At 41.3% G+C, this 425,000-nt stretch overlaps 4 protein-coding genes across 9 annotated transcripts; 1 reads left to right on the top strand and 3 right to left on the bottom strand.

Annotated features, from left to right (window-relative positions):
* Nucleotides 1-103,241: 103,241 nt before the first annotated feature.
* On the bottom strand, nt 103,242-208,497 carry kiaa1549lb (KIAA1549-like b). The gene is made up of 22 exons (XM_060922816.1): nt 208,349-208,497; nt 183,502-183,855; nt 176,626-177,090; nt 176,360-176,475; nt 170,437-170,656; nt 167,966-168,099; nt 166,612-166,780; nt 156,120-156,179; nt 152,962-153,113; nt 151,390-151,561; nt 148,396-148,559; nt 148,178-148,213; nt 139,533-139,711; nt 135,240-135,370; nt 128,996-129,120; nt 127,644-127,876; nt 121,124-121,256; nt 111,045-111,422; nt 108,517-108,614; nt 108,242-108,387; nt 105,836-105,987; nt 103,242-103,544 (listed from the first exon to the last, which is right to left on the bottom strand). The coding sequence occupies exons 1-22, from the start codon at nt 208,398-208,400 to the stop codon at nt 103,293-103,295; spliced, it is 3,921 nt and encodes a 1,306-aa protein (XP_060778799.1). The 5' UTR covers nt 208,401-208,497; the 3' UTR covers nt 103,242-103,292.
* Nucleotides 208,498-210,393: 1,896 nt separating this feature from the next.
* On the bottom strand, nt 210,394-293,813 carry hipk3b (homeodomain interacting protein kinase 3b). Of its 3 annotated transcripts, none has more exons than XM_060923189.1 (16): nt 293,461-293,813; nt 274,537-275,773; nt 250,546-250,669; nt 240,534-240,653; nt 240,305-240,391; nt 239,651-239,835; nt 236,992-237,148; nt 235,684-235,801; nt 235,259-235,380; nt 228,420-228,526; nt 228,158-228,328; nt 227,733-228,077; nt 226,615-226,761; nt 226,198-226,436; nt 220,539-220,672; nt 210,394-215,455 (listed from the first exon to the last, which is right to left on the bottom strand). In XM_060923189.1, the coding sequence occupies exons 2-16, from the start codon at nt 275,769-275,771 to the stop codon at nt 214,985-214,987; spliced, it is 3,762 nt and encodes a 1,253-aa protein (XP_060779172.1). In that variant the 5' UTR covers nt 275,772-275,773; nt 293,461-293,813; the 3' UTR covers nt 210,394-214,984. The 3 variants fall into 3 exon arrangements, with proteins under 3 accessions (XP_060779172.1, XP_060779174.1, XP_060779173.1); XM_060923191.1 differs by having other exon boundaries at nt 226,615-226,692; XM_060923190.1 differs by having other exon boundaries at nt 293,660-293,813.
* On the top strand, nt 264,732-306,600 carry iqcg (IQ motif containing G). Of its 3 annotated transcripts, none has more exons than XM_060923197.1 (9): nt 264,732-264,789; nt 300,995-301,134; nt 301,485-301,613; nt 301,734-301,815; nt 304,392-304,553; nt 304,640-304,717; nt 305,682-305,813; nt 305,899-306,000; nt 306,323-306,600. In XM_060923197.1, the coding sequence occupies exons 1-9, from the start codon at nt 264,748-264,750 to the stop codon at nt 306,422-306,424; spliced, it is 969 nt and encodes a 322-aa protein (XP_060779180.1). In that variant the 5' UTR covers nt 264,732-264,747; the 3' UTR covers nt 306,425-306,600. The 3 variants fall into 3 exon arrangements, with proteins under 3 accessions (XP_060779180.1, XP_060779179.1, XP_060779178.1); XM_060923196.1 differs by lacking the exon at nt 264,732-264,789 and adding an exon at nt 298,972-299,455 and having other exon boundaries at nt 304,643-304,717; XM_060923195.1 differs by lacking the exon at nt 264,732-264,789 and adding an exon at nt 298,972-299,455.
* lrch3 (leucine-rich repeats and calponin homology (CH) domain containing 3) lies at nt 306,462-374,053 on the bottom strand. Of its 2 annotated transcripts, none has more exons than XM_060923193.1 (20): nt 373,732-374,053; nt 353,705-353,849; nt 353,450-353,576; nt 352,875-352,980; nt 349,037-349,173; nt 344,684-344,793; nt 342,797-342,890; nt 341,712-341,832; nt 341,471-341,616; nt 341,039-341,115; nt 339,478-339,526; nt 339,241-339,366; nt 338,196-338,243; nt 338,052-338,105; nt 324,317-324,350; nt 324,111-324,224; nt 323,093-323,199; nt 317,418-317,555; nt 317,251-317,323; nt 306,462-309,551 (listed from the first exon to the last, which is right to left on the bottom strand). In XM_060923193.1, exons 1-20 carry the CDS (start codon nt 373,976-373,978, stop codon nt 309,409-309,411), a joined length of 2,196 nt encoding a protein of 731 aa, XP_060779176.1. In that variant the 5' UTR covers nt 373,979-374,053; the 3' UTR covers nt 306,462-309,408. The 2 variants fall into 2 exon arrangements, with proteins under 2 accessions (XP_060779176.1, XP_060779177.1); XM_060923194.1 differs by having other exon boundaries at nt 338,196-338,240.
* Nucleotides 374,054-425,000: the final 50,947 nt, after the last annotated feature.

Below are 425,000 nucleotides of genomic sequence, written 5' to 3'. Positions count from 1 at the left end.
TAAACACCAGTCAGCATCTCACTTACAGTAACAGGACTGAGTGTATATTGACATTTTAATAGTACACAAAAATGTAGCCTTCATAAAATAAATCAGGAAACTTACAATGTAAAATAGCCCTGTAAAACCGTCTCAGAAAGATTGAACATATTGACAGTCATGCTCTTGAGACTGATTTGAGTTCTTTTGTATAAAAGTACATTACTTTGAACTAGGTGTAGTTAATAAACTCTCAACAGTACACCAACTATATAGTATGTATAGCAACATTACCTTAGGATTTGCTTTCAGATCATCCAACTGGAGGAATATCTTTTGAAACACTTCACAAGTATTTTTCAGTTCTTTTGGGTAGCTGAGGTTGAGTGCGTACCATATATCAGCCCCATTAGCAAGGCACAGGCTCTGGGAATATCCACATCCGTTAGGACCTCTGTTCCCTCCAGGACGATCTTTGCACGGGCTGCAGGTACTGTATGCCACCTCGTGTTGTGACAATCTTTATCAGTTTGCACATAATATCCCCATCACCATCCTTGTAGGTCAGAATCAATATAAATGTTTTAAGGACTTGTAGTGGGAAAATTCCACATAGACACACAGTTCTTTTATGTAAACATGCCACCGCTATTTTTTGTTTAATTGTAGAACACATTACACAGCCACAGCGCCCTGGCACTGAGCATATACTCAATGGGCTCTACCACAGAAAAATGCTCCTTGAAATACTCTCTTCTTTTGTAGGAGGTGGAAAGAGGACCATTACTCCTTAGGGCAGATGTAATTGGGTTGCACTCACACCATCTCTGAGATGACCACATCATCAACCTCACAATTATGTTTCTTTAAGGATGCCTGTAAAATGTCTTTTAAAATAAGAAAAAGGAAAGAAAGAAAGAAACTTTATTCATCACACACTTGTGAAATTTCCTCTCTGCATTTAACCCATCTGAAGCAGTGAACACACACACCCAGAGCAGTGGGCAGCCATGCTAACAGCGCCCGGGGAGCAGTTGGGAGTTCGGTGCCGCGCTCAAGGGCACCTCAGCCCAAGGCCGTCCCATATTAACCTAACCTGTATGTCTTTGGACTGTGGGGGAAACCGGAGCACCCGGAAGAAACCCACGCAGACACGGGGAGAACATGCAAACTCCACACAGAAAGGCCCTCGCCGGCCACTGGGCTCAAACCCAGAACCTTCTTGCTGTAAGGCGACCGTGCTAACCACTACACCACCGTGCCATCAAATAGGACCCGAAGCTGATGAAGAAATAAAGTGTAGTTCTTCAACTAACTCATCAATACACCATTGTGGTACATGGAATATGCTTTCCAATTTAAGCAGCAGGTGGGCTACATGGTTTTCTATTAAATTAGGCAATTCTCTCATTTCATTATCTTCAGCATCTTCATTCACTGCACCTCAGTATCACCCTCATCCACAGGATTGTCCCCTGCATTTCGGGGATTGACATACCGTACCTCTTCAAAAGCTCAGGCTTGAAGTCATCAGTGGTGTGAGGAGTGTGTTTCTGGCTCCGATGAGAAGCAAATGTTCCATAAATGTTTGTTTTGAAAGGACAATTTTCAAAAACACAACACACAGTTTCCTGTTTCTTTAAACGATGGCCAATATGCTCACAGTATTCTCTTTCTGTGGAAATCGTGTTTAAGGGGCAACATGGACATTTAAATGACAGTACAGTGGGCAATGTCACCGTCTCACGGGTGGAGTGACTTCTTGGCAGGTGGGTTCGCAGGCTGCCCCATGCTTTAAATGAGCAACAGCACTCCCAATAAAGACCAGGGAGAGATTCTCCACCATGACCGTGTCTAAGTCGATAATGCTTTAACAGATCTGTCGTTCTTGGTGTTTCATCTCATCTCATCTCATTATCTCTAGCCGCTTTATCCTGTCCTACAGGGTCGCAGGCAAGCTGGATCCTATCCCAGCTGACTACGGGTGAAAGGCGGGGTACACCCTGGACAAGTCGCCAGGTCATCACAGGGCTGACACATAGACACAGACAACCATTCACACTCACATTCACACCTACGCTCAATTTAGAGTCACCAGTTAACCTAACCTGCATGTCTTTGGACTGTGGAGGAAACCGGAGCACCCGGAGGAAACCCACACGGACACGGGGAGAACATGCAAACTCCGCACAGAAAGGCCCTCGCCGGCCACGGGGCTCGAACCTGGACCTTCTTGCTGTGAGGTGACAGCGCTAACCACTACACCACCGTGCTGCCCCCCTTGGTGTTTCAAATTTGCAAATTTTACAGGCCTGCTTCGTTTTAAAAGCTAACAGTTCTGTTTAAATTTCTTGAATTTAGATCACTCAGAAGGCTGTGGTGCTACAACTTGTGCAACTTAAGTACAGTAAATTTTATTTAATGGTTTTTGACTATTAAGATGAAAAACAAGAGAAAATGCACACAAACCACTGCAAAGAACTGGGCAGTGGGCAATTGCACACTCGTGCTGTTATAACAACTAGCTTAATAATGGTATGACCACTCCTGTGGTGTCCCAACAATATTCGCTTCGTCGCCGCAGTGTTTAGACTCTGCACTTACTCCTGCAATGGCTGACTAACAAACCAAATGTGCGCTCAGTCACTTACAACGGCCTAGCCATGAAGCTATTGCTGCTCAAAACTTCAACACTGCTAGAAATTTTAAATTAATTTCAAAGAAACAAAGTTAAAAGTATGGAAAACCAGTGCCAATTAAAACCTGCCACCATAAAACAAAACTTAACAAACACTAATGTTAGACCGAATTACTACCATTACTGCTAGCTTACACATTACCACTGCTGACCGAGAAAAAGCATCTAGTGTTGTGTAAAACGATTTCTTGTACTGTCGTACTGTCTGCTGATGCAGTTATTAGCTGTTGTGAATAAAACGAGTCAAAATTGTACTCACCAAGCCGTAAAGTTTGCAAACGCGTTTCTCCAACTCTTTGCTCTGCTCAGTCGTGTCTTCCAACCTTATGCTTCCAACAGGCGCTCGCATTAGGGTGCATCAGTTGCCCCCAAAAATGAAAAGTTCCTCTGATCATGATGCATTTTTGTTTTTATGTTCCTTTTGGTAAGAAAACACACTGGGTGAAATATTTTGACAAAATTCAAAAGTTTAATGGTGGCACCAGGAGCTCAAAGTTATGGAAAAAGCTGCTATTTTATGACTTTTATGACAAAATTTCGATCACTTTTCATGAAACATTATGGCACCTTATAGAGTATACCAAATATCTTAGATACACATTTTTAGTACATATTCTAAATATATTATCAAGCACAGTTTGAGTTTTAGCTGTTCATTGAATCATTGTTCAGCTACTTTTAAACAATACAAATGTATTATGAATCACATTAATGCTTCTCAATCCCTTGCAAAGGTTCTTAACATGATCTCTGGCTCACAAGAAATCAATAAATGGAGTCCAACATTGTGATTCAAACCTTACGCGAAAACATAAAATAAGCGTTTTTTGGCAAAAAATGAACCTCATGGTGCCACCATTAGACTTTTGAATATGGTCAAAAAATTTTACAGGATGTCTTTATTGGTGAAAAGGAACATCAAAACAAAAATGCATCAGATTTTATGAAAGTGAGGGCAACTGATGCACCAGGGGCGTATCACCCGCGGGGGATGCGTACGTTTCATCCCCCCCACTTTTGTTGAAACACAATTTCATCCCCCGCACTTTTGTCAGATTAAAATGACATCATTATGAAAATTATACAGCTACTATAAAATGTGTAACAAGGAAGTAAACTATTGCCATAACGTTAGACAAAAAACAGCCACGCAACGGACTCAAAACAGTTTTTCTCACCCGACCAATCAGCAGTTGCGTGAATATAATAGCCAGTTTGCGTAGCGTGCCAAAAGCGCTCAATAATACAGTATCTGTCTGCAGAGCTGCAGAGCCAACACCAGTTTTACCGCTCCTCATTCACCGTTCCAGGTTTGACGTCGCATGCGGTGCTTACTGTGCCCGGCTCTGCAGACAGACCCTTCTCAAAGCACTTGCAATGCCGTCGTTCAAACAGTTGTCCCAGGCGCCATGCCCTAAAAGATTGAGTTAATAGTAGTTACTAGTTGTAAAGTCAGTTGAGGCAAGTTTTTTTTATTACGAGTGTGTGTGTTTGTACCAAGTCTACTTTTCATGCATTATAACTGCTTATCACTTTTTAGAAGAGTTTTTCAATTGAGATTTAAAGGCATTTCAAACCGAATGAATGTTCAATAATTGTTGTACAGTAATGTTATTTGGCCATTAAGTGTTTGTTGTATGTGTAGTCTATTGCATCATTTTCAAATTTGATGCATTAAACCTGATGTAATGCATGATGCAAACAAGTTTTGTACACGAGTTTGAATAATTAAAGACATTAAAAGCAGGAACTGCCCCGTCTTATTTGAATGCTATACTAAAGAGGTCCTTCCAGGATGCTGCGCTTCTCCAACATGAACTGATTAGCCATGCCTCCTGCTCACACAAAGCAATCCCAGTCCAAACTGTTATGCATGATGGTGTATGATCTACAACCCCGATTCCAAAAAAGTTGGGACAAAGTACAAATTGTAAATAAAAATGGAATGCAATGATGTGGAAGTTTCAAAATTCCATATTTTATTCAGAATAGAACATAGATGACATATCAAATGTTTAAACTGAGAAAATGTATCATTTAAAGAGAAAAAATAGGTGATTTTAAATTTCATGACAACAACACATCTCAAAAAAGTTGGGACAAGGCCATGTTTCCCACTGTGAGACATCCCCTTTTCTCTTTACAACAGTCTGTAAACGTCTGGGGACTGAGGAGACAAGTTGCTCAAGTTTAGGGATAGGAATGTTAACCCATTCTTGTCTAATGTAGGATTCTAGCTGCTCAACTGTCTTGGGTCTTTTTTGTCGTATCTTCCGTTTTATGATGCGCCAAGTGTTTTCTATGGGTGAAAGATCTGGACTGCAGGCTGTCCAGTTCAGTACCCGGACCCTTCTTCTACGCAGCCATGATGCTGTAATTGATGCAGTATGTGGTTTGGCATTGTCATGTTGGAAAATGCAAGGTCTTCCCTGAAAGAGACGTCATCTGGATGGGAGCATATGTTGCTCTAGAACCTGGATATACCTTTCAGCATTGATGGTGTCTTTCCAGATGTGTAAGCTGCCCATGCCACACGCACTAATGCAACCCCATACCATCAGAGATGCAGGCTTCTGAACTGAGCGCTGATATCAACTTCGGTCGTCCTTCTCCTCTTTAGTCCGAATGACACGGCATCCCTGATTTCCATAAAGAACTTCAAATTTTGATTCATCTGACCGCAGAACAGTTTTCCACTTTGCCACAGTCCATTTTAAATGAGCCTTGGCCCAGAGAAGACGTCTGCGCTTCTGGATCATGTTTAGATACGGCTTCTTCTTTGAACTATAGAGTTTTAGCTGGCAACGGCGGATGGCACGGTGAATTGTGTTCACAGATAATGTTCTCTGGAAATATTCCTGAGCCCATTTTGTGATTTCCAATACAGAAGCATGCCTGTATGTGATGCAGTGCCGTCTAAAGGCCCGAAGATCACGGGCACCCAGTATGGTTTTCCGGCCGTGACCCTTACGCACAGAGATTCTTCCAGATTCTCTGAATCTTTTGATGATATTATGCACTGTAGATGATGATATGTTCAAACTCTTTGCAATTTTACACTGTCGAACTCCTTTCTGATATTGCTCCACTATTTGTCGGCGCAGAATTAGGGGGATTGGTGATCCTCTTCCCATCTTTACTTCTGAGAGCCGCTGCCACTCCAAGATGCTCTTTTTATACCCAGTCATGTTAATGACCTATTGCCAATTGACCTAATGAGTTGCAATTTGGTCCTCCAGCTGTTCTTTTTTGTACCTTTAACTTTTCCAGCCTCTTATTGCCCCTGTCCCAACTTTTTTGAGATGTGTTGCTGTCATGAAATTTCAAATGAGCCAATATCTCATCTCATCTCATTATCTCTAGCCGCTTTATCCTTCTACAGGGTCGCAGGCAAGCTGGAGCCTATCCCAGCTGACTACGGGCGAAAGGCGGGGTACACCCTGGACAAGTCGCCAGGTCATCACAGGGCTGACACATAGACACAGACAACCATTCACACTCACATTCACACCTACGGTCAATTTAGAGTCACCAATTAACCTAACCTGCATGTCTTTGGACTGTGGGGGAAACCGGAGCACCCGGAGGAAACCCACGCGGACACGGGGAGAACATGCAAACTCCACACAGAAAGGCCCTCGCCGGCCCCGGGGCTCGAACCCAGGACCTTCTTGCTGTGAGGCGACAGCGCTAACCACTACACCACCGTGCCGCCCATGAGCCAATATTTGGCATGAAATTTCAAAATGTCTCACTTTCGACATTTGATATGTTGTCTATGTTCTATTGTGAATACAATATCAGTTTTTGAGATTTGTAAATTATTGCATTCCGTTTTTATTTACAATTTGTACTTTGTCCCAACTTTTTTGGAATCGGGGTTGTATACACTGTGTATGACTTCTTGGGCTATGTGAAGTTTTTGGTTTTGTTTATATCAGTGTATACCAGTGTAGGTAGCAATACTGACATCTCTGTTATAGAACAGTATCCTGTTACCTAGAATTATCACTCAATACTTTTTGCCTTTACTTACTGAATAATTACATAGCCCTGGCAGTAACAACACCAAAACCCAACATGATAGATCTCTGCATGAAATGCAGAACTTGGCTGGAGTCAACTGGATTTATAGACTTTCTGCTGTCCTCCCTTTCATTTGCATCCATGGACCATGGGTATGAAAAAGTTCCATATCGGTCATTGACAGTACATCACAGTGTACACGCCGGGCGTGTATATAGCCATAAACCGATTTCTAATGATATGGCTTCCCCATTCCAGAACACCCCCACTTTTGGAAAGCTTGATACGCCCCTGTGATGCACCCTAGCTCGCATGCTCTGTTCACGCTAAACATATCCGAGCAGGTCGGCCTTGTACTCAGCTTTTAACAAACACGGACACAGATTTTTAAGTTGTGCTAACTGAATACACCTCTATGTTGAGTTAAGGCAGAAATATCTGTTGAAAATTCATGTATTATTGAGTTAAGCCTATTTTATTTATTTTCATTTAGACCAACTTATTAAATTATCAACTCATTATAATGCATACACATAAACTTATTTTTTAATGCAGAAAAAGCTCTTGATTTTGAGCTATACTTACTAACCCCATGAATAATTTCTTAGACAGTACACACCGAAGTCAAGTCAAGTTTTTAGCGCTTTTAACTATAAACATTGTCGCAAAAACAGCTTTACAGAATTTAAACGACTTAAAATATGAGCTAATTTTATCCCTACTCTATCCCCAATGAGCACAGCTGTGGTGATGGCGGCAAGGAAAATCTCCCTCAGACGACATGAAGAAGAAACCTCGAGAGGAACCAGACTCAAAAGGGAACCCATCCTCACCTGGGCAACAACAGACAACATGACTATAACATTAACAGTCCTAACATAAAGTCAGCTTCGTTGATGCTATAAACCCCCCACCGACGGAAACCCGAGCGCAAAACCGTTCACGACAACCGTAGTCCCAAAGTCAGCAAGTCAACTGCAGTCCCCAGCCACAAAAGCGCAATCGTAAGAGTCCAGAGCGTCCACCAGGCGCGACCCCCAACTGTCCACATGGGGCCGCCCTCCACAGGAGCGATGTGATGAGACTCCAACCAGACACAGGGCACCAGGATGGCTCAGGCAGGTCCGAGGAGCAGAAGGGGTTCAACATCTCGATCCCAGGACCAACATGTAACTCAAAGTCATCACATTACTAATACATACAGATCAAACTTCTGCAGAGTAATATCGCTACTGATTTCTTCACCCGTTTCCACTCTCCGGATCCTCAGCTGAACCAGTCATGAAGTCTGTATCACTTCATATTGGACCACGTGTCAGAATTAACAGCAGAACTGAGCCTTTCTGATGGTACTCGGTGTTTCTCTGGGTGATAAAGTGTTGCTGAGAAATCTGGTTTTGAAATCATAGAAAATAAAACAATGACTTTTATTTCCATGAGTCATGAAGAACATATTATTGTAAATTTCTAAGTCGTAGAGTTTCCCATTATCGTGGTTCTGGTTCTGATGTTTCCAGATTCCAGATAATCTCCTCTACACAGTGATGAAAAGATATCTCTAGTGCCATGTTTTATCACGAGATACATGTCAAAACATGACAAATTCATAAAATGTGATCTATTTTTCCTTGATATAAAGGTGAATATAAAAATGTGAAAGTATTATCATATCACATGATAGATGATCTGGATAGACGAGACTGTTCTGGGAAAAAAACAACAACAACAAGCTACAGCATGTAGGGCGAGTCCTTATAATGACCAGTTGAGTAGTAAAAGTAAAGGTGGTGAAATTACCCTGAAAATCGTCGGGGGTTCATGGGGTTAATATAAACCTGTGATTTGTAGCTGCGCCGTTGTCAGAGCTGCTGTTCTAGAAAATTAGATTCGATTAGAAAAATCAGGATCCAGAGTTCAACAGCGTTGTGAGATAACACTTAATATGTGACCTCCTGTACGGAAAATTTCACAATGTCATGATTTTATTTTATTACACAAAAGATCTTTGCAGATTTTCTCATCACTAAACCATGAGCTTTAATGCAAGTGTGTGGGAGATTAAATGGCAGAATCTGACCTCAGTGCAGGCTAATGTGGTCGAAGCTTGAGTGAAATGTACTTAAAATTGACTTTTTTTTTAAATTCCTTCCACACATCAAAACATTCATGCTGTGTCTCTAGTCCACAATTACACTGGCCCTTGACTGACACACAGCACGTTGAACAGCATGATCACACAGCGGGAAAACTGTGTGAAATACGAGAGACCTTTACGATAAATCAATGTTTTTGAACTTGGACCAGAGGAAACCTCAGGTTTCTTGGAGCCCCGTTCCCTCCACACCTGAACAGCTATCGAATGTCTTGAATCCTGGAGTCAGGTGAGAAAATAAAAATGTTCATGAGGACTGGGTTGGGAAACATCTCATCTCATCTCATTATCTCTAGCCGCTTTATCCTTCTACAGGGTCGCAGGCAAGCTGGAGCCTATCCCAGCTGACTACGGGTGAAAGGCGGGGTACACCCTGGACAAGTCGCCAGGTCATCACAGGGCCGACACAGACACAGACAACCATTCACACTCACATTCACACCTACGCTCAATTTAGAGTCACCAGTTAACCTAACCTGCATGTCTTTGGACTGTGGGGGAAACCGGAGCACCCGGAGGAAACCCACGCGGACACGGGGAGAACATACAAACTCCACACAGAAAGGCCCTCGCCGGCCACGGGGCTCGAACCCAGGACCTTCTTGCTGTGAGGCGACAGCGCTAACCACTACACCACCGTGCCGCTGGGTTGGGAAACATAAATAAATAAATAAATAAATAAATACACTTGGATGGACAGACAGGCAGACAGACATGTATAGCATTCAGAATCACCTGTGTCATAGTGTATATGGGTCATTCTCGAATTCGGGGTACATTTCGCATCTCTGAGATAAACCTTTTGTTATTGTCCACTAAATAATCTTGACTGAATCAGTTTTGAACACTAGTGCAAATTGTGACAAACTTTCACCAGTAGCGATGCTTGATGTACATTTTAGACCCAATTTATCCATAAAATATCAACTAAACGACTCCCACCCCTCCCCCCACATTATCGTCTGTCTTTGACTCCTGATTCATCCATTCACCTCCAATAAACAGGAAGTGATTCAGTCTAACACTCCATTTTTCGGAGCTTATTCTATTCACTGTTATAAAATCAATTGCATAGAAAGTCAATTTTCTGTATTATGTGAAATTCATCTCATCTCATTATCTCTAGCCGCTTTATCCTGTTCTACAGGGTCGCAGGCAAGCTGGAGCCTATCCCAGCTGACTACGGGCGAAAGGCGGGGTACACCCTGGACAAGTCGCCAGGTCATCACAGGGCTGACACATAGACACAGATAACCATTCACACTCACATTCACACCTACGCTCAATTTAGAGTCACCAGTTAACCTAACCTGCATGTCTTTGGACTGTGGGGGAAACCGGAGCACCCGGAGGAAACCCACGCGGACACGGGGAGAACATGCAAACTCCACACAGAAAGGCCCTCGCCGGCCACGGGGCTCGAACCCGGACCTTCTTGCTGTGAGGCGACAGCGCTAACCACTACACCACTGTGCCGCCTATGTGAAATTTCAGTCATAAAAATATATATTTCTTTTTTTCCGTCCCAATGTTCTTGTCAACTCTGTTAACTCTGTTATAAAATCCACAAGGACTTTTAATAATACGCATGACATCTGCACCGAGTGACGTCACTTCCTCTGGCGGGAAACTTCAGAAAGGGAGTGAGGTACATACATTCTGTTTCTTCTCTCATTAATTTGAACAAGACTTTGAGGATTTTACACGAACAGGAGACTAATTATTCGTCAACTCTGTTGTTGTGATATTGGAGTGAATCTCTCTATCATTTTTTCTAAAACAGTAATCTGATTAAACTCCATAAAAATTCCGTTTTTATACATGCCATGCGGTAGCTAGTTTGAGGTTAGCATGTGGAGTTAAGACACAAAATGGTGGGAAATGTCAACTCTGTTATCGCCAATTCTGTTAATGGATTGCCCAGTTTAACAATATACGTTGTTTGTTTGTTTGTTTGTTTGTTTGTTTGTTTGTTTGTTTTAATTTTGAATAAATACTTAACGTCTTACAGGTTTAAGGTTTGAAAATATTTGTAATGTTAAATTTGAAGTGTGTTCTATGACAATAAAATGTTTAATGGGAAAAAAAATCATTCCAATTTTTTTGGTTTTCTTTCAACACTTGAAATGGACCCACAATTATAAAATGGGCCGTATACTACAGTATACTGATAATAATTCCAAGATTTCTCTTTCAAATACCATCAGGTTTTCCCATGATATCAACAGAAAAAAGGGTACTGGCTCAAAAATGACACTTTTACAACCACACTCACAATTAACTCCTAATTGTGACTGATTAAAGAGACATAATTTGAATAGTCGATTCTGATTGGTCAATTACAGCTTTCAGCAGTCTGTTGTTTCTTTTTAGTATAAATACTAAAAAGGTGATTATAGGAAATCCTGAGTGCTGATTGGTTGAGAGATTCGGACTATTTCTCGATAGTCACCTTGAGTGATTCGGCAAAATAGCGGCCATTCGCTTCGTCACCGTAAGTGAGGAAGAATTACAGATGATGAAAGAAAATGTTGTTCCTAAAATATAAGCACTAAAGATGCTACGAAGTTTGGTCGAAAACTATTCAAAGGTAAAGTGGAATTGTGATGTATTTTATCCATTTCTAAACAAAGTATTTTATGTGACTCCGAGGCAGATAAGTGACACAAGTCTGCGCCGCAAAATTATTACATTTACGTACCACTTTTGAATTATTTTTTTAAAATAATCACCTGTGTATTTATACGAAAACGATTATCCGCCTCAGGCTCTGAGACAAAGTCGATAACTGTTAAGTTTAACAGACTGTTGCTATGGACCACATCCTGAGCAGAAGCAATAAAAACAATTTATAAAATCAATATTTTGTGTCAAATGATTAATTTATTTCGTAAGTAGTCATGTAATGAGTGGGAAAATGTACTGCAAGTTGGTGATTATTGTAAAATAAGCCCCTTCTGGTCTGGGTGATTCAAGGTGCCGTTTCACGTCAGGGTCCTGCATCATTCTGTCGGGGTTTAGAATGACCGGCTCACTGTACCTTTGACCATCTCTTCCATAAATCTGCCTCAAATTGTTTGATTGTTATAAAAGAAACCCTGATATGAATAAAGTCGACGCCCTGATTGACCTACCGAAAGAAATGTACGGAAACATGAAATTAAATTGAATATCTTTAACCAAGGACGGCACGGTGGTGTAGTGGTTAGCGCTGTCGCCTCACAGCAAGAAGGTCCGGGTTCGAGCCCCGTGGCCGGCAAGGGCCTTTCTGTGTGGAGTTTGCATGTTCTCCCCGTGTCCGCGTGGGTTTCCTCCGGGTGCTCCGGTTTCCCCCACAGTCCAAAGACATGCAGGTTAGGTTAACTGGTGACTCTAAATTGAGCGTAGGTGTGAATGTGAGTGTGAATGGTTGTCTGTGTCTATGTGTCAGCCCTGTGATGACCTGGCGACTTGTCCAGGGTGTACCCCGCCTTTCACCCGTAGTCAGCTGGGATAGGCTCCAGCTCACCTGCGACCCTGTAGAACAGGATAAAGCGGCTACAGATAATGAGATGAGATGAGATCTTTAACCAAATAACATTCAGAACGTCTCCTTGAGTGATTTTCTTATGAGATACTTAAACTTTCAGGCCCCTCAATTCCATGCATTACTCCGGCATGGTACAGGTGACTCAGTGTGAGAGTCGTGAAAAGGTATGAAAAGAAAAGACATGAAATCGGAAGGCATGTGTGAACTCTGCATGCGGTTACACGACTACAGCTACTTCTAATACAGCAGGAAAAAGCACTGGGTGAAAGTTTTGGAGAACTGAATTTCAACTCAGAAAATCTAAAAACAGACAAAAAAATAAAAAAGAAAAAACAATATACTTACATAATCAAATAATACAGGACTTTATTATTTCCAGATCCAAGCCCACAGCAGGGCATTGCTATACGGGCTCGGAGTGATTTCTTTCTTCCCTTTTCATCCATGACATTTTCACTTTGTGCGTCATGCCCCAGTGCGCAGTGCTCCTCGCCAAAGACAAACTCCAGACTGGCACTAAATAATAATGGCATGAAATCAATTTCAAGAACAAATAAAAGTCCATGACAAGTCTAGGTATGGAGGACACTTTCCAGAAATAATGAGAGAGAGAGAGAGAGAGAGAGAGAGAGAGAGAGAGAGAGAGACCTCATGAAAGACCTCAAAAGTTCTCAAAATAACACCAATTTTATTTTTAGCTGGCTGAATGTTTAGCTAATATTGCTAGTATTAAAACATTAAGACAAGATTTAGCTAATTCCATAATCAACTGTACATCCATCCTTTTTTTTCGCTTATAAATCTGCATGTTGTGTGAGAGCTGCAGCCAATCCCAGCTGACTTCAGGTGAGAGGTGAGGTCCATCCTGGACAAGTCGGCAAGTTTACTGCAGAACTTACACAGAAACGAACAGCTACTCACACTCACGGGTAATTTAGAGCAGCCAGTTGACTTTATTCACGTCTTTGGACTGTAGGAGGAAACCAGAGAAGCAGGAGGAAACCCAGGAGAACACACCACTGGCATTAAAACTCAATTAGTCAACACACCCATGTTCACACTTATTCGTGTAAGTCATTTATACATACATTAAAAAAAAACAGGTCATTAAAATAATACTAGCAGAAATTTATAAATATGAAAAATATAGGAACAAAAAGAAGCTCCAGGAAAATTAATTTTAAAAAATAAATAAAAGAAAGAACCCGCAGGCTCCTGATGAAGCCGAACCTTTTCCGAGTTTGGGTGGAGAGAGTTCTTCTGTAAGGAGGGATGCTGTGACCCAGAGTCACTGCAGCTGAAACAGTCGTGCTGAGAGCTTCACTCACTCACACAGCAGCAGGAGGCGACGTCAAACCCGTTAATGACTGTCGCAGGGGTTCAGTCAAATCACCAAAACCCTTCAGACTGAAAACTCCTCAAACAACCTGGACGCTCCGCAAACTCCGTCATCATTACACTGACTGTTTCTGTTTGGAAAAAAAATGGATTGATAAATAAACCTGAAAATAATTTAGCCTTTGTCTTTCTTTCTTTTTGTTAGATGACCTATAAATTATTTTCTTTCTTTCTCTCTCTCTCATTATCTCTAGCGGCTTTATCCTGTTCTACAGGGTCGCAGGCGAGCTGGAGCCTATCCCAGCTGACTACGGGTGAAAGGCGGGGTACACCCTGGACAAGTCGCCAGGTCATCACAGGGCTGACACATAGACACAGACAACCATTCACACTCACATTCACACCTACGCTCAATTTAGAGTCACCAGTTAACCTAACCTGCATGTCTTTGGACTGTGGGGGAAACCGGAGCACCCGGAGGAAACCCACGCGGACACGGGGAGAACATGCAAACTCCGCACAGAAAGGCCCTCGCCGGCCACAGGGCTCGAACCCGGACCTTCTTGCTGTGAGGCGACAGCGCTAACCACTACACCACCGTGCCGCCCTTCTTTCTTTCTTTCTTTCTTTCTTTCTTTATTTATTTATTTATTCTTGTTAGATGACCTATAAACTTTATTTAATTCATTCACTCTTTCTTTCTTTCTTTCTTTTTGTTAGATGACCTATAAATTATTTTATTTATTTATTTATTTATTTATTTATTTTTGATAGATGACCTATAAACATCTTTCTTTCTTTCTTTCTTTCTTTCTTTCTTTCTTTCTTTCTTTCTTTCTTTCTTTAATTTTGATATATGACCTATAAATTATTTTCTTTCTTTCTTTCTTTCTTTAAATTTTGATATATGACCTATAAATTATTTTCTTTCTTTCTTTCTTTCTTTCTTTCTTTCTTTCTTTCTTTCTTTCTTTCTTTAATTTTGATATATGACCTATAAATTATTTTCTTTCTTTCTTTCTTTCTTTTTGTTAGATGACCTATAAATTATTTATTTATTTATTTATTTATTTATTTTTGATAGATGACCTATAAACATCTTTCTTTCTTTCTTTAATTTTGATATGACCTATAAATTATTTTCTTTCTTTCTTTCTTTTTATTAGATGACCTATACATTTTCTTTCTTTCTTTCTTTCTTTCTTTCTTTCTTTCTTTCTTTCTTTCTTTCTTTCTTTCTTTTTATTAGATGACCTATATATTTTCTTTCTTTCTTTCTTTCTTTCTTTCTTTCTTTCTTAGATGACCTATAAACTTTATTTAATTCTTTCTTTCTTTCTTTCTTTCTTTCTTTTTGTTAGATGACCTATAAATTATTTTCTTTCTTTCTTTCTTTCTTTCTTTCTTTCTTTCTTTCTTTCTTTTTGTTAGATGACCTATAAATTATTTTCTTTCTTTCTTTCTTTCTTTCTTTCTTTATTTATTTATTTGTTTGTTTGTTTGTTTGTTTGTTTGTTTGTTTTTGTTAGATGACCAATAAACATTTTTCTTTCTTTCTTTCTATTTATTGAATGATCTATAAACTCTTTCTTTCTTTTTGTTTGATGACCTATAAATTTTCTCTCTTTTTTCTTTCTTTCTTTCTTTCTTTCTTTCTTTCTTTTTGTTAGATGACGTATAAACTTTTTCTTCATAACTTTTTTAGCTACCTTGCAAGGTTAATGAAGCCTTATTGCTGTCCACACATTAGTTTCTATAACATTTATAATATTAGCAGAATTCCTCATGTGTGAAATGTGCAGATTGGAGCTCCATGCTTAAGAGAATATGGAAATGCATCAACCTGATTTTTGGTGGCTTTTGCAACCGTATGATGTCTGTATGACGTATGTACTTGTACCACCATAGGGAACCTGATCATAAGTGCAAGGCAACATATCTCATAAACACGACCACCAGGCAACAAAATTTGTATTTTTATTTCCATAAGATAGATGGGTTTTTAGGGCGGCACGGTGGTGTAGTGGTTAGTGGTTCTGGGTTTGAGCCCCGTGGCCGGCGAGGGCCTTTCTGTGTGGACTTTGCATGTTCTCCCCGTGTCCGCGTGGGTTTCCTCCGGGTGCTCCGGTTTCCCCCACAGTCCAAAGACATGCAGGTTAGGTTAACTGGTGACTCTAAATTGAGCGTAGGTGTGAATGTGAGTGTGAATGGTTGTCTGTGTCTATGTGTTAGCCCTGTGATGACCTGGCGACTTGTCCAGGGTGTACCCCGCCTTTCACCCGTAGTCAGCTGGGATAGGCTCCAGCTTGCTTGCGACCCTGTAGAACAGGATAAAGCGGCTAGAGATAATGAGATGAGATGAGATGAGATGAGATGAGATGAGATGTTTTTGGCTACTCATGAGGCGGAAACACACCAAAAAACAACTCGTGAAGCTCAGAGAACATTCACCAGGTGACCAGGGCCAAGTATGATCTCACTCCACACCACCAGAGGTCCCCAGCTCCTGAGTACTAACACACTTCCTCGTTACTGAGCTCACCTGATTCCCATCACTTCCTCATTCAGAGACAATATAAGTTCTTTGCAAACTGGAGGTACTGAAGCAATGCCTATGGTTTGTGCTGTTTATGAGCATTCCAACCTGGGGGGGACAAAAAACAAGGGCTACTTTTGAGTTCTGAAGATAGTGACACAAAAAAGGGAAATATTTAAAAAGCTCAGAGAGAAATGATAGTAGACACAGATCAAAAATCTCTGCCTTAAGTCCAAGTCTGGCAGTATAGAGTCTGACAGTGCTCATGTATGCAGTGAGCACTTTGTCAAAGGGGGGGTAAAGTCACTTTACTCCCTCCATAGCTAGCTAAAACTGGCAAAAATAAAATCCAGACCAGGGTGGTGATATCACAGGAAATGTAGTTGGTTACATCTGTGATGTTCTGACCCTTTGGTATTTGTTCTTTAGCTAGTGTTTTGCAGTTTTAATTAGCTAGCTAGTTCTCGACCAGGAGTTTTTTGTTTGTTTGTTTGGTTTTTTTTAGCGATGCTAGCTAGCACTCACTATACACTAACACTTACTAAACAAAGTGATACGGATACAAATACTTTATTATCCACAATGTGGAAATTTGTCTTCAGTTTCACCACAAACATTTAAACAATTAAACATTAAAATCACAATACACAAATCAAGCACTACATTTTGTAAAAAGAAAAGAAAACTAAGTTATTATAAAAATACATTAGCACTCGAAAGAGTGTTTAAAAGAATGAAATACCTGAAAAGTAATAAATATCATATATAATAATAAATAAATCAGACCAATAAAAAGGACTGGGCTGAATTAAGTAAGAATCCCTGTATTATTTATCGCCCTTATTCCTTTTGGGACGAAGGAGTTTTTAAAGATGTTCTTATTAGCGTTGGGCACTCTAAAACGCCTCCCAGAGGGTAAAAGCTCGAATTCACAGTAGAGCGGGTGGGAAAGATCATTTATGAGTTTCCTGGTTTTGTTTAAAGTCTGTTCATCATACATTATACTTAAGTGCTTTTGTGGCTTTCCTATTATCTTTGTGGCCATATTCACTATTCTCTGTAGCTTATTTTTTCTCTGCATGTTCAAGTTACCATACCACATGATCATATTAAATGATAGAATGCTTTCAACAAGGTTTTTATACACTGTTTGTAGGATGTCCTTGTTCACACCAAAGTTTTTGAGTCTGCGGAGTAGGTAAAGACGTTGTGAGCACTTTTTAAAAATAAAATCTGTGTTTTCTTTAAAAATAAGTTTACTGTCTATAAAAGTGCCAAGATATTTAAAATCATTCACAACTTCCACTGTCTGTCCCTTGATGATTATTGGAGATAACAGGTCCTTATCATTTTGAATGACAAGTTCTTTAGTCTTACTTACATTCATTTCTAAAAAGCTATTTTGGCACCATTCTTGAAGAGATGATATATGGCGGGCGTAGGCATATTCTCTTTCCATATCACCCTGCTGCAGTAGACCAACCAGAGCCATATCATCAGCATATTTAAATAACCTAAAATGTTCTTCTTGAATTTTAAATTCATTCGTGTATATATAGAGAACAGTAAGGGAGATAAAATGGTGCCCTGCGGTGCCCCAGTATTCAAAACAGTGAGGTCTGACTCAGTATTCCCCAAAATAACCCGTTGAGGGCGGTCAGAGAGAAAATCCCTAACCCAATGAATTATTCCACCATTAACCCCTAAATCAACAAGTCTTTGCAACAGTACATGAATTTGCATAGAATTAAAAGCAGATGTACTGTAAAATCTATGAACAAGATTCTAGTGTAATGAGAGGGAACTTGTAAGTGTTTGGCTAAGATATTAAACAGTGTTATAGTTGCATCATCTGTGCCCTTTTGACATTTATATGCAAACTGGAGTTGGTCTAAAGTGTTGGATACACTGGCAATAGAGATCTTGCATGTGACGTCACAGCCGATCCAGATTGTAACAGACGCCATCTTGTCGGTCAAACGCCATATTTCCACCTTCTACTTCTACCTTTTTTTCTGGAAAACCCTACTATATACAATTCTACTACAACGGCTGCGGCTACAAGCTCTCCCTACCTGTGCACGTTTTTTATGTTTTTTGTGTGTATTTTTGCGTGTTGTTCATCTGTACCGGACTTCAATATCCACTACAACCGTATGGACTTACTGGACATTGGTTTCCAGCAGAAAATGACGGTTTGTAGTGATTTCCATCGCATGCACAACATTCCGGACGAGATAGCAAGACCAGCGGGGTCTCCGTGGATTGTTATCAGGTCTGGCAGGCGAAGGAGGCGGCGTCGGGAGAGGAAGCAAAAGCGAGGCTGCAGAGCCGGCCTGTTGACTAAGCTCAGAAAACAGCCACTCAAATCTCCACTGCCAAGCCTCTACCTCTCCAACGCCAGATCCATGGTAAACAAGACGGACGATTTGGAATTACAGCTGGAATTACCTTATTCTATTCTATAATCGGCTGGTCAGTGCTATACTCAATACTTAAGTGACTTACCCGTCCAATGAGGATTCTTATTTTCTTGTTTACAAGATGCCACATCTGAGGGCGGCTGACAAATCCTGAATTTCTGTAAAGATAACTGTCCAGAGATTTATAAGCACGCAGTGCTTCACCACTGAACAGCGAGGGAAAGTTAATGAGGTAATTATACACGTCTGGGTATTCCGCCTCTGGCAGTTCAATATCCACTGACACGGTCGTGAAAACTACGTCCGGTAAACGATAAGGGTCACTAATCTGTAGGTCGTTTATTTTAGACATATATCTAATTATCTGTTTATTAGAAAAATGAGCCGTGTAGTCCGTCGGTTGAAATTGATCCATTTTGTACACGAGTGCAGCAGTATTCAGCTGTGTTTTTTACCGACAAGATGGCAGCTCTTTACATTCCGGTCACGTGACTGCAAGATCTCTATTATATGCTTACTCACCACTCTCTCCATACATTTACATAGAATGGAAGTGAGTGCAATGGGTCTAAAGTCATTCAATTCAGTTGCACCAGGTTTTTTTAGGAACTGGCACAATATTTGACCGCTTCCATGTATTGGGAACTGTGTATGTCTGTAGCAATATTTGAAATAAGTTTGTCAGCACACCCTTTAGCTGGTAAGAGCAGAACTTAAGGACTTTACCACTCAAACCATCAGGACCAGGGGCCTTATTAGGCTTAATACGGGTCAGGCTTAAAAGGATTTCATGTTCAGTCAGATTGATTGAGCTGTATTCCGGAACAGTTTTACACACCTACTCCCGTTCAGTGCTGAAGTCTGTCTTATCAAATCTACTATAGAAAACATACTACTGTTATCTCTTTTGTTTAATCTATAAAAGAAGTCCTTCCTACACCAGGACCTGGTCTTCCCAGGCAATCTCCCATCCCAGTACTAGCCAGGCCCTTAAGGTGCAGCTGATCTTTTGTCTATAGCCCTTGGCCTCTCACCTATACAGTTAGGGTTATGGTGGGGGGCTAGTCCTCTGGTGACCTCAATAGTTTGACTCCCCACTTGTATCTGGATTGCAGCATGCCTTGCCAGATGGCAGTAGATATCATTTTTATGAGGGTCTCTGGTATGGCATGACCATGAGTTCTACTCACAATCTCCTGACTGAGAGGCAGACACGCTAACCACTAAGCCAGCTCATGGTGTTTGTTCTATAGTCTTTCAGTATTGATTATCTGTTTATCACTTTGCTGCATATTTTATTCAGGCTGTCTGAGTTGAAATAGTAGAATAAGGGCCCGTTTACACGAGGACGCTGTCGGGTAAAAACGACTAAATATTTTATCGGAAGTGCCTTTTGTCTACACGGGGATGGCATTTCCGAGGCTGAAAAAAGGAAAAAATTGAAAACGCCTTCCAGAGTGGATAAGTTAAAAACAGCCCCCGTTGCATATCCGTCTAAACTACCCAATACGCGAAACTCTGCTCGGTTCTGCTCATGTCGGGTACGCGTTTACGTCATACATATGTCATATACTGTACATGCCAGCCCGGGAAGTAAGAAAGTAAGTAAAAAAGTAAGAGCATGTCTGATTACATCGATCCAATGGACCTTCAAGCTGCTCTGGCAGCTTTAATAAACGTCCAGGAGTCCTTCGAACATCTATACCGAATCTGCACATATACCGTTAATGAACAGAGGCGGGTATAGTATGCTCTTACTTTTCTACTTACTTTCTTACTTACCATAGCCAGAGTAGTCAAAGTTTTCGCGGCGCAGATGTGCAGATCAGACAAGACGGAAGACGTTGCACATGCATGCAGACATAGCGGAGGTCTTTCACAGCACCACCTAGCCGCCTGGCATGCACATCCGATTGAATTCCACACATTAATGCGTCACCGTATAGACGCAGATTTCCTCCTTGAAAACGGTCGTGTAGACGCGGAAAAAAGTGAGAACGAAAACGGACTTTTGCGTTTTTGTTTCAGACCGTCCCCGTGTAAAGTGGGCCTAAGATTAATTCTCAAGCACTTGCTTATTTCCTCATGCAGGCGAAAACGAGATGGCAGCTGTTCAATGCTACTTTGGTTCAAGCTACATGCAAAATAGTTGTTAGACTCTTGCACACCTTCATTTTCTGATGATACATCCATGTTCAACCAAAACCTTTTATGTATTGGCTTTCCTACATTTGCAATTCAGACAGTATTAATCAGTACAAATGCACTATATGGTCAGATGGTTTGTAGGTTCCTGACCATCACACACTGGTGCTTTTTGAACGTTGTTAGAAATTTAGTCTCCCTTTTATTGGTCTAATGACTTCATCATGCATCAAGTCATTTCAGTCATTCTTTCCTTCCTTTCTTTTCCAGCTGGAGTGAGGTGAAATCCAGGCCCTTATTTGAGCTCCTGCCCTTCAAAGCCGACTTTATCTCCCTATGAAAACCAATCATGTTGCATAATGCTATCAAGGTAGTGAAGGGGAGAAAAATGTCCCCAGATGGTACAAAAGGCAGAAAAGAGCTTTTTGACAGGATGACAGAAATGCACAGCAGCGCCAGTTACGATGTTCATGATGAGTGAGTGTTGTGTGTTTTTAAAAAAATAAATAAATAAAAAGTAACCTCCTCCGCAACCAGTGGAAATCTGTAAACTGATTTATTGTTTAAGCGAGTTAACAAGGGGTTTTTTTGTTGTTTTTTTTTTTAATTCTCTTTTCCTTCTTGGTCTTGTGTGATGGCTCATGCAGTGAGGTATCTAAGGCAGTGTGTAAGCAGATGGTGGTGCTGGAAGAGCTTTGGCGGGTGTGAAGCTCCTACAACTGCAAATCAGAAAAAGCTGGGACAGTATGTTGAAGTTGAAATCAAAATGAAAAGTGACTTGTAAATAATCTTTGACCTGTATTGCACTCAATTATACAATAGCACATTATTTGATGGTTTACCTCATGAATTTTGTTTCATTTCTGAAAAACACAAAGAAAAATTGGGACAGTCAAGCATGTACCACTTTATATTTCCATTCCTTCTCCCAGTACCTAAAAGATGTTTATGGACTGAGGACACCAAGTGAAGTGTTTCAGGTGTTATTTTCCCCCATTCTTCCTGGAAACAGGTCTTAAGCTGCGCAACAGTATGAGGTCGTCACTGTCATATTTTTCATTTCTAAATTCTCCACACATTCTCTATTGGGGACAGGGGAGACATGCCCTCTTCTTCCACAGCCACGCCTTTGTAATGTGTGCAGAATGTGGTTTTGCGTTGTCTTGTTCAAGTGTCTTTGGAAAAGACATCGTCTTGAAGGCAGATGATGTTGCTCCAAAATCTGTGGACTTTTCTGCATTAATGCTCCATCACAGAAGTGTAAGTTACCTTTGCCAAGGGCACTGACACAACCCCATACCATCCCTTAGCAAAAAGTAGTATACTTAAAGTTCATTTTATTAAGTATGCTTCAGTATAAGTATAGCAAGTATACTACAGACCATGTACTTTTAGTGTACTAGAAAGTATACAAATTAAATACTTTTTCGGACTAAATTGGAACATTTCAAGTTTATAAAAGTATACTTTAAAGTTCATTTTAAGTTTGCAAAAGTACACTTTAAAGTATACAACAAGTACACTCCTCTATATACTATCAATGTACTTGGTATATCCCTCTTCCATGCTTAAAGTATACCACAAGTACACTTATCGATATACTTCTTTTTTGGGGCTTTTTTCACCTTTAATGGATAGGACAATGTAGAGACAGGAAATGAGTAGGAGAGGGATCAGGAAATTACCTTGGGTTGGAATCGAACCCAGGTCCCCAGATTTATGGTATGGCACTTTAGTTGACTGAGCCACAACACCCCTTAGTTACATACTTCAAGTCCCTATTTTTAGTTTATTATTGTATACTTTAAGTATACTGTTATAAACATTGGTTATTTCACTAGTTTACTTGTTATACTTTAAGTTTGCTTGGCATATTACTTGTAGCTTACTATTTATATACTGGAAATATACTCCTTAATGTATTCTTAAAGTTTACTCATACTGTATGTACACAAGAGTGTGATGCATTTACAAAATCACAAGACAGAATGTTGAAAACAAGTTTGATATATTTTCAAACATTTCAAAAATAAAGACCTATGAAATCAAGTCCTTCCTTACTGGAGAAATTGATCAATAAAGTCAAGTCAAAAGTTTTTCTGTTTTTGTGTATGATTTTAAGGTACATAAAGATAATGCAATTGAGCACACATACTATATACTGTAAAGTTTTAAACTCCAGCATTATATTATATTAATATATAAATTAAATGTTAAGCATGAGTCAATGACTTGACCTTATTATGCACTTGGAGCAAGATATACTAAGTATTAGTACTTTGTGGCAGAAAAACATGAAAAGTATACTAAAGTATACGTTTTAGTATTAAAGTATAAGTCTTAGTATTAATGTACTTAGTCTTAGACTTTTATTTATACTTTTCAGTATAAGCCAAGTATACTTCACTATACTATTCTTAAGTATATAAAATATAGTTTATAAAAAGTCAACTTCAAGTATACTTCTGCAGTTTTAGTAAAAAATAAGTATACTCATAGTACACTTGAATAAACTTCTTTTTGCTAAGGGATGACACACCCTGGCTTTTGGACTTATTCCTGGTAACAGTCTGGATGGTCCTTTTCATCTTTGGTCCAGAGCACACAGCGTCCATTTCTTCCAAAAAAAAAAAAGTCCTGGAATATTGATTCATCTGACCACAAAACACATTTCTACTGCATGATGGTCAATCCCAGATGCCTCCGAGCCCAGAGAAGTTGACGGCGCTACTTCTGGACACCATTTAACATCAGGCGTCCTTTTTGCACAGTAAAGTTTTAACTGGTGTCTTTGGATGTAGCTCCATATTGTAGCTTGACAAAGATTTGCCAAAGTAACCCCAAGCCCATGTGGTTCTATCAGCTGTAGATGAATGACGGTTCTTGATGCAGTGAGAGATTGGTGATCAGGGGTTCAGATTAGGCTTGAGCCCTTTGCACACTGATTTTCTCCAGATTCCTTGAACCATTTCATGACATAATGCACCATAGATTGTGAAATATAGCCAAATATCTTCCTAGCTGTCTTTGAGGAGCATTGTGCTTAAACATTTCAATAATTTTTTCATGTGTTTGTTGACAATCTGGAGATCCTTGGCTCATCTTTGCTCCTCAAAGATTAGGCCTTTCCTGGATACTGAATTTCTACCAAATCAGGATTACAGGCACCTGTTGATATGACTGGTTTCAAATCACATCATTATTTAATTGTTTTTACCTCATTAGTCCTAAATTTGCCCATCCCAACTTTTTCTGGAATGTGTTGCAGGCCTGAAATGCAGGAACGGATATATATATATATATATAAACAAAATGAAGTTGACCAACAAAACGTTAAATATCTTGGGTTGATTCCATCTCCAATGAAATACAAGTCAAAGTAAATTTAGAAATCACTGCTTTTTTATTTTTTAATTTGCATTTTCCATACCATATCAACTTTTTTCTGATTTGGGGTTGTACATCAGATATATAAACTCTGGTGACCTGTTCAAAGAAATCAAGATTTGCTTACATCCTAACCGAACATATCAGTTCTGAGAAGGAACAGATTGTTTCAAGAAAATGGGGAGGAGGTGAAGTTTATGATCCTGGGGAGTCATATATTTTGGGAGATAGTATCGACTGTTCAGACAGTGCTTCCCTGTTTGGAGAACTGGTCCAGACAGGAAAGGGCAAGACATCGATAACTGAAATGGATGAGGGTGTGTGAAGTGAAGATGATGGTGAGTAAGATGGATGTTAAAATATGATAACATTGATAATCCATATATTCCAATAAGATTTTGATTTCCTTGTTCTTTGTTAAATGAATAAAACTGATAATGAATCATTCAGGTACGTAACCATATATAATATTGTCCAATCTCCTGTTTCAGAAGCAGTTGTAGGACTCGGAGGTAAGAGTGGCTACCCGGGCTCATGAATGATTGATTGCTGATTTTGAATAAAAATATTTACTTGAGGGCGGCACGGTGGTGTAGTGGTTAGCGCTGTCGCCTCACAGCAAGAAGGTCCTGGGTTCGAGGGCCGGCGAGGGCCTTTCTGTGTGGAGTTTGCATGTTCTCCCCGTGTCCGCGTGGGTTTCCTCCGGGTGCTCCGGTTTCCCCCACAGTCCAAAGACATGCAGGTTAGGTTAACTGGTGACTCTAAATTGACCATAGGTGTGAGTGTGAATGGTTGTCTGTGTCTATGTGTCAGCCCTGTGATGACCTGGCGACTTGTCCAGGGTGTACCCCGCCTTTCGCCCATAGTCAGCTGGGATAGGATCCAGCTTGCCTGCGACCCTGTAGAACAGGATACAGTGGCTACAGATAATGAGATGAGATATTTACTTGAAATATTTACACATCCAGGTGTTGGTAGTGATTGATTTCTCATTTTGCAGGTGAATTTGCACCACAACTGGCTGATATCACCTTGATATCACAGAAACGTGGACTAGAACCCATCATCGTGAAGCTTACCCAGCTTTTCAACACTGTTTTAACTCATGGTAAAATTCCGATCAGCTGGAAAAATGCTTCAGTCGTCCTCATTCTTAAAAAAGTTGATGCAGCAGCCGTTAAAAACTACAGACCAATTAGTTGTCTATCAAGTTTTCTCCCACATCCTTCTGCAGAGAATGAATAAGACCTTGAACTTGCACCAGCCATGAGAGCAAGCTGGCTTTAGTCCAGGCTGCTCTACCATTGAACACATTCACACTGTCAGCCAACTACAAGAAAAGGCAAGTGACTATCAGATACCAGTCTGCTTTGCATTCGTTGTTTACAAAAAGGCTTTTGATTCCATCGAGTTTGCTCCTTTATTCACAGCATTGCAGAACCAAAGTGCTGACTGTGCCGTCATCACTCCCTTACATGGTCTGTACAACAGTCCAACAGTCACATTTTGAAACTACACAAAGACCGTGAAAAAAAAATCAAACTACAAAGAGAAGTAAGAGAAGCGGACAACACATCGCCTAAATTATTTACAGCATGTCTCCAAGATGCTATAAATCAACAACATCTGCTGGGAAAAGAAAGGAATTGAAAGAATATTGATGGTGAGCACCTCTCCCACCTGATCTTTGCTGACAATATTCTTCTGATAGCTCACTCAACGGCTGAACAACAAAATATGCTCACAGATATTTGCAACACTAACCAGCAAGAAAATCAAACTCAACATACACACTGGAAAGACCAAAGTGATGATAAATGATGCCAATGGGGTTGCCATTACCATTAATAACCCAATTATAGAAGAAGTAGACAGATATGTATACCTTGGAAAGACTGATAAAAATGGAGAACTTTTATCTGAAATCAAGAGACGAATCACACGAGGTTGGGCAGCTTTTGGCACAGTGAATAATGTCATGAAAAATCAAAAAGTGAGTATGAGGATAAAGTTTTGAATAAGTACACCCTACCTGTGATGACCGATGGTAATGAAACTTGAGCCCTAACAAATGCTCAAATGGAGATGCAGGCAGTAGCACAAAGAAATATAGAACACATTATGTTCGGGATAACGCTAAGACACAAGAAAACCAACATATGGATAAGACACAAAACAGGTGGACATTATTGATGTCATGGAAAAATCACTGGGCAGGACATGTAGCCAGACAACAGGTGGACTGCTAAAATGACTGAATGGACACCAAGGAGATGGACGAGACCAAAATCAAGATGGAAGGACAATCTTCCGGGACCACTGCGGACTAGGTTGGCCTGGGATCAGGATGGCTGGAGGCAGGCTGGGGAGAGGTTCCTCCTTTGGGGAGAGAAAGAAACCTGAGATGGATGGATTGATTGATTTTATCCGTATAAAGTCCGCTGTCTGTGGAAAGATATTGAGGTCATTATTAAATACAGTACATAACTAGAAACGTGTTCAAGGAATATGAGGCCCCTCACGACAACATTTTTGTAGGCAGTCATGCAGCCATTATGAATGGTCAGTTAGCTAGATTTTTTTTCTGGAAGTTTAATCACATTTTCAGTCAAAAAGCTTTATTATGGCATTCAGAGAAAAAAAAAATCAGTCTGCTGACCTGTCCTAGTTCTTTGCCATTTTCACTGTAGAAAGCATGGAAGCAACAGAGGAGGCCAATCTATACTGTCGATTTATTGGACAACATGTGCCATTAGCCTTATAATTACACAGTGTCAACGAGATCCAGAGCATTACATTACAATGCAGAGCTTGTCCAATGTAAGAGGACTATCAAGTGTTTCATATTTCAAGTTTTTTTCAAGGCATGTTTGGCATTTCAGCAGAAATAATCCCCAACATGCTAAACAAGAACACAATTGGAATACATTCTCAGAGAAATCCAGCCCGTTCAGCCACTGCCATGGCGGTTGGATAGATGCCTGGTTCGTTAAATAAAAGCCACTTTTCTCGTATGAAATGTTGACAGATTGTATCCAGGTCAAGAAAAGGGCATCCTCAATATATTTCCGCCTGTTAAAGGGCTGATGACACGAACATGACTCTATGCAATTTCTTAAATAAATTATACAACATGGCAAACATGTTAGGTTTCTGTTATAATTACGTGAAAAGAAGCTGTTACGCGAATATCCAACTTTTAATTGCACAGCGGAAGAAAACTGGGTCCGTGGCTCGCGGCCATGTTGTGACGTCAGCGGAAGAACATGCTGCGGTTCACTGGCTGTTCTACTCAATGGAAATGGCGCATGAAAACGCCGGTGAACTCTCTCGCTCTTCCTCTTCTGGGAGTCTAGAATTGTGTTGTGAGTGGGATAGATCGGAAGAATCAAGTGATGACGAACACGGGTGCATCCAACCGTACAGGTTTGAACCTGTTACTGTGCAATCTGAGAGCGACTCCGACCCCGAGATGGACAGCGGACAGCCCAGCATTGAACACCACAAGGTTGGATAACAAGGATTGGTAGGTCAACCCGTATTTGTTCAAAATGTTACGGAATCAATATTTTAATATTGTATATTGTTGTCTTGGGGGTGGCACGGTGGTGTAGTGGTTAGCGCTGTCGCCTCACAGCAAGAAGGTCCTGGGTTCGAGCCCCGGGGCTGGTGAGGGCCTTTCTGTGTGGAGTTTGCATGTTCTCCCCGTGTCCGCGTGGGTTTCCTCCGGGTGCTCCGGTTTCCCCCACAGTCCAAAGACATGCAGGTTAGGTTAACTGGTGACTCTAAATTGACCGTAGGTGTGAATGTGAATGGTTGTCTGTGTCTATGTGTCAGCCCTGTGATGAGCTGGCGACTTGTCCAGGGTGTACCCCGTCTTTCGCCTGTAGTCAGCTGGGATAGGCTCCAGCTTGCCTGCGACCCTGTAGAAGGATAAAGCGTCTAGAGATAATGAGATGAGATTGTTGTCTTCCATGTGTAAACACTGTTTATATCATGTAAACCGTATGCTACACTGAATACATAGTTCCTAATGGAGCATGCAAACGGCTAACATAATAAGCTTACGACTATGCCTGATCCGTGATACATTTAGGATAATATTGGCAGGCACGTCTTCTAGTTTATGGCTTCTTAGTTTTATCCTTGAATGAAGCAAAATATTTGATAACCTACATCAGCGTAAGCAAATGACAATCTGTAGCCTACTTGTCTGGCTAAGTTAGCTTTCCCTCAGTGTTTGCTTTGAGAAACAAGCTTTCACAAGCAAATACATGACTGATATCACGCAGACTTTATGATTACATTTATGATTATCATGAATGTGTACTCTCTGATGTGTAATCTATGAGCGTTCTGGAGCGAGTCACTTCCAAGATGGCCACGGAGACCGCATGGTTACTATTTTTAGCATCATGTCGGAGCACTCTATAGCTCTACGTACCTTTATCTTATGTCGTTTCTCAACACATGTTCTGACAGTTGGGCTGTCTTTGGAGGAGTTGCCTTGTCCCAGGCGACTGCTGGATCCGGCATAGCTACTAGTAGACCCCCTCCGGAATACTGTAGGCACTGCTGATGGTAGCAGCACACATTTGTGCTGAACTGAACGCCCAAGAGATTCCTTTAAGCTGGGAAGGGTGTCAAAACAATCCAAATCGAAGTGTTCAGAGCACAGGACGGATGCTGGTGAGGGCTCCCACTTGTCACGAGTGCGCCTGACTTGCTTCACCCACTTCGCATGCAGCTCGGGATCTCTGGGAAACTTGAATAAACTTACCCCATCCTTGTGGGTTTTGGAGCAAAAGCCGGCAACACAACACGAAAGCATAATAACTAATATATAATTATAATAATGTATAATAATAATAATGATAAACTGAACACCTCTCGCATCAACAACAAACTGGTAAGTTAGGAGGAAGATTCTTTCGCTGACGTCATATAGCCCCTCCTCCTTTTTCGTATCCTGGGTGCTGCAGCCCCGTCAAATTTGCCCAAATAGCTGCGTTTTTTATCATAACTTGTAAAATAGGCGCCTTCGTGAATTAATATATGGATCATCGGGAATTACTTTTTATGTTATAAAACATCGCCAAAGATGTCAAAAACGTGTCATTAGCACTTTAATGCTCGCTCTACACCTTAGTATTTCCTGGAGTTTGGTGACCAGCATTTTTGAAAGTGAAATTAATATATAAAATATAGCCCCCATGGGGGCCTCTAAATATGACATTATTAATTAACTAGCTTCTTTATCAGAGACACTGCTTATCTCAAGGACGTTGTTGTCCTCTGATGTGTCAAGAACACTATGGAACACAATTTTTCTTTCCAGGTAGAAAATGTTCTTTTCTAATTACTTGCACCTCAGAAGTATAAAAAAATGGCTCTTATACCCCTCAGACTTTGCTCTTGTGACCAAGACATGTATTTTGAAATTTGCCTGTTTTTTATTGAGAAAATGAATGAATTTGGATTTTTTCCTTCACGTAGTAAAAAAAAAATCAAAATTAACATGATTAATATTAGTTATACAAAAATGACCACAAAAGACTTAGAAGTGTGTAGTCAAGTTTATCTGTATCACACTTTTAACAACATGCATTGTTGCAAAGCAGCTTTACAGAAAATTAAAGACTTTAAACATGAGCTAATTTTATCCCTAATTTATTCCCAATGAGCAAGAGTGGTGAGGAAAAACTCAGGAACGACATTCAAAAGGGAACCCATCCTCATCTGGGTGATAACCGACAGCGTGATTTATAAAGAACTCGCTTCTATAACTGTGTCCTATACATAGTTTACACATGACGTCACAGAGTTGGGGATTCCCTAGTGGCGGCCATCTTGTGGGTCAAGCTTACCGTACGGGTCACTGAGCACACATTGTAACGCGCGAGTACAAAGTCCTCAAAAGAACCCAAGCAGGCTATTTAAAGCTAGCAATGGTGCACACCTGTTATATTCACGGCTGTCGTAATAGGTCAGATGATGGCGTCAAGCGGAGCTTTTATGGAATTCCCACTGTATGGGAGCACGAAGGCGAGCAAACAAAGAAACTCGGCATACAAAGGAGAAATCTATGGCTTGCGAGAATCAACCGCAAGGATTATCAGCCTTCCAAACACAGCAAAGTCTGCTCCGATCATTTTATAAGTAGTAAGTTGTTTAAATAAACAATCAATTGTGTTTAAGTTTGTTTTTGGAAACCAAAACATCGTGTAAACAATCTCTGGAGAATGCCTAACTGGAACCGCTGAGTGTACGTTTACATTGTAATGTACACTTAATATCGCTTGTTTGTCAAGTTTTCTATTTCTATTTGCAATGTTTACGTACCTTGGCTGTAATTAGGACACGACTGTCACTTGTTTTTATATGGTGGACTTCACGGACCCAGCCACAGACAAAATAATTGTATGACTCCAGCGACTTGTATGCTTTGAGGTTGTCAAGTGTGTAGGCACTTTTACTATTCACGAAATAGTTCACAATATCAGGGTACGATATGGATGGCAGCCCTGCATAGTCACTTGAAAATGCATCTTTGTCCACTTCGTAGGGGTCAATTCCCCCAATCAAGGCCAGTTTGGCTGCATACCGTTGTTGAGATGTCGTCTAATGTATCTATATACTTCTGTTTGCTTGATTTTGCCAACATTGATCTTTATTTTAGAAAACTGACTACGGTATATAACTTCATAAATTCGTCCGAGATAACGTAGCCGGTAATGGCGATGGTCCGTTTTGTTTGCCCCACAAGATGGCAGCTGGAGGGCTTTCCCTAGAATGCCGTGACGTCAGTGAAAACTATGTATAGAGTCACGAAGTCTAACTGTGAAACCAGGAAATTAATTCTAGTTTTAACAGGAAGTCTGTTCTGTTGTGTTAAACTGTTCATTGATGGAAACGAGTGCAAAACTGTTAATGACAACTGCAGTCCTCAGCTATAAATGCATTACTGTAAGTATCCGGAGTGTCTAAGTGCGACTTTCAACTGTCTGTATGAGGCCATCCTCTCCATGAGCAATGTGATGAGACTCGAGCCAGAAGTAGGGCATCAGGATGGATCAGGCAGGTCTGAGGAGCAGAAAAGGTTCAGCATCTTATAGGTGTATCAGGATTGACATGTAACTCAGAGAAGGACAGACAGAGGGAAGAGATGGGGGGGAGAAAGAGGGAGAAAACAGGTTGTTAGGTATGTCCAATGTCACCTAAAGACTAAGAACAGGAAACATTTTGCACTAACAGGGACTCCAGCAAAACTAACTGACAGCATAACTAAACGGGAAAGCCAGAAGGTAACACAGGCATGAGAGAGCCCCGGGACACAAAGCAGCAGCCACTACAGTCAACAAACTCAAGCGAGAGTGGGGGGTTACAGCCCCCCATATCCAGTATACATCCCAGTTTACCAAAACACTCTGCCTGAGGATCCTCCAGATCTACTCCTTTACCTAATAAAAACTAATAACAAAAGGCTTGTCTAAAAAGGTGTTTTCACACTGAGACTGTGTCTGAGTCCTGAACACTACATGGAAGGCTGTTCCATAACTGTTGGGCTTTGTAAGAAAAGAATCCGCCCCCTGATGTCACCTTCACTATATGAGGTACCAGCAGATAGCCTGCACCTTTTGTAGCTTTTTTATTTTTTTAACAAAGCAGCCCTCCAAATGTTCTCTCCTGGCATGTTCTCACTATATTGTCCTTAGTTGCTGCATTTAACATCCCATGTTCTCATTCTCATCTCATTATCTCAAGCCGCTTTATCCTGTTCTACAGGGTCACAGGCGAGCTGGAGCCTATCGCAGCTGACTACAGGCGAAAGGCGGGGTACACCCTGGACAAGTCGCCAGGTCATCACAGGGCTGACACATAGACACAGACAACCATTCACACTCACATTCACACCTACGCTCAATTTAGAGTCACCAGTTAACCTAACCTGCATGTCTTTGGACTGTGGGGGAAACCGGAGCACCCGGAGGAAACCCACGCGGACACGGGGAGAACATGCAAACTCCACACAGAAAGGCCCTCGCCGGCCCCGGGGCTCGAACCCAGGACCCTCTTGCTGTGAGGCGACAGCGCTAACCACTACACCACCGTGCCGCCACATCCCATGTTATCCAGGTGAAAGAATGTGTTTTTGGTCCCATGTTTGTTTGGGGGGTTTTTTTCAGTGTATGAAGCTTGTCGAGAATATGGTCTTTGAGAGACATCCTGCAGTCCATTGTACCAGACTTTCAACCAGCCCCATAGTTGTTTATTTTGTAAAAAAGAAAAAAAAAACTGTTCAATGTGTCAGGTTTTCAGTGTACCAGACTTTTTTTTTTTTTTTCAGGACTTCAAGGAGTAGAATTTCATAGAAATGCATCAATGACCAACTGCCTTCAATTGTATTTTATTTTCTTCTTTAGTTTCCTGCTTTTTATCATTTTCCTCGTGATTCCCTCCATGCCACTTCCCTGAAAATAATCCAAATCCTGCTGTTTTTACCCTTTCTTCAGAGCCAGTGTGTGTGTGTGTGCCCTCGTCTGTAGCCTGACGTTAACGATTTGCTGCTTTGTCCTTGCTTTGTTGCTTGTTGCTGACTTTAAGGACAAAAGTTCAAGAAGCAAATAGAAAATCAAAATGAGAAGGAAATTAAATTAGAGCTATTTAATCAACTCTGAAATGTGCGTTAAGAGTCGCAGCAGAGTCATTAAGGTAATTATGAAAAGATTTAGAGCCTCAATTTACATTGAGCTAAAAGTAAATTTAGCTCAATGTAAATTGACCCACAACGATATTTTTTGAGAACGGGTTCCAGAGTGGAAAAATCTGGCAACGGCGCCGTTGCGAAGTCGTCTGGATGAGTAGAACGGATTTGTTTATGATGACGTCACAACCACATGACTAGAACAAACAGCACTCTCGCTGTTTTGTATGAACCACTGCATTGCATTCACTTTTGTATACAGCTTTTCTTTTAAATAAACAAGTAACTGAACCATTTCTTGAATTTCTTTTTTTTATTGGATAAGACTGCTTTTCAAAATGTTCACACACACAATATAAAAAGTTATATAAAAATGCTTTTCAAAATGTTCACACACAATAAGAAAATTAAGTTATATAAAACTATGCACCCTAATAAAACTAATTTGTACACACAGAAGGCACGATTTCCTCGCGTAGTCACAGCCATCTTCTTGTTGTTGTGTGTTTGTTTGTTCCTGTGAGTGCTTCACTCCGGGTAGAAGGGGTTTATGCGCATGCGTCCTACTTCTTCTATTGTTCTGGTGTCTCCGATGGGACCGTCTTACAGCACCCCTAGAGGTGTGGCATATGTATTGCATCGTTTTCAGCAAGCGTTGCATTGCCATGTACCTGATATTTTACTAATCCGTTGCCCATGTGGACGCGATATTTTTTTAATAAAATCTCATTGCCGTTGTCGTGTGGATGTAGCCTAAATGTGGCGCTATATTTTCCATTTTCTGTTTTAACAGCATGCACAGCTTCCCAGGCTCCATCAAGACTTAATGGGTTTTGATGTCCGCCTGAACACCCAGCCGAAGCGTCTGCAGGAGCCATTACAGGCCATCAGAGTGGATGTCTGGAAATGGAAATCCCCAGGTGGACGAAGGAACTCGAGTGTTACTCAGTGGGTTTTGTCTTCTCTTCTGCAGGGCAGAGTGGCATCCGTAATGCACTAAAGAAATCACATGTTCTATCAGGAGATGTCAAACATCAGACTCTAAAGTCTGGCAGGTCAGGAATGGGATGTACAGTCAGCAACATGGTCTCATGCTTTCTTAGAAGTCATTAATCAGTAATTTGCTCAGTTATGGATCAGGTTCAGGGATTGGATTTAGGGCTGTGCAATGACATCTGCTTTGACCTTCCAGTATGGTGGTGCTATATTTTCATTACTTTTGCGATAGGTTATTGGTTGCGTCTCATGCTGATATCATGGCGGATGTTGCTAGCATGAGGAAAAGTCTCAAACAAAAGTAGTAATGGTCAGAGCAAAACCACTTTCATTTCTCCTTTACTATTTTCCAGCAATGTTCAACATCTTGTTAATGAGAAATCCAGTGTAGACATAGTAAAAACATAGCTGCAAACACTACTTTTTTTTATTATTACTTATTTTATTAGTATACCAACACAAAGGCTGTGCAACAAAGACAGTAGTGCATAGACAGTGAATACAAGATGTGTAATGAACCAAGGGAAGAGGTAGATTTTTAAAGTGCAAATTAAATCCTACGTGATTTATACAGTATCAGTGATTTTATAGTATATATACACACTATACCTGCAGATGTCAGGATGCAGGCACTTACAGATGTAATTGCAAGTGAGAGCAGGGAGCAAAGAGTAATGAAGCCAAATCATAAAACTAGAGTCGTAGTCAGGAGGCAGGCGAAGGTCGGTCAATCGGCAAACAGGACAACATAGGAAAGACAAGAAGTGTCAACAAGGAAAGATAGCAAGAATCAAACCACAAAGCAGGCAGCAATATAAAGGCTCAGTATGCACTGGAGAACACAACAATACTACACACTGAGTGTTTGTGAGAGAGGTTTAAGTAGCATGGTTGCTAATTGAGAATGATCTGCAGCTGAGTTCAATACTCAGGGGGCGCTGTGGCTCATGGGCATTGTAGTCTTGAGTGGCCATGTTAGTAGTTTGCTTAGTGTTGTCTCGTCTCATCTCATCTCATTATCTGTAGCCGCTTTATCCTGTTCTACAGGGTCGCAAGCAAGCTGGAGCCTATCCCAGCTGACTACGGGCGAAAGGCGGGGTACACCCTGGACAAGTCGCCAGGTCATCACAGGGCTGACACATAGACACAGACAACCATTCACACTCACATTCACACCTACGCTCAATTTAGAGTCACCAGTTAACCTAACCTGCATGTCTGTGGACTGTGGGGGAAACCGGAGCACCCGGAGGAAACCCACGCGGACACGGGGAGAACATGCAAACTCCACACAGAAAGGCCCTCGCCGGCCACGGGGCTCGAACCCGGACCTTCTTGCTGTGAGGTAACAGCGCTAACTACTACACCACCGTGCCGCCTGCTTAGCGTTGTTGGTCTCAATACTCCTACTGACAGCAGAATAATACTAAAGACACCAAAACTCTGGAACACACACAGAACTTTGGGACATACAAAAAGTGTTTGAAGAATCTAAAATATTATTTTTTTAAAAGTAGCCACCGTTTATCCTCCTCTCCCCCAGGCTACAGGAATGACAGACCGTATAAGAAATAAGGGGATATAAAAATTGGAACAGCAGAGATGATAGAAATACTGTAAGAGTAATGACAAAAAAGGCAAAAAGCAGGAAAGATAAACCAAAAACGGATTTAAAAAACCCTTATAATACTTACACAATGATAATAATGCAAAAGGACAGCAAGAGAGAGAGCAAAACCCCATCATCCCCCCGCCACTGGCAAAGCAGGCAGGCGTCTGATGCAGACACAGCAACCACCGATGGGCACACATCGCAGCACCCCAGCACAGGGCAGCGAACGTGAGCGCAGAGCCGGCACCAGTGTGCAGCTCTGTCCTCGCCCTGCACTGTGATTACCTCAGGCCATCTCTCCAGCAGCTCAATGTCAGTGAGTACCATCAGCTGCCAGGTGGTCCACAGTATGTGGGGTATGGTTGGTGCTCCAGGCATTAGCATCCTCTTCCAGGAGCACTTTTTTTTCTTTCCCCTGTCGACAGGTAGCCATGCTGAGTCATTAGGTAGGAAGAGGTGTGGACCTGAGCTGTGCATTATTAGATATTAGCACCATGGTTCCGCAGCAGGTGTACAGTGCTTGTGTGGCCTATTGAGATCGTAACAAGTAAAGGTAAGATTAACAAGCAAGGTGTAAGCAAAGGTCTGGACTGAACCTGCTGCACATTGGTGCCCAGCTTCACCAGCCCACGCACCGCAGTCTGAGACTTTGACGTTTGAAGCTTTGGAAGCCGGTTTGTTTGATGTGAAGGTGAGAGACTTGGACAGATGGAAAGACTAAAGTGCTATTGCATTGTCCTTTCTATGTAAAGATGACTCAAGGACTAAATCCCACCACACCACTATCAGCAGGTAGTCAAATGGCATTATGGGTAATGTAGGAATCCAATAACCAACATGGAAATGGACTTAAAGGTGCATAAGGTAAGATTTCTCATCTCATTATCTGTAGCCGCTTTATCCTTCTACAGGGTCGCAGGCAAGCTGGAGCCTATCCCAGCTGACTACGGGCGAAAGGCGGGGTACACCCTGGACAAGTCACCAGGTCATCACAGGGCTGACACATAGACACAGACAACCATTCACACTCACATTCACACCTACGGTCAATTTAGAGTCACCAGTTAACCTAACCTGCATGTCTTTGGACTGTGGGGGAAACCGGAGCACCCGGAGGAAACCCATGCGGACACAGGGAGAACATGCAAACTCCGCACAGAAAGGCCCTTGCCGGCCATGGGGCTCGAACCCGGACCTTCTTGCTGTGAGGCGACAGCGCTAACCACTACACCACTGTGCCGCCCAAGGTAAGATTTGTTAAAAAAAATAATAATAATTTGTAAATAAATCAAAATAAATTATCTAATGGTTAAGTGGAATTGGATAAGATTTGAATTTTTTTTTTAACTTCTTGAGCCCACCCCATTTCCACCCATGCACGCCAAGCTCCGCCCACCAAAAAATTATGGCAGTTGAAGTAAGCAACAATTGTTAAGACATCGCTTTCATGTTCAGCTTTTTGAAAGCCATAAACATGCAACAACAACGATGGACAAGGATGTGAAGGGGTGTTGGGGGCGTGTCCATAAGATGACTGACGAGGTCAATCCAAATACAATTTTTTTATTTATTTATTTTATTTTTTTTAGACCAGAAGGCAGTTTTTCCAAACAGAGCTTCCAATACACCCCCCTCTTTGTGTTAACATTTCCATATACAACCCCGATTCCAAAAAAGTTGGGACAAAGTACAAATTGTAAATAAAAACGGAATGCAATAATTTGCAAATCTCAAAAACTGATATTGTATTGACAATAGAACATAGACAACATATCAAATGTCGAAAGTGAGACATTTTGAAATTTCATCCCAAATATTGGCTCATTTGAAATTTCATGACAGCAACACATCTCAAAAAAGTTGGGACAGGGGCAATAAGAGGCTGGAAAAGTTAAAGGTACAAAAAAGGAACAGCTGGAGGACCAAATTGCAGCTCATTAGGTCAATTGGCAATAGGTCATTAACATGACTGGGTATAAAAAGAGCATCTTGGAGTGGCAGCGGCTCTCAGAAGTAAAGATGGGAAGAGGCCAATCCCCCTAATTCTGCACCGACAAATAGTGGAGCAATATCAGAAAGGAGTTCGACGGTGTAAAATTGCAAAGAGTTTGAACATATCATCATCTACAGTGCATAATATCATCAAAGGATTCAGAGAATCTGGAAGAATCTCTGTGTGTAAGGGTCAAGGCCGGAAAACCATACTGGGTGCCCGTGATCTTCGGGCCCTTAGATGGCACTGCATCACATACAGGCATGCTTCTGTATTGGAAATCACAAAATGGGCTCAGGAATATTTCCAGAGAACATTATCTGTGAACACAATTCACCGTGCCATCCGCCGTTGCCAGCTAAAACTCTATAGCTCAAAGAAGAAGCCGTATCTAAACATGATCCAGAAGTGCAGACGTCTTCTCTGGGCCAAGGCTCATTTAAAATGGACTGTGGCAAAGTGGAAAACTGTTCTGTGGTCAGACGAATCAAAATTTGAAGTTCTTTATGGAAATCAGGGACGCCGTGTCATTCGGACTAAAGAGGAGAAGGACGACCCAAGTTGTTATCAGCGCTCAGTTCAGAAGCCTGCATCTCTGATGGTATGGGGTTGCATTAGTGCGTGTGGCATGGGCAGCTTACGCATCTGGAAAGACACCATCAATGCTGAAAGGTATATCCAGGTTCTAGAGCAACATATGCTCCCATCCAGACGACGTCTCTTTCAGGGAAGACCTTGCATTTTCCAACATGACAATGCCAAACCACATACTGCATCAATTACAGCATCATGGCTACGTAGAAGAAGGGTCCGGGTACTGAACTAGCCAGCCTGCAGTCCAGATCTTTCACCCATAGAGAACATTTGGCGTATCATAAAACGGAAGATATGACAAAAAAGACCTAAGACAGTTGAGCAACTAGAATCCTACATTAGACAAGAATGGGTTAACATTCCTATCCCTAAACTTGAGCAACTTGTCTCCTCAGTCCCCAGACGTTTACAGACTGTTGTAAAGAGAAAAGGGGATGTCTCACAGTGGGAAACGTGGCCTTGTCCCAACTTTTTTGAGATGTGTTGTTGTCATGAAATTTAAAATCACCTAATTTTTCTCTTTAAATGATACATTTTCTCAGTTTAAACGTTTGATATGTCATCTATGTTCTATTCTGAATAAAATATGGAATTTTGAAACTTCCACATCATTGCATTCCGTTTTTAATTACAATTTGTACTTTGTCCCAACTTTTTTGGAATCGGGGTTGTATTTTTCCGCATTATTTCTAATAGTAAGAAATATTGCTGATTGCACCTTTAATATCTCATGGTGGATATTTACCTTAATAAAGGTGTAAAAAAAGAAAAACTGTTCACATTGCAGTATTTAGCATATCCTTCAGTGCATTCGTGGGTGAAATATGTCCTGTAAAATCTTACTTTACAAGTAAATTACGAGGTCAGGTTTGGGGAAGTTGATGAGAAACTTTATTTGCAGCAACATTTCACACTCTTTATTGGGCTTTGAGGAGAGCTTGTCCATCTCCACTTAAAGAGCTTTGTCATTGGACTCCGTGATTATCGGAGCACATACTGAGGAAGAGGAAATGTAATTATACCCCAGCTGACAATTTCCAGAGCTCTGTAAAAGGGGCATACATTTAGCAGTTTTATGTAATTATTCACTGCAAAAGGGATATGGATATTTTATATCCTGAAAATTCAGTGTACCTAAGGCTACAAGCATAATTTCTTTTAAATTGCTCCTAGCAAAGGTTTGTGGAGGTCAGAGATTAAACGTGATAATTATCTCTGCCTGCTGAGATACACAGCGTGTAATAATAGTAATGCACATCCCGAGTCCTGCTGCCAGGCCCAAAATAAATTTTATTTATAGTAAATAAGACCATAGATAATGAAAGTGGTGGTTTCCAAATCATCTCATCTCATTATCTGTAGCCGCTTTATCCTGCTCTAGAGGGTTGCAGGCAAGCTGGAGCCTATCCCAGCTGACTACGGGCGAAAGGCGGGGTACACCCTGGACAAGTCGCCAGGTCATCACAGGGCTGACACATAGACACAGACAACCATTCACACTCACATTCACACCTACGCTCAATTTAGAGTCACCAGTTAACCTAACCTGCATGTCTTTGGACTGTGGGGGAAACCGGAGCACCCGGAGGAAACCCACGCGGACACGGGGAGAACATGCAAACTCCACACAGAAAGGCCCTCGCCGGCCACGGGGCTCGAACCCGGACCTTCTTGCTGTGAGGCGACAGCGCTAACCACTACGCCTCCGTGCCACCCGTTTCCAAATCATGTTGGTCTAAAATTGTGCTTGCATTACCACCTGTCGGGGAGGGGGGAAAAAAGCCTCAATGAAATCCGATCAATCCTATATGAGGCGCCACCTGGTGAACAACTCTTGTTGGAATATGTCTTTAGAGTCTTCTGGGTGAGTTTCAGTGAAAACGTCCCAGCAGTTTGTGAAGAGTAGCATTTAATGTGACGAGTCGCCCAAAAATTTCAGACGTCCATAAAATCATAAATATGACCGGTGGCATCACCATCTCGACAACTTTTATGCACACCTACCTGGGGAACATCTCATCTCATTATCTCTAGCCGCTTTATCCTTCTACAGGGTCGCAGGCAAGCTGGAGCCTATCCCAGCTGACTACAGGCGAAAGGCGGGGTTCACCCTGGACAAGTCGCCAGGTCATCACAGGGCTGACACATAGACACAGACAACCATTCACACTCACATTCACACCTACGCTCAATTTAGAGTCACCAGTTAACCTAACCTGCATGTCTTTGGACTGTGGGGGAAACCGGAGCACCCGGAGGAAACCCACGCGGACACGGGGAGAACATGCAAACTCCACACAGAAAGGCCCTCGCCGGCCACGGGGCTCGAACCCAGACCTTCTTGTTGTGAGGCGACAGCGCTAACCACTACACCACCGTGCCGCCCCCCTGGGGAACATTTGTATGTTAATTTTATCAAAATTTGATCAGTCCTTTAGGAGGAGTAGCAATTTTTGTAAATCATGGACGGACGAGGCGTGATCGTATCAGCTCATTCGGCCTGGCCTGTGACCGGATGAGCTAAAAAACAGTATTTTATTGGAGACAGGATTTCTGACATCCTGGTTTTTCCCTCTGGCAGGGACGTGTAAGGTGGACGCTGCACATAAACGGATTAAAAATGCATTTAATTGTCTCATCTCATCTCATTATCTCTAGCCGCTTTATCCTTCTACAGGGTCGCAGGCAAGCTGGAGCCTATCCCAGCTGACTACGGGCGAAAGGCGGGGTACACCCTGGACAAGTCGCCAGGTCATCACAGGGCTGACACATAGACACAGACAACCATTCACACTCACATTCACACCTACGGTCAATTTAGAGTCACCAGTTAACCTAACCTGCATGTCTTTGGACTGTGGGGGAAACCGGAGCACCCGGAGGAAACCCACGCGGACACGGGGAGAACATGCAAACTCCGCACAGAAAGGCCCTCGCCGGCCCCGGGGCTCGAACCCAGGACCTTCTTGCTGTGAGGCGACAGCGCTAACCACTACACCACCGTGCCGCCCGCATTTAATTGTGATATGGGGTTTTCTGTTTGGAGATGTTTAGTTCACATTTATGGAAGGAGTCTCCAGTGTCAGAAGTAAAGTTTTAACTTTTGGGTAACACAACAATCTGTGTTTTTGTCTTATTACCTTCAAGAGAGTGACCGAAAGAGATGATGATGAAGGAATGAGCGTTTATAGCTGCTATAATGCAAGTAAGAACAGAAACTAACTTGTTTCATGGATGTTCCACAACATTAAATGTATCTAAATGCAGATAAAATATCACCATGATTTCATTCCACTATGATTTCATGATTATTTTCCTGTTACAGCACAACGCAGAGTGTTTCATTCCTTACACAAAGCTCCCTCTCTAGTGCTCGAAGATGTATTTATAATCCACCACTCATAATGCTTTTCATGGATCTACTTCAGAATAAATATGTGACATTCACTCAGTCTCTTCTTCTTACTTAACTCTGTTCAAACTCACAGCTGCCAGTTTGTCTGGGGCTGATAATAATAATGTTTTCTCTACAATTATCCCACATCACAATGCTGCATAGCAGTATATTCTGTACAGCTGCTCCGAGTCATTAGATGACAGAAATTTGTCATTATTCACAAATACAAAGAGTCTTGATCCTGCAGATTCCTTTTTAAAGACGAATGTACAATGGCCTTTAAATGCAATCAGAGCATCATGATTTACTTCAGTAAAATGGCTCCTTGGAATAAAACACAGTAGCAGAACCAACACACATGGAATCAGAGGTGTTAGAATTTCATTAAAACCCAAGTCCAAGCCTTTTAAAGCTTTCAAAGCGTCTACCTTCGTAACGCCAGCAGGAAGCCAAACGATGCATGTGAGGATTTTCAGAGGAGCACACTGAGAGACAGGAAATACAGATTATTTTGCATGAATGGAAGGAGTCTCCAGTGTCAGTGCCGTCACGTGAGATTCAAGATAGTGTGTAAGCAGCATGCTGGGTTTACTTTGGTGAATCCAAGAAGATATTAATTGCCAAGAGGAACTTCTGGATGACTTTTGCGGTTTCTCAGTGACATGATGCATTACATTACAGGTATTGAGCAGACGCTGTAATCCAGAGGAACATACAACATCCTGAGAGCAGCCTGGGGAGTAGTTGGTGGTTAAGTGCCTTGCTCAAGGGCACTTCAGCCATTCCTGCTGGTCCAGGGAATTGAATCGGTGACCTTTTGGTCCCAAAGCTGCTTCTCGAACTATTAGACCATGCCGTCCCCATGATCAGCTGCATTTATTTGTTTTTTCATCGTATTAAAGGGGACCTGCCATGAAAAGTGCACTTTTTCAGTGCTTGTACTGATAACTTATTGAGAATTAGTACATTTTGTTGGAGCACAGGTTTTTTTACCACTGCATGTTTTTGCTTTTAGCCTTTGGTGGCCCAATTCCAAATGGCTAGGATTGTACAAGTGCACTATATAGGGCGTATTTAAGTTATTCCATGCAATTGAGTCATACATGAGCTCATTGCAACTTGGTGCATAACATCGAGTTGTCTAAGCCATTCACGATGAGATTGAGTGGAATAACTGTTTTATTCTACCCTCACTTAAACTGGATTTTGAGAAATGGAGCATTTTTATCTTTTGCAAATTCAACAAATAACTTTTTTATACAAGATGTCTGACGAAATCATTTCCACTTAGAATGTAAACAAATGGTGAAATGACAGGAGCAATTTGTGACAAATGCTATAATAATTCTTGAATAATAATTTAAAAAAGATACGTTCTTACCAGGGGTAGCACGGTGGCGTAGTGGTTAGCGCTGTCGGCTCACAGCAAGAAGGTCTGGGTTCGAACCCCGTGGCCGGTGAGGGCCTTTCTGTGCGGAGTTTGCATGTTCTCCACGTGGGTTTCCTCCGGGTGCTCCGGTTTCCCCCAAAGACATGCAGGTTAGGTTAACTGGTGACTCTAAGGCCAAGTTTACATTAGACCGTATCTGTCTCGTTTTCTTCGCGGATGCACTGTCCGTTTACATTAAAACGCCTGGAAACGCCGGGAAACGGGAATCCGCCAGGGTCCACGTATTCAATCCAGATCATGTCTGGTCCGGTGCTGTGTAAACATTGAGAATACGCGGATACGCTGTGCTGAGCTCTAGCTGGCGTCGTCATTGGACAACGTCACTGTGACATCCACCTTCCTGATTCGCTGGCGTTGGTCATGTGACGCGACTGCTGAAAAACGGCGTGGACTTCCGCCTTGTATCACCTTTCATTAAAGAGTATGAAAATACTGCAAATACTGATGCAAATACTGCCCATTGTGTAGTTATGATTGTCTTTAGGCTTGCCATCCTTCCACTTGCAAGTGGTAAGTGATGCGCATGCCCGACATGCACTGAGATCACACACACAGCGGCTCAGTCCCGAATCACTGCTCATGTGCTTCACTCGCGCGCTCTGTGAGCTGCGCAGGGCCGGAGTGCGCACCCTCCAGAGGGCACTCGCTGTTCAGGGCGGAGTGATTTGGAGCGCAGGATGCCTGCAGAGCCGAGCGTATCCGTGTATTGGCGTTGCTATGTGCACGCGAATCGTGTATTGGCGTTGCTGTGTGCACGCTAATCATTTTAAAAATGTTAATCTGATGATCCGCTGATACGGTCTAATGTAAACCCCACCTATATTGACCGTAGGTGTGCATGTGAGTGTGAATGGTTGTCTGTGTCTATGTGTCAGCCCTGTGATGACCTGGCGACTTGTCCAGGGTGTACCCCACCTTTCGCCCGTAGTCAGCTGGGATAGGCTCCAGCTTGCCTGCAACCCTGTAGAACAGGATAAAGCGGCTACAGATAATGAGATGAGAAGAGACGTTCTTACCATCAAATACTTTTTATTCCTTTTTTTGTATTTTTTTAGGGTTTTGTTTTCGAGTAGAGTTTTTATTTCGTGCTCGGTTGGTTCAGCAACACGCTCCGCCATTTTGTTTTTCTCTACTCACGGTATAGAGATCTTGCAGTCACGTGACCGGAAAGTACACAGACGCCATCTTGTCGGTAAAAAACACAGCTGAATACTGCTGCACTCGTGTACAGAATGGATCAATTTCAACCGACGGACTACACGGCTCATTTTTCTAATGAACAGATAACTAGATATATGTCTAAAATAAACGATCTACAGATTAGTGACCCTTATGGCTTACCGGACGGAGTTTTCACGACCATGTCAGTGGATATTGAACTGCCAGCGGAATACCCAGACGTGTATAATTACCTCATTAACTTTCCCTCGCTGTTCAGTGGTGAAGCACTGCGTGCTTATAAATCTCTGGACAGTTATCTTTACAGAAATTCAGGATTTGTCAGCGACTCAGATGTGGCATCTTGTAAACAAGAAAATAATCCTCATTGGATGGGTAAGTCACTTAAGTATTACTAGTACTGCACTGACCAGCCGATTATAGAATAGAATAAGGTAATTCCAAATCGTCCGTGTTGTTTACCATGGATCTGGCGTTGGAGAGATGGAGGCTTAGCAGTGGAGGTCTGAGTGGCTGTTTTCTGAGCTTAGTCAACAGGCCGGCTCTGCAGCCTCACTTTTGCTTCTGCTCCCGGCGCCGCCTCCTTCACTTTGCTTCCGATAACAATCCACGGAGACCCCGCTGGTCTCGCTATCTCGTCCGGAATGGGTTTTTTTGTTTGTTTTTTTCTCGTCCGGAATGTTGTGCATGCGATGGAAATCACTACAAACCGTCATTTTCTGCTGGAAACCAATGTCCAGTCAGTCCATACGGTTGTAGTGGTTATTGAAGTCCGGTACAGACGAACAACACGCAAAAATACACACAAAAAACATAAAAAACGTGCACAGGTAGGGAGAGCTTGTAGCCGCAGCCATTGTAGTAGAATTGTATATAGTAGGGTTTTCCAGAAGAAAAGGTAGAAGCAGAAGTAGAAGGCGGAAATATGGCATTTGACCGACAAGATGGCGTCTGTCACAATCTGGATCGGCTGTGACATCACATGCAAGTGCTCCATATGAGCTGATATCCTAGTAGTAGAGTACTAGCCAAACAGAGCGTGCGATTGCTCATATCCAGTGAATGTGGAGAGAATAAAAACCATCATCTCATAACCTTTGTGCACTTGTCTAGGGAGCATGGTGCAATTTGGAACTCAGTGAATCAAACTGGCGGACGTTAGCCAATCAGAATGAATAGATTTACATATTTAAAGGCACACTCCCAAACTCAGTCTGTTTTATCCTAAGTGGTTTTTATACCAAGTTAAAACAGCATGAGAAAACAAAAGAACATTTTTGTGTTTTGTTGCGGTGTTTGGGTTTGTTGGGGTTTTTTTTTTAATTAAAAAATAAAACTCTCAAACTTTTACAAAAGCATCTCAGGGAATAATATAAAATAATTGAAAAGTGTATATCCTGAGACCTTTAACTGTAAGAAAGAGAAAAGAGATGCTGATGAGGGAATGGCTGTTTATAGCTGCTATAACATTGCATTAGAACAGGAACTAACCTTGTGCTTGCTTAATTTTCCTAGAACAGCATAACACTGGGTGTTTTACACAATAAAACCTCATGTCTAGAACATTATCACTCAAAGTCTAAAATTTTTAACCAATTTAAAATTCTGAGTTTAGATACCGTCAAAAGTGTACACAGGACATCTATCATCACTCACTCATGCTCATGAGTCCTGTCCAAGCCCACTGCTGAAAGATGAACTGGATTCGCGACGAGACTCCAAATGTTCCACTGAACCCGAGGAAACAATGTTAAATTTTAATGCATGAAGCAATAACCGTGAGATGAGAGAAACCTCACAAGGACTTCCAACACCCTACACCATGTCTCAATTCCTCTCCTGTCCATCCTTGGAGTTTTTAGAGTCTCTCTCTCTCTCTCTCTGCCCATGTCAGTCCTGTCTGTACACTGCACTATTTTTATTCATTCATAATCTCAAGAGGAGAAGCTCCAATAGTCCCCTGGAGATGTTTGTGTTCATATGCAGATAAAACAAGGAGGGACGTTGAAGTGCAGGAGGCGATACATGCTGAGAGCAAGCTGACAGGAGATATCCGATATCACACAAGTTCTTTACTCAAGTAAAAGTGCAATTAATAATCCAAGTGAAAAGTTGCACCTTGTGAAAGTTGAAGTACAGTTTTGAATTTTTCACTCAAGCTAAAGCAGCAAAGAATAAATTCTTTAATGTGCATGAATTATGAAAGAAAATATAAAGAAAGATTCACAAATGAAACTCGACTGCATTTCCGTAGAGAAAATGCAGTGTGCTTGCTCAGCTGTAGCAGAACAGCTATCATGCGAACATGCTAAGGCTAACATGTAAACAGTTAGCATTCGAATAGTGTTTTCACGCGTCCTCATCAAACCAGAAGTCGGCCATATTGGAGGCATTGGACACATCAACAGCAAAGCAATCTTCATGAATTTTTCCATAAACAAACCAAAAAATTGTTAATTACTGCAGAGTTTTGGGTTGCCGCAATTGCACAGATCGTGAGAAACATCTGCACTTTTACCGATTATCTAAAATAATCAAATCAGGGGAGGAAACTAGAAAATTGTCAGAGGAGCATCATCGTCTCTGGCTTGCCAAACTAAACCAGGATCTGACCTACAAAAATCTGGACAACGTAAGAGTTTGTTCAGTTCACTTTGAATCAGGTATGAGGTTTTTTTTTTGTTGTTGTTGTTGTTGTTGTTTTAAGTTTTGATTAGTGCCTTAAAATTTTGCAGAAATCAATGTCTCCAATATGGCCACCCATCCGGGACGTTTTGGTGACATCAGTGAAAACACCTCCTATAGAGATCTTGCATGTGACGTCACAGCCGATCCAGATTGTGACAGACGCCATCTTGTCGGTCAAACGCCATATTTCCGCCTTCTACTTCTGCTTCTACTTCTACCTTTTCTTCTGGAAAACCCTACTATATACAATTCTACTACAACGGCTGCGGCTACAAGCTCTCCCTACCTGTGCACGTTTTTTGTGTGTATTTTTGCGTGTTGTTCGTCTGTACTGGACTTCAATATCCACTACAACCGTATGGACTTACTGGACATTGGTTTCCAGCAGAAAATGACGGTTTGTAGCGATTTCCATTGTATGCACAACATTCCGGACGAGATAGCGAGACCAGCGGGGTCTCCGTGGATTGTTATCGGGTCTGGCAGGCGAAGGAGGCAGCGTCGGGAAAGGAAGCAAAAGCGAGGCTGCAGAGCCGGCCTGTTGACTAAGCTCAGAAAACAGCCACTCAAACCTCCACTGCCAAGCCTCTATCTCTCCAAAGCCAGATCCATGGTAAACAAGACGGACGATTTGGAATTACAGCTGGAATTACCTTATTCTATTCTATTCTATTCTATAATCGGCTGGTCAATGCTATACTAGATACTACTGATATATCTAGTATCAGTACTAGTAATACTTAAGTGACTTACCCGTCCAATGAGGATTGTTATTTTCTTGTTTACAAGATGCCACATCTGAGGGCGGCTGACAAACCCTGAATTTCTGTAAAGATAACTGTCCAGAGATTTATAAGCACGCAGTGCTTCACCACTGAACAGCGAGGGAAAGTTTATGAGGTAATTATACACGTCTGGGTATTCCACCTCTGGCAGTTCAATATCCACTGACACAGTCGTGAAAACTCCGTCCGGTAATCGATAAGGGTCACTAATCTGTAGGTCGTTTATTTTAGACATGTATCTAGTTATCTGTTCATTAGAAAAATGAGCCGTGTAGTCCGTCGGTTGAAATTTATCTATTTTGTACATGAGTGCAGCAGTATTCAGCAGTGTTTTTTACCGACAAGATGGCGGCTGTGTACTCTCCGGTCACGTGACTGCAAGATCTCTATATGTTAATGGATAACATGCTAACTGTTAGCATGCAAACATTTTCAGGCTAATATGCTAACTGCTAGCATGCTAATCTGCTAATCTGTATTTCCTGCATCTAAGCATGCTCAGTGTGCTCCTCTGAAAATCCTCACACGCATCGTTTGGCTTCCTGCTGGCGTTACGAAGGTAGACACTTTGAAAGCTTTAAAAGGCTTGGACTTGGGTTTTAATGAAATTCTAACACCTCTGATTCCATGTGTGTTGGTTCTGCTACTGTGTTTTATTCCAAGGAGCCATTTTACTGAAGTAAATCATGATGCTCTGATGATCTGACTGCATTTAAAGGCCATTGTACCATACATTGTGCCTTTGTCTTTAAAAAGGTCTTTAAATTGCAATAAATCTGCAGGATCAAGACTCTATATTTGTGAATAATGACAAATTTCTGTCATCTAACTAATGACTCGGAGCAGCTGTACAGAATATACTGTTATGTAGCATTGTGATGTGGGATAATTGTAGAGAAGACACTATTATTATCAGCCCCAGACAAACTGGCAGATGTGAGCGTGATGAATGAACAGATTGACGTAAGAGTGAATGCCACATTTATTCTGAAGTAGATCCATGAAAAGCATTATGAGTGGTGGATTATAAATACATCTTCGAGCACTAGAGAGGGAGCTTTATGTAAGGAATGAAACACTCTGCGTTATGCTGTAACAGGGAAATAATCAACATCGTAAAATCATGGTGGGATGAACCTGAAGTTCATTGTTAGTTCATCCGGCCGACAGGTGATGAGTTTATACCATCATGGGTTGTCCGTCCATCGTCGTCTGCATTTCACGAAAATCGCTTATTCTCTCTGTTTTTCACTGAGTTTTATTCTTTTTGGCAGGAAGGTAGGTCTGCCTGGGGTGCATATAGCTTCTACGCAAATTTACATAATCGCAATTAATAATGAAGCTATGGCCTAATTAAGCCCTAATGAGCAGTTTCCACACAAATCGCTTCTTCTCCCTCAATTCTTCACCAATTTTGATTCTTTGCAGCATGAAGGTAGGGGTACTGAGGGTGCATATAACCTCTACCCAGATTTGCTTGATTACAATTATTAATGAAGTTATGGACTAATTAAGCCTTAATGTCTTGCACTTCAACAAAAATCACTTCTTCTCGGTCAATTCCTCGCCGTTTTGGATTCTTTCTGGTACAACCCTGATTCTAAAAAAGTTGGGACAAAGTACAAATTGTAAATAAAAACGGAATGCAATGATGTGGAAGTTTCAAAATTCCATATTTTATTCAGAATAGAACATAGATGACATATCAAATGTTTAAACTGAGAAAATGTATCATTTAAAGAGAAAAATTAGGTGATTTTAAATTTCATGACAACAACACATCTCAAAAAAGTTGGGACAAGGCCATGTTTCCCACTGTGAGACATCCCCTTTTCTCTTTACAACAGTCTGTAAACGTCTGGGGACTGAGGAGACAAGTTGCTCAAGTTTAGGGATAGGAATGTTAACCCATTCTTGTCTAATGTAGGATTCTAGCTGCTCAACTGTCTTAGGACTTTTTTGGCGTATCTTCCGTTTTATGATGCGCCAAATGTTTCCTATGGGTAAAAGATCTGGACTGCAGGCTGGCCAGTTCAGTACCCGGACCCTTCTTCTACGCAGCCATGATGCTGTAATTGATGCAGTATGTGGTTTGGCATTGTCATGTTGGAAAATGCAAGGTCTTCCCTGAAAGAGACGTCGTCTGGATGGGAGCATATGTTGCTCTAGAACCTGGATATACCTTTCAGCATTGATGGTGTATTTCCAGATGTGTAAGCTGCCCATGCCACACGCACTAATGCAACCCCATACCATCAGAGATGCAGGCTTCTGAACTGAGCGCTGATAACAACTTGGGTCGTCCTTCTCCTCTTTAGTCCGAATGACACGGCGTCCCTGATTTCCATAAAGAACTTCAAATTTTGATTCGTCTGACCACAGAACAGTTTTCCACTTTGCCACAGTCCATTTTAAATGAGCCTTGGCCCAGAGAAGACGTCTGCGCTTCTGGATCATGTTTAGATACGGCTTCTTCTTTGAACTATAGAGTTTTAGCTGGCAACGGCGGACGGCACGGTGAATTGTGTTCACAGATAATGTTCTCTGGAAATATTCCTGAGCCCATTTTGTGATTTCCAATACAGAAGCATGCCTGTATGTGATGCAGTGCCGTCTAAGGGCCCGAAGATCACGGGCACCCAGTATGGTTTTCCGGCCTTGACCCTTACGCACAGAGATTCTTCCAGATTCTCTGAATCTTTTGATGATATTATGCACTGTAGATGATGATATGTTCAAACTCTTTGCAATTTTACACTGTCGAACTCCTTTCTGATATTGCTCCACTATTTGTCGGCGCAGAATTAGGGGGATTGGTGATCCTCTTCCCATCTTTACTTCTGAGAGCCGCTGCCACTCCAAGATGCTCTTTTTATACCCAGTCATGTTAATGACCTATTGCCAATTGACCTAATGAGCTGCAATTTGGTCCTCCAGCTGTTCCTTTTTTGTACCTTTAACTTTTCCAGCCTCTTATTGCCCCTGTCCCAACTTTTTTGAGATGTGTTGCTGTCATGAAATTTCAAATGAGCCAATATTTGGCATGAAATTTCAAAATGTCTCACTTTCGACATCTGATATGTTGTCTATGTTCTATTGTGAATACAATATCAGTTTTTGAGATTTGTAAATTATTGCATTCCATTTTTATTTACAATTTGTACTTTGTCCCAACTTTTTGGGAATCGGGGTTGTAAATAGGTTGGTATTCCGAGTGTGGATATCGCTTCTATATACACCTTGTATATAGTGTATACTGTATAGCTTGCAACATTTTTTTGTGCAAGGTGGCTGACTTTAGATCGTTCCTTCTGGACTAGACAGGGCCGGAGTGAGCTAAGCCATCATTGACGGTCTCGTGTGTGATGGGTTTTTTGTTTCTTATAACAGCATGTTCTGAAGTATTTTTATTTAATTTATAACATCTTGGCAATGACTACATTTTTTTTATTTGTTATATAACTATATCATACTTTTTTTTTATCTTTAACATTTTAGAACATCCATGAAAGTCCGTGAAAGAGAGTTTCTGCTCTCCTTAAAGTTAAAGCAGCTAGAAACAGTCTTTCTCTCACCAGCATTTCTTTTTTTCTCTCTCTCTTTCTTGAAGTTAATAAGACAAAAAGAAGCACAGCTTGTCACAAAGTCTAAACTCCATCTATCCTGAAGATGTCGGAAGTATGACAATATGACAATACTTTCAGAAGATTTGGCCTACAGCAAGACTGAGACTATGGCATTCAATGTCAATGAATCCACCAAGGACAAGAAGTCCTTAATAACTGTGAATGACTATGATCTCAAGAATGTCAGGAGTTTCTGCTACCATGGATATGAAATTACCAATCCCGAAAATCTCCTCTGCGTTCTTACACCTTAGAGTCTCTCTTGTGCCTGAAGGGGAATGAGCTGAAACACATTTCTGATTGTGAAATTCATCTGAGAACACACATGAAGATTTTAAATGCATGTGTTTGCTCTCAGCTGTTCTATAGCACCCAGGAATGGGATCTTTCCACTAAAGGGCAAAAATTTGAATGGTTTCCTGAGGAAAATGGTGTCGGGAAGGTTTGCTTGAAAAAATGTCCCCCAATGCAAAGATATGAAGAAAGGAATAAATCCAGCAACTCAAGTCGAAGGCCAGTGAAAACTGGGATTGCAGGCTATCAAACCAACAGCTGTATGAAATCACTAACTCGCAGCCCATTCAAGATTTCTGCCATTTACAGTTCCGTAAATACTTTGCTTATGTTTGCCAAATGGAAAATGATGCACTAGAGAAACAAACACTGTTTGATAAAGACACATCAAACAAGATATGGAGAAAAGTGGTAGTAGATCAAGGAGATGTGGAAGACAACGATGGACAAAAAGAACCTCAAGTGTCTATTGGAACATTGTCTTCCAATGGCACGCCCCAAGGCCAACCCAGGCCATGTGGAAGGAAATGATGATGATGATGATGATGGAAAACTTAGTTAGAGCTTTACCTTTGACTGTTACTAAGCACTGACACTGGAGACTCCTTCCATAAATGTTACATAAACACATTTCTCTTTATGGAAATCTTCACCATATCAATTTCCTGATTTGACTGTTACTATAGAAACAGCCCTGTGATGACCTGGCGACTTGTCCAGGGTGTACCCTGCCTTTCGCCCGTAGTCAGCTGGGATAGGCTCCAGCTTGCCTGCGACCCTATTGAACAGGATAAAGCGGCTAGAGATAATGAGATGAGATGAGACTATAGAAACAGCAATCTATTAGAACAAGTGGATTTAATATAAACCTGTGATTTGAGGCTACGTGATTGTCAGAGCTGCTGATAGAAAATTAATCAACACCTTCTGACCGATCACAATCCAGAATTCAACACCACACAATGCAGATGCAAATCAAGAGCTTCAGTTAACGTCCACAATGTTCAAACATCAGAACGGGAAAAATTATGATCTCACAGTGAAGTGTGACTTTCTTTCTTTCACTGTGGTATGGGTGTTGGTTTGAGCCAGATGGACTGGTTTGAGTATTTCAGAACCTGCTGATCTCCTCCTGGGGTTTTCACACACAACAGTCTCTGAAGTTTACACAGAATGGTGCCAAAAACATCGAGTGAGTTGAGTGAGTGACAGTTCTGTGGGTGGAAACAAGCCCCTTGTTGATAAGAGAGGGTCAGAGGAAAATGGACAGGTAGTAACTCTCATATAATCACCCTTTACAACCGTGGTGAGCAGAAAAGCATCTCAGCATGCAACAGAAAACAAAAGAACACACTGGGTTCCACTCCTGCAGCCAAAAACAGGGATCTTAGACTCCGGAACAAGTTCCTATTAAAGTGGCCAGTGAGTGTACATGCCTATAATTTCTAGGGTTCGAGTTGATTGTATATTGTATACAGGATGTAAAGGCAGCTAGAATAAATGATGACAGAAATTTACTAGAGTCGTCTTAAAAGGTTCTTTCATAATCTATCATGACAAATTGAGCTCATGTTCCAGATAAGGAGATCAGCGTGGTGGCTCTGTACCTGAGGATTTCAGCTGCTTAGTTCCACGCGAGTTGACAGAAGTGGTGGAGGTGAGGGAAGGAACATATGGAGGGTTTGGAGCTGCATCAGCCCATCAGAAAAGCTTTTGCTCAAAGTTATATTTAGTTGTCTGAGCTGTCGTGTCACTTTTTATAAAATGCCACTCAGATGAAACCTACACAGCTGAAAACTTATGAGTAAGAGCTCTACCTGGCAACTCTATTTGGAAATTCTATCTTACTATCCAGAGTAATTTGGGGCAGTGATGGCCTAATGGTTAGAGAAGCAGCTTTGGGACCAAAAGGTTGCTGGTTTGATTCCCTAGACCAGCAGGAATGGCTGAAGTGCCCTTGAGCAAGGCATCTAACCCCCAGGCTGTTCTGGGTACATTGTGCATCACTCTGGATAAGAGCATCTGCTAAATGCCCATAATGTAATTTAATGAAGTAAATTTGTTATCATTGGTAAATTGCTGTGGTGTAAAAGGAATAAAACAAACAGGGATGTGCCTCCGGGGATGTACTTCATGACACCGCCCTGTCGTTGATCATTTTCCAATAACAGCATGACACAGACTGTTTATTTCTTACTTATTATTGTCTATATGGATAATTATTGTTCTTGTTCTATCCACATTCACTTGATATGAGCATTTGCATGTTCTGATTGGCTACTCTACTACTAGGATATCAGCTCATATACCGTGAGGAGAGGAAAAACAAAATGATGGAGAGTGTTGCTGAACCAACCCAGGACGAAATAAAACTCTACTCAAATAAAGCCGCAAAAAATACAAAAAAAGTAACAAAATATGGAATAAAAGTATTTGATGGTAAGAATGTACTTTTTCCAAGAATTATCGCATTTTTCACAAATTGCTCCTGTCATTTTGCTGGTTTGTTTACATTCTAAGCAGAAATTATTCTCTTGGTGTTTTGTATAAAGTTTTTATTAAACTTGCAAAAAATAATGTGCTGTTTCTAAAAAGTCCAGTGAATGTGGATACACTGCAAAAAATAAAAATCTTAGGAAGTTTTTTGTCTATTTTCAAGTCAAAACATCTAGCCACCCTTATTATAAGACATAATTGCCCAACAAGCAAAACCTCATTTAGCTAGAAAGGCTAGTTTTTAAACAGTCCATCTAGAAAATCTTGTATAGACAAAATGTCTTGAAAAAGTCTTATTTGGAGCACCTTTGAAAATAAAACAAGTAAGTACATTTTGGACATTTGTCAAATGCGGTTCATTTTGTTTCAAGAAAAAAAAACAAAGTATGCTTGTTTTGGGAATAAATGAACTTTACTGAAATCTTTGAATCTTTCATTACAGTTCAACTCCACCTTACAGATCCTAAGTGTACTGCTGCCTCTTTTCCACCAAATCAGTTCCAGGGCTGGTTCGGGGCCGGTGCTGGTGCTGGTTCACAACTCGTTCAACTTGCAAGCCAGCTGAGAACCAGTTTGCTTTTCCATCGCTCGTGGTGCTAAGGGAAGCCATGTCATTACGTCGCTGTATACGTCAGTTACGTCGCTACGTTTGCATAAACCTTGGCGCGAATATCGAAGCAGAAGCAGCAGCAGCAACAATAATAATAATGGCTGACTTCGCATTTGTACAGCTGCGGCTTCTCGTCGCTTAAAAATGGCGATCTTTCACGGTTTTGTTATTGTTGTTGGTCTTAACAACTCCGCCCCCCCCCGCTGACGTAAACGGTTCTTTCCTCTGGCCCAGCAGAGAGTTGGTGCTAGCCTGGAACCGGTTTTTCTGGCCCCAGAGCCAGTTCTTTGTCAGTGGAAACAGAAAACCCAGTTCCAAACTAAGCACTGGCCCCGAACCAGCCCTGGAACTGCTTTGGTGGAAAAGGGGCATGCGACTGTTTTCTCATTCAGAGTGAGGTCCTTCTAGATGCTGTACATACTCCAGACAAGTGCCTTCAAAAAGGCTAGGAGTGAGTGGAGGGCGTTTTAGTGAGGTCTTTTTGGAATGCTGTGAGTTAAGTTCAGTGGTTTTTTTTGTTTGGTTGGTTGGTTGGTTGGTTGTTGGTTGGTTGGTTGGTTGGTTGGTTGTTGTTTTTTTTTTTTTGTGCCTGATCTTGTAAACCCCTCGTACACATGAATAGTCAGTGCCCCCAAAATGCACTGTTGCTTTGGCGTTGTGTAAGCATTGTAAGTCAAAATGCGTAGACTTTTTTTTTTTAATGCCTGAGGTCCTGGGGAAGTGGAATCTTAAGAGATGTTTTAACGTTTGAATGTTGAAATGGGGAAAAAAATAAACTTGTTGCAATGCTACACGTGTCGTCAACTTGATTCAAGATAGTCTCTGGTCTCATATCTAGAGTATTTTACTAATTACAGGTCACAAAAGGAGAATCTTTTAAGCGAGCAATGCTTAGTTGTAGAATTTAACAATCCTAATATTAGTATATTTATCTTAAATTCAGTTTTTACTGCTAAGACTTTGTCATGAATTTAAGTGAAATACCCTTAAAATGAAATAAATAAAAATGACTTGAATGGCTAAATGTAAGAAGTACGATCTTGTTATAAGAATTATTTTGATTATTTTGAGTTAATCAGATCTCGCATAATAAGTTCCCCAATCTTATTTTGGAATTATTTCATCTAAAAACAGGTTAGATTTTTCATCTTACTTTAAAAAATCTTACCAAGTCAAATTTGACTAGTTCCATTGGCAGATTTTTTTCACCTGATTCAAGCAAATATGCTTTGTTTTAATCTTTTATTTCTTATTTTTGAAAGGCCATTTTTTGCAGTGTAGAATAAAACAGTTATTCCGCTCAATCTCCTCGTACATGGCTTATAGGCAACTTGGTGCTACACGTCTCATCAGCTATCAGATCATGTACTACTCGATTTTGTGGAATAATTATCGATATAGCCTTCAGAGGAAATGTTCCCGTTCTGTGAAAGATGGTTCATAAAAACAAAACACAGTCCCAAAGTTCTCACTTTACTTCGTGTCTTTACAGAAAGTCTGTTTTGTTTTTTTTGTTTTCCGTATAGAATGATCCCTTTAAGAGAGAACTGCTAGCAAGCGGTGACGTCATTCCCACCTTGCCCTCATGCCCTCAACTGGGCACTGTGGGTTTTATAAGATGAACTCCCATGACCGTGATGGACAGATCTAAAACTCAGAGCCTCAGGCAGCAATCCTGTGAACATAATGGTCTCAAAGATCGTAGCAGAGATTTTATATAATAGTAAAGGAGTGAGAAAAGGACAAGCATGTTCATTGCTCATTTGGTCTCTGTGAATGTTCTGCCCTCAGGGTGATGAGGGTGGAAACAGCAGAAAAAAAAAAATTAGTCTACTTGGCAGACGTGTCCATGAGATGAGAATCTTAACCAAGGGCTATTTTTGTAAATGATTAAAAAAAGAAATACACAGAATTATCCCATTGTTGACCCATTACATCCAGAAACAGCTACTTTATTTTTTTTTTCCTTTTAAAGTTGATTATTTTGAAGCGATAAACAGTCGTTCCTTCACCAGCGTCTCTTTCTGGCTCTTCAACTGAATAAGACAGAAAAAATTAAGCAGCTTGACTTGCTAATTAAAAAAAAAAACCTAAAGTGTAAACTCCTCCATCTTGAAAACGTCTGAAAATTTACCGTGTCCGAAATCACGTCCTACTCACTAGATAGTGGACTATATACCGGTAGTGAGGTCGTCATTTTGTAGTGCTGTCCAAATGTATAGTGAGCATACCGTAATGACACCCTATGTAGTGCACTCAAAGTATCCCACAATGCATCACGAAAAGTAGTGTACAACCGATGGTCACTAACCAGGCAATATATCCCATCATGCATTGCGGTCGCACTGAAAGAAATCAAATCAAAAGCTTCAAATTTGATTTAATAAAAGGCAGCGGCAAAGAAGAAAGAAAGTATTCAGCCTTGATTTAAAAGAACTGAAAGATGCAGCAGACACAAAGTAGTTTGTATTGATTAATGTGGGAAATACACTCAGTATAATATGGATTTATCACAAAACTAAATGCGTGTATTTATTTTAAAAACCCACCGGCCAGCTGATCTGGCACATTTTAATTGTGTGACAGTAATGATGGAAATAACAGCGCGACGGAGTAGTGTCCGAAAGCATTTTTTCATTTTATCAATGAGTTCACTGTATAGTCCTCTATATAGTAATTCCCTATATAGTGAGTAGGGAGTAGTGAACGAGTGAGTGACTTCAGATGCAGGGTTAGTTACTACCACTAACACTGGAGCCTCCTCCCATAAAGGTTCAATAAACACATTTCTCCGTTTGGTCACCATATCAACGATTTCACACATTTAATCAATTAAATGTGGAGATGAAAGGAGAGCTATCATAGCAAGAAAGACTGATTAATTTGGATCTGTTACCTCTGACCGCAAAATCAAGGACTTAGTTTTTCTTTATAAGGTTTTATATGGACATGTTGGCACTGATAGTCTCATCTCATCTCATTATCTGTAGCCGCTTTATCCTTCTACAGGGTCGCAGGCAAGCTGGATCCTATCCCAGCTGACTACGGGCGAAAGGCGGGGTTCACCCTGGACAAGTCGCCAGGTCATCACAGGGCTGACACATAGACACAGACAACCATTCACACTCACATTCACACCTACGCTCAATTTAGAGTCACCAGTTAACCTAACCTGCATGTCTTTGGACTGTGGGGGAAACCGGAGCACCCGGAGGAAACCCACGCGGACAACATGCAAACTCCGCACAGAAAGGCCCTCGCCGGCCACGGGGCTCGAACCCGGACCTTCTTGCTGTGAGGCGACAGCGCTGACCACTACACCACCGTACCGTCCCGGCACTGATAGTAGTTTCTTAAAATATCTAAGTCATGGTCACATACGATGATCTCAGCCCAGTGAAACGAAGTACTTGGTACTTACCTTTTTGTAAAACTGCTACTTTTCAGTCCTTTTTTTTTTTTAATCATGGTGCTAAACTCTGGAACCTCATATGCAAATTGGCTCCACCTAGTAATTTCCTTAGTTTTAAAGTCTTTCAAGGTTTTTGTTATGAATGTGTACAAGGATTAATTAATGTTTTTGATACTGACAGCATGGGCGGCACGGTGGTGTAGTGGTTAGCGCTGTCGCCTCACAGCAAGAAGGTCTGGGCCTTTCTGTGCGGAGTTTGCATGTTCTCCCCGTGTCCGCGTGGGTTTCCTCCGGGTGCTCCGGTTTCCCCCACAGTCCAAAGACATGCAGGTTAGGTTAACTGGTGACTCTAAATTGAGCGTAGGTGTGAATGTGAGTGTGAATGGTTGTCTGTGTCTATGTGTCAGCCCTGTGATGACCTGGCGACTTGTCCAGGGTGTACCCCGCCTTTCGCCCGTAGTCAGCTGGGATAGGCTCCAGCTCGCCTGCGACCCTGTAGAACAGGATAAAGCAGCTAGAGATGATGAGATGAGATACTGACAGCCCTTTGCTCGTGATTGCGGTTGTTCTGTTGTAATTGTAGTTGCCATTGGCAACAATACATTTTACTTTTGTTTTTCTTTTGCCGAAGTCCTTCGAGATTTTTAAGGTTTTAGTGGGGGGGCTGTGCCTCGCATGGTACTCTAGGTCTCGTTCGCACCGACCCTTTTGGATTTTTTCCATTTTTGTTTTTTGTTCATGGTTTTGTTTCATTTGCATGTCTTGTAAATCTGGAGTTTTGTTGTTTTGAAGGCCAATAAAGCAGTTAGAAAAAAATGAAACGCTTTTTGACCAATCAGAATCCAGAACTCAATAGCACTGAGGCGTTTGCTGTTTTTGCACATTCAGAAATGTCTTTTTAGTCATTACCTGATTGCTAATCACAAGAAATTTCACAGAGTACATTCGATGAGTACGCAAGCGAAGATGAAGGACACGACTTGTACGTATTCCGCCATTATCTTATCTGTCCTTTGACCTGGATGTTCACGGATGATGTATACTCACGTATACTGTGAAATGTAAAAATGTGTTCCTGCAATGGCAGAAATATTAAACTGTTCCTGATAGTTACATTTGTGCATCGCCAGAGACGCCACTCGGACACTCGGCGTGCCGTTGTCTTTCTGTTTTCCCCGGGGGAATTCTTCTTCTTCTGTTATTCAAAGACTCCAGCTGACTTACAGTATGGGATGGTGTAGTAACCCTCTGGATCGTGACATATTACTTTACAGGCATTTAGCAGATGTTCGTATCAAGAAAAAGTTCCTGTTCCGGCACAAATGAAGCACTAGCAGGAAGTATATTGCAGCTTAATGTAACAGATTAGAACTGGTTTCCAGAGCCTTGTTTAGTCTCAGCTGCTTAGCTCTAGTTAATGAAACCTCTTGTGTGAGTGGTAGAAGTTTGTAATTAAAATCACCTTCAGCACAAACTTTCCTTGTTCATCAGAGTTGCTTCTGATGGGTTGAAATGTGAGGGGTATTGAACTGAATTGAAAGCACCTTATCTGCATTTAAAAATCTTAATTAAAACTCCAGGGAATAGGATTTTTTTTTTTTTTTTTTTTTGGGGGGGGGGGGAGTGGATAGGCGTGTGTGTGTGTGTGTGTGTGTGTGTGTGTGTGTGTGTGTGTGTGTTTGTGAAGTCCAGTTTGAGGAAGTACACCGGTGAAATGTGGGAAGATTTGATGTCCGTCACGACGGCTAAGGGGTCAGTGATGATTTATGATTTCTTTTGAAACACAGTGAAGCTGATGTGCTGAGATCTCAGATGGACATCAGTAAGCTGGGGATGTGTTTTTTTTCCCAGCTGTGATTAAGGGGCATTGCGAAGGACAAAACCTGCAGGGAGTCCGGAGGCAACAGAAGGGAACAAGGAGCCACTAAGATTGTTATCTACCATTGGACAGATGCTAATTTTCTGCAGAGTGAGCAAGTGCACAAGGGGAGGTAATTTCCACAGACACCTCCATCCTCTTAACGAAGACCGTGTATTTATATGATGAGGTGACCTGCTGTTTCAGAGGCCCCAGAAAAAAAATCGAACAAACTGTTCCACCATCTGTATGAGCACGTTGCACTTCATGAGAGGAAAGAAGCTCATCAGTTCATTCGCATTCGTTTATTAGGACCAGCATCGGACCAAAACATGAAGTACTGCTGAATAACGGATTGCGATTGGGCAGAATAAGTTTCTATAACAGCAGCAGCAGTGGTTCAGTTGCAAACCACAGGTTTGTATGAAGAATTTTGACATTTTGTAAAAGTTTTCCAACATCTTCAGGACAGACACGTTTACGTTTCTTTGTGTAACTTGGAAAAAATGGCAAGCTGTGATTATTAGGGCTCAAGCACCGGACGTGCAAGGCCCTATTGTTCTTCTAAGGATTATTTATTTATTTATTTATTTATTTATTTATTTTCTTCAAGACTTGGCCATTTTAGGACTCCCTAAAGTGAATGACGCATGAAATGGAATGACGAATGACAGGTAGTAAATTTGAACAATAAATGGTCCCTTGTCATTCAGATTCTTACAAATGGAATAACGATTGAAATCTTTAGTTTTAGACCTCCCCAGGATAAGATAAGTGGGTGCTTGGTGGGATATCAGCTTTTACAAATGGAATGACAGGGTTTCTATATGTATTGACTTACTTTGAGCTAATGTTGTCAGTGATATCACCTTTTACAAATGGAATGATAAGGTTTCTAGGTGGAATGACATTCTTTGAGGCAATGTTATCAGTGATATCAAATTAACAAATGGAATGACATTGTTTCTAGGGTTAGGGTTAGGTTATAGGTGATATCACTGATAACATTGCCTCAAAGTATGTCATTCCACCTAAAAACACTGTCATTCCATTTGTAAAAGGGGATATCACTGATAACATTAGCTTAAAGTATGTCATTCCACTTAGAAACAATGTCATTCCATTTCATGAGCTGAAAGCATGTCATTCCACCTACATTTCAATCGTTATTCCATTTATAAGAATCTGAATGACAAGGGACCATTTATTGTTCAAATCACTAGCTGTCATTCGTCATTCCATTTCATGCGTCATTCACTTTAGGGAGTCCCGTCATTTTTGAGGTGATTCCAATGGCTGAAATTCATGAAATTTGGTGCACTGCTACTTCAGGGATAGAGCCTTGGCCCCAGGTGTGTCCGGGGGACTCCATAGCACCCCTATATGTCATTGAGACTTTTACTCAGTATATAGTTTCACCTATCCATGTCAAATTTGGTAGGTGTGTGGGGAGCTCCAAGATGAACAAAATTGTAACGTACATTGTACAAGCCCGATTCCAAAAAAGTTGGGACAAAGTACAAATTGTAAATTAAAACGGAATGCAATAATTTACAAATCTCAAAAACTGATATTGTATTCACAATAGAACATAGACAACTGTAGAACTTCGGGTGGGTGGGTGGGTGGAGCACAGAAGTACGGCAGGCCAGAACTGAGTTTCCAAAACTCTTTATTTTTGCACTTTTCAGTGACTTATAATCTCCCAGCCACACAGACGCGCGCACACACACACAAGTCGTCTGGTTGGGGAGAGAGCTCCCTTCCTCTGCTCTCTCTCTCTTTTTATAGGGCGCGGTCACTGGGAAGACACACAAACACAGGTTAACTGACATCAGATGCAGTGATTCTGCCACTTACCTTCCCTGACTCCGCCCTCCATTCCCAGACAGACGCTTGACCACGCCCCCACTGCCACAACAACATATCAAATGTCGAAAGTGAGACATTTTGAAATTTCATGCCAAATATTGGCTCATTTGAAATTTCATGACAGCAACACATCTCAAAAAAGTTGGGACAGGGGCAATAAGAGGCTGGAAAAGTTAAAGGTACAAAAAAGGAACAGCTGGAGGACCAAATTGCAACTCATTAGGTCAATTGGCAATAGGTCATTAACATGACTGGGTATAAAAAGAGCATCTTGGAGTGGCAGCGGCTCTCAGAAGTAAAGATGGGAAGAGGATCACCAATCCCCCTAATTCTGCGCTGACAAATAGTGGAGCAATATCAGAAAGGAGTTCAACAGTGTAAAATTGCAAAGAGTTTGAACATATCATCATCTACAGTGCATAATATCATCAAAAGATTCAGAGAATCTGGAAGAATCTCTGTGCGTAAGGGTCAAGGCCGGAAAACCATACTGGGTGCCCGTGATCTTCGGGCCCTTAGACGGCACTGCATCACATACAGGCATGCTTCTGTATTGGAAATCACAAAATGGGCTCAGGAATATTTCCAGAGAACATTATCTGTGAACACAATTCACTGTGACATCCGCCATTGCCAGCTAAAACTCTATAGTTCAAAGAAGAAGCCGTATCTAACCATGATCCAGAAGCGCAGACGTCTTCTCTGGGCCAAGGCTCATTTAAAATGGACTGTGACAAAGTGGAAAACTGTTCTGTGGTCAGACGAATCAAAATTTGAAGTTCTTTATGGGAATCAGGGACGCCGTGTCATTCGGACTAAAGAGGAGAAGGACGACCCAAGTTGTTATCAGCGCTCAGTTCAGAAGCCTGCATCTCTGATGGTATGGGGTTGCATTAGTGCATGTGGCATGGGCAGCTTACACATCTGGAAAGACACCATCAATGCTGAAAGGTATATCCAGGTTCTAGAGCAACATATGCTCCCATCCAGACGACGTCTCTTTCAGGGAAGACCTTGCATTTTCCAACATGATAATGCCAAACCACATACTGCATCAATTACAGCATCATGGCTGCGTAGAAGAAGGGTCCGGGTACTGAACTGGCCAGCCTGCAGTCCAGATTGCAGTCACTTGGATATAGTATCAGATATCTCAATTTTACCGAATTTAAATGAATTTGACTTTGACTTCAACATCCCTTGCCATGTGAACTCAAAATATTATTCTCTACATGAGTTTCTACATGAGTTTCATTCCTCGCATGATTTATCTAATTTATCAGAGAAAGCTATTTCACTCCTTCATTGTAATATTAGAAGTATTTCAAAAAACTTTGTTACGGTACATGCTGAGTGAATTAAACCATCCATTTAAAATAATTGGTCTTACTGAAACATGGCATTCAAATCTTAAAGAAAATATGACCAATAACAGTTTGTCAGGTTTTAATTACATATCTCAACCAACTAAGTTTTCGGTAGGGGGTGTTGGTCTTTTTCTGGCAAATTCCTTACGTTTTCATGTGAGAGATGATTTGAATTCAGCCTTTGATGAAGAGGAATCATTATGGGTGGAAATTTACGGTACAATATGGGTAGCAAGTCGCTGGTATGCGGGGTCATTTATCGGCACCCCAATAGCTCACTGCAACCATTCTTAAATAGGCTTTATAAAACTCTTGACAAAATTCATAAAGAGTCCAAGTTGTGTGTATTTATGGGCAATATTAATCTTGATCTCTTGAAATCAGATGCCCATTATGCCACAGGTGAATTTCTTAATCAGTTATCTACATATGCTTTTCAGCCATATATTTTGCAGCCTACTAGAATTACCAGTCATTCAGCTACCTTGACTGATCATCTCATTCTCATTATCTCTAGCCGCTTTATCCTTCTACAGGGTTGCAGGCGAGCTGGATCCTATCCCAGCTGACTACGGGCGAAAGGCGGGGTACACCCTGGACAAGTCGCCAGGTCATCACAGGGCTGACACATAGACACAGACAACCATTCACACTCACATTCACACCTACGCTCAATTTAGAGTCACCAGTTAACCTAACCTGCATGTCTTTGGACTGTGGGGGAAACCGGAGCACCCGGAGGAAACCCACGCGGACACGGGGAGAACATGCAAACTCCACACACAAAGGCCCTCGCCGGCCCCGGGGCTCGAACCCAGGACCTTCTTGCTGTGAGGTGACAGCGCTAACCACTACACCACCGTGCCGCCTTGACTGATCATATTTATTTTAATTCATTAGAATGTACTACATACAGTGGTAATATTGTGTTCCCTTTAACTGACCATCTACCAAATTTTCTTTCAATTGACTCAATCAGCATCAAGTCTTGTGATAAGCAACAATATATGAGAGACTTCTCCAAGTTAGATAATAATGCTCTGATCTCTGACTTTCAAGATGTTGATTGGGGAAGCTTATTCGGTGGCACAAATGATATCAATGAGGTTTTTTTCTATTTTCTTTTCAAAATCCAGTGAGATTATTAATACCCATGCCCCCTTGAAAAAGTTGTCTAGAAAGGAAATTAAATTTAAATCTAAACCTTGGTTATCATTAGCAATTAGAAACTCAGTAGGTTATAAGAATAAATTGTATAGAAAATTCATGAAAACTAGAAATCCATGTCTTTTTGTTAAATACAAAGTCTACAGAAATAAGCTAAATCATTTAATTAATGTAAGTAAAAACAATTTTATAAGAATTATTCTACTTATAATAAATCAAACATAAAAAATATTTGGAAAGGCATAAAAGAGCTAGTCACCCTTAATTCAAAAAATTATGTTACACCTTCAAAGATTATCATGTCATCTGACAAAACTTTTTTAGATAAAATTGACATAGTTAATGAATTTAATAATTATTTTGCTAACCTAGGGAAAAATGTAAGTCATGCAATTCCAAAGGTGAATGCCTCATTTTCTGACTTCCTTTCTGCTTCACTTCACCACAGTTTTCTTTTGACTTATGTAGAAATTGGAGAAATTCAGGATATTATTTCTGGGCTTAAGTCTGGGAAGGCTTATGGCCCCTATAGCTTATCAGCCCCATTACTTAAGACTTTAAATACTGTGATTTTGAAACCTCTGCAAATATTATACAATCTTTCTTTTTCATCAGGTATTGTCCCAGATTATTTTAAAATTGCTAGAGTAATACCTGTATATAAATCTGGGCCACATTTTTCTGTCTGTAACTTTAGACCTATTTCTTTATTATCCATTTTCAATCAAATATTAGAACAACTACGGTAATGTACAATAGACTTGTCAAATACTTGGATAAGTTTGATATTTTCTATACTGGCCAATTTGGTTTTCGAGCTGGCCACTCAACAGAGCATGCTCTCTTATTAATTACAGATAAAATACAAAGAGCAATTGAGAGAGGCCTTTACTCTTGTGGTATCTTTCTTGACCTCAGTAAGGCATTTGACCCTGTCGATCATAAAATTCTGCTTGCCAAATTACATTCATATGGCATTCGTGGTATTGTATATAATTGGTTTGTTTCATATTTGTCTAACAGACAGCAATTTGTTTCATTTGGCCATCTTTCATTGGCATATCAATCAGTGTCATGTGGGGTCCCACAAGGCTCTGTTTTAGGCCCTCTTCTTTTTCTCTTATATATATATATAAATGATTTTAGTAATTGCTCCAAGCTGTTTGACATACCGTACATTTGTTTGCAGATGATGCCAATTTACTTCTTATGGATTCCTCCTTAGACTCTCTAGAAGTCAAAATAAATTCAGAACTTGAGAGAGTCAATCTCTGGCTGTGTGCAAACAAATTATCCCTTAATATAGACAAAACTAATTTTGTGATTTTTCATCCATTTCAAAAGAAATTGTTAAGCCCTTTTATAATTACATTGAATCAGAAGCCAATTAAACAAAAATCTAGTATTAAATATCTTGGAGTAATAATAGATTCTCATCTTACTTGGAAAGAGCATATTAATCAGTTGTCAAAGAAAATATCTAGGGGTGTTGGAATCTTGTCTAAACTTCGCTATTATGTTCCTCAGAACATTCTTGTGCAGCTTTATTATTCTCTTATTTACCCATTTTTAATGTATGGTATTTTAGTATGGGGAAACACCTACCCAACGGCTTTAAAGCCCTTAGTAATATTACAAAAGAAAGCTGTAAGAATTATAACTTTTTCTTCATTTACTGAACACAATTCTCATATTTTTAAAAGGCTGAACATTCTCAAATTTTGTGATATAGTCTTATATTGTAATTCTATATTTATGTATAAATTCAACACAAATGTTTTGCCTTCTTTTTTTGATAATTTTTTCTTAAGTGTCAGAACCAGGCACAAATACAATACCAGGCTGGCCTCAAGGTCAAGTTATTCTCTGCCTCCAGCTCGTACTAATTTGGGTAAATTTAATATTCGATTTAAAGGAGCAGTAATCTGGAATAGTATTAATGAATCATTTAAATCTTTCAATCTCAGTAAATTCAAGTCTTCTATGAAAGCCAATTTTTTAAATTCATATTAGTCTCTTCCGAATTTGTTTGTTTAATTTTTTTTTTAGGTTTTTGTTTTTGTATCTTCATTTTCATTTCTCATTTTTTTTTCCCTTTTTTGTCAATGTTTGATTGCATTTGTGCCTCATCTGACTTTTTCAATTAAACATAAAAAGATTTGCTGCCTAGCTCGATTAGCTTTTCAGTTATTTCTAGGCAGCATCATACTATTTGTCTGTTTTATGTTTTTGTTATTTGTAAATTTTAGTGTTTAGTATGAAATAAAGATATCAGATCTTTCACCCATAGAAAACATTTGGTGCATCATAAAACGGAAGATACGACAAAAAAGACCTAAGACGGTTGAGCAACTAGAATCCTACATTAGACAAGAATGGGTTAACATTCCTATCCCTAAACTTGAGCAACTTGTCTCCTCAGTCCCCAGACGTTTACAGACTGTTGTAAAGAGAAAAGGGGATGTCTCACAGTGGGAAACATGGCCTTGTCCCAACTTTTTTGAGATGTGTTGTTGTCATGAAATTTAAAATCACCTAATTTTTCTCTTTAAATGATACATTTTCTCAGTTTAAACATTTGATATGTCATCTATGTTCTATTCTGAATAAAATATGGAATTTTGAAACTTCCACATCATTGCATTCCGATTTTATTTACAATTTGTACTTTGTCCCAACTTTTTTGGAATCGGGGTTGTATTAGCCATACTCAACAGGAAGTGAGTTATTTTTGGTTTTGTGCATTTTGACGTGTTACATTTTGACGTTCTCCTCCAAGGCAGTTTGTTGGATTCATGCCAGATTTGGTATTCGTGATGTCAGGATGTTGCTGATTTTCAAGGGTGAAGGGATTTGTGATATCATGAAAAGGCAAAACAATAAATTTATAGGTTAAGCCACGCAAAAAGGAAATGTGTGCCTAAAAACTCATCACTGGTGGTACACACTTTTTGTCTTATTAACTTCAAGAGAGCAAATAAAGATACGCTGGAGCAGGAATGACTGTTTATAGCTGCTATAACGTAAGTGAGAATATGAATTAATTAGTTTCATGGACATTCCATGATGTTAATTATAAAAATATGATGTCATTTGTAGTCATTGGAAAATCGCTGTTGTAAAAGAGGAATAAAACACTTTTTGTTGTGATGTTATCGGAAAATAATCAACTACAGGTTGTTACTAGTGACTCCACTTCACTTCATCACACCACTGTATCATTTGTTGTTTTCTTCTAACAGCATGACACAAACAGGACTTTATTCCTTATATATTGTAAATAATGACATATTTCTCAGGTTCATGTCTGCCTTCTTATCTGATACAAAGGTTTTAACAAACCAGACCGCGGTGAAAAGTCATCGAATACAGCGTGAATATGAATGAGTTCTCTCGCTTGGTCTAATCATCAAATCCTCATTCCACACAGCAGGCCTCCCTCAGTTACCACTGAACAGATTTCCAAGCAGAATTTCCCCATCAGAAAGGACACAATTATCATTTTCATCAGAATTATTTTGCTGTAAAAAAAAAAACAACTATTTGAGCCTGGTGTGTGTATGAGCTCTAATGAGCACACAGCAAAATCCCCAGTGCGGAATTAACTGTGAATTACAGTCATTGGTTTTATGCATTATTTTTGTATGTATAATCATTCAACTGAAAAAAAAAAAGTTTTTAAAAAGCTATTTAAAAAAAGGCACCACAGTAGCTTATAACACTTCAACAAAACATATTTGTAATATTTTTTTCATTTTGTCGGAAAATTGTTTTATAGATTTTATCAAATCATAACAGAGAACATAGAAAAATATTTTTAATATATTTTAATGATATTTTATGAGACAACTATTATTATTATTATTATTATTATTATTATTATTATTATTATTATACTGAGTCCAGGTCTCAGACTGAAATATTTCAAAATTCAAAACCTGAAAATATGTTTTGAAATATATTTTGTGGATATTTATCTCATCTCATCTCATTATCTCTAGCCGCTTTATCCTTCTACAAGGTCGCAGGCAAGCTGGAGCCTATCCCAGCTGACTACGGGCGAAAGGCGGGGTACACCCTGGACAAGTCGCCAGGTCATCACAGGGCTGACACATAGACACAGACAACCATTCACATTCACATTCACACCTACGGTCAATTTAGAGTCACCAGTTAACCTAACCTGCATGTCTTTGGACTGTGGGGGAAACCGGAGCACCCGGAGGAAACCCACGCGGACACGGGGAGAACATGCAAACTCCACACAGAAAGGCCCTCGCCGGCCATGGGGCTTGAACCCGGACCTTCTTGCTGTGAGGCGACAGCGCTAACCACTACACCACCGTGCCGCCCATTATTATTATTATTATTATTATTATTATTATTTATACTGACACCACCAGCTCTAGAAACATGTCTGGTATCCTATTTGAAAACCCTAATAAAACAGAGCCATTAAATGTCCAGACGATGGTTTGGACCTTGTGCCCTAAATTTCAGATCCCATGACTGCCTTCAGTCCCTCAAGGATGAAACTAGAAATAAATCTCCAGGTTTAACAGTTTATTATCGGTCATTTTTCTTCTTTTCCTGCCTCATTCTGTCATCTTACCTGAACAGTGAGGACATTCAGAGTGTATTAGAGTATAAATCTTACCTTATTTTATATTCATTTTATATTAATGGTGCATGGTATTGGAATTTACTTCAATTCAGTTGGAAGTTAAAGTCTTAGATTATTATTTTAAAACTAAAGTCTGGGAATCTCCTGAAATATGTTCCATGCTTACTTCTCAGCTAAATTAGATTTATTATCTTTAGAGACTGGGATGTATTGAAAATGTGATTCTGTTCTTTTCCTGATTATTCTGACTTTAAAATAACAGTGGCGTGTTGATTTCGACTGGACTTGACAAGCAAACGTCTGCAGTCGGCTAAACAGAACCGAATTTCTCATTTGTCTGTCTTTCTGTGTCAGATTAAACAAGCAGTCAGACTGGAACTGTATGAAATCTTTATATGGTTACACTTTCACTGCGAACATGTTGACACTTCTTCCTCTAAATCATATGATTTATATTTTCCAGGATGAAACAACTTGGTAAAATTCAACCAATTTCAATGTCATTTTATTTCATTTCACCCTCTACCCCATCACCACCAAGCAACCAACAGCCAAGAAAAAAATCTGAATATCCAAGCTTGTAGTACTCCAGTCCGACTCGTGCCCTAATTTTAAGGACTCGTGACTTGACTTGGACTTGAGCACTGATGACTCGGACTTGGACTCGGACTCGTGCATTAACTGCATTTGGACTTGTAAATTGGAGACAAGGACTCAGATTTTTTCTTTATTTTTTGTAACATGCCATAATAATTTGGCAGAAGATATTTATATTTTTTTAGACTAATTTTGTGCAAGAGAATGCACATTCACCTGTTCCATGGGCGATTGCTCTAAGACAACGAGAGGAGGCTCAGCCTCCTCTAAAAATGACGAACATCGTGTAGGATGAATTGCGCTAGGCTTATGTTATAGCCGACCTTATAACATTGCTATTTCAGATCCAGAATCATAGAAATATATGTGCTCAACCCAACTACAGTGCGAAATCATTCTGTTATAACTTTCCCCAGTTCGCCTAATGTGTGCGTGAGTTTTTCCTCCTCGTGACAGCGCGATGCAGCCCAGCCTCAGTGGACTTCAATGGCATTTGGGAGCTATGCGCTTTCAATATCAAAATGCAAGACGGTTATTGGACAAATACTACGAAAACGCCCGCCCACGGACTCCCAGCCTCACAGTGGGAGGGACATGGCAGTTTCTGCGAGGAGACTGGTGATTGGTGAAAGCGGCCGGATATTTTCTTTGATTGACAGCTCGTTTCAAATATAGACAGGCAGCGGTGAATTTCAGTTCAGTCCCATGCGGATTCGCAAGTGCTGTGGTGTATTGTAAGAGATCAGCTTACATTTCAATTTCATTCATTACATACGGTTTCTACCAGCTTTTTTAGTTTGTATATATTTTCATTGTAAATAAAGTGTAAATATAGTGTTGTCAAGTTTGCTATCTTAGTTCCAGAAATTTCGTTTATTTGAGTGACTGAACTTGAGCTTGAGGGGGCTAGTCAACTAGCAAGAAAGCTGCGCACGGATGCCAAGCATTGCTGATTTAATTTTGGCGAAGCCATTTGCCAGTCTTCCTTTCGAGGAAAAAATTAAAATTAAAGAGCAGGGTAGACCAACGCCTCAAATTGACTTGGTGAAAAAGGTAGGGAATAATACTTGTTCCTTTCAGCTCTCCTGGTACGAGAAAGTGAATTGGCTAACAGCAAGTGACCCACATCAACAACAGTAAATAGGCTACTTTAGTAATATGTCATGGATGGACCAAAAATATAGAATCTATTTAAAATGTTTATGCTGAGTATATTATATTGGAATATTTATTTCTCTGGATATGAATTAAACACAGCTACAATTTGGAAAACATTTTTAAACAAAAACACAGCTGAGAACATTTCACACTACAGACCTGGATTAAAAGTGAAGCGTTATCAAAATTGTCAATAAAACATTTCTCAGTCAAAATAAGTAAAATATAGGGAAAGTGTCATTGAATGAAGTGTGTGGCACCCAGCTCTATGTTTGGCTCCCCAAGGTCAGTGCTTGTGCCTATTCCAGAACACTCTGCTGTTACTGCTGAGGTTCCTGACAAAGAGCTGCTTTCAATAATGATCAATTTTTAAACAACATGCCACAATTTTAAAATATAAAATGTTAAAATATACCCCCCCCCCCAACACCACCATCATGTATATTGGACAGTAGGCTAATGGGCGAAAAGAACCTGTTATTTCACAGTTTGTGACCCTGCCAACAATCAGCCAGATCAGAGGCAAGAGTATGGGCAAAATTGATGTGTTTTTTCTTTTTTCTTTTAAAATCTGGAAATATCGTAACCGACCAGCCTCTCCTGTTTGAAAGACTACCAGCCACCACTGACCTGTTCATACGTCATGTTCAGGAACAAACTAACGTTAACGGCGCTAAAATGCCTGGAGAGACGCCCCTAGGATTGTCCGCTTTGCTTATACAGACTTCTTGTGCAGTGGGGAAAAAAATGCACTGCGATGTGTTCCATATGTAGAAGAACTACCGAGGAGACGATGGGGACAACCTCGAACTTCATCATTTGGCAAGACTCCACCCAGAGAAGGAAGTGACATGCTGTGTTCATTGCTCTGTTGATAGCGGGGCTTGCTGAGCGATGAACTAACTAGTGTTAACCCTCTCTCATGTTATTTGTCCTGCTGATAGTGGGCGGGGCTTGTGTTGGACTCAATTTGGATCAATAATGGACTCGACTCAAAATTTTTTTTTAATGTCTTGGACTTGACTCGGACTTGAGGTTTAGTGACTCGACTACAACACTGGTAATGTCTGTAGTAATGTCTTTAAACATCACCTGAGCAGATTCCAGAGTTCAACTGATTTAATTTTGATTAATTTTCTACAACAGCTCCAACCAAAGTAGATATAGTGATTTTTTTTTCTGTAAGGTGTTTACGGAATGTAACGTTTCTGGAAGGAGTCTCCAGTGTCAGTGCTTTGCAACAGTCAGAGCTAAAGCTGTAAAGCGATGGTCACGCTACAGCTCGCGATGCTTTGTGATGGGTCCTCGATGAAAACGAGGCGTTTTGGTGGCAATGCATGATGATGTACAAATGAGCTAAACGTTGTGGTCACACAGCAGGCGAACACTTAACAGTCATGCCTTCACACAGCTTGAGCAGCCACGCCCGCTCACAGGACCCAGTCTTTATGGGAAACACCTGATGCTGATTTGAGCGCAATCAGCATGCGCATATAAGGGCACTGTTTTCAGATGCTTTGCGAAGTATTATCATTATCACTGTCATATTTGTTTCTAGCCATGTTTATCACTCTGGTTAAATCCTCTGCTTTCTGTTTTGGTTTTGTTTGTGTTTTGTTACTCTGACCTTGCCTCTGTTTTTTGTTTTTTTTGTAAAATCATGCCTGCTAATAAACACTCGTCGTGCACTTACATCCATCTACCACCATATACCTGACAGAATACTTTGCAAACTCTCTATGAAAACAGCGTCCTTATATGCGCATGCTGATTGCGCTCAAATCTGCATCAGGTGTTTCCCATAATGACTGGGTCCCAAGAGCATGCACAACCCACTCTGAAAGATCCCTAAATGTGTAGATGCACTTTTTAAGTCTCGGCGAAGGTAAGGCGATGCCGAGCTGCCATGTTGATGAGGCTCCCGCAAGTATCAGGGACATGGATTCGAGACAAATACATGTCAAGAGGCTTGGTGAAGATTCCCTGAGCTTCGGAAAGTATTCCCAAACCCATCTGCAAGTATTTGCTGCTTAGTTTGCCAATGAAAACATCACCAAATTTCAGTGAAATTTTTCACAAGGTTTTTGGCCACTCATGAGGCGGAGAAACACACACAAAAAAAAAAAAACTTGTGGAGCTCTGAGAACGTCCGCCGTGCATCACACAGTTGATGTTGATGCTACCAATTTTTCATCGCCAAGTATTTGCAAATTAAACCCATCACAAGCTGTAGTGTGACCAGGGAATAACCTTAATATTTCTAATGCAATGTAATCTTCACAACAGAGGAGTTGATGCTTTTTTGGTTTCTTGGTGATGTGACAAGCTGCGTGTTTTGTCATTTTGGATTTTTAACTTCAAGGTCAGGGCAGCACGGTGGTGTAGTGGTTACCGCTGTCGCCTCACAGCAAGAAGGTCCGAGTTCGAGCCCCGTGGCCGGCGAGGGCCTTTCTGTGCGGAGTTTGCATGTTCTCCCCGTGTCCGCGTGGGTTTCCTCCGGGTGCTCCGGTTTCCCCCACAGTCCAAAGACATGCAGGTTAGGTTAACTGGTGACTCTAAATTGAGCGTAGGTGTGAATGTGAATGGTTGTCTGTGTCTATGTGTCAGCCCTGTGATGACCTGGCGACTTGTCCAGGGTGTACCCCGCCTTTCGCCCGTAGTCAGCTGGGATAGGCTCCAGCTTGCCTGCGACCCTGTAGAACAGGATAAAGCAGCTAGAGATAATGAGATGAGATGAACTTCAAGGTCGAGGGGGGAAAAGAGGCTAGTTGGAAAGAACAATGGATAAAACGTGGCAGTATGGTGTGTTCTGTAATAAATAAATAAATGTAACCACTGTGGTGTAAGAGGAATAAAACACTAATCAGCATTGTGAAGGTTACAGTAATTCATCACACCCAATTCATCACACCACACTGCTGATTAATTTCCCATAACAGCATCACATTTGGTCTTTTACTCCTTATCAGATATACATTTTATCCTTTTTAGACAGTGATATAAAATTCAGAATCAGGTGATCTCCTGGATTCATGGAGATGAATATTGCATGTACTGCTTATGGGCTTCTCCTTCCCCTCTCTCTCTCTCTCTCTCATATATCCTGCATGATGTCCTGCCTCACTGCCTCAAAATTGGCTTCATCTCAAGCTCATTATATCTGCCAATGGCCACAAATCAGAAACATATGCTGAGTGAAGTGAGAGTGCCACAGCAGGACATTTACTCTCAATTAGCTCAAGAGCGTGGCTCGTCCTCATCCTTCTGATCTTCTGGATCTGACATTCAATCCAATAATTTCTCTTCCTTCTCGGTCACTTGTTCTGTCTTTCTCCCACTCTTTACAACATGTTCTGGGATACTGATAGCAGCATGATGACTGAATCTTAATCTGCAAGCAGGACCTTGTCTTAGGCGGTGCCAAGTGGATGAAACCTAAGGCATCAGATACGTGCCACGCCTTCTTAAAAAACTCCTCCATCAGGATAAACGACCAAGCAGGTTCCTAATAAAGTGGCCGGTGAGTGTATAATTGTAGTATAATGTGTTATAAGCACTACTACAATGCAATATTTTGATATATATATTTATTTTTATTTTTTTTTAAATGCTCTGAAGTTATTCTGAATCGAAAGTGTTTATACAGATGCTATTATCTGGATCACTGGTGATAAGACACACTGAAGAACTGCAGCAGAAGTCAATAAAAACAGCAGGAAGTGAAGTTCTTCCTTTTAAAATATATGTTCTGGGGGGGTTTAGGCTTTGTGAAGGATTCAGTTTAATTTTTATTCATGCATACACAATGCTGAAAAGGGAACGGTCACCTATTCCATATTCAAGCCATGAGTTTCAAATAATAATACAATATTTAGTTAGAATCAGTTTAATGCATGAACAACACATACGTGAAATAAGAATAGTTTGGCTTTTTTTTTTTTCCCGCCCAGACATTACACTTCCTGCTGAGACAGCATACCTGCCTCATTAATGTAAAGAGAAAGCGAGAGAACGTCTGTTTATCGCTGCTATAACATCAGTGAGCTTCACGGATGTTTCACAATATCACACATAAATCATAATCATTGGAAAACTGCTGTGGTATAAGAGAAATAAATTGACAATACAGTCTGTTTTTATTCCTTACACATGCTTTGAATTGCTTTTGTTGTAAAATACACCCACATTTCACTTCACAAGTCCAACAAAATGCTTTCTCGAATTAGAAACCAATATCCACGTAATCCAGGTGAATAAAAGCTCATTATCTTGCAATATATTTATATCCAGCTTTACATCTGTTACAAAGTGCTGACACTGGAGACTCCTTCCAAAATTGTTCAACAAAAAAAAAAAAATTCTCCTGTGTAGCGTGTTGTACGAGTTTCTGTTTAAAGGATATGGGACATGAAACATAAATGCACACTATATCAGTTTCTTTCCATTAAAAATATGAATTAATTGCATCAACAAATACAAAATCATCTATTAAATTCAGCAAAATCGTTATATTCGTGATGATTATATGGCATTTCTGCTCGACTTCCGATATGCATTTTTTGCAACCGGAAGAGCCGCTGTCACGTGATCATACGTCACAAAAACTTTCAGGCACAGCACAAGCGGGTAGATGAATGGAGAAGTGGATGACAAGAAAATTGTTTTTATAGTCTTTAAAGTACATTGGACATCATACATTGGACATCATGGTGTATTGTGCTGCTTATGGTTGCAATAATTCCAATGGGAAATGCCCTGGAGTAAGTTTTTTTGCATTCCCCAAGGACCCGAAGCTGAGGAAAGTGTAGGCTCACCTGCGCATGCGCAGTAGGCTTCGCGCATGCGCAGTAGGCTTGGTAGGACAAATCCAAGAGGTAGGATAACTTTACAGAACACCTGTTGAAAAAACTTTGCACCTACTGTTTCCCACAAACTGTGTTTGGACCATTTCACTGAGGATTCTTTCAACATTAATACTCAGGTACTGAGCGATATTAATTCATGAAACAGGAAGTATAAGGATGAGAAAAAAAAACAGTTTAAATCGGGAAGCTGCGCACATTTGCGCCAGGCTGCACAAATGTGCGCAGCTTCCCGATTTAAACTGTTTTTTTCTCATCCTTATACTTCATGTTTCATGAATTAATATCGCTATTTTTTTTTTTAATCGGATCTGCGCGATTCAGCCGTGAAAAAGGCGGCATCCGCCGAAAGGCACGCTGTTTGCATCCTTGCACGGAGGCCAGGGGACAGGCCAGGAATATTTTTGTTGATATGAGTGATCCGGTGCGATTTCGCGACCCCTCTGTTGAAGACCTCTGCGCTAAGCGTCTGAAAGCCGAGGTAAGGATTAGTATTATAATTTTGGGTGTATCAATTATTGATTATCCTAATTCTGACTCGTTTTGCCATTTTGAATGTTTTCATCTCGGACTCTGGAAGCATTGTATCTCAATCAATCTCGAAAAATATCAGCAAAAAAAAAACTAGCTTGCAACAGACTTTAGCTAGATCCATGATGAACTTTCAATGTATGATACAAAAATAATACTTCTTTCAACAGATCATTAGCCTTTGAGCAGAATTGTTTTTAACTTACCAGGAAGTGTTATCGAGCCGACCGCTTTCAGTTTCATGGGGACTGAATGAACTCTCACTCTCAGAATCATCTGACCCGTCAGAGTAAAGACAAGATCCATGTTCATGTGAATTTCCAGCTATCGGTTCGAATTGATAGGGTCTAACTTCACGTCTCTGTGAAACATCAGGAATGTCACTGTCGATGGTGTCCATTTCGGTAACCTGTTTACATTAGATTCCCAAGTGCTGGCTCCTTGGAAAGTTTTTGTTGCGTCACGGGTCACGTGACCACCTAGCTCATTAACGAATCCTTGTTTTACGCTGCTGTATAAAAAAACTTGAATAATGTGATGACTTTCACATTTTTGACGCCCTGCAGTGATTTAGATGGCATTTCTTATGTCCTTTATACATAATTATGCCCAGGTAAAAATCCATGTCCCATATCCTTTAATGAGCCGTTACTATAGAAATGATAATGTTTTAGAAAAAAGAGCATACTGTCAGAGCTGCTGTTGTAGAAACTGAATGAACACCTTCTGACCAATCACAATCCAGAATTCAGCAGAATAATAGACTTGTAGTTTATGTTCAAAAACATGGTAAAAAATTAGAGCTCTGTATTAGATTTTAGGAAGACTACTGAGTTAGCAATGACCCACAGGATTTCCCAACCTCGAACTCCAACATCGGAGTGATAGAAAGTCTCACGGTGATGAACCCTAACATCACAGCTGAGATCCACATGGCAGAGGTTCGGTGTGTCACCGACTAGCGGCGTCTCGCTCTTGATACGAGATTGAAGCTAAAAGCTTGGCAGACTTTTTTGATCTGTCTGAACTCAATCAAAACTTGAATCTAGATTAGATTAGATAAAACTTTATTGATCCCTTTGGGGAGGGATAAAACCTCCTGCTGATACAAGAGACAGTGTGTGGGATCAGTGACCTTTCACAAGAACAACTCAGACCACAAGTGTGTGGTTCAGCCTGGGAAATGCTGACAAATGGTAAGAGTTTGGACTTCTATTGAATAAAAAAATAAAATTCATTACAGTAGGTGACAAAAATAAACTTATCGCTCATCTCCAAAGCTCAAAGAAGGAATCTTCACTCTCACGATTTTTTTTACAGTGAATAGCATTCTAAAACACTGCAAGAAATAACATCATAGAAAGTGATATCTTGAACATAATCAATATTATTCTATCCACAGTCACTGGATATGAGCAATCGTGCACTCTGATTGGCTACTCTACTACTAGGATATCAGCTCATATACCATGAGTAGAGAAAAACAAAATGGCGGCGTGTGTTGCTGAACCAACTGAGGATGAAATAAAAACTCTACTCAAAAACAAAATACAAAAAAAGGAACAAAATATGGAATAAAAGTATTTGATGGTAAGAATTTTTTTTCAAAAATTATTATTGCATTTTTCACAAACCGCTCCTGTCATTTCGCCGGTTTGTTTACATTCGAAGCGGAAATGATTTTGTCGGATGTTTTGTATGAAGTTTTTATTGTTCAAATTTGCAAAAAATAAAAATGTTCTGTTTCTCAAAATCCAGTGAACGTGGATAGAATAAAACAGTTATTCCACTCAATCTCGGTGCTACGCACTTCATCAGCTATCAGCTCATGTACGATTCAATTTCGTGGAATAACTGTTAAATATACTAGTATTTCCGGTCATAAATTACAACAAACCTAATATATGATTATTTATGATGATGTTTTAGGGTCATTGTAAGTTATATAATAAAATATTAGAGATCTGTATAATATAGATATTAATATTCCTCATCTAATACATTATCATTTCTATAGTAGGAATGTGGAACTGAGGGAGGGGGGAATTCCGAGATTCAAGTATTAAATTTATGAGGAAAAAACTCGGATATTCTCTGAGACAACGATCACATACTTCCTGGCTGCAGTGCATTCTGGGAAATGGGGTTGAAAATCTCTTTGCGCTTTATTCTTTTATGTTGTGCAATCAAGGAGGAAAGGCTGTGTTTCCTAAATCTGGTGTCTGTGGTGTGATTACGTCGATCCAACCTCGCAAAGCGAAGCTCTCTGGTTCCTTGAGAAAAAAACAAAAGACAATTTTTCTGCGTTTTTTTTTTTTTCTCGTACATTTGTGATTTTATAATCTCGGAGAATATCCAAGTTTTTTCTCGTAAATTTATTACTTTAATCTTAGAAATTCTGAGCTTTTTTTTCTCTGAATATTTACACCCATCATCAATATGCCAGTGTAGATTATTAAATCTATTTCTTGATTTTTTTTTATGAATTTCAAAAAATCGTAAAACCGTCTCAATCTGACATTTTTTTTCTAATTATACACTACCGTTCAAAAGTTTGGGGTCACCCAGACAATTTTGTGTTTTCCATGAAAAGTCACACTTTTATTTACCACCATAAGTTGTAAAATGAATAGAAAATATAGTCGAGACATTTTTCTGGCCATTTTGAGCATTTAATCGACCCCACAAATGTGATGCTCCAGAAACTCAATCTGCTCAAAGGAAGGTCAGTTTTATAGCTTCTCTAAAGAGCTCAACTGTTTTCAGCTGTGCTAACATGATTGTACAAGGGTTTTCTAATCATCCATTAGCCTTCTGAGGCAATGAGCAAACACATTGTACCATTAGAACACTGGAGTGAGAGTTGCTGGAAATGGGCCTCTATACACCTATGGAGATATTGCACCAAAAACCAGACATTTGCAGCTAGAATAGTCATTTACCACATTAGCAATGTATAGAGTGGATTTCTGATTAGTTTAAAGTGATCTTCATTGAAAAGAACAGTGCTTTTCTTTCAAAAATAAGGACATTTCAAAGTGACCCCAAACTTTTGAACGGTAGTGTAAGCATTTACTTCTAATCAGAAAAAAAATGTCAGATTGAGACGGTTTTACAATTTTTGAAATTCATAAAAAAATAATCAAGAAACAGGTTTAATAATGCCAAGGAAGAGCACGTCGGATGCAATTTTTGCTTTAAGAATGTTAATGGAGACGCACAGGGAAGGCCAGAGAAAGCTACATTGTGTGTTTGTAGACCTGGAGGAGGCATACGATAGAGTGCTGAGAGATGAGTTATGGTATTGTATGAGAAAGAGTGGAGTGAATGAGAAGTATATCAGAGTGGTGCAAGACATGTATGAGAAGAGTGAAACAGCAGTGAGGTGTGCAGTTGGAACGACTGAATGGTTGAAGGTGAAGGTGGGACTCCATCAAGGATCTGCTTTGAGTCCTTTCTTGTTTGCCACAGTGATGGATAGCTTGATGAACGAAGTGAGGCAAGAGTCACCATGGACCATGATGTTTGCGGATGATATTGTGATATGTAGTGAAAGTAGAAAGGAGGTTGAGTTGGGTTTGGAGAGATGGAGGGATGCATTGGAAAGAAGAGGAATGAAGGTGAGCAGGAGCAAAACAGAATACATGTGCATCAATGAGAATGAGAGTGTAGTGAAGATGCAAGGAGTAGACGTAAAGAAAGTTGGTGAATTCAAGTACCTGGGGTCAACTGTGCAGGAAAATGTGGGCTGCGATAGTGAGGTGAGAAAGAGAGTGCAGGCAGGGTGGAGCAGTTGGAGAAGGATTTCGGGAGTCATTTGTGATAGGAAAGTCCCAGCAGAAGTGAAAGGTAAGATGTATAAGACGTAGTGAGACCAGCTGTGATGTATGGATTGGAGACCGAAGAGACAGGAGGCAAAGTTGGAGGTGGCGGAGTTGAGGATGTTAAGGTTTGCGATGGGAGGTTGGACAGGATAAGGAACGAGCACATCAGAGGGACAGCACATGTGGAGAGCTTGGGAATTAAGCTAAGAGGGATGAGACTGAGATGGTCTGGGCACATCCTGAGAAGAGATGCAGAGCATGTTGGAAGGAGAATGTTGAGGATGGAGCTGCCAGGCAAATGAAAACCAGGAAGGCCAAAGAGGAGATACATGGATGTGGTGAGAGAGGACATGAAAGTGGCAGATGTGGTAGAGAAGGATGCGGAAGACAGGGAGCAATGGAGACGAAAGATCCGCTGTGGCGACCCCTAATCGGGAGCAGCCAGAAGAAGAAGAAGAAGATAAGCATTTACTTCTAGAAACGAGCAAAATTTGCTGCAAATAGAATAAGAAAACATAAAGATGAAAATGAGAGAGTCTAAAAACAGGCCGAATAATATGTTTAAATTTTAATAATCTCAATCAGAAATGTTAGATGAATTTGCTCATACTGAAGATATTTTCACTAAGATATATTTTTTTTGCAGTTTACTCGAGAAACCCTCTCTGATACGGTACTTTCTCACTGGTATAAAACAGAGACGTGTCTTTTGGTCCTTGTCACGGTTCAAACGCTCGAATAGTTCTTTAACTTTCGATGGTTATTCTCGACTTTATAAAGATTAAATCCGTGATGGAAGCTTCTCCCTGACAAAAACACTAAGTTTATTTATTCGTTTATTTATTTGGGCTTTTAAAGTTTAAACCCAGCTCCAGAGTCGTTCCAGGTTTGATCCTGAGCTCGGCTTTATGTCTGTAAGGAATTTTGCGTTTTCTCTGGTTTCTTCATTTCTCCTTTGAATCATCAGTAAGTGCATTATCCTGCTCAGGGTCACTGTGGAGTCTGGAGCTCAAGCCCACATGAATAATGCTACTCTTAAAAATTAATCCGCAAAACCAATCAGGCACGATATAAAACCACTCTCACCAAAAAAATCACTCAAGGGTGCCAAGTAATTGAGCTGAAACTGAACTAAATGGGAGAGAAGTTATAGTGAACATGCTTCAGGAGGAAGAACAGCAGCTCTGTGACATGTGGGATGGGAAAAAGGGAGTGAGAGGAGGGAAAACCACTTGAGCACAGACATTTAAGACACTACGGCTGAGAAATGGCTTAATCAATCCACTCAAGGACAAAGATGGATGGAGATTAAAGTGAAATGGGCGTCGTGGGTGTGAGGCAAAGCGGTGAGTCCTGCTGATGGTTTCACTTCCTAACAGAGAAACTTACAGTGACCTGTTTAACAGCGCTGCTACGATAAATCATAAGTATCCCGCGAAACAAAAATACAAGTGTGAATTCCATGAATATCAAATCTCACTTTTACACCACAGCGCTGTTGAACTGTGGTCAGAAGGTGTTGATTAATTCTCCAGAACAGCAGCTCTGACAGTAGTGCAACTGCACATCACCGGTCAATGTATATTTAAAGCCTTTCAGAGTCTAAGTATAGGTCATAAAAAGAAATTTCCCGACACCTGGTTATTTTTGTTTAGTGGACTGAAAGCTACTGAATTCGAATCACAGACTTCCAATTCTATTATTTTTTTAAATAGAACAATTAATGAATTTATCTCCACATGGCCCTAAATTCACCACTATTTTTTCCTGCTTCACCATGACCCAATACGAGATACTACATCATGCATCACATCACGTAGTGGGCTTTCCCCGTTCATGCAAGGCATTGTGGGATACAAATTTGAAACCGGAGAAAAAACCTGAGTGGACATGAGTGTGCGAATGGAACTTGAAAGACCGACTACAGTAACGGAAAGAAAGCGAGAAGAAAAGACGTTATGTTATATATGAAGGAAAGGAAACGCAGGACCAAACTAATAAATATTGGCGCTCAGCGAGCACCTCGGTGTGATCAGCTGTTCGTTTAGCGACAGAATGATGTCAAAGGTAAACTTGCGCATGCGTGCACACACACACGGACTTCTTCTGTGCAAAAAGTGAGCAATTTCATGCACATTATTTGCTTTAATCCCCTCAAATTAAATAACTTCCCAGCCACAGAATGGCCTGATATTTTAAGATATTACAGAAATAAACATATATCACAATCACCACATTTCAGACGGAACTAAATTTCATAGATTTTATGAAATCAAAAGGCCGTCTCGCTTTAATGCACTCGTTCTATTAGGTCATTGTTTCTATAGTAACAGATCATTCACAGGGACGTGTATGCCAGCTAATCCACATACATTATATGGTATTTAGCACCTTTCTAGACAAGAAAGTTCTAGTGCCAAATGAACAAGTGACAGAATAACACCAGGTGTAATATGATCTTGAGGTACCAATACTCAAACAGCCAAGGAAACAAACCAGCCACATAAAGTACAACTAAATAGAGAACTCAAACGGCTAACCCCAGGCGAGACCGTACACAGCCTGGGTTGGTCAAGACCGAAATGCAGTTACACAATGGGCAGAGAGGAAAGGGAGAGGTGCAGCCTGAAGAGATGGGGCTTCAGTCTGCGCTTGAAGGTGGTCAGGGAGTCGACAGTTCCGACCTCAATGGGAAGGTCATTCTACCAACGGGGAACCAGGACAGACAGCAGTGTTGAGTGGGTTGGGCAGAAGCAGAGGAGGGGCCAAGTGGCCAGTAGTAGCAGAGCATAGGGATCTGGCTGGTGTGTCGGGGTGGATCAGACTCTGGAGGTATGCTGGCTCGAACCCCTTGAGAGCCTGGTAAGCTAGCACCAATGTCTTAAATTTGATGCGAGCTGTGATAGGTAGCCAGTGCAGGTCGGCAAGCAGAGGAGGGACATGGGAAGAGCGAGGGAAGTTGTAGACCAGGCGAGCTGCAGCGTTCTGGATGAGCTGCAGGGGTCTGATAGCAGAAGCTGGAAGACCAGCAAGGAGAGAGTTGCAGTCGTCCAAGTGAGAGAGGATCAGCGCACATACTGTAAACATGGTTAAAAGAATGTGCAACCATTCAAACGGTGAAAATCATCTCTCGATGTTTTTACAAAAACACACACCTCACATCAATCCAAAATAGCATATTATTTTATATAATTTTCTTTATTAAATAAAGAAAAAATGATACGTTTTTAATTTGTCTCAAATCATTTCAAAAGCATTCCACAAAAAGAAGAAAAAAGTCCTCATAAAAATGTTATCCCGTTATCAGAAATACAGCAAAGTAAAAAATTGAAATAAATCTTAACGACATGTGAGTAGAAAATCATGCCCTGAGAACATAAATCAATGATTATATTTAAATAATACAGTATATTAACTCAATTTAAAAATATTTTGTGTGTTACATCCAACATGTATTTTCTCTTTCATCCAAATCTTCAAGTTTGTGTCCTTCGGTGAGTTTTCAGACAAGGAGCAGAGGAATCATGCAGAAAAAGGAGAAAAAAGATGAAGGACACAAACAAGAAGAAAGAGCTCTTCACCTTTGGAGCCGACCCGTTCCCTGGAATGTTGAATGATTCTCTCTAACCCTGTTCTCTCCTTCACGCCGTCCCACTGTGGAGTATTTACTCAGTTTGATGAGGAACCCGAATGTGAGTAGACCAAACCTCAGAGCTGCTCAAAGATGAGCAATTACCTTCTGGGTTAAAGAGGAAACGCACCCAGCCATGAGAGATACGACAGATTGAAGAGACTCGTTAACTATTAACCAAAGTGTGGCTTGATTCCTTCTGTGCTACACAAATAAAACAACCGACAAATCCGTTTTTGCTTTACGTATGATAAAGATGACGAGTCAGTGACCATTTTGAGTTACTGATTGACTGACTGGTAAACATCGTGGAGCAGTTGAGGAACGCCTGTACCGGTACATGTCATTTGTTTTGCGCATGCTTAATTACGCTGTAATGTTTCAGCGATGTCGTTCAATTCAAAGCTTTATTTATTTTTGATATGTAGCTACAATGAGTCAAAGACTCATAACAAATACATTCGAACTAATAAAATATCTGAATTAAAAATATAAAAAACAAACACTGAACTACTATAATAAGTAAATATCAAATATATATCATATCAAGAAAGGGTTTTTTTTCGATAAGACATATTAGTGCAGCAATTTGTGTAACTTTGTGCAGCAAGCACACTATTGTTCTTAAGTTTACTTTATTTATTTAAACCGTATTAGCACACAGCAGCACTTTAACATGCTAGTCGTTAGCATGCTAGCTGTTAGCACATTAGCTTGAGCATATTAATATGCTAACTGTTAGCATTTGCGCTGTTAGTATGTTAGAATTAGCATGTTAAGTCGTCAAGTTTATTTGTATAGCGCTTTTAACAATAGACATTGTCGCAAAGCAGCTTTACAGAATTTTTATGACTTTAAACCTGAGCTAATTTTATCCCTAATCTATCCCCAGTGATGAAGCCTGTGGCAGCGGTAGCAAGGAAAAACTCCCTCAGACGACATGAGGAAGAAATCTCGAAAGGAACCAGACTCAAAAGGGAACCCATCCTCATTTGGGTGATAACAGACAACGTGATTAGAACATTTTTAACAGTTTTAACATGAAGTCAGTTTCGTTGATGTTATAAACTCTTCACTGATGGAAACTTGAGTGCAAAACTGTTCATGACAACTGCAGTCCTAAAGTTAGCAAGTCAACTGTAGTCCTCAGCCATAAAAGCATTACTGTAAGAGTCCAGAGCGTCCTCCATGTGTGACTTTCAACTGTCCACATGGGGCCGTCCTCTACAGGAGCGATGCGATGAGACTCCGACCAGACACAGGGCACCAGGATGGATCAGGCAGGTCCGAGGAGCAGAAGAGGTCAACATCTTGATCTCAGGATCGACATGTTAGCATGCTAGCTGTTAGCATGTTAACTCATGAACACCATAAGAGTGGGTGTTACATACATGTCAACCTATATGGAATGTCCGTATTTTATACGGATTTGATTCAATAAACGTAGTATATGGGTGTACAAATAAAGTTATACGGATTCTTTAAAAAAAACTTCAATATTTATTTAGAGCTATAATCAATTCCCACGATGATAAAAGAGCGCATAACATTTACAAACGTACTGTACACCACAAACAGCCAGTAAAGAGTCTTATGAAATCGCACGTTGTGGTAGTGAGACTTCGTTCCACTTTTGATCATGCGCACACCGCATTGCGAGAACCCCGCCAACCGCAAAGTAACATTTTGTTTGAAACACGTATTTCCACCTGAGCGACTTTCACTAGCGACTGAAAAGATACTGAATGGGCACTCCGGCAAGATCAACACAGACACTTGCTGTGACATGCAGCCTCGTGAGCACAGGCGACTGCTGTAAGACAACGAGGGAGGCTCAGCCTCCTCTAAAAATGACGAACATCGTGTAGGATGAATTGCGCTAGGCTTATGTTATAGCCGACCTTATAACATTGCTATTTCAGATCCAGAATCATAGAAATATATGTGCTCAACCCAACTACAGTGCGAAATCATTCCGTTATAACTTTCCCCAGTTCGCCTAATGTGTGCGTGAGTTTTTCCCCCTCATGACAGCGCGATGCAGCCCAGCCTCAGTGGACTTCAATGGCATTTGGGAGCTCTGCGCTTTTCAATCTCAAAATGCAAGACGATTATTGGACAAATACTGCGAAAATGCCCGCCCACGGACTCCCAGCCTCACAGTGGGAGGGACATGGCAAAGCTTTCCGTGAGGAGACTGGTGACTGGTGAAAGCGGCCGGATATTTTCTTTGATTGACAGCTCGTTTCAAATATAGACAGGCAGCGGTGAATTTCAGTTCAGTCCCATGCGGATTCGCAAGTGCTGTGGTGTATTGTAAGAGATCAGCTTACATTTCGATTTCATTCATTACATATGGTTTCTGCCAGCTTTTTTAGTTTGTATATATTTTCATTGTAAATAAAGTGTAAATATAGTGTTGTCAAGTTTGCTATCTTAGTTCCAGAAATGTCGTTTATTTGAGTGACTGAACTTGAACTTGAGGGGGCTAGTCAGCTAGCAAGAAAGCTGCGCACGGATGCCAAGCATTGCTGATTTAATTTTGGCGAAGCCATTTGCCAGTCTTCCTTTCGAGGAAAAAATTAAAGTTAAAGAGCAGGGTAGACCAACGCCTCAAATTGACTTGGTGAAAAAGGTAGGGAATAATACTCGTTCCTTTCAGCTCTCCTGGTACGAGAAAGTGAATTGGCTAACAGCAAGTGACCCACATCAACAACAGTAAATAGGCTACTTTAGTAATATGTCATGGATGGACCAAAAATATAGAATCTATTTAAAATGTTTATGCTGAGTATATTATATTGGAATATATATTTCTCTGGATATGAATTAAACAGGGCGGCATGGTGGTGTAGTGGTTAGCGCTGTCGCCTCACAGCAAGAAGGTCCTGGGTTCGAGCCCCGGGGCCGGCGAGGGCCTTTCTGTGCGGAGTTTGCATGTTCTCCCCGTGTCCGCGTGGGTTTCCTCCGGGTGCTCCGGTTTCCCCCACAGTCCAAAGACATGCAGGTTAGGTTAACTGGTGACTCTAAATTGAGCGTAGGTGTGAATGTGAGTGTGAATGGTTGTCTGTGTCTATGTGTCAGCCCTGTGATGACCTGGCGACTTGTCCAGGGTGTACCCCGCCTTTCGCCCGTAGTCAGCTGGGATAGGCTCCAGCTTGCCTGCGACCCTGTAGAAGGATAAAGCGGCTAGAGATAATGAGATGAGATGAGATGAATTAAACACAGCTACAATTTGGAAAACATTTCTAAACAAAAACACAGCCGAGAACATTTCACACTACAGACCTGGATTAAAAGTGAAGGGTTATCAAAATTGTCAATAAAACATTTCTCAGTCAAAATAAGTAAAATATAGGGAAAGTGTCATTGAATGAAATGTGTGGCCCCCAGCTCTATGTTTGGCTCCCCAAGGTCAGTGCTTGTGCCTGTTCCAGAACACTCTGCTGTTACTGCTGAGGTACCTGACAAAGAGCTGCTTTCAATAATGATCAATTTTTAAACAACATGCCGCAATTTTAAAATATAAAATGTTAAAATATACCCCCCCCCCCCCCCCCAACACCACCATCATGTATATTGGACAGTAGGCTAATGGGCCAAAAGAACCTGTTATTTCACAGTTTGTGACCCTGCCAACAATCAGCCAGATCAGAGGCAAGAGTATGGGCAAAATTGATGTCTTTTTTTCTTTTAAAATCTGGAAATATCATAACCGACCAGCCTCCCCTGTTTGAAAGACTACCAGCCGCCACTGCTAGTGAGGTATTGGTGCAGAGCGCTAAAAAAGCTGTCATGGAGTACAATTCAGAACATTAGAGTGACACTTTGTGTTTTTGTCAAACATTGGAGCTTTGTATTCATTCTGAAGGTTTATTGTTATTAATATTGAATAAAAAGTAACTGGGATATATCATTGTTAATTATCATTCAAATTTTAGGTAAATTATTTTAATTTGCATCTTATAAGGATTTTATAAGGGAAATACGGATTTTGGAGGTTGGTTATACAGGTTTGATTGACCAAAGGTTGACATGTATGGTGTTAACCTGGACTCTTCTCATCAACATGGTAAACACAACCCTGTCTGAAGGCACCATTAATGTTAAACCTTTATTCATATAAAACCTGATGCGTTCATACCAGTGTTAATAAATCTGATTGAGGATCAGCCAGTCAGATTTTAGACCAAAAACTAGTTTTTCATTGTCAGTAGGAATGTTAAGATATTTTATGGCAATGTTACTGATCTAGTGAATATAACTCAAATTATTCAATAACAGATTTGTCATCACTGTTTATGCTACTTTGTAAAGGCGTATCATCACATGGACATTTTATTTCCTATTTCCTCATCCTTCCATGGCACTGGTTTACGTCAAGCTTCACGTTACAGATTCTGTTCTAAATCCATTACAAGTAGCACTTTTTAACTCGCATCATGAAATTCAGACATTAAACAGTTTCTGAACTGAATGAATTTTAGTAAATTAATAAAACATTAGCATTAAATTCCTGACATTCTGACTGATTTGAAGTCCAGAGCTTTGGCATGAGAGGATTGTTTTCTGTACGGTGAATTACAGCGCCATCTGCAGCTACTACATCTCTACTGCAGCTCCTGTAATAACACTGCAGGATTTATAGAGGTACAAATGTGTTCTAAGTGTAAGCTGCACCAGTAAGGATTAAACTGGACATAGTTTGGAGACAATCAATGATTTATTGATCAAAGGGTTTTTTTTGTTTTGTTTTATTATTATAATCCAAGTTGTACTGAACCAGTTGATGGTTAAAGATAGAAATATTGGTTTAATATATTTATACACCATACTGTCAGATAGAGGTGAAAAATATTAAAGTAACGGAGCAGCAAAATTAAAGGGAATCGAAGTTTACTGACTAAAACCAGAATAGACGATGGCTGTTTATATCCTCTATACAAGCATTAAAGTTGATGCAACTCAGGCAAAGGAGAATCTTTAAATCATTGGAGTTGTTCAGGTCAGTTTTATTTAATTACCCATGATTCAAGAATAAAAGGATTTATAAATAGAATCTTTTTTTTTTAACCTTTTTGAATCACCAAACAAAAACTATCAGTGAGAAGCTCACGATTTCAGAAATTAAGATTAAATTGGTATGTACTCTACAGTAGTGTTTATATTTTCCACAAGAAGTGTGTCTCATCTCATCTCATTATCTGTAGCCGCTTCATCCTTCTACAGGGTCGCAGGCGAGCTGGAGCCTATCCCAGCTGACTACGGGCGAAAGGCGGGGTACACCCTGGACAAGTCGCCAGGTCATCACAGGGCTGACACATAGACACAGACAACCATTCACACTCACATTCACACCTACGCTCAATTTAGAGTCACCAGTTAACCTAACCTGCATGTCTTTGGACTGTGGGGGAAACCGGAGCACCCGGAGGAAACCCACGCGGACACGGGGAGAACATGCAAACTCCGCACAGAAAGGCCCTCGCCGGCCACGGGGCTCGAACCCGGACCTTCTTGCTGTGAGGCGACAGCGCTAACCACTACACCACCGTGCCACCCACAAGAAGTGTGTAACATGTTTAATTTATCACTTACCACTGATTTTTTTTTTTTTTGTGCTTTGCACAATTTTACCACTTAATACTGCACAATTGCTGGTGATTTTTTTTCTTCTTTGTGTTTTCCTGAACCCTTAGAGACCTTTATAAGAAATTAAAATGATACAAATTTATTTATCTATCTACCTTCTTTGCAATACTACCACTTTTGCACAGTTTTCTTATTTTTATTCATCACAATTCTTGTTTTTAGCACTATTAAACCTAGACTGCCTTTCAGATTTTTCAAGTGTAGGTCATAAAAAGAATTTTCCCAACACCCAATTATTTTTGTTTAGTGACCAAAAGCTACTGAATTCGAATCACAGACTTCCAATTTTATTATTATTATTACTTTTTTTTTTAAAATAGAACAATTCATGAATTTAGGGCCACATGGCCCTAAATTCTCCGCTATTTTTTCCTGCTTCACCATGACCCCAATTCAAGATACTATGTCATGCATCACATCACGTGGTGGGCTTTCCCCGTTCACACAAGGCATTGTGGGATACAGATTTGAAACAAGAGAGAAAAATGGAGGACGTGAGTGTGCGAATGAAACGTGAAAGAGCGACTACAGTAACGGAAAGAAAGCGAGAAGAAAAGACGTTATGTTATATACGAAGGAAAGGAAACGCAGGACCAAACTAATAAATATCGGCGCTCAGCGAGCACCTCGGTGTGATCAGCTGTTCGTTTAGCGACAGAATGATGGAACTGTCAGTGCACGCTCAAAGGGAAACCTGCGCATGCGCACACGGACTTCCTCTGTCTGCTTGACTGCACGAAGCGAGCGATTTCATGCACATTATTTGCTTTAATCGCCTCAAATTAAATAACTTCCCAGCCACAGAATGGCCTGATATTTTGTGAGATATTACAGAAATAAACAGATATCACAATCACCACATTTCAGACGGAACTAAATTTCACCGATTTTATGAAATCAAAAGGCCGTCTCGCTTTAATGTACAAAGCACATATTTATAATTGTTTATTATTACATGTTTATCTGCATATTGAATAATCGGCTTGTTCTTGTTTTTTTTTATGCTGTACACTGTGTCTTTCTTTTTGCACATCTGATAACTTGCTGCTGTAACATAATTTCCCAGCTTGCGATCAATAAAGTAAATCTATCTATCTATCTATCTATCTATCTATCTATCTATCTATCTATCTATCTATCTATCTATCTAAATTAAAAGGAACAGATTTTTTTTTTCAAAATTCCAAACATTTTCCCAAAAACATATTCACTAAATTGCAACATTCTTCTTATACAACAATGATTTGCAGACAATTGCAATCATTATTAACTAAACAACAAAATATCACACTTTTTATCCATTTACAGTTCCATTTAAATGTCATGGTACATCGGTGAAATCATGATATGATAACGATACGTATTAGAATGAGTTTATTAAAATAAACCTGTGATTTGTAACCACATTACTCTCAGAGCTTTTAGTGATGCAAAATAAATCCTTCTAAACCCAACTCCTTCCTTGTAAAGCAAATGTATTGTGGTTTATGATCAAAGTTCTATACTTCAGGCTATTAATTAGTGAAGGTACAACAATCTGACAAGGGGAACAAGGCAGGAAGTAGCGGAGATGGAATGTAACCCGAGACGAGAGAAGAGACCTTCCCTGACAGCTGCCTTCATTAATTTGGAGCACTGGCAAGGTGAGATTTATACCTGTAATCAGTGTGTGGGGATGTTGAGGGGATGATACGGTGGCTGCTCGGGGGAGATAAGTGCTGCGAGTGCTTGCTGGTAATTGTCAGAATGGTGATAGTGTGTCGAGATGCCATTAAAAACACCGGCGTACCCTATGGGCCTTTTACTTCAAATCAAATAGTGTGTGTGTGTGTTGTGTTATCTTCCCTGTATCAGTGTGAATTATGAGGTGCAGCACCATGTCATTGTCTCCCAGCACCTTCTCACCTTCTCTTAGCAACTAAACAATCAATCAGTTTATGGTCCTGAATCTAGGATGGAAACAATGCCACTGTGGGCAGGATTTGATTTTTTTTTTTTTTAATAGATTACAAACAGAAGTGATAAGATGCATTGTTGGTGTGATGTACATCATTTTGGACCTCAAGAAATGAACCAATATATACATTACAGTATGTATTATACATATATAAACCTGTAACACTGTAGAATTCTGAATTGTGATTGGTCAGAACTGAAAGAAAAGTTGTTGATTAGTTTTCTGTCACAACAGCTTTGACAGTAGTGCAGCTGCACATCCATCATTGTGTTCCAGATGTTATTTCATAGTTTCAATGTCTTCAGTGTTGTAGAAAATAGTCACAATACAGAAAAACCTATGAATGAGTAGAGTAGGGGTACACAAACCATAAGATCAAGAAAAAGTTAGAGTGTGTAGAAGAGCAGAAAGAGATGAGGAGGAAAAAACGGAAAGGGATGTTGGAATGTAGGCCTTTGGAGTATAAATAGCGCCATCATATTGAAAGTCATTATCGCTGAATCAGAGCAGAAAAATAATCTGTACATGGACCATAATGGAGCTTTAAAATACACCGAGGTATATTTGTAATGATGAGATGGGTTCGAGAAAATGTAGGTAATGTGACGAAATCTTAGTCAAGTATTAAAGTGTTTTGAACTGGTTCAATTAGGGAGGGCCTGAAAGTTTTTAGTTTTTTTTAAATATACACTACCGTTCAAAAGTTTGGGGTCACCCAGACAATTTTGTATTTTCCATGAAAAGTCACACTTTTATTTACCACCATAAGTTGTAAAATGAATAGGAAATATAGTCAAGACATTTTTCTGGCCATTTTGAGCATCTAATCGACCCCACAAATGTGATGCTCCAGAAACTCAATCTGCTCAAAGGAAGGTCAGTTTTATAGCTTCTCTAAAGAGCTCAACTGTTTTCAGCTGTGCTAACATGATTGTACAAGGCAAGGCAAGTGTATTTATATAGCACATTTCACACACAGTGGCAGTTCAATGTGCTTTACAGAAGTAAAAGCAAAACAGTAAACAATAGAATAAAATTACATAGAATAAATGGGAAGAAATATAATAAGAATTAAACAATAGTAGAAATAAAATAATAAAATGAAGTAGAAGTTCAAATAGGGGGAGAAAAAAAAAACCCAGCAGAATAAAATAGAATAAAAGTCAAGTAAAATTTGAAACATGCAGAGACTGTAAAAGTACAGATTATAAAACATGTAAAGAAGACAATATTAATTATTTAACAGAAAGCATCTGAAAACAGCTTGGTCTTTAACCTAGATTTGAAGCTGCCAACAGCAGGAGCATTTTTAATGTCCTGTGGCAGTTGGTTCCATAGCTGCACTGCATAGTAGCTAAAAGCTGCTTCACCACACTTTGTTTTAACAACTGGTTTTAATAGTAAATTTTTCTGTTTTGATCTGGTAGATCTGATTGGGTTAGGCCGCTGCAATATATCAGAGAGGTAATTGGGCCCTGTACCATTTAGAGATTTGTACACCAGCAGCAATGCTTTAAAGTCAATTCTGTAGCTTACTGGAAGCCAGTGAAGGGACCTTAGAATTGGAGTAATGTGCTCTGTTCTTTTTGTTCGTGTGAGAACCCTCGCCGCTGCATTTTGAACCAGCTGAAGTCGTTTGATGGTCTTTTTTGGCAGGCCTGTGAAAAGGCCATTGCAGTAATCAACCCTACTAGAGATGAAGGCATGTATCAGTTTTTCCAGATCATTTTTTGAAATAAGTCCTCTTAGTTTGGAAATGTTTTTTAGGTGATAAAATGCCGTTTTAGTGATTGCTTTCATGTGACTGTCAAAGTTTAGCTCGCTGTCAATGAAAACACCAAGATTTTTAACCATTTCTTTAGTTTTAATCCCTATTGTGTCAAGAATAGTGGTAATCCTGAGTCTTTCATCTTTTTTTCCAAATAGAATTACTTCTGTTTTATCTGAGTTCAGCTGAAGAAAATTTTGTGACATCCAGTTGTTGATTTGATCGATACACTGGTAGAGACATTCAAGGGTTTTCTAATCATCCATTAGCCTTCTGAGGCAATGAGCAAACACATTGTACCATTAGAACACTGGAGTGAGAGTTGCTGGAAATGGGCCTCTATACACCTATGGAGATATTGCACCAAAAACCAGACATTTGCAGCTAGAATAGTCATTTACCACATTAGCAATGTATAGAGTGGATTTCTGATTAGTTTAAAGTCATCTTCATTGAAAAGAACAGTGCTTTTCTTTCAAAAATAAGGACATTTCAAAGTGACCCCAAACTTTTGAATGGTAGTGTATTTTCTATTAATGATCAGATGCCTGAAACTGAATTGTGAATTAAATGTCAATAAAAGGGCGGCACGGTGGTGTAGTGGTTAGCGCTGTCGCCTCACAGCAAGAAGGTCCGGGTTCGAGCCCTGTGGCCGGCGAGGGCCTTTCTGTGCGGAGTTTGCATGTTCTCCCCGTGTCCGCGTGGGTTTCCTCCGGGTGCTCCGGTTTCCCCCACAGTCCAAAGACATGCAGGTTAGGTTAACTGGTGACTCTAAATTGAGCGTAGGTGTGAATGTGAGTGTGAATGGTTGTCTGTGTCTATGTGTCAGCCCTGTGATGACCTGGCGACTTGTCCAGGGTGTACCCCGCCTTTTGCCCGTAGTCAGCTGGGATAGGCTCCAGCTCGCCTGCGACCCTGTAGAACAGGATAAAGCGGCTACAGATAATGAGATGAGATGAGAATTTTCTGAGCAATTTAGAAACAGTTCACAAAGTGTCATTTTCCTGTTTCCAAAACCTGCACTTCGGCTGAGAGGGACGGATGAAAGGAAAGTCAGGCAAGAAAATGACACCTACTGAGTGAGAAATACTCAATATTAACCCGTCCTGTCTTTGTGTATGTTCCACAATAAGGACACGGCCTTGTTCAAACCATGAAAAATCACAGCTATTACAAGAAAAAATAAGCAAACGCAATTTTCACATTTCACTACAATCATCACTCGAGCAGACACCCAACAGAACCGTGTGATAAACATTGTGTCAGACGTGACATACGGCACACGCAACCACAACACCGCCATCTGTTCTCCACCTCAACATAGGACAGACTCCATTACAGGAAACGCGCCAATGGAGAGTCAATCCACCTACAGCAGCCCAATAGACTTCACTCCAGAAGAATAACGACCTCCTTCAGTGTCTGTCAATAATCGTTTACCGTTATCTTTAACTCACATCTCAGCACCTCCACATCAGACTTCACATTCAGAGAAGAAGAGGTTCTGCTTCAGTCCTGCTTTCATGCCGAGTTCAGAAATTCATCCGAGAATAAAGTCCCGAGAGGACAGGAAGTTAAACATACTGTACACTTATTTTCCTATAACAGCATGTACCGAAACGTTTTACTTCTCTTTTATTACACACCTCATTTGAATACTCAATTCTGATTGGCTAATTACAGCATTCAGCATTCTATGGTCTGTTATTTCTTTATACAAAACCATTGCTATTGACCATATTAGCAAAAGCAATAATTAACAACTAGATACGGACTGTGACTACTGTAAAGTCACAGTAATTTGCAATAGCTGACCTTTGTCAGTTGAAGGTCAAGGAAAAGTTGCACCCTAATGCTCATCTCATCTCATTATCTGTAGCCGCTTTATCCTGTTCTACAGGGTCGCAGGCGAGCTGGAGCCTATCCCAGCTGACTACGGGCGAAAGGCGGGGTTCACCCTGGACAAGTCGCCAGGTCATCACAGGGCTGACACATAGACAGACAACCATTCACACTCACATTCACACCTACGCTCAATTTAGAGTCACCAGTTAACCTAACCTGCATGTCTTTGGACTGTGGGGGAAACCGGAGCACCCGGAGGAAACCCACGCGGACACGGGGAGAACATGCAAACTCCGCACAGAAAGGCCCTCGCCGGCCACGGGGCTCGAACCCGGACCTTCTTGCTGTGAGGCAACAGCGCTAACCACTACACCACCGTGCCGCCCACCCTAATGCTCTGGACAACAAAAAAAAAAAGATTGAAAAAATTGACAGTTGTAAGTGATTGAAAAAAAGCCTGTTTTTCATGGATTTGTTTTTTCTCTGCCACTTATTTTAATCACTGTACATACGATGTACAATCATTAACATACTAAACACAGACTCACTATTGTGTCATTAAAAGCTGGGGGTGGAACATGGTGGGAGTTTCAAGCGGGCGTGTGTAAGTTCAAACTTGGCGGAAGTGTAATTTAGGTAATGGGAAGCCTGTATTGAGCACCAAATCAGAAGTCTGTGTTCAACCAAAGAAAAGTCCTTTTACAATGATTTTAATAGGAGCCGCCATTTTGTTCAGGGACGGTTCTAGGGAGGCTCTTTGTACTCGGACTGTGTTTAAAAGAACTGCCGTCTCTGGAGAATTTTCAGTGCATTCCAGAAACACTCAAGTGCTTGCAGTGCTTCTACAGTACGTCATAAAGGCTCTTCAAGAAAACTTCTTTTGTGTAAGTGCATTTTTGGCTACTTTAGATTCAGACTTGGGGCGGCACAGTGGTGTAGTGGTTAGCGCTGTCACCTCACAGCAAGAAGGTCCGGGTTCGAGCCCCGTGGCCGGCGAGGGCCTTTCTGTGTGGAGTTTGCATGTTCTCCCCGTGTCCGCGTGGGTTTCCTCCGGGTGCTCCGGTTTCCCCCACAGTCCAAAGACATGCAGGTTAGGTTAACTGGTGACTCTAAATTGAGCGTAGGTGTGAATGTGAGTGTGAATGGTTGTCTGTGTCTATGTGTCAGCCCTGTGATGACCTGGCGACTTGTCCAGGGTGAACCCCGCCTTTCGCCCGTAGTCAGCTGGGATAGGCTCCAGCTTGCCTGCGACCCTGTAGAACAGGATAAAGCGGCTACAGATAATGAGATGAAGATAAGACAGCAATATTCTCTTGACCAGCTCAAAGTTTCAGAAGTTCGTTGGAATTCTGTGTATTCTTACCGTACTGTTAGTTAGTAGTTGGATTTTTTTAATAACTTATAACTGTAAAATTAGATTGTTGGAACCCAATAGTGGCTCGACTAAAAATAGCTTTACACTATATGCTATTAGAGAGGTGATGGTGCATTTGGGGGGAGATGGAGAGGTCTAGACTGACCAGGTGGTTAATTCTCACACATCGCACCTTTAACAAAGAAAAACCTGTATAATCGTTGATATGATGAAGTGTTGAGCTTCCTAAACCGGTTCTAAATGGAACCTTCTCTGCTCAGGAAAACCTTCTGTTTTAGAGAAGAACATCTAAGGGTTCCTTCAGTGGGCAGAGTTTTAGATTTAAGCTGTACACATCTGTATGAATTTTTGACCGGTAAAATAATTACATTTTTCAATATTCACATTACACAATAACAAGCACAGAGGTTTTGCAAAATTTGGACATCTACAAGAGAAACTCTGTAGTGACAGTTTTCTGAATTTATTTGTAGATTGTATGAAGAATGCTCAAAATATTCCCGATTGATTTGTCTCAAAATTAAATAAAGCAAGGCAGGGTGTTTTTATCTCATCTCATTATCTGTAGCCGCTTTATCCTGTTCTACAGGGTCGCAGGCGAGCTGGAGCCTATCCCAGCTGACTACGGGTGAAAGGCGGGGTACACCCTGGACAAGTCGCCAGGTCATCACAGGGCTGACACATAGACACAGACAACCATTCACACTCACATTCACACCTACGCTCAATTTAGAGTCACCAGTTAACCTAACCTGCATGTCTTTGGACTGTGGGGGAAACCGGAGCACCCGGAGGAAACCCACGCGGACACGGGGAGAACATGCAAACTCCACACAGAAAGGCCCTCGCCGGCCACGGGGCTCGAACCCGGACCTTCTTGCTGTGAGGCGACAGCGCTAACCACTACACCACCGTGCCGCCTGGGTGTTTTTATATAATAAATAATTAACAAACCACTTCTAAAATGTAATATCTTTATTTGAGCTCTGATTGACACACTTCTTTAGTTTTAAAACATTAGAAACATTTTTAACAACTAGCCTGTAATAATTTATTTAATTCATTTCTTGCTACGCATGCACAGTTGTGAGTGAAGGAGTTGGGTTTTTACGTCACGTGCATATTGAAATTCCGTTTTTTAAATAAGAACAAACAATCTGACACTGAACAGAAACCTGGCTGAATTCTTTACGTTCCTGAGTAACAAGAAAATTGAAGATGAACCCGAAACAGCTGCAGGCTTTTCCACCTGTTCACAAACCGCCGAGACATGGTGGTGGTTCTGGGATCAGAAGTGCGGCACTGCGACAGCTTTCGAACCGAAGCTGTATCTGAGTGTGCACCGACAGACGACGTGTACAAGCTTTACATCAGCTTTAAAAAATTCAGAGCTGGAACAGCTGATTGGACCCGAGGGCACGAGACAGCAGAAGAAAGTGGTACAAAAACTGAAAATGTAAGTTTTTATTTATTTTTCTTAAAATAATATTGAAATAATCAACTCATATTTAAACCTCTAGGTGGCTATAAAGGATCACCTACTTAAAAAACAATCCTCCTAAAAATATTATTTGATGTATTTAAAAAGATTCATTTTCATTTTTATTTAGTTGGTAATCTGATATTTACTGCATTATAGATTTTATTATGTCCATATTAATGTTGTAATAATGCACTCTGGGTAGAAGCTTTAAAGCCACAAGGGCGTCCACTAAAATAGTTTGGTTCTGGCACTGAAACAAGGAGCTTTATTTACACATAAACATGCAGCTCTTATAAGGATTAAAGGATATATATAAAAAAAAGAAATTCTTGCCTGGTTGCATTTCAGATTCTGCTTAATGGGCCTCATTTATCATTCTTGTAGTAAAGTTGTGTGCAAATGTTTGTGGAAGCCAAATCTAATTAAAGTTTTCCACCCAAGTTTCAGAAATGCTGATTTTCCCTCGTACTCGTGTGTGTGTGTGTGTGTGTGTGTGTGTGTGTGTGTGTGTGTGTGTGTGTGTGTGTGTAAAATGTGCTCCTGATGCGGCTCATTTGCATGCTGCGATGCCCACAAAACTCAGACAGTTGGGAGCGTGAAATGAACAAACAGGAAAAATATTTAAAATCAATAAAATATTTAATAGTATCAGTAATAATAATAATAATAATAATAATAATAATAAGTGTTAAATCATCAGCTGAGGCATTTGGTTTTATTCTCTCCACATTCACTGGATATGAGCAATTGCGCACTCTGATTGGCTACTCTACTACTAGGATATCAGCTCATATACAGTGAGTAGAGAAAAACAAAATGGCGGAGCGTGTTGCTGAACCAACCGAGGACGAAATAAAAACTCTACTTGAAAACAAAACCCTAAAAAATACAAAAAAAAGCAATAAAATATGGAATAAAAGTATTTGATGGTAAGAACATATCACATTTTTCACAAATAGTTTTTATTTATCAAATTTGCAAAAAATAAAAATGTTCAGTTTCTCAAAATCCAGTGAATGTGGATAGAATAAAACAGTTATTCCACTCAATCTCATCGTACATGGATTATAGACAACTCAGTGCTACGCGCTTTGTCAGCTATCAGCTCACGTACGACTCGATTTTGTAGAATAACTGTTAAATAGTTTGACTCCGCGCAGACGGACCAGCCTGTCCTCCATTTATAGGGCACCATTTCTTTTGTAATTTATGGGTTTGTGTCAGCTCACTTTATTCTTTCATTAATGATAGATAGATAGATAGATAGATAGATAGATAGATAGATAGATAGATAGATAGATAGATAGATAGATAGATAGATAGATAGATAGATAGAGTGCTCTTATGTGTAAATTTACACTTGCAAAAGTTAATTTGGTGAATTTGAATTATAAATTTCACAAATACCAAATTTCTTCTGCAAAATTATTTATAAAAATCAGCAGTTCCCATTCAGACCCATTATACATACTAAATGGCTAAAGTATATAAATTAAATTATATATATATTTTTAAGTTTATTAAAAATGTAACCATTGAATCGTGTTGTGAATAATCCTGAATTGCCACAGATTTGTTGAACATGTACTGAATATTTCTCAGAAGTGAAATTCATGCTAATAAACAGGAAGCGATCGTTGATGTATGTCCCAGTATTACAGGCGTTTAGCAGACTCTCTTATCCAGAATGACATCCAACAACTTCAAAACTTTTTACCTCATCTGCTTGTTTCTGAAGTGGGAGGAAACCCATGTAGACACAGGGAGAACATGCAAACTCTACACAGAAAGACCCAGGTCGGCTGTGAGGTTCGAATCCAGAACCTTCTTGCTGTGAGGCGACAGTGATGACCACTACACCACCGTGCTGTAATGGAATGGAATATTTGCAGGATTTTTCTGGAGAAATGCGCAGTGAAAAAGAGACAGGATCATATCAGAAGATGAAGTGAGTTGAAAGAAATGCGAATGAAATTGTTATTATGGCATAAAATTTGTATTTACTTTCAGATTAGACAAGATAGATAGATAGATAGATAGATAGATAGATAGATAGATAGATAGATAGATAGATAGATAGATAGACTTTAAATATCTTAAAGCATGAAAATCTTTGTCGCATTGGAGTTAAATGGAAAAAAAATCTTAACATTCTTTTCGCGGTCCGGTTTCCACCAAATCCTGTGCTCTGATTGGCTGGCGAGTGGGTCCATATCCTACGATACGGACCCCGGTTATGGACCTCTGGCGACTCACTCATTCACAACAACAAACATAGTAGCATGTTTTGTCAACATTTATCTTTTTTATAAGATTTATTTATAAGATTATCAAAAATCTTATAAATTTTCGCCAGCATTTCTCAGGAGAATAGCATTAATTTTACAGCATGGATAGCGATAACGACAGTCTTCACAGTGAAAGCGAGTTTTACTACCCTGAGGAAGAAGAAATAAAAGAAAACATTTCAGGAGAAAGCTAAAAACCTGTAACTGTTGCTAACGCTGAGCAAAAACATGGCTGAATCCTGAATGACTCAATTTTGTATAAATAGGGGACTACTACGGAAGAGCGATAGTTCCACTAAGAAATACATATATTTTTTTACATTTCTGAGAAAAAAACTCAGAATTTTCGAGATTAAAGTCAGAAATTTCGAGAAAAAAGTCAAAAATTTCGAGAAACAATCTCAAAACTTTTGAGAAAAAAGTCTCAATTTTCGAGAAAAAAAGTCTAAATTTTTGAGAAAAAAGTCAAAATTTTCACGGAAAAAAAGTCGAAAATTTTGAGAAAAAAGTTGAAATTTTCAAGAAAAAAGTCAATTTTCATCAAAAGTTTTGAGAAAATAAACTCGAAATTTTTGAGAAAAAAGTCACAAATTTAGGCTACCAGGAAGTACCAGGTCATTCAGAGCTGACGGAGACTTAGTCTGCTACTACTGTGTTTAGTGCTGCTGAAATGGACGACTTAATCAAATGTTATTTTGGGATTGGGTTTAATAACAAAGAGATCCTTGCAGTCTTGGCACAGAATCACAATATTGTGATTTCTATCCGGACTTTGAAGAGGCGGTGTCGTGAACTTGGTCTTTTCAGGAGGCGAAATCAGTCGGACATTGACAATGTGATAGCCTTCACATCACCAACCGACTTCCTGTACCCTGGTTGTCACAACTCTGAATTCCATGGCTCTGGTCTCAGCCATTCATGTCTACTGGCCACGAGTGAGTGTCACTTCCGTATGGAAGCCCGCCTTCTACAGATTTCTGACTTTTTTTTTTCTCGAAAATTTCTACTTTTTTCTCGAAACTTTTGACTTTTTTCCTCGAAAATTTTGACTTTAATCTCAAAAATTCTGATTTTTTTCTCAGAAGTTTCCAAATAAAATATAAAACCCTGGCCCTATTGCTCTGCTGTAGGACTACATAGGCGGCAAAATGTATTTTTTTTTCCTGCCATGGAAGTGCACTTGTATACCGAGGAGGAAGCCATTTGCATTACAGCCGTGAATGAGGATTCAAAATGGCGGCTCGGCTCGGTTTTCCCTTTCGGGCGCTCTCATTTTCTGTTAGAATTTGGTAAAGAAAAAAAAAATATATTATTTACCAGTTTAAGGCCGGTCCGTATGGTGAAATACCGTGACCTCGGCCTTAAGTACTGACCTCGGCCCAGAGGGCCTCACTCAGTACTTTCAAGACCTCGGGCACGGTATTTCACCATACGGACCTCCCAGCTGGTAAATAACTAACATATTTTGACCATTTATTCAATTGTTATAATAAAGGAACGTGTGTGTAATCTAACTTGCATGAAAAGTTTTGTTTTGGTCCCCTGCCGAAAGTAAAGGTATGCTAATTTTTGCACTCAGTGATCTAACAGACATCTTTTACCATTTTATTAATTGTAATAAAGAGGGAATGTGTGTAGAGTCCAACTTGCATTAAAATATTTTTTGTTGTGGGGTATGCCAACTTTTGCACTCAGATAGATAGATAGATAGATAGATAGATAGATAGATAGATAGATAGATAGATAGATAGATAGATAGATAGATAGATAGATATACTGTAGATAGATAAATTCATTCACAAAGACATTCATCATATTTTAAAACAAATCCTTCATCCACAATTTTTATTTCTTCTTCCCGTGTAAATTGCACAAATCCTCTTTCATTGCGTTTATTTGAATGTTATTTAAATACTTAAAACAAAACGCAAAGAAAAACGTCTCTCTTTCAGTCAGATACAATATTTAAAGATACAAGGGCTTCCAGTAACATGTTTTGGTTCTAGCACTGAAGCTCTTCATGAATGTTAATTTAAAAAAATTAATAACAACAACAACGTATGAATAAATGCACAGTAATGGATTAATGCACCAAATAAAAGAAAAAAATGAAGAAAAAATAAAATTAAAAGATTACGACCTTCTGAGAGTAGATTATTGTTTTGTGGGTTGATAAGGAAAAAATAATAATTATTACCGCACACTCATTTGTGATTGATTTCCTGTTTCCAAATACAGAAACTGCAACAAAAGATAAAGTATAAAAAATAAAACTGTAAAAAGGAACAGCAGCTTGGACCATTACAGCGATGTATCCTGTCAGAGTGCGTCAGATTGCACGGTAAAGGTGTGCTGGCGGTTGAGAAATAATCTAAAGAAAGTAAAATAATCATGTGGCACGTTGTGCATTTCAAACATTATGTGCATAAAATAGTTAACACAATTAGGTTAGAAAATATTGTAAAACAAAGAGTTGCATAACTCTCTCAGTAGGAAGATGACGAATTAATATATACATTCATTCATCTCAGAACTGTTGAATTCTGGATGCTGATTGGTCAGAAAGTGTTGATTAATTTTCTATAACAGCAGATCTGACAGTAGTGCAGGTTTATCGTTTCCATAGTAACAGCTCGTTCACAGGGAGTCATTTATTTAACGTTTATGGAAGGAGTCTCCAGTGTCAGTGCTGAACGTAAAGCTGTTTACACGTCGTGGTTTTTCAGTAACATGACAAGCTACGTGTTGTTTTTTGTCTTATTAACTTCAAGAGAGAAAAAGAGAAGATGGTGAGGGAACGACTGTTTTATAGCCGCTATAGTATAAGTGAGAACAGGAACAAACTTGTTTCTGAGACTTTCCAGAGCGGAAATTGTAAAATTTTAGGAAACTAATCAACTTTAGGATGGTAAGAGGAACACCATGTCATCACACCATGCCAGTATTTTATTTCCTACACGGATCAGACCCGTGTACACAGTCATGGAGTTATGAAGTGATGGATTGGCCGAGTTATGCAAAAAAAAAAAACTTTAATGTTAAGAGGAAAAAGATTTTTTTCATAACCATCATCATCATCATCATCATCATCATCATTCCTGTTTGTCTGGAATTAAAGTTAGATATGAAAGTAGCGATGGTGTTGATATTGTCCTTCATCCAAAAGCTTAACTTGATGCTAAAATATAATGCAGGTGTAAGAAAGGAGACGAAGCTGTATAAACAGAAAGGCTTTTCATAAAACACATACGTACACCTTTAAGATCCTTTAAGGAATGGAAGTTTCCAGTAAAATTCACGAGCCTGACTGGAACCAAAAGTCAGCAAGAAGAAAGCTCAAGAGCTCAAGAGTGCAGTTTGTCCTCCAGTTCTGCAGGGGGAGCTCTAGACCTGGAACTCGAACATGTCTGCTTGCTTTTTGGCCAGCTTGGCGACCTCATCGCGGATGGCCTGGACCAGAGCCGAGGTGGAGAGCGTGATGGGGGTGATCACGTCCACAGTCTCGGTGGACAGAGAGAACGGCTGCTCGGGTTCCGCCTGAGGAGGAGACGCTGTCTGGCTGGGGTTAAACTGGAAAAAATTTCCTCGGGGGTAACGTGGGTTTGGAAAAGCTTCTGCGTAACCTGGCAATGGAGCCTGAAACAGAAAATCACTGCTTTAGCCACATTTTGCAAAGAAATGTGAAGAAGAAAAAAAATCACATAAAACCTACACATTTATATTTTCCTTGGTAACAAGACAAGCTGCGTGTGTTTGTGTTTTTAAGAGTGAGATAAACAGGAGGCTGGTGAAGGAACGACCCTGATGTTTAAAGGGGTGACTCGTCCTTCCCACAATCCAGTTTGGTGTTTTTGTTTTGAAGTCACATAACCGTGACTCTGCGATCTTTCTGTCCTGTAAAACTTCTGCCCTGCAAATTCACCGTTAGTGATCCCTTCGAAATCCATCTCAAACTTTTTTTTCCCATCTACATGTCAGATGTGAAGTTTTGAGTAGAATATTCATGATATTTTACACTAATTCTGATCCATTACAATGGAATAACTCTACGAAAACAGAAAACGGGTGAAAGAATTTAAAATATAACAACTCCTTTGACAACATGGCTTCAATTTCATGCTAGAATTTATGATTGTTTATAAAACGGTGGAATATCAATAGGTGAGAAAATGCCAACTTGTTACGGAGCACAAAGGATTCTGGGAGGGAAAGGTGAGCCGGCCCTTTAACAACTATAATGTCAGAAATAACATTTATTATTCGATCCACATTCACTGGATATGAGCAATCGCATGCTCTGATTGGCTACTCTACTACTAGGCTATCAGCTCAGAGAAAAACAAAATGGTGGAGCGTGTTGCTGAACCAAACAAGGATGAAATAAAAACTCTACTCGAAAACAAAACCACAAAAATTATCAAGTATTTAATAGAAACAGGAATGGCTAAAAGAATATAGTCTCCTATATAAATGCTAATATCTCCTGTTCCACACTCCAGCCCAGTTGGTGGCGGTAATGCACCTTTAAGTTGGTTTGCCAACTGCCAAAAAAAAAACCTTAAAGAAGAATAAGAAACCCCCCCCCCCCCCCCCCCCCAAAAAAAAAGCAACAAAATATGGAATGAAAATATTTGATGGTAAGAACATTTTTTTTTACACTTTCAAGAATTATCATCATCACATTTTTCACAAATTGCTCCTTTACTTTCTCAGCAGAAATGATTTTGTCGGACATTTTGTATAAAGTTTTTATTGATCAAATTTGCAAAAACTAAAAATGCTCTGTTTCTCAAAATCCAGTGAATGTGGATAGAATAAAACAGTTATTCTCATCGTACATGGATTATAGACAACTCGGTGCTACGCGCCTCATCGGCTATCAGCTCATGTACGACTCGATTTCGTGGAATAACTGTTAAATATCATTTATATTAAATGTAACTACAAATGTACAAAAGCTATGAAGTATCACTGTTTAATTTTTTTTAAATGACTGTTGTTTAAGTATTATCACTGTAGTATACAAGGAATAAAACACTTCAGTAAGTGCTGGATAAATCCGCTTCATCACACGCTGATTATTTTCCTCCGGCAGCATGCTTCAGAGTGATGTGTTCATTATTCTGGACATGTTCACTAACTTTTAGCTCAGTGCATTTCTCTTTAAGAGATGGGTGATAGGACCATCACAATACGAGCATTTAATTAACTGATTGATTGATAAACACTGAAATTAAAACATATAACAGTATCACAGAAAAGTGTATCGTGACATGATTGATCACAGTCTCAGTATTATATCGTTATATCACCCAGCCCTGTTCTGCTGTCATGTGACATATGAGGCTAATTCATCTCATCTCATCTCATTATCTGTAGCCGCTTTATCCTGTTCTACAGGGTCGCAGGCGAGCTGGATCCTATCCCAGCTGACTACGGGCGAAAGGCGGGGTACACCCTGGACAAGTCGCCAGGTCATCACAGGGCTGACACATAGACACAGACAACCATTCACACTCACATTCACACCTACGCTCAATTTAGAGTCACCAGTTAACCTAACCTGCATGTCTTTGGACTGTGGGGGAAACTGGAGCACCCGGAGGAAACCCACGCGGACACGGGGAGAACATGCAAACTCCGCACAGAAAGGCCCTCGCCGGCCACGGGGCTCGAACCCGGACCTTCTTGCTGTGAGGCGACAGCGCTAACCACTACACCACCGTGCCGATGAGGCTAATTGTTTATAATAATAATAATAATAATATACTCATGCTATAATAGTTTATTCTCAGATAAACTTGGACGCTGGGTGTCGTGAAGGATTTGGGTAACACTGTGAACACCGTGGTGAGGATTACAGCTCGGTTATGACTCAGGACTCGTCCATATGACACTGTAGGAGTGTGAGAGAAATAGACTCGTACAGAATCAGTCCAGGGCGTGGACACGTCCTCCGGCTCTGGGGGATACGACATCCACGAGGGGCTGTGATAGGACGATGGAGGAGTGGAGATGAAGTATCCGGGGTAGCCTGGCCTGCTGGCTGGAATGGCGTACACAGCAGTCATCGGGTTTCCTGGGAGACATTTTAATACTGTTAATAACCGATCAATCACCTCTCACAGGTCTTTGTGACGCTCTGCTCTAGAACGTTCCTCCCTGTTGTGCTGTTTATTTCTCTTTGGTTCTAATTTTCTTTCCCTGCGTTGCTGTTAATGTTTTGTTTGTGATGTTGATGTGGACGTGCACAGTTTCCTTTTCTCTCTTATAGAATTGTAGGTGTTTATTTCGAGTTCATTTCTGTTTGTTTGATTGTGTTTTGTTTTTGTGAATGTATTTCTTTTCTTTTGTTTATTCAGCTTTTTTAAATTTGCTTTTACTTGTATTTCATTTGTGCTGTAATTAATTTCTCTCTTTTTTAAATTATTTTTCTCTGTGTATTCATTCATTCCTGTTTTGCCTCATCTACATGCAGGATTTTCTTTCTATTTTCTGTCCTTTTTAATGTTATTTTTCCTTTCTCTCTATTTTTAGTTTGTTTATTTTTGGGTTTTTTTTCTAATTTGTTTCCACTTCTTCTCTTCGGAGTGGTTTTAATCGTCCATCAGAAAGTATATATTGTAATTTCCTCTCTCTCTCTCTCTCTCTCTCTCTCTCTCTCATATTCACTCTGTCTCTTTCTGTCACACTCTCTTTCTCCCTCTCTCGCACTCATTCACTGTGTGTGTGCATGTCTCTCTCTCATTCACTCTGTCTCTCTGTCTGTCTCACTTTCACTGTCTCTCTCTCTCATTCACTCTGTCACTCTCTCTCTATCTCTCTCTCTGTCTCTCTCTCTGTCTGTCACACTCTCTCTCATTCACTCTGTCACTCTCTCTCTATCTCTCTCTCTCTGTCTGTCACACTCTGTCTCTCTCTCTCAATCACTCTGTCTCTCTCTCTCCCTCCCTCTCATTCACTCTGTGTGTCTGTCACTCTCTGTCTCTCTCTCTCTCTCTCATTCACTCTGTCTCTCTCTCCCTCCCTCCCTCCCTCTCATTCATTCTGTGTGTGTCTCTGTCACTCACTCTCTCTCATTCACTCTGTGTGTCTCCGTCACTCACTCTCTCTCTTTCACTGTGTCTCTCTGTCACTCTCTCTCTCATTCACTCTGTCTCTCTCTCCCTCCCTCTCATTCACTGTGTGTGCATCTCTCTCTCTCTCTCTCTCTCTCTCTCTCTCATTCACTCTGTGTGTCTCCGTCACTCAATCTCTCTCTCTCTCTTTCACTGTGTGTCTCTCTCATTCACTCTCTCTCCCTCCCTCTCATTCACTCTGTGTGTGCGTCTCTCTCTCTCTCCTTGTGTCTCTCTCTCTCTCTCTCTCATTCACTCTGTGTGTCTCCGTCACTCACTCACTCTGTCTCTCTCTCACCCTCCCTCTCATTCACTGTGTGCGTCTCTCTCTCTCTCTCGCTCTCATTCACTCTGTGTGTCTCCGTCACTCACTCTCTCTCTCTCTTTCACTGTGTGTCTCTCTCATTCACTCTCTCTCCCTCTCATTCACTCTGTGTGCATCTCTCTCTCTGTGTCTCTCTCTCTCTCATTCACTCTGTGTGTCTCCGTCACTCACTCACTCTCTTTCACTGTGTCTCTCTCATTCACTCTCTCTCTCTCTCCCTCCCTCCCTCTCATTCACTCTGTGTGTGTGTGTCTCTCTCTCTCTCATTCACTCTGTATGTCTCCGTCACTCACTCTCTCTCTTTCACTGTGTCTCTCTGTCACTCTCTCTCTCATTCACTCTGTCTCTCTCTCCCTCCCTCTCATTCACTGTGTGCGTCTCTCTTTCTCTCTCTCCCTGTGTCTCTCTCTCTCTCATTCACTCTGTGTTTCTCTCTGTCACTCTGTGTCCAGCTCTTTCTCTATCTCTCTCTTCCTTATGCATTTGTTTATTTCTCTTTTTTCCTCTTACTTTACTTCCACTGCCTTGAACTTTAATACAGAACTTGTATTAATGTTATAATATTCCATGTACATTACGATATACTTCATAGTAAAATATTTTGTCTTCTTAACTGTTACTAGAAGCGATTCCAGATTAAATCATGTTACAGTTTTATCTTCGTAATCTTTAAGTGGATGTCAGCGACATCTGTGTGTTTCAGTGGTTTATCATTCAGTTCCCTTTTTTGTTTAAAAAAAAGTGATATAAATAAAAGCACATACAGAGAGAACAGTGCAGATTCATGGAGTAAAAAAAAAAGATACAAAAATATTGGCATTCAGGCAACTCATGTGTGTACATCTCACACACACACACACACACACACACACACACACACACACACACACCTGAGTGGTTGAGTGCGGGCTCGGTGGTGACGGGTGGGAGTGGCCCTCTGCTGATTGCCATGTACATGTTCCCATCCTGCTGACTCGGCACGTCTGGCACTGATGATTCAGAGCCGTGAGCTTTTGGGCCGAGATCCGAGGAAGACCTGAGGACATTTAAAACATGTTTCGACTTGTATTCACCACTAGATGGCAGAGTAAGAACAGAAATCTTTGCGCGTCGGCACATGGACAGTGACGATCTGTGAGATGAGGGTTGGACTTGATGCTCGCACCTCTGCAGTGAGCTCCTGGGCGCTGGGCCTGTTCTGGGAGGGACAGGAGGAGGAGGAGAGTCCGTGACCATCTCCGGCAACTGAGTGAACCTGAAGGTCTGAACAGTGCAATGAGCATCATCAGCACTACTGGAGACAGACGTACAGATAACTAACAAACGCCTTGCTGAAATCAGTCCAGTGCTGATACAAGAACGTGTGGTGGGTGGGTGGGTGGGTGGGTGGGGGGCCTGAACACAGCAGGTTTAGACCTCATCATGTCCTGGGTCTGGTTTAGATTCTCTTTGGATATTAATCTGTTAGATATCAGGTGCATTTAAACTCTGAGTCAAATGCGTACAGCATAATGTACTGGGAGGGGCCTCACTGATGACGTAATAGGAGGGGTTTCACTGATGATGCAATGCAACAGGCGAGGTTTCACTGATGACGCAATGCAATAGCAGGGGCTTCACTGACGAGGTAATGTAATAAGATGCAGTAGGAGTGGTCTCTGAGATCTGAGATGATGTAATAGGAGTGGTCTCTGAGATGACAATGCATTAGGAGCAGTTTCTGAGATGATGTAATAGGAGTGGTTTTGTGACGAAGTAATGGAATAGGAGGGGTTTCACTGATTTAATGTTATAGATAGTTTTCACATGACGTCACAGAGTCGGGGATTCCCTAGTGGCGGCCATCTTGTGGGTCAAGCTTACCGTACGGGTCACTGAGCACACATTGTAACGTGCGAGTACAAAGTCTTCAAAAGAACCCAAGCAGGCTATTTAAAGCTAGCAATGGTGCACACCTGCTGTATTCACGGCTGTCGTAATAGGTCAGATGATGACGTCAAGTGGAGCTTTTATGGAATTCCCACTGTACGGGAGCACGAAGGTGAGCAAACAAAGAAACTCAGCATACAAAGGAGAAATCTATGGCTTGCAAGAATCAACCGCAAGGATTATCAGCCTTCCAAACACAGCAAAGTCTGCTCCGATCATTTTATAAGTGGTAAGTTGTTTAAATAAACAATCAATTGTGTTTAAGTTTGTTTTTGGAAACCAAAACATCATGTAAACAATCTCTGGAGAATGCCTAACTGGAACCGCTGAGTGTACGTTTACATTGTAATGTACACTTAATATCGCTCGTTTGTCACGTTTCTATTTGACACTTGTCACTTCACTCACGCAAGGGTCATTTTTAAAAACATTTTAGGTCTATTCAGGGATGCAAACAGCGTGCCTTTTGGTGGATGCCGCCTTTTTCACGGCTGAATCGCGCAGATCCGATTTTTTTTTAGGGGGGGCGTTGGAGTGTCTGATTATAATTTCAAAGTAAATTCTGTATTAAAATTACTAAATAAGCAAATCCGTTACAGTCCATGAAACATAGGAAGTATAAGGATGAGAAAAAAAAACCAGTGAATCGGAAAGCTGCGCACATTTGCGCAGCTTCGCGCAAATGTGCGCAGCTTTCCGATGCAAAGTAATATTGCACAGTATTCATAATAGTCTTAAATCAACTCGATATTATACACACATATATTTATATGCAGTGTTGAGAGCTCTAAAATTCCAATGTTTACATACCTTGGCTGTAATTAGGACACAACTGTCACTTGTTTTTATATGGTGGACTTCACGGACCCAGCCACAGACAAAATAATTGTATGACTCCAGCGACTTGTATGCTTTGAGGTCATCAAGTGTGTAGGCACTTTTACTATTCACGAAATAGCTCACAATATCAGGGTACGATATGGATGGCAGCCCTGCATAGTCACTTGAAAATGCATCTTTGTCCACTTCGTAGGGGTCAATTCCCCCAATCAAGGCCAGTTTGGCTGCATACTGTTGTCATGAGATGTTGTCCAATGTATCTATATACTTCTGTTTGCTTGATTTTGCCGACATTGATCTTTATTTTAGAAAACTGACTATATAACTTTATAAATCCGTCCGAGATAACGTAGCCGGTAATGGCGATGGTCCTTTGTTTGCCCCACAATATAGCGGCTGGAGGGCGTTCCCCGGAATGCCATGACATCAGTGAAAATTATCTATAGGAGGGGTTTCAAAGAGGAGGGGTTTTCTGATGATGCATTAAGAGGGGGTTTTGTGATGATGTAATGCATTAGGAGGAGTTTCTGAGATGATGTAATACAATAGGATGAGTTTCACTGATGATGTAATGCAATCGGAGATGTTTTGTGATGATGTAATGTATTAAGAGGGGGTTTGTGATGATGTCATGCAATAGGAGGGGTTCTTGCTGATGTAATTCATTAGGGGAGGTGTTTAGGATAAGCTCTATGAAGAAGTGTTATGGTAATCATGTATTGAGAGGTTTTGTTTGACAATTTGTATTCAGGGGGTTGGGCAATGACAATGTATTGGGAGGTGTTTCGGTTATGATGTAATGGTCAGGCTTTTGATTATACCGTATTGAGAAGAGTTTTGGTTATGATAAATTGGACAGATTTTTGTTTATGCTGTAAGGCCTGAAGGTCCTTGGATATCTGTGGAAGTATAAAAGAATCTTACCGGTTTGTTCAAGCTGCACTGATAGAGGTCATGGCCATAGGCTGGAACCCACTGCACTCCACTTTGGGCATGGCTCATGGTGTCCGGTGCACTAGTTGGCCCCTCAGAATAGGGAATAGAAGGCCCAGGGCTGTAAGGACTAATCACCTGGTGCTGCTGGTGGTAATGGTGCCTCCTGCTGGATGAGGTATGACCTGCAGAAGCCAGGCTGAAGGCTTCCTCTAACAGCAGATGCATCTGCTGACGCACTTCATCTATAGAGGGCTGTGAGCTCAGTGTGGACGTCTCCGAGTGACCTTTGACCTGCCGTCCATAGCTAAAGTGATGGCGAGCAGCCAAGCCATCCACATCAGTCTCCTCGATGATTTCAGGCTCCGTCTAAGAAATGAGCAAACCGAACATCTCAAGAACAGATTCTGTTGCTTCTGTTTCAGCCAGAAAGCATTACATGACACACCAACACCCCTCTAAAATATCTCTAGAATTTCAGATAAATTGGACATTTACTGTATATTCTCCGAGAACAGTAATTAAAGCTGGCGACTGACTCCGTTAATGTGGTTTGGAGACAAACAGCAACCAAACATGACTGGATTAACAATGTCTGCATTTCAGAATAAATCCATAACCCATGTGTTTTTATTAGCACTGGTGATGTTGCAAACAGGTCCAAAAAAATCCAGTTTAAGATGTGTGTTAATAGCAAATAACTGATGTGTTTAATCTTTGAAAGGTTTTGCCATGTTAGCACATCTATCCCAGACGCCTCTGCTGTGACTGACATTCATTATTAAACACTTTTCACTAATAATAATCTCTCTGTGTTTAAATAATGTGTCATAATGAATGCGCACTGAGTTGGGGTTTGAAATCTTTGCTTTTTTTTTCCTGCTGTTGCTTAAACAGCATTGAGAGAGCCGTGTTTGTTTATCACTCGCCTCGGCTCCGCCTCCTCTGATTAATAGCTGGGGCTGAGCTCGTAAACGCTGAGTTAGTGCGGTAATGAAAAACGAAGCCCATCTGCAGTCTACTGCAGGTGTGTGTGTGGAGGCTCTCTCTGCATTTATCTGCCTCAGTCCACCATCTTTCTCCTTCCTTTCTCATGTCACAGGAAATCAGGAGCACCGCATGCTGGGACTCATAAATCAGGTTGTGCTTGACTCGAGGTTCTGCAGGAATCTCAGATGGATTCTCTCACTCTGAGCAGGAGATCAGGAGAACCAGCTGTAACGGTTTTACTGCATATTGCACCAATGACAAAAATATTATGTGGTGATAAGAGTCCTGTTGCCAAAAAAACAAACAAACAAAAAGAACAGCCTATTATATTAAGAGCTAATACTGAAATAATACCAGATTTGCTCAGATTTTAGACTAAAACCATTTCACACTGGACACCTCGAGACCTCAATTACAAGTAGATGTTTGGGGAGAGGGTTCCCTTCTTGTCAGCATTCAGTTATCAGGTGTGAGTTGGTGAATTTTGTTTTGAATGAATGAATGAACCCTTTATTGTCACTGTTACCAGTGAAATTGACCATCAACCTGTCCTTACAGAGGGGGAACAGGACAGGAAGACAGGGATAAAAGAAAAAGAAACACAGTAGTAACATGAGGAAAGATGAGGGGAAAAAAAAGAACACCCCCTCACTATGCTCCTATCAGGAGTACAGTGTGGGAACATTTAAAAACCTCTGCACAAGCACACAATAACACAAGTACACTTTAAAACATGGGACTTGAGGGGGGGAAGGGGGAAGGAGGGGGCAATCAGGGGTGGGGAGGGAGGGGTAAGGGGGTAGGAGGGGAGGGGAGGGGAGGGGAGGGGGAGGAGGTAGAGGTAACCCAGCGCAAGCAAGCAGCTGTCCGCTCCTGCAGCCATGCAAGCGGCGCTGGTCATGCACCCGCTTGTCACACTGGGGGTGAAAAACGGCGACCGCGGAAAATTGGGGAAGGAATGCGAAGAATGCGAGAGTGTCTCCCAGCAGTGACCTTCTGGGGGAAATGTTGCCCCAGCAACGGCCTTGATCGAGGCCGGTGCTGTTCAGGGAGCTGAATGTCGATAAGATAGAGATTGTTTGGTCTTTCGAACAGATGCAGTCTTTACACGTCCACACAACTCGTCCATATCTGTCCATTTCGTCCATATCTGTCCATTTCTGTCTATTTCTGTTCAATTCAATTCCATTTGGTCTCCGAAATACTTATTCCTTGCAAAGCCGAAAGCGTCTCCAAGATGACAACCATGTTGTGGTTCAAGTTCTATTACCACAGTCTGAGTGTCAACAGCTTTGCCCACCGCTTCAATCATATCGGGCAGCTTTGTGGGGCTTTGAACAGCTGTCACCGTTGTCTGATTTCCTCGATATACCAGGGCAATGCCTAATCCAATCAGCAAAAGTCTGGTAATCATGGTTCCGAATAGGTAGATATCTCCAATGTCCTCCACAGACATTCCGGCAGGACAGGTGGGTTCCCCCGAACCCAGAAACTGTGTCAATTTCGTTAGGAGACCAGTTTATCAAATCCATGCTTTTTTAGTTTAGAAATTCAATGCGGAGTCTCTCAAAAAAAAAAAAGTATAGGCAGACGAGACGAAACAAAGAGCACAAGCAGGAAAAAAAGGAGAGGGGAGCAGAGAAATGCGACCACCTTCTGTGAGAGCACGGAGAAGAAAATATCAGAGATATTAAGTTAATTTCAGAAATATTAAGTGTTTAATAATTAATGAAAACATCCTAATTTCAGAGGAAGCAAATCCCCCACTAAACCCTCAGCCAAGCCAATCTCAATCCTACATCATTTACTAATTACTGAAATGTCTTTGCCAAACTGTCCTGGAGAGGGCACTAACAAGACCAACTGAATGTAAAGCAGCCAACAAACAAACAAACAAAAGAAAAAGAAGGTCACTTTGTTCTGTTTGCTCTTGAGTTCACTTCATTACGCTCTGTTTTGTCCGTCACGATCTGACAGCTGTAATTTACAATGACATATCAGGGCCGTTGGAGGTTAAAAATAAAAATGGAGCTGGGGGAGGGGAAACTATTCCAAGAAAAAAAAACCTCCGAATTTGAAAGATTAAAGTTGTAAATTTCCAAGAATAAAACTCAAAACGATATTGGGTGGTTGTTGTTTTTTTGTCAAGGAACCACATCACTTCACTTTGCACCACAACTGAGCTCAGAGTTTTAGGAAATGCTGTCTTTCCTCTTCGATCATGCAATATCATCCATACAGGACACTTTCTGAATGGAATAAAAGCATGTGTTCTATTCCCTTCTATCTGGTTCCACTCATTTGGTTTGATAGCATGCAATATTGTTAGCATATCGCTTATCCTACGTGTATTACGTCACTCTACCCAATGGAGAATGAGCATTGAATATGGTCTGCGATACTGCATGGCTGTCAAAACAACATGACATCACACACTGGGGATGTAAAACTTCTGCGCTAGTGAGCGACTGTGACTAACAATTTGTAAACAAACATGGCCACCAGGTTTGCTTTGTTAAATACGGAAGATTTTGAGAGAATTTTGAAAGAGAAAGACACCCGAAAGGAATGTGTATGTATAATAATAATAATAATATTGGCTGGGCTTTTTCGTGGTCTCTCAGATATATTCCATTCAGCTACTCGTCTTCGACTCGTTCAGTAACATGCTAGCTGAATGGAATGTATCTGATACACCATGAAAAAAAGCCAGCCAATATTAATTAAATAAAGCCCTAAGAGATTTTCAACTACATTTCCCAGAATGCACTGCAGCCAGGAAGCATGAGATTATCTCAGAGGTTTTTCTTCAAAATTTATGACTTTAATTTCAGAGAAAATCTCACTTTTTTTTTCCTTATAAATTATATACCCCTTCCCTCAGCTGTGTAATTTTTTTGTAAACCAACAATGACCCTAATACTTGGCTGTAGTAATTACGAAACCGTTCATCTAAAAATAGCCATTGTGTATTTGTGTTTCCTCATGTTGGTTTTAAAATAAGTACCATAGCATACACACACTGTTATGCAGCTCCAGGTTGACCTGTTTGTAGAAGATTTAGGTTTGTTTAGGGGACAGATGATGAAAAACTTTCATTGCTTGTGCACATACATTTGGGTATCTGGAGTTCCTACCAACCCACAACCCTTAGCAAAAAGTAGTATACTTAAAGTTAATTTTATTAAGTATCATCATCATCATCTTTTCCCGCTTAGCACCAGCACGGCCTTGGGGCTCAGCTGCTTGGGGGTGGCAAATTGTCCAACAGCTGAATGAAGCCATTTCTATTTAGCATTAGCTTTAATATCTGGTGTCAGTCCATGCTAAGAATGCTCTCTGCTTTATTCCATGATCTTCTCTTGTCAAATAGGACTCTCTTGAGAAGAGAGTCATTTGACATTCTGCAGATATGAGCAGTATATTTGAGGTGTTTCCAACAGAAGTTCTGAATGGGTTGGGTGTTAGTTATTTCCTTAAGTTTGGTATTTGTGATTTTGTAGGACCAGTCGAGTTCGCCCTGGACAAGAGAAGCTGGGTCCACATCTTTCTTACGTTTACTCCTTGGTGGGGCATTCTTACGCGCATAACTTCCAGCTACCATCTTCCTCAAGAATCCGTTCCATATTGTCTCCAGCTTGTTCATTTCAGTTGTTGTTAGTTCCCACGCTTGCACGCTATAGAGAAGTCTTGAGCGGACACAAGCTACAATGATCTTTATTCGTGTAGTAAGAAAGATTTCACGATCAGTAAGGACAGTCTTCAACTGGTTCCACTTCTCATATGCTGACGCAATTCTTTGGTGGAGGAACGCTGACGTGTTGCCACTGTTGGTCACCAGGTGTCCCAAGTAACGAAATTGTGTCACGTTCTTCAATGGAACACCATTGACTGTTACTAGACTCTCCTTTTCCTTTACGTCCTCTTCTACATTAAATGCCATGGTTTCTGTCTTCTTGTAGGACATCTGTAGTCCATACCGTTGAAATGTTTTGGCATAGATCTCAATAATTCGTTGGAGCTCATTGATGTCTTCCGAAAAAAGCACAACATCATCAGCGTACAAGAGTTCCGTGATTCTTAAAACACCATGACTTTTACCACTACGTAGATCTCGAGGGGATACTTCGTTAGGTATTGCAAACTCTACGCGTGCTCCAGACTCAGGAAACTGGCTAAGGATTTCATGTTTAGCACATCTCATTACGAAGTCCATGTAGATGTTAAAGAGACATGGGCTTTCAAGAGCTCCTTGTCTACAACCCACAAATGTATCGAAATACCTTGCAGTATGCTTCAGTACAAGTATAGCAAGTATACTACAGACCATGTACTTTTAGTGTACTAGAAAGTATACAAATTTAATACTTTTTCGGACTAAATTGGAACATTTCAAGTTTATAAAAGTATACTTTAAAGTTCATTTTAAGTTTGCAAAAGTACACTTTAAAGTATACAACAAGTACACTCATCTATATACTATCAATGTACTTGGTATATCCCTCTCGTATGCTTAAAGTATACCACAAGTACACTTATCGGTATACTGCCATTGTACTAGTTATATACTTCTTTTTTGGGGGGCTTTTTTCACCTTTATTGGATAGGACAGTGTAGAGACAGGAAACAAGCTGGAGAGGGATCAGGAAATGACCTCAGGTCGGAATCAAACCCAGGTCCCTGGATTTATGGTATGGCACCTTAGTCAACTGAGCCACAGTGCTCCTTAGTTATATACTTCGAGTCCCTATTTTTAGTTTATTATTGTATACTTTAAGTATACTGTTATAAACGTTGGTTATTTCACTAGTTTACTTGTTATACTTTAAGTTTGCTTGGCATATTACTTGTAGCTTACTTTATATACTGGAAATATACTCCTTAAAGTATTCTTAAAGTTTACTCATACTGTATGTACACAAGAGTGTGATGCATTTACAAAATCACAAGACAGAATGGGTGGCACGGTGGTGTAGTGGTTAGCGCTGTCGCCTCACAGCAAGAAGGTCCGGGTTCGAGCCCCGTGGCCGGCGAGGGCCTTTCTGTGCGGAGTTTGCATGTTCTCCCCGTGTCCGCATGGGTTTCCTCCGGGTGCTCCGGTTTCCCCCACAGTCCAAAGACATGCAGGTTAGGTTAACTGGTGACTCTAAATTGAGCGTAGGTGTGAATGTGAGTGTGAATGGTTGTCTGTGTCTATGTGTCAGCCCTGTGATGACCTGGCAACTTGTCCAGGGTGTACCCCGCCTTTCGCCCGTAGTCAGCTGGGATAGGATCCAGCTTGCCTGCGACCCTGTAGAACAGGATAAAGCGGCTACAGATAATGAGATGAGAGACAAGACAGAATGTTGAAAACAAGTTTGATATATTTTCAAACATTTCAAAAACAAAGACCTATGAAATCAAGTCCTTCCTTACTGGAGAAATTGATCAATAAAACCAAGTCAAAAGTTTTTCTGTTTTTGTGTATGATTTTAAGGTACATAAAGATAATGCAATTGAGCACACATACTATATACTGTAAAGTTTTAAACTCCAGCATTATATTATATTAATATATAAATTAAATGTTAAGCATGAGTCAATGACTTGACCTTATTATGCACTTGGAGCAAGATATACCAAGTATTAGTACTTTGTGGCAGAAAAACATAAAAAGTATACTAAAGTTTTAGTATTAAAGTATAAGTGTAAGTCTTAGTATTAATGTACTTAGTCTTAGACTTTTGTTTATACTTTTCAGTATAAGCCAAGTATACTTCACTATACTATTCTTAAGTATACAGTGGTGCTTGAAAGTTTGTGAACCCTTTAGAATTTTTTATATTTCTGCATAAATATGACCTAAAACATCATCAGATTTTCACACAAGTCCTAAAAGTAGATAAAGAGAACCCAGTTAAACAAATGAGACAAAAATATTATACTTGGCCATTTATTTATTGAGGAAAATGATCCAATATTACATATCTGTGAGTGGCAAAAGTATGTGAACCTCTAGGATTAGCAGTTAATTTGAAGGTGAAATTAGAGTCAGGTGTTTTCAATCAATGGGATGACAATCAGGTGTGAGTGGGCACCCTGTTTTATTTAAAGAACAGGGATCTATCAAAGTCTGATCTTCACAACACATATTTGTGGAAGTGTATCATGGCACGAACAAAGGAGATTTCTGAGGACCTCAGAAAAAACGTTGTTGATGCTCATCAGGCTGGAAAAGGTTACAAAACCATCTCTAAAGAGTTTGGACTCCACCAATCCACAGTCAGACAGATTGTGTACAAATGGAGGAAATTCAAGACCATTGTTCCCCTCCCCAGGAGTGGTCGACCAACAAAGATCACTCCAAGAGCAAGGTGTGTAATATTCGGCGAGGTCACAAAGAACCCCAGGGTAACTTTTAAGCAACTGAAGGCCTCTCTCACATTGGCTAATGTTAATGTTCATGAGTCCACCATCAGGAGAACAGTGAACAACAGTGGTGTGCATGGCAGGGTTGTAAGGAGAAAGCCACTGCCCTCCAAAAAGAACATTGCTGCTCGTCTGCAGTTTGCTAAAGATCACGTGGACAAGCCAGAAGGCTATTGGAAATCTGTTTTGTGGACGGATGAGACTAAAATAGAACTTTTTGGTTTAAATGATAAGCGTTATGTTTGGAGAAAGGAAAACACTGTATTCCAGCATAAGAACCTTATCCCATCTGTGAAACATGGTGGTGGTAGTATCATGGTTTGGGCCTGTTTTGCTGCATCTGGGCCAGGATGGCTTGCCATCATTGATGGAACAATGAATTCTGAATTATACCAGCAAATTCTAAAGGAAAATGTCAGGACATCTGTCCATGAACTGAATCTCAAGAGAAGGTGAGTCATACAGCAAGACAACGACCCTAAGCACACAAGTCGTTCTGCCAAAGAATGGTTAAAGAAGAATAAAGTTAATGTTTTGGAATGGCCAAGTCAAAGTCCTGACCTTAATCCAATCGAAATGTTGTGGAAGGACCTGAAGTGAGCAGTTCATTTGAGGAAACCCACCAACATCCCAGAGTTGAAGCTGTTCTGTACGGAGGAACGGGCTAAAATTCCTCCAAGCCGGTGTGCAGGACTGATCAACAGTTACCGCAAACGTTTAGTTGCAGTTATTGCTGCACAAGGGGGTCACACCAGATACTGAAAGCAAAGGTTCACATACTTTTGCCACTCGCAGATATGTAATATTGAATAATTTTCCTCAATAAATAAATCACCAAGTTTAATATTTTTGTCTCATTTGTTTAACTGGGTTCTCTTTATCTACTTTTAGGCCTTGTGTGAAAATCTGATGATGTTTTTGGTCATATTTATGCAGAAATATAGAAAATTCTAAAGGGTTCACAAACATTCAAGCACCACTGTATTATAGTTTATAAAAAGTCAACTTCAAGTATACTTCCTCAGTTTTAGTAAAAAGTATACTCATAGTACACTTGAATAAACTTCTTTTTGCTAAGGGAGCCTCTAAAATAATACAATCCAGTCAGGTTCTTTTGTCCTGCGTATTCCACAAAACATGTGCTTCGACACGCTGTTCAGATTCAGCTCCTCTTTCTAAGCCACTTTCTAAGGAGCATCAAAATTCATCGACTGATAGAATCCAAGGTATGACGTTGACCAATGAAATCATCACTGCCTCCTTGGGTGCGTTGGTTTTATTTACGAACGGGTTACTGTTTGATGAAGCCCATTAACCAATAACCCACTTGTAAAGTACCTAAAGCAAACACTCTTACGGAAGCAGTGACGATTTCATTCATCAGTGTCATACCTTGTGTTCTATTGGTTGGTGAATTCTGATTGGTCGTGTCGCAAAAATTTGCACGAGAGCGCAGAAATCTGTGAGCAGATGATTCACGAACGCACAAAAGCAGCGTGTGAGGAGATGGACTCAAAGTGAAATGCAGGATATTTGAGAAAGGAACAGTATATCTGAGTGCAGGTAAATGGTTTTGAGCAGGAGGAGAGCAAATTTGCATGTGAGAAGGATATTTGTGTGTGTGTGTGTGTGTGTGTGTGTGTGTGAGAGAGAGAGGACAGGTTTTGAGGGAAAACACTCAGTGCGTTTACATGCGCATCCAAATCGAGCTACTGTCGGTAATCGAGCTAAGGGTCCCAGCAGGGGTGCCAGAGAAATCCAATCCTACATGCACACAAGAAAATCGAGCTATTGTGTGAGGTACATTGTGCACCCGAGCCACAGGTGGCGCTACACGCCCCATCGTGTTGGTACACTTCCGGTTGTCGTCATGAAGAAGAGCTATTCAAGAGTATAAAGAAAGTTATCAGTTCCGTGTTCACAAGAAGAACGACGACGAGGACAGCAACATCGAAAGATGTTGTTCCTCCTGACCTCTTCTGCTGCTCGCTACTACTACTGTTGTCATGCCGACCGAGGCTGTTGTGTTTCCCGCTTGTGGTCTCGTCACTCGTCACTTCCGGAAGGGGCAGTGCTGAAGTAAGTAGCTCGACTACGTAGCTCGATAGGGTTTACATGCACTAAGTAGCTCGGCTACAATCGCATAATCTAGGTCGCGTAGCTCGATTACGAGAAATCCAGTTCGGTTCGATTTCAGCCGAGCTAAGGTGTTTCCATGGCATTTAGAACTTCGATTTCAGTCGAGCTACAGCAGAAATTCGATTTTCTCTATGTGCATGTAAACGCACTGACTGAAAAATCTGACCATGAAATGAATAATTGAAGGACTACGCTCTTGATTAAACACAGGAGAAAAAACTCCGTACTTCTGATGTGGATTGATTGAGGTCTTGACGTGGGATTTGTATGTGATGTGTTCGGTGTGGATTCAGGGTTCAGCTCTACTCCTATTGCATTATATTTTGAGTTCATTTTTATCTAATGATTAACTCTTTTTATAACTGGTCACACTTTTCCATTTTTCCCCCATCTTCTCTTATGTATATATCATCTCAGAAGAGGTGTAGAATGATGATGATCTCACTGACACACCAGTACAGCAGCTCGACTTACAAGAAGTGAAACTATCTGACAATTGTAGTTGTAGTACAGATTAGCATTACTTTACTCACGTCGTAGCCGCTGTTGCGAATGCCTTTCCGCGGCCGTTCTCTCATCACCAGCAGATCCATCTCAGTTCCTCCAGGACTCGGGCTGTTTAAAGATTGTCTGCTCCGATATGCTGGATATTTTACCTCCGAGTGTCTGGAATTAATACGAACATGACAATCATATTATTCTCACTCCATACGTTAATGGATGCAGTTTGAATTTGTTAATAAATTACGATACAACAGCGTTGTTGAATTCTGGATTGTGATTGGTCGCACAGGTGTTGATTTAATTTCTTGAACAGCTACTATATCATTTCTATAGTAACTTGACAGACGCTCCATATAAACATATTTTAAAAAAAATCACTGATGCAGTGAAGCTTTCTGTAAGTTGATTCGACATTTATGGAAGGAATCTCTGGCATCAGCGCTTTGTAGCAGTCAGATCCGACATCAAATGTAAGTATAAATGCGTAAAAAGAAAAAGTGCAGCTTGTAATGTGTTAATAAATAAATCCAGGAAGTCAAGGACGTAGGAGCTCATCTGGCCTGCCATCAAAACAACCATGACGACCAAAACAAACAGAACTGAAATGTGACGATGTGAGAGAGGACCAACCTCCACGACTAACTGTTTACAACAGGAACATCGACAAAAGGACTAAATTTTGTTCCCCGAGGGAAGATCGACCCAAAACATGGATCAGAACTGAATTCGCATGATAAATGAGAGAACAAATACAATTCCAGTCAGAAGGAAATGGTTTTAAGTGACCTAATGACTAATTTGTTCGCAAAAAAATATGACAATACAATGACCGAGTGTCGAGTTCTTTCAAATAAAACAATCAGAACTGAAATCCACTGAGAACTGAGGGAGGGACGAGACACGGTTTAACTGAAAATAAACAAAGTTGTAAACAAATTGTTTGCAACAAGAAAATCAACAAATGAATGGCCAAGTTTTGTTCCCCAAAGGAAGATCGACCCAAAACATCAATTAGAACTGAAATCGGGTGAGAACTGCGAGAGGAGATACAACTCTAGTGAGGAGTCCCAAAACTCATTAACGTGACCTCGTTAGCAGTTTGTTAGCAAAAACTGGCAATACAATGACTGGGTGTTAATGACTGGGTGTTGTGCAGAAGGTCAAGTTCTTTGAAATAAAACAATCAGAACTGAATTCCATCGAGAACTGAGGGAGGAGATGTGATTTAACTGAAAATAAAGTTGTAAACAAATTGTTTACAACAGCAAAATCAATGAACAAATGACCAAGTTCTGTTCCTTGAGGGAAGATTGACCCAAAACATCGATCAGAACTGGAATTGGATGAGAAATCAGAGAGGAGATACAATTCTAGTGAGAGGTCTGGAAAATTTGTTAATTTGGCCTAATTGCTAACTGGTTAGCAAAAAAAAAAAAGGGCAAAACAATGACCATGTTTTGTGCAGAGTGATGAGATCTTTCAAACAAAACATCCAGAATGGAAATCCGTGGAGAATGGACGGAGGAGATACAATTTAAGGCGGCACGGTGGTGTAGTGGTTAGCGCTGTCGCCTCACAGCAAGAAGGTCCGGGTTCGAGCCCCGTGGCCGGCGAGGGCCTTTCTGTGCAGAGTTTGCATGTTCTCCCCGTGTCTGCGTGGGTTTCCTCCGGGTGCTCCGGTTTCCCCCACAGTCCAAAGACATGCAGGTTAGGTTAACTGGTGACTCTAAATTGACCGTAGGTGTGAATGTGAATGGTTGTCTGTGTCTATGTGTCAGCCCTGTGATGACCTGGCGACTTGTCCAGGGTGTACCCCGCCTTTCGCCCGTAGTCAGCTGGGATAGGCTCCAGCTCGCCTGCGACCCTGTAGGACAGGATAAAGCGGCTAGAGATAATGAGATGAGATACAATTTAACTGATTTGTGGACGACGGATGGATGAAAGATGCCACGCCATGGCAACCGGCCTTATAGCCAGATGAGCTAATAATTGACTTTGGAATGGGAACAGTAGCCGAGCTTCATCACTCCACCCGACTGTTGATTATTTTCCTTAATATTATATAGCCAAGTGCACTAATTAAATCTTTCTGTAAAAAGTCTGGCGCTAGAAACACTACAATTAACTGCTTGATTTCCTTTCAGGACTTTCAGATAGTCAGTAAAAGTGAAACTTAACAAATTAATCCAGATTGAGTGCTTTGGAGCTTTTCCTGTTCTGACCAGCTTGCAGTTCACTTCATTTCTCTTCTATATACAAAACCGATTGACTGCATCATCAGCATATGTGTATGTGCACGAAGCCTAGATCTGTCCATCACACCATTACACATTGCACACAAGCATGAAATTAGCCAAAAGAGGCTAAAAAAAAAAAAAAACTGTCACATCGACAGTTGGATCTGATATCCTTCAGTGACTGCAACCAGAGCCATTAGCTGACCGAAATGTCCTTGCCTTGGTTTAAAAAAAGGAAGAAGAACATGCAAAGAAAAGCAGACTGCCAGCCTTGTGCCTGGGTTTAATGGTTGGATTACACCAGGCCTTGGGATAAACTCTCGGGCTTGGTGTGTAATCATCAGTAATTGGCTGGAGAGAGAGAGAGAGAGAGAGAGAGAGAGCTTCTTTCGGGGCACTTGTGGTTTGTAGCTTGATAAGAGGATTTGCCGAAATTGGCGACACGATTTCAAACCCCTCAGCCATCCAAAGCTGCTGCTTACAGTCACATTTTTAATTTGCAAATTCATGGCTGTTCATTTGCATGATGGAAACGTCTGGATCATAACGAACAAGATAAAAGTTGTTACTGATACCTGTAGCATCTGAGGAACATCTGAATCTGAATCTTATGATTATTTTGTTTATAATTTCTGCCTCAGTTGCAGCCTCAATTCACAGCTGAGATGATTTGGCTCATCTCAGTTTGGCCAAATTTACAGACTTTCAGGACATCCAGAGTTGATGCAGCCCAAACAATAAAAAGAAGTATGTGACGGGTGCAGACGCCATTTTTCATCACAAAAGTGACACAGATATGGGGAGCATTAGAAACTCCATAGACACAGTAACCCAACCTCAGGATCGACCCAGTGATCCTGAAACCGTTAGGCAGTCCCTAGCGACCCACTGTACTACCCTGGATGTAGAGTCAGTACGTTGGCCCAAATACTCAAGTCTGCAACCACAATGGATTCTGGGTTTGTTGGATACTTTATGAATCCCTGAGGGGAAATTAGGCTCTGCTTTAGCCCATCTGAAGCAGTGAACATGCACTCACAAGTGAGCACTGCCCAGAGTAGTAGGGGGTTAAGGTGTCTTGCTCAAGGGCTCTTCAGCCATGGATGTAGAGGGAGGGGAAAGCACTGTTCATTCACTCCTCCCACTCATACATTTTACCTGCTGGTCCAGAGAATTGAACTGACAACCTTTTGATTCCAAAGCTGCTTCTCTAATCTTTAGACCTTCAGGTCATATTTAAATTTTTTATATTTGCCTTCATATCAACAAATTCCTTTCGATCCATGGCTCGTCTGAGCAATTCTATACATCACTTTTGTGCATTCAGGTTTGCCAGGTGGTTGTCTTTTGGTACCTACACTCAAGCTGGGAAGAACAGCACTTCCTGGATGTATGGCATGTCCCTGTGCAGAAATACCTGCAAGCATGGAGCTGGCCTCGTATACAAGGCTGCCATGGGAAGTGTGTTTTTCATGATGCTCTCAATGCAAGCACTCACACCAGAAACGTGAGCTACAGTAATTACACCACTCCAGATCCTGTGAAAGAGAAGTCCTTCCCAAAAGAAGAAACAGGAAGTAATGTGACAAATTGAACTAATCACATTGTTGGCATGAAGCCCCAAAGTACCATTTGCAAGAAGACCAAAGATCGGTTCTCCAGGATAGAAAACAACATTCACACCTCTCTAATCATACTTACCAGGCTCTTAAGGGGTTAGAGCCAGTATACCTCCAGAGTCTGATCCGCCCCGACATGCCAGCCAGATCCCTATGCTCCGCTACTGCTGGTCGCTTGGCCCCTCCTCCTCTCTGCTCCTGCCCAGCCCACTCAACACTGCTGTCTGTCCTGGTTCCCCGTTGGTGGAATGACCTTCCCATTGAGGTCAGAACTGCCGACTCCCTGACCACCTTCAAGCGCAGACTGAAGCCCCATCTCTTCAGGCTGCACCTTTCCCTTTCTTCCCTGCCCACTGTGTAACTGCATTTCGATACTGACCAACCCAGACTGTGTACAGTCTCACCTGGGGTTAGCCGTTTGAGTTCTCCATTTAGTTGTACTTTATATAGTTGGTTTGTTTCATTGGTTGTTTGAGTATTGGTACTTCAACAGCATATTACACTAAGTTTTATTCTGTCACTTGTTCAGTTGGCATGAGAACTTTCTTGTCTAGAAGTTCAGCGGTTCATATACCTGACTTGTGCACTTGTACACGTATGTCGCTCTGGATAAGAGCACGTGCTAAATGCCATGTAATGTAATGTACCGGATAATTTTTAAAAAATGCAAGTCTAAAAACCACCTTAGATCCCGAATGACCAAACAAGAAGCGACAGTGATGAGATGACATGAGGAAGAGAAGAATCTGACTCAAAATGGAACCCAACCTCTTCTGGGTGTCACCAAATAGTGGGATTATAAAACATTACAGTGGCATGCAAAAGTTTGGGCACCCTTGCTGAAAATGTCTGTTACTGTGAATAGTTAAGTGAGCAGAAGATGAACTGATCACCAAAAGGCATAAGGGTAAAGATGACACATTTCTTTAATATTTTCCTCAAGATTACATTTTTATTTCCATCATTTACAGGTGTAAAATACCAAAAAATGAAAAGGACCTGAAGCAAAAGTTTGGGCACCTGACATGGTCAGTACTTAGTAACCCCCCCTTTGGCAAGTATCACAGCATATAAACACTTTTTGTAGCCAGTTAATAATCTTTCAGTTCTTACCTGAGGGATTTTCCCGCATTCGTCCTTGCAAAAGGCTTCCAGTTCTACAAGTTTCTTGGGCTGTCTTGCATGCACTGCTCTTTTGAGATCTATCCACAGATTTTCAATGATGTTTAGGTCAGGGGACTGTGAGGGCCAGGGCAAAACCTTCAGCTTGGGCCTCTTGAGGTATTCCATTGTAGATTTTGAGGTGTGTTTTGGATCATCGTCTTATTGTAGGACCCGTCCTCTTTTTAACTTCAGCTTTTTTTTTACAGATGGTGTGATGTTTGCTTCCAGAATTTGCTGGTATTTATTCAAATCCATGCTTCCCTCGACCAATGAAATGTGCCCTGTGCCACTGGCTGCAACACAACACAACCCCAAAGCATGATCCATCCACACCCATGCTTCAGAGTCGGAGAGGTGTTCTTTTCCTGGAATTTGGCCCCCTTTTTTCTCCAAACATACCTTTGCACATTGTGGCCAAAAAGTTCTAGTTTGATTTCATCAGTCCACAGGACTTGTTTCCAGAATGCATCAGGCTTGCTTAGATGTTCATTTGCAAACTTCAGACGCTGAATTTTGTGGCTAGGACACAGGAAAGGATTTCTTCTGACGACTCTCTCATGAAGGTCATATTTGTTCAGGTGTTGCTGCATAGTAGAACAGCGCACCACCACTCCAGGGTCTGCTAAATCTTTCTGAAGGTCTTTTGCAGTCAAACAGGGGTTTTTATTTGCCTTTCTATCAATCCAACGAGCAGTTCTTTCAGAAAGTTTTCTTCATCTTCCAGACCTCACCTTGATCTCCACTGTTTCTGTTAACTGCCATTTCTTAATAACATTACGATCTGAGGAAACAGCTACCTGAAAACACTTTGCTACGTTCTTGTAGCCTTCTCCTGCTTTGTGAGCATCAATTATTTTATTATTCAGAATGCGAGGGAGTTGCTTAGAGGAGCCAGAGAATTTATACAGCTTTGAAATCTGCATCATCTGACCTTTCCTAATGAAGAATTTGAACAAGCCGCAGCCCAATAAGCTAATTAAGGTCTGGAACCTTGGTAAAAGTTACCTGAGAACTCAAATGTATTGGGGTGCCCAAACTTGCGCATGGTGTTCCTTTTCTTTTTTCACTCTCCAATTGTACAAAACAAAAATAATACGCAAATCCTGCATAAAACGCTGAAAAGAAATGTCTCGTCTTTACCTTCATGCCTTTTGGTGATCAGTTCATCTTCTGCTCACTTAACTATTCACAGTAACAGACATTTTCAGTAAGGGTGCCCAAACTTTTGAATGCCACTGTATATTATACAGATGTGGAAGAGTAAAGAAAAACAGAATCAAGTGTGTTTACAGGATGTTCATGATGAGCAGATTGTGAATACGAGTCCTGAGATGAGCACAGGACCATGGTTATGATTACAGCAGAAGGTACAAATTTACAGTATCCAGGTACAGCTTCTGAAGCAGTGTTGAAACATGGGCATACATTTAAAATGTATATACACACCAATAAGATAACATGCTTCGATAATCCCAGTACCATTAAATCCTAAAATACATAACAGAATGACGCCATGATCAGACACTAACCTCCTGCGAGATTTGATGTACGTGGAGCTCCGGTCATCGTCATACTCTGGCGTTCTGCTGGACGGTCGGGTAGCTGGGATGTGTTCGGCTTTGTCGCTTCCACGTCTCGGCGTCTTGGAGCTAGAGTTGCCCTCGGCTGACGGGAAGTCGTAGTAACCTTTCCTCTTGGCTTTCAGCCTCAGCTTGTTCCTGTAGTGCTCGATGTCTGACTTCTGCTTCAGAGCCAAATTCACCTGAGGAGAGACAGAAGGAAGTGGTTTATCTGAAAGCACAAAATAAAAGAAATAAGAAAGAGGAGCACTCAAGCCTTGATTTCCCATCGGTCAACTAATTATATACAGTACACTCGAGGGAAATGTTTCATGGACTTTTTTTTTTATGCTAATTTAAGTGAACGAGGCCAGAATAGCATGCATTTGGTGTGTTGTTTCATTTCACTGCATGGGATCTGGTGCATAAAACCATCATTACATGTATGATTGATTTAAAAACATGAATTTACACATTATGACCAATCAGAATCGAGAATTAAATTAATCACTGTGGTGGAGTTTGGTTTAAAAGACAGGGAGCAAAGCAGGTAGTTCATCTCACTTCCTTGGTGATAATGCATTCAAATCAGGAAACTGATACTTGTCCAAGAAGGTTTGTGATGGTTAGTACGAGTTCAGTTTGGTCTGGAAAGCCCTGCAGGTAAACCTGACCTGGTTTCATTCTGGTCCTGCTGGATTTTCATTAGAGCTAAAATGCTAAGGATGCTTGAGCTTTGAAAATCACTTAAGAATTGTCTGGACTCTGAACACCGTAGTAATCAAAATGATGTAATGAAAGAACATAAAAATAACGTGGATTAGTGACACTGCATGAAAATTATATTGGAAAATTAACTTTGATGCTGAGAAACAAGAAACATGAGCATGAAGTGATTCTGAACACAAATCAGAGATACAGGATGTACGTAGTGTTACTAATTAAGAACATGACACAGGTGACTGATAAATGTTTTGGTGATATGTTGTCGCTGGTGAAGATCAATAGCATCATGACTTCTGCTGAGGACCAGGAGGTTTTAGCTTAAAAAAAAAAACAGTTGCATCTGCTATAGATGGATCTTTCAAGAAGATAATGATCCAAATAAACAGAAATGGCTGAAGGGTGGACACTTTTTGCGATTTAAACCAATGGTCAACCCTGTGATCCTACAGGAGCTTAAAATGGAGGAAGGACTAAGATCTTGTTAGATTTTACAGGAAGTGAATCTGTGCCGTTCTTCTCTCCAGAGGACGGACAGCGGCACCAAAAATGAATTGCAGGGGCACCAATAATTTTGAAAACAGCGTTTTGCAGCATACCTCGCCGTTCAGGATGGCTGAATCTTGACTGCGGTCTGAAGACGCTGGTTGCGAGTACGTCGGCGGTGCTGCTATCGGTTTAACAGAGATGAGCTGCAGAGATCCTGACGAGGTGTCGTACGGATCTGCCAAACACACACAGCATGAACGAACTCGCACCTTCATTTCAGTGGCTACGTCAGTAGAGTACTGTATCAGTACCATTTTACCATTCTATATTATATAGAAACGAGTGTTTTGCTGGGAAATACGCCACTCGTATTTTTCGTCCGAGCTCCATCCAGGACATGGAGAACCAAAACCAGGACATAAATCTCTATCTGTTATATTCATGAGGAAATCAATGAATTGCTTTGATAAATTTGGCGACTTTTTGTTTGTGGATGTGTCGATATAACAAAATCACATGTTGGATTGAAGATATGAAGTTTATCTTCTCGTGAAATATATCACAGATCTGAGTGACAATTAAATAATATCTGCTGGATTTTTTTCGTGGTCTATCAGATATATTCCATTCAGCGAGCATGATACTGAACAAGTCGAAGATGAGTAGCTGAATGGAATATATCTGATAGACCATGAAAAAAGCCAGCCAATATTATTATATTATTATTATTATCCATACACATTCATTTTGGGTGTTCAACGCGTCTTTCTCTTTCAAAATTCTCTCAAAATCTTCCGTATTTAATGACGCAAACAGTCAAATTGTCACAGTCGCTCGCTAGCAATGAAGTTTTACGTCTCCGACGTGTGACATCATGTTGTCTTGACAACCATGTAATATCATAAACCATATTCAACGCTCATTCTCCATTGGCTAGAGTGATGTCATACACGTACGGTAGGATGAGTGATACGCTAACAATATCGCATGCTACCAAACCAAATAAGTGAAACCCACTAGAAGGGAATAGAACACATGTTTTTATTCCATCGAAAAAGTGTCCTGGATGTATAATAATCACTGATATTTCACTCCGATGATGTCACTCCCAGTGTTTTCCTGCTGACTGGATGCGCTTTGTCAAAATGGCGAACCGGTTCAAAATTAACTTGCGTATTTTTTTGTGGCTGTGTCCATATAATATAAAGAACACTACACCACCGTGTATACAAAGATATGAAGTTTATCTTCTTGTGTTGAAAAATATTTTCACTCATTTGCCTCACTCACTCGTGATCTATACGTTCAGCACTTGAAGATAAACTTCATATCTTTGCGTGACAGTGTAATATCCTCTGTATATGGTACTCATTGATACCGATATGAAAACAAGTAACCTATTTAGTATTAATCAATTCAGGACACCATCGAACATTTTATTTAGCTGTGTTTATGCTGGTTGTTTTTACAACCCCGATTCCAAAAAAGTTGGGACGAAGTACAAATTGTAAATAAAAACGGAATGCAATAATTTACAAATCTCAAAAACTGATATTGTATTCACAATAGAACATAGACAACATATCAAATGTCGAAAGTGAGACATTTTGAAATTTCATGCCAAATATTGGCTCATTTGAAATTTCATGACAGCAACACATCTCAAAAAAGTTGGGACAGGAGCAATAAGAGGCTGGAAAAGTTAAAGGTACAAAAAAGGAACAGCTGGAGGACCAAATTGCAACTCATTAGGTCAATTGGCAATAGGTCATTAACATGACTGGGTATAAAAAGAGCATCTTGGAGTGGCAGCGGCTCTCAGAAGTAAAGATGGGAAGAGGATCACCAATCCCCCTAATTCTGCGCCGACAAATAGTGGAGCAATATCAGAAAGGAGTTCGACAGTGTAAAATTGCAAAGAGTTTGAACATATCATCATCTACAGTGCATAATATCATCAAAAGATTCAGAGAATCTGGAAGAATCTCTGTGCGTAAGGGTCAAGGCCGGAAAACCATACTGGGTGCCCGTGATCTTCGGGCCCTTAGACGGCACTGCATCACATACAGGCATGCTTCTGTATTGGAAATCACAAAATGGGCTCCGGAATATTTCCAGAGAACATTATCTGTGAACACAATTCACCGTGCCATCCGCCGTTGCCAGCTAAAACTCTACCGTTCAAAGAAGAGGCCGTATCTAAACATGATCCAGAAGCGCAGACGTCTTCTCTGGGCCAAGGCTCATTTAAAATGGACTGTGGCAAAGTGGAAAACTGTTCTGTGGTCAGACGAATCAAAATTTGAAGTTCTTTATGGAAATCAGGGACGCCGTGTCATTCGGACTAAAGAGGAGAAGGACGACCCGAGTTGTTATCAGCGCTCAGTTCAGAAGCCTGCATCTCTGATGGTATGGGGTTGCATTAGTGCGTGTGGCATGGGCAGCTTACACATCTGGAAAGACACCATCAATGCTGAAAGGTATATCCAGGTTCTAGAGCAACAAATGCTCCCATCCAGACGACGTCTCTTTCAGGGAAGACCTTGCATTTTCCAACATGACAATGCCAAACCACATACTGCATCAATTACAGCATCATGGCTGCGTAGAAGAAGGGTCCGGGTACTGAACTGGCCAGCCTGCAGTCCAGATCTTTCACCCACAGAAAACATTTGGTGCATCATAAAACGGAAGATACGACAAAAAAGATCTAAGACAGTTGAGCAACTAGAATCCTACATTAGACAAGAACGGGTTAACATTCCTCTCCCTAAACTTGAGCAACTTGTCTCCTCAGTCCCCAGACGTTTACAGACTGTTGTAAAGAGAAAAGGGGATGTCTCACAGTGGGAAACATGGCCTTGTCCCAACTTTTTTGAGATGTGTTGTTGTCATGAAATTTAAAATCACCTAATTTTTCTCTTTAAATGATACATTTTCTCAGTTTAAACATTTGATATGTCATCTATGTTCTATTTTGAATAAAATATGGAATTTTGAAACTTCCACATCATTGCATTCCATTTTTATTTACAATTTGTACTTTGTCCCAACTTTTTTGGAATCGGGGTTGTACGTTCTGCCGGTAATGAGCTCCTCATACTGACTTTTATACTCTATTTTCAGATGTTATGTTGTTTAATAGATATTGCGCTTAAAATCCATATAACAATTCAGGCTTTTTTTGTGGCTGAATCTGACATGGTGTTTTATTGTTCGTGTAGGGCACTAGGTAGGGCACTCAGTAGGGCACACAATGACCCGAACACTACAAAAGAAGAAAGGAATTGATTTAGGTCTCTAATTAATAAAAAAATCAAGCAACAGGAAAACTTTACAATGGCTAAATTAGTAGAAATGAATCAGAAACATTAAACTGTTGATAATGCTGTGATTTCTTAAATAGGAAAGAAAAAGGAGGCGAGAAAAAAGGAACAGAGCTGTTCAAGCCAGAGACGTAATCAGGATGATTCTGTAGATGTGCGTGAACATTGTTGCATTAAAGAACAAGCTATCTGGATGCATTTCATTGTGTGAAAAGTATTGGCACCCTTGCCATAAGCTCTAGACAAAAACAAACAATCGGACATTTTACGGTATATCTGGACTTCACAAAAGCTTTTGACTGTGTTGGACCATACTATCCTGGTCAAAAAGCTGAAATGGTACGGTATCGATGGGTGTCTGCTAGAGTGGTTTCGAGATTATCTTGGGGGAAGAACACAAAGAGTGGTAATTGACGGCGCGGTCTCTAAGCCTCTGCCCGTGACCTCCGGTGTGCCTCAGGGCAGCCTGGTCGGTCCTGTGCTTTTCACTATTTTTATCAACAATCTTCCCAGGTCATGGATAAAGAAACTGGAGTCGCTCTATATGCAGATAACACAAAACTTTTTCGCACTATCCTGACATCCGAAGACAGTGAGCAATTACAGCACGATCTAGGCAATGCCGAGGGACGACTACCACCTGGGCAGCATGTGCCTTCAACAAGTTGACGATGAAAAAGACCTGGGCGTGGTTATTTCAAGCAATTTAAAATGGGATTTGCACGTCTGCTCAACAGTCAACAAGGCTAACCGGATGCTTGGCTTTCTAAAAAGATCCTGTCCCTTGCTGACGGAAATTCAAGTGAGGAGGACTTTTTATTTGTCGCACGTCAAGTCACAGCTCTGTTACGCGTCTGAAGTATGGTCCCCTGCTAGTGTCAACCTTAGAAGCCTGTTAGAGAGTCCAACGACGTGCAACGCGCTGGATACTACAACAGCATATTGGGGATGCTACTTACACAGACAGACTCAGAAGCCTGCACTTGCTTCCTCTGATTTATGATAGGGAGATTAGAGACTTAGTCTTTGTATATAAATGCATTAATGGCCAAACAGATTTGAACATAAACCTCTACGTGTCTTTTGTAACTCATGACCGGTCTAGGGCCCAAAATCCGAAATTAATTTTAAAACCTGCACACTGCAGAACTTCAACTTATCAGGCCTCATTCTTCAATAGGATTGTTAAACCATGGAACTATGTATGTAAATATTTTTCCCCAGATAAATTCCGGAGCCTCCCTGTTTTCAAATCATCCCTGTTAGAGCTGTACTTTGAATTACTGACCTCCACCTATAATACGGACTTTTCATGTACTTGGTCTGTGTTGGTTGCCACAGATCAATTTAGTCTAATTTTAATTGTATGATTTTTCTCTTTTATACCTTCAGGGAAACGCCTTGCATGGGTCGCCTGTTCGCGTTCTCCCCTTTGGGCTGACTTACTTTATTATGTTTATTTTTATGTTTATTTCTTTTTTATGTTTATTTTGTAACAGTCCAATAAAGTTGGTAAAATAAAAATAAAAAAAAAATAAAAATAAAATAAAATAAAAACTTGGGTCCCACCCCCACCAAACAGACTTTCTGTGCTTCATGCTCATTACTGCCCCCTATGTCTAAGATTGGTACTGCACTATTACCAATGTGAGGCTTCTTGTCTTGCCCTCATCCAATATTTAATACTGAAGCAATAACTTTTTCTTAACAATCACTTCCTGTATCTTTTTCTTAGAAATAATTAAACTGTCATTATTGCTTTTGAGATTTAAAACTAAATCTTTCTTTGTACCTGTAAGGTCAAACACAGTCTGAGTCGGGAAAGGAAGATGAGGCAGCATATGGCTGTGACGACGTGCTGTACACACTCCCTGTACAACTAACACAGCGTGAGGGAGAACTCTACATGACATAATTATGTGTGAGGGAAGCTTCAGGTTTTCTCTGAGAAGGTGTGTGTGTGTGTGTGTGTGTGTGTGTGTGTGTGTGTGTGTGTGTGTGTGTGTGTGTGTGTGTGCGCACTTATTATTCAGATCTCATATATAGGGCCCTGTTTTCATCCTAGTTAGCGTTTGGTTGGATGAAATAAGCCAAATTTCTCTCATTTTGTCAGAAATTAAGGTGTGGAGGGGTGGAGCTAAGGGGTGGATCATAATCCGATTTACTGTTATTATTATTATTATTATCATTATTATTATTACTACGTGAAGTCTTAAGTCATGTCGCATTTCTTTCAACACAACTTTGCGGATGATTTATACAATGTCAGTGTTGTCATTACACACCAAATATCATTAATCACTATTTATTATTATTATTATTATTATTATTATTTATTAATCACCTTTTTTTTATAAATGGAAAAAAATGCATGCATCCCACAGAACATTTATTTACACTTCCAGTTTAACCAACATTTCAGTTTCCCGTCATCTTCATGAGAAGCTTTTTTTGTTTGTTTACATCTTTGGATTTCTGTTTTAGCTTCATAATCATATCTTTATCCTCAGACCTACTTTTGAGGTCGATTGTGGATTTCCAGGTTCCGCAGCTATCTACATTTGTAAAGTTAGAAAGACAGAAAGTAGTATCTGTGCTGGAAATACAGTGTATTTAATTCCTATAATCCGATCACAATGAATGAAGGCTCTCCAGCATGATGCCCTTCAACCAGCAGCTCTTACTGTAATTTATTAAGGAGAAGTAAAATATATATTTAATGCAGCGGTGTACTGATAGGATACTGAGTGCTGATGTGCAGGATAAGGAGTTTTACACTTTGGAGTTAAAACTCGGGTTTGACAGAAATGACTCACGCGCTGTATCAGGGTGAAGCACTGAAATGTGTTATATAATGTTTTTATTTTCTCTGTGGGTTTGGCCTTTATGGACCTGACAGAGTCGAACTATTAAAAGAAACCATTTGAAAATTAAAAGACACGAAGCAGAAGTGGTTGGAAACGCAGCAGGCTGAAGTGTGTGTGTGTGTGTGTGTGTGTGTGTGTGTTTTGCTCTTTCTGTCTCTCACCAGTCTTTATCTTATTTTCGTCCTTTGTGAGATTTTGCTGTGTCGTGATTTTTTTCACCGTTGAGCCTCGGACTGAAACGGGCCTCGCAGATTCCACGCTGACCGCAGAACCGTCCTCACTCGGCAACCTGCTGCGGGAACCATGGCAACAAGACAGAGAAGGTTCATGTGTGGGGATGCTTCAGTCACTCTCTTCTCTCTGTCTCTCTCTCTATCTCTTTATCCCTCTCTGTCTCTGTTTATCTCTGTATTCCTCTCTGTCTGTCTCTCTCTGTCCATTATTCTCTCTCTCTGTTTCTCTATCTCTGTCTGTCTGTCTCTTTTTCTTTCTCTCACTGTGTCTCTTTCTTAGTCTGTGTCTGTCTCTCTGTTATTCTGTCTGCCTCTCTCTTTATTATTCTCTCTCTCTCATTCTGTCTGTCTGTTTCTTTCTTTTTCTTTCGCTGTCTCTGTCTGTCTTATTCTGTCTCCATGTCTCTCTCTCTGTCTCTTTCTTAGTCTGTCTGTCTCTCTCTCGATTATTCTCTTTTATTCTGACTCCATGTCTCTCTTTTTCTTTCTCTCTATTATTCTCTCTTTCTCTCTCTCTCTCTCTCTCTCTCTCTCATTTTTCTAAATAATGCACTGATATAAACACTAAATGAACATACACACACACACACACACACACACACACACACACACATCAGTGTCAGAGCTCTTCTCTGAAGTCGTCAGTAGGTCAGTGTTCGGGTTAAAGGGGGAAAATTAAAACAGACATAAAAGCAATAATTAATGAAACATTCTACATTTAAATTAAATCAAATTCTGGCCCTTTTTTTCTGACCCAGGAAATGGGCGTGTCCTACTTCTGACACTGAACATAAATTAAGGGGGAAAATATTGAAAAATGTATTATTTTCCAAAAGCAGCACACCCTGTTGTTTATTATTGCTTTAATCACATGGTGATTACAATTATTCATTGATTAAAGGAGAATGTGTGGTAGTGTTTATGCATTTATGGTTACACGCCATGTTATGGAAAGTCCATGAAAAAAGCTAGGTGACTGATTGATTGATTGATTGATTGATTGATTGATTGATTGATTGATTGATTGATTGATTGATTGATTAATAATGCTCAGATCCGTTTATTAAAACCTGATCATGTGTAAAATGTTGAAGCGTTAATGCCGAAGTACACTGTAAAAAAAGAATAGTTGAGAATTGAGATCTTGCAGTCACGTGACCGGAAAGTACACAACCGCCATCTTGTCGGTCAAAAACACCGCTGAATACTGCTGCACTCGTGTACAGAATGGATAAATTTCAACCGACGGACTACACGGCTCATTTTTCTAATGAACAGATAACTAGATACATGTCTAAAATAAACGATCTACAGATTTGTGACCCTTATGGCTTACCGGACGGAGTTTTCACGACCGGATTTTGAACTGCCAGCAGAATACCCGGACGTGTATAATTACCTCATTAACTTTCCCTCGCTGTTCAGTGGTGAAGCACTGCGTGCTTATAAATCTCTGGACAGTTATCTTTACAGAAATTTAGGATTTGTCAGCGACTCAGATGTGGCATCTTGTAAACAAGAATCCTCATTGGACGGGTAAGTCACTTAAGTATTGAGTATAGCACTGACCAGCCGATTATAGAATAGAATAAGGTAATTCCAGCTCGTCCGTGTTGTTTACATGGATCTGGCGTTGGAGAGGTAGAGGCTTGGCAGTGGAGATTTGAGTAGCTGTTTTTTGAGCTTAGTCAACAGGCCGGCGCTGCCTCCTTCGCTTTGCTTCCGATAACAATCCACGGAGACCCCACTGGTCTCGCTATCTCGTCCGGAATGTTTTTTTTTTTCTCGTCCGGAATGTTGTGCATGCGATGGAAATCGCTACAAACCGTCATTTTCTGCTGGAAACCGATGTCCAGTAAGTCCATACGGTTGTAGTGGATATTGAAGTCCGGTACAGACGAACAGCACGCAAAAATACACACAAAAAACATAAAAAACGTGCACAGATAGGGAGAGCTTGTAGCCGCAGCCATTGTAGTAGAATTGTATATAGTAGGGTTTTCCAGAAGAAAAGGTAGAAGTAAAAGCAGAAGTAGAACCAGAAGTAGAAGTAGAAGGCGGAATATGGCGTTTGACCGACAAGATGGTGTCTGTCACAATCTGGATCGGCTGTGACGTCACATGCAAGTGCTCCATACTTGAAATTTCAAGGCAACTGTCTGCATTAAGAATTTTATGTTTTGCCAACGATGTGCCCATGATAATCCAAACTATGATAACACTGTTATCTTTATTAAGAATTCTTAATTAAGTCAATTTTCAATTCCTCATTCTGCCAACATAGATTTCTCTTTTTGCTGAACAGTGGCATTCACAGTAGTATAAATAGGCAATTGAGGTTATCACAATTTATCATTAAACTATACATGCCTTTTTTCATTGTTCTACACAATTACAAACCTTCAATAATGTACAATAAACTTCACACTTTTTTAAAAACTTTATTTCAATAAGCACTTTTGAACAAAATCAAGTATTTGTATAATTACAGCGCATGCCCCCTGAGTTCAATCTATTTTCCGTCTTTTTAAGCATGAATAGGCTACATGGGGTTTCATTTCTTTAATCAAAACATGGCCCTTCAGTACTTGAACTTGGTTTCACAGGCCAAGCTAAAGTGCAATAATAAGTGCACTTGTAATTGGGGCATCTTGTCATTCTAATCTAGCTGCTCTGAAACACAAGCTACATCCATGTCAAAACATTCATGTTTAAGGGGGGGACATGGCCCTTCTAACTGTTACGATGCAGATTGACTTAGAACATGACCCTGCACAGCCTAAATACACACTGGCTGCTTCAGAACATGGGCCTGCACAACTTCAACCGGAGAGAGAACCACATTGCCCAGCCCTTGCATTTGGGAGAGGAAACCCCGTGTCTTGGTCATTAAGAGCATGCGCTGAATAAACACCTGTGGCAATTATGTATTTTCAATTCAGATTATTCACTATTGTATATTTACACATCATTGAGGTGCAGCCTATCAGTTTGATGTGGATTTTTCTGTTCGTTAATAATTATTCATATTTTCTTGTCCATTCAATTGTGAATATGGAATTACTTGAACAAAGCGTAATTCTATTTTTTACAGTGTAATCCTGCTCTTATCACTGTTTTGTGGAAATCTGTAGAGTTACAGCTAATTTAGAATCTTAAACTTCTGTCTCTCGCTCACAAGATTTAAATGTCTTGCATTTGATCCGTTTAAAGTTACATTTGAGGTTCTGAGACGTCCATAAAACAAGTTACAGCTGATATAAACTACAGCTGCAGCTTCGAATCACGGGTTTATATTAATGCACTCCTTATCGTTTCAGTAGTAAGTAGTGTATTAGGAGTTTACGCCTTGTGGGTTTTTTCCAGTAAAATAACAAGCTATATTTTAGTCTTAAAAGACAAAACTATGGCCTGCCGTGGGAACGACGTTACAGCTGCTGTAACATAAGTGAGGACAGGAACTAACGTGTCTCATGACTGAGTGTTTTTGTTCCTTCTTCAGAAATATACTGTTGGTAAAGTTACAAGGTGGATCAGAAAGTTCTGAGACTGTTCCTGTTGTGAACGAACAGAGTGCAGCATGGTGGTGTGTGTGTGTGTGTGTGTGTGTGTGTGTGCGTGTGTGTGCGTGTGTGTGTGTGTGTGTGTGCACCAGGAGCAAAAGGTGACTCTCGTGAGTCAGGACGCTGTATGACATCACACTGGCACCATCAGGAACTGTGTTGCACACATTTTTGAGACAACGTGCACATTTGCGATTTGGATTGTTTGATCTGTTTTAAATGACACGTTGCTGATGTCGGTGATTTCCTTGATGGTGAGCTGATGATCCTGGTGCACAAGCCACTGAGCTTCTTGGACTGACCGCTCATCACCCTCTAGTGACGTTCTGCCCCTCTTGAAGTCCAAACACCGCTCAAAACACCTCCCTCGCTCTTCACTTCATTACCATGAACCTGCTGAAGCATTTCCAGTCTCCGTTACCAAGTTCCTGAGTTTAACCCAGAATTTGATGTTTGCTCTCTGCCCTGGATAAATGTGCACGTGTCACAAAAAACATCTGTAACACAAGTCCTGATGTTGATAGCATGGCGTCACACGGCATACTGACTCACAAGACGCACTTCTCACTCTTGCTGCACACGCACGACTGTTCCACGCTCCATTCATTAGCAACAGGATCAGAGTCAGAACCTCGTAAACAAAATTATACATCCAAACCTTTTCCGGATTTCACCACTGAGGGTCTTTTTGGAGTTGGTGCCGTCCGTGTGGATGACCTTGTCCATGGAGAGAGAGGCGTCCCGGATTGGCAGTGGAGCCTGAGGAAGAGGAGCGCTGTCCTCGTCGGCACCCAGCTGACCCAAATGCTGCTTCGCGTAGTCAAAACCCTGAACAGGCTACACCAAAAAAAAAACCCACACATTTTAGGAACGGGTCTAAAATTTACGCACTTTAATGTTTCCCACTGACTTTCTCATCCAGCAGTGACATTAAAACGGCTCCTTATTAATTAGTGACATGTTTATAACCGTATACAGTTATTATTTAAGGTGTGAACATTTCTGGAGCTAAATAATATTTTAGTGAATTTCATTCTGAAATATTTGGCTATATTTATGTATGATTACATCTCTCACACACACACACACACACACACACACACACACACACACACACACACACACACATTTTGTCAACTCAAAGATATTTTGTATTTTACAAAAACTCAGAACCTTTAAATATTCGTTGATTGTCCTTAAAGGTTCTATATAGGTTTCTAAAACACACTCTCTCTCCCCATGTCCCTCTGTCTGTCTGTCTGTCTGTCTCGCTCTCTCCCTCATCTCTCTCTCCCCGTCTCCCTCTGTCTGTCTGCATCTGTCTGTCTCTCTCTCTCTCCCCATCTCTCTCTCTGTCTCTCTCCCCGATCTCCCTCTGTCTGTCTGTCTGTCTGTCTCTTTCACTCTCTCTGTCCATATCTCTGTCTCTCTCTCACACACTCTGTCCATCTCCCTCTGTCTGTCTCTCTTGCTCTCTCCATCTCCCTGTCTGTCTGTGTCTCTCTCTCTCTGTCCATCTCCCTCTCTCTGTCCATCTCTGCATGTCTATTGATCTGTCTCTCTCACTCTGTCCATCTCTCTCTCTTTCTGTCCATCTCCCTCTGTCTCTCACTCTGTCCCAGTCTCTCTCTCTCTCTCTGTCCATCTCCCTCCCTCTGGCTGGCTGGCTCTGTCTCTCTCTGTCTGTCTCTCTCTGTCCATCTGCCTATGTCTGTCGATCTGTCTCTCTCACTCTGTCCATCTCTCTCTCTTTCTATCCATCTCCCTCTGTCTCTCACTCTGTCCCAGTCTCTCTCTCTCTGTCCATCTCCCTCCCTGTCTGTCTGTCTGTCTCTCTCTCTGTCCATCTCCCTCCCTGTCTGTCTGTCTCTCTCTCTGTCCATCTCCCTCTTTGTCTCACTCTGTCCCAGTCCCCCACCGACACACACACACACACACACGATTCATGAGTGTCAGATGCTGCTGTTGACATGCTGCTGCTCAGCTGGAGCTAAATGAAGAAAATCAATACAGTATCACATCCTCACAGTCCCCCACCACCACCACCACCGAACCAACTGAGCTTTCCGTTTTATACAGACAGGAATAAATCCCATCCCACATGACCTGCAGACTGTAATACAACACTAACCCCAGTCCAGGCCAACTCTCTTTCTCTCACTCTTTCGCTCGCTCGCTCACTCACTCACTCACTCACTCGCTCTCCAGGCTTGCTGTTTAGATGAGATTTCTGATGATCAGTAATGCAGATGAAATAAAGATTGCTGTAACTCTGGAGACGAGGAGCTCGTTTGAGCTGTTTGTGTGAAGCTCCACTGCAACCTTGGAATATTGAAACTAACAGGTTTAAGTGTTTTACTAACAGGATTCATTTTTACACCAAACCTGATTGATTAGGAGACCAAAAAAAAAAAAAAGGTGCTTGATGCTTTTCTGGAAAGATTCACTGTGACCAAAAAAAATGCCAAGCTGAAAGACATTTAAACTGCAATTCTAAAACTGTAATGTTTGGGGTCTTTGCCGTCGTCTCACTCTCACGCTCACCATCATCCCACGCTCACATTTCCTTTTAAAACCCTGATTATGCTTCAGAAATAATGCCTCGTGTGTTGTTTTTTATAACCATTTTTTGTTTTCCACATGGTGCTGTAAGAGAGGTTTCATATAATCAGTTTGAGTTTGTATACAAGTGAGTTTATATTCTTTAAAAATAATAAGGATAATAATAATAATTTGCATGAGAAAATGCTCGACATTTCCACGTTATTTAATCCGTTTATGTGAAGCATCCACTGTACGAGTCCCTGCGAACAAGCATGTTTTACGTTTTAGGACACGTGCATTAATCTAAACCTGCGCTTCTGTCAGAGCTGATGTCACCTTCTGACCAATCAGAATCCAGCAGCTGTGGCTTTCTTTCTTTCTTTCTTTCTTTCTTTCTTTCTTTCTTTCTTTCTTTCTATTCAATAGATGATTAGTCTTAGGGTTTTGTAAATGCACAAAGAAACACGAGACTAACATCGTGTTTTATGTCCCTTATACGTGTCCTGATACTTTTTTTAGGGCAAACTCAGGAAACTCAGTAGTGTCTGGATGGGAAGGTCGTTTTCATTTCTTAATTTCATTTCTGTAAAACATGATGCTATAATTGGATTAAACTTCAAGATGCTTTAATTGAATTAAGCTGCAATTAAAATGGACATCCTGGAGAAATAAAACACATTACAGATAATTTATTTCCAGCTGTCACATTAAACCTGTGCACTGACACTCAGGATGTACATTAAATCATCACAAAGACAGTTCAAGTCCTGCATTTAAAATATATATATACACTGTGTGTGTGTATATATACACACACACACACACTACCGTTCAAAAGTTTGGGGTCACCCAGACAATTTTGTGTTTTCCATGAAAAGTCACACTTTTATTTCCCACCATAAGTTGTAAAATGAATAGAAAATATAGTCAAGACATTTTTCTGGCCATTTTGAGCATTTAATCGACCCCACAAATGTGATGCTCCAGAAACTCAGGCCCTGTCCACACGGCAACGGATTCAGGTGAATCCAATACAATTGCTTATCGTTTAGGCCTGGCGTCCACACAGCACCAGCGTTTTGGGTGCCCAAAACGCAATCTTTTGAGAACGGGTTCCAGAGTGGAAAGATCTGGCAACGTTGCCGTTGCGAAGTCATCTGGATGAGTAGAACGGATTTGTTTACGATGACGTCACAACCACATGTGCTTCACGCCGGGTAGTAACGAACTGTAACGAAGTGTAACGAACTCGATGCGAGTTGTCAACAAATCCTATAACTTGGTTCATGAAACGCGCTTACAAAATATTTTCACTGTGAATATTTATTGTGTAAATGGTGCAAAGTGAGAGAGAGAGAGAGAGAGAGAGAGAGAGAGAGAGAGAGAGAGAGAGAAAATAGCCCTTAGGGCAGAGTCAATCCTGCCAGCAAAAATAGGGAAAAAAAGGAGCGATCTCACCTCTTCAGATGTTGGTTTAAGTCCGACAATACATTCCTCAAAAAGGGCGTAGAAGAACAAATTAATCCATCAACGTGTAGCATTCAATTTATTCCGGACCATTAAAGACGCCGCCTTCCGCGTAGAATCATACGTCATCCTCGCCGCCATATTGGATGGGTCAAAGCGGAGAATAAAGATGCCTCATTCATGTGCTGCGTTTAACTGTACCAACAGGTTTACCGTCCAAACGAGATCACCTGGGATTACCTTTCACAGGTGAGACTGGAAAAATACTTTTCATTGTATTTGGTCATTATAATGTAATTTTACGAACAGATTTTTCTGACTTTGTGGCTAATATGAAGTCTCACGCATAATAGTTTATGCGCATGCATCCTTACTTCTTCTATTGTTCTGGTGTCTCCGAAAGGACCGTCTTACAGCGCCCCTAGAGGTGTGGCATGTGTATTGCATCGTTTTCAGCAAGCGTTGCGTTGCCATATGGACCTCATATTTTACTGATCGTTGCCCATTTGGACGCAATATTTTTTTAAATAACATCTCGTTGCCGTTGTCGTGTGGATGTAGCCTAAATCTGCTCAAAGGAAGGTCAGTTTTATAGCTTCTCTAAAGAGCTCAACTGTTTTCAGCTGTGCTAACATGATTGTACAAGGGTTTTCTAATCATCCATTAGCCTTCTGAGGCAATGAGCAAACACATTGTACCATTAGAACACTGGAGTGAGAGTTGCTGGAAATGGGCCTCTATACACCTATGGAGATATTGCACCAAAAACCACACATTTGCAGCTAGAATAGTCATTTACCACATTAGCAATGTATAGAGTGGATTTCTGATTAGTTTAAAGTGATCTTCATTGAAAAGAACAGTGCTTTTCTTTCAAAAATAAGGACATTTCAAAGTGACCCCAAACTTTTGAACGGTAGTGTATATATATAAATAAACGGCCATTTGTAACGACAAGATCTCAAGCAGTGTTTTCAACCCATTCAGGATCACCTTCACCTTCACAAAGGACGAGTTCTCAGCTTCTGTAGATTGTGTGAAATTCTTTACAGGTCACGTCACATTCATATTACAAAACACCCCCATTCTCAAGAAGGAATGAAATAAGACTCATCCTCATGCAGGGACACGCCCACATTTTTAACAAACATCTTAAACTATTTGATATTTTAAACCACAAGAAAAAAACGGTAACATGATGAACTGTCCCAACTCTCCGCATGTGGCCATTTTTTTTTGGGGGGGGGGGGGGGAACTTAAATGTTTGGGGTTTTTTTCCCCAGAATTTAAGTTGAATAAATAATACCATATCTGGTGACACGAGGCTACAGACTTTAATTCCTAACAAATCCCCAATTCACCAGAGTTAATTACACCATAGAATGGCAGGGTTCCCGCTGGCGCTCGTCACGCTCGTCACTGATGAACATAATCCAAGAGAAAGAGAAGAGAAAATTACTAGCAGTCGTCACGGTGACGAATGTATTTGTCATCATTATTATAAGTCCTCTTTTCTAGAAATCCCTCCACAGATCCCTCCATTTGCCGAAATCCAACCCCAGTGAAGAGATGGCGGGAAGCCAGAGTGTAAACAATGAGCACGTGCTTGTGACTAATAAAAATCGACTAAACATAAATGACCAAATGGGTGCCAAGCTTTGGACCAATCACTTTATTAATCCCCAGAGGGAAATTCAAAATTGCAACCAAGCTCCTGAATCAAGGAAGAAGTAAATATGTCTAAAATAGAAGATAAAATAGTCCTTAAAAAAGAATAAATAAAAATAAAATAAGCGACTGAAGGGAGTTATGTTTCAGGGGCATGGCATGTTGCATTCCTGTGGTGAACGTATGATGAAAAATGCAGTGTCATTCTGTGTTCGATTTGTAAATCAACGGGAAATTCGGATTCCTTCACTGTTGGTTGTTCCAAGAGTCTTCTTGACTCTGTTCAATTGTAAATCAAGTTGTGTGTTGAAGTAAAGGCTGAAGTAAATGTACAAATATTTGAATTGCACCAGTTTGGTTGGTATAAACCTGTATTAAGTCCACTTTGATGCATCAGTAACTAAGAAAAAATACAAACTAAGTGAAGAAAAAATAAGAAAAAGTGAAGAATACTTCTTTGACTTGATTTTTCAAGGGAAAAAGTGGAGAATATTTTTCAGAACCCAGTGGGAACCCTGGAATGGAGGTGGAGGCAAAGTAGAAAATACACATTTTGGTTGAGAAAAATATTTAATTGCTCAAACCTTACATAGCACAGGCTGGCCCAGTGGTTATTGTGTCCACCTCTCAACCAGGAGATCGTGAGTTCTACTCATGGTTGGGTCGTACCAAAGACCATCATAAAAATGGTATCTACTGTCATCTGGCAAGGTGCCACAATATGCGAGTGGAGAGTCAAACTCTCGTGGTTACCAGCCAGCCAGCTCCCCACTGTAATCCCAGCAGTGTAATAGGCGAGAGGCCGAAGGCTACAGAAACAGAGATCGGCTAGTGAACCTTAAGGGCGTGGTTAGTACTGGGACTGGAGACTGCCTGGGAAGACCAGGTCCTGGCATGGCAGGGACTTTGACCTTACTGCAGTGTCCAGCTTTGTGTCTCCAAAGGAAGTCAGTCACTCTCATGGGCAACATCTAACTTCTGATAGAATCTTAAACCTGATTGGGTGAAATTAATTTATGCAAGTGCAAACCGTCCCAAGTCTTCCATGTTCGAAGTCTCCCCGCTCTCCCCTACATTGTTTTCTCTTTATATAAACATCAAATAAAGTTTTGTACATATTTTTATGGATCTACAATGTATAAATGAAAGAGCATAATTGTACTGACTTATTTGGAATTTTCTGAAAAATCATAAATATTTAATGGAACTCAATGTTGAATCTGTTTCAGTGTGATACTGCTGATGTGTCTAGCTGCAGAAAATCACTGGGGAAAAAAATTGTGCACAAACGGGTTACATTAATATCCCATTCATACTCACATCGAAAACTATTTATTGCTAATATGCTGTAATGGGGGCGGCACGGTGGTGTAGTGGTTAGCGCTGTCGTCTCACAGCAAGAAGGTCCGGGTTCAAGCCCCGTGGCCAGCGAGGGCCTTTCTGTGCGGAGTTTGCATGTTCTCCCCGTGTCCGCGTGGGTTTCCTCCGGGTGCTCCGGTTTCCCCCACAGTCCAAAGACATGCAGGTTAGGTTAACTGGTGACTCTAAATTGAGCGTAGGTGTGAATGTGAGTGTGAATGGTTGTCTGTGTCTATGTGTCAGCCCTGTGATGACCTGGCGACTTGTCCAGGGTGTACCCCGCCTTTCGCCCGTAGTCAGCTGGGATAGGCTCCAGCTTGCCTGCGACCCTGTAGAACAGGATAAAGCGGCTACAGATAATGAGATGAGATGACATGCTGTAATGGTATGACATGAAAATTTGTACAAAACGCTAAAGTCGAAACGTTAGTCTATCCCCTGGTGGTAACATTACCGATCATCTTTCGCCACCGCTCCAGCGGGAATCAGAACCGTTGGATTAATGTGTTGTGGCTGGTTATGATGCTGCAGGTGATGATGTACAGGAAGTAATGATACAGTGATATTGCGACGAAACGACTGACATCTACGTAATCCAAATACTTGTACTGATTCACAGTCAAGTGACCAACAGCAAATTCAAAACAGCCAGCAAAGAGAACACTGAGAGATATGGCTGGGAATTGGAATGACAGAAATAAAAGACATGCTGGCTGCTCAAACGAGATGAAATTCCTTAAAATTGCTAACTAATGTCTCAGCTTGGGCTTTTCACAACAATATGGACTTGTCACTTTGGGAATTATACGTCATATCTGGTCTCACATGTTTTACACGTCTTGCAGAGGTTCACGCTCCGTAGCATTCCATTAAATACAGTCAGGTAGGAATACACGGCTCCTGTTAAAGGAGACTGAGTGAGAATGAAAATTTGTTATCTATGCCATGTAGCTTTTACCTGATACCAGTGGCGAACTGTTATTATTAGAGCTGGGACTTGAGCTCAGCCCAAACGTAGCCAGACACCAAAAAAGCAACAGGGCAAAGGATTTTGTAAAGGATTAGCGGCAGGCCATCAGGTCGCTCTGTTGTGTGTAGCTGTCGAATGTTGATTTTAAAAGTAACTCAGTAAATTCCACAGGGAAATTAATAATTAAGTCTGAGTGAAAAATACTGTAGCGAGCGTGCAGTGTTGAAGAAGAGTCTGGAGACAGAAATCTTAGTTTCTCTGTCATTAGCCTGTGCTACTTGCTGTTGATAGCACTGGTTTGACCGCTTTATTAGCATGCGCTAACGCTACTGATGAATGCTACACTGGCTGGAAGGTGACTTCAGTGCTGCTCTGACGGCACCGACTCGCAGTTAAGCTCGCGTTGGCCTTCGAGGAGGCTGAGGGCAATAAATTTTTGGTCCCTCCCACTATAAATCAAAATCTGATTGGTTAATTGATTTGTCACGTCCTACATAAACATACACTGCCATGGCCTTCTGTCCCAGAAACCAATGAGTGAGCAGCTCTAAACTCTTCTCAGCCTAGAGACAACAACAAAAAAATCTCACCAGATAAGTCGATTTTAATGTTTTCAGGACAGTAACCCTTTCATTTCTGAAGCACATTTGATAGAAAATGAGGCCGAATTAGAAGAGAATATTTATAATGAAATTATGAAAGAATGAAAAAAATTAAATATAATATTTGAAATACTGATATATTTGGATCTTCTCTGAAGGCCCTGACGGTTCCCTTTTGCCCGATACATTCCTAGGTGTTGTGTGTGAAAGGGGTTAAAGATAAAATGGATCAAACGGAGAGAAGCGGAGGACAAAAAATCTAAATGCGTCATTACATCATGTTAAGTGTATTTGTAATGAAGCTGTGTCAACAAAAAAAAAAACTTGCCGTTAGCAGGAGGATGCTGCAGTTTAGCTGTTTTTATTAATATACTTTTTTTTTTTTTAACCTTAGAGCACTTGGTACCCTGCATAGAACAGCTGGCCTACTTTCACCAAAAAAAACCTATAGAGATTTTCTGACCTTGTTCCCAATACATACTCTACTTATTTGGGTCCACACACACACACACACACACACACACACACACACACACACACACACACACACACACACTTTCAGCAGATCATCATCCAGCATTGCCTTGTAAATTGTCCCAGAATGTAAAAAAAGTCATAAACCTTATTGGTGATCGTAAATGCACCTCAACACCAGAATGTGAACATGAAAGAAGATGAAAGTTGTGGACGTACCTGATGATAATAACTCATGTCTCTCCGGTAAGTCGTCTGTATGAGAAAAACAGCGTAAAAAGTCATTATCTCCATTCTCTCTCTCAGGGTGCTAACGGCAAAGCACATTAAGCATGCATGTTTAGAAGCTCATTTTACTTTATTTTTAATAATACTATTGTAGTGCATGTAATAATAACACAAGGAACAGAAGAAATGGAAAAAATATGTCTCTGTACCTTAACCCGTGGATTCAGGTTGCCAATTCCGTCAGTTTTAAAGTCGTTCTTGTTTTTGTGACAAAGTACAGCGGTGATGATGATTATGATGATGGTGACGATGCCGATAGGAGCCAAAACAGAGGCGATGATCCAGAGATTGTTGGAAGGGCCCTTCACCACAGCTGCATGACGAGAGGACATGAAAGAACATACAGCATACATACAATCTTTCGCTAGCTCAGCTAGGTGACTATCAAAAATTTCTGTGCATTGGAAGTGATTTTAGAAATCACTCTAACCACACCTACCTCTTTCAAACATACTCTGACCACACCTACCTGCTCCCACAGACACTCTAATCATGCCCACCTTTCCCCATAGACACTCTGATGACACCCAGCTGTTCTGCACATCCTTCCACCATGCTAACTTTCTCCCTGAGACACTCTGACCACACCTACCTGCTCTCAATCACACTCCGACCACACCTACATTTTCAGAACATACCTTGACCAGAGACACTCCGATCACAATTCTGATCACTCCCATCCCTTGTCATATATGCTCAGGCCACACCCACTTCTTTCGACACAAACACTGATTTCATTTGTGTATGCTTTGACCATACCCACTTCCTCCTATGGACACCCTGACCACACCCACCCCCTTCTGTAAACACTCTGACCACACCCACCTGCTACTACAGACACTTTGACCACACCCTAGTGCTACTACAGACAGTTTGATCCCACCCACCCGCTACTACAGACATTCTGAACACACCTTAGTGCTACTACAGACGCTCTGACCACACCCACCTGCTACTACAAACTTTCTGAACACGCCCACCTGCTACTACAGACACTCTGACCACACCCTAGTGCTACTATAGACTTTCTGAACACACCCACCTGCTACTACAGACACTTTGACCACACCCTAGTGCTACTACAGACAGTTTGATCCCACCCACCCGCTACTACAGACATTCTGAACACACCTTAGTGCTACTACAGACACTCTGACCACACCCACCTGCTACTACAAACTTTCTGAACACGCCCACCTGCTACTACAGACACTCTGACCACACCCTAGTGCTACTACAGACTTTCTGAACACACCCACCTGCTACTACAGACACTCTGACCATACACAATTGTTCCCACACTTACTCTAACTACACCCACCTTCTTCGAGAGATACTCTGACCATATTTATCTGCTCCCAAACACACGCTGACCACACCCATTTACTACTACAGACCACACCCACTTACTTTCGCAGAGTAACACTGGTTGCACCAAACCTGAGATAGTTTGACTACCCTTGCCCCATCCCATGGATACTCAGACCACGCCCATCAGTTCTTGCAGAAGCTCTAACCACACCTTCTACCTTCCACAAATGAATGAACACTCCCACCTGGTCTCTGGTCTTGCACATAGTCTGTTTCAGTCTGCAAATTCTCCATAAACTCCCACCATTCCTTACCTTTTTACTTCTTGATGAACACAGACCAGACCAACCAATACCCTTAGGTCCTCTGACCATGCAATAAGATACTCTGATCACTCCTACCCACTTCCACTCATTCCTACAAATACTATGCTCTCAGTGCCATGTTTCCAGGAGCAATTAATTTTACTTCATGTTCTTCAAGTTCATCAAGGTGAAGTAGATCAACCTCACATGTGTGTGACCTTTCATACCAAAGACCATCATAAAAATGGTACCTTCTGCCACACTACAATACAGATGTGAGTGGGGAGTCAAATTCTCATGGTTACCAGAAGATCAACCCCCCCACTGTAACCCTAGCTGTGTAGGCGAGAGGCCAGGGCTATAGAAGTGGAGATTGGCACCACCCAATGTGCCTTTAGAGCCTGGTTAGTACTGGGCAGGGAGACTGCCTGGAAAGACCAGGTCCTGGCACAGGAAGGACTTTGACTTTTTTTGCATGACCTTTGAAGCATGAAACGACAGCAGGGCTCTGGTCTCTTCTTTATGAACACATTAATAATAAAGAACCTGGTTACTCTTACCGTAAGTAAGATTAAAGTGATGCTCTGCTACCTCTTTATGTTCTACAATCTTCATGTCTTACTGCCAGCTTGACAATAAGGACCTCCCACAGAATCCCAGTCCCAATGAAAACCTCAAATGTGCAAAATGTACATGTGCAGTGCACTGTTTTTCAAGAAATCTTCAGATGTGAATACACTCATCTCTGATTCCAGTATGAGCTGATTGAGCATTGTGTTTATGCTAATCCTTGTATTTGTGTATGCCTGAGGCAGTGCATGTGATACGTTTCTGAACTAATCTCACATCCTGTACTTTGCAAGAATTCTTCACTATTATACAGTAAGAGATCCAGCTCCCCGATTTCTCAGTGAGGTTCAGCACTTCCTACTTCTTGCCCTACTGTGGAGGACTGAAGTGGTTTATACAGTAGCACCTCAGAATACAAACATGGGGGGAGGGGGGAGGAAGGGGGCTCAATCAATTCTCGGTGTAGTTACACAAATGAAAATGGATTAGCAGATTAGTGTAGAAACACTCGTTTTCAAGTTGAGTCCCTAAGGCCGTGGTCACACTACAGCTCACGATGGGTTTGCAAATATTTGGCAATGAAAAATTGGTAGCATCACCACCGATCGTGCGATTCACAGCGGATGTTCTCCGAGCTTCACGAGTTGTTTTTTCATGTGTCTCCACCTCATGAGTGGCCAAAAATGTCGCAAAAAATTTCATTGTATGCACTGAAATTTGGTGCCAACGTTTTCGTTGGCAAACTAAGCAACAGAGACCGGCAGATGGGTTTGGGAATACTTCCCAAAGCTCGGGAAAGCATCGCTACCAAAAGGCCTCATTTTCATCAATATTGATAACCCACTGCAAAGAATTGCGAGCTGTAGTATGACCGTAGCCTAAGCTGGAGGTGGTCTATCAGTAAGGCAGGTAGGAGTTCAGTCCTGATTTTAAGAAAGAACAGAAATATGAACAAACCTTCAGCTTGGAGCTGGACAAAATATCCCAGTGTCAGAGCCATGGTCTGAGAGTCCACAGTGTTCAGGATTTTAGCAGCAGTTGTACCAGGGAGTGGTGTTCCATTCAACTGCACGTAGTAGGTGAGTTCAGCTGGGTTTTTTGGGCCTATCACTCGCCTCATGCCAACCATCTGAAATCAGGGAGAAAGCACACAGCAGAGATGTTTGAATGGGGACACTACACATGACATTTATGTGATAACTATGTTCTGTCTTTTTTTTTCCCTTTGGGTTTCTAGCTGGAGTCTGCACAAGGGCTAGTACATTTCTGTGGGTGGTGAATTTCAGACAATACTTCTTTATGCTTGGCAATCAAGGCCAAAATTCCTGGCTGCTTGAGGTGGATTCTCCAATTCCTCAGGTTGTGTTTAACTGTCCTGGAACATGTCATCTTTGATGCTGATGCTGTATGGACTCTCTTCCTGATGCAATCCTCCCCAATCTATTCAGGCTTGGAACCAGCACAAAGTATGCACTGGCTTGTGCAACCCCAGTGGCTGGGAATTTTATCTAACCACATGTCTTTGAACTGTGGGGGAAACTGGAGGAAACCCATGCAGACATGAGGAGAACTTGCAAACTTCACATAGAAAGACCCCCATCAGCCATGAGGTTCGAACCCAGAACCATCTTGGTGTGAGGCAACAGTGATAACCACTACACCACATGTATCCTCCATATGTGGTTGAAATATCACAACCGTCATCTCTGGATTTCCTCCTCGATCATGGGTTGTTGTTAACATCTGATAGTAAGATGATCTTGTTTTGAAGGGAATTGTGGAAGAAGATTCCCAGGATTTGTCACAAGCAGAATGAGGAAGTTGGCAAGCTTGTTCATATCTGACTTGAGCCAGCCAGATCTGCTTCAGATCTCTGATCCGTAGAGCAGTTGTGGCAGGATTACTGTTTGGAAGAGATGCATCTTGGTCTTGATGGATATGTTTGTTTTCTTCTAGCATGTTCTACATGCTTCACTTGAGCAAAAACCTGACTGATCCTGCTATGAATCTTAGCTGTGGATTCTGCTTTCTTCACCTTAACCAGTGTTTTCAGATATTGAAATTCTTGACTTGTTTGAGTTGAACTCCAGCAAACTGGACAATGGTCTGTGACTCATCAGTTGCCAGGTCTTGTTTGCACTGTCTACAGTCTGGAGATGTACTCACTGATTATTTTTTTCCAGATCCACTTGCCATACAGGCCATTTTTTAGCTACAATTTCTGTAGTCCATCTGTTGCTCCGCATAACCACATCTCTACCTTATCCATGTAAATGAACCACCACCAGATATTGATCAGATCTCATGGTAATGTTTGTGATGTTGGTATTGATTTATCCCCTGTTAGCAGCATTTCTAAGAATGGACCAACATGATTAGTAGTGGTCCTATGGTGGTCTCTTCCCAATGATGAATGGTATAGAGGGAGCTAAGCAACAGTGGCACTAGTACCTTCATAAAATAACCACACTACACACCAAGTAACCTGCAAATGTCACACTATTCCTTTAGATTCAGACTCAGAGTTACCTGAACAGTGTAACTTCCCACTGTGGTGGCGCGTTTAAAGCGGACACCCTGCTGATGTGCTACCACGAAGAGTTCTGCCAAACGCTGCTCCATCAGACTTGCAAAGCTCTGGAACTGACCCTCCAGAGATGAGTTCTCCACGTCCTGAATCACTGCACACAAACCACAGCAAATCATGGAAGAAAAGCAGAATTTGTAGTTATTCACCTGCTGCGCTATTGTTAATCCAATCACACTGCAGCCCACTGAGCTCAAGAAATATCGACCATCCTGACAGGCACAAGCATGTCAGGCAAAGAAATACAATCTCTCTGATAAGATCTTTACCTTCTCCTGGAGGACACACGCACATAAACCTTTATACTCACTCACTCGCTTGCTCACACAGTAATGTAAAACAAAACGATATAATAATTTAATGCGATTTATCACCAGCAAGAGAAATCAGTGTCACTTATAATATCCTGTTGCCCTGATTTGTCTTTGTTATGGTTATTCTGACCATTGAGTAGGTGTCCAATCAAGAAACCGGATAACAATTAGACAATCCTAAATACAGATAAGAGCGAGTTGCCCCTTGTTATTAATACACCCATCAAAACAAAAACAATAAAAAAAAGAGCCAGTGTGTTGATTACAACATTTTATACCACAGCACTGTTGAATTCTTGATTCTGATTGGTCAGAAGGTGTTGATTTGTTTAATTCCAACAAACCAAATTAAAGACGAAGGATAATATCCACTTGCTGTCTGAAATGCTTGGATTCATTTTCTTCTCTTGTTTGCGTAAGGCAAATCAAATCTTTGGTATTGACTCTTAGTTTTCAGTTCCTGCTTACAGGGAAACAGCTGTTTATGGGACTGAATCCCAGAACCTTCAATGTGAACAAAAAGCAGATTGATGACTTGATGATGTACAACATAAACATTAAGAAAATAAAAATAAAAAACATAGCAATGGGGTGTGGTCAAAAGTGGGAAAATGCTCACTCAGCAAGGCATCAAGGACCATTCGAAACTGATCGAACTCTCATTTCCTGTCTTCTAAAAAGCCTTTAAACTGCCTCAGTTGAAGGTAACATTGATGTATCCTCAATGCTACTGATTACCCATAAATCTGTGCGGCAACTCCTTCAAGCAACGGAAACAAATAAAAAAAGATGGCAAACCAAACTTCACAGAAAAGTGATTTCGTCTCATCTCATCTCATTATCTGTAGCCGCTTTATCCTTCTACAGGGTCGCAGGCGAGCTGGAGCCTATCCCAGCTGACTACGGGCGAAAGGCGGGGTACACCCTGGACAAGTCGCCAGGTCATCACAGGGCTGACACATAGACACAGACAACCATTCACACTCACATTCACACCTACGCTCAATTTAGGTTACATCCACACGACAACGGCAACGAGATTTTTTTTTAGCGGGTAAAAAAAATATCGCGTCCACATGGGCAACGGATCAGTAAAATATCAGGTACATATGGCAACGCAATGCTTGCTGAAAACGATGCAATACACATGCCACACCTCTACGTGCGCTGTAAGACGGTCCCATCGGAGACACCAGAACAATAGAAGAAGTAGGACGCATGCGCATAAACCCCTTCTTCTACCTGGAGTGAATGAGTGAGTGCTGCTTGTTCTAGTCATGTGGTTGTGACGTCATTGTAAACAAATCCGTTCTACTCATCCAGACAACTTCACAACGGCGCCGTTGCCAGATTTTTCCACTCTGGAAACCGTTCTCAAAAAATATCATTTTGGGGCACCCAAAACGCCGGTGCCGTGTGGACGCCAGGCCGAAACGATAAAAAATTTTATCGGATTCACCTGAATCCGTTGCCGTGTGGACAGGGCCTTAGAGTCACCAGTTAACCTAACCTGCATGTCTTTGGACTGTGGGGGAAACCGGAGCACCTGGAGGAAACCCACGCGGACACGGGGAGAACATGCAAACTCCGCAAAGAAAGGCCCTCGCCGGCCACGGGGCTCGAACCCGGACCTTCTTGCTGTGAGGCAACAGCGCTAACCACTACACCACCGTGCCACCCCAGTGAGTTCGTATACAAATATTAAAAAAAAGCTTGTTTTACTTATTTTTTTAAAAAGTTACCAAGAAATAAACATTGTACTCTTTCATAACCCTGTGACTATTTAATGGTTATTCCACTAAATCGAGTCGTACATGAGCTGATAGCTGATGAGGCGCGTAGCACTGAGTTCTCTATAATCCATGTACGACTAGATTGAGTGGAATAACTGTTTTATTCTATCCACATTGACTGGATTTTGAGAAACAGAGCATTTTTATTTTAATTTTTTGCAAATTCAGTAAATAAAAACTTTATACAAAATGCCGACAAAATAATTTCCACTTAGAATGTCAACAAACGGGCAAAATGACAGGAGCAATTTGTGAAAAATGCGATCATAATTCTTGAAAAGTACAAAAAGATCCATTCTTACCATCAAATACTTTTATTCCATTGCTTTTTTTTTGGGGGGGGGGGGGGTTCCTCCTTCTTCTGTAAGGTTTTTTTTTGGCGGTTGGCAAACCAACTTAAAGGTGCATTACCGCCACCGACTGGGCTGGAGTGTGGAACAGGAGATATATTACATTTATATAAGAGACTATTAGCCATTTCTGTTTCTTTTAAATACGTAATAAATTTGGGGGTTTTATTTTCAAGTAGAGTTTTTATTTTGTTCTTGGTTGGTTCAGCAACATGCTCGGTCATTTTGTTTTTCTCTACTCATGGTATATGAGCTGATAGTCTAGTAGTAGAGTAGCCAATAAGAACGCATGATTGCTCATATCCAGTGAACGTGGATAGAATAAAACCAAAAAATTAATTTGTTTGATATGATTTGTGCGGCATCTGTCAGCCAGCTAGTTAACTCTTTGGGTTAATTATTGTACATGGCATGCTGACATCACACGTTACCGTCAATGCTATCCTAAAAGGTCATTCGAAATGAACGTTCTTAGAAGATACCTTCAGTCGAAAGTCCTGCCTTGTGAGACACCGGTCTATTACGGCAGTAAGGCAACAAGGGCAGCAGTAACATTTAAGAACACAGCCAACATTTCCTGATTCTTCATTCTAGGTCAATACAAAGCTTTCCAGATTGATTGTTCTTAAATCAATACACTTACCTGTTATTACCCAGAAATCCTTGGTAGCTGTTGAGGTGTTGAGGTTGTGGTACTCTAAAGCTAGAAGAGAGAGAGAGAGACAGACAGACAGACAGGATTTTAAATTGAAGTGCTTTGATCCTCAGTTCAGAGGCTTTCTCCAACATTTTGCTGAGCAGACCATCCGTACTGGTGGAGTGAAGCCTTGAAGCATTTTCCTAATGAAACTTTGACTCGGTTACATATCGGCAGAGTGATTAAAAGCTTTGGCCGACTGCATCCTCTCAGGGAATATTGGAGCAGAGAGCATGAGATCAGAACCAGGGTTTGGCTTATTTCTTCTCTGACAGAAAAGAATCAAGAGCATGCAGCTTTTTTACATATTAAAATACTGTACGTGTGGAAAAAAAAAAACATAGTGGGTTCGATTAGATTGGTACTAGCCAATTATGAATTTCTGAAAGAACATTTATCCTTTCTCAGCACTAACGAGAAAGGCTTGAGGCTTGAGAGACTTGGAGAGTATATTAATATGGCTCTTGAGATCATGCAGCAGATTTAGAAATCAGGTTTTTCCAGCACTTTGAATGGAGGTGTCAGTCTCTCTCTAATGCACCAAATGTATCCCCAGAGGCTTTGCTAATTAGCTGATGAGTGAAATACGATGGGTTAAAAAAGCAAGTCTAATCATCCATCCATCCATCCATCCATCTTCTTCCCACTTATCCGAGGTTGGGTTGCGGTCGCAGCAGGCTAAGCCGGGTATTCCAGGCGTCCCTCTCCCCTGTAACACTTTCCATTTCCTCCTGGGGGATCCCAAGATGCTCCCAGGCCAGATGAGATATACAGTATAATCTTTCCAGAGTGTTCTGGGTCTACCCCAAGGTCTCCTCCCAGTTGGACGTGCCCGGAAAACATCCAAAGGAAGGCGCCCAGGAGGCATCCTAATCAAATGCCCGAACCACCTAGCTGACTCCTTTTGACATGAATGAGCAGCGGCTCTACTCCGAGATCCCTCCGAATGTCTGAGCTCTTCACCCTATCTCTAAGGGTAAGCCCAGACACCCTACAGAGAAAGCTAATTTTAGCCGCTTGTATCCGCGATCTTATCCTTTCGGTCATAACCCAAAGCTCATGACCAGAGGTGAGGGTTGGAACATAGACTGACTGGTAAATCAAGAGTTTTGCCTTCTGGCTCAGCTCCCTCTTCACCATGACAGTCTGGTACAACGCTTGCATTACTGCTGATGGCGCCCCAATCCGTCTGTTCATCTCACACTCCATTTTACCATCACTTGTGAACAACACCCCAAGATACTTGAACTCCTTCACTTGGGGCAGCAACTCACTCCTAAATAAAATCTACATCTACATATATAAATATAAATATCAGGTTATGCTTTTGTATCAATTTTAAGTCATTTCATTGGTGTGGATCTTTTAATGAGATAGGAGAAGATGTGTGAAGACTTCAGGACCAGAACTGAACAAACATGAGCATGTGTTCGCAGGCAGGAGAGTGTGTGTTATTCCCGCCCAGCCGCCTGAAGGGCCCTATAACGCTCCGCCCTTACACACACACAGAGATAGACACCTGTAATAGCACTCCCCCATTGTTAATTATTTTCCCTCTTAATTAGATTTGATGATTGAGCTTTCCTTTTTGCCAGGAAGGGCAGGAAACAGCCTTCACTTCCTGTGCATGCCAAGTGTTTCATTCACACCGGTTTCATTCTCCACCTTGGCATGCCTCATGCCCACCATGCAACTCTTCTCTCATCTACAGAATTCGTGGAAAGATGCATGTTCATTACAAAAGATTACAATACGTAATACAGTCTTAGCGTTGTAATCATATCCTACTTGCGTAAAACAGAAAGAAGAAGACACTCCGTGTCCATTAAACAAGATCGTTCCTATTCTCACTTTATTATAGCAGCTAGCTTTCCTTTTCTCTCTCTATGTTCCAGCTTGTTGTGTTACCATAAGAATGTTACATCTGACTGTTACTGGAGACTCCTTCCATAAATATTAAACAAACATCTCCTTCACCACATTTTAATCAGGTTATGTGGCTCGTCCACACTACAAGCCCTTATGAATGAGCTATTGTCACCTTCTAACCAATCAGCATCCAGACTATCATATATACAATAGATTAGTACCAAAAGACACTAGCGCTGTATCACTCAGACGTAACTTTAAGAGACATTCCCTCACTTCCTGTATCTCCAGACATCTTCTTAAATAGCTCTTGACCCCTCTTCATGTCTCATCCATCTACTCTTCTGTTCCAGAAGTTCTGACTCTGTCCGTTCAAATAACTGCATAACCTTTCTGCTTCAAATGCCATTTCAGATTTATCTCCAGCCTGAGAGCCAGAAATGAAAGGGTAAGAAGTGAAATGGAGATAAGCAGCGTTCAGAGCGATCACGTAGCATAGAGAAAGCTGCATGACATACTGACTGAGGGAAAAATGTAGGCCTGATCAGTGAGCCGAAGCACACAGAAGTCACGCAATCTGCCTCGAACCATACAACAGTTATTTTGTTCTGTTTCAAATGAGACAGCAGAAGACCTCCTCTTGACCTGAAGAAACAAGAACCACGTTAAGGCTTCTAAAAATAGCCCAACATGGTGTACTGGGTGTCGAGGTGAGTTCTTCTGGACAGAAATGTATGAATACGGTCGCATCATATTCATAAGCGTGTTACAACACATACAGCAATTATTACATGACCAGAACATCAAGGGCGTAGCAGCTCATCTGGCCTGCCATCAAAACAACCATGACTACCAAAACATCAAACAACAGAAATGTGACAGTGTGAAAGAGGACCAACCTCCACAACAAATTGTTTGAGAGAGGACAAACCTCCAGGACAACTGACAAATTGGAAAATCGACAAAGGACTAAATTTTGTTCCTCAAGGGAAGATCTACCCAAAACATCGATCAGAACTGAATTCGCATGATAAATGAGAGAAGAGATACAATTCTAGCAAAAAGTCCCAAAACTCGTTAAGTTGACCTAATTAGCAGTTCATTAGCAAAATAAATTGACAATACAATGACCAAGTGTTGTGCAGAAGGTCGAGTTCTTTCAAATAAAACAATCAGAACTGAAATCCATTGAGAACTGAGGGAGGAGACACGGTTTAACTGAACATAAACAAAGTTGCAACCAAATTGTTTACAACAGGAAAATCAACAGACAAACGGCCAAGTTTTGTTCCCCAAGTGAAGATCGACCCAAAACATTGATCAGAAATGAAATCAGATGAGAAATGAGAGAGGAGGTACAATTCTAGTGTGAGGCCTGGAAAATTTGTTCATTTGGCCTAATTATTAACTCATTAGCAAAAAATTTCACAAAACAACAACCAAGTTTTGTGCAGAGTGATGAGTTCTTTCAAACAAAACAATGGGAACAGAAATCCGTGGAGAACAGACGGAGGAGATACGATTTAACTGAATTGTGGATGGCGGACGCACGACGGATGCCACGCCATGGCAACCGGCCTTATAGCTAATAATTTGGTCATTTTTACAGTACAGTAATGATATAATGAGTAAGTACTGAGAAGAAATGTGTAGTAAATAAAGTGTATATTGTAAAATTTATGGAAGGAGTCTCCAGTGCAAGTCAGAGGTGAAGCTTGAACTTTACGTTTTCCGACATCTTCAGGACAGAGGAGTTTATGGTTTGCCTTTTCTCAGGAACATGACAAGATGTGGGGGATTTTAAAGGAAAAAGTCTAGAATTTTTTAACCTGGGTCATATTTTTCCATCTTTTTGGGTCCAAATATTTACTACAGACAGAAACACTTGAAATCGGTCCAGTATTGAGGTAGAACTCTATAAACGGCAACCATAAAATGGCTATACAATGTAAACCTACAGGCCAATCATCCAGGTCAAAGTAAAGCACTTGTTTTCAGCAATGACAAACTTAATGTCATTAGAATCATCTGACAACATGGAAAGGATCCCTACAGAGATACACTCGTGTCTGTTTACCTCAGTAACTGTAAAGAAACTGTAGAAAATGACAATTTCTACACTCATTGTTTTATCTTTCTCTCCTTCTGGTCTCTGACGCAGCGCCCCATTCAGTGCCTGTAGTCGATTACTGCATGGGGCTGTTTTCTAATGTTTACAAAACAGATTCTTTCCATGTTTTCAGACACTCATTCGTGTTCTCATAATCAGCTAAATATTCAGACATTACTCTGGAAATCATCATCATCATCACAGCCTCAGCCAAGCTACATGTCCAGTCATCACAATTGTTGATGCACAGTGTTAGTTCAGAGAGAACCTGAGCCACAGTGTCCCTCATTAGTGTGTCTAGAAAGGTGGCTTGTTAGGGTTTTGCTGGGATTCGAACCTGGTTCGTTGGTGTGATAATCCAGCAAACCCCCACTAGGCCACCAGGGGGATGACTCAAATGCAGAGGCGTGAGGCGGAAGTAGAAAAAGAATCAAATGGTTTATTTAAACTATATACACTATATACAGGGCAAAACAAAAGACAAAAAAAACCAAAGAGTAAATCCAAAAGAAAAGCAAAGTGCAAAAATTCAAAAGCTAAGAAGATCAAAAAACACAGTACAAAGGAAACTGGAGATAAACATAACAGCACAAAGACTCCGTGACAAGAGGACTGAACTCAGGGGTATAAATAGACAAACTAATTAAGGACACAGGTGAAGATAATTAGGCAATTAACACAAACACAAAACACAGGAACAGTGGCGGCCTCTAGAGGCCAAAATAAACACGACATGAAAAGGAAATAACAGCGGCCTCTAGAGGCCAAAACAGTCCTAGTCCTAACAGGACCCCCCCCTCTAGGAGCGTCTCCTGACGTTCCCAGGGCGATCCGGATGGGCCGAATGGAAGTCCCGACATAGTTCTTTATCAAGGACATCCCGAGCAGGAACCCAGCAGCGCTCCTCAGGACCATAGCCCTCCCAGTCCACCAGATATTGCAACCCGCCGTGGACCCGGCGGGAGTCAAGCAGGCGATTCACAGTGAACACAGTCTGCCCCTGGAAGATGCGGGGGGGTGGGGGGTTCCTAGGGGCAGGGGCATACGTAGACGTCAGTACGGGCCGTAACAGGGAAACATGGAAAGTGGGGTTGATCCTCAGAGTCCGGGGCAACTGGAGCCGGTAGGAGACAGGGTTCACCCTGCGCACCACCTTGAAGGGGCCAATGTAGCGAGGAGCAAGCTTGCGGTTCTCCACCCGCAGTGGAAGGTCCTTAGTGGACAGCCAAACACGCTGCCCAGGGCGGAAAGCGTGTGCAGGTCTCCTATGGCGGTTGGCCTGAGTCTGGTTGGTTCTGGAGGTCTGTATGAGGGTCTTCCTGACCTTGCTCCAGGTCTTGCGACACCGTCTCACATATTGGTTGACCGAGGGCACCCCCGCGTCCTCCTCCTGGTCCGGGAACAGAGGTGGCTGGAACCCGAATTGGCACTGGAATGGCGACAGCTTGGTGGCCGATGACTGCAGGGTGTTGTGGGCGTACTCCGCCCATGGCAGCCAGGTGCTCCACGATGTCGGGTTATCCATAGCCAGGCCTTGCAGGGTGGTTTCCAGGTCCTGGTTGAGCCTCTCCGTCTGACCATTGGACTGTGGGTGAAACCCAGAGGAGAGGCTGGCAGTGGCTCCGATGACCTTGCAGAACCCGTGCCACACTCGGGAGGAGAACTGGGGCCCTCGGTCTGAGACGATGTCCTGTGGAAGACCAAAGACTCGGAAGACATGATTAAACAAAAGTTTCGCAGTTTCAAGAGCAGAGGGGAGTTTGCACAGTGGTATGAAGCGGCAGGCCTTGGAGAATCTGTCAACTAAGACCAAAATGACCATGTTACCTTGTGACTCAGGGAGACCCGTGATAAAGTCGACTGCCACGTGGGACCAGGGACGCCGGGGAATGGTCAGAGGATGCAGGAGACCCTGGGGACGCTGTCGTGGGTTCTTGGTTCTGGTGTAAACCTCACAGGACAGGACAAATGACCTTACTTCCTTCTCCATGTTAGGCCACCAGAAGCGTCTTTTCAGGAAGTCCAGGGTCCTCCGAGCTCCCGGGTGGGCGGTGAGAGGGGAAGAGTGACCCCACTGGAGAACCTTGGCCCGGGCTTGATGTGGGACGTACAAGAGGCCTGGTGGCCCCGTCCCAGGACCGGGGTCCTGGCGTTGGGCTCGTCGGACAGCCTCCTCAATACCCCAGCGGACAGGGGCCACAATCCGGGACACAGGGATAATAGGCCCGACTTCATTCTCCCTGTTAGTGGCAGAGAACAGTCTGGACAGTGCGTCAGGTTTGGTGTTCTTGGAGCCGGGGCGGTATGAGAGGGTGAAGTCAAACCGACTGAAAAACAGGGCCCACCTAGCCTGTCGAGGGTTCAGTCTCTTGGCTTGCTGGAGGTACTCCAGGTTCTTGTGGTCAGTCCAAACCAGGAATGGATGTTGTGCTCCCTCCAGCCAGTGCCTCCACTCCTCAAGGGCCAGTTTGACCGCTAGCAGTTCTCGATCCCCCACATCGTACCGGGACTCAGCAGGACTCAGGCGGTGGGAGAAGTAAGCGCAGGGGTGCAGCTTTCCTTCCGAACGTTGAGAGAGCACCGCGCCGACACCACTGTCCGAGGCGTCCACCTCCACGATGAATGGTTGGGAGGTGTCCGGGAGAACCAGAATGGGTGCCGTGCAGAAGCGGTCCTTGAGGTCTTTGAACGCCTTTTCTGCCTGAGGAGACCAGCCATAAGATCCACCTGTCCCTTTGGTGAGGTCTGACATGGGTGCTGCCACAGAACTGAAGTTCCTGATGAACTTGCGGTAGAAGTTAGCGAATCCTAAGAACCGCTGAACCTCCTTAACGGACTTGGGAGTAGGCCAATCCCGGACGGCCAGGGTCTTGGCAGGGTCCATTTGGAGTTGGCCTGTCCGTACAATAAATCCCAGAAAGGAGACCTCGGGAACATGAAATTCGCATTTCTGGGCCTTGGCGAACAGATTGTTCTGTAGCAGCCTCTGGAGAACCTGGCGGACATGGTGGCGGTGCTCCTGCACGGTCTTGGAGAAGATAAGGATGTCGTCGAGGTAGACAAAAACGTATAGGTTAATCATGTCCCTTAAGACGTCATTGATTAGGGCCTGAAAAACAGCTGGTGCGTTGGTGAGTCCGAAGGGCATCACCTGGTATTCGTAGTGCCCAGACGGGGTGTTAAAGGCAGTCTTCCACTCTTCTCCCTGTCGGATACGGATGAGGTGGTATGCGTTCCGTAGGTCCAACTTGGTGAAGACGGTGGCGCCTTGGAGCAGGTCGAAAGCTGTGGACATCAGCGGAAGGGGATATCGGTTGCGCACAGTGATCTTATTCAGGCCCCTGTAATCAATACATGGTCGGAGCCCCCCATCCTTCTTGCTGACAAAGAAGAAGCCGGCTCCAGCAGGTGAAGTGGAGGGTCGAATAAACCCAGAGACCAGGGCATCTTTGAGGTATTCCTCCATGGCCTTGCGTTCTGGCTGAGAGAGTGAAGGCTGGTGGAAGGCTGACACCAGGGCAGTCTCGTTCCATCCACTTACTGCTGCGAGTGTTCGGAACGAGATGGCGTAATCTGCGACGCTTCCTCCTTGCCGGATGGACATGAGCTTTCGGGCTGCGTCGGTACTGATGTCTGCCTGATCGAAGACCCGAAGCATCTCTTCAGAAAACAGCTGGAAATCAAAGCACTCAGGTCCCTGTCTTTGCCAGATAGCAGTAGCCCAGGCTCGCGCCTTACCAGCTAATAAGGTGATCACAAAGGCAATCTTGCGGCGATCCGTAGTGTAGGTGGTAGGCTGAAGCTCAAAGGTGAGTTGACACTGGGTAAGGAACTCTCGGCACTCACTGTGCTTGCCGTCATACCTCTGTGGTGCAGGAAGGCTGGGTTCGCGAGGTGAAGAAGGCAGCATTGCAGGAGGCACTGGAGCAGGAGCTGGATCAGGAGCAGGAACTGGATCAGGAGCAGCAGGCAGAGATGTCAGCTGTGCCAGGGTTTTCCCAATTTGCTGAAGCAGTTCCTCGTGGCGAGCGAGGGCCTCACGTTGGCTGGTGAGCGTATGTCCATGAGCGTCCATGGTCGCTCCGAAGCGTGTCAAAGCTGCCATAATTCCCTGAAGGTTGGCCGGGTAGACAGTTGAAGCAGCCTCTGCTGAGTCGGTCATGACGGAGTCTTTCTGTTAGGGTTTTGCTGGGATTCGAACCTGGTTCGTTGGTGTGATAATCCAGCAAACCCCCACTAGGCCACCAGGGGGATGACTCAAATGCAGAGGCGTGAGGCGGAAGTAGAAAAAGAATCAAATGGTTTATTTAAACTATATACACTATATACAGGGCAAAACAAAAGACAAAAAAAACCAAAGAGTAAATCCAAAAGAAAAGCAAAGTGCAAAAATTCAAAAGCTAAGAAGATCAAAAAACACAGTACAAAGGAAACTGGAGATAAACATAACAGCACAAAGACTCCGTGACAAGAGGACTGAACTCAGGGGTATAAATAGACAAACTAATTAAGGACACAGGTGAAGATAATTAGGCAATTAACACAAACACAAAACACAGGAACAGTGGCGGCCTCTAGAGGCCAAAATAAACACGACATGAAAAGGAAATAACAGCGGCCTCTAGAGGCCAAAACAGTCCTAGTCCTAACAGGCTGGAGGGCGGCCCCTCCTCAGGATGACCATGCGTTGGACACCACATCACCAGCTGACTTGCGGTAAGGTCAGAGTTGGTGATAGCAATGACCAACAAGGCCAAGCCTCCTGTAGCCAATCTTGTTCGAGATGCACTCTGGAAACAGACTTAAGAAATTTTGCATAGGCATTTTGTGGTTGCAGGTTGTAATGTTCTAACTCAATCCTGGACCGATTTCAAACATTTTTGTTCCTATTACATATTTGGATCCAGTGGTGGCTGCTGGTTTTTAAAACAGGGGAAGCCCATTTTACGCATTCATCGTAAAACCTGTAGGCCGGATATCAAAGCATAGAAAAGTGTGCCCCATTAGCACAGTGAACTAGACAACCCTACCTAGTGGCAGAAAGTATTTTTGCTTGTACATTTCATGTTATAGTCTGGCTTGCCAGGCTAGTACCTCATATCCTTAATCAAAAATATCAAACATCCAAAAATCACTGGCTATTCAACGAAGAGCCTTGAACATCATACCCTGATATGCAACACAGAGTCTTTAACACAACACCCAGCTGTGCAACACATCCTTGAACATCTTCTGCAACACAGTCTGGAAATTCATAACCAGGTAGGCTATGCAACACACACAACCTTGAATATTATACCCAGGTATAACCTATAACACAGAGCCCACCATTCTCTTAACATTACTGAACAATATACACACTTCAGATTCATGAACATGAACACTATACACAAATTCTGCCCTCCGCTACTTTTCTAGAAAATGGTCTGTGACCCTGTCATACCAGCTGGTTGTGCTTTCCAGAGACTTCACCAATTTCTGTTAGCAGCTAGCACTGCAGATCCCAATAAGGCTCCAGCTAGCCTACAACCAGATTGAACTACAAATGAAATAAACGCGTGAATTCACGAATGATCAAACTGATAGAATGGATGAAAGTTAACGGAGCACAACGAGTAATATTTACATTTATTTACAGAGTAATGTACAGAGACATCAATAAGAAGAACCGTTTATATGAAAAGAAATTCGGACAGCACTTTGGCACACGACTGCACTTTCTCGACATCCGCTAGGGACTGACTGATCATACTTCCGTGTTCCTCGCCGAAGTACCGCCCTCCTCATGTCTTTAACACTACCTCCAATAATCCTTTATCAGCCCGGCTTCTTGTCCCTCCCACTGTCTCGTTTAGTCCCAGAGAAGCCCGGCTTCCCTGGAAGTGACGATTTTGTTGATTTTAACCAATAACAACTAGCCGAAATTGGCTGTTCAGAGCCGTCTCGTAGACTGCAACGGATACCCGGCTGCCAGTCAGTGTTGCCAGATACTGCTGACGTTTTCCATCCCAAAATATATTCAAAACCCGCCAAAATGCACTTAAAACCGCCCAATCTGGCAACACTGCTGCCAGTTCATAGAGCCCATTGAAATAAGAAAGGTTACAGCCTGGCAGCAAAGGTGATTCTCGTAGCAAACTGCAAGTTCGTCAGACATCACTCAAATAAGTTACAGGATAGTTATGAACATAAATACAATCTTGGGCATATATTATGTTATGCAAGTTATTGTTTTAATGAGAATTCAACGTCGTAGACGCCGCAGTTTGGGGAGAGAATTTTAGGGGAAGCTCGGCTTCCCTTGTTGTCTCTGAGAAATCGCCCCTGTTTGGATCCAAAGAGATGGGAAAATAGGACCCAGGTTAAAAAAATCCCAGAGGTTTCCTTTAACTGTTGGAGTTAGATAAACAAAAAATAAACATGCAGCATGCTCAAAAACTGTATTTTAAAAACCCTTACGCTCTGCAGTGATGAGTGGAGGGTAAAACAGGAAGTAGCCCACAAGCTCAGCAGTCAAGCGGCTCAGCAGGTTACTGGCCACGGTGCCATTCAGGGTCACGGTTCTGTTACGCACCACGTATACCAGAGACACTGCAGGAGAACCGGCCGACTGAGACACACTCAGGATCTAAGAGACAAAATAAGACCAAAAATTAGAAAGACAAATAGAGAGAGGTAGAAACGAAACACACGTAAAGCTGATTAAGTTATAGTTAAGAAAAAAATTACAGCAATTAAACAAGTGATAGTTTGGCATCTTACTGTCACGACAGACTTAGAAAAAACATCACATTTAGTCTAAGTGGTCTTCAGTTGTCCCTCTTGGGGAATGCTTAAAAGTTCTGGAGAATCCGACACCTACAACAGGCAGGGTTCCAAACTAGAACCTTTTTAGAAAGTGATACAAACTACATGAAGAACTTTTAGAAGAACCCTCAAAGAACCATTTTTTTCAAGAGACATATTCAAAAAAAAAAACTTTAAAGAAAACTTGGTTTGTCTCTAATACTGCGATTCATAAAGCAAGCAATAAAAAAATAGCTATGTGAAATATGCCAATGCTGCATTTATATTAAAGATGATTATGGGCACACACTCAATTTAAAAAATCTATTGAAGGAAAATGCAAAAGCATTATGATGCATAAAAGAAAAATCTAACTAGATAGAGACTGTGACTCAAGTCATAGGTATTTGCGCTGGCTGTTACAAACCGGGACATCTGGACACCATACCCTATAGATCCAGAACGGTAAGAGATAGAGAATGACACTTAGTGAGGAAAAGTTTCACCCTGTTGCCCTAAACAAAATTTAAAAAAAGACTGACTGAAAAAATCATGAAAATTGACCGAGTTATAAGTGATTGAAAAAAGCCTGTTTTTCATGGATCATTCTGGATCAGTGATCCAGATCAGCACCAAAAGTCATAGCAACGTAATTCAGCTCAGAGGTATTCTTCATGTGAAATTTGGTGATGATTGGTTGAAAACTGAGGGAGAAATAGCATCCTAAAATGTTAGGAGGAGGAGGAGGAGGAGGAGGAGGAGGAGAAGAAGAAGAATCCTGAGTGAGAGTAACAATTTGTGCCAGTGCTGCTAGCACAAATTAATTACACCCAGTTATGATGTGTTATGTAAGGCATAAAACACTTGCCCACACTTGTTGACATGCTGTTATAGAAAAATAATCAATGACAGGGTGATTGATGAAGCAGAGTTCTGGCCAATCAGAGTCCAGAATTCAACAGCGCTGTGGTACAAGTGAAAATAAAATGTTTTTGCTATAACAGAATAATTAGGCGTGTGCTCACACCTGCACGCTGAGAGTGCTGTAAGAGTTCAGCACTTTGGCTTCAGCCTCAGCAAAAGCGTTCTCCAGTCTCTCCTCCATCAGCTGAGCAAACCTGCAGGATCTCAGATCATCTCCCGGTCCTACAAACCTCAAAACTGTTTACACACAAACACACTCACTCCAGACTTTACAATATACTGTCCATAAAACACTAGAAATAATAGGCTTAATAGACATTATATTATCTCAGGTACAACATAATGAAAAATATGGTCTATTATTATCCATACAGGACACTTTTTCAATGGAATAAAAACGTGTTCTATTCCCTTCTAGCGGGTTTCATTCATTTGGTTCGATAGCATGCAATATTGTTAGCATATCACTTATCCTACGTGTATTACATGACTACCCAATGGAGAACGAGCATTGAACATTGTTATGATACTGCACGTTGTCAAGACAACATGATGTCATATGCCAGAGCGCGAATATCCAATGAGAGACTTTTCTGCTGCGTATGCGCATAATCATTTCTGTGTTTGCTGGGAAAGTGAAAGAGGCACTGAACACCCAAAAGGCTACCAAAACTTCATTAGATATTCTTCAGGCATATTTACAAGAGAAAAACATATCAACAGACATCAAATAACTGGAAAAGTCAAGTTTATTTATATCGCGCTTTTAACAATAAACATTGTCGCAAAGCAGCTTTACAGAATTTGAACGACTTAAAACATGAGCTAATTTTATCCCTAATCTATCCCCAATGATGAAGCCTGTGGCGACGGTGGCAAGGAAAAACTCCCTCAGACGACATGAGGAAGAAACCTCGAGAGGAACCAGACTCAAAAGGGAACCCATCCTCATTTGGGCAACAACAGACAACATGACTATAACATTAACAGTTTTAACATGAAGTCAGCTTCGTTGATGCTATAAACCCTCCACCGACGGAAACCCGAGCGCAAAACCGTTCACGACAGCTGCAGTCCTAAAGTCAGCAAGTCAACTGCAGTCCCCAGCCACAAAAGCACCACTGCAAGAGTCCAGAGCGTCCTCCAGACGTGACCCCCAACTGTCCAAATGGGGCCACCCTCTACAGGAGCGATGCGACACGTCGGAGACATAAAACTTCCACACTAGCGAATGACTGAGACGGTTTGTAAACAAACATGGCCACCAAGTTTGCTTCGTTAAATATGAAAGATTTTGAGAGAATTTTGGCTGCCAGTTTGCTCCGTTGTGTGTAGCTGTTGATGTTGATTTTAAAAGTAACTCAGTAAATTACACAGGGAAATAAATCCTTAAGTCTGAGTGAAAAATACTGTAGCAAGCGTGCAGCATGGAAGAAGAGTCTAGAGACAGAAATCTTACTTTCTTGGTCGTTTGCCTGTGCTACTTGCTCTTGATAGCACTGGCTTGACTGCTTTATTAGCATTCACTAACACTACTGATGAACGCTACACTGGCTGGAAGGTGACTTCACTGCTGCGTTGATGGCGCAGACTCACAGGTAAGCTAGCATTGACCTTTGTTAACCCTACTGATGAACACTACACTGGCTGGAAGGTAATTGCACTGCCGCACAAATCGCACCGAGTCATGGGTAAGCTAGCATTGACCTTCGAGTATGCTGATATGAAGAGAGTGTGTATGTATAATAATAATAATAATAATAATAATAATAATAATAATAGCTGGTGTAGAGTGGTCTATCAGATATATTCCATTCACCTACTTGTCTTCAACTCGTTCAATATCACGCCAGCTGAATGGAATGTATCTGATAGACCATGAAAAAAAGCCAGCCGATATTATGTAAATGTTTAACATTTTTAGTCACACTTCAGCTCCAGGTTGTGTTCTTAAGGCTACATGATTCCAGCATAAGTGCTTCATCATGCCTAACAAACCTACGTTAAATAAACGTTAGTAATTGGTTGTTTTTGGACATAGTCACATAATGATTATGAACTGATGATCACCAAATTAAGGTCAAACTGGAAATAAATCATGTGTCCTGAATTCAAATAACTAATATAACTTCAAAGTGTTTGGGATTATCTATTTATTATTGTGTCAACTGTAATATTCCTAACAAAAATATGTTCACTTGCTTTTTTCACATAGGAACTATTCCTGTTTAAAAAGCCTGATCATGCTGCGAATCGACGCAGCGAGCTCGCGAAGGGGCGCACAGCGTGCTAGAAGTGATGACGCATGATAAAACTGAACGAAATTCTAAACATGATGATGCCAGCCAACATCTCATCTCAGGTAGCACGAATATTTTAATATAATATCACAATAATGAGACAAGTGACATAAAAATTAATCAGCACATGCTTAATTCAGACAAAAATCCCCCTGCTCTGTAGAACATTATTAGATTAGCTCATTCTCTGGTTCCTGGCTGAATGCCTCTGTTATTGGACATAAATCAAGCTCATAGCAGGCACTAGCTCTCGGAGCCAGACTGCGTCTCTGACCTGTCTTCAGCATGAGTGAAATAGCAGGAGTAGGCCTCCAGGGGGCTGCCGGGATCGGCACCGCCTGCACCATGGGCGCAAACTGCCGGATATCCGCCATCAGCCTGTCCATGCCGTAGGAGCTCAGAGCCTCCACTACAACGGACGTCGTGTAGACCATATCACCACAGGTTACGTAATAGCCCACGGTCACATTGGGCAACGGGGACAGACTTTCGATCTGGAGGAGCGAAGAATCAGAGCATCAGTCAATCTCAAGAAATGCTACAAGTGAAGAATCGGCGTTATTAGGAGGAAACGAGGCATGAAATTGATACGTTGGACAAAACAGAACATATCCTTCATAACATACATGTTAGAGAGTGTTGTTTGTCAGACAGAAAATAATAAAGGTGTAAAAAAAAAAAAGAAGGAAGAATACAAAGTTCTGAGATGTCAGCTGTTAACTCACAAGGAGTCACTTTGTTTCAAATTTTCATGTAATAATAACCAAGTCTAAAAATATCACACTTTCACGGTTTCACCATTTTAATCAACCATTTGCAAACACACAAGTCAGTGGTGACAAAGAAAGGAAATATCTGTTGCGATATCTTTGTACCAAAACGTCTTTGCACATCATGAAAAGAAAAAAAAAATCAAGCCTGCTAATTGTTCTTCTTAAGAAAGTTGTTTTTAAGAACAACTTTTCCATAAAACCTCTTACACCGTCAGTATTTAATCACATCGTCCTTATCCGATGAAAAAGAACATGACTATAGGGAAGGCAGCATGCTGAGATGGAAGAAAAAAATAATAATAATACACTGCCCCAGCCAAAATAAATAAATAAATAAATAAATAAAAAGTCGCACACACTAATATTTCATTTATCCGCCTTTAGCTTTGATTATGGCATGTATTTGCCGTGGCATTGTTTCAACACCCTTATGCAACCTCAGAGCATTTATTTCCATCCAAAGTTGCATTAGTTTTTCGCCGAGGGCTTGTATTGATGACGGGAGAGTTGAACCACTGTGTAAAACCTTCTCTAGGTTCAGGTCAGGACTTTATGGTGGTGAATTCATGCGTAAAATGATTCCCCATGCTCCCTGAACCGCTCCTTCACTATTTGAGCCCTAATTTTATGCCATCATGGAAGAAAAAAAAACCCATTGATGTGATGATAACGTGGTCATTCAGTACATTCAGGTCGTCGGCTGACTTCATTTTATTGCCACATAACGTTGCTGAGTCTCGACCTGACCAGCTGAAGCAACCCCAGATCATCACACTGCCTCCAGAGGCTTGTACAGTGGACTCTATGCATAATGGGGCATCACTTCATGTGCTTCCCTTCTTACCCTGACACGCCCATCACTCAGGAATAGGGTCAATCTGGACTCATCAGACCACATGACTTTTTTCCATTGCTCCAATCTTTATGCTCCCTAACAAACTGAAGCCTTTTCTCCTGATTAGTCTCACTAACAAGTGGTTTTCTTATGGACACAGAACTATTTTTTTCCTCCGTGCTCTCACGGAAGGCGGTCACATTTCTTTGCTCTCCTCTCCCTTATTTTTCCCTGCTTGTGCTCCTCGGTCTCGTCTCGTCTGTCTATACTTTTGAGAGACTCTCTCTGCACTGCTCTCCAAACTAAAAAAATCATGGAATTGATAAACTGGTCTCTTAACAAAATTGACACAGTTTTCTCGACGAGAAGCCTGGGTTCAGGGGAACCCGTCTGTCCTGCTGGAACGTCCGCGGCTGGCTACACGATGGATGCGTGGGAGCGGTGGCGGGTCGTGTGCCTGGTGATTCTTTCTGTGGAGGACATGGTTCCGAATAGGTAGATGATTACAGGACTTTTGCTGATTGGATTAGGCATTGCCCTGGTTTATCGAGGAAATCAGAAAACAGTGACAGCTGTTCAAAGCCCCATAAAGCTGCCCGACATGATTGAAGCGGTGGGCAGAGCTGTCAGCACTCAGACTGTGGCTATTCAGAACTTGAACCGCAACATGGATGACATCATGGAGAAGCTTTCGGCTTTGCATAGGAAATGGATTGATTCGGAGACCAGAATGGACAATCAGAGTGGTCGTGTAAAAGAATGCATCTACTCGCCCCAAGACCAAACAATCCCAATCTTATCTGCTTTCAGCTCTCTCAGAAAGCATTGGCCTCGGCCAAGGCCGTTGCTGGGACAACATCTCCCCCTGAAGGTCACTGCTGTGAGACGCTCTCGCATTCCTTCCCCCACTTCCCGCGGTCACCGCTTTTACCCCCAGTGTGACAAGCGGGTGCGTGACCAGCGCCATCATGGCTGCAGGAACGGACGGCTGCTTGCTTGCGCTGGATTACCTCTACCTCCTCCCCTCCCCCCTCCCCTGATCGCCCCCCTCCCCCATCAAGTCCCGAGTTTTCATGTTGTAAAGTGTACCGTACTTGTGTTATTTTGTGCTTATGTGTTGAGGTGTTTTTTTTAATGTTCCCACACTGTGCTCCTCACAGGAGCATAGTGTGGGGGTTGCTTTTTTCTCCTCCCCTCTCCTCATGTTACTCTGTATTTTTTTTTCTTTTCATCCCTGTCTTCCTGTCCTGTCTATTCCCCCTCTGTCAATTGTATGTGTGTATGTAAGGACAGGCTGATGGTCAATTTCGCTGGTACTTGTGACTAGTGATAATAAAGGGTTTATTTATTCATTTAGTCCCAATCCTGTGAGATCTCACATTGTGAGGGTGAAAATGATCTGACTTTCACTATTAAACATAGCTGTGAGTTCTACTGTCTATTTTTTATGATTCGATCTCATTGATTGTTTAAGTGATCTCTGATCATTCTCAGTCAGGATCTTTTTCCAACCACATTTTTTCCATGAAGTTGACGGTTCATCACGATCCTCCCTGGTTTCAATAATGCATTGGTCAGTTCTTAACCCAATTCCAGACATTTCAGTAATCTCCTTAGTTGTCTTCTTTGTTTGATGCAGGTTAATAATTTGACCTTCTGAAACACAGTAACATCTTTTCCCTGACCACAGGATACGTCTTCTGACATGTTTGTTAAATAAATAAGAAGCTACTCACTACATCAGTGAGGGTTAAAAGAATTGTTCCCAGCTGAAACATTAATTGCTTCTGTAATTATCCAATCAAAGGCTCGTAAGTATTTGCTTATTAGCTCATCCAGCCGACAGGAGATGAGCTTATCCCATCATGTGCTGTCCATTGTCCAGCGTCTGTCCGGCATCATCCACATTTCACGCTTCTTCTCTCTCAATTCTTCACCGATTTTTATTCTTTTTGGCAGGAAGGTTGGTCTACCTGGAGTGCATATGACTTCTACCCAAATTTGCATAATTACAATTAATAATAAAGATATGGAGCCCTGTGATGACCTGGCGACTTGTCCAGGGTGTACCCCGCCTTTCCCCCGTAGTCAGCTGGGATAGGCTCCAGCTTGCCTGCGACCCTGTAGAACAGGATAAAGTGGCTAGAAATAATGAGATGAGAATAAAGATATGGAGTAATTAAGCCCTAACGGACAGTTTCCACACAAATCACTTCTTCTCCCTCAATTCTTCATTAATATTTCTGGCATGAAGGTAGGGTTACCTAGGGTGGATATCACTTCTATATATAGCTTGTATGTAGTGTATATACCGTAACTTGCACAATTTATTACACAAGGTGCCCCACTTTAGATTGTTCCTTCTGGACTAGACAGGGCTAGAGTGAGCCACACCATCACTGACAGTCTCGTTTAAATCCAAATGGTGACCGTTTTTTGCCCAGGTAGTGTATCTAAGTAATGTGGCAGTGTGCAATACTGCTTAGCCAAAAATGTAACAATGCTTAGTTTAGTTCTGGTCAGCAATGCCATGTTCTTGTGTGTTTGACAGCTGTCATGTTTGTCGCAAATCCTAGTGACCCCTGAGGTAGCAATGTAAAATATTTTCTACATTTTCAGATTAAACATAGCCAGAGGGTTTTCAGTTCAGTCACACCCGTGCATCGAGAAATGGAGGTTGCTGTAGTGTGATTTAGAACAAGTCCAGAGGGATGGGGTTGTGAAATTTCTGTGGAGTCATAGTCAGATACAAAAAGGATAAGAACCGTTGGAGTAAGGAACTTGATCAGGTTAATTTGCTCATGCACAGTTTCGAACCATGAAACTGCGACACTGTTTCTTACAACAGCCCTACTGTTACTGTTGTAATGGAAATTTAATTTTACCTGACATTCTCAGAGATAAGAACAGGGTTGGGTTGGCTCTCTGAATGACAACATGACAGATGGCCTCATGCCTCAGCACACATTAAGTCTGTGTGTAAATGTGGGGTGGGGTGGGGATACTGCAGGATTTCTTATACAATTGAGTTTTGTTGCTCGGGATGTGAACTGGCTTTTTGCCTGAGTCAGCAATCAACACCTCATGAAGGTGATATTGAAGGATTGTGTTTCAGTGAGGCTCAGAGTCGAACCTCACCCACATTTCCCTCAGTTCAAAAGATTATTAGGGGATTAGAGGACTGCATTTCCTCTCAGGGCCTTCAGGAACATCAACAGGACTCATTTGCGGTCATGGGGTGTTTCATCTAGCATTACTATTGGGTTAATATTTTTGGAAGTCTCCAAAACTATTAGTGCCCTTTATGAGAGTGTGCAGAAAGGGTTGCTCTCAGTCTTCAAGAATTGCATTTTTTGCCATTACCTCTTTATCTGGGGGTATAAATAAGATGTCCCACACATGTTAGATTTTAGCACAAAAAGGAATGGATATTCATTGAGCAGTACAAGCCAATGGTACAATAGAAAGCTAAAACATATACTGATTAAAAAAAAAAGATCCTGAAACAATTGGGGCCATCCTTTTGTTAAGACGTTTTACAGGAACTGAAATCATGAGCATACTGATTTTCTCTGTGCATTGAACAGGATGGTAATCAAGTTTTATGATGAAAGTTTCAAAATCAGGAGGAGCTGAATGAAAACCTTACACTGATGGTTTAGAAATGTTTAGTGGCTGGTAGTCCAAAGTCTCTTCTGATTTCAGCTAAGCATCAAGATATTGCCTCTGTCAAAAGGTCACTTGGCTTGTTAGGACTTGGCTGTAAATGGACCATTGAACAAGATAACTTCCGAAACTCCATCTCCAAAAACGACCATCTCAAACTTGTGGTCCAGGTTGAATAAGACATCCACATGCCCAAATTTAAGAATATAAAGGAGATAAAATGTGCAAATTCTCTATAATTGTCTCTGTGCTGTATATTCTTTCAAGGGGAAGCTTTAGCAAATATTAACTGTGGGGGTGCCAATAATTTTGAAATCAGCAATTTGCTTAAAAGTCTGAACTACTGAAATTATGTTATGTTAATTGCATGTGCTAATTGTATTATATGGTCATTTTTGTTTACTACAGGTGCCAAAAATTCTGGAGTTGTCTGTAGCTAGTTTTTTGTCTTATTTCTCAAACATACTGTAATCACTGTTCCCAGGAAGATGTGCATTTATTGATGTTGCATAAAGGGGGAAGCCATAACCTAATGGTTAGAGAAGCAGCTTTGGGACCAAAAGGTTGCCAGTTCAATTCCCTGGACCAGCAGGAATGGCTGAAGTGCCCTTGAGCAAGGAACCTAATCCCCAACTGCTCCCCAGGCTGCTCTGGGTATGTTGTATGTTACTCTGGATAAGAGCTTCTGCTAAATTTCATTAATGTAATGTAATGTAAAATCAGTTCAACCAAATTCATGTGCAGAAAGTAACCATGAAAGGTTCCAAAAGTCTTCACTGGACATCTACCCAGTCAAATGTCAAATGAGAGTTTTAAATGTGTTGAGTCGTCCAACTGTCCATGCAGGACTTCAGGAACATGCAACAGTACAATACAAATTGATGCTGAATAGACATCTCTGAACAGAGCAAGACCAAACTGACCTGTGCACGGACACCACTGTCATTCAGAGCCTTGACCAGTGCCAAAGTCAGGCCTTTCGGAAGGTTCTGTTTCAAAATATTGTCCATTCGGTTCCTCCGGGTGTGGACGGACAGAACTGTTTGAGAAGGTCAAAGACATAAACAATGAATTGGAGTGGCAAGGCTTACACTGTATGTGGTAAGTGCTCCCCACAAGCCACAATATCTAAAGACAGAGTCAACATCAAGATCTATCCACGTATCAAAAAGAACGTAAGCATTCTCACCTGTTTTAACCCACATCCTGTCGGTTATGTTGCAGCTGAGTGAAGAACTTTGAGTGGTGGTGGTGGTCCTGAGTGGACTGGTCCTGACATGCTGGGTGGTGGTGGGCCATTTAGGGGACACAGTCGGTACTATAGTTCTGGGAGGTTTTACCATAGTTGTGGTTGTTGCAGTCCCTGTGGTACTGTTCAACAAAGTTGTGCTGGTTGGTTGTGTAGTTGTGGTAGTCATTGTGGAGGCAGTCGTGGAGGTGATGGTAGTGAGTCGAGGGAAACTGCTAGCTAGTAGTTCCTGGGTAAGTAGTTCTGAATGGACTGAAGTGTTTACATTTCTGTTGGGTAATGTAGGACTTATCATTTGGAATGGAGGTAAACCAGAGACATTTCCTTTTGCATGAAGCCTGGTCTCTCGAGAAGTGAGGACAGAGGACGGAAGCCTGGACATCCACTGGTCCAGCATAGGTTTCTCTGTAACAACAAAATGAGGTTCACTCACTTCCTGTGAAGGTTGTGATGGGATTAGTGCAGAGGTCTGAGAGAATGGCAGTGAAGACTTTGATGGTGATGAGAACAAGTTTGATGGTGACACAGATATGAATGTTTGTTGTTTTGATGTGTCATAATATGGCAATGGTTCAGACATTAATGGTGATCCAGATGTTATTACTGATGGTAATGGTGATAATGTGGAATATTTTGTTAAAACAGATGCTGCTGATGGTGATGGAGATAAAGTTGAGGATGATGAGAACATTTCTGATGGTGATAGAGATATAAACTGCTTTGTTAACAAAAAATCATAATAGGATGATGTTGCTGGAGATGTTAATTGTGAGGATGCTGATAGTGATATAGACATGAGTGGTATCAGTTGTTTTTTTAATACAGAATCATAATAAGATGGCAATAATTGTGAGAGTAATGATTCTGATGATGGTGATAATTCTGATGGTGGTGATGTTTGTGATAATTCTGAGGATAATGCTGGTGATAGTTCCAGGGTAAGTAGTTCTGAATGGACTGAAGTGTTTACATTTCTGTTGGTTAATGTAAGACTTATCATTTGGAATGGAGGTAAACCAGAGTCATTTTGCATGAATGATGATGGTGGTAGTGATATTTTTGATGGTGACAATTCTGATGATGGTAATTCCAGTGATGGCAATGATGAGCCTGGTGATAATTCTGATAGTGATGATCCTGAAGGTGATAATACCAATGTTGATACTTCTGATGGTAATGAAGTTGATGGTGATAATGTGGCTGTTGATGATGGTGATAATTCTGTTGATAAATGCAATGGTGATGATCCTGGTGATAATTCTTTTGGTAAGGATGCTTGTGATGGTAATAATTCTGGTGGTGCTGGTGTTGGTGTTAATTCCAGTGATAATAAGGATGGTGATGGTAGGGATGATCCTGGTAATAATACTGATCTTGATACTTCTGATGGTAATGAAGTTGAGGGTGATAATTCTGTTGGTGATAATGTAACTGTTGAAGGTGATAATTCTATTGAAATACCTAATGGTGATGATCCTGGTGATAATTCTTTTGGTAACGATGCTTGTGATAATTCTGGTGATGCCGGTGTTAGTGATAATTCTAATGATAAGGATGATGACAGTGATGTTCCTGGTGATGATTGTATTGGTGATAATTCCAGTGATGAGAATGAGGAGGATGCTCCTGGTGATAATTCTTTTGGTATTGATGCTGAAGGTGCTAATTCTGTTGATGATAATGCTGCTGCTAGTGGTGGTGTTGATGTAGGTGATGAATCTGTTGGTACCAATTCTGATGATGATGAGGATGATGATGGTGATAGTTTTGGTGGTGGTGATGATGATAATTCTAATGGTAATATTTCTGATGGTGATAATTCTGATTGTGATGATGGTGAGACTTCTGGTGGTGATGACACTGCTGATAACTCTGTTGGTGATAATACAGATGGAGATAATTCTGATGACCATGATGCTGAAGGTAACAATGATGATAATGAAATCAACATCCTTGATGGGGATATTGACACCAAGGATGGTAATTGTTTTGTTAATGCAGAATCATAATAAGATCTGAATGTTGTTAATATTGATGATGTGGTTGGGGATGATGCTGATGGTAATTCTGTTGAAATTTCTGATAGTGATACTGGTGATAATTCTGAGGATGGTGATGATGCAGGTGAAAATTCTGAGAATGCAGTTTCTGGTGATAAATCTGATGGTGATGATGCCACTGATGATGATGATGATGGTGGTGGTGGTGGTAAGGATGCTGATGGTGATAATTCTGAAGCTGATGATATTGATACATCTGTTGGTGATGATGCTACTGATGATGATGTTGAGGATGCTGGTGGTATTTCTGTTGGTGATAATTCTGAAGGTGATGAGACTGGTGATAATTCTGATGGTAATAATGCTGTTGATGAATATGATGGTAATGATGCTACTGATAATGATGATGAGGATGCTGATGGTGATAATTCTGAAGGTGATGAGACTGATGGTACTTCTGATGGTGAGGATGATGGTGATAATTCTGAAGGTAATGATGGCACTGATAATGGTGGTGATGCTGGTGATAAATCTAAAGGTGATGATGCTGTTGATAAATCTGATGGTGATGTTACTGATGATAATTCTGACAGTGATGATGCTGTTGATGAATCAGATGGTGATGATGCCATTAATGATGATGAGGAGGAGGAGGGGAAGGATGCTGGTGGTATTTCTGATTGCAAGGATGCTGATGGTGATAATTCTGAAGTTGAGGATGGTGCTGATAAGGGTGATGCTGATGATAATTCTGGTGCTGAGGATGGTGGTGATATTTCTGATGGTGAGGATTCTGCTGGTGATAATTCTGAAGTTGATGGGACTGGTGATAATTCTGATGATAATAATGCTGTTGATGAATATGATGGTAATGATGCTACTGTTAATGATGATGAGGATGCTGATTGTGATAATTCTGAAGGTGATGAGACTGATGGTACTTCTGATGGTGAGGATGATTGTGATAATTCTGAAGATAATGATGGTGCTGATAATGGTGGTGATGCTGGTGATAAATCTAAAGGTGATGATGCTGTTGATAAATCTGATGGTGATGTTACTGATGATAATTCTGACAGTGATGATGCTGTTGATGAATCAGATGGTGATGATGCCATTGATGATGATGAGGAGGAGGAGGAGGAGGAGGAGGAGGAGGAGGAGGAGGAGGGGAAGGATGCTGATGGTGATAATTCTGAAGTTGAGGATGGTGCTGATAAGGGTGATGCTGATGATAATTCTGGTGCTGAGGATGGTGGTGATATTTCTGATGGTGAGGATTCTGCTGGTGATAATTCTGAAGTTGATGGGACTGGTGTTAATTCTGATAGTGATGATGTGATTGATAAATCTGATGGTGATATCACTGATAATGATGATGTTACTGGTGATAATTCTGACAGTGATGCTGATGATGATGAATCTGATGGCAATGATGGTGAGGATGCTGGTAGTATATCTGTTCTTGATAATTCAGAAGTTGAGGATGGTGATGATAATGGTAATCGTGGTGATGCCGGTGATAATTCTGATGATATTGTTGATGAATAAGATGGTGATGATGCCACTGATGATGATGCTGGTGGCATTTCTGATGGTGAGGATGCTTCTGAAGTTGAGGATGGTGCTGATAATGGTAATGCTGATGCTGGTGATAATTCTGAAGTTGATGAGATGGATGGTAATTCTGATGGTGATGATGCAGTTGATAAATCTGATGGTGATGATTCCACTGATAATGATGGTGAGGATACTGATGGTGAAAATTCTGAAGTTGAAGATGGTGATGATGCTGGTGACAATTCTGAAGGTGATGAGACTAGTGATAATTCTGATAGTAATGATGTTGATAAATCTGATGGTGGTGACACCACTGACAATAGTGATGATGCTGGTGATGAATCTGATGGTGAAGCCACTAATAATGATGGTGAGGATGTTGGTGGTATTTCTGATGGTAAGGATTCTGATTTTGAGAATTCTGAAGCTGGGGATGGTGATGATGCTGGGGATGATTCTGAAGGTAATGAGACTGGTGATAATTCTGATGGTGATGATGCTATTGATAAATCTTCTGGTGATGACACCACTGATAGTAACGATTGTGATAATTCTGATGGTGATGTTGCTGTTGATGAATCAGATGGTGATGATGCCATGGATGATAATGATGCTGAGGATGCTAGTGGTGATATTTCTAAAGTTGAGGATGGTGCTGATAATGGTGATAATGCTGGAGATAATTCAGCTGGTGATGCTGGTGATAATTCTGATACTAATGAAGCTATTGATAATTCTGTTGACAATGATACTGGTGACAATTCTGACAGTGATAATGATAATTCTGATGGCGAAGATACTTGTGATAATTCTGCAGGTGATGGTGTTGTTAATTCCATTATACCTGCAGGTAGATCAGTTTGTGTTCCTGATGCATGAGCTGCTAATATATTCATGGTGGGTGAAGACACAGATGGTGTTCGCTCTGACAAAAGAGATGTCCACCTTGATGCTGGAAACCTAGCTGGTAACATTTGGACACCTCTTGTGTTTAAATTAACTGATTCAGTTGAGGATGTTGTATTTAATACCATCTGCAAAGAATGTGTTGTATTGCTTGTTGAAGAAAAGGACTGACCATTTTTAATTACAAGTATCTTCTGCAGTGCAGGTTTTATGTGACTAAAACCTCCAGTCACTGCTGGATTTGATTTACGTCCTTCTGATCTAGCCTTTAATGTCAAAGTGGTATTGAAGCCACTATTCATGGATTTCTCTTTTCCAGTGAACTTGTCTTTTGGTCTTGTAGGTGTAAGGTTCAGGCCTTGTTTTGATGATACAATAGATGTAGTTTCATCAGTAAATGTATCTTTTGATACTCTTGTTTTAGCTGAGAAAAATAAAGCATTCTTGGTTAATATTCCAGATGTTGTTGCCATTTTTCTGTCTGGGGATGTGAAATAATCTAATCTCTCCACATCAACTTTAGTTTTTTGCATCATATTATGAAGAAATGATGGTGTGGGAGAAAAAGGCACATCAGAGGACCTCTTGGTAAAATTTGAACCCAAGAACTTCAACACAAAGGAAGAGCTTGTCTCTATAGGTGTCTGCACTGAAGTTGAAGCAATACCTGAAAAGAGATTTTCTTGATCAAAGTTATTACTGAAAGAGTTCTCCATTTCTGTCAAATTAATTGGGGTGTACGTTTCTTGGATACGTCTTTCAGGACTTAATGTAGTTACAAAATTGGGCACGATATAATTTTGAGAGGTTATAGACTTTCTGTCCAACAGGATTGATGTCTTGATACTTGACAGACTATTAGCCATCTGTTTTGCTGTAGAGCTGGAGAAAATGGCAGATATTAAAGGTTTAGACAAGGTCACTGCCCTTGCTGTAGTCTCAGAAGAGACGGTGTCAATTCTGTGAGACGGGAGTGGTGTTGATGGGCTGCTGGTTGGTGCTACAACCCAAAAACTTTTTGCTATCTCTACAGTGCCATGGGTTTTCTGAGTTCTGTTAATGCTAGTTTCATGAAAACTTGCACTCGTCAAGTATTCAGCAAATTCAGAAGCTGTTAGCATTGACAACATCTTTTCAGACTTTGTATCAGAGAAAAAGGAGACAGGTTTCTGCAGAAAGCTCACTGGTGTTGGCTTATTAGTTGGACCAGACAAATGGATTCTAGAAAAAGAGACAGGTGCAATAAGTCGAGACTCCATGGTTATGTCTGTCTCCAAAAGAGAGTTGAGAGATGTAGCTCTAGGTGATGTATTTTTGGCTTGCCATGGCTCCTGTGTACTCAGATATACTCTATCTAACATCAGAGATTCATGGTTATTACTGGAATTGTTATCTTTCCAATTTAGATAATCAACTGGAATTTGCTTAGTTGGTGTTCTGAGAAATGATTTGTACCCTGGAGAAGCTGGGGTTTTATATATTTCAGAGAAACCTCTTTGAGAAACCATCAAATGAGTGGTTATGAAAGAATTTGAAGGTACTACTCTCGTTTCGTTTAAGGATAACACTGCATCTGAATATGCCTTGGGGTGAATCAACTGCTCTTCAGCTTCAGCAGATGGAGTTGCAGATTCTTCATAAACCTTTGCAAACATGCTGCTTTTAGAGCCATGTAGCTGCATTTGGCCATCATTTGATGTTTCCTGTGGGATTGTGGATGCAGATGGAAAATAACTATACTGCTTTCCATGATCATAAATTGTTCTAGTAGTTCTCCAGACAAAAAACTCACTTGGGTTACGAGACAATGAAGTCAGTCCTTGTGATCGTTGTCCTGAGAGGTGACTTACTGGGGATAATGGTGGGTTAGGCTCTAGACTGAAGGGTCCCTTTGACACTGGGCTCCTCGTTATGCTTTGGCCAAATGGCTTGTTAAATTGCATGTGTGTGTCATACTCTACTGGGGTGTTTGAGGTATTCTTAATTGAAAGTGGTTTATCGGAGTACAGTGTGTAAGAACCAATGTCTGGGGCAGTTGATCTTGGAACAGAACTAGATAAGGAAGGGGGGTTACGTGCTGGTATTGTTTCTTTCAATGATGACCATAATGAATCTGAATCTGAAGATGATGACCGTAAAGATAACGATGGTAATAATAAGGATTTTATTACTGGTGACAATGTTGTAGATAATGATGGTGGTAGTGTAAATGAAGGCAACATTGACAAAGGTGGGGATGCAAATGATGATGACGACGACGACATGATATCAGTGGCAACTTGAGGTATAGGCGGAGATGGTGGTTGAAATTGGATAAAATTGGAAATTGTGTGTGTGCTGAACACCAAACCTGAAGCTGAAGACTGATTTCTAATGTGCACCACAGCTGAGGACGGAATCATAAAAGATGGCTCTGCTCTCTGAATAGAACCTTCTGCAGAGGAATGGTTAGTTTGGTTGGTGCCCTTAACAGGACTCTCGAGAGTGGAGCCTGAATGAAGAGTGATCTGTGTTTTCGTAACTGTTCTGGCCAATAGAGACTTCTCTCTCATGTCTCTTTGTCGATTTGTAGGATCAGAATGGATGCCAGACACAGAATCCTCATTGATCAGAAGCAAACCAGATGGCCAAAGAGAAGGGGTGGACATGGTTGCTTGGTCCAGAGATGATGCCAATGATCCAGACGCCTCGTAATTTGTTTCATCTGTGGGAGAAGAAATTTGGGTGGTTATACTGGGAACAATTCATCTTTACAATGCAGAACTTTAGTTCAAATCCTATAGAAGATAAAAGCTATAATTTTCCTGTCATATATTCAGGAAGTTTCTTTGTAGAGCAGGCAGTTAGAATTATAGCTCTGCTGAACAATACAAAGCATTCAAAGCACAATTATTTTAAAAAGCCTTTAAAACACTTTGAACAGACCGAACAGAACTGGTGTAATATTTTGTAATTTCAAGGAAAAAAAAATCTAAATGATGATCATTAAGCATTACAACAAGAAGCATCTGCTCAGAGTCTATACTTTTACTTCATCAAAGTTTTCCTGCACAGCACCCTTTACACCACAGGGCCCCCACACACACACCTTTATAGAGAAATATATAAACAAATGGTGCATTTACAGACACATCAGGATTCTTTCTGTGCAGGATATCTGGGAGAGGTCTGGCGTCCATCCATCCAACCAGTGTTGTAGTCGAGTCACTAAACCTCAAGTCTGAGTCCAGTCTCGAGTCCCCAGTTTTCAAGTCCAAGTCATTAAAAAAAATTGAGTCGAATCCACGATTGATCCGAGTCAAGTCCGAGAACAAGACTCCAACCGCACCATTTGACGGCGGCTGTTTCAGCGCCATTAACATTAGTTTGTTCCTGAACATGGCATATGAACAGGTGAATGTGCTTCTCTTTATCAGGGAGTGTGAAGTATTCTGTCAGAGATGGTTGGGAGACGGATGTAAGTGCAGAAGGTGTGTTTATTAATACAAGTGAAGACGGTAAACAATCCAGAATGGCAGGCAAAATCGTAAAACAGGTGATAGCTCGAGCGAGACACAAACAGGCTATCGTAGACTCAGCAGAATCAAAAACAAACAGGAAATCAGGGATCAGGAAACCAAACAAGGAAATAATACTCGGTAATGTGTCAGCAACACAACTCAATACTTTGCAAAATAAGTGTGTTTTCACAGTTTTTATACAGGTATGCTGATTGTGCCTTAATCCTGTGCAGGTGCGAGTCGTTTACGCGAGAGTCCGCTTGGCGTTGTCCAGAGCGCCCAAGAGTCTATCTGATGCACGCACCAAGGCGCGCAGGTGTGACACTCTTGCACAAAATTAGTACAAAAATTAATGTAGATATACAGTGGTGCTTGAAAGTTTGTGAACCCTTTAGAATTTTCTATATTTCTGCATAAATATGACCAAAAACATCATCAGATTTTCACACAAGTCCTAAAAGTAGATAAAGAGAACCCAGTTAAACAAATTAGACAAAAATATGATACTTGGTCATTTATTTATTGAGGAAAATGATCCAATATTACATATCTGTGAGTGGCAAAAGTATGTGAACCTCTAGGATTGGCAGTTAATTTGAAGGTGAAATTAGAGTCTGGTGTTTTCAATCAATTGGATGACAAATCAGGTGTGAGTGGGCACCCTGTTTTATTTAAAGAACAGGGATCTATCAAAGTCTGATCTTCACAACACATGTTTGTGCAAGTGTATCATGGCACGAACAAAGGAGATTTCTGAGGACCTCAGAAAAAGCGTTGTTGATGCTCATCAGGCTGGAAAAGGTTACAAAACCATCTCTAAAGAGTTTGTACTCCACCAATCCACAGTCAGACAGATTGTGTACAAATGGAGGAAATTCAAGACCATTGTTACCCTCCCCAGGAGTGGCTGACCAACAAAGATCACTCCAAGAGCAAGGCATGTAATAGTTGGCGAGGTCACAAAGGACCCCAGGGTAACTTCTAAGCAACTGAAGGCCTCTCTCACATTGGCTAATGTTAATGTTCATGAGTCCACCATCAGGAGAACACTGAACAACAATGGTGTGCATGGCAGGGTTGCAAGAAGAAAGCCACTGCTCTCCAAAAAACTTGCTGCTTGTCTGCAGTTTGCTAAAGATCACATGGACAAGCCAGAAGGCTATTGGAAAAATGTTTTGTGGACGGCTGAGGCCAAAATAGAACAATTTGGTTTAAATGAGAAGTGTTATGTTTGGAGAAAGAAAAACACTGCATTCCAGCATAACAACCTTATCCCATCTGTGAAACATGGTGGTGGTAGTATCGTGTTTTGGGCCTGTTTTGCTGCATCTGGGCCAGGACGGCTTGCCATCATTGATGGAACAATGAATTCTGAATTATACCAGCGAATTCTAAAGGAAAATGTCAGGACATCTGTCCATGAACTGAATTTCAAGAGAAGGTGGGTCATGCAGCAAGACAACGACCCTAAGCACACAAGTCGTTCTACCAAAGAATGGTTAAAGAAGAATAAAGTTAATGTTTTGGAATGGCCAAGTCAAAGTCCTGACCTTAATCCAATCAAAATGTTGTGGAAGGACCTGAAGCGAGCAGTTCATGTGAGGAAACCCACCAACATCCCAGAATTGAAGCTGTTCTGTATGGAGGAACGGGCTAAAATTCCTCCAAGCCGCTGTGCAGGACTGATCAACAGATACCAGAAACATTTACTTGCAGTTATTGCTGCACAAGGGGGTCACATCAGATACTGAAAGCAAAGGTTCACATACTTTTGCCACTCACAGATATGTAATATTGGATCATTTTCCTCAATAAATAAATGACCAAGTATAATATTTTTGTCTCATTTGTTTAACTGGGTTCTGTTTATCTACTTTTAGGACTTGTGTGGAAATCTGATGATGTTTTGGGTCATATTTTTGCAGAAATATAGAAAATTCTAAAGGGTTCACAAACTTTTAAGCACCACTGTAAATGTCTTATTTCAAATTATTATCGTATGTTACCAAATAAAATTTAAAAAAAGTCTGAAAATTAGGGCACGAGTCGGACTCGAGTACTACAAGCCTGCATCCTACTCTCTTACCAGTCAGTGTACATCTGTTTGACATACTCAATGATATCTTGGAGCCACTATGGTTCATTTATTAGGATTTGCAAGTCTGACAAATAATAAACAGGATGTTGTTGCTAAGGCATGTCAGGCTAATGGAAGCTCAGTAAAAATGTAGCACATCACTCTGAATAATTAAAGGTGCCCTTCCACCAAAAACGTTTAATACTGGCTCTTTTTGAAATGCCATAGTTCACTCCGAGTTGCATATGCATGCTGCATGTGAAAATGTAATTCTACTCCCATTCCCTGTATTAGCTTATGAAAGAAAATAGTTGGAAAAACGAACGAATCTGAAAAAGCCCTACGAACTTATGTCATTTCGAAAATTAGTATTCATGGCCTCGTCCACCTTGGCTTGCGACCGCCCATGGGAAGAAAGTTCAGATTTAAGCGCGAGGAGAGATAGCAGAGCCCATCTCGTCAGTAGCTAACGAAGAGGACCTAACAGCAAGTTGAAAACAAGTTCGTGCCTGTGTTATTTGTGGCAGTAACACATCAACGTTGCATTTCTTGCCCAAGATAGAAGAGGTAAAGAAGAAATGGTTGGAATTTATCTTTGGAACACCACCAGCGAAGTGTAATGCAGCGTTAGTACTGTGTTCTGATCATTTCAACCACAGTGACTTTTCAAACTTCGGTGCCTTCAGTAGTGGTTTTGCTTTGAGGTTGTTTTTAACACCTGGATCTGTACCGTCAAGACGATCGACCACCAGCTCACAAGCTGTAAGTAAAACATGAACTTTTTGTTCAAAGGTTTTTGTTACAAAATAGCATGTTCATATTCTCCACGGGGCGGCACGGTGGTGTAGTGGTTAGTGCTGTCGCCTCACAGCAAGAAGGTCCTGGGTTCGAGCCCCGGGGCCGGCGAGGGCCTTTCTGTGTGGAGTTTGCATGTTCTCCCCGTGTCCGCGTGGGTTTCCTCCGGGTGCTCCGGTTTCCCCCACAGTCCAAAGACATGCAGGTTAGGTTAACTGGTGACTCTAAATTGAGCGTAGGTGTGAATGTGAGTGTGAATGGTTGTCTGTGTCTATGTGTCAGCCCTGTGATGACCTGGCGACTTGTCCAGGGTGTACCCCGCCTTTCACCCGTAGTCAGCTGGGATAGGCTCCAGCTTGCCTGCGACCCTGTAGAAGGATAAAGCGGCTAGAGATAATGAGATGAGATGAGATATTCTCCACGTTAGCATGCATGACATGGTCACAAGCTCGGCAGGGATGAGAGTTTTCCACTTTTCGGCGGATTTCCACTTTTTCTGAGTAAAAAAACGACCTTTTTATATTATGCCAAATCCGTTGAGAATTTTTTTTATTAATTTCGTGGGGTTGGGGTATGTTCCTTCATGCTGTTCAAACTTTATTAACTCCAACGATGTTTACACATTATTTGTAAGTCGCCATCTTTAGTCTCGTTTAAATTCCGTTGAATGTGATGTAAAATTCGTGTTATCTACATTGTTATTGGTCAAAACATCGATGTCGAGACCATAATAGCCAATCAAAACAGTTTTTACAAAGACACCCACATCCGCTTGTTCTGACCCACTGGAGGTAGCGTCACAGTGCTGTTAGCCAATCAGAGGTAACACGTTTACTGATTGCTGTTAGCCAATCAGAGGTAATACATTTACATGTCATGAATATTAATGAGTAAGAGCTGAAATCCTGTCGTTCTCCCGCCACCCACTCCTCCACCAAACTAGAACAGCCTGAAACAGGAGAACCACAGCATTTTTTTTTTCACCAAAACCGGCTCACAGGGCATTCATTCATACTAGAGACCACCGCACAATTAATGAAAAAACGATGCAATGAGACCTTTAAGAGAAAAGAAAAAGAGAGAAATCTCAAAGGGTTTGCTGAAATACACAAAAAGGACACGGTGTTAACAAATTATCAGAACAAAATACAAACCAGTGGTAATTTTGACACCTATTTTAGATTTTAGACTTATTTTAGTCATTTGACTATAGTTAGTTTGAGTCTAGGGGTGTGTCTCAATTCACGTATTTCTGTACTTACACATGCTACAGTAATTTGAGTGCACAAGTGCGTTCACACTGACAAACATGCCAACATGCATTGCACTACGAGACCTGGATGGCGTCCTCAAAATGGTCAAAAGGTTGCGTGTTCATCGCTGCACAAGTTTCACCATCAGTGGTCGCCATCTTGGCTATGTAACGGTAAAGGGAGGGACTACTAACTTATTTTCAGCCAGTTAGAGGACGGCATGTCATTGACACCAATGTATCTATGCACACAAGCAAGGAAAATCAAAAACATTCATTTTTAAGAGGTGAGGAAAAAAGCTGGGAGATATTTTTTGGCAGGTGATGCAACAATCGTGGTCAAACGTCGACATGGTCATTTCCGGTAAGTGCACAAGTTGCCATGTTTGATTTGAGACAACACTACCATGTCGAAAGTCATGCACTATGCAAGAACGTATACGCTCACCGTCCACTTTAAAAGGAACTTCTTGTTGATTCTAAGATCCCTGTTCTTGGCTGCAGGAGTGGAACCCAATGTGTTCTTCTGCTGTTGCTGAGATGCTTTTCTGCTCACCACGGTTGTAAAGAGTGATTATATGAGTTACTATATCCTTCCTGGCAAAAGATCTCAAACTGCTCAATCTGGCCATTTTCTGATCTCTGACCCTCTCTTATCAACAAGTTTCTGCCCACAGAACTGTCGCTCACTCAAGTAGATGTTTTTTGCACCATTCTGTGTGAAAGATACAGCATTCGAAGTAAACAAGCTCAACCATAGAGGTCAACTAAAACTAACCACCAGTATGTTCTTACTCAAGTTTCCAAAAGTAAGAGTAATAAAATTCAGAATGTTTTACAAATACCTTCAATGGGTAAACGCTTTCTCCGTCTGAAATGAAAGATGTGTCGTGAACACATTTATTATATCATGCGGTCAGCAAATGTATTACACACGCAGTCTTCTGGCCCGCAGGGATTCAGTGTGAGGAGAACAGGACAAGAGAGACTGAGGTGTGTGATGTCATGCACTCCAGTTTTACACCAGAGTTTATAACAATGACTTACTAGAAACGGTGAAGGTCATGGTGTCCCTTTGTTCCACTATACACCTAGTGAGGAACTGACACACTTTCCATCTCCCTGAAGTGTACACTTACACTGGGCAGGATCTCATGTGCAGCACAACATATCACAAATTCCTCCTTCAGTCTTTCCGTACACATCCCTCGATCAAAATGTCCTTCGGAACAATCCTGCTCAGTTGGACAGAAACTGATAGTGAGTTTTTACACATCATCATCATCATCCAGTGCTGCATATGAGAGCAGATTCTCTCACAACGGCTAGATTACAGACCTCTGCTCCCAAAACACCAGCCAATCAATAGCTCACAAATATTTGTCAGAATGCTGAAGAGACCAAATAAAAGCTGACTCTGCCATTTATTAAAAATGAACCTGTGTTGAAAATAGACTGGCACTGTGCGTCTAATAAGCTCTACAGCGATGATTCAATTCAGTGAATAGACCTGAATAATATATTGCAAATATAAATTTAATAAAAAGCAAATGTGAGATATGAGATACAACCCCGATTCTAAAAAAGTTGGGACAAAGTACAAATTGTAAATAAAAACGGAATGCAATGATGTAGAAGTTTCAAAATTCCATATTTTATTCAGAATAGAACATAGATGACACATCAAATGTTTAAACTGAGAAAATGTATCATTTAAAGAGAAAAATTAGGTGATTTTAAATTTCATGACAACAACACATCTCAAAAAAATTGGGACAAGGCCATGTTTCCCACTGTGAGACATCCCCTTTTCTCTTTACAACAGTCTGTAAACGTCTGGGGACTGAGGAGACAAGTTGCTCAAGTTTAGGGATAGGAATGTTAACCCATTCTTGTCTAATGTAGGATTCTAGTTGCTCAACTGTCTTAGGTCTTTTTTGTCGTATCTTCCATTTTATGATGCGCCAAATGTTTTCTATGGGTGAAAGATCTTGACTGCAGGCTGGCCAGTTCAGTACCCGGACCCTTCTTCTACGCAGCCATGATGCTGTAATTGATGCAGTATGTGGTTTGGCATTGTCATGTTGGAAAATGCAAGGTCTTCCCTGAAAGAGACGTCGTCTGGATGGGAGCATATGTTGCTCTAGAACCTGGATATACCTTTCAGCATTGATGGTGTCTTTCCAGATGTGTAAGCTGCCCATGCCACACGCACTAATGCAACCCCATACCATCAGAGATGCAGGCTTCTGAACTGAGCGCCGATAACAACTTGGGTCGTCCTTCTCCTCTTTAATCCGAATCACACGGCGTCCCTGATTTCCATAAAGAACTTCAAATTTTGATTCGTCTGACCACAGAACAGTTTTCCACTTTGCCACAGTCCATTTTAAATGAGCCTTGGCCCAGAGAAGACGTCTGCGCTTCTGGATCATGTTTAGATACGGCTTCTTCTTTGAATGGTAGAGTTTTAGCTGGCAACGGCGGATGGCACGGTGAATTGTGTTCACAGATAATGTTCTCTGGAAATATTCCTGAGCCCATTTTGTGATTTCCAATACAGAAGCATGCCTGTATGTGATGCAGTGCCGTCTAAGGGCCCGAAGATCACGGGCACCCAGTATGGTTTTCCGGCCTTGACCCTTACGCACAGAGATTCTTCCAGATTCTCTGAATCTTTTGATGATATTATGCACTGTAGATGATGATATGTTCAAACTCTTTGCAATTTTACACTGTCGAACTCCTTTCTGATATTGCTCCACTATTTGTTGGCGCAGAATTAGGGGGATTGGTGATCCTCTTCCCATCTTTACTTCTGAGAGCCGCTGCCACTCCAAGATGCTCTTTTTATACCCAGTCATGTTAATGACCTATTGCCAATTGACCTAATGAGTTGCAATTTGGTCCTCCAGCTGTTCCTTTTTTGTACCTTTAACTTTTCCAGCCTCTTATTGCCCCTGTCCCAACTTTTTTGAGATGTGTTGCTGTCATGAAATTTCAAATGAGCCAATATTTGGCATGAAATTTCAAAATGTCTCACTTTCGACATCTGATATGTTGTCTATGTTCTATTGTGAATACAATATCAGTTTTTGAGATTTGTAAATTATTGCATTCCGTTTTTATTTACAATTTGTACTTTGTCCCAACTTTTTTGGAATTGGGGTTGTACTTGAAGAACATGGATGAGAAAGAACATTCATCAATGTTGCAGTTAGATCTGGCATTCATGAAAGCCACCATGTTGGAATCTAAACATTGCCATTTCAAAATGTTCTATTTCTATTGCTGTTGGGGTTTCGAGATGCTTCGCTGCTCCTCACACACACCGTGTATCCTGTGTGTAAATGTTTTGCCGAGATAAAAAACGTCCCGCATTTTACGATTCCGAAGATCACCGAAGCAAGCGAGCGACAATATCACGTGACCACCGTGGGGCATGGATCTACTTTTAACCAAAACTAGTCGGCATGGGCAAACATGGCGGACTCGGCTCTTTCTCCAGCGGAAAAGAAAAGGAAAGCCTTCCTAGTGAGTGCAACTGCAAGATAGAGCGAGGTTAGATGACGTGTCATTTTTCTAGACAGATAACTAAATAATTCTAGCGAGCGATTAGCTACCTTAGCCTTAGAATGCATGGGCTCGACTCCATGGTAGCAACGATGGAGTTCTACACCTAATGTTTTGATCTTACAGAGAAAAGATATAAATATTCGTCTTTTGTTTGATGGATCTATTCGCGAACATCAACCACAAATTACATCCCTGCGACTCAAAACTCTCCGAGGTCGATGCAGAGTCACGATGTTTTCCTGGTGGCGTCGCCATTTTGATGTGACATAGTCCATAGTTATGCTAATTAGTTAAAACTCCTCCCTCACGTTCGGCTGTTTCCTGTTTCCATCGGGCCGTACTGTTTACCTCAAGAGGGAGGAAAACGATCCCAAAATGAAGAAAAGAAACCCTCAGGACATCAAAATTATCACATCTCATCCACATGATATTGTTTTTGCAAGACAGAAGAAAATGCCATGCATAAAAAATAAATAAAATTTCAGATGACTTTGCAGTCAGCACCTTTAATTGATGCATTGAGCAAGTAGAGTGAATTGGTGCCACACGTGCAAATTCATAAAAAAATATTGCGATTCAATTTGTTTGGAAGTTCAAAAAGTTAAGGTTGGGGTGGGGGGCGGAGTTAGCACTTGTATCTTTTCGTACCTGTTCGTTTATATGACTGAACAAAATCAAACCACAATCGTTTTGTATTTGTTTATATTTTATATAAGATCTTGTTGGTTTTACATTACGGCAAAATGTAATCGTGATTCTGAATAGGCGAGGGGTGACACAATACAAATATCATGTTATGATTCTTAAAAACTTTTTGAAGATACACAATATATACTGTATGTATTATGAGGTTTGCTAATAAACCATCAGAAAAACTGTAGTGTTGCCTTTAGGTATGGAACGAGTCACCCAATTCACGATTCGGTTCATGACATTAGGTTCACAATTCAATTTTCCCACAATATTAAAAAAAAAAAAAAAATTAAGAAAATTTTATTACCAATAAAAAAAGTCCCATTTATTTTCATATCATCAACAAATATTCCTTTTCTTAAATTAAAAAAACCTCTTTGTTTCATTTTCTTAATAACCAACAATCATTTACCCACATTTGTAAAGTTTGGAGTAAAATATAATAGCCCATTAACAAAAATGTACCTTGAAAGGTTTCTTCACCTCTGGCCCTCACCATCTCGAGATCAGTCCCCCCGTGTCACCCAGAGCTCTGGGGGTGAGTTGCGAAAGAAAGACAGGAACCCCATGAGTTCGCAATCTTTATTCACAAGTCCCCCATGAGACGAGAGAATACAGGAGATTTTATATGTATTATCTATGTGGATGAAGTGACATCACTGCTTGATATCTGTCTATGTGTGTGTGTGTCTGTGTGGATATGCAGCTGTGGGTGTGTGTGGGTGTGTCTATGCTATGTGTATGCGTCGTAGGATGTCAGACTATGGTGTGATGGTATGATGACATAGGTCAGTAAACCTTGGACTGAGCAAAATGCATCTTAATTCCATCAATATGTATGTGTGAGAGTGAAACCTTGGATCAATCATGAGCAAAATGTCCTGTATACATTTCATATCAGCGGATGTTCTTAACGACAATTTTTAAACAGACATGTTTAGTCTAGCAAAGAAGTGTCTATTCCCCTGGACGAAGGTCACACAGTAACTTGGTCAAGTTACACAGGAATAGTTTAGAATCACTGTTATAGTGTCATAGTTTAAAATAATAAAGGATCTTAAAAAGCTCTAAAATATTATCATAGTCTTAACACTAAAACTATAAAACTAACTTAAGTGATCACTTAATGCAGCTTTACATCTACATTAAATCTAACATTCAATCATTTCAATTTCAAATTCAACACTGGTTAAATCTAACATCTCATCTCATCTCATCATCTGTAGCCGCTTTATCCTTCTACAGGGTCGCAGGCAAGCTGGAGCCTATCCCAGCTGACTACGGGCGAAAGGCGGGGTACACCCTGGACAAGTCGCCAGGTCATCACAGGGCTGACACATAGACACAGACAACCATTCACACTCACATTCACACCTACGGTCAATTTAGAGTCACCAGTTAACCTAACCTGCATGTCTTTGGATTGTGGGGGAAACCGGAGCACCCGGAGGAAACCCACGCGGACACGGGGAGAACATGCAAACTCCACACAGAAAGGCCCTCGCCGGCCCCGGGGCCCGAACCCAGGACCTTCTTGCTGTGAGGCGACAGCGCTAACCACTACACCACCGTGCCGCCCTAAATCTAACATACCTTTTATTAAAAATGACCAATTTCTTCATAAAGGTTTCTAATGTACAGTACTGTGCAAAAGTCTTCGCCCCCCCCCCCCATTTTTTTTCATACTAACTTTATTATAGATTTCTATTTTATGACTTCTACATTATTGAGTCAAACATTACAAAAACATTTTAGGAGTTCCAAACATTCTTTTTTTTCCAGCATGTAAAAAGTATGAATACTTTTTAAACCTGTGCACAACATGTGGACTTTTATATGTGTCAATGTATCTGCCATGGCTTGTCTTCGTCTTTGGTTTTGTTTGTGTACCGTCCCTGTTCACTCACACTATATTACCCAAAATGCACCACACCGTTAGTTACATCGGCACGCTAATTGCATGTATCTCCATTGAACCGGCAGTGGCATCTACCCGGTGAGTTTTGATCATTAGCGGCACACATTACAAACCATAAACACAGTTACTTTACCGTTTAAATGCAGTTTAATCCAAACATCCTAGCGAACAGTAAGATAACTTCTGATTCTGCTCCATTTTCCATTCCGTTGTTGATATTGGTTTCTTCACAACTCACACACTTGCATTTATTAGCACTGATGTCTCCCTGGTCCGTCTGACATGGATTCCCCGTAGGAAGCGCGCGCCTCGGGTGAGCGATGTTTTTAAGTTCCACCTTGGGCTAGGGAAAGTTTACTGGTTGTAGGGGTGAGTGTTGTGTCTTTTGTGATGTTTGTGTCATTTATGTTAACTGTGGGGATGGGAAATGTATGTAGGTATAGTGGTAGATGTTTGTTATGCATTTTAATGGTGAATGGAATGTTGACATTTTTAATCTTCACTGTGAATGTTGATTTGTTTTGGTTTGTACCTCTGTGGTGAATGGATTTATCCAATCATTTACATTGGTTTTCATTGGTGGTTGTGTTTAGGAGGTAAGTTGGCCAATTATAGGATTATTACTTTTCCTATCCCTGTTAATTATCGTATTACTGTGCATTGTATTTCAGCCAATCATAGCACTCCGCATATTGTGGGCTCAGCCAATCAGAGGGTAATTGGTGGGATATTTAAAGGGCTGTATTTTCTTTGTTGTTAGTGTTTGACAGGCTCTGGTGGAGGTGAGACCCTTGTAAATCAGAATTGAGAACTGTGAACTGTAAGTACTGTTGTTGCAACTTGTCGTGAGGTTGCCTTCCAGTTCTATGTGTGTTTATTTAGTTATGCCTATGATGGCCCGTTTGGTTTCTTTTTGAAAGTCTTTTGTTTGTATTTTGAGTACTTCTCCGCATTGTAAAATAAATCACACTCATTTACTTTTAAAATCTTCGTTCTCGTTGTACTCATTTGGTGGTGACGCTTGGTGGAAGTGGGACAGCAACGGTACCCTTTCACACAGCACAAAATTAAATGTTACAGGGGGGAAAAATGGTTTGTAATATGTCTGAGCAGCATATTCCATAAGAGAGCACTTTTCAGATTAAAAAAGAAAACATAATGAAGGCTACTGCTCATTTCCTACAGCGACAGCTCATTATTTCCAAAACCTACAGCTCATTTCCTTATAAAACTGCACTCATTGTACCTGAGACTACTTTTTTTTTTTTAAAGCAAAGCGAATTTTGTCTCATACCAAGTATTGACTTTGCATTTATTCATTTATTATGGCTTACTGCTTCCTGTTTATGGTATTTTTTAATGTTGAAACATTTTCATTATTTTTAAGCCATTTTTGGTCGACAGCATTTCTTTATACGTGCCTAAGACTTGCACAGGACTGTATCTCACCATCTTTATGTGCTGATGCATAGCTAATTAGACATGCATTTTATTTGTTCAGAGTTCATTAACACCATCAAAAGCATGCACAGATAGCTCCTTTATGCACTCCTTTACTGTCTCAGTATGTGACCTAATTTACAGGATTACGCTATCATTCTTCTGTACTCGTATTTTTCTTTTTTTGCACAAAATCTTTCCTGCTCAAACTAGACATGTTTAAAAAACAAAACAAACAAACAAACAAAAAAAGATTCGACCGTCTGAACATTCTCATGCTATGCCTCTGTAAGAATCTCTGGGAATCAGGAAGTCCAGCTGACTGTCGCTTAAACAAGTCGGATCGATTTAATAAGGCCGAGCTCATCAATCTAACTCCTCGGAGAGTGACCTACTGAATGTGACACCATTTTGGCTGAGCTCAGATACTGCAGTATGCACTGACGCTGTGTGTCCTTTTGTCCACGAAGGCTAAATCAGTGACTGAATCTAGGTCTGTTCACTCTCATCCCTTTCTGGAAGCTAAGAAACCTTAATTACAGGTTTGATGAACCCTTAAACCAAGGGTTCTCAGCCTTTTCTGCTTCAAGGCCCACCTATTCATACTTTAAAAAAAAAAAAAAAGATCAATTATTTTGGCTCATCTATTCTATTAGAATCTAATAATGTATTGTAAAGTGTGTTAATGGGACGCGACATCACTCCCTGTTACAGATGGGAGCCCAGGAATTAAATAAATGCAATACAAAGAAAGTCTTTAATTGCAGGTATTGTATTTAAAACTGTATGGATGTGCCAGAAGCCAAACCCATGCATGCAGGTCATTCTCACTCAAAAGGGATTAATGATCCAAAAGTGGAGTCCGGTCCATTAACACAAGAACTTATTGCCATGTTTAAGTTCAGCAAACAAACAAGTTATTAAAACCAAAAAGTACACTCAAAAGAAGTGGATACAGAACCCACTCAATGGGATTAGATCCTTACACGCTAACAAAGAAGGATTTTTTTTTTATGAAAGGAAAACTTACTCGCTAAATTTGACATTAGTAGAATACATTTTGATCCTATTGTAGCCGGAACTAAATGCAAATACAATATTTATGCATACTGTTAATTAACTTAATGCGAAGATAATTAACAGATAATCAACATATTTTAATTTTTTTAAGATTGTGTTTATTTTTAGTCTTTTGTACTTGTATCTGTACATGCACAACCCCACCAGCTCTGCTGATCAACTTATGTTTAAATAAAGTCATTCATTCATTCATTCTGAGTTGGAAAATTATCCATCCGTCGAGTTCCCCAACATCTCAAACTACCTGGTGCTGCAGATATCGTTCTACATGGACACACAGATAAAAACCTGGAAGAGCATGAAGGAGAACAACTTTTTATATGTGGCTGGGTTAAAGAGCTGGAGAGCAGGACACTACAGGATAAATCCTGTATCATTTTTGCCCGGGTAAGGAAGAATTTCCGGGCTTTGTCCGTGTCTTTACGATGGTTGCTAGGAAGCTAAAAGTTTTAGTAGCAGGTGTAAACAAACCACAGCTGCTCGATTCTCAATCCTCCCTGCTCTTCTCTTCCAGCAGGCATCACAGATCTATATAATTTACCCACAAATGGATTTATTTATTCTGTCCACTGTGTGTGCACGCTCTGTGTGCGCGCGCGCGCATGGGGGTTAAATGCAAAGGAGGAACGTGACAATAATAAAGACTTGTTCTTCTTAATTTCTTCCACTTGAAAGGTGTACGTCAAACCAGATACGGGACGCTACAACATCCTAAACTATTTAGTATTTGGCTTCAAACTTGAAAAAAATTTCATGGCCCACTAGATGGCGCTTCATGGACCATGGTCCAGTGGTTGAGAAACAGTGCCTTAAAGAACCCATGAAGACCCTTATTTTCTCAGAGTGTGTGTACAGTATTAAGAGCGGGTGTGGTACAATCTCTTAATCATTGGTCCATATTAACAGAGCGTAAAGTCTTTTTGTCTGGACCAAGCCATAGGCTTTTATTCCATATTTTGTTGCTATTTTATTTTTTTGGGGGGGGGTTGTTTTCGAGTAGAGTTTTTATTTTGTCCTCATTTGGTTCACTCTGCCATTTTCTTCTTCTTTAGGGTTTTTTGGTGGTTGGCAAACCAACTTAAAGGTGCATTACTGCCACCAACTGGGCTGGAGTGTGGAACAGGAGATATTTGCATTTATATAGGAGACTATATTCTTTTAGCCATTCCTGTTTCTTTTAAATGCTTGATAAAGTGATATATCTGACTTGATGCGCTCTGCCATTTTGTTTTTCTCCACTCACGCTATATGAGCTGATATCCTTGTCGTAGTCAATCAGAGCACACGATTGCTGATATCCAGTGAATGTGGATAGACTCAATATTTTTGTTTTGTGGTGTTTCATAAAATATCCACGAATACAGAAATCTGAGATCCAACTAAAAATGGACTCTCGGTCACTCATCTATTTTATGCAAAGACCCCGTTTAGAAAAATGACACTACAGCTTGAGCTCACGGTGTTACTAACTGCTGGGGTTTTATATCTGCATTTTGTGTTCAGACACACCGCTGAATTGTGTCGTTTCTCGCCTGGGCTTCATGTTAAAATCTCGGCTCTACAGTACGACTTAAATCTGTGCTTTTTCTCAATATGGAGGAGGAAACAGCTTTTGTGTGTGTGTGGGTGTTAGCGGTGGAGGAGTTGGCATCCGAGTACTGAGGAAAACGTCCACGAGGCCGTGTGCAGCACATGGCTAATTTAAGCTTCTCTAAATCTACTGTAGTCTTGTACTGATCCACGAAGCCGTTAAAGAACCCAGTTTTCTAAAAGTGCTCCTACTAAGAGAGATAGATGTAAACTTACACTCGGGGCAGATTCTGGGTATTAAGAAGAAAATAATGAGCAATAATGTGGAGTTTGGACCAAACACATACCCAGACAATACACACACACACACACACACACACACTATTTGGGGTGGGTCTTTGAAGGATTTGTTGGATAATTACAAGGCTTTAGATTCTAAAAAACACCCTTCTAGTTGGTGATACTGAGGATTTTACTTCAAAAACTCTGTTTCATGCTTCAAATATCCATATCTAACTCCAAAATGATGACATACACAGGATGTTTATTAAATTCGGCATGCACGCTCAATATTTTTATTTGTAAATGTTTTACAATGACTTCATCTAGCTCTATTTTACCAAACATAAATAAGCTAGTCGCCTCATTTAAACCACTGAGAGCTTGAGGAGGCGGGTACGAAGGATGAGTGATGCAAAAGCATCATTTGTCATATTTTTACTGAACGTGGTGTTTCCTTGCCCTGAAATTTTCTTTGTCGCTCACATTAAAGTAAAAACCTCAAGCTTGTGTGACTTATTGCGTACCGCGGGATACCGGTCCTGATACACAACTCCTATTTCTATCTGTCAAAGGTCTTTATTTCATCATATAAAAGTACATATCAGAGGTTACAAATTAAAATATTATTATTATTATTATTAATAAATTACAATTATGAAAAATACTACAATATCTTAAAAGAAAAGGGAAAAAAATATGGCTACATTATATTAAAATTTTAACCTATAAAAAAAAAAACCTATCCTTAAAAAGTTCCGTGTTTATCTGATACAGGTTCTATTTCTAAGGTGCTCAGATGATTCTTTACAAATAGCAAGGAAGTGATGTGAAGAATGAGCTCGAGTTTTAATTTTATTAAAGCGAGACGGCCTTTTGATTTCATAAAATCGGTGAAATTCAGTTCCGTCTGAAATGTGGTCATTGTGATATCTGTTTATTTCTGTAATATCTCACAAAATATCAGGCCATTCTGTGGCTGGGAAGTTATTTAATTTGAGGGGATTAAAGCAAATAATGTGCATGAAATCGCTCACTTGGCGCAGTCAAGCAGACAGAGGAAGTCCGTGTGCGCATGCGCAGGTTTACCTTCTTCTTCTTCTTTTGGGTTTTACGGCAGCTGGCATCCACAGTGTTGCATTACTGCCATCTACAGGTTTACCTTTGAGCGTGCACTGACAGTTCCATCATTCTGTCGCTAAACGAACAGCTGATCACACCGAGGTGCTCGCTGAGCGCCCATATTTATTAGTTTGGTCCTGCGTTTCCTTTCCTTCGTATATAACAATGTCTTTTCTTCTCGCTTTCTTTCCGTTACTGTAGTCGCTCTTTCACGTTTCATTCCCACACTCACGTCCTCCATTTTTCTCTCCTGTTTCAAATTTGTATCCCACAATGCCTTGAGCGAATGGGGAAAGCCCACCACGTCATGCATGATGTAGTGTCTTGTATTGGGTCATGGTGAAGCAGGAAAAAATAGCGGAGAATTCAGGGCCAATTGGCCCAAAATTCATTAATTGTTCTGTTTAAAAAACTAATAAAACTGGAAGTCTGTGATTCGAATTCAGTAACTTTTGGTCACTAAACAAAAATAATTGGGTGTCGGGGAAAATTCTTTTTATGACCTACACTTGAAAAATCTGAAAGGTGGTATAGCTTTAAAAAGGCGGCGAGGTCACACTTCTCCAAAAGATCCAAGATGTTAAAACTAGTTGATGTACAGCGTCTCTTATAGCATCGTTTTAAAAAGCATTGTACAACGGTAAACTCTGAAACATCAACAACTGGAAAGCTGTACAATGTCTATTTAGAACACGTTATCTCCAGACTACAGGGACCTCTGTGATGACATTGAGGACAGACGACACCACTACAGACGTAACATGAATGATCTGGATTGGTGAAAAAAAATCATTTCATTTCATCACCATTTTCACGTGATGGATCTTGAGGAGAAAAAAAAATGCACATCTCGCTCTTCTCTCTTAAAATCACATTAGTCTGAATGAAGATCGAGATTCTGCTGCAGGCTGGAAACATCCTGTCATGAAGCAGAGAGAGAGAGAGAGAGGCAACCCGCCTTCACTTTCTCCAGCCTTCATCCCATTTGTTAAAATTATGAACAGTCACTCTGGCGGAGATCCAGACAGAGATGTGAGCAACCATCTGCTTCTGCTCCGTTTCTCTTTCTGAATGAACTCGTCCTGTCTTTATGGACCGTCCCAAACTCTATAACACGGTTCACAAGCCACTAAAACATTGACCTGCACGGAGATGGAACAAGTAGAACAACGTCATGATGTTTTGTTACTCATCCGAGAGGCTTCATCATGAGGCTGACCTCCAGTAAATTGGCGTCAAAACCAACAATGCAAAAGGTGTTGATTAATGTTCAAGTCGTTCCAGTTGCAAAAGGGTAGGTTGATATTAATGCACTCATTCTAATCAGGTTATTGTTTCTATAGTAACGGCTCATTCACAGGGACTTCAACAGCGTGCGCGTCACTGATCGTAAGCAGATCCAAAAGCATGTCAAATCACTGATATGGTGAAGTTTTCTGTTAGGACAGGCAGCGTGTTTATTAAACACTTATGGAAGTTTCAGCGCTTTGTAGCCGTCAGAGGTAAAAAGCTGTAAGTACATTTTCCAGCAGACGTCTCTGTAACATCACAAGCTCTGGGTGTGTGGGTTTTTTTTCTCTTTTTTTTTTTATAACTTTTTTAAACTTATTGACTTCAGTAGAGACGACGAGGACAAGCTGGAGCGAGAACGACTTTCACAGACGTTCCATAACATTAAATGTAACCGTTAATGGATAAAAACTAATCAGGATTTTTTTATTAATATAATAAGAAATTGCAACTGTTGACAAGTTGCTGTGGTATAAGAACAATAAAACACCGAGACTCGAGACTCTATTCTAGAAAATTAGCTGAAAATTCAGTACGTAAGGGATGATATACAGCAAGCTGGTCATTATCGGGGGGAGAATAAATAAATTAAATTAAACAAACCCTGGGCGGCACGGTGGTGTAGTGGTTAGCGCTGTCGCCTCACAGCAAGAAGGTCCGGGTTCGAGCCCCGTGGCCGGCAAGGGCCTTTCTGTGCGGAGTTTGCATGTTCTCCCCGTGTCCGCGTGGGTTTCCTCCGGGTGCTCCGGTTTCCCCCACAGTCCAAAGACATGCAGGTTAGGTTAACTGGTGACTCTAAATTGAGTGTAGGTGTGAATGTGAGTGTGAATGGTTGTCTGTGTCTATGTGTCAGCCCTGTGATGACCTGGCGACTTGTCCAGGGTGAACCCCGCCTTTCACCCGTAGTCAGCTGGGATAGGATCCAGCTCGCCTGCGACCCTGTAGAACAGGATAAAGCGGCTACAGATAATGAGATGAGATGAGATAAACAAACCCTGACGGGGTGAAGCAGGACCCTGAAGAGAAGCGGATGTGTCTCGAATCACCCGGAAGGGGTTTATTTCACTATAATGACCGACTCTGTACATCATCCTGCTTATTACACGGCTATTTACGAAAGAAATCAACAATTTGACACAAAATATTGATTTTAAAATGATTTCATTGCTCCTGCTAAAAAAATATATATATACACACACACACACACACGTGTTAGATTTTACAGTTGGATCCGCGTCTGTAGGAACGTAAACTCTGAGTCTTCTTCAGATTCACATAAAAATTTTGAATTTGAATTGAATTTATTGAATTTATTTATTTATTTCGAACATGCATAAAAAAAATGTATGTAATTATTTGTACATACAAAAGAAAGAACACGAGAAAGTGACAAAAAAATTAATAAATAAAATACATAAAGAGCTAAGACATTACAATACACCGCACATTGTTTGAAAAAGGAGTGGGAAGAAGTACAATACTTTTAATTAAAAATTAAAAAAAATTAAATTATTAAAAATTAATTAATTTAAAAATTAAAAATTAATATTAGAAAAATCCTCCATGGTGTTTTCTGATGGAGTAAATTAATTTATTAATTTATTCAGCCACAGCACGTCACAACCGAGCTGATGATCTTAATCTTTTTACTAAAACAACTAAATTTTTCTGAATTTCTTTCTATGGATTTTGATACGATTGGGCGTGGTACCCCAGAGTCTATAATCGAATACCGTAACTGACCAATCAGAATCAAGTATTCAATAAAGCTGTGTAATAAATAAATTTAGTATAAATATGGAGGTGATTATAGAAAATCCTGTGCGCTGATTGGTTGAGAGATTTCGACTATTTCTCGATAATCACCTCGATTATCGAGAAAATTCTTCCTAAAAGCACGAAAGATGCTACGAAGAAGTTTGGTCTAAAACTATTGAAAGGGAAGGCGGAATTGTGATTTATTTTATCGATTTCAAAACGAAGTATTTTGTGAGATTCGGCGTAGATCAGTGACAAGTCTGCGCCATGACTTTATTACATTTACATGCTGCTTTTGAAGATTGAAATTTTTTTAAAATAATCAGCTGTGCATTTAGACTAAAACAGTTATCCGCCTCATGGCAGGCTCCATGAACATTAGTGAACAAGAACCTTGACTTCGACTTCCTCTCAGCTATTATTCACCGATATTCACTTCACCTTCAGCGAATGATTGTTAAATAACGATGTCGGAGGGAAATAACGTACCCGTCCCTCTCCTCTCAGAGGATGTTGTGACACCCGAGTAGGACTTCATAGAGCCGTATTTGTGCCACTATGACGTGTCGTTTAATTTTTATGCTTGGGTTTCATCAAATTAAACTGAACTTGTTTCCCATCACCTGAATTTGTCAGGGTTTTTGAAATTCAATTTGATAATCATCCGATTTTATATTCTATTCATGAAATTCAGATTTAAATTTTCTATAATTTTACATTCAATTTTTCTTTAAAACAATTAAATAATTACAGATTCAGTCTGTCATTTTTTAAGCCAATCAGCATTCGAGAAATTGCACTGCACTAAACTTGAAGTGTCTTCGTGCAGCCGTTTTTTTTTTTTTTAATTAAAATTCGCAGACAATTTCCAAAGCACAAATTTAAATCCAAAGCTTATCTTTCTACAAGTTCCGACATCATGTGTTGACGGTTTTGTGCTGGTTTTTAGTTTCTGTACGGTAGCTAATAGAACGGACACCACACTTTAGGCATAAAAATAAAGAGAACGCTGAAAACAAAGAAAATATGTGTTTTTTCTCTAAAACCAGATCGTTTTCTGACTCTCTCAGCATCATGACCCAGTTCTATAGTGTCCTGAATATGGCTCTGGCACACACACGCACACACACACGATTAAACTCTGCGATTAAAGGTATAGTGTGCAATTTCGGTAGAAGTTAGCGTTAATATACATAATTTATGATATGAGTGGAGCTGATTAAAATGGATACTCCAGTGCTTTCCAGCCCGAACTTTATCCACCCGACCGGTAGAGTGTGTGTGATGACTAGAGAGACCATGATTAGAACTCGTTTCCCTGTTCTGAGATAAGAACAGAAAACTACTTCACTTCAAAATCGTATAATTAAAGTCAAGGGGCAGCTATTGACCACGATCAATACATGTTTAAAACAGGACTAAAAAGTGAAAATCCAAACCTTCCGTCATTAAACTGAAAGAGTAAACGGATTGGAGGGACTGGGACTGTTGGATTCTGGTCAGTCGAAAGGTTGATTTACCGTACAGTTCTACGCAGACCCAACACCGCAGCCTACGCAAGTGGATTATAAAAACAAAACTGCGAGCGTTTGTACTTTTGCACTGCGTCGCTGTGCCAAAACTCCTATTTTATGAAACAATTGGCTTCATAACAATCAGTCTGTGATGACATACAATATCTTACTGATAGACTAGCGTATTATGACGCCACCTACTAAAATCTAAAAGGAAGGAATGATCGCTTTGTGAGACAAGCAACAGTTGGAGGTGTAGCGACAGACAGATGGAACCCATTTACGGCGGTTCTATCAGGAATCTCTGCACATTGAATTCAAGGCTAGAACAATCCGCTCTGCTGTACCATAAGAACATCTGTCCTAAACATCAGGAGAACGTTAGGTGATATCAGATACCAACAGTTATATACGTGACTCAAGTTAAAGCTAGTTAGCCGTTACGTTTTCTTCAAACGTAAATCTCAGATCTCTGTTGGAGCTAATAAATGTTGAACAACAAATTATTACGGAAATTACTGCAAAACAGAAAAGTGAGATGATAATCAGAGGAGATGGGGTGTACCGCTCCTGGGTTTGGTTCACATTCGTTCCGCTCACGGTCAACTCAATTCGAAAATGGCGGAGAAGACAGAGCAGCCAGAAATGTGACGGTTGTTGTGGTCTGCGGTACATTTCCTGAAAGGTGCGCATACTGCATTGATTCTACACAGACGTCTAATTCTTAAAAGTTCTACTTCTCAAAACTTGTAAAGGAAACGCAGCTGGTGTGGAGGTCCTGAGTCGACAAGTCCAACGCGAGTTCAGGATCAGATTTCCATCAGTAGTGTTGGAGAACTCGAGTCCGGTCTCAAGACCAGTTTTTGAAGGTCTCGGTTTCGTCTCAGAATCGAGCGCATTTTTACTCGGTCTGGGATTAGTCTCTATAGACTCGTCTCTGTAGACCCAGAATTTTATTTCAAGACTTGTAGGGAGGGCGGCACGGTGGTGTAGCGGTTAGCACTGTCGCCTCACAGCAAGAAGGTCCGGGTTCGAGCCCCGTGGCCGGCGAGGGCCTTTCTGTGTAGAGGTGGGTTTCTTCCGGGTGCTCCGGTTTCCCCCACAGTCCAAAGACATGAAGGTTAGGTTAACTGGTGACTCTAAATTGAGCGTAGGTGTGAATGTGAGTGTGAATGGTTGTCTGTGTCTATGACCTGGCGACTTGTCCAGGGTGAACCCCGCCTTTCACCCGTAGTCAGCTGGGATAGGCTCCAGCTTGCCTGCGACCCTGTAGAACAGGATAAAGCGGCTACAGATAATGAGATAACATTAACATCGTTACTGTGACCGGATGTAAAATTTCCTCCTTCAAATGCGACCAATAATGTGACTCATCGCCAATTTGAAAATATTCTTCCTGTTAACACCCGTCACCCCTCCCCCGCTCCCATTCACACACACTGGTCTGGTTCTGGTCTTGACTCAGTCTCGGTCTTCACTACAGCATTATCCATCAGAAACGAGTTTGGAATGAACAGGTTTAACTCAGTGCACTAATCACTCCTTTAATCAGCTGCAGTCCGACACACATCAAAATTATATTCGTACGGATTCTATATAAATCCAGAGAAGTCACGGCACTGCAGCGTACGTCAGCAAGAAATGGAGAGGTCACTGTTTTTGGTTGCAAAATGATGTCACAAGCAAGCAGATTTTTCTCAGATGCTGTGTTGGTGTTGTGGCTGGACAGGAACACACACACTGACAGACGAGTCGACGAGGAATTGCTTCATCCATTACTGAAGAAAAAAACACCAAACCCAGACTTTCACACCTAATCCTGGTCTCTCTGGACTCTGGACACGTCCTAAAGTCGAATTATTGGCACCTATGAGAATACAGGCAGCTGAAACAGCCAGGAAAAAAGGGGAACTTTTCATTTAAAAAAAAAAAATCAATCTTTTAAGAATGTGAGGTTTTTATTTTATATTATAATACTCTTGCTCCAAGACATGACATAAAAATGTTTCATACATCCCTCCATTTTTTTTTTTTTTTTGGGGGGGGGGGGGGGGGGAGACAACCCTGATTTCAGCATCCATAAACTGTTGTTGTAGTACTTGATTATTTCCTGTATCCTATTAAATAAATCTCTTTCTCTCTCTTGCTTACTGACTGACTTCCGAGCTCTTTGTAGGTGTGCAAGTATTAAATACACCATTAACAGGTACCTGTTGGCTTTGGTGGTCGTTACACAACATTTTTAACCTTCAGTTTTAAACCCAACGTTTATTTACCAAGTCAGCAGCTCCAGGACCCATCCTGATGAGGAAAAGGAATTGTTATACACTGGGCAGAAATAGTGATTAATTACCGGGATTAATATAATATACTTTGGACAGCATGACAAAATGGCTGCAGCTCAAAAATAGTGCATGAGTGAAGACGCATCATTTGCGTTTTTCTCTGCATATCAGGAGCAGAAAGACCTGAAATACCTGTACATAGTCTAAAAAAGGACCATCAGCATGTCACGCTGTGATAGGAAACTAATCCACAACCGCGTGATGCTGCTGATTATAAATATCACAGGAGCTAATGAAGGGGTTTTATCATCATCATCATCATTATTTTTTATACCCCAGTCCAACATGCCGGACTTGTTATCCGTGTAATGTTTGCGAAAGTTGTTAGATCATGTTCTTACGCATCAGCAGCTTTGAGGTTAATGAGATGAAAAATAAATAAATATGACAAAGAAGAAGTGGTGTAAAGTCCTGCTGGAGGAAAACTTAAAGCTCCAGCTTTAACACTGGAGACTCCTTCCAGACATGATCCAGAAAATCAATGATTACACACTTTTTTTTTTTTTTTAAACTTCCATTGCACTGAATGATCCGGTTCTGTCTGGATTTGAAATCAGGCAGATACACAAGACATGACGCTACAGGAAAGAGAAAGGAACACCTCGGTGTGCTTAAAGAGCGGATGTTTTTATGAAGGGTGCCAGTAATTTTGGAGTTGTACAGCTGGGTGATGGTGCTGCTGGGACGTAGCCATGGTGATGATGGAAGCTTGTGCGTTGCGGTAGAAGTGAAATGCGCCAAAACGGGGGATGTTTTTTTTTTTTACTCGGTAAGCTGTGAATGAGACATTATAGTGCAGCACCAGACAAAGATGATGATGAAGAAGAAGAAGAAGAAGAGGTGCACGCGCTACCGTGCATGAAATGAGCACCGGGTCCGGTTTGGGTCACATCAGGGTTCGAACTTGGTTCCACACTGAGGCGTGACCGAGGGGAGGAAAACACACAAAAAAGGAGAAAATGAAATGAAGTGGAAAGAAGAGGAGAGGAGAGGAGAGGAGTGTGTCTGTTTCTCTGTGTCGGTCTTACCGGGGATGGCGCGCGCACCGTGCAGCAGGAACAGCAGCAGTCCTGCGAGCATGCAGCCCCCGCGCGCGCCTCTGCCGGTGACCGTGACGCTCCGCCGCAGCACCGCCGCGCGCGCCCCGTGCCCGGAAAACTCTTCCTCTTCTTCTTGCTCTCCTCCTCGCGCAGTCCTCGAGCTGGATCTGGAAGCCATTTCCGTTTCCGTGACTGAGACATCTGTCCGAACCGAACCGACAGCGCGAGTCCCCCAACCCGACCCAGCCCAGCCCGAGCGGCGCGCGCTCCCGCAGCCCTCCGCTGCTCAATGAATTTAGGAGCTGCTGCTCGTTTCCGGTTCGAGCATCATCATGAGCAGCAGCATCAGCATCACTGTTGCAGCATCTCTCTCACACACACACACACACACACACACACACACTCCCTGTTGCTCTGCGCGCGCGCTTTATAAAACACTTCCTGTCTTAATATCACTCCAGATCTAATTGCTTTAATTGATTCATTTATTTAAAGCGCAGCCCACACCAACTCAGTTTGCTCCCCCTGGTGGAAAACATAACACATTACACTCTAATCGAGCTCACTGGAGCGCATGTGACGTTATGCACATAAGTAATGGCACCCCAGCCCCCGAACTGTGCATCACTGAAAATGGGCATGATTTATATGGATTGGTGGTTTGTCCTCACCCCACACCTTCACACTCTAACATCCAAAACCCGCCTCTCTGACCCATAGAGCCCCACCCTAAAACACATTCTACTACATCACACACTGACCAGAAAATCTTTTCCTACTACTTCTGTAAATTTACCACCACATTTATCTTCTCTCATGGTGTTTAGGCTGTGCTTTGAGATCTTAAAAATAAAATAAACTGAAAATGAATGAGATTGGTTTGTTGCGGCATGCTTCTTAGTATTACTAGATTTCTCTCAGATTAGTACAGATGCATAATATTTCCTTCCTTGTTTTTTTTTTCCCCTCCAGAATTTATCATATCCTCAGCCTATTTTTGGCAAGTGGGTGAAAACTACCACCATCATCAAAAATAAAAGTAGGTGCATCCCATCCTGTAACACCACAACACAAATTAGAAAAATAAAGGGATACTAGAAAAATACTCAAATCCTCATGAAAAAAAAAAAAGTTTAGACCATATAATGAATATCACTAAATATCAATATTTTGACCATTCTGGTTATTAATAACATCTATGAAACGTCACACGTGAAATGTCTTGTTGTGAATCAAATTTATTTTTTTGTAAATTGTCCAAAAGGTGCACAAACTTTTACACCGCACCATACAGCCTTAAAACAGCGAATCTGAAAGAACAGTACGTTCTCTATAAGCGTGTAACGATTCAATTCATGATGGTGTGTTAATTATTTTATTTCCCATTATTAGTGAAAAAAATTCAAATGTTATTTCCAAAAAGCAACCACGTATTTACCCCGGTCTTTATCAACTTAGATTCCTTTTGTTAAATAATTTAAATAAATAAATAAAACCCTTTAGTTTCTTCTTTTTTTTTTTTTTTGTAAAAGTTGGAGTAAAATATAATAATAGCATATTGACTAAAATATTCCTGTTATTAAAAATGAAAAAAGTTAACAAATACTCCTTTTCTTAATATACTTTGCTCTGCCTCAATTTGCTTCTTTTTTTTTTAAATCTGTAAAAACAGCACACGCTCTGATTTCATGCTAAATCTATTTGTAGTTAAGTCACACAACAGCTCTTTCACATTTTAGATCAGTTTCCTGTTTTTCCCCTCACAGGATTAGAGCTGTGTTACTTCCACCAACAGTGAAGTCATATGTATTCCTGCTGTTGTACGTTACTGCGCCCTCTGCTGTCTAAACCACGCAATTACAGCTACAAAAAACCCCTAAGATTATGCATTTTGATTATTGTAATTCATTTTCTTTCATTGATTCAAATAGTCATAAATTGATACCACGATTCATCATCGCACAATATTGTTACACGCCTAGTCATCTCTAATGCAGAGCCATTTAAAAAAAAACCACACGTGTATAAGAGACTGCAGCAATAGATTTTAATTCAAAGTGAATCTTGACAATACACCATAAACTCTTTATTATGACACTCACCGAAAAGAGTCGCCTGGAAAACCCGCTTAATGTGACGAAGCCCGGTCACATCCAAGTCACTGAGAACTAGAGAGGATACACTAATCGCAAACTGTAAAGATGTCACATCCGAGAGTTAAAATCCCCCCCCGATCCTCATACGGTCAAATATTGCACAGTGCAATTGCTACATGGCAAAACGAGTGTAGCATCGAACGAGACTTAAACAAAAAAAGCAAACAAAAGCCACAGAACTGACACGAGTAACAACTTCTATTTCATACTTGGTGAGTCAAATAAGCAAAAACGCTGTAAATCGCAGGAACTTGAAACCCAGGAAAAAAAAAAATACGCATTCGGACTTTTACAAGCCTTCATACTGAGAGGTGATTTCAGGATAATACAGTAGCAACAGCAGATTAGTACAAACACCCTGAATTAAGTGGATAGATTAAAAAACAAAACAACGTAGCAACAATAGATTAGTAGGAACAATAATAATAATAATAATAATAATAGCAACGGTGATAAAAATGCAGTCTTGTAATCGGCTGATCAGGAGAAAAAGAAAAGTACAGTCAGATGGTGGATAAATAAAAACAGCACTGATGTGTATATAATGATTTTAAGAAGTCTTTCAGTAGGTTGATTATCGGGGAAAAATGAAAAAAAGTGTATGAAAATAAAAGTACAGTCATTTTTCTGACAATCTCTGATCCATTAATGAGACGGATTTGCTGGTGAAGGTCATTTCACAGGGATCAAAATACAACTCCAAATTTACGTTTTCTTCTCCAGAACGAAACTCTGGAAACTAAACATCTGAACTAATGGATACAGAAACGTTAACTGTAAAAAATGGTCAAATTGCAGTATTTGGATCCCTGGAACAGGAGGATAAACTCTCGTATTCAGACTGCATTCTGCAGCGAAGCTTGTTTCATTACATACGTCTCCTCAATAAAGGCGCGCACACACATGGTTCTTAACAATGTTTAAAACAAACAAACAAACAAACAAACAAACAAACAAACAAACAAACAAAAACCACTGGTTATAATAAAAACACATTCCGCTTCATCCACATGCAGGACACGAACATGGAGATGAAGCTTTTAATGCTTTTATTGTAAGTAAATGATTGAGAACAAAATTTCAGAAACACTTTCTATATGAAGCCCATATTCATAAATTAATTAATATAACTGCTGTTATAATTATTCTCAGTGTCGAGCCCCAATATCATAGCACACTTACAGAACTGATACAGGTGTGGAAATTATTTGAGAGGGAAATTTAAATAATACGTGTCTGGAAACATCGGTGCAGAAGAACACAGGATTCCTTTCTTAGATATTTCATGGTGTATTAAGAAATTATCATCATCAACCATCTTTATATTTAAAATCACATTATACATATCTGAAATTTGTTTTAAATCTAGAAATCCACCTAAAAAGTCTCAGGAAAAAGTGATTTGTTTCTAGATATTTAAAGGATTTTTTTTATTTAAAAAAAAAAACTAATAAAAATAATATTTAATCGAATGGGTTAACTCATTTTGACTGTAATGTTCATGCTGAACTTAGTCAAGCCTTAATGGTCTCCTCTTTAGAACGGGTTTATATTATATATATATATATAAAATAAAAAATTAACAAAAATTCTTTACAAAATATTTTACACACACACAAAAAAAGTTTGGAATATTTAAGGTTCATAAAATGTGTTTGCTGATTTAAAAATAAAACCAAATTAACAATTATTATTATAACAGAAGGCAACATTTATGCTCCTAGAATTCAATTCTATTATACGGTGGTATTGGAGCTATATAAGGCATTATTCATTTTTTAAGTTTTTTTTTTAATCCTAATGCAACCAAATAAAGTATTATAAGCACAGCTATAAATCTTTAACCGTGTCAGCTTTATAGAAAGTGTTACCTCCTTGTAAAGAAAGGGGAAAAAAAATCAAATCAAATCAGTTAGGTCATTTATGAAGCTCAATAAAACTCTGAACATTGGATTTCTTTTAACAATCCTGGAGATCCAGTTAAGTGCAGAAAATGTGCAAGATGGAACCTTAAAAAAAAAAAAAAGGGGGGGGGGGGGGGGGGGAGTGTTGATTAATGATAATGAAAATGAAAACATCTGCCCGTTCTGCAAACTATCACTTTGATCAACATTTAACAAAAAAGTAAACTGACAAAAAGGGGGAAAAAAATGCAAAGTTACATCTAGAACAGTTACTGAAAGTTAAAATACTGATGCAAAACACCACAGAGCATCAACAAACTCCAACTCATCATCATCATCATCATCAGCGGTACAGTAGTTACAGTTACACTCCAAACAGTAAAGCAAAACTATTCAACCAAAATACTTCTATCTCAGGGAAGAAGAAAGAACTATACAAAGAAAAAAAAATTACAAAACGCAGATGATATGAACCAAGAAAAAAAAAAAAAAAGTAATTTCACAGCTATCTGAAGTGGCAATAATAATTATTATTATATAGCAGCTTATCTAGGATACATTCAAGATAGATGATGCGTCTTATTACTTGCTCAGAAAGCTGAACCTAAAACGCTAATAACCCTAAGCCATATTTCAAATACATTTCCGTTTATTCTTAAAACTTACCCCAGGACTAATCACTACAGTATACATGAGGTCTATGCAGGGGGAGTAGAGTAGAGTAGAGTAGCTACCTTGCTTAGAAAACGAGTTAATTACGAATTACAGTCTTTGGTGCTGCACAAGCAACTTTATATTAAAAAGAAAAAAGACCCACAAAAAAAAAAAAAAAGTGTACACGCACGATTATCGGAAAAAAAAAAAAAATCAGATCAAGAAATCTGCACAAAGCGTACGTATTGTCTCCCTGACGGAATGTTTCAAATAAGCAGTCGACAAGTTACAGAATATAGAAATAAAAACACGTTAAACCGTTTCACACATGCATAAATGAGAAGATTGCACAAGATTAATAATAATAATAATAATAATAATAATAATAAAGTCACACCTCGTCAAGCTTCAGCACTAAACTCTAGTAGACTAGCTCGATTAGATATACCGGACATATAGATTAAAGTAGATTAGATTCCAAATACTGCATGGTCTGTGAGGCGAAGATAAACCCAAACCATGAATCAGAGACCGAGTTGCATTTCATCATCTAGTCAAAGCCATGCCCACCACATTTCTACACATCTAGAATACCAAACTCCAACAATTTCAAAAGAAAACGAGAAAAATAATATAATTTTTTTTAAAAATGAAAAAAAAAAAAAAAACCCACACAGACATCCGAGAATCGAGGACTAGTTTGATTGTATTGCAGTTTCTTTAAACAGTACAAACACTGTTAGTAGTAATTTTTATTTCTTTTCACCACTTAATAGAAATCGATTATCAAACGTTAAGCGGTATTCAATGCTTGCTTTTTGTACACAAGTTCATTCATCGAAGGTAAGAAAGACGAAAAACAAACAGCAAGCGTTTCGCTACAGCAAAAGCATGCCGTCCTCATAAAACTAAACAGAAAGAACCGACTACGTTTCAGATTCAATTATTATTTTTTTTTGTGCAATGCGATACATCCATGCCAAATCAGGTATGAAAAGCATACACCTGTGCGTACACACACACACACACACACACACACACACACACGCAGAATGCACGGACTGAAAATTTCTCAATTTCAAGTGCTGCAGTCCGATACATTTATATTTAATATATATTTATATATATTATAGATTTTATATAAGTAGTAACATGAACAACCTCAAATATTTAAGGCACTATGGCTGAGGACGCGTTGAAACGATGCAGCGAGTGTCATGACAAACATTTAAGAGCGACATCTATTGGCATCTCTTCGATCCGATCCAACGTCGACATTTGCGGCTCATGCAAGAAGACATGCAGCGTGAGGAACGACCACGTTTCTAACCCGACACTGAAACCACACCAGTATTATTATAAATACTTCGAAAAGGCAGAAAGAACATCACGACGTCGTGGACGTGGGGTTCGTGACCAGGATACTGGGGCGGCTTTACAAACGAAGATGCGTCTCGCACAATTCAGAAGGCAATATAGAAAAATAGATTTGAGAGTTAACGAGGAGGAGGAGGAGGAGGAGGAGGTGCGAGGGCGATTATATCATTTTATCTTTTTTAATCATTCCCCCCCTCACTCCTTTTTATTCACCTGTTTGGAGGAGGAGTGCTTCGTTTGAAAATCTGACAATTTGTAGAAAATGTGCAAAAATTGTCACATCGTCTTTCCCCTCCCCCAATCATCCATACTTGCTTTTCCTGTTTGCGTTCTTCACCAACTTGCAAATACCTTCAAAACATTTGTAGATTATTTATTTTTTAAAGCTTGATTGAAAGTTCAATTGCACCCGAGTTGACGTGGTTCAGGGAAAAAAAAATTAACAGCTTGCGTTCTTGTTTGTGCCATGGCTTTGGGCATGAAAGTGAAAACCAGATGATTCGTGGTTCCTGTGAGGTTCCCCGATGCGGCTGTCAGATGTAGGAGTACTGGCCGAGTTTGGTGGGGCTGAGGGGAAAGCCTGCGTAGGCGGGAGAGGCGATGTACGAGTGTGAAGGGAAGAGAGGTTTGAATTGGCCCTGAGGGTGGAGTGTGGGCGAGGGCAGGAGGCGGGCACTGATGCCCACGCTCACCTGGTGCACCAGGTGCCTGGCCGGGTGCGAAAGGAGCACGTGGCTCCGTGTAGTACCAGGCGAGGGCAGGAGGTGCGGCATGGGGCCGGTTGGCACCAGAGGAGCCGAAGGCGGGTAAGAGAGCAGGGCGGGCTGTGCGTGGGGGTGGACGATACCCAGGGGCGGGGCAGGGGGATGGGCTGTAGAGTGGGTGGGGCTGCCATGTGGAAGGGTGAAGGCGTGGCCATGCACGGTGGGAGGGATGAAAGCCTGAGGGCGCCGGTGGCTGTAGTTGCCGTTCCATTCTGTGTGGGACGAGGCGGGATGCTGGAGCTGAAAACAAAAATAAATAAAACACAATGCAGATCTGTGACAAAAACAGCTTATTATTTCAGTCACAGGTATTTTATCTTTAGCTATCCTCGACCATCCATCGCCACCATCTTCACATATCTGAAGAGGGTTTGGACGTTTATGGACACAAATATCACTTAAAACTGAGATGATATTTATTTTGCTATGACAGAGTCTGGGTCAAGGGGACACCTACAGCTCAGTCCGGGGGCAAACTTTCCTCAACATCTCTATTTGATATAGAGTACCAGCCAAACGTTTGGACACGCCTTCTAATCCAATGTTTTTTCTTTATTTTTATTCATAAAAAGTCACTTTAATGTCTTAAAGCAACGATGTCGTTTCTCTTTACTCAGCTGTTCAGTTCTTGACGCAAGATGGATTACTACAGTTGTGGATGGAACAGGGCTATTTACTGCATTTTGTTATTTACTATTAGTTTAGGTAATCGTATGGGGCCGAGTAAAATTAAGGATTAATTTCACGACCGATTTTGAAGTTTTGAAAATTCAAAACTTTGAAGTCACGAGTGAAATTGATCCTTAATTTTATGAGGAACCATACGGTTACTCGTTTATAATATACAGGGCCAAATTCATCCTTCGGAAGCCGTTCAAGTTCACAACATTTGCCATTCACGTTTTCTGAACCAATCAGGGTGCGAGACTATCTTGCACGTTTGAATCAGTTTCTAAAGCGTCTTTCATCATGACACAAAAAACTGCGATCGCACCTTGTCTAACTCACAGCATTCATACGCCACTACAGAGTCGTTTATTTGTCTTTCTGCGGCCCGTTTCTTAAACACGGAAAGCCAAAAATTCGTACTTTTTTGGTATTTTCATTTTCGCCTGCAGCTTTCAATCGGTTTATCATCATTTCTTCATCAAATATAGCGAAACGCGGCATTGCTGAGTCAGCCATTTTGTTGACAAAATTTGCTAATTTTTGTAACCGTAACCAAGCAACGAACTAGCCAATAGCATTTCAGAAATACTGCCATGTTAAGGAAAAAAGCCCTCCATGATTGACCAATCAGAATTGAGTAATTTGGCCCTGTGTATTATAAAGAAGGAAATAAACTCATCCACTAATTACCTTTTGACGAGACACACCTATTAACTGAAAAGCATTCCAGGTGACTCTCTCATGAAGCTGGTTAAGAGAACACCAATAGTGTACAAAGTGTCATCAAGGTAAACACTGGATACGCTGAGGAATCTAAAATATAAAACGTTTTGTCTTCACGCCCCCCCCCCGCCTTTACCACATACGTTCCAGATGTCATTTTATAGTTTTTATGTCTTCAGTTTTGTAGAAGAGTCACAACACCCATTTTGAAAAACCTATGGATGAGTAGCAGGGGGTGTACAAACTTTTGACTGGTACGGTATCTAATAATAACATATTTGAAAAAAAGTTTAAGACTCCATTTCCAGTTCCGTTAAAATATTTCTGCTCCTTTCGTCAACTTTTAAACTAAAAATCACCGCGTCACTTAAAGGAACAGTCCACCGTACTTCCATAATGAAATATGCTCTTATCTGAATTGAGACGAGCTGCTCTGTACCTCTCCGAGCTTTGCGCGACCTCCCAGTCAGTCAGACGCAGTCAGACGCGCTGTCACTCCTGTTAGCAATGTAGCTAGGCTCAGTATGGCCAATGGTATTTTTTGGGGCTGTAGTTAGATGCGACCAAACTCTTCCGCGTTTTTCCTGTTTACATAGGTTTATATGACCAGTGATATGAAACAAGTTCAGTTACACAAATTGAAGCGTAGCGATTTTCTATGCTATGGAAAGTGCGCACTATAATGACAGGCGTACTAACACCTTCTGCGCGCTTCGGCAGCGCATTGATACGGAGCTCAGATATCAATGCGCTGTCGAAGCGCGCAGAAGGTGTTAGTACGCCTGTCATTATAGTGCGCGCTTTCCATAGCATAGAAAATCGCTACGTTTCAATTTGTGTAACTGAACTTGTTTCATATCACTGCTCATATAAACCTATGTAAACAGGAAAAACGCGGAAGAGTTTGGTCGCATCTAACTACAGCCCCAAAAAATACCATTGGCCATACTGAGCCTAGCTACATTGCTAACAGGAGTGACAGCGCGTCTGACTGCGTCTGACTGACTGGGAGGTCGCGCAAAGCTCGGAGAGGTACGGAGCAGCTCGTCTCAATTCAGATAAGAGCATATTTCATTATGGAAGTACGGTGGACTGTTCCTTTAATACACTGTACAGATAAATTAATTATTTTCCCTGAAAAATATTCAGCCGGAACTGTATCACATTACCAAAAATGTCATAAATAAAAAGCAAAACAAACAATGATTATGCATAACATTTTAAATAAAAAAAAAAAAAATTCAAATTAAGTCTCCAGGCACTTGTACGTCTAAGTTGAAGATGGCGGACGTTGTTTGGTTCCCACCTAACAGAATGTAAGAAGTGTAAACTTCAAATTGTTAAGCGCTTATTTTTTAAAAAATATATAATAATATTGCCTCGGTATGATTTTCCTTTGCTTAATAAAAGCAATACAATTTTCACCACCCATAGTTTATTTATATCAGTGCTTTACTAACGTCACCTCTTACACAAACGTGAACCAGGTGCTGGTTCAACCTGAGAAGCTTCTAAGAACCGGTTTGCGTTTCCACGGGCTACAGAACCACATCATTACGTCCCTGCTTTCCCAGCAGCTCTCGCACAACAATAAGGGCCCGGTCCCGCAACACCGATAACTATAACTATACAACTTCGGAATAGTCGTGGAAGTTTTCTCCAAGTAGTACGGTAGCACATTATTATTCCGGGTCATACTGTACAGGTTCGACTTCAAACCAACCCACGCGCACACTCTGGGGATTGATACAATACGGATAGGTCTTGGACTACGGAAATAAAATACGGAGTGTTTACAGATTTTAATACAGACGCATCACGGACGTTTCAGTAGATTACAGATTTTTTACCAAGTTCATATAAATCGGATAAAAAATTAACAAGTCAAAAACAAATATGTCTGGACTGCTGATGTTCATAATTAAAATATCTGACCTGCATTTATATGTTTATTAACGTAATACTGATATTCCACAGAAAATCACAGATCTGTGAATAAAAGAGCCGTGCTTTGCATTATATTTTTTATTTTCTGCGAATCCGTATTCCGTGACTTCATGTTGCAACAAGGATGTACAAAGACGCCCGGGGAAAAATAGCACGTACTCATATGACGTCACATGGAAACAATGACCTGATTGGTCAGATGTTTTATCGGATCAGGATCAGGCCTGGAAAAATGGCTCCAGAAGCGATCTCACTGATCCGGCCTGGGCTATGGACCCTTTTCACGTGACGTCACGACAAACGCGGCCGCCATTTTGGACGTGTACTACCAGTAGTTTACCACAGCCAACATTGAGGAACGGCAGCAAAGAAAGTTTTTACTTTCAGCAAGACTTCCATCATGCCACTATATTGTTGTGCACCTGGATGTAGTAACCATCAACAAACAAGGCAAGGTTTATCATTTTATCGGATCCCGACGGAGAAGATGGATAGCGGCCATTAACAGATTGGCAGCCCTCGGCATACCAGCGCTTGTGCAGTGACCACTTTGTTGGAGGTAAGACGCATAAAATTAGCCAGAAAAGGCATTACATTGCTGTTAACATTCTGTGGCGGCGAGTGTGTAACCAAATAGGCTAAAATAACCCATTGTAACCTCTTTGTTCTTCTGTAGTAGCGATTGTTGACTAGCTAATGTCAACAAGTAGCTAGTATGTTACTGTAGCAATGTTTACGTTCAGTCATTTGGATGACTGTTAAAACCTTTCAGTCTCAAGTTTTTCCTTTACTGTATTTACTAGTTTACTGTAATTATGATCCGGCAGCTATTTACACCGGATCCAGTGTAAATAGCTGCCGGAGCCAACGTCCGAGGTTCCGGAGCGCGCGCCGGCTTGCTCCCCCTCAAATTAAGCAGCGCGCGCCGGCTTGCTCCGGAGCAAGCCGGAGCGCGCTCCGTAACCTCGGCCGGAGCACTCCTGGAGCAAGCCGGAGCGCGCTCCGGAACCTCGGACGTTGGCGTGTATGTGTATGGCGATGGGTTTTTAACGACATAGGTATACAGATCATGTGGGCCGAAGTCAGGTAAAGACGAGGGCTTCGTGTACTTCCGTACGTCAGTGAACAATCCTGGTGGAAGCAGGTAAACGTCGTTCTCTAAGCCTGCTAACCTCAATTTTTGCAAATACCTCTCCCTCTGCTCGCCCTGTAAATGCCCTACATCACTGGATAGTGAAGGTGTTTTCTGCATCTCGCTCCTTTTTCTTTTATGTTTTTCGTTTGTCGCCTTCCTCGCATTCAAACTGATTCGAGCCGAAGTCCACTACATGTCCAAAATGGCGGTCGCGTTTACGAAGGTCACATGACTGAAAAGGGTCCATAGGGATCGTTATCGGTCTGGTGTGAGCACCGACCACAAACTGCAGGGGGTGATTTTTTTTATAGTTATTGTGGGACCGGGCCTTAGTAGCGGACTACTGGATTACGGAGACTAGAAGCTGCAGTAGACTTTTTTTTTCTCCTTTTGAAATGGTGGCTACAAAGCTTTATTTGGTCATGAAAATCCCGCCCCCAGTCTCTGACAAAAGCGGTTCTTGGTTCTAGACTAGCAAAGTGTCGGTGCTGCTCTCAGAGCGGTTTTCCTGGCTGAGAGCCGGCGCTTTGGCTGTAGAAATGCCAAGAACTGGTTTGAGATTAGACACCGAACCGATTCTGAACTGCCTTGGTGGAAAAGGGGTATAAGTGGGGTCCTGGGATTCCCGGGGGTCTATGATGCATAGCCTGAGGATGGGATTTTTTTTTCCCTTCCCATATTTAGTGTGCTCCAGGAAGTCACAATCCTTCATCATCATCATCAACCCATTTCTGACTTGAAAGCGAATTGAATAATGCTAAAAATAAAAACAGAATGAAACAGAAGTAAAGAGCTGAATGATGTAAGATTACGGCTTTGACCTTTAGGTGGTAATGGAGGAACACTGACCTGCCCAAAATGTGGTGGCGGTGGCTGCTGGGATGGAGGGAGGAGTTTCTGCGGTCGGTTCAGGAGCGGGGTGGAGTGATGCAGCTGTCTGATGGTGCCAGTGCGACCTTTCGATTGGCACGACGGCTCTAGAACTGATCAGATTAAAAAAAAAAAGGCACAAAGGTTACCATCCTGAAGGTGATGGCTTTCCTGGAACACCTCATCTACAAGTGATTTATTCTTCTGACCCTGCAGACTCCTTCTGTAAATCTTAAACATCTCAGTGATTTATTCCTACATGTCATGGAATGAGAGATGAGTTCCACAAAAAAAAAAAGTTTGAAAAAGAGTGACCCTTGTGGAACACAGAAACGAGTGGATTGGTAACGATCGTAAATATCGTTCGTATTTCAATTCTCAGGTAACACCAGCTTCTTTAAAAAAAAAAACATGATGTAGCAGACCAGACGAGCCTGCACCATCATCGACATGGAGTTAGATTAATTATCCCAACGACTGAAGAGCTTCATCTCCCAAACAGAACAGAGAAGGATTTTCCACAAAGACTAAAAGCATGAAAAGGCAACGACATTCACGAGGACCGTCATCCAAACACAAGCATCATGTTTACTTTCAGTGATTCTCAACATAACCAATCCAAGAGTGTCAAGACCAGCACGTCTGGAACACATCTGTAACAGGAGCCTGGTACATGATCACTGCTCCAAGCTGTTTTCAGATGCTTTCTGTTAAATAATTAATATTGTCTTCTTTACATTCTTTATAATCTTTACTTCTCTGCATGTTTTAAATTTACTTTAACTTTATCCTATTTTATTCTTTATTCTATTCTGCTGGGTTTTTTTTTTCTCATCCTATTTGAACTACTACTTCATTTTATTATTTTATTTTTACTATTGTTTAATTCTCATTATTTTCTTTTAATTAATTGTTTTAGAATAAAAATAAAATTATTTTATGTAATTTTATTTCTCTATTGGTTACTGTTTTTGTTTTTACTTCTGTAAAGCACATTGAACTGCCATTGTGTATGAAATGTGCTATATAAATAAACTTGCCTTGCTCCATGACTGAAATATAACACGCTAGCAGGGGATTCGTTTTGATCTTGAAGCTGAAGTGGAGATTTCCTGAAGGTCTCTTGTATTGAAGTTGGAAGATTATGTAGGAAGACGAATACAATTACTTACACGTCGTTGCGTGCAAGATGGTGGCGTTCATTTTTGTACTCAACTACTGTAAAGATGCGCATGAAGATCAGCATAGAGGACACATCTGGAATTCAAACCTGGCGTCCAGAGTTTATACAGAATGGTGTGAAAAACAAAAAAACAGTTCTGCGGGTGGAAACAAAACACCTTGCTGATGAGAGGTCAGAGGAAAATGACCAAACTGAGCAGTTCAAGCTGCCAGTAAGGGTAAGAAAAGCAGCTTTGGGACCAAAAGGTTGCTGGTTCAATTCCCTGGACCAGCAGAAATGGCTGAAGCGCCCTTGAGCAAAGCACCTCACTCTCAACTGCTCCTCAGGTTGCTCTGGATCTGTTGTACATCACTCTGAGCAGGAGCGTCTGCTAAATGTCTGTAACGTAACTCGTATAAATCACTCTTTACCAGGGCTTTGAACCGGTTCAAGGAACGAAAACGAAAACCGGGAACTTTTTCTATTTCACATGGAACAGAAACGAAACCAGAAACTTTATTATTTTTTATGTTCCGGAACAGAAACGCTTATTAAAAATAATGGTAACCGGTTAATACCGGTTTTTATTTCGTTCCTCAAAGTTTCTGTAGCCTATACAAATAGTCATTCTTCTCCTGCGCAAGTTTCTATGACCCGCTGGGGTTCACTTCCTGTGTGACGTTCGCTGATTGAATGGAGAGAGCGGGAAGGTGGACTGCCATCACGTCTCCATTACTGAGTGTCTGAGCAAAGAAGAGCCTGAACGATGCAACCTCCCTATTGGCTGTTTGTAAAAATGTATCAGTTGTTGCCCCTCCCACGGGAATCATCGCGGGCTCGAGAGACGAGACCTGACGAGTTAGTTCGTTGGTAGCAGAACAAAATGTCTGGACACAAATCGGGTTTTCAGAAAAGGAAAGAAAATAAACGGAGGGTCGAAAATACAAAACGAGTTTTAAGGTAGGACAAATGGTTAGTTTTCTGAGGCAGCCCGCCGTGGCTGCAGGCTTTCAGTTGCGTCATTGAATGGTTACTGTTCTGAGGCAGCCCGATTTATTATAGCCCATTTAGTTAAAATAGTTGATATAAAATGTTTATAGTTATGTGATGGTTGTCCTGATTTAGACTGGTTTTGGGGGGGGTTGCGCGATGTTGCACCCGGGTCCAGATTAGGGCAGAACCGGCCCTGGCTACATTTCAGCTGTAGTTTATGTATGTATGTACTTGCATAGATGTGTACTTCCAATATGGCGCCTAACAAAATCTCGCGGCGCAGTGACGTCATGCGGTAGCCCTCTATAGGGCCTGACTAGCCTTTGGTAACACACTAAACGAATTCTCTTTCATTTTTGGCACTTTTTCTGTTTGTGTAGATGGGAAGACATACTGAGAATCCAAATCACCAACATTTGAAATAATAATTGTTTTGAATTATTTCTTGTCTTATTTAATGAAGGTTGTAATAGAATTAGCCTACATTTGGCTTAAGCTGGATGAGACAGAGACATAATTTTATAGCCATTTGTTAAACAGCTGACAGGGAACGTAATTAACCGTTCCGGGAACGAAACTTTTTTGTTCTAACCGGTTCGGGAACGTCTATTTAATGGTGGAACCCAAAACCGGAAACGTTAAAATTCCGTTTCTGTTCGGAACGAACCAATAGGAAAAAAATTCCGGTTCAAAGCCCTGCTCTTTACACGCGTGGTGAGCAGAAAAGCATGTCAGAAAGCACATCATCAAATCTTGAGATGGATGAGCTACAACAGCAGAAGGTTCCTTCCCTGTCAGCCAAGAACAAGACTCTGAGGCCATCATGGACACAAACTCTCCCAAACTTCTATTCTTTACATCTTTACCAGGACGGCCTGACTCTTGATCTTGACTGACAGGAGAGGAACCTTCTGCTGTTGAAGCTCATCCACCTCAAGCTTTGAAGCATTATGCTTTTCTGCTCATTACGGGTGTAAAGAGTGATTATTTGAGTCAACATATCTTTCCTGGCAGAGAAAAGTGTTTCAGCCTGCAGACCTTCTGCTCACAGGATGTTTTTGTGCAAAAACTAGAGACCGTTGTGCGTCAGAAGATCTGCCATTTCCGAGATCCTCGGACCAGCACATCTGGTACCAATAACCTCGACCCGTATCCACATGACTGGCTGATTAGATAACCGCCTGAATGTGCAGGCATTCCTAATAAAGTGGACAGTGAGGGTGTATAGTGCCATTTAAAAAAAAAAAAAAAATGTTGTTGCAAATGTAAGTGTTGCGTAATATTAACTAGTTTTAATATAAACAACTAAAATCAAAGTGGTTTTGCTAAAACTATTTACCTAGTTACCGAACCTGGCTACTGGAATTTAATTTCACAATTAAAAAATATATATATAAAAATTGTGGGGGAAGTTGATTTCAGAAAGCAAGCGCACCTTGATGAAATTGCCAAAGTACAAGTTTGTTAATAATCGAGGGCAGAACTCTGGGAAAATCTGCCCAAATTACATGAAATTTCAATCTGCATATAACTGTCATATAACAAAACCTTTTACCAAGTTTGGTGAAATTCTTCCACAAATTGTGAGAGGAGTTGATTTCAGAAGAACGTACACCCTCATGAAATTATCATCTCATCTCATTATCTGTAGCCGCTTTATCCTGTTCTACAGGGTCGCAGGCAAGCTGGAGCCTATCCCAGCTGACTACGGGCGAAAGGCGGGGTTCACCCTGGACAAGTCGCCAGGTCATCACAGGGCTGACACATAGACACAGACAACCATTCACACTCACATTCACACCTACGCTCAATTTAGAGTCACCAGTTAACCTAACCACCTGCATGTCTTTGGACTGCGGGGGAAACCGGAGCACCCGGAGGAAACCCACGCGGACACGGGGAGAACATGCAAACTCCACACAGAAAGGCCCTGCCGGCCACGGGGCTCGAACCCAGGACCTTCTTGCTGTGAGGCGACAGCGCTAACCACTACACCACCGTGCCACCATGAAATTATCAAAGTTATTTAAATCAAGGGTCAAAATTCTGGGAAAATTTTCACAAATGAAATTAAATCTCATTATCTCATTATCTCAAATCTCATTATCTGTAGCCGCTTTGAGATAATGAGATAATGTTTTCTTTCTCTCTCTCTCTCCCCCCCCCCCCCTCTGTCCCTCTGAGTTACATGTTGATCCTGGGATTGAGATGCTGGCCTCTTCTGCCCCTCGGACCTGCTTGATCCATCCTGGTGCCCTGTGTCTGGTCGGAGTTTTATCGCCCCACTCCTGTGAAGGACGGCCCCATGAGGACAGTTGAGGGTTATACCTGTTAAAACTGTTAATATTATAGTCAGGCTGTCTGTTGTTGCCCAAATGAGGATGGGTTCCCTTTTGAGTCTGGTTCCTCTCGAGGTTTCTTCCTCATGTCGTCTGAGGGAGTTTTTCCTTGCCACCGTCGCCACAGGCTTGCTCATTGGGGATAGATTAGGGATAAAATTAGCTCATGTTTTAAGTCGTTCAAATTCTGTAAAGCTGCTTTGCGACAATGTTTATTGTTAAAAGCGCTGTACAAATAAACTTGATTTGAAACTTGATTTTGAAATCGCAATCTGCGTATTACCGTCATATACATGGATTAAAGCAAAAAAAAAATTATTTGACAAAATTTACAGGAGGGGGGTTATGGGTGGATTTCGATGAAATTCTGAGAATGGTTAACTTAGAACTGATAACTTTATCATCAATTAATTAAAGGATTAATATATTCAATTTATTTTTGAGTGATTCTTCACCATTGTTCGTTTTTGAGATAAAAGCACAGACACGTATTTTCTGTGCACAGACGCGATCAGCCATAGACGGACTGACCCCCGTTGAGGTGAGACTTGCTCCTGGTAAAGAAGAGGTGTGCTGAAGACCCCTTAAGGCCAATTTATGCTGACAACCCAGTCCTCGCAGATAGCGTCGCAGACAGTGTCTGCGTAGCCCCCCCACCTTCGCAGACGCTCTGCGCGCACATCCCAAAAATTGTGACCACCGCAGAAGCCTCGCAGACAGCGTCGCAGACAAGAGGGCTCTGATTGGTCCACTCTACATCCGCTGTACACGCACTTCCGCTTCCCTACTTTCCTGGTTTGGTTTGTTTTCACGACCGACATTTTTAAAAACACGAGTGAAGATGGAGCAGCACGAAGCGCGGTTGAAAATCTCAGAAAACCTTGTGGGTGTGAACCCTGTTTTTATAGTAACTGATTTACGTTGAACGTGCTGCGACACTATTTTCATGTTGAACTGCAGCATAGTGTCAATATTAGGCATGTCACGATATACTGTCTGATGATAAATCACGATACAAATTTATGACGAAACAAATCCTTAAAGGACTTTTGTTATGTGACTTACATTAAAAAAAAAAAAGAAAAAGAAAAAAAAAAAAAAAAGCAAAGCTGTTGTTGACGTGAGCGATGTAAATGCTCCGTACCCGTCCTGGCTGTCGGTTCGTTGATGTTGTTGTTGTTCTGTACCCTCATGGGAGGCACCACCATGGTCCGTACAGGGGCTTTGCTCATCTCCATCTCCGCGTTCATGCTTTTATGGTTCTGATTCCCGTCGGCCAGGTAACGGCTTTCCAGGAACGGACTGCCCGCTCGGCCAGAGGAGACCGAGGCAGGAGAGCCGTCTACCGTATCACAGCCGCTCTCTCGCTCGTCTTCAGACATGCTGCATGCACACAATTAAAATATATATATATATATATATATATATATATATATATATATATATATATATATATATATATATATATATATATATTGGTGACAGAATTAGGTTTAGGCATAATAATCAGCTAAAGTAATCATTACATCTTGAATAAAGTTGTGTACACACGCACACACACCTGTTGGGTCTCTTGCAGGGGGAGCTGCTGGACTGCACTGATGCTGATGAGCTGGTACTGAGACTGGAGTCAGGGCTGCTGAGAGAACACACACGCTCCATGTTCAGTGTACTCCGACATGCCTCACACTCCGGACTGCCTTTACACCTGACGCGCACACACACACACACACACACCATTTAACAGTTATTCCATGAAATCGAGTCGTACGTGAGCTGATAGCTGATGAGTCGCGTAGCACCGAGTTGTCTATAATCCATGTACGATGAGATTGAGTGGAATAACTGTTTTATTCTATCCACATTCACTGGATTTTGAGAAACAGAGCATTTTTTGCAAATTTGATAAATAAAAAAAAAAATTATACAAAATGTCAGACAATTTCTGCTTAGAATGTAAACAAAACGGTGAAATGACAGGAGCAATTTGTAGAAAATGCGATAATTCTTGGGGAAAAAAAAAAAAAAAAAAGATGTTCTTACCATGAAATACTTTCTTTCCACATTTTGTTGCTTTTTTTTTGTATTTTGTTTTCGAGTAGAGGTTTTATTTCGTCCTCGGTTGGTTCAGCAACACACTCCGACATTTTATTTTTCTCTACTCACGGTACATGAGCCGATGTCCTAGTAGCAGAGTAGCCAATCAGAGCGCACAGCTGCTCATATCCAGTGAAGATGGAGAGAATAAATTAATGTGATCGCTCTAAACTGAAAAAATGATCAGTGTACAAAACACAGGCAGTCAGATGCCAGTCTTCATTCATCAAGTGTCTTATGAAATTTGTTAACTGTACAAAAACATCTGGGGATATTTCATTCCAAATAAAATCTGCAACTGTCCTAAAACTATATTTAAAAAAAAAAAAATCTCTAAAAGTCTCAAATTTTTTATTGTATTGCGATAACAGTTTTGCGATATTTTACTTTTAAAAAGGTCACAATTTTATGAACATCTCCAGTAATACACAGTTTGATACAATTACACTACATTTTTGTATTTTTTTTTAAATATTAAATCCTAAACCAGTATTTAACGCATTTTCTCTTCAGAAAGTGTTCTGTAAATCTGCTTTTTTTACAATAATGTAAAGAAATCATCATCTTGCAGGGTGAACTCACTCCACCGAGTGCCTCTGTGCTCTCGGCTCCTCCTCATCCTCCTCTTCATCACTGCTGATGCTGATCACGCTGCCCGCTGGACTCTGTGTGTCTCCCGTCACGGCCTGCCTCTGCTTCTCAGACACGCCCAGCCCATTTGACTCCGCCTCCACCTCTACCTCCACCTTACAGCATGCAGGCTCCTCCTCTTCTTCCTCCTCCTCCTGTGACTGCGCCTGTGACTCCGCCTCCACCACACAATCTTCCGTTTCAGGACCCTGAACCTCGGCGTGCTTGCGGCCGTCGGTGGTCTTCGGGGAATGGCACGCCGAGGTGTGCGTGTTGCTGTTGTGTGAGAAGTTCGTCCTAAAATTAAAAAAAAATTTTTAAAGTCGAGTCGAATCGAATAACGTGAGTTTCAGTTTCGAGTCGCGCATCAGACCAACCTGTTCACGCAGGGCTTGGTTCTCTTGTTGGCTGCCGGTTGCGGCCACACCACATGAGCGATACCGATGCTGATTGGCTGGTGTGCTGAAATGGCTGTCATGTGATTGGCTAATAGAGGTTGGGGGTGGGGCAGGATGGAGCTGTAGTGGTTCCCATGAGGCCGGACTTTCCTGAAACACGCCAGAAATTATGCAGTGATGAGATTTCAAGCATACAATATACCAAAAAATAATAATAATCCGTTTCCTATCCATCACTTACCCCCAGTCCGCCAGCCTCTGTGGTCCTGCCACAGAATCGGACGCCACCGGGGTCACCTGCTGCCAGGCCGGTACCAGGATCTGCTGCGCCCGATTGGACCAGGCTTGCTGCAGACAGACAAGCGATGAGATTTTACGAAAACCGCCAGGCGCCGCCCGTTTACTTTAGTTAAGATTAGACACTAGAAGAGTTTACATGCACACTATCCGTCTTTCAGGGATGCAAACAGCGCTCCTTTTGGCGGATGCCGCCTTTTTCACGGCTGAATCGCGCAGATCCGATTTTTTTTTTTAGGGGGGGCGTTGGAGTGTCTGATTATAATTTCAAAGTAAATTCTGTATTAAAATTACTAAATAAGCAAATCCAATATAGTCCATGAAACAGGAAGTATAAGGATGAGAAAAAAACAGTTTAAAATCGGGAAGCTGCGCACATTTGCGCAGCTTCCTGATTTAAACTGTTTTTTCTCATCCTAATACTTCCTATGTTCCATGGACTGTAACGGATTTGCTTATTTAGTAATTTTAATACAGAATTTACTTTGAAATTATAATCAGACACTCCAACGCCCCCCCTAAAAAAAAAAAATAATAATCGGATCTGCGCGATTCAGCCGTGAAAAAGGCGGCATCCGCCAAAAGGCGCGCTGTTTGCATCCCTGGTCTTTACTTCTCCAAGTCTAGTCTAAAAACTATATTCTGGATCTAAACGTTCCTCGTGTCTACAAACTCCCCGATCCTGTAACATGAGAAAAATTTTATTACATTTTGGGATATTTCTACAATAAAATAGTAGTATTGCATTTTTAAAAAAAAATAAAGCTTTTAAAAAAATTAATTTGATTATTACAAAAGCCTACAAAAAAAAAATTGAAGAGTTTTAAAAAATAAATAAAATCCTTCTTGGATTGGGGCCCCATTAGAACTTGCTCTCTTGAAATATGAGCGCACTCCTGCAAGTTTCGGCGTTATAACAGATGGTAAATTTTGTAGATCTCCGTTCCGACACAACCACCACCTCTTAAAGCTAAGGTCTCACATCACCAGAATCACTTCACAGTAGAGGATTCCCTGGCCTTTCCTTCAGAATACGTGAGAGCCAGGCAGCTACCTTGACAACCAGTAGGGTGTGGTTTCTACCGTATGTTCAGAAAGTTTCGTTGTGTTGAAAATCGTTGTGTTTCAAGCGCTGGATGAATTCATCCGTCCCAACCATGAAGGCGTCCTTGAGACATCCTTGTGAGGTGCACATGGGTTACCGGAGCATTCCATCACAACCACTGAGCTCAAAATGTTCACGGAACAACATTCTGCAGAAAGCTAAAAGTCTGCCTAGGGGGCGTGGCTTATTCCATCTTGCCGTGGCTATGCCATTCTGCAGCCGTGAAAACCGTACACACTGCCATAAAGCCACACATCGCTGCCATCACTGGTTTACTGGAGTCTTCTGGTGCAGCTACCGTGGCTTCATTTGCATATTTACTCCGCCCAAATTTATACAACGGATCACCTCCAAAATCTGCCGGAACGGTATGGAATCAATTTTGTGCCAAAATGTTCATACAATACTTTTGAAATATCAAACAAAAACGACAAATCAAAATACAAAAAAAAGAAAAAAAAGTCAATTTTTTTAGACTGGCAAACAAATTATTCGTGTAATCGTGCAAAATATCAGTCTATTACTCTTCAGAAACCTTTTATTTTTGTTCCGCGTCTTTCTCAGGTTTGTTTGACAATTTATTTTGGTTGCGATTCCAGCTTTCTCGTTTGCGCTCCCTGACTTTTTGCTTGCAGTTTTGGCACAAACTTCCCGTGTGGGCGGGCTGTCCAGGAATGCATTCCCATTGGCTAACTTGTGTTTGACTGACAGCTACGCTCAGCCATTCCCTACTCGGATTCTGGCGGACTGTTTGACGAGTGACCGATCCATTGACGGTAAACAAGGATCGAGTGGACTTCAGTGGCGACTATGATACTGAATTAATTCAACAAAGTGTAAATTCAATATCATAGTCGCCACTGAAGTCCACTCCATCCTTGTTTACCGTCAATGGATCGATCACTCGGAAACAGTCCGCCAGAATCCGAGTAGGGAATGGCTGAGCGGAGCTGTCAGTCAAACACGAGTTAGCCAATGGGAATGCATTCCTGGACAGCCCGCCCACACGGGAAGTTTGTGCCAAAACTGCAAGCAAAAAGTCAGGGAGCGCAAACGAGAAAGCTGGAATCGCAACCAAAATAAATTATGTCAAACAAACCTGAGAAAGACCCGGAACAAAAATAAAAGGTTTCTGAAGAGTAATAGACTGATATTTTGCACGATTACACGAATAATTTGTTTGCCAGTCTAAAAAAATTGACTTTTTTTTCTTTTTTTTGTATTTTGATTTGTCGTTTTTGTTTGATATTTCAAAAGTACTGTATGAACATGTTGGCACAAAATTGATTCCATAGAACGGCCACAGTAGCCCCAGCCACGGTTCTCATGGATCAACCAGCAAAAACACGGATTTTTCCCCACAACGACATATCTTCATACGCTGAATGATCTCCATCTCTGATGACTCGAAGATCTTTGCAGTTCAGAAATACAGAACGGTACGGTACGTCCTACTACTACTTCAGGCTACGCGCTGCATTCAGGGCGTCTGCTGTTCCTTGGAACACTGAATCGGATCATCAGCCCTTGCTTGAACACCTACAGAAGTTTACACCAACCTGAGGTTTGGTTTCGTACTCAGATATATAATTTATTTATTTTGATTAAAAATCCTGTCTGAGGTTCTCTTTAGGTCTGGCGCAGGAATCTCGGTGCATGTGGTGTTGAACTTGATCGGGAAACTATTTGGAAATTGGAATAATATTTTCATTTCATCAAAAAGTCTGACTCTTCACTTTAAGTTAGCCTGATGAAACAATCCAGTGACAGAACTTGTAGAACTTGTAATAAACGCAGATCAGGCTCTAATGGGGATTATATGTGTGTTTTGGGAACACCCATTTATCACAAGGTTCTGGAATTATGGAGTACAAGCGCGCTCTGAGAGCACAATATCCCCCGCTGGCAACTCGGCCATAACTCTGGTACAACACGACTGAATTGAACGAAATTGCAATATACGTGTTACCGACATATAACAAAGAATCCTGCCAAGTTCTGTGAAATTCCTCCAAAAACCAAGAGAGGAGTTGATTTCAGAAGGTGAGCACCCTTCCCGGGACGGACATCACCACGACATCACCCCTCTTCAGGCCTTTCAGCCAGCGGGGGATAAAAATGGTATCAAATTTTTTTAGTGGTCGACATTACTCGATACCCAGGTTTGCTTTTATTGGCAGATGACTGATTAAATGTTCAATCTACAGCAGAGAGAGAGAGGAAAAAAAATTAAAAGATATTAAATGGTGGCCTTGACGGCATCCAATGAGAAAACTGAGAGGTTGGTTTGAACCAAATGTTCAGTCAGGTTCTCTCTGGCGTTCCTACGTCATGGATATCTTAATTTCGGAGCGGGCCACAGCCACATTTCCAAAGGAAGCATCAATAACTAGTCACCTCGTCTGTTTTTGTAAAACAATTAAGTAACAGGGATGTGATTTGGGGCTGGTGAAATTATCTGAAAATTTTAGCCGGGGGTCTGGGGGCCGCAGGCCCCCAGCTGGTCCAGGGCAGCGCCCTGGTGGGGGACAAGGGGGGCGAAGCCCCCCGAAGCTCCTGGGTTCTGGGGTTTTCTGACTTAAAAATTGTACTAAAATGACAAGCAAAACACACAAGAAAAAACTTGTCATGATTAACAAATTCAAGCCAATTTAATGGTCAACATGCAACTCTGAGCCCCTATAGTCAATTCAATCAGTGCGTTTACATGCACATCGAGAGAATCGAATTTCTGCCGTTGCTCGACTGAAATCGAAGTTCAAAATGCCATGTAAACACCTTAATTCGGCTGAAATTGAACCGAACTTGATTTCTCGGAATCGAGCTACACGACCTAGATTATGCGATTTCTGCAGAGCTACTTAGTGCATGTAAACCCTATCGAGCTACTTACTTCAGCACCGCCCCTTCCGGAAGTGACGAGTGACGAGACCACAAGGGAAACACAACAGCCTCGGTCGGCATGACAACGAATCATGACAATGGCATGAATCTTTTCTTTTTGTGGCATTGTTTGCACTGTTAAAATTTAGCTCACTTACTGTATCACCAAATACATCTGTACAGCTGTTGCATAGCTGTGAATTGTGTACATAAACAAGTCATTGTATTTGTGTGTGTATTTGTGTGTGTGTGTGTGTGTATATATATATATATATATATATATATATATATATATATATATATATATATATATGTCCGGGCGGCACGGTGGTGTAGTGGTTAGCGCTGTCGCCTCACAGCAAGAAGGTCCTGGGTTCGAGCCCCGGGGCCGGCGAGGGCCTTTCTGTGTGGAGTTTGCATGTTCTCCCCGTGTCCGCGTGGGTTTCCTCCGGGTGCTCCGGTTTCCCCCACAGTCCAAAGACATGCAGGTTAGGTTAACTGGTGACTCTAAATTGACCGTAGGTGTGAATGTGAGTGTGAATGGTTGTCTGTGTCTATGTGTCAGCCCTGTGATGACCTGGCGACTTGTCCAGGGTGTACCCCGCCTTTCGCCCGTAGTCAGCTGGGATAGGCTCCAGCTTGCCTGCGACCCTGTAGAAGGATAAAGCGGCTAGAGATAATGTGATGTGTGATGTGTGATATATATGTCCAACATCTGAAGAATGTCAATAAAAACAAAACAATTGAACTTTTTGTGTGTTTATTAAGACATAAGTTAAATTGTAAGCAAAAAATGGACTTTAGAAAAATATTATTATGCAAAATAAGTTGTCTTACAAAACAGTGGTCTGCGCCGGACAGTTTGTAGCCATACAGTCTGTTAGAGCAAGCCCAACAGCTTGAACACGGAACTGCCAGTGTTGCCAGATTGGGGGTTTTAAGTGCATTTTAGCGGATTTGAACATGTTTTGGGCTGGAATACGTCAGCAGTATCTGGCAACACTATAGCTCTTCTTCATGACGACAACCGGAAGTGTACCAACACTATGGGGCGTGTAGTGCCACGTGTGGCTCGGGTGCACAATGCACCTTGCACAATAGCCCGATTTCACTTGTGCATGTAGGATTGGATTTCTCTGGCACCCCTGCTGGGACCCTTTGCTCGATTACCGACAGCAGCTCGATTTGGACGTGCATGTAAACGTACTGAGTGATTCTTAACTGACAAAAAGCCAAAACATGAAACCTAAAAATGTCTTTCTAAATTAAATCATCTGTATTAGAATAAATAGAAAATTGTATAAGGAAAAACAAAATTTATACTTTCAATTACTGTAGAAGTTGAACATACCTAAATGTGCCTTTTCAAACAAACATGATGCAACATAAGAATTCATCCACAAGTCTTCAGGAACTCTCAAAGAAAAAAGATGCGAGCATCCATGTCCAGTTCCAGCAGATCAGTCACTTTTTTTCTGCAGTTTCTACTCTAGCAATGTCAACTTCATATACATAACTCTATAGTGTTCACTCACCAAAGGATAATCATAACTCCACAGTGTTCACTCACTTAAGGATATTCAGAACCCCAGTGTTCACTCACTTAGGTTTCGTTTCTATCCCGGGCTCCAGCCCGACTTTGCACGCTCGTAGCTCGGGCAGGGGAGGTCCCAGCATCCCCAAACTTGACAGCCAGAGTCCTCTGCCCTCCCCCCAAAGAACCAGCGCGGGCAGGGCGCGCTAGCCCCGCGCCTCGGGATGTAATTCGCCCTGAGGCGAGCCGCGGCGCTCCGCTTAGGTTTCGTTTCTATCCCGGGCTCCAGCCCGACTTTACACGCTCGTAGCTCGGGCAGGGGAGGTCCCAGCCGCCCCAAACTTGACAGCCAGAGACCTCTGCCCTCTCCCCAAAGAACGAAATCGCTGAACAAATGTCTCACAGTCTTATGTCCAACATCTGTAGCAACCTCTTTCTCCAACCATTCCCAGCGGAACTTGTTTTTCACTATTCTGTCGATTTCTTTAACTCGATTTGCATCTTTACGCTCGATCACGGAGGCTGCCATCTTTCAACTCTTTGTTTGAAGCGAGCTTACGTACAGCTATCTAACCAGCGCGTTCACTGGTTGTTACAGAGCGATGGGCCAATCACGTACCTCGTTTCATCTCAGTGACGGAATTACTGAAAGTCGGAACGAATAGGATACGAATGCGGATTTTTGAGCGAAAAATCGGAAAAAATTTTTTTTTTCAAATTTTGAGGTGAAAAAAGCGGAATTCCGCGAATTCGCGGAAAAATCACATCCCTGAAGTAATTAAAATAATAATAATCAAATTAATTTTGTAGGTCAATCTATGCCATGTGTACTAAGTAAAATCGTTAATTTGCTGCATTTCCATATGCCCCACCCATTTTTAAGCATTACTGCTGTTTGTTTAAAATAAAAAACAAACAAGACACCCATGATAGACACATGAAGCACTTTCTTTTGATTGCTTTAAATAATAATGATTATTAAAAATTAAAGTATTAGATTTGATGCTTCCTGTTAAAACCATATCTCTGCATCTATCAAAGGGGAAAAAAAAAAAAATCAAGCCAGGATGAGAACACATTACCTTAATAAGATGGCAGGAAGGGGGCGGGGCTTCCTGAGCGCATCGGTTAAAAACACCTACGTAATGGTCAAATCATTCCAGATCGCTGATATTACGATAAACTCTGGCGGGCTTACGCAAAACCGCGTGAAGATAAAAGAATCGTCTGTGAAACGTCGTGAGAGGGGCGTGTACCGTACCTGAGTGATGACGCCTGGTCTGATCTGCAGAGGCTGGATGGCGGGGGCTTGGGTCACGAGCGGAACCGTGCTCTCCATTCGCACCGAGTAACCCGCTGGCTTGTTGGGGTTGGGAGGGAGACCTGCGACAGGAGGAATCACTGTAAACTGAACACCTTCTGAGCAGACACGCCCTGAGAGCAACAATGACGACCCACACGTCTTGTGGGCGTGGCCTATCTAGCTTTCAAATATGTTTAATTTCTGGATGTATTTATTTTCATACAAGTCAACGTGTCGATACTGGACATCAACACGAGCTGGAAATCCTGTTTTCATGTTACACAAACATGTCGTAGCGTCCGTAACACTTTATAAACCTGGAAAAAGGTAAACAATATTAAACGCACGCGTGTACAGATGCTATTCCACAGCCTGGCGTTTACCTTGGATGGTCGGAGGGCAGATGATGAGCGCTTGCTGAAATGAGTCCCCAAACTGAGCACTTCCTGTTTGGAGCGGGATCGCAGGATGCATGACAGAGGGAGCAGATGGAGCTAAGGGCTGCGGAAGAATAAAAATATCGCGTCACTGAGGTCTCATCTCTCGTTTATTTTCATATCAAATCTGGTGATGTCAGCGATCAATTTGACAGTTTATAATTTATTTTATTGTATCGTGTTCTAACTAGAGAGAGCGCCGATACAATTCCCAGCATCAATATCACGAGGATATCGCGGAGATGGTGGAATTGCTATCTGAGGAAGAATGCAACTGGAAAAGAAATGTGGTTTTGGAAAATGAAAGGATTGATTTTTATTATGTTTATACTCTAGACTTTTTTATATTTACTAGCGAGTGTTTTTTTTGCATGGAAGAGTTTAACTGTGAAGTGCTTTGGTTAAAAAAAAAAATTAAACAAGTAGTAGTAGTTTTTAAAAATATCAGATGGGTATCGCTAAAGAAAACACGGTATTGTTCTGTGTCGAGTAATGGCTGCAAAATACAATTAAAAATTCTGAAGTGTTTTTTTTTTTAACCCAAACAATTTTTTTTCTTCATTTCACCACTTGATTAAAAATATTACAAATAAAAAAATAATAAATAACGTCCAGCTTGACTACTGTGTAAAAAGAAAAAAAATAAGAAATTAAAAATTATTATTAAGATATAGCAATGCACAGACATTAAATGACCAACAGGGGGCAATATAACAACTCTAGATGAGCATCATGTGTGACGTGTCCACACACACACACGGGCCTTTGAGTCAGAGTTCACCCGAGTAGCACCATCCTTCTCTCTTTATCTTTCTCCCTTTTCCCCCTGCTGTTATTGTTTACGATCCCGTCACGTGAGGGTAATTCACTCGCTCCGTTTTGACGCACGAGAGAACGCAGGTGACCGAAACCTTCCACAAACTCTTCCTCTGGTAAACAAATTACAGGTAAAATTAAGACTTGTGCCTCGAGGTCAGCTCCGTGAATGGAGCTACAACAGTTTATTTCCCTCCTTAGCAACCAAACGCGCTCTCTGCGTCGCCATGACGTCGTTCCTGGTGTTGCCATGACTATGACGCTGCTGTGCAATAAGCTGATATTAGTGAGCTCTGTGTGAGAGAACAAGAGTGTGGAGGTGAAGTGAGACAAGAAACACACACACACACACACAGGAAAACAAACGCTACAGCTACACATGGCGTCACATCTGATTACGTCTCACACTGTTGTGACTCCGTGAGCAGGTTCTCGTACCTGCGTGTGGACGGCAGCCATCTTGCTGTAGGGGACGGGGAGGTTGGGCGCCGAGGTTGTGGGCGGTCTCGCGAACGAAGCTTTGTTCCGGTTGACACTGTCGTACGCCCCGGGGCGTGGCCGGCACACGTCCATGATGTGGAAACATGACTTCACACTGGGGGTGTTTGAAGGGGGGAAAAAGAAAAAGATTCAGTTTTTTTTTTTCTTTTTTATTTAAAAAAATATATCAGTATAACCAAGTACTTTTCTTTCTTTGCCTTTCCTTCCTTCCTTCATCACTATAACCCATGCACTTTTCTTTCTTTCCTTCACTACTATAACCATATTTTCTTTCCTTTTCCTTCCTTCTTTCACCACTAGAATCATGTACTGTTCTTTCCTTCTTTCCCCACTAGAATCATGTACCGTTCTTTCCTTCCTTCCTTTTTTCACCACTAGAATCATGTACTGTTCCTTCCTTCCTTCCCCACTAGAATCGTACTTTTCTTTCCTTCCTTCCCCACTAGAATCATGTACTGTTCTTTCCTTCCTTCCTTCACCACTAGAATCATGTACTGTTCTTTCCTTCCTTCCTTCACCACTAGAATCATGTACTGTTCTTTCCTTCACCACTAGAATCATGTACTGTTCTTTCCTTCCTTCTTTCCCCACTAGAATCATGTACTGTTCTTTCCTTCCTTCCTTTTTTCACCACTAGAATCATGTACTGTTCTTTCCTTCCTTCCCCACTAGAATCATGTACTGTTCTTTCCTTCCTTCCTTCCTTTTTTCACCACTAGAATCATGTACTGTTCTTTCCTTCCTTCCCCACTAGAATCATGTACTGTTCTTTCCTTCCTTCCTTCACCACTAGAATCATGTGCTGTTCTTTCCTTCCTTCCTTCACCACTAGAATCATGTACTGTTCTTTCCTTCCTTCCTTCACCACTAGAATCATGTACTGTTCTTTCCTTCCTTCCTTCACCACTAGAATCATGTACTGTTCTTTCCTTCACCACTAGAATCATGTACTGTTCTTTCCTTCCTTCTTTCCCCACTAGAATCATGTACTGTTCTTTCCTTCCTTCCTTTTTTCACCACTAGAATCATGTACTGTTCTTTCCTTCCTTCCCCACTAGAATCATGTACTGTTCTTTCCTTCCTTCCTTCCTTTTTTCACCACTAGAATCATGTACTGTTCTTTCCTTCCTTCCCCACTAGAATCATGTACTGTTCTTTCCTTCCTTCCTTCTTTCACCACTAGAATCATGTACTGTTGCTTCCTTCTTTCCCCACTAGAATCATGTACTGTTCTTTCCTTCCTTCTTTCGCCACTAGAATCATGTACTGTTCTTTCCTTCCTTCTTTCACCACTAGAATCATGTACTGTTCTTTCCTTCCTTCTTTCACCACTAGAATCATGTACTGTTCTTTCCTTCCTTCACCACTAGAATCATGTACTGTTCTTTCCTTCCTTCCTTCACCACTAGAATCATGTACTGTTCTTTCCTTCCTTCTTTCCCCACTAGAATCATGTACTGTTCTTTCCTTCCTTCTTTCCCCACTAGAATCATGTGCTGTTCTTTCCTTCCTTCTTTCGCCACTAGAATCATGTACTGTTCCTTCCTTCTTTCGCCACTAGAATCATGTACTGTTCTTTCCTTCCTTCTTTCCCCACTAGAATCATGTACTGTTCTTTCCTTCCTTCCTTCTTTCCCCACTAGAATCATGTACTGTTCTTTCCTTCCCCACTAGAATCATGTACTGTTCTTTCCTTCCTTCCTTTTTTCACCACTAGAATCATGTACTGTTCTTTCCTTCCTTCCCCACTAGAATCATGTACTGTTCTTTCCTTCCTTCCTTCTTTCACCACTAGAATCATGTACTGTTGCTTCCTTCTTTCCCCACTAGAATCATGTACTGTTCTTTCCTTCCTTCTTTCACCACTAGAATCATGTACTGTTCTTTCCTTCCTTCTTTCACCACTAGAATCATGTACTGTTCTTTCCTTCCTTCCTTCACCACTAGAATCATGTACTGTTCTTTCCTTCCTTCCTTCACCACTAGAATCATGTACTGTTCTTTCCTTCCTTCTTTCCCCACTAGAATCATGTACTGTTCTTTCCTTCCCCACTAGAATCATGTACTGTTCTTTCCTTCCTTCTTTCACCACTAGAATCATGTACTGTTCTTTCCTTCCTTCCTTCACCACTAGAATCATGTACTGTTCTTTCCTTCCTTCCTTCACCACTAGAATCATGTACTGTTCTTTCCTTCCTTCTTTCCCCACTAGAATCATGTACTGTTCTTTCCTTCCCCACTAGAATCATGTACTGTTCTTTCCTTCCTTCTTTCACCACTAGAATCATGTACTGTTCTTTCCTTCCTCCCATCCTTCACCTCTTGCATTAAACCAAATTATTTTGTTGAAAACTTAAGGTTTTCATTTGATTCCCCATTGTACATGATCACATAAAAAAAATCACATCTATTAAATATTTCACAGTCTGTGGTTTTCAGGCTTTAGTTTTATTACGACTCTCTGTACGAGTCTCCTGTACGTTGACGTGAGTCCTGAAGTACTTGGTGGTGTTCGGTTCCCTACACTGCAGGCTCAAACTTTTTCTCCTCCCGATCTGCTCTTTTTCTTTGGTTTTATTTCGGAACGACTGCTTACTGACTGCTGTGAGGAAAGTCGAGCAGGTGCTGCATGGTGACGAAGGGATGGTTGAGGACGTCTCCAGGGATGATTCTGTTCTCCGCGTCGATCCATAACATCTTCTTTAGCAAGAGCACGAACTCTCCACGATCCACCTTCTCAGCCAACAAGTCACTGCCTTCCAGATTCATCACCAAATTCACCTGCAACAGCGACACACACCAGTCAGTCAATCATACACACACACACACACCCCTCCCCCCGCACCTGTCCAGCCAGGAAACCGACAAGATATTACCAACGTCAAATGGACGAAGCTTCAGAGGGTTTTCAGTTAATATCAAAGACTTAAAAGCTCTGAAACAGCTGTCAAATCAGTCAAAAATTTTAAGACAGCACCTAATTCAGGGGCGGGGCCAAGTGTGAGCTTAGTTTGTGATGTCATTAAATAAACCTGAAAAGGTAGACGCTCATCTCAGAGCAGTGCATCAGCCAAATGGTGGTCGTCATGGTAACATTCTTAATAGCATCATCTTGAGAAAAAGTAAGGAAATTTGGGGGTGGAGTTAATTTGCATGTCACGTATATTCATATACTGTGATCTTTTTAAATGAGAGTAATGAGTGTGGTTGGACTGTGTGTGTGTGTGTGTGTGTGTGTGTGTGTACGTACATGCGCAATATCCTCCAAAGAGCTGAAAATATACTTTCTGGCTTCCTTCGATTTCATCCCGGTTTCTGCCTCGTGTTCCTCTGTGGACTGAAAAACACAATAACAGTCATTACACACACACACACACACACACACACACACACACACACACACACACACACACACATCCTCTCTCTCGGGGTGCGTACACGTGTGTGTGTACGCGCATGTGTGCGTGCGCGCGCATCACCTTCAGTCTCCATGCAGCGTACGGTGAGTCCGACTCTCTGCAGAAGAAGCGAGACGTCTTCGTCCCCAGGTTCAGCAGGTTCTCTGTCGGTAAACCCTGCGTCTGTGAGATGTAGCGGATCTGAGGAAGGACCACAGGATGGACAGACAGAGAGAGAGAGAGAGAGAGAGAGAGAGAGAGAGAGAGAGAGAGAGACAGAGAGAGAGAGTTGAGCTCAAAGACTGAAGGAATAAAACCCTCTCTCTCTCACTTTCTCTTCCTGTGTCTGTCTGTCTCTCTCTGTGTACTTTGCTGTCTCTCTCTCCCTCACTATCTCTCCCTCACTCTCTCCCCCCCTCACTTTGTCTCTCTTTCACTCTCTCTGACTTTCCCTCACTTTGCGTCCGTCTCTCCCCCCCACTTTGTCTCCCTCTCCTCCCTTTCTGTCTCCCTCCCCCCCACTATGTCTCCCTCTCCCCCCCACTTTGTCTCCCTCTCCTCTCTTTCGCTCTCTCTCCCCCCACTTTCTCCCCCTCTCCCCCCCCACTTTGTCTCCCTCTCCTCTCTTTCGCTCTCTCTCCCCCCCACTTTGTCTCCCTCTCCCCCCACTTTGTCTCCCTCTCCTCTCTTTCGCTGTCTCTCCCCCACCACTTTGTCTCCCTCTCCCCCCTTTCTCTGTCTCTCTCCCCCCCACTTTGTCTCCCTCTCCTCCCTTTCTGTCTCTCTCCCCCCACTTTGTCTCCCTCTCCCCCCTTTCTCGGTCTCTCTCCCCCCACTTTGTCTCCCTCTCCCCCCTTTCTCTGTCTCTCTCCCCCCCACTTTGTCTCCCTCTCCCCCCTTTCTCTCTCTCTCCCCCCCCCCTCACTTTCTCTGTCTCTCTCCCCCCCTCACTTTCTCTGTCTCTCTCCCCCCCTCACTTTCTCTGTCTCTCTCCCCCCCTCACTTTCTCTGTCTCTCTCCCCCCCTCACTTTCTCTGTCTCTCTCCCCCCCTCACTTTCTCTGTCTCTCTCCCCCCCTCACTTTCTCTGTCTCTCCCCCCCCCCTCACTTTCTCTGTCTCTCCCCCCCCCTCACTTTCTCTGTCTCTCTCTCCCCCCCCCACTTTCTCTGTCTCTCTCCCCCCCTCACTTTCTCTCGCTGTCCAACTCTCACCTTCTCTGTCTGTACCTCACTTTGTCTACCTCTCCCCCTCACTTTCTCCCTCCTTCACTCTCTCCCCCCTCACTTTCTCCCTCCTTCACTCTCTCTCCCCCTCACTTTCTCTGTCTCTCTCCCCCCCTCACTTTCTCTGTCTCTCTCCCCCCTCACTTTCTCTGTCTCTCTCCCCCCCTCACTTTCTCTGTCTCTCTCCCCCCCTCACTTTCTCTGTCTCTCTCCCCCCCTCACTTTCTCTGTCTCTCTCCCCCCCTCACTTTCTCTCCCCCCCTCACTTTCTCTCCCCCCCCTCACTTTCTCTCTCCCCCCCCTCACTTTCTCTCTCCCCCCCCTCACTTTCTCTCTCCCCCCCTCACTTTCTCTGTCTCTCTCCCCCCCTCACTTTCTCTCTCCCCCCCCCTCACTTTCTCTCTCCCCCCCCTCACTTTCTCTCTCCCCCCCCTCACTTTCTCTCTCCCCCCCTCACTTTCTCTGTCTCTCTCCCCCCCTCACTTTCTCTGTCTCTCTCCCCCCCTCACTTTCTCTGTCTCTCTCCCCCCCTCACTTTCTCTGTCTCTCTCCCCCCCTCACTTTCTCTGTCTCTCTCCCCCCCTCACTTTCTCTGTCTCTCTCCCCCCCTCACTTTCTCTGTCTCTCTCCCCCCCCTCACTTTCTCTGTCTCTCTCCCCCCCTCACTTTCTCTGTCTCTCTCCCCCCCTCACTTTCTCTGTCTCTCTCCCCCCCTCACTTTCTCTGTCTCTCTCCCCCCCTCACTTTCTCTGTCTCTCTCCCCCCCTCACTTTCTCTGTCTCTCTCCCCCCCTCACTTTCTCTGTCTCTCTCCCCCCCTCACTTTCTCTGTCTCTCTCCCCCCCCTCACTTTCTGTCTCTCTCCCCCCCTCACTTTCTCTGTCTCTCTCCCCCCCTCACTTTCTCTCGCTGTCCAACTCTCACCTTCTCTGTCTGTACCTCACTTTGTCTACCTCTCCCCCTCACTTTCTCTCTCCTTCACTCTCTCTTTCCCCCCTCACTTTCTCTCTCCCCCCACTCTCCCTCCCCCCTCACTTTCTCTCTCCCCCCACTCTCCCTCCCCCCCTCTCTCTCCCTCTCCCCCCTTCACTCCCCCCCCTCTCTCCCCCTCTCCCTCCCCCCCTCTCTCTCTCTCTCCCCCTCTCCCTCCCCCCCCCTCTCTCTCTCTCCCCCTTCACTTTCTCCCCCCTCACTTTCTCTCTCTCTCCCCCGTCACTTTCTCTTGACAGCTCTGATTTTCTAGCTGTTTATTTCTATATCCATTTACTGGCCTGTGTGTTAAAATTTGTGTTGCTTTTTTTCTGAGAGATGAGAAATTGTGTGTGTGTGTGTGTGTGTGTGTGTGTGTTTCATAAAAGCAGAGAAAGTGTCATTTATAAAGCAGGGAAATGGTCAAAATGGAACACTGGAGCTGCTGGACATTTCACATGACAGCATTTATTTTAAATATTCTGTAAGGCGCCGTTAATAAAGCAGGAGTTTCGCTCCATTTCAGCAGTTTTTTTTTTTTTTATAAAGGGAAGCAATAATTCTGGAGCTGACGGCATGGAGCAGTGTGGACGAGTAACGCCTGTGAACTGGGGAGAGAGAGAGAGAGAGAGAGAGAGAGAGAGAGACGGAGAAACTTCACCCTGACGTCAGAATCATGCTGGTGTAAAGACAAACATCCATTAGACACTCAGTGTAAGCAGTCTTCAACAGCTCTCTCTCTCTCTCTCTCTCTCTCTCTCAATTTTAGGAACTCCTGATCACATAACCTTTAACCTTTCAACTCTCACCCGTGTCAAATCCCAACTCATGGTAAAAGCAAAGGACGGAATTTCCTGAACATGACGTGTTTAAACACACACACACACACACACACACACACGTTAAATTTCTCTAAGAATACTTACAGTTCATAGAAACCTGTTGCATAAAAATGTGTCAATATGTAGGCGTTCACCCCGCACTCCTCCCGACACGGGGCTGAACGTAAACACAGTAAATCACACGCGACATGAAATTCTGGCTGCACTGGATTTCATGGGGAAATTTTTTTCCTCTCTCAGATAATTATATACCGTTTTCCAATTTTCTAAAGACAATGAAATATAAATTAAGCTAAATGTCAGCAATAAGTTTTCCTCCTCGTGTGTAAATAAATAAAATTTACGTTTATAACAGCACTGATAATATCGTCTCCTAAATCAGCGAACACGTCTGCATCGTTACTAACTGCACTGTCGAAAAATAATGACAGCAGGATATCGGAATTTAACAAAAAATTATAATAAAATGTATTAAAATTCAAGTTAAATAAACAGCAGATAAAGAGGTACACTAGAAGGATACATTATTTTCGTTCTGTGCATGATTTTTTTTCCCTCGTGCATAATTGGTTAAAAAAAAAATAAATTCAGTTTTAGGAGGAGTTATCAACTTTTCCTGCAGCGTTATCTTTGTAAATCATATCCAGATTTATTTTAACAAACAGACAGTAAATTTTTTTATTACAAATAAATCCCTCAAGAAGAGATTAAGTTACCTTTGCTAATTTAACATTACACTGATCTCTCGATTCATAATTCAGAGTATTTTTGGGACGCTGATGCTACGTTTCTTATTTGTTGGAGACATATGGAAAAAAAGGAAATATTTTGAGTAAAATTAGCCTTATTTCACAAAATGCTTAAATTTACATCTCTTTATATTTATCTCTATACACACACATTGAGCGGCTTATTATACGTAGAGGATTTGCACAGATTACACGTTAGTCTTCGTTTCACTAAAATACCGGATTCTACTTAAACTGCCATCAGAAATCTTACGACTAAAAACCAAGGTTTAAGAAATAAATCAAATCAAATCTAATCTAATCTGTTTCTTCTGCACAAACCAAAAGAACAGCATCATTCCTGCAGCTTTAGTCAAAAATGTAATGCTTTAAATCGTTTCCTCTGATTATCAACTCAGTGCTCCGGAAAATTACAAACATCCGTGCTTGGAATTAGACGAGGAAGATTAGACAGGAAGTGAGCGCGGTTCCCGGGACGAAATGTTTTGATTGGCGTGTTGGACAGCGAGGAATAAGGAGTGAGATATGAGGTCAGACAAGGAGCGGATTCATCGGTATTCTGATCTCTTACATCAGCAAACCGGGAATGAAAGTGTTCTGGAATATGGAGGGGGGGGTGGAACCCCACACAATCTTTGTTACTCCTCTGAATTTCTACCCAGCAGTTTCTTTTTCAGTGTTGTGTAAAAAGTGCACGTACAGCCTGGAATATTTGCAGCTTCCCAGAAGCGTGCGAGCGAGTCTGTGGAGGGTCCAAGCCTGCACAGGGAGTGACGGGAAAACCACCATCACTAAACACTCGCGCACCAGGAGAACACTCGCTTAGTGAGCTCCAACAGCTGCGTCTCTAAAACACTGCTGTTAAACACATGCCGACGCGCTGAGCTGCAGGAAGGCGTTCGCTTCTGCTATTAATACTTTCTGCTGTGTGTGAAGGAACCCGAGCCCCATGAGGAAGGAGCGTGGACGAGGGTGGCGGTGGGGGGATGGTGGTGTTCGGCGCTAAACCCCCGACTCCGACTTCAGATTTCACTGGTTTTCATTTTTTAGTGACATTTTCAATGTTCACATTTTCACCAGACCGCTCTACAGAGAGGGAAAAATATTAAATAAAGAAATAAAATCAGGAAGTGGGAAACTGAAACAAGCGCTCTTCATTCTCACAAGTCACGGGGCCGTGCTCCTGATATCAGACTTCACGCAAGTATCAACACGTGTGTGTGTGTGTGTGGGGGGGGGGGGGTGTTCTAAAAATAAAACTCCTCTAAATGAGGTTAAAAGGTGAAATGTGGGGACACAAACTTTATCCACAAACCACAAGTTCAGTAATTGCTTTAATGAGTAAGTATAAAAAGTGGGCGGAGACAGTGCAAATACCTCATCACCTGCAGTGTGACGTACAGAGTGTTAGAGATTATTTGTGTGTATTAGTGCGATGAAGGGCAGGTGTTAAACTTACCGAAGTCGCTGAAAACAAAATTACACCCTTTACTTAAAATATCTATCTTACCGTTATCTCACCAATGATGGTTTTATATTTAAGTTATTCCATGAAATCGAGTCGTACACGAGCTGACAGCGCTATAATCCATGTAATCCGTGCACGACGAGATTGACTGGAATAACGGTTTTGTTCTCTCCAAATTCACTGGATTTTGAGAAACGGAGCATTTTTTTTTTTTTGCAAATTCAATAAATAAAAGCTTTTTATACAAAACGTCCGACAAAATCATTTCCGCTGAGAGCGTAAACAAACCGGCGAATACGTCCTTACCATCAAATACTTTTATTCCATATTTTTGGGGTTTTGTTTTCGAGTAGTTTGCATTTCATCCTTGGTTGGTTCAGCAACACGTGCCGCCATTTTGTTTTTCTCTACTCACGGTATATGAGCTGATATCCTCGTAGTAGAGTAGTCAATCAATCAATCAATCAGAGCGAACGATTGCTCATATCCAGCGAATGCTTATAGAATAATTATTTTTATACCACAGTATGGTCGAGTTCTTGAATTTGATTGGCTCTGGATTTTACGTTCATGTAACCGGATGCTTGGATTGGAGATCTGGCTGAAGAACGTTACACTATCGTTTCTATAGTAACAGCTCATTCAGGGGGACGTGTACAGCAGACGTTATGCTTTGTGGTTTCTTAGTAGAAACTTTTTTTTTTTAACTCTAGAAGTAAAGATGTTACAATACACTTGGCTCTAGCCTTTTAATACTGTCTGGAGAAATTATATACATTTTTTTCTTCTTCTAGAACAAATTCATAAAATGCTAGCAGTATGTCTCAGAACTGCTTCTGCTACAGACCTGGACTATGGAGTTGTTCCTTCACCAGATAAGTCTGATAACTCTATACATAAAAAAAAAAAAAAAAAAAACCACACCTCACAATAGGGGTGTTCACACGGCACATATTTGCATCGATGCTGCACCGATGTATTTTGTCGCGATATATCTTACACCGGTGTAAATTTTGTGGAGCGTTCACACACACACACGTCACAAACCTGCTTACCAGAGAGAAGCGTGTTAGCACCGGTGCAGCCCCACTTGCGTTCACACGGCAGTTTTTGTGACCGTGCTATACGATAGTAATAATGCAGCAATGAAATATGCACATGCGTGAAAATGTGCTTCCTTTTCCCGGTTGTCATGGCATCACCAAGCGCTGGGAAAACAACATGGATGAAGACACCAGTGTTGCCCAGCGGTCTCAAAAGTAGCCGGTCACCGGCGGCAAATCGCCGGCTATGGCTTGTTATGCCGCCGGCTATTGTCAGTCGAGTCACAAAATTAATATTAAATATTTCTGACAAAAAAAGCAAATTAAGTTGTGAACGTAAATTACATCCATTATGTCATGTATGTCCGTTGCTACGTCAACTATGTTTACATCCTCGACACGAGTGCAGCCATTACTGCCGCCTGTGTTGCCAGATTGCGTGGTTTCCTGCCCAATTTGGGCGGTTTTAAGTGCATTTTGGCGGGTTTTGAACATATTTTGGGCTGTAAAACGTCAGCAGTATCTGGCAACATATTTTTTTACTTAATACAAGAAATTAATGGATGCCAACGTTTTTGCCCAAATGGTATTTTATTTTCCATTGTTTAGGCAGCTTCAGCATCATACTGTGAGATTCTGTTCAAATTGTTGTTTTCTTCTTCTCTGAAGCCTGAGCCATTTATTTTATTAGTTTATAATTATTGTTTAATTTAGTCTTCAGGAGAGACTGCCTGCACACAGTACTAGTATTAATAGTTTTTTTTTTCTTACATGAAAGCTGAGGCATTTATATTATATTTTAAGGTAACTTCATGTTGTGCTGTGAGGTTCTCTGCACTTTAACTTTTGAACCAACAGGTGCATTTGGATAAGTAAAGCCTATTTTTCTGCATTTTTGTAGTCCTGGTAATCTTTTATATTGGTAAAGTTGTTTATAGGACCATTTCTCAGTGTCTGTTTTTTTAATCAATAGTTTTTCAGTAATAACTTAATATTTAACATATCACTCAATTTTAAACAACCCCCACGCCTCCCCCATAGTCTCCAAAATTTCTATGGGAAACACTGGCGTGTGTAACAACGCTAATCAAGATTAAGCTAGACGACCCGCCTCAAATACCCGTCCCGGGTAAATGTTATCCCAATTTTAGATGGCCTGTTCCAAACCATCCTGCCCCATGAAAAATTCGTACTTGCATCTCTCTCTCTCATATATATATATATATATATTTTTTTTTACCATTTTGCACCCTGCTGTAAATTATTTGTACCCTGCTATTCTCCCAAACTTTGAAGACCCTGGTTGCCAGATACTGCTGACATTTTCCAGCCCAAAATATGTTCAAATCCGCCAAAATGCACTTAAAACTGCCCAACCTGGCAACACTGGAAGACATGCAGTTCTGTTGTTGTTGATATTCGCCATTTTGGAAGCGCAAAATACCAGGATGCAAATTATGCAATGCCCGTATGTAATCAACTCTCCTCACGCGTAGCGAGTCTACCCCTGTAGCGTTCAGACGGCCCATTTTATATCGGTGCTGCCCCACAAACTAGCATTTACTCCGGAGTAAATTTCTTAAACCACCTCCCGAGCAGGGTTAGATTTGCACCGGTTTAAGCAGCTTTCAGGGGCTACACCGGTATAACTTTGCACCGTGTGAACGCTCTACCGGGGCAGCCCCGGAGTAAAAGTTGCCGTGTGAACACCCCTACAGAGTATTTTGGCGTCGTGTTCATTAGCAACAAGCGTGAAACAAAAACTTACAGCGAGCATTTACTTCTCACCTGAATACAGAATCTAGTGTGAACAGACTGTTTGGATTCGTTCTCACTCGTGCATTTCGGGACCTAAACAACGTTCAAAGCGGCAACACAAACACTGATGTATCCGTTACCGGATTTGACGACGTGTGAGAAAGCGTCAATAGTTCAACTGTCAAATAAAATGTCCAACTCAGTCCTAACCGCTGACCTCTTGAGCGTCCCTTCAGGATTTTGAGAACAAAACACAAACTGTAATCTCCAGCACAGCAGGAGGGTGGGGCGTGAATCTGATGCCTGGTTGTAAAAATACCTCCGTGTTTGTGCACTGGGCTTACGAAGGGCTTTAGAGTATAATGGGGCCGGATAAATACAGAGCGCCAGCGTCTGCCGAGCTCGAAACCGCACCGCAGCGCTGAGGGAGATCCATCACAGTTTTAAATACTCGCAGCTTCTCTTCCCGTGAGCCTTCCCCAGAAACAGAGTTCTAATCTGGGCCTGTTGCTGTCACCCATCCCCCACACACATACACACAGTGCCCTGAAGACCGAAGAGTCTCCAAACAGTGCCGGAGACAGGAGGCGTGGCACTTGAGGAGACTAAGCACAGGATACACACGCTGTCCCAAACACAGTCCAGCGTCGGAGAGAAAAGGCAGGACGCATTCCTCTCCGGACTGTTTGTGCGGACAGAACATGCCACAGCTCGCTGAAGAGCAGATGACGTCGTGCAGAGAACGCGCACGGGGATGTGTGAGGACTCCGAGACCAGCGCTTTCGATTCACACCCACAGGGATGGGGTTATCATCATCCTGACTTTTTTTAATACACAAGAATAAACGTTTAGCGCATTTCAGCTTGTTGAGCCGATATTTACCTGAAAAGAAACCCTGACAAACATTCCGACATTTCCTTGTTTGTTCATACTTCAGTAAATCTGTCTGGAAGTGACGTCATGAGGCCAAACTGAGCCAGATTAAAAAAACAGTCCGGATTTTCTTCAGGTCTATATTGAGCAACACAATCGGCTGGAAACTCACAAAGCACGGCAGAACTGATTTGCATTTACAGTAGCGACGCCCACAAAACTCCATAAAAGGAAAAACTGACAAAGGAACAAAATGGCGACTAAACGGTCTAAAGTTAAAAAGACCCCAAAATTTTTGCAGGCTAGGTCTTGAAGATTCTGGAAAACCTAAAGACCGTTACAAAGCGTCGACACAACGTGGAGACTCCGCGCATAAACATCTCCTTACGGAAAACATCACATCAATAATTACACGTTTACTGATCCAGCCTGATGCCCCTTTTCCACCAAAGCAGTTCCAGGGCTGGTTCGGGGCCAGTGCTTAGTTTGGAACCGGGTTTTCTGTTTCCACTGACAAAGAACTGGTTCTGGGCCAGAAAAACCGGTTCCAGGCTAGCACCAACTCTCTGCTGGGCCAGAGGAAAGAACCGCTTACGTCAGCGGGGGGGGGGGCGGAGTTGTGAAGACCAACAACAATAACAAGACCGCGAAAGATCGACATTTTTAAGCGGTCAGCCATTATTATTATTATTGTCGTTGTTGCTGCTTCTTCCGTGTTGTTTTTGCTTCAATATTTGCGCCAAGGTTTATGCAAACGTAGCGACGTAACTGACGTATACAGCGACGTAATGACGTGGCTCCCCTTAGCACCGCGAGCTATGGAAAAGCAAACTGGTTCTCAGCTGGCTCGCAAGTTGAACGAGTTGTGAACCAGCACCGGCCCCGAACCAGCCCTGGTGGAAAAGGGGTACGAGTTTCCCAGAAGCATCGTAGCACAAGGATCATCGTTAAATGGTAGCGTGAGCAGCACAATGGACACTCTCTCTCCTAGTTAAGATGCTCTTAGCGTTAAGATGATCTTGGGAAACCCACCCCTGTTTATGATGTGCTGTACAAGTCCCTATGAATGAGCTTTCTATAGAAATTATAACATGTTTGAAGAGGAACGGATGATGAGTGTGGGGACTTTATTATTCTTATTCCTCAGATATTTTTTACGTATATTACCTGGTCGTACTCCAGAGCCCCGGGGTATAAAGGCCAGCCCAGGAACAGCTCCGCGATCACACAGCCCAACGACCACATGTCTATGGCTTCACAAAACGGCAGGCCCAGGATGATCTCCGGAGCCCTGAGACAGAAACACATCAGAGCAGAATTAGTGGCTCCAATCTATCGGAAATTAACGATATTCTTTAAAAAAAAAAAAAAACAACAATACAAATAAAATAAATAAATGTGCTGGGGAGAAATACAGGGCTTAGCGGTTTAACATCCTCGCTCCGAACATCTAAATCCAGCCTGATGAGCGCTGCTGTGATGTGCAGCTTGGCTGGAACCTGGAGCAGCAGTGCCAACACCGCAAACGAGAAAATCCCATCATCATCATCATCAGGCAGAGAAAGAAGCAAAAAGCTTCCTTTACTCAAAATGACCATGAGTGCATTTTCACTCTACACTCACCGGCCACTTTAATAGGAATGTGTTCTCGGCTGCAGGAGTGGAACCCGGTGTGTTGTTCTGCTGTTGCTGAGATGCTTTTCTGCTCACCACGGTTGTAAAGAGTGATTATACGAGTTACTATATCCTTCCTGGCAAAAGATCTCAAACTGCTCAATCTGGCCATTTTCTGATCTCTGACCCTCTCTTATCAACAATGCGTTTGTTTCCACCCACAGAACTGTCACTCACTGACATGTTTTTTGCTTTCCGCACCATTCTGTGTAATCTCTACAGACTGTTGATTGTGTGTGAAAACCCCAGTAGGAGATCAGCAGCTTCTGAAACACTCAAACCTCATACTCATCTGGCTCAAACCAACACCCATACCACAGTGAGAGAAAGCCAGTCACTGCGAGATCATAATTTTTCCCGTTCTGATGTTTGAACATCGTGAAAATTAACTGCAGCCCTTGATTTGGATCTGCGTGATTTGATGCATCGTGCATTGGCTGATTAGAGAACTGTATCAAACAGCAGGTGGATGTCCAGGTGTTCCTATGGCTACAATTTCTCCAGTCATCTCTAAATTTGACATTTGAAACAGTACGGTATCATTACACAAAAATTGTCGAGAATCGAAGCTCTGAGTGGGATACGGCGAGATTGAGGGCCATTGATAGTGGAGAGGCGGAGTCTACTTCTACGCCTGGGTGCAAACGATGCCTCAGGTCATGTGATGGGAGGAGACGATACGTCTCACCTGATGAAACATCTCATACGCGTACAGTACGTCCAAATTTGTACAAAGAATTCAAGGAACAGGAAGTGCACGATGATCACATATGAACTTACAAAAAAAAAAAGTCTAAATACTTAGTACTGAACTATAAACACACTTCTGAATAAACTCGGTCGAGTCAAAAAGTTAAAACGTTCCAACAGTAAAATGAGCTCACAGGGTGTTGGAGGACGAGTTTCCAGTCATCATCATTATTTAAAATTTGCATATTAGGTGTGATTGGGCCAATGATGTAGCCTAGTAAACTAGACCCACCCGCCTAGCGGACAAAAATATTTTTGCCTAGCGAGCGGGTCTAGCCTCGCACCATATAAACAAAAACACCCCGGGCATCAAATCGTGCCCGCCAATCACAACGCAAGGTTTTTGTTTGGATTCTTTGGGCGGGCTTTTGCAGGAGTGATGACAAGGAGAAAGCGCAACAGGAAAGATGGCTACGGCTAGTGAACAGCGCGCGTTTGACTCCGCTTTGGAATCAGTTTTAGAAGAATTAGACTTGGAGTTTTGGTTGAAACATGAGCAGGAAGAGGCTCTCCGCTCATTCCTTTTCAAGAAGGATGTTTTCGCTGTTTTGCCGACCGGCTATGGCAAAAGTCTGATCTACCAGCTGGCTCCGCTCGTAGCCAAAAGGATGGGGCTAGTTTGTGCAGTACGAAGAATTAATAAACAGCTTTGAAACATTACTTTTTGATTGTTTCTTATTTTCCCGTTATTTTAAATTTAAGGGAAATTATTTCACCAAACACCACTAAATAAAAACTCTCAAAAACAGTTTAAGCAAACCCTTGAAAAACACTTGGAAAAAAAAAAAAAAATGAGTGTATGTGGTACAGACTCCAAACTTGTGGTCATTATCTCCAAACTTCTTAATATCTAGAACCTGTTTATTAATTAATACGCATTTTGAAAAATTATTTATTTCAAGGCCTCCCCCACTGCTTTCTGTCGCTCTGACTACGTCACAGTTGCGCTGATTGGTCAGAGCGTTGGCCTATACGCACAGAGACAGTTTGAAAGACAGCGGGTTGTTCCTCCTACACTCTTCGGAAACGTCTACGGATCGAGGCCAGACTAAATATTCACATTTAGTCTGGCTTGCCAGGCTACCAATGATGCTGAGTTTCAGCTCGTGTAGCCCCGCCCACTGAAGAGTTTTCCTGAAACGTCAGTGCTTCTGTAGAATCAGAATCAGCATTCAGGTGGAGTTTTCAGGATCAGAACCCGTTTCGGTGTTCATTATAAGCGCTAAGCACATGGACATTTTTCTTTTATATCTATTTGCTTGTTTTTATATTATGAGAGAGAGAGAGAGAGAGAGAGAGAGTTAATGCAGTAGCTCGGGTCAGTTACCATTTTGGCGAGGTTTTGCCCCCCCAGGAGTTTTAGGTTCGCCTGATTATGGGGGTGATGCAGTGACACCACGTGAGGTTGAGAGTGATGCAGCTCCACTCAGGGCTCGTTAGTGCAACCTGAACTGACAGCTTCGTGTTACTCGGGTTACGCTGGTGTCTCGTTACTGCTGTAAGCGTGGCTGCCTGCGAGCCTCCTACAGCGCGTACACAAAAGATGAAACCCTGTATGCCATGACTCTGCCTCCAAGCACATTTTCGTTAGCTTTCCTTCATGGCTACAGACCTGACAATCCCTGAAGAAGAAGAAGAAGAAGAAGAAGAATGCCAAGCTGGTAAAGACACAGCAAACAGGATAATTAAAAAAATCTACGCAATCTGTTTTCGATAAAGCTGTACTCAAACTGTTTTCAACGCATCTGCACTGACGAGCACAAGGCATTGTTTAAACTCGTTTCAGAATGATCACTTCAATTAAAAATTATTGGAAAAGTATTACACACACACACACTTCACGGTTGGAAATGTTTAAGCTGTTATTTCATTGTAAAAAAAAAAAAAAATCATCCTTTTGATTTTCAATGGCATCCCAAATAAACAGTAACTGATGTTTAATATATTAAAATTATTATTATCCATGCAGGACACTTTTTCGATGGAATAAAAACACGTGTTCTATTCCCTTCTAGCGGGTTTCATTCATTTGGTTTGATAGCATGCAATAATATTATTAGCATATCACTTATCCTACGTGTATTACGTCACTCTACCCAATGCAGAATGAGCGTTGAATATGGGTTACGATATTGCGTGGTTGTCAAGACAACATGACGTCAGAGAAGTAAAACTTCCGCGCCAGCGAGCGACAATTTGTAAACAAAGATTTTGAGAGAATTTTGAAAGAGAAAGACACATTAAACACCTGAAAGCAATGTGGCTTCGACTCGTATGCGAGCTGAATGGAATACATCTGACAGACCACTCAACGCCAGTTGATATTATTTAAAATATATACACGCATGTAACATTAGCCCAAGTTAAATATCCATCAATCAATCATCACCACTGGATTTTATTTCACATTCATGAACTCAAAACATTCTGCATTTCCAACGACAGAAAGTTACGGAAGCCGAGAGAGGCCCTTCATATAATCCTTTTTTTTTTTATTCACCTTGTTATCCCGAGATAACGACATAATTAATTCAGGATCTCGAGAAAACAACAACTAATTCAAGATCTTGAGAAAACAAAACCGTTATTTCAAGATCTCGAGAAAACAAAACAATTATTTCATGATCTCGAGTAAACAGCTGAGAAATGGTTCATTCAGGTGCGCCAAGAGACTTGTGATATGCTGACTTCGGGGCTATTTCTCATTCTGTATAGACGCAACTTTGGTCATTAGAATGTCTGGAATAAATCGATCAGCTAATAAGGCAATATTTTGATCAGGGGTTGACACAGGGAGAGATTGCATTAAGTCTTTTAATAAGGGATAATTTCAAAATTAGTCCGCGGCACCTCCGCAGAAGACTGGCCTGGCTTCGTCTCTACCGACGGAGATACAGTGATCCAGCTATCATGAAATAACGGTTTTGTTTTCTCGAGATCTCGAATTAGTTGTGTTGTTTTCTCGAGATCCTGAATTAATTATGTCGTTATCTCGGGATAACAAGGTGAATAAAAAAAAGATTATATGAAGGGCCTCTCTCAGCTTCCGTAGAAAGCAAAGGCACTGTTAGCGAATCTTTCAAGAAGGAAAATCGAGACTTGAATGGAGAGCCAAAAAGTTTACGAATGCTGACGGAAAGGGAAAATGGGCGGGGATTCCAGGTGTGTTAGTTAATAAGAGACCAAACTAAGCCCCGCCCCATTAATTTATTCATATAATGATTTGTTTGCGAGTTTACGGATGTGGTGGATTCCTTTTGCTATCTAGGAAATTCACGAGGACGAGAGCCGCCTGGGGCAAATTCAGGGAGCTGCTGCCTATACTGTCTTGCAAGAGCTTGTCATTTCAAACACGGGGTAGGGTGTATGGAAGCTGTGTTAAGGGTGCCATGCTGTACGCCAGTGAATGCTGGGCCACTAGGAAGCTCGGCATGGCAAGGCTGGAGAGAAACGAGTGGGTGACGCTAAGGTGGATGCGTGGTGTCGAACCCGATGATGTTACCAGCGTGAGTGACTTGCGCGCAAGGCTCGAGATGGTTGACCTCGTGACTGCTATCAGATGTAAGCGGCTGCGATGGTTTGGACATGTAGAAAGGGCTGAGAGCTGTATTAACATCATAAGGAACATCCAGGTTGATGGGCGGAAAAGAAGGGGTAGGCCACGCAAAACATGGTGTGGTGTGGTCACAAACGACCTAAAGGTGACCAGCCTCACTGCAAATGACACAAGGGACCGAACAGCATGGAAAACGAGCATGAAAGCCCATCATGCAACGACACACCCGCCGGCTGGTGGACACTGACGTTAATGGATAGCGAGTTGAGGTTGACCGTCCTGAACACACACCATGCTCACATCAGTGTTTCGATCAGGACCATATATGAACACGTCTGTAGGCCATGAGTTCAAGAACATACTTAAAATCCCCAGAAGTGTCACTTCCCAGACACGTCCCTTTAAGCTCATGGATATTCTTTACTTTTAAAATATTTTGGTTTTTGTGCGAGAGCTTCCTTGAGTCTCTACACCTACGCATCAGTTTAAAAGACAATAGCCATAATGAATTGATGCAAAAATCGTACGTGCGATCATTAACCCTCCCCCCCCCAAAAAAAAAGATGAATTTGTGTATAAATAATTGAACAATCCTTTCTACGTCGTAATCGATCATGAATTAACAGGATGCCTGAACAAAACTGGATCACAAAATCCAAGGCTGCGATACGGAAATCATACATCATATCAGATTTGGTCCTATCGTTGAAATATCGAATACACCATTTACTGATTTCCACTGTTCGAAGATCATCATCAATTCCGATATGTAGAACGTTATGCTTGACACAATCTGTTAAGGAAATCGGCCGATTTCATTAGCATCTCAAGTAACTTCAAATCCTTCCGTTGCAGAAGGGAGGGGGTGTGGTCAGAGAGCATGAACGTTGGCAGGTGTGCAGCTCTCCCCAGCTTCCTCCAGCTCCAACATCAACCATCATGCTGGAAATGTTTGATTTCTCCATAAAAACATCATCACGAGCCAAGAGTAATTACACACCACGATGTGATCCAACGGCGTCAAGGTTCTCCAGGAGTGCGGTGATTGAGCGGAGAACAAGCTGTGATGAGATGAGAACAGGAACAACAACAAGACCGAGCTCAGCATTTAAAAAACGTTCATCCGAGACATTAATGGGGTATGAAATGATTCTTGGAATCCAGAGCATTCGCGTTAGACAGTCTTATCTGAAATATTACACAAATATTTCAGGTTTTGTCACATCTTCACTGAAAGCAAGCGCGAGCACGGCGCCAGCAGCAAACATCTCCGATGTGAACGCAGGCAAGTGTCACAGCTGTATACACACTGGAATGTTCTGTCCCGTCTCTCGATCCAAACAGTCCACATTCCTGAGGCGGATCGCCTTAAAGACATGTTCCACATGGTAACAAACCCAGGATCCGACATTCGGCCGACGTTTCCTTCACCACGTGAGCCGGAGATATAAATAGTGCAGATCGTTGATGGGCTGGAGTGACTTCTCTCTCCGAGAGCACAGCGGGGCCATCGTGATCATCTTCAGGAGAGTCAGGACTGTATTAATTATGGTCCAGGAATCATAACGGCTCTCTGTTCTCCAGGGTTTCAGCTTCACCGTTCACACTTCTTAATTTGTGTTAAATTGGTTTTTTAGACCTGGAAAACACACTTGTAGTCTTTTAAAATACGATCCCTATAAAAACGTGACTGTTTCAGCCGACCCATTGGAGTCACCGCTTACCCCATGGAGCCACGTGTATTTGTGTACTGAAGATATTTTCTCATCAGTGTGGTAAAAGCAGCTGGCGGGTCACAGGACTGCAGAGGTCTATAGTTTCCCAAAATCTAAGCCAATGCTTTTCTAATTAGAAAGTGAAGCTGGAGATATTGCAGTATAAATATATCCGTCTGATGTCATCCGATGGTGTATAACGCTTAAGTGCATCTCATTTATTTTAGTAATTACATTTTGCATTTGCAGTAATAGCCTGCTCTAACTGTATTGATCAAACTTTTTTTTTTAAAAAACACCCAGAAAGCAACAATTTATTTATTTATTTTTAAACAGACCTGGGCGTGTCTTCATGATGTAAACGTGTTCCACACACACATCTCATTTTAATCCAATATTCTTTATTGCCCGTTACTACAAGCGCTTGTTCTACAGGGCGTGGCTGAACAAGATTGATCATTACTAGGTCACATGACCACATACAGACATGTATGTATGCTGTACCTGTTATAGAGACTCAACAACGTACCCAAAATCCCCTGAGCGTCTCAGCGTCGCTTCTCAGACACATCCGTTTCATGTTTTTTTTTAATTTTAGCTAATTTGGGTTTCGGTGCAAGATGAGGGAGAAACAGGCACTTCCTGGAGAGTCTTTACACATCGATTTAAAAGAAATCAAAATCGAAGCAAAAACCATTCATTACAAAAAATAAATAAAGAAAAAGGATGAACTGGCAAGTAAAGAAAATAACGGATGTGTAAATAATTGAACAGGCCAGCAGGGTGATTTTCCCGTAACTCTGACCCTTTTAAAATAGTTCTTCTCTTCATCAATCATGAACCAAAAGTAAGCCTGAATAAAACTGGTCACATGTTGATCGATGGCTGTGAAACAGTATCGCATCATGACAGATTCAACAGCATCGTCAAATCATTGACTTATTAATCAAAGTCATACTGTAAGGAAGCCTGAGGTTCCGATCTACACTGAAGAAAAAACACAAACTCACACACGGACAATATATTACTCTGTCATTGTAAGATGAATGCCCGCTCATCCACAGTGACCAAGCAAACAAACTGCGAGGTAAATGCCCGCTCATCCACCGTGACCAAATAAACAAACTGCGAGGTAAACCCCCGTTCATCCACAGTGACCAAGCAAGCAAACAAACCGTGAGGTAAACACCCGCTCATCCACAGTGACCAAATAAACAAACTGCGAGGTAAACCCCCGTTCATCCACAGTGACCAAGCAAGCAAACAAACCATGATGTAAACCCCCGTTCATCCACAGTGACCAAGCAAGCAAACAAACCATGATGTAAACACCCGCTCATCCACCGTGACCAAATAAACAAACCATGAGGTAAACACCCACTCATCCACAGTGACCAAATAAACAAACTGCGAGGTAAACCCCCGCTCATCCACAGTGACCAAATAAACAAACCGTGAGGTAAACACCCGCTCATCCACAGTGACCAAGCAAACAAACCGAGAGGTAAACCCCCGCTCATCCACAGTGACCAAATAAACAAACCGTGAGGTAAACACCCGCTCATCCACAGTGACCAAGCAAACAAACCGTGAGGTAAACACCCGCTCATCCACCGTGACCAAATAAACAAACCGTGAGGTAAACCCTCGCTCATCCACAGTGACCAAATAAACAAACCGTGAGGTAAACCCCCACTCATCCACAGTGACCAAATAAACAAACCGTGAGGTAAACACCCGCTCATCCACAGTGACCAAGCAAACAAACCGAGAGGTAAACGCCCGCTCATCCACCGTGACCAAATAAACTGCAAGGTAAACGTCCAATGAAACACCATGACCATATAAAATGTGGAGGTAAACGTCCAATCATACACCGTGACCAAGTAAACAGCGAGGTAAACAAAATTGACCCCTCCCCCCATGCACCCACGAGCCATTAGATATATTTCATGAATGGTTAGTGATACGAATTATTATTTATAGAAAAAGTAAAGCTGATATTGTGCACGTGTGAATGTAAAGTAACGCCTTATACCTGTCATTTTCTCAAACAAGGAAAAACACTGGCGTGGTCGATCCACACGGAACCGAGGTCATCACAGAAACACCTGCACAACAGGAACTTACCCCAGGACCCTGTGGAAATTTAATCCTCTCTGAATACAGCTTCAGTCAGAGAGTACGTCACCATTAAGTCTTTAGATACAGCTGCAGGATTTAAAAAACACACTTCAGCCCCATCGAGACGGGACGAAAACGTAAAATACATGAAAAATGTAACGCCCTGTTTTACATGAGCTACTCTGTCAGTTTAATATACAACCCCAATTCCAAAAAAGTTGGGACAAGAGTACAAATTGTAAATAAAAATGGAATGCAATGATGTGGAAGTTTCAAAATTCCATATTTTATTCAGAATAGAACATAGATGACATATCAAATGTTTAAACTGAGAAAATGTATCATTTAAAGAGAAAAAATAGGTGATTTTAAATTTCATGACAACAACACATCTCAAAAAAGTTGGGACAAGGCCATGTTTCCCACTGTGAGACATCCCCTTTTCTCTTTACAACAGTCTGTAAACGTCTGGGGACTGAGGAGACAAGTTGCTCAAGTTTAGGGATAGGAATGTTAACCCATTCTTGTCTAATGTAGGATTCTAGTTGCTCAGCTGTCTTAGGTCTTTTTTGTCGTATCTTCCGTTTTATGATGCGCCAAATGTTTTCTATGGGTGAAAGATCTGGACTGCAGGCTGGCCAGTTCAGTACCCGGACCCTTCTTCTACGCAGCCATGATGCTGTAATTGATGCAGTATGTGGTTTGGCATTGTCATGTTGGAAAATGCAAGGTCTTCCCTGAAAGAGACGTCGTCTGGATGGGAGCATATGTTGCTCTAGAACCTGGATATACCTTTCAGCATTGATGGTGTCTTTCCAGATGTGTAAGCTGCCCATGCCACACGCACTAATGCAACCCCATACCATCAGAGATGCAGGCTTCTGAACTGAGCGCCGATAACAACTTGGGTCGTCCTTCTCCTCTTTAGTCCGAATGACACGGCGTCCCTGATTTCCATAAAGAACTTCAAATTTTGATTCGTCTGACCACAGAACAGTTTTCCACTTTGCCACAGTCCATTTTAAATGAGCCTTGGCCCAGAGAAGACGTCTGCGCTTCTGGATCATGTTTAGATACGGCTTCTTCTTTGAACTGTAGAGTTTTAGCTGGCAGCGGCGGATGGCACGGTGAATTGTGTTCACAGATAATGTACTCTGGAAATATTCCTGAGCCCATTTTGTGATTTCCAATACAGAAGCATGCCTGTATGTGATGCAGTGCCGTCTAAGGGCCCGAAGATCACGGGCACCCAGTATGGTTTTCCGGCCTTGACCCTTACGCACAGAGATTCTTCCAGATTCTCTGAATCTTTTGATGATATTATGCACTGTAGATGATGATATGTTCAAACTCTTTGCAATTTTACACTGTCGAACTCCTTTCTGATATTGCTCCACTATTTGTCGGCGCAGAATTAGGGGGATTGGTGATCCTCTTCCCATCTTTACTTCTGAGAGCCGCTGCCACTCCAAGATGCTCTTTTTATACCCAGTCATGTTAATGACCTATTGCCAATTGACCTAATGAGTTGCAATTTGGTCCTCCAGCTGTTCCTTTTTTGTACCTTTAACTTTTCCAGCCTCTTATTGCCCCTGTCCCAACTTTTTTGAGATGTGTTGCTGTCATGAAATTTCAAATGAGCCAATATTTGGCATGAAATTTCAAAATGTCTCACTTTCGACATGTGATATGTTGTCTATGTTCTATTGTGAATACAATATCAGTTTGTGAGATTTGTAAATTATTGCATTCCGTTTTTATTTACAATTTGTACTTTATCCCAACTTTTTTGGAATCGGGGTTGTATCTTTAGAAAAAAAAAAAAAAGACCAACACTTCCCACACCACGAAACCCAAAAAAGATGCTTCTCATATACGTGGATTATTTTATTGTATTTTAAAATTTGTTGCTGGAAATTTAGTTTCACCCCAAACTGAACTAAGAGCCAGCGTCTGTTCTGTACTCGGGCATCTCTTTAACTGATTGGACGCCATGCCGTGAAGGAAACATGATCATGTGACATCCTGCTGATAAACTAATCCCATCTGAACAGGGCTTTTGCGTCAAATACACTCCGAGTAGAATTCAGTGTTTATTGAAAAACCTGAACTCCGTTAAATCTTCATTTCCGTAAAGTTTTATTGAAGCTTAGACGTGACTAACGTTGTTGTTTAATCTGTAGATCTCCTGCGTGCAAAGCAGCAAAAATTAACTCCCGCAGCCGAGTCAGAGGAAATAACTTCTTGTAATTTCTTTTTTTCTCCCTTCTGAAACATAAGAGCAAAAATGAAAGAAACTGCAATAAACCAGCACTGAGATTACGATCTCTTGAAAAGCTTTCAGACGGAAGTGATCAAACAAATGCACCAATATAAACCTCATTTCTGAGGTCTGTTAAGTTTGGTAATCAAGTTTTTAAGCCTGGTTCAGTAAATCCATTTTTCTCCATATGCTCTGGAGTACAGAAGGATTGTACATCGTAGATCAGATTAGTGTCCCGGGATAAAGGGCACTTCTGACATCCTGGGCAACTTGCCTGTGCTCCTTTTAGTCTCCGTCGTGTGCCAGTGCTACGCTCAGCATTTTGTTTCTCTACGCTGGCTTTAACTCACGAAGGCTGAGGAGATCTGCAGAACTTCGTCCTGCAATATTTAAGTAAAAGAGCAATGCTGCAATACGCCGGACTCGGAATTCACACAAGTTCCAAGCTGACATTCCCAGAGTTTGGATCTGAGAACATTCCAGTGCTCTAGCTCAGAAAAAACAAACATGGATGTCCAGAGCAAGATCATATCTACGCCTAGACTCTGAATTTGATAAACACAGAAGATGATCTACATCTGCAGGATTAGTGAAGAGAAATGACGTATAACTTGCACCATGTTAACCCGCTCTTCTTTGCTCATAAAAACGACCTTTGCGTTTAAATTTACAACTCTTATTCTTCTCACATGTTAAAGTTTCACGTCAAGAGAAAATCAAGTGTAAACCATTGCTGATGGAATTAGGTTTAGGGCAGAGCGTGTGCCGCCATAACATCACGACATCAGAGAACTCTTCAAGATGGATGTTGGAACTCCAAGTTGAATGAATGCAACCTTGGCGTCACAGTGGTGCAGTGGTCATCACAGTCACCTGACAGCAAGAAGGCTCTGGGTTCAAATCTCGTAGCCAATTGCATGCCTGCATAGGTTTCCTCCAGGTGCTCTGGTTGCCTCAGATAGTCCAAAGACATGCGGATTAGACCAACCAGCTACTCTAACTTACCAGCAGATGTGAATGTGAAAGTGAGTGAATGAATGTTCTATCTGCAACAGATCAGCAACCTGGCCAGGGTGAACGCGGCTTCTCACCTGAAGTCAGCTGAGTTTGGCTCCAGCTTCCGCCGTGATGGCTAATAGGGATGGATGGATGGCTAATAGGGATGGATGGATGGATGGCTAATAGGGATGGATGGATGGCTAATAGGGATGGATGGATGGATGGATGGATGGATGGATGGATGGCTAATAGGGATGGATGGATGGATAGATGGCTAATAGGGATGGATGGATGGCTAATAGGGATGGATGGATGGATGGATGGATGGATGGCTAATAGGGATGGATGGATGGCTAATAGGGATGGATGGATGGATGGATGGATGGATGGATGGCTAATAGGGATGGATGGATGGCTAATAGGGATGGATGGATGGCTAATAGGGATGGATGGATGGATGGATGGATGGATGGATGGATGGATGGATAATATGGATGGATGGATGGATGGATGTAGCAGTGCACTTTTCCATGTCAGAGATCTGGTTTTTCTGAGTTCTAAGAACTACAGATTGATATGAATGGACACATCCACTCCAATGTGGAAGCAGATCAGAATAAAAAGTCATTCCAAAATTTTTTTTTTTTAAATATTAGGTGTGTAACGATCGACCAGTTTTGATTGCTGCACAGATTTAATTGGCTGAAACGAATCAAGGCAACAATCAAAAACCGATTTATTGAAAAGTTAGACAACCAGCGTGTTTATAAAAAAAAATAAAATAAGTTTCAAACTGGCTTGCAAAACGATTTGCATTTAACTCCTATACCTTTACAACAGTCCGTCTCTCCATCATCATCAGTGAATTAACAGGAGGCCTACTCCAGATTCTGATCACATATCAATCAGAGGATACTCGAACAAATGAGGAGCTGAATCAAATCAATTAAAACAACTGAACTTTAAAGTCAATTAGAACAATAACGTGAACCATTCAATCTATTTAAAAACACAAAAACGGGGACATCCTGATGTCCAAATTCTAAGATTTAATTGCGTAAAGCTCCGTATACGGAACTTAAATTAATTTAGCTAAACCTTAAAGGTAGACCGGCGTTCAGGTTTCAAGTGTAGGTCATAAAAAGAATTTTCCCCGACACCCAGTTATTTTTGCTTAGTGACCGAAAGCTACTGAATTCGAATCACAGACTTCCAATTTTTTTTTTTTAAATGGAAAAATTAATGAATTTATCTCCACGTGGCCCTGAATTCTCCGCTATTTTTTCCTGCTTCACCATGACCCAATACAAGATACTACATCATGCATCACATCACGTAGTGGGCTTTCCCCGTTCACGCAAGGCATTGTGGGATACAAATTTGAAACAGGAGAGAAAAATGGAGGATGCGAGTGTGCGAATGAAACGTGAAAGAGCGACTACAGTAACGGAAAGAAAGCGAGAAGAAAAGACGTTATGTTATATATGAAGGAAAGGAAACGCAGGACCAAACTAATAAATATTGGCGCTCAGCGAGCACCTCGGTGTGATCAGCTGTTCGTTTAGCGACAGAATGATGGAACTGTCAGTGCACGCTCAAAGGTAAACCTGTAGATGGCAGTAATGCGACACTGTGGATGCCAGCTGCTGTAAAACCCAAAAGAAGAAGATAAACCTGCGCATGCGCACATGGACTTCCTCTGTCGGCTTGACTGCGCCAAGCGAGCGATTTCATGCACATTATTTGCTTTAATCCCCTCAAATTAAATAACTTCCCAGCCACAGAACGGCCTGATATTTTGTGAGATATTACAGAAATAAACAGATATCACAATCACCACATTTCAGACGGAACTAAATTTCACCGAGTTTATGAAATTGAAAGGCCGTCTCGCTTTAAGACTCTAAATTGTATCACCATCTGGAAGTCTGAGGTTTACAGCCCCACTGCCTGACGAATTCATCTCAATATCAGACACAATACTGTACAATAAAGCTCCATCTCCTGCAAAAGAGACTGGAAGAGCATGAGAAATACTTCCAAAATACACACACACACACACACACACACACACTTCTCCAGAAATTGTTAGGGACAGCACCGCCATAGGAAGTGCTCCGAGACTTGAGTGGTGAAGAAATTCTCTCTGACTTGTGGGGAAAAAAAAAAATGTAATAACAGCAGGAAGAGAAGAGGTTCATCTCCCACCTCTCACATCTGTTCTGCTGCAAATCAACATCAGAAACGTCGAAGCAGAGGAACTACAGGTCACGCTCCCTTCCTGGCTGATGAAAGGAACCGTTCCTCGGGATTATAATCATGACATGGAAGTAAGAACTGATGATGTTTTAACATGTAGTGCAGCTTCGAAGCTGCAGTTAATAAAGAGTGCTGAGTAACATCGCCGTCACATCTGTATCAGAAAAATATTTGCCAATATTTATCAATTCAACTTCAACATACTGTTTTGAATCATTATTATTTTTATTACACGTGTTAAACATGTCAATTTCTACATTCTAGAAATGTACATGTATCCACTAGGGCTGGGCGATATAACAGCTTTCACGATAAATTACGATTTTTAAAAATTATTTAACAAACTGTCTTGAAGCAGCTGATTTAATGCAGACACTGCACTCCCTCTCATTCAAATAAAAAAATAAAGATTTGTTTAATGTCTACAATCAATCATCGAGCAGTGCCTCTGTATTTGCGATCGGTTTGTAAGGAAACCTATACGGTGCATCCTGAAACATGTCGTGCATCATAGAAATCAATAACCGTGATCTGATATTTTGTCAGATAATCAGCCAGACCCGGTTCAGGAGAGGCGTGTATGATAAATCCCAGATATTACCCATCAGTCCACATTTCCTCCATCAACTCATCCCAAAAACTCTGCTTTTTAAACAGAATTCAATGAACAAACTGACAGTTTATTGAATTGAAACTCACCCAATGTGACTTTAGCTCTGGGTTTTTTTTTTTGTCATTCATGAAAAAGTAAGAGTCATTTTCCAAGAATTGGGAGGAAATGAAACATGCAACACTGCTGACTCGCACGAGGAGCTCTGTAATGGAAACGCCACCAAAAGGTAACTGAAAAAGTTGAGCTCCAAGTTTAAAACAAAAACACACATCATTACATTTAAACGACTCCTCGGCCACTGTGTTAGGAACACCCATCCACCTGCAGATCCAAATCAAGCGCTTCAGTTAATGTTCAAACATCAGAATGGGAAAAACTGCGATCTCAAAGTGTGGCATGGGTGTTGGTTTGAGCCAGATGGTCGGCTGGTTTGAGCATTTCAAAAATGGCTGTCTAGAGTTTACACAGAATGGTGCAAAAAACACTGAGTGAGTGAGGCTACATCCACACGACAGCGAGATTTTTTTTTAAAATATTGCGTCCACATGGGCAACGGATCAGTAAAATATCAGGTTCATATGGCAACACAACGCTTGCTGAAAGCGATGCAATACACATGCCGCACCTCTACGTGCGCTGCAAGACGGTCCCATCGGAGACACCAGAACAATAGAAGAAGTAGACGCATGCGCATAACTGCGCATGCGCACAGTGACTATCCCTGTCACGGTCACATGCACACACTTTCTCACTCCCTATCCTATGGATATACCGGTAGTGCCTTTAAATCATGTGCTCGTTTTTTGAATGGAGACGTGGAAAGAGGAATAAACGGGGGTAGATGGAAGCCGGTACGCCAACATTCTGATATCCTCCAGAATTCTTTAATGGTCCGGAATAAACTGAATGCTACACGTTGATGGATTACTTTGTTCTTCTACGCCAGGGGTGTCAAACCTGATCCATAAAGGGCCGTGTGGCTGCGGGTTTTCATTCCAGCCATGCAGCAGCACACCTGACTTGGCTCATTCAATCAACTGAACTGTCTTCACACAGTCAAATACTTGCAGCCACACCCACCCTTGATTAAAGGGTGGGTGTGTCAGTTGATTGAATAAGCCAAATTAGGGTGCTGCTGCATGGCTGGAATGAAAACCTGCAGCCACACGGCCCTTTATGGATCAGGTTTGACACCCCTGTTCTACGCCCTTTTTGAGGAATGTATTGTCGGACTTAAACCAACATCTGAAGAGGTGAGATCACTCCTTTTTTTTTCCCCTATATTTGCTGGCGGGATTGACTCTGCCCTAAGGGCTATTCTCTCTCTCTCTCTCTCTCTCTCTCTCTCACTTTGCACCATTTACACAATAAATATTCACAGTGAAAATATTTTGTAAGCGCGTTTCATGAACCAAGTTATGGGATTTGTTGACAAATCGCATCAAGTTCGTTACACTTCTACCCGGCGTGAAGCCCATGTGGTTGTGACGTCATCATAAACAAATCCATTCTACTCATCCAGACGACTTCGCAACGGCTCCGTTGCCAGATTTTTTCACTCTGGAACCTGTTCTCAAAAGATTTCGTTTTGGGGCACCCAAAACGCCGGTGCCGTGTGGACGCCAGGCCGAAACGATAAACAATTTTATCAGATTCACCTGAATCCGTTGCCGTGTGGACAGGGCCTGAGTGAGAAACAAACGCCTTGATGAGAGTGTCGGAGGAAAATGGACAGATTGAGCAGTTTGAACTGACAGGAAGGATATAGTAACTCATAAGTCACTCTTTACAACTGTGGTGAGCAGAAAAGCATCTCAGCAACAGCAGAACACCACATTGGGTTCCACTCCTGCAGCCCAGAACAGGGATCTTAGAATCAAGAACAAGTTCCTATTACAGTGGCCAGGGAGTGTGTTTATATTATGGTCAGCCAATCTCCTTCCACAAAAAAAAAAAAAAAAAAAAAAAAAAAAGTTACAACACTTATGAGAACCTTTAAGGTTCTCCATGGAAAGGTTCCATTTAGACTCCTCTAACAAACCTTCCTTTTGAGAAAATGGCGAAACCCAAGCAGAACCCTTTTTGAAGCTAAGAACCCTAAAATTATTCAATGAACCCTGAATGAACCCTGAAAGAACCCTCTTTTTGTGTGTATTATCAGTGTGAGTGAGGTCTTAACCTTCGTTTGGACTTCCTCCTCATTAGAAAACGCTTTGTTGGACGGGTCATCAAATATTTAAAGGATCCTGAGAGGTACAACCGAGGTACCTTTAAGGGTTCCGAGTTTTTAAAACAGTGTAGATGTACAAGCTATTTTTGTTAGTCTGACTAACGCGACAAAGCTCTACGAGCTATTGGTCTGGACAAGATATCAAGCCCAACCGTTTCCCAGAGCCCGTGGTTGACCCGCCTCCCTGAAATGCCTCAGTTTGCTACTGGTCGAAGCCAGAAAAGGCTGTGACGAAGCTTAAACCAATCACATCACTCTTTCCTCTGACGTATGCGACGCGACGGGGCTAACTGGTAGATTAAACTCTTACCGAAGCCGGTCGGGAGCAAGGCGAAAGCGTCCTTCCTTTCAATAAATACCTCCAGGGCTGCTCTTTGCTCCGTTTTCAATGAGAACTTCCCGTTGAATTCTTTCAATACAGCATCTATGCGTAATAGATGCGGAAGCGTGAATGAAGCGCTTCCGGCATAGATTCTGTAAACAATCTATGGCTTCCGGTCGCAGTTCTACTACGTCAGTGCCTTGAACACGCCTCTACCCAGGGCCGTTGGAGATGCTCAAAGTTGATTGGTTCCCGATTTTTCGGGAGCTTGGAAGAGCTGTAGATAGCTTGCCTGGCCAGACTAAGCTCGCAACAGGCCCTCGTGTTGCGTCACGCTTAGGATGGGCGGGCCCAGGCTAATATTTGTGGGACCATCAGATATTTATTTATTTACTTACAAGTGTATGAATGAATAAACAAAACATTTGTTAACATAATGAAGCAAAAGCAGTTTGTGAGCTCAACTTTCACCAACCACCAGCACCTGGAACTCTTTCTGATCAGGAAACACTGTTGTAGAGTTCTCCAAAGAACATCCAACACAAAGGGACGACTCTTAAGGGTTCAAGATTTTCTGAAAAGCGTAATTGGTACTTGAATATTTTTGTACAAGTTGAAACAAACAAACAAAAAAAAAGAGCGAAAATCAAGCAAAACCAAAAGAAACAAAAAGGATGTTGAAACCTCATGAGAGGAACGACCACTTCTATTTTTCTTTGAAAAGCCAGGAAGCTGCGAAGAGACGAGGAGAGGAGAGGAGCGCGTTCTCCTCTGCACAGACGCCTCATCCTTCCGCCAACCACAGAACAACACCGTGACATCAGCTCCTCAAAAATGTCCCACGGCGTTCTCAGACGGAGAGCAAGAACCCGCGCTGCTTTCATCCTTCCCTTTCTTCTCAACAACAAAACCCCTCACCCTCTCGATGATCTCAGAGAACTCTCCCCAGCATCGTTACTCATTTCGGAAATTCAGAAAATTAATCTGTGAAATGTTAGTGACCTAATCATGATATGATTCAGAACATGCGTTGACTTGGTTGCCAGATAGAGCAGGTTTAAGCAGGTTTTCATGAAGGATGACGCAAATAAATAAAGCAGCACAACTGACGAGAATATTTACAGGCTCACTTTCCTTCTTCCTATTCTAGGAAAAAACATCGTCGACAGAGATTATAAAGAAAGTAAGCAAGTGAGTAACGTCTTCCGTGTCTAGTTTAACTAAAACGTCAAGTGGAAGCTCCGCCCCCTTCCCAAGAGCCTGGTGGTTACTATAAAACCCTGATGTATAGGTTTTTAATTACACACATACACACACTTCAATTACGACTACTACGGTTTCTAATCATCATTAATATCAAAATTATTTGCGTTTTAATGAAGTGTTAGATCGGACACTTTATTGCAGCTGCCCATTTAAACTTTTGCATCACCTTCGATATGAAAAAGAGAAGTTTTTGACCATTTGTGGTCTATAATAAACAAACCACTAACTCGTGTTAACTATATACGCATTTAATGTTAGTAAAGTCAAACACACGGTCTTTCATTTCACGTTAACGAACAAAGACGCAGCATCAACCAGGCCTGTAGTACTCGAGTCTGACTCGTGCCATAATTTTAAGGGCTCGTACTCAAACTGGAGACGAGGACTCCAATTTTTTGGTTGTTTTCTTTTTTATAACGTGCAAATAATTTGGCGGGCGGCACGGTGCTGTAGTGGTTAGCGCTGTCGCCTCACAGCAAGAAGGTCCGGGTTCGAGCCCCGTGGCCGGCGAGGGCCTTTCTGTGTGGAGTTTGCATGTTCTCCCCGTGTCCACGTGGGTTTCCTCCGGGTGCTCCGGTTTCCCCCACAGTCCAAAGACATGCAGGTTAGGTTAACTGGTGACTCTAAATTGACCGTAGGTGTGAATGTGAGTGTGAATGGTTGTCTGTGTCTATGTGTCAGCCCTGTGATGACCTGGCGACTTGTCCAGGGTGAACCCCGCCTTTCACCTGTAGTCAGCTGGGATAGGCTCCAGCTAGCCTGCGACCCTGCAGAACAGGATAAAGCGGCTACAGATAATGAGAAATAATTTGGCATAAGATATTTATAGCTGCATTAATTGTGTACTAATTTCGTGCAAGTGTGTTACACCTGTGCGCCTTGACACGTGCATTGGACAGCGCACGCTGTAAATGACTCGCACCTGCACGGGATTAAGGTGCAATCAGCGTGCCAGTATAAAAACTGTGAAAACACGCTTACTTTGCGAAGTATTGAGTTGCATTGCTGATACATTACTGAGCCTTATTTCCTTGTTTGGGTTCCTGATGCCTGATTTCCTGTTTCTTGTCTTTGATTCTGCCGAGTCTACGATAGCCTGTTTGTGCCCCGTTTGACCTATTGCCCGTTTTATGATTTTGCCTGCCGTTCTGGATTTGTCTTCACTTGTATTAATGAACACACCTTCTGCGCTTACATCCATCTCCCGACCATTTCTGACAGAATACTTCACACTCATTGATAAAGAGAAGCACAATCACCTGTTCATGAATAGGGCTGGGTAAAAAAAAAAAAAAATTGATTTAATCGATTTTGGATGGATTTCATTTAAATTTCGCACTATCGATTCACAGGGCATGAGATCGAGGTTGGTTTTTTTCCCCACAACACAATCTCGTGTGTTGTGTGATTTTCCTCCCTCAGCCGTCTCGTGTGTGATGATGCAGCTGTGCAGTCGTACGTCATGACGTTCAAGCACGCACACAAAATGGCTGAGGCCAGAGCCATGGCTGAGGCAGGGAAAACACTGCTCGGCAAGCCGTCTCGAATGAAATCTGACGTGTGGAATCATTTCAACTTTAAAACGACAAAGGACGAAGAGCTTGATAAAACCAAGGTAGTTTGCAAGATATGCCAAGCAGAGCTCAGTTACGTGTGAACTGTCAAATTTACAAAATAAAGACGTGTATGGAGATATTTTCATTATTTAAGAGCAGATTGAATCGATTCGATATCGAATCGATCTAGGAAACTGACTGATACCCAGCCCTATTCATGAACAAACCAACGTTAATGGAGCTGAAAACAGCCGCCATCAAAGGTGCGGTTGGAGTTTTGTTCTCGGACTCGACTCGGAATTTTTTTCACGACTTGGATTTGAACACTAGAGACTGGACTCGAGGTTGAGTGACTCAACTACAACACTGGCATCAATGCATCTTTGGACTGAGAAAATGGAGTCTGATCTCGTCACTATAACATCATCATGACATGAGTGAAGGGGTGGGGCTTCTAGAGGATGTTAGTTAATATCGAAGAGTTAAAAACACCCCTACCACAATCTACTGACTATGCATCATTTTATATTCGAATGCTGATTGAGTCATCTGGCATTTTTACCAGAGAGGAAAAAAAAAACAAACATTTATTCTTCTATAATAATCCATAGCTGCGTAGTCGGATGTAGAGCTTCTGGTCAAATTTTCCCCACCGTTTCTGCAGAAGCTGATGTCAGCGTCAATGTGTTTATTGCGTAAGAGAGCTCAATTGGGGTCTACTTGACTTTTTCCATTAGCGAAAATGAACATCGTAATCTTGTAAGTCATAAAACGTCAGACGCACTTTATGTGAAAGATTCGGCGCACGACCCCTTTAACTCAAAGAAATGGTATTAGGTTGTGACAAAATGTAATCCAGACCACCCTCGCCTCGCCCAACACCTTTGGCGCAGACTCTGTTCCACCTTCTAAAAGCAATGAAAAACAGCTGACTATTTAAGTTTGTGACCTTGACCATGAGCTCGGGCAATCTCCCCAGCCTGACTCATTTCACTCCAACTGCCAGAGCACTTCACCATCTATAGAAGTCAAACCGCGCTGGCAAGCCTCCCGTCAGCTAATTTTAGGCAGCTCGGCTCTCTCCAGCCCGTGCCCCCTCCCCTTCCCATCTGTATGTTTGGGCATTTACTCTCACTGGAGAAGCAGCAACAGCAGGCGGAGCCCAGCCATCACCAGCGTGTTGCATGCCAAGGTTTTCGGCTGGAGGTTAGAAGCGAGGCTTTCCTCAGAGGTTTAAAAGCTCAGTGGCAAGAAGCCATTCATTCATCAAAGTGAAGATCTAAATATCTTCCAAAGCCATGAAGTGAAACAAAATGGAAATATTATGGAAAATGTCAGGAAAACTTTGCGATATACGCTCACCGGCCACTTTAATAGGAACTTCTTGTTGAGTCCAAGATCCCTGTTCTTGGCTGTAGGAGTGGAACCCAATGTGCTCTTCTGTCTGCTGAGATGCTTTTCTGCTCACCATAGTGGTAAAGCGTGATTATAGGAGTTACTATATCCTTCCTGGCAGCTCGAACTGCTCAATCATGGTATTTGTTTCCACCCACAGAACTGTCGCTCACTCGACTCAATGTTTCCGGCACCATCCTGTGTAAACTCTAGAGACTGCTGTGTGTGAAAACCCCAGGAGATCAGCAGTTTCTGAAATACTCAAACCAGTCCATCCGGCTCAAACCACAGTGAAAGAAAAAAAAAAAATACTACACAAAAATTGAGAATCACAGTTTTTCCCATTCTGATGTTTGAACATCATGAACATTAAGTCACGCTCTCGATTTGTATCTGCGTGATTCGATGCTTTGTGCTGCTGGCGAGGGGTTGGCTCATGGGTGGATGTCTGCTGAAATTCCTTAATGCTGGACAAAAATCTCACAGCCTGTAGAAGCAAAATTATACATCCTAATACATTCACTGGATCATCAAGCTGTCTTTAGAAATATTTCAAAAACACATCGCTGACCCCTGGCATCTACACTAATTCAACCGAAGTTCCTGTGTTGTGAAGACAAGAGATCGCCCAGTAAGGACATGTGCTCTGGAACTCGGCGCTCCATGTAAACATTCTCACAGCGCTGAAGCTGACGCGCTCATTGAGATGAACTGGGTCAGGCTTGATTATGTAACATGGATTTCAGGTTCATTTTTCTTAACTCAAGAAACATGCTCTGCTGCCACGACTTGTTTTTGTCAGAGTGTATTCATTTGCCTAAAATTTGCCTGCTTTTTTTTTTTAACTCTTTAAATGCAAAGTTTTATAATACATAATTAGTACTCGCACCTCTAAAGGTAGAAATCTGTCACGATTGCTCTCTCTCTCGACATTTCTGCATGCTTGAAAATCAAGAAAACAGGAAGTCAGCCATTTTGATTATTTTTAACATCTTGGCAGATACTTGATACTTTTATATTCTACTTAAGCGTTCATCAGATTGAAAACCAACTTTGGTTAGCATGATGTCAAGACATTCCTGGCTACAACTTGGACATTTTTGATATTAAAAACAACAACATTGCCATGGCAACGGAATCAATTAACAGGTCACCCAGTTCAATCAGGAAGTGTGGCATAATTCCACTGGACATGGTGTGACGTGGCAAAATTGCGTCCACATTCCAACACCGGCTCGTGAAACAGACACTGCTGGGTGCTTGATGCTTGGGCCCACCAATCGCTGCTTGCAGCTATGGTGCGCTATAATTTTATTTGTAGTTTATAGGAGAATATTGCAGCAAGAGACATGCCAGTTATATTAAATCAGACAATAAGAAAAGAAAAATTCTATACTTTGGATGCAAATTAAAATTTGTCCATCATTTTGTCATGGGTGTGCAAACTTTTGCACTCAGCTCAACAACTCAAAAGACAGACATTACAGCACAGAAAAAAAATAATTGAAAAGTTCTTAAAAACGTTTAGATGGATGAAAACTAATTTAAAAGGAATGTCATTAAAATTCAATACGACATGTCTAATAAAAGTTTGCTTATGGTTCTTTAATTAAGTTCTTTTTCCTCTCAACAATTATTGCATTTTTTTCTTTATTTAAAAAAAAAAAAGCTATTGTGCTGGAGCATGTTTTCAGAAACCCTGCTTCCTTTCCCATACTAACCGACTATAAATCTCCCCCCGTCCTGGCAGTAGCTCTGTTCTTCGGAGTTGTGGTTCCTGAATAGACAGGATGTTTGTCATAGATGACATTTCCTTGCCAGCAATTTTACAAGACCTCAAATGTTATTTGACCTGAATTAAAAAAAAATAAATTCAAAAACCCACCACCCATCATTATTGCATTAATACCGTAAAGAATGCCTACGTTTCGGATTTACCTTTGTATTGCAGTATCTATCATCATCATCATCGATACCCATGATATCACCAAAATGCGTATCACAATATCACAGATTGTGTGTCATTGTTATATAAAACGTTGCCCAGCTCCAATTCCTATCAGTCATCATGGCCCAGTGACCTGCAGCTGTGACAACCTACCATATATAGCATCAAACCAAACAGTAAGGTAATTAGAACGTCGAACCTTGCTGCATAGTGAAAGTCTTTTTATTGGCGCAAGAAAACAAAAACACAGACTTCGGAAAAAACCCTGCTTAGGAGAAGAATCAAATTAAGTCCATCTACCAAACTATACCTTCGTTTTCCTCATAAGAATAGTAAATATTAATGTTGCAACAAATGAACTTCTTGCCACTGTAAGACAAAACAAGATCTAGCCACATCTGAAAAACCTGATTGACAGCTAGTCGTTTTGCTGCTACAAGCGCAGAACAAAACTCAAATATATGTGGACCTTAACCTTACATGCATACCTGTAGTACCGCGACTGGAGGTACGTGGAACAAACAGCTTTGGAGACATGGCTGGCAGAACCAAAGTCGATGACCTTCACCCGGTATGGCTGCCGGACAGGATCCACAAGCATAATGTTCTCAGGCTTCAGATCGGCATGGATCAGACCCATGGCCTTCAACTTCTTCAGCGCGGTAGCAACCTGCTGAAGAATGGGCCGTATCACCTTGAGAGGCAGCGGGCTGAATTTGTTCTGCTTGAGGAAGTCGTATAGGTTCTGCTCAAGCATCTCGAACACAAGGCAGGTATGGTTACGGTGCTGGAAGCACTCGAAAGCCCGCACCAGGTTATGCTCGTCCGCATTCTCTCCGCTCAGACGGGCCAAGATGCCGACCTCAATCTGGCCCTGCCGTGCATAGGACGGATGATTTTTCAGGATCTTTACCGCCACTACCTCACCAGTGCCTCGTTTCCAGCATTTGACCACCTGGCCAAAGGTACCACGGCCAAGGAAGTCCAGCACTTCATAGGTGTTCTTCATTGAACAAAGCACCTCGTGTTGCACCAGCTGGTAGTCGCCATCCCCACTGCCAGTTCCACCTCCTTGTTTCACTGGCCCTGCTGCTACAGCTGCTGGGACCCCAACTGGCGGGTTCCCCACGTTCGTTTGTAACATTGCAGGCAACATTGACAGGTCCTCCACTATCTGCATGGCGTTCCCCTGGTTCTCCAGCTCCTCACTCTTACGTTTCAAACCACATCGCTGGGAACCATCTGCCAAGTTAGAACTACAGTCGTCTTCTTCCCTGTCCTCGTCGGCCCCTCCACCAACAACTCCTCCTCCCCCACTACTCCCGTTGTCCTTGCCCCTGACCACTCCAGATGCCCCTGTAGCTCCACTGCTGCTCCTGCCTTTTTCCAGATGTTTCAGCTCTTTGCCCTGTAACGGGACACCTCTTTCTTGGTGATGTGCTGCTGCACTGGTAGGTTGTCGTTGTACACCTTGTACAGCGACAGTCTGCACTGGAAAGTCCCCACGGTGTCTGCCTCCTGCAAAGCCCCGTGTCTTGTACGTTGTTGCAAATTTCGTTGGCTGTCCAATGCCAAGGGATCTATCATTCAAAAAAGTCAGTGGGAAGGCCCTCTCATGGTAAACACAGTTGTTGGGTTCGACTTTGAGTTTCTTCACACTGCAAAAGGCACTTGTCTGGGTTTGATAAACATGTGGTGGGTAGACCAAGACTTGTGAGGCCATACCTGTTAAAAGGGGAAAAAAACAAACAAAACAAATAAACAAAAGAACATTAGTAACATGGGCCACCACAACATCAAATAAATGACTAAGTTGAAAGATCTATAGTGGAACATTTTATTTGCGATGAATTTACTACACCATATTAAATCACTCAAAAAACAATTTCAAGAAGTTGTCAAGACCCTGCATTTGCGAGGGATGAAAACCTCAATAACCATTTTTTCCCCACTCTTCAGTAAACCCTTCATCCTGGTCAGGGGTGGTGGATCCAGAGCCTATCTCAAGAACAGGGAGTGGTAGGAACACACCCTGGATGGAATACCGGCCTACCACAGGGCACCACGCACACATTCATTCATTCCTAGAGTACCCCCTACCTCAGGGTTAAACCAGGGACCCTGGAGATATCAGGCAGTAATGTTCACCACTGTGCCACCATTCCCCCCCCCAGTTCCCCTAACCAATCATGTTATTTCACTGATCATTCTCAATCTACATTTCAGGGGTTGGACCCCCCCCACCTTCAGTTTCGAATTTTGCCAGCACTTTACCCATGGCCTACAATGGCCCCTTGGCCTCGTAGACTTTCTTTTTTTACATGATGGCTAACCAAAATCCTTCTTCAGGAAGGAATACAGACTAATCATGGACCTTTGGCATATTTGAAGGATGAAAGATGTTCCGCTCTTTGAAACCAAGCAGGAGCCGTCTGGAGTTGGCAACTTTTACTTTTGGGGCATTTTCAAATTCCCATGAAATGTTCCCTTTATGGAGAGGGCAGACAAGAGAAACATGACTGTCCCGAGCTACAGAATTGATGGGTAAACTGGGTAAAGTGATAATAAAAGTGACAGTCATCCAAATATTCACATTCCTTCACGTTCTCAAATGCAGAATTTTAGTTACAATATTTAACCTCAGGAAGGTCACGGAGACAAGCAACCCAAGATTCTGAGCAAGTTCAAGGTTTTGTTAGCTTGATTTTTAAGCCCAACTTTGGTGAGCTATACCTTTTAAAAAAGCATGAGATCTGACAATTAGTCACTCAGTTATCTAGATCCTTTCTAAACAGGTTAGAATCATACTTGTCAAAAGACCTCCGCTGTCCTGAGTTTGAGGCTGACCAACAACGTGCTCCAGCAAAGCAGTGGTGCCATGTAATCATCGCTGACACACACTATTGTGTATTTTGCTGGTTCTTCTCTAGGCTTTGAAAACCTCCTACAGTTTCATACAACTTTGTTAAACTTTCAGATGTTTAAGGCCCTGTCCACACAGCAACGGATTCAGGTGACTCTGATACAATTGCTTATCGTTTAGGCCTGGCGTCCACACGGCACCGGCGTTTTGGGTGCCCAAAACGCAATCTTTTTGAGAACGGGTTCCAGAGTGGAAAGATCTGGCAACGTTGCCGTTGTGAAGTCGTCTGGATGAGTAGAACGGATTTGTTTACGATGACGTCACAACCACATGACTGAGTGCTTCACGCCGGGTAGAAGTGTAACGAACTTGATGCGAGTTGTCAACAAATCCTATAACTTGGTTCATGAAACGCGCTTACAAAATATTTTCACTGTGAATATTTATTGTGTAATGGTGCAAAGTGAGAGAGAGAGACTCTGCCCTTAGGGCAGAGTCAATCCCGCCAGCAAAAATAGGGAAAAAAAAAGGAGCGATCTCACCTCTTCAGATATTGGTTTAAGTCCTACAATACATTCCTCAAAAAGGGCGTAGAAGAGCAAATTAATCCATCAACGTGTAGCATTCAATTTATTCCGGACCATTAAAGACGCCGCCTTCTGTGTAGAATCATACGTCATCCTCGCCACCGTATTGGATAGGTCAAAGCGGAGAATAAAGATTCATGCGCTGCCTTTAACTGTACCAACAGGTTTACCGTCCAAACGAGATCACATGGGATTACCTTTCACAGGTGAGAAACAACAAATTAATCCATCAACGTGTAGCATTCAATTTATTCCGGACCATTAAAGACGCCGCCTTCCGCGTAGAATCATGAGTCATCCTAGCCGCCATATTGGATAGGTCAAAGCGGAGAATAAAGATTAGCTGCGTTTAACTGTACCAACAGGTTTGCCATCCAAACGAGATCACATGGGATTACCTTTCACAGGTGAGACTGGAAAAATACTTTTCATTGTATTTGGTCATTATAACGTAATTTTACCAACAGATTTTCCTGACTTTGTGGCTAATATGAAGTCTTGCGCATAATAGTTTATGCGCATGCGTCCTTACTTCTTCTATTGTTCTGGTGTCTCCGAAGGGACCGTCTTACAGCGCCCCTAGAGGTGTGGCATGTGTATTGCATCGTTTTCAGCAAGCGTTGCGTTGCCATATGGACCTGATATTTTACTGATCGTTGCCCATTTGGACGCAATATATTTTTAAATAACATCTCGTTGCCGTTGTCGTGTGGATGTAGCCTAAGGCTCTAGGAGACCAGTTTCCCACACTTTCTTCATGGCTCTCCACAGACTATGTACAACAGTGGTGTTTTTCTTCTCCACAGGACACATCAGCAGAACAATTAGCAGAATTTGCATTTCATTCGTGGTTGGTTTGGAGTCGGCCGTAACCTGACTTTCCGCCTCCCTCAGTCAAGCCACTCCCTACACCTGGTGAGCAGAATGGCATCGCATTGTCTTTTTGAAATATCCAGTTACAAAAGGGGTTGAAAAGGATGAACATTTTGGGATCATTTATCTTTTAGTCTGCCCAAAAAAAAAAAAAAACCCGCCTCCAGCTCTGGCTGTGATGAACTTTACACTATAATCCCATTCTCGTCATCCTGGAGATCTTCAATGGTAAGCTCAGGCGTTCAATGGTGTGCACGTGTTCATACAAGGTTTGACTTCATTTTTCAAGCAAACACACCCCATGCCTCATCACGAAACAGCCATTTAGTAGCAATAAGTGGCCACTTAGTAAACAAGGAGCAGATTTTAAATTAAAGAAAGAACACCATTGCTCTTGGAATTTCGTATAAACACGTCTAAAGAGATTTCCTTGGCAATTCGTGCACCAGGTTTACTTCGAACAGTGAACAGCACCTGCGTCCTCGTCTGACCTCAAGCTTACTAACGAGCTAAGAAAGTAAACAAAAGTTGCATTAACAAACGGAACAGTTTGCTACGCTTGTGTGTAATCAATGAATATGTTGACGCTTTCTGTACGAACGTTTACGGAAGGAGTCTCCACCGTTGAGGTTTTGTAAAAGTCAAAAGTAAAGCTTTAACTTTTTGTCAATAACACGACAAGCTGTCTTGTCTTATTATCTTCAAGACAGGAAAAAAAGACAAGCTGGTGAGGGAACGACTGTTTAGGGTCGACAAGAGGCACTAAATAAATAAATAATTCCCAAAATGGACACGAGTTTTCACTTGTGGACTTGCTCCTGCTCCAAAGAATCTGTTCTCCTCTGGATTTATTCGCAATCTGTTTGTAAACGTCCATCCTTTTCCAACACAATGATCACCTCGGCTTCTTCTAAACTTCAAATTCCTGTACACAAAAAGCTTTTACGCACCCACATCAAACAAAACAAAAAAGGCGTGGTCTGATTTTTTTTGTGATGAACAAAAAGGCACAGATCCTTTCCAACATCCTTAACAACTGTTCAATACATGTCTATGATGTGCATCTGAACAATTCTTTTTATTTGCCGGGAAAAAAAAAAAGAAAGAAAAAGAAATAGGGCAGTCTTTCATGTTCGTCATGGTATAAAAGACTTGGCATAATAAAATTATTTTTTAGATTTACAATTTTAAATTTAGAGAGCACTTCCTGAGCAACTAAACACAATGAAAACAGGATACGGTTCCAAAACCACAGTATTGCGCTGTGTAGATTTTTATCCGCCTTCCCAAGAAAAAACAGTGCTTGCTGGGTCCAAGGCCGTCTCCGCTGGGTGTCTCTGCTTGTATCCCTCTCTGATGGTCTTCAGATGCAGCACCATGATAAAAGATTATGTTCCCAACTTTGCATACAATAAAAAAAAAAAATTGTATTCCCAATGTTTAGACCATCTTGAAGGGTTCAAAAAGTTTGATCAAGTCCTTGGCCAGCCTCATGTTGCTGTCCGTAAAAGTCACCAAGCCGTGGATATTTTCCTTTGCAAAGGGAAAAAAAAAAAGTCAAGATTGGTCAAGAATTCTGAGCCATGTCATCTTGGGTAACCGAGCCGGAGATGCTGTAGCGCTTCCTGGTTCGTCTCAACACGGGGCAGCTGATGAGCTTCGATTAAAAGAAAGAGACACAACTTTTTTGACTCTCGAAGGTGGTGAGAGATCTTCAGTTGCGTCCTTTGTCGGCCTGACCGTGGACTTGTTCATGACGTTCAGTTTTCCATACATATTGCTCGATTTAGAAGAGCTGAGTGATGAGACAATCACTACGTTTACATGCACATAGAGAGAATCGAATTTCTGCCGTTGCTCGACTGAAATCGAAGTTCAAAATGCCATGTAAACACCTTAATTCGGCTGAAATTGAACCGAACTTGATTTCTCGGAATCGAGCTACACGACCTAGTTTATGCGATTTCTGCCGAGCTACTTTGTGCATGTAAACCCTATCGAGCTACTTACTTCAGCACCGCCCCTTCCGGAAGTGACGAGTGACGAGACCACAAGCGGGAAACAACAGCCTCGGTCGGCATGACAACGAATCATGACAACGGCATGAATCTTTTCTTTTTGTGGCATTGTTTGCACTGTTAAAATTTAGCTCACTTACTGTATCACCAAATACATCTGTACAGCTGTTGCATAGCTGTGAATTGTGTACATAAACAAGTCACTGTATTTGTGTGTGTGTGTGTGTGTGTGTGTATGTCCAACATCTGAAGAATGTCAATAAAAACAAAACAATTGAACTTTGTGTGTTTATTAAGACATAAGTTAAATTGTAAGCAAAAAAAAATATTTTTTTGTAAGCAAAAAATGGACTTTAGAAAAATATTATTATGCAAAATAAGTTGTCTTACAAAACAGTGGTCTGCGCAGGACAGTTTGTAGCCATACAGTCTGTTAGAGCAAGCCCAACAGCTTGAACACGGAACTGCTAGTGTTGCCAGATTGGGGGTTTTAAGTGCATTTTAGCGGATTTGAACATGTTTTGGGCTGGAATACGTCAGCAGTATCTGGCAACACTATAGCTCTTCTTCATGTCAACAACCGGAAGTGTACCAACACGATGGGGCGTGTAGCGCCACGTGTGGCTCGGGTGCACAATGCACCTTGCACAATAGCCCGATTTCACTTGTGCATGTAGGATTGGATTTCTCTGGCACCCCTGCTGGGACCCTTTGCTCAATTACCAACAGCAGCTCGATTTGGACGTGCATGTAAACGTACTGAATATCTCATCTCATCATCTGTAGCCGCTTTATCCTGTTCTACAGGGTCGCAGGCGAGCTGGATCCTATCCCAGCTGACTACGGGCGAAAGGCGGGGTACACCCTGGACAAGTCACCAGGTCATCACAGGGCTGACACATAGACACAGACAACCATTCACACTCACATTCACACCTACGCTCAATTTAGAGTCACCAGTTAACCTAACCTGCATGTCTTTGGACTGTGGGGGAAACCGGAGCACCCGGAGGAAACCCACGCGGACACGGGGAGAACATGCAAACTCCACACAGAAAGGCCCTCGCCGGCCACGGGGCTCGAACCTGGACCTTCTTGCTGTGAGGCGACAGCGCTAACCACCACACCACCATTAGACAATATAATTATCGATATTGTGATAAATTATTTCCCAACCCCCCCCCCCCCCAATTTTTGTACTCATTAAATAACACATCACTGCAACACTGCTAGTAATCTGTTCACACAAATCTACACATCGTGATGTGCATCATCTTCAAGTATAGTTTCCAAAAGTCTCCCTTTTGGAAGCTTGGAAACTCCAGAGTAATATGGACGCTGTGTGTAAATGTGGCAAAAGTGATCCGTTTTAAAACTTAAAACATGAATCTGGACGGAGCCCTGACAAATTCACAGTAAACTACTTTACTAGCAGTCGGCCAGCTGGTTAGCCACGAGGGTAAAAGTATTTATTTAGCTACAACTTATAAAAGTCCAATGTTTAATAAACTTCCAGAAAAGTGACCAACAAGACAGAACACTGACATGATTCACTTTTTAATGCATAACCATGACTGATTAGTTTTGGGACATTTTCATCGACTGTCAAGCCCTGGAGCTCGTCTCTGGTTCGATGAGCTGCCTTTCGCTAAATTTTATACATAAATCCGTGCAATCGGATAAATTGCAACACAGGATCTGCGACAGAAGTTGAACGGGTTTGTGTTTAGAAAACGTGATGCTGAAACCTGACCAGTTTTTCGTACGTTTGGACAGACTGTTGGAGAACTTTTTCAGAGTACTCGGTTCGGTCGTGAGATACTTATTAGCATAAAGGTCAACAATCCGCCAGCTGGCGATCCGTGTTTTGGGGAAATCGCAAGAAAGCAAAACAAAGACATACTTAGACATCACGGACTTTAGTTAGCAACCAGCGAGCCAGCTAACTGATGAGCGATTATTTTCCACCACAGTAAAGTGAACTGTTTATAGCGACTAATGTCAGACATAACAAGTGAATATTTCTTTATTTTGTTTGATCTAAAGTTAAACTCATTTAAAGGTAATAAATGCTGAAGCTGTGCTGAACTCAAGGTTGAGGACACTGTTCAGAGTTCCGGTGTGTTGTCTTTGCTTTTTTGGAGTCAGTATTCGAAAATTACAAAAGCAGCAACAAAGTGCGTCATTTAAACCGAGACCGCCTTTCAGATTTTTCAAGTGTAGGTCATAAAAAGGATTTTCCCGACACCCAGGTATTTTTGTTTAGTGACCAAAAGCTACTGAATTCGAATCACAGACGCCCGATTTTATTAGTTTTTTAAACAGAACAATTAATGAATTTATCTCCACGTCCCTAAATTCTCTGCTATTTTTTCCTGCTTCACCATGACCCAATACAAGATACTACATCATGCATCACATCACGTGGTGGGCTTTCGCCGTTCACACAAGGCATTGTGGGATACAGATTTGAAACAGGAGAGAAAAATGGAGGATGCGAGTGTGCGAATGAAACGTGAAAGAGCGACTACAGTAACGGAAAGAAAGTGAGAAGAAAAGACGTTATGTTATATACGAAGGAAAGGAAACACAGGACCAAACTAATAAATATGGGCGCTCAGCGAGCACCTCGGTGTGATCAGCTGTTCATTTAGAATGATGGAACTGTCAGTGCACGCTCAGAGGGAAACCTGTAGATGGCAGTAATGCAACACTGTGGATGCCAGCTGCCGTAAAACCCAAAAGAAGAAGGTGGTAAACCTGCGCATGCGCACACGGACTTCCTCTGTCTGCTTGACTGCGCCAAGCGAGCGATTTCATGCACATTATTTGCTTTAATCGCCTCAAATTAAATAACTTCCCAGCCACAGAATGGCCTGATATTTTGTGAGATATTACAGAAATAAACAGATATCACAATCACCACATTTCAGACGGAACTAAATTTCACCGATTTTATGAAATCAAAAGGCCGTCTCGCTTTAATAAGTTAAAAAGTGCAGGAAACGTACCAAGCGGTGCTTTTTTTTTCAAAAATTTTTCTTTGGCAGAATTTTTCAGAATATTTTCACTTCACTGAAATTAACAAAGGTCAACTTTTCTGCTGAGCATGTACCTCAGAAAGCTACTGTTTCAGGAAGACCGTAATTTGGAAAGGAATAAATAATGAGGAAACTAAACAGCACTGAATGTTTTCATAAAGTAAAAAGGGTCTGAAATGGACAGACAGCAAGCAGGCGTGTTAATGGTGATGGAAAAAAAAAAATATCACAAATGATAAAAGCTCAGGAGTGTGGGCATGCGCGCGCACACACACACACAGCAAAGCAAGCATAAAGCCCGATTCAGTTCCAGAGATGAAGCCGTCTCTAAACGGGTTCAGTCACTTCTCCCTGCCTGATCTGTACTGGATTTGCGATGCGTTTTTAAAAACAAGAAAAACACATCCAGGGTTACAGCACACCTGTACTCAACTCATCCGCTTCTCGAAAAATCAAACAACGCTTCACTCAAGAATTCCAAAGCAATCTGCTCCGATTAATCCAGATTGAAATAATTACATCTCCACCGCCCCGAATTTATTCGGGACGGCAAATTTCATCCCAATCAGCCTGCACAGATCCTCGTATTAAACTGTGATGCTGATTCATTTCTCAACACGACGCCATTCAAGATCAGAGCGTGACCAATGAGCATGAACCCATTGCACCACATGACCTCACGAGTGCACCTGTAGCTCCGCGAGCAGGCCTCGATATTAACCCTTTAATCCACTCGTCCCGGCCAGAACACTTATTCCTATATATTTACTGTACTACAACCCCGATTCCAAAAAAGTTGGGACAAAGTACAAATTGTAAATAAAAACGGAATGCAATGATGTGGAAGTTTCAAAATTCCATATTTTATTCAGAATAGAACATAGATGACATATCAAATGTTTAAACTGAGAAAATGTATCATTTAAAGAGAAAAATTAGGTGATTTTAAATTTCACGACAACAACACATCTCAAAAAAGTTGGGACAAGGCCATGTTTCCCACTGTGAGACATCCCCTTTTCTCTTTACAACAGTCTGTAAACGTCTGGGGACTGAGGAGACAAGTTGCTCAAGTTTAGGGATAGGAATGTTAACCCGTTCTTGTCTAATGTAGGATTCTAGTTGCTCAACTGTCTTAGGTCTTTTTTGTCGTATCTTCCGTTTTATGATGCGCCAAATGTTTTCTATGGGTGAAAGATCTGGACTGCAGGCTGGCCAGTTCAGTACCCGGACCCTTCTTCTACGCAGCCATGATGCTGTAATTGATGCAGTATGTGGTTTGGCATTGCCATGTTGGAAAATGCAAGGTCTTCCCTGAAAGAGACGTCGTCTGGATGGGAGCATATGTTGCTCTAGAACCTGGATATACCTTTCAGCATTGATGGTGTCTTTCCAGATGTGTAAGCTGCCCATGCCACATGCACTAATGCAACCCCATACCATCAGAGATGCAGGCTTCTGAACTGAGCGCTGATGATAACTTGGGTCGTCCTTCTCCTCTTTAGTCCGAATGACACGGCGTCCCTGATTTCCATAAAGAACTTCACGTTTTGATTCGTCTGACCACAGAACAGTTTTCCACTTTGCCACAGTCCATTTTAAATGAGCCTTGGCCCAGAGAAGACGTCTGCACTTCTGGATCATGTTTAGATACGGCTTCTTCTTTGAACTGTAGAGTTTTAGCTGGCAACGGCGGATGGCACGGTGAATTGTGTTCACAGATAATGTTCTCTGAAAATATTCCGGAGCCCATTTTGTGATTTCCAATACAGAAGCATGCCTGTATGTGATGCAGTGCCGTCTAAGGGCCCGAAGATCACGGGCACCCAGTATGGTTTTCCGGCCTTGACCCTTACGCACAGAGATTCTTCCAGATTCTCTGAATCTTTTGATGATATTATGCACTGTAGATGATGATATGTTCAAACTCTTTGCAATTGTACACTGTCGAACTCCTTTCTGATATTGCTCCACTATTTGTTGGCGCAGAATTAGGGGGATTGGTGATCCTCTTCCCATCTTTACTTCTGAGAGCCGCTGCCACTCCAAGATGCTCTTTTTATACCCAGTCATGTTAATGACCTATTGCCAATTGACCTAATGAGTTGCAATTTGGTCCTCCAGCTGTTCCTTTTTTGTACCTTTAACTTTTCCAGCCTCTTATTGGCCCTGTCCCAACTTTTTTGAGACGTGTTGCTGTCATGAAATTTCAAAATGTCTCACTTTCGACATTTGATATGTTGTCTATGTTCTATTGTGAATTCAAGATCAGTTTTTGAGATTTGTAAATTACTGCATTCTGTTTTTATTTACAACTTGTACTTTGTCCCAACTTTTTTGGAATCGGGGTTGTTGTTCAACGAAAGGAAAGTGGTGATCACAATTACACCTGCTTTTGAAATAAACTTTGTTCATCATTCTGCTTTAATGATTTATAATTTTTCCATAAAACTCAAACTTTAACGATAAACGGACTCTCTCCAAAGCCTATTATGGTGTGTGGTGGTGTTGTGGTTATAACCCATTACCTGAGCTACATTTTGTTTTAAGAGTTGGGATTGTCATCTTTTTTCGACGAAACAAAACCGAAAGAAAAGGAGTTGGACATGACGAAGGGGACAGAATCACAATTGTGAATAAAAACAAACCGTGAGTGAGCTCGGCACTGTCGTAAAACTCCCCCGAGATATTTTACGACATTTGTGATGGGTAACGTTAACATGAACCATACAAATGAAACAAAATGGGGGAAAAAAAAAATTCACCACAGATATTTTATTGAGGTATTTAATCTCCGATTTCAATGAAAGTTTAATCATCTATAATTAAACTGTGGTTATTTTTACACACACACCTGCTGTACTCGGCTTCCCTGGAACTTCATAAACAATAACACGGCCGGATCACTGAGGGGATTGAACTCATTTTGCTGGAAATTTACTGATGTAACTCTTGAATAATTTCTATAAAAAAATGGCGATGTTCAACAAATATTCAACTTGTCCCATTGAACAGGCTGATGCGGGTTTGTTTCGTCCAAACATTTGGTTGTCCCGGACAGTCGGACCACTGTTAACGTTGAGTCTCCAGAGAGAAAGATAAGAAACAACCTGAGTGGCGCTTTAACTAAAATTTAGAAATGCTCACATGTAGTCAGAAATAAATATATAATTCGCAAATTGATGTTTGAAATTATGTGCTGAAGTTTACAATTCCAGATGACTAAACACATGAAACGAAAGAATGTGGTGAGTGAGAGTGTCGTTGTCGCACATGCCATCTCACGTTTATCAGTATCAACTTGTATGTTATGATCTTTGCATGCAAGCAGCTTTGATTTAAAAAAAAAAAAAAAACAAAAAAAAAAACCACACGCACTACTCCAGCGTTCACCCGGGTGTTTTCATTGCTCGTAAAGTAGGTCAGGTTCCAGTGTGTGCGTGTTCTTAGTTAAACACATTTACTCATTAAACTTCGCATCTCGCTCCTGGAGCATCAGTAACGCGGCGTAAACACGGTTTTTATTGGCGTCTCGTGAACATGATCCACCTCTCTGCTGTCAGAGAGACTCCGCTCTGTTCCTGCAGCTCGTGACTCCAAGGCGTTTAACCGTCCTCATTACGCCTGATTCACTTCAGATGATTGTTTGCTCATGTGACCAGCGTTCCTCTCCAAAAAACCTCTAAAGAACGTTTGTGTCCTTCACGAGATACGACCGGTTCTGAATCTTCGCAGGACTGAAAAGTCAAAACAGTTCGTGTGATTTCTTAAATCAAAACCACGTTAAAGCTACAATCAGGAATTTCACGGTTACAACACAACAACGCGATCGCTAACGGGGAATTTTAATTCTGTTAATATCTGAGGACATGAAAAGGTCATGGGGGGAAAAAAATAAATCAACACAATCCTACAGGAGGATTTAAACAGTTTTCAGAATGCATCCAGGCAATAAATACCAATTTAATCTTGTGTAATCATTTAAAGGAACAGTCCACCGTACTTCCATAATGAAATATGCTCTTATCTGAATTGAGACGAGCTGCTCCGTACCTCTCCGAGCTTTGCGCGACCTCCCAGTCAGTCAGACGCAGTCAGACGCGCTGTCACTCCTGTTAGCAATGTAGCTAGGCTCAGTATGGCCAATGGTATTTTTTGGGGCTGTAGTTAGATGCGACCAAACTCTTCCGCGTTTTTCCTGTTTACATAGGTTTATATGACCAGTGATATGAAGTTCAGTTACACAAATTGAAACGTAGCGATTTTCTATGCTATGGAAAGTGCGCACTATAATGACAGGCGTACTAACACCTTCTGCGCACTTCGGCAGCGCACTGATACGGAGCTCAGATATCAATGCGCTGTCGAAGCGCGCAGAAGGTGTTAGTACGCCTGTCATTATAGTGCGGACTTTCCATAGCATAGAAAATCGCTACGTTTCAATTTGTGTAACTGAACTTGTTTCATGTCACTGGTCATATAAACCTATGTAAACAGGAAAAACGCGGAAGAGTTTGGTCGCATCTAACTACAGCCCCAAAAAATACCATTGGCCATGCTGAGCCTAGCTACATTGCTAACAGGAGTGACAGCGCGTCTGACTGACTGGGAGGTCGCGCAAAGCTCGGAGAGGTACGGAGCAGCTCGTCTCAATTCAGATAAGAGCATATTTCATTATGGAAGTACGGTGGACTGTTCCTTTAAACCTTGGTCACAACCGGCCGTACGTGCTCCTACGGCCGGTCTACGTGCAAAAAACGCAAGAAACGCACAGAGGGCGCGCACGTGTAACGTGCTGATTTTCGAGCCGTAGACCGGCCGCAGAGGTTCTTTGTCATGTCAAACAAATTCTACGGGCGCTTACGTTTTTTTCAGGTTGCAAAACAAACTGACGGCCAATGTGCGTCTTTCTCCACGAACAAAAAAAAAAAAAAAAAAAAAAAAAAGCGCAGTGATTTGGGAAACGCCAAAAATCGCACGGCCAAAAAAATCGTATGTCCGGTTGTGACCTAGGCTTTAGGATAACGTCACTGTACAGATCAGATTTTGAAATATTCACATTACTTGAAAAGAACAGAAATCAATATTAACAGAAAAACTATGAGCTAAAAACGCTCACATAATTAGTACTAACTGAACACGAATTGTCCCCATTTTTAAATTTTCAGATATTTTTCTTTCAGACATTTAAAACTTAAAATGACTAAACTGACCGAAAATATCGTGTTAATCAAACAAACAAACAGTACATAATGTTAACTCTAGGTTTCTGATGTTAATTTAATGCACAGAGTTTATTTTCTGATCAAAACTCGTTATGTGTCCAATCTGTCGGACGTCCAGCGTCAGTCATCCACCAACCACAGAAAGGGGGCGGGGGAATGGACCTCTACTTCCTGTTGACATCCTGAAAATTTTTATCAGATACTTTTGTTGAACTGGAGCACATGCTTTGCTTTTCTGAGACAGTGGTTTGTTTGTTTTTTTATTACTGTTTTAAATGCAATTTCAATAAATGACAAAATAAAACTAATTTTCTCCGTGTAATTATCCATCACAGTGACTGAGTTTTTGACTTGATGACCGTTCGTGTCAGACAGGCTGGTTGAGGATTTCTCTAACTGCTCATGTCCTGTGATTATTAATTAATTAGGAACAACGTTAATGAGGTGAGAGAGTAACGTGTCATGTGTGCATTTTGTTCTGCTAAGAAAGAAAGCGAGACTATCGCATGACTTGGGCTGAACTTCCTGTCAGTGAATGAACTCATTCTTCACAACTGCATGCGTGTGTGTGTGTGTGTGTGTGTGTGTGTGTGTGTGTGTATACACAAGCGACAAACACAACCTTCCCGTCAGCAAGAAATCCACAAGTTAAACCTTTTCATGATTTACTGTTACCACTGGGTTGCCAGATCAAGTGAACGAAACCCCTTTACATAACACTGCCATCCTAATCAATTTATATTTCATTAATGAATATTAAATGTCTCATATGAACCGTTATCAAATCAACACTAATTCTTCTGCAGAAGTGGAATTTATCTGAAATATTATATTATGTTCCCATACAATCTAGTGCAAGAGGGATTGGTGCGCATCTGCATCGCTTGACGACACAGAAATGCTGAACACACCGATAACATGATTACGTGTTTAATGATTTTAAAAAATCAGTGAGATAACGATGTTTAAGCAAATTAATCCGGGTTTAAATATCAAACATCAACACATTATATATTTTTCATTTAAAACAAGATAAAATGGGCCATTTATGGGTGGGTTCATGTGTTTTCTCCCCAGCCTTCCCATTCCCCCTTCTGTATTTTCATATTTCTATTTAGTCTGAGTTTTTAACAAGCTATTTATTAATCTTTTAATGATCAGTTTTATTTAAAAACTCATTCAATGCTGAGGTATATAAATAAAAATAGTATTATGAATAACAACTTTTCAGATTACATGTCATGGTGGTGTAGTGGTTAGCGCTGTCGCCTCACAGCAAGAAGGTCCTGGGTTCGAGCCCCGTGGCCGGCGAGGGCCTTTCTGTGTGGAGTTTGCATGTTCTCCCCGTGTCCGCGTGGGTTTCCTCCGGGTGCTCCGGTTTCCCCCACAGTCCAAAGACATGCAGGTGAGGTTAACTGGTGACTCTAAATTGAGCGTAGGTGTGAATGTGAGTGTGAATGGTTGTCTGTGTCTATGTGTCATCCCTGTGATGACCTGGCGACTTGTCCAGGGTGAACCCCGCCTTTCGCCCGTAGTCAGCTGGGATAGGATCCAGCTTGCCTGGGACTCTGTACAGGATAAGCGGTTATGGATAACGGACGGATGGACGTTACATCTAGATAACAGGGTTTGGTGGCTGATACCAGCTCACCAAACATAACGATTGTATTTCACTGCCAAGAAGGAAAATTTTAGTACTCATAAAATGTAATATCTCCAAAAAGAAAAAGTTTAAAAACAAAGAGGTGAGTGGGTGGGACAAACAGTGGTAGTCAGTGATTAGTCAGGGGGCGGGATCATGGTGATCAATGACTGGTTGCAAGTTTAAGTCAGGCACTGGGAGTCGAACAAATCTGCTTCCTAAACCCATAACAGCAGACGCGACGTGAGCTGGAGAGCCGGATAGCGTTCAAGGCACTCACTAATATTAACGGGTGCTGAAAAAGTAGCTAGATGAGTCACTAGGCCTTTTTTTCCCCCTTTAATTAAAGTCACTAAAGGGGAGTAAAGAAAAGAATTTGTTAAATTTAGTACCAAAGTCTCTACACTGGCAGCAGTGAAGGGGGGGCTTAACCTGGAAATAAACTCAACAAAAATAAAAACTTTACACTCGTTTCAAAGTCAATAATTTGAACATTTTGGAAAATAGGTTTGAAATAACGATTGTATTCAATTATCTTGTCATTAAAGATGCTATAGCGTACAGATCATGTTTGTCATGGAATCGGTTCCACCGGAAATGCGACGACAATGTCCATGATCAAAAACTGCGAGTCACAACTTAATGCAGAGCAGAGCGTAGGCGATTTCGAATGGTTTGGGCAGTCACTCGACCTCCAAACAATTCATTCCCAGTGGATGTGGCAGTGACAAACCGATTACGCAAATGACGCAAGACAATCTGTCGGTCTTCTGCGTGTGACGTCACACGTGGTCGACCAGGACGGGGGCGGTCGGCTGTGGTGCCGGTTTGATGGAGACGTGTCTGGAGATTATGGATGGTCTGTCGACTGCATCCCATAACCCTCGCAACGTCAGTGACGGATGTTCCCGTATTCAGCATGCCAATGGCACGTTCACGCTGAATGTTTGACACTCGTGGCATTGCAAATTAACGAATAATTAACCATAAAACCTTGTTTTTCTGAGATGACACTCTACTCTGCTACCGTAAGATCAATTGCACGTGTATCAATAGGTCACGTCACTTGTGTCACGTGGAAACGTGATTTTAGCGTGCAGTGCTCTCGCATGTGCTACGTAGGCCCGACCAGTAGAATGAATGTGTGACGTAATGCCCTTGACGATGCATTTAACCATAATCACAACAAGAACTCTTTCAAGAAAAGTTTCTAAACACTATTTGAAAAATAATGAGTGTCAAGTTTTTATTTTTGCTGAGTATAGTTCATGACATCAGACTTAACAAGGATAATAATAACAACAACAACCTCTATTACACAAATTTACATATTAATGATCAAATACATATTACAAGATGAAAATAAATATAAAATATGACAGATATAAAATATCTTATGGTAATGTCCTATGGTAAAATGATCTCTGATTAGTATAGGTAATCATCTGGGGCCGAATAAAATTAAGGATTAATTTCACGAGTGATTTCGAAGTTTTGAAAATTGCCCGAGTCGCGAAGCAACAAGGGCAGTTTCAAAACTTTGAAATCACGAGTGAAATTGATCCTTAAAAATTTTACGAAGAACCATACGATTACTCGTTTATAATATATAGGGCCAAATTCACAACATTTGTCATTCGCGTTTTCTGAACCAATCTCGCACGTTTGAATCAGTTTCTAAAGCGTCTTTCATCGGGACACGTCGACTCGACACGACATGAGGATTTTGAAAGTGGTTTACAAAATTTTATTGGAACTTCTTTACAAAAGCTGATTGCTAAACGCAAGAAAACTCTGTGCTTGATCTGAAAGGAATTGCAAATACCATTCATCGTTATAAATTTAACCGAGCAACGAACTAGCCGGGAGCATTTCAGAAATACGGCCATGTTAAGGAAAAAAGTCCTCCTTGATTGACCAATCAGAATTGAGTAATTTGGCCCTGTGTATTATAACTATAAAAAATATCCTATTGTAAAATATCCACTAATAACCATTTTATTTATTTATTTATAACAAACAAAACACCAGCAGGCTAAATGTAACTATTCTGCACATTTAAAAAGAAAAAAAAAAAAAAAACCTTGTCTATAGATCACAACTCATACAAAATAAAACGCACCCACTTTTATATTCTCTTAAATTACTTTAAAATCACAGATCTGGCAACCCAGCCTGATCGTTTCACTATGCATAACCGAATTGAATATACTGTTACTTGCACAACACTGAATACACACAGCCTCCCTACACAAGCGCCCTACATGCTGTACATAACCAGGGCTCGTGCGCACTACCTAGTGCACTTGGTGTCTGATATGACGGTATTCGGGATGTAACCGTGTCGGTTATAAATAGCGCTGATAGCCTGAGGAAGGCAAAACTCGATGCGATTTATTTCTTCTTTAACTTCACCAGAGCAGCTCATGAGGACGATATTAAACCCATAACAGCTCATACACGTCTTATTACAGGTTATAACAACTTCACGACCTGAGAAGCCCTTAAACTAAACGACTCGTCCAGCCAGGTTTATTATTGTGCTGATGTTACGGATTATTTTTCTGCATAAAGTACTGTGTTACCGTAATAACCCGAGATGTTTGCCCTAAAGTTTGTATTGTATTAGAACTGCATTTGATTGCTCTGTTGCGAACTTTTTTTTAGCTCGGAGTGAAGTTCGATGCTAAGCTAGCTCCCGATACTCAGCTCTCCGGAAATATCATTCCAACTCCTCTTAACAAATAAACTGCACATGCTGATCTGTTTTACGCTGTTTTCGAAACGGCTATATAAAAGTTTATGCGCAGGTGAATCAGAAAGCGTGTAATTATGGTTAGCTCGCCCGCAGTGAACACCGAGCTGCTGGATGTCGACTGTTCGTTCATTTCCAAACCGTTTCCCGACAAACCCCGCCTCCTTCTCTACGATTGGCCAAGTCCTTCAGGACACAGGCGAGCTGTCGATCAAAACGTGAAGGAACCAATCCTAGAGCAGGACACGGGATTTTACTGGCTAATAATAGCACAGTAGGCGTGGCTTGTAATAAAAGAGGTATGGAATGAAAATGCTAAGCAGCGCCATCCTCGGCTGGTGTCGAGCTCGGAGTTGAGTTGAGCTCGTCAGCTCGCACACGCACGAAGCCCAAAGCCAAACCGCTTACCTTCACGCAGAGTAACAGTTCAGCAGCTCCACTGTTTCTCCGGACATTTTACACCCTGATATTAGAACTCTCAGCGCCTGTGCGCGCTGCTGCCATCTTGTCCTGGACAACTGGAGAAGGGAGCGCACGCGCGCCTGAAAATAACAGCGGCGGCGGTTCCCGTCATAGCAAACTCCAACACACACACACACACACACACCGGGAACACCGCGAGGCGAGGCGAGGCGAGGCAGGGCAGCGGAGCCCCGACTCTAACCGGGGAACGAGCTCCGCTTCATCTCCGCTTCCTTCCCTCCGCGCTGATCTCACCGACTCTCAGCTGCGCGACACAAATGTTTTGGAGTTTATGTCACACAGCCCAGACCTGAACAATCACACACAGAGTACTCGAACACGGACCGTTCGATCAATCGAACACAGAGTAATCAAGCAGTTAGTAATCAAACAGAGTAATCACACACTAATCACACAGTTATCGAACACGCAACGGTTGATCAATCACACACAGAGTCATCTAACCGATTAATTAAACACACACAGAGGAATCAACCACTTAGTAATCAAACACGGGGTAATCAAGCATTTAGTAATCAAACACACAGAAATCACACAGTAATTAAACACACACAGAGGAATCAAACACTTAGTAATCAAACACACAGGGTAATCACACAGTAATTAAACACAGATGAATCAAACACATGGGTAATCACACAGTAATCAAACACACACAGATGAATCAAACACTTAGTAGCCAAACACACAGGGTAATCACAGTAATTAAACACAGCGGAATCAAACACAGGGTAATCACAGTAATCAAACACTTAGTAATCAAACACACGGGTAATCACAGTAATTAAACATACAGGGGAATCAACCACTTAGTAATCAAACACAGTAATCACACAGTAATTAAACACACAGAGGAATCAAACACACAGGGTAATCACAAAGTAAACACACAGAGGAATCAAACACTTAGTAATCAAACACACGGGTAATCATAGTAATTAAACATACAGGGGAATCAAACACAGGGTAATCACACAGTAATCAAACACTTAGTAATCAAACACACCGGTAATCACAGTAATTAAACATACAGGGGAATCAACCACTTAGTAATCAAACACACAGGGTAATCACACAGTAATTAAACACACAGAGGAATCAAACACACAGGGTAATCACACAGTAATTAAACATACAGGGGAATCAAACACTTAGTAATCAAACACACAGGGTAATCACACAGTAATTAAACAAAGTAATCAAACACAGAGAAATAAAACACACAACCAGAGTAATCGAACACTGAGTAATCAGTCAGTCACACACAGATCTATCAAACACAGAGTAAACAAACACAGTAATCAAAAACACACAGAGTAATCAAACACTGAATAATCGTACACGGAGTAATCAAAATCAGAGCAGTCAAAAAAAGAGTCATCAAACACAGCTTTCAAACAGAGAAATCATTCACAGAGATTCAACTGGTGATAAAACAATGTAATCAAACACAGTAATCAAACACGTTTATATCTAAATGATATAAACTAGAAAACCACACAAAAAGAGGCTTGGACCTAATGAGGCAAAAGCATGATAAGACTTTGCAATTAGACAAAAACAAAACAAAAAAACAACAGGAGGGTAAAAATGAACAAACTAATAACATCAGGATACAACCAGGAAACATACCAATGGCAGGACAGGGGCTGGAGACATGACCAAAACAAAGGCATGTGCAATAAACTCATGTGACGGAACCTCCCCTTTAAGGCGTGGCTCCTGAAATGTGTCAACAGGGTCCAAGAAGGGGATCCAGAATCCCTGGGTAGAAATCCATCAGCAGTCAGGGGTCATGAGGCGGGCATTTCCTCAGAACAACATCGACATCTTCCACAGAGCAGCGATGCTCTCAGTGGAGTCAGAAGGAGGAGGAGCAGCAACTCAGACCCAGCCATCGAGCCATCACAGTTTGGTTCTTGTCAAAGTCACTCAGATCCTTACGCTCGCCCATTTCTCCTGCTTCCAACACATCAACTTCAAGATAATTTTATCTCCTTTTTTCTTGAAGGGTTTCATTTTAATAAAGAATTACAAAGCAATATTATTTGCTACTAATATTAACATCAAACTATCAGTTGATATTATATACATGTTTTTTATTTAAAAATGTCCATTTTTACGCATCTGTCCGATTGTTGAACTTTTCCAGCATCTGAAAAATGCAAAGGGAAAAAAAGAAATCTGTGAAGAAGAGAGGGCCATATCTCACTTTATTTAATGCCTTGTACATCACAGCAAGTCCACCTGTTCTTCTGAATCATTAGTGAGGTGAGACACTGAGTCAAGTTTCACTCCAGCACTCTGAGCTCGATTAATACAGTCTGTCTGTTCCGGGACTTCATTTGCTTCACTGCCCTCTGCTGTCAGAAAACGGAATTACAGCTTCATTCGAAAGTTTCCTTTTCATCGCAGGCTTCTGTCCTGGAGAACATCATCTCCTGCACACTTCAGTGTTTCCCCTGCTCAGGACTCCTGCACACTTCAGTGTTTCCCCTGCTCAGGACTCCTGCACACTTCAGTGTTTCCCCTGCTCAGGACTCCTGCACACTTCAGTGTTTCCCCTGCTCAGGTCTCCTGCACACTTCAGTGTTTCCCCTGCTCAGGACTCCTGCACACTTCAGTGTTTCCCCTGCTCAGGTCTCCTGCACACTTCAGTGTTTCCCCTGCTCAGGTCTCCTGCACACTTCAGTGTTTCCCCTGCTCAGGTCTCCTGCACACTTCAGTGTTTCCCCTGCTCAGGTCTCCTGCACACTTCAGTGTTTCCCCTGCTCAGGACTCCTGCACACTTCAGTGTTTCCCCTGCTCAGGTCTCCTGCACACTTCAGTGTTTCCCCTGCTCAGGACTCCTGCACACTTCAGTGTTTCCCCTGCTCAGGACTCCTGCACACTTCAGTGTTTCCCCTGCTCAGGACTCCTGCACACTTCAGTGTTTCCCCTGCTCAGGACTCCTGCACACTTCAGTGTTTCCCCTGCTCAGGACTCCTGCACACTTCAGTGTTTCCCCTGCTCAGGATTCCTGCACACTTCAGTGTTTCCCCTGCTCAGGTCTCCTGCACACTTCAGTGTTTCCCCTGCTCAGGACTCCTGCACACTTCAGTGTTTCCCCTGCTCAGGTCTCCTGCACACTTCAGTGTTTCCCCTGCTCAGGTCTCCTGCACACTTCAGTGTTTCCCCTGCTCAGGTCTCCTGCACACTTCAGTGTTTCCCCTGCTCAGGTCTCCTGCACACTTCAGTGTTTCCCCTGCTCAGGACTCCTGCACACTTCAGTGTTTCCCCTGCTCAGGTCTCCTGCACACTTCAGTGTTTCCCCTGCTCAGGACTCCTGCACACTTCAGTGTTTCCCCTGCTCAGGATTCCTGCACACTTCAGTGTTTCCCCTGCTCAGGTCTCCTGCTAGATTTATTTAAAACAACAACAACAGTCTGAACAATCTGTGTAATATTTTATCTGTGAAACTTCTCATAACTTTTTAATCTCAACAAATAAAACAACTAATTTCACTCGATTTGGTAGTAAATTACAATAACAACAATGGTTTGTTTTTCTTTGTTTGTTTGTTCTTTTTTAGCTGCAGGAAACCCCTGAATACAGACAAATCTCAAAGAAGACAGAGTGTGTAGATGAAGGAAAGTGAAGAGCTATTTAACTGTTGAAGATTCTCATTCCTTCTTATTTAGGTTGAGAAATGATCAGTTGTAGCTGTCAGTATAATGTGTGTGTGTGTGTGTGTGTGTGTGTGTGTGTGTGTGAGAGAGAGAGAGAGAGAGTGTGTGAATGAGAGGAGAAAACCTCTATAATAAGAAGGCAGTAGAAGGCAACGGGAAACCACTACTGTAATTCCTCCCAAGAAACTTTGATGGCTGAAACCTTCAGAGCGGCCACCTCACTGCAGAGAGAGAGAGAGAGAGATGTCAGTATAAACAAAGCCTTGATGCTATTTCACCCTGTAAATAACAACAATGTTTGGATTATTTTTCTTTACAACATCTTCATTCTTTAATTCTGTCGTGAAATGATATTGAGAATTTTGAATATAAAGTCACTCTGCTTACAGTTTGCACATCCATACTAACTCCGTAATAATCCATACAGAACAGCAGTGACATGGAACTACTGAACATTTATTTAAAAAGAATGCATTTTCTTTGTATTAATTAATAAATACAAACAAAATGCAATAAGAAGAAAAAGGGGGGAGGGGGAGGAGGAGAAAAAGAAGAGGAATAAGCAGGGGGAGGAGGAGGAGAAGAAGAGGAGGTGGAGAAGAAGGAGGTGGAGAAGAGGGAGGAGGAGGAGAGGGAGGTGAAGAAGGAGGAGGAGGTGGTGAAGGAGGAGGTGAAGGAGGAGGAGCAGGAGGAGGTGAAGAAAAGGAGGAGGTGGTGAAGGAGGAGGTAAAGAAGAAAAGGAGGTGAAGGAGGAGGAGCAGGAGGAGGTGAAGAAGAAAAGGAGGAGGAGGTGGTGAAGAAGAAGAAAAGGAGAAGAAAAGGAGGTGAAGGAGGAGGAAGAGGAGAGGAAAAGGAGGTGAAGGAGGAGGTGAAGAAGAAAAGGAGGAGGAGGCAAAGAAGAAAAGGAGGTGAAGGAGGAGGAGGTGAAGAAAAGGAGGTGAGGGAGGAGCAGGTGAAGAAGAAAAGGAGGAGGATGAGGTGAAGAAGGAGGAGGAGTTGATTTGCATAGCATTGTTTTTCTTTTGTTTATTTCAGTTCCAAAGTCAGAGTGCTTTAGAAATGAAAAACTAAATTAAATAACATTGTTCGACATGTTAAAGATAATAAATACAATAAATAATAAAATAACACCGTTAAATTATTCTCATCTATTTAATATTAATTTGTCTATTTTGCTGTTTTATTAATATATGAATTAATAATGATTTATTTCTATAAGTTTTATTTTGGTTTATGAATGTAATATTTGCTGCAGGGCGGCACGGTGGTGTAGTGGTTAGCGCTGTCGCCTCACAGCAAGAAGGTCCGGGTTCGAGCCCCGTGGCCGGCGAGGGCCTTTCTGTGCGGAGTTTGCATGTTCTCCCCGTGTCCGCGTGGGTTTCCTCCGGGTGCTCCGGTTTCCCCCACAGTCCAAAGACATGCAGGTTAGGTTAACTGGTGACTCTAAATTGAGCGTAGGTGTGAATGTGAGTGTGAATGGTTGTCTGTGTCTATGTGTCGGCCCTGTGATGACCTGGCGACTTGTCCAGGGTGAACCCCGCCTTTCGCCCGTAGTCAGCTGGGATAGGATCCAGCTCGCCTGTGACCCTGTAGAAGGATAAAGCGGCTAGAGATAATGAGATGAGATATTTGCTGCAAATAATCCAAAAATAAAAAGTCTCTCCGCACCGCTCTTATTCATTTTACACTTCCGCCTTCTGTCGCGCGACGTAAAAACGTGCTACCATGGAGACGGAGGGACGCCTTGCGCTTTCCGGAAGCAGTTGTGTGTAGTGCGGTGTATTCGGGGCTGCGGGGGAAGAGGCGCAGTGATGCTGTGTGCGGTGTAGTGTATAGTGTAGTGGAGTATGTAGTGGAGTGTATGGTGGTGTATAGTGTGGTGTAGTGTACAGTATAGTGGAGTGTATAGTGGTGTAGTGTATAGTGTAGTGAGTGTATAGTGGTGTAGTGTATAGTGGAGTGAGTGTATAGTAGTGTATAGTATAGTAGTGTATAGTATAGTAGTGTATAGTATAGTAGTGTATAGTATAGTGAGTGTATAGTAGTGTAGTGTATAGTGTACTGTAGTGTATAGTGTACTGTAGTGTATAGTGTAGTGTAGTGGGGGCTGCGGGTGAAGAGGCGCAGTGATGCTGTGTGCGGTGGATGTGCTGCGGCTCTGCGCGGTGCTCCGGGACTGCGCGGATCAGCTCGCCGTGCTGGGGCTCATCAAGGGCGGGGCTCACAGGGACACACCCACCGCCGCTCTCACAGTGAGGACACGCGCTCATTCACTACCTGCTTCCTGTCGAGAACACTCTCTCTCTCACTCTCCCTCTCTCACACACACTCACTCTCTCACTCTGCTTCCTGTCGAGAACTCTCTCTCTCACTCTCCCTCTCTCACTCTCCCTCTCCTTCCTGTCGAGAACTCTCTCTCTCTCTCTCTCACTCTCCCTCTCTCACACACACTCACTCTCTCACTCTGCTTCCTGTCGAGAACTCTCTCTCTCACTCTCCCTCTCTCACTCTCCTTCCTGTCGAGAACTCTCTCTCTCACTCTCCCTCTCCTTCCTGTCGAGAACTCTCTCTCTCTCTCTCTCTCTCTCTCTCACTCTCCTTCCTGTCGAGAACTCTCTCACTCTCACTCACTCACTCTCTCACTCTGCTTCCTGTCTAGAACTCTCTCTCTCACACACACACACTCTCTCTCTCTCATTTACTCTGCACTCCACACTCAGGAGCCCCAGGGTCCAGCGGAAGCTCAACATGGCTCTAAACACTGTCATAGTTCAGAATCAGAACCAGAACCGAGTTTATTGCTTGAGTTTGGTGCTTGAACTGTTAAAATTAAAAACAAAAGGCGGTATATAAATAGATGTGTTTGGGTATTTTTCAGTCCAAACTGTACAGTGTGACCCGGACTGTGCAGAAACGGGTCACAGGATGAAGATGCAGGACAAGCCATGAAAATAAATAACTACATATTTATAAATGTTTAATACTGAAAATACTGATATAGTTAGTCGTGTAAAGGGTCGGGCGATACGATCACATATCAATATTGTGATAAAATGATGTCATGATACACTTTACTGAGGGATTGTGGATATTATTTTTTGAAATAAATTTAATTATGCACTGTTTGGAAGCAGCCAATTTGATGTTGAATGTTGTGTTTAATATTTAAAATTATACACTGTTGGAGTTTGACAGGCTTTAATTTTTTTTAATTTATACTTTTTTAAAAGAAAAAAGTCATGATTTTATAGATATTAAATAAACAAGCAGCTTATTTAAATTTATTTCCAACACGACTGGCAACTTGTGAGGAAACTTATCGGATATATTGTGATACATATGATGTTTTTGTCATATCGCCCAGCCCTACATATATATGTGTGTGTGTGTTAAATTGACATCCCAGAGTGTTGATTAATGTATTCATGTGTTCTCTGTCTCTCATTACTGCGCTGATCATGTTTTATGGCCACGTTGTTTTCCAGCTCCGTGAACATCCACCTGTTTTCAGTTCTCCGTCACCTCAGTGTTTTCTTCCGCATCAGTTCAGAGATTAAGCGTCTTTATTTTAAAATGCTGATCATGATGTGAAAAAATAATCTGTTTAAAGTTAAAATGAATCAGTGACTTGTGTTCAAGCAGCTCCGTCACTCACCATCATTCCGTTCGTCTCAAAGCCATTTAAGACGAACAGCTGTTACAAAGAGCTGGAACTGGAGACTCCTTCCATAAATGTTGTAGATTGTTCTAGATGGTTTCTTATCATCTGAATTGATCATGTTCTCCTGCAGGTGGCTCTCGGGGGCCAGGCTGAGGGTGATGGCAGGTCTGAGGCCGTACAGGAGCAACACAGGATGCAGAGGGAACTGGAGCACAGTCTGATGGACAGAACGATCTCCTCAGATTACACGAGCAAAGTACAGAGTGACCGGTGAGGACACGGACACACACACACACACACACACCATGTTGGATTGGATTGACCATAAAAAATGCTTTCACTGACAAACATGGAAATATACAGCCAAAAGATGAGAAAAATACAAACTTTAATTGAAAAATTTATTCAGAGGAAAAATGATTATTTTCAACAAAACCACATGAAGCGACTTCACCAAAAGGTGGATCCCCTCCCCCCAATGTCTATAAGGGGTACCAATAATTACGGAAGGCACGGTCTAATCTAATCTTAGCATTATACGGATTAAAAGTGAACAGCTGATGCACCCTGATGAGACAACAGGTACACATTGTGACCAATCACACCTGCTCCCCACGCAGAAGGTTTGCGGCTCGGCTGATCAGCGACCTGCTGACGGAGCTGACGGAGGAAGGAACGTTCTCCAGCCTGATACGCACTGTGGACGAAGAGAAGCGGATCAAAGCCCAGCTGAACGATATAATCAGCAGGTCGGAACGTGAACAGTAAACCTAAATCCTTCTGCTTTGCTGGAGGTGACTGACTGCTGTGATTGAACACCACACGATTCAGGTCAGTATTCAGCTAAACACTGAACTTGTGCGCTGTAGGGATAAAGAGGATCGTCTCAGGATCAAAACCCTGCAGAAACAGTTACTCGACATCGCCAAAGAAACGAATCTCCAGATTCAGGTATATATTAATGCACCAGTTCTGATGCGTCATCGTTTCCATAGTAACAGTACGTTCACACGGTAGACGCCTTATCGAAAGTTTTCATTCAACATCTATAGAAGGATCGACGGAGTCTCCGGTGTGTAATCGTTAATATGGTGAAGTTTGCTGGAAGGAGATGTTTATTTATTTATTTAAAAGGTACTGAGTGCAGAGTCATCTGCAATTTATTATTTTTATCGTGCGTGCTTTTCCTTCTGTCCCGCAAGAACAATACATGGACGAGATGTGATCATTTTGACGATCATTCTGAGGGTCGCTTTTCTCCGTTTTGGGACCGTTTTCCTCCCTCTTGAGGTAAACAGTACGGCCCGACGGAAACGGGAAACAGCCGGACGTGAGGGAGGAGCTTTAACTAATTAGCATAACTATGGAACTGCGTCACACCAAGATGGCGACGCCACCAGGAAAGCATCATGACTCTGCATCGACCTCGGAGAGTTTTGAGTCGCAGGAATGTAATTTGTGGTTGATGTTTGTGAATAGATCTGTGAAACAAAAGACGGATATTTATATCTTTTCTCTGTTCCTGCTTTTGTGTTCTCGTTTCTTTCTCTGTAAGATTAAAACATTAGGTGTGTAACTCCATATTCACTACCATGGAGTCGAGCCGATGCACTCTAAGGCTAAGATAGCTAAGCGCTAGCTAGAATGATTTAGTTATCTGTCCAGACAAATGACACGCCATCTAACCTCGCTCTATCTTGCAGTAACGCTCACTAGGCAGGATTTCCTTTTCTTTTCTGCTGGAGAGAGAGCCGAGTCCGCCATGCTTGCCCACGCCAACTTGTTTTGGTCAAACGGACACGCCCCACGGTGGTCACATGATATTGTTGCTCGCTTGCTTTGACGATGTCCGGAATCATAAAACGCGGGACGCTTTTTATCTCGGCGAAACATTTACACACAGGATACACGGTGTGTGTGAGGAGCAGCGAAACATCTCGAAACTCCAACAGCAACAGAAATAGAACATTTTACCCAGAATTCAACTCTGCACTCAGAACCTTTAACATTTATGGAAGGAGTCTCCAGCGTCAGCAGTAAAGTTTCTGAGGAGTTGTTTATACTTTGTCTTAGAGAAAGGTAAATGTAAAGATGAGCAGATACAAGCTATGAAGTCGTTCTCTGATAAATAAAAATTGCAATCAATCATCGGTAACTTGCTTTGGTATAAGAGGAACAAAACACTTCAAGACATGCTGGTTTTGGAAAATAATCAACTTCAAGGTGGGAACAGTAACTCAGACACTGAGGGTTTTAGTTCAGCAACCATAGACACCTTCCTTGTATAAGGCGCTGTTATTTATTTTCATTTTTTTTTTTAAATTTCCCGTCCCCTTTCTTTCTTGAAAAAAATACTTCCAAACTAGCTGGAATTTCATAAACACTTTCTTGTGTAATGCTCCCGCTAAGGATGTATGAATAAATTTGTTCGTATCCAGCACAAAGATTGAAAAAAAAAATAATAAACGTCTGTTCCATTTGCGTTAATGGAACCACACAGATCCCACATAAAGGCCAATTTATGCTGACAACGCAGTCCTCGCAGATGGCGTCGCAGATGGCGTCTGTGTAGCCCCCCCCACCCTTCGCAGACCCTCTGCGCGCACCTCCCAAAAATTGTGACCACCGCAGAAGCCTCGCAGACAGCGTCGCAGACAAGAGGGCTCTGATTGGTCCACTCTACATCCGCTGTACACGCACTTCCGCTTCCCTACTTTCCCGGTTTGTTTTGTTTTCACGACTGCCATTTTTAAAAACACGAGCGAAGATGGAGCAGCACGAAGAGCGGTTGATCGAGGAAGTGAGGAAGTATGTACATCTATACGACTCCAGTTCTAGTCATTATAAGTAACCGGAGGATAAACACTCCACTAACCGCACCCACCAACTACTCCTAGCGATTTCGCAACTTTGCGCCCCCTTGCGTTGTGGCGGTGAATAACATCGCGCACGCCTATTACTCCCCGCTCAACGATAAATTACAACTGTCTGCGAAAAGCTATCTGCGAAAGCCTTGTCACAAGAGCATGCAGAGGCCCTAACTCACTCCGGCTAAACCGAATTAGCCCGTTTGAAACGATCCTGATTAGTAAATCCAGCTTACGTCATTTTCACCTTGGACTTCTTACGCAACATACACTCACCGACCAATTTATTAGGAACATCCATCCACCTCCTGGCTGGAAAACGGACAGATTGGTTTGAGCGTTTTTGCCAGGAAGGATATAGTAACTCGTATAATCGATCACTCTTTACAACCGTGGTGAGCAGAAAAGCATCTCAGCAACAGCAGAACACCACACTGGGTTCCACTCCTGCAGCCAAGAACAGGGATCTTAGAATCAACAACAAGTTCCTGCTAAAGTGGCCGGTCGGTGTATTAAGAACAAGTCCTTTATTAGCCCCACCCCTTTTCCACTTTAGATCTTTGAAAATCGCAAACCGGTCCTTTAAACGAGTAACAGAATGACCGATGTGCGAAACATGTCATGACTGTGAGCTACTTCATGATGTCATTGACGGTGTAGGAGCGTGACAAAATGGTGGCGCACCTCGAAGATCAGGTGCAGGAGTGGAAAATGAAGGAAAGCCTGCAGGAGAAGTACGAGAACGAAAGCGCTGAGCTGCTCGTCTGTGAGGGACAGAAACTGAACAACCACAACGAGAAGCAGCTGGAGACCGAGATCGAGGTGTGTGTGTGTGTGTGTGTGTGTGTGATGTCATGTGTTTTGTAACTGAATTCCTCCTGAATCCTGCTGATCATTTTGTGCCCCAGCAGTTGCTCAAGAAGAAGCTGATAAACGAGGAAAAGTCTCACCAAGAGATGGAGGTTCTTCTTAAAAAGAATCAGATGGTAAGTGCACAAAGAATCTACATTATAGGCGTGTCATTCTGGATTCTGATTGGTCAGAAGGTGTTGATTAAATTTTCTGTAACCGCAGCTCATCAAATTTGTTTCTAAACTTGTCATGATCACAGCATTTTCTGGAAACCTCTGAAGAAAAACTTTCACAACAGTATAGTATAGTGCTGTAACCCTTTTCCAGATTCTGGTTCGATTTTTCTGGGCCAGAAATTCGTTCCACCAGTTTTACTTCAAACTGAAAAGGAAACACGTGGCATCGAGTCACCAGGAGACGCAGAATCGTATCTATGATCTAAGGTGGTGTTTACATTAGACCATATCCGTATTGTTTTCGTTGCGGTTGCACGGTCCGTGCACATTAAAACGCCGGGAAACGACTCCACAGGCGGAACAATTTGAATCCGCCAGGGCCCACGTATTCAACCCAGTACGTATCTGATCCGGCGCTGTGTAAACATTGAGGAACGAGGATACGCAGTGCTGAGCTCTAGCTGACGTCGTCATTGGACAACGTCACGGTGACATCCACCTTCCTGATTCGCTGGTGTTGGTCATGCCACGTTGGTCATGTGACGCGACTGCTGAAAAACGGCGCGGACTTCACTTCCTGCTATTTGTGTGTGTACGCGAATTGTTTTAAAAACGTTAATCTGACGACCCACTGATTCAAAATAATGTAAACAGGGCCTAATATTAACTGGTCATTATGAAGAGTTCAGGTTTTCACTGCAATCATAATCCATCTTGCAGGCAGCAGAGATAGCATACTGCCGCTTTAAAAAGATTTTTCAATAAAGACATGGTGCAACGCGAACGCATCATTAAACCTCAGGCTAAACTTTACAAAATGGATTTTTACGAATTAGTTTGACAGAATTATGGGATTTGCTTCCCTCAAATCTGTCACTCATGAATGTGTACATATGCACTGTGTTCACGGCCCACCCCCTAGAGGCTGGAGGAGCAGTTGGAGTCCTGGATGCAGCGCTACGATAAAGACACGGAGGACAAACAGCTGGAGCTGAAGACTCTGAAGACCAACAAGTCCAACAATCTGGTGCAGTTAGAGGAGCTGGCTCAGAAAGTGAGCATTTTGTTTTTTAAACCTGCTACCTGTTCAGGATGAGCTCAGTCTTTAGCCTATTTCTGTTTTCTTTTTCTTTCCTCAGTACAAAGACACCGAGCAGGTGATTATCGAGGACAGAACGGAGAAGGAGAAGCTGCGCAAACAGCTGGAGAAAGAACAGCTGCAGACGAACACAGCTATAAAGGTGAGCTTTAGTTTGCTGTACGTCTTTAAAAAAAAAAAAAAAAAAAAAAAAGGATTGTCGCTGTAAAGTTTTCAGGCTCTTTCTGTATGGAAAGGAATCTAAATGTTAATATAATGCACCTTTGTTTGAAAATAAAATTAAAACATTAGAAAATATTGATATTTTTAGGTCATATTGCCCAGCATTTTAACCTCAAAATATCCCTCACTGCATGTGCTAATTCCTTTTGGCTCATTTTCGTAAAGGGTGCTAATAATTCTGGAGGTGACACAAGTTCAGAGTTTTTAAGGATTAACACGTGTTAATTTTTTTTTTCCTGCAGATTCAGTCGTGGTGGAGAGGAACCATGGTTCGAAAAGGTCTTGGTCCCTTTAACAACGCGAATAAACCCAAAGACAAAAAGCAGGGCAAAAAAGAGAAGTGATGAAGGGGAAAAAAAAAAAAAAAAAAAGTCATACATGTAGCAGAAATGAGAACTTTATTAATTCATTTTATAATAAATCCAAATGTTCAGAAAATACTTTTAATATTTTACTAATTTTATAACATTACAGTAAAAGCTTTGGGACAATTGTTGTAAGAAACGCTGTACTTAAAATAAAAAAAGTCCATGCTGTCTGATCGAATGTAGTGTGTGTGTGTGTGTGTGTGTGTGTGTGTGGTCAGCGGTACATACTTGTAAACGTATGGAATGTATTAATTTACTGTACAGACACGCAGGTGAAACCCTGCAGAAGGGACATCATTTCTGCTGGGGAACAACCCTAGGTCAAAATAAAACTAATAATAATAATCATAATAAAAAAAACAATAATACAAAAAACATCTATATTATATTTATTTTTAACTTCCCTCTTTAAAACACCAGGGTCTAAAAAAGCAAGTTAAAAATGAAAAAATAAAAAGTTTTTATATGCATATTCAACTTTTTTTTTTTTTTTTTAAATGTTTATTTTTTAAAATGTTTTTAATTTTATATTTCTTTATGAAGAATTCCGGGCGAGCTTTAGTGCACTGACTGAACCACTGCGTTATTCACTTCCAACAGCGCCCCCTCTCATAACAAACCGCAATCACCATCAGCGTCCGCGTCCTTTTACTCCGTCAACATTCTATCAAAGCACCAAACACCCCAGATACCCAGCCAAGGTGCAACGCCGTGTCAGTGTTTCAGTTTTCACTCAGCAGTGAAGACGACAGCCTTCGAGAAATTAAAAAAAAAAAAAATCTGTAAAAGTAGAAAAGAAATAAAAATCGCATCAAATCTTTTTGTAGCAGTTTGTTGAGATTCTGACTCGTCATCTCAGAAATCTGATTATTAACCTCAACATCTGACAACATTCTGACTTTTAATCTGAAAATTCTGAGTTCTTCTCTCATCATCCCTGGTTATTATATCAAAACTCCGACTTAAACATTCCAAATTTTAATCTCTACATTTTGACTAAATCTCAAATTTCTGCTTTCTCAGAATTCTGACTTCCTAATCTCAGAACTTTAACTGAATCTAAAAACCGGCTTCTCAAAATTCTCTCGTAGTTCACGTAGAATGATATTACACAGTTTGACTTGCTACGCCAAAATAAATAATGATTGTGTTGAATTTTTCGATCTTCGTAACGACCACACCGTGAGCTCATTAAGTTTTCCTGCTAAACAGTTTTTCGTTACAGACTTGATTAAAACAAACGGCTTATTAGCACAGCTCTGTGATCACAGATCAGAATTTTAAGATCAAAAATGTGAAATTAGGAAGAATTTTGAGATAAAAATGTACAAAGTCAAAAGATTTGAAACGGGTCACAATTTGATTTAGTCAGAATTTTGAGATTTGAGAGAAAAATTCTGAGGTAAATAAGAATTTTAAGGTGTGAAACGTTTGAGAGACGTCAGAACTTTGAGGTAAACAAACAAGAATTTTGACCCAAGTCAGGATTTTAAAAGAAGTTAGAATTTTGACAAAAGTAAAAACTTTTAGTTAAGACGTCAAATTTTCAACATGGGCCACCGCTACTACAAATGCATTTTTTTTCTTTTCCACCTGGGGAAATGGGCTTCCGTAAAAAAAAAAAATAATAATAATAATAATAACAATAATAATAAATCACCCACAAACACAAACATACAGCTTCCGATCACAGATACGGATAAGCGAGCCATGCAGCGGTGACTACAGCCTTGGCGTTTGGCACCGTGTGCATGTGTGCGTCTCTATTCTAGCCCCGCCCCCTTTTTAATCTCCGCCTTTCCCCTCGTTATATGCAGTAACTCTTTCATGCATAATCTGTTACACAAAGAAGAGCAATAAAGTAACAATCGTGTCTCCTGCAAATCCCTTTCGTGAACATTTCACATTTTAAAGCATTCACATCAAATGGAAGGGAAAAAAAACAAAACAGTCAATTATGAACCGGAATCTTTGACAGAAATTTATGACTAAATACATCGTGAATGCATCACAATCTGGAAAAATGAATTTTTCCAAATATTAATTTTAGTTCCAATCTCAGCTCGTTAAAGAACTGAGGCTCGTTAATGTTACATTAAAAACTACAACCGGAATATCATGAAAAATTTTCCTGTTTTTCCAAATTCTCCCACATGACGTGAATGCTGGATTTAAAACTGATCTCGAAACAAGGCTGTGTCAAAAAAAAGAAAGAAAAAAAAAACGTGTTTTGATATTTAAGGTTTTTTTTTTTTTAAAAATCAAGCCCCCGACTAAGAGTCCATGTCCCAAATAGTGCCTTGCTTTATTTTAATAAACTTATTTATAAACTGTGATAAAGTTTTTGAGATATTAAGGACAGCGGGGTGTTCATAGTCTTTGGGAAACAGCGTCACCCTGTGGCTACATACGTACATTTCGGATAAATCTTTGTGCAACGTGTACGTTCTCGAAAACAAGAGGTCGGGCTTTTAGCTTCGCTCAACGAGTGAGCTAGTGTGATTCACTTTCACCATCTTTTATCCAACACGTCCAACTCGGACAAACATCCTGATTATTCAGATCCGACATCCCAGAGTCAGCTGTGATGTAATAATAATAATAATAATAATAATAATAATAATAATAGGTGCAAACATGATGTGACAGAGAAAGAAAAACATACATGAGAGAAGAATCTCTATAACTATTGAGTGAATGCTGGTTTTGTAAGTCATGATGGATGATCAGCATCAGCATCTTCTCTCCTCTTTTCCGCACTGCAATCGCTCACCTCCTCCTCTCGTTCCTCCGTGTGAGGTGGAGCGAGTGATCGAGTGCTGAGTCTCTACGGGTTAACTGATGTGTCGGAGGATGGACAGCTGCAGTCTCAGTCTCTCTTTAGCCCATATGAAGTACTGGAGAGGGCAAACAGTGACCTGTGGCCACGCCCATGCCCCACCCACCAGTGACTGGCAAGCCTACATGGAGAGGGCGGAGCTGGTGGATGGTGATGTGATGTTTTTCGGGGGTGCCAGCTCGAGCAGGGCGCGTACCGTCCCGGCAACCTGCTCCAAACCTTTCTCCTCCAGGATGTGGAGCGGGAGACAGAGCTGACTCTGAGGTACAGCACGAACACACACACGGAGGGAGAGAGAGACAGACAGACAGACAGAGAGCACAAAAACAGAGAGAGAGAGAGAGAGAGAGAGAGAGAGACAGAGAGCACAAAAACAGAGAGAGAGAGAGACACAGACAGAGGGAGAGAGAAAGAGCAAAAACAGCGCACACAAGTGGGGGGAGAGAGACAGACAAACAGAGCAAGGTGAGAGAGATAGCGAGACAGAGAGAGCAAGGTGAGAGAGAGAGACAGATAGACAGACAGTGAGAGCAGAGAGAGCGAGAGAGACAGACAGACAGCACAAAAACAGAGGAGAGAAAGAGAGAGACAGAGGGAGAGAGAAAGAGAGCAAAAACAGCACACACAAGCGAGGGAGAGAGAAAAACAGAGCAAGGACAGAGAGAGAGAGACAGAACGAGACAGACAGCAAGGCGAGAGAGAGAGAGAAAGAGACACACAGACAGTGAGAGCAGGGAGAGAGACAGACAGGGAGCGAGAAAGAGCAAAAACAGCATGCACACAAGCAGGGGAGAGAGAGACAGACAGTGAGAGCAGGGAGAGACAGACAAACAGCGAGACAGAGAGAGCAAGGCGAGAGAGAGACAGACAGCGAGAGCAGGGAGAGAGAAAGAGAGAGACAGAGGGAGAGAGAGCAAAAACAGAGTGTGCATGAGCCGGGGGGGGGGGGCAGCGAGAGCAGAGGGGGGAGAGAGAGAGAGACAGAGGGAGAGAGAGCAAAAACAGAGTGTGCATGAGCCGGGGGGGGGGGGGGGGGGGGGGGCAGCGAGAGCAGAGGGGGGAGAGAGAGAGAGACAGACAGACAGACAAACAGAGCAAGGCGAGAGAGAGAGAGAGAGAGAGAGAGAGAAAGGGGATGGGGTTTGGGAACAAAATAAAAGGGGAAAGGCGTGTCAATGGATAACAAAAATTAAAAATTGTATGAACATAAAAAAAACAATGGTATAATAAAAGAAAAAAAAACATGTCAAACTTAAGAGTAAAACTGTAAAAATAAGACTGGAGTGAGAGATGAATGAGGGGAAAAAACAACAAACAAAAAACAAAAAGCCATGACCGTGTGGAAAACTCGGATGAGGAAAAGCAGAAGAGAACAGCAGCCAATCAGAAACCAGAGAATGCTCCAGTGTTTTTAACCTCAACTCCTTCCACTCTATTTGTTTTGTGTGTGTGTGTGTGTGTGTGTGTGTGTGTGCATGCGCGAGATTTCATCACAAATATGAATTTCTACATGTTTCCTTGTTTTCGGTCACATCCCGAATAAATATAAATAATGCTAACGATACACTTGTTTAAATGTGAGCTATATGGAACATACGGTCATTTTATTTCATATTTATAAACAAGACATTCTCAGTTTACCACGACAGGAGGCAGGGATTCTGCGTTTGCGCATCTCTCAAGCAGAAAAACGTGAAATGATGCGAAACTGAAACATTCATGTGAACTGGCAGAAGGGGGCGGGGCTTTGAGAGGATCAGTACAAATATCGAGTACAAAACACCTGTGAGACTGTCAATCATTCCAGAGTCATATGTTGATTGGTTTAAGGTTTTTATTCAGAGCTTTTGGCGTAAACGATAAAATATGGCGCTCCTACGCAAAAATATGTAAAGATTCATAGATCTGTAATAATATTAAACAAATGTCCAACAAACAGATACGTACCGTAGAGTTAAATCCTGACCTCATATTCTGGAATAATTTGAACTGCAGAAGTCACTTTGTTTATAAGGTGACATCATGACAGAGGTGCGACTTAAGAGGAAAAAAATGTGTATTTATGCCAAAAATGACCCCAAACACAACCCCAATCTTTTAGCGTTCCGTACAAAGTCACATCCCCAAAACACTCCTGAATGCTACGACAAAAGGTGAAGTTTTCTAGATGTTTCTAAAACACTTCTACAGTTCCCGTCGCATGGCTGTCGGTTTGAATTTGTGCATTTTAATGATTTTGCTTGATGGAGTTTAAAAGTGACCAGGTTGGAGTGGCTAAACTGTTGTCAGAATTGGTGAACAGAGTTTAAGCTGAAGAACGGTGGAGTAAGGAGCAGCAAAAGAGCCAGAAACAGTGAAGGAAAAGGATTCACTTTTATTGTAAAAGTTCTGGAAGAGTCATAAACGTAAAGGATTATCAGAACATTAGGCAGCAGCGTGTATCACCACACACACAAATACTGACTGAAATAGTTTAAACCAGTGGGTCTCAAACTTTTTTGGTTGTAGTCCCCCTTCAATGATCTTGATGGTCGAAGTCATGGTGGTAACTGGTGGCTGAGATTTTTAGACCAGACTTCTAGCCCCACATACCATCTCCAGCAGGTCCTGGGTCTGTCCTGGAGTCTCAGTCCATTGGGGCGTGTCTGATCCATGTCCAACCAGGGAAGATCCTTCTAAGGAGACCTAACCAGCTCAAGGAACATCAACTCTACTCTGAGGGGTCTCCTGGATTGTCAAACCCCTCACCCTATCGCAGAGATTAAGCCCAGCATCTGTACAAAGGAACCTCAGTTCCACACCTTGTACTCGAGACCTTATAGCCACACGGACTGACTGATAAACAGAGTGCTTCATCTGCAAACTGAGCTCCTGCTTCACCACCACAGACTGGTATAGCAGCTGTAATGGTGCAACAGTTAACGGCTGTACTTCAGTGAACCTCAGTGCATGTCACCGAGAGCTTAATGCTCCTACTAGGATCACCATTTTTGAACAGATCTCCTCCTAAAAGGTGAGAAATCAGACAGAGTGATGACCCCCATAAAAGGTACAAAACAAACAAAGTGTACCTTGTCCAGAATAAGGTTTACAGGGACCCACCCATGGAGCAAAGCTTGGGGGTGGTGTTCACTCACATAACCCAGTCAAGCTCAGCCTGAAATGGTTACATGGACCCATCTTGTTGGCTCACAACCTGCAAAATGAACAGCTGGAGCTTGACCTGGGGCTGGTGTCCATAGGTGAGCGTCCAATGACTGGGCCACTCGTGTAACCTGCTTGAGCTCAGCCTGAAATGTTAATGTGGCACCATTTTTTGGGCTCATCACCTCCAAGATGAAAGGTGGAGCCAGACCTGGTGGTGGTGCCAACAGGTGAGTGTTTGGTGACTGGGCCACTCTTGTAACTTAGTCGAGCTCAGCCCAAAATGGTATCACGGAGCCATCATGTTGACTGAAATACCTGCAAGATGAAGAGTGGAACCAGACCTGGTGGTGGTGCCAACAGGCACGCGTCTGGTTACTAGGCCAAGCTCAGACTGAACTGTCAAATGGGAGCCATCTTGTGGGGTTATCTCCCACAAGATGAAGGGTGTAGCCAGGCCAGGGGGGTGGTGTCCACAGGTGAGTTTCTGATGATTGGGCCACTCTTGTAACTTAGTCGAGCTCAGCCCAAAATGGTGTCATAGAGCCATCATGTCGGCTGAAATGCCTGCAAGATGAAAAGTGGACCCAGACCTGATGGTGGTGCCAACAGGCAAGCATCTAGGGACTGGGCCAAGCTCAGATTGAACTGTCAAACTGGATCCATCTTGTGGGGTTGATGAAGGGTGTAGCCAAGCCAGGGGGGTGGTATCTGCTGGTGAGTGTCTGATGATTGGGCCACTCTTGTAACTGAATTGAGCTCGGCCAGAAACGGCAACGTGGAGCCATCTTATATTGCACCTGACACCAAGATAAAGGCTGGGTGTCAGGTGCAATACCAGTCAAGTGGCAAGTTTATCATAAATGGACTAGACCTTCTGAAAATACCTCCTATTTGAAAACCACTGGTTTAAACTATTGTACCCCATCATATGGTCTCAGATCATCTCACACACAAAAACCCTAACATTCATTTCCAAAGCTAAATTCTAGCTATCTAATTAACTTACAAAGTTACAGATCTGCTATTTCAACAGTCCTTTTTATCAACAGAACCACAAGGCCTTGATTTCTCAACCCTGATACCCAAAAAACATTATTGCAGATTAAAACAATCATAGGCTCAGGAATGCACACCACTGAAAGCAGCCAATAAGAAGCTCGGAAATAACAGCAGCATTTCTCAGTAAAGAGCTCAACAAATCCACTCTTTGGAAGGAGAGACTGTAAAATGTCTGGACGTGAACAGGGGCACTTATCGGCTTAATAAACACATGGCTACTTCCTTTAAGTCGGGAAACATTTTCTGGGGCAGCCTTTGGGTGAATTCCTGACACAGATAGTATCGAAATGTCTGAGTCCACAAACAAGAACTGGTCCCCCCCGCCCCCCCCAAATTAGCTATCAAAAACAATCACTAACTTGTACACAGTCTATTTGTATTATTCATGAGTATACTGTTGAAACGGGGCATCAATTTGAACCCCATGTCCTACGTTCACATTAACAAGTCACTCATAGGCTGTTGCTTATGGGCGTGGCCTGCACTGCCTTTTCTTAACCTGCTCATGAGAAATATTAGTAGCTCTATATAGCTTCTAAAGCTAGCTAGTTAGATTTAAATTAAACGATTCATGAATCAGCGTTAAAAACTGCTTGTATGATTTGCATGTCTATGTTCTTACAGTGGTGCTTGAAAGTTTGTGAACCCTTTAGAATTTTCTATATTTCTGCATAAATATGACCGAAAACATCATCAGATTTTCACACAAGTCCTAAAAGTAGATAAAGAGAACCCAGTTAAACAAATGACACAAAAATATTATACTTGGTCATTTACTTATTGAGGAAAATGATCTATTACAACATATCTGTGAGTGGCAAAAGTATGTGAACCTTTGCTTTCAGTATCTGGTGTGACCCCCTTGTGCAGCAATAACTGCAACTAAACGTTTGCGGTAACTGTTGATCAGTCCTGCACACCGGCTTGGAGGAATTTTAGCCCGTTCCTCCGTACAGAACAGCTTCAACTCTGGGATGTTGGTGGGTTTCCTCACATGAACTGCTCGCTTCAGGTCCTTCCACAACATTTCCATTGGATTAAGGTCAGGACTTTGACTTGGCCATTCCAAAACATTCACTTTATTCTTCTTTAACCGTTCTTTGGTAGAACAACTTGTGTGCTTAGGGTCGTTGTCTTGCTCCATGACCCACCTTCTCTTGAGATTCAGTTCATGGACAGATGTCCTGACATTTTCCTTTAGAATTCGCTGGTATAATTCAGAATTCATTGTTCCATCAATGATGGCAAGCCGTCCTGGCCCAGATGCAGCAAAACAGGCCCAAACCATGATACTACCACCACCATGTTTCACAGATGGGATAAGGTTCTTATGCTGGAATGCAGTGTTTTCCTTTCTCCAAACATAACACTTCTCATTGAAACCAAAAGTTCTATTTTGGTCTCATCCATCCACAAAAAAAAATTTCCAATAGCCTTCTGGCTTGTCCATGTGATCTTTAGCAAACTGCAGACATGCAGCAATGTTCTTTTTGGAGAGCAGTGGCTTTCTCCTTGCAACCCTGCCATGCACACCATTGTTGTTCAGTGTTCTCCTGATGGTGGACTCATGAGCATTAACATTAGCCAATGTGAGAGAGGCCTTCAGTTGCTTAGAAGTTCCCCTGGGGTCATTAGTGACCTTGCCGACTATTACACGCTTTGCTCTTGGAGTGATCTTTGTTGGTCGACCACTCCTGGGGAGGGTAACAATGGTCTTGAATTTCCTCCATTTGTACACAATCTGTCTGACTGTGGATTGGTGGAGTCCAAACTCTTTAGAGATGGTTTTGTAACCTTTTCCAGCCTGATGAGCATCAACAACGCTTTTTCTGAGGTCCTCAGAAATCTCCTTTGTTCGTGCCATGACACACTTCCACAAACATGTGTTGTGAAGATCAGACTTTGATAGATCCCTGTTCTTTAAATAAAACAGGGTGCCCACTCACACCTGATTGTCATCCCATTGATTGAAAACACCTGACTCTAATTTCACCTTCAAATTAACTGCTAATCCTAGAGGTTCACATACTTTTGCCACTCACAGATATGTAATATTGGATCATTTTCCTCAATAAATAAATGACCAAGTATAATATTTTTGTCTCATTTGTTTAACTGGGTTCTCTTTATCTACTTTTAGGACTTGTGTGAAAATCTGATGATGTTTTAGATCATATTTATGCAGAAATATAGAAAATTCTAAAGGGTTCACAAACTTTCAAGCACCACTGTAGATCACATTACCAAAGCGAGCTAACTGTATGAACTACACACACTCATCGAAGACTCAAACGACCTCTGCTACGACCTTCTAAGCTTGACTTATTTTCCTTTGTAATGTCTCTACAAACATTTAATCAGAGTTCGTAGACAGCGTGGCAAGTTTGCATTCGTCGAACTGGACGTATACTTGACGCGTGTTTCGGTATCAATGCTAGTTATGAGTGAAGAAAAAAAACAAACACTTCTTGAGAGAGGACTCAGACAAAACCTGAACACTTTCCTTGTGCTGTCTTATTAATTAATTAATTACCCAATAAGCTGTTGTGCTTTACAAACTGACCGTGTGGTATTCAATCATTCGTTAATTACTTTGAAGATCATCCTCTGTATTTAAGGATAAACCTGTTGGGACTTCGTAAGACGACGACGATGACGATTGTCCGGTTTATTAATGAGGATGTTAAACACTAGTTCTGCTTTCAGTGCAGAAAAATCACACCAAGTGTATGAGTGCTGATCAGAAACACGGCACTAGGTGGCAGTAGAGAGCACATAACAGTGACATGAAGGACAGGTAGAACAGCGCGAAGCCGGCCAGCTGGGACGGAGGCGATGGACGCATAGGGGGCGCTAGTGAGAGCAAAGCGTCAATCAGTCTGTATAAACACAGCGCTTTGCCCTCTAACACCTCGCCAACTGAACACAGGCTTCCCTTCAGCGGAGTTACATTAACAAATGCGGGCGGAGTTACGGAAACGTTCAGGGGCGGAGTTATGGAAATGTGATGAGATAAAGCATTTAAATTATAAAATAAATGATGGAAGGTGGAAATGAAGGGAGATGAAAGGGGGAGAGGGAAAAAAAGTTAGTGATTTTAGCGACAATAGCACTGGAGCATTAAAGCATGAAAAGATTATTAAAGAAGTTTATTAGAAAAGCTAAAAAAAAAATAAAAATAAAAATAAAAAAAGACCAAGATTCTATAAGCTTTAGAATTACTTTTAAGAAAGTAGATCTAAATATTTTAAAAACAGTGAAACTCTGGTTCCAGAAGTAAACTTCTCATTTATTATATTACCTGTATATACATTTCTAGAATATTTAATAGAAAAATAAAATGAATTAAATATTAATAAAAACATTGAAAATATATATAAATAAATTCTCAGTATGTTATTTAAGGCTAAACAGCTACAAGATGAATTATGGCCTTTAGCATAAACCAACAAAAAAGAAAAAAAAAATTCTTAAAGGCAAACCAGCTACAGACTTGAGAAGAATCGTGACCTTTAGAAAAATAAATAAATAACTCAATAAACAAATTGCAGAAAAGCATTCAAGCTTAAAGAAGCAAAATGTTGAATCATAAACTTCAACAAACTAGCTAAAATTAAAAAATAAATAACGAACTAAACATCCGAGCAGTCAACAAGTGACAAATTTAATAAACAAATAAATACATTTACAATAATCTCTGGAGCCTGAGCGTTCTGCTGTTATCGTTACAGAACCCATTTTTTCAAGCTTACCTGAGGGACGCCGATTTTACGACACGCCTCCAAGAAGTTCTCCACGTTCCGTCGACATTTAGCCATCGTCAGTTTCGGCTGAAAGGAAACAAAAAGTTGCTGTGAAGCAGCCAAAATAAACAGAAATAAAAAATAAAAAATATGGAGGAACAAAAAACAAAGCGTTACTGACCACCGCAGGTGAGGGCACGTGGATGCTGGGTACTGAGCGAGGCCGCACGTGATTGGCCAGATGGCACAGCACCACCCCGTCTGTCAGCGCCGCCCCCAAGTCGCTAGGCAACGAAACTTTCAGCCGAGACTCAATGTTCTGTGGTCAGAAGAAACGGAAACAAAAATCACAAATTTGATTCACTTCATTTGTAAGGGCTCATGTTTTCCCTTAAAGGAACAGTCCACCGTACTTCCATAATGAAATATGCTCTTACCTGAATTGAGACGAGCTGCTCCGTACCTCTCCGAGCTTTGCGCGACCTCCCAGTCAGTCAGACGCAGTCAGACGCGCTGTCACTCCTGTTAGCAATGTAGCTAGGCTCAGTATGGCCAGTGGTATTTTTTGGGGCTGTAGTTAGATGCGACCAAACTCTTCCGCGTTTTTCCTGTTTACATAGGTTTATATGAGCAGTGACATGAAACAAGTTCAGTTACACAAATTGAAACGTGGCGATTTTCTATGCTATGGAAAGTGCGCACTATAATGACAGGCGTACTAACGCCTTCTGCGCGCTTCGACAGCGCATTGACACGGAGCTCAGATATCAATGCGCTGTCGAAGCGCGCAGAAGGTGTTAGTACGCCTGTCATTATAGTGCGCACTTTCCATAGCATAGAAAATCGCCACGTTTCAATTTGTGTAACTGAACTTGTTTCATGTCACTGGTCATATAAACCTATGTAAACAGGAAAAACGTGGAAGAGTTTGGTTGCATCTAACTACAGCCCCAAAAAATACCATTGGCCATACTGAGCCTAGCTACATTGCTAACAGGAGTGACAGCGCGTCTGACTGCGTCTGACTGACTGGGAGGTTGCGCAAAGCTCGGAGAGGTACGGAGCAGCTCGTCTCAATTCAGATAAGAGCATATTTCATTATGGAAATACGGTGGACTGTCCCTTTAAAGTAAAACCTTTTTATTACTGAATGACGTAACGATTCTGACAGACTCGCACAGCGTACGACATCGCTGTAAAATTTATAGAAATGGGCGGGACCACAGGATATCTACATTGTCGTAGCCCCAGAAATTCTGTACATAAGATCAGGGATGAGAGTGGGTGGTCACCAAAAAAGCAGAAAACAAGATGGTGCCCGAAGCCGACCCCCCCAGGAAAATTTTGAAAAATAAGGCCTTACAAACCACTTTTCCTGCAATCTGAGCTGTAGTAGATAAAAAATCTGTTGTCTTTTTTATATATTTACAGGAAAATGTTTCAAAACAATAGGAGTATTGTTTGAATTCAAAATAAAATCACATTCTACATTCAAGGGTATGGTTATAATTCATGATCAACAAAAACGACAAACTAAATTCACATTAAACGCAAGTTTTATTAATTATCAAAATGTTTATATATTAAATAAAATGTCTTAGGGAGAAAAGGTCAGTCTCCCTATGTCCTCATTAGTTGCATATGATTTCAAAGTCTTTTGAAATATTTAAGTTTTCAAAACTGTCAGCATTAATTCAGATTTACTGACCATCATATACATGTTCAATGTACTAAATCAAACGAATGCTAAGTTTATGGGATAATGTCGATGTACACTTTATACAATTATTTATAGTTCACAGTCACTTCTCATTTTCATTTAATCATTTCGACGACTTCTTCAGCTTTTTGGCCAAAGACAAGAGCTTGTCAGTCCTCTCTCTGTTTTTTATACCAGCATTGATTTCACGTACCTTCGCTTCGTCTCGCTTGTCAATTGTATTCGGCATTTTGAGTAAAAAAGCTGATACGAAAGAGAAACGTATTTCTGAAGCGCAGCAACGATGAACATGTGCAAGTTTCGATAAAATAGAACAGATGTGGGTACTTTTGTAAGAACTGTTATGATTGGCTTTTGTTCTCTCCCACACTCTTGTAAGAACTGTTATGATTGGCTATCATGCTCTCGCCAGCGATGTTTTGGCCAATTACATTGTAGATAACACGTATTCTACCGCGAGACTTAGCAAGACTAAAGATGGCGAAAATGTAAACATGTAGCATCGTTGTACACTTGAGTATCACAAAGGAACACACCCCAACCCCCCCAATGAAAAAAAACATCTCAACGGATTTGGCTCAATATCGATTTTTGCTCAGAAAAAGCGGAAATCCGCCGAAAAGCAGAAAACTCTCATCCCTGTAAGATGTAAATCCTGAGATGTTGAAAATAACTCAAACAATTAACAGAGCTCCGAGAAATTTTTAATCCTTAAAAAAATAATAAAATAACTCTTTTTCGGTAACTTCTACTTTTTTTAAATAAACCTTTTTGCAATAAAATAATGTAGAGCAGGGTTTTATTGGAATTATTCCTCAAACACGTTTCTTCTTGATCCTTTTGTTAACGTACAAATAAAATGAGCTTAAAAACGAGCTAGTTTAGTTCAAAATTTAACATTTCAATTAATTTTACAAAACACCATCGGGGAAACAGGGGAGGGGTTTGAGGGGGAGGATCAGCAAGTGCCTCTGTGACATCATCATCATCATCATTTTTTTTTAAAGTCATGAATTGGTGAAGTACTAACTGAGCAAACCAGCGAGTTGTTTTTATACGTGCTGTTATACGAGTTGTGTAATTCTAACACACTTGTAACTTTATTCAAAATAGAGACTTTAACTAACAATGGTGTAGGGAAGCTTGTAGTCATCATGGCTGCCACGGAAACCGAGGTCACTAAGCAACCCTAACGTGATAGTGGAACTAAGTACTTGAGTTATTGTTATTTAAAAAAAAAAAGCCCACAAAGGGTAAAAATGCAGCCTAATTCGAATTCATCTTGCGTGTTTGTGCTTATAAAATATCAAAAACTTTTATTACGCTGAAGTTGGCCGACTGTGATCATTTGGGGCTGTTTAAATCTGGCATGCGTCTTTAACCAAACTGCTCTGGTGTTCATATAATTCAAAACCTTTTTAAAAAACAAACAAACAAAAACTTCCTTCAGCTCAGAATTCCTACTTGGGAATTCCTCAGAGTTCAACAAGTGACGTGAAACCAACATGGCCGCTCACAGCAGCATATCTTACCTTTAAAGGAGGAGTTCTACTCTATATCACACGTATTCGCTTTACATCACTCACCATACAGATGTGCTCGCTAGAACACTGACTACAGTTCGCTGTTCTGAGGAGGGAAAAACACACCACTCATCACAGTTAGCTGGATAGCCTGTGGCTAGCAAAAGACAAACGTGGAGGCGTGCACGATTTAAATCGAAGCTCGGACGCACCGAGGATGAAAACGACGCAACTCTGACCTCCGAATTTTGAGGCAACATCGTATTTGCGTAACATTAATCACAATGTTAGTGAGCCAACTAGTGAAATTGTTACGCGAGAAAGCTTGGAAGCTAAGACTGCAAAAATAAAAAATTAATAATGATTTTGAATACTTGTGTATATCTGTTTAATATTTGGAAAGCTAAGGTGATTAAACTTTGAGATGAAGTGCTGCTGTTTGTGAACAAAAGAAGAGTTCTACAGAAAGAACGTGGACAAAGTGAAGATACTATAAAGGAAACGCAGGTTTCAGCGTCGTGTGTGTGTGTGTGTGTGTGTGTTAGTTGTGCCTCTGGGATGATGATGTTTGTTTTTGTTATGAATTGCTGACAGGGCTGAACGATATGGACAAAATTTTGTATCTCGATATTCATGCCAGATATCTCGACACGATACGATATGACTACGGGTTCGGTGAAAACCAAGCATTTTTCAGAAAAAAAAAACCCATCATAATACAAAAAAACGTGGAAAATGCAGTTTTATTTTTAAGAACTCGCTGCCAGTCATCAACATTAACATAAATTACAACCAGGGCTTTGAACCGGTTCAAGGAACGAAAACAGGGAACTTTTTCTATTTCACATGGAACAGAAACGAAACCAGAAACTTTATTATTTTTTATGTTCCGGAACAGAAACGCTTATTAAAAATAATGGTAACCGGTTAATACCGGTTTTTATTTCGCTCCTCAAAGTTTCCGTAGCCTACAAATAAAAAAGTCATTCTTCTCCTGCGCAAGTTTCTATGACCCGCTGGGTTCACTTCCTGTGTGACGTTCGCTGACTGAATGGAGAGAGCGGGAGGGTGGACTACTATCACGTCTCCACATCTTAAATAAGAGGTAAATATTGCAGTCTATCGTTATTCAAAAACATCAATTTCAAACACGATATCAATATATTTGTCCACGTTAATGAGAGGCTCGCGAACATTAAATGACGTTAACCTCTGTTAGCCTATCAATGCATAGGGCCTGACTAGCCTTTGGTAACACACTAAACGAATTATCTTTCATTTTTGGCACTTTTTCTGTTTGTGTAGATGGGAAGACATACTGAGAATCCAAATCGCCAACACTTGAAATAATAATTGTTTTGAATTATTTCTTGTCTTATTTAATGAAGGTTGTAATAGAATTAGCCTACATTTGGCTTAAGCTGGATGAGACAGAGACATAATTTTATAGCCATTTGTTAAACAGCTGACAGGGAACGTAATTAACTGTTCCGGGAACGAAACTTTTTTGTTCTAACCGGTTCGGGAACGTCTATTTAATGGTGGAACCCAAAACCGGAAACGTTAAAATTCCGTTTCTGTTCGGAACGAACCAATAGGAAAAAAAAATTCTGGTTCAAAGCCCTGATTACAAATAAATAAATTACAAATCAAACACTTCACTGCAGCTCTGCTTTAACAGTAGGTCCGTGGTTGTGGCGAAATGATCGATTTCACGGAGCTCGGATTCAACATTCATTTTACGCTCATTATAGAGTTTCGGAATGGCCACTTGATTAAAATGTGTTCGGGATGGTATTTTATAACGCTTGTCCAGCGTCCGAACCATTTTTTTAAAGCCCTCTTTCGAGACTGTGTACACAGGTACCATGTCTTTTGCAGTGTGGTATGTTATAGCGTCTGTAATTTCTTTATGTCTGGTGGACGTCGACGCGTACGGTGTAACGCTACTGAACGCATCAGCAATCAAACTTTGCTTTGGCTCATTTTGGGATGACTGAGAAGTCCCCGGTGTTTCTCTCATTGCCATACACTCTCCGTGCAGCACGCGACGGTGTTGTTTCAGGTAGTGAAACGTGTTTGTTGTGCTACCTTGCTTCGTCGCAATTTTTGCTAAGCACGATCTGCACAACACCTCACTCTGGTTAACATCGTCCTTTCTGAATCCAAAATACCTCCAAATAATGGAGGATGATTTATGTTTTGGCACCAAGTCAGATTCCGCACCGCCCGCATTATCTTCCGCACTCATTTTCTTTCTTTTTAATTTCCCCGCTGTGTCTGTAGTGTGCGTGCGCGTCGGTCTCTGTCTCCCTCACTCCCGCCCTCATATATGTTTGTGATTGGTTGGCTTCAGCTGTCGATCCACAGCAAGCGTGAAATAAGGTTTGTGGTTGGCTGGCCTTAGCGGTGCATTCAAGGGCAATCGTAAAAATGATGTTTGTTGTGACTGCCAGAGCTGTACATGCAGGGCGAGCGCGGGGAGGGAAATCTATATCGTTGCTTTTTCGATAATAATATTTTGAATGTTCATATCTAGATATAGATACGATAACGATATATCGTTCAGCCCTAATTGCTGAACATGTTTGTGGTCAGGTGATGATGGAGAACCTTTCGGAGCTGTTCCACCAGTTCAGCTTCTTCTCCTGTGAGTCCTGGAGATGGTGACGGTGTTGGAGTCACGTCATCTGCCTCCGGCCTCCCAGCTCTCGAGTCTCCTACACACACACACACACACACACACACACACCTTTATCCTAACATATTATTTAGTTATTTTCCTGTCAAAAGCAATCACATTTAATCTCAAACCCATTTTCAGATTCTTATAATCTCTCAATAAAATTCTGAACACAAAATCCATCTGATTAAAAAACTAACTCATGCAAAGGAAATAAATGTTGAAGGAAATGAAGAAAAAAACAACAAAAAAAAAACCTAAGAAGTAAATGCCTTTATTTAATCAAACTGAATCGCTCTTAAATGAATATTATTTTAATTAATGTTTGTAATATTAATTTTTTCCACAGTTGTCAATTTAGTTCTGTATTTACGTCATTTTCCCCTCAAATATATTTTTATTGAGTCCTGAATAAATTAATTCTTATACGCACACTTAATTCATTTTATTTATTTATATTTATTTTTATAAACATTTATTGATGCTTTTTTTAAGTCATTTTGTATTTTTACTATTCTTTTATACAGCTTTAATAAAATGTAGGAAAATATATAAAACGACAAAAATATAACATTCAGTAATGCTTAAAAAGAAACATGAAATTTATTTTTTTTTATTTTCAGATATAAACTGTTTAAATGTGTATTTAATAATTTATTTTTTTCTTTGTTTTTATTTTATTTATTTTTTAGGGATTTGCCCCTTCATCATAGAGAGCAATTTGTTAAAAATTTGACATTTTTCACTCTCAGTTCGGGTAATTTTTTTTTTTTTTGGGAGTGAAATTTGGTTGATAAATTTCCAGACTTTATTTTTTGTTATTCTATAGTTTTGTGAAAAATAGGTGTGATGTGTACTATGGATCAATCACATCATATCAAAAGATTATTAATGTATAGGTCATTATTTTCCTGTAGGACTGAGTCAGTGTCGAGGCCCACAGTGTACCTCGTTTCTTCTCCTCTCTCTGACTGAGGCGGTACAGGAAGCTCTCGGGACGCGAACTGGCCCCACGGCAGGGGGTCGGGGCAGCGGGGCCGGGGTACGAGGGGGACTGGAGGGCTGTGTGTGATATGGAGCGAGCAGTGAGGGACGTGATGACGAGGGAAAGAGAGAAAAATATAAAATAACATCACATGCTCATAAAATCTTACCGGTCGAGGATAGCGAGGCTCGATCTTCCCCGTGCTGTGATTTTTTTTATGGAAAAGTGGAAAAAAAAAAAAAAAAAAGATTAATCAGAATTTCACACTGAAAAGTCAAATCCATAATTCATACGCTTTTAATTCCATTTCAGATATTTTTACACGATTTTGAACAACTCGGACTGTCAAGACGAGACGCTACAGTTTCCCAAAAATTGATGTTTATGCAAATTAGGCATCGGCTATTCAAATCCGCGTTAATTATCATTAATAAAATGTAAAATCTTTGGTTGGATGATGGAATTAAAATATTTACTCGTATTGAGAGAGGAGACTTTTACAAGCCAGTTCTCTGGTCACTTTACAGTCGAACCTCACAGATAAATCAGTTAATTATGCATATTTTGGGAAAACTGATCTGTAATATCGTCTAAATGCTGCATACAAAATGAGACAGTACTGACCGTTAACGAACAAAACGCTGTAGATAAGATTTCGATGGGGGATACGGCTGACCTGTTATCGATATACGACTCACGATATTTATAAAAAATTTCTAAGTAAAATACAGTTAATTTTCCAGTCTGTTACTTGTAGTGCGAGGAACAATCCTGATGTTAACGTATCGCGATATTATCATCGTCGTATCACCCAGCTCTGGTGTGTACACAGGGAAAAGCCAGAAGAGAAAATAAAGCAGGTGTAAAAGAGAGAAAGAGAAATTCAAACACTGAAATAAACAAAAATCAGGAAAGCGAACAGAATGTGAAGATGAAAATGAAAAGTTTAAGCGTCCTGTTTAATAATTGTTAAAAGTTTATTTTCTGCTGACTTGAGTTGACTTTCTCATGGATGTGTTGGTCGATCTTTCCTACGTTACCCAGAAAGCTGTTCGACGACCTGCTGATAATGGTGTCGTGGGATTTCTCTCTCCCACGGAGAGGAAAAAAAAAAAAGACGCGCTTGTTTTTTATTGTTGAAATGTTTTTCTGCATATTAACCTGCGCTGGTTTCTTCTTATACCCTGTCCACATTAGGGATTTTGTACCGATACGAAACTACTTTCGTACCCCAACACCTGTCCACACTAGCAACTATACCGGTACTGTAGCGGTATAACTGTATCAGTACGAAACCCACAAATGTATGGGTTTCGTACCGGTACAGTATCGGTACTGTAGCGCTTCGCTGTAGTGTGGACAGATGAAGCGGCTCTGTATCGATACAAATATAATGCGCATGCGAAAACGAAACGACCGTGGAGTAGAGCCCTGCACTCCCGCGGGAGTCCCGCGGGACCCGCCGCAAAGCAGTGCGGCGCAGGACAAATTTTGAAAGCTCATTGCGGGCGGGACCGGAAGTGCACATATGCACGCGCGGGCGGGAGCGGGAGTGCACATATGCGGCGCGGGCGGGAGCGGTGATAAGCTGCAGTCCCGCTAACTAAAAACGTGCTTGAAATAAAATTTATAAATTATTAATTTATGTCTATCATATATAATTTGTGCTGGATATTTTATTTGGCATTAATAAAAACATTTTAAGATGCCTAAATTTGCAGAGAAAGTCAGATTGAGTGAGAAATGGCATCTTAAACTTGCCATTGATCACCCTAACGGGAAATCCTTTGATCACTCTAATGACTCGCAGTTCACACCCAGCTAGCAAGAGAACCATGAGTGAATTGATTTACTTGTTGTGTTAGTCTACAACTTTAATCAGAGAGACAGATTACACAGTGACAGTAGGCTTGACTCAATGCTATCCCAGAAATCCTTCCTGTAATATGAAAATTTGGCTGTCCAATCAGAGGCGGCCAAATTTGCATATTACAGGAAGGATTTCTGGGATAGCATTGAGTCAAACCTACCGTCACTGTGTAACCTGTCTCTCTGATTAAAGTTGTAGACTAACGCAAGCAGGAAATCAATTCACTTCTTTTACTAGCTCTGCTTTGCAATAAAAAAAAACAAACAAAAAAAACCTTGGTACAAAGCAAGTCCATTCACTTTTTTATGCTGATCAGAGAATTACAATGGTTTCTCATGTGATAAAAATGTATGATTTGCGATTAAATATTTTAATATCATTTGACAGCACTAATTATTATTATTAGAGATACTACATGCTGAATTCAGAAACAAGGTAAACAATAACAAACGTGAGCTGTAGATATTTATGCTCAAATCCACTCAAAGTTGGGGGCGGGGCACCATCACGCTGTGTCAAGACAAGAACTTTCCTGAGAAATAACGCAAACGTCTGCATCGTGGGATTTGCGGGCGGGAGCGGGACAAAATATGGCAAGCGCGGGCGGGAGCGGGACTGAAAATCATAATTTTTTTGTGGGCGCGGGCGGGAGCGGGACTGAAAATCATAATTCTTTGCGGGCGCGGCCGGGAGTGGGACTGCATAATGCGGGCGCGGGACTGAAAAATCCGACCCACGCAGACCTCTACCATGGAGCTACATGGAGTAAAGAAAGGGGGGAGAAGGGGAGAGAAGGAAAGAGGGAGCAAGAAAGGAGGAAGAGGGGAAAAGGGAGAGAAAGGGAGGGGAAGAGAAGGGAAGAGGGAGATTCGTTTTCTTTGTTTCTTTCTCAACTGCCTCGCGCGTTTTATACGAGTCGACTGAATAAATGACCACCAGAAATACAGACTGTACATTGACAACAAAAAGCACACACGTTGTTTCATCCGCCATATTCTCGGAAGGAAGTTACTCTGGAAGTTAGCCTGGACCCAAAAAAGACTCAGCGACGGTAGAGACGAGAAGAAATATTTGGAAGAAATGCCTAGTTGTTGTGTTGTCGGGTGTCAGAATCGTCGCAGTGATGGGGTTAAAATGTACAGAATTCCAGCAGGATCTCACCCATTCAAAAAAAAAAAAAAAAAAAAAAAAAAAAAAAAAAAAATCGCTGACGTCTATGGCTACAAGCCATCAAACGTGTCGACTGGGATGAAAGCACCATCAAAAATGCGCGGGTTTGCAGCGCCCACTTCATCACAGGTAAGATCAGGCTATTTATTAAATCTTTCTTTTTTATTCTTTCTAGTCTTCATTTATTGATGTAGCAAAATACTTTGGTAACGTTTGTCTGATTAGCTGGGTCATAGTTACACAATGTAATGAATATTGTTAGCATGTTAACTTAGCTTTGCATGCAGTTTTGTTTGTAGGAGAGGTCTCGCTTGACTCAAGCAGTCCAGATTTTGTGCCATCATAACAATCATATGCGTCTAAAGACTTGTAGGCACGAAGTTTTTCGTGGGTGTACACTGAAGTCTTGTCAATAAGGTACGAGTATATATCTGGCCACCGTATACCAGGGAACTTACTAACATCGTCCGTCCACTCTTTAATTAAATGCGGATCCGGTAGGCGATGTCCACTTGTTAGAATTAACTTATTTATGTAGCATTCTCGATCTTGTAACGACAATTGTTTTGCATAATCTGACAGCTCATAATGCCGGTCTATGGGCAGCGCCATTGTTTCTGAGTCCAGGCTGCGCGCGCATCCTGGCAACGGTCGGTTTGTTTACAAACATGCGAAGGGGTCTATTGAGAGATCGCAGAGACTTCCTGTGTGAATTGATCAGTCACTGAACAGAAGTATGTCTGGAAATCTAATCCCACAGGAAAAAGAAGTGAGAAAGCTGATCCATACTGACTGTAGATCAGATCAGTTGGGTGTGGTGCTGGTGTAGCTCGGCTCCTGATCTTCAGGAAGTCTTTATCAGGTAAAGAAGGTGAGAGCGGATTCCTCCAGCCTTACTGCAGCTGCACAGAACGTTCAAGCGTCCCGTTTCACGCCTCGCTTTGATATGTGACCGCTCACCGGATCCAGGGACACATGTCGGCCGAAACGAATCCGAGATAATCGCAAAAGAAGCATTTTTTTTTGAAATTTGTGATTTTTGTTTTTTTCCATCATGTGCAAGTTGAGATCTTGAAGAATGCAATCAGTATTTCAGATAATAGATTGTTTTGTTGGAAAAGCATACATTTTTTGTTGCAAATTGTCTCGTTTTTGTCAGGACTGTAGCCTGCTGGGGGGTGTGGGTAAATTACCATATGGGCCATTCACATGATGATTTAAGTCATTTGTTTTTTTTTTTTCGCAAATCAGCTGTATGATGCGAGCTGAGCGCATGGCTACTTAACTGCATACAGGCATGTGATTTCACTATGGAATGAGGAAGCTAAACAGAGCGCAGAGGAGCTGAAACACCGCGAAGCAAACAGACGCACGGTATTTACATCGGAGATCACCATTTCTAGCAAAAAAACCCCCGCAACCTCGTTTTCCAGATTGAATGGAATACTTGAATGATCGGATGATACACGGACCGTTCTAGGATTACATTCCATCGGAGGCATTGGTGTGTGCAAGGCGCCGTTTCTCTTTCTGATGGGGTGAGTTTATTAATCTAAGGCTGTGTGGTTATTTTTGCATGTAACGGAGAGTGTTGTGGTTTGGTTAAGCCTAGGTCACAACCGGACGTACGATTTTTTGGCCGTGTGATTTTTGGCGTTTCCCAAATCGCTACGTTTTTTTGTTCATGGAGAAAGACGCGCGTTGGCCGTAAGTTTGTCTTGCAACCTGAAAAAAACCGTAAGCGCCCGTAGAGTTTGTTTGACATGACAAAGAACCTCTGCGGCCGGTCTGCTCGTGCGTTTCACACGCGCGCCCTCTGTGCGGTTCACACGCGCGCCCTCTGTGCGGTTCTTGCGTTTTTTGCGTGTAGACTGGCTGTAGGAGCGCGTACCGTATGGCCGGTTGTGACCGAGGCTTTACATGAAACTAGCATTGTGTTAGTTGTGTCATCATCGTGCTATCTTTCTTTCTTACGGTGTGAGTAATTTTTCAACCACAAAACGTTAAAGTATACTTTAGGACTTATTTTTGTATTTCATAATTGTGTTGGGCATACTTTGCATGGAAGGAAAATTGACGTGGTGATCTTTGTTTACATGAAAGTAGCATCGTGCTAGCTCGTAGGGGGTGGGGCTTTCCTTAATGTCATGCAGATGAGCAGCATTATGTGCCCGCCCTGCACCCAGAGTAGCTGAGATGGAAAACTTTGAGGGCGATTTTCTCCCTTTCCTGTTTTAAGAAGTATACACTTTCAAAAGGCCACACATTCTTCAAATATTGTCAGATCTCCACATGGAAGGCATCATTGGAAAGCTTAGAAACTGTACTTTCTGAATCTGTCAATAACTCAAAATGCCCCCGGGCCGACATGTGTCCCTGGATTCTGTTTTCTGACACATATTTAAAACCCTTCATAGCCTTTATATCTAAAGCACGCTCACTTTCACAAGCTTCTCTGGAATAGAAGGAATGAAAACCCTGAAATCTGCTTTCACAATCGTTTAGAGTGGACCAAGACTATTTAATTGCATTTCATCTCACCTTCCAGGGTGCGGATTAATTTTCTAGAACAGCAGCGCGCCTGCAAATCACCGGTGCACTGTATATTAACGCCGTCTGTCTAATTCAGCTCGTTCACAGAGACTCGTACACCAGACGCTTCAGACACACGGATTTAAAAAAAAAAAAAAAAAAAAAAAAAACTGCTGACGTGGTGTAAGAAAATAAGCAGGTGTTTAATTAAAGGAAAACTGAAGTCATTTTTAAACTTGCTTTATTTCTTAATTAACGTTATTCAATTAAGTTTTCGGTTTTAGTAACCTTATATCATGACTCGTATTGGCAACTAATTGCAATTAAATATTATACTATTATATCGGCCTATTCGGTTTTTAGCCGTGTTGAATTTAGTTCGTTTGGTCCACGGCAGGCGTCGCTTATCCGCGCGATCTTCACGAGACTTGTGCGAGACTTCGAAACGTGAAGCGTCAGCGGCGCCATTTTGAAAACTGTTTTCCAAACAAAATATTGCACAAAAACGAGTTTAAATGACGATTACTACCTAAATTTTCAAACTTTCCTGATCGCTATCAAAACAAACAAAACTTCTGGCTTCAGCGTTCGAAAGAGGACGCGCGCGTCTTTTGACAACGTTGGCAGATGCTGGTGGCTTTGATTTCCGCTGTACGTTTTACTTCTGTCCTACGATGTCTATCTTGCTATAGCAGCAACAAAATAGCTGTAAAAAATGCATTCCTATATTTAATAAAATGAGATAAAACAGAATTTTGATGATAATTAAAAAAATAAATAAATTGCCTTCAGTTCTCCTTTAACATTGATGGAAGGAGTCTCCAGTGTCAGATGAATTTACACTTTGCAGTTTCGCAATAACATGACAGCAGGTGGTTTTTTGGTTCGTTTTCTCAACTTCAAGACAGACAGAAGAGTTTGTGGTGAGGAATCGAGTGTTTATATCTCTGCTATAATGCAAGTGAGAACATGAGTCACGGAGCGTTTTATGCTCATTCAACAGCGAGCCAGGTTTGAGTTCTAGTTCACCGAAACGTGATTTCAGATGCTGACTAACTCGAGTTTAGATTTATTTTTGCAAAAGAAAAACGTGTGAAATGATGATGATGAAAGAGTAGATGAGGGAAAAGTGAGATGCTGATGAATTTCCATCGGAATTACAACTCGAACCTTTAATCCAGGCATCCATGTGTGGTTCTTCACCAAAATGTTACCACAAAGCTGGAAACACACAACTGTCTTTGTCAAATGTTTGTATACGCTGGAACGAAGAGGCCCAAACCTGTTCCAGCATGACAATGCTCCTGTGCACAAAGCACAAGAGCTCCATGGTGGGTTCAGGTTAGACTGGAAGAACTCGAGTGTCCTGCACAGATCCCTGACTGAAGAATCCCACTGAAGACCTTTGGGACGAACTGGAACTGGAGCCTCTTCAACCTCAACATCAGTGTCTGATCTCATTAACGCTCTTGCAGTTGAACTGAATGAACACAATCCCCACAGCCACGCCCCAAAATCTAGTGGAAAGTGTTGATTTAACCAAAAAGTGGTCCAAAAATTTTCAGCCAGAAATATTCCAGTGCACCAGTCATAAATACATTTAACCGATGTTAACTCTATACATATCTAACGCCCGATAAGTCAAACACACACTGACAGATAAGTACACTATTCACTGTGACAGGGAGACGGACACTGAGACAGCGCGGGAAAACGGAGTCGACATGAGATTTACTAAAGATGGGAGGAAGTAGGCGGAGCTTCCAGGGGTCAAATAATTCCAGTGACTATATATTTAAATTTTAAAAAAAATCCCCACACACCTGCATAACTGTCAATCATCCCAGATTCATACATTTACTGGCCCTGTGTTTTAATACTGGTGTACACCATTACAAGTTATTCATCGGTCAGAAATTCACCAAAAATGGCAGTTGAGCCAATCAACCTACGAGTCTGGAATGACTGACCGTTACGTAGGTGTTTTGAAGTCTCTGGGATGAACGGACCTCCTGGAAGCTCCGCCCAGTTCCTCCCATCAATCATTCCAGACCGATGTGTCTATTGGCTCACGCAGTGCCTTCCAATAAATCACTTCCTGTAGATGCCTCAAGGGTTTCAACAGATTCCAAAGTTTATTCCGCTGAATGTTTTAAAGCAGGGGTTTTCAAAGTGTGGGAGAGTCAGCCCCGCCCCCCCTCAGACAGCAAATAAACAACAGCGCCCCCCTTACAATTTTTGTTGTTGCTATACTTAATGTTCCATTCGTATTTAAAAAAAAAAAAGGTTGTTGTACACATTTTTTTTTCCTTTTACACATTTTAAACGTCTGTGCTTTTTGAAAACATTTTTTTTTTACACATTTAAAACATCTGTGCTTTTTAAAAACTTTTTACACATTTTAAACATCTGCTTTTTTTTAAAGCATCTTGTTTTACACTTTTTAACCTCCTAGGGCTTAGCGGTCACATGCGTGGACAGCACTTTATGGAAATTCGGAACAAGAATCCACATATGTGGACATACTTTTTCTCTAAAAGTACATCTTATCAAAAGATGATGCTTAGTTTTTATTCTAATCAGGTTCTAATAAGCCCAAATAGCAAAGAGAAATAAAAAATGCATGTAAAAAAACAGCTTGCGCCTTAGGAGGTTAAACATGTGCTTTTTTAAAACCTCTTTTTTTTTTTTTACACATTTTAAACATCTGTGCTTTTTTTTTTTTAAACATGTTGTTTTACACATTTTAAACATCTCATAGCATCGTTAGCTAGCACCTCTTGGCAGACAACACACTGTGGCAGTGGAGCATCTTCAGATCCAGTCCATGAAAATCCAAACTTAAAATAATCGTGGTCATACTTCCTTCTTTTTTTTGCTTGGCCCAGACTCTGTCTCCTCACTCACTGTAGCTTTAGGTACTAAAAATCCATCCATTTTGTCTCTGGCAAAGGCTAGCTGAAGTTCACTAAATGTCCGCAATAGTAACTTATTCTGGTTTATTTTTCCTCACGTTGCCCCCCCCCTGAAGAACTCTGGCGCCCCCTCAGGGAGGCGCGCCCCACACTTTGAAAAGCCCTGTTTTAAAGTAAATGTGGCCAAATAGAATCTTTCACAACTAATCAAGATATGAGTTTAAACTGGGATATAAATCAGTGGTGGAAAACAATTAAATCAGTCAACCAACCGTCTGCTGGCGCCTCCAAACATTTCAGATCAAGTCCCGTCCTAAATCAGTTTCCTGTGTCTTCTCCAAACCTTTCTAACGAGCACAGGTGAATCATTTAACCCTGTGTGTGCCACTACAAGGGGGGGGGGGGGGGGGGGGGGGGGGGGGGGGGGGGGGGGTTTGTTATTTTAAGAATTTTGACTTTTCCATGTTTTACCCCCCCTAGAAATATGGAGCTGGTCCATCTATGTGGGAAAATGTCAAATTTTATTAAATTGAACCTTGCTAACCCGCCTGTACATACCCTCTGAAAGTTTCCATTCTTACAATATGACAAAATACATTACAGTGCTGTTTGAGATTAGAATGCTGCTTTTTTTAAAATGTGTTTTAAAGTTATCGATGAATGCGAACCTCTTCAGGTATGCCTGCCACTAGGTACGACTACAACATTTTCAGTGCAGATGATCATTATTTTAAGGTAATAAGCTTAGTGGTAAGTAACCTTACCTTCAAGTAAATTAAACGTATGGTAATTCTGCTCTTTTTCAGCAAGTTTTAAGTGATACACTACCGTTCAAAAGTTTGGGGTCACTTTGAAATGTCCTTATTTTTGAAAGAAAAGCACTGTTCTTTTCAATGAAGATCACTTTAAACTAATCAGAAATCCACTCTATACATTGCTAATGTGGTAAATGACTATTCTAGCTGCAAATGTCTGGTTTTTGGTGCAATATCTCCATAGGTGTATAGAGGCCCATTTCCAGCAACTCTCACTCCAGTGTTCTAATGGTACAATGTGTTTGCTCATTGCCTCAGAAGGCTAATGGATGATTAGAAAACCCTTGTACAATCATGTTAGCACAGCTGAAAACAGTTGAGCTCTTTAGAGAAGCTATAAAACTGACCTTCCTTTGAGCAGATTGAGTTTCTGGAGCATCACATTTGTGGGGTCGATTAAATGCTCAAAATGGGCAGAAAAACGTCTTGACTATATTTTCTATTCATTTTACAACTTATGGTGGGAAATAAAAGTGTGACTTTTCATGGAAAACACAAAATTGTCTGGGTGACCCCAAACTTTTGAACGGTAGTGTAAGTACCTAGCTGCAACTGATATAGATAAGGATCCCAAGATAGGACGTCTCTACTTGGAGGTGCGTTATGTCCGAGACACATCTCTTTCCCTGCCTAAGACAAGTGATCCGTTTCGCCTAATGAAGCACCACAGGAAGCTCCCCCTTAATTCATATGCAGTCAATCTGAAACTATATCTGAACATCATTTCCAATGCAGAGGTTACTCTGGATGACCTCACTCAAGCAATGGGTGCTATTCTAGACAAACAAGTTTAATCACTGGCAAATCAGTGCAAACTATGTAATTCTCTACTGATTGTCAAAATGGACATTTCAGACACAATTTCTGCCACTTAGCCTTATCTGTTGCATCTGAAACATTTCCAAAGCCTTAAACAACTCTTTTTGTGAGAAATAAATGTTATTACTGTGAGTTTTGATGTTATATTTAAGAGTTATTTCCGTTAAGGAATGCTTATATTAGTGAAAAAGGCAGTTTTTGACTATTTGGAGGGGTTATTAACCTCAGAGGGTATGTACAGGGGGGTTAGCATTTTTCAGTTGGCCAAATATTGGTATTTCCATACTTCGATAGATCATCTCCAGATTTTGGAGGGGGTAGAAAAAAGTTTTTGGTCTAACACCCCCCCACTACAAGGGCACAAAGTCATCTTGTTGCCAGCAGGTGTCACTAAAGAGACTTAAATTCATAAACAGCTCCTGCAGCTCATCTGCTCGATCACTGGGAGAGAAAAAAGGAGACGTTTGGTGTATTTGTGAGCGACGAATAACTCGTAGCGGCGTGCTCGGATATTAAAACGTGTCAAATGGCGGGGAGGTCTGCTGTATGCAGTGCCATTAAATGAAATATATTTAGTTCGAAAGTTTGTCAAATTACATAATCTAAATAATTACTGAAAAGTTGTCAAATATGATGCAGGGATCGAAACGGGAATTTGGGAGCACTGGTTCATTTGGACCAGTGTCTCTCAGAGGTACTGGTCCGAATGGAGTAGCACTGGTCCGTATTTATAAATACAAATTTCAAACCGATTTTATATATTTATTCATATAATACAACCATATTATACATGAGTGATCAATTTCAACTGTCTATAAACTTCTTCCTCAGTCATCTCATCATCACAATCTTCGAAACTTTTGGGCTTAGGTTGATTGATCCGTGTATCCTTGCTGGTGCGAGGTTGATTCGGCTCATTCTGATTCCTCGACGGATTGGTGGATGATTTGGGTGGAATGGTGGATGACTTCTTGTGAACACTCTTGAATAAGGGCCACATACTTGTTGAGCGATATCCGTTTGTTTTGATCGCTGTCAGAAATGTCAAGCCAAGGACTTTTAAACTTCGCGGGGGTCTAATCTATCTGACCAATAGCGGTTCAAGTTTCATTTGTCTTCACGGGCAACAACGAAAATGAACAGGAAGAAAAGAAACTTCGCGCAGCCATGCTGGATGTAGCGGCGTATACTGCGCACGTAAACAATATGGCGGCGCCCGCGTCTATGCCAACTTGACAAATGTCTCACAAAATCTATTGAAATTATCGTAAAAAACGGTAAAATAGACCAAGTTCTGCTTAAAATGGGCGAGAATCGTTGATAGAAACCATCGTGGCAGTGAGTAGTTTGATATATATAGCGTGGCGAGCCAGTCGCCCACTCGGTCGAGTACATGTTGTCACTAGTCGCCCGTACCCTTTCCAACTCGCATTGGCGAGTGGGCGACCGCCCGTTTCGATCTCTGATGATGTTTATTCAGAGAACAAACGACTGAAAAGACTAAAATTAGGGACCTGCAGTGTAAAATGGAGTCTTAAACATCCTGAGATGCTAATTATAAAAATCTGAGAAGATTGAATGTTATTCCGACAACCCCGGTGTGTGTGTGTGTGTGTGTGTGTGTGTCAGGATTTTTCACCTGCTTCTGAGGACTCGGCCTCTTCTTTATAGTGTTGGTGTTTATGTCTATTTCAAACGCCATTAAGGGCTCGGACTCACTCTGACACTGAAGTGTGTACAGAGACAGAGACAGAAACAGACACAAACATACACAGAGAGAGAGAGAGAGAGAGAGAGAGAGAGAGCACAGCAGGACGGAAAGCTTTAAATGCAGGAAGAAGGAAACAACTAGAATTTTTTTTCTTTCTAGTTCAGGAGTGTGTTAGTGCGTAAGGGAAAAAAAAAAAAGACAATCTGCATGACGCACATGGAGTATAAAATGCTCAGCAGCTTATAAAATCTATATAAAATGCTGTTAGTAAAAGTGAAAGAAAAATTGTATCGTCTTCCTACGTGAAATAAAATCATTTCTGACTTATACGACAAGTCTGCCATGCCTAATAGCAGTGCTTACGAGTTCGAGTACGATGTTTGGTATTTTGTAACACTGATATCAATACCAAACTTATCAATCAGGAACGTCGCAGAACGTTTTATTTAGCTTTGTTTATCCTTCCCTGATTTAACCAGCGACCAGAAAACGTGCACAAACATACACTAATAGATAATGCACATCCTTTAAAAAGTCAAAATCAAGCTGCTTTTTACTTTAAAAAAAATGTTAGCTAGCTACACGAGTTAAACCGAATGGTGTGAGCTTTTAACACTTCTGTACATCTGTAAGTAAAATACGTTTTTGTTCCAATTGCATCAAATCGCTCGTTACTAATTTCGCTGTAGTTCCTCTTCTTGATATTTTCAGAGTTTGCTTCGAGCGTTAACCGTTAAACACGTCCAGAACGCGGTCATTTCGTGACGTATGCTATGTTTACGTTACACAGCGTCAACTGACAGCGAACGTCAGGATCAGTTTCATGAATCGATGTTGGACGGGAACGAGATACGGTTCCTTAGAACACACAATACTTACCTGTACATAATTACGCTTTTACACCTTAATTTTTTTTTTATCTTAAAATATAGAGATACTTATGAGCTATATATGAGAAAGTATGCTACGGTGGGTTAATATGGAAGCAATTTTGTGCCAAAATGTTCATACAATACTTTTGAAATATCAAACAAAAACGACAAATCAAAATACAAAAAAAAAAGAACAAAAAGTCAATTTTTTTAGACTGGCAAACAAATTATTCGTGTAATCGTGCAAAATATCAGTCTATTACTCTTCAGAAACCTTTTATTTTTGTTCCGCGTCTTTCTCAGTTTTGTTTGACATAATTTATTTTGGTTGCGATTCCAGCTTTCTCGTTTGCGCTCCCTGACTTTTTGCTTGCAGTTTTGGCACAAACTTCTCGTGTGGGTGGGCTGTCCAGGAATGCATTCCCATTGGCTAACTCGTGTTTGACTGACAGCTCCGCTCAGCCATTCCCTACTCGGATTCTGGCGGACTGTTTGACGAGTGACCGATCCACTGACGGTAAACAAGGATGGAGTGGACTTCAGTGGCGACTATGATACTGAATTAATTCAACAAAGTGTAAATTCAATATCATAGTCGCTACTGAAGTCCACTCGATCCTTGTTTACCGTCAATGGATCGCTCACTCGTCAAACAGTCCGCCAGAATCCGAGTAGGGAATGGCTGAGCGGAGCTGTCAGTCAAACACGAGTTAGCCAATGGGAATGCATTCCTGGACAGCCCACCCACACGGGAAGTTTGTGCCAAAACTGCAAGCAAAAAGTCAGGGAGCGCAAACGAGAAAGCTGGAATCGCAACCAAAATAAATTACGTCAAACAAAACTGAGAAAGACGCGGAACAAAAATAAAAAGTTTCTGAAGAGTAATAGACTGATATTTTGCACGATTACATGAATAATTTGTTTGCCAGTCTAAAAAAATTGACTTTGTTCTTTTTTTGTACTTTGATTTGTCGTTTTTGTTTGATATTTCAAAAGTATTGTATGAACATTTTGGCACAAAATTGCTTCCATAGGTTAAATGTGCCACTATATAACGCTGAAGTGTGTAAGAATGAAAATAAAGCATGTGCGTGTTCAGGGTGCAAATTCATTTCCTCAGTGTCCCAGTTAAGAACATTTGTGGAAAAAAGCAACAGGAATAAGTAATTAAGTCAAAACGCAATTCTGATAGGCTCTTACCATAAAGAGGGCGGAGTCGTCTGTATGAGTAGAACGTCTGGAAGGGTACAGGTTCTAGAGTCGAGAGGGTGAGAAAGGTGTTATTTGGAGGAAAGAGTGTGAAACGGAGGTAAAAACGTGACGTTAAACGTGAAGCCGGCTCACCTCGCTGTCTGCAGGACTGAGCTTCGGCGGACTCTGAGCTGCCTTCTGCTGGAAGCATCAACGGAAGCTCATTTATCAGGAAATAAGGCTAGTTTGGAAAAACGTCTATTTGTATCGCTACGGTCCTGAGTTTTCCAGAAATTCCGGATCAGAAGATTCATTAAAGTGAAATGTCAAACGCACTTCACATACAAGTACGCACAACAATTTGGTAAAATGCGATCATTCCATATCAATAACCATTCAATTAGCACAAAAGTAAAAGTAATGGCACCCTATCAAAGGACGCGCTCTTTCACAGCTGCTTGTCATTTTCTGCCCTTTCTAAGCGTTACCTTTTAGGGAGTTTTGTAGGCGTGGCTAAATGTAGATCAGCTCTGCCGTGACACGACTGCGCACATGTAAGTATGAAGAAAAGGACTGAGACTTTTGTAAACCTGGCGGAAATTTTTTTCACTTTTCGGTTTGGGCACAAATATTTTTGCGAACATCTTTACGAAATGAGTAACAAATATGGTGAGATATAAAATGTATAAACCTCGTGACTAACTCTTCTGCTGGTATTTGTATTTAACACAATTTCTCAGTACTTCTGTACAACGTTAATTTGGGGGCGGGGCTACACAACCGACACACAGTTTGTGATGTCACTAAAGAGGCTACGCAGCTCTCAACCAATCATTTTCTATATGCAGATAATATTAGATGACCGCTAACTAGCCAACATTAGTTATGAATAAATCTATCGTTGCTATGGTAACTAATGATAGCAACACTAGGTTTGTTGCTGTTAAGTAAACCAGTGAGGAAATTTAGGATCAAGAAGTCGGACTGTGACGATTTTCCAGGCAGTCAACAAAGCAGCTCGCTAAGCTCGTTAGTACTTGTCATGTTCAAGTTGAACGAAAAGAGGTCACACTTTCTAATTTGTATATTTATGCATGCTTACAAGTCTTTGCATTTTTAATGAGGAGAAACATTATAGATTCAGTACGCAAAGACTTTCGTGTTTATATTTTTAAAAACGTTTGAGGTATTTGTGTACCTTGACGTAACTCCTCACAGGTTCTCTGTGCATGCCTCGCGCTCTCTGCCTCTCCTCTTCGTACCTCTGAGCAGCGAGCTGAGCCTCCCGCCGCATGCGTTCCACACCGGCGCCTGATCCTGCCCGCTAACACACACACACACACACACAGTCGGTTCATGTGTGTATATTCTATGTATATAATGCATTTTTTAAAATTATTATAATAATTAAAAAGAGGATAGTGGAGGAATTTACCTGGCTATGAGACGGAGATGACAACGTGCCGACTGTATCTGATATATTTCTGCAAAAAATGAATGATCATAAAATAAATCATGTAATAATATAATCATGCAATTCAATGAATTATCATAAACACAATTACTATCTCAGAGATGCCTACCCAAATTTTGAATTTCAGTATTCTTGAAAACATTTTTCAGTATTTTGGAATGACTTTCAGTAACATTAATTTATGTGCATTTCCATTATAAAGAGGTGTATATACCAATATGTTTAACATTTAAATTATTAAAAAGTACCGGTACTGTTTTGTGTGAATTGAATAAACAAAACACGAGCAGCCATCTCAACTGAATTTCCACTCAACAAATTTCTAGAGCATACAATATATCACATTTTTATAAATACAATAGTGTTCCCTGTTTGCAGACATTACGGTTGACTACCAATCACTGGTATTGAATGCAACTCCTCAAAAGTATTATATTATATTGCCTGGCAAAATGTTCTACCTGTTAACGGATTCTAATAAAATTAAAAAAAAAAAAATTCTTATTTCATGCCAAAGAGAGTCCGACATTGTTATCTTAATGTCCCAATATATAAAAACTTCAGCATAATGCTTCAGAAGAGACATTGAATAAAATGGCATTTATAATTGTATTTAAAACAGTGGAATGATCAATTTTTTGCCACAATCCCAACAGCACTAATCATAAAATTCTGTTTTTGATCAGACTACATGTACATTTGCACTTGCAACACTGAAAAGACTTTGAATTAAAGAAGTACAGCCAGTGTTTGATATTTCAGTGAATAAAAATCAGACATGTAAAAAGAAACTGAATAAGTTTAACTCACATTTCATGGCACTAATCGGCAAGTTCAACTCCAAGCACAGGTCAACCATCACCGCTTCAGCACGGGTCACGTTCCGTGTCTTTTCATCCACAGATTTCGTAAAAAACTGCTGGATACCCCCAGATTTACTTTCCGCCTGACTCGCCATTTCAGCATACTCCATATGTTTTTTTTGTAGTTGACATGCCGCGTGCAGTCATCGCGACCACCACGAGTGATGTTAATGCCAGTTCTACACAGTTTGCAGTGCACGTATCCATTGCCCTTTTGACTGGGTGTAATGCGCGGCCATTCTACTGTATCGAAAATAGCGCGAACAAATGTGTACAATCTGCGCATGTCACACACAGCATGTGTGGCTGTCGTAAAAATAAAATAGCCGTGAATCGTGCATGGATTGAAAAAGTCGCTTGGACATTTAAAAACAACTCAGTGGAATTTTTTAAGACTTTATAATAATTCCGTACAGAATAACACTGTTTGCCGTAACATCGTATTTACGTAACTTTTCCGTACAAAATACGACCAATCCGTACTAGTAGGCATCTCTGCTATCTGTGTCACAGTTGTCATAGCAACTAGGGAAGTTCAGAAAAGCATTCCTTGGTTGTTTTAGAGCTTAATAAATAAATACAGTACATACATACATATTTTCAGTATACATTAGTGTGTGTGTGTGTGTGTGTGTGTGTGTGTGTGTGTGTATATATACCGGTTGTGTAAAGAGCTGTAGCGTCTCGAATCGTCATTTCTTGCATCTCTGGAGGAACATGCTTTCACCGGTGAGCCCTAAAAACAATAATGTATTAATAAAAAACAATAATTAATGAATAAGTGATAGAAAGAAAATCAAATACAAGTTGAGGATGAAGCCAATAAGTGCATTTATACATATATAATAATAATAATAATAATAATAATAATAATAATAATAAAAAAGGCTGGTTTTCAAGATAAAGCATGAAATCAGCTCATTTAGGTTTTTTTAAAAAAATAATAATTAATATAATTATATACAATTTAGGCATTTTTGAAAAATTTGACTAAAAGGTCTTCTTAGTGTAAATAACTTTAAAGTGTCCAGGGTGCGCTAACTTTTGCACTCGTATGTTTGCTTTGAATAACAATTTAACACAACACACACCTCTCGTGTGATCCGTCTCTCGATGTAGGCCATAAACTGAGAGCTGAGGCTGATTGGCTCCCCCGTGGTTCGGCTCCGCCTCTCCTCCTCTTCTTCCTCCCCTGTACAGCTGTCAATAAAGTCGATCTGGTCGAGCTCCGCCTCCACTGGAGTGAAAATGTAAATTAAAAAAAAAAAAAATTAGTGCTGAGAAGTAGAAATTATAAAATTTTCATTTAAAAAAAAAAAAAGTCCATCATACATATTCCATTAGCCAACAGCGATCCCGTCTTGTGCTCGTCCCGCTCTCGGTCTCGTCGATGTCTTTGCTCTCTGGTTAACTCGGCTACTCTTAACGGCAGGTCTGACAGCTCGTCTGACGGCTGGGAGAAGAGACGTGAAAGACAGCAGAGAAATTAAACTAAAACAGATTTTTTTTAAACATTTCACATACTCGCATCTAAATATTATTACGCTTCCGGTTTTGCTTAAAACAAACTAAAATGTCATTCTGGGTCCAAGCACTGCTCGTGTCCTCATGATGGAGCCGTCCATCACAAGTCGAATCATGTTTAATCATCAAACCAGACGAAAAGGATTCATTATTTATTCACCATTTAACCCTAACGCGAACTAAGAAAGACTTAAATGTATATAAAAAAAAACGAAATTAAAAGCACTGCTAGTGATATAATTTTGATGGTTAAAAACATTTACGACAAACTTTCAAATCGACACGAAAACCTCATACGAGAACTAAAAAATAAAATTTGATTAAAAAAAAAAAAAGAGGAAAAACTGTACAGCAACATGCAACACCAAAATAAATAATTTCTAAGCTGATTACTTACTTAGTATAATTATTAAGTATACATAATTAATTACACAATTTACATAAATTCCCATCACATTTAAATAACTGAATTATGATCTTGATTAAAAGTTCAGTTTCAGATAATTATTGTTACTCTAAAATTAACACATGCATCTTGTTTTTTTTCCCGATAACACAGTGTACATGCGACACGTTCTGTCTTGATCCTTTAATTAAAAATTCAGCGTAATTAGATATCTCCTTTTCCACTTACAAATGTGGGATCGGTTTAGAATTTCAACCGGCTTCGTTTCTCAGCTTGTTTCTGAAAACTATGCAAAATATATATTTTATTATTATAATACGTTATAAAAATGACAAAAGCTACAGCATGACTCTTTCCATGATCAGAAGTTAACTTCGATGTGGGCGGAGTCCATCACATGGTGCTTGGACCCCTTTGGTAAAACGCCCACATTTTTAAATTTACGTTTATTATTATTTGAATTAAAATAATAATACAAGAGTCTCACTTCGTTGCCTGACCAGCGCTTGTCTCCGCTGTCCACGCTGTTAAACCCCGAGTCCAGAGCTCCATACGGCCGGCCAGGATAAAGTTCCTCCACACTAACACACACACACACACACACACACACACACACACACACACACACACACGTCATGTACATCTTCATGGCTCATTTAAATCAAATTCTAGGCAGGAGACCATTTTTTTGGTCTCAAATATCACGATACAAAATACTACTGAGATTAATTTTGCTTCTCTGAGGCGTATCACAATCTTTGTTTGATGTTTATGAGAAGCTCGACCTCTTCTTACACACTCGATGCCAGCAGCAGACGCAGCAGCATGCGTATCAAACTCCTCGCAGTTCTGCAGTTCACCTTCATGCTATTTTTTCCCCTTTTAGATAAACTGCATCATCAACGGCAGAATTTCATTTCTCTCACACATCTGCATGCCGGGACACGACCCGTCACACAACATTCAGCAAGTACATACCTGCCAACCTTGAAAAAATTTCATGAGTACAATTTTACAATTTCATGAGTACCCCCCCCCGTCAACCTCACCCCAACCCGGCGCGCATGCGCCCCCACAGACCACAAACACACTTTCAATCCAGTTTTATTGATTGATCTTGGGAACATAGTCCAGTTTTGTAAAACATTCCTATTGATAGACTTTGGGAAACTGTTATTGATGGCTCTTGGGAACTTCCTTCCGTTTTGAAAAGCACAACAAACATTAAATACATGTGCAAATGAAATGAAATTAAACCAGAGCCACTCTTTCAAAATAAATAACAACACATTAAATTAATACAGTATGTAAAAAAAGGCACTTTCTACACAAAACATGGTCTGCACAAATTTCCCATGCAATAGGTTTAGACTTTTGCATTTTTTAACATGTTGGAAGTATACTGCATTATACAGTAAAAATATTGCATTATACAGTACACTGCAGTATTTTGTGGTACGCCTTTTTCATGTGCAAACTATTGCATTTGCATTTGAAATATTGCATTTTATACTGTATAAAAAAGCATTTGATACTGCAGTACCACGCAGGTTTTTTCAGAAGAGGGATGACCAATTTTCGACTTCACATCATCCGCAAACATTCTAGGCTACCACTGACAGAAGTTACCGACTGCAACACGCTACGTTTTGTTGAGCACATCAATAAAGTGGTCCTTATCATAGTGATTCAATGAGAGCGCGAGAGGAATTGTAATCAGGTTTCGTTGGTGACCGCATCGAATATGCAACCTCGAGTGACGGCTTCGAAGTTAAATGAAGAACTAGCCTGTACTGTTGGTGTTGTAAATGCACAAAATAACAGCTAGGGAGCTCGAGTACACGTGAAACACAACCGTTTCTCTTACAAATATAAAAACGTCTCTAACCGACGTTTCAATCCCCGTCTCGCTCGAGCCACCTGGCTGCACTGCTGCACTCAAGTCAGAGACGCGAAGGAGGAAGGGGAGGGGCTGAAGAGGGCGGAGCCACACGCTCTGGAAAAGGGGCGGGGGGATTGGGCAAAGCGTTCCATTCTGGCTTTGAGTTTTCTCACAGATCAGCGGTATCAACTTCAGCGAGAACTTGACTGAAATGCGAGTTCGGACGATATGCGTACTTTTTAATGTGAAAATGTACAGTCGTACAATGAGGTAAAAATTCGTAGCGGCTACGCAAGATGCGTACAGGTTGGCAGGTATGCAAGTACGATGAGGTTTATGAACGTATTCTCTCACCCTCACCCCTCCACCAAACTCTCTCTCTCTCTCTCTCTCTCTCACACGCTGCTTTTTCACTGAGTCGTACAGAAAATGATATCGTACATAAGACACTAAGTTTAACTCTCTCACTGATAAAAATGAAATAAATCTCACCATGGCCCGTAGCCCAGTGGTCTTCGGTCGTCATCCGAGAGATCGGGAGCATTTTTACACGCCTCGATGTTCAAATACTTAAATATGTGGATCTTCCCCTTGATGCAGATCTGTAACACACACGAACCTAGTTACTTATTAAAGATACTTACCTGATATGCTTATTTATATCATTGTTTACATACTTACATACTGATTTACTTCTGAAAATGCTTATTTACATCCGTACATACTGTATTTAGATAATTTACTTACTTAGCAATCTACTTCCTAAGAAACTTTTTTTTAAAACTTACAGTGGGGCAAAAAAGTATTTAGTCAGCCACCAATTGTGCAAGTTCTCCCACTTAAAAAGATGAGAGAGGCCTGTAATTTTCATCATAGGTACACTTCAACTATGAGAGACAGAATGGGGGGAAAGAATCCAGGAAATCACATTGTAGGATTTTTAATGAATTAATTGGTAAATTCCTCAGTAAAATAAGTATTTGGTCACCTACAAACAAGCAAGATTTCTGGCTCTCACAGACCTGTACCTTCTTCTTTAAGAGGCTCCTCTGTCCTCCACTCGTTACCTGTATTAATGGCACCTGTTTGAACTCGTTATCAGTATAAAAGACACCTGTCCACAACCTCAAACAGTCACACTCCAAACTCCACTATGGCCAAGACCAAAGAGCTGTCAAAGGACACCAGAAACAAAATTGTAGACCTGCGCCAGGCTGGGAAGACTGAATCTGCAATAGGTAAGCAGCTTGGTGTGAAGAAATCAACTGTGGGAGCAATTATTAGAAAATGGAAGACATACAAGACCACTGATAATCTCCCTCGATCTGGGGCTCCACGCAAGATCTCACCCCGTGGGGTCAAAATGATCACAAGAACGGTGAGCAAAAATCCCAGAACCACACGGGGGGACCTAGTGAATGACCTGCAGAGAGCTGGGACCAAAGTAACAAAGGCTACCATCAGTAATACACTACGCCGCCAGGGACTCAAATCCTGCGGTGCCAGACGTGTCCCCCTGCTTAAGCCAGTACATGTCCAGGCCCGTCTGAAGTTTGCTAGAGAGCATTTGGATGATCCAGAAGAGGATTGGGAGAATGTCATATGGTCAGATGAAACCAAAATAGAACTTTTTGGTAAAAACTCAACTTGTCGTGTTTGGAGGAGAAAGAATGCTGAGTTGCATCCAAAGAACACCATACCTACTGTGAAGCATGGGGGTGGAAACATCATGCTTTGGGGCTGTTTTTCTGCAAAGGGACCAGGACGACTGATCCGTGTAAAGGAAAGAATGAATGAGGCCATGTATCGTGAGATTTTGAGTGAAAACCTCCTTCCATCAGCAAGGGCATTGAAGATGAAACGTGGCTGGGTCTTTCAGCATGACAATGATCCCAAACACACCGCCCGGGCAACGAAGGAGTGGCTTCGTAAGAAGCATTTCAAGGTCCTGGAGTGGCCTAGCCAGTCTCCAGATCTCAACCCCATAGAAAATCTTTGGAGGGAGTTGAAAGTCCGTGTTGCCCAGCGACAGCCCCAAAACATCACTGCTCTAGAGGAGATCTGCATGGAGGAATGGGCCAAAATACCAGCAACAGTGTGTGAAAACCTTGTGAAGACTTACAGAAAACGTTTGACCTCTGTCGTTGCCAACAAAGGGTATATAACAAAGTATTGAGATGAACTTTTTATTGACCAAATACTTATTTTCCACCATAATTTGCAAATAAATTCTTTAAAAATCAGACAATGTGATTTTCTGGATTTTTTTCTTCTCATTCTGTCTCTCATAGTTGAAGTGTACCTATGATGAAAATTACAGGCCTCTCTCATCTTTTTAAGTGGGAGAACTTGCACAATTGGTGGCTGACTAAATACTTTTTTGCCCCACTGTATTTACTTATTAGGTTTACTTACATATCTACAGTAAATGCTTATTTACATACTCATTTACTTGCATATCTATTCAGATATTTATTTACCGAGTGACTTGTTTTAGGATTTACTTACTTAACGACATGCTTATTTGCATACTTTCACTCCTATTTACAGACTACCGAACTCACTTTTATACTTATTTACCAAGTCGCTTATTCAGAAACTTACCTATACTCTCAGTTACACACATTTACAAACTGACAGTTACTTGCATGGATTTATTTTTCTTAACTATATGCTTATTTACATGCTCACCTAATTACTTGCTTACATACTCCCCCCCCCATACAGTACCAGTCCAAAAAAAAAGTTTGTACACCCCTCTACTCTAATCATCCATAGCTGTTTCTGTATTGTGATTCTTTTCTACAAAACTCAAGACATCAAAACTATGAAGTAACATCTGGAATTATGTGGTAAAAAAAAAAAAAAAAAAAAAAAAGTGTTAAAAACAAAAAGTTTGATGTTTTAGATTCTTCAGCGTATCCAGTGTTTACCTTGATGCCTTGTACACTACTGGTGTTATCCGAACCAGCTTCACGAGGGAGTCAGCCGGAACGCTTTTCTATTAACAGGTGTGCCTCGTCAAAAGGTAATTAGTGGACGAGTTTATTTCCTTCTTAATGCGTTTAACATCAAACACAGTAAATAATAACACCAAGTAAATAGCCCTATTCAACAGCTTTACTGTAGTAATCCATACTACATCAAGAATAAAGAGAAACTACAGCCAGCATTACTGTAAGACATGAAGTGACTTTTAATTAATAAAAATAAAGAAATAAACACTGGATTAGAAGGCGTGTCTAAGCGGCATAATTTAGAGTTAAAACCAAGGCAGCGTACTTATTTACTGACTTGCATACATATTTAAATATTTACCGAGTTCCTTAAAAAAGACAAATTAAGCTGGCAAATAAATTTTATTATTGTTTTCACGGTCGAAATCCTGCGCTCTGATTGGCTGGCGAGCGGGTCTGTATCCTACAGTACGGACCCCGGTTACGGACCTCTGGCGACTCGCTCGTTCACAACAACAACAAACATAGTAGAATTTTTTGTCAATATTTATAAGATTTATTTATAAGATTATCAAAAATCTTATAAATTTTTGCCAGCATTTCTCAGGAGAATAGCATTAATTTTACAGCATGGATAGCGATAACGACAGTGTTCACAGCGAAAGCGAGTTTTACTACCCTGAGGAAGAAGAAATAAAAGAAAACATTTCAGGAGAAAGCTAAAAACCTCTAACTGTTGCTAACGCCGAGCAAAAACATGGCTGAATCCTGAATGACTCCTATTTGTATAAATAGGGGACGACGTAGGCGGCAAAATGTAGTTTTTTTCCTGCCATGGAAGTGCACTTGTATACCGAGGAGGAAGCCATTTGCATTACAGCCGTGAATGAGGATTCAAAATGGCGGCTTGGCTCGGTTTTCCCTTTCGGGCACTCTCGCTTTCTGTTAGAATTTGGTAAAGAAAAAAAAAAATATATTATTTACCAGCTTAAGGTCGGTCCGTATGGTGAATACCGTGACCTCGGCCTTGAATACGGGCCTCGCTCAGTACTTTCAAGACCTCGGGCACGGTATTTCACCATACGGACCTCCTAGCTGCTAAATAACATTATATTATATATCTCCGTACAGCTCTCTATACCATGTAGTACAGTTTTAAAGTGCATAATCTGGACCAATTTCAGGGTTTGTTTTTTTATCTGAAAGTATGTCCCTTTACACACTCATCCAGAAGGGTAATTTTGCACAAGGCCATCTGTCTACAGCAGAAAAAAATAAAATAAAAAACGCGTCTGGAAAAATCCCAAGGGAGTCTGGAGCCAGAATCGTGACGTCACCTGCGGAAGCGCCAGCAGGTTGCGAGAGCTTTGCACGGTTTCAGTGCACAGCCTGTGTAGACAAAGCGCTCCCATTGTCCGGTCTTTTGGGAAACGATGAGTACTAATCCCATCATGATTGGTGTTGCTACACCCTCCTACGATACATCTGTTAACCATTTTAATAATTACGCAATAATGTTGAAAAAATTTGCAGAAAACCACCAGGTCGTTTTCTCATAAACAAACCAGCGCTGACGTAGGATTCAGAGGGAGGCGTCCCGCACGCGACATCACGAAATTCACTGTTTGCCGGGAAATCCAAATGCCAAGTTTTTTCAGAGGCGGACCAATTCGCCTCAAATGGCTTGATTTCAACTGGATTTTTCTGGTATTGCGCAAGGTAAAAAAAATTGCACAAAATGCACAATGTGACAGATATTTGACCAAAGTTTAATATAAAATAAGAGAATTACATTGATCTTGCTCCTGAATTTACCCATGATGTGCACTTTAAGCAAAATCACTATGAGCCTAAAGCATATAAACGCTGTAGCGTGTGTGTGAGAGACCTGTGCGGGCGGGCTCTGGAGGGGGTTGTTGTCCAGCACGATGCTCTGCAGGTGTCGCAGGTTGCGGTAACACACCGGGATGGTCGTCACCTTGTTACAGGAGAAATCCAAGCGCACCAAAGGAAGCTCCGCCAGTTCTACAAACAACCAAGAAACGGAATTAAAAAAAAAAAAAAGGATTACTGAGATATATTTTAGACGTTCCAGCTGCTGATGCGTCTCTGAGGAAACACGCCAGGAATCTTCAGCACTGACAGCTAACCAAAAACTAACCCCCCCAAAACAATTTTTTATTAACATTCCTAGCACATGATCACATTCTTCAGAAGTGATATTTAAACACAGATCACCATTAGTTTTTAAAAGGGAAAAGACAGCAGGTACATTCCTACTGCGATCACGTTAGCTGACGTAATTAAACCGTAAATAGCTGTAAAAATAACCAAAATATGAAATTACTGATCTGGATCTTCAAAAAAAAAAAACATCAAGTCCAGTTATGATGGAATGTTAAAGGACATGGGACATGAAACATAAAAGCACGCTATATCAGTTTCTTTCCATTAAAAATATGAATTAATTGCATCAACAAATACAAAATTATCTATTAAATTCAGCAAAATCGTTATATTCGTGATGATTATATGGCATTTCTGCTCGAGCTCCGATATGCATATTTTACAACCGGAAGAGCCGCTGTCACGTGATCATATGTCACAAAAACTTTCGGGTCCAGCACAAGCGGGTAGATGAATATGGAGAAGTGTGAATCGTGATGATGACGAATGCGACAAAATAGTTTTTGTGTCTTGGATGACAAGAAAATTGTTTCGTTTTTAGAGTGTTTAACGTACATTGAACATCATGGTGTATTGCGACCTCCCAGTCAGTCAGACGCGCTGGCACTCCTGTTAGCAATGCTAGGCTCAGCATGGCCAATGGTATTTTTTGGGGCTGTAGTTAGATGCGACCAAACTCTTCCGCGTTTTTCCTGTTTACATAGGTTTATATGACCAGTGATATGAAACAAAGTTCAGTTACACAAATTGAAACGTGGCGATTTTCTATGCTATGGAAAGTCCGCACTATAATGACAGGCGTACTAACACCTTCTGCGCGCTTCGACAGCGCATTGATACCTTCACTCGGAGTTGTACCATTATTTTTTAGACAGGGCGGACGGACCAGGGCATTCGCCCGCCTGGCCGTGCCCGACGAGGAGCGCTCTCGGCCGGCTTGGGAGGCAGACGGCAGCCCCTCCTGGAAGTGTGGTTTTACCATGGGCCTCATGCGGAAAAATGCAGAGGTGCATTCGCTAAGCGACTGAAAGCCGAGGTAAGGATTAGTATTATAATTTTGGGTGCATCAATTATTGATTATCATAATTCTGACTCGTTTCGCCATTTTGAATGTTTTCATCTCGGACTCTGGAAGCATTGTATCTCAATCAATCTCGAAAAATATCAGCAAAAAAAAAACTAGCTTGCAACGGACTTTAGCTAGATCTATGATGAACTTTCAATGTAAGATACAAAAATAATACTTCTTTCAACAGATCATTAGCCTTTGAGCAGAATTGTTTTTAACTTACCAGGAAGTGTTATCGAGCCGACCGCTTTCAGTTTCATGGGGACTGAATGAACTCTCACTCTCAGAATCATCTGACCCGTCAGAGTAAAGACAAGATCCATGTTCATGTGAATTTCCAGCTATCGGTTCGAATTGATAGGGTCTAACTTCACATCTCTGTGAAACATCAGGAATGTCACTGTCGATGGTGTCCATTTCAGTAACCTGTTTACATTAGATACCCAAGCGCTGGCTCCTTGGAAAGTTTTTGACGTCACGGGTCATGTGACCACCTAGCTCATTAACGAATCCTTGTTTAATGCTGATGTATAAAAAAAGTTGAATAATGTGATGATTTTCACATTTTTGACACCCTGCAGTGATTTAGATGGCATTTCTTATGTCCTTTATACATAATTATGCCCAGAAAAAAATCCATGTCCCATATCCTTTAACCATATTTCTAGCTGTTTAGTTAATATATAAATTAACGAAGGTTTGAATTAGAGTGCGCCAAAATTACAAGTTGACATTTTTGATAGAATAGAATATTATCAAACATTTAAGTTTTTAAAATAATTTACTTTAAAATGTTAAAACATTCTCGAGTCATTTATTCAAACATGATCAGCAGTTCACAATGAAAAGCAACTTTCACAATTAAAGACCATCAATGATCTGTATGAACCTGTAAACCACAGAGCTCCAGCTCATCTTATCATTTTCTAATGTTCAATTAATACGATTATGAATATTTAATCGCTTTCTAAAAGATGAAGATGTTCTGTGCTTCAAATGAAGAAAAAATTTAAAAATTTAAATGTTAATCTAATTATAATTACACATACAAACATTTGTTGGAGCATCATAAAAACAAAAAGGATAATAAATAAAACTGATACTTTCTCGAGAGAGTTTATAATAAATAGATCAATTAATTTAATTAAAACAAACATCTAAGGAAGTAGTTTTGGTAACTCAGGGCCTCTGCATGCTCTTGCGACAAGGCTTTCGCAGATAGCTTTTCGCAGACAGTTGTAATTTATCGTTGAGCGGGGAGTAATAGGCGTGCGAGATGTTATTCACCGCCACAACGCAAGGGAGCGCGAAGTCGCGAAATCGCTAGGAGTAGTTGGTGGGTGTGGTTAGTGGAGTGTTTATCCTCCGGTTACTTATAATGACTAGAACTGGAGTCGTATAGATGTACGTACTTCCTCACTTCCTCGATCAACCGCTCTTCGTGCTGCTCCGTCTTCGCTCGTGTTTTTAAAAATGGCGGTCGTGAAAACAAACCAAACCGGGAAAGTAGGGAAGCGGAAGTGCGTGTACAGCGGATGTAGAGTGGACCAATCGGAGCCCTCTTGTCTGCGACGCTGTCTGCAAGGCTTTTGCGGTGGTCACAATTTTTGGGAGGTGCGCGCAGAGCGTCTGCGAAGGGGGGGCTACGCAGACGCCATCTGCGACGCCATCTGCGAGGACTGCATTGTCAGCATAAATTGGCCTTAACTTCGTCCAGAAAGTGGATTTTATATATTGGCACCTGTACAACTTTTGTAACTGAAGTGTGTTCACAGTGTTCCTCTGTGACTTAAGGGGTGTTCACACGGCAACTTTTACTCCGGTGTAGCACCGGGGCTGCCCCGGTAGAGCGTTCACACGGTACAAAGTTATACCGGTGTCGCCCCTGAAAGCTGCTTAAACCGGTGCGAATCTAACCCTGCTCGGGAGGTGGTTTAAGAAATTTACTCCGGAGTAAATGCTAGTTTGCGGGGCAGCACCGATATAAAATGGGCCGTCTGAACGCTACAGGGGTAGACTCGCTACGCGTGAGGAGAGTTGATTACATACGAGCATTGCATAATTTGCATCCTGGTATTTTGCGCTTCTAAAATGGCGAATATCAAAAAAACAACAACGTTGTTTTCCCGGCGCTTGGTGATGCCATGACAACCGGGAAAAGGAAGTACATTTTCACGCATGCGCATATTTAATTTCCGCATTATTACTATCGTATAGCACAGTCGCAAAAACAGCCGTGTGAACGCAAGTGGGGCTGCACCGGTGCTAACACGCTTCTCTCTAGTAAGCAGGTTTGTGACGTGTGTGAGAACGCTCCACAAAATTTACACCGGTGTAAGATATATCGCAACAAAATACATCGGTGCAAATATGTGCCGTGTGAACACCCCTTTACTTTACCGAGGGTGCCAATAATTCTGGAGCTGACGAAGAGTGTGTGTGTGTGTGTGTTTGATACACAAGCTCTAACCAGGAGGCAGGCGAACCAGGTGGTTTCTGCGAATGTTTAGGTCTCGCAGAGCTTCGAGCTGGCCCACCTGCGCAGGTAACGTCTGAATCTCATTACAGCTCACATCCTGGAGACAGAAACACACACAGTGTGTACGAGTGTGTGAGAGAGAGAGAGAGAGAGAGAGAGAGAGAGAGAGAGAGAGAGAAAAAATGGAGAAGAAAGACAGGAACAAAACCGCAGACAAATAGAAGAGATAAATACACAAACATTTCCAGCCAGTGAAAAAAAGTGCTCTCGGTGCACACTGTCTCACTCTCAGTGCTACTGAGATACAGCACTAACATTACAACAAAACAAAGAACAAAAAAGTTAAATATTAAAATATATACAGTAAATATTTTATTATTTTCAATACAATAATTTGTATAATAATATAAATGAAGTAAATAAACGGATGAAGGTCTGAATCAGGGCGTTACAAGTTTTGCTGAGCACTGAGCATAATAGAACCTTCAGGTGTCACCAGGAGGTGGGTGTGGTTCTGTCTGGAATGCATCGTGTGGGTGTGGTCTCGGCATCATGTGACTACGCACCAGTTCAGTGAGCTGTCGGAGCTGACCCAGTTCTTCAGGCAGGGACACGAGTTTGTTGTTGCAGGCGATGAGCACTTTAAGAGGCAGACTGCACAGGTGAGCAGGGAGAGTGGACACCTGGTTCCGACTGCACACACACACACACACACACACACACACTGCAGTGAAAACCTTTCACTCAGTCACATTCTCACAGGCGGAGAGACACAGTAATGAGCCTCCTGTAATATGTAATACTCCTCTGCGTGTGCGTACCTGATGTTCAGGTAGGTGAGAGCCTGCAGGTTGATCAGACTCTCAGGTAGAGAGCGCAGGCAGTTCTGGTACAGGTTCAGATTCTCCAACGACACGAACATACACACCTCCACCGGCAGCTCAGGCAGTCTGTTACGCGACAGATCTATACAACACACACACAACCAGGAGAGTAAAACAACTAGTGTGTGTTTCTTTTTATTACTTTTTTGCTTGCTCTATAATCCATTTTTATTACCTCGCCCGGGGTGGAGTCCACCAGGGGGCGAGGTACTGTTTTCAGTCAGGTTTTTTTTTTTTTTTGTAAATGATATTACAAGAAAAAGGTCTGGATCAGTCTTCATGAAACTTTCAGGAGAGATGGGTGTTAGTCTCAAATAGAACCTCCGACATTTTGAGGGTCATCCGGTCAAGGTCACCAGAAAGGTAAAAATCGGTTTTGTTGTGTCTACTGCCTCATATAGAGGCGCTAGCCACGACATCATCGTGCCGTAAGAGTGTAACAGTCGCACGCTGCGCATACACGTGTTCTGATTAAAATGGCCGATGAGTGAATACAATTCGGTTCACCGTTTGAAATAAATGGACTAGACTAAAGAAATCGCTTTCAGACATGTTTATGCTTATTACAGAGTGAAAGTGCGTTCCACTGAGCTCTAGCGCCGGGCCATTCCCAGGAAATAACAGTTTGGGTCATGGCGACAGCGTGTGTGTGTCAGCCTCGGTTCAGAGGTTTCAGTCTGGAAAAGTGTAAGAGGTAAGAGTAGAATAATATAAAGTACAGACACTTGGGGCGGCACGGTGGTGTAGTGGTTAGCGCTGTCGCCTCACAGCAAGAAGGTCCGGGTTCGAGCCCCGTGGCCGGCGAGGGCCTTTCTGTGTGGAGTTTGCATGTTCTCCCCGTGTCCGCGTGGGTTTCCTCCGGGTGCTCCGGTTTCCCCCACAGTCCAAAGACATGCAGGTTAGGTTAACTGGTGACTCTAAATTGAGCGTAGGTGTGAATGTGAGTGTGAATGGTTGTCTGTGTCTATGTGTCAGCCCTGTGATGACCTGGCGACTTGTCCAGGGTGAACCCCGCCTTTCGCCCGTAGTCAGCTGGGATAGGCTCCAGCTCGCCTGCGACCCTGTAGAACAGGATAAAGCGGCTACAGATAATGAGATGAGATGAGACACTTGGTATATTTTACTTCTGTGATTTTTAAGTTGTTCATTTTTGGATTACGCTTCATTTTTGTGGCTACTGCCTCAGAGTAAATATATATTTTTTGCGGTCTGGTTTCCATCAAATCCTGCGCTCTGATTGGCTGGCGAGTGGGTCCGTATACGGACCCTGGTTACGGACCTCTGGCGACTCGCTCATTCACAACAACAAACATCATAGCAATTTTTGTCAACATTTATTTTCGCATTTCTCAGGAGAATAGCATTAATTTTACAGCGTGGATAGCGATAACGACAGTGTTCACAGCGAAAGCGAGTTTTACTACCCTGAGGAAGAAGAAATAAAAGAAAACATTTCAGGAGAAAGCTAAAAACCTCTAACTGTTGCTAACGCCGAGCAAAAACATGGCTGAATCCTGAATGACTCCTATTTGTATAAATAGGGGACGACATAGGCGGCAAAATGTAGTTTTTTCCTGCCATGGAAGTGCACTTGTATACCGAGGAGGAAGCCATTTGCATTACAGCCGTGAATGAGGATTCAAAATGGCGGCTCGGCTCGGTTTTCCCTTTCGGGCGCTCTCGTTTTCTGTTAGAATTTGGTAAAGAAAAAAATAAATATATTATTTACCAGCTTAAGATCGGTCCGTATGGTGAAATACCGTGACCTCGGCCTTGAATACGGGCCTCGCTCAGTACTTTCAAGACCTCGGTCACAGTATTTCACCATACGGACCTCCCAGCTGGTAAATCTCACACACACACACACACACACACACACACACACACACACACACTATATTTACTGTATGGACATGGGATCAGAAAACTATTTTATTTATAAGCAGGAGCCACATGGACCCATAGGAGACTGATTTGTTTTTTCGCGATATCTTCCTTCATATTCATCGTAAGTGTGACCAGGCCAGGTTTGTTTTGCCTGGAAACACTTGTTCTATGTTTTTTCACTTTTAATTTGAGACTTCAGGACAAAATTAACATTTTAACTCTATAATGAATTACTGCATGTAATTACATTTTTATTTTTAAATAATATATAACTTTTTTGTATTAATTTTTATATGTATTTTTTATATTTGTAATTTCTTGTCTTATACGTTATATAATACACAAACAAACTCACTCGTACATTTTTTTTTTTTGCCTTAAATCTATTTTTTCTGGGTATTTGATTTATTGAAATTTAAGAAATAATCTGAAAGTTTAAAGTTGTAAACAAAAAGTTCAGGCAGAAAAAAAAACCCTAAGGAAATGAAATGGTTTCTAATGAGTTAAAAACATAACAGTATAAATATAGATTGTAAAGTTTTAAAAAAAGATTTTAGAGTCTTCCTAAAGTTAATAACAATCAAATTTTCATGATTTTATTTTATTCTTTTTAAAATTCCATCCCCATTTACTCATTTTCCTCTAATTCCTAATTTACTTCTCAGTTGTTTTAAAGGCTGTTTGAGATTTTAGGAAATAATTCCAAATACTTTTTAAAAAACTCTCTACTGTATAATCCATTTTCATATTAAAGTAGATCACTTTTTAAAATTATATTCAGCAATATTTCAGGAAATAACGACAAGCATTTTTAATTCACTCTACAATACATTTTAGACTTTTTTTTAAATTTTATTTAATTCTCTGAGACTTGGAAATAATTAAGTGTTTAAAAAAAATCACTTTTTTAACTTCAAGTCAACCATGTATAATTTATTTTAAATACATTTTATCAATTGAGACTTTAGAAAATATTTCAAATCTTAAAAACTACATAGTTTAATTTATTGTCCTGAGATTTCTGTAAATATTCATTCACTTTTTAAATTGACTATAATAATTTTTGCATTCAATTCTCTATATTATAGTTTAACTTTTTAATTTAACATATTGCCTGCAATTTCAATAATATCAGTTATTAATTTTATTTACTCGATTGACCAAGATTTAAGAAATAATGAAAAGCATTAATTAATTTTTGCATGAAATTCTGCAATATATTTTTATTTCTATAATATTTCGTTCATTGAGATTTTAGGAAATAATTAAACGCATTTTGATTTTTTAAACTCACTATAAAAAAAATATCTAGATTATATTTTTATTCATCATTTATTTTATAGACTGGGACTTTAGGAAATAACTTTAATTAACTCTAATCATCTTTGTTGTTAAATTAAATATTTTATTTTAATTATTTTATTAATTGAGCATTTTAGGAGAAAAAAAAAAAAAACATTTATAATCCAAGTTGCGGAGAAAACATTTTCCCAGCGTTTATGTGAAACAGACCCACACACCCCCTTCACACACTTAGAGAGCTTCCTGATGTGAGAGTCAATAAGAAAAATTCTGGAATCAATGTTTTTCATCGTGAGGTTCTTCAGCAAGAGACAGCATCAGGGTCGAGTTACGCGTGTGACGTGTTTTCTCTTTGTTCAGAAAGGTTCAGGATTTATGATCTCCTGAGCGGTTACTGAATATTTCACCTGTTGCGTGTTAGTTCAAGTAAACTGATCGCACATGAGCTGCAGATGTGTCGTTTCTCTTTCCACAGAAAATTCCAGAACAGCGAGTTACGATAACACACGATACGTGACAACACGCTGCCATGATATCCAGTGATGTTTATATATGACGAGTTATATTATATTATTATATTACATTATAAACCTGCCCCATATTACACACTTTGTATAGAAGTGGCGCAATTTAACATCACAGAACTCAAATTACGAGAATGAGATACGACTGCGATTGCGGAACACTGTGACATCATCAAAGATGATCGGAAAATAAGTTTTGCAGTGGTCGACTCTCCAGAAAGAGCTCTGACTTTTCTCTTTTCTGTCGTCTCATGCCGAAACCAAACACTTAAAACGCAGAATAACAAAATATACCTCTGAATGATGTGTTTCAGGAGAAGTGACTTGTTTGGCCACGCCCCCTACAGCAAGCACTTACTTAATATGGGGGGAAAAAAAATATACATGGAAAAATCTATTCTCCAAAATAAATAAATAAATAAATAAAAAAAAAACCCAGCAGTATTGAAAAAAGAAGAAAACTTTAACTATAAATAATTTTTTAAAAAGTTGCACAAAGAAAATCAACAAAATCTCAGAAAAGTGATGTCGATATATCAGTCTCACGATGTTCTGATATCGATATTGTAATCGTAATCTCTCAGGTCGTTACATGACTCGTTTTTTTCCTTCCCTGCACGCTTTTGGGGATTTTTATGATGCCTTTTCCAGCCTGAGTGGATTTATATTTATAGCCATGCAGCTGTGTGGAGATCCGGCAGGACAGGAAGTGCAGCTGACTGCGACGTCTAACTAACCGAGCCGGAGGATACAATCAGACTCTCTGTTCTTCCAAATCAAATTTTCACTGTAAGAAACAAAACTTCATTCCTCAGGTTTGTTTTTATTCCCCACTGATAAGCCAAGGTGCGTCATGTCTGTACACGTTCAGCACTGCGATAATCTCCTGACGACCTCTAAGGACTTCATTCCTCTTCTTCCATTCTATCCTCTCTTTTCCTCTCTGCTCTGCTCTGATGTGATGTGATGATGCGTTTAGCTTCTTATCCATTAAACGTGCTGGATATCGCAATGATGACGAGAAGTACAATCGGTTTCACCGCGTTAATATACCCAGAAAAATACCCAACCAAAATACGTTATTCAGGAGCGATGAGTTAAGTCTAAAAGTTAGCAATATTTACACGGAGGAGAAAGTGTTGTATTCGGAGTCGGGTTACACGCATGCTTAAGTCGTCATTCTGATCATCAACATCGCCGGTGTGTGGTTTATAATTTCAAGGTTGCCAGATATGTCTTGAGCAGAAGCATTAGAGACTGGGTTTTCAACATAAGCGCCCACAAACCTGTAGAAAATTTAGGGATAGAAAATATGGACCGAAAAATGAAAAAAAAAAAAAAATTTCCTAAAAACAAACAAACAAAAAAAACCCCATAATGCCTCGTCCCCTGGTGGACTCCATCCCTGGCAAGATAAAAATCACAGAAGTAAAATATACCAAGTGTCTGTACTTTATATTATTCTACTCTTACAGGTTTTGAAACTGAAACCTCCGAACCGAGGCTGACACACACACACACACACACACGCTGTCGCCGGGACCCAAACTCTTATTTCCCGGAAATGGCCCGGCGCTAGAGCTCAGTGGAACACGCTTTCCCTCTGGAATAAGCATAAACATGTCTGAAAGCGATTTCTTTAGTCTAGTCCATTTATTTATAATTTAAAATTTATAATAATAAAATGAACAGAGCAGGGAAGTTATCATCAATGGGGTTTAAAAGTGGGTGTGACCAAAATCCGTTGTATGCAAATGAAGCAGGTAATGATCCAATCAGCGTTTTTGTAGGAGGGGTCTTTCCGAGGCAGCGCTCCTGCAGTCTGAGCTCAGAGCTTTTTTTTTTTTCAAATCTTTTTGGTGACCATGACCGGATAACACCCAAAATTTTGGAGGTTCAATGTAGAGCCCTGCACTCCCGCGGGACCCGACGCAAAGCAGTGCGGCGCGGGACAAATTTTGAAAGCTCATTGCGGGCGTGGGCGGGAGGGGGAGTGCACGATGCGGGAGCGGGCGGGAGAGGTGATGAGCTGCAGTCCCGCTAACTAAAAACGTGTTTAAAATAAAATTTATAAATTATTAATTTATGTCTATCATATATAATGTGCTGGATATTTTATCTGGCATTAATAAAAACATTTTAAGATGCCCAAATTTGCGGATGTGGTCTAATCTCACGTATGTTTCCGATTCCTTTCCGCTCTTGAGATCTCTGATCATGGCAGAAGAGCAGAGCTCCTCTAGTGAAGCTCACACTAGATATTTATGCTCAAATCCACTCAAAGTAGGGGGCGGGGCACCATCACACTGTGTCTTTAAATTATATTAATTTCTTATAGGCCTACTTGTGTTTCCTAGAATGTAAATGTGAGGAGTGACAGATAAGCTACGTGCAATGTACAATATTCTTAATATGCACTGTAGATGTTGGTAGGTGTGTTGGGTATCTCTGTAAAGCCTCAGCTGCGCATGCCACCTGGCAACGCGCACCCTCGCTACGTGCGCTAGGTGAAGGATCGATCAGCGGAGAGCTCAGCTAAGCTCAGCGTGTTTAATTCCCCAAGCCAATGACAAGAACTTTCGTGAGAAATAACGCGAACGTCTGCATCATGCGGGATTTGCGGGTGGGAGCGGGACAAAATATGGCAGGCGCGGGCGGGAGCGGGACTGAAAATTCTGTCCTGCGCAGACCTCTAGTTCAATGAGACCAACTATCCTGAAAGTTTCATGAAAATTGGTCCAGTCATTTTCCTGTAACATTGTTTACAAACAAAACAAACCCGACCGAAAACAACACCTCGCCCCCGGTGGACTCCGTCCCGAGATAAAATAAATAAATAAATAAATAATGATGATGATATATGAACGTGAACAATGCTCCAAGTGTTGAAATAAATCTCATATAAGTCTAGTATGTTTCTTGCCAATATTTTACGGCACTAATTAATCGCTGAATTAATCAATTTAGCAAAATGGCTGTAGTGTGCGGGATGTCGGTGACGATCACGCTTGTTTAAATTTATCAAACTAATAAAATTGTCACTGCCAGAATCAGATCAATGCTCTTTCCGTGCCAGGGTTTGAAGGACCGAGCACTCATCATCTACACTTACACAGAAAATTTAATTCCAATAATAAATTAATATCGAAAGAATTTTCACTCCTCGTTATGATGAATTCATTAATAGTGACGTAAATGTGTGTGTGTTCATTCATAGCGTTTTTGGGTGTATTTATATCCAAAACTAATAGGATAATACGACTGTGGGGACATCAAATTGTCAGAAGGTGGCGCTGGACTTGATCCTTATCCTCATTTGATCTGACATCATGAAAAAAAAAAAGTAGCTGGAACGTGCTTCTGTTTTTGTCAAACTCCACCCCCTGCGTGCACAACTCTCGTGTTAAAACATAACAGCGCTTAAAAGGTGCAATAGCCCCCCCCCCAAAAAAAAAAAAAAAACCCTGAAGGATATGTAGAACATGATGAAACAAAAAATAAACAACTAATTGATTAATCTGGGGACTTAGCAAAATTTATTATTATTATTTTTTTAAATCGTCCAGAAAACCTATTTGGAAAACAGACTTCCGGTCCCGAATGCTTTGTGTTTGGACACGCCTCCTGTCGTCTATTTTATAGACACTGCAGATCCTGGAGGCGGAGCTTCGTGAACATGAACAGGGATCTTTCTAAAGGCTTACTTGTGCTCAACGTTAAATATGTATAAGAATATGGGCGGAGCCTTCTTTATGGACGAACTCATGGTGACAGCATAGCCAATAATTCAGGCAAAACCATGACGAATACATTTTTTAAATGGTAGAATTTTTCAGAAGAGGTTATGCAATGTAGAAAGAAGTTTTACTGCAGTCTACAACGCTGCCTCTGCTTTTTACTCGTTCTTAATTCGTGCATTATTATGCCCTCCTCCGGCGCCATGTTTGTTGTCGTCAGAACCGCTCGACTCTGAGCTGCCCTCTAGTGGATGTAGCACTGAACATCCACGCCAACGTAAAGGACACATGGAAGCATGTACCTTTAAATCGTGAGTTTCATCTGAAATCTTATGGAATCAATTTTGTGCCAAAATGTTCATACAATACTTTTGAAATATCAAACAAAAACGATAAATCAAAATTTAAGAAAAAAAAAAAAAGTCAATTTTTTTAGACTGGCAAACAAATTATTCGTGTAATCATGCAAAATATCAGTCTATTACTCTTCAGAAACCTTTTATTTTTGTTCCGCGTCTTTCTCAGTTTTGTTTGACGTAATTTATTCTGGTTGCGATTCCAGCTTTCTCGTTTGCGCTCCCTGACTTTTTGCTTGCAGTTTTGGCACAAACTTCCCGTGTGGGCGGGCTGTCCAGGAACGCATTCCCATTGGCTAACTTGTGTTTGACTGACAGCTACGCTCAGCCATTCCCTACTCGGATTCCGGCGGACTGTTTGGCGAGTGACCGATCCATTGACGGTAAACAAGGATGGAGTGGACTTCAGTGGCGACTATGATACTGAATTAATTCAACAAAGTGTAAGTGCGGGACAGATGTGCTGTATGTGTTGCAGTAGTGCCTATTACGCAGGCGTGCTTAACGTTAGCAAGACAGCTATTATATTGGGTAGTGGAGCAAAGTCTAACATTTGACTTGCCACGAAACACCTGCATAATGTGCACTACTGCAGCACATCTGTCCCGCACTTACACTTTGTTGAATTAATTGAGTAGCATAGTCGCCACTGAAGTCCACTCGATCCTTGTTTACCGTCAATGGATCGGCCACTCGTCAAACAGTCCGCCAGAATCCGAGTAGGGAATGGCTGAGTGTAGCTGTCAGTCAAACACAAGATAGCCAATGGGAATGCATTCCTGGACAGCCCGCCCACACGGGAAGTTTGTGCCAAAACTGCAAGCAAAAAGTCAGGGAGCGCAAACGAGAAAGCTGGAATCGCAACCAAAATAAATTACGGCAAACAAAACTGAGAAAGACGCGGAACAAAAGCCTAGGTCACAACCGGACGTACGGTTTTTTGGCCGTGCAATTTTTGGCGTTTCCCAAATCGCTGCGTTTTTTTTGTTCATGGAGAAAGACGCACGTTGGCCATAAGTTTGTCTCGTAAGCGCCCGTAGAGTTTGTTTGACATGACAAAGAACCTCTGCGGCCGGTCTGCGGCTCGAAAATCAGCACGTCACACACGCACCCTCCGTGCGTTTCTTGCACGTAGACCGGCCGTAGGAGCACGTACAGCCGGTTGTGACCGAGGCTAAAAATAAAAGGTTTCTGAAGAGTAATAGACTGATATTTTGCACAATTACACAAATAATTTGTTTGCCAGTCTAAAAAAAAAAAAAAATTCACTTTTTATTTATTATTTTTTTTTTTTTATTTTGATTTATCGTTTTTGTTTGATATTTCAAAAGTATTGTATGAACATTTTGGCACAAAATTGATTCCATAAGATCTGAATATCTGAAAATCCTCACTCCTTGAACGGTGGTGCAACCAAGACGCCTGCTTTAAATAATCAGTTACAGTCCACAAAGAGAATTTAAATCCACTGAATAGAAGAATTTGAATGTTGTCTGACCACGTGACGAGTAAACGCTCCGTTCACTCAGACCTTCAAACAGCATCAGTGAGAGGATTCCAGAAACGAAACGAAATGTAAATCACACTTTATTCTCTTCTTTTAGTCGAGATAAAAATATGACTCCTTCATAAACACCTCATAAGAAGCCACGTCATGTGATGTGAGAGAACGGTGTTATGAGTGCTTGTTTCCTTTAATTTCATTGTTTTCAAAGGTTTACAGTTTTCCTGAATACGTCATGCCATGAAGCACTCATGAGAGATACGAGCTCAGGATTGAAAAGAAAAACAACGATGGAAAAAAAAAAAAAGAAAAATCAACGATGCATTGTTTATGTGCGGAAGAAACACGGAGTCCAAAACACACACACGCACGCACACACACACGCACCATGTGGTCATACAAGGAGCGATTTAAAATACTCGCTGTGCTAAAATATAAAAACTCCTGTCGTGTGACGGGCAGCAGATAAAAACAAACAAACAAACAAACACACCACACTGTGTACAAGACCTCATCGCTTTAGTCCCGGTTCCTCTTTCTCTCCACTTCATTTCCCCCCGTGATCCAAAATGACACTTTTACACCACGTTAATTTCCCCTTCCTTTGTTGTATCACATCAGTTATTCTCTTTACCAGCAGCTCTGCTCCAAATCACAGGTTTATTCCGATTAATGCTCTCGCTCTCATACTTCGTTTCCATAGCAACAGCTCATTCACAGGGATGTGTACAGCAGACGCACCACAAACAAACAGATTTAAAAACAAATGCTAATATGCGGAAGTTTTCCGTTTACGGAAGGAGTCTCCAGTGTCAGCGCTTTGGAACAAGCTGGAACTTTCTCAGGTGATGTGACCCTTTTTTTTTACTTCAAACACTCTGGGTCATTCTGTTAGAGGAAAATAATCAACATCAACAGCAGCAACAGGAAGCCGCTTCATCACACCTCTTCATCGATGATTACTTTCCTAAAACAGCACAACGCTCGAGTTCTTTTCCCCCTGCTTTACGTCTGCTCAATACCACAGCACAGTTTAATTCTCTGATCTGATTCGTCAGAACATGAGCAGTAATTTTTCTGAGAACACAAAATGGAAAATTAGCTCCGGCTGGAAGGAACGAATGGAAGGTTTAAATTAACGCGTTGTCGTTTCCATAGTAACAGCTCCTACACGGAGACGTGTACGGTAGAAACTCCGTATAACCCAAGATGAATAATAAACCAATTTTAAAACGTGTTGCTGAACAAAGTCAAACATATAATCAACAGAGTGGTGACGGGTTTTGTGAGGAGACGTTTATGTAGCATTTGTGGAAGGAGTCTCCAGTGTCAGAGCTTTAACAGGTCACATTTCGCAGCTCAGGAAAATCTCTATGCTTTCAGAATTCTCTGTGAAATGACAGGCTGCATTTTTTATTTTTTTTATGAGAGCGAGAGAGAGAGACGGGCAGAGACAGAGCACGAGAGACGGGCAGAGCGAGGCAGACAGCGCGAGGCAGGCAGGCAGAGCGAGAGAGAGAGAGAGACAGGCAGGCAGAGCGAGAGAGAGAGAGAGACAGGCAGGCAGAGCGAGAGAGAGACAGGCAGGCAGGCAGAGCGAGAGAGAGAGAGAGACAGGCAGGCAGGCAGAGCGAGAGAGAGAGAGAGACAGGCAGGCAGGCAGAGCGAGCGAGAGAGAGAGACAGGCAGGCAGGCAGAGCGAGCGAGAGAGAGAGACAGGCAGGCAGGCAGAGCGAGAGAGAGAGAGAGAGACAGGCAGGCAGGCAGAGCGAGAGAGAGAGAGACAGGCAGGCAGGCAGAGCGAGAGAGAGAGAGACAGGCAGGCAGGCAGAGCGAGAGAGAGAGAGACAGGCAGGCAGGCAGAGCGAGAGAGAGACAGGCAGGCAGGCAGAGCGAGAGAGAGACAGGCAGGCAGAGCGAGAGAGACAGGCAGGCAGGCAGGCAGAGCGAGAGAGACAGGCAGGCAGGCAGGCAGAGCGAGAGAGACAGGCAGGCAGGCAGGCAGAGCGAGAGAGACAGGCAGGCAGGCAGGCAGAGCGAGAGAGACAGGCAGGCAGGCAGAGCGAGAGAGACAGGCAGGCAGGCAGAGCGAGAGAGACAGGCAGGCAGGCAGAGCGAGAGAGACAGGCAGACAGGCAGAGCGAGAGAGACAGGCAGACAGGCAGAGCGAGAGAGACAGGCAGACAGGCAGAGCGAGAGAGACAGGCAGACAGGCAGAGCGAGAGAGACAGACAGGCAGAGCGAGAGAGACAGACAGGCAGAGCGAGAGAGACAGACAGGCAGAGCGAGAGAGACAGACAGGCAGAGCGAGAGAGACAGACAGACTGTTTACTGCAGCTTTAATGTCAGTGAGAACAGGGACTAACTTGTCTCTCAGATGTTCTACAACATTAACTCTCACGATAAACCATTAAAAAGTGCATTAAGGGCCAATTTATGCTGACAACCCAGTCCTCGTAGACAGCGTCGCAGATGGCGTCTGCGTAGCCCCCCCCCCCTTCGCAGACGCTCTGCGCGCACCTCCCAAAAATTGTGACCACCGCAGAAGCCTCGCAGACAGCGTCGCAGACAAGAGGGCTCTGATTGGTCCACTCTACATTCGCTGTACACGCACTTCCGCTTCCCTACTTTCCTGGTTTGTTTTCACGACCGGCATTTTTAAAAACACGAGCGAAGATGGAGCAGCACGAAGAGCGGTTGATCGAGGAAGTGAGGAAGTACGTACATCTATACGACTCCAGTTCTAGTCATTATAAGTAACCGGAGGATAAACACTCCACTAACCACACCCACCAACTACTCCTAGCGATTTCGCGACTTCGCGCCCCCGTGCGTTGTGGCGGTGAATAACATCGCGCACGCCTATTACTCCCCGCTCAACGATAAATTACAACTGTCTGCGAAAAGCTATCTGCGAAAGCCTTGTCGCAAGAGCATGCAGAGGCCTTAATGTTGAATAATAAACACTATAATCCCTCACAGATCGCTGTGGTGTCAGCGGAATAAAACACTCCAGAGCGTGCAGTTATAAGAAACTAATCCACTCCAGTGTGCTAACGGTAAATCCGTTTCATGCCGTAGATTATTTCTGTATAAATAAACATCACGATCCGGCGTCTTACATGTTAAATACTCTGCAGATAAAGAGGTAGTTTTGTGAAAGCCGGGGTGTAAATAATCATTCGTACATATTAGCTCAGAGTTACAGCTGGAGATAATCGGCAAAACCCGGAGGATCGGATGCTGGAGAAAGCTTATGGAATATCGGATCCTGTAACATGGGGCAAAGACCAGAAGTGGGTTTGGAAAATAAGTGCTTTGGAACTTAAATTATTTACGTATTAGTAGACTTGGATTTATACTATATTACTTTTTTTATATTTATAATTTAAGTGTGAAGTTTGTGTGTGTGCGAGTTTGAATGTAAATTGTTTCAGTGAAAAAACCCACAGCTTTGTGGTAAATTCTGATCTCGTGGTTCAACAGAAACTGGAGTAAAGAAAAGCGACTGGTGAAAATGTGCCTCTGGGAAAATAAAGCGATGGCGTATAAACAAGTCTGTTCATGAGTCCATGATCACATGACTGTTCTTGCTGGAGATGTGATGCATGTTCTCGCTCATCCGGACACGAACATGACTTACAGCACGACGTTCATGATGCAGACAAACGGAGAGTTTATTAAAGTGGATACGAAGGGATTTATTCTTTAAGGGTCACGTGAAAAGGCTGGGAATTCTCAAAAACCTTCATCACCTTTATTTGGAGCCTCGATTAAAAACACATCCTCATGCTAGTTCACTCGGTCAGGGACGAAAGGCACCATCGAGAACATTTAGTGGAAACCAGTCGCTTTATTTCATTGGCATTAATTTAAAAATATTAAAATGAACAAAAGGTCAAAATAAATAAAATAAATGGCAGTGTATAAACGGAGGACGCACCGGTCTGTCTGTTTTAACAGATTTAGCACTCGCTTATTATTATTAGCACAGAAGTGAGTCAAACTAACTTCCACTTCTGTTTTTCTGTCTCTCTCTTTATCCCGATTGTTTATTTCATGCTCTGATCTACCTGTACACTTTACCTTTTATGGTGTTTTTTGGGCGTCACTGCATGCAAATGAGCTCCGGCAGGAAAGCACTTTACAGCTAATCAACATACTGTACACACACGGGTACGAAGAAACTCAGCGATTAGCTGATGCAAGCATTTACAACAACGGAGGATAATAAATGAAGGTCCGTTGTGCGTGTAAACAAAAACACTTGGTTGCAGAAAGACCCGAGTCGAATCGGAGAACCTGAAGAACCCATCAAGATCATCTTTTATTTAGAAATCAAGATAAACTAACATATCAACATCACACCTACTGCTTCCAGTCAGTTTGGAATTACTGATAATATTATTATTAAAAAAAAATCACAATATGTCCTAAAATTAATGTATATATTTTATCACGATACTGAAACGTCATCATATCGACCAGGATTAATCAGCGTTTCGGTTTTATGATTACAGCGTTGCATAAAAAAAAAAGTTACAAATAATCCTACATTTAAATTAAATATAATTTACAAACTATTATATTTAATTTGTGTCTATATTAATACATATACGTACACAGACTTCTCTACATGGCTATAATAAAAAATAAATAAAATATTAACACCGCCTGCAATTTCTTTTTTCTTAATTTTACAATTTCGAAAAATATAGTACAAAAGTTTTAGCACCACATGAGCAGCTTCCAGTCAGTGTGTAATGATTATTTTTAAAAAGGTATCATCGTACCTGAGAAGAGAGCTAATAATCACTGATCATGATATCGATACTATCATACATCATTGTATTATACAGCGTGCCAATACTTTTAACCCTCCAGCTCGACGTCTTCGTCGGCTCACGTCCGTGTGGAAACAATCGCAGCCTCGCACACAACCCAGCCTATAATTAACAAACCAAAACAAACGCACTGCGGCAGGAATCCAGCTCTATTTTAAAGCACATCTCGCCGCAAGAATTTCCACATTCCTTTAAACCTCGCGCGTTCCTCGGAGCGCCGTTCCTCTCTCCCATGACAGCTGGAAGGCCACGTCCAATTTCCTGCACCGCTGAGACGACACGTTTTATACGACGATCGATAACGACGCGCGAGAGGAAACGTGACGGACTTACGATGTGGTTTTAAATGATAGGAGTCGTGTGATTAGTGTCAGGGCTGGGCAATACCATTGTTATATCATCAATATTGTGATAAAATAGGTATAAATAAAATATAATTATTATCAATGTTATGCAACATGAGAAATACAAAACCTGACTGACGAGACATTACAGTTCTGTACTTAATCGCTTAAAATTGTAAAAATGTTACCATTTTTACTGTTTTTTTTTTTAATTTATTAATTTAGTTTCTTTTAAGTTAAAAATGATAATTTTGCAAATGTGAAATAAAATAAACACTTTTTTATTATTGTTTACAAACTGAAATATATAATTTATTATAAACTGTTTCTGAGAATTGTGATACGCTTATGTTGCGCCGCCCCAATTCACACTAAAAATCGTTAAGAAAAAAAATATAAAATTGAACACTACAATAGTTTGTGATGAGATTCGCGTGATGAGCGGTGGATCTGTCTCCGTCTCCAGAGCAACGATGGCTAAGAAAAATGAAAACCATAACATTTCCAAAACTTTCATAACTCAAAAACTAAACAAAACATCACACGAATTCGCAGATCTCGTAATCCGAACAAATCTCCGCCTAATTTATAAACTTGATTTGATAAAAAACTAAAGCTATTTGTAACAAATGAAATACCTAATAAATAAAAAATAAAAACTTCTACCGAGTGGATGTTTATAATCCAGTAATAAAATAATAATAATAATAATAATTAAGAAGAAAAAAAAATCATTCCAAATAGGAAACTTTAGAAAATCATTTCCTGTGACTTCATGTAAATTTCAACAACAAATCATTTGGAAATTATAAATCAGAAAATGTATTTCTTTACATTTCAGGAATTATTAGATTTTTAAAAAATTTATTTATTAAAAATAATTTAAATAAGATAACGACAGGTCACTTGTGAAGGAAACACGCGATCCGAGGCGGCGGTTTCTGTATTTGTTGTAAAATGGCTCTACGATATCGTCCTGTATAGCCACGCCCACAATGTTTTTTGTTTAAAACCTTGTTAGCGCGTGTACTTGTTCAGACTGTGCATTAATCTATGGTAAACTGTTTTATCCGGATTCTTCCACGAACGACCTCATACGTTTACGAACATTTTTTAAAACACAGCTATCCCATCGTGTTTTATGAACATAGCCGAACCAGAAATCCTCATATCGGTCAGCCATGTTGATGTTTTCCTTCATTCCGTCATCTCTCACTCTCGACACGCAGCTCTTTAACGTTGTTAAGACGTTTAACGTAACCGTGATCACGTGAGCCTTTTCAAACCATTTTTACGTTTTCACGTGCAGGGCTTTCCACAAGCGCCGGCTGCCGGCCATACAGCCGACTACACAATTAAGTCCAGCCGGCTACTTTAATGACTATTATTTTTGTAGCCCACAGGCTCTAAATATTAATTTTCGATTTTAATCAGGGATGCAAACGGCGCGCCTTTTGGCAGATGCCGCCTTTTTCACGGCTGAATCGCGCAGATCTGATTTTTTTTTTTTTTTTTGGGGGGGGGGGGCGCGTTGGAGTGTCTGATTATAATTTCAAAGTAAATTCTGTATTAAAATTACTAAATAAGCAAATGCCGTTACAGTCCATGAAACACAGGAAGTATAATGGCCCTTTTCCACTACCCTTTTTCAGCTCACTTCAGCCCGACACGGCTCGCGTTTCGACTACCTCAGAGCAGCATGACTCAGCTTGCTTCAGCCCTACTCAGCACCCAAAACTCGCACGGTTTTGGAGTAGGGCTGAAGCGAGCCAAACAGAGCCGAGTGGGGGTAGGGGCGTGAGCAGACACTCCCCTGTGCACTGATTGGTGAGGAGGAGTGTCCTCACATGCCCACACACGCCCCGCGAGCACGCTGGGATCTGTAAACACCGTAAACCCGGAAGAAGAAGAATTACGAGAATTATGAAGCCTTATGCGCCTCGCCTCATCTATACGCTCTTGCCAGTATCTGTTGGCGTTGTCGGTGACAACAAGCCACAGCACCAAGACCAGCAACACTAACGACTCCATGTCCTCCATGTTTATTGTTTACTATCCGGGTCGTGAGACTACCGCTTAAAAGGTCACTGATGTCACTGTTTGCGCCGCCTAACGACATCATGTGACGTCTACCCACTTTCGCTAACTCCACCCAATGTGTCCACCCACTTCCAGCCAGCACGGTTCAGTGCGGTTGTAGTCGAAATGCAACTCCAACAGCCCCACTCAGCTTGACTCAGCACGGCACGGCTCAGCCCAACTCAACCGCGTTGGTAGTGGGAAAGCGGCATTAGTCTGAGAAGAAAACAGTAAATCAGAAAGCTGCAAACGTGCGCAGCTTTCTGATTTACTGTTTTCTTCTCATACTTGTACTTCCTATGTTTCATGGACTGTAACAGCATTTGCTTATATACAGAATTTGCTTTGATGAAATTATAATCAGACACTCTAACGCCCCCCCTAAAGCAAAAAAATCGGATCTGCGCGATTCAGCCGTGAAAAAGGCGGCATCCGCCAAAAGGCGCGCCGTTGGCATCCCTGATTAATAAAATTAAATGTTTATCTAACGGACTGACAATAATGTCAAACTGAACCGCACTCATTTAAGTTGCGATTCGAGCTGTTTGTACCGATAATAACCACAAATTGCCCGCCAACTCGTTGATCAAGGGAGAGTAACTCATCCGCGGCCCCGACATGCGGTGTGTGCGCGCGCGCACTCGGCGGAGGCAGTAGTGTGTCGGGGCCGTCGGAGGGAACAGAAGCAGAGATGTGTCTCCGGTTATTCTGTCTCCGGTAAACCAGTCTTCTCTCGTTCAATTACGTGCTGGCATCAAAAGACACCGTTGGTTGTAAATGAAGCCAAACTGAGTGGTTGGAGTGTATTTTCATACACAAATGGAGAAATGTTGGCTGAGTGTTTGTGTAGCCCCACTGCAGACCGTTGTCGTTGTTAATTCATAGCATGCTCAGCTGCGTGAATGTGTCATGCACCGAAAATAAGAGATTTACAAGCCAGGAACGCCTCATGATGCAATACGCAAGAAAAGAAAGAAGATTTACCTCCATTTTACTTTGTATTTGAGTAAAGTGAATAAATAAATGGTCTGTGGAAAATACATTTAATCCTGGGAACTGCGTGCACAGGAGTTTATTTTGTGTTTATTTGTCATGGCTGGCTAGTATGAGCCTTAGTGGAAAGCCCTGCGCGTGGATGGAATTTTTTTTCGAAAATGTTGTTTGTGTGGATGGTAACGGAAGAAAGCTACATTTTCAAAAGTATATGAATGTGTGTGGGCGGGGCCTGAAGTCTGTAGATTGTGTCACGTAAGAATTGTGGACGGAGCAAAAATATATAAATCACATTTTTCCCCCATTTCTGTTTCTTCATGTTCTTCCATTTTTGATTGGGAAACGCCCACTTTCCACAAGCAAATCAAACCCTGATGAATAAAACCGGAAGCCCCACCCAGTCAAAACTGCATCATGCTGCAGAAAAAAAAAAAAAAAAAAAAACTCCTGGTTGCATAAATGCAAATAAACCAGAACATCACAAAAAACGTGTTTGCTATTCTTATTTTAAGTTTACATGAAACGGTGAAAAATTCTGCCGACTCATCCGACACTTGTCCAATCAAATGCTTCCTGGAACACAAGTCCCACCCACTGGTCACATCTCCATCTCGATCTCCTGGAAATCAGACGACAGTCAGACTCGGACCCCATCATTATTTCTTTCGCAGTCGACTGGAGCTGATTATGTCGAAACGTTTGACATCGTCACATAACATCAGATTTTACAGTCAACGCAACATCCATTTGAATATTCATGACATTTATGCTGCATAATTGCAATTATGTTAACGAGAAGGCATGTATGCACACAGTCTAATCAGATTGTAGATGAAAATCTGATTTTTGGAATATAATAATTCCATTCAGCACGTCTACAATCCGAGTAAAGATCTGGATTTACGAGACGCTCGATCAGAATTGAAAACTATGTCTTTCAGGAAGCCGTTAAAGAAAATGGAGCGACAATTAGCAAGACAAAGCAGTAATGAAGTCATTAAGCGCTTTGTTTGATTCCAACACGCCCAGTTTGTAGTTAAACACAGTCACAGAGTGTTAATGCGACTTTCCAGAGGAACAGCCTCGGGCAACAAGCTAACCGTGCAGGAACAAGCCCGTGACTGTTCAGTTTCCCACACCACAACAACTGCCGGTTCTCTTTCGGATTTCTTTTAAAAGTTTACCGATATTGGTATGGAGTATTGATCCGATTCCCTGCTCACTTACACGTAAAAACACTCTGGATATAATTCACAATTAACATTAACACTAAACACTTAAATCTCAAACACCAGGCTTTTTCTAGATCACCAAATACTTTTGAACGCAAGGTCAGAATTTTTAATCTCAGCGTCAAAAATTTAAAAGAAGAAAAAGTTCAGACCTGGACACGGAAATTTACTTTCTTTTTAAAGTCAGAAATAAAAATACGACATAACAGTTTAAAGGTTTTTGTTATGCTTTAAAAAAAAACTTCCTGGAGTTTAATCTAGAGATTTATTACATCACAAGTTTAATTTGCATAACAGCACAGGGACGTGACAACAGCCAATCAGATTGCAGCGCCTCAGAAATTCAAACCATCATCATCTACATGTACAACACATTCACGATGATGTTCCAGGATATCGATATCCGATATCGGATCGACACATCCCTAATATATATTTTTTAATTCTATTCAACAGTTTACACATAAAAATAAACAATTAACAACTAATAATTAATTAACTAACAAGGCAGAATGTCCGCGTTTAACACTTTTTAAAAATTATGATTATTTTTAAGCATTTTGTTAAAAAAAAACCGATATATCGAAATACCAGCCAAGTTTGAAGTTATGACAAATCTGACAGGCTTGAATTGAACTAAAGGAAGAATAACAAATAACCGCGACGTACAAACCAAGTGCACTACATAGAGCGCATACGTCATTGTTTCATACCCTATATAGTGCACATATAGAGTGAATAAGGACTTTATTAGGATTTAGCCTCACGCTAATAAACACCTCTGTCAGATAGCACAGGCTAGTCAGGTATGCTAGTTCGTAGCTAATTGTGGAAGTGCTAAACAAAAATAAAATAAAAAAGAGAGTTGACGTTTCTAGTGATGGATATTAACCGTTGTTGGATCGCTAGTTATTGAAATAAACTACCCACTAGTTAGCTAACTGGCTAATCTGCAAACCCTGACGTAAAGTTTAGCCCGAGCACACACCCGTGTTTACTCCCTGAATGGAGCTAATGCTAATTAGCATACCAGCTCGATTACAGTAAACAACCCGATTAATTTTTTTTTTAAGATAAATTCGGGCTTGAATGTGAACCGGGTGAGATTAGAACAGCTCGAGTTGTTAATTTAAACCGCAGGACGCGTTAATAAGCTGCGTACCGGCCCGGGTCGTGTCGGTGAGGTCGTGAGTAGCGGCGCTCCTCGGGAACTCCTTCAGCTTCCTGCCGCTCAGGTTGAGGCAGCCGGTGGCCGCGGCTTCTTCGAACGCCCGGTCCAGGGAACGGTTCCAACTCGCAGGTCCCGGCACGGTTAATCCGTTCCCGGTGGTCCCTGACACACCGCTGCTCCCCCCGACAGCGAATCCAGGCACGGTGCTTTCCGCAGAGAGCAACACCGAGGCCGCCATTACACAGCGAACTCCCACTGATTCTCCCTGCTCGTCCCTGCCTTGTTTTCCTTTCCCACCAGTATTCAGACACGTTTCCGTCTCCTCCACGAGGATTGGCTAAAACAAGCTGGACACCGAATTAGCCGCGTGCGCTAGCATAGAGCAACACGTCCGGTCATCCGCCATATTGGAAAGGTCTCACAGAGCGAAGAATGGTACAACATGAATGGACAAATCTGTCATTTTGAACCATGGCCGTAGCCAGCTATGAGGCCACCTCGGTCATTTTTAAGAGCTGAAAATACATTTGTACACTAAATATTCAACTGGATAAAAAAATAAAGAATAACATTAAAACGTCTCTGTAAAAAGTGTATTGTCTGTTTCGTGCGCGCAGCTCTGAGACCAAGAACACAAAAACGAATGAGTGCACGCGTGACTCGGCGGAGGAACGCAGTGCAGGAGGCACTTTTTTTTAACCTTTTCTCGTCACATGCACACTTCAAGCACAGTGAAATTCATCCTCTGTATTTAACCCATCTGAAGCAGTGCACACACTCAGAGCAGTGGGCAGCCACACCAGAGCGCCCAGGGAGCAGTCAGGGGTTCGGTACCTCGCTCAAGGGCACCTCAGCCCAAGGTCATCCTAACTGCATGTCTTTGGATTGTGGGGGAAACCGGAGCAAACCCAGAAAGAACATGCAAACTCTACACAGAAAGGCCCTTGCCGGCCGCTGGGTTTGAACCCGGAACCTTCTTGCTGTGAGGCGACCGTGCTAACCACTACACCACCGTGCCGCCCTAACCGTTTTTCATGGTAACCATCAGCGCACTTTCATCAAGCTGTTAAATTTACATTTTTGAAGCCGTGCAGTTTTGTCCTCATTGCTTGGGCCAGATCAAACCATTAAACAAGCTTAAATTATACTTACTCTTGCCACATACGTGATTTTTTTTTTCAAAACTGGTGATATTCAGATCTCTTGTGTGGGTGGCACGGTGGTGTAGTGGTTAGCGCTGTCACCTCACAGCAAGAAGGTCCGGGTTCGAGCCCCGTGGCCGGCGAGGGCCTTTCTGTGCGGAGTTTGCATGTTCTCCGCGTGGGTTTCCTCCGGGTGCTCCGGTTTCCCCCACAGTCCAAAGACATGCAGGTTAGGTTAACTGGTGACTCTAAATTGAGCGTAGGTGTGAGTGTGAATGGTTGTCTGTGTCTATGTGTCAGCCCTGCGATGACCTGGCGACTTGTCCAGGGTGAACCCCGCCTTTCGCCCGTAGTCAGCTGGGATAGGCTCCAGCTTGCCTGCGACCCTGTAGAACAGGATAAAGCGGCTACAGATAATGAGATGAGATCTCTTGTGTGACGTGTAATTCACCCCTCTCATTTAAATATGTCGAAAATTTTTCCACGCGCACTTTGCGCATCACGGACCTCAGTGATTTTAAAATGCTGGCTACGGCCCTGTTTTGAACGTGTTGTTTTTGTAGTTGAATTTTGATTACTTAATTATTTCACCTCCTACAACCTCATTAGAACATTTCTCTGGAAACATTATGTACGACTATGTATTTTTTTACTATACACGGAGTGCAGAATTATTAGGCAAGTTGTATTTTTGAGGATTAGTTTTATTATTGAACAACAACTATGTTCTCAATCAAACAAAAAGACTCATAAATATCAAAGCTGAATATGTATGGAAGTTAGAGTGGGGTGTTTTTAGTTTTGGCCATTTTAGGAGAATATGTACGTGTTCAGGTAACTTTCACTGTGCAGAATTATTAGGCAACTTAATAAAAACCAAATGTGTAGCCATTTCACTTATTTATTTTCACCAGGTTCACTGATATGACAACTCCAGATTTGCAAATAAACATATCTGACATTCAAACACAAAACAAAAACAAATCAGTGACCAATATAGCCACCCTTCTTCATGAGGACACTCAAAAGCCTTCCATCCATAGATTCTGTCAATTTCTTTATCTGTTCACGACCAACATTGTGTGCAGCAGCAACCACGGCCTCCCAGACGCTGTTCAGAGAGGTGTACTGTTTTCCCTCTTTGTAGACCTCACGTTTTATAATGGACCACAGGTTCTCTATGGGGTTTAGATCAGGTGAACAAGGGGGCCATGTCATTATTTTTTTCACCTTTCAGACCTTTACTGGCTAGCCACGCAGTGGAGTATTTGGATGCATGAGATGGAGCGTTATCCTGCATGAAAATCATGTTCTTCTTGAAAGATGCTGACTTTTTCCTATACCACTGCTTGAAGAAGGTTTCTTCCAGGAACTGGCAGTAGGTCTGGGAGTTGAGTTTGAGTCCATCCTCAACTCGAAAAGGTCCAACAAGCTCGTCTTTGATGATACCAGCCCATAGCAGTACTCCACCTCCACCTTGCTGGCGTCCGAGTCGGAGTGGAGCTCTGTGCCCATTACTGATCCAGCCACAGGCCCATCCATCTGGCCCATCAAGAGTCACTCTCATCTCATCAGACCACAGCACCTTAGAAAAATCAGTCTTAAGATATTTCTTGGCCCAGTCTTGACGTTTTATCTTGTGTGCCTTACTCAGTGGTGGTCGTTTTTCAGCCTTCCTTACCTTGCCCATGTCCCTCAGTATTGCACACCTTGTACTCTTTGACACTCCAGGAATGTTGCAACTCTGGAATATGGCAGAACTGGATGCTAATGGCTGCTTGTTAGCTTCACGCTTGATTTTCCGCAGATCATGTGCAGTTATTTTGCGCCTTTTTTTCCCCCGCACGCTTCTTTCGACCCTGTTGACTATTTGCAATGAAACGCTTGATTGTTCGGTGATCACGTTTCAACATCTTCGCAATTTCAAGAGTGCTGCATCCGTCTGCAAGACATCTCACAATTTTATACTTTTCAAAGTCTATCAGATCTCTCTTCTGACCCATTTTGCCAGAGGAAAAGAGGTTGCCTAATAATTATGCACACCTGATATAGGGTGTTGATGTCATTAGACCACACCCCCTCTCATTACACAGATGCACAGCACCTGATATACTTAATTGGTAGTAGACTTTCAAGCCTAAACAGCTTGGAGTGGGACAACATGCATTAAAAGGATGTTGTGGTCAAAATACTCACTTGCCTAATAATTCTGCACTCAGTGTATTCATGATTACAGTGCGACTTAAGTTGCGTACACACAGGAAGAGATTAGCAGTGGTCAGGGTTTTTTTAAAAATATTGCTTCAATCATCTCCCTTTTATTTCTATGTATGTAGCTGTCTGTATTGTTTTAATTTCTGTTGATGTCCTTAATTATGTTTTGTTTGTATCGTCAATGTGATTTTTGTCGATTGTATTGTGATGTGATCTTTGTCTTTTATGTGCTGCAGAACGTTAACCTGCTGTAAACCAGTTTTAACTGCAACCGAAATGTTACTTTTAATCTTTTCCTGTATAATAAACAAATGAAATGAAAGTGATGTGGTGACCAGAGACCATGAAATTCTGTGACTTGTAGCAATGATTGGTGAAATAACCATTGGCGATGCGAAGTAGGCGGGTGCTGAGTTGAACTAATCTCACACTTTGAGGTGACAACCAATGGGAGCGAACGATACTGTTGACTGACAGATGGTGTTAATCGTAATACTGTGATTCTTAGCTTTCATGTAGATAACGCAGATAATTGTGTTACTGTTTAATGTTGTAATTATAGTTGTTATATGTTGTACACCCATAACTGTTACTAGTTAGCTTTGAGAAGTTTTTTTTATATACACGTTTTACATTAACCACAAGGCACTTGGGAGGAAGGGGGAGCAATTATCAAAATTACTATTATATCACCACACTTTCATGTTCATTTCATGCTACCTCTGAGAGATGTCAATCAACATGAATGATGCCACAATGTTGTAATTACTCAGCAGAAACTCATTCTCCGATGAGGTTACGAGGCGGGGACGTGTCAGTAAAAACGTCATGAAGGCTGCTGATATGTGCATTGCTTCCATAGAGATTTTAACTAATCACAGATGTTGCGTCAGCTTGTTTTTATGGCTGACTTTCATCCAGATGGGAAAAACCTGGAGCAGGAATATGGATGGATGGATGGAATTCAATGCAGGGGAAATATTCCCCAGCTGATGTTCATCCTCTGTTTCTCGTTATGTTCCTGTTGGGCAAAATAAACTTCTTTTCTCTTTCTTCCGAAAAATAAAAGTGAATAATGGAGAAATATACTCCAGGGCATCCAACTTACTTCCAACTCATAAAGTTGGCTCTTTCTGTGGAGGATCAGAAGCAGCTTTAAGACAATACAAGTCTGTGCAGAAATATGATTTTCTGTTGAACTGATTATGACAAAAATGCTTTTTGACATTTGTTTAGAAATTTCTGAATATTGTAAGTGATAAACTGTAAAATAATATATAAAGTGAAAGCACTTGTGATATCAGAATCTCACCTGAAGGGGGAAAAACAATAACAGCTATTCCAGATTTTTAAAATTGTCTTATTTTGACATAAATTCAATACAAGTCAATGAGACGGTTTACCTTTCTAAAATGGCGGCTCCGTTAACGCGTCTGACTCAATTCAATATGGCGGCCATGTTTTCAAGCAGCCTCTGATTGGATCAGCCAATCCTAGCTCGGAAAGCGGGACCGCATTGTCCAATCAAAATTAAGGAAGCTCGAGAAGGAGGCGTAACCTTTTCGGATTACGGGTGGTTAAAAATAACGGTTGTTTTTATGCGCATGCGCAAACTGACAGCAATTAAGAAAGGAGACCTGACAATAAAAGTCGCATTATTATTATTATTATTATTATTATTATTATTATTTTGTTTTACTATAATCCAGTTCTATTTTTATATGGTTTGATTAAAAAACCAACTATTTAAAAATATTATTGTTTACTTCAATTAATTATTGAGGAACATTTTTGCCACAATTTTTTAGTATTCATGTTTAAACAGTAGAGGGCGCTAGAACTCATAGTTTAGATTTTTATATATCTTTAAAATTGTTTTATGAAAACTCTAGGGGTCGCTGTTGTCACGTGCTAGTCATGTTGACTTTCCTTCTATCAGAACACTATTCATCTGAGGAGCTCTAAATGTATCTGGCCTCCATTTTAACACACACACACACAACACACACACACCAGCCAGCAATTTGTACATCACAGATCTGTCATACAAACATAATGGATAAGAAACATAACAGAAAAAAATGCTCTAAATGACAAACCTGCTCATCTTCCTGTTCCTTCCCCGACATGATGGATCACGTTGCCTGAAGTAACACTGATAAACAAATTAAAATGACCCGTCTTACTGCGCAGGTTACAAAATTGACACGTATGACATCTGATATTATTTATGACTACGAAAGCAAAGTAATTCGTGCATCCTACAGAAATGCCACATGGCTGCCCGAGGGCGAGCGCGCTCTCATTTCTGCAGATGGTTAGCTCCATAAAAACTGATCCTGCTTTAACTGTCTGTACTTCGGTAAAGAGAATGAGAATGAGAGTGCATTTTGACTTTCCAATATCCTTCTGACGTTTCTTTGGGTTAAAAACCCGGAAACCTGGAGGAGGAATAAGAACAACGAGCTGAAGCATTTATTTTTATAAAACCCAAAATGACGAGCGCTTTTTTGTGTCGCTGGAAGTAAGGAATAAAACAATCAAGCACTTCAAGACGTGCCGTTCTCGGAAATAATCAACTTTGGTGTTGTAGCAATCACTTTGCTTCACCTCATTGTGGATTACTTTCCTGTAACAGCACTTCCTGAAGCTTCCTGCACGGGGTCCTCAAAGGGGACGGGGTCCGGTTCCCAAAAGGAGGCAGGCTCCACAAGGGGGACAGGTTCCGTAAGGTGGATGGGGTATTCGTAGGGATCCATACAGGGGACTGCTGGCACGAGGGGGTTGGTGCCCATAATGGAGATGGGGTCCTCAAAGTGGACTGGTACAAAAGGAGGATGGGGTATTCGTAAGGGTCCATAAAGGAGAGGGGATCGTCAAAGGGGATGGGGTCCGGTTCCCTAAAGGGGACAGGGTCCTCAAAAACATCTCACACTCGTCACCCTCCTCTTGCTCACACTGATCAGGCCTGTGGTTTTCATCCTGGTTGTCTCTCTCCTCTGTGCCGTAGTCAAGATCACTGGCAGGAAACGTCCTTCAGTTCCAGGGCTCGGTCAGTCCGCTCCATCCGGGCTGAGGCTCTTATCTCCTGAAGCTCATCGCTGATGACGTGGGAATTAGTCCAGAGGCGGTGCAAGAATAAATCCAATGACGTTGTAGGAATAATTGCTGTGTCACTGGTGTGATCCTGATCTCGCCAGTTTCACAAATCACAGTTTTCCAATGATTACAAATTTTCATTTATTAAAGCTAGACTGCCTTTCAGATTTTTCAAGTGTAGGTCATAAAAAGAATTTCCCCCGACACCTAATTATTTTTGTTTAGTGACTGAAAGCTACTGAATTCAAATCACAGACTTCCAATTGTATTCGTTTTTTTTAATAGAACAATTAATGAATTTATCTCCACGTCCCTAAATTCTCCGCTATTTTTTCCTGCTTCACCATGACCCAATACCAGATACTACATCATGCATCACATCACGTGGTGGGCTTTCCCCGTTCACGCAAGGCATTGTGGGATACAAATTTGAAACAGGAGAGAAAAATGGAGGACGTGAGTGTGCGAATGAAATGTGAAAGAGCAACTACAGTAACGGAAAGAAAGCGAGAAGAAAAGACGTTATGTTCTATACGAAGGAAAGGAAACGCAGGACCAAACTAATAATATGGGCGCTCAGCGAGCACCTCGGTGTGATCAGCTGTTCGTTTAGCGACAGAATGATGGAACTGTCAGTGCACGCTCAAAGGGAAACCTGTAGATGGCAGTAATGCAACACTGTGGATGCCAGCTGCTGTAAAACCCAAAAGAAGAAGAAGAAGAAGGTAAACCTGCGCATGCGCACACGGACTTCCTCTGTCTGCTTGACTGCGCCAAGCGAGCGATTTCGTGCACATTATTTGCTTTAATCCCCTCAAATTAAATAACTTCCCAGCCACAGAATGGCCTGATATTTTGTGAGATATTACAGAAATAAACAGATATCACAATCACCACATTTCAGACGGAACTAAATTTCACCGATTTTATGAAATCGAAAGGCCGTCTAGCTTTAACATATGGCATGTTTTTTGTCTGTTTATACTTACATCAAATAAGTTAGTTCCTATCGTCACTTACGTTATAGCAGCGATAAACAGTTGTTCCCCCAAAAAAACACTACTAAAAAAAAGAGAAGACAAAAAAGAGAAAACCTAAAGCTCCAGTTTTACCTGTGACTGTTACAAAGTGCTGACACTGGAGACTCCTTCCAGAAATGTTATATTAAACACGTTTCTCTTTGCGGAAAACTTTTTAAATTTGTTTATTATCAGTGGGGCGTCTGCTGTTCACGTCCCTGTGAATGAGTACGTATAGAAATGATAAGTGCATTAATATATAAAGCTGTCATTCATGTTACAGCTGGAACTACTGTCCATGTCACACTGTTATAAAAAAAAGATAAAATAAAAAATAAAGAATGTAGCTCCACTGTGGCGTAATTAAGGGACTCACTTTTTTTCTGAATGTTTACTGTGCTTTAATTTTGATTTATGTTTCATTCGACACCCCTGCTGTCTGAGTCTTCATTATTTCTCTTCTGGAAACATAAAAGAATTCAATAAATAAAAAAGGGAAAGAGCCACAGAGAGCCTCAATAGCAGCTTGTACTGAGCGCCAGTGAGTAAATAAAGTACAAATATAAAAATGATAAATAACCGATGACAGAAATATATCAGGAAAACATTTCCATTCCCATTGAGTTTATAAAGCGTGTTGCTGCTTGTGCGTTCTTAACTGTAGAAGACTCTTCGCTTCAATATATTACGTTTCAAATATGATTCCACAACGTTTTAGTGGTGAAGAAAACGTAATTAACTTTCCCGTTGCTTGGAGAGTAATGTGTACGTAATGAGCATGTGGAGATGTTATTTATAATTTACACCAAGCTCGGTCGAAAGAAGCAAACTGGAAAGAATATATTTGTGTATATACGTATGAAAAACCTCTCAGAGTCAAGATCACGTGAAGAAATTGGCGTGACGTGCTTGAATTCATGCACACTGTGAAAATAATAAAAGATCCCACACTCGCTCTGTCGTGCAAACGAGTTACTTGTTACGGACGGATCGCTGTTTTTCTGCAGCTGCTCGTCTCTGAAGAAACACGAAACAGAAGGAGGAAATTACTCCAGTTGTTCCTGCTCTTCATTGGCTGCCTGTGAAATCAATAATTTATTCAAAACATTTATTTTGGCTTGCAAAACTCTACATGGAAAAGAGTCGACAGACTGGAACATCAGCATCAGGAGAAATTTCTCAGAGTCGTCTTAAAACGTTGACTTTTTTACAGTAGTGCTTTATGATAAATTATTTTGCCTGTGATATCGTGTGTGTGTGTGTTTGGTTTTGTTGTTACTAGAGACCAACCTTTATCCAAAAACCACTTGTGTTGGATGATCTCTTGCTTGACTTTGGCGTCAGTTATTTTTATTCACTCTCATTGATGTATTTTCATATGCAATGTCTCATCTCATCTCATTATCTGTAGCCGCTTTATCCTTCTACAGGGTCGCAGGCAAGCTGGAGCCTATCCCAGCTGACTACGGGCGAAAGGCGGGGTTCACCCTGGACAAGTCGCCAGGTCATCACAGGGCTGACACATAGACACAGACAACCATTCACACTCACATTCACACCTACGCTCAATTTAGAGTCACCAGTTAACCTAACCTGCATGTCTTTGGACTGTGGGGGAAACCGGAGCACCCGGAGGAAACCCACGCGGACACGGGGAGAACATGCAAACTCCGCACAGAAAGGCCCTCGCCGGCCCCGGGGCTCGAACCCAGGACCTTCTTGCTGTGAGGCGACAGCGCTAACCACTACACCACCGTGCCGCCCCATATGCAATGTTTATGATGAAAATTTGTTTCCTTTTATTTGATTCTATTCCTCAGTGTGGAGAGAAATTTGGAATGGTATGGAAAGTGGACTTGTATTTCACGACAGACAGAATGAACCCAAGAGATTTTATGTTTTGTTGGCCAACTTCATTTCATTTGTGAATATACATCCATTCCTGTGTTTCAGACCTGCAACACGTTCCAATAAAGTTGGGACAGGAGCAATTTAGGGCGAGTAATGAGATAAAATAATTAAACAATGATGTGATATGAAACAGGTGATATTAACAGGTGACTGTAATCATGATTTGGGACAAAATCAGTATCCAGGAAAGGCCGAGTCTTTGAGGAGTAAAGATGGGCTGAGGATCTCCAGTTTGTCAACAAATGCGTGAGAAAATTGTTGAAATGTTTAAGAAGAATGTTCCTCAAAGAAAGATAGGAAGGGATTTGATATTTGACCCTCTACGGTGCATAATATCATTAAATGACTCAAGGAATCTGGAGGAATTTTGGTGCACAAAGGGCAAAGGGCTCAAGCCTAATCTGAACCCCCGTGATCTCCAATCCCTCACTACATCAAGAACCGTCATTCATCTACAGCTGATAGAACCACATGGGCCTGGGGTTACTTTGCCAAACCTTTTTCAAGCTCTACAATACAGAGTTACGTCCACAAACACCAGTTAAAACTTTACTGTGCAAAAAGGAAGCCTTATATTAACTGTGTCCAGAAGCACCGTTGACTTCTCTGGGCTTGGCGGCATCTGGGATGGACCATCACACAGTGGGAATGTGTATTGTGGTCAGATGAATCAGTATTCCAGGTCTTTTTTGGAAGAAATGGACGCTGTGTGAAGACAAAAAGGCCCATCCAGACTGTTACCAGGAACAAGTCCAAAAGCCAGGGTGTGTCATGGTATGGGGTTGGGTCAGTGCCCTTGGCAAAGGTAACTTACACTTCTGTGATGGAGCATTAATGCAGAAAAGTACACTGAGATTTTGGAGCAACATCTGCTGCCTTCAAGATGACGTCTTTTCCAGGGAGATTTCAACAAGACAACGCAAAACCGCATTCTGCACACATTACAAAGGTGTGGCTGTGGAAGAAGAGGGCGTGTCCCCTCTGTCCCCAATAGAGAATGTGTGGAGAATTTAGAAATGAAAAATATGACAGTGACGACCTCGAACTCTTCAGTTACACACTTTAAGACCTGTTTGCAGGAAGAACGGGACAAAATAACACCTGAAACACTTCATCACTTGGTGTCTTCAGTCCGTAAACATCTTTGAAGTGCTGTGAGAAGGAACGGGAACGTTATAAAGTGGGAAATGTTTTACTGTCCCAACTTTTTCTGATTTGGGGTCGCACATAAATAAAGTTACTTACTTGACCTGACCGCGGCGGCACGGTGGTGTAGTGGTTAGCGCTGTTGCCTCACAGCAAGAAGGTCCTGGGTTCGAGCCCCGTGGCCGGCGAGGGCCTTTCTGTGTGGAGTTTGCATGTTCTCCCCGTGTCCGCGTGGGTTTCCTCCGGGTGCTCCGGTTTCCCCCACAGTCCAAAGACATGCAGGTTAGGTTAACTGGTGACTCTAAATTGAGCGTAGGTGTGAATGTGCATGTGAATGGTTGTCTGTGTCTATGTGTCAGCCCTGTGATGACCTGGCGACTTGTCCAGGGTGTACCCCGCCTTTCGCCCGTAGTCAGCTGGGATAGGCTCCAGCTTGCCTGTGACCCTGTAGAAGGATAAAGCGGCTAGAGATAATGAATGAATGAATGAATGAATGAGACTTGACCTGACCACATTCTTTATTCATCGAAGTCCTGCATGAGCTCTGAGACATGACGTCATTTTCAAACAAATGAAAACAGATTTTTAAAAAAAGTGTCAGTAAAAGACCTCACAGACAGAACAAATTCTTTAACCATTCCGACTGCTCAGAAGGTGTTGATTAATTTTCTCTAACAGCAGCTCAGGCAGTAGTTAATGCATTGCTTATTGTGAGGGTCCTGTACAATGTTTTGTTTCTCTGAGGAAGTTGAATTATGTTTCGTTCACACGGTGAATTGGGAACGTCATCCTTTCAGAGCGCAAGACCTTCCACTGAATTGTGAGGACCTCCGAGAAGATCATCATCAACACCTCCGTCAACAAGTCCTGCATCCATAAACCCACCAGCATTGTGGATGACCTGACCCCGCCCACCCTTCTCATGGCCATGTGGTAGAAAGCACTGGAGCATCTGTGCTACCACCATCAGCTTCATCCATGAGGCAGTTAGATTACTCAACACCCTCCAAACACTCAGCTGGACTAATTCAAACATCCCAACAGCTACCACTGTACATCTACCAATCACACCACACCTCCACTTTACGTACAAATGCTGCTATTAAACACTACTATGACTCTTTTATTATTCTTTTAGCAGTTTACAGACTCGTTTTTCCACTCAACGCTCTTCTGTTGTCCGGTCTCCTTCACGTGAACTGTCCTGTGTATCGATTGTTGTAACATCATGTCACACTGTCATGTATCTGCACTTTATGGACATTTATAGTGTATGTATACACACTCACCGGACACTTTAATAGGAACTTGTTGTTGATTCTAAGATCCCTGTTCTGGGCTGCAGGAGTGGAACCCAATGTGTTCTTCTTTCTGCTGTTGCTGAGATGCTTTTCTGCTCACCACGGTTGTAAAGAGTGATTATATGAGTTACTATATCCTTCCTGGCAGCTCAGACTGCTCAATCTAGCCATTTTCTGATCTCTGACCCTCTCTTATCAATAAGACATTTGTTTCCACCCACAGAACTGTCGCTCAGTCAGTGACCCCCCCCCCCACTTTTTTTCGCCATTATGTTACTCAGATTCTCTACGCTAGTAATGCTAAATCAAGCTTCCTAATTATACAAAACACTGCTACATCACGTAGGCGATGACGCTGAGGTAAAGTGTTGGCTTTTATACTTTGTATGTACTTTAAAAGACTGAAAGTTTGCTTGATCAAGCAATTAATGTTTAATGTTTCGCATTCCAGATGTTATGTGCGTAAATGTTTTTCATTCATTAGCTTTTGCTGCCATTTTAAAGGAGAAATGAAGTCATTTTTAAACTTGCTTTATTTCTTAATTAGCATGTTATTCAATTACGTTTTCGGTTTTATTAGCCTTATATCGTGACTCGTATTGGCATATTATATTACACTTATCAGCCTTTTCGGTTTTTAGCCATGTTGAATGTAGTTCGTTTGGTCCACGGCAGGCGTCGCTTGTCCGCGCGATCTTCATGAGACTTGTGCGAGACTTCAAACGTGAAGTGTCAGCGCTGCCATTTTGAAAACTGTTTACACAGCGGCCAGATCGCCATATCATTCCAATTTAGATCAATTTCGAGATTTGCCAGCTTCATCAGTGATGGAGTGCCAGTCCTGTGCGCTGTGGCGCGTGCACCTGAAGGCGCACCTCGGGCTGCACGCGTGCCAAGTGGACTCCAGCACGCGCGCCGTGAACAAAGCGCACCTGAGCTCAATTAAGGAACTATGTGTTTGCCTATTTAAGGACTGTGCTGATGCATTTGCATTGCGAAGTATGATGGTACGCATTACCGAGCCTTTCTACCCGTCGTCTTGATTTCCTGTTTCATGATCCTTGTGCCTGTTTCTCGTTCTTGTCCTCGCTTAGCCTTTGATGTCCTGTTTGCGCCTCGACCGACCCTTTTGCCTGTATTCTCGTTTTTGATCGAGCCTGCCATTTTGGATTGTTTGCCTGTGTATATATCGTCTCACTGTATATATATTCTGCACTTTATTAAACTGTATACTTCTGCACATACATCTGCCTCCCTCACGTACGTGACATGGAGATTATTCCATATGACTTTGAATCAACGTGGAGTAGGGAAGAGCTGGAAAGACGACAGGATAAGGACGAGTCCGTCACGCTGGTATTTACATCATTACTGTTGCACAATTAAAACGTGCCAGGTCAGGCGGCTGGTGGGTTTTCAAAATAATAAATACATATTATACTGAGCGCATCTCCCACATAATCCTCACTAAGGTTTTGGACAGCACTACAGAATGGCGTCTCCACTATATAGTGCCCTATACAGTGAGTAGGGAGCGGGGAAAACTTCCAGCTTGATTACGTCAGCATTTGAAGGACGCCGCGTGCGTCTTTTGACAACGTTGGCAGATGTTGGTCACTTTGATTTCCGCTGTACGTTTTACTTCCATCCTACGATGTCTCGCACAGGTCTCAACGAATCTCGTTTACGCCCATTGCTTTGACATATGGACTGATATATTACAGAGCATATTTCAAACACTCATAACTTGCTATAGCAGCGACAAAATAGCGATCAAACATGCATTCTGATATTTAATAACATGAGATAAATAGAATTTTGATAATAAAATTTGCCTCCAAGGGCGGCACGGTGGTGTAGTGGTTAGCGCTGTCGCCTCACAGCAAGAAGGTCTGGGTTCGAGCCCCGTGGCCGGCGAGGGCCTTTCTGTGCGGAGTTTGCATGTTCTCCCCGTGTCCGCGTGGGTTTCCTCCGGGTGCTCCGGTTTCCCCCACAGTCCAAAGACATGCAGGTTAGGTTACCTGGTGACTCTAAATTGAGCGTAGGTGTGAATGTGAGTGTGAATGGTTGTCTGTGTCTATGTGTCAGCCCTGTGATGACCTGGCGACTTGTCCAGGGTGTACCCCGCCTTTCGCCCATAGTCAGCTGGGATAGGCTCCAGCTCACCTGCGACCCTGTAGAACAGGATAAAGCGGCTACAGATAATGAGATGAGATGAGAATTTACCTTCAGTTCTCCTTTAATCAGATTCTGATTATATTCTCATCCTCTGAATACCTGTCTGTGCATCACCTGACTCTTTACCTGATTCTGGATTCTGACCTTGAGATTGTGTTTTGGATTTGCTTGCACTTGCCTGTCTTTATTTTTAATTATAAAAAAAAAAATAGCATTTACCGCAGATGTTGCTGTCTCCGCCGCCTGACAGGTCCGAGATCCTGAGCGATGTGCTCTCAGCTCTCTTCCACATGAACTCTACTGAGATAAAGGTTCAACTCTGAGTTGATTCAGTGCAAGAAGTGAATCAAATGTGCCATGTGCATTTTTTTTTTTTAGATGTGAGCTGATAAACAGAGCCAAAAGGACTGAGCTGTAGTCCTGCAGAAATGTGAGATGTCTGGAGATTATAGACAAACCAAAAGAGAAAATAAATCAAACTGTGTGTGCAAGACATGAGATGTTTTATAGAATTAAAGTTTTATTTAAAGCCCTGGTTCCTCATGTTTGGGTGATGATGTGATTTCTACATACAGCTGTGAAAGGATTGTTTTACAAGGACATTTTCAGCCTCAGATACTCAGACACGTTTTGTGTGTCAAACCCAACCCAACCCAACCCAACCCAACCCAACCCAAATGATCAAGTTTGCTCTGATTTGAACTGAACAAACAGACTAACAGATGTCTTAAAATTTCCACATCCCAGAGAAGGTCCTCGCAGTTATACATTATTATCAAATTACCGTGAGCGACTTTCAGTGAAAGGTAAAAGTAAAATATTTAAAATATTCATGTTTTACAGTTAATATGACATGGATTTTTTTTCCCACAGACAGAAGAATGACCTGTTAATAAAGAAAAATGACAATGACAAAGTAAAGATGAGCTGCACAGAACAACAAATTGAGGAATTATTCCTGCTGAGACGCCCGGACTCAGAATTAACAAACGCCGTGGCTGTGCATGAAACACGACCCCGAGATAATTATACAGCAAGTCAGGACCCTCTGATTATATTTTTCACATCACAACGACAACTGATTAATTAAACAGAGAACTTCACACCTTTCTGCTTTCTAATCTTTCAAACTCACTGTAAAGTGCTCTCTCTCTCTCTCTCTCTCTCTCTCTCTCTCTCTCTCAGCATCTCTGCTTGCTTTTCTGTCTAATGACTGAACCTTGGCAGGAACTTTCCACACACCTAATCTCATATTCCATTTAACTTCATTTTTCAAAGCACAGATCATCAATCATACTCTGGAAGAAGGTAGAAGATCTCTCATGGGCTGCAAATCAGAGAAAGAGAGAGAGAGAGAGAGAGAGAGAGAGAGAGAATGTTGTAAAAATTGAGCATGTTCAGCATGTTTCCTGTTCAACGTTGCAAAGAAAGTGTACGATATCACATTTGATGTGGAAAAAAACCCAGAATATTTCTGTTCAGGTAAATTATATATAATCCAGCTCCTTGACAAGATAATATAAATTTCATTTATAAAAAAAAATTATATCAAACTCTGATCTGTGATGTGCTAATAAAAAAGTGAACAAGACTAATTCTGCCTAATTTTGTTATGATGTTTCTAAATTCTGGAACTCGACACCACTTTTAATTTACAGTATTTTATCAAAAATATATTTTCTTTATATCTTTTCTTTAGCATGTAATTAAAGGACATCTCTTTTCAGAAAGTATGAACTTTAATCAATTTATAATGCAAACATATGCAGTGTCTTGCAAAAGTATTCATCCCCCTTGGTGTTTGTCCTGTTTTGTTGCATTACAAGCTGGAATTGAAATCGATTTTTGGAGGGTTAGCACCATTTGATTTACACAACATGCCGACCACTTTAAAGGTGAAAATTGTTGTTGTTGTTGTTTTTGATTGTGACACAAACAATAATTAAGATGAAAAAACAGAAATCTGGAGTGTGCATAGGTATTGCCCCCCCCAAAGTCAATACTTTGTAGAGCCACCTTTTTCTGCAATTACAGCAATCATTGTTCAAAAAGGTCAAAAAGACTTCTTGGAACTTATTTTAAGTGATTGTGTTGTCGTTATACAGTCCTGTGCAAAAGCCTTAGGTGCATGTAAAGAAAAGCTGTAGGCCAAAAATGGCTTAAAAAAATAATGAAATGAAATGTTTCAACATTTAAAAAATACTATAAACAGTAAGCAGTAAGCCATAATAAATGAATAAATTAATAAATTAATCAATGTAAAGTCAGTATTTGGTGTGAGACGACCCTTTGCTTTAAAAAAAAATATATATATATATATCCGTCTCAGGTCCAGTGAGTGCAGTTTTATGCGGAAATTATCTGTAGGTTTTCCTGAGCATCTTACAGAACCAGCCACAGTTCTTCTGGACACTTTGACTGTCACACTCACTTCTTCATTTTACACCAAAACCCAGCAGCCTTCATTATGGTTTCTTTTTTTGGAATTTACTGCTCAGACATATTATAAACATAATTTTTCCCTCTAACAATGAATTTTCTGTTAGAAAAAAACCCCACGAACATTTGGAACACTAAAATGTTTTTTGTAATGTTTTGACTCGATAATATAGAAGTCCATTCATCCATCCATCCATCCATCATCTCTAGCTGCTTTATCCTGTTCTACAGGGTCACAGGCAAGCTGGAGCCTATCCCAGCTGACTATAGGCGAGAGGCGGGGTACACCCTGGACAAGTCGCCAGGTCATCACAGGGCTAATATAGAAGTCATCGAACAGAAATCTATAACAAAGTTTGTATGAAAAAAAAATAGGGAAGATAAGACTTTTGCACAGGACGGTATATGTGGAAGAAAAAAGGGAAGAAAAATCCACTGCTGTTGTCTGTATCTTTCCAGTCCATCACCCATCCTTCCATCTTACTCCTTCAGCACCAAAAAGGGGGGGAGCTGTGACCTAAATGTTAGAGAAGCAGCTTTGGAACCAAAAGTTCGCCGGTTTGATTCCCTGGAACAGCAAGAATGCCCGAAGTGCCTTTGAGCAAGGCACCAAACCCCCAACTGCTTTTAGGGGGCCTAAGACTTTTGCACAGTACTGTGTGTGTGTAAATAAACTAAAGTACTTCTCTGTCTTGATATTTTTTTTATTTAAAAAAAAAAATCTCTAAAGTAATCAAGCAAATGTTTTCCAAGCATCAAATGGAGTGAGAGATCACTTATCCAATTCCAAAAATCTATTGCTCAGAACCGAATTTAATTATTCAATATAAATAAAAGTTTTGTACTTTAAAAAGTGCTGAAATACATGTTTACATTTTTACTTACAGTACGCATGTCACATGTTTCAGAGTTATATCTAAACGTATCTGAAGGTTTTTTTCTAAATTATATTCCTGTAAGAGCATGTCCTCATGTGTTTTATTCCTCTTTTATCACAGCGATTTTCCAATTATTACAATTTTTATTAATTTTATTAATGAATGACACCTCATACATCCATTTATCCTTTTATAGTCACATTTAATGGTGGAAGGTGTGTATAGTGGTATCACCTTAGGTTTGTATACAGCCATGTTCTTAACACCATTAGAGTAGTGCACTAACCCCTGGTCCACATGCATGCCTACGGTGGGTCCCTGGACCTGCCTACTCCTCGCCTATGGCTCCAAGAAGGGATGTAGTGAAATCCCGGCCCCACCACGGAAAACTGCTTTGGCTGGCAGACTAAACTAGGCGAGGGGCGAAGTACAGCAAATTACTCTGTTTTTACAGTCCGTGGTCCCAGACAAGCCCTGAAGACCAGGACCTAAGGGAGGTTGTCCCCAACAGAAACAGCCCTGGCAATGTCAGCATGGGGTAGCAGTTGCTGAGTACTATATCCCCTCATATTATGGATGGCTATACCGTACAGATGAGGTGGAGAGACACCATCAGCCGACACCTAGTGGGAAAAGGATTGACCCTGGATAAGGCCATGAACCTTGCCCAGGATAGACAGAAGTGGAGGAAGATAGTCAGCCCGCGACCCCCCAGATGCGTCCACTGAGAGACGCTGAAGATGATGATGATGAGTCATATTTAATGTGGTGGAACATCCATAAAACAACTTCAAAATCACATTATAGCAGCGATAAACAGTCATTCCTTCACCAGCCTCTCGTTATTCTCTCTCTGACACTGGAGACTCATTCCGTCAATGTTTATTATAAACATCCCTATGAATAAGCTGTTACTATAGAAATTATAACGTATTAAAATGAGTGCATTAATATCAATATAAACCTGCGATGTGCAGCTGCACTACAGTCAGAGCTGCTGTTATAGAGAATTAATCAACACCTTCTGACCAATCAGAGTCCAGAATTCAGCAGCTTTTGACCTGGGAATTCATGAGCCTCAGTCTTGTGACTAAAAACAAAAAAAAAGTGGGTGGAGCTTTTGTTTTGTTCATTTCTATGGAAACAAATGAAGCATCTTTTCCATCCACCATTGATATGTGTCACGTGGTGGTTGTTGTTGTTGTTGTTCTTCTTCTCTCTGCATGCTAGGATTTTCTTGTTAGCACTGTTGGCACCTCTATAACATGAATATGAAATCTGTGCATTATTTACGCTGCTGTTTTAGTGTCTTTTCTTTCTAAAAGATTGTGCATGACTGTGATTGTAGTTCTGTGAAACATTTGAATGAAGACGAAGTGTAAAAGTGGGTTGAAGGGGCTGTGGTTTATTTCCTTAAATCTCTCTTTTTTCTTTTTTTTGGAAAAAAACTCAACAAAATTGCTGGTTCTTCATATAGTTTAATCCCTGCTGCTCTGAGCTCCTCTCTTTAGAGACGCCACATCCACTGAATACTTTATTTCTTTATTTCTCCTGCTTTCAACATCAATCCTCAAATCTCTGATGAAATATCCTGTGAGGTTCAAACCAAATCTCTGATACACTGCCGAGGCGGATCATCGTTATTATATTTATCGCCCAAACTCCAAAGCTGGATGCCACATAATCAGTGCCAGATGTTAAAAAAAAAACATGAACGGCTTCTTAAGATACCTTGAAATTGAATCTGCTGCTAAAAAAAAAGTATTTAGTGTGTGTAATTACAATCAGACTCAGTTCGGTTTAATGAGCTAGTTTAATCACATCTCTTTTTAAAACCACAAATATAAAACACACCATAAACAGAATGTCATTACATACAGGCCCGGATGTGAACAGTGGGACTGATATAACCTGAAACGTATTAGCTTATTTCACAGGCATACATAAATTAGCATAAATTAAAACTTATGAATGGATGATTTTGGAATTTTGCCCCCTCTGGTAGAAAAGGGGTATAGCACAAATATTTATCAACATGGCGAGGGAATTTTTTCCAGCGGCCGGCGAGGGCCTTTCTGTGTGCATGTTCTCCCCGTGTCCGCGTGGGTTTCCTCCGGGTGCTCCGGTTTCCCCCACAGTCCAAAGACATGCAGGTTAGGTTAACTGGTGACTCTAAATTGACCGTAGGTGTGAATGTGAGTGTGAATGGTTGTGTGTCTCTGTGTGTCAGCCCTGCGATGATCTGGCGACTTGTTCAGGGTGAACCCCCCCCCTCGCCCATAGTCAGCCGGGATAGGCTCCAGCTTGCTTGTGACCCTGTACAGGATAAGCGGTTATGGATAATAGATGGAATGGATGGATGTTTAGATGAGGATTCATTGTGGGACGTGGAACTTCTTTGAGGAGAGCCATGGGAAGGGTGCCCCAGATGGTGTGGGACGGGCCCTGAAGAGGATAGCTGATAGTCTGGTCAGCAAAGGGACAGACATTCCTGGTGCTGCTGAGCTGTTTTCTGTATTGCAAAAAACAGACACAACCACCAAGCTGTTATTTTTGTCAGTGAGGAAATAGTTGAGAAAGCAGTTTCAGAGATGCCCAACAATTTGCCAACAGTTCTGTCCACTATGAGGCTCTTACAAGCAGTGACCCTTGCCCATGGAGCACTGACCTACAGAGATGTCAGTTCTCACAGCCACACAGCTCCCACAGCTTCAGTGACAAAGTCCAAAAGTTGTTGGCAAATGGTGTGTACTGAGGTATGAAGATGACCTGTACCCTGGCATCATCACAGATACGAGTGAGACACATGTTGAGGTCCAGTGTATGCAAGAAGTTGGGGTCAACAGGTTTTTCTGGCCAGCCCATGATGACATCCTCTGGTACCTGTTTGAGGATATTGTGTGCATGATGCAACCACCAAGGCCAGTCACAGGTGGTTACATGGAAATTGAGAAAGAAGTGTGGGCCAAACTAGAGAAGGCCTTATAGGTCAAAAGGTCAGGCAAGTTTTTATTTGCGATTCTATCAAAAGTAGTATTGGATGGAGGTTTTGCAACTGAACCATTTAGTTTTTTTTTGTAGATAAGCAAGAATATTGTGAAGTACATTCTCCGCACTGGTAGTCCACACAGAGCTCTAAAGTCTGATGAAATATCCTTTGTCTTTGCTGTATTTCTTACCCTTTGTAGAAGAGGATGGACAGAACTCATTCTGTGTGGGGGCTGGAAACACTTACCCATGGCATGCTTTAGGAGGAGCAAGGCACACCTGCCACCATCTTTCCTCTTGATCTCTCCCTCCCTCTCTCTCTCTTTTTCTCTCCACCTTCTTTACTGTTATCAAGTACAAACACATAGCACATCCTTTCCTCTCAGAAATCTCTCTCTCTCACACACACACACACAATCTCATCTCATCTCATTATCTGTAGCCGCTTTATCCTTCTACAGGGCTTCTACAGGGTCGCAGGCAAGCTGGATCCTATCCCAGCTGACTACGGGCGAAAGGCAGGGTACACCCTGGACAAGTCGCCAGGTCATCACAGGGCTGACACATAGACACAGACAACCATTCACACCTACGGTCAATTTAGAGTCACCAGTTAACCTAACCTGCATGTCTTTGGACTGTGGGGGAAACCGGAGCACCCGGAGGAAACCCACGTGGACACGGGGAGAACATGCAAACTCCGCACAGAAAGGCCCTCGCCGGCCCCGGGGCTCGAACCCAGGACCTTCTTGCTGTGAGGCGACAGTGCTAACCACTACACCACCGTGCCGCCCCACACACACAATCCTGTTACAAAATCTTTTTTTTTTTTGTTAAAAATAAATTCACATGGGCGGCACGGTGGTGTTAGCGCTGTCGCCTCACAGCAAGAAGGTCCTGGGTTCGAGCCCCGGGGCCGGCGAGGGCCTTTCTGTGCGGAGTTTGCATGTTCTCCCCGTGTCCGCGTGGGTTTCCTCTGGGTGCTCCGGTTTCCCCCACAGTCCAAAGACATGCAGGTTAGGTTAACTGGTGACTCTAAATTGAGCGTAGGTGTGAATGTGAGTGTGAATGGTTGTCTGTGTCTGTGTGTCAGCCCTGTGATGACCTGGCGACTTGTCCAGGGTGTACCCCGCCTTTCGCCCGTAGTCAGCTGGGATAGGCTCCAGCTTGCCTGCGACCCTGTAGAAGGATAAAGCGGCTACAGATAATGTGATGTGTGATGTGATAAATTCACTTTTTTTTTTTCCAATTATGTTTGGTCCATCATTGATGTAATTTTTTCAAAAATGACATGATTAAAAAATTGATAAGGTTGAGGTTTAAGTCTCCTTTAAAAGGGAAAACACGGGCTTTGCACTTTTAGAAAAGTACAACTTGCGTGCAGTGATTTTTACTCACAGGTATCAGTTATTTAAACAAGTCACCAATCATTTCTTTTAAGTAAACATTTTTCTTGATGGGAAAGCAAAGGAAATCATCGACATGCTTTTAAACACGCTTTTAAAATGACACATGAATTTTGGTAACAGAACTGAGGACAACGCAACCATCATGCACTTACAAATCTTGTAAAAAATAAAATAAAATACTCTAAGACTGATCTTTACACATTTTGAATAGTGAAACATGTGCGTTATTATATTTAGTGTTGAAAAAGGATTAAAAAGTAAGTTTACTTTTGAAGAGTTGCAACAAACAAATGGCACCCATTCGGTAGAATGGCTCGGAGATATTTGCTCAAGATCTAATCGATTAGCCAAGATCACAGCCTTCTTCATACTGCAGGAACCAGATGAATGCTGATGAAGCCGAGGAACATGGTAATAAAACAACATGACCCTCAGGACTCATCATCCAGCCCTGAATGACCAGCTTCGTTCCACCTGACTGAAAAAATATTAATTAAATTAAGTACACACTCAGTAATTAATGCAAATCCCCAGCACCACGTTTGAATATTATCCCAGATAGCACACCTACATCAGTCCGTCAGAGGTATGACCAGCGGGCCTTCGTCGGGCTGACGTCAGCAAGCCGATAAAGGAAAAAAAAAAGGATGCAGATATTCATTTTAACTGTTCTCATGTTCTTTTATTCTAAAGATTATTCAATTATAATCTGTTATTGGACCATCAGTGGCTCGTGGGTGGCAGGACACGCAAAAGTAACAAGTTCTCATTTATTTTTTCCTTTATCGGCTTGCCGACATCGGCCCAACGAAGGCCCGCCGGTCATACCTCTGATGAACCGTCAGCATAGCCAACGATGGGCCGACATAGGTGTGCTATCTGGGATGTACCTGCTAAGACACATCATTTCCCTGTTTTCAAATAAGCAAAAAAGCTCTTAAAATGTTCACACCTGATATTACGTACTGTAAATCAACACGACGTGACAAGTCTAACAGGGCAAACGGCCCAGATTTAATGTCGGACTTGTGTTTATGTCGATATGTGTGAAATTTAAATGCTGACATTTTTGAAAGTTTTTTTTTTTACAGTTAGCAAAATCACCCTTAAAAGCTAAATTAGCAACATGTCTTTCACGTCTTTATGAATTCGTGTGTGCTGAATGTGTACCTTAATCGTTTTAACATCATCTCCATAAACCTCGCAGATCATTTTGAAGGATGTGTCACGGATCCAGCCTAAACAACCAGCAACCCAATTTTCACATCATTAGCAGCAATAAACTGTGCGGATTAGCAAGAGGAAATGAAAACCACTGAGCTGAAATCTCTAAGATTTATCGACATGTGTGTTGTGTTGTGTTTTGTTTTTAGTTAGCTAGATATGATCTATCACTGATTAATGTCAGTGACTCCCACACAAGGTAAAATAAAACAAACTTATTACAGCAAGCTACCTTTTCTTAGATTTTTTTTCAGCTTTCACTGACTGTCGTGCAAGGATTAATAAAATAATGAACTATTTTCAACAAAGGTTTTGGTTTGCATTAGCTTCCTTAAACAAGGAATAGCATTAGCAAATCAGTCACATTCATGCACTCAAATTCAAAGCTAAAGCTCATCTCATCTCATTATCTGTAGCCGCTTTATCCTGTTCTACAGGGTCGCAGGCAAGCTGGAGCCTATCCCAGCTGACTACAGGCGAAAGGCGGGGTACACCCTGGACAAGTCGCCAGGTCATCACAGGGCTGACACATAGACACAGACAACCATTCACACTCACATTCACACCTACGCTCAATTTAGAGTCACCAGTTAACCTAACCTGCATGTCTTTGGACTGTGGGGGAAACCGGAGCACCCGGAGGAAACCCACGCGGACACGGGGAGAACATGCAAACTCCACACAGAAAGGCCCTCGCCGGCCACGGGGCTCGAACCCGGACCTTCTTGCTGTGAGGCGACAGCGCGAACCACTACACCACCGTGCCGCCCTGAGCTTGATGTATAATCTCTTAATCGATCCAAACTTCCTCACATAGAAAAAACAATTTATTTTCATGAAGCATCTCACCTTGTTAATGTTAATGTGTGACTGGTGGGCGGGGCTGAAGATGGATTTGAGAAAAATATCATTCTATAGGGACCTTTCACATGACATCATCATAACTGCAGATTTGTTTATGAAACCAGTGACTGGCGAAAGTGCACGTGAGTGACTGTAAGCCCAATTCAGTAAACATCTACAGATAAACTTATAGAACTTCCATCTAAAAGAACAATGCCAGAGACCTGTAGTGCTTTTGAATGTAATAACAGACGGGGAGATGAGCCTGGTTTAACTTTTCACTGCTTCCTGATGAACCCAGAAAGATGAGAAAAATGGCAAGCTGCAGTTAAACAGGAAGACCAGATGATAAAAACATTCCCGTGTGTGTGGAGAACATTTTATATCAGGTTAGTATGAAAGTTCTGCGCACCTGTTATTTCTCCAATGCTTTTTCTAGCACAAGGATATTCACTTATATAAATCCCATAGATCTAGACAGCGTACTTAAGTTAACATTCAACAAGTCTGTTCCCTCCATCTCCTCCTGTCCTCTGTATCTTCTTCTCTCACACCAACCGTCTCCATGTCCTCCTTCACCACATCCATAAATCTCATCTTTGCTCTTCCTCTTTTCCTTCTACCTGGCAATTCCATCTCCAGCATTCTTTTCCTAATAAACCCTGGATCTCTCCTTTGGATATGTCCAAACCATCTCAATCTCGCCTCTCTCACTTTGTCTCCAAGCCATCCGACATGTCCTGTCTCTCTAATATTCTCGTTTCTAATCCTGTCCAGTTTTGTCACTCTCAGTGAGAAGTTCAACATCTTGAACTTCTCCAGCTCCCTCCAGTTCAGCCTCCTGTCATTTTGTCTCCAAACCATACAACACCGCTGCTCTTACTACTGTCTTGTACACGTTCCCTTCCACTCTTGCTGGCAACCTTCTGTCACAAATCACTCCTGACATCCTTCTCTTCCATCCATTCCAACCTGCTTCCACTCTCTTCTTCACTTCTCTTCTGTACTCGCCATTACTTTGTCCAGTTGACCCCAGATATTTGAACTCATCTGCTTTGACCTTCTCTATTCCTTGTAGCTGGACCTTTCCACTGTCCTCACCCTCATGTACTCCATCTTGCTCCTACTGACTTTCATTCCCCTTCTTTCTAGTGCATACCTCCATGTCTCTAAGTTTTCTAACTTTGGTCGAGATAGTAAAGCTTTTAACAGGTTGCATGGTCTGGCACTACTCAGTACAATCTTCTGGTACATACACAAGCATGTCAGACTGAGCAGCTCTATTGCACTACAAAAAAAAACATGCCAAATGGCAACTGTATGAACATTAAAATGTAGATCTGGATGTGGGCTTTGGATGTGATATATTTTATTAGACCTAATGCTTGGCTCGATGAGCAGCATGTTTATTATATACTGATAATGTAGACTCAGCTAAACACCATAAAATACGTATGCTAGATCTAGGCCCTGGCTTGTTTATTACTATTAGAAGCCCATGTTTGAGCTCAATTTTGTCATAATAAGGTACTTTTTTTAATCGGGAATTTCCCAGAACATTTTGGCACAAAACCTACCACAAAATATTGGTAGGCATCTGTACTTTTGTCTGCATTTCACATCTCCGGTGTATTTAGAAGCCCCAAATTCTAAATAGTTCACAATGTTTTAGTGTCCCAAATCTAGTAGCTGGTTTGTCGAACACTTTTCAAGTAGAATAAATACATTTGTGGGTAAATTATATGGATCTGTGGTGTCTGCATGTTTCAGCTTTTGGATATAACATGATCTGCTGGTATAAAATGAATTTTTAGTAATTTCCGAGAGATTGTACTGACTGTAGTCGTCTCGATTTTCATTATTAACGGTCGTAGCCATGTTTCTTTGTTTGCCTGGGAATATGGTGGACGCTGCATGATAAACAAAAATCTGTGACGTCAGTGATAAGCGCCTATACCGCAAAACGCTTTATTGGTGCCCTACATCATCAAAATCTTGTCTCTATAGCATTGTGATTCACAGTATTACTCGATTTAACAAAAAGACTGTATAATACTGGTGTAATTTGGCTATATTTTTATTCTGATTGTAAACAATGGCTTTCAGGCTGGAATCTTTTGATTAAATGTTGTCAGTGAGAAAAAAAAAGTTAGCTGTGCTAATCATCATATACAACCCCGATTCCAAAAAAGTTGGGACAAAGTACAAATTGTAAATAAAAACGGAATGCAATGATGTGGAAGTTTCAAGATTCCATATTTTATTCAGAATAGAACATAGATGACATATCAAATGTTTAAACTGAGAAAATGTATCATTTAAAGAGAAAAATTAGGCGATTTTAAATTTCAAGACAACAACACATCTCAAAAAAGTTGGGACAAGGCCATGTTTCCCACTGTGAGACATCCCCTTTTCTCTTTACAACAGTCTGTAAACGTCTGGGGACTGAGGAGACAAGTTGCTCAAGTTTAGGGATAGGAATGTTAACCCATTCTTGTCTAATGTAGAATTCTAGTTGCTCAACTGTCTTAGGTCTTTTTGTCGTATCTTCCGTTTTATGATGCGCCAAATGATTTTCTACGGGTGAAAGATCTGGACTGCAGGCTGGCCAGTTCAGTACCCGGACCCTTCTTCTACGCAGCCATGATGCTGTAATTGATGCAGTATGTGGTTTGGCATTGTCATGTTGGAAAATGCAAGGTCTTCCCTGAAAGAGACATCGTCTGGATGGGAGCATATGTTGCTCTAGAACCTGGATATACCTTTCAGCATTGATGGTGTCTTTCCAGATGTGTAAGCTGCCCATGCCACACGCACTAATGCAACCCCATACCATCAGAGATGCAGGCTTCTGAACTGAGCGCTGATAACAACTTGGGTCGTCCTTCTCCTCTTTAGTCCGAATGACACGGCGTCCCTGATTTCCATAAAGAACTTCAAATTTTGATTCGTCTGACCACAGAACAGTTTTCCACTTTGCCACAGTCCATTTTAAATGAGCCTTGGCCCAGAGAAGACGTCTGCGCTTCTGGATCATGTTTAGATGCGGCTTCTTCAATGAACTATAGAGTTTTATCTGGCAATGGCGGATGGCACCGTGAATTGTGTTCACAGATAATGTTCTCTGGAAATATTCCTGAGCCCATTTTGTGATTTCCAATACAGAAGCATGCCTGTATCTGATGCAGTGCCGTCTAAGGGCCCGAAGATCACGGGCACCCAGTATGGTTTTCCGGCCTTGACCCTTACGCGCAGAGATTCTTCCAGATTCTCTGAATCTTTTGATGATATTATGCACTGTAGATGATGATATGTTCAAACTCTTTGCAATTTTACACTGTCGAACTCCTTTCTGATATTGCTCCACTATTTGTCGGCGCAGAATTAGGGGGATTGGTGATCCTCTTCCCATCTTTACTTCTGAGAGCCGCTGCCACTCCAAGATGCTCTTTTTATACCCAGTCATGTTAATGACCTATTGCCAATTGACCTAATGAGTTGCAGTTTGGTCCTCCAGCTGTTCCTTTTTTGTACCTTTAACTTTTCCAGCCTCTTATTGCCCCTGTCCCAACTTTTTTGAGATGTGTTGCTGTCATGAAATTTCAAATGAGCCAATATTTGGCGTGAAATTTCAAAATGTCTCACTTTCGACATTTGATATGTTGTCTATGTTCTATTGTGAATACAATATCAGTTTTTGAGATTTGTAAATTATTGCATTCCGTTTTTATTTACAATTTGTACTTTGTCCCAACTTTTTTGGAATCAGGGTTGTAAATAGTTATTTTGAGTTGCTGAGTATTTCAGCACAATGGCTGCTTAACGGTACAGAAAATAATGTGTCCTGTTTAAGACAAAACTTTCTCAGGAAAAGTTACTTCCTGGTCGTGATTTATCGGCATACCAAATGCAAAACAAGAAATGAACAAGTGAAATTCATGTCCCCAAATCAGACGAAGAATAGAAAGTTTCCAAATCATCCAGACATCTTAAAAAATCCAGCATCTTATCACTGAAGTTCTTTCAGCATGGAATGGACGCGCATATCTCTGTCTCAGCTGTCATTAAACATTCCCTTTCTATTCCCGCATTTCTCTTCTTTCTTTGTAGCTTTCTGTCCCCTCCCCATGTTTCATCTCCTCTCCTCTGGTTGTGAAGTAAAGGTCTGATGGCTTGTCACTGTCACGAACTGAACATCTTTAATGGAACTCTGCGGTGCCTTCAAAGAGAAACGGAGCCCTTCATATTGGCCTCTTGGAGTTTCAGGAGCATTAGGAGTACAGCTCATGCTAGTGATCAGGAAAAAATCTTAAAAAGTTTGTCAGTTATGTAATACATATTCATGTTTTACCATGTAGTCAGTCGGAAGATGGAGAAAAGTGACCCACATTCAAAAATGTCCCAAAACACACAACAGTGACGCCTCAGAAGACACAATGAAGGGAATACGTACATCTGGATTAAAAGTTTACTTCAAGATCTCATTATTCTTAAAGACTGTAGTTGGTTTTATAGCAAACATCTGATCTTCCTTTGTTCTGTCCATTTTCCTCTGGCCTCTCTGATCAACAAGGCATTTGTTTCCACCCAGAGAACTGTCGCTCACTCACTCGATGCTTGTTTTTTGTTTTTCACACCATTCTGTGTAAACTCGAGAGACGGTTAACCCTGACCCTAACCCCAGGAGATCAGCAGTTTCTGAGATACTCAAACCAGTCCATCCGGCTCAAACCAACACCCATGCCACAGTGAACGAAAGTCACATTTTGAGATCACAATTTTTCCCGTTCTGATGTTTGAACATTGTAAACATGAACTGAAGCTCTTGATTTGTATCTGCATGATTTGATGCATCGTGCTGCTGTCGAAGGATCAGCTGATTAGAGAACTGCATCAAACAGCAGGTGGATGTAGGGGTGTTCCTAATAAAGTGTATTTACTTTTAAATATTTGTGACATATTTACTTGACTCTGATGCTGCTTAATTCGTTGGTGTTACTTTAAAGGTCCCCTTGCATCGTTTTTTCATTAATTGTGCGGTGGTCTCTAGTATGAATGAATGCCCTGTGAGCTGGTTTTGGTGAAAAAAATGCTGTGGTTGTCCTGTTTCAGGCTGTTCTAGTTTGCCGGAGGAGTGGGTGGCAGGAGAATGACAGGATTTCAGCTCGTACTCATTAATATTCATGACATGTAAACGTGTTACCTCTGATTGGCTAACAGCACTGTGACACTACCTCCAGTGGGTCAGAACAAGCAGATGTGGGTGTCTTTGTAAAAACTGTTTCGATTGGCTATTATGGTCTCGACATCGATGTTTTGACCAATAACAATGTAGATGTGGCAGCGGGGGCGTGGCCGAGCGTCGGTTTGCGAATGGAGGGCAGAGTCAGGGAAGGTAAGTGGCAGAATCACTGCACCTGATGGGAATTAATGTGTGTTTGTGTGTCTTCCCCAGTGGCCGCGCCCTATAAGAGGAGAGGGAGAGCAGAGGAAGGGAGCTCTCTCCCCAACCAGAATGCTTGTGTGTGTGCGCGCGCGCGACTGGGAGGGAGTCATTCATTCATTCATTCATTTATTTAATTGAATACTCCCTGCGGCAGCGGCTCTCATCAAGGCATGAGGCACGGAGCAGAGCTCACCTCGGGGTGTGTGGGGGTAATAATGTCTCCTGGCTGGGAGCTGATGGGCCCTGGCAGCGCTGGTTCGTTCGGGAGAGGGCAGGGGTCGCTGGCTGCCAAATCTGGGGAGGCTGGGACCTAGGGTTAGGGTTAGGTGAATAACGTCCCGAGGCGTGGAGCTAGCCCGCCCAGAGAGCACTCTTTCATTCGGGAGAAGGCAGAGGCCGCTGGCTGCTAAGTCTGGGGAGGCTGGGACCTCCCCTGCCCGAGTTACGAGTGTGCAAAGTCAGGCTGGAGCCACCGTTAGAAACGAAACTGATGCAGAGCACTGTGCTGTGCCTTGGGGCGAATTACATCCCGTGGCGCAGAGCTAGCCCGCCTTGGCAGCGCTGGTTCCTTCGGGAGGGGGCAGAGGTCGCTGGCTGCCAAGTCTGGGGAGGCTGGGACCTCCCCTGCCCGAGTTACGAGTGTGCAAAGTCGGGCTGGAGCCGCCGTTAGAAACGAAACTGATGCGGAGCACCACGCCACGCCTCGGGGCGAATTACGTCTCTCTCCTCGTGCTTTCTTCCCATGGGCGGTCGCAAGCCAGGGTGGGCGAGGCCATGAATACTAATTTTCAAAGTGACGTAACTTCGTATGGCTTTTTCTGATCCGCTCGTTTTTCCAACTATTTTCTTTCATAAGCTAATACAGGGAATGGGAGTAGAATTACATTTTCACACGCAGCATGCATATGCAACTCGGAGTGAACTATGGTATTTCAAAAAGAGCCAGTATTAAACGTTTTTGGTGGAAGGGCACCTTTAACCCAATCATCGGGAAATCGTGAGTTTGAACATTGATGATGTCACAGCCATCAATGGCTTGGGGTCAAGACTGTGAAATCTGCTGTGCTTCCTGGGTGGGTGGGATTTATTCTCTCTCCCCCTGTCAATCACAGCAGCACTAGCCAATCGTAGGCGTCTGTGAGCTCATGCATGTGGAAGAGGGCGGATAGCACTTTCCTCTGAGTGTCATGCTGCGCTGTGACCAGGGCCGGATCAGGGTCCTGTGAGAACCCTGGGAACATGTCTTTTGGAAGCCCTCCCTCCCCATCCTCCAGCTTATTACCATTCTTGCCTTTCTCCTCACAGAATCATCAACAAGATTATCAAAATCTTGCTGTCTGACAAGGTCTGACTCTATTCACATAAGCGACAATGAGCTGAAATGTGTTTGGCACATGTTACTCCACAGCTCATTTTTATTCTGCCTAAAAGGGAAAATGTCTGCTTACGCTGGCAGTTTGTCACTGGCAAAGTTAGAAAGATCCAAAGTGCCTGAAAACATTATGGAACGCTGACTGCAGGTGAAGTGCATGCAATGTCTCAAGCTACTTCTCACCCTCAGAGTCAGATATGAGAGACTTGGATTGGATGAGTTTGTTGGCAAAGTTCATGGCCAGGTCTGATGGATATACAGCGGAGAGTGCAATTACCTTTTCCACTATGACGTCACATTCAGTGCACATTGAAAACTATTTCACTCACAAAGATTTATTTTTCAGTTTTGTAACTTTTTTAAATCATGCACCATCATGGACTCGATATTTTATTTTGAAACATAATAAAGCAGCAAATATATACTTTATTTATCTGTAAATTAAAAACAATTATTTGCTATAAAATTCTATTTATGGTCAACTTTGACTTGTTCATAACTCAAAATATCGGACTCGAGACTTGCTTGTTATTTGCAAAACGGTGACTTTGCATGAACTAAAACCAAATAAATGCATAACGGTGATCTCACTCCCGAACTTAACAACCGCATTGGAAAGGCAGCAAATGCATTCAATAAACTTCTGCCTATTATGCATCATAAATCCACCTGGCTGCGAACAAAAATGGCAATATATCAAGCCGTAGTGATCTCAACCTTACTATATGGTGCTGAAGCTTGGAATACCACCCTACAAAAAGAGAAGCGCTTAGCGGCTTTTCATACTAGATGCCTTCGCAGAATTCTTGGTGTGTCCTGGAGAGACCACATCTCAAACGTAGAGATCTTTGAAAGAACTGGTCAGGCTTCCCTAATTAATATCCTGCAACAGAACCGGCTATCATGGCTCGGCCACGTTGTACGCATGCCTCGCGCAGCTTGCTCCATTGGTTACCATCAGGACGGTGGCGTCCAGGCAGGCAACGCATGCGATGGAGTGATGCAGTCTCAAGAGACTTACAGGACTCAGGCATCTCATTTGAGGAGGCAGTGGTGGCAGCGCAGGACAGGAAGCAATAGCGATCCTTTGTGTTGGCGCTAGCAGTAAGTAAGTAAGTAAAACCAAATATATTTTTACATTTAAAATAAAATATTTTAACATATCATTTAAAAAATAATAGCCACAGTACAGCATGACATAAAAGACAGAAACAGAGGGACAGAAAAGGACGGATATTCTACTTTTAAGAGCTACACCTTCAGCATCGCTCTACTCAAGATCCATCCTTGAAATGGTCACCATGGTTACCACTAAAGGTTTCCTGACTCGTGGCTGGTGTCGTACTCTTGGTTGCTTCTCTGTTCTAATCCCACACATCTTCTGGGAGATGGACTATTGATCTGCATGTCAGAGTTACGCTCTGATTCAGCCAACGAGATGGTACAGATGAAGACTTGGTGCTTTGGAGGACTGAAGTCAATCAATCAAATAAATAAATAAATAAATAAATATCTGACAGCAAATCAGTGTGATTAACCGGATAAGTGATTATGGACTGGATTAAAAACATAACAACTCTTAAGCCCTGCTTAAATGTTTTATAATGATATTTAGATATTTATCTGATTTTAGATTCTACTTTTGGGGGCAGCACGGTGGTGTAGTGGTTACCGCTGTCGCCTCACAGCAAGAAGGTCCTGGGTTCGAGCCCCATGGCCGGCGAGGGCCTTTTTGTGTGGAGTTTGCATGTTCTCCCCGTGTCCGTGTGGGTTTCCTCCGGGTGCTCCAGTTTCCTCCACAGTCCAAAGACATGCAGGTTAGGTTAACTGGTGACTCTAAATTGACCGTAGGTGTGAATGTGAGTGTGAATGGTTGTCTGTGTCTATGTGTCAGCCCTGTGATGACCTGGCGACTTGTCCAGGGTGAACCCCGCCTTTCGCCCGTAGTCAGCTGGGATAGGATCCAGCTCGCCTGCGACCCTGTAGAACAGGATAAAGCGGCTACAGATGATGAGATGAGATGAGATTCTACTTTTCAAACCAGTTTTCCTTAAAGTGCTGCCAGATAGATATGCATGTTCAATCATTTTAGCTGGATGTTAAAGGCTAATTTAATGAGCATTTAACTTCAATATATGGAATAAAACATGTATGTTGTACTGTTATCAGAAAATAATCAACAGTGAAGCAGAGTTACTGCCACCAACCCAATAGCAGGACATAGTGAAGTGTTTTATTCCTCTTATACCACAGCAATTTGCCCACGATTATAATGTTTAATTCATTTAATCAGCATGATGTGTTGTACTTTTTATCTATTTATAGTTACATTTAATGTTCCATGAAACAAGTTATTTTATTTTAATTATTTTATTTTATTAGCTTCATCACCAATGCTAAAATTAATAAAATAAGGAATAAAAAATCTTTACAAGTTAAAGAAAGGAAAAGAAAATTATTCATACGTATGGCGGGGTGACCATAACAGTGTTAACCAATTACTATGGACCCAAGATAATTAAAAAAAAAATATATATATACTATATACTATATCATGAAAAAAAGTATAATTTATAAAAACTATATTATGAAAGTTAGCTCCTATTCTCGCGTATGTTATTACAGCTATAAACAGCGGTTTAATGGCCATCACCAGCATCTCTTTTTTTCTGTCTCTTGATGTTAATGAGATTTAAAAATAAATAAATAAATAAACCACAAAGCATAAACTCCTCTGTCCTGAAATGTTACAGCTTTACTTCTGTCTGTTACAAGGCGCCGACGCTGGAGACTCCTTCAAGTCAAATAAACATCTTTTGACAGAAAATTTTACTGTAAAATTTTAAGATTACACCTTTTTTTCGTAATCAGTTTATGCGGCATGCTCACTATACAAGTCCCATGCTGTTCTGTTTAGCGCAACAGAATTATTTTTGCACCTAGTGGACAAACATGGGAACTGCAACATGTACTCTTAGAGCTGCACTGGGGCAGAACTCATGCTGCCCTGCATTCTGAGGAGGAGCAGGGGACAGGGTTGCCAGATTGGGATATATATATATATATATATATATATATATATATATATATATATATATATATATATATATATATATTATTTATTTATTTATTTTTTTTAAGTTGATGCTCTTGTATTACAGCCAAGAATCTGCATTCAGTCGAATAAATTTACACAAAATGTAGACAGTGTGTCTATGATCTACAGGATCATTTCTATTTTAAGCTATATTGCAAAGATTAAGATAGCGAAAAGGGGATTATGGAGTGGATAATATCCATAAATCATAAATGCATGTGAAATACTTCTTTTTTTTCTCTCTAAAATCTAATGTCAAAGTGAAATCCAATGGCCTCATTTTTGGGCTAGGTTCAGGTCTCTCGTGTGCTCTCGGAGATGCAGTTGACTGGAAATTTATCAGGAATCTGGTTAATGAGAATACCTCCAGCACAGTTAAACAAAACATCATGAACTGCTATAGACCAGATGCTGGATAACTATGTTTCCGATTCTTCACTTTCTATTCTTTGTTTGCATGTCACATCATAGCTAATTCTGTGTGAGGCTTTGAACTGGAAGTGGGCCATGTTGGAGGATAAACACAAACTCACGCAGCACACATTTACTATGGAAGATATACTCGAGAGGTTGTTACGCTCAAAAATTCCTTTTGTTTCTTCACTATGCCGACTCTTTGTGCTGTAATTGGATGTGGGCACGACTCTATTGGAGACAAGGGGACTTATAAATTCTTTAGAATTCCAGCAATTATAAATAATCAAGGAGAAAAAACAAGAGTGTTGTCCACAGATCGTAGACGTCACTGTCTGTCCAACATAAACCGGGCTGATCTCAGCGATGTGAGAAAGCAAAAACCACACGACTCTGCAGTGAACATTTTATCAAGATTAAGTGCTACGAATTAACTATAATGAAAGATCACAATATATAAGAAATATTTTCAAGTCAAGTCAAGTTTATTTGTATCGCGCTTTTAACAATAAACATTGTCACAAAGCAGCTTTACAGAATTTGAACGACTTAAAATATGAGCTAATTTTATCCCTAATCTATCCCCAATGAGCACGCCTGTGGCGATGGTGGCAAGGAAAAACTCCCTCAGATGACACGAGGAAGAAACCTCGAGAGGAACCAGACTCAAAAGGGAACCCATCCTCATTTGGGCAACAACAGACAACATGACTATAACATTAACAGTCATGACATAAAGTCAGCTTCGTTGATGCTATAAACCCTCACCGACGGAAACCTGAGCGCAAAACTGTTCACGACAACCGCAGTCCCAAAGTCAGCAAGTCAACTGCAGTCCCAAAGTCAGCAAGTCAACTGCAGTCCCCAGCCACAAAAGCACCACTGCAAGAGTCCAGAGCGTCCTCCAGGCACGACCCCCAACTGTCCACATGGGGCCGCCCTCTACAGGAGTGATGCGATGAGACTCCTGGATCGTTTAATAGCCTGGTCGTGCAGAAACTCGCCTTGATCATTGAGATCGTGATCCGACAATCAAAAGCTTCTACGATTATTTCATTTTAAAAAGAGCTTTATATAATTTTTGATGACGCTGCTTTTATTTTGCTTTTTCTTTCCATTAGGGAAACCAGCTGATCTCGACAATTTTATGGATCCAGACTGGGCTCCATAATTACACACAAAATATGGGCCACAACAAAATCAAAGATGGGACTAAAGCAGGAGCTCGAAATGTGAGGCTTACAGAGTGCAGAAAGAAACGCTAAATTTTTGAAGAATCAAAAATTTCAAACGATCACAGAATTCCTGACCTCAAATCTTGCAGCCTCGTCGCCCAGTGAGGGCTCCTTTAGAACTAAATACTATGTTCTATAGTGTGTTAGATACCAGTCTTTTGAAGCAGTCAAAATGATTATTTTTAAAATAGATTTGAGAAATGACTACAAGCTTGGGGCGGCATGGTGGTGTAGTGGTTAGCGCTGTCGCCTCATAGCAAGAAGGTCCGGGTTCGAGCCCCGTGGCCGGCGAGGGCCTTTCTGTGTGGAGTTTGCATGTTCTCCCCGTGTCCGCGTGGGTTTCCTCCGGGTGCTCCGGTTTCCCCCACAGTCCAAAGACATGCAGGTTAGGTTAACTGGTGACTCTAAATTGAGCGTAGGTGTGAATGTGAGTGTGAATGGTTGTCTGTGTCTATGTGTCAGCCCTGTGATGACCTGGCGACTTGTCCAGGGTGAACCCCGCCTTTCGCCCGTAGTCAGCTGGGATAGGATCCAGCTTGCCTGCGACCCTGTAGAACAGGATAAAGCAGCTCGAGGAGATGAGATGAGACTACAAGCTTCTCAGTGTAACTCCTCTTTACCTTCCAGTCTCTACTCTTACCACTGTATATCCCACCACTGTGTGTGTGTATATATATATATATATATATATATATATATAAATATTGTATATCCTCCAACATAGCGGTGGTCAATGACACAAGCAGTTTTGGTCATGTGGCTGCAAACAAAGAATAAACTTTAAAAATTCACTACAAAGTAGCCTTTAGCATAAGTTCAGTCTTAGCGCCTCTCCGTGTCAATTTGTTTGAGGTATCGGTGTCGTTGTTAATGTTGTTCTGCCGCTAATCTGACAGACAACACACACTGACATGGTTATACGCTACACCAGCTGAGCTGGAGGTGGAGTTTTCCGTCCTGAAGGATGCCACCACACCGTGACCTGCAGGAGATCCTCTGCTGAGCTGATGATAGTGTTTTAGCCTGCAGTGTACACAGAGGTGTGAGGTTCTAACTTGAATGAACACCATTTCTCACACACACACACACACACACACACACACACACACACACACACACACACACACACACACACACTTCACTCTCATCTGTCAGACCGTCACTGAACTGCACGGAAGCGGCTTCATTAGTGTAATTACAGTCCTCTGAAACCTGGAGCTGATCCTGAGAGCTGGATTAATGATATGTCTCCAACCTCAGGATTTTACACACACACACACACACACACACTGAAGCACCTAAACCGAGATATGTCTTTTTATTAGTAAGTAAAAAAAATATTTATTAGTAAATTCAGATTTACTGTATTTCACTGCTTATATTCTGTTTTGTATTAAACTCTGTTCCTTCATCTGTAATAATAATAATAGATAATGAGATGAGATGAGATAATAATAATAATAATAATAATAATAATAATAATAATAGCACCTTTTAAAAATATAGCTCAGTGCTGTACAATGTGATCAAAAACAGAAATAAATAAATAAAAAGTAAAAGCTAGTAAATAAAAGAAAAACAGACAAACAATAATTGAGCATTAAATTATCATCATAACAGAAAGAAATAAAAACAAGAAGATAAAATTTTAATGCATATCATTAAAAAGAGGTGTAAAAAAAATAAAGTGCAAAAAGTGAACTATTCTACAAGTAATATAAAAGTAATGTCATTAAATTGCTGCAATTAGTGCAGATTTCTACACAGACATACACGTTTAGAAAAATGAGGTTCTTCAAGGGTTCTTGAAGGTGTTTTACTTAGAACCTCTTCAGGTCAGAAAACACTGTGTGGTAGGGTTCTAGGGTTCTATATAGAACCACAAAAAACACCCCCACGCACTGAAAACCCTTAAAGGTTCTACATTTGCTCTGAGAGTATCCATGCCATGAGGTTCCATGTTACATCACAGTGCTGCTGAATTCTGGATTGCGATGGGCCAGAAGAGAAGGTGTTGATTTATTCTCTGTAACAGCAGCTCTGACTGTAGTCCATCCCATCCATCTGTCCATTTTCTTCTGCTTATCCGAGGGTCAGGTTGCGGTGGCAGCAGGCTAAGCCGGGTATTCCAAGTGTCCATCTCCCCAGCAATGCTTTCCAGTTCCTCTTGGGGGATCCCAAGATGCTCCCAAGCCAGATGAGATATATAATCTCTCCAGTGTGTTCTGGGTCTACCCCGAGGTCTCCTCCCAATTGGACGTGCCCGGAAAACCTCCAAAGGAAGGCGCCCAGGAGGCATCATAATCTGATGTCTGAACCATCTCAGTTGACTCCTTTTGACATGAAGGAGCAGTGGCTCGACTCCGAGATCCCTCTGGATGTCTGAACTCCTCACCTTGTCTCTAAGGGTGAGCCCAGCCACCCTACAGAGAAAACTCATTTCAGCCGCTTGTATCCATGATCTCATCCATTTGGTCACGACCTAAAGCTTATGACCATAGGTGAGGGTTGGAACGTGGATTGACTGGTCCAGCTCAGTTCCCTATTCACCACGACGGTCTGGTACAACGCCTGCATTACTGCTGATGCTGCCCCAATCTGCCTGTCCATCTCACTCTCCATTTTACCATCACTCATGAACAAGACCCCCAGATACTTGAACTCCTTCACTTGTGGCAGCATCTCATTCCCAACCTGGAGGGAGCTGACTGTAGTGAGGCTGAAAATCACAGGTTTATAAATAATAATAAATGTGTTCGTTCTAATACGTTATTGTTTCTATAGTAACAGCTCGTTCACAGGGATGTGTACAGTGGATGCTCTATGTAAACATGTTAAAGTGTGTTGACTGACATTTTCTTAAAGTAAGAAGCTGTTTATGTAACATCTCTGGAAGGAATCGCCAATGTGAGCTCTTTGTAACAGTCAGAGGTGAAACTGGAACTTTAAGGTTTTCGACATCTTCAGGACTTCAGGTAACATGACAATCTGCATGTTTTTGTTTTGAGATAAGAAGCTGGTGAGGGAACGAGTGTTTATAGCTGCTATAACGTCTGTGAGAACAGGAACATGTATGTTCAACAACATTGAATGCAAATATAAATGGATAAAAAGCCAGAGTGCTTTGTAATCATTAGCAAGTTGCTGTGGTATAAGTGGAATAGAACACACCCTGTTCCGGGAAAATAATCAACTTCAGGGTGGTAACAGTACATCTGCTCCATGTTGATTATTTTCCTAGAACAGCACCACAATAACATTTTATTATTAACACACTTTATGACAGCAGATGTTGCCATGGTTGTGCATGATTTAACGGTGTCATGATTTTTACCTTGCCCCGGGATGGAGTCCACCAGGGGGCGAGGTGTTGTTTTCAGTGGGGTTTCTTTGTTTCTTTTTCTTTGTAAATGATATTACGGGAAAACGGCTGGACCAATCTTCATGCAACTTTCAGGATAGATGGATATTGGTCTCAAATAAAACCTCCAACATTTTGAGGGTCGTCTGGTCAAGGTTTTTGTGGCTACTGCCTCATATACAGTGTCATCATGCTGGATGAATGTAGAATGTATGTCTGTAGAATGTAGAAGAATGTAAGAGTGTAACAATCATGCAGTACGGTGTGAGAGCAGTACAGTGTGTTCTGATTGGCTGAGAGCAGTACGGTGTGCTCTGATTGGCTGAGAGCAACAGAGAATCAGAGTCAGAACCATGTTTATTGGCTAAGTATGTTCACACACAAGGTCAAAATCAAGGTCAAGGTCACCAAAAAGGTCAATCTCTTTTTCGCAATATCTTCATCATAAGTGCTACCGGGCGAGGTTTGTTTTGCCTGGCAACACTTGTACCGATTGTTCTTAACTTTCCATCCCAACATGCACAGCATCATAAACAGTATAAAATATCATCTAATTAGACATGTAGTTTCAAGAAAGAACATTTTGAGCTTCATACTGCATGAGAAATCAAATATGGCAAAAAAATAAATAAAAAAGGAAAATACATTTCCAAACTTGAAAGCGCATAATACAGCAACAATTTCTACATACGTTAAGGAACTTCATAAAAAGCAGAGTGACTTCTTTAGATGTACTTTCTAAAAAGCTTCTCGCATTCAGTCTCCTGCCATGACATCTCAACTTTAATCCCCAGTAGAAGTTTAACCAAAATACAACACTTTTTAATGGAAATTTCAAATGTTGCAACTCATATTGCATAATTGGCGCACGAAAACTGACAGTTCCTTTTAAAACAGACTAGAAGAAAGCAGGAAGGTGAAGCTACATCTGACAACATGGAAAAGGCTAAAAAATGATCAGTAGCAGTAGAAACCCAGAAACTGTCAACTGCTGTAAATAATTCATTCGATTCAGTTAGAGGAAAGTGAGAACTTCAAGCGGTGAGTGGGATGTGGGTTCAGAAAGCACGATGAGGCTTTAGAGACTCCATTCCAAGGTAGAAAAAAAGATCTATGTCAAGAAACCTGGACCAATTATTGACACAGAGATGTGAGAAATGTACTTCACTACTGCGAGAAGAGAAATTCCAACACTTATGAAAATATTTTAAGACACCCACAAGAGATAGAGAAACATGATCAAGGAACTCTGATGGTACAGAAGATGGTACTACACAAAAACCTCATACACCTTTGTAAATGAGTAAATCAGATATTATGTTTATCTCATGTATGGTTGTGAGCTGTGGGTAGTGACTGAAAGCATAAGGTCATGAGTATGGGTTCAGGGTTGTAGAGCTTAATCTCCATGATGGGATGAAAAGGTTGACAATCTGGGAGAGCTTCAGAGTCAAGCTGCTGCTTCTCCACATCAAAAGGAGACAGGTGAGTTGGTTCAGGATGCCCCCTGGTCAGCTCCTGGTAGAGCTGTGTGACATGAAAGAGACTCTGGGACAGACCCAGGACCTGCTGGACAGCTTGGGTTGGCAACATCTGGGGATCCCACAGCAGGAGCTGGAATCTCTGGCTGGGGATGGAGAGGTCGGGAAGAAGATGAAAACCTTCATTTGTCATGTATACATTATAGTGTAATTAGTTTCTTCTCAAATCCCAGGTCGGGGTCAGAGTGCAGGGCCAGACATGTTGCATTGCCCTTGGAGCAAAGAGGGTTAAGTGCCTTGCTCAAGGGCCCAAAGTATTCTGATCAGTTCCCCTGTGGACTGACCTTCTCAGCCTCTTATGACAGAGAAGGAAAATGAATGAATGAATGAATGAATGAATGAACCTATTGACAAAGATCCAAATGTGGGACTCAGCAAGTGCCTGATCTGGAAACATTTGGTATTGTGGCAAATCAAATATTCTTTCATTGCACCCTGTCAGATCTAGGGATGGGAATCAAGAACTGTTTCCAGTTGACAGCTGGTTCCAGATTATCTAATCCATCAGAATCGTATGCCTCCGAAGTTATAGAATCCTTTTATCAATGTTTTTCTGACAGTTGTGGACTGCAAAAACTTATGCGTCATGACATCAAATTGTGCATCTATGCTGCTGGAAACTTGCAACAAGAAGGAGTCATGGTGGAGAGGAAGAAGCGGTCCAAAGCGTGGCTTCATTTCACAAAGAAAGATGACAACAGCGTAATGTCTGTAAAAGAATCATTTCAAGTAAGGTTGGAAACATCAGCAATATGTTGAAACACCTTTTGATGCAACATGGGCTAAAATCCCAGGAATGTCATGGGGGTAAATTTCCAAAGGTAAGTATCTTACACTTTAATAACATTAACACCACCCAGGCAGGCTTAGCAGATTTTTTCTTTTACTAAGAAATCCTAAATGAAAATTAATGCTGGGGAAATATTCTCTCAGTTTATCCATTTCAGATGATGATAGACAGACTGTTGTTACAGGTAGCTCTGAGGCTACAACCAGCTGCTCGTCTCACCCATCAGCTAAGCTGCTATCCAGTAACACCCTTTCATGCTTGCTGCACAGAGAGGGAAAATTTATGCACAAAAACACCATAGCAACATGTCCACAAACAGAAGTTGAACAGTGCTGTGTGTACGACCGATTTAACGAGATGCAAATAAGACAGAATTGCTAATAAACAGTATACATTTTATGACAGCTTTCACTGCGAGTTGGCCTCATGGTTAGCATGTCCACCTCTTGACCAGGAAAACATAAGTTCTACTCATGGTTGGGTCATACCAAAGACCATTATCAAAATGATACCTACTGCCATCTGGCGAGGCGTGCCGCAATACAGATGTGAGTCAAGTAGGAAGTCAGACTCTTGCGGTTTCCAAAGGACCAGCCCCACTGTAACCCCAGCTACATAATAGACGAGAGGCTGAGGGCTATGGAGATTGGTGCTGGACAATGTGCGAAATGCCTGGTTAGGACTGGGACCAGAGACTGCCTGGGAAGACTAGGTCCTGGCACAGGAGGGACTTTGACTACAGCTTTTACTCTGTTGTTGCATGGAGCAGCCATCTTGGATTTTGCAGTTGGGGTTTGTAAAGTTCCCCTGACTTTCTGAGTTGGGAATGTGGCAACAGGGGGTATTCCAGTTGGTATTTTTGACTAGGGACTGCTGATTTTCCAGTACAAATGGGATACACCAAAAGCACATGGATAGGTAGTGAGAATGTGAAGTTTTGCCAACAGTTAACATTTATGTAAGTTCTGAGCCTTTTGTTCTCAGATGCATTTTCAATGAAAAGCCTTGCCAAGTTTTTTGATCCCTAAGCTGTTGTCTGGATTGGAAGTTTATATTCTGTGTCCTGTGACCTTGGGCTTGCCTTCAAATGACCGTTTAGGTATTATTATTATTATTCATTCATTCTCATCTCATCTCATTATCTCTAGCCGCTTTATCCTTCTACAGGGTCGCAGGCAAGCTGGAGCCTATCCCAGCTGACTACGGGCGAAAGGCGGGGTACACCCTGGACAAGTCGCCAGGTCATCACAGGGCTGACACATAGACACAGACAACCATTCACACTCACATTCACACCTACGGTCAATTTAGAGTCACCAGTTAACCTAACCTGCATGTCTTTGGACTGTGGGGGAAACCGGAGCACCCGGAGGAAACCCACGCGGACACGGGGAGAACATGCAAACTCCACACAGAAAGGCCCTCGCCAGCCCCGGGGCTCGAGCCCAGGACCTTCTTGCTGTGAGGCGACAGCGCTAACCACTACACCACCGTGCCGCCCCATTATTATTATTATTATTATTCATTGCTTCACCTCTGTATGACCTGGAACTTTTTCTTTTTTTTTTATAGCTAAGCTCATTAGAATATGAATTGTGCCTGTTAATAAACTCATGCATATGGATCCTCACTATTTCCTTGAGTCTCCCTATTGCCAGGATGCAGGCACTTACTAATGCAAGCACAGGGGAGAGCAGGAGAAGCAAACAGCTGACTGAGCCAAATCAGGAAGCAGGAATCGTAGTCCAGGTGACAGGCTGGGGTTGGTCAATTGGCGAGCAGGATAACATAGGTGAGACAGAGAAACGCGGTCAGGAAAAACGTATGTAAACAAAGGTTGGAACATTGGAAGTTAGGCGGAAAGTAAACGGCTCGGTAAAGTGAGGTGAATAGATGCTAAACGATACTTCACGACGTGAGTGTGTGAGAGCTGAGCTTAAATAGGGGAGGTGATTACAGGGCAATGAGAGACAGGTGCAGCTAGTACTCAGGTGACAGAGGGTGCTGTGAATCTTGGGTGTTGTAGTCCGGAGCAGCCATGTTTGGATGCTGTTTCGAGCTTGTGCTCTTAACACCGTTACTGTAGCACATGCTACACTTTCATACAAATCACAAAACTCCTTTATAGCTATTTAGACATGGACAATTGGGGAATGCAGACTATAACCCTTCTGAAAAGTTTAAATAAACAACAACAACATTGTTCATACACTACCGTTCAAAAGTTTGGGGTCACCCAGACAATTTTGTGTTTTCCATGAAAAGTCACACTTTTATTTACCACCATAAGTTGTAAAATGAATAGAAAATATAGTCAAGACATTTTTCTGGCCATTTTGAGCATTTAATCGACCCCACAAATGTGATGCTCCAGAAACTCAATCTGCTCAAAGGAAGGTCAGTTTTATAGCTTCTCTAAAGAGCTCAACTGTTTTCAGCTGTGCTAACATGATTGTACAAGGGTTTTCTAATCATCCATTAGCCTTCTGAGGCAATGAGCAAACACATTGTACCATTAGAACACTGGAGTGAGAGTTGCTGGAAATGGGCCTCTATACACCTATGGAGATATTGCACCAAAAACCAGACATTTGCAGCTAGAATAGTCATTTACCACATTAGCAATGTATAGAGTGGATTTCTGATTAGTTTAAAGTGATCTTCATTGAAAAGAACAGTGCTTTTCTTTCAAAAATAAAGAAATTTCAAAGTGACCCCAAACTTTTGAACGGTAGTGTATATAAAGAGATGAACGCTATGTAGTACATTTTCTTATTGGTATTTTCTATATTCAGGAGATAAGGACCAGTACGCAGAATGTGTAGTGATATGATGTCAGATTGGGAATGGTTAGTTCCTCTTTCTCCACTCGTGTGTGCAGGGGTTCATCTAGATGGTTTCTCATTTACAGGAATTTATGACACAGGTTATTAAATTCTCAAAGCAAATGAAGTAGGTTTCTGATAATGAGTGGATGCAGCAATGGTTAGCCAACCATACCCCACAGGGAAAGACGGAAATGTGACCACTGTTGTGTATTTGTTAGAAATGTATTGGTTAGAGGATTGGACTTGACCCTCGCCAATTCAGACAAGACAGCAGGGAATGTTACGACTTAATATTTCATATCTTTCTAAGGCCAGGAGAAATTACCCATGCAGCAGAGGGATTTGGAGTCATAGGATGATAAAATGTTTTCATGTCTTGTGAAGTTATGAGAAATCTCTTTTATTATGTTGAGCACAAGGGCAGGGGATGGGATCTGGTGCAAAAATGAGGATATCATTTGTGTACAATAGCTGAACAATCGTTTGGCAAAACTGGATTCTTGAGAAAGGGAGATTAATTTGGACAATAATTTGAATAAGAACAGCACTTTGTTGACCTGTGACACATTGTACTGTTTATCTGAACAAAACTCAATAAATAAGTTTCACTCTTTTAAAAATCCCACTTATTTCCACCTCTTTATTGAGCATTTCGAGTCTCTTTGGTTTGGACAGCTTCTTCTCTGAACTCCAGAAGTGTCTTCACGATGCAGTGAAGTCATCAGAATCCACCTGTGATGAAAGTATACAGTGGTGCTTGAAAGTTTGTGAGCCCTTTAGAATTTTCTATATTTCTGCATAAATATGACCTAAAACATCATCAGATTTTCACACAAGTCCTAAAAGTAGATAAAGAGAACCCAGTTAAACAAATGAGACAAAAATATTCTACTTGGTCATTTATTTATTGAGGAAAATGATCAAATATTACATATCTGTGAGTGGCAAAAGTATGTGAACCACTAGGATTAGCAGTTAATTTGAAGGTGAAATTAGAGTCAGGTGTTTTCAATCAATGGGATGACAATCAGGTGTGAGTGGGCACCCTGTTTTATTTAAAGAACAGGGATCTATCAAAGTCTGATCTTCACAACACATGTTTGTGGAAGTGTATCATGGCACGAACAAAGGAGATTTCTGAGGACCTCAGAAAAAGCGTTGTTGATGCTCATCAAGCTGGAAAAGGTTACAAAACCATCTCTAAAGAGTTTCGACTCCACCAATCCACAGTCAGACAGATTGTGTACAAATGGAGGAAATTCAAGACCACTGTTACCCTCCCCAGGAGTGGTCGACCAACAAAGATCACTCCAAGAGCAAGGCGTGTAATAGTATGCAAGGTCACAAAGGACCCCAGGGTAACTTCTAAGCAACTGAAGGCCTCTCTCACATTGGCTAATGTTAATGTTCATGAGTTCACCATCAGGAGAACACTGAACAACAATGGTGTGCATGGCAGGGATGCAAGGAGAAAGCCACTACTCTCCAAAAAGAATATTGCTGCTCGTCTGCAGTTTGCTAAAGATCATGTGGACAAGCCAGAAGGCTATTGGAAAAATGTTTTGGGGACGGTTGAGACCAAAATAGAACTTTTTGGTTTAAATGAAAAGCGTTATGTTTGGAGAAAGGAAAACACTGCATTCCAGCATAAGAACCTTATCCCATCTGTGAAACATGGTGGTGGTAGTATCATGGTTTGGGCCTGTTTTGCTGCATCTGGGCCAGGACGGCTTGCCATCATTGATGGAACAATGAATTCTGAATTATACCAGCAAATTCTAAAGGAAAATGTCAGGACATCTGTCCATGAATTGAATCTCAAGAGAAGGTGGGTCATGCAGCAAGACAACAACCCTCAGCACACAAGTCATTCTGCCAAAGAATGGTTAAAGAAGAATAAAGTTAATGTTTTGGAATGGCCAAGTCAAAGTCCTGACCTTAATCCAATGGAAATGTTGTGGAAGGACCTGAAGCGAGCAGTTCATATGAGGAAACCCATCAACATCCCAGAGTTGAAGCTGTTCTGTACGGAGGAACGGGCTAAAATTCCTCCAAGCCGGTGTGCAGGACTGATCAACAGTTACCGCAAACGTTTAGTTGCAGTTATTGCTGCACAAGGGGGTCACACCAGATACTGAAAGCAAAGGGTCACATACTTTTGCCACTCACAGATATGTAATATTGGATCATTTTCCTCAATAAATAAATGACCAAGTATAATATTTTTGTCTCATTTGTTTAACTGGGTTCTATAGAAAATATAGAAAATTCGAAAGGGTTCACAAACTTTCAAGCACCACTATGTATCAGCTTTAAGAAGATAAGCACTCTTCCCTCTCCGGTTTACCCTTGAGTAAGTGAAGAGTTTTCTAAGAGTGTATTTTTTTCCATGCTGAAAAGAGAAGATCTAACATCTGAATCTAAAGTCTATTTCCTTCTGAAACATCTCAACAATATTACTGTTGACATTAATTTTGATTCAAAACATCTGAAAAGCAGTTTTGCAAATTCCTCATGTCTCCTAATTAAACACATTTGTTGCCATGGTTAGTGTCTTAACACTCTTAACTCTGCAGAACTGAGTGGAAAAACCGCAATGCTAATCAAAAGATGTTAGCCATCTGCCAGCCTGCTCTGGCCTCCAGTCATGTCTTTCACCGCACGGATTTACACTTAAGAGAGAATGACGAGCTTAAAATTATTCACACTGTGACTGGTGATCAGTGTTGGGCACGTTACTTTCAAAAAGTAATTAGTTATAGTTACTAGTTACTTTTCCCAAAAAGTAACTGAGTTAGTAACGAAGTTACTTTGTCATTAAAGTAACTAATTACCAGGGAAAGTAATTATTCCATTAAATTTTGTTACCCCCCCAAAAAAAAAAAATCAATTCAATTCAATTAGTGTAATCATAATAAAAGTGAATGTTAAATGTGTTTAATGACTGAAATGGACACTTAACAGAACCAATCAGTAACATTATCTACACTATATTAATATTTTTGTGGGACAATGTGAGAAGACATCTATCAAATGTAATATATTTTTGTAGTTATTAAAATTGTTACTAATTACTGGCCACTGACGAGGACAAACGCTTTGTTCCTCGACATAATGTGCATTGCACGTAGACATTTTTGCCTTTTATTTCAAGTAATGAAAAGCAATGGCTGTATTTCCAATGTGAAAGCGCAGTGCTGGGCTGACCGCTCGCCATCGCTGTGTCTTCTGATCGAAAGAGTGTGCAGTAGTGCAGTAGGCGTGGCCTACCTACGTATGTTGTCCAAATCTACTCTGATTGGCTTACTGTGCCGTTGTCTCGCGTCTCCCCGCCCCACACTAAAGCAGAGTAAAGAAAGGCTGAACGAGCAGCGTGCCAGATGAAAACAGCTTTAATAAAGTAACGCATAGTATTTTATTGTAAGTAACGGGGAACGGCGTTATAACGATGTAAAAAGTAATTAGTTAGATTACTCGTTACTAAAAAAAGTAACGCCGTTAGTAACACCGTTTATTTCTAACGCCGTTATTCCCATCGCTGCTGGTGATGAATCATGCTTTCATACTTTCTTAAAAGTTTATAGGGATACTAATGAGGCAGGGTCATTTCACTGGAATTTGCATAAATAAATTTAGTCTTAGTAAAAGCTACAGCTGCTAATGCTGCCCCTTGCCCTAACCTTTAACCTTTAACACTCAGGACTTCTCTTATGATGCAAAAATTCACAGGAATGTATGACTAATAATTCTTCTCTTCAAACATAAGCGAGAAAGCCAAGAAGATTTCCAGAACTTGACAAGAAACATTCTAGAACCTTTATCTCATGAACATCCTGATCTCTTAGCACAGAAAACGCTATGAGGGATTTCCAGGTTGCGTGGAGACTTCACGAGATCAAAAGGTGAAACTCTCGGCTGCCCACACACACTCGAGAATGAAATGAGATCCCACTCAACTCGATGAGAGCCGCACTCTAGAGACCTTTTTATTGAGATCGAGTCTCTGTAATCGACCGTATGCTTTGATAACTGTTCAGCAAACGAAACAAAAGAAAAGAAAAAATATATAACTGACTTTAATTTGGACACAAGAGACTTCAAGTGAAATAAAAGTGTTACAAATGACAATGTGTGAGGAATGGAACACTGGGTGCCATGCTGTTATAGTAAAATAATCAACGACAGGGTGTGAGATGAAGTGGAGTTACTGCTTCTGAACAGAAGTTGATTATTTTCCTACAACAGCATGATCTGAAGGAATGAAATTTATTCCTCTGATACCACAGACCCTCACGCTGAGTTCAGCGAGAGCTCATAACTCGTAATTCCTGACCTCCAACCAGGAAAAAAAATGAAGAACACGCCCCCTCATCTTGCAATTCCCACTCAGGAACTCGGGATAGTCTCCTCTGAATTCAGCAAGTGGCGTTGAATCAACATAGCCACGCCCAGCATCATCATCAAACACAGCATCACGGCTCACGTCTAAATGAGTTACACTGCATACGTGTGTTTATTCTTTCTTTCTTTCTTTCTTTCTTTCTTTCTTTCTTTCTTTCTTTCTTTCTGTAACACCTTTTGAAAGAAATAAAGAATTTTGCAAAAGGTGAGAAAGGGAAAGTTGAAAAAGAAAGAAAGAAAGAAAGAAAGAAAGAAAGAAAGAAAAAGAAAGAAAGAAAGAAGCCAACTAAATTAAAAAAATGTCACTTGCTGAACTCGGAAGAGCTCAGAGTTGAGGAGACCATCCTGATTTCCTGACTAGGAATCCTGAGTTGAGGGGGCGTGTTCTTCTTCTTCTTCTTCTTCTTCTTCTTTTTTCCTGGTTGGAGGTCAGGAATTATGAGTTATGAGCTCTAGCCAAATGCAGCATAAGGATCTGTGATCTTCAGCATGTGGTTTATCTGATTACTGCTTTTGGCCTCAGCTTGAGAACAGGAAAAATTTCCTCATAATAACCCCATTATAATCTCATTATAATATCATTAGAATCTCATTATAACTCATTATAATCTCATTACATGTCAGTTTGAGCACACGGCTGATGGTGAGATTAAATGAGACTAAATAAAGTGTCAGGGCTCGTATCTGTACTGTACATTTTTCTGCTCCACGGATTGTGTCTCTGATTTCATTGGATCCGATCCTGACTCAGTTTTGAGGTTTCAGTGGAAATGCGATTGAATTAAACGACTAAATCTCTTTCAGAATGAATTCCACAGCATCAGTGCTGCCACAGAACATGATGTTTACAGCGACAGATGAGGAAAGTTCTCACAGAGTTCAGAGACAGGATGTTATGCAGAACTGTAACGACTTTCTACAGAGTCGCAGTGAGGAGTCACATGCCTTCAGGCTCTAAACTGCTTCCTGTGGACTTCAGTTTGTGTATTTCTCATGAATAACGCTCGTTCCTCTGCCGTTTGTGTATTTCTCATGAATAACGCTCGTTCCTCTGCCGTTTGTGTATTTCTCATGAATAACGCTCGTTCCTCTGCAGTTTGTGTATTTCTCATGAATAACGCTCGTTCCTCTGCAGTTTGGCCGACAAGAACTGAAAACTTACAACAGCAGCAGCAGCCGATCCTGAAACCATCTGCATCGACTGAACAGACCACGAAGCATTAACCGAGTCCAGAATAAACCACTCTGCGTTGTGCTGGAACAGCAAAATACTGAGCGAGTTAAAGTTACCGCCCCCAATTTACACACAAACCCAAAGTGTTTCAAGCCCCACCTTTTCTTTCTTTCTTTCTTTCTTTCTTTCTTTCTTTCTTTCTTTCTTTCTTTCTAGCCCCACTTTCTTTCTTTCTTTCTTTCTTTCTTTCTTTCTTTCTTTCTTTCTTTCTAGCCCCACTCTTTCTTTCTTTCTTTCTTTCTTTCTTTCTTTCTTTCTTTCTTTCTTTCTTTCTAGCCCCACTCTTTCTTTCTTTCTTTCTTTCTTTCTTTCTTTCTTTCTTTCTTTCTTTCTTTCTTTCTTTCTTTCTTTCTTTCTTTCTTTCTAGCCCCACTCTTTCTTTCTTTCTTTCTTTCTTTCTTTCTTTCTTTCTTTCTTTCTTTCTAGCCCCACTCTTTCTTTCTTTCTTTCTTTCTTTCTTTCTTTCTTTCTTTCTTTCTAGCCCCACTCTTTCTTTCTTTCTTTATTGACCCACATTTTCTCTTTCTTTCTTTCTTTCTTTCTTTCTTTCTTTCTTTCTTTCTTTCTTTCTTTCTTTCTAGCCCCACTCTTTCTTTCTTTCTTTCTTTCTTTCTTTCTTTCTTTCTTTCTTTCTTTCTTTCTAGCCCCACTCTTTCTTTCTTTCTTTCTTTCTTTCTTTCTTTCTTTCTTTCTTTCTTTCTTTCTTGACCCACATTTTCTCTTTCTTTCTTTCTTTCTTTCTTTCTTTCTTTCTTTCTTTCTTTCTTTCTTTCTTTCTTGCCCCAGTTTCTTTCTTTCTTTCTACACCCACGTTTTCTCTTTCTTTCTTTCTTTCTTTCTTTCTTTCTTTCTTTCTTTCTTTCTTTCTTTCTAGCCCCACTCTTTCTTTCTTTCTTTCTTTCTTTCTTTCTTTCTTTCTTTCTTTCTTTCTTTCTTTCTTGACCCACATTTTCTCTTTCTTTCTTTCTTTCTTTCTTTCTTTCTTTCTTTCTTTCTTTCTTTCTTTCTTTCTTTCTTTCTTGCCCCAGTTTCTTTCTTTCTTTCTACACCCACGTTTTCTCTTTCTTTCTTTCTTTCTTTCTTTCTTTCTTTCTTTCTTTCTTTCTTTCTTTCTTTCTAGCCCCACTCTTTCTTTCTTTCTTTCTTTCTTTTTTAAGTAATGCACTAAATGATAAAGGTTTCTGTGGAAATCAGGAAGTAATATTAAAAGCCTTTTTAGATGAAGATTAAGTTCATGGTTTTTACAGAAATATAAATTTAGTGCTCTTTAATAAATATATAAATATAATACCCGGTGGACCTGCTCCAGGTGTCTCAGGTAGCATCTGCTAATTTTGTGTGAAATTTTATGTTTGAGCTTTAATGACTAGGGATCGACCGATATGTTTTTTTCAGGCCCGATACCGATACCGATTATTATGGAATTGGGATGCCGATAACCGATATGTGCAACCGATAAATGTAAACATTATAATTCACATGAAATTAAACATAGCACACACTGACAAAGACCTTCATATTCATGAAATGTATGTTTAATTGTAAAATTGAACATGAAATTTTGTGCAGGGAGATGCCAGCAGCATTTGTACAATAAAGTCAAACATTAGTTAGAATAAAATGAGAAATAAAATAATAATAAAATAAATATTCACCAATAAAAAAATAAAAATCACTCCCTACTATATTACAGCTCACCATTTTCAGTGGAAAATAAATGAAAATACACTCTTGATTCTTTTACACT

The sequence above is a fragment of the Neoarius graeffei genome, chromosome 6, assembly GCF_027579695.1.
Source record: "Neoarius graeffei isolate fNeoGra1 chromosome 6, fNeoGra1.pri, whole genome shotgun sequence".
NCBI lineage: Eukaryota > Metazoa > Chordata > Actinopteri > Siluriformes > Ariidae > Neoarius > Neoarius graeffei.
Note: the sequence above shows the minus strand (reverse complement) of the source record. Positions and strands in the feature narration are given on the sequence as shown.

Bases quoted from the DNA above. Each gene is read 5' to 3' on its own strand.
- kiaa1549lb (XM_060922816.1), bottom strand. From the start codon at position 208,400: ATGCTCGCAGGACTGCTGCTGTTCCTGCTGCACGGTGCGCGCGCCATC. The intron at 127,877-128,995 runs GTATGCTGCAAA...GTCTCTCCTCAG, and splicing joins CAGCCATCCTGAACGGCGAG to GTGAATTTGGCTCTGAAGCA. The intron at 103,545-105,835 runs GTACGAGTCTAT...TTTCTGTTTCAG, and splicing joins CCACGCCCTGGACTGATTCT to GCTCCATTGCCAGGTTACGC.
- hipk3b (XM_060923189.1), bottom strand. From the start codon at position 275,771: ATGGCCTCACAAGTCTTGGTCTACCCACCACATGTTTATCAAACCCAG. The intron at 226,437-226,614 runs GTGTGTGTGCGT...GTGTGCATGCAG, and splicing joins CCCTGCAAGAGACCCAACAG to CATGTCTGAAGACGAGCGAG. The intron at 215,456-220,538 runs GTCAGTGTTCCT...TTTTGTTTTCAG, and splicing joins CGCCACCACATTTTGGGCAG to CTCCAGCATCCCGCCTCGTC.
- iqcg (XM_060923195.1), top strand. From the start codon at position 299,333: ATGCTGTGTGCGGTGGATGTGCTGCGGCTCTGCGCGGTGCTCCGGGAC. The intron at 301,135-301,484 runs GTGAGGACACGG...CTCCCCACGCAG, and splicing joins AGCAAAGTACAGAGTGACCG to AAGGTTTGCGGCTCGGCTGA. The intron at 304,718-305,681 runs GTAAGTGCACAA...CCCACCCCCTAG, and splicing joins TTCTTAAAAAGAATCAGATG to AGGCTGGAGGAGCAGTTGGA.
- lrch3 (XM_060923193.1), bottom strand. From the start codon at position 373,978: ATGGCGGCCTCGGTGTTGCTCTCTGCGGAAAGCACCGTGCCTGGATTC. The intron at 344,794-349,036 runs GTCTCTCACACA...TGTGTGTTACAG, and splicing joins TCCAGAGCCCGCCCGCACAG to ATCTGCATCAAGGGGAAGAT. The intron at 309,552-317,250 runs CTCAGGTAAGCT...TTCGTGCTGTAC, and splicing joins GTGTCGTAAAATCGGCGTCC to CTCAGAGTCAGCTCTGTCTC.